Source organism: Pleurodeles waltl, chromosome 5 (genome assembly GCF_031143425.1).
Source record: "Pleurodeles waltl isolate 20211129_DDA chromosome 5, aPleWal1.hap1.20221129, whole genome shotgun sequence".
NCBI classification, from domain to species: Eukaryota; Metazoa; Chordata; class Amphibia; order Caudata; family Salamandridae; genus Pleurodeles; species Pleurodeles waltl.
Window position 1 is genome coordinate 1,329,359,839 of NC_090444.1, and position 576,716 is coordinate 1,329,936,554.

At 46.4% G+C, this 576,716-nt stretch overlaps 1 protein-coding gene and 2 long non-coding RNA genes across 3 annotated transcripts; 1 reads left to right on the forward strand and 2 right to left on the reverse strand.

Moving 5' to 3' along the window:
- Positions 1-137,675: 137,675 nt before the first annotated feature.
- On the reverse strand, positions 137,676-300,862 carry LOC138297386 (uncharacterized). Its single transcript, XR_011204071.1, has 3 exons — positions 300,780-300,862; positions 298,384-298,453; positions 137,676-137,859 (listed from the first exon to the last, which is right to left on the reverse strand). It is a non-coding gene; the product is annotated as an uncharacterized lncRNA (long non-coding RNA).
- Positions 300,863-303,658: 2,796 nt separating this feature from the next.
- On the forward strand, positions 303,659-369,175 carry TBX18 (T-box transcription factor 18). The gene is made up of 8 exons (XM_069235589.1): positions 303,659-304,656; positions 308,040-308,199; positions 313,110-313,211; positions 319,871-320,042; positions 335,518-335,685; positions 363,044-363,108; positions 365,422-365,516; positions 366,562-369,175. The coding sequence occupies exons 1-8, from the start codon at positions 304,416-304,418 to the stop codon at positions 367,266-367,268; spliced, it is 1,710 nt and encodes a 569-aa protein (XP_069091690.1). The 5' UTR covers positions 303,659-304,415; the 3' UTR covers positions 367,269-369,175.
- Positions 369,176-473,766: 104,591 nt separating this feature from the next.
- LOC138296456 (uncharacterized) lies at positions 473,767-482,152 on the reverse strand. Its single transcript, XR_011203834.1, has 3 exons — positions 481,434-482,152; positions 480,629-480,691; positions 473,767-474,231 (listed from the first exon to the last, which is right to left on the reverse strand). It is a non-coding gene; the product is annotated as an uncharacterized lncRNA (long non-coding RNA).
- Between the last annotated feature and the right edge of the window lie 94,564 nt (positions 482,153-576,716).

Sequence of the window (576,716 nt, forward strand, 5' to 3'; positions counted from 1 at the left end):
TATGGATATTCATTTTACAGATGTTGGTCATATGACAACATTGTCCTGATGTGATCACAACAGCCAGCAACAGGTCATTCATTCTATGTTCATTCTATGTACAGTTAATTTGCAATGGTTGTAGCTGTTTCAATGAATACAAATTTGCAATACATGAAATACTAGTAATCGAGTTTTATCTAAGGGTGTTTATTGTTGTGCTAAAATATAGGGGGGAGGTGCAATGGAATGGGGTGATGATGGAGGAAAGTCCAGGCTATTGTTCAAGTCTGTTGGTAGCACAGGTGCAGTGTCCATGGGGACATAGGAGGGGGGGCAATGGCAGTTCAAGGTGGACAAGGTGACAGAGTGGGACACAAGGGGGACAATCAGGAGAGTCTCATTTTCTGGCGGTGGTCTTGGCAAGTGTCTCTGGCTTCTGCCTGGGTCGCAGGGAAAGTTTGTGAGGTGGTTCACCTTCTGCAGGGGAAGGGGTGCTGGTGGCCTGTGAGTCCTGTGGCGTGACCTACTGGCCACTAGCGGCAGAGGAAGTGGAGGGCTGTTCAGATGACTGGCTCGTGGTAGGGGCCTGTTGGTGTGCTGTTGCCTCCCTCATGATGTTGGACATGTCTGCCAGCAGCCATGAGATCAGGGTGTTGTTAATGGCCTGCAAGTCCTCCCTGATCCCCTGATACTGTCTCTCCTGCAGCCGCCTTTTCTCCTGCACATTGTCTAGGATCTGGCCCATCCTGTCCTGGGAATGTTGGTAGGCTCCCAGGATCTTGGAGAGTGTCTCCTGGAGAGTCAGTTCCCTGTTCCTGTCCTCCCCCTGGTGCACAACAGTCCTCCCAGTGTCCCCGTTGGCCTGTGCCTCTGTCCCCTGAATGGTGTGCCAACTGCCACTGACCCCAGGTCCCTGATTTTCTTGTGTGTGAGGTGTGGCCTGGGATCCCTGTACACGTGGGCAGACTGCTGATTGAGGTGCCCTGGGGACAGAAGTGTGGGTACACTGGGTGGGTGCTGTGGTGTTGGTTCCTGATGGGGGAGGCTCTCTGGTAATCTGTGAGTGGGCTTGGGTAACCGGCTGTCCAGTGGTCCCTGATGGGCTAGGAAGGTCATCCAGAGTTACTGTCATCCCTGTGTGCCGCTTCTTTTGGGGGACTGGATAGTGGTGGCACCTCTTCTCCAGTGATATTGGCTGGGGTACCTGTGGGAATTTAAATTATGTATTATGCTTTAAGTGTATGCCATTTGTACTTCTGTAGCGTCCCCTCTATGGTTGGTGTTGTCCTGCCAGCTTTTGCTTGTGTATGTTGGTGTATTGTGGTTATGTTAGTTTCCCTATGCTGTGCATGCTTTAGTGATGTGTGTCCATGCAGGGCTGGGATGGATGTCCATACATTGGTACAGCATGCAGGGCCTGGCATTAGGATTAGTGAGATGTGTTGGTGGAGTGTGTGGGATGTGGTTGAGTGATGGGAATGAGGGTGAGGGTGTGTGATGGCATGCAGGTATGGGGGGTGATAACTGTTGAAAGTTCACTTACCAGTGTCCAGTCCTCAGCCAACCCCGGCAAGTCCCTCAGGATACAGTATTGCCAGTACCTGCTCCTCCCATGCTGTGAGCTGTGGGGGAGGAGGCGGGGGTCCACCGCCAGTCCTCTGTATGACGAGCTGGTGTCTTGCTACAATGGAATGTACCTTCACCCGTAGGTCTTTCCACCACTTCCTGATGTCATCCTTTGTACTTGGGTGCTGTCCCACGGCGTTGACCCTGTCCACAATTCTCCACCATAGCTCCATCTTCCTTGCTATAGATATTTGCTGCACCTGTGCTCCAAAGAGCTGTGACTCTACCCTGGCGATTTCCTCCTCCATGACCCTTAACTCCTCCTCAGTGAAACAGGAGTGCCTTTGTGGTGCCATGGGTGTTATGTGATGTGTGTTGGTGAGGATGTGATGGGGTGTGTGATGTGGAGTGTGTGAGGGGTGTATGGGTGTTTGTGGTGTGTGTCTAGTTGTCTCTGTGTTCTCCTTCTCAGTCTCCTGGTGGCAATTGTTGTACGTAAGGGGTTGTGGGTAATGTGGGAGTGGGTTTTATATTGGTGTGGGTGTGTGTGTGTGTGGTGTGTGCATGAGTGTCAGGTGTGTGTCTTTAGTATTGTCCGATGTAGTGATGTTTTGTATGTGGGTGTCCATTCTGATCGCAGCGGTATGTACCGCCAATGGTTTACCACCGCTGAATGTCTGCTGTGGTGATTCTTGGGTCATAATGTGATGGGCGTTGTTTTGTTAGCGTAACGGTGTGGGTTTTGGGACTGCCAGTTTATCACTGACCTTTGGTCTGTCGGATTGGTGTAGGTGGCTGTATTCTGTCGGATTGGTGTGTGCGTGTCATAATATGGTGAACAATTATTCGCCAGCGTGGCGGTGAGTTGACGGCCGTCAGCGCAGCGGTACGTGGGATTTACCGCCAATGTCATAATGATGGCCTTAGTCACATACCTGTTAATAGCTGCTGTTGTCATGTAAAATACTATCAGAATACCACTTTGGCTGCTTCCCAGTAAATAGTAATGAAATCTCAGAATAAAAATGGTACACCACTCTTAGTCCAAGTAACCAGTAATGGCACCTTATTCACCTTTGCTCTCAGTGATACTATGCAACTTACCAAAATAGAAACTAAATTTCATATTTTATTTATGACATCACACACACAATGGTTAGTGACTCTTAACCCTTTCTTGTGCTTTTAGCAAGCAGCTTAATTTGGTATTGTGTGGTGCTGGAGTTGCGACTCCTTCGCTTCCTTCCCTGTGGCTCCTCCTATGCAACTTAGCAAAGGAGTCGCAACTCCAGTTGGGGTTTGAAAATATATTGATCATTATTTTTTTGTAGGATTTTATGTACATTATAACTTCAGTGATGATAGTCACTTGGAAAAACTCATTTATTTTCAGTTCCTTGTCCTACAAAATGTATATTTACTAAAATAATATGCCTCCTTTAAAACCTACTCTTCCCCCACAGACTTTCTCCACAGCTGCCATAGCAACCTCCTTTAGAATACTCTACTGTACAGTAGTTCAAATGTTTACAATATTGTTGGTTAGCAGCAGAATAGCTTTAATGTGTACTTTAGCAGGCGTGGTTTACTATTACAGAATCAAAGCATATTCAAAAAGTGCTTACTTATTTAAGAAAAAATAACAACCAATAACATACTAGCTAACTAACAATTTTTGTCACAACTTATTCTTATCTACGACAGTATTTAGAACATCCATTGAAATATGTGTTTTTTTTTAACCCCTTCTGTGCCCAGGATGTAATGGTTACGTCCTGAGGCACAGTGCTGCTGTGCCCAGGACGTAACCATTACGTCCTGTGCACAGAGCCCAGAGGTAGCGCTAGCGCTCCCTCTGTGGGGTTCCCCCCCACCCCCCCAAGTCAGGGATGGAAGGGGAAGCCCTTCCCCTCACACCCCCGACCCCCCCAACCCCCGCTGTGATGTCAGCGCGCGAGCGCGCGCTGATTAGTCACAGGGTCTCCCCCATCGCGCTGGAAGCAGAGCTTCCAGCACGATTGAAAGAGAAATGCTTTGCATTTCTCTTTCAATCCCATGGGGGAGGCCCCGAGAGGCTTCAAAGGGAAGGAAATGTATTTCCTTCCCTTTGAAGTCTCTCACAGGGTTTCAAAAGCCGGATTGCTTGCAATCCGGCTTTTGAAACCCCACTAGACACCAGGGTTTTTGGGTTTTTTTTCAATGAAACTGTCAAAAGGGAGCGACCGCTTGGGCAAGGGTCGCTCCCAGGGGGGGCATTTTTTTAGGAAGGGCTTTTCTGCCCCCCCCGGGGGCAGAAACCTCTAGGCACCAGGGAGCTTTTTTTTTTTTTTTTTTTGTGATGTTTTCTTTTTTTTTAGGTGGGGAGCGATCCCTTAGGCAAGGGTCGCTCCCCTACGGGGCAATATATATTTAGGCCATTTCTGCCCCCCTTGGGGGCAGATTGGCCTATTTTGATGAGGCCAATCTGCCCCCAAGGGGGGCAGAAATCATTAGACACCAGGGAGTTTTTTTTTTTGCGCAAATTTCACGCAACGGTAGCGACCCCTTGGGCAAGGGTCGCTCCCAGGGGGGGCATTTTTTTGGGAAGGCCTTTTCTGCCCCCCCTGGGGGCAGATCGGCTTATTATTAGGCCGATCTGCCCCCAGGGGGGGCAGAAACCTCTAGGCACCAGGGATCATTTCTTTTTTTTTTTCTTTTTGTTATGTTTTCTTTTTTTTTTAGGTGGGGAGCGACCCCTTAGGCAAGGGTCGCTCCCCTAGGGGGCAAATTATATTTAGGCCATTTCTGCCACCCTTGGGGGCAGATTGGCCTATTTTGATGAGGCCAATCTGCCCCCAAGGGGTGCAGAAACCATTAGACACCAGGGAGGTTTTTTTTTTGCGTGAATTTCACGCAAGGGGAGCGACCCCTTAGGCAAGGGTCGCTCCCTGAGGGGGGGGGGATTATTTTAGGCCATTTCTGCCCCCTTGGGGGGTAGATCAGCCTATTTTGATTCGGCTGATCTGCCCCCAAGGGGGACAGAAACCACTAGGCACCAGGGATTTTTTTGTTTTACAGATGGGGAGCGACCCCTTGGACAAGGGTCGCTCCCCTGGAGGGGCAAAATGTATTTAGGCCATTTCTGCCCGCTTTGGGGGCAGATCGGCCGATTTTAGGTAAATCTGTCCCCAAGGGGGGCAGAAACCACTAGGCACCAGGGATCTTTTTTTTGCGCCGTCACGCAAGGGGAGCGACCTTGTAGGCAAGGGTCGCTCCCCGGGGGGGGTAAAGGGGGGCAAAATTATTTTAGGCCATCTCTGCCCCCGGCAGATCGGCCTATTGGTATTAGGCCGATCTACCCCCAGGGGGGGCAGAAACCTCTAGGCGCCAGGGCAAAAACATTTTTTGTGTTTTTTTTTGTTTGTTTGTTTGTTTTTTTAGAGATGGGGAGCGACCCATCAGACAAGGGTCGCTCCCCTGGGGGGCAAACTGTGTTTAGACCATTTCTCGACGATTTTAGGTCAATCTGCCCCCAAGGGGGCAGAAACCACTAGGCACCGGGGATTTGTTTTTTGGCGCCAATGTCACGCAGGGGGAGCGACCCCGTAGGCAAGGGTCGCTCCGAGGGGGTGGGGGGCAAATTTATTTTAGCCCATTTCTGCCCCCCCTGGGGGCAGATCGGCCTATTATTAGGCCGATCTGCCCCCAGGCGGGCAGAAACCTCTAGGTGCCAGGGCAATTTTTTATTTTTTTTGTTTGTTTTTTTAGAGATGGGGAGCGACCCATCAGACAAGGGTCGCACCCCTGAGGGGCAAACTGTATTTAGACCAATTCTGCCCCCCTTGGGGGCAGATTGGTCGATTTTAGGTCTATCTGCCCCCAAGGGGGCAGAAACCACTAGGCACCGGGGATTTGTTTTTTGGCGCCAATGTCACGCAGGGGGAGCGACCCCGTAGGCAAGGGTCGCTCCTGCTGGGGGGGTGGGGGTTGTGGTTGCAAATTTATTTTAGGCCATTTCTATTATTCTTCTATTATTAGGCCGATCTGCCACCAGGGGGGGGCAGAAACCTCTAGGCGCCAGGGCAATTTTTGTTTGTTTTTTGTTTGTTTGTTTTTTTAGAGATGGGGAGCGACCCATCAGACATGGGTCGCTCCCCTGGGGGGCAAACTGTATTTAGACCAATTCTGCCCCTCTTGGGGGCAGATTGGTCGATTTTAGGTCAATCTGCCCCCAAGGGGGCAGAAACCACTAAGCACCGGGGATTTGTTTTTTGGCGCCAATGTCACGCAGGGGGGGGGGGCAACCCCGTAGGCAATGGTCGCTCCTGGGCAGGGGGGGTTTGGGGGGGTGGGATGTCAAATTTATTTTAGGGCATTTCCCCCCCTCCCTGGGGCCGGCTGAGCTAGAGGCCAAAATCCACAGGTAGGCACTTTGCAAAAAACACCTCTGTTTTCTGTGAAAAAATATGTTGTGTCCACGTTGTGTTTTGGGCCATTTCCTTTCGTGGGCGCTAGGACTACCCACACAAGTGAGGTACCATTTTTATGGAGAGACTTAGGGGAACGCTGGGTGGAAGGAAATTTGTGGCTCCTCTCAGATTCCAGAACTTTCTGTCACCAAAATGAGAGGAAAAAGTATTTTTTGGCCAAATTTTGATGTTTGCAAAGGATTCTGGGTAACAGAACCTGGTCAGAGCCCCGCAAATCACCCCATCTTGGATTCCCCTAGGTCTCTAGTTTTCAAAAATGCGCTGGTTTGCTAGGTTTCCCCAGGTGCCGGCTGAGCTAGAGGCCAAAATCCACAGGTAGGCACTGTTTTCTATGAAAAAATGTGATGTGTCCACATTGTGTTTTGGGCCGTTTCCTGTTGCGGGCGCTAGGCCTACCCACACAAGTGAGGTATCATTTTTATCGGGAGACTTGGAGGAATGCTGGGTGGAAGGAAATTTGTGGCTCCTCTCAGATTCCAGAACTTTCTGCCACAGAAATGTGAGGAACATGTGTTTTTTTAGCCACATGTTGAGGTTTGCAAAGGATTCTGGGTAACAGAACCTGGTCCGAGCCACACAAGTCACCCCATCCTGGATTCCCCTAGGTCTCTAGTTTTCAGAAATGCACAGGTTTGGTAGGTTTCCCTAGGTGGCGGCTGAGCTACAGGCCAAAATCTACAGGTAGGCACTTTGCAAAAAACACCTCTGTTTTCCTTCAAAAATTTGGATGTGTCCACGTTGCGCTTTGGGGTGTTTCCTGTCGCGGGCGCTAGGCCTACCCACACAAGTGAGGTATCATTTTTATCAGGAGACGTGGGGGAATGCTGGGTGGAAGGAAATTTGTGGCTCCTCTCAGATTCCAGAACTTTATGCCACAGAAATGTGAAGAACATGTGTTTTTTTAGCCAAAGTTTGAGGTTTGCAAAGGATTCTGGGTAACAGAACCTGGTCCGAGCCACACAAGTCACCCCATCTTGGATTCCCCTAGGTCTCTAGTTTTCAGAAATGCACATGTTTGGTAGGTTTCCCTAGGTGGCGGCTGAGCTAGAGGCCAAAATCTACAGGTAGGCACTTTGCTAAAAACAGCTCTTTTTTCTGTTATGTGTCCACATTGTGTTTTGGGGCATATCCTGTCGCGGGCGCTAGGCCTACCCACACAAGTGAGGTATCATTTTTATCGGGAGACTTGGGGGAACATAGAATAGCAAAACAAGTGTTATTGCCCCTTGTTTTTCTCTACATTTTTTCCTTCCAAATGTAAGACAGTGTGTAAAAAAGACGTCTATTTGAGAAATGCCCTGTAATTCACATGCTAGTATGGGCACCCCGGAATTCAGAGATGTGCAAATAACCACTGCTTCTCAACACCTTATTTTGTGGCCATTTTGGAAATACAAAGGTTTTCTTGACAGCTATTTTTTACTCTTTATATTTCAGCAAATGAATTGCTGTATACCCGGCATAGAATGAAAACCCACTGCAGGGTGCAGGTCATTTATTGGCTCTGGGTACCTAGAGTTCTTGTTGAACCTACAAGCCCCATATATCCCCGCAACCAGAAGAGTCCAGCAGACGTAACGGTATATTGCTTTCGAAAATCTGACATTGCAGGAAAAAGTTACAGAGTAAAACGTAGAGAAAAATTGATGTTTTTTTCACCTCAATTTCAATATTTTTCTTTTTCAGTTGTTATTTTCTGAAGGAAACCCTTGTAGGATCTACACAAATTACCCCTTGCTGAATTCAGAATTTTGTCAACTTTTCAGAAATGTTGCGGTTTCTGGGATCCAGCGTTGGTTTCATGCCCATTTCTGTCACTGACTGGAAGGAGGCTGAAAGCACAAAAAATCGTAAAAATGGGGTATGTCCCAATAAAATGCCAAAATTGTGTTGAAAAGTCTGCCTGTTCCTGAAAAGCTGGGAAGCTGGTGATTGTAGCACCGCAAACCCTTTGTTGATGCCCTTTTCAGGGAAAAAACCACAAGCCTTCTTCTGCAGCCCATTTTTCCAATTTGTTTGAAAAAAACGAAATTTTCACTGTTTTTTGGCTAATTTCTTGGCCTCCTTCTGGGGAACCCACAAAGTCTGGGTACCTCTAGAATCCCTAGGATGTTGGAAAAAAAGGACGCAAATTTGGCGTGGGTAGCTTATGTGAACAAAAAGTTATGAGGGCCTAAGCGCGAACTGCTCCAAATAGTCAAAAAAAAGCTCGGCACAGGAGGGGGAAAAGGCCTGGCAGCGAAGGGGTTAATAAAGGGTTCCCTCCATTTTAAGCACCTCACATTTTCTGAACCCCCTAATTGAACTGCAGTCTTCTCTGTGCAACTGCTCCTTCAGCTCAAAATGTTCAGATTGGGGATTGTAGCTCACAGCTATGTTTTTTGGGGCTAGTGAGTATGCTAGAAGGAATGGCTTTGAGAGGGACCTGGGTTTGCCTAATGTTGATATTACTTAGGTTGCCCAGAGAGTGCTAAAGTTGCAGAAATATCTTCCATTGGTTGAAACCATCAGAAATTGCCAATCATCTCACCTCATGATTGTGCAATGTGTTGGTGTTAGTGATGACCTAGGCACACTGACTGGGGTAGTCTTGCAAATCCTAATGAAGTATACCTTTTCTCAATTAATGCACCTTTTCCCCTCATACTGCATTTGTGTTCTCTAACATATGCCTGGCAGAAGCAGGAATGGACAAACCAGTTCTGTCCACAAATTGATAAAGCCAGGAAACAAGTTAATAAAACTGTTTGAGCTTTCCTCAGAGATCATAACATGGGCTCTATGTACACTAACTCTATGTATGCAGTTTCACATGCATGGCATTTACAGAAGAGATGGTGTGCAATGGAGTGTTTATCAGCAACTTGACACTCTGCATCCATTCTTATCTGTACTGAAGACATACACATAATAAACACAGAGCCTCTCTATAGAGCCATCCTATACCCAAACAGTAGAAATTTGAAATAATTTTTTTAACAAAACTTTCAGGCTCCGTCGCAGATTTGAAAACAAAAAGCGCACATTCAATGCACAACAGCAGGATATTCTTCATATGTATTTCTTTCACTCTCTCTATTTTGCTATACATTTCTAAATACCTCATTGGCAGTCTAATGGGGTCTTTAAGTGGATGCATGAATGTGTGAGTGAGTCTTAAAAGGGGTGTGTGACATGCTGATTGCTTTTCTGAGTGGTTGACAAGGTCTTTGAGAGGGTGTGTTAGTGGCGAAGTGGACCTGTGAGTGGGTGCATCAGTGTCTGAGAGGGTCTGTGAGTAGGTGCATGAGGGTCTAAGTGGGTCCGTAAGTGGGTCTGTGAGTGGGTGCATGAGTGTATGAGTGGGTCTGTGAGTGAGTGTGTGAGACTGTGAGTGGGTATGTGAATGGGTGCATGAGGGTCTGAGAGGGTCTGTGAGTGGGTGTGTGAGTCTGAGTGGGTTTGTGAGTGGGTGCAGGAGTGTGTGAGTAGGTCTGTGAGTACATAGGTAAGGGACTGAGTGGGTCTGTGACTGTGGGTGTGAGGGTCTGACTGGGTCTGTGACTGTGGGTGTGAGTGGATCTGTGAGTGGGTGCATGAAGGTCTGAGTGGGTCTGTGAATGGGTGAATGATGGTGAGAGTTGGTCTGTGAGTGGGTGCATGAGTGGGTCTGTGAGTGGGTGCCTGAGTGGGTCTGTGAGTGGGTGCATGATTGCATGAGTGTTTCTGTGAGTATATATGTAAGGGTCTGAGTGTATCTGTGACTGCAGGTGTGAGAATCTGAGTGGGTTTGTGAGTGGATGTATGAGGATGTGAGTGGATCTGTGAGTGGGTGTGTGAGGATGTGGGTGGGTCTGCGAGTGGGTGTGGGAGAGTGTGAGTGGGTCTGTGAGTGGGTGCATGAGGCTGTGAGTGGGTCTGTGAGTGGGTGAATGAGAGTCTGAGTGGGTCTATGAGTGGGTGCATTTGAGTCTGAGTGGGTCTGTGAGTGGGTGCAAGAGTGTGTGAGTGGGTCTGTGAGTGTGGATGTAAGGTCTGAGTGTGGATGCATGAGGGTCTGAGTGGGTCTGTGAGTGGTTGTGAAACAGTATGAGTGGTTCTGTGAGTAGGTGCATGAGTGTATGTGTTGGTCTGTTTAGCGGGTGGATGGGCCTGTGAGTGGGTCTGTGAGTGGGTGCATGAGGGTCTAAGTGGGTGTGTGAGTGTGTGTGTGAGTCAGAGTGGGTCCGTGAGTGAGGGCATGAGTGTGTAAGTGGGTCTGTGAGGGCACACATAAGGGTCTGAGTGGGTCTTTGACTGGAGGCATGAGGGTCTGAGTGGGTCTGTGAAATGAGGAAGGGAAGAAGTTATTTCTAGATGATGGTACCTTTGACACAGATCTACAGAAGAGGCTGAAAGACCCCAAGAATAAAATAGATGCTGAATAGTAGCTGCTCCTTATCCAGTGGGATAGTACATACATGAAATCATGAATCCATGTCTGTGGTAAGAAAGGTACTCAAGAAAAATTGGACTACCACATTAGCAACCTTAGGACTAGGCTTAGGACTTGTGCTTCTACTGCTCTGCTTCTTCCCTATTTATCCTATTTGCTACTACAGTTCACTGAACCAAAGAGAAGACAGAGAGAGAGGATACAAGGGATGAGGATTTGTAGGACCTATTCTCCATACCAGTCGATAGGGGCGAGGGTGCAGCTGAACTTACATCTGGAAACAGAGCAGTGCCTGCAGGACTGCTATCAGCTGGAGCACAAGGAGGTAATGTGCAAGCAAGCGCTACATTGGCTAACTGTACAATGACCAGGTCGGACCCTGATTCCACTACTGTAGATTGGTCAACAGCACACATGCGTCCTGCCCTAAGATGTAGGGACTGGTGAGAGAAAAGTCCTAAAATCACTCTCAGAAGTTTAAGACAAAGTGCAGGGAGGATGTCTAGATGCCCCCCTTTGCTTTACTCAAGTGATGTTGATAAAGAGGGTCCACCCTCTTAAGCCCATCTCCTTTTGAGGGATTATTCAGGACTCTGGGAAAGACTGAGATTTAAGTGCAGCAAAGGATGCGATCCAAGAGATATGTCCAGTTAAAACAAACAGGACTGAAATTTACAACTGCAAGCAAGACAACAGGTGATTATCTGGACAGGCTTAAGGATGAGTTTGAAAGGTACTCGAGCTTAGCATGTTCGAAGGAGATGTCTCAGGAAGTTATCATTGCTATTATGCCAGTATTGCTACCGAATGTTAAGAATCAACTTAACACTATACGTATTGGGTGGTAGACTAACATGTTAGCAGAGATTAATGATGCATCATGTCACTTGAGAAAAGGAAAGAGAGAACAAAATTTAAATTGATTTTGATGAAATTGCAGAACATGCAAACAGTGATTAAAGGAATAGGCGGATCGCGTCACAAAAGGTGGAAGTTGAGGAGGTCACAGAGATGGGAGTGTTGGAAAGTTCTTGTTTTGCATGAGGTGCATGAGGTCAGCTGGGGCACTGAAAGCGAGATTGTCCTAACACCATTTCCACTGCACCAAGACCTCTGGATCAACTGAGGCACACAAAACTGTTCCAAACCCGTACACCAAGTTATAGGACAGTGTGAGAGGTTCCAAGTGGTCCAAAGACACAGTCAGTATTTCCAATTAATGAGCTTCCCACCATATTAAATATACAGTTTATTTCTGCAGGCCCTATTAATGATAGGCATTCCTTTTTGTTCTGTCTCACTTCTCCCAATAGCCTGGAAGGGAAGGCAGGAATATCCATTGCAAGCTCAACTGCATTGCGTTCTATACTTCAGATGCAGTGTTCTTGAATATACATGAGACAGTGGAGTAAGGTACTGCCATAGTTATGTGAGAGTTTAAATTGTTCAGAGAAAGCAGGACTTGCTGTCATGTCTCTTGATTTAAGATTTATCTAAATTGCTTTCTACAGGGGCCAGCAATGTGGGGTTTATGTACTATGGGGGTCATTATGACCCCGGCGGTCGGAGTTAATATGGAGGAAAGAACTGCCAACAGGCAGGCGGGTACTCTCCTCCATATTATGACATGGGCGGTTTGGCTGAAGCCAAACTGCCAATGTACCACACCAACCACCACAGCGGTAATGACCGCCAGGCAGGCTGAAGACTTCAATTTCCAGCCCGGCCGCCATCACTTGCCCACCTGCGGAATTATGACCCCGCCTACCACCATGGTTTTCGTGGCATCCTTACCGCCCAAAAAACCATGGCGGTAGGCACTTTCAGTGACAGGGAATCCCTTCCCTGTCACTGATAGGCATCTTCCCCACCTCCTCCCCCTCCCAGGTTTACCACCCACCCCCCTTCCTCTCCAAACCCTCCCTTCATATACACCCCTCCCTTCACACATGCCAACACGCATACAAACACCCATTCCAACATTCATCCACGCATGCATACATCCATTCATACACACATCCGCACACACTTACATACATACACACACACATGCATTCATACAACTCAACATACACACACTCACACCCCAAACATGCACACACATGCAAAACGTAACACACACACACATTCACGCACACACAGACATACACACACACACACACAACACACATATAATACCCCCCACTCCCCTCCACTGTCCGAGCACCTGACTTACCTGTAGTCAGGGTGTCCTTCGGCAGGAGATGAGATGGGACGCTGCTGCCAGCAGCAGCGTCCGCCAGCAGAACACCGCCAGGCCGTATCATTCTCATAATATGGTCGGTGGCAGTCTACTGCCGTGGCGCTGCTGCTGGCATCAGCGCCACCTTACTGCCATCCGCCAGCATGTCCATAGCTAGATTTCTGCCATCCGTCTAGCGGAAATCCGGCTGTGGTCATAATCCGGAAGACGGCTGGTATCCGCGGCGATGGTCTTTTGGTGGCCGTCGCCGCAGCGGTAGGCGGTTTTTATCACTGGGTCATAATGACCACCTATATCTACTATATATAGCACCTGTGAAGGTGAAAGTCCAGCCACAGAAGATGTTATTCAGAATACCTCAGTACTAAAACCTGAGGCAGAGGAAGGCATGGCCCTCATTATAGCATATTTGAATAAACAAGGATTTTAAGTTCCTATTGTCAGTAGATACAACACCCGATTATCCTGATACACAAGGCAGGGAAGGCCAACATGTACAAGTTTGTAAATTACCTTAGGGCACTTAATAATAATGTGGTAATCGCAAGCTTCCCTGTGGTACCTGAACCTGCTTCCATTTTTTCCTTCACCCTTGTCAGAGTCCAATTGTTCACTGTGGTCAGGGGCACAATGCCGATTGGGCTAAAAGGTCTACCGCTCCCTCTTCATGTGTCTTAGCCTGGGCTTCTGCAGTGTCCAGAACACCCACTATTCTTCAGCTGGTATGTGTTGGGCTATGCTGGAGTCGGAGACTCACTAACAGTTTGTGAGCTGTGATTCTGAGGGGCATATTTATACTCTGGTTGCGCCGGAATTGCGTTTTTTTTTTACGCAAATCCGACGCAAAACTAACTCCATATTTATACTTTGGCGTTAGACCCGTCTAGCGCCAAAGATCTTGGAGTTTGCGTAATTTTTTAGCGTGGACACCTTCCTTGCGTTAATGATATGCAAGGTAGGCATTCCCGTCTAAAAAATGACTCCGAGGCATGTGCGCTGTATTTATACTCCCGGGCAAAAATGATGCCCGGGAGTGGGCGGGTCAAAAAAAATGACGTCCAGCCGCTTTAGCGTCATTTTTTAGCGCCTGGTCAGGGCAGGCGTTAAGGGACCTGTGGGCTCGGAAGGAGCTCAGAGGTGCCCTCCCATGCCCCCAGGGACACCCCCTGCCACCCTTGCCCACCCCAGGAGGACACCCAAGGATGGAGGGACCCATCCCAGGGAACTTAAGGTAAGTTCAGGTAAGTATTTTTTATTTTATTTTTTGTGACATAGGGGGGCCTGATTTGTGCCCCCCTACATGCCACTATGCCCAATGACATTGCCCAGGGGACATATGTCCCCTGGGCATGGCCATTGGGCAAGGGGGCATGACTCCTGTCTTTGCTAAGACAGGAGTCATGTCAAGGGAGGGTGGGAGTAAAAAAAAAATGGCGCAACTCGGGTTGAGGCAGATTTTTTGCCTCAGACCGACTTGCCCCATTTTTTGACGCCCAAGCTCCATTTTCCCCTACGCCGGCGCTGCTTGGTGTAAGTCATTTTTTTTTACGCACACGAGGAAGCTCCGCCGGCTAACGTCATTCCATAAATAAGGCGCCCGCATGGCGCTTTGGAATGGCGTTAGCCGGCGTTACATTTTTTGACGCACAACTGCGTTGGCGCAGTTGTGCGCCAAAAAGTATAAATACGGCCCTGAGTGTTATGGGGATGGTGCAAGAGATGTGGCTAAAATAAAACCAAAATATTCTGCAACTATTTTGTTGGACTTTTGCCTTCATGTAATTATATATAATATATACAGCACACACATTAAATAAAAAAATAAATGTAAGTTAAAGTAAACAATGAGAAATGCATTGTTTTATGTTATGAAAGCTCAGTTTGTTAATGATGACGATGATAAACTGTATTAGTTTTTCTTTTTTTTAAATCATACAAGTATTCCTATAATAAAAACAAGAAGCATCAAATAAATATACATAGTAGATAATACACTTCATAGTCTGGTTGAGCACAGTCCTCGTAATGTTCCTCAGAATCATGCTACTAAAAACATTCTAAAATAAAGTGCCAAGTGCATAAATAAACTGTACAAAAAAACATCCAGCAAAATACAGTCTATTAACAAAGAATACAGACACCCTAAAAACTAACACTAAAATCCCCAGCCAGATACCTAGACACATGAAAAAACATAGTAGGTGTGGATAAAAGCTGTAAATATAAGAGCACAAGTCTAACCTGTCTAAGATTAGAAGACAACAAATGGGGCTTTATAAAGGGAAGCGAAACTAGGGCAAATAATTACAACGTGCAGTGTATCACACACTTAATGTTATCACATATGCAAGGTGGCAATTCAGATAATTTACGCCAAATGACATTCGAAAACAAAAGATGATGGAATATGCTAATTCTAAAAAAAGGTTAAGAGGCAGTGGTGCCCGCTTACAGATTTAGGTTTTCCTGGTGGTAAATGCCGCCCACTGCCGTGCTGATGGCCGCCAGCATACCGTGACCGCAGCACTTTTCCGTTATGGGTATTATGACCCACACAGAGAAATCCGCCACTATACAGACACCCACACAAGTCCGCCAGCCCAAAGGTCAGTGATAAACTGGCAATACCAAAACCCACACCGTTACGCCAACAGAAATACGCCCACAGCATCATGACCCACGAATCACCACGGAGGTCATTCAGCCATGGTAAACCATTGGCGGTACACACCACTGCACTCAAAACACACACACACTAACAAAACTACACCACAGTGGACAATTCAAACTACACACATCTGACACCCATACACACACCACACCCACACACCCAATCCAATATAAAACACACACCCACAATACCCACAATACCCTACAACGAAAAAAAATATTGCCAACTTAGAGAGAGACAAGCCAGGAGCACCTACTGAATCAGAGCCACATAATACCATCACCCATACACCATCCACACACCTCACAGCACACACCCCAACACATCACCCACACACCCTCACACATACAACTTACACTACACTCATGGCACCACAAAGACACCCCAGGTTCTCAGAAGAGGAGCTAAGGGTCATGGTGGAGGAAATCATCATTGTAGAGCCACAGCTATTCAGATCACAGGTGCAGCAGAAATCCATTACTAGGAAGATAGGGTCAACGCCAGGGAACAGCACCCCAGAACAAGGGATGACATCCGGAAGAGGTAGAACGACCTACCGGTGAAGGTGTGTTCAGTGGTAGCAAGACACCAGGTAGCCGTACAGAGGACTGGCGGTGGACCCTCACCTCCTCCGCCACAACTAACAACATGGGAGGAGCAAGTCTTGGCGATCATGCATCCTGAGTGCCTCGCAGGAGTAGCAGGAGGACTGCACTCTGGTAAGTCAAATCTTTACTACTAAATCCCCCATCTTACCTGCATGCCATCACAAACTCCTACCCCTACCCTCACCCCCATCACTCCACCACTCCATGACCTCACATATACCCCACTATCACAACCCATCCATCCCAATACGAAGCCCTGCATGCAACACCATTGCATGGACACCCATTACAGACCTGCATGGACACCCATCACCACAGAATGCACACTAGTGACAATCACTTAGCCAAACCAATAACATCTCACACAACCCAAAGGTGCCTGGCTAATAACAACCATAAAGGTAAACATATCCACGCACAAGATGGCATACTCCAATACAATAACACTGCATTTACATCCCCACAGGACCCCCACTCAACGTCACCGGAGAGGAGGTGCCACCAACATCCAGTCTTCCCCCAGAAGAGGCCCACAGTGATGACAGCAGCTCTGCACGCCTGGACCACGATGACCAACCTGGCCCATCAGGGACCTCTGGACCATCGGTTACCCTGCCACAGTCCCAACCCACCACAGAGCCTCCCCCTCAGGAAACACCAGCACAGCACCCACCCAGCAGGCCCATACCTCTGTCCCCAGGACACGTCAATCAGCAGTATGTCCACCACTACAGAGACCCCAGGCAACCCACAAACCCAAGACAATCAGAGACCTGGGATCAGTGGCAGTGGGCATACAGTTCAGTGGACAGAGGCACAGGCCAACAGGGACACTGGGAGGACTGCTGTGTGACAGGGGGTGGACAGGCCCAGGGAACCCACTCTCCACAAGGCACTTACAGGGATCCTGGGAGCATACCACCATTCCTAGGAGACCATGGGCCAGATACTGTTCAAGTTGCAGGAGACCCAGTGGCTGCAGGAGGGACAGTACCTGGGGATCAGGAAGGACCTGAAAGACATCCACACCACCCTGGTTTATTTCATGTTGTTTATTGTATCCCACTATTCTAAGATATTTATTATGTAATATTCGATTTGACAAGTTATGTGATTTGTTTCCTGAATCCATATTGTGTTATTCACGGTGCACAATCCTTTTATGGTGTTTACTATATATATATATATATATATTTATATCTGCAATATGCGCAATTTGTGTTGAAACATTTTAAGAGTACACAGAAGGCCAGAGTTTCTAGATGCAATATTGTATGGTCCTAGTATACATTCTCAAAACAGGATTTATATGACTGGTTTAAAATTTAGTCCTTGAATAAGAAAGTTTTTATTTAATTCATATTGATTCCCTTACAGGTATCCGGCCATCTTGAAACTTAGTCATTTTAAACTTAACTCTTAGATTGTTCATGTTTTCAAAGTGACTAGGCTTAGAATCATAGTTTACTATTGATTTCAGGAGATATAATTTTCATATCGTGTGTTCTAACCTTATTCTTACTACAGGTCTCCTTCCCAGCTGTTCCCTTCCTAATTCCCCTCTTGAACTTTCTCAGTCTCTGTGATTTATCTATCAGAGTCTTGGAGCTGTTCAGTGGAGGACATGTTGGGAACGTGCACATACCCCAAGGATCTGGTGACTCTGACACCTCCATTGTAGGCAGGTCCACCATGGGTCAGTACACGGGGGTGTCTCCATCTCCTATTCAATCTCAGCTGTTGAACTCTAGGGTGGAAAACAGTGAGCAGAGGGTCATATTCACAAATATGTGAAATTTAAAATGCATTTTTTCCTTTACAGAAACAGTATGTGAATTTGAGAGTCAGTTGATATGCCAATGTCTGCTGTGACGCAGTTAGGCGCCATGGCCTGTGCCCCCTTGAAATGGCGGCTGCCTGTCCTGTGAGGAGAGACAAGCGGAAATGAGGTAATTCTGCTGGCGTTGTGCGCCGTTGCAGTCGGTGGTCGACGACAGCCACGCACCTTCGTATTGTTATCATTGGACCTTATGGATTCCAGGAGCCAATGGTGATGTATGGCGGCAGTGATGGTACGAACCGCCGCGGTTGTGACTGCCATTTTCTATCTGTTCACTCACTTGCTACCTGACCTTCAACAAGAGAGGACCTACACTGCAAGTGCTGCTGTGACCTGTGTCTGGAAGCGATAATGGCTCGAGTGTCTGGGGAAAGGGCCCCCGCCTTCACTTCGGAGGAGTTGGAGAGACTGGTGGATGGGTTCCTAACCCCAGTACACTTTACTCTATGGTCCTCCAGACAAACAGGTGAGTACACTGTGAGCATGATGCGTGGCTCATGAATGTATGAATTGCTGTGTGTGTAAGCCTTGTGTAGGGGGAGCAAAGGGGTCCTGGACAGAGTGCTGCATGTCTGGTGGTCAATGTCTGTGCATACAGGGATGGGAGGGATATTGTGAGCCATGAGTGTAACAGTCCAGAAGGTATGACTAATCCCTTTTTTCTATGATATTTTCCTGCAGGTTAGCGCCCATCAGAAAAAGGGTATTTGGCGTGCCATTGCCAAGGAGGTGCAGACCCTGGGGTCTTTGACAGGTGGCGCACCCACTGCCGCAAAGATTGGGAGGACCTATGCCGCTGTGCAAGGAAGACGGTAGCAGCCCAGCTGGGGCTGGCCTCCCAACGAGGAAGGGGTGCCTGTTGTACCCTGATGTTCCACATCCTGGCGGTGGCCTATCCGGAGTTGGATGGGCGCTTGAAGGCATCACAGTAGCCACAAGGGGGTGAGTACAGATTCAGAATCATGACTTTGCACGCGTTAAGGTTTTACCTGGATGGGGGATGTGGGCTGTGGGTACCCCTAGGCCAGGGCGAACTGGCAGTGTAGGTCCCTTGTTGGGCAGGCTCTGAAGCACTCCAAACCCAATAGTGTTAGTCGGCAGCTAGTACCTGGGCAGGGTCCTGTTGGTTTTAGGTGTGCAGCTAATGGTGTTAGGCAATGTACCCCCTGGCTTGGTGACTAGCTTTGTAACTGATAGTGCATGGCCTAGTGCATAGGGCTGATCTCTGTTTGTTGTGTACGCCAATGGTAGTGTTGTTGCTGGCATTGACCAAGTGTATCCTCTGTCTCGCCCCTTTCATTTTGTTTTGTGACCCTGTCCTTGTGTGCATTAGCATAATCTGGCGGAAGAGCAGAGGCACCAGCAATGGAGGGAGCTGCATCACACATGGGCCTGGAGGCCGAATCCACCAACGGTGAGGGCACCAGTGGGACGGAGGGCGAGGGGAGCACCATGACGGAGACAGGAGGGGACACTACCGACAGTGACTCTTCCTCCGATGGAAGCTCCCTGGCAGTGGCGGACACCTCTGTGCCCACCCCAACAACAGGTACAGCCACCACCACCCGTACCAGCACCGCCCTCCCAGCAGCCACTCAGCGTGTTTCCCGTGCCCGCTCACCCAGGAGGGTAGGCATCTCCTTCGACCCAGGCATCTCAGGCCCTGCCCCATGCAGCCCTGCTGCCCTCAGTGAGGAGGCTATTGACCTCCTGAGATCTCTCACTGTTGGGCAGTCAACCATACTGAATGCCACCAGGGTGTCAAAAGGCATTTGCAACAAACAAAGCATACCTGGAGGGCATTCACTCTGGCGTGGTGGCCCAACAGAGAGCATTTCAGGCTCTGGCCTCTGCACTGATGGCAGCAATTGTCCCTGTCTCCAGCCTCCCCCCTCCAACTTCCTCTACCCAGTCCCAATCCCCTCAACCCCAACCTTTCCCAAGCACACCTTCAGACCAGCAATCACCCAAATCAACATACAGAAGTGGCTCAGGCACATACAAGCACCACACTTCATCTCACAGGCACTCACACAAGCACCATCCCCATACAGACACACCAACATCCACTGCCTCCACTGTGTCCCCTTCCTCCTCGTCGTCCACCTCCCTCCCAGTAGCGTCTCCACTCACACCTGCATGCACTACATCCTCATCCACTACCTCCATCACCGGCACACCCATCACTACACGCCCCACACTGGCAGTCACCACCCCCACATCCATGCACACTTCCCCTGTGTCCTCTCCCACTGTGTCTGTGACCCCTCCTCCCAAAGTACACAAACACAAGCACACACCACCCAACAGCCAGCCACCTCACAACAGTATCCATCTCATGCACCTGCACCCAAACACAGCAGACTGACACCTCCTACAAGCACTCCCTCTTCCTCCACTCACAAACCTTCACCCTCTTCCTGCCCCAATGTCCCTAGGAAGGTTTTCCTCGCCACCATTGACCTCATCCCTACCCTCCCCCCGTCCTTCACCTCAGGCCAGGGTGGCCAGAACCCAGACCAGCACCTCAGCCACCAAGTCCACGTCTGCTGTGGTTTCTGCAGCTGTGAGAGGCTCCAAGGAGGCACCAGTCAGCCCAGCCAGTGTGCCACAAACACCTGCCAAGGCCATGAGGGTTCCACCACCTGGCAAGGGCAAGAAGGGGACAGCATCCAGCAAGGAGAAGGAGGCACAACCAGCCAGCAAGGCCAAGTCAAAGACTCCAGCTGGCAGAAGCAAGGAGGCATCACCATCTGCCAAGGGCAGGAAGGGGCACAGAACACCAGCTAGGGCACTTCAGCTGTCCGAGGCTGCAGGTGAAGGCCTGGAGGCTACCACTACAACTGCCAGCACCACCACCTGCACCGCGGCCAGCACCGCCACCTGCACCGCCGCAAGCACCACCACCTGCACCACCGCAAGTAGCACCACTGCCAGCAGCAGCAGCCCCAGTGGGCAGTCGTCTGAGGCTGCAGGTAAAGGCCTGGAGGCTACCACCACAACCCCCAGCACCGCCACCTGAATCGTGGCCAGCACCGCCACCTGCACCGCAGCAAGCACCGCCACCTGCACTGCCGCAAGCAGCACCACTGCCAGCAGCAGCCTCAGTGGGCAGCCGTCGAGGCTGCAGGTGAATGCCTGGAGGCTACCATCACCGCCACCTGCAGCACAACTGCAATTCAATGAGCAGCTGTTACCGCTGGAGAGCAGTGTGAAGTGGTGACTACATGGGCTGCAGTGCATTCAGGCCCCTGCAAAAGCTGTTGTTGTGACACCCAAGTGAGAGACTGTGACCTTGCACTCCAAAACATCTGCATCACAGGGAAATAAGCCCCCTCTAGAACCAGTGGAAGAAGGCATCCACTCACCCCCTCCTTGCCAGGATGGAGCACACTGGGCACAAAGCCCCCTCCAGAACCAGTGGACGAAGGCATCCACTCACCCTATCCTTGCCAAGATAAAGCACACTGGGCACAAAGTCCCCTCCAGAACCAGTGGAAGAAGGCATCCACTCACCCTTTCCTTGCCAGGATGAAGCATACTGGGCACAAAGCCCCCTCCAGAACCAGTGGAAGAAGCCATCCACTAGAGGTACTGTGGCCTTGGACTCCCCAGGACCAAGCAGTGGGCAAACCACCCACTTGAGAGATTGTGGCCTTGCATTCCCCAGGACCAAGCAGTGGGCAAACCACCCACTTAAGAGACTGTGGCCTTGCACTCCCCAGGACCAAGCAGTGGCCATGGAGCCCCCTCTAGGAGCAATGTAATTGTACCATCTTCCGGCTGAGGTGCTCTCCCATTCCCCGTCCCCCTGAGCTGCCTCTGTGTTTTCGACTTGATGCCCCTGCGGTGTTCTTTCCGTATTGAGGCAGGAGTCAAGTGTGGGCTTGGCCTATGTGTTTTGGCCGAGTGGGCCACGGACATTTTTGAGTGGGCATTGTCCCGCATTTTGTATATATTGTATATATTGTAAATACTGTTTTTGATTTATGAACGTATTTCTCTAAATTTCTAATATAACACTAATTTGACTCCATTCCTTTTGTCCTTGTGTTATTCCAGAGGGTCACAGGGTGTATAATTAATGTTGTTGCATGTGTTTGTGTGTATGGTGTTGGGGGTGAGGGTGGGGGTGGGGTGGGGGTGTTGTGTGTTGCATGTTGCATGTGTGTGTCACCCTCTTTTTCCTCCCCCTCTCTCTTGTGTGCTAGGTGCAGTACTCACTGTGCTCGTCGTTGCTAGTGTTGCTGCTCGTGATGTATGAGAAGATACACCAGCATGGGGAACACCTGCAGCTCAGGCTCCATGGCGTCCTGGTTCTTCCTTGAGTGTCGGGAGGTGAGTCGTTTCCCTTCATAACACTGTTTCCGCCGTGCTTTTGATGGCATTGGTACCGCCCCGGAAAAGCTGGCGGATGGGCGGGTTATAATGCTGTGGTTGGTACATTGTCTTCCGCCTGACTGTTAGCGGTTACTGCTGCGGTGTTTGTTGCTACCGCAGTGGCGGTTGGAGTGTTAAAGTGGCTGTATGTGTTGGCGGTTTCCGCCGTGGTCATGATTCCACTTTTTTTACTGCTGGCCTATTGTCGGTGTTACCTCCAATTTAACACCGACCGCCAGGGTTTTAATGAGGGCCTTAGTCATGATATAGGTGCACATGGACTACTTGGTTAAGGCAGCAGACTAAGGTTCGGCACCATCCTATGGGTGAATGCATGCTTGATCCATTTTTCCAATGCCCTCTGGTTTGAGAATTAAATCTGGTCTTCCTAAATCCTTAAAAGTGGATTTGATATAGCAGAGCCAAGGTATGAGGTGTTCGTGATCTAGGAACAAACAGTCCCTAAGTATTACTCTATTTAGGTCTAGCTCCTACTTACATCTGACTAAGTACCAAAGTAATATCGGCCCCAGTGAAATCAAATCTACAATAAAATTCATCTTTGTGTATAATTTCTGATGGAGTGCTCTGTCCCACAGACAGCAAACTCCTCAGAAATGTATTTTCTGTTACCTGAATGCTATTAAGAGTTGCTTAGCCCCAAATCTCACTACCAAATGTTGCCATGGGAATACATTTGGCCTCTAATATATGTTTTAGGGGGTCTTCGCCCAAGGCATCTTGCAAAATCATTAAAGCTTGAAATGGCCCTCTTTAAATTACCTACATTTTTCTTTGTAAGTGGCTGCCAACTAAGGCTGGAGTTTAACAAAATCCCTAGATAGGAAATGTTATCCACCCTACTCTAAAGCTGACCCTGGACTGTAAAACTGGCAGTTTTAGTGTTTTTAGGGCCTATCACCATAAAATGAGATTTGTTGTAATTGGTTGTTAGGTCTAATTCGTCCATAAAGCCAATAAAGAGATCTAAAGGTTGCTCAAGGCTCCTGGCTGTGCAAGCAATTAAAACTGCATCATCTGCATATAAAAGCACAAGAATGGGTCTACCACCCACTTTGGGAACATCTATACCACCTTTAGACAACACCCCTTTCAAACGATTGACATACAGTATGAATAAAAAAAGGGGGTGAGAATGCAACCCTGCCACACTCCTCTTTTTAAATTAAGGGGTTGGGTACATTTTTCATCAGACCCAAATTTAGCAGTACTAGTCATGCCGGAATTAAGGTCTCTCAAAAAGGTGACCAGAGTTGCATCACCCCCATGGATCACAGCTCAGCCCAGAGCTAACTTTATCAAAGGCTGAGCTGAGGTCCATGATGGCCAAGTGGACTGAGCCCCTTGTGGTCTTGGAGTTCAAGAGGTACAAGTTCAAATTCTGCTTTACCATTCCCCTACCAGGCCTGAACCCATAATGCAACTTGGATAAAACATTGTTCTCAATGGCCAAGCTACACAGCTGGTCAATGTGCTGACTCCATGAGTCTGATTCACAAAGATAAACATACACTTTTGTGTGAGTTTACGATTGTTTGCTATTGACAAAGGGATTTACGAGTAGTATCTTTACAAGTGCAGAGTCTTTGCAGATACAAAGTTATTTTTATGTGTGAAGAATCTACAATCGTAAAGATACTACTCGTAAATCCGTAAAGATACTACTCGTAAATCCCTTTGTGAATAGTAAACAATTGTAAACTTACACAAAAGTGTAAGTTTACCTTTGTGAATCAGGCCCTATGTCTTAATGTGTACCCAGTCTCAAAACTGAATCCCTGTTGGTAAACTGGGGAATAGTGATATGTGCATTTATAGTGTTACTAGGACACTGGCTGCAAATGAAAGCATTGTGACTTTGGAAGTCATTTTTTTAAATTGTATCATGCAAAGTATAAGGATGCCGCAAAATGTTCCCTGAGATTTAGGCTGAGATTAACGAAGCCTTCACACAACGCAGCACAGCCCCCAAAGTTTCTCCACTGCATTGCATGAGAGAGCAGGAAAGCCCCATATCTACAAAGACATGGCATTGGTATTATCATGCTCTCTCCATAGTGCTGGTGCACAATTAGGCTTCCAAGTGTCATGCCATGCACATACCTTTGAGCCATAGTGAAGTGGTGTCTGTGTGAGTCTAGTATAGGTTTTGTATGGGAATTGTGCCCTTCCAGTACAAAATATTATGCCTAGTGCTGTACAGTGCAGCACATATGCATGGTAAGAAAAAGTAGGAGAAACAAAATAATTTTCTTCTTTTTAACGCTGCTTCAAAGTGGTGTTATTTTGTGGTGCAAAACTCTGTCTGCTCTTGTAAGCTGATTAGTAGCAGAAGGTGTAGTGTCAAAAACCACTGAAGTTGCATAGGAATGCCTGTGTACCACTCATGTGACAACCCTTAATACAAAGTAATGGAAAGCAGCACATTGTGCTGTTTTGCTTTACTTTCAGGCAACTTTCCAGCACAAAACAAGCTTTGCACTGGAAAGTAAATAAAAACATTGCCACGGATTTGCACCACTTTTGTGATGCACAAAACTCCAGAGCTTTGCTGATTAAACCCTTCAATTATCCCTCAAAAGCATTAATTTTAAACACCATGAAGTATCAAATAACTCCATTAATAAATGCCATATCTTATAGTATTTAAAGTTGCTGATTGACCAATTGCACACACATACATTTCTTTCAGGTAGTGTTGGAAAGAGCTTCTTTCTAGCATGGTTACCACCACTTTTGCCCTGTTTGTCAGTGTGTTTGCAACATTGTATCTTAAGCTCCAGTCAGCAACTGCAACTGTTTCCCAGTTGTACATCCTCAGAGGACAGCCTGTCTTCAGCCTGCACCAGAGGGACGAGGGAATTTCCCTTGGAGTGAAGGAGTCATTCCCCTGCTTCAGCAGGCACCTCTCTGCAAACAATGACTGCCGGTGTGGGTCCCCTCTCCTGATGAACTGCGTGGATCCTTCCTCACGGGTGGTGGACTGAAGTGGTCTCAACGGTCCTGACGTCCTACTGTTCAACTTTTATGGAGGTAAGAGCTTGCCTCCCCACGCAAGACAAGTACCCCCATGCACTGCATGTTTTGCAGTGCCAAGGCTTGTTGGCGTCCTTCCACGAAGTTCTTTGTGCACTATGCAGCTCTGGCCCCATGCACTCTATCCTGCGATACACAGCTTCCTGTGTCGTTCTCTGGCCGCGTAGGATCCTTTGTTGTAGTAGTGCATGGGCCTCCTTTTGCACCTTCTTTGTCCCTATGCTATGGGACTCCTGTGCACGCTGCCTGGCCTTCTGAGGGCTCTCTGATTTGCTGAGAGCCCCCTCTGACTCCCTCAGCTGGGTGGAGTCCACAAGGTCTCTCCTGGGCCAGGGCAGTGCCATTTTCCACTAACCGCGAGCTTTGTGTGTACCAAGGCTTGTTGGCAGAATCCAGCGATGCAAACCAGACTGCAATCATCCATCTGGTGTGGGACATCTTCTGCATCAACCAGGAACCGGTATCCATATTCTTGGGTGCAGTACTGACTGTTGTTCTTCACCAGCAGTTCTTCTTTTGCCCCTTCATCACGATTAGCTAAGGCTCCTGTTCTCTCTAGACTCTCCAGTGCTTCTTGGGCTTGGTCCCTTTCTTCCACAGATCTTCAGGTCCAGGAATCCATCATTGGTGTCTTGCAGTCTCTTCTGGTTCTTGCAATATCTTCTTTCTCGTGTTCTTGTGTGTTCTAGGAAAGTTGTTGTGATTTGCTCCTGCTTTGCTGGGCTCTGGAGTGTGTTCTATTACTTACCTTTAGTGTTTTCTAATACTCCCAGTGCCCCTCTACACACTACATTTGCCTAGGTGGAAAACCAACATTCACATTCTACTTTCTTAGTATATGGTTTGTGTTCCCCCAGGCCCATTTCTAACTATTGTGATTTTCACTATTTGCACTGTTTTCTAACTGTTTTTACACCTATTTCTGCATAATAGTGCATATAATTTGTGTATTACTTATCTCCTAAGGGAGTATAGTCTATATGGTATTTTTGGCATTTGTGTCACCAAAATAAAGTAACTTTATTTTGGTAACACTGAGTACTTTCTTTCATGTGTGTGAGTACTGTGTGACTACAGTGGTATTGCATGAGCTTTGCATGTCTTCTAGTTAGGCTTTGGCTGCTCATCCACACTACCCCTAGAGAGCCTGGCTTCTAGACAATGCTTGCATTTCACTAATAAGGGATAACTGGACCTGGTGCAAGTACATTAGGTACTCACTACAAACCAGCCAAGCCTCCAACAGGTAGCACACATCTTGTCAAGATGGCTTGTTTCTTCATTTACTGTCTTCCTTTCCTGTGGCTCCAACACATAGGAGAACCCTGCCCTTCCCTTTGAACCACAGGTACCCAAAGGTCTGTGTTATCTGTTCATGAACAGTTTTGTAAACCATATGTGTTTGAGCTGTTATTGAAAATTCAAAATGATTTCAATTGCACACTTCAACCAGTTTGTTTTTTATTGCATCTTTTGCCTCGTGCTGATCTACCTGATCAGCTGACTTGTGAGGGGCCCATAAAAACATGGGTCCTAATTAGGAATGGTGTGTTCAGCACAATTATAAGTGGTCCAGTGTTACTCGCTTTGATTTACTGGTTGAGAGAACAACATACCAGATTCTACCAAGTAGAAAATCCAGCAGGTAACACCCCGGCCCAAGTCTTGGACAAGGCACAGAGTGGGCATTACAAGAAACTCCCCTCAACTAGCAAACATTCTCCTATCCTTCCTTCACCCTCCTGTGCCACTCCCTGCACCTCAACCTTACAACAGCTCCCTGCACATTTTTACCACCAGCTTACAACAGGTGGTAAACTTTTGCATTACACCTCATGGAAAATGAATTACCATGCAGAATACTGCTGCGTAAATACGGTTCTGCACATCAATCCCTCATTCTATGTGGTTTAACCCATAATTGCTCAGTACCGGTGTGTTGTTACCAGAAAGTATTGGTCATTACTGGTGCAGAGTTTGCACCCTGCAAGTATTGTGCAAAGTGTAATTGGGGCTACCATGTCTACTCAAAGTGCCAATGGATATATCTACGAGGCTGAAAGGCCCAATCAGATCTTGCATGTCACTACATCTACACATACACAGCAGGGGTAACCTTACTACACTTTAACTTAAAAAAAAAAAGACAGAGAATGGAAGATTCTAACAGAAAGCACTAGACATAGGCAGTGAAATGAGATGTTTGCTGTCATTTGTATAGCACTTCTTAACTCTTCAGAGGCGCAAAGTGTATATACTGCAGAAATATTGCTTTTGTTTCATTTTCTTAATGCGTTGAACCCATTTATAAACATCAGACCCTATTTTAACAATAACAAAAAAGAAAACAAATATTTATCGTGTCATAGCAATGAATCTGGTCAATGTTCCAGCTATTTAAAGCCAGTCTGCTTTCCCGATCTCACATAACTGTTACCTTAAGCCAAGTGTATTGTGGGTGATGTAGACCACATTTTACTGTGAAGTTTATACAGCGTTTTCCTTTCACAGGGCCTGTTCTGGGGTTAATTGGTTCACCTCATGGGCCTCATAACTACCTGACTCCTTGTATTTGTAACTTCCAGGGTAGCTCTCTTCATCTTTGTTCCATATTCTGTGATTTGAACTGCATATACACAGACTACTCCACAAATGGCAGATATTGGCATACGTGGGTGTCCTTATCCCCCCACTTCTCCCTTGAGTAAGCACAGATGTACATTTGTTTTTAACATATTTTAGCAGTTTCAGCCATATTCATATGCCAAAATACTTCAAGCACAAGCCAGACTACGCTCACACACCTCTATCCTTCTATGAGAATTGAATGCTTCAGAAAGCTATCTCTCACTCATTTAATTTTCTCTTTAAGTGTACACAGTGATGTGTCAACCAAATTTATTAGGTGCATAACTTTGGTCCTGACGTGTGATATAAAAAAAAACTTGACATATATGCGGCACAACAGAACAGGCACTGTGCCATCGATGGCACTCCACTGAGTAGCACACTACCACTCCACAAAGGACCTTTCACGCCTCCTTAAGAGGACAAATCACTGTATGAATGAAACTACAATGCAAAGTAACATATTCAAACCCCACAGCATTTCTACACTTTTGGTAATACAGAGCTGGCATAGGTTGACATAACCTATCCCTTCCTTCAATAAATGTACAGACTTTATAGACCTTGATTCAAAGTTGTATTTTAACCCCTTAGCACCTTGCCTATCTCATCCCCAGTGCTGAGCCCTTTTTTGGCTATTTGGCATAGTTTGAGCTTAAGGCTCCATAACTTTTTTCCCCATAAGCTATCTATGACTAATTTGAGACCTCTTTTCCCAACATACTGAAAAGTCTAAAGGTACCCAAGTTTTGTGGGTTCCCCTGGAGGGAACCGAGAAAATAGGCAAAATATAGCCAAATTTTGAGTTTTTGGTGAAAATTAGAAAAAAGTGCTCAGGATCCGTGCCTGTTTTTTTTCTAAAAATGACATCAACAAACGGTTTGCTGTGCTAAAGTCACCATCTGCCCAGCTTTCAGGAACATGTAGAGCTGGAAAAAAACTATATTTTTATCACAGTTTTGGCATGTTTCAAAGAGGTATTCCATTTTTCCTATTCTGTGTGCCCTCTACCTACTTCTAGTTTGTGGTGAAAACCATTTCCAAAACTATGGGTGATGCAGGAAAGCTATAGATGTATTAACTGTAGACAAAATTCAGAAAGGGGTCATATGTGTAGCTCACCCAAGGTTTTCTCATAGAAAGTAAGTGTTGAAATAAATAAATATCGAAAGTGAGCAGGAAAAAATGGCCATTTGTGATGTTTTCATCTGTAACTTTTTGTCACAATGGTCGATTTACAAACGCAATATACCATTACTTGGCTGGGCCCTTCTAATTGCTTGACTATATTGGATTTGTAGTTTCTCCAATTATCCAAGCTACCCAGAGTCCCCAACTGAGCTGCATTGTACAATGGTTTTTCTTTGAGTACCGAGTATAGACCAATTTATGTAGTGAAATATCTAAGTTGAAAAATGGGTATCAAGGAAACCTATGTAATTCTGAAATGGGTACCAGGCATGGAGTTTAGGAGAAGTGGTTATTTGTAGGATTCTGAATTTGTGAGTGCCCATAATAGCAAATGATTTAGAGGGTGTTTTTCAAGATATCTTCTTTCTGAAACACTGGCTTGCATTTGGAAGACACAAATGCAGCTAAATCCAATTGGTGGTAATAAATGTTCTACTATTCCAAGCTCCCACATTCCTTCCAATAAAAATGGTACCTTACTTGTGTGGATAGGCCTAGTGGCCCTGACAGGAAATAGCCCAAAATGCAACATGGACAGAGCAAATTTTTCCACTAGAAACTGACCATTTTTCCATTATGGCTAGCTGTAGATTTTGGGTCCTAGGTCAGCCAGCACCTAAGGAAACTCTGTACTTTGGCTCATTTTTTAAAACTAGACACCTGGGAGAACCTAGGGTGGGGTGACGTGTGGGGTTCTCACCAGGTTTACAAACCTCAAGCTTTGATTTAAAAAAACACCTTTTCTTCGTACTGCTGTGATGGAAAGTTCTAAAGTATGCGGGGAGCCACTAAGTTCCCTCCACCTAGCATTCCCCAACGTTTCCCGATAAAAACTGTATCTCACTTGTGTGATTAAGCATAGTGCTAGCAGCAGGAAACTGCCCAAAATACAGCACGGATACATCACATTTTTCCTCTCAAAACTGACACTGATTTGCAAATTGGGTAGCTGTGGATTTCGGACCATAGCTCAATCGGCACCTAAAGCAACCTAGCAAACTTTCACATTTTTGAAAATTAGACAACTAGGGGAGTCCAATGGTGCATAATTTGCACAGCTGTCATCCACGTAATTTTACCCAGAATCCCTTGCAAATGTCAAACTTTGGTAGAAAACACACATTTTCCTCACATATCTGTGTAAGAAAGTTCTGGAATCTGTGGGCAGCCACAGATTTCCTACCACCCTGAGTTACCACATGTCCCCTGCTAAGAATGGTATCTTACTTGTGTGGGTGAGCCAAGACACTCCAACCTAAAAGGCCCTAAAGTGGTATATTGATAGGTAAGCAGGTAGCTGAGATAGTTGGGACTGCGCTGTGGCGTTACCCATCCAAACCTATGAACAACAGATATTTTTGAAAACTAGACAACCAGGGGTTTCCAGGGGGTATGCCTTGAATAGCTCCCATGAGGTTTTCTTACCCACACTGCCCTGAACACCTCAAACATTGTCTGAAATCACACATTTTTTTGTGTTTCTGTGATGGAAACCTCTAAAATCTGCAGGAATCCACAACATTACCACCACCCATGGTTAGTCCACTTGTGCTGATACAAATGTTGCATTACTTTTGTGGTTGGGTGTGGTGCTCGTGTCAGGAACAGATCAGACCAAACTGAGGTCAATGGAAATCCCCTCACAAGGGCTGGGATTTCTTGAGTGATGTGTCAATTTATTTTCTATTAGTTTTGGTGCTGTTAAAATGAGGGCCATGTCCCTCTGTGAAAGCCTTGCTGTTCAGTGCACAGTTACACAGGTTGAGCTGAGGGTATTACACATAAGACCTACTGGACCTTAAAGCGTTGGTAAGTGTATTACATGGTGAGGTCCCGTGGAGGGCCCAGGAGGGTCCCCGGACCCCCAGTTTAACCTGGTCTGAACACAACCAGAGATCCATACAGGACAGCATAGCAACCATGAACTTGGAGGAGACGGCTGTTGCTATAGCTGAGAGAAGGTTGGTCGGAGACGAAAGGCCCAGAGAAAATGGCAGCAGCAGATCTGAAGGTGATGATGGGGGTACGCCTTGTGTAAGGTTGCCCAAAGGGGTTGTCCCTAGCTATGTTCCAGGGGATGACATTGACAAATGGCTGGCCTCATATCAGAAAGCTCTGAAGATGAGGAAGTTGAGGCCACAACACATTGGAACACTTCTGTGGGAGTTAGTACCAGTGGTTGGTAGAAATAGGATACTCACACTTGAGGAAGAGGTATCTGAGCCCTACACCCACATGAAGTCAGCCCTTGCTGAACTTTTTCGATTATCTCATGAAGAATATAGTCTGGAGATTGGGGCCCATATTTATACTTTTTGACGCAAAACTGCGCTAACGCAGTTTTGCGTCAAAAAAATTAGCGCCGGCTAACGCCATTCTGAAGCGCCATGCGGGCGCCGTATTTATTGAATGACGTTAGCCGGCGTTAGCCGCCGGCGCCGTCTGGTGTGCGTTAAAAAAAACGACGTACACCAGGCAGCGCCGGCATAGGGGGATATGGGGCTTGGGCGTCAAGAAATGGGGCAAGTCAGGTTGAGGCAATTTTTTCGCCTCAACCCGATTTGCGCCATTTTTTTTCACTCCCAGCCCCCATAGAAATGACTCCTGTCTTAGCAAAGACAGGAGTCATGCCCCCTTGCCCAATGGCCATGCCCAGGGGACTTCTGTCCCCTGGGCAAGGTCATTGGGCATAGTGGCATGTAGGGGGGCACAAATCAGGCCCCCCTATGCCACAAAAAAATAATTAAAAAAAACACTTACCTGAACTTACCTTAATGTCCCTGGGATGTGTCCCTCCAGCCTTGGGTGTCCTCCTGGGGTGGGCAAGGGTGACAGGGGGGGTCCCTGGGGGCATGGGAGGGCACCTCTGGGCTCCTTCAGAGCCCACAGGTCCCTTAACGCCTGCCTTTTGCAGGCGCTAAAAAACGGCGCAAAAGCGGCCGTACGTCATTTTTTTTGACCCGCCCACTCCCGGCCGTGAATTTTGCCCAGGAGTATAAATCCGACGCACATGCCTCGGAGTCGATTTTTTAGACGGGAACGCCTACCTTGCATATAATTAACGCAAAGTAGGTGTCCACGCTAAAAAATGACACTAACTCCATGGACTTTGGCGCTAGACGCGTCTAACGCCAAAGTATAAATATGGAGTTAGTTTTGCGTCGGAATTGCGTCAAAAGAAATGACGCAATTCCGGCGCAAACGGAGTATAAATATACCCCTGTATTCTTTCAGAAAGGTAACATACAACCATGGGTAGACTTCATTGATCTCTCAGTTTAGGCACTGGATGGGTGGATTAAAGCCAACAAAGTTGAGGCACTTGAAGAGCTCTATAATCTATTGGTTAAGGAGCAGATTTTAACAAATTATCATTCAGAGAAGATACACCAACATCTTATGAACTCTAAGCTGTCTAGCTCCAGGGAGCTGGGCAAGATAGCTGATGAGTGGGTAAGAACCAGGGCCCCTAAAACAACCTTGGGTGATGACCAGAAACAGGTGGCCAGGCCCCCTCTCAGGGGAAAGAGGGGGGAATGGATAAAAAGAAGGACATCTCTAAAGAGTACTAAAAAAAAAGCCAGGGTGGGGGGCCTGAGCCACAACTCAGTCCTAGGGGAAGGGGTATAAGGGAAAGGTGTTGGATCCTTTGAAGGCAGGGGAGTGCTTTGACTGTAACCAGCCAGGACACAAAAGGGGGGATGCAATGTGCACCATAAAGGACCTCATTGGTGACAAGTCCAAGGGGTTGGCTAGTGTAGGGATTGGAAGGGAGGTTGCCTCTAGAGATTCCAAAGGTTTCACAGAGACTACCCATCCTGAGCCTTTGGTCCACTGGCTGTGGGGGATACTGATGCCAGTATAGCCATGGTCATGGCTAAACTGGTTTCCAAAGTCCAGATACTACCTGAGATGGTGTGCGAGATTGTCAATTTCACAGTCACACCCTATGGCTGTGGTTGACTTTGAATGGGGAGGAGTTACTGGCCCAAAGGAGGTAGCTGTGTACCCTGCTATCCAAGTGGAATGTTTTCTGAACAATGACTTGAAAGCTTCTGCTTGGGCAAAACTAGAGAGGAGAACCCATGCAGCCATGCTGGGCCTCCCTTAATGGGGGGGTGTCACTACCAGAGCACAGAAGGATCTGAGAGAGTCCAGGTCCCTTAGCCAAGAGGAGGGGGCATGAAAGCTGGCAACTTAGCCTCCAATGTCCACAGGCCCAGAAGATGCCCAACCTTCAGGGGCAAGTCCAGGTGCCTGCAAAGGAAATGACTCCTAGCAACTTGTAAAATCTAGGAGAACTCCAGGAGAAGGGGGGTCCCTCTATGGAGGACCTGAGTAATGAACTAAGGGCCTATCCCACTCTAGAAGACCTGCAACAGTTATCTGTGAGACAGGCACAAGGGGATACCAGTGGTATCCATAAAGTATACTGGGAAGAGGGTCTCCTGTAAAATGAACAAAGGGACCCCAAACCAAGGGCATCCAGGAGACTGGTGGTCCCTCAACAATACAGGGAGTTCCTTATTAACCTAGCATCCAATATACCCTTGGCTGGGTACCTGGGGCAGACCAAGTCCAAGGAAAGGCTGGTTAACCACTTCTACTGGCTTCAGAAGTCTGAAAAGGTCAAGGAGTTTTGTCGCTCATCTCTGAGCTGGTAGGGAGGCAAGCAAAAGCCTCCTCTTCTACCACTACCAGTGGTGGGTATAGATTTTGTTGATCCCCTATGTAGGAAGTTGTCTCTGTATATACTATCTCAAAGTGAGAGATAGTGTGGACAGAGTCCAAGGGTTCCCCTTAGAGGTTGATAGTGGCAAAATTAGATAATACTAATGCTCTATTTAGTGGTAGGGTGGGCGAGCAGTTGGCTTATCAGCGGGTAGTATTAAGCATTTGTTGTACACACACAGGCAATAAATGAAAACACACACTCAAAGACTTAACTCCAGGCCAATAGGTTTTAGTATAGAAAAATAATATTTTCTTAATTTATTTTAGAACCACAAGATTCAAATTTTAGGTAAGTACATAAATTGTAAGGTACTTCACACAGGTAAGTATAGACCTTTGATTGAAAACAGTAGTACGCACAGTTTTAGTAAAAATGGCAAATAGCTATTTTAAAAGTGGACACTGCAAAAATTAACAGTTCCTGGAGGAGGTAAGTGTTGGTTAGTTTTTCAGGTAAGTAAAGCACTTACAAGTTCAGTCTCTGGGGCATAGACAGCCCACCATTGGGGGTTCAAGTCAACCCCAATCCCACAGCACCAGCAACACGAGGCAGGTCAGATGCAGCAGTCAAAGGAGGGCCCAAATAACATAGGCGCCTATGGAGAACAGGGGTGCTCCGTTTCCAGTCTGCTAGCAGGTAAGTACCTGTATCCTCGGGGAGCAGACCAGGGGGGGTTTGTAGAGCACTGAGGGGGACACACACAGGCACACAAAATAAACCCTCAGCGGCACAGGGAAGGCCGGGTGCAGTGTGCAAAGTAGATGTCGGGTTTTGCGTTTAAAGCAGTGGAGGGACCTGGGGGTCACTCTGGCGATGCAGGCAGGGCACAGGGGGGCTTCTCGGGCCAGCCACTGACTGGGATTGGGTGAACGCCGCCCGCTGGTCACTCCTGCACTGGTAGGTGGTTCCTCTCAGTCCTGGGGGCTGCGGGTGCAGTGCTTGGTCCAGGAGTCGGGTTCCTTTGTTACCAGGCAGTTGCAGTCAGGGGGAGCCTCTGGATCCTCTCTGCAGGCGTCGCTGTGGGGTTGCAGGGAGGTTGACAAAGGGTGTGCACATCGTTGGAGTCACCTGGGGGTCCACTCTGCGGTGTTGGGAGCGTCGGGTGCAGAGTGTGAACACTCACGCTTCTGGAGTGAGGCGAGAGTCTCTTTAAAGTTGGTTTCTTATTGCTGTTTGTGAACAGACCCACTGTTCTCGGGAGGTTCTTGGTCCTTTAGGTGCAGGGCAGTCCTCTGAGTCCTCAGAGGTCACTGGTCCCGCAGGGTGTGTCGCTGTACAGGTTCTTTGAGTCTGGAGACAGGCCGGTAGGGCTGGGGCCAAGTCAGTTGTCTCAGACGTCTCTGTGGGGCTTTCAGGCCAGCAGTCCTTTTTTCTTCAGGTTGCAGGAATCTGATTTCCTAGGTTCAGGGTCGCCCCTAAAAACTCAATCTAGGGGTGTGTTTAGGTCTGGGGGCAGTAGCCAATGGCTATTGTCCTGGGGGGTGGCTACACCCTCTTTGTGCCTCCTCCCTGAGGGGAGGGGGCCACATCCCCATTCCTATTGGGGGAATCCTCCAAAACCAAGATGGAGGATTTCTTAAGGCAGGGGTCACCTCAGCTCAGGGCACCTTAGGGGCTGTCCTGACTGGTGGGTGACTCCTCCTTGTTTTTCTCATTATCTCCTCTGGACTTGTCACCAAAAGTGGGGGCTGTGTCCGGAGGGGCGGGCATCTCCACTCACTGGGATGCCCTGGGGTGCTGTAACAACAGGCCTTCTTTTTCAACGTATCTCCTCCTTTGCAGCCCCTGTGCATCATTATTTTTTACGCATCCCAGGTACTGTGTGTTATAAGTATACAACCACTGAATCTTAAGAATTAAGACTATTGTAAACCTTTAGAAAGTGATATCTCAACTTTGAGGCTCACCGACAGTTGTTACAGCTCCTGCAGGGGGAGGTCAGAAGCACCTCCATCCAGTGCAGGCTTTGTTCCTGGCCACAGAGTGACAAAGGCTCTCACCCCATGTGGCCAGAAACCTGTCTGGTTGTGGCAGGCTGGCAGGAACTGGTCAGCCTAACACCGTATGTTTGGACTGGTATACAGGGGACATCTCTAAGATGCCCTCTGTGTGCCTTTTTCAATAAATTCCACACTGGCATCAGTGAGGATCTATTGTGCTGAGAAGTTTGATCCCAAACTTCCCAGATTTCAGTGTAGCCATTATGGAACTGTGGAGTTTGTGTTTGACAAACTCCCAGACCATATACTCTGTATGGCTACCCTGCACTTATAATGTCTAAGGTTTGGCTTAGACAGTGTAGGGGCATAGTGCTCATGCAACTATGCCCTCATCTGTGGTATAGTGCACCCTGCCTTAGGGCTGTAAGGCCTGCTAGAGGGGTGACTTAACAAGTGGGTTGAGGGCATGGCACTCTGAGGGAAGTGCCATGTCGACTTAGTCATTTTCTCCCAACCAGCACACACAAGCTGTTAGGCAGTGTGCATATGCTGAGTCAGGGGTCCCCAGGGTGGCATAATACATGCTGCAGCCCTTAGAGACCTTCCCTGGCCACAGGGCCCTTGGTACCAGGGGTACCAGTTACAAGGGACTTATCTGTGTGCCAGGACTGTGCCAGTTGAGAACAAAGGTACAGTTTAAGGAAAGAACACTGGTGCTGGGGCATGGTTAGCAGAATCCCAGCACACTTTCAATCATAACTAGCATCAACAAAAGGCAAAACCTTAGTGGGTAACCATGCCAAGGGAGGCATTTCCCTACACCCTAGACCTAACCATAGTGTCAGGGGACAGGTTTATCCTAGTGGCAGTAGACCATGCCCATAGACGTCTTGAGGCCATTTCCCTTAGTTCACTCACTGTCCTTACAGTGGCTAGAGCCCTCCTCAGAATATTAACTAGGGTTGGGTTCTCTAAAGAGGTTATTTCAGGTAGGGGCACATATTTCATGTCTGCCTAACTGAAGGCAATCTGGGAAGGATGTGGGGCGTCGTACAAGTTCACAACCCCATATAATCCACAAGATAATAAGGTAACGGTTTAGTTGAGAGATTCAAGAATGCCATAAAAAGCATGATCATGAGTTGGCCTGAAAAACTCAAGAGGAGATGGGATATTTTCCCCCCATTCTTGTTGACTACATGGAGGTCCCTCAAAAAGGAACTGGCTTCCGTTACTTTGAACTACTATTCAGAAACCTTTTGAGAGGTCCACTTGGCTTGGTTAAGGAAGGATGTGAAAGACCCCTCAAAGAACCTGAGCAGGACATAGTGGACTATGCGCTTCGCCTTTGCTCCAGAGTACACGAAGAAGGCAAACAAGAATTTGATGTTTAGCCAGGAGCTTGTCAAGCACTGGTATAACCAAAAGTCCTCCACAGTGGAATACCAGCCAGTAAAATTTGTGTGGGTCTTAGAACATTTTGCACCCAGGGCCTTACAGAACAAGTGGACTGGACCCTATTCCATTTGAGAAAAGAAGGAAGTTTCCTACTTGATAGGCTTGGGTATTCCCAGAAGCTCTCATAGGATGATCCATGTGAACAGGCTCAAGCTATAACATGAAAATCAGCAAGTTGATGGTAACAGATAGAGGTGAGGAAGAAGAGAGTGACCCTCTCCTAGACCTCCTGTGTGCTAATGCCAAGATCTAACTGTGGAAAGAGTATCTACTATCACTTGTTGAAGCAGTTTGCTGGACTGTTTTCTCTGACCCCTGGTCTGACAACATGATGTACCCATGATGTGGACGCCAGTCACAGCTTGCCTGTCAAGAGTAAGCTTTATATGTTGTCTGACAAGGTCAAGGCCAGCATCAAGGATGAGGTTGCCAAGATGTTGAAGCTGGGGGTGAATGAGCCCTACACTAGTACATGGGCCAGCCAGGTGATACTGGTGCCCAAACATAAGGGGGGGGTTCTGAGATGAAATTCTGCATGGACTACAAAGACGTCAATGTAGTCACTAAGTCACTAAAGGCCAGATTTACAAAGCCCTTGTGCTTTTTGCCGCAAATGTGACGCTAATAGGACACTGCGTAGCGCCATATTTACAAGGTGGCACAAACTAGGTTTGCGCCACCTTGTAACCCTTTGCACCACATCATGCATAATATATTCATGATGTATGCAAAGGGGGCGTTTCCTCATTGGAGGGTCGCTAAGAATGGCGCAATTGAATCTGGCGTCATTTTAACGTCTGCTTAAAGCAGGTGTTAAAATGAGGCTCACATTGATTTCAATGGGCCTCTTAACACTATACTGGATTAGTGTCATTTTTTTACGCTAATCCAGTATAGGGTTACAATAGCATAAAGAAAATGATGCTATTGCCCCTAACATGTGCCATGGTGTGGGGTACTGCAAATATGGCTGTAGCATGGTGGTGTTAGGGGATGCAAGGGGGCCGCAAGAAAAGTGGGGCAACACTAGTGATGCGCCACTTTCTTTTAAATTTTGTATCTAAGTCTGGTGCCCACCCAGTTCCAAGAGCTGATGAGCTCACTGATAAGTTGGGGAAAGCTAAGTATGTGAGATGCCAAACTGGTTTCCCAAGGTGTGGGTAGCCCTGAGGTAGCCACACCCTGGGGTTGGGCAAGAGAAGTTTGAACACGGAGAGAGGGGTCTCGCCATCTTGGGACTGTGCAGAATGGTGTATCTTGGCAAAACCAGATGCCACACTACATAGAACGTGGTCACCAGGTGGGAAGGAACCTGGTAGCTGTTGGAAAATGGCTCTCTCCGAAGGATCATCCCAAACCTTTTGCCTTCTTTCTCCACTTTTTCTGACCTAATTTTTGTTGGCTTTAGGTTAAGACACTTTACAACCACTAACCAGTGCTGAGGTGCATGTGCTCTCTTTCTAAAATCATGGTAACGTTGTCTCATACCCAATTGGCTTATTTAATTTACTTGTAAGTCCTGAGTAAAGTGCACTACATGTGCCCAGGCTGTGTAAATTAAATGCTAATAGTAGACCTGCAGCACTGATTGTGCCACCCACATAAGTACCCCCTTAACCAAATCTCAGGCCTGCCATTGCAAGGCCTGTGTGTGCAGTTTCACTGCCACTTCAACTTGGTATTTAAAACTAGCTGCCAAGCCTTAAACTCACCTTTTTCTACATATACGTCACGCCTAAGGTAGGCGTGACATATATGTAGAAAAAGGTGAGTTTAAGGCTTGGCAGCTAGTTTACATAGGTTCTATGTGAGTAAAAGGCAGGACATGTTTTCCACTACAGTGAGGCCAGCTCCTCTCATAGACAAGCATTAGAACTGCCCTCATATACATTAAAGTGGTAGATTCTGATCTGAAAGGAGTATCCCTATCATGTTTATTATGGCCAGAATGGTCATAGAAAATCCTGCTTACTGGTTAAGTTGGATTTAATATTACTACTTTAGAAATGCCACTTTTAGAAAGTGGGCAGTTCTCTGTACTTACTGCCACCTGTGCCTTACAACCTGTCTCCAATCCACATCTGGTTTGTGCTGGTTGACAACTCCCCTTATGCATTCCACCCAGACAGCCATAACCACAGGGCACTCAGGGGATCATTTTGACCTCGGCGGTCTTTTCTCAAGACCGCCGAGGGACCGCCGTGCGGAAGACCGCCAGTGGTGGCGGTTTGCCGCTCGGCGTATTATGACTGTTGCCAGCTCTCCGTCCTTTTTTGGACGGAGAGCCGCCAACAGCCATACTGGAGGGTGGCGGGGAAGTGGAGGTTGCTCCACCTCCACCGCCACTTCAACAGAACACCGCCCACCGAATCACGTCCTGTGATTTGGCGTGGCGGTGTTCTGTTGACGGTGTGGTGTCGGCGGAGCAGCCCCCATGGCTCCCGTCCCCTCCCAGAGGATCGTCGGACCAGGTAAGTCGATCGTCTGTGAGGGGAGGGGGGTGAGGGGGTGTTGTATGTTGTGTGCGTGCAAGGGGGTGTGCGTGTGTGTATGTAGTGGGGATGTCTGAGTGCCTGTATGCTTGCGTGGGTGTCGTGAGTATGGGAATGATTGCGTGTATGTCTGTAGATATGTCTGCATGGTAGTGTGCGTGTATGTTTGAATGTGGGTGTGCGTGTCTTTCTGTGTGTGTGGATGTTTGCATGTATGTCGGTGTGTGTGCGTGTATGTGTGTTGGTGATGCCTGCGTGCGTGTCGTGTGTGCATGAGTGAAGTGATGTTGGGGGTTGGGGTGGGGAGGGGGGTCCTGCCACCTTTGGGGGGTGGCAGGGGTGGCGGGGGATGCAGGGGAGGGAGTCGGGTGGGGGTGGAGGGTGGGGGAGACCCCTATCAGTGCCAGGGAAGGAATTCCCTGGCACTGATATAGCTTACCGCCATGGATTTCATGGCGGTTCAAACTGCAGGAAATCCATGGCGGTAAGCCGGGTCCAAATACCGCCAGCGGTATAGTGACGACAGCCGTGCTGGAGACCCTGGTCTCCAGCCCAGCGGTCGTCTCCGCCCTGGCGGGCGGACGGAGAAGCGGTGGATGACAATGGCGGTAACCGCCATGGTCATAATTCGAAAAAAAAGACCGCCAGCCTGTTGGCGGTCCTACCGCCGCTTCACCGCCTTCCGCCAGGGTCATAATGACCCCCTTAGTCACATCTGCATTTATCTGCACACTGAATGGGTCTCCCTGGGCAAGAAGGGTGGAGGTGCTCTCTCTTACACACCAAAGGCCAGTGATCTGCCCACACACAAAGGACTGATTATCCCCCACAGGGGTCCTTGCAGATAAGACTGGACTGAGAGGGGAACTTGTGCACTTCAAAACCACTCTTAGAAGTTTCCCTCACTTCAAAGGCACTTTAGGGTGTATATATACTCAGTCTCTGACCCCACCAAATCGGTCAATTCTGGATCTACACCTGGTCTCTGTCAGAGGGACTGCCTGGCTGCCCAAAGGACTCATCTGGACTGCTTTGCTGAGAAGGACTGCTGCCCTGCTTGTTACCCTGCTGCCTGTTGGCCTCTGATTCTGCTGGAAGGAATTTGTCTTCCCCACAAGTGCTCACCAAGTCTCAGGGCCACAAAGACTTCATCAAAAAGAAGAAAATTCCCATACATCAGAAAATAGATGCAACGCCTCCAGAAACAGACACAACCCCTTGCCTCGCAGCTGAAATGTCCCCGCATCACATACCAGACCGAAGCAGCACCTGCTCCTTCTACCAGTGCATCAATGATTTTCAACGCATCGTCCTTGGGCATCAAAATATCCCTGCATCGCAATGAGGATTGAAGGTTGCGCTCCTGGAAAACGATGCATCATCTTGCAGTGTGGAAAGAAACGACTAATTGTCTGTGCTGCGCTGGAAAATACAACACAGTGCCTTCTTTTTCAACGTATCTCCTCCTTTGCAGCCCCTGTGCATCATTATTTTTTACGCATCCCAGGTACTGTGTGTTATAAGTATACAACCACTGAATCTTAAGAATTAAGACTATTGTAAACCTTTAGAAAGTGATATCTCAACTTTCGTATATTGGATTTTTGTTGTTTTTATCTTATTTTATTCAGATAAATGTTATCCATTTTTCTTAACCGTTGCAGTGTATTTTTGTGATGTTTCACTGTGTTATTGTATGAGTTATTGCACACTTTACACATTGCCTTCTAAGTTAAGCCTGCCTGCTCTGTGTCAAGCTCCCAGAGGGTGAGCCCAGGACAATTTGGATTGTGTTGTGACTTACCCTGACTATGACTGTGGTCCCTACTTGGACAAGGGTGTATACCTCTGCCAACTAGAGACCCAATTTCTAACAGTAGCCCATTGGCTATCAACCGCACCCTGCTCTGAGGGCACTTTCCAACATTATCGGACCACCCTGATAGCCAGACTTCAGATCTCGACTGACCTGCTGCACCGAGGGATCAGCAAAGAGAGGCTGCACCGACAAGGACTGCACCTGCTGAACCTGGAGACTAGTTAAGAGAGGGACTGTGCCTGCTGTGTCCTGCTCAGGGAGAAGGTGTCTCCAGAGCTCCAACAAGCCAAGAGAACTCCAAGTGCTAGCTGACTGGCCTCCTGTTTGCAGCATTGGGACACAAAAGCTGAATAAGCCTGCTGGGGCAAGTTGGTAGCCCAAAGTCATCAAGCTGCTACCAATGCCACCATGAAGCACAGAGGACCAAGCCCTGACAGACTGAGTTGCACCTGGGTTCTCTGAGACCAGGAGTGCTGTTGGAGAGTTGCTGGGACCCTGAGAAGCAACAATGGACAACTCAGAGTCCCGTAGCAACTGGACTTCGGCCAGACAGGAAAGGACTTTGTGGGACATTGACCCTTGAAACTGGAACACCTCACCATCTTTGTGGATTGAGTTATCCATGCAGGAACACCTCTGTTGACCGCTTCACACACACACCATCCTTAGAGCAGTTTTAACATACTTCATCCCTTGCATAAGGACCACTCTATAGGAATCCATTGTAAAGTGGATAAAGTGGCTGGAACTTCAGAAGGAAAGCTACTTCTGTGAAAGTTATTTTTGAGAACCTTGTTTATCCCCCTGACTAGCTCCCTGCCAGAGCTGGTCGCCCCAATACTTCTAATTGACTGCATTGACACTTACCAAAGTTTCCTTTGAAAATGTTTCTAAGTGTACAATTCGTTGACTTTGCCAAGGCTTGTTTGCTGTTGAGTAAAACTGAGTTGATTTATTTTTGCTTGTGAAATCTATATCTTCTCAACTTTCCAGTGGATCTTTTTTCTAATGTCCAAGGGCCAGATGTATCAAAGGGTTTTACCCATTCTGTGTCCATGGAACAATTTTTTAGTACATCTGGCCCCAAATTCTTATAAGAATTGTCTATTTTCATAAACTGATGTTGGATTTCTTGAGTGATGTGTTGATTTCCTCTTGAATCATTTTGGTGCTGTTTAAATACTGAACACTTGCTCCCCTGAGTATGCCTTGCTGCTCAGTTCCACAGCTGCCCAGGGTTGAGCCAAGGGTTTTACAGACGAAACCTACTGGACATTAAAGAACTGGTAACTATATTACACAGTGAGGTCACGCAACCACACCCCATACGGATCACTGACAATATTGAGCCATACAATATCAAAACACAAAAATATTCGAAATTAAATATTGATAACAAAAATACAGAGTCCCTTTGCTTAACTATAGAACCCACAAATATCGAGTTCCACAGGCCAGTCACTGGATGTGGCATGTTGAATTATTTTGTTTAGAGACAAAAAGGTGGTAAACCATGTCAGATGCCTGTAATTTGAAGGAAAGATGTGAACCAGCTACTAGCAAAGGCATATACTCCGGTAAGATTGTAAATGCTGGAACACAGTCCTTCCCACTGGCGCTGTTGTGTTCATGCTTATATTTTGCTCGTTTGGCTCTTTCCTTCTTCTTCCTCCCCCTCCTCCTCTGCGTCCTCTTGTCTCCCTTCCTCTTACTCCCCTGCTTAGTTAATTTGTTTTCTGTTCTCTTTTTAGAAACTAGTCTAAAAAAGTGGGTTTATGTTTGGACGTATAATTTTCTTCTGAGCCCAATCCTGACTGAAGGGTCTAACTGAGTTTGGTTTCGACCAACCCTCTCCTCACGATGCGTTCCGTCAAATCTCCTCTTAAAGGTTAAATTTAAAAAAGAGAGTGAAAAAAGAAACAAGAAAGGCTTTTTCCCCTATAGGGAGTGTAAGACATGCTGGAATAGTGGCAGCGCAAAGGGTGAATCCCACCCCGCATGGTAGGGAGTGCAAGGGGATAACACAATTTGTGACTTGCAGTTACAAATCTTTCATCTATGTACTCGTCTGCCCTTGCGACATAAGATGTTGGCAGCACTATACACCAGGCTAAAATAAAGATTTTTGAACACGTGCGAGCTATTCCATAGGACTCACATAGAGTTACAAACAACTGTGGCAAACACTACCCTATTGTAAGGCACTTTAGTGAGGCTCCTGTCAGTGACCAGAAGCAACTCACATATTATGCCACTGAACAAATTCAACATGACATCAGAGGTGGGAACAGAGTACTGCAACTTAAGAGGAAAGAATGCAAGCATATTATTGAATTTGAAACGAAGGGTTCTATGGGTTGGAATAGAGAAGAAAATACTGTTCATTTTGGTGATTAGCTTTGAATAGATTGTCTTGCTCTACTCTTTACACCTGCATAATGTCTGGTGAACAAGATTTGAATGCTTCACTTCAAATTTGCTTTCATTGCACCAGAAGATGAGAAAGGGGCCCTCAATAAAGTGATAAAGATTGTTGCAAGAGAGATGGTAAAGCCGCTATTGGCCGGAAGCCTCTTTCCTTTTATTTTGAGACAATCAACGATGGGTTTGGTGACACACATGCACAGATAATATTTGTCTCACTTATTTGCTGGACATGATTTCGTATACTAGGAGAGATTTTTTTATTAGTATGAATATATAGGAAGCAGTTTATAAACTGTGATTTAATCATTTCACAGACTGTGAATTTCCTCTGTTACCCCATTTGGTTTGCGTGGCAATTTCACATGATGCATCGAGGATTTAAAGCTATTTCGTTCTTTTACACTCAGCAGAGTGTTTCAAAAAGGTAACTTACAATTTATTTATTTATTGAGACTTTTTATAAGAGCTACGACACCTTTCAGTTATCTTAGAGTTTGACCTAGGTTTTGGCTCAGATGGCTTCTCTAGCCACCCAAAACCCCTATAAAGCCTCCAAATCAGTATGTGAGCACGAATGATCAACTCTAGTCCCCTATTAGACTCCTCCTTTTGGTGTCCCCTTGGCGTCCCGCTTTTGCCATGGAATAAGGTGCCCTTGTTCTGGGTGGGCTCTTCAGCCCTTGTTGGGTTGCAGATATAAGTCTAGGCAATGTGACTGCTAGAAGTTTCACCAGAAGCTGCAAAATCACCGAGTCTTTGGTGTGCTGCGCAATTTCAAAACAGAATGGAACTCACCAATGAAGCTTCTCTGATTTTGCCCACAACTGTTTCTCTGACTGTGTGGTTAATCCTCAGGCAGGTGCATTAAAGCAGGGGCCATGTAGAAAACAGGGATAGCTTGGTGCTTGTGGGCATCACAGAAGTGTTTTAAGTCCCCTTGTGAAACGCTGTTTCCATATTAGTGAAAAGGATGAAAATGACTATACATTTTAACCTCTTTGACACATTCAACAAGAAAGGTTTTACATTACAAATCTGATAGGCAGGGGTTTTATATTGTGAACTCTAATAAATACCCAAGGGAAAAGTAGACAATGGTTTTATATTCTCAAATCTCTGATAAATCCAATTGATAGGGTTTTTTATTTGTTTAACACTGAGGGACATTTTACATAGATCTAAAAGTGGCTAGAAAAGTTTGGTTTTCATTGTGTGCATTTATAATTTTATATTTAGTATTCACTTCAAGTTCTATAACTTTAATACAATCATGATTTTCTTCCCACAGGGTGTAGAAAGTGTTCATTCTCCCTGTTTGGTAATGGCCAGCTAGATGCCAATAAAATACACCATGCTTATCCAATTGTCTTATTTCTACCCCTTGGTGCAGAAGTCTTCAAAGTGTGGGGTGCCCCCATCTGGGGTTTGGGGCATCATCTCAAGGGGAGCAATGTTTCCACATTAAATAAACAAATCTCTCTCCTGGTCAAGTGCACCAAAGAAGCACAACTTGCTGTGGAAAAAAGAGGAAAGAATACATTTGATGGTTTGCCTTCCTCTTCGGTTTTGACTCTGCCCTGGAGCACAGCTTCTTTATCATCCTTTTAATTGGCTGAATTTTAGAAGAAAAGGTCCAGAGAGAGAGCTTGAGTTCAACCTTCCTCAGTCATTATATTTCATGTATGTTCATGGTTTGCCATGCATGTATGAGCTGTCCGTCAAAGCCATAGCATTTTGCAGAGGTTTACATTGTTCCATTTGGGTTCCCATTAGATTCTGATGATGGGTAGCCCCAGTCGAAATTTGCGTTTTGCCAGTGTATTTAGTGTAATTTCGGTAATTTGCATGACTTTTTTTGTGAGACATCCACAAAATGATGCTCTTATGCCACGTGTAATTATTTGCTGCTTGTGATAAAAATGTACTGCAAATGCACCCTTCACTGTAAACTTTACCGTGAATGAACAGAAACAATGTGAACAATAGAGCGTGAGTGGCTTTTGCTTGCGGTGCTTTTGGTGTTTTTTCTTTTTCAATTTTTTGTTAGTGCAAAATTCATCCTTGTGTCCAAAGTCAAGGCGAGCATGCATTTTGAGCTTACCTCCAGCACCAAACACCCGTTTTTCACTTTGCTTAAGTATGTAGCATTTCATTAAATTTTTGGTGAAATTTTTAACAATTACACAACAGCAAAGATGCGAATTTCGCACATCCTTAATGATGGGTAATCAAGTTGTCCTTTTCATTGACTGCATATAGGGCATGTAGCTATTGTGTGTTCTTTCATGTTTGTACTTTGCTGACACAACTTTAAATTGGTGATTTATGACTATTATGTTTAGGTAGTCAGTGCTGTTTGGATGCCTTCATCTGGCAGGGTGCTTTTCACTGCAGGATCGTCTGTGTTTATTTGTTTTACTTTGCTGTCACGATAACATATTATGGGATGTACAGTTTTTTTCTTCTCAAAGTAAAGATGTGCGCACAAAGGCTCTTGAAAATTTAACAAATACTCTACCCTGTTTCCAGAAAGTATCTGCAATTCAGTATTTTGTGTATGCCTTTTAAGTTAAGCACTTAAAAACAAAATGTATCTTCTGAACCCTTTAAATAATACTCTTTTTTTAAGTAATGCTTGAACCTGGTAAAGGATTCTCGTCAGCAAATGTACACTACTCCCATAGCTTTCAAACTGCTGCAGCACAAGGTGTTGCTTGGTTAAGGGATAGCTGAGGAAACATGCAGAAAATCGACCAACTACTTCCAAACACTTCGCCTAAAGAAAATGCCAGGCCTCTTACACTTCCCAATGTCCGTTCTCTTAGAGTCATAACATCAAGAAGACCCATAGCCCAGCTCAGCCCATCTGGTCTCGGATCTGGGTTGAGTACTTTTACTCAGAAATTGTATCAAACTGCACTTCGAGGCCCACCACAGCATCTCTGCTTGAACAGCCCATTTACAAAGAACCTACACTCATAGTTAAAAGCTTGAAATAACTGAATAAAGTAGGTTTGTGCATCAATGATGCGTCATAAAGCACTCAACTTCACTCTGGATGGTCATTTGTGGAAGAGAATCCATAAAATATCGGAAATGACCACCTACTGAACAAGAGGCTTGCAACATGCTATTTGTGTCATGCTCCAGCCCTGGCAGTATTTTCACATTAGAGTGGAAGCTGGGCCTGGTGCAAACATAATCATATGCTTGAGAATCAGTGCAGGAATGAAGGTGGATCCAGTCAGATCCTGGATCCGGCAGCTATCGTGAAGCCAGATTGGTGATCCATCTAACCTCAGTAAAGTAGGCTAAATTTGTCCCAGTGTAATTGGAAGTTTCCGGGACACATTCAGCAGCAGCTGCACCTTGCCTGATTTCTGTATAGAGCAGCAAAATGGAGGCGGCAAGGATGTTTTCTTATTTTGAATTCCAAACAGGTCTAAAACAAAGCTGAATAATAGGGACCGTCAGCCCTCTTGTTGTTCGAGCATAATCGTGAATGGGAGACTAACACCTAGACGTCAATGCAATGCAAGGAAATAAAAACATCCAGCAATATTTGGCACTTTTTCTAACACATAGTGCGCACTGTATTTTAAGGTATTGGGCCACCTTACATGAGCACCAGTTACATTACACAGGATCACATTCATTTGTTTAGGCAGGGGGAGATTAAGACCCTCATTATGAGTTTGACAGATGGGAAAGCCCATCCACCAAACTCTCTATAGGGTGGCCGCCACTGCCGTAATGGCGACCATCCCGCCAGACCTATTAAGAGTTGCCTGCTAGGCCAGTGGACAGAAACCTCATTTTCCGTTGACTGGCCTAGCGGGAAACAGACTATAGCATTGTCTCCGGCTGGTAACTGAGCTGGCGGAAATGCTGTAGTTTGCAGGGTGCACCAGCAACCTCGCAATGTTTACTGCCTGCACAGCAGACAGTGAACACTGCCATGGTGCTGGGCTGGGGAACCTCTGCATTGCCCATGCCAAGTGCATGGTCAGTGCAGGGATCCCCCTGTAGCCCTCTGCACATGTTCTCTGCCATGGTGATACAGCCATGAAAAGGCTGGCGGAGAACAAGGTTGTAATCTGCAGGGCAGCCCTGCATGCAGCGCTGCCCTGGCATATTGCGATCTCTGCCACAGCAAGGCTGTCAAGATCACTGATCTTGGTGGTACTGGCGGAACTCTGGCAGTCTGACTGCCAGGGTCTTTATGTGGCGGTCAGAACACCACAGCAGCAGCAGTCCTGACTGCCACTGCGGGGCTGGCAGTCTGATGACTGCCAGCCTCATAATGAGGCCCAAAACCCCAAAGTGATTAGTCCAGAATCATAGGATGTTGAGATGAGATCGGTACTTGCTTCCTTAGTTCCAAAGTTGGCAGCTCTGGTTGTAACACCATATCACTTCAAAAGCACTTCACAGAAACTTTGATTTGGAAACAAGCTTTTGACTTTGCTCAGTTCCTGTGTAAAAGACATGCATGCCTTGTAATAATGTCAAATGTAGTCTGTTGGTAGGATTATTTTACACAGGTAAAAATTAAAATAGCCCTTACTAATTGTTTTATTTATTTCTCCTATAGGGTTGTTCATTCCCATGTAGGGTGCCTGAGCACTTTACATAAAAAGCACACATTGTACATTGGCAATAAAACAAGTGTGTAGATCAATGTGCAGAATGTTGGATAGGACAATGAGGGTTTCATGGTTTAGGATTTACTCACTGTCTTTACAGGTAGAGGATTTATGTGAAAATGCATATCCCAGAGAAACACAAAGTTAGGATTTGAAATGTATCAGTGTTTGTGGTTGTCTGTACTAATATAGGTTATCTGTGCCAAAAAGAGAATCCCATTTACCTATCTATGTGAAATAGAAATCTGTAATAGGCATGTTACACGTTGTGGTTTGCAGGAGACACAATAAACCTGTATGCTACTTTATTGGCCAAAGCTGAGACTAGACAAAACACAGATGTCTCCAGTGTGTGCTCAGTCCACCAGAGTTATCTAACCAGTATTTTTATTCCCTGAGATTTACTGGGCACACAAAACTTTTTCCAACAGATGTTTAACCCTATAAGAAATTAAAATGGAGCCTTTGCAACTAATTAAGACAGAGAAGATTTACTGCCAGGTTTCTCCTTGTTGACAATTACTTTGTAGCAGAGTTTTAAAAAATAAATGCATACTATGCATGTCAGACTTTAAGGTCTCCGTCACTGAAAACTCCAAACCATTTTTTGCTGCCACACGTTGTCCCTCAATTTTTGAGTACTCGAGTAAAGTTTTTCCAATTCCCGTACTAGTGAGAACGGAACTCAGGATGTACTTTTAACCCGTGCTGCTTATGTATTCAAAGCGAGAGTCCCGTGTCAATTGTTTGTTGATACCCTATATTAGGTTAGCTTTACACACCTGTAAAAAAAAAAAAACAATATTGCACATTGTTTTGCTTATTGTCTAATAGGCAATAAGACAAACTGTTTTGCTCCTACATAATAAGAAATGGAACAAATTGTTGACACCATCATTAGCCCCAAGTAAAGTAACATGCACTTCTTTAATTTCTTAACATATAAACTCTGAAAAACATGTTCACATTAGTTTGCATCATTTATTTTGCTTACTGACAAACTTTACTTTTGAGAAAATTTGATTTGCTCTTTTGATAATTACCAATGAATGAAAAAAGAACTAAATGCGTTTGAAGTTTTTGTTTGGAGCATGCAAACCACAATGTAGCTTAATTGGTTATAGCTAAAATCTAAAAAGGATGTGCAAGCGGCATCCTGGCTCCAACCTAGAGCTGTGCTGGCCTTCATATTTCAGGCCTAGTGCTCGTGGTCACTTGCTTATGGTGTGCATGCTGAATTAATACCTTAATGCGCTCATACATAGAGACCACGTGTTTGTTGAATGTTAGTTGAAAGAAAGTGGTAATTTCCGCTAGTGTAAGGGAAATAACAGGAAGGACACACTATTATTTTAGGGAAAATATAATTCCATCACTCACCCAGAGCACTGAACTTTCAACTCAAAAGCAGCTGTGGTTCCCTCTTGGTTTGCATGTAAACACACACCTCGTCTTTCGATGCGTTCTTCGTCTGCCATATGTGTGACTAGGTCTTCTGTTCTGGTTGCTGCTCAGGTCTGTGCGCTATATTTTCTATTCTGGTTTTGTACACAGGTATGTATATTAGTTCTTCCTGTGCTCTTTGTATCTGCCCAGGGTGCAGAGAAGGAAGTTGAAGAACAAATAATTTGGAGATTATTTGGTTTGTCAAATGCGCAAACTATAAAATATTATAGCACAATATTAATACAAACAACCTTGCAAACAGCATTCACGAGTGAACATTTGGTAGACTGTTATTAAACAAATCTAACGATGTCATGATGCTACAGACATTTGTCATGTGACATACGCAAAAAGTGCAGACTTTCACAATAAGTCATCCTGACCAAGCTGCAGTACAACGCATTCGGGTTCACACTCATCAATGCAATATGGCTGCACATAATAATTTTTAAGTTTTTCAAGTTTTCCAATACTTGGCTTTCGACAGTTTCGCTTCTCAATGTATCGCCGGAATAACGTTTAGTATGGCTGCCTGCTGTTCTATTTGACGATCCTTTTGTAATCAAAGTACTATTAAACGTAGAGGGTTAATTTGTGCAGGTGGTTGTGTTGCAGGTGGCGGGAGCGTTGTTGGGGCGTCGTGGCTAATTTTTCGTCGTCCGGTTCTGACCCAGGGCAAGAGAGAGAAGGGCATAAGGGGGCAGTTTATGAAAACAGTGTCAATGCGAAAGAAGGGATTTAAAAAAACAGCAACTATGAAATAACGCAGTAGAAAGAGCAGGAGCTGTGGACAAGTGAGGTACAAGGTGGAACCAAAGATAGGAAACCATGGTAATCGGCACAACCAGTATTCGGGGCGCCAGCAAAGGGGTTCCAAAATCTTTGGGCCCCAACACTTTTGAAAACAAGGTTACGCGCTGGTAAATGACTAGAGTGTGTGTTGGGGGGGGGGGGGGGGGAGGGGGGGAAGGGTACCACGGCAGCAAGCTGCAGTCCTATACTTTTCCCTTAAATCAATCATCAGCACGTGCTATTTCCACTCCCCACAGCCCCTCCAACCGAGCACCTACTCGAGCCGAAGACACAGGTAATGACGCAGAGGCACAGAGTGCACGCCCTTAAATAAATCGAAATGAACGCGTCATTATTTCCAAATCGATGGATACCGTAAGATACAATGGGCCACTATAACAAAACGTGTTGGCATCAATGTATGTATTTATTTGAGAAACCGTGTAAATGTTATTTAGAGCAATCAGTTAAATGCAAACATATGAAACACTGACTGAAAAGAGGTGCGGGGTTAATATGCTATAAAGCACTTTTAGACTCTTATCCGTCCATACAATATACGGACGTGTCTGCGTGGCGCCAAATAATTTTGTACATTCGGGTAAGCCTGATAGCAGTTCACTTCCCCCTAATCGGCATGGCTCCGTGCACGGACTGAACATGGTACGGTGCAAGGCTGCATCGCCGGTCTGAGTCGTGCACTGAAAGTACTGCCACGTGCTTACAGTGAGTGTGCAGAGGGTGCTCGCCTGTATCTCTGGTGATGGTGTCGTAGGCTCACAAGTCCTAAGCGTTTTTTTTTTTTTTTTTTAATGCAGGGGCGGGTACTTTGTACAGGAGACTGCAACTGGTGTCCTCATTTTGAAGCCTGTCCAGACAGGGACCGCGATCCCTGGGTTTCTCTTGCAAGCGTTCACATAAGCAGCGGCACTTTAAGAATTATATTCCTCTTAATTTATCTGAAACTTACAGCAAAGGAAATATTTTTTTAGCTAGCTGTATTTTAATATTTTAAAACCCAATTCAAGAACTATACTACCTTCACACCCGCAAATATAGTCTTAAATGCAGGCATACGGTATTCGGTGGCCCCTTCCTTTTCTAGATGCTGCCCTTGTGCCAACTTCACACCGGCTGAGCGTATACACGGCGCGTACTCTGGCCCGTATTTATACTCCGTTTGCGCCGAATTAGCGTCGTTTTTTTCGACGCAAATTCGGCGCAAAACTAACGCCATATTTATACTTTGGCGTTAGACGCGTCTAGCGCCAAAGTATGAAGAAAGAGCGTCATTTTTTAGCGTGAACGCCTTCCTTGCGTTAATGAGATGCAAGGAAGGCGTTCCCGTCTAAAAAAATGACGGCGACGCAAATGCGTCGTATTTATACTCCCGGGCAAAAATCACGCCCAGGAGGTGGCGGGTCAAAAAAAACCGCATTTGCGCCTGAATTTAACGCCTGGGTCAGGGTAGGCGTTAAGGGACCTGTGGGCTCAGAATGAGCCCACAGGTGCCCTCCCTTGCCCCCAGGGACCCCCCCTGCCCACCCCAGGAGGACACCCAAGGATGGAGGGACCCATCCCAGTGAAGTACAGGTAAGTTCAGGTAAGTATAATTTTTTTTAATTTTTTGATTTTTTTTGTGGCATAGGGGGGCCTTATTTGTGCCCCCCTACATGCCACTATGCCCAATGACCATGCCCAGGGGACACAAGTCCCCTGGGCATGGCCATTGGGCAAGGGGGCATGACTCCTGTCTTTACTAAGACAGGAGTCATGAAATGGCGTCTGGGCGTCGAAAAAATGGCGCAAATCGGGTTAAGACGATTTTTTAGCGTCAACCTGACTTGCGCCATTTTAAGACGCCCTAACGTCATTTTTTCCCAACGCCGGCGCTGCCTGGTCTACGTGGTTTTTTTCCACGCACACCAGGCAGCGCCGGTCTGATTGCGCCGTCTAACGCCATTCCATAAATACGGCGCCCGCATGGCGCTTCAGAATGGCGTTAGACGGCGCAAAATTTTTTGACGCTAAACTGCGTTAGCGCAGTTTAGCGTCAAAAAGTATAAATATGGGCCTCTGTGCGCTCGGTCACTATGTTCAGAATAGGTCTCTTTTAACAGGGTAAGTGGCTTGAGGAAGAGGTTCGCAGTTTTTTATTATAAAAAAAATATTAAAAACATTTGAATGTTGGATAGACTGCATGGGAAAGTAGAATATACACTGACGACCTTATGTTTTATGTAAACTGACGCATTCTTTTTCCGAAATATTTGGGTTAGAAAGAGAAGCAGCCTTAGAATGAGCCCGTCCGCCAGTAGGCGTCACTGTGTTTCTCTCTACTTAAACAGTAACGAACTTTCAGTGCGATATCGTACGTACACTTTTACTCCGTATCTCTGCCCTCTGCCTTGTTTTATTTTTTTGTGGTTTTATATAGTTGTATATCGTGCCAACATTGAAAATTGGCATTAGGGGGCTCCACAAGACAACAAGTTCAAGAATCGTCAAAAGCAAATATGAAAGCGAAACAAGAGAGAGTTCGAACTGTCCATGCGAGCAAACGTATAGGCAAACCAATATGATAGCCTAAAACTGAAGTTAAAAGTGTAGGCGTGATCATGGTATTAACCAAAATGCCTTTAAAGAAGACGGGTATCGAGGTCATTTTAAAGGAGGAAGACATGCTGCTGAGGGCTGAGAGACTTCCAAATCCTTGCCGTGCTTGCAGCCATGGCCTGGCTAATACAGCGCCTTGTTTAACGCAGTCAGGCACAGAAGTGACTGCTTTGCCTCCTGGAGAAACAGAATGTATGGATAGAAAGAAAAAAGTTTTCCAAGAAACATGAAATGTGCAGATGCTATAAAGAGCGCGAGAGCTATTAAAAGCGTTTACAACGATCACTAAAAAATACATTTATAAGTTTTATAAATAAAGTTCCTGTGAGCTTTGGCCGCCATGTGTTTCCGAGCTCCATAACTCTGCCCGTATTCCCGGGCATCTGGTGCAGGTAGTGCTGCCTCGAGCACACCGTGTGTAATCTGAGATGTAGTCCACCCACTAAAATTTGTAGTGTAAAATATCCCTCTGTACAAAGCCCAGTTTCCTGCAGGACACACTTTTGCCGACTGGTCGACGTCTTCGTGAAACGCGTGGCAGACTGACATATACCGCGCTCCTCTGCGCTGTTATATACGTCTTTCTTCAGCTCTAGTGGTATCGCCGAGTTGACATTTTAGTACGTGTCCTCCTGACCCTATGTGCATTTTTTAATTGAAGACAACAATAAGACAAACAATCCTTACATAATGTCATTCCACATCACGGATCATTAAAATACTGTGGCAAAAATATATTTTATCTTAAGATGTGATTTGGTAAGCAGCTGTTTAAAAGATTTTTTTCTGGTTTTGGTTTGTGTGTTTCTGAATTCACTTCACAATTGGATATTCATATCCATCTAAGCAGGGCTTTAGCGGGACACAAAAAAAGGTGGGGAAGTCTCTAAAAGAGGGCTGGCATTTGTAATTAAGGGCGTTACTTCCGTGTGAACTACATTTTTGTGATTCCCATAGCGTGCCAGTCAACTGGTACACGCTTCCTTGCATCTCTTTTACATCACCAGCAGAAACACACAACACACAACAATCTCATTCACTCATAAGCACTGTATTTTCTTTAAGGTGCTCTTGAACCCGTCTCTGGCTCAGCTCGCGGTCCTGTTGGAACCTCGAAACCACAAGGACCGGAGCTTTCAAGAGACCTCTGCCTGCCACCCTCACTCTACTCAGGAAGCATTCGTGCCAGAGATGCAAACTTTTGAATTTGGGGAACCAGGTTTCTAGTTGCACATTGTCTCAACATCCTCTGTTTCAAGACAAATCATTTAATCTCCCAATGCGTAAAAATTAATATGACTTTGCATAATGTAACTGGTGCTCCTGTAAAGCCCTCCAAAACCTTCTGGTGGAATTTGCTACGTAATAAGTTCAGATAAATGCACAGAGGTAAAAACAAAGCTTAACAAATTAAAAAGAAAGACAAACAGTTGCCCATTTGGTGGCCGATTTGAACAAAGTGAAGCTAGAAAACCTGGATACACCAGGGCTTCTACTTAAATTGCTTCAGGTTAGGCAAATATTTTACTTTACCAGACTTCTTTTGCTTCATTATCCCATAAGAAATCATATTGAAATATGTGAGTGCAGAATACCAGTTGTACAAAAACCTTTTGTGTTTGATTTAATAGACTACACAGTGGTTCCCAACCTTTTGACTTCTGTGGACCCCCACTTTATCAACACAGTGGTTCCCAACCTTTTGACTTCTGTGGACCCCCACTTTATCATTATTGAAACCCGGGGACCCCCACTGAATTATTACTGGAATCCAGGGATCCCTCACTGAGTCATTGCTGGAAGCCCAGGACCCCTGCCTAAACACTATTGAATAGTTCAACAACAAAACAATACACAAAAAAAAAAAAACAAGCATTGCATCAAACACATGCACCAATGATAATATATTTTATTTAATTTGCATACAAATAAAGTAAAAATAAAATAATAATTTTATTAGGGAGTTTGGAGCTTTTCTAAATTCAATTGAAACCATACATTGTCCATAATATATTCAGTTTGACGCACCTGCACTGCACCCACAAATCAATCTGAGGATGCTAATTTAAATTTTAGCCTCCAATTTCAAATTATCACTTTTAATAAGTACTTAGTGCAATGCTATAATGCTACGTATACATGTCTAAGCTTCCACATATTAAAAAAATACACTTTTTGAATCCCGAAGAGACTTTACCATAATTGTGCCTAATGTTTTTTGCAAGATTAAGTGAAACATAACACAAATAAATTGCTGACATGGATTACCTTAACATTTTTACATTCATTGAACATAAATCAACCCCTTTTTGCCAGTAAAGTTATGGGCATGAGTATGAGTATGGGCATGAGGGACTCGTTTCAATGTCCGTCTTTATTTACTACTGTTATGAGGTTATTTTAGTAAGCTTTTATGGGCATTTTATTTTACCAATAGGCCTGCAGCTTGTGCCTTCAACTTAGTGACAATTCATCTTTATTTAATTTTATTTTCATGAGCAGAAGCTTCATTTTGCAGTGATGTTTTATTTACTTTTATCTCATACACTTTTAGCCCAGAAACCGTTTTCATTCTTTTTAGTCTGACATTCTAGTTAGGCCATTGTGCTAGAGACTCCAGGTCCCAGGAACCATTCGTACCTGAAGGCTCTGACTCTGCTGCACAGGGGGAGAAGCCCATTACCCCCCTGATGCTACAAAGCGCCAATGCATCACCTGCTGTGCAGGACATCATGCCAGGGACTCCAGGTCTCAGGAACCATCTGTACCTGAAGGCGCTGACTCTGCCACACAGGGGGAGGAGGTCATTACCGCCTCAGAACTACAAAGCGTCAATGCGTCACCTGCTGCATGGGTTAAATTAAGCTGTGTAGTACTTCAAATGCCAAGATGGGGATGAGGGAAGCATTGTATTGTCCGGTACGCCACACACCCCCTGTAAAGGCCACTTCTATTGACAGAATGTTGCATAGAGCATTGGTGTCATTAGCACAGAGATAGTGCTTACTGAACTGCAACTGTCTTTACAGTCCAATGATGAAATTTAGTTTAGGTCTGATCACTGTACACCTGCCACACTCTTATTAGATACAGCACCTTTGTCACTTACCCCCCAGAAGTTAGTGAGCCTGAACCTTCATGTGTTAGTGACCCATGCCCAACTGATGTAGATCAACAGAAAAATAGTGCCAAGAAGAGTAGGCAGCCTGTAGGTTGCAAGGGAAAAACTGTGCCTTCTTCGCCGACGCTGGCCCGGGCTCACTCCAGGGACGAGTTCCCTGACCTATTCCAACTAATTCCAAGTGAGGGGGTGGTGCCTGTTTCATATAGGCAGCTTGTGAATGATCTTCTTTGTATGGTTAAGGAGAATTTAACTCCAATTTGTGTCTGCCTGGCAGCTATAGAGAAGGAACTGATTGTTGCTAGGAAGGCCCAGGCACAGCTCGATGAGACCAACCCCATGGCATCAATAGAATCTAGAGTTCCCCAATGATACAGGACAGAGGAACTTCCCTTACTGAATTCCCAGGGGACGCCCTCCAATTTAATGTGCTCAGATGTTAGAACTCCGGATGTGTGATCTCTGAAGTTAAGCAGAGCCCCCCACAATCATGATCGATGGTTTAGGACGTAATAAATCAGCCCCGTCCATACACAGTGGTAGTCTAGGTTGTAATAAGAACTGCTTTGTTGCTGACACTGGCCTTAGCCCCCAAATTCTAAGGGTGAACCCTAAATTGCCAGTTATAAAACTTCCACTGGCTTTGTGCTCTTATGTAGTGTTATTAACGGGAGTACCTCATTTGAGAGAAGGGCAAAATGAACCATATGACGTCTTTTAGACCTTTCTTCCTTGGCGTGGTCTCCCTTAACTTTTTGCCTCTGTTTCCCAGGTTTTTGATGTGTGTTGGACTCTGATTTTGCTGTTTTTGTTACTCTGGGCACTTTACCACTGCTAACCAGTGCTAAGGTGCAAGTGCTCCTTTACAACATGTGTATGTAATTGGTTTAGCCATGATTGGCATATTTGACTTATTAGTAAGTCCCTAGTAAAGTGCACTAGAGGTGCCCAGGGCCTATAAATCAAATGCTACTAGTGGGCCTGCAGCACTGGTTGTGCCTCCCACATAAGTCACTCTGTAATCATGTCTCAGACCTGCCACTGCAGTGTTTGTGTGTGCAGTTTTAACTGTAAATTCGACTTGGCAAGTGTACCCACTTGCCAGGCCTAAACCTTCCCTTTTCTTACATGTAAGGTACCCCCTAAGGTAGGCCGTAGGTAGCCTTAAGGACAAGGTGCAGTGTATGGTTAAGGTAGGACATTTAGTAATGTGTTTTAAATGTCCTGACAGTGAAATATTGCTAAATTCGTTTTTCACTGTTGCAAGGCCTGCCCATCTCATAGGTTAACAGGGGGGCTACCTTTAAATCTGATTAAAGTGTAGATTCCCTTTGGGAGCGGATGGATCTGTGGAGTTTGGGGTCTCTGAGCTCACAATTTAAAAAATACATCTTTTAATAATAACTTTTATTCGGTATGAAAAAATTCATCCATTGCAATAAATACATCTTTTTAGTAAAATCGATTTTAAGATTGTGTGTTTCAAAATGCCACTTTTAGAAAGTGAGCATTTTCTTGCTAATACCATTTCTGAGACTCTGTCTGTTTGTGGATTCCCTGTCTGGGCCAGTTTGACAGTTGTGCTGGTTGCACCTCACACTAGACAGTGATACAAAAGGAGCTGGGGTGTAGTCTGCATTTCTTTATGAGCCATCTGTGCTAGGAGGGAGGGGAGGAGTGGTCACTCACACCTGAAAGGGCTGTGCCTGCCCTCACACAATGTAGTCTCCAACCCCCTTGTGAGTGTCTGGGGCCTGGCCTAGACAAGGTAGGATTTCCCATTCAAGAGATACTTTGCTTTGAAGTAGGCCTACTTCAAAGAAGAAATTGCGTATAAGAAGGGCACCGAAAACCACAGACTTTAGAACACTTCTGGAAACCAAGAGGAACCGCTGCCTGGAGAAGAGCTGAAGAGCTGAGGAAGAAGAGCTGCCCTGCCTGTGACTATGCTTTGTGGAGCTATCCTGAAGTTGCTGCTTATGCCTGTGCTAGAGGGCAAAGACTGGACTTTGTGTGCCTTCCATCTTGTGAAGATCTCCAAGGGCTTGATTTAGAGCTTGCCTCCTGTTGTTTGAAGTCTCAGGGACAGCAAAGACTTCTCTCTGCCAGCACCTGGAGTCTCTGGAGAGACTCCTACTCTGCCCTGTGGTGCCCATCCAGTTCCTGGGACCCTGAATGGAGAAGCTGGCAGCCTAAGAAGAAGAAATCCACGCACAGAACGCCGTGCGGGGAAAAGCTCAACGCAACTCCGATCTGCGGCTGGAAAATCGATGCACCACCGGCTTTGCAGCTGAAAATTGACGCTCGCCTGTAATGCGACCGAAGAATTGATGCAGGGAGATGGAGAAACAACGCGCAGCTTTGCTGACGGAGGCTCATGAGATCGCAACCCGCGCTGCGTGGTTTTTGGGCGGCTGGATTTTGACACAAACACCACTGGGCGTGTAAAAACAATGCAAGGCCTGCCTGAACACGAGAGTGCTAACCGGATTGATGCATCGCTCTCCTGCAAAGAGAAGAAATGACACGCCCAACCCAACGAAAGGAGAAATGATGCAAGGTCTCGCTCGTGGGTGAAATCGATCCATCGCAAGCCCTTTTTGACTCACACTCTCCCGTGTGGGGTTATTTTTGACACACCCAAGGTACATTTTCACGCTAACAGTGTTTTTTTTTTTTTAAATCTGTTTATTGTATTTATCATATACCTTACAGTGATCTTGATATGGTGACGTATTATTGCTCCAAATTACTTTACTTTTAAAACATCTCCTCATATATCACAGTGTAGTAGCAGATCTCTTAATCAACATTCAAGAGAAAAGAGATAACAATGAAACGCCATATGTCAGAGAAAAGAGTTTGCTTGCCAGGGGTCCAAGCACATGCCTGGTCAGTTATGGGAAAAGAGGGGGCTGAGAGGGGAGGGAGGACAGGCCACGGAGGAAACCAGTGAGGGAGGGAAAGTGATGAGAGGGGACAGCATGGCGCGGCGAGAGAAACCGGTGCCACGCATCTGGGCAGGTCTGCGCTTCATTTAGTCGAGTAAGCAAGTGCTCCAGCCCGGCGCCCAGGGCCCCCCGCCGGCCCCCACCCATGCAAGCCCGCGCAGGCATAGCAATCCAGAATCAGGGAGGACGGATGTCGTCTTTTGTTCCAGCTGGTCTATGAAGGAATCCCATGTGTCTGCCCCCTTGACCACCACCCTGCTGTCGCGTAGTGTGTGTAGATCCTGCGCCTCTGCTCTGGACCAATGTAACAGGTCAGATGACCAGCGATGTATGTCCGGAGCGCTGGGTGACTTCCACTGTATCTCTATAAGGCGTTTAAATATGTAGAATGCGAGGTCTGCGCATCGGTGCTCTGTTTCTCCCCCCCACACCTTCGGCCCACCCCTAGTAGGCAGGATTCAGGGTAATCCCAACCAGATTGCTCTCTGTGCTGTAACATCATGCCATGCACGGAGTACCGATGGGCAACTCCACATCATGTGAAAAAAGTCAGCTTCTGATTTCCCGCATCTCAGGCAATCAGGGTTTTATTGTGGGAACATATGCTTTATCCTGCCTGGGGTTAGATATGTCTGGTGTAGGTAGTTAAATTGAGTATACCGGAAGCGGGCATTTCGTGATACCTCTCATGTAGTGGTGAGTGCTGTGGTCCATGCTCGTGTATGTTAGGGTAAGAGCAAGGCCGCCTCCCATGTAGTCTTAGCTTGTGTCTGCACCTCCTCGGGACAAGCTTGCAATGTTTTGTATATCCAGGATATATCTGATTGTGTACCCGAACCTAGCAGCAGCTCATGTAGAAGCGGTGATGTTTGTGGTTCATTGTTGCCATTCCCCCATATGTTGCGCACCAGTCGTTGCAGCGCCCCATGCGTGATGAACCCGCCCCATCCTAGATTGTGTGCTTCCGCTAATACCTCGTATGATAGAAGTTGTCCCCCCTCAAAGATTTCTCCAATAGTGTGTATACCTTTTGCAGTCCAGGCTACCAGTCCAAGTTGTCCACATGTTTTGTCTACCCCAGGTATGGCTAGTAAGGGAATCTTAGGTGAGTACGGCGGGGCCCGCCCTCCCACCATCACGTATCGGAGCCAGACCCGGTCAGCCACTCTCATCAAAGTATTACGGCATTGCGGGGGGCCCCCCGACCAACGAGCCATCTCAACACATCCGAGGGTCCCAACGATGCGCCCACCGTGCCGCCCTCTGGGCCGAGGAGGTCGCTCAGCCAGCTCATAATCCAGTGTATTTGTGCCACAGCATAGTATAGTTCAAACTGCAGTGCACCCATCCCCTCCTTCTCCAACGGCAGATAAGTGTTCGCTAAGGCCACTCGGCGGCGTCCCCCACCCCATATCAAGTCAGTCAGCAGGCAAGTCAGAGGTTTGAATAAATTCTTGGGAATCACGAGCAGTAGAGCAGAGAAATAATACAGTACTCAGGGGAGTCAATCATTTTAGCAATTGCTACTCTCCCTAAGGGTGAGAGTGGTAGTGAGCACCAAAAGGTCAATGAGCCTCTTATTTACCTGATCGTCCGGTCCAGATCCCCCTCCCCGAGATCCAAGTCGTCATGATATATATGTATCCCTAAGTATTTAAAAGTGGTGTAACACCATTGCAGGTTGTGCGTGGCGAGCGTGTCTCTCAGTGGCCATGGAATCAGCCACATCGGGAACAAGCATGATTTCGACCAATTTACTCGTAGGCCGGATAAGTCGCCAAAAGAGTCCAACAATTGTAGTAAGTTCGGAAGGGACTCAGAACAATTGTGAAGATATATTAGTGCATCATCTGCATAGAGGGAGATGATTCGATAATCGTCTCTGTCTGGAATGCTCCAGCGTGGGGCCTCATTGCGTAGCCTTTCTGTGAGGGGCTCGATTGCTAGTGCGAACAAGAGTGGCAACAGGGGGCAATCTTGTCGGGTGACTCTGCCTATCGCGAACTCCTCGGATATGATCCCACCAGTCTTAACTCTTGCTTTTGGGCCTGCATATAGGATTGATAGCCAGTGCTGAATCCTATGTGTTTCAGTGCCTCCATCAGGAATGGCCAACCTAGAGTGTCGAATGCCTTTTCTACATCCAGGGAGACCGCCACACGTGCATGGTCTGATTTCGGGGTCTCAGCTATAAGCCTTAAGAGGCTTCTGATATTAATGAAGGTGCTGCGGTCAGGTGTGAAACCGGATTGATCCAAGTGGACCAGTATGGGCACCAGTGGGAGGAGGCGAGTTGCCAGCACCTTCCCCAGCAATTTGCAGTCTGAGTTCAGCAGTGACAGGGGGCAGTAGGATCGGACATCCAAGGGATCGCGGCCCTTTTTGTGGAGGACTACTATTATTGCTTTGCATTGTGAATCAGGGAGGCAGCCTAATTCATACGCCTCCTTTAGCATTTCCAAGTAGGTCGTGAGCGCTGGGCTGAGCAAGTTTGGTAATATTCAACTGGTAATCCGTACCCCCCAGGAGCTTTATTGTGGGCTAATTGTCGCAAGGCTTGCTGGATCTCGTCCATTTCTATGGGTTTGTCCAATTCTTGTAACTGAGACTCCGATAAGCGAGTTAGTTGAGAAGCCTGGAAGAATTCCCTCATCTGTTCCAAGGGCGGAGGAGGTCCAGCCTTGTACAAAGTGCCATAGTATTGTCTAAAAGCATCATTAATTTCTATCTGTGTATTAACTATGGCTCCTGTGTCTAGGCGGATGGCGCTTATGGGGGTATGTTGTTGTTCACCTTTCACTAACCAAGCCAATAACCTGCTAGAGTGGTCACCCTCAGCATGCAATCGAGCTGCGTGATGACGATAGTCACATTTTCTTAAGCTCCCATCAGCCTTAGCCCATTGTTTTTTTAGTTCGACCGTACCGCCTTGATCTCCCTCGCCCAACGCCGCCCTGCATTACGCACCGCGCAGCCTCTCCTCAATATTGTGTAGTTCTAGGGTTAATGTTCAACAAACCCCCTCGGCCACTGCCATGCTCATACCCCTTACCACTACCTTGTGTCCGTCCCACTCTATCACCCGCAATGATGCAGACGGGGTGTTTATTTTAAAGTAGGAGTCTAACTGTCTGCCAGCTCCGCGTGGAAGGGGGGGTCGTGTAATAGGGTAGACTCCAAGTGCCAGGTGGGAATGCGTGTGATCGGTGACCAGGGGGCAATGGTCCGACAAAGTCTTAGCCAGATACGACGCACTATTCAGGAGGTGTGTGATCTCACCGAAGCACAACAATAAGTCTATCCGAGTGTGAAGATGGTGCACCGGAGAGTAAAAGAAGTATTCTCTGTCCGTAGGGTGTAAGCCCATCCAAGCGTCATGCAGTCTCCTCTCTAGCATCCAGGTCCGCAGTGCCTGAGAGAGTCTCCTGCTATGAGCTCCTTCGAGCGGGGGTGGGATCTATCCATGGCTACATCTGGCACACTATTGAATTCCCCTCCCTAGATAGTGGGCATTGACAGGTCCTGCGACAGTAGCGCAGAGGTGGACAGCAGAAAGTCTCCCTGCCCAGTGTTGGGCGCATATATACCGGTTATAGCCAGCTGTTTACCATCTAGTTCCCCTGCTAAGTAGACATATCTGCCATTCGCGTCTATCTGTGTGTATTTGACCGAGTAGGGGACTCTAGGGGCGATCCGTATCAGCACACCACTCGCATATGTTGATGTTTTAGTGCCATATGTTGCTCCTGACCACCTCCTGCCAATATTGCCCAATTCGTGATCGGTGAGGTTGGTCTCTTGAAGTATGGCTATGTGTATTTTATGACGTTTAAGGTAAGCATATACTCTACGGCTTTTAATGAGCCCCCTCACATTCCAAGTTAAAATATTATAAGTCATCATGATTTTTTATGGTTGTAGTGTATCGCAGCACCTTCCACAAGGCAGGATTCTGCCGTGCTCTGGGACCTGCACCCCCTATCCCCCCACCCCTGCACCAACCCCCACTCACCCCACGAGCGTGAAAGAATTGGCGTATGAAGGAAAGATAGAGAAAGAGATAATACAACTTACAGTAACTAGAGCAACATTAAACTGTGGGGCACAACCGGTGCCAACGTAAGCACTAGTCCAAACAAGTTCCATTCGGTAACCCATATGGGTGCAGGGGCGCAGTTGGGATAGGGTACGGGACGGCATGTACCCCACGGCCCATTCGGATGATCTTGCTTCCCTTGTGGTCTCGGACTTTTCACCTTCCAGCCGCGTTCCTCCCAGTAAAGTGAGAGCTGATGTAGTAACCAGGTCCGACCGCACCTCGACTGGGGGAACGTACATGCCCGGGCCGCAAGTTCCAGGCGGTCTGGACGGGAAGGATTCCGAGCAGGCTAAGAGTGTCTTATGATGCGCCTTTATGTTACGAAGAACTCACATCTCCAAATCGCCCCAGTTAACATGCAATGTCTCAGATATCGTCAGCCGTGCGTGGTGTAAGCTCAGGACCGAATATGAGTGGCGATGATGGGGGACTATGTTTGCTCCGTGGTGAGTCTAAGTCTGTGTTTCTGGCTTTGTTTCTGAGCAGTGTTTTTGCAGTTGCTAACATGTTGGCCTCCTTCAAGGCTTGTGCCTGTTCATCTGCTGCCTGTGACTTAGACGGGCGTGCCGTAGTCCAAGTTCCCGTTCTTTTCTTCCTCCGGGGGCGTTGGGAGAGCCATTCCCCATGTGCGTCACCCTCCTCGACGGGGTCCGCCAGGCCTTTAGCATGTAGCCACGTCCATGCATCCTCCGATGTCGGTGAAATAAGGGTTCTGTCTTCATCCACCACTCACAATCTGGCCGGAAACATGAGGGAGTAAGAGATATTTTTAACTCGTAGCACTTGCTTCACTTTGGCGAATATGGCGCATCTGCGCTGGACGTCCACTGTATAATCTGGATAGGCCGTGACCACTGTGTTCTCCATGTTGACAGGGCCTAGAGTCCAAAAGCCTTGTAGGACCTGATCCCTGTCACAATAATTTAAGAATCTCGCAATCAATGGTCGGGGAGGACCACTGGGACGGGGCAGCCCCCCTGGGATCCGGTGGGCTCCCTCCACCACCAGCAAAGGTGATGCATTCTGTAGTAGCGTTGGGAAGCTCCGTGCGTTCCGGAATACCCAAGAACCTGACATTGTTTCGGCGCGACAGGCCCGTCATTGTAGCAGTGTTATTTCAGTTTCCATGCGTCTGAGTTGAGCTTTCATGTCCATGATATAAGGCTGGGGCCCTTCGAGTACTGATTCAATGGTGGTGACTCTGTCCGCCAATTTGCAGTACTCTGCACGGAGGATGTTAACTTCCAATACTACTGAGTCTATTTTCCCCTCCAAAGATGTCTTTGTGTCCAGCACCGCTTGCAGTACCTCATCAAACTGCGCGGAGTAAGTAGCCAGCGTTCCAGTCATCTTGCGCAGGGCACCGGCTTGGGTGTTTATATCCTGCTATTCTCTGCTGTCCCCTCAGGCCCCGTTGACAAGCCATCCAGTGCAGAGTCAACTCCGTCGGTCTTCTCGCCAAGGACGCAGGCAAAAGAGTGTGGTATATGGAGGGGCAAGGGCAAGCACTCTCCAGGTGGTGGGCTGCTGCGCCACCGGGGACCCCGGATCAGAGGGTGGGGGGATCACGGCCCTCCCGTCCCCTTGCGGGATAATCCATTATCTCAGAGCATCGCAGTGCTCTCCGCTCCCAGCACGGAGTCCAGCCGGCCCCGACGGGTCCCACCCGGGACGGGCTCAGGGTCCCTCGACGTCCACGGCCGCTCCCAGCAGTCCACTGTCTCGGGGCGCCTGCGGCATGACTCACCCACAAGGCTGCTCCCCCGCTCCTACGCTGGGTCCGACTGCCCAACCTCGGGCCTTACCAAGGGCTCCGTCGCACCGATGCGTGGCATCCTCCACCTTTGTCATTAGGTCCCTTCCTGTGCAAGTCGTGCACCGGCGGCGATCCTCCGTCACCACTCTCTCCTCCGCTCCCCTTCCCCTGCGACCTCTGCCTCCTCCGGCGCCGGAGCACCCAGGCGCCGCGATTATTGCAGTGACAGGGCACCACAGTCTCCGGTGGAATGCCGCGCCACCCGCGCTCCGTTCGCGGTCTGTGCTAGGGCCCAGTCTACACCGCTAAGGTTGTTTGTCCGAACTGGGTGATCTCCGGGTAGCCTACCGGGACAGCAATGTTTCAGCTATATCAGGGCCGATGTCCAGAGGCCTCGGAACGGAGAATTTTCAAAATTATTGGTGGGCTGTGAGCGAAGCTCTTACTAAGCGTCCACTCCGGCCTCCATCTTGGCCATGCCCCTTCACGCTAACAGTGTTAGTGTGTGTTTTAAACTACATGAAGACTCTTTTTGTTTTTTAATTGATAACTTGACTTGTGTATTGTGGATTTTTGTTCTTTTGGTCTTGTTTTGTTTAGATAAATATTTCCTATTTTTCTAAACCTGTGTTGTGTCATTTTGTAGTGGTTCCATTAAGTTACTGTGTGTGTTGATACAAATACTTTACACCTTGCACTCTGAAGTTAAGCCTACTGTTCTGCCAAGCTACCAAGGGGGTAAGCAGGGGTTAGCTGAGGGTGATTCTCTTTTACCCAGACTAAAGTGAGGGTCCTTGCTTGAAGAGGGGGTAACCTGACTGTCAACCAAAGACCCCATTTCTAACAACGTCTTCTTCAATAATACTCTGGGGTGGTTAGTGCAGTTCAGAGGTTTCCCCCTTGCACGATCCAATAACATGCTACATGTGATAAATGCTGCATGGTTTTGACCAGAGAGAGCTGACCGAGATTGTGATTGTGTGATAATTAGTTTTAGATCCCCGTCACTTGTCCAGCGTGTCCTAGTGGGCAGAGCTAGTAACTTTCTAGTAGGGACTTGTATTGAGATCTTTCCCTGGACTATTTTGATCGGTCCTGGCATTCTGAATCCCTTTAATACATACAGAGGTAGGCTTAGGGCCGATACACTCTGTGAATTTTCACAACTAGAGGAGGTATGATGACCAGTATTCCATTCTAACCCATAATTGTTTTGATTGCCTGTCTGGGGTTGACTGACTGTCAGATGAAGGGCAGTGTAAATCTCTTGGCTTTAAGGGCGTGGGGACAGCTATGAGTGTCCGTGTTTCACCCATTGATGAGAGAGGAACCAGTAGAACCCCTGTCTAATATAACGTTAAACGGGGAGGAGGTGATTCAGAATGTTTGGGTGAGTGAAGGGCCCCTATGATTATGGATAAGCCTGTAAACATAGATCAGTGTCATCATGGAGGGAGTGGATGTTTCTCAAACCTACTCTTTAGGGATCAAGCAGAAGCTTGGCAATACATCAAGCTGCACTATATTTATTGTGGGTTCCGATGCAAGACAAGTCGGCCAGACTAGTGAGGGGGGCCTGAATGTTAGGGACACTAAGGGGGTCATTCTGACCCTGGCGGCCGGTGACCGCCAGGGTCACCGACCACGGGAGCACCGCCAACAGGCTGGCGGTGCTCCCGAGGGCATTCTGACCGCGGCGGTTCAGCCGCGGCCAGAAAGGGTAAACCGGCGGTCTCCCGCCGGTTTACCACTGCCCTTGTGAATCCTCCATGGCTGCGGAGCGCGCTCTGCAGCCATGGGGATTCTGACACCCCCTACCGCCATCCTGTTCCTGGCGGGTCTCCCGCCAGGAACAGGATGGCGGTAGGGGGTGCCGCGGGGCCCCTGGGGGCCCCTGCAGTGCCCATGCCCATGGCATGGGCACTGCAGTGGCCCCCGTAAGAGGGCCCCGCAAAGTATTTCAGTGTCTGCTAAGCAGACACTGAAATACGCGACGGGTGCAACTGCACCCGTCGCACCCCTGCAACTACGCCGGCTCAATTCTGAGCCGGCGTCCTCGTTGCAGGGGCATTTACTCTGGGCCGGCGGGCGCTCTTTTGGAGAGCGCCCGCCGGCCCAGAGGAAATGTCTGAATGGCCGCCGCGGTCTTTTGACCGCGGTGCGGTCATTCAGCGGCGGTACCTTGGCGGACGGCCTCTGCCGTCCGCCAAGGTCAAAATGACCCCCTAAAACTTGTAATGCAGTGGGGGTCTCCTGTGTTCCTTCACAAAACCAAATGAACAGAGCAGAGATGGGGAAATCGGTGAAGATTTGGCTTGCCGGTCTAAGCTTATATCATGGAATGCTGTAGGTCTGTCTTCCAAACAAACTTGCCCAGAACGGTGCGAGTCCATTAACCAGTTTGACCTCTGCTTATTTCAAGAGATTTGGGCTTCACGCCCCCTACACATTGCAGACTATGTCAACTTTTCAAGTGAAGCTGTATCATCAGGGAAGGGGAGGACCTCAGGTGGTCTTACCACTTGGATTAGAACTACAGTGATGGGTGGGTTGAGGGTGATCCAGGCGGATTCACCAGACATGCGTCGCAAAGCAACTCACAGTTACTACCAGTGTCACACTGGTGGTAACTCATTTGCAAAAGGGAAGCGGTCCCCATGGGACCCCTTCCCCTTTGTGAATGTCGACAAAAATATTTTTTCAGAGCAGGCAGTGGTCCTATGGACCACTGCCTACTCTGAAAAAACGAAACCAAATGGTTTCAGTATTTATTTCATTTTGCAATTCGTTTTCCTTTAAGGAAAACGGGCTGCGAAATGAAAAAAAAAACGGCTTTATTTAAAAAGCAGTCACAAACATGGAGGTCTGCTGACTTCAGCAGACCACAATCCCTGTGAGTGCAGGGACTCGCTATGGGGTCGCAAAAAGCGACCCACCTCATTAATATTAATGAGGTGGGTCTTTGCGACCCCATAGCGAGTCGCAGAAGGTGTCTGAGACACCATTCTGCATATGCTTTTGCGAGTCTGAAATTGTGAGTCGCACCGACTCACAATTTCAGACTCGCAAAAGCATATCTTGCTACATCTGGCCCTAAATGGAGTAGTACGGAGAACTCTCTAGAAGTTATTAGCCAGATTTATAGGTTGTTGGCCGATAGTATGGAGGGGTGATGTATTTTACTGCAGCAGGGAGTCCTGAATAACATCAAGAGCTAATCACAGAGATCCACAACAGGATGTTCAATAAAACGAGAAACATTTTTTTGGGTCGAGGTGGGGCAAAATGTTAGCTGGAAGTGTCCAGTTACCTGGTACAACAAATTTTGCAGTAAAGCCAAGAGTTGTCTGGTTGAAGCAAGAACGTCCAAAGACAGAGCATTGATACAAGCAGCAAGGAGAGCCCATAAAAAAGCTGTCTACAGAGCTAAAAAGGAGTGGCAGGGGGTGAGGTGGGAGGGTCTGCTGGTAGCTGCCAAGCAGAAAGACTGTCAGGCCTTCTGGAATTTGGTATCTTTTGGAAGTAGGGAAGGGCGTCAGCTGGTTGACACCAATATTTCAGCTAGTGACTGAGTTGCCAATTTCTCAAGTCAACACGTGCCTCAGAGAGTACCTATAGTTGCTATGAGTGATATGAGAAGACAACGGGGTCTGGGACAATCTTTACCATTGATTACAAGGGAGGTGGCTGCATGTGTAGAGGATAGCCAATTTAACACCCCTGCTTCCAGTCTTGCCCTGTATGGTTATGAAATTACAGCCCAGGAAGTATCTGATGCCATTAAGGGCTTTGTACCTAACAAAGCGCAGGGATTGGATACAATTCCTGGAGACCTATTTAAGAGCGAGATTGATACATAGAGTTCTTACTTCACAACCCTGTTTACCGGCTTCCTGAAAGGGGCTCTATTGGCCCCGTCCTGGGCTGGGGAAGGAATCATTCTTATACATTAAAAGGGTCCTTGTGTAAATCCAGTTCACTACAGACCCACCAGTCTTCTCAATAGTTCACAAAAGCTTTTTTTTAGAGTTATATTAGGTAGACTGCAGGATTGGATGGCAGAAAAGGACATTCTGTTCCCCTTGCAGGCAGGTTTTTGGGAGGCCGCAAGCACAATAGATCAGGTATTTAGGCTCCAGATGTTATATTGGAAAGTAGTCACATTGGGGGCGTCTATATTTATATCTAAAAATGAGAATGGAGCACAAGCGAAAAATATTCTTATATTATTAGTTGTGTTCATAGATCCTTCAATTATATTAGAGAACTAAGAAAGCAAGTATAATGTGATCAAATGTGATATCAATAATGTGTGATAATTCCAAAACTATATTGTTCAATTAACAAATTTAATATACATAATACAAATGTACCATAAATTCATCAAAAAATATACAGAAATTGGTCCAAAGCAAAATCAATTTTCCATAAACAATTGACAGTATTTTTACACAGATTGTATGATTATATCACAAACAAAACAATTAATCTCTAAAGCACTCAGAGTCAATGAACTCTAATCCAATTAATCAATGGAGTAAGTGGAAAATATCCAATCTGTTGACTTAGGGCAAAGAAATTTCTTGTCATCCAATGAGAGAATTGATTGTAAGATCCAAACCAGATTCAGCTGACACGTGTTTCGACCTAGAGAGCACTGCATGCTGTTGCTTTATTGTAGCTGTCTGCTGAGACTTGACGTCTTTTTCGCCTACATGGGAGAGGACTCTCAGTAGACCAACAGCTCTCTTCGCTACTACCATATTCAGGTATGGGGGATGATGTCTTCCTATAGATCCTGAAGGGCTGATTAGGGCAAACACTGCTGTGCTCTAGTAGTACTTTAGTGGCTTAGGTAGGAATTACAAAACTTAGCTTTTCTGACACTATTGTGGCACTTTTCTTATGTTTCACTTTCTTTGTCACCACATTGCTAACGTTATGTTTTATTATCCTAATCATTGCAATAAATGCCATTTTATCTAGAATGCAATAGATTCAATAAAATATATTGAACCAATTCCTGCTTCTGTTTTTCTTTGTATGTGTGAGACGAAAGTAACTGAGAGAAAAGAATGGGATGTGTTACCCCACGATTTCCAATGAGAGGTGACAATGTCATGCGCACGGCTGCCACAAATCACCACAACTTTCAGGTGCTGGTGAGGTACTGCTAGATGGCTGGAAGGGTTAGGCCGTCAGTTGTCACACAGTGTGGAATTGGACTCAGTTCCCCACAATCTACACAACCACACAGCCCTCAAGAGTGCCACCCGCAGACATCACCAACTCATCAGGACCACCAAGAAGACCGCCTTCAAGGACCGCCTAGACAACAACGCACACAACACCAAAGAGCTCTTCAGCATCGTGAAAGAACTCTCCAACCCCAGCTCCATCACCAACGACATCCCGCCATCTCAAGACCTGTGCTACTCCCTGGCCACCTTCTTCCACCGCAAGATCACCGACATCCACAACAGCCTCAAACCCGACCCCCCCTCACCCACCACCGAGTCCACCACCCCTGCGAGTACCACTCGCACCAGTCGCCTGACCGTCTGGTCCAGCGTCAGCGACGAAGACACCATCAAAACCATGAACTCCATCCACTCCGGATCCCCATCGGACCCCTGCCCTCACCACGTCTTCAACAAAGCCAGCGCAGCCATCGCGCCCCACCTCCGGAAAACAATCAACTGTTCCTTCGAGACAGCAACCTTCCCAGAAAGCTGGAAGCACGCCGAGATCAACGCCCTTCTGAAGAAGCCCAAGGCGGACCCCAAGGACCTCAAGAACTTCCGTCCCATCTCCCTGCTCCCTTTTCCGGCAAAAGTGACCGAGAAGATTGTCAACAAACAGCTGACCCGCTACCTCGAAGTCAACAACATCCTGGACCCGTCCCAATCTGGTTTTCGCAGTAACCACAGCACCGAGACCGCCCTCATCGCCGCCACTAACGACATCCGGACCCTGATGGACAAAGGTGAAACAGCTGCCCTCATCCTCCTGGACCTATCAGCAGCCTTTGACACGGTCTGCCACCGCACCCTATCAGCACGCCTCCATGACGCTGGTATCCAAGAGAAGGCCCTGGCCTGGACCACATCCTTCCTCTCCGGCAGAACCAAGAGCGTCCGCCTCCCACCCTTCCGCTCCAAAACCACTGAGATCATCTGCGGCGTCCCACAGGGATCCTCCCTCAGCCCAACACTGTTCAATATCTACATGGCCCCCCTCGCCCACGTCGCACAACAACACAACCTCAACATCATCTCCTACGCCGACGACACCCAGCTGATCATATCCCTCACCGAAGATCCCGACACCGCCAAAGCTAACCTCCACCGAGGAATGAAGGCCATAGCCGACTGGATGAAGGGCAGCAGACAGCAGACTGAAGCTGAACTCAGACAAGACGGAGGTCCTCATTCTCGGACCCACCCCATCAGCCTGGGATGGCTCTTGGTGGCCCACGTCACTAGGCACAGCCCCGGAACCCACGGACCACGCACGCAACCTGGGGGTCATCCTCGACTCCACTCTCTCCATGACCAGGCAAGTCAACGCCGTCTCCGCGTCCTGCTTCAACACCCTTCGTATGCTCCGCAGGATCTTCAAATGGATCCCCCTCGACACGAGAAAAAACGTTACCCAGGCCCTCATCACCAACAGACTCGACTACGGGAACGCCCTCTACTCAGGAACTACAAACAAGCTCCTGAGACGACTCCAACGCATCCAGAACGCCTCGGCCCGACTCATCCTCGATGTCCCCCGCCGCAGCCACATCACACTCCACCTGAGAGGCCTGCACTGGCTCCCCATCAACAAAAGGATCACCTTCAAGCTCCTGATCCACGCACACAAAGCACTGCACAACACCGGACCCACCTACCTCAACAACCGACTCAGCTTTCACACCCCCACCCGAAGCCTCCGCTCAGCCAACCTCGCCCTCGCCACAGTCCCCCGCATCCGAAAAACCACAGCCGGCGGCAGATCCTTCTCCTACCTCGCCGCCAAGACCTGGAACACTCTCCCCACCATCCTACGACAGACCCAGGACCTGCTGGCCTTCAGAAGACTCCTCAAGACCTGGCACTTCGACCAGTAGCACCCCCCCCTCCCCAGCGCCTTGAGACCCTTGCGGGTATGTAGCGCGCTTTACAAATGCAGTGATTGATTGATTGAATCTAGTGATACTGCCGCCTGAATCCAGCAGTCTCATTAGTATAATGACTGCCAACATGACATTACTAGAGGGATGCAGTCTACTTAAAGATCGGCATCCAAGGTAATGATCGAGAATGGAGGGGCATCTTTGGCCCAAAGAGATGTGTAACAGCTCCACATAACATGAAATGTCGAGACGAACTGTGATAATTAAAGCCTTTAATTACTGCGTGAGCCTTTTCGGAGCAAAGCCGCACCTTGAAATATCGCCTCCACGAGCTGCAGAAAAAATATAAGTGCCAACAATGTGGAGGGAAGAAGCGACATGCAAGACATTTGCAGCAATCATGTTTGTATTGAATAGCACGTAGCTTCTGTTGATCTTGTGAATATTCCATTGTTACCAGTCAGAGAAGATTTCCTCAGGATCTGTTTGTGGCAACCTTGAATATTTTGAAACCAGAAGAGGAATTTACAGTCCAATTACAAACCAATAGACTTCAACATAGAGGTAAAATAAAGTCAACTGGGATTTTCTCCACAGCAATATTATTTTTAAACAGTCCATGTACTGCAAAGTTCAGTAACGACCATTTGTGTCTTGGAAGTCCGCCAGCGAACTCCATCCATTTCTCATTCAGAAATCAGAGGAGTTTACCTCTGAAGAAGTGAATCACAGAATTTCTGGTGGCAGCATCCATAGGCAAACACTTCTAAAACCTGACCCGCCTGTGTTACATGATGTCATTTTAATTTCCAGCCATATAAACTACTTTCACAGTGAATGCAGCAATAAAAATAATGTGTAGGCGAAAACAGAGAAAGCTTATGAAATTAGTCATCCACATTTGTAATATCACAAATTCCTTTTCCTTTAAAATCTTCATTAATAAGAGTCTGTTAATGTTCTGAAATTAAGTGATGTGAATATAAAACTGCCAACACATGGCATTTAAACAAGTTTGTCGCTTTAGAACCGCGGATCTGTTGATCATACATGAAGCCTCTACTTTCTAGTAAGCACTGGTGACTATCATGGGCCAGTGCTTGTAGTCAAATTACCAGTAGTGTAGAAAGGATGCTATGGGCCCTGATTCAAGCAAGGAAATGACCCCTAATACTGCTGTTGCAGTAGTAAATTACAGGATTTATCAGTGTTCATTGGTCCCCTCAGGGCTCTGGCGCCAGGTGGTACTGCACCACTGGTAGCTGTTACACTCCTGCAAATTACTTTATTCTAGTCTACCTGAAAACTCAGTACTCACCTGTAGTGAGAGCATTATATCACCTTTCTACTGTAAAATGGAATACAGTTCAGTGTTGGAAGTTGCAATGTTCACTGTCACAGCCAGCAGGCAGCATGAAAAACAACTTCCAAGAAGAATAGCTGCCAGGTTAACAAAAAAGGATGATTAGCTTTTTATCTTCCTCTGTTCCAAACTTTCCCAGAAAGATACCTGATTTACAAAGGTGTTTGCTGGGAAAAGTTCAACTGGGCCCACAAATGTCTACATTCACAGAGCAAATTCACTTAGGTGATTAACACAACATTAATTTATACTTCTAATTTCATTTACTTGTCTAACAATTACCTCAAAAAAATACACAAAACTAAGGAAATAAGTACACTAATTATTACTTATGTTTTTAATTCACAAACTAAACATATACAAAAATCTACATTTTAATTTTAATGAGAGAGTTGGAACTTTTCAAAATGTGTTTTTATTTCTAAAAGACAAAGCAGTATGTTAGTCTCTAGCATATCGTTTTGTCTTTTCTGCTTCTAATGCACCTTCTCTTTTTTGTCAATTCCCATTAGTGCATCGGTTGAGTCCACCCAATACCCATACTGTTTGCTGGACATGGCCGCTCTCTATCTAAGGATGCACCCTTAATGTTTAGCCTCTAATTTAAAATTGCTTCACACCTACAGAGCGTTTTAACATGTTCAATTTTACATTTTGTTTTTTTACGTGTATATACTTTATAAAGCATGAACAAAATCTGGAAAATAGTAGAAGTACAGATTATGCAGGAAGTCAACAGAAAATTTGGCAGCATCCCTAGAGGCTCAGGGAATGGACAAAAAGATTTGTCTCATGCCCCAAAACACGTCCTTATATAAGTAAATTCACCAAATAAACAGTGGAGATTGCACAGTTGTTATAGGGTGAGCAAACATATCAGCATAACATCAAATCATAATGCACCATTATAAAACATCTCGTAATACCGGCATCCTAGCACTATCTCCCTAAATGAGTAGTAATGAATCTTCTCTTGCCTAATGTCATCTGACATGGCAGCACAAATTTAGTTTCATAAACAATAAGTCTTGTGAATGAATAAACCTACGGTGAACAGATAAGGAAGAGATTATGGAGATCAACAATTTAAATAAAGTACTTTCTTCAAGGTTTTCTAAGAACAGCATGTCAACCCAAAGCATCAGTCCACATTTCTCTGCATGTGCTGTCATTAAGAAATGATGATAATGAAACATGGCTGCTTCTAAATCATTAATTGAGTTGAAGTCTAATTGAGGCCTAGTGCCAAGAAAACACAGTTCTGTACATAACAGCATTGCTGTTTTAATTGTATAATGTTCATATCACTAAGCAAATATTTAAACCAAAAATAACACTAACAAGTCCCCCCTTTTATGATTATAATCATTACCAATATTGCACTTTTACATTTATAATACAGTTTCTGTCACTTTTGGTCTGTTGCATCTCGATTTGTCTAATCCACTGGTGACATCACAGGCTTGTGCTTTAATATCTTCTATATCGGGGTGTTGTAATTTAGTAGCGATTAGATTAAGCATTAGCAGAAGACATCTTGTATTTAGCAACTATTATGAACATTTCGCGGAATCCATTTGTATTTGTGGCAGCCATTATCTCTGCCACATGCTGCCATGTGCTCTGACCTACCTTCCTGTTAACTACTCTTGAAAATCTGTCTAGTGACAAGCTTTATTTAGCATCTCCCACTTTTGCACATGCCCAGTAAGGTCTGCAGCGGTTAGTAATCAGTAACAGACAGTAATGTGTCTACTAGTCCTTGAAAACTGTTAGCCCCTCCTACCTGTTGACTGTGCATTTCCATATGACCTTATATGTATATAAGTCTTGCTTCTATAATTGTACCACCTTCCTTTTAGCCCCTGCTTGGGTATAAAAGGACCATGCTCTCTTAGTTCAGTGTGCTACTTCAAAAAATGCCGAAGTGTGCTGTTTGAACTGTAGTACCACCTCTTGAGGTTTAATAAACTTTGTCTTTTATTTCAGTTTCTGTGCCAACTTCTTCCTATATGGTCTGAGGACTTTGTGCAGAGAAGGGAGAACAACTTGCACTAGTAGGCCTTGCTGAGGCTTACTTCGACAAATTGGGGCCCAAACAGGGACTCATCGGCGACTCGGCGACTCGGACGCCCAACAGATTGGTCGCGATGAAGAATAGGGATCTCGCTGCAGACGATCAATGCCTGAGGCGACCCGAGTCTTGGCAACCACGGCGTTTTTTCCTTCTTTCTGATTTGACCATCCAGGTGGTGCCAGTCCTCGACTGAGATCCTTTTTGTTCATTCGTCGTGCAGTGACCATTTGGTAGATTTTAGAACTTGGCAGTTGGAACCTGGACACCCTGTGATTGGTAAGAGCCATTTTACGGCACTTGCTGTGGGTTTTGATGCCTTTGTTTGGTAATGTAGTTTAGCACCACTTAATGTGGCTCTCGTGTTTTGGGTGACTAGTCAATTTGTGTCCTTTGAATTGATATATAAATTGCAATTTATATAGGCAGGTAATGAGGAGAATTTTCTCCAATTTAATTTTTCTGCATATTCTGCACTATTTTTGGCATGCCTGTTTTTAGCACACTTTGTGGGATGTGTTGCTTTTGTAATGGTACCAATTTAAGACTGTAAGAATCGCAACCAGCACCCCCACAGGGGACGCCCAATAGAGATATGTATGTTAAACATGGTATTTCTTCTATAATGTACAGCAGATTATGGAATAAATACACTCGTGTGGATCCTGAGTTACGTTGGCCTATGCATGGGTCATTTGATTTGCGAAAGATTGTGTATGTGGAACAATGTATGTGTAAGCAAAGGTCTAGGCAAGATATGTTTGACTGTGTACGAATATGGGAGAAAGAACTGCGTGGACGAGTGAAGCGTGAGCAAGCCTTGCTTGAGAAAGAGCAGCGGAAGAATGTATATGTGAAAGCATTGGAACTGAGAAAGAAAGAAATAAACGATTTAAAGGAGATAGAGGAGAAAGAACGTAAATTACAGGTAACTGGCCAATACACTGTTCGGCAACCTCTCTATCCTGTCCTTAATAAACCTGTTACAGGGCGCGAGGGTGGTATGGAGGACTCAGAGACGTATTGTAAGTGAAGGTGATATTTATTTAAGAGTCTTGTGCAAACTTGGGGTTTTAGATTTCGTGCAGTGTCTTCTTTAATGTCCTTCTCTTTTGGTGTTCTTCATAGGCCCTGTCTTGACTGGAGCCGACTTGACGGGGACTCCCGGTGTACCAAAAAAACAAAGGAGCGGAATGGAAGGTAAGTCCGGATATATAAATTTTTAACACAAAAGTAGAGATGGGATAGAGTTAATGGGAAAATGAGGGGGAGAGAGAGAGAGAGAGAGAGAAAGAGATAGAGAGAGAGAAAGAGAAAGACCCGGTAGTGTGTGTGAGGTAGAAATACGGGTGTTACACTGAAACACTCTTAGTGCTCCCCGGTAGCTCTTGCTAAAATCAGAACCAAGGATTGCAGGCTGTCAATTTCTCTATTTAGCAGTAGTGGTTTCCCCTTTTTCACCTCTTCCCCACCTCCTCCTCCCCTCCCGCTCTCTCCTCCCCTGTTCCCTGTTTTACACGGGCTGGTTTGTCCTTTAAACAAGGACCGTACCTTGTTTAGCCACGCCTCTCCTGGGACGTGGCAGAAAGTGCTCGTCTCCTGCGCGTCGGGTTTTTCCTTGCGTCTTCTTTCCTCGTTGAAAGGCTCCGGCTTCTCGATCGTGGCTTCCTCTGTGATGGACGCCGCGTCTCCCGGTGCTTGGTTCCCTCCTCTTGAGGCCGTTGCCTCAGAAGACTCCTCCGTCGCCCCAAGTCCGTTGTTGCTCTCTTCTATACCCGGGACCCGGAAATCCGAGTCCCAGGTGTCCGGTGCCGCCCCCATGTTACCATGGGGATGGCAAACGCCTACCTCCGATGTGCGCGAGCCGCGCCAGTCGGAGGAGTCCGTAGGTGTGGTGGAGGACACCCGCCTACATACCCCATCCCATGATCGGGACTGATGGAGTACCGAAGGATCAGGAAACCGGGAGAGGAAGTCGGCTGGACATTGCTGAGCACCTGGAATATGCCGAATCTGAAATGTAAAGGGTTGAAGTTCCAGAAACCAGCGTGGCACCCGAGCATTGGAGTCTTTATGAGAAGCCAACCAGGTCAAAGGAGCCTGGTCGGTGAAGAGGACAAAAGGTCTGCCTAACAGGTAATATTGCAGATTTTCAATAGCCCATTTTACAGCCAAGCATTCCCGCTCAATAACTGGATAATTACACTCCCGGGGAAGTAACTTCCTACTAATATAAACTACAGGATGGTCCTGGCCCTCAGCGTCAGGTTGAGTAAGGACAGCCCCTAACCCCACATTTGAAGCATCGGTATACAAAGGGAATGGCCTGGAGAAATCAGGAGACCTTAGGACGGGCTCCGTTGTAAGGGACTGTTTCAGAAGTTGAAAGCTGGATAGTTGGGAGTCGGAGAACGTAGGTAGTTTCGATGGATAGTGCTTTTTAAGGAGATCAGTAAGAGGAGCAGCTAGTGTAGAGTATTGGGGAATAAACCTGCGATAGTATCCCACAAGACCCAGAAAAGAGGGTAGTTCTCTTTTGGTCGTGGGGACAGATACTTGCAAAATAGCTTCTACTTTGTTTTTCTGGGGCTGTAGAAACCCGTTTCCAATATAGTATCCAAGATACGTGATGTGGTTATTTCCTAGGTTACATTTCTTAGGATTGGCCATGAGGCCTGCCTCATACAATGTGTGGAAAATTTTGTGTAGGTGTTGTAAATGCTCTCCCCATGTATCACTGTAGATAACGATATCATCTAAATATGCAGCTGCAAACGCTTGGAACGGTTTCAAGAGATGATCCATTAAGTGTTGGAACGTGGCGGGAGCCCTGTGGAGACAAAGGGAAGGACATTAAAATGATAGAAAAGGCTGTTTTTCTTTATCTGCAGGAGCAAGTGGAATTTTCCAGTATCCCTTCGTCAGGTCCAAGGTTGACACTGGGCATTCCCTAATTTCTCAAGTAAATCGTCAACCCATGGAATGGGGTATGTGACAAAGAGGGATATTTCGTTTAGTTTGCGGAAATCATACAAAACCGGATGGAACCATCCGGTTTTGGTACTATGACCACAGGAGAACACCACAGGCTTGTAGATGGTTCAATAATTTTGAGGGTTAGCATTTTTTTTACTTCCTCTTCAATGAGGTGCTTTCGCGCCTCCGGAATCCGGTAGGGCCGTAACCGGACGGTTTTCCCCTCAGGTGTTCTAATGTGGTGTTGAATTAAGGTGGTTCGTCCCGGTGTTCCTGAAAAAAACCAAGAATGACTTTTTAGAAGGGCTATGAGTTGGTTTTTTTCTTTCTCTGGAAGAGAACTATTTACCCGTGGGGCTTCCCATACCTCTTCCGAGGTTGTAGGAAAGAGGTCCATCCCTAATGGTGTGGTTGGGGTTACTAAAAACCTGGTAGCGGTGGGTGTTGTCGTATCTTTTGGTTCTTCCCATTTCTTTAACAGATTAACATGATATATTTGTGTCTTTTTAGGGTGTTGCGATAATTCGACTAGATATGTGACCGGGGAAATGGACTTTATGATCTTATAGGGTCCCTGCCACCTGGCTAAGAGTTTGTTTTCGGACGAGGGTCTTAGTATCAAGACTTGGTCATTCTGTTGGAAGGAACGAATTTTGGTCCCTTGATCATAATAAGTCTTTTGGGTTTTCTTTGCTTTCTCTAGGTGTATCCGGACATCATCCCACACGACCTGTAGTTGGGTTTTTAATTTATTGACATATTCTAACAGGGGTCTTTCTTCCTCTCCTTCTTCTTCCCACCCTTCGGCTGCCATGTCGAGTAAGTTTTGTGGTTGTCTCCCAAACACTAGTTCAAAGGGGCTATCTCCCGTGGATGTCTGCTCGTGGGTACGGATGGCATAGAGGACTAAGGGTAATTTTTGGTCCCAGTCCCTCCCTGACTCTGCGACTGTCTTTCTCAGTAAAGTTTTGATAGTACGGTTGTAGCGTTCCACTAGACCGTCTGTTTCGGGATGATAGACTGAGGTTTTTAACTGCCTGATCCCCAGGATTTTACAGATCTGTTTCATGAGGGCGGACATAAAAGGTGTTCCCTGGTCTGTTAATATTTCCTTTGGGAAGCCTACTCTGGAAAAGAAGGTGATCATGGCTTGGGCTACTGCCTTCGTGGTCATACTAGAGGGTGGAATCGCTTCTGAATACCTAGTAGCGTAGTCGACTAAGACTAATATATAGGTGTACCCCTTTGTGGAAGGTAAGAGGGGTCCAACCAGATCCATACCTATGCAAGTAAATGGAATATTGATAATGGGGAGAGGTTGTAAAGGGGCCTTCCTAAGCGATCCTGAGTCTATCATTTGACAGCGGGGGACACTGGGCACAATATTTTCTGATGTGGGCGTAAACCCCCGGCCAGAAAAATTGTCTTAGTAAGTATTCCTCTGTTTTCTCCCTACCGTAATGCCCACCCCCTGGTTGGTTGTGTGCTAAAAACAAGACTTGGGTACGATAGGGCTCGGGCACTACGAGCTGTTTCTTTTCCCCACGGTTGGAGTTGATGATCCTATATAGAAGGTTCTTTTGAATTAAAAAATAAGGACCAACCTCGTTTGTGGATTCAGATTTTGCACTTTTCCATGCGTGACTTAGGGTGGGATCCTCCTGTTGACTAGCCCGAAAAGAGAGAGAGGGGTTGGATATACTGGCTACCAGTTTTCCATAGGTCTGTCCGGATCTTGAGAGTTTATAGTTCTGTTTCCCTTGTCTTTTTTCCCTTCTACTCATTATTACGCGAGTTGGTGGTTTCTCAATAGGACTGCCATGAAAGTGTGCTTCAGACCACCAATCTGGAGACATTATGGGAGATCTCACCTTGTCTAATAGTTTGGAGAATCTTAAATAGTCGGTACCTATGACACAGTCCTCTACTAGCCGATCCATGACTCCTACTGGTAGAAAATCCCGATATTCGTCCCACTCTATTTTTACCAGAGCCAAGGGGTAGTTGGTTTTGTCCCCGTGGATGCAGCAGATGGAAACCCGTTGTTTGGACGTTTGGTCTATACAGTTTAGCAGGTTACTTCGTATCACCGACTGGCTGCACCCCGAGTCTATAAGAGCTTGTATGGGGTTCCCATTTATTTTGACGGTTTGTTTGAACCTAAGGTTCCCCTTACCAGTGCACAGTACTCTACCCCTAGTGACCTCGATTCCATAGGTTCTACCCTGTCGCCTTTCCTTGGGCACATTCTGGCTATGTGTCCCCACTCCCCACAGCTGTAACACTGGGGTTGTTGCATGAGAGCTGCCTCTCCACTCCGACTCGGTCCTGGCTCTTCCGGTAATCGTCGTGGGGGATATTTAAGGGGTACCACGGGAGGTTTGGTGTTGACTTTGATACCTGGGCTCTTAAACTCATTAGATCTGTGATAGGCACAGGCAAGATCAACGGCCATTTCGGTGTCAACTTTGGGATGTTGTCTTATCCAACTCCTAGTAGAGCCTGGAAGGGAGTCCAAATATTGCTCCAGTATAAACGCCTTGATAATGTCCTCTCTTTCTGTCCCCAACGGTCCCAACCATTTTAATCCGAGATCTTTAACTCGAAAATAGAATGTTCTGGGGTCCTCACTCTGTCCCCACCTGATTTTCCGAAACCTCATCCTGTAATACTCGGAGTCGTGGCCCACCCTTTCTAATATACTGCTCTTGATATCTTTATAGGGTGTAGTACCTCCTGGGTTGGCTTCTTGGTACGCCGTCTGTAATGTACCTGTTAAGAAAGGGGCAATGTATTGATCCCAGCGCTCTTCCGGCCATTGGGCCGAGGAGGCCACGCGTTCGAAATTCGTGAACAACGCGTCGGGTTCCTCCCCTTCTTTATATTTTTGCAGGATGGAACTCGGGACGTTCGGATGTACTTTACTTGCTGCGATGGTATCAGTTAATTTCTGTAATGCTGTTTCCTGTACCAATTGATTATTAGCCATGATGGTAGCTTGGCTCTTTAATGCGCTTTGCAGGGCTTCCCGGTCTTCCTTTGCCTCCCGTTTATGCGCCTCCCATACAAGCTGTAGGTGCCTTTGACCTTCAGCTAGTTGCTGAATCATGTCCTCCAGCGTTGGCTTGTCTCCCATGTTTGCTGTATACTCCGTACCACCTATCTCAACAAGTCCCACTTCTGACACCACTGTTACAGGGTGCGAGGGTGGTATGGAGGACTCAGAGACGTATTGTAAGTGAAGGTGATATTTATTTAAGAGTCTTGTGCAAACTTGGGGTTTTAGATTTCGTGTGGTGTCTTCTTTAATGTCCTTCTCTTTTGGTGTTCTTCATAGGCCCTGTCTTGACTGGCGCCGACTTGACGGGGACTCCCGGTGTACCAAAAAAACAAAGGAGCGGAATGGAAGGTAAGTCGGGATATATACATTTTTAACACGAAAGTAGAGATGGGATAGAGGTAATGGGAAAATGAGTGGGAGAGAGAGAGAGAGAGAGAGACAGAGAGAGAGAGAGAGAAAGAGAAAGTCCTGTAGTGTGTGTGAGGTAGAAATACGGGTGTTACACTCAAACACTCTTAGTGCTCCCCGGTAGCTCTTGCTAAAATCAGAAACAAGGATTACAGGCTGTCAATTTCTGTATTTAGCAGTAGTGGTTTCCCCTTTTTCCCCTCTTCCCCACCTCCTCCTCCCCTCCCGCTCTCTCCTCCCCTGTTCCCTGTTTTACACAGGCTGGTTTGTCCTTTAAACAAGAACCGTACCTTGTTTAGCCACGCCCCTCCTGGGACGTGGCGGAAAGTGCTCGTCTCCTGCGCGTCGGGTTTTCCCTCGTGTCTTCTTTCCTCGTTGAAAGGCTCCGGCTTCTCGATCGTGGCTTCCTCTGTGACGGACGCCGCGTCTCCCGGTGCTTGGTTCCCTCCTCTTGAGGCCGTTGCCTCAGAAGACTCCTCCGTCGTCCCGAGTCCGTTGTTGCTCTCTTCTATACCCGGGACCCGGAAATCCGAGTCCAGGCGTCCGGTGCCGCCCCCATGTTACCAGGGGAATGGCAAACGCCTACCTACGATGCGCGCGAGCGCGCCAGTCGGAGGAGTCCGTAGGCGTGGTGGAGGACACCCGCCTACAAAACCGCACAATGATTTTTTTTGACTAGATCGTCCTCCATCTCTATATGTCGTTCCTTCTGCCCCTCATGAGTTAGCTGAGGTCTCCGGTTCAGAGCAACAGAAGATACGAGACAGTCGCTCTATGTTGCCTGCTGACCGTGCATCTGAGCTTAGATCTATTGCTCGTAAAACAATTCGTAGCATGTCTCTGCTTCTGAACTTTTAGACAACATGAAAGGGTGGATGGAAAAGGAGTATCTATACTTTACTGTGGCATTTGGCATAGAAGTTATTGAACTATTTCGGAAATATTCTGATGAGTTAGAGCCCGATGATGTAGCAGCTGATCGTAACCAAATGTGTGATGGTCTTTTTGTTTTCTCTCAGGTGACTGATGCAATTGGGCATTTGGTGAAATTATGTGTTGCGGCAGTCCGTTTGCGAGAGGAGATAAGGGCCGTGGACGTAGTTGCATGGACATCTCAGACCGGCGGGGTGCAAGCTTCCATCTTCGGAACAGATAAGACTATGATAGTTCACGCTAAACCAATGCGGGAGGCCGCGCCTTTGTATGTTCCTCCTAAAGGATCGGGTACAAGTGATGATAAAACTTCTGTTGATGCTAAGGGTTATTTTATTTATAATTGGGTGTATACTCCTTGGAATAGAGCAGATGTAATGGCACTTAAAAATAGCATTACCGGACCCGCGGAAAAATTCAGCCACCTTTGATGAGGAAGTTGAGGGAGCAATTAGTTCTTGTACTATGACTTTGGCAGACAATGATTTAATTTTCAGATTGATATTACCGCCAGATATGTGGAGAACTGTTTGTAAAGTTGATGATCGTGCAGCTTTTGGGGCGTCATAGAAAGATTTAGAACAGATGGACAGGGATAGGGAACCTGCGAAAGAGCCGTATCAGTTGAATATAGATCTTCCCACAGCCATATTAGTTAAGTTAAAAACGATTATTCCCCCTAAAAAGATAGATGGACTGTTTTACTGTCTTGTAAGCAAAAGGCAGATGAATCGGTCTCTGATTTCTTTACACGCTTTGAAGAAGCATTTCGTGATTTTAGCGGCCAGTTATTGTCAGATGATACGGGCAGACATTTGTTCGTCGATAAATATGTCGCAAATCTGTTACCAGGAATACCTAGTCGTCTAAAAGCTGGTGAAAGTTCATGGACTACCTCTACTCCGGTTTCTCTGTTGACTATGGCTCAGTATTATGAATGTCAGGAACTAGAAGCAAAAGGTAGCGAGGATAAAAAGATTTAAGAATTAAAGACAAAGGTTATGTTGGCTCAAGCTTATGGTCTGCCTTTTAGAGGTAGTGATACAGGTGGTCTTGGATCTTATGGTTCTTCTTACACTTGTTCAAATTTGTCTGTTGATCAGTGTGCGTATTGTAAGAAATTTGGGCATTGGGCTGCTGATTGTCCAGCACTACGTGTTCAGCAGTGTTCACATGGTCGGGGACAATTGAGAAATCGCTCAGGATATTCAGGGCCTAGAAGAAGCACGAATGATCATGCTAGGTTTGATGCTAATGTACGAAGGCAGGATGGGTTTAACACTTTTGACAGACGGAACCAATACCAGATGTCTAACTATGTGCAACCTGATTTCCGAGGTTCTGCTTGTGCATAGGATTGCCTAGGATGGGGTAAGGAATCAGTTGAAGTTCCAGTAGATCATAGGGGTCCCTATGTTACAGCACATGTTTTGGATTCTACTGATCAGTTTCTGGTTGATACAGGAGCTACTCGTAGTGCCTTGTCTAAACAATTGGTTCCAAGGACTCCCCTGTCTGGCTTAACCATTACATCGATAGGTTTCGATGGAACACCTTCCCCTAGCTCATTGTCACAACCACTTGCATTCCATGTTGATAAATTTACTGCTCCATGTCCGTTTTTGCTTTCTCCAAATACACCAGACAATATTGTGGGTCTTGATATGCCCTAGTATTTCAGGGCTTGTGACGGGCTGGCCGGAGCCTGCCTGCACACTTTTTCAACATGTGCTGTCGCTGCCGGTGGTGAACCGCAATCCAACAGAAGCACCACCAATCAGGGAGGAGACGCCAGGTCACGGTGGGAAGACGGAAGAACAAGAGGGCTGGCATTGGGAGTTCGAGGAGAGGAGGAGCCGGGAGGAAAGGCGAACGAGGAACGAGATGGAGGAGCGAAAGAAGACATTGTGGAGAGAACCCCAGGGCAGAGGACCGGAGAGACCAGGGAGCGGTTCATCCCCGACCGGTGATGGGAGGACGTCAATCCGGGAAGCGGAGTGCAGCAGGTGCTGCGTGGTATTTCCAGGTGCGTTGAAGCGTCCTAGGTACGGGGAGGGAGGTCGGGTGGAGACGGAAGGTAAATAAGGGAAAAACACTGTGATGTATGATACGGCACGGGTGAGGTGAGGAAATTTCAAACCGGGTTTTTGGGAGGTACGGCAGGCACAAGCTCACAACAGTGATTGCATAGCAAGAAAAACTAACCAACAGTATTGTGGAGAGTAATAGAAGAAAGCAAAAGGAAAATAGAAGAAGACAGGGAGAAAAATGAAGGAAAAACCCTGACAGAGAGGGAAAGGACAGAAAAGGAGAAAAAATAAAGGAAAGCCCAGAAAAGACCTAAAGAGTGAGAAGAGACAAGAAAGAAAAGACAGCAGAAGAGGGAAAGCCAGTAACAGTTAGGAAAGGAGAAAACCTAACCACTTACATAGATTATTCTTCTTTTCTCTGCATGTGCTTCCCGGGAGACCTGAAGAAACAGAGAGAAACAAGGAAGGGACTGTGAACCATTAACTGCGATATACCAACAGATACAGATGGAACGACAAAAGGAAGAAAACCAGCAGAAAAAATCAAATTATTAACCAATAAAATAACCCTTACCTGTTTGATGGCCGACTCCTGCATTGTTATTCGTCCTCATACTGTAACAGGGCTACAATACGATGCTCTCTTGAAGGGGTGCGTGTTATTTTGAATGATAATCATCCTGTGATGGAAAGAGTTTGTCTTGTTAAAGAGGATATTGCGTTAGCTTCACTCCCTAGTACTTTGTGGGCTACTTCAGATACTGATGTGGGACAAATGATTATTCCACCGGTACATATTAGTGTCAAGGAGGGAGCTGTATTGCCACGTTTGCCTCAATACAAAATTTAACAGGAGGGTGAAGAAGCACTCATATGAATTGTGCATGATCTTATTGCAGTTGGAGTTGTTGAGGAAGTTCCGTATAATGTTTGTAACAGTCCGATTCTTCCTATTCTGAAAAAGGATACTGATACTAGGATTTACCGATTCATTATTGATTTACGAGAAGTGAATAAGATTGTGGTATCTGACATCACAACACTTCTTACTTTGGTTCCCCTGACAGCAACTACGTTCTCTGTGATAGACTTGAAGAATGCTTTCTTTTCGATCCCTATTCATCCTGACAGCCAATATTTGTTTGGTTTTACTTTGAATAAACAATCACATAGATTTTGCAGAGTTCCTCAAGGCTATACTGAGAGTCCTAGTATTTATAGTCAAGCGTTAAAACGACAACTTGATTATTTTGTTTTGCCTGAAGGTGTGGCTCTCATACAATATGTCAATGATATTTTGTTGGCAGCTGATACCCCTGAGCAATGTGAAAAGTGCACTTTGTCCTTACTTTCTTTTCTTGCTTCACACCATCATAAAGTGTCACGAAAGAAATTGCAATATTGTAGACCAAAGGTAACCTATTTAGGTCACCTTTTGTCTAAGGAGGGCCGTGAACTTACATCAGATCATATTCAAGCAATTTTAGACACACCAGTATCCTCTACTCAGAAAGATGTTCGTGCATTCCTTGGTCTTACTTCTTTTTGTAGGCAATGGATATTAGGGTTTTCACACATTGTCAAACCTTTACTGGCACTTTTGACTAAAAATACTCCAATGCCCCTCCCATGGACAGGTGAATGTGAGACTGCTTTCCGGCAGCTAAGACAAGCCCTTTGTTCAGCACCAGTGTTAGGTACTCCAGATTACACGAAGCCTTTTGCACTTTACGTACATGAGAAAGATGGATGTGCATTGTCAGTTTTAGTACAGACACATGGAGAAAAGCAGCGTCCCTGTGCATATTTTTCAGCAGTACTTGATCCTGTCGCTCGAGCATTGCCTGGGTGTTTTCGTTCAGTTGCGGCAACAGCTTTGTCAATACGTCAGAGTGAAGGGATAGTTTTGTCACATGAGCTGTTGGTGTTAGTACCCCATGCGGTTGATGCTCTTTTAAATCAAACAAAGACGCAACATTTAACTAGCGCTCGCGTGACAGGATATGAATTGACATTGCTGGCTCCTCACATTACACTGAAGAGATGTGCAACACTAAATCCAGCCACTTTGTTGCCATATCCGGTGACTCAGCCTCAGTCACAAGAAACACATGATTGTATATTCCTTTACGAAGAACAGACAAAGGGTCGTATTGATTTGCAAGATACGCCCCTTCCAGATGTAGACGGGGAATTGTGGGTTGATGGGTCTTGTTTGAAGTTGCCAGACGGTACGACCTCAGCTGCATATGCAATCACCACAATATACACAGTAGTGGAGACAGCTCATATACCACAGAAGTCAGCTCAAGCAGCTGAACTAATAGCTTTGACACAAGCATGTGAGCTTAGTACTGACTTATGTGTGAACATTTATACAGACAGCCGCTATGCTTTTGGAGTGGCTCATGATTTTGGTTTGCTTTGGAAGGAGAGAGGCTTTCTCACATTCCACGGGATTCAGATAATGCACGGAGAATTAGTGATTAACCTCTTGACTGCATTGACATATCCAAAGAAAATAGCTATTGTGAAATGTAGTGCACACAAGAAAGTGACCGATAAGATAGGGCAAGGTAATGCCCTTGCGGACTGCGTAGCACATGAGACTGCGATGCAGCGAAGTACTACTTCTATGTATGTAGTGAAGTCACAAGCTGAACGTTGGCATAATGCTAGACAAGACGTATTAGATATACAGAAATCTGCTTCTGTGAAAGAACGTGAGCAATGGTCTGAAGAAGGAGAATTGGATGATGAGGGCTGTTGGCGGAATAAGCAGATGGATAAATGGAAATTGCTTATAGCTTTTGTACAACCTATGGTTCAGATGGCACATGGGCTGGCACATGTTGAAGCTTCAACAATAACGAAGTTGCTTACGCAAGTTTGGGAACATCCAGAAATTTCCAGTACAGCTAATAGAGTAGTACAGTCTTGTTTGATCTGTTTACAATACAATCCTGGAAAAGGGACACAAACTCCTGCAGGAGGGTTTGCTACATCAACTGCACCTTTCAAAGTTCTATAAATGGATTATATTCAGCTTGAGCACTGCAACAATTTAAAGTATGTCTTGGTGGTGGTATGTGCCTTCAGTAAATGGATAGAGGCGTACCCCACAAAGGATAGCACTGCCATTACCACAGCGAAGGTGCTTTTGAAATAATGTTTCCCTAGGTTTGGTGTTTGCAGACTTTTATGGAATGATAACGGACCTCATTTTGTTGGGCAAGGTATTAAGTATGTCCTGAAAGGATTAGGGATCAGACAGAAGTTCCAGGCGGTTTTCCACCCACAATCAGCAGGGTTGGTGGAAAGGTATAATGCTACTTTGAAGCTGAAGTTAGCGAAGATATAGGCTTCAACATCTTTAACTTGGCCGGATGCATTACCGTTGGCATTATTGTCTATTAGGTCAGTGCCACACTCTTGAACAGGCCTTACCCCATATGAAATAGTATTTGGAAGGCCAATGAACATTTGGGGAGTTCCTAAGCCAAATTCTGTATATGATGTACCTTGTGCCCTGATGAATGATTATTTGGCACAGCTAACCGACAATTTGGTTTCTATTCATCAACAGGTTCGAGAAGCACTTCCTGACATATCTACACGTGAAGGCCATTAACTCCGACCTGGTGACCAGGTGATGATTAAGTCCTTTGAAAGATCAAGCAGCTTGGAACCAAGGTGGCGAGGCCCAGAGCAGGTGCTCCTTGTGACAAGGACAGCAGTTTGAGCGACGAGCCGAAAGAATTGGGTCCATAGTACTCACTGCAAGAGAGTGCTACCTACCTTGGTGGAACCTGCTGTGCTGACCGATCATCAAGAGATTTTGACTAGGGAGAAAGGCCGCGCTATATCACCTGACGAATCTGCGGAGTTCTTCCCGGACCATCCGATTTCTGAAGTGTTGCGATATAATTTGAGACCGAGGAGAGAATCTGTAGTGCTGGAGAAAACTGGTTGAGCTACCGCCCTGGGTTAGTGAAACGGAGAGCCAATGTGGCAAGGGGGGGGGACCAGCCATGCATTAGAGTAGTGACACCCGTCTTGGCCCGTGGTGAAGAAATTAGCGGCTGCCCAGGGATAAGAGCTCCAACGATTGTTTTTAATTAATTTCTGGAAGGGGTGATTATCACTGTTGCTAAAATGAATAACAAAGTGATCATTAGTATTATGGGGTTTGTTGTTGTTTTGGTGGTTATGGCAATAATCACCTGGTTTGTTGAAAAGATGGCTCCTGCTCGTGAGTTTTTTGTTGCCACTACTCCAGTACCAGAGGATCACTATTACTTTACGCTTCCCTATCATGAGCAGAAGCATCGTCAATCGTAGTTCAATAATACTTTCATTCAGATGTTGCATCATACTCATAATGCTACAAATACTACTAACTGTTGGGTATGTGGAATGATACCTGCGCATCAAAAGAAAGGAGGATCACCTTTCATTCCTCTTCCTTTCTCACACAATGGTTCTTGTCAAGCTTGGTATACGCTTTTGTTTGCATCTGGAAAACGTACAGCGGGCGGACTTCTTTTTCGCCTTAATAAAGTATGCTACCAAGACAAAGATGGGTATCCCCAAGCCAAAGGAACTAAATGGGAATGGGAAGAGTATCAACCGGAGAATGTTTCAATACCATATGTCTTCGCAAATATAAGAGAATCTGACAAGAAAGAACAATTTGGGACTTCTGTTACAAAAACTAAATCAGATTTATGTCAACGTAGCATTGGGCGAATTCCAGTGGGGATAAGCGATTGTACCTTGATTTTAACTATTGAGGGGGTAAATAATAGAAGTTTTACAGCTTCACATAATACATATTTTGTTTGTGGTAACTATGGATATTACCAACTACCTGTTGGGTGGTCAGGTGTGTGTTATGTATCTTTTCTATTACCCCCTGTGTTTTTGGCACCTGCATCATATCACCAAGATTTTAAACTGTTCAATGACATCATTAAAAATAGATATAAAAGGACAATAAGTACAAATGAGGTAGACCAAATGGACACTAGCCTGCAACAATAGGTTGATTTTAATTTAGGGTTCTTCTTCTTTGTGGGTGCTGCGTTAAACAGTAGGAAAGTGAGACGATTGACTAGGGTTGTGGAAGCTGTTACTAATCAGGCAGCTCTGGCACTTGGGAATATTACCATGGAGCTCCAAATTGTGAGGATTGTAGCGCTCTAAAATCGTATGGTATTAGATGTGATATTAGCTGATCGAGGTGATGCATGTCGCATCATCGGTAGTAGTTGCTGCGTTTTCATTCCAGATCACTCACCTTCAGTATATGATGCTAAATTGCATAAAATTGCTGCAGAAATTCACACAGAGACTGGTACTTGGACTTTTTCTGGATGGTTTTAGGCTCTTGTTTCCACCTGGTGCTGGAAACTACTGACTATCCTGTGTGTAATGATTGCAATATTTTTACCATGCTGTATGTGTATTACTGCTTGTATGCCTACCAAAAGAGATATTACAGAAATGAAAGCACAACACATGTTAGATAAGGAAATAGCTGAAATGATGAGCATAAATATACAAGATGAATATTTAGATTATCCCAGAAAGACGAAGGTCTTCAGCTAATGCTGAAAGGGTCGTCTGTTGTAATTTAGTAGCGATTAGATTAAGCATTAGCAGAAGACATCTTGTATTTAGCAACTATTGTGAACATTTAGCTGAATCCATTTGTATTCATGCCAGCCATTATCTCTGCCACATGCTGCCATGTGCTCTGTCCTACCTTCCTGTTAACTACTCCTGAAAATCTATCTAGTGACAAGTTATATTTAGCATCTCCCACTTTCGCACATGCCCAGTAAGGTCTCCAGCTGTTAGTATTTAGTAACAGACAGTAATGTGTCTACTAGTCCTTGAAAACTGTTAGCCCCTCCTACCTGTTGACTGTGCATTTCCATATGACCTTATATGTATATAAGTCTTGCTTCTATAATTGTACCACCTTCTTTTTAGCCCCTGCGTGGGTATAAAAAGACCATGCTCTCTTAGTTCAGTGTGCTACTTCAAACACTGCTGAAGGGTGCTGTTTGAACTGTAGTACCACCTCTTGAGGTTTAATAAACTTTGGCGGTCATTCTGACCTACCGCCGCCCGCCATGCGATCACCGCCATTTGGCCGCTCCGCGGTCAAAAGACCGCGGAGGCCATTCTGGCTTTCCCGCTGGGCCGGCGTGCGCCCGCCAAAGGAGCGGCCGCCGGCCCAGCGGGAAAGGCCCTGCAACACAGAGGCCAGCTCCGAAAGGAGCCGGCGGTGTTGCAGGGGTGCGACGGGTGCAGTTGCACCGGTCGCGATTTTCACTGTCTGCTATGCAGACAGTGAAAATCATGCTGGGGCCCTGTTAGGGGGCCCCTGCACTGCCCATGCCAGTGGCATGGGCAGTGCAGGGGCCCCCAGGGGCCCCACAACACCCGTTCCCGCCATCCTGTTCCTGGCGGTAAAAACCGCCAAAAACAGGATGGCGGGAAGGGGGTCGGAATCCGCCATGGAGGTTCAGCCCTGCCAAGGGTATTCCGGCGGGAAACCGCCGGATCCCCTTTTCTGACCGCGGCTTTACCGCCGCGGTCAGAATGGGCACTGAAGCACCGCCAGCCTGTTGGCGGTGCTTCCATTGCCCGCGGCCCTGGCGGTTTAGGACCTGGCGGTTCAGAATGAGGCCCTTTGTCTTTTATTTCAGTTTCTGTGCCAACTTCTTCCTATATGGTCTGAGGACTTTGTGCAGAGAAGGGCGAATCCCTTGCACTAGTAGGCCTTGCTGAGGCTTACTTTGACGGGGGGAGGGGTGGTGGCTTGCACCCTGGAAGGATTGCCGCTTCACATTGTGCTTCCGCTGCAATGAGAGAGTTGTCAGCTTATCACCAGAAAGGCTTAAAAAATGCAGATAAACTCTCCATTCCAGAACCAGTATCTGGTAAGGATCAACCACATAAGTCTTTCGGCCACACTCTGCCACCTCCTTTACTGAAGCCCCCGACTTCTGCTTGCTCAAAGACACAAGGTGGCATTGTGCACCAACAATTGCTAATCCTCAAGAGCTTCAGGATCAATGTAATCGTCAAAATCATCATAGACATAGGGGGTCATTCCAACCTTGGCGGTCGGTGTTAAAGGTGACAAACAAACAGAGCGGCGGTCACCACCAACAGACAGGCGAGAATCAATGTACCGCCCACCCCATCACAACCTACCAATCCGCCACCTTTTCCGGGGCAGCCATTTCTAACGGAAAACGCTCACCTCCATACACCCCAGATGGTGTGTTTGGCAGACCAGTACATCTCCCATGTTAATGCCAAGTTCCCTGGCTCTGTGCATGACGCCTACATCATGCGGAATAGCAGCATCCCTTACGTGATGGGTCAACTCCAGAGGCACCGTGTGTGGCTAATTGGTGACTCTGGTTACCCCAGCCTGTCCTGGCTACTGACCCCAGTGAGGAATCCCCGGACAAGGGCAGAGGAACGGTACAATGAGGCCCATGGGAGAACTAGGAGGGTGATCGAGCGGACCTTCGGCCTTCTGAAGGCCAGGTTCAGGTGCCTTCATATGGCAGGTGGATCCCTATTGTACTCACCAAAGAAGGTGTGCCAGATCATCGTGGCCTGCTGTATGCTTCACAACCTGGCTTTGCGACGCCAGGTGCCTTTTCTGCAGGAGGATGGTCCAGATGGTGGTGTTGTAGCAGCTGTGGAGCCTGTGGAGAGTGAAGAAGAGGAAGCCGAAGAGGACTACATAGACAACAGGAACACAGTAATACAGCAGTATTTTCAATGACACACAGGTAAGAGTCCAACCCATCATATAACATATACTTAACCCCTACTACCTGTCTACTGTCTGACCTTTTCCCCCTGTGTATGGTAACTGAGTTGTGACTTTCCCATCCAATTTCAGAGATGTGGGCCATACTGCGTGACATCTGCTTTATTTCCCCATGGACTACAGCTGTGTGACAGTGGTATGTTGGCATCACAATGTAAATATGCATTTTGGGACGGTAATGTCTAATACATTAGTACAAAATCACAGCCAGACTCCTGATTGTTTTGTCGAATAACTGTTTATTTCAGTGTCCTATATTGGTGGGTGGTTGCAAGTCGGTGAGGGGTGATGGTGGAGGATTGTCCATGGCAGAGTCCAGACTATTAGTCTCACAGGTGCAATGTCCAAATGCCTGTGGAAAGTGGAGCATGGGCAGTATAAGAATGGACAGGGTGTCAATGTGGGACAGTGGAATGACAATCAGGGAGGTATCCTTTCCTGGCGGGGGTCTTGGCATCTTACTCTGTCTTCTTCCTGGATCTCAGGGCCCGCTTGCGGGGTGGTTCTCCTTCTGCAGGGGGTGGGGTGCTGGTGGCCTGTTGGTCCTGTGGCGGGGCCTCCTGTCCACTAGCGCCGGAGGAGGTGGTAGGCAGTTCTTGGTCCATGCTAGTGTCAGGGGCCCTTTGTCCTGCCACAGTGTCCCGCAATGTGGTGACTACCTGATTCAGAGCCCCTACAATGGTGGCCAGGGCGGAACTGATGTTTCGTAGTTCCTCCCTGAACCCCAAATACTGTTCCTCCTGCAGAAGCTGGATCTCCTGAAACCTTGCCAGGACCGTCGCCATTGTCTCCTGGGAGTGGTGGTAGGCTCCCATGATGGAGGAGATGGCCTCGTGGAGAGTGGGTTCCCTGGGCCTGTCCCCCCCCTGTCGCACAGCAGCCCTCCCAGTTCCCCTGTTTCCCTGTGCCTCTGTCCCCTGGACTGTGTGCCCACTACCACTGCCCCCAGGTCCCTGTTGTTGTTGGGGTGGGGGGTTAACCTGGGTGCCCTGTAGTGGTGGACACACCGCTGATTGACGTGTCCTGGGGACTGAGGGATGGGCCCGCTGGGTGGGTGCTGTGCTGGTGTTGCCAGAGGGGGGAAGGTCTGCTATGGGCTGTGGCTGTCTGAGGGGAACCGACTGTCCCGAGGTCCCCGATGGGCCGGGCTGGTCATCTAGATCCAGGTCGACAGAGGTGCTGTCCTCACTGTGGGCCTCTTCTGGGGGTGGAGTGGACATTTGTGGACCCTCCTGCGTGGTGACGTGGCGTTCGGGTCCTGCAGGGGTATAAAAGTATGGTTATTGCATTTGTGTGTGCCATAGCATGTAATGGGTGGGTGCCCTTGTACCCCAGTGCTGGCATTCCCGTGTGGGGGCTTTTGTGACATTGATTTGGTGGGGGATGGGTATGTGCAGTGGGCATGCTTTGGTGATGGGTGTCCATGCTTTGTGGTCGCATGCAGGGCTTGGTGTTGGGATGGGTGGGCTGTGATGTGGAGACATTTGCAAGGAGCAGGATGTGATGGGGTGAGGGTGAGGGTGGGGGTATGAGTTGGCATGCTGGTGGGGTGGGGGGATGAAGTAGTGAAGATGAGACTTACCAGAGTCCATTCCTCCGCCTACTCCTGTGAGGCCCTCAGGATGCAGGATCGCCAAGATTTGCTCCTCCCATGTTGTAAATTCTGGGGGAGGAGATGGTGGTCCGCCGCCAGTCCGCTGCACCGTGATGTTGTGCCTGGATACAATTGAATGCACCTTCCCCTGTAGGTCGTTCCACCGCTTCCTGATGTCGTCCCTATTTCTTGGGTGCTGTCCCACAGCGTTGACCCTATCGACTATTCTGCTCCACAGCTCCATCTTCCTGGCAATGGTGGTGTGCTGCACCTGTGTCCCTAAGAGCTGTGGCTCTACCCATACAATTTCCTCCACCATGACCCTGAGTTCATCCTCGGAGAACCTGGGGTGTCTTTGCAGTGCCATGGGGTGGTGTGGGTGATGTGTGGAGTGGATTGAGTGGTGATGTATTGGTGTGTTGTGTGAAGTGCGTGGAAATATTGCTGGGTGAAAGTAAAATGCGCGTCTGGGTGCTCAGTTCTCTTTTTCTCAGTGCGTGGTCCCGATTCTGTAGAAGTGGATGTTTGTGGGTGATGTGGGTGTGTGTTTTATATTGTGTTGGGTGTGTGGGAGTGGTGTGTGTATGTGTATCAGGTGTGTGTTTTTCGATTTGTCCCATGTGGATGTGTTTTGTAAATGTGTGTGTATTTTGAGCGCGGCGATGTGTACCGCCAATGGATTACCGCGGTTGAAAGACCGCCGCGTGGATTTGTGGGTCGTGATAGTGTGGGCGTATTTCTGTTGGCGTGACGGTGGAGGTTTGGTCATCGCCAGTTTCTCGCTGGCCTTTGGTGTGGCGGACTTTTGTGGATGTCTGCATTTTGGCAGTTTGCCTGTTGTGGGCCAGAATGACCGTGGCGGTTTACCGCGGCCACGGCGGTATGTTGGCGGTCTTCTGACAGCGGTAAGCGGCTTTTACCGCCAGGGTCGGAATGACCCCCATAGTTCATTGCCCACACAATCTTTAGTGGTATGGAAGTAATTTCACTACAACCACTTGGCTGGCTTTCATGTAGCCGACCGCCACTGAGCACTTCCCCACAATATAACAGTGGATGATAATCACCAGCCAGCACACAGCAGTCTGCTCCTAAACCTGTACCTTGAGCCGCTCTGCTAACTGCATTATCGTCTAATTGCCGGAGCGAGCACAAGTACTTAAAATTGCAAATGCTGAGCTCTGCCCCTCTCTCTAAACTAGCACAACTATTACAACGAAAACAATGTGATCAGACAGCATTCCTCGCACAAAGTCCTGCAGTTTGAAAGCAATACCACTACTTAGTTCACTACAGCCGCTATAGCAGGCAAGCTGGCTTTCTTGTAACCCATAAGCTAGCTCACTGGTAACTTACCACCGCTGAGCATTCTTGACTCGTAACAGCCCAGCACTGCTCAACACTAAATGGGTGCACCAAAACAACAGCCACCACACAACTATGAATACTAGAATTGCAGTCTGTTTCTCAGCCAGTATCTAGATCCACTCTTCTGGCCGTATAATTATCTGGTTGGTAGAGTGGACACAAGTATCTAAAATGGTGCTTTCAATGACCATAAAAACTGCTTAAACCTTGCAAACTACTTAAACTCTGAGACACCAACCTCCCCACCCGGGGTTTCTTCAGTTCTGGCCTCAGATCAATACCTCTCAATGTTCCCCTTTGAAATGTTTCAGCTCTTAACGAATGTGTTCTGAGGCCCTGAAAACTCTGAAGCTCTGAAGGTGATCCAAAGCATTAAAACTCTGAAGCTCACTCTCTAAATTACTGCTCCACTGCCAAACGTTTTGAATACTGGAGCACATAAGACGTGGTAATTATATGAACATCACTATCCAATGGATATACTCAAATGAATGCACATCGAATGAATGCTCTCTGAAGCACTGCAGCTCTGAAACTCTAAAGCTAACTTTATGAATTGCAGTCTTGTTGACAAACATCTCAAATACTGCGTACATGCGATACAGCTAATTTATGAACCTAGCATAACAACCTAACCTAACTTACATGAGCACAATAGTCCACACAAACCAACCCTATGCAACCTCAAGGCATATATAGAGCAGAGCTAAATGCTAATGGTAGCCTATAATCTGAACAGGACCCTTGAATAGAAACTTGTCCTTACACACACCACTTAACTACAATTTGCTTTATCTAATTGACTCAATGCCTAAACATGGCCGACTCGAAAAACAAAGGAAAATATCCCAAAGATTGCAGGGAACATAAGCCAGGACAAAAAGATCAAAGTCAGATCCACAGCCCATGGATTCGCGAATCAAGAATAGATCATTATCTGGGGCAAACATGGATATTAATTTAGAAAAGCTGAATGCCCTACGTGATTTAACAAGCTTTAACCAAGAATAACATTGGCATCCTACAAATAGATATGGATGAGCTCAGAGAAGAACTACAAAGCGTAGCCCTCAGAGTTAACAAAATTTACTTTAGAGTCAGTAATTTGAAGACAAGACCTCCTCTCTCCAGAACAAACTCTATGTCAATGAAAAAAATATGTCAATCCTCAAAAAAGAAATCAGAAACAGGACTATGCGAAAGGTACAGTCCATCACAGAAAGGGATTCCTAGCACAGAGGATCAGAATGAAAGCAATGAACATCCCTTTTCTCTTCACAGCCCAGCGAAAATGAGAGTCACAGGGGATGGGAAAACATTCTACTTCAATGAACCAAGAGAGCTGGAAACATTCATGGGCAATCACTCCCAAATAGATATGGATACCTAGGGTCACTAAATGTGATGTTTCTTTCTGTCAGTTACCTATCATTCTCTACTCCACTAGTCGCAAAGCTAACTAACTAGTTAAAAACCCTCAACTAAAATACTAACATGCCTTACCTCCTGAATCACTGGACTTCATCAATGATGTAAGTAACTATATTAACCAACTAATGTCTACTAACGATTAACACCTGAGACCTCAGGTATTCACTAATGTTATTTTTTGTAATGTTCTAATACCTAATACCTTAGGATCTAATGCATTAAATATATGGATTTACATACAGTTATACCTGACATGTTGAAGTTACCTATTTATTTTCTCTCAATGATGTTTATTAATAGTTACCATTAGATGTATCTAAGTTGGATATATCTGGATGATGTTGTTCATTAACGCCTACATTTGTCTGTATTTTCTGGACTAAAAGAATGCTTAGTTTACATTTTATTACTTCTGGACAATGCCTGTTATGGTAAAGTCAGTTATCTATTCTGTGTACACTGATGTTTAACAATAGCTATTAGTGGATATTATTAGATGATCCTGCTAATTATTGTGCATAATCGCTGAACTTGAATGTGTATGTCACACTATACTGCACCTGGTAATTAATACCATCACTTTGGTACCAAAATAAATACAAGATCTAATGCATTGCTTATATGATCCTTATGTAGCTATCTAACATATAGTAATATCTGTTTTTTAGGTGATATAGATCGCATACTTGATAGAGGCTTATTAATGTGAAGCTGCTGTACAATGGATTATTCATGATTGCTTAACACTATCATCTGCTCTCCTCTCACAGCAACTGATGCACCCTCTGCTCTTTCCTCTGTCCACTTAGGTCTTGGCCCCTAGGGCCTCTACCACCTCCATTTTCTCCCAGAAAATATCACTAGGTGGGTTGCGGATGGGATGTGGGTTTTCTTGCTTAATCTAATGTTTTTTCCATTTATGGGTTCTCTATGCTCTCTCTTTACTGCTATGCTGTTTTCCCACTCCTCTGATGTCAATGAGTCGAACATTGGGTTGAACACCTATAAAGACTTGCTCATGCATTACCCAAGCACTACCTCAGTATTCCACTGTTCTCCACCATATCTCTTCCCAGATAAGATTCAAGCAAGGCATATGCTTAGTTATGACTACAAGAAGTGGCTACTCCAACTCATTTCTCAGCGCCCGGCTACTACTTCTTACACCACACAACCTGCAATCACACAATCTGCGTCGTCATTCAGAGCATCCATATCCTACTTAGCCCATGACTAGTACCACACTTAAAGTGCTCTACCTTAACACAAAAGGTATTAATCACACAGTGAAGCATAGGAAAACCCTAGACTACTGTACCAAACTTAAAGAGGATATAAATCTCCTGCAAGAAACCAAAATTAAGCACAGGGAATGCAACTCTATACATTATCATTGGATCCATAACACTTCGTCCTCCCCTGTCAAAAAGAAACAGAATGTGGTCATTACACTTATAGCTAAAAAAACTAATCTAAAAGTCTTGGAAAACATCCATAATAACGATGGTAGATGGTTAGTCACCAAAGTTAAGAACAACACAACTTCTTTCTACATAGTCAACATTTCTGCCCCCACGACTGACGATACCAATTTTGGATTACGCTGAACAAACACTCTGCAAACTACTAAAATGATTCTGGCATTCTCCTTGTAGGCCATTTCACCTGCCCTGGGACACCATATTAGAGAGAAGCTCTTTGTGTAAATAAGAACCCAATAAATCACAAAAACAGCTGAGAAGTATATGTAAAAACACTGTCTAGACATATGGTGCCTCCACATCCCAACAAGTAACAAATTTCCATTTTTACTCAAACCATCACCACACGCTTTCCAGGAGAGATTACATACTCACAAACAGCATCCTGATCCTGACTGCCTTTGCTCTAACTATCAAACCAATATTAATTTCAGACCACACATGCATCACAGCATTGCAGTGGAATTACAAATATCCCACAGCTCCCCCAAATTGAAATACTGGAGATTCAATGAAGAAATTCTCCAAGACCAAACGCTTATAGACAAAATAAAACTAACAATTACAAATTTCTTTCATGGGAACAACACTAATGAGATATCCAAAGAAAACTAATGAGATGCAGTGAAGGCCGTTATTAACCCATTCGCTGCCAGACCTTTTCTCCGTCCTGTGCCAAGCCTTTTTTGGCTATTTGGGGTAGTTTGCGCTTAGGCCCTCATAACCTTTTGTCCACATAGACTATCCACGCCCAAATTTGTGTCCTTTTTTTCCAAACCCTAGGGATTCTAAAGTTACCCAGAGTTTGTGGGTTTCCCTGGAGGAGACCAAGAAATAAGCCAAAATACAGCAAAAGTTATGTTTTTTTCAAAAAATGGGAAAAAGGGCTGCAGAAGAAAGCATGTGTTTGTTTCCCCTGAAAATAGCATCAACAAAGGGTTTGCAGTACTAAAATCACCAACTTCACAGTTTCAGGAGCAGGCACACTTGAATCAGAAAATCACATTTTCCAACACAATTTCAGCATTTTACTGAGAAATACTCCATTTTTACTATTTTGTGTGCTTTCAGCCTCCTTCCAGTTAGTGACAGAAATGGGTGTGAAACCAGTGCTGGATCCCGGACAGCTAAATATTTCTTAAAAGTAGACAAAATTATGAATTTAGCAAGGGTCATTTGTGTAGATCCTTCAAGGTTTTCCTACAGAAAGTAACAGCTAAAATAAAAATAAAATGATATTGAGGGGAAAAAAAGAGCGTCCATGTTTTCTTGTATAACTGTTTCCAGCTATGGCAGATTTTTAAAAGCAATATACTGTTACATCTGCTGGACTGTTCTGGTTCCAGGGATATATAGGGCTTGCAGGTTCATCAAGAACCCTAGGAACCCATAGCCAATAAATGAGCTATACCTTCCAATGGGTTTTCATCGTATACCGGTTATACAGCAATTCATTTGGTGAAATACAAAGAGTGAAAAATAGGTATCAAGAAAACCTTTGTAGTTCCAAAATGGGCACAAGATAAGGTGTTCAGAAGCAGCGGTTATTTGCACATCTCTGAATTCTGGGGTCCCAGTACTAGTGAATTACAGGGAAATTCTCAAATAGACTTCTTTTTTGCACTCTCTTACTTTTGGAAGGAAAAAATGGACAGAAAGACAAGGGGCAAAAACACTTGTTCCTCTATTCCGTGTTCCCCCAAGTCTCCTGATAAAACTTGTACCGCACTTGTGTGGATAGGACTAATGCCTGCGACAGGAAATGCATCATGGACACATCACATTTTTATATTGAAATCTGACTTGTTTTTTGGAAAGTGTCTAGCTGTGGATTTTGACCTCTAGCTCAGCCGGCACCTAGGGAAAACTACCAAAAGTAGTCAGTTAGGGGAATCCAGCCTGGGGTGACTTGTGGGGCTCTCACCAGGTTAGAATACCCACAATCCTTTGTAAACCTAAAAATCTGGCTGTCAAAACACTTTTTCCTCACATTTTGGTGATGGAAAGTTCTGGAATCTGAGAGGAGTAACAAACTGCCTTCGACCCAGCATTCCCCCCATGCCTCCCGATAAAAATGGTACCTTAATTGGTGGATAGGCCTAGTGCCTGCGACAGGAAATGCCCCAAAACACAACGTGGACACATCACATTTTCCAAAAGAAAACTGCTTTTTGCAAAGTGCCTAGCTGTGGATTTTGGCTTCTAGCTCAGCCGGCACCTAGGGAAACCTAGCAAACCTATACATTTTAGAAAACTAGACATCTAGGTGAATTCAGAATGGGGTGACATGTGGGGCTCGCACCAGGTTCTGTTACCCAGAATCCTTTGCAAATCTCAAAATTTGGCAAAAAAACACTTTTCCCTCACATTTTGGTGATATAAAGTTTTGGAATCTGAGAAGAGCCACACATTTCTTTCTACCCAGCATTCCCCCATGTCTCCCAATAAAAATGGTACCTCACTTGTGTTGGTAGGCCAAGTACCCGCAACAGGAAACGCCCCAAAACACAACATGGACACATCAAATTTTCACATTAAAAACTGATGTGTTTTTTGGAAAGTGCCTAGCTGTGGATTTTGGTCTCTAGGTCAGTCGGCACGTGGAAGAACCTACCAAGCCTCTGCATTTTTGAAAACTAGATACCTATGGGAACCCAGGATGGGGTAACTTGTGGATCTCTCACCAGGTTCTGTTACCCAGAATCCTTTGCAAACCTCAAAATTGGGCAAAAAACCACATTTCGGTGCTGCAAAGTTCTATAATCTGAGGGGAGCCGCAAACGTCCTTTTACCCAGCATTCCCCCACATCTTCCAATAAAAATGGGACCTCGCTTGTGTGGGTAGGACTAGTGCCCACAAGAGGAAATGCCCCAAAACACTATGTAGACACATCAACATTATCAAATTAAAAACCCAGTTTTTGCTGGGGGCACCTGCGTTTTTGGTCCTGGGCTCAGCAGCCAATAAGGGAAACCTACCAAACCCAGACATTTCTGAAAACTAGATACCCGAGGAAGTCCAGGGAGGTGTGACATGCGTGGATCCCCCAGTGTTTTCTTACCCAGTATCCTCAGCAAACCTCAAAGTTAGATAAAAAAGCACATTATCCCCACATTTCTGTGTGGGATCACCGCACCGGCACAAATTTCCTACCACCCAACATTCCCCTCAGTTTCCCGATAATATTGATACCCAACTTGTGTAGGTGGGTCAAGTGCCTGTAACAGGGAAGGGCCAAAAACATTTCAAAATTGAGAAGGAGCTAAAGCAGGTCCAAAAGGGCAGTTTGGAAAAAAACGTTTTTAGGCTGACAAGTGGGGCAGAATCTTTATCGGCATAGATGTGACAGTACTGGATGGTAGGAATTTTGTGGATTCGTGAAGATTCCAGAAGGTTCCATCACAAAAATGTGGGGAAAATTTGTGATTTCAAGCAAAGTTGAAGGTTTGCAGGGCATTGTGGGTAAGAAAGTGGTGCGGGGTGCATTTGAAGCACACCACCCTGGACACACCCAGATGTTTAGTTTTTAGATTTATCTAGGTCTCGTAGATTTTTCTAGAAGGCAGCCTCCCAAAGTCCAAAAAGTGCAGCCCTTACCATTTCAAGTGGGATGATTTTGAGAGTTAGCCACGCTCTCATAGCCCAAATGTAAAATCAAAACCCCAAATAACCAAATGTCCTCTTGCTTGCCATTGGGAAAATATCTTTTAATATGCGAGGAAGAGATCAAAGACTGTTACCCCCTTGGTTTGGGGTGGGGGCATAACCATGCCCATACTGGTTGGTAGCCAGCACCCCACTATTGTTTTTTAATTCACTGGCATCTAGTAGACTTTCTGTCCCCCATGGAGTGGATGGGGGGTAATTGCCCCATCTGCCCACTGGTGGGCAGAACAACTTTGTCCCCATTTGTATGGGGTGGGGGTATTGCCATTCCCCTACCCTCTTTTTTTGAAAAAAAATCTTCCCTGGTGTCTAGTGGGCTTTCTGCACCCTTTTGGGGCAGATGGGTCTTACAAAAACAGGCCAATCTGCCCCTAAGGTGGGCAGAAATGTCCAACAGTAATGTGCCCCCATGGGGAGCGACACTTTCCCAAGGGGCTGCCTTCCCAAACAAAACAAACACACACACCAATCCCTAGTGACTAAGTAGTTTCGGCCCCCCTTGGGGGAAGGTGGGCCTAATAGAAATAGGCAGAAATGGCCTAAAATAAAATTGCCCTCCAGGGAAGCGACCCTTGCCTATGGGGTCGCTCCCATCTGTACATTTAAAAAAAATAATCCCTGGTGTCTAGTGGTTTCTGCCCCTCTTGGGGGCAGATCGACCTAATAAAAGTAGGCCCATCTGCCCCCATGGGGGGCAGAAATGGCCTAAAATTAATTTGGCCCCCAGGGGAGCGACCCTTGCCTAAGGGACCACTCCCTTCCTGTAAAAAACAAACAAAAAAATTATCCCTGGGGCCTAGAGGTTTTCTGCCCCTTTTGGGGGCAGACGGGACTAATTAACATAGGCTGAAGGGGGGCAGAAATGGCCTAGTAAAAAATGCCCATCTTGGAGAGTGGCCCTTGCACAAGGGGCTGCTCCATCAAAGAAAGGAAAAGCCTTTCCTTTCCTTTGATGACTCTCCAATCTCTCCCACCCCCCCAATCGGAAGAGAAATGCAAGAATTTATCTTCCGATCGCGCTGGAAGCTAAGATTCCAGTGCGATGGGGCCAACATCTGATGAGGTTGTCAGACATCACTGGGGGGGGTCGGGGTGGAAGGGGAAGTAATTTCCTTTCCATCCCTGTCCAGGGGAGAGGGGCAGGAGGCCCTTGGGAGGAGCACTAGCGCCCTGTGTGGGCCGGGTGCTGGGCGTAACGGTTACGTCCTCAGAACCCGAGCGCAGAGGCCGAGGACGTAACCATTATGTCCAAGGCACTCAAGGGGTTAAGGGGGAACTTATTAATGTCATGTCTAACATAAACAAACAAAAAAAACTAAAACTAAATGAACTAGAACAGTGGTTCCCAACCTTTTGAATTCTGTGGACCTCCACTTTATCATTACTGGAATCCGGGGACCCCCACTGGATCATTATTGGAAACCGGGGATCCCCCAGTGAGTCATTACTGAAAGCTGGGGAACTAATCTGTTAATATTATTTAATTTTCTAAGCAGTTGCGGAACCTCGGAGGAGGTTTCATGGACCCCCAGGGGTCCCCGGACCACAGGTTGGGAATCACTGAACTAGAACACTCAATTAAACAAATAGAAAATAAATTCACTGAAACTAAAAACAGGAGTCCGCACTCCAATCAAAAACACTAAAATACTAATATAACAAAATAATGATTAGTAGGGGTCACATCTGTGGTCATCATACCATAATTAAAAATTAAAAGAATCCAACAAAGCAGATAAAACATTGGCAAACTACTTAAAATAAAAAATAACAATAACTACATCTCAGCTATCAGGAGCAAAACAGGGGCAACCACCGTAGATCCACTGGAAATAGTAAAGATCTTCCAGGACTAATACAATGACCTATATAACATAAAAAATGTATTCTGCAAAAGCTACCTAGACAAAAGTCATCTTCCAGTGCTCATAGACCTTCACCCAACCCTTCTCTCTCTCTGAGATAAAAAGTGCAATTCACTCTCTGAAGCTGGGAAAAGCACTGGGACTTGATGACTACATAGCCAACTTCTATAAAACTTTCCAAAATGAACTATTACATAATCCCTTTTTCAGCACTATGGGACGAATTGGAAAATCTTCGATGCAATCTCACAAGCCACTTCTACTGGAATTCATAAAGAAGGGAAAGACCCTCCAGAGGTCAGAAAGTACAGATTCATCTCCCTTTTAAACTTAGATGGTGAAACACAACAAAAAATTAAGTGACAGGAATAGAATAAATTCTACCGTCCCTTATACACCGTACACAAACTGCATTCATCGAAGTCAGACTCAAATCAGACAATGGCCCTCATTACAACCCTGGTGGTAAATCCCACTTACCGCCGTGCAGAAGGCCGCAAAACCACTGCTGCGGCGGTGGAATTCCGCTACAGCTACTACGACCTACAGCTCGGAATCCGCCATAATTCAGACCCCCACACAAGTCCGCCACACCAAAGGTCAGTGATAAACTGGTGATAACAAATCCGACACCGTCATGCCAACAGGAATACGCCCACACTATCACAACCCATGAATCCACGTGGCGGTCTTTCAACCGCGGTATTCCATTGGTGGTACACACCGCCGTGCTCAAAATATACACACATTTACAAAACACAACCACATTGGACAATTCGAAATACACACACCTGATACACATACACACACCACACCCACACACCCACACACCCAATCCAATATAAAACACACACCCAAATCACCCACAAACCCTTTCTAACAGAAATTGAAAGCAGGCCAGAGAGAGAGACTACCTAACACAACAGCAGCATCCACAGACACACAACATCATCACTCACACACCATCCACGCACCTCAAACACACAACACATCCCCTCACACATCACAACACACACCACCACACACGTCACGCACACCACATCAAGGCACCTCAAAGACAACCCAGGTTCTCTGAGGATGAGCTCAGGGTCATGGTGGAGGAAATCGTCTGGGTAGAGCCACAGCTATTCGGATCACAGGTGCAGCACACCTCCATTGCTAGGAAGATGGAGCTATAGCACAGAATCGTCGACAGGGTCAACTCAGTGGGACAGCATCCAAGAACTAGGGATGACATCCGGAAGAGGTGGAACGACCTACGGGGGAAGGTGCAATCCGTTGTCTCCAGACACCAGATTGCTGTACAGAGGACTGGCGGTGGACCCCCACCACCTCCCCCACAACTAACAACATGGGAGGAGCAAGTCTTGGCAATACTGCATCCTGAGGGCCTCGCAGGAGTAGGAGGAGGACTAGACTCCGGTAAGGCAAATCTTTACTACCTTATCCCCCCCACCCCATCTACATGCCATCACATACTCCCACCCTTACCCTCAGACCCATCATCCCAACAACCCACAGATACCCCACCAACACAACCCACACATCCCAAAACCAAGCCCTGCATGTAACACCAATGCATGGACACCCATCACCCAAGTATGTCCACTACAGATACCCACACAGACCCCAAACCAATTATCACACAAGGACCTAGACAAGAATGCAAGCACTGGAGTACAGGGTCACTCACCCATTGCACACAATGGCACACACAGATGCAATAATCATGCCTTTACACCCCTGCAGAACCCCTACCCAATGTCATCGGACAGGAGGTACCAGACATATCCAGTCCCCCCCCAGAAGAGACCCACAGTGATGAAAGCAGCTCTGCACAACTGGATCAAGATGACCAGCCTGGCCCATCAGGGACCTCGGGAACGTCAGTTCCCCTGACACTGGCACAAGCCACCACAGAGCATCCTCCCTCAGGAAACACCAGCACAGCACCCACCCAGCGGGCCCATCCCTCTGTCCCCAGGACACATCAATCAGCAGTGTGTCCACCACTACAGGGAACCCAAGCAAACCCACCAACCCAATACAATCAGGGGCCTGGGGACAGTGGCAGTGGGCACACAGTTCAGGGGACAGAGGAACTGGAAAACATGGGAACTGGGAGCACTGCTGTGCGACAGGGGGAGGACAGGCCCAGGGAACCCACTCTTCACGAGGCCCTCTCCAACATCATGGGAGCGTACCATCATTCCCAGGAGACGATGGCAACGGTACTGGCCAAGTTTCAGGGGACCCAGCGGCTGCAGGAGGAACACTATCTGGGGATCAGGGAGGAACTGAAGTCCATTAACACCACCCTGGTCACCATTGCAGGGGTGCAGTTAGACCTTGTCAACACCAGAAGGGACACTGTGGCACAACAAGGGGCCCCTGACACTAGCCTGGATGATGAACAGCCCTCCACCTCCGCCGGCGCTAGTGAATAGGAGGCACCGCCACAGGAACAACAGGCCACCAGCACCCACCCCCTGCAGATGGAGAGCCACCCCGCAAACGGTCCCTGAGATCCAGGAACAAAACAGAGAACATTGCCAAGACGCCCGCCAGGAAATGAGACCCCCCTGAATGTCACCCTTCTGTCCCACTTTGTTACCCTGTCCATCCATCAACTGCCCTTGCTCCACTTCCTATGCCCCCTTTAGACAATGCACCTGTGAAACAAATAGACTGGACTCTGCCATGGACATTCCTCCACCATCACCCCTGCCCATTTTACAACCCCTCCACTTATTTGCACAGAAATAAAAACACTTCAATCACAAAACAATCTGGAGTCAGTCTGTGCTTTCACAAATGTGTAATTGCAATAACTATGGAATATAGCAATGCCAATTTAATTGTTCACATACTGATGAAACACAGCTGTAGGGCTGGAGGAAATATAGCAGAGGGCACAAAGTGGGACCCACATCTGTTAAATGGAAAGGCAAAGTGACAAGTCAGGGTCCAGACACTGAGTGAAAATGACAGACTTATGCTAGCTCCAACAATAGTATGAGATGCGTGAGGCAGTGACATCTTCTTACCTGTGTCTCACTGGAAGTATTGCTAGATAATGTTGTTTCTGTTGTCGATATCCTCTTCTTCTGCCTCATCTTCTTCATTGTCCACAGGCTCCACAGCTGCCACAAGACCACCAGCTGGCCCATCCTCCTGCAGAAAAGGCACCTGCCGTCGCAAAGCCAGGTTGTGCAGCATACAGCAGGCCACGATGATCTGGCACACCTTCTTTGGTGAGTAGTAGAGAGAACCACCTGTCATATGGAGGCACCGGAACCTGGCCTTCAGGAGGCCGAATGTCCGTTCAATCACCCTCCTAGTTCGCCCATGTGCCTCATTGTAGCGTTCCTCTGCCCTTGTCCTGGGATTTCTCACTGGGGTCAGTAGCCATGACAGGTTGGGGTAACCAGAGTCACCTGCAAATGTCGAGGGACAACTGTTAGACACACACTAACCCGTAGGGACAACCCCAGACCCAGACACTATTCACACTGTATAGGGTCCTTGTCCTCACCTATTAGCCACACACGGTGCCTTTGGAGTTGCCCCATCACATAAGGGATGCTGCTATTCCTCAGAATGTAAGCGTCATGCACTGAGCCAGGAAATTTGGCATTCACATGGGAGATGTACTGGTCGGCCAAACACACTATCTGTACATTCATTGAATGGTAGCTCTTCCGGTTTCTGTACACCTGTTCACTCATGTGTCCCATCAATGGCACCTATGATGTTGGGGATATGTCCCAGGGCATAGAAGTCACCTTTCACTGTGGGCAAATCCTCCACCTGAGGGAACACGATGTAGCTGCGCATGTGTTTCAGCAAGGCAGACAACACTCTGGACAACACGTTAGAGAACATTGGCTGGGACATCCCTGATGCAATGGCCACTGTTGTTTGAAAGGAACCACTTGCCAGGAAATGGGGTACTGACAGGACCTGCACCAGAGGGGTTATCCCTGTGGGATGGCGGATAGCTGACATCAGGTCTGGCTCCAACTGGGCACACAGTTCATGGATTGTTGCACGATCAAGTCTGTAGGTGACTATTACGTGTCTCTCTCGCATTGTCGACAGATCCACCAGTGGTCTGTACACCGGAGGATGCCGCCATCTCATCAACTGCCCCAGTGGACGTGCACTATGGACGAGAACAGCAAGCACAGAGTCAGCCAACACTGAGGTATCACAAAATGTCATTTGCACACATTTATTAATCCGCAATGTGCCTGTTACTGTGTGTATGCAAGGCCTAAATTGGTGTGACGCAGTTAAAATGAATGCCATGTGGCCCCCTGAAATGGCGGCTGCCTGACCTGTAAGGTGGGACAAGGGGATATGAGGTAACTCCGCTGGCGTTGTACACCGTCGCGGTAGGCGGTCGAAGACCGCAGTGCAATCCTGCATTGGTTAACATTGGACCCTATGGGTACCAGGAGCCAATGACGATGTACGCCGGCGGTGACTGTACGCACTGCCGTGGACGTGACCGCCATTTTCTGTCTGTTCCCTCACTTGATACCTGACCTTCAACAGGAGAGGACCTACAATGCAAGTGCTACTGTGACCTCAGTCTGGAAGCGACCAAGGCTCATGTGTCTGGGGAAAGGGCCACTGCCTCCACTTCGGAGGAGTTGGAGAAACTAGTGGATGGGGTCCTCCCCCAGTACACACAACTGTATGGTCCTCCAGACAAACAGGTGAGTACACTGTGAGAATGCTGCATGGGCAATGCCTGTTTGGAGTGGTGTGGATGGAAGAAATATGGGGGGGGGACTGAGGCCTGCATGTGTGGACGGTGAGTGTATGTGCGTCAGGGCAAGGGTGGGAACGTGGGCCAAAGAGGATGACGGTCCGGACGGGTAAAGATTTTCCTTTTCTCCTGTACTATTTTCTAGGTCAGCACCCACCAGAAGAAGGATATTTGGCGTGCCATCACCAAGAACGTCTGGACCCTGGGGGTCCACCACAGACGGAGCACCTACTGCGGGAAAAGATGGGAGGACCTTCGCCGCTGGAGCAAGAAGACGGTGGAGGCCCAGCTAGGGATGGCCTCCCAACGTGGGAGGGGTGCCTGTCGCACCATGACCCCCCTGATGTTCCGAATCCTGTTGGTGGCGAATCCAGAGTTGGATGGGTGCTTGAGGGCATCACAGCAGCCACAAGGGGGTGAGTGTACTATCATTCTGCTGACTTTGCGCACATTACAAGGTGGCTGGGCGGGGGAGGTGGGCAATGGGTTCCCCTAGGCCAGGGCGAACTTTGTAGGCAAGGTCCCTTGTGAGGCAGGCTCTGTGGCACCCCAACCCCACTAGTGGTTAGTGCCATCTACACATTGGGGGTCATTCTGACCCTGGCGACGACCACGGAAGCACCGCCAACAGGCTGGCGGTGCTTCCCTTTGTATTCCGACCGCGGCTGTGAAGCCGCGGTCGCCCAGCCGGGTCCGGCGGTTTCCCGCCGGATTACCCCCGGCTGGGAGAATCCTCCATGGCGGCGCTGCCATGGGGATTCCGACCCCTTTCCCGCCAGCCTGTTTTCAGGCGGTGAAGGATGGCGGGAACGGGTGTTGTGGGGCCCCTGGGGGCCCCTGCACTGCCCATGCCAGTGGCATGGGCAGTGCAGGGGCCCCCTAACAGGGCCCCAGAAAGATTTTCACTGTCTGCATTGCAGACAGTGAAAATCACGATGGGTGCAACTGCACCCGTCGCACCCCTGCAACTCCGCCGGCTCCATTCGGAGCCGGCTTCATTGTTGCAGGGCCTTTCCCGCTGGGCCGGCGGGTGCTCCTTTGGCGGGCGCCCGCCGGCCCAGCGGGAAAGCCAGAATGGCCTCCGCGGTCTTTTGACCGCGGAGCGGCCAAGTGGCGGTTCCCGTTTGGCTGGCGGCTACTGCCGCCAGCCAAACTCGGAATGAGGGCCATAGTCAGGCTCCTGTGAATTCCAGGTGTGCAGCAATCAGGCTTAGGCCTTCTACCGCATGGGCATGTGATAAATCTAGGAACTATAAGTTCATGGTGTAGTGCAGAGGGCTGCTGTGTCTGTTGTGTCCGCCAACGGTAGTGGTGTTGCATGCACTGAACATGTCTTTCTTCTGTCTCCCCCCCCCCTTTTTGTGGTCTCCCTGTTCCTGTGTGCAATAGCATCATCAGGCGGAGGAGCAGTGGCACCGGAGCAGGTGGGAGCTGCATCCCATTTGGCCCTGGAATGCGAAACAACGGAGTCTGAAGCCACCAGTGGGACGGAGGGCGAGGGGAGCTCCACGGCGGGGACAGGAGCAGACAGCAGTGACAGCGACTCCTCCTCTGTTGGAAGCTCCCTTGCGGTGGCAGGCCCCTCTGTGCTCCCACATCAACAGGTACAGCCGCTACCCCCCCACCAGCACCGCCCTCCCAGCAGCCCCTCAGCATGTGTCCCGTGCCCACTCACCCAGGAGGGTGGGCATCTCCTTCGCCCCAGGCACACCAAGCATTGCCCCATTCAGCCCTGCTGCCCTCAGTGAGGAGGCTATTGACCTCCTGAAATCCCTCACTGTTGGGCAGTCTACCATTCTGAATGCCATCTACCTTTACCAGTGTGTCTAAAAAACTTTTCCTAGCTAATATTGACCTCTTCCCTACACCTCCCCCTGTCCTTCCCCTAGGGTCAGGCTTTCCAGGTCTCAACCTAGCACCTCAGCCACCACATCACCAGGCACAGTGGAGCCAGCAACTGCGGGAAATTGGAGTGCGCCAACCAACAGGGCTGCCAGTGTGCCACAGAGCGAGGCCAAGGACATTCCGCCACATGCAAAAGTCAAAAAGATGCCCACATCCCGGAGGGAGAAGCAGAAAACACCTGCCACCAAGGGCTCAGGGAAAACGAAAGGGGATGGTGGAAAGACAGCAGCGCCACCATCCAAGGTGGGGAAGGGCCAGAAAATAAAGTGCTGGTCAGGAGAGGGGTTGGTGGCACCGACAATTGGATCAGTGTCACACCTTCAGTCCACACCGACGCCAACCTGTACGGCAGAGAAGACCGCCACCTGCTCTGCTACCTGCACCTCCACCTGCACCGCCATCTGCACCGCCACCAGCACCGCCACCAGCACCGCTGTCATTGAGCCCGCCACCAGCACCGCTGTCATTGAGCCCACCACCAGCACCGCAGTCACTGATCCCGCCACCAGCACCGCAGTCACTGAGTCCGCCACCAGTACCGCCGCCACAGAGGCCACCGCCAGCCACGATGCCACAGAGGCATCCACTACCTCAGTCCTTGGCAGAATGAAGCACTCTGGGCACAAAGCCCCCTCCAGAACCAGTGGAGAAAGGCATCCACTACCTCAGTCCTTGGCTGGATGAAGCACTCTGGGCACAAAGCCCCCTCTAGAACCAGTGGAAAGATACATCCACTACCTCAGTCCTTGGCAGGATAAAGCACTCTGGGCACAAAGCCCCCTCCAAAACCAGTGAAGAAAGGCATCCACTACCTCAGTCCTTGGCAGGATGAAGCACTCTGGGCACAACGTCCCCTCATGAACCAGTGGAGAGATACATCCACTACCTCAGTCCTTGGCAGGATGAAGCACTTTGGGCACAAAGCCCCCTCCAGAACCAGTGGAGAAAGGCATCCACTACCTCTGTCCTTGGCAGGATGAAGCACTCTGGGCACAAAGCCCCCTCCAGAACCAGTGGAGACTGTTATCCACTTGAGAGACTGTGGCTTTGCACTCCCCAGGATAAAGCAGTGGGCAACCCACCCACTGAAGAGACTTGAGAGACTGTGGCTTTGCACTCCCCGGAATAAAGCAGTGGGCAAACCTCCCACTGGAGAGACTTGAGAGTTTGTGGCTTTGCACTCCCCAGGATGAAGCAGTGGGCAAACCACCCACTGGAGTGACATGAGAGACTGTGGCGTTGCACTCCCCAGGATGAAGCAGTGGGCAAACCACCCACTGAAGTGACTTGAGAGACTGAGGTTTTGTACTCCCCAGGATGAAGCAGTGGACAAACCACCCACTGGAGAGACTTGAGAGACTGTGGCTTTGCACTCCACAGGATAAAGCAGTGGGCAACCCACCCACTGGAGAGACTTGAGAGACTGTGGCTTTGCACTCCCCCAGATACATCAATGGGCATAGAGCCCCCTCATGCAGCAGTGTCATTGTGCATTCATCAGGCTGATGTGCCCCCCTCCCCCTCCCTCTGAGGGGCCTGTTTCATTTCGATCTGATGCCCCTGCAGTGTTCTCTCCGTTTGAAGTCTGGTGCCATGTGTGGGCCTCGCCCATGCCTTTTGGGGCTCTGATCCACGGAAGATGTTTGAGTAATATCCGGACTTGTGTAGTTGGTGTACATATTTGTATTTACTGAATTTTTAAATTTCACTATCTGATTTTTGATTACATTCGTTCACATCAATTCCTTTTGTCCTTGAGTTATTGAAGGGGGGTTATATGTAATATTGCTGCATGTATTTGTGAGTATGGTGTTGTGGGTGAGGGTGGGGGTGGGGGTGGGGATGTTGCATGTGTGTGTCACTCTATTTTCCCTTCCCCCTCCCCTGTGTTGTAGGTGCAGTACTCACCGTGGTCTTCACATCCGCCTTTGGTGCTCCTGATAGAGGAGCAGGAATACCATTGCAGGGAGTATCTGGAGTTCTGGCTCCATGGCGTCCTGGTTCCTCGTGGGGTATGGAGAGGTGAGTGTTTTCCCTTCCAAGTCTTGTTTCCGGCGTGTTTCTGTTCGCGTTGGTTCCGCCCCGGAAAAGGTGGCGGATTGCCGGGTTGTGATAGGGTGGGCGGTACATTGTCTCCCGCCTGTCTGTTGGCGGTTACCGCCGCACTGTTTGTTTGGACCGCCGTGGCGGTCTGAGTGTTAAAGCGGCTGTCTATGTCGGCAATTTCCGCCGTGGTCGTGATTAAATTTTTTTTCCCGACGCCCTGTTGGTGGTCTTACCGCCGCTTTACCACCGAACGCAAGGGTTGTAATGAGGGCCTATATCTGTTAGCTATCAAACTCTGCTTGCTGTCATAAGATCAAACACAAGTAACAAAGCCCTACCAATAGGGAACAATTCTTATAAAATTGCTGTTTATGTGGAACGTTATACTTTTTTCACGCAAGAGGCTGAAACCGCTATCCCTGTAATCTTAGATAAAAACAACTCATATCCACCAGTCTCCAGCTATTCTTTAATCCTCAAGAAAATTTAAGCCTTCCCACTGAACAACTTAACCTTGTCATCCATTGTGAACAACACTAAACTACGCTAGCAACAATTACAAATTAAATACTTAAGTACATACTTCAGAACAATCTAGAGAACACAAGAAAATTAACTGAAGAAAACCTTGTTGAAAAAATTCAAGAAATACTTTCAGCTTGGTCACCTAAATGCATGACGTGGTGGGGCCTCACAGAGTGTATCAAGATGATGATTTTTCCACAAATAAATGGTATCACCTCCATGTTACCCCCTACAATGGTCTATTGCATTTTCTAACAGTATAAACTCATTGGTCCCAGAGTTCCTCTGAAAAGGGAAAAGTGGTAGAATTGCTCTAAAAAATGTGAAACTAAATAAAGGCTAGGGAGGCATGAATATCCCCTACTTTCATAAATACCAACTTGCCTTTCTAATCAAACAAGCTACCTGGTGGAACAAAACACCTACCTAAGACAAACCACTTTGGGTATATATTGAAGATTTTTTCGCTAAACCATACTTCCTAATCTCAGTGCTAACTATGAAACAGATTACACTACAACATTCACATACAATCTTTAAAGACACAATTGCTGCCCTCACAACACTTGATACAAAAACTACCAAACAAAATCTAATAATCAGAATATGCATCCCTCTGGAACAACTCTAAAATAAAAATCAATGTTATTTTCTCTTCATGGACATACTGTGCATTGAATAACATCTTAAACCTTAACGATCTAGGCTCGATTGCAAAACCCAAGACATTTGCAGAGTTACAGAACTCCCCCAAAATAAATAAAATTATTTTTTACAATTTCCTTAAATGGAAGGTCGCAGTGAAGATGAGCTTTATGTCACACAAATCGGACCTTATCCCCTTATTCACATAAATATTCACCCTTTCCCACGCAGTGGACACAACATATAAGATTTTAAACTCCCCAAGTATCAACAACAAAATTACTACTGACATCCAAAATAAATAGTTAGAAACCCCCCTTACTCCCAAACACCCAGTGTTAACCTCAAAAAACTTGGAAAAAGATATGGCCATATGCCCCCAAAAACAAAATATCACCTATCCTTTCACAATGCAAATATTGGATATTACACAAAGTATACTGGACCGCTGAAAAACTCTGTAAGCTAGGGATCTTTGACTCAGACAAATGCTGGAACTACCAAGAGTCGCCAGGCACCCTTAGCCATCTACTATTTCACTGTACTATACTCTGCAATGATATTCAAATCATAATTAATGTTATCTTTAACATTGAGATCTCCCTCAACTTTCATACAGTAACTTTAGGACCATGGTCCCATACCCCTCTATGAAGCGTAACACAATGGACATGAGCCTCATGGATCTCCTACTAACAACGGGAATAAAAAATATTATTTGTGTAGGAAAGTGCCCCTTTATGTATGGTCACCCCCCACTTTGTGCTCCAGTGCCGATGTGTATGACCCTGTGCATGTACTGGAAGCCTGCAAAACCAGGCCCCAGTGCCCGTGCTCTCTCAATAAAGTGATTTATCGACTTGGTAATTCCCTGATTGGCAGAGACTTTACTCCCCTTATAAGTCCCTAGTAAATGTTACCCAGGGCAAAGTGGTAAAGGGGTCCTCGGGACCGCAGCACAAGTTTTTGGCACCCTAGGTGACCCACTTAAATTGCTGATGCAGGCCTGGCAGAGCAGTGCAAAGTGTTTGAGTTGAACTGTGCCCTCACCATGATTTGCACAGTCCCATGCACTGCCTTACATATATGTCAGACACCCCTAAGGAAGGCCTCCACAGCTCAGGAGGCAGGGTGCATTATATTTAGCACAAGCTTATATGTCTCTATAGTGTCCTTTCTGTTAAAGTACACTATAAGTGCAGGCTGGTACATAGGATAACATAGGTTTTAAGCCCAGGTAGACCCAGGCTGCTAGCTCCATTATGGTACACCTAGATATGATGAGTTTGGTGTCAAACAATGTTCCTTCTCTCCCCTAACACAAATCTGGTGTTGAGGGACTATTGGCATGCACCCAGGTGACACACTAGAGGTTGCCCAACTGTTTGCAACCCTTCTTTGTGCTCTCAGTCAGCTCGCTCATGCTCTTTCCAGCACTTGCTGCCACCAAGCCAGGTTTCTGATCTTCCGCCAGGTAGTGTGGACACTCCCAGGAGTCAGTGATAAAGGCTGAGACATGAAGGAGATCACACCTCTGCCCCAACCCAGGCTAGTGAATAGAGCCATCAGGGCAGTGAGCTTCAAAGGCTTCCCCACCCCTGAATGTCACCTGTGCTGTCCCCCAGTGGAGGAAACAGCTCCCCTACTGTCAGCAGGCATATTTGTTCCTGGTTAGGGATCTGGGTAGCAAAAGGTGACCTACCCCACTGATGTGGTCACCTCAAGGGCAGATTAGCTGTAGGAGCTTACTGCCCATTGCCACTAGTCTCCACACCACTAACTTCCCTATATCCAGGATATAAGGGACACCCCTGACACCAGAACCTCAGATATGACTGACCAACTTCAAAGAAGGACCAGGAAGAGCTCTGCATCACTGCCAACCTGACTTTGCCCACTGCACCAAAGCAAAAGACGGATACTTTGTTCCTGATGCAACAGACTGGGAATTGCATAAATTACCTGTGTCCTTGGCTGAAACTTGACACTCCCAACTAGACCCTTGTGAAAGCCAGAGGCACTCTCAATCTCCCTTAGAGTAGTGGCACTAGTCCCCTGCAAACTGCAGATAAAAACACTTGAAGGATCCGAAGATTCACCAGCCATCGGGCACGCCCTGAGATTGAGGAAAGCTAGGGGGTCCAGTGTCTTCTGGGAGTTGTAGTCTTGAAGTCCCCAAGTTTCAGGCTGCTATGTCACTCCCACAGACCCTGTGAAGTTCTCAAAGGATTTCTTCACCTTTACTGTTGCCAAGGCTTTTTGGTTGCCAGTTTGATAACTGATCCCCACACTCGACATTGCAAGTGCAGACCACAGCGTGCAGCCTGCATCTGACATCTGCAACCCAGGTGAGATTTGCATCCCTTTGTCAGCACCGTTGGCTAAGCGGTAAAATCAGCACCAGTGCAAGTCCCAGTCAGCACCACGGAGAGACAGGACATCTCTGCACCCAGATGCTAAGGGCCAGGTAAAACTGAATTGAGTGTTGTGATCTGGTCCTAGGGACTGCACATTCTTAACTCTGCAAGGGTTCCACTTACCTTGTTTTTTTAAGTATTGTTTTCTAACCAGTGCTATTTCTCTATAGACGTCCATGCTATGCTTAAATGCCATTTTTGCTATGAATAATTTGTATTTTGAAAATTCATAACTCTGGTTATATTTATGCGATTCTGTTCATTTGGGTGTCTAAATTAAGATAAAAATGCACTGTATTGTTATAAATTGGTATTGGATTCCTTTTGAGTCATATCAATTATTTATCATCCAAGTTGGTGCTCTGAAATGTTTAACACATGCTCCTTTAAGTAAAGCCTGACTGCTCTTTGCCATACTACCAGGACTGAGCTTAGGATTTACTAGTGTGAATCCAAGGATCATCTTCGACATAGTATGAGAGTATTAAATATTAAGGACTAACCCCCACACCACATAATGCTGCTCGGTCCTACACTCTGTAAATGGAAATCATTCCAAAACTTATCCTACCATACATGGTGGCATGGGTATGCTTTGCAAGAAGTGCAGATATCATGCTATTTAAGAACAACTTCAAATGTCAGCAGTCTCATAGGCTTTGGAGTAAACTAGGCCTATACATACAACAAATTAAACCTGCCTGAGCTTGTTTACAATATCCCCTCATTTCCACCCTGACATCCCAAATGAGGAACATGAACCACATCTCAATACAATAAATGTGCAAATTACTTAATGCCACATTGACCCACGTTCTCTGCTACAGCCCAGTTAAACTTCTGACACCGCACTACCCTTGACATCGCTCTCGTATCCTATCACCTATCTCATCTTTTTCTTTCACTGGGGCTGTCTTTGTTTCTCTCCCCTCTTCTTTACCCTATTCCCCTGTCTTTTCTCAAATAGGGCTTGCGAACAAAAATGGTTTACTACATTCAACTGTACTATAGTTCTGATCATGCATTATGTATGCGTCTCGCTCTGTGTCTCATGTTATAAGCATTAATTCCACTGTAACTGATTATCGCCTCTTTCTTTTTTCTTTCTGTACTCTCAAAACTAATAAAATATTTTGAAATAAAAATAATCTATCTCATATTTATCGCACTTCCTCTTGTTGCAGATGTTGCAGACACTTTCTTTTCACACCCAAAATTAATTCTTCTTTGTAACAGATTGCTTCGGAAAGTTTAAACAAAGAACAAGACCAATTATGCAAGTTAACAAAATAATGAATGTATTGTGCAAATCATATTCCCACTAATAATGTGAAACCACTCCATGCCTGGAGCGCACTCAGTGCCAGGAACCCTGATCCTCTACCTTCCACCACTACCAGGCTGCACCCCACCAAACCCTCAAACATGGCCATTGCTCCCTCACCGCACAACACAAAACAGAGGGAAAATGCTCTTGTGCCCCTGCTTGTTTTCATGCACTTACCAACAGTCAACACTTCGAGCAGTGACAGGACTCAACATCCCACTCTGTGATACTCACACAGTCCTGCAACCACCCACACAAGATCTGGGACCTGTTACATGACAATGCCCTTGACCTACTTCTTCACACAGAAACCTGTCTGAACCTTTCACCAGCACCTGACATCACCACAGCCAGCACCCTTGGCTGCAAGATTGCCAGGCAAGAAAGACTTCACATGCGTGGAGGCGGAATCACCATCATCCACAAAAACACCATCAGCTGTACGCATCCTCCAATATGAAAAACCTGTTGTTCAAGCACCATGTCAGAGCTAACTTCACCTCTAGTGCCACTCTCATCTACAGACCACCGGGACTGTATTACACCACTCGCCCTCGATGCTAGCAATTATATCCTAATCAGAGACCTGAGTTTCCACCTTGAAGACCATGCCAATCTCAGTTCAAGTGATCTTGGAAGCCTGGATCTCACCTAATAAAGGGACATACCCACATCACCGGACACTTCCTGGACCCGGATGTTGCCAAGTTTGGAATTATCCATGTCAATGAGCCCATACCAGTTCCCTGAACAGACCACACCCTTGTCAAGTTACATATCCCTGTCGGTCTGATGCACATGAACCACCACCAGAGTGGCCTTTAGAAACTGGAACAACATTACTGACAAGGACTGCAACTCTGCTCTTATCACCCACTGACACAAACACAGCAGCATCCTCCACAAAGCCTTCAAGAATTTCAACAATGAGTTCACCTCCTGCACCAGCTTTCTCACCCCTTCTAACCTAAAAATGTAACAAGATCCAGACACCAAGCTAGTTGAAACACAGAGGAACTCAGACTGATGAACCACACTGCAAACAACTGGAGCGAATAATGGAGAATGAACCAGGACAATGCAGACAGAAGCACGTTCAAATCCATCCTGAGATGTTACCACCAAATGATCTGAACCACCAAACAGCAGATTGCTTCGATGCCAGCACCAACAGAACCAAAGAAATCTTAGCCATTGTGAAAGATTTCACCTCGCCAACGGCAGCCTCCAACATAATCACTACCACTGAGGACCTCTGCAATAATATCTTTCAATTCCTCAGCAACAAAATCACTGTCATTTACAGTGATTTCAGCTCACACCTGGATCCAACAGGTCTGGCCAAACATTCCCTGATCCTATCCAAAGAACAATGCTAACCACATGACCTGTCATTACCCCAGAAGAAGCTGTTGCCGTATGAAGTCTATCCACTCAGGGGCTACATTGGACCCTTGCCCCGACCATTCCTTCTCAAGAGGAATTCAACCCATCAGTGCCATGCTCACACACATTTTGAATGCCCCCACCCTTTCTGCAACCTTCCCAGATGCTCAGAACTACACAACTGCCCTCCCCCCCCATTGCTGAAGAAACCCTCTGTGGACCCTTCAACACTCACCAATTACAGACCCCTCTCCCTGCTACCATTCCCAGTCAAGGTCTTGGAGAAAATCATCAACAGACACCTCACCTAATACCAACTCTTCAACACCACTCAGTGTGGTTTCAGAACCAACCACAACACGGAAACTGCCCTCATCGCTGCCATGGATGGCACCTGCATGACTCTAGATCAGTAGTCTTTAAACTTTTAAATGCCGCACCCCATCCCAGTGAACAAAACAAAAACATCAGGGCCCCCCTCCAAATTTTTCACAATTATTTTAAGCAGGTGATGTTTTGAAATGTCAAGACTTATTTATACATTGTAGTTACCTTCAGTTACTGCTTTAAAGTGCCATCAAATACATGATGCCAAGCATAGTAATATGGTCAGGCAGGCCTTACTAATGTGTAAAAGTATTTATAATGTGATTATCAGAAGTGAGGGTTGGGTTTTTGAAGAGTATTTGGAGTCCCTTCACTTCTGACACATACTCCCAGCTTGGATATAAATGACAAAACATATTAATTACAGAGCAGTTTACTGCTGCTAATTTATTTCAGCTTAAAACAAAGCCTTGTTATCAGCATAAGTCTTCTTTTAGCCATAGCCTGGTGCACCCTCAGCGATCAATTGAGGACCCCCTGTGCCCCTCCCCCCCCTTGAAGACCCTTGCTCTAGATAAAGGAGACACAGCTCCCCTCATTCTTCTGGACCTCTCCACAGCATTTAACACAGTCTCTCACCCCATCCTGATCCAATGACTACTCGACATCAGAATCCAAGGACACATATTCCAATGAATCTGCTCCTTTCTACCTAGAAATATCTAGTCAGTCAGCCTGGTACCATATACCTTGGATGCCTGCAATCTCATCCCTCAAGGATTCTCCTTGAACCAGATCCTCTTCAACAAATTCATGATTCCTATAGAGAGCATCATCCGCTCCCACCATATCAATGCCCTCTCATACACTGACTACACGTAACCAAATTTCTCCCTCACAGACAAGATGCCCGGATCACATTCAATGCATGATTGACTGAAATCACCTACTGGATTAAGACCAACTGTCTAAAGCTGAACACCTGTAAGACCAAAATCATGATATTTGGGAAGAGCACATCACAGTGAGACTACACCTGGTGACCAACAGAGTTAGGACCAACACCCACCTCAATCAACCATGCCTCAGGATCATGCTTACAGAAAACTCAATACGATCTAACAAGTCAGTGAAGCCACTCTCATTCTTTCACACCCTGAAGATGCTGAGAAAGATTTTTAAATGGCTCCCAATCAGCATCCGGAAAACCATCATGCATGCCCTGGTCACAAGCAAGCTGGACTACAGGAACACCCTCTATGTCCGGATCAACAAAAAAGCTTATCAGAAGGTTGCAGACCATTCAGAATTCAGTGGCCAGAATCACTCTCAACCTGCCATGCTGCACTCACACCACACCATACCCGAAAGAGGTCCAGTGTCTTCCTCTTCACAAATAAGCACATTTCAAATGCCTCATCACACTTTCAAGACACTACCTAACACTGGCCAGCATACCTCAACAATCGCATATAGTTTTACAAACCTTCCAGACACCTCCACTAGCCCAGACTCCTGCGTGCACAAATCCTACACTTACAAAAAGCCAGATATGGCAGTTCAGTCTTCTACTACATCATTCCTAAAGCTTAAAACAACTTGCCACCACAAATTAGAGCCTGCTCCTTAGCTCTTGAATTCTGCTTGAAGAAGCTGAAGACCTGGCTTTTCTGAATAGTCTCATTAGGCACTAGGTGTGCCTAGACTCACATCTTCTCAGCGCTAGGATCAACCTTGGAAATCTCTTTCCAATCTCACTAAACCATGAACCAACTGATTCAGTAGTAAGCTACTGTGATCGGTGATAAAGGTACATCACTGTTCAATTTTCACCACATGGCAGACTCAGCCCTCTTTCACAAGCAAAGTTTTTTATGCTAGATGATTAGCAGCATACTCCTAGCACACTCAGCCACTAATTCTTCATTTATGTGAGTTAAAGCCCCACCCCTGGTAGAAACAAGGTGATCTAAAATCATGGACAACATTTATAATTTATCATTCAAAGACACACCAAGAGACGGTATCATAGCACCAGGTATATCTAGCACACTTTTTCCCCAAATATGTTTCACCTTTTTCAGACCAAAAGCATCCCCCCTTTCATTTACATGGTAAACCTGAGGAAATACCAAAGCAAGATAGCAGCTTCCCACCCAATTATGTGGTAGGTTAAGATAGGCAGTCTTATCTATCACAAACATTATAAATTCCTCTAAATATAGGGTCTTCACCAATCAAATACTTACAATCAACCAAATCCTTTCATACTCACGTTCTGCAGCTAGCTCTACTGAACTACTACTCTGAGATTTCCATAGCACAATACAACACCCTCCTCTTCTCAATTACTTGACACCAACATAGCATGCATTTTTGAATTTCTGAACCTCTCTTCAGCATCTCTTCTTTTGATATGTACATACAAGAACTTTATAGTTAGGGCCTATTTTTATTCTGTACCCTAGGTACCCAGACAAAGATAGTAGGGCTTCTTTTAACTCTCTGGACTAAGCCTATGAACTGAACATTTTGAAGTGACTAAAGATGTATTTCTGGTTAGGGATTTGTTTTCTTTCTATACTTACTTAGTTTACTTAGTTGAAGGATGGCAAGAGCAAGCACAAACGCTCCTTGCATTTAATCAGAAACCTCCATCACCAGCACGCTAATCACCACACACCACTCACGTGCACTCACCACCCCCACTACCATTCACACATCCCCTGTGTCCTCTCCCAGTGTGTCAGTGAGCCCTCCTCCCAAAGTATACAAAGACAGGCACACACCCACCCAACAGCCATCCACCTCACAACAGCCTCCAGCCCACGCACCTTCACCCAAATTCAGCAGACGTACACCTCCTACAACCACTACCTCTTCCTCCACTCCCAAACCCCCTCCATCTACCCGTCCCAGTGTGTCTAACTAACTTTTCCTGGCTAATATTGACCTCTTCCCTACACCTCCCACCCCCGTCTGTCCCCTAGGGCCAGGCTTTCAAGGTCCCAACCCAGCACCTCAGCCACCACATCCCCAGGCACAGTGGTGCCAGCAACTGCGGGCTATTGGAGTGCGCCAACCATCAGGGCTGCCAGTGTGCCACGGAGTGAGGGCAAGGACATTCCACCACCTGCCAAGCTAAAAAAGTTGCCCACATCCCGGAGGGCGAAGCAGAAAACACCTGCCACCAAGGGGTCAGGGAAAACAATAGGGGATAGTGGCAAGACAGCTGCGCCATCATCAAAGGTGGGGAAGGGCCAGATACTGAAGGGCAGGTCAGGAGAGGGCATGGTGGCACCGACTGAGAGACCAGTGTCACACCTTCTTTCCACATCAACGCCAACCTGTACAGCGGAGAAGACTGCCACCTGCACCGCCACCTGCACTGCCGCCAGCACTGCTGCCACAGAGCCCGCCACCAGCACTGCTGCCACAGAGCCCGCCGCCAGCACCGCTGCCACAGAGCCTGCCTCCAGCACCACAGCCACAGAGCCCGCGGCCAGCACCGCTGCCACAGAGCCCGCCCCCAGCACCGCCGCCACAGAGCCCGCAACCAGCACCGCCGCCACAGAGCCCACAACTTGCACCGCTGCCACATAGCCCGCAACCTGCACCCCCGCCATAGAGCCCGCAACCAGCACCGCCGCCACAGAGCCCGCTGCAAGTACCACTGCCACAGAGCCCACCGCAAGCACCGCCGCGACTGACACCGCCGCAAGCACCACCAGAGGCCCAGCGACATCCTGAGCCAGCGGCACCACCACAGACATGGCTGCCATCCCCAGTGGTCAGTTGTCCGAGGCTGGTGGTGAGCTCCAGGAGCCTGAGCAGCTTCCATGAAGCATCACTTTCAGTGGAGAAAGGCATCCACTACCTCAGTCCTTGGCAGGATGAAGCACTCTGACCACAATGCCCCCTCCAGAACCAGTGGAGAGATACATCCACTGCCTCAGTCCTTGGCAGGATAAAGCACTCTGGGCACAAAGCCCCCTCCAGAACCAGTGGATAGATACATCCACTACCTCAGTCCTTGGCAGGATGAAGCACTCCGGGCAGAAAGCCCCCTCCAGAACTAGTGGAGTATCACATCCACTACCTCAGTCCTTGGCAGGATGAAGTACTCTGGGCACAAACCCTTCTCCAGAACCAGTGGAGACTGTTAACCACTTGAGAGACTGTGGCTTTGCACTCCCCAGGATAAAGCAGTGGGCAACCCACCCACTGGAGAGACTTGAGAGACTGTGGCTTTGCACTCCCCAGGATAAAGCAGTGGACAACCCACCCACTGGAGAGACTTGAGAGACTGTGGCTTTGTACTCCCCAGAATACATCAATGGGCATGGAGCCCCCTCATGGAGCAGTGGCGTCATGCATTCATCAGGCTGAGGTGCCCCCCCTACCCTCCCCTCCCCCTGAGGTGCCTGTATATTTTCGGTCTGATGCCCCAGCAGTGTTCTCTCCGTTTGGAGTCAGGTATCTAGTGTGGGCCTCAACCATGCATTTTGGGCCCAGTGGTCCACGGTCAATGATTAGTGCACTGTCCAGACTTGTGTAGTTGGTGTACATAATTTTATATACTGGATTTGGGGTTTTGACTGCTGGATTTTTATTGATTACAATCATTCAAATCATTTCCTTTTGTCCTTACGTTATTCAAGGGGGGTGGAGGGGGTGTAAATGTAATGTTGCAGCATGTATTTGTGTGTATGGTGTTGTGGGTGGGGGTGGGGGTGATGCGTGTGTGTGTGTCACTCTCTTTTCCCTCCCCCCTCCCCTGTGTTGTAGGTGCAGTACTCACCGTGGTAGTCGCCGCCGCCATTGGAGCTCCTGATAGAGGAGCAGGAAGACCATCGCCGGCCGGATCTGCAGTTCTGGCTCCATGGCATCCTGGTTCCTCGTGTGGTGTGGAGAGGTGAGTGATTTTCCCTTCTGTGTACTGTTTCTGTTGTGTTTTTATTCGCGTTGGTTCCGCCCCGGAAAAGGTGGCGGATTGCCAGGTTGTGATAGGGTGGGCGGTACATTGTCTTCACCTGTCTGTTGCCGGTTACCGCCGTGCTGTTTGTTTGTACCACCATGGCGGTCAGAGTGTTAAAGTGGCTGTCTATGTTGGCGGTTTTCGCCGTGGTCGTGATTCCATTTTTTTTCCGCCGGCCTGTTGGGGGTATTACCGCCACTTTAACATCAACCGCCAGGGTTGTAATGAGGGCCTCTGTCTCTTTTGTGATTGACTCTAACCTTTGGGTTTTCCAATACAGTCTTCTGTTTCTCCTTAAAGGTTCAGAAGAAGTAGCTTTATCTTTTTTTAATGCTTTTGTTGATTTTATGAAGAAAAAACACAAGAGGAGAAAGCACTTATGACTCATGTCTCTGCTCAAAAAACTAAAACAATACCTGAGGACAAACCATTTAAACAATACTTTACATGAAAATTGTGCTATATCACACCTGCCCAGCCCGACTATCTAAGGGCTAAAGACCCGTAAAGTGCAGTTGATAAAGTGTGATGATCATTAACCATTCAAAGTTATACTCATACTCAAAAGGAGAATGCATTTATAAATAACGTCTCTGCTCTTATAGGCAAAACAGAAAAGCCTAAGGACAAAACCAGTTATACAATATTTAAAGTGCAAATTGTGCTGTACCACGTGTCCTCACAGCCTGATAAATAAAGCCAAAAAATGTGGTAGTGGTTGCAAGAAAGATCGGGGGACAGTATCAAGCCACCTGAGGCACTGCATAAATTAAGCACGGCCATGGCAATTAAGACAAATCACTGGGATGGCCCTGGGACCACCTGATAAGTGAACACACGAGAGTACTAGCTGAGGGGTTAATGCGTCAAACTCTAAAGATTTCTCAAAGAATGTACTGATTTCCTTTTTAAGTAATTCCAGTTTTGAACAACCGAAGAACATGTATATTATATATATACTTCTTGCAACTGACACCGCAGAGAGCAAGTGCTCACCATTCCCCCTATTTATGATTTTTGCTTGTGTGCAGATCAAAAATCATCTTGTAGTGTTGCCCGTGAAGACCGGCTGAGCATAAAACATTTGGCCTAGTTCGAGAGACTCAAGGAAGGAACAGTCAGATAAGGCATGTTTCTTCTGCAACTTCCCTTTCTGCTTCTCAAGATCGTCATGGGATAAAGCATTTAGGCCCTCATTATGACATTGGCGGTAAACCCCTCCTACCAGTGACGGCTGCCAACATACCATCACGGAAGCGAACATCCGTTCGCTAATTATAACATACACACACTAAACCAATAAAATACTGTCACAAACACAAATCCGCCAGATCAAATGTAAGTGTTAAACTGTCGGTATGAACATCCACACCATCACAACAACAAAACAATGCCCTCCACATTAAGAACCATGAATCACCACGGCGGACATTCAACGGCGGTAAACCATTGGCGGTACACACCGACGTGGTCAGAATGGCCACCCAAATGCAAAACAACACAACATTGGCCAAAACCAAAAAAGCTACACCTGACACTAATACACACACCACACCCACCCACAGCACTACAAAAAACACACAGCCACATTACCCATAACCCTTTGCGAACACGAAAAATACCCAAGACAGACATACAAATCACAGACACAACTACACACACCAGTAACACCCAGCCATCCGTCATGCACGCCACACCCCACCACATTATTCAACACCCACTGCACAACACACACCAGACAACATCCATGTCCCCACAAAGGCACCCCCATTTCACTGATGAGGAGTTGCAGGTCATGATGGAGGAAATAGTCAGGGTAGAGCCACAGCTGTTTGGAGCACAGGTACAGCAAATATCCATAGCGAGGAAGATGGAGTTATGGTGGAGAATTGTGGACCGGGTGAACGCTGTGGGACAGCATCCAAGGAGAAGGGATGACATCCAGAAGAGGTGGAACGACCTACGGAGGAAGGTACTTTCCATGGCAGCAAGGAACCAGCTAGCCATCCAGAGAACTGGTGGTGGACTCCCACCTCGTCCCCCACAGCTGACAGCATAGGAGGAGCAAATCTTGGCAATACTGCATCCTGAGGGACTCACTGGAGTAGCCGGAGGACTGGATACTGGTGAGTCAACTTTTAACAACCTATCACCCCCCATACCTATGTGCCATCTCACCCCTCACTCTGACTCCCATCACTCCACTCCATCCCACACAGTGCACCTACACATATGACTAACCCCAATGTCAAGCCCGCATGCCATACCCACTGCATGTCCAGCCAGCCCTGCATGTACACCCACCACCTATGCATGCACAGCATGGAGAACTAACCATCCCACAATCCATCACCATATACAAACAAAGGTGCCAGGGCAACAGCAATGATATAGGGGAAGCTAGGGATATAGAATATAACAAAGACATTATGCATAATACATCACTTATATCCCCGCAGGTGCACCAGCCAATCCCAGTGGCGAGGAGGTGCCATGGCTATCAAGTCCCCCAACAGAAGATGCCCCAAGTGATGATAGTAACTCTGGACATCTGGATGAACTTCCTGGCCCATCGGGGACCACTGGTCAGTCGGCCACCCCAGCCCACTCACAGTCTACCACAGAGCCTCCCCCCTCACTATCCAACACCACAGCACCCACCCAACGTCCCCACACCTCTGTCCCCAGGACACGTCAATCAGCAGTGTGCCACCTGTACAGGGAGCCCAGTCCACACCTCACAGCCAAGACAATCAGGGTCCTGGGGTCAGTGGCAGTGGGCACACCATTCAGGGGACAAAGGCACAAGGGGACAGGGACACTGGAAGGACAGCTGTGTGCCAGGGGGAGGGCAGGCTCAGGGAATCGACTGTCCTGGAGGCACTCACTAATGTCCTGGGGGCTTACCAACAATCCCAGGGCAAGATGGGCCAGATTCTTGATATCATGCAGGAGAGCCAGCAGCTTCAGGAGGTACAACATCAGGAGATCAGGAAAGATTTGCAGGCCCTCAACACCACCATAGTCTCCATAGCAAATGTGCTGGCTGACATGGCCAAAATAATGAGGGAATATACTGCAACCCAGTGGGCCCCTTCCACTAGCCAGTCAACTGAACAGCCCACCAGATCTGCAGCAGCTAGTGGACAGGAGGCCCCTGCCACAGGATCCACAGGCCACCAGAACCCCTGCCCCTGCAGAAGGTGAACCACCCCCCAAATGTTCCCTGTGACCCAGACAGATGCCAGAGACACTTGCCAAGACCAAGACCACCACCAACCCCTCCTGAATGCCTCCCTTATGTCCCACTGCCTTTGCTCCCCTTCCTATGGCCCCTTGAACACTGGACCTGTGCTACAAACAGACTGGACCAATACCATGGGCTTAGCTCTACCATCACCCTATTCCATTGCACTATTATGTCTATAAACTTCACTACAATAAACACTCTTGAACACAACTTGAGTGATAGTGTTTTATGTGAAGAAAATGTGCAAGTATGCTAACAGTTACATCTTGTAAAAATTACCTGAACTCTGTGATAACATACAAATAATGACCTGTAGCTGGCTGTAGTCATCACAGCAGTACACAGTAGTTATAACTCCAATATCTGCAAAATGTGAAGGCATAGGTGACAGTCAGTTCAGATGCAAAGGAATTGACTGCCATCATGCTACAGCCACACTGAGAGGATAAATAATCAGAGGAATGGTCAGTTCCACTGTCCCCCCTGTGTGTCTTTGGAAGCACTGCCATATAACTGATGTTCTGTTGTCCACATCCTCATCCTCTGCTCCTCATCCTCACTGTCCTCAGGGTCCACTGCTGCCACAGGGGAATTTCCAATCTCCTCCTCCTGCAGATAAGGCACATGTCGTCTGAGGGCCAGGTTGTGCAACATGAAGCTGTCAGAAGTCAAGTTGGGTCTTGGACTGTGGCCATATGGCCATTTTGTACTTTGGACTGGCTATTGGGCCATTCTGAACATTGTTGCCTGCATTTGGATTCGAATGGAAAATATGGTGGCTGTTGGCATCAAATTACAATGTTTGCTGATTCTCATAGTGGTCCTTGTTTTATTTTAACTTGTGTCCTGTGACATTGGTTTAGCACTGCTGCTGGTTCTGTGTATGGTGTGTTTGTGAATGGTGTGTGTTGTACATGTGTGTGTTACTCTCCTTTTCCTCCATCCCTCCCTTGTGTGCTAGGTGGCTTTATTTACTGTCATCGTCTTTGTCGGCGTTGGTGTTCCATGAGGGCCGTGGTGTAGAATAGCAATGGGAAGCCTTGAAGTTCCGGTTCCATGGCGGCAGCGGAGTCCTCTGTGTACCTGTTGGTGAGTCTTTCATTTTTTGTGTTATGTTTCCGCCAGGCTTTTGATGGCGTTGGTACTGTCCTGGAAATCCTGGCAGTTTGCTATGTCATAATATGGTGGGCGGTACCTTGGCTTCCGCCTGGCTGTTGATGGCTACTACCATGGTCAGTGATGTTAATGTCTTGGCGGTTGGTGTGGTACATTGGCTGTCATTGGGAGATATCACCGCCATGGTCATAATTTGGCATCATTTATCGCCAGCCTGTTTGCGGTATCACCACCACTTTATCACTCACAGCCAATGTCATAATGACCACCTTAGTGTGCTATATATTTGACTAATTTAACATTCAGCACTATCCTCAAAAAGCACCACAAACGTTACTTTGGCAAAGCTCCTAGTACCCCCCCTTTCCTAAAAAGAAAGTCAAGGATTAGAACATATGTAAAAAAATCCTTATGGTTAAAATCAAAATTCTCCCGCAATTCCTCAAAAGTGACATAACCATCCCCACCATAAAAATCACCCAGCCTCTTCAACCCCTGGCCTTCCCAGGCTCATACAGAAAACTCTTCAAATATTTCAGGGAGTATCAGGTTTCTTAGGAGGGGAGTATAATGATTCAGGCTCCCCAACCTTCATTTTCTTCGTAGAGCGGTCCAGATCTTACTCACAGCCTGAGGTTGACCTGTTTTAGAAAACACCCCTGTCCTTCTTTTCCAATTATGAGGGCATAAGCAGAAGATACTGAACCGCCTGTCCACTTGTCATCATTACAGCCCCCTACCTGGGTACACATATATTGCAATGCGGCTGGCCAATAATATAGTTTAAAATTTGGGACCGCCCGGCCCTCCATTTCCCTAGGAAGCGTTAAATAATTTGGAGACATTATCATTTTAGCATAGGCCCACATAAATCTGGATGCAAGCTTGTCTAATAACTAAAACAAGCAGCCCTCAAATTCAAGAGGAATAGACAAGAAGAAAATATAGAACTTTGGGCAAAAAAGGCATTTTAATGATGCTATAGCGGCCAACTACAGACAGATTAGAATTGTCTAATTTCAGGAATTCATTTTTGTCCTTCCCAAAGACCGAGGCTAAGTTTTCCACCACATTTTGATCTAAATTAGCCATGATAGTGACTCCCAGTAATACAGCTCTCGCGACAACCTGTATATCCTCAAAGTGTGTATTTCTGTTGCTCACGATCTGAGTCTTGCTCTGATTCAGCTGGTAACCTTCAAATTCACCAAATGCTAGTGCCTCTCATTCTATCTTCTTTATGCCATTGCCTGATCCGGTGTGATAATGGCCACATCATCTGCATATGTATATGCTGCCACTTTCGTGTCCCAGCCTTGACCGAACATTGATAGAATGAGTTCATTGCTCTCCAACTTACTGAGCAGGGCATCAATATAGAGGGCAAAGAGGATGGGGGACCAAGGACACCCCAGCCTTGTGCCCCACTGCATCCGCATCTGACCATGCTGGCCACCCTTCATCTGCAACCTAGCCAAAGGTTGGAAGTAGGCTACTTGTACCGCCTTAATAAAGTTGAGCCCGATTCCAAACCAGCTCAACACCTGCCACAGATACCTCCAGGAAACTCTATCAACTGCTTTTTCAGCATCCAGTAAAATCAGAGCCATCAGGTCCCCGGAGACACCTACAGATGTCTTCTGTGGTCCCCCTTCCTGAGATAAATTCATGCTACCTCGGAGAGACGAGATTAACTATTATTTAACTAAGCCTTAATGCCAGCACCTTGGAGTATAGTTTTGTATCACTATTTATCAAGGTTATGGGGGTTTCCTATTTTTGAGAAAGACCACAATATTAGCTGAAGACCAAGATTCCAAGACAAATTGACCTTTTTGTATCCCCATAAATAAATCTACCAGATCTAGACTGATTATTTAAAAAAATACTTTATGCAATTCCAGTGTAATTTTATCTGGACCAGCCTCTTTCCCAGATGCCAGATTGTTGAGAGCAGCAAAAAATGTCTTCCCCTGTCATGGGGGCATCTAAGAAATCTTGATCTTCACTTCCTATGTTATTTGATGGTAGCTTTTGTCTTTCTGATGCACAATCTCACTTTCAGATTTATTTGTAACTACTGCTGACTCTTCTTCCTCTTGAATTCAAATTCATTTGTGTTAATTTTTATCAGTGGCTTGTCTCATGGCTAACCCTTTTCCATTGGGAGTTGGTGAGACTTACATTTTCAGCCTAAGACCCTTATCATAAACTGGTGTTTCTGTTTCCTTTTCTTCTTGGTTTTCTTTTTGCTCATGATTTTCTTTTTCTTCTCCTTGATTTTCTTCACAGGACGTTTAAGATCTTCACCCCCTCTCGATTCATGCATCAAACTCAAGTTTGACACCTTTAGCCAGTAGTTGTTGTCACCACTTCTTCATCTCCAGTCTTTACTCTCTTGGTCTGAGCTGTTTGGATCCACTGTGGTATACAAGCACACTTCACAGCAGTGTTAGGCACAAGAATCAGTTGGTGGGGGCCTCTCCACTTTGGCTACACACAGGATTTATGAATGTGATTCTCCACCAAAACCCAATCACCAGGCTAGAGTGCATGGCACAGAACTTCATTTGCTGATGTATTGCCAATTCACCTTATGAGAAAAAGTTTGTACATCAGTCAGACTTTTGTTCAACACAATGTCATCACTTACTGACAGAAGTGCAGATGGGGGACTACAATGGATTTTCATTGTCATGCCCATGAGCACCTCATGTGGAGAAAGTCCAGCCTTTCTATCTGGAGTGCTTCTAATGCTCATCAACACAAAAAATGTGCCTCGCCATTTCAATGATGTCAAGGCACACAAATTAGCCAGTTTAGGGCCATATTTATACTTTTCGACCCACAACTGCGCCAATGCAGTTGTGCGTCAAAAAATCTAACGCCGGCTAACGCCATTCTGAAGCGCCATGTGGGTGCCGTATTTATTCAATGACGTTAGCCGGCGTTAGCCGGCGGAGCTGCCTGGTGTGCGTAAAAAAAAATGACGTACACCAGGCAGCGCCGGCGTAGGGGAATATGGAGCTTGGGCGCCAAAAAATGGGGCAAGTCAGGCTGAGGCAAAATTTTCACCTCAACCCGATTTGCGCCATTTTTTTCGACTCCCAACCCCCATTAAAATGACTCCTGTCTTAGCAAAGACAGGAGTCATGCCCCCTTGCCCAATGGCCATGCCCAGGGGATTTATGTCCCCTGGGCATGGTCATTGGGCATAGTGGCATGTAGAGGGGCACAAATCAGGCCCCCCTATGCCACAAAAAAAAATTAAAAAAAAATACTTACCTGAACTTACCTTAAGTTCCCTGGGATGGGTCCCTCCATCCTTGGGTGTCCTCCTGGGGTGGGCAAGGGTGACAGGGAGTGTCCCGGGGGGCATGGGAGGGCACCTCTGGGCTCCTTCCGAGCCCACAGGTCCCTTAACGCCTGCCCTGACCAGGCGCAAAAAAACGACGCAAAAGCGGCTGGACGTCATTTTTTTTGACCCGCCCACTCGCGGGCGTCATTTTTGCCCGGGAGTGCAAATATGGCGCACATGCCTCTGAGTCATTTTTTAGACGCAAAGTAGGTGTCCACGCTAAAAAATTACGCAAACTCCATGAACTTTGACGCTAGACGCATCTAACGCCAGAGTATAAATATGGAGTTCGTTTTGCGTCGAATTTGCGTAAAAAAAAACGACGCAAATCCGGCGCAAACGGAGTATAAATATGCCCCTTAGTCTTTATAGTGCCATTTATTTGTTCAACTATTCTGGTAATCAATTCTTGTCTGTAACTGCAATGGAACAACTGCACAACAACTTAAGCACCTCATTTTAAAAATAGGTTACACTGCCTGTCTCAATAAAAGTAGGCTTAACAAATTTAGGGAACAATTCCTCCAGTAATAGTTACAACTCCTAGTCACAACTCTTAGTGGCATAGGCTTCCACCCATTTTCTGAATAATTACAAAAAATACTAGAATGTACCTAAGACCATTGTGAGCAAGCATCATGACAAAATCTGCCAATATGCTGGTGAGCTGTCCCTTTGACTTTCTTATGTGACTCACAATCACCATTGTTCAATTTCCTTAATTAATCTGCTGATAGGTAATGCATCTTTGACATATATCTTCTTCTGTGGACCTGAATTGCGAATTGTTGTAATATTTGTAAATAATCCTCACCACTAGGTTTCTCCTTTGATATGTATTGTCCTCTGTAGGAATTGGGTTACTGGTTGAGGGGCCTGAAACCCCTTCTCAAGCAACAACCAACATCCTTGTCAAGGTGAACCACAAAAATCCCTAAATTAACCTGTACTTAATCTCCTGATATCTTGGCACAAAATCAGTCAAACATAATTTAGAGGACCTGAGTTAAGTATTTATGCACAGACACACACAAATAAAGTGAAAACACAACACAAGAAAAATTCCACACCAAATTTAAAACATATAGAAAATGTTTATGAGTAAAATGATACCAAAATGAATTGAATCTAATCAGTAGAACTGGAGTTATAATGTTTTAAAGGTTTTAGTGAAAAATAGCCCCTAAAAGATCAAAGCGGAACCATAGGTATCTGGTAGTGTGAGACCGTGGCAAAGTAAAAAAGGTAATGCTCACCATGATAGAGCCCAGTTCAGATACACAAGGTGGTCTACTCCCAGTCTCAGAGTACCTTTGGACTTAGAATTGACTCTAAGAAAAAGTCCAGGAGAAGCTAGAGTTCAGCATGGCAAGGCAGTTGGCAGTGTCCAAGGAGGAGTCACTGTCAGAGGGGAGTTCTGGATGAGATCTTGGAGAAGCCATCAATGATGGAAGGAAAAAGCTCAGAGCCGGAGAGGCTGGGTTTCCAGGCTCAGGAGGTCTCGTTGTTGATGAGAAGTCTATTGCCGTCAAGGCTGTTGAAGATTTTTACCTTTAGACTTAGACAACTTTTAGGAAGTCGAAAGAGAGAGAGCTGCACACTGTAGTAGAAGAAGGCTACAGAAGGCCAGATACATTAACTAGGAGGTCCATCTGAACAGGATTTGCTCCTGCAAAGAAGAATGTAGCAAGAGTTACCACAAAGTCAGGCCAAAGGGCAATGCACATTGGGCAGATCATCGGGCAGGTAGGCCTTGGTTTTCTGATGGTTGTTCTGGAAATTGGGCAGCTCGTCTGGCAGGTAGGTCCCAGTCTTTTGTTCATTCTTCTGGCACTGGTATTGTGGTGAAAATTTATCTAATTACCAGTTTTTAGGATTAGGCAGGAGCAGAACTTCTAACACCATTTCCAAAGGTCCAAGACCTGAAGGGTACAAATTGAGGGTTCAGAATCACTCCAGCAGATGCTAGATGCAGGGTACAAGGTCTCTATGCCCTTGTAGCTCACACAAGAGGCCAGCCAGCTAGCCCTTGGAGTCACTCTGGTAGTCCTGGGTTCAAGGAGATGGTCCTCTCTCCTTCAAGCAGCAAGGCAGGCCTCAAGAAGCAGGGTAGTCCTCTGAAGAATAAGACAGGCCTCAAGCAGCAGGGCAATCCTCTGGTGTGCAAGGCAGTCCATCTGAAGTCTTCCACAGGTCCAGGAGTGTATTGTAGTGGTGGTTCAGGGGGTCCTGTATTTATACCTGGCGCCAGCCTTTAAAGTGGGTGGTTACATCCTGGCTTCCCCCATGGTTCTGTAACAGTCTTCATTTCCCTGCCAAATATTCAAGTAGTCTAGAGGGAAAAAAGAGTAATGTGAGGTTCATTAGTGTGGGTGCTGGATGCGAACCTTTGAAATGTAAATGCAGCAGTAAACAGCTCCACCACAACCATCCTGCAGCATGGCCCATCCTACCAACACCTACTCCTCTTTTGTCTAACTTCCTAGGAGAAATACACAAAGGCCAACTGCCAAGTTATTCACAGTCATGTGACCCAGGTCACAGGCAGAACACAGCAGAAAAGGCAAGAAAAAGTCAACTTTCTAAAAGTGGATCCTTTAGAATTGTGACTTAAAATTCAACTTTACCATTAAAAAGGAGTTTAAATAACAATTCATTTGAGCCCAAACCTGACCTTCCCATCTGTTTCCAATCAAAAGTTAACTCTTATAGATGTTAAATGTAACAATTCATTTAATGCAATAAAGTAGCCCAATGATATGGAGAGATAGGCCTTACAGTAGCGAACAACACATTTAGGCCTTTTTACTACCAGGACATGTAAAACTTAAAAATACATGTACTACTTTTTAAGTACAATACACACTGCCTTAAGGGCTGTTTAGGGCATAGGGCATAGGGTAACTTATATGTTTTAAAAAGGGAAGTTTAGAGCTGGCAAGAAGTTCATTATGCCAGGTCAAATTGGCAGTTTAAACTGCACTATAGGCTGTAATGGCAGGCCTGAGACATGTTTAAAGGTGCTAGAACAATTTAATGTATTGACCCTGGGTACATGTAGCACCATATACTAGGGACTCATAAGTAAATGAAATATGCCAACCAGGTGTAAGCCAATTGTACCATATTTTAGGAGGAGAGAACACAAGCATTGTAGCACTGATTAACAGTGGTAAAATGCACTGAGTCCTAATGCAAACAAAAACAAAATTCATGAAACACTAAGGGGGTTATTCTAACTTCGGCGGGCGGCGGAGGCTGCCCGTCAAAGTTCCCCTGCCAGAATACCGCAGCGCGGTCAAATGACCGCTGCGGTAATTCTGACTTTCCCGCTGGGCGGGCGGGCGACCGACAAAAGGCCGCCCGCCCGCCCAGCGGGAAAGCACCAGCAACGAGGAAGCCGGCTCTGAATGGAGCCGGCGGAGTTGCTGGTGTGCGACGGGTGCAGTTGCACCCGTCGCGATTTTCAGTGTCTGCTAGGCAGACACTGAAAATCAAGGTGGGGCCCTGTTAGGGGGCCCCTGCAGTGCCCATGCCATTGGCATGGGCACTGCAGGAGCCCCCAGGGGCCCCACGACACCCGTTCCCGCCAGCCTGGTTCTGGCGGTGAAAACCGCCAGAAGCAGGCTGGCGGGAAGGGGGTCGGAATCCCCATGGCGGCGCTGCTTGCAGCGCCGCCGTGGAGGATTCACAGGGGCAGGGGAAAACCGGTGGGAAACCGCTGGTTTCCCTTTTCTGACCGCGGCTTTACCGCCGCGGTCAGAATTGCCCTTGATGCACCGCCAGCCTGTTGGCGGTGCATCCTCCAACCCCGGCCCTGGCGGTCCATGACCGCCAGGGTCGGAATGACCCCCTAAGTGTTAAGGCAAAAGGTTTGGGGGAAGACCGCACCAAGGATGACAGGGCTAACATTTGCTGTTACCCACACATCATTAAATCTTTTTTACAGTCAGTTGTTTTCTATTTTTTCTTTTCATCTTCTGGTACCTCCTCTTGAAGCTCCCTAAGCTCCATCAATGTTGTCTGTAAAGGATTCAACAAAACAAATATGCTGTCAGTTTCACCAGTGTCAGTTCTACATTCTTCTTGCTCTTTCATACTGATTGTTACAGATTCAAGAGCACAGTACTTAGCAACCTCATTAGCACAGCATTTTCCTAAGATGATCATGTCATCACCACTTACTTTTATGAGCAGCACACTTAACAACTGATCTTTCTTTAGGTTGCTGCAAAGTTTCCGTCTACTGTCATGACAATACAGAAAAAAAAAACTTCTCATAATTTGCCAAATCGAGAGCAGGTGCACCACAGAGATCATTTCTGAGCACAAGGAAGGCACACGTGCATTTGCCATCAAATTGTCTTGGATCCTCTATGTCACTGTGAGTAAGCCTTACTAAACGCTTTGCGATCAGGGAAAAAATGTGAATATTCATGTCTGCAATAGCCAACTATTCCCAAACACATCCTCACTTCCCTTTTGCCATTTGAGGATTCATTCCCAGGATTGCAGAAACAAGTTCTTTGGACACTTTCATTGCTTCTTTCTTTATGAGGTGTCCCTTATAAATACCTCCTTTCATACATTACTGCACTTTTGTGGGTGACACCTTATGCCTTTTATCTTCTAGATCTTTCAAGAGTGCAACTGTAGCCAACTTGCAATCTTCTTTTGCTTTGGAGGCAACCATGAGGTTATCGATGTACTGCAGAAGCACTGAGTTCCAAGGCTACTGCATATTTTCCTAATCTTTCTTTAGGATCTGATTAAAGATTGAGGGGCTTTCTGTATATCCTTCTGGGATTTAACACCAAATGAGAACTTTATTGAGGATTCTGAATGCAAAGAGATACTGGCTATTCCCATGAAGAGAAATGGAAAAGAATGCTTAACACAGATCAATGACTGTGTTCCATTCTGCATCACAGGAATTTAAAACAAAATCACAGTAGGATTCAGTACCGCAAGACAACATGGAACTACAATTTTAATAATCTTTCTCAGGTTTTGAACCACTCACCCTTTGCCTCTTGGTTCTTTCATGCACATCACAGGGCAGTTACGTGGGATATCTAGCACACCAAGGATGACAGGGTTAACATTGGCTGTTATCCACACATCATGAAATCTTTTTTTTACAGCCAGTTGTTTTCTATTTTTTCTTTTCATCTTTTGGTAAGTCCTCTTGAAGGTCTCTAAGCTCCATCAATGTTGTCTGTAAAGGATTCAACAAAACAAATATGCTGTCAGTTTCACCAGTGTCATTTCTACATTCTTCTTGCTCTTTCATACTGATTGTCACAGTTTCAAGAGCACAGTACTTAGCAACCTCATTAGCACAGCATTTTCCTAGGATGATCATGTCATCACCACTTTTATGAGCAGCACACTTAACAACTGACCTTTCTTTAGGTTGCTGCAAAGTTTCCTGCAAGTTTAAAATGCATGTCTCATTTCTGAAAGGGTTGCCAGGGGATGGCACTAAAACTCTTTCTAACCACAATTGTCCAGAATCATGGAACACACTAAAACCATACTGGCTGTCTGTGTACAATGTCACATAATGAATTAGCTAAACAGCATAAACAGCATACTCTTGCAAGTATAATCAATTCTGTTACTTGTGTTGAGGTTACATTTCACAAGTATGATGCTTCAACAATTAAAAAAAAGAATATACTGCATATGCTACTCTCAATATTCCATCATTATCTATTACACTAGAACCATCCACAAACATTGTTAGATCAACCACTGTAGGAGGCTGGCCTCATTTGTAGTGGGTACCTAAGGTACTTACACTTTATACCAGGTCCAGTAATCCCTTATTAGTGAAATGTAGGCAGTGTTTAGAGCCATGCTGTATAGAGGTAGCTGTAGGCAGAGCAGCCAAGGCTGAACTAGGAGACATGCAAAGCTCTTGCAATACCACTGTAGTCACACAGTACTTACACACAAGAAAGACAATACTCAGTGTTACCAAAAATAAAGGGACTTTATTTTAGTGACATAAGGCCAAAAATATCTTAGAGGCTATACTCCCTTAGGAGGGAAGTATTATACACAAAATATACACCAGTAACCAAAATCAGGTAAGTAAACAGTCATAAAATAGTGCAAATAGTGAAAATCACCATAGATCACAATGGGCCTAGGGGGAATACAAACCATATACTAAAAAAGTGGAATGCAAATGTCGGTTTTCCACCTAGGCACAAGTAGTGTGTAGAGGCTTTCTGGGAGTGTGAGAAAACACCAAAGGTAAGTAAAGTACCCCACCCCTGAACCAGGAAAAGAAGAGTAAAATACAGCAAGTTTCCTCAGAACACACTAGAAGTCGTGATAAAGAATTATGCAAAAAACAAGCAAGACTGCAAGACACCAGTGATGGAATCCTGGACCTGAAGACCTGCGGAGAGAGGAGACCAAGTCCAAGAACAACTGAAGAGTCCAGGAAGAGCAGGAGCCCCTGCTAACCCGGATGAAGGTGCAAAAGTGGATTCTCCGGTTAGAAGAAAAAGTCAGAAATGCACCAAAAAAGACAGCTGCGGGTTCCTGCTTGGTGCAAGAGATGTTCCACATCGAGTAGAAGAATGCAGGCTGTTTTTTGTCATTGTATTCTGCCAACAAGCCTTGGCGCATGCAAAAGACGCGTTTGGCAGGAAAAGGGGCTACCTGGGCCCAAAAGGGACCTGGGGTCTCAAATCAGACTAAGGGGACAGAGGGAGCTCTCAGCACTTCAGAGAGCCCTCACAAGACCAGGCAGCACCCACACGAGTCCCAGGACATGGAGACAAAGGAGTTGCAAATGGTGGTTGTCACAGCACTACACAAAGGGATCCCACGCCACCGGAGAACAACTCAGTGAGTTGAGCGTTGCAGGATACTGTGCTGGGGACCTGGGCTACACTTTGCACAAAGGATTCCTTGGAGAAGTGCACAGAAGCCCTAGGAGCTGCAAAACACGAGGTGCATATGGGTACTGCCTGGCTTAGGAAGGCAAGCTCTTACCTCCACCAAATTTGGACAGTTGGACCTTTGGACAGTTTGGCTCACTTTGGTCCACCACCTGTGTTCCAGGATCCACGTTCGTCATCAGGAGAGGGGACACAGAGTATCGGTTGTCACTGCAGAGAGGTCCCTGCTGAAGCAGGGAAGTGACTCCATCACTCCACGGGCGAGTCCTTCGGTCCTTTTGGTGCAAGAAAGAGACAGGCTGTCCTCAGAGCATGCACAACCTGGAAATTGTTGCAGTTGCTGGCAGGAGCTGAAGATACAGAGTTGCAGTAGCCTTCTTGGATACTTTGTTGCAGTTGTAGAGTTCCTGGAGCAGTTCTGCGCGGTTGATCCGATGGTATAAGGGGAAGCAGAGGTTGCAGAGGAGTCCTGCTGGAGTCTTGCAAAACTGAATCTGAGGAAACACCCACAAGAGAGACGTAAATAGCCCTCAGTGGGGGATTGGTCACCTAACCAGGTATAGACCTATCAGGAGGGATCTCTGACATCACCTGCTGGCACTGGACACTCAAATGCTCCCAGAATTCCCTGACCATCCTGAAAACAAGATGGCAGAACCCAGAGACACTATGGAGGAGCTCTGGGCACCACCCCTGGGGTGGTGATGGACAGGCGAGTGGTCACTCCCCTTTCCTTTGTCCAGTTTCACACCAGAGCAGGGACTGGGGGTCCCTGAACCAATGTAGATTGGCTTATGCAAGGAGGGCACCATTTTTGCCCTTCAAAGCATTTCCAGAGACTCTGGGGGGATACCCCTCCCATGCCTGTAACACTTATTTCCAAAGGGAGAGGGCGTAATGCCCCTCTCCTAAAGGAAATACATTGTGCTGCCTTCCTGAGATTGAGATGCTCAAGCCCCAAGAAGCCTATCTGTGAGGTGGCAGCAGCTGGGGCTGCAGTGGAAACCTCAGATAGCTGGTTTGGAAGTACTGGGGTCCATGGTGGAGCCCGCAGGGTACGTGGAATTATCTCCCCAATACCAGAATTGGGTACTATTCCCAGGTCCTAGACACCTCACATGGCCATATTCAGGCTTACCTTTGTGAACCTACATATATGTGTTGAGATATATGTAGTGCATGCTTATAATGACGTCCCCGCACTTACAAAGTCTGGTAAAATGGGCCTGGATGATGTGGGACCATCTCTGCTAGTGCAGGGGTGCCCTCACACACACGTACTATGCACCTAACCTTCAGGGTCTGACGGTTAGAAATATACGTGACTTATAAGTGACCTGGTGCGGTGAAAATGGCTGTGAAATAGTGCTTACACAATTTCACTCAGGCTGCAATGACAGTCCTGAAGAAGTGTTTGTATGACCTTCTTATGGGTGGCAAAAGAAATGCTGCAGCCCATAAGGATCTCCTGGAACCCCAATGCCCTGGGTAACTAGGTACCATTTACTAGGGCTTATAATGGGGCTCCAGTATGCCAATTTGGAGTGGAATATTTAGTCACTAGACTATAGTGACACATTTGGAAACAGAGAGAGCATAAGCACTGGAGTTCTGGTTAGCAGTACTCCAGTGACATAGTCAAGCATACTGACAAAACAGTAAAACATACTGACATGTAGGTCACAAACCATAAGCACTGGGGTCCTTACTAGCAGGATTCCAGTGACACAATCAAAACACACTGACAAACAGGCAAACAATGGGGGTAACCATGCTAGAAAGAAGCTACTTTCTCACAACTACATCAAGTGGAGTATCTTTTATGTCTGGTGTTGGTTTCGTACACAACTTGAGTCTATACAGTCATAGTCACAAACTTCATCATCCCCCTCCTTGTTTTTAATCTGCAGCAACATTGCAAGATTCAAAGTATTGCACCTTCTGATTGAAACAATGTCAGCTTCCAATATTGTTTGCCCATATTTTTTCAGATATTTGTATGTCATATTATGAGTTTGTGTATGAGTCAGCAAAATATCAACTGAATGAGGGACTATGACAGTAAGTGGGTAACCAAATCAAAATTCCTACACTTTGACCAATGGCAAGACAACCCGTTGCTAGAGACTTCAAACAACCATAATGAGCTGTCTCTACTGGATCTAATGTAGCAGTAAGGTAAGCATCAGGCCTGCATTATTCACCACACTTCTGAGTTAACAAGGAAAATGCACATTCTACTCTGTCATGACAATACAGAAAAAAATCCTTCTCATAATTTGCCAAATCGAGAGCACGTGCACCACAGAGATCATTTCTGAGCACAAGGAAGGCACACATGCATTTGCCATCAAATTGTCTTGGATCCTCTATGTCACTGTGAGTGGGCCTTACTAAACGCTTTGCGATGAGGGAAAAAGTTTGAATATTAATGTCTGCAATAGCCAACCATTCCCAAACACATCCTCACTTCCCTTTTGCCATTTGAGGATTCATTCCCAGGATTGCAGAAACAAGTTCTTTGGACACTTTAATTGCTTCTTTCTTTATGAGGTGTTCCATATAAATACCTCCTTTCATACATTACTGCACTTTTGTGGGTGACACCTTATGCCTTTTCTCTTCTAGATCTTTCAAGAGTGCAACTGTAGCCAACTTGCAATCTTCTTTTGCTTTGGAGGCAACCATGAGGTTATCGATGTACTGCAGAAGCACTGAGTTCCAAGGCTACTGCATATTTTCCTAATCTTTCTTCAGGATCCGATTAAAGATTGAGGGGCTTTCTGTATATCCTTCTGGGATTCAACACCAAATGAGAACTTTATTGAGGATTCTGAATGCAAAGAGATACTGGCTATTCCCATGAAGAGGAATGGAAAAGAATGCTTAACACAGATCAATGACTATGTTCCATTCTGCATCCACAGGAATTTAAAACAAAATCACAGTAGGATTCAGTACCACAAGACAACATGGAACTACAATTTTAATAATCTTTCTCAGGTTTTGAACCACCCACCCTTTGCCTCTTGGTTCCTTCATGCACAATACAGGACAGTTACGTGGGCTATCTAGCACTTCTTTTACAGTGCCCTGCTCTATCATCTTTTCAATTACTGGCTTCATTCCCTCCTATGCCTTCCTTGTAAGTCTGTGTGGAGGAGTTTGAGAATAGACATCTAGTTTTGTTTTAATTTTCATTGGCTCTGCACTCTTAATTAGACCCATTTCTTTATCTGTGAAATCCCCTCAATCTAGCCAGACTCCTTTCACAGTGTGTCTTAATTAAGAGGAATGTCTTCTTTTGTAACAACTGGAAACAGCTAAATCCGACTCTTGTGATGTTATCTTGTACTCTAAATCCTCACCTGAGTTTGAATTACAGCACAATCAAATGTCCTGTTAAATCACAAAATTTATCTTGAAAAGCAAGATTAACAGGACCACAACATTTATCTTGAAAAGCAAGATTAACAGGACTCAGATCACACAATGTGAATTGGTGATTGTTTTCAATTTATCCTCCCCATCCAAATATGGGGCACTCTGGTCAACCTCTAGGACTGCACCAAGAATGCAATCCGCCGCCCTCCTAGGCACTGTCATTGCAAATGAATCACATTTAGTGAAAACTGGGGAAATTCACTTCTCTCACTGGAGCAACAAGCACATTCACCTGTAACTGCCCTTGACTTTGCACATTTTGCATCAAAGTCTGTTGGCCTGGGATATTTGACTGTGTCATCTGATTCACATTCTCATGAATCTAAGCAACAAAATCGTTTTGAATTTGATTGAGATTTAATCTGAATTCCCACTTCCAGTGACCAACATTCCCACAATGATGAAAAGGGATAGTCTTCTTTACCATGTTAATGTTTATATTTATTCCATTTGAACCATTACCGTAACCCAACCTCTACCTGGAAAAACAGCTTGTGGATTCCGAACACTACTTCCTTGTAACTCATACCCTGCATTTCAGAATTTACATCAGCAATTGTACAACCAACACCAATATCAAAATCCAAAACCGCCTGCTGGTGTCTAACACTTCCATGAAAATGCTTTGTCTGCTCAACTATCAGTTTCTCTTTCAGTTTCCACTGCTTCAGGTTGAAATATTCACTGCAGTTCTTGCAATACTGCTGTATTTCATCAATACTCCTACCCTGCCAGCACATTACACTTTGGTGCATATGAGAACTAAGTACTGGATGCAAGCCTAAAGCATACACAAACCTGTTACTTTCTTTTTTGGGGTCTTTGACTCCACTGAACTTTCTGTAGATCTCCATAAGTGTCTTATAATTTGCATACACTGATTCTTTTTTTGTCCCTGAGTAGCTCTCATAATCTTTGACTAGTTCACTTCTTTTTCAGGAATCTTTTATTGTAAATAGGCAATCACTTGGTTGTACGTATTCATAAATAAAGCAGCTAGGGTATTAGGAGAAAGCACCCCCGGAGGCTCTTCTGTTGGCCAATCTACAGCTGCTTTATGATCTGTCCACAAATTATTCGGAATCACTATTTTAAATAATGTATTGAAATCACCCCAAATCACTTTTGAGGTTGTCACTAATCTATCTTCTGTATAACACTTTGCTGGTTGCTTTCTAACCTTTGGAATGTTGGTTGTAAATCCAAGGAGATCTGTTCGCTGCCAGGGAACATGCACGTAATCACTTCAGTGCACTTCTTGCGAAGAATATTCAGCCACCACTAATCCCATTTTACTCATCCTCACTTTTGATTCTTTCACTGCTTCTGCCTTCTTCTTTTTTGCTCTATCACTGTCTTACTTGATCCATTTTTCTCTACAGCTTTTTAACTTTCACTAAAGTTTGAAACTAGTTATTAATTCTCTAAAGTGTGGAGATATAACAATTAAACCCATTTCATTCACACCGCCATCATCCAGATCCATTGAGTAGTTTCTGTGACATTTTTTTCTATTGTATAATCATACTCTTCTGCCAATTCCTCAAATCTTGTGTGTGCATCACATGCACAACTAGCTTCTTTGTTTTTCAGAAATCTCAATTCATCTATATTATATGAAAAGATTTCTCTATGCTAATTGTACCCTGCAAAAGTTCTCACATTCGTTTTTTTATTTAGGGACATCAATTTTTCTCCTTTCTTGTTCTGGTTCAACTGGTTGACCTACAGTAGCAGTAGTAATGTATCTGGAGCATAACTGCAGTAGGCACCATAATAATTCTACTAGGACCGCTACCTTCTGAGGTAGCACAGTAGGCATTTAAAATGTATTTGTATTTGGCTCTCCCGCTACCATGTCTTGAGGAAGTCTGGGTGATTGCAAATCATATGGAGGAGGTCTAGAGTCTAGTAAATCATCTAAAACTGTGAGTGGTACTAGAACTGAGACGATTTTGGCAGCATTTCCAGCAACCCCAGATATTTTTTGATGCTTTCTACTCTCTACTGATGAAGGGCAATTACCCTGAAACACGTGTATAGAGATGAACAGCAATGACTGCACTAACTTTAGTGAAAAACTACGGACACTTTCAAGTAAGCGTTAAATTTGAACAGCATTTACCAGGATGCAAAGGGGCGAACTCGACTGGGATGTGAGGCAGTGTGCTCCCAACCCGCCTTCCTGTTAAAAGGCTCTCTTGAGCCACTGAGCTGACAAGCTCTGGAGACGCACCTGTGAGCCTGTGAGTGGTACTAGACCTGAGACGATTTTGGCAGCATTTCCAGCAACCCCAGATATTTATTGATGCTTTCTACTCTCTACTGATGAAGGGCATTTACCCTGAAACACGTGTATAGAGATGAACAGCAATGACTGCACTAACTTTAGTGAAAAACTACGGACACTTTCAAGTAAGCGTTAAATTTTTACTGCATTTACCAGGATGCAAAGGGGCGAACTCGACTGGGATGTGAGGCAGTGTGCTCCCAACCCGCCTTCCTGTTAAAAGGCTCCCTTGAGCCACTGAGCTGACGAGCTCTGGAGACGCACCTGTGAGCCTGTGAGTGGTACTAGACCTGAGACGATTTTGGCAGCATTTCCAGCAACCCCAGATATTTTTTGATGTTTTCTACTCTCTACTGATGAAGGCCAATTACCCTGAAACACGTGTATAGGGATGAACAGCAATGACTGCACTAACTTTAGTGAAAAACTACGGACACTTTCAAGTAAGCATTAAATTTGAACTGCATTTACCAGGATGCAAAGGGGCGAACTCGACTGGGATGTGAGGCAGTGTGCTCCCAACCCGCCTTCCTGTTAAAAGGCTCCCTTGAGCCACTGAGCTGACGAGCTCTGGAGACGCACCTGTGAGCCTGTGAGTGGTACTAGACCTGAGACGATTTTGGCAGCATTTCCAGCAACCCCAGATATTTTTTGATGCTTTCTACTCTCTACTGATGAAGGGCAATTACCCTGAAACACGTGTATAGAGATGAACAGCAATGACTGCACTAACTTTAGTGAAAAACTACGGACACTTTCAAGTAAGCGTTAAATTTGAACTGCATTTCCCAGGATGCAAAGGGGCGAACTCGACTGGGATGTGAGGCAGTGTGCTCCCAACCCGCCTTCCTGTTAAAAGGCTCCCTTGAGCCACTGAGCTGACGAGCTCTGGAGACGCACCTGTGAGCCTGTGAGTGGTACTAGACCTGAGACGATTTTGGCAGCATTTCCAGCAACCCCAGATATTTTTTGATGCTTTCTACTCTCTACTGATGAAGGGCAATTACCCTGAAACACGTGTATAGAGATGAACAGCAATGACTGCACTAACTTTAGTGAAAAACTACGGACACTTTCAAGTAAGCGTTAAATTTTAACTGCATTTACCAGGATGCAAAGGGGCGAACTCGACTGGGATGTGAGGCAGTGTGCTCCCAACCCGCCTTCCTGTTAAAAGGCTCCCTTGAGCCACTGAGCTGACGAGCTCTGGAGACGCACCTGTGAGCCTGTGAGTGGTACTAGACCTGAGACGATTTTAGCAGCATTTCCAGCAACCCCAGATATTTTTTGATGCTTTCTACTCTCTACTGATGAAGGGCAATTACCCTGAAACACGTGTATAGAGATGAACAGCAATGACTGCACTAACTTTAGTGAAAAACTACGGACACTTTCAAGTAAGCGTTAAATTTGAACTGCATTTACCAGGATGCAAAGGGGCGAACTCGACTGGGATGTGAGGCAGTGTGCTCCCAACCCGCCTTCCTGTTAAAAGGCTCCCTTGAGCCACTGAGCTGACGAGCTCTGGAGACGCACCTGTGAGCCTGTGAGTGGTACTAGACCTGAGACGATTTTAGCAGCATTTCCAGCAACCCCAGATACTTTTTGATGCTTTCTACTCTCTACTGATGAAGGGCAATTACCCTGAAACACGTGTATAGAGATGAACAGCAATGACTGCACTAACTTTTTTGAAAAACTACGGACACTTTCAAGTAAGCGTTAAATTTGAACTGCATTTACCAGGATGCAAAGGGGCGAACTCGACTGGGATGTGAGGCAGTGTGCTCCCAACCCGCCTTCCTGTTAAAAGGCTCCCTTGAGCCACTGAGCTGACGAGCTCTGGAGACGCACCTGTGAGCCTGTGAGTGGTACTAGACCTGAGACGATTTTAGCAGCATTTCCAGCAACCCCAGATACTTTTTGATGCTTTCTACTCTCTACTGATGAAGGGCAATTACCCTGAAACACGTGTATAGAGATGAACAGCAATGACTGCACTAACTTTAGTGAAAAACTATGGACACTTTCAAGTAAGCGTTAAATTTGAACTGCATTTCCCAGGATGCAAAGGGGCGAACTCGACTGGGATGTGAGGCAGTGTGCTCCCAACCCGCCTTCCTGTTAAAAGGCTCCCTTGAGCCACTGAGCTGACGAGCTCTGGAGACGCACCTGTGAGCCTGTGAGTGGTACTAGACCTGAGACGATTTTGGCAGCATTTCCAGCAACCCCAGATATTTTTTGATGCTTTCTACTCTACTGATGAAGGGCAATTACCCTGAAACACGTGTATAGAGATGAACAGCAATGACTCCACTAACTTTAGTGAAAAACTACGGACACTTTCAAGTAAGCGTTAAATTTGAACTGCATTTACCAGGATGCAAAAGGGGCGAACTCGACTGGGATGTGAGGCAGTGTGCTCCCAACCCGCCTTCCTGTTAAAAGGCTCCCTTGCGCCACTGAGCTGACGAGCTCTGGAGACGCACCTGTGAGCCTGTGAGTGGTACTAGACCTGAGACGATTTTGGCAGCATTTCCAGCAACCCCAGATATTTTTTGATGCTTTCTACTCTCTACTGATGAAGGGCAATTACCCTGAAACACGTGTATAGAGATGAACAGCAATGACTGCACTAACTTTAGTGAAAAACTACGGACACTTTCAAGTAAGCGTTAAATTTGAACTGCATTTACCAGGATGCACAGGGGCGAACTCGACTGGGATGTGAGGCAGTGTGCTCCCAACCCGCCTTCCAAATAATAAAATTAGTTCACCTAAATATTAGGAGAAAATGATGTAAATCAATTTCTTCCAGAGAAAACATACACTTTTGAACACTACCAATCACAGCAGCAAACTCACCCTCAATCAGTGTGCTTATTCCTTTGCACAAGGACATAAACAATCAGTAATACAGGTTAATACACATTCAACAAAACCCTTCAGTAATTCAGAAATGTCCCTGTCTCGGTATATCTGTGGCACCTCACAAAACACACCACCACTTTGTAGAGAATTCCAACAATATATCTTGAGATTTTGGACTTTGACAAATCTTTTTACCTTGAACCAAACCGAATAATCACACAAAATTATACTTTTTGTACAATAACATCTAAATATTTCCAAATCACAAATATGACAAAACCTTCAAGATCACAGAAATATACCCACCAAAAGACCCACAAATCAAAACTGCATATCCAAAACCTCATGCACTGTAATTCATATCACCGCACAAAGCCACACTCACAAACTAAAAATCCTACAATGCACAAATCCGGCAGTGCCACAGTCAATCACAATGCATTCTGTCCTATCACTACTCACACTCCTTTGTATTGGGACAACTCTGGAACACTTCATATAATTCAATTTGACCAGATCTTGGAAACCAGGGGACTACTGTCTGTACCCAAAATGTGAACTCTTTCTCTAAATAGATCTACAATCTTATTTTATATTTCCCACACTTGCCATCAAAACTGTTGGTGCTATTGCTCCTAGTCTGAGACATTGGAAATAAAGGGGGTCATTCCAACATTGGCGGGCGCCGCCCGCCAAGCGGGAACCGCCAATTGGCCGCTCTGCGGTCAAAAGACCGCGGAGGCCATTCAGGCTTTCCCGCTGGGCCGGCGGGCGCCCGCCAAGGGAGCGCCCACCGGCCCAGCAGGAAAGGCCCTGCAACATTGAAGCCGGCTCCGAATGGAGCCGGCGGTGTTGCAGGGGTGCGAAGGGTGCAGTTGCACCCGTTGCGATTTTCACTGTCTGCTATGCAGACAGTGAAAATCATGCTGGGGCCCTGTTAGGGGGCCCCTGCACTGCCCATGCCAGTGGCATGGGCAGTGCAGGGGCCCCCAGGGGCCACACAACACCCATTCCCGCTATCCTGTTTCTGGCGGTGAAAATCGCCAGAAACAGGCTGGCGGGAAGGGGGTCGGAATCCTGTAGGATTCTCCCAGCCGGGGGTAATCCGGCAGGAAACCGCCGGACCCGGCTGGGCGACCGCGGCTTTACAGCCGCGGTCAGAATGCCAGATGAAGCACCGCCAGCCTGTTAGCGGTGCTTCCGGCGACCTCCACCCTGGCGGTCATAGACCGCCAGGGTTGGAATGAGGGCCAAAGTGCCTTACACAGCATTGGGGACGGTGTTGTCCTCCAGGACAGATGGAAAAATGTGCACTTAAAAATACGATTCAAAACAATATTTAATTAGCAATCAGTAAATAAATTAGCCTTGACTCATAGATGCTCGAGATCAGTAATTTAGAAACCATGAAGGTTTATTATTATGTGAAAGTGCAATTACAAAATAAAAATATAGAAATTTAAAAATCAAATAGGTGCATACTGTTCTAGTCATAGGACATAAGCATAAAGGGCCAGATGTACGAAAAGATTTTACCCATTCTGTGTCTATGGGAAATTGTGTTTGTACATATGGCCCAAAGTTCCGAAGTCAATTAAAGTAGATGTAGCATGAGTAGAATTTGTAAAATAGTGTAAGTCCAGAATATGCAGCAAACCAGCAGAAAATTGGGCAGCATTCCTAGAGGCTTGGGGAAGAGGACAAAAAGATTGGCTCACCCCTGAAAACACATCTTTTTATACAGAAATTGGCCCTAGAAAGCAATGGAAATCGCAGAGAGTAGGGCGAGAAAACCATAATACACAATTATAGCGCTAAACTACTTACATAAACAATAGAAATTTTGTTAATGAATAGGCCAATAGTGAAAAGACAAGAAGGAGACCTTCCAGAGTAGAACTTCCTCCAAACCTCTCCAGGAACAGTGTGTCAACACAAAGCACCAGTGCACATTTCCTTCAGTGTGTGGTGTCAAATGAAAAATGGAAACATGATGAAAACATGGCTACTTGTAAATCCTAAATAAAAATGAGGCCTAATTGAGGCCTAGTTCAGCCTATGCCAAGAAAAAACAGTTCTGCATACCACTGCATTGCCATTTCTATAAAAAAAATGTTGCTATTAGTAAGCAAACATTATTTAAACCAAAACTAACACCAAGAAATCATAACCCTTCAGATGTCACCAATCCTGATTGACTGTATCTACAACCATAGCTCCCAGACCTGGACACAAACTGAAACAGCTCTACAGCTGGTAAGTCAGATGTGGAGCAAAAAGGTCCACCTCTAGAGGACTCTAAACTTCCTGAATTCTCAAAAAATACTCCTGACACAGCATCCAGCCACTGCGATCCACCAAATATTGCAAATTCCAGTCCCCTATCCAGTTGTCCTTTTCTGGCAGATACAGCACTCTCAAATCCACCTTGTGTTCTAGACAAAACTGACAAAACTAATTTTCCATCTATAACAATCTCCTCACTCTGCTGCCTCCTAACTTGTTTATATACGTTACTGTCACACTGTCCTTCCAGATCACTGAACAATTATGAATCTGCATCTTGAAACTCTGAAGTGCAAAGAAGTCCACAATTATCTCTAGACAATCTATACGTTCCCCCCTGCCTTCTCTGGTCATCTCCCTCCGAATGTAACTATCTTGCACCCCAACTAATGTTGCTCCTATCCGTTTCCAATATGAAATCTGGAGCAGTTCCAAAACTGGTGCAACCATTCCATGCTTGAAAACTGTGCAACCATCGCTGTGCTTGTGTCTACCCACATGGATGGCTGAGAAAGTTTTGCAAGATTTGTGGAGTCTCGTTGGTCCAGTGAATACCTAGTGAAGAATCACTGCATTCCCAATGTGCTTGGGTGTACTTTCCCCAACTCCCCTTCCGACTTCCTGCTGACAAGGGTGGACGATAAAGCCCCAGTCACCCTTCTGCTGGGGTGCTGCTATTACGTCACTGTGCTTTGATCCTAGGAAGGCAGACTGAGTGCATGGCAGGGAGGATAGCAACTCCCCAGGTGATGCCTGTGGCAGCCAGATTTTGTTGTCTGCTTGGAGGGCACGTGGTAACAGGAGTCAGTAAAGCTCAAAGGACTTTGCCTCTAATTGGTGGTTTGTTGTCCTTACTAAGGAGGTTCGGGGCTCTCATGTGTTTCCAGAATATTCTACTGACATCTCCACTGAACAGCACTTGATTCTTGAGTGGACGAGCAGATGGTGTCCTGTGGATGGTGACGGTTGAGGCTTCCTCTACCAAGGGGAGGAGAGAGAATGTTTTTTAATATCTTAAGTATTACACGTTTTATATCTTAAATGTTTAACTGTTTCAACCATCAAAGCCACTGCATGCTGCATCTTGCCTGGAATTCCAGTAACTCAAGCAGTTCAAGTAATTCAGACAATGCTTTGAATGTGGGCTCTTTCTAGTGCAGCAAATTTTCCTGGGCATCCCATGGACCTGGTGGCTCATAACACACAGGGAGGACATCCAGGAGATGGGAGCAGGGATCTTGTAAGCATGACTGGGCTGTTCCTCTTCCTACGAACTATCAGGTTTCTAGATAGTAAGCTTGAAAAGCCAGTAGCCAAAGGTTTGTTCATCATGGGCAAGAACAAAGCCACTGGAAACCCCAGCCCTATGCATAGCAGCAGTTATATACTAGATATCTTAATTGTCTGCACTGTGGATGTGCTAAACAAAGAAACTAGGCAAGCCAAAAGGCAACTTCAGAACAGCTGTTTTGGATGGTACTTTTATTATAACCATTACCAATGACTCCTATCCATGCAGGCCAACCCACAATTCAGAGCCCCTCTGTCGCAGAGCCCATAGCCAAGGTTAAAAAGGGGGGGGCAGAAGACACAGAAAACCCATACCCATTACAGTATTGGTACCAAACTGAAAGACATGCTTTTAACAGTGCCTTGCTGGAAATAACTCTTGCTGACACATTGTGTGAAAGATTGGGGGCACTAATTAAGCATAGCATCATACCACTTGAATAGAAGTTGGCTAAAACCGAGTTATGCGCAAAACAGAGAAAGCGAGGGAAGTGAAGGAATGTGCAAGGGAGATGTGCAGCCAGCAATTGCTGCCCTGCCACCTTATAACCACAGTAGATCTAAGGAATGTAGTCAGGCAATGGACTTGGCAAAACTGAGATGGCTAACTCAGGACAGATGGTAGAGACAATTGATATAACAAACCCAGTTCCTCTACTCAGGAGGATAAGAACTGCAATTTGGGGACTAGGGCCAATCAGCTTAACTTGGTTCCCTCCCTGGGAATTAAGTCCCAGATGCTGCCCATACTTATTCTTCCCCCAAAGCCTGCCCGTATATCCTAACTTTCATTAGTGTTCCAATGTTAGCTGATAAGCACCTTGAGAACTTTTCCCAACTCAAAAATATGTCTAGATTTGTTGCCAGCTTGGGTTTAACACCAAGACTGTTAATTCTGATGAATGGTGACCATAATTCACTGAACCTGGCCTTAGAATTTTCTGCTGTTCAGTCTTTAATATGAAATGGCACTTCTGCACCTCTGACCACTAAGATCCTCCTACCATCTGGTGTGAAAACATTCTTGTCCCCAAACTTTCTTAACTATGATTATCAGGGGTAATCTGGTGTCATGTTATAACTGTTTTAGTGAGGAGAAGGAAAATCCAGCAGTTGTTGAGGCCTTTTTGTACATCTGCACACAACTACGAAATATGCTCTTACAACCTATCCGTCACCCTGTTAACCTTATCCCTAGTGGTTTGATGCAGCCTGCTCATTAGCAAATCGTACCTTGGGACAAGCACTGGGACATATTCCCAGGGACACAGAGGAAGCAAGGAAGTGCAGGGCTTTCTACAAACAAACGCTGCAGCTGAGGAAGAGGGAGATATAGGACCACCAGTCTCACAGCTCTAATCAAAGTCAATAAGACAAAAAGGGCCCAATGTTTCTGGTCCAGCTTCAGTCATCAGGAACCGTAATGTAAGCAAGACTCACCTTATCTCACATATTTTTGATTATCTCTGTGTACTCCATTTCTCCAAAGTTTTTTGTTCCGGCAGTAGTGCCGATCCTATTGAAGGCCAGTTTGTTAGGAGACGCTTCCGTTGCCAACCTCACATTTGACCTGGAAGAAGCTACCAGCACTCTTAAGGAAAGCCCTGCTAATAAAGCTCTGGGCCTGGATGTTGCACTTCTCAACTTATTCAAGTGCAACTATGACCTCTGGGCTCCAGTGCTTACAAATTTCTATAATCATGTGAAAATTATATCTCTACCTCCTTCCTGGGCTTCCTCTTTATTTGTACCTGTTTTGAAAAAAACAGGATTGTAATGATACACGCTGCTGTCATCCAATTTCACACATTGATTTCTCCACCAAAAGTTTTGGGAGAGTAATCTATAGTTCGATTACATCTTGAGGCAATGCTAACAACATCCTTAGCTTCTGCCAGTATGACTTTAGGGAGTACCAGGGTATATAGAGAAGTGTCTGAACCTGTTTCTCATTGTAGGTAAACATGTAGGTGCCATGCACTGCCTACTGTACCTTGGCTTCATGGACCTGTCCAGCCCTTTCAGTTGGGTGAACAGGTCCAAGCTATTGTCTGTGCTGGTCGATCTGAGACTTCATGCTCGTTTGGCTAACCTTCTTGCACTTTTTCCATCTGAATTTATCTGGTAGTGTTAGGTATGGTCATAATGGGGAGTGCACTGAGCCTTTTGGTCTCCATACAGGAGTATGGCTGGGTGCCTCCTGGTACCCATTCAATTAATTTTTTACAACGTGAATGACCACTTAATAGTGAGTGGTCATGATGTACCTCAGGTTGGAGAGTAGCAGGTGCCTGCATTACTTGATGCTAGCCTACATGCCCAGAAGCCTACCATACCTAATATTGTCATTCTCCTATTTTATGTTGTCTTTGAGCATTAACTTTTCTAAGTCCCATGAGTGGTAACTTGAGACCCATCCATGTTAACTCCAATACTTCTCATATTTGGGGTTTGCTTTGACTGTAAAGGCTCTTGGTCCAACAATATAGCTGTAAGGCCCCTCAAAGTTACCCAGTCCCTGGGCACTCTTTTTAACTTAATCATTAAGATAGGGCGTAAACCTATACCACCATTTCTCAAAATTTGCTGCATGCAAAATGTTCCAGCCGCAACTTATGGCACAGGCGTATGCATATATACACCCAGCCCCAGAATGCCATTTGAAGAGAATTCCCTTTGCCACAGATTATTTCAGCCTCCCGGCTGTCCACACTTTGCGTACCTTGAAGAACTGGCCCTTACATACATTGTGAATTATACCAAACTTGCTGCCCTGCATCAAAGTCTGTCAGTATAGAACAAACTTGATGCATTGTTTAATCAGCAAGTAATCATGGACTGCCTTAAATGTGGCCTAGGGACTAAAACCATGACTGTCTTAAATCAAAGCCTGCCTCACTTCACTGGGTAAGCCTTCCATCTTCACTAAGCCCATCAACATGAATAAGTCCAAGAAAACCTGTCTGAAGTGTGCTTTTTTCGAGGACAGGAGGTTGAAGAGGGATGAGGCCAAACTCAAGAAGCCTATCAAGAAACAGCTTAATATGTTTCAGACTAGTGCTGTTGTTGAGCCCTACCTTCAGTTTACAGCCAGTCATTGGGAAAGGGGTCTGTTGTTAAGGTTTAGATTAGGAAGCACCATCTGCAGTTTGCTTTGCTTTCCCCTGGGGAGTTCAGGGGAGGGTTTGTTTTCCTGTATGTACATGTAATGATATTTCCCCCATGTTGTTACTAGAGGGTGAGCCTTGAGCTAAGGTTGGTAGAAAGCAATCAGAGACAGCAATATCCCATGATAAAGTGGAGGTAGTGGCTGCACAGAGGGAGATTCTGCCAGACGGCAGAGGGGGGCACATGTTTTATGGGTTTACTTATGGTGTTATGTTGCTACAAAACTCAATAAAAATAATTTGTATTAAAAGAAGCTGATGTAACTGACCTTTCCACTTGAATTCAAGGTAACCCTCATTCTCCTGGCAATTGGAATTGTAAAGAGAGCATTATTCAGATCTAATGTTACCATTCAATCTCCCTCTTGACGCAAATCTCTTAAGAGATGAATGCCCTTCATTTTGAAATGCCTATAAACTACAAAATTATTCAGTTGTTTTAATGTTTTTGCAGGATACCAACCTTTGTCTTTCTGTCCTACAAGAAAAGAGGTACTAAAATCACCTGCATCTTCATTCCACATTTCTATAATTGCACCACTCTTCAACAACTGCTCCACTTCAACGTCCACTGTGCACTCTAACATCATCTGAAACACCAATTCCCGTGGTGTCTTTACCTCTGTCACATTTGATACAAATTCTACCTTGTAACCATGAATTTCTTGGGGCACCCAATGGTCACATGTAATTCCCTGCCAATTCCTCAGAAAGTACTCCAATCTGCGTCTCTCCTTTCCATGAGAAAAAACTGAATCTATCACCTTGCCCACCTTGTAAAGCACTTACTTGTTGTCCTTGAGCTCTTTAGGCTCTACCTTTTCCTGATCTCCCTTTCTGCAAGAAGCATCCTGTCCTTCTTTGCACACCTCAGTATGTGCCTCTTTCTAAAATGTAGTGGGACATGAAATATCATCCTCCAAGAGCATGCCCTCTCCTCCCAGCCCTATCACAAAAACGACCTCAATAAACCATTCTCATAGTGTGAAAACATAGTCATGTATTACTATTTCATTAGCGTTAAAGTCCCCCTGTGCAAGTATATCACAGCATGCACGGATATATTTTATAATCAAATGTGAATTTTGTTTTTTGAATAAGCTGAAGTGCACTTTAGCCTCAACGTGTCTGCTATGTTTCATTACTCTAGAAGGCCTAGAAGCCATTTTACTACAGGTAGCAACTTTTCACAATTCTTGCATCGTGTAGTAAAAAGTAAGAAATTAATTAATTCAAATGTGTGTCCATGTATTTGTATCTTAGTTTTAAGGACATCTTACATTTTGTCCATGGGAAGATCCTTCCAACTACGCATTAGAAAGTGAAGGCAGAATTGCAACTGATGTCTAATGCAGAATATGTAGAAAACTGATAAAGCAAAAGGAGGAACAAATGGGGGGTGGGACAGGTAAGATGGAGAGTAGGGACAGGCAAACAAAGAAGTAGGGCAAGACCCCAGGAGCAGGATCATGTTTTGTTTGACGAAAGCTGGGGAACTGGAAACTGAACTGTCCTATCATTGCACTCAATGCACTAGTTTCCCCCCCCCGATGAGTCTAGAATTCATAAGACTACTAAAAAAACTATTTTCCTGAATTGTAGGACAGCTGACAGGTTTTAACTATGCCATGTATACCGTTAATTGCAGTAGCTCAAAAGGGCTGCAATGTTGATTGTGTCAATAATGGTAAATGTACAACCAGTCTTATTGAACGTAGGAACTAGTTGCTCTGATCTAAAAACCTCCAAGTTCCCATTTTTACCTGTCTCAGGTATGTCCTTTGACGCAGGTTGTCCTTCTAACCAAAGAGTTGCTCACCAAATTTCTGACCCTGTGTCCATTCCTCTGGGATAAATATTCCTTTTTACTTAGCCTGTATTCCCCGGGTAATCTGCTAGGCAGAGATATTCATTGCACATTAAACTGTACGGTATTCATATTCTGGAAAGTGTGTTCTTAAATATACCACATCAACAAGATAATGAAGTGCTCCCACTATGTATGACAGCACAAGTTGCCAAAGAGATGCAGATAAAACTCCTGTTTTAACTGCATTGCTTTCACAGATACCGTCCACATTGTGGTCCACAGGGGCAAACAATGTGAGGTTCATCTCAATGATAGAGCCACTGGAGGTGAAGCGCGATCCTCAAAATACACTGACCAGAATACCCCTGTAATTGTTAAAACCCGAGGTGGAGGAAGGGATCCACTCTATATAGCAGATTAGATTAAGCAAGGTGTTTCCACGGAAGGCCTTGCTAACCACAAGAATTTCGTTGACTTGTTGTGAAGGCAGCAAGGGCTGACTCTCCCTCAGACCCACACTGCTACCACCGGAGGTTAAATGCCGTGGGGCCAGAATGAGCCAAAGGGGAAGGGGTATAGGAACAAACAACAAACTAAAGTAAATAAATAAAAATAAAAAAATTGAAACAATAAACTAACATAATACATTCCCAAATACCTTGAAGGTAAGAGTCCACCGTGCAAAAGCCCCCTTGGAATGGTAGAGAACTCCCCCTTAGTCTTCTTCACAATGCCACAGCAGTCTGGTTACATCACCATGCAAGAAAGCCACAAGTCAATTAGGCAAGTGACTATAAAACCCTGACGCTCTAGGGAGCAAACACCCACACTACACGTTGTATTAAGTGATACACACAAGGCTATTATACAACCAGTGCTAGGTCTGAAATGAGAAACTTAGAAACAGTGAATGTCGTCACCCTCAGCAATCAGAGAGGAAACAAGAAACTAATTTGACTTCAGTTGCCCTTGTTACACTTGTTGTCAACTGGATTAAGAACAGTTACATTGTTAATCCTACAATGCGCAGGCCCACCTCCCAAGCGTTCCTCAGATTTTAAGAAAATGGTGCTGCACCCAGTGCAGCGCCACTTCCTTTGCACCCTTAGCACCCCCTACTGCCACTATGTGTGTGCCGTATTTAAAGTACAGCGCACCAACCCGTAGGGTAGGGGGCAATAGCATAATTTATTTTACGCTATTGATGTACTCTACAGGAGTAGCGCCAAAATGTTGTCCCTACTCTTGCAGAGTACATAGGGGCCCATTATAAATGATAAATTATGCCTGCTTTCTGGTCATGGAAATTCTGTAATAAGGGTTCTCGAGCCTTCCTTAAATAGTCTGGCAGCCAAGATGGCCACCAAGGTTATGTCACCTAGTTGTGTTACGTGTCTCGGTCATGCACAGTAATACAACACCTTCAAGCAAGCTCCCCAAGGCCTGGTAGATCTTATGAGTGAGGTTTTTGTGATGGCAATACAGTGGCACCCACAAACATTCAAGTGCAAGCACCTAGGCTACAAGGCACGACATTCCAACCGCTGATGCAAACATGCTACTTCTCCCTGAATACATGTCCCCACTATCTCCTTCATTATTTACTCAAACCTGAAAAGTAATATAGGTTAACATAAATCAAGTAGGTGTGAGATGTTACGCAGGGCCCTGAAGAATGCAACGTCAGCTGCACTCCCCTTTGCGAAGCAAGATGCACCAAGAGTACAGCGTCCTGGGTCCAAACAGAAGAGTCATGTGTGTGAGCAAAGGTGCCCTTAGGTTAGTGAGGGCCAAAAGACTGCGGCGACCTAGGAGTTCTTAACAGCCATTGTATACAGATTTGTTCCGCACCTTAGGGCCATTAATAATGTGGATATCCCAAGTTTCTCAGTAGTTCCTAAGCCTACCATCATCCTGATTTGCATCCTTGCAGATGCTTATGGTTTACTGTGGTTGATCTATGTTCCATTTTGTTCTCCATCCCCATTCATGAGAAGAGTCAACATTTCTTCTCATTCATATTCCAAAGATTTAACATTTCATGGATCTGACTTTCTGAAGGATTTACAGAGCCCCCCTCAGTTTTTCTCAAGCCCTAAAGAAGAATCTAGATACAATGATTTTCCCCTAGTGTCCTACGTTAGTCCAATATATTGACTATTTATGTTTGACATCTGTTACTCTAGATCCCTCCAAGGTGGACTCCATCTATCTCATCACCAAACTGGCTAATGAAGTGTATAATGCTTCAAAGGAGAAATTTAAATGTTGAGACCTTGGCCATAAAATCTCTGCTGGTAGCCACCACCTGTGCCCAGAACAAGTTGAAGCCATTCATAAGTTTTCCCACCCTGTAATTATCTCACTGGTAAGTAATCTTGTGGCAAGGCTATGTATTACAGACAATGAATACTGAGCTCCTCTGAAATGGTGAAGCCATTGTAAGCTTATGTAAAAAAAGACACCATTGAAACCCTTGCAGAGGTCTAGTGAAGCCACAAATGCATTTGCGGAAACTAAGCAGGACTTCTGCACCTTCTTAAAGACTAGCTGCCAAACATTTTACATTGTAATGTCGGGAACATAATGGATTTGCACTTAGAGCCATGCAGATCAGAATACAACCCATAGCTTATTATTCTTCAATCCTGGGCCCAGTTCTGTCTGGGCTCCTACCAAGATTTGCCACAAATCTTCTTGAAGCATCTGAAAATACTGTGTTGTCTTCTTTGACTGTTTTTGTATCTCATTCTGTGGTTGTGCTCCTTCTCACTACAAAAACCCAACACATCTCTATAGCCCAGTTGCCCGATATAAAATAGTACTGCTGCCCACTTCACATATCACCCTGACCCAGTGTCCCATTCTGAACCCTGCCTCTTAAATGCCCACCCTAGAGGACCCTCATCACTGCCCATGTAACCAAATCCCATACTAATTTAATTGAAGTTAACATTCTTCATTTTAACTGTGAGTTAACTTATTTTGTTTATGAATCATGCCTTAGAAATAATGATGGTTTCCTGGTCGTTGGGTATGCTGTAGATACTGTGCATCAAATTGTGGTAACTTATCATTTGCCAAATGTGAGATCTGCTCAGGTTGCAAAGCTGATTACTCTCATAAGGGCCTGTATTTTAGTCAAAGAAACAATTCTGGCTGTGTACACAGACTCAAAGTATGCGTTTTGAATTACACAAGCTTTGGGCTTTGTTTTTTTTTTTAACATTGACTGGAAACCAAGGTCCAGATCTATGAAGAAATGCCTCTGCGAATCGCAAATAGTGATTTTTAAGAAATCGCTATTTCGGAGTCTCAATAGGCCATGTACCATAATTGCGATTCGGAATTAGCGATTTTTTAAAAAATCGATATTTGTGGTTTGCGAAGCCGATTTACCGAATTGCAATTTGCATTTTCGCAAATTACGATTCGGTAATTAAAAATCGCAAATTGCGAGAAATTGCAAGAAAGCACACCTGGAGGAGCCTGATGACATCACAAGCAGGAAGTGAGTCATCCCAGGCAGTTTCAGGTGCCACACCCAAGCCAGCATCCAGAGAGAGTCAGCCCAGTCACACTGAGCAACACTCTGAAGGAGGGAGCACACCAGAACAACCATGGACACCTCAGCCGAAGGAAAGGAGAAGGGAGAAAGAAAGCGGAAGCTCAAATTTAGCGAGCAAGAGCTGGAGGTGCTGACTGAGGAGGTGGTCAGAAGCCATGACCGGCTTTTTGGAAAAAGCTCACTCCAGGTCCCGGAGAGTGAGAAAAGGAGACTCTGGGCAGACATACAAACAAAGATCTGCGCTATTGGAGTGGCACAGTGCTCGGTCGAAGAAATTAAGAAGAGGTGGTACGACCACCTCGTGCCAAGGAGAGGGTGGCAAGGCGACTGCAAGGAGGCCAGGAGCACAGGAGGCTGTCCACCCATAGAATCACCATCCACCCCGTTAGAGGACCTAGTGGAGTCCACACTCCTCCCTGAAGCAGTCAGTGGGGTCACAGAGATAGACACCTCCGGCACACCAAGTACCAGCAAAGGTAAGTGCAATATTGAATTGTAACCCCATATGTGTATTCACAAAATCCCTTTAGGAAATAGCAAGTAATGTAAAACATTGTGAGAAGTAGTCCATTTCACATCTTAGAAGCAGCACAACAATGTATTATGGGAGTGGCAGTCCACAACCCAGAGCTGAAAGTAGCACATACAATGTAATTAAGTAGAGCGACACCCAGAAGAACACAAAACCCACAACACAGTGAAGAGAAGTACCTGTACCTTTATTACCATTGTGTGACCTTAATTGTAACAAACATAACTGACATGCTGCATATTGTCGTTGCAGGTGGGCCAGGCCCAGCAGCCACAGCATGTGCCAGCTTAGGGGAGACTGACATCCATCCAGCCTCAGACTCCAACACGAGTAGGTCTCTGACCATTGCGCCACTCCGACGCAGGCCCAGTGCACTGCCACTGCCAGAGCTCAGTCAGGACTCTGATGAGCAGCAGGAAGGCCCACATACACCATCCCCAATGGGCAGATGCACCCAGATGCAGGAGGCCAGTGCGCAGCAGACCACAGCACCCCGCAGGATGGCTACAAATGCAGGTGCACAGGCGTATGAGGCAGGTGAGGGAACCTCCTTCTTTGGTGGCCTGGTATCGGCTATGTTGCAGCAGCAGCGCCTACAGAATAAAAAGATCACTGCTTTACAAAAACAGATGCAGCAACATAATGCCAACATGGGGGGCCTGCATCGCCAGCTGGAGGGCCTGAATGCAAATATCGAACAGCTGCATGAGGGACAGGTCCAGGCATCGCAGGACACAAGGGAGCTCACTTCTGCTGTGCGGGAACTATGCCAGGAACTGCACCATGACAGGGTGAGCCACCGCAGGCAGGAGCAACGCTTCATGAACATGTTCAGGGGATTTTGTCGCTCTGTCACTAGGCTAGCTAATTCAACCTCACAGATTTCACGTTGTGCAGTGGCTGCACAGGAGGAGGCAGCACACAGCAGCAGAGATGTGGCTCATGGACTAGTCCAAATCACAAATGTGATTAACAACATCATGGGACACAGGGCAACCACACCTAGCAAGCTTGGACTGGGGGACATGGAGGACACTTCCAGCCTCAGCAGCCTAGCTGTGCCCGCAATGGACACCAGACGGCGCAGTGCCAGGCACAGCACTGCAACTGAGGCAGACAATCGAGGTGCCAGTGAGGCAACTGGGCACCCTAGTGGTGTGCGTGGCCACAAGAAGTAACTGTAGCGGCCAGAGGGGTAATGAGTACAATATGAAGTAATAGTGCTTAACTCTGAACTACTATTGTTTCTATTTTTTAACTCAATTTTGTTGGTATTCGTTGGACTAACATTACCTGACATTTAGTTAATAAATTTACTCCACTACAGGTACATTTGTCAGTGCATTTGTCTTATTCATATTTACATCTGAAATGGTTGTGTGTGATGTCAGCACGCCTTTGCCTTCCCTCTGCTGCACTGGTCCTGTCTGCTGGCTGTAGGGGTGGTATGGGATCATCATCCTCATCAGATTCAGTATCACATATTTCTACAGGTATGTCCCTAGTGGTAGCTATATTGTGCAAGATTGCACAAGGTGCCACTATTCTACATGTCGTCTCTGGGCTGTACTGTAGTGCCCCTCCACTTTTGTGGAGCCACCGGAAGCAACTCTTCAGCAGTCCAAAGGTGCGCTCCACCACGTTGCGGTTCGCCCTGTGTGCTGCATTGTATCTCCGTTCTGCTGGTGTTGCAGGATTTAGATAGGGCGTCATCATGTAGGTGCGCACTGCGTAGGCACTGTCTCCTGGAAGGGAGAGAGGGTATGATGAGTAAGTGAGCCATCTGACATCAGCACGCCATCAATGCGCCACTGTCCAGAGGGACAATACCTAGTAGATATCCTTCTCCAAACTCCCCAGCTAGCAGTCTTGTGTGAATGCCGCTATGGTGAAAGATGTATGAATCATGTGTGCTCCCTGGGTACCTGGCCACGAGATCAGTAATGATGTATGAGGCATTGCATATCACCTGTATATTCATTGAATGTTGGTATTTACGGTTGCGGTACACATACTCTGTGGCTGATGGTGGACAGATTGCAACATGTGTTCCATCTATGGCACCTAGGACGTGGGGGAACTGTGCTATCTGGTAAAAATCTATTTGCTCAGCATGGTGTTAATAAATGCATTGAAAAATCTAGAGAGGGTACTCTGTGATACCCCTCCAGCTGTTGCTATGACCCCTTAATAGCTCCTTGAGGCAAGTAGGTGCAGGGAGCATAATACCTGCACATTGGTGGGGATACTATGAGTCCTATGTGTTCTGCACTGCAGTATGGGTTGTAGCTCACCTATCAGATCAAGTATCATGGCTGAGTTCAACCTATACCTCTCAAATATTTCCTCCTCAGTTTGGTCAAAAAGTGTAATGCGCACTCTGAAAAATGCGCTCCTGTCTCCTTCTCCCTCTCCTCAAACCTGCCAAGATCCTCATCCTCCTCGCCATGACATAGAGTGCAGCCATTGTGGAAAAGAGTCTGAGGCATTCTGGGCCTCTTTATATAGGTTGCACCTGGTTACCACCTGGTTTCGCTTAGTGGTATTTTGCATGTGCAAAATGCCATTCAGCGAAAAATCGCAATTTGAGATTTTTTGATGGATCGATTTGCATCTTGGATTTTGTGAATCGCATTTTGTGCCTTGCAATTTCCTACTGAAAATACCGAATCGAAAAATGCGACTCGCAAAACCAGTTTACAACGCTAAAAATTGCAATTTTTCCAATTTATTATTTTTGGTCTGCGAATGCCTTTCATGCATCGCAGACCACGTTTTTGCATTCGCAAACGGACGATTTTTGCGATTCGCATTGTTTGTGAATGCAAAAAAGTTTCATACATCTGGCCCCATATTACGAATGGACAATATGTTCCAAACCTTTGAAATGCCTTTCAGTTACCAACCCTGGTGGTGCAGATAATATGAACAGAGCACCAGCAACCTTACAATGTCTAAATCGGTAAATCCCTAGTTTACTGAGCTGCTAAAATTGATCTTTTGTCTAAAACCACTGATCATGCTATGTGTGTTATGAGAGCTGACTTTTCTTCGGTAACAACTCCAAAGGATTTACCTCAATTGTATAAGTAAGCCTCAGAAAGTGAAAACAGTTTTAGATTAAGCAGTAATGTAAAAAAGACCCTGACTGGGTATGGAGAGACACTATTTTGTGCGTTGTCAGACCAACATTTCTACTCCCCAGTCTTGTCAACTTGTACAACAGAGCAGCCCATGTCGGTAGGGATAGCATGATATGTGCCGCCGCAACCCATTGGTATCTGCCCTTCTTTTCGTCCACAGCCCAGAATTATTGCAAATCCTGTGCCATATGTCTGTCATACAATACATGAAAGGAATTTAAATCTCCCCCACATACCTGTGTATACTCTCCCTTTTGGCATCTTTGTGCACATTCAGATGGATTTTATACAGATGCCAGGGTGTATTAACTATGCATATGTTTTAGTTATCATGGGTATATTTTCAGGATGAGTGGAGCCATATCCCTGTGTCTGTGCAAATGCCATCACAATAGCTAAGCAGTTATTCAAATTATCATACTGGATTGCAAGTGACAGCAGAACACCTTGTGTCAGCAGCATTAGTATAGGCAGTTTGCAAGCCTCTTAGAATGGAGCAGCATATCCATTGTGTGTATCACCCCGAATCAGTGGGCACGGTAAAAAGGAACAGTCCCCTCAAGAACAAGATAACTATGAGTTGTTTAAAAACTCATCTAAAATGGTCTAATGCCCTGCCCCTAGCATTGTGTTCCCTCAGAGCAATTTCTTCACAGAAAACAAAATTAAGCCCACATGAAACACTCATGGGCTGCCCTATGATGCTGACCTCAAATCCCTCAGTCTCAATTGCTAAATTTGATTTACAAGGGATAGAATGATGAAGCAGTTTTGCGGTATTGCAGAAAGCTTACACAATGTCTCTACAGTTTCCATTCTCAGGTTCAAGCAACCTTACTTGAGTTTTCAGCACAAGCCTGCCACTCTCTCCAGCTCGATGAGTGAGTGTACATATAGGTACATACAACAGAGGAAGACTGCACTGTTGCCTCACTAGTATGGACCCTATGAGGTCCTGTTCACCACCAACACAGCAGTTAAATGTTGTGGTCTGGTGACGGGCAACCACACATCTCATTGCAAATGAGCTGCTCCTCCTAGAGACAACAGCATTCATGTTTCTGGTTCTGGACCTGTGCCTTGCCACAGATCACGATAACCTGTCAGAACTGTTTCTGCTGCTAGCCTGCCATTTGTAGGTGGGTAAGCCCTCCTTGTGTGCGCCTTCTCTGTCTGTTCTACCACCACTATGTGATGCTACCCCCTTAGTCCCTCATCGTTCCCACTTCCTCTGAGGTAAAGCAGCCTCCACCCATATACTGGATCACTGTGTGGGCCTGGCTTGCCATGTTTGTCGCAGCTTTGAGTGACTGGTTGGGGGTGGAATACATTGTTGCTGTGGATCAGGGAATCATTGAAAGGCTTAATTGCACTGAACATGTCCGTGCTCGGAACTGCTTTCTGCTTATGGAAAGATCTCCTGTCTCCTGTTGCTGCAAAAGTGCAGACAAATTATTTATATTTCTTCTTGCTGGATTTGCAAACACTTGTATTTTAATTTAGGGGCTAGTATCCCTTCGATTGGTGTGCCTGTCAGTTATTATGGCACTTGCTTGATCTCTCCTACCATGGGTCCGACTTCCAAAGTGTGCCAGCATATCCCCGACTTCTTAGCAGGGATTGTACAAGTTTAACAATCCTTTATAATATAAATAAGTGTGAATTTGTGTGCATGTGTAAGTATGTGTGTGAGTGAAAGTGAATGTCAAAGTGCGTGTGATGTCACTTCCGCTACCCTTGGCATTTTGGTGAATGGACGTCCATGAGTGGTGCTTCCCTGATTACTTTATTGTTGTATTGCCTCCTGGCTCTGAATATAGTACGCTAATCTTGGCTTGCACATTATAATGTGCACTTGCTGCCGAAATGCACTGAAAGTTTCAGCAGGCACAGACATGCAAAGGCAGGCAACCCTCCCGAAGGTCTGTTTCTAGATAAGGCTATAAGGATCGACGCCTGGCAGACAACAAATGCCCTGCGGAAGTGCCGTGCCCTAGCTCTTGCTGACCTTCCTGCAGCACAAAATATACGCGATGCTCACCTTGCTTGGAGACATCCTGCCCTCAGGGAAAAGAATATCGTGAGTGGCAGGTGCCCTGCTGGGAAAGTGAAAATGAAGATTGTCGGGTGAGTGAAAAGTCAACTATAGTTTGAAAACTCCTCTGTGAGCAACAACCACGAACACGCATTAGTAAAACACATGGGCATTACGTGCACTCATCAACAGTGCTCATTTATTTGCAGAACCGTACTGTTACACAGGGCCATATTTACCAACACATTTTCCCATAGACATAGAATGGGTAAAACCATTTGATACATCTGGCCCATAGCTTTTACTTTGTATTAGTACAACAGGAATTAAAAGTAAATGCTCTGTAACACTGCTCTATGAACAAACCAGCAGTGTTTGTTCATTTTTTTTTTTACAAAGCAATACCAATTCAAAGCATTTAACTTTCTTTCCTTTTCAACTAATGTGAAGTAATTGCTCTGTAACTGAACTGCTTATATGTAGCGGCAGCATGTGATGCCTTTTTAGGGTCGAGCCTGCGCTGCAGGGAGATTCTTTTGTATTTAAAAAAGGGCTCGGAGCCCTGTCAACTTCACATCAGTGTTTTTTATTGGTTGGTGGGCTTCCCTAATAAAATCTGCTTGCTTTCATTAGTCGAAGGCACGCATATGGCATGCCTTTTCCGGTGGCTAGCCCTCCTACAGCACAGCGACCAAGTACAGAAAACATGCGAGGCTCGCTGTTTTCCATCGGGCTCGTAGACTTTTTTTTTCTCTCATTTAGGAGCCCGATCTCGCTTGGCAGAAATCGAGCGCTTTATGTACTTGATTTCACTTTTTGCGGGTTATGTACATAAATGCACTTTTGCCCAATAGGTGAAAAGTCGGGTTAGGAGTTTACAACGCGATCAGCTCTAACATGAGCAAACGCGAGACCCGATGCATTGTAAATGCTTGTTGTTACTTGCCCACCCTCTCAAGACATGCTCTAAATAATGTAACATGGCCTTCTCCTGCTCTTCCTGCTCCCCCTCTCTGTTACTTGGTTTGCTTCAAGGAGTGGGGAGACCGAGGAAGCAGGCCTCTATCAGTATTTTCTCAGAGTTTTCAGAGCATGACATGAGCTTTTCGCCTGTAGCGAGCTCTGTTATATTTTAACTTTTTGTTACTACTCCTTGCTTAACCCATCCATCTGTCCACTCGAGGTAGTAAAAATAGCTAAAATATAGGCGAGCTCTGTACATATGAGAAGTGTGCTCACATTCTGGAAACTCAAAGAAAATACTTATACAATGCTATAAGTGAACTAAGACAGTTGGAATGTGTTCCCTATTTGTGGCCTACATTCTTATGATCAACATTATAAGTTATTGCATCAAACACAAACGTGTTTTTGCACAGCGCACATCCTGAACTCTTGTGTTTGAAGATACTCTCATATGTGGTAAAGAACAAAAAGGAAGCTAAGTAAACTGAAATATTTGCCTCAGATCACAAAATGTGGTCAAAGAGGAAGACTGCATAGTCCCTGATTTTTCAGTTTTATGCTGTGCAATTTAACCAACTAGATGGATCTCTTTTTCCGACATCAAAGATTAATACTTTGCCCTTAAGTATAAGTGTAGATGACAGGCAGAATGCTGCTATAATTAGGACACCATACACCATGAGTTTATTTCTACAGATTCCGTTTCTATTAGGGCATAACTATTAAATGTCACAAAAATAAGGTGCTGCACAAATGCTACAAAAATACAATAGTGAGCAACAAAATGTCAATTTTTGTGCTGTAAAATTTCCTAACCCATGCCATAATATTCTGTGAGAAGATCACGATACCTGCTCATTAGATAGATTTTGACAAAGTAACACACTCCTGTCAAAGTTCATGCTGCACAGAGTTGTACTGAAGGAAAGGTGTATACAACTCTCCATAATTGCATTAATTTTAGCATTACATGCACTATCTGACCTTTTTGGTTGAGAGCACTGATGGGTTGAAATGACAATGGTCTCTTTATTATTTGCTTTACTGCTTGCTATTTTGCAGTAAACACATGCGTTTAGATTCCAGGACGTGTTGTGTTTTATTTTAGTAATAGAAGCCTGAACTTTGTCAAGGGTGGTGAATGCGGGTATGTACTTCTCCTGTGATTTCACCATCACTTTTTCGAATTGGAAGCCTTTTGCTTCTTTGCTAGATTAATTTCTTGCTAAATCCCTCTACTTGCCTTGGGACTTTATTAAGCTAGCCTTAATAGCTTTACACCATTCTAAAATTAAACCTCTGTTAGCATTTCCCAAAAAGCAAAAATAGATCTTTGGCACCCTCCTCTCAGAAGATTTAAACCTACATCTTCTCCTTTCAAAAAGGCCTCTTTCACGCAATCAAGCATCCTAGTGAAAAGACCTAAAATGTCTAGGAGCTTGTCCTAACATTGCTTGAGTGAATGCTCTAGCCCCTTTAAGTGTATCTAGCAAGTTTAAAAATGTGTTCTATTCTCTATATCCAGATGTGGGATCATATATTCCTAATCACTAGTAATACTCAGCCCTCATGGCCTCTTCTCTTCTTGTTCCAGGAGTCTTCTAAGCCAGTGGCAGATATATTATGCCATAAGCGTACGTGGCAACCGCTCAGGACTCCTGGCATGCTTAATATCACCACAATTAAATAATTATTTCACACTGGTGATCACTTTTGGGGTCATTTTGACCCTGGCAGTAAAAACCGCCTACCGCCACGGTGACGGCCGCCAAAAGACCATCGGCGTGGCTACCAGCTATCCGCCATATTATGACCACAGCCGGATTTCTGCCAGAAGGATGGCGAAAATACGTCTGTGGCCATGATGGCGCATGGCGGTAAGGTGGTGCTGCTGCCAGCAGCAGCGCCACGCCAGTAGACCGCCGCAGACCGTATCATGACCCATGAAACGTCCTGGGAGTGTTCTGCTGGCGAACGCTGCTGCTGGCAGCAGTGCCCCATCCTTTCTCCTGCTGGAGGACCCCCTCACAATAGGTAAGTCGGGTGCTCTGACGGGGGGGTGGGTGGTGTGTGTGTGTGGGTGTGTGTATGTATGACTGTGGTGCGTGAACGCGGGTGTGTGTTGCGTGTTGTATGTGTGTGCATGTATGGATGCGTGATTGCATGTGTGTTGTGTAAATGTGTGTGTGCTTGTATGTATGCAAGTGTGAGTGGATATGTGTTTGAATGGATGTCTGCATGCATGGATGAATGTGGGAATGAGTGTGTGAAAGCGTGTGTGAATGAAGGTGCGTGTATGAAGGGGGCTGGAGATGAAGGGGTGTGGGGGGAGAATCTGTGGAAGGGAGGGGGCGGGGAAGACCCCTATCAGTGACAGGGAAGGGATTCCCTGTCAATGATAGTGCCTACCGCCATGGTTTTCGTGGCGGTAAGGTTGCCACGAAAACCATGGTGGTAGGCGGAGTCATAATCCCGCAGGCGGGCAAGTGATGGTTGTCAGACTGGACAGTGAAGTCTCCAGCCTGGCGGTCATTACCGCTGTGGCGGGCGGTGTGGTACATTGGCGTTTTGGCTTGAGCCAAACCACAAATGTCTTAATACGGAGAAAAGTACTGCCAGCCTGTTGGCAGTACTTTCCTCCATGTTAACGCCGCCCGCCTGGGTCATAATGACCCCCTATGTCTTCATTGCATCATCCTCCCTAAACTCATCCCAGGTGAACTCAAAATTAGTCAAATCCAAAATATATTCATCAACCTCAGACTATCATGCATACACGGCCATTTTGTATAAGAATAAAAATATTATGGCCCTGATTATGACCTTGGCGGATGGCGGAGGCCGTCCGCCAAGGTACCGCCGCCAAATGACCGCACCGCCGTCAGAAGACCGCGGCGGCCATTCAGACATTTCCTCTGGGCCGGCGGGCGCTCTCCAAAAGAGCGCCCGCCGGCCCAGAGGAAATGCCCCTGCAACGAGGACGCCGGCTCAGAATTGAGCCGGCGTAGTTGCAGGGGTGCGACGGGTGCAGTTGCACCCGTCGCGTATTTCAGTGTCTGCTTTGCAGACATTGAAATACTTTGCGGGGCCCTCTTACGGGGGCCCCTGCAGTGCCCATGCTATGGGCATGGGCACTGCAGGGGCCCCCAGGGGCCCCGCGGCACCCCCTACCGCCATCCTGTTCCTGGCGGGAGACCCGCCAGGAACAGGATGGCGGTAGGGGGTGTCAGAATCCCCATGGCTGCGGAGCGCGCTCCGCAGCCATGGAGGATTCTGTTGGGCAGTGGTAAACCGGCGGGAGACCGCCGGTTTACCCTTTCTGACCGCGGCTGAACCGCCGCGGTCAGAATGCCCTCGGGAGCACCACCAGCCTGTTGGCGGTGCTCCCGTGGTCGGTGACCCTGGCGGTCACCGGCCGCCAGGGTCAGAATGACCCCCTATATCATTAACCTCCACAAAAGAGTTTTTGTAGACCTTAAATAAACACTGCATGTAAACGTGGCTTCGCATTTGAAGCTTGCACAACATGTATTTAGTTGAACTGCTGAAAAGGACAAATACGTATTTCCTTTTCCCCTTCTTCTTTTCTTCTTTGTTAGTTTTGACCCATGTCAAGGTCATGTGCATAACATTACATGACACAAATGTCATATGGTAATAAGTAAATGAATAGGCAGAGTGTTAAAACTTTGATTCATGATAATTGAACATAGGAAAGAAATTACTGCAATGTTAGATTAATCTTAATAACAGTTTCTTTATGAATGGTCACTGTTAGAAAATCGTACGAGAACAGGAGTGAGATTATTTCAAAATGTATCGTACTTACCTTGTATTTTTTGGCTTATAGATAACAGATGGCTGGAAGAAAACAGGATGTTCGTACTGCTTTAGATAATAGTTAAATATCGTGTGTTTAGAATATTCTTTGGTAAAACTTGCAAGATTGGCGGAAGCTGTTCTGCTCACATGAAGACAATGTCCTATGATTGGTTGGAACCAGAGGTTATCTAAGCAAGACTTGCAATTTGTTTTATTATCAACTCTGTATAAAATGTGTTCCAAGACTAAGATGGGGGAGAGGTAAAGAGGCTTTTGAGAATCTTTTTCTGAGAAGCTAGACCCTTTTCCTTGAGAACATTCTCACTCTGACACATTCTGTCTCATTCTCTTTGGTGATATGTCTTGGACTTCATTCTGAGATCAACTTTATTCTGCATAAACTTAATGCTGAAAGATTCTAGTGAACTTCTTAGTCTCTTTTAATATGAGATGCTGTATTAGAGAACTATGGCCATCATTACAACCCTGGCGGTCGGTGTTAAAGCGGCGGTAACACCGCCAACAGGACGGCGGTACAAGAAATGGGATCACGACCACGGCGGAAACTGCCAACACAGACAGCCACTTTAACAAACACCGCAGCGGTCACTGCCAACAGACAGGCGGAAGACAATGTACCGCCCACCACATCACAACCCGCCAATCCGAAAGCACGGTGGAAACAGGAATTGGAAGGGAAACCACTCACCTCTAGACACTCAACGAAGAACCAGGACGCCATGGAGTCCGAGCTACAGGTCCTGCCGATGCTGGTCTACCTCCTCATCTACCAGGAACATCAAAGACGGCGGCGACAACGACGGTGAGTACTGCACCTAGTACACAGGGGGGGAGGAAAAAGAGAGTGACACACACACGCAACACACAACACCCCCACCCCCACCCACAACACCATACACACAAACACATGCAACAACATTACACATACACCCTGTAACCCCCTGGAAGAACGCAAGGACAAAAGGAATTGAGTCAAATTAGTGATATTTTTTAAATAGGCAGATATACTATAGCATTTGGAAAACAGTATTAACACAAATATTCAGTATGTACAGAAGGCCGTACATTGTCCATTCATGAATGTCCGTGGGCCACTGGGCCAAAAATCATGGGCCAAGCCCACACTTGACTCCTGCCTCAATACGGAGAGAACACTGCAGGGACATCAAGTCGTAAACACCCAGGCACCTCAGGGGGATGGGGAAGTGAGGGGAGCACCTCAGCCGGAAGATGGGACAACGTCACTGCTCCTGAAGGGGGCTACATGCCCACAGCGATATCCTGGGGAGTGCAAAGCCACAGTCTCTCAAGTCTCATAAGTGGGTGCTTTGACCACTGCTTGGTTCTGGGAGTGCAAAGCCACAGTCTCTCAAGTGGGTGGTTTGCCCACGGCTTGCTCCTGGGGAGGTGCAAAGCCACAGCCTCTCAAGTCTCTCAAGTGGGTGAGTTGCCCACTGCTTGCTCCTGGGGGAGTACAAAGCCACAGTATCTCAAGTTTCTCAAGTGGGTGGGTTGCCCACTGCTTGCTCCTGGGGAGTGCAAAGCCACAGTCGTTCAAGTCTCTCAAGTGGGTGGGTTGCCCACTGCTTGCTCCTGGGGAGTGCAAAGCCACAGTCTCTCAAGTCTCTCAAGTGGGTGGTTTGCCCACTGCTTGGTCTTGGGGAGTGCAAAGCCAAAGTCACTCAAGTGGGTGGCTTCTCCACTGGTTCTGGAGGGGTGTACGAAAGTACCATCTTGCCTGGCATGTTACCCCCATATTTCACTGTATATATGTTGTTTTAGTCTATGTGTCACTGGGACCCTGCCAGGCAGGGCCCCAGTGCTCATAAGTATGTGCCCTGTATGTGTTCCCTGTGTGATGCCTAACTGTCTCACTGAGGCTCTGCTAACCAGAACCTCAGTGGTTATGCTCTCTCTGCTTTCCAAATTTGTCACTAACAGGCTAGTGACTAAATTTACCAATTCACATTGGCATACTGGTACACCCATATAATTCCCTAATATATGGTACTGAGGTACCCAGGGTATTGGGGTTCCAGGAGATCCCAATGGGCTACAGCATTTCTTTTGCCACCCATAGGGAGCTCTGACAATTCTTACACAGGCCTGCCAGTGCAGCCTGGGTGAAATAACGTCCACGTTATTTCACAGCCATTTACCACTGCACTTAAGTAACTTATAAGTCACCTATATGTCTAACCTTCACCTAGTGAAGGTTGGGTGCAAAGTTACTTAGTGTGTGGGCACCCTGGCACTAGCCAAGGTGCCCTCACATCGTTTAGGGCAAATTCCCCGGACTTTGTGAGTGCGGGGACACCATTACACTTGTGCACTGTACATAGGTCACTACCTATGTACAGCGTCACAATGGTAACTCTGAACATGGCCATGTAACATGTCTAAGATCATGGAATTGTCACCCCAATGGCATTCTGGCATTGGGGGGACAATTCCATGATCCCCCGGGTCTCTAGCACAGAACCCGGGTACTGCCAAACTGCCTTTCCGGGGTCTCCACTGCAGCTGCTGCTGCTGCCAACCCCTCAGACAGGTTTCTGCCCTCCTGGGGTCCCGGCAGTACTGGCCCAGGAAGGCAGAACAAAGGACTTCCTCTGAGAGAGGGTGTAACACCCTCTCCCTTTGGAAATAGGTGTGAAGGCTGGGGAGGAGTAGCCTCCCCCAGCCTCTGGAAATGCTTTGATGGGCACAGATGGTGCCCATCTCTGCATAAGCCAGTCTACACCGGTTCAGGGATCCCCCAGCCCTGCTCTGGCACAAAACTGGACAAAGGAAAGGGGAGTGACCACTCCCCTGACCTGCACCTCCCGGGGGAGGTGCCCAGAGCTCCTCCAGTGTGTCCCAGACCTCTGCCATCTTGTAAACAGAGGGGTTTGTGGCACACTGGACTGCTCTGAGTGGCCAGTGCCAGCAGGTGACGTCAGAGGCTCCTTCTGAAAGGCTCTTACCTCTCTTGGTAGCCAATCCTCCTTCCTAGGTCGCTAAACCTCCTTTTCTGGCTATTTAGGGTCTCTGCTTTGGGGATCTCACCAGATAACGAATGCAAGAGCTCACCAGAGTTCCTCTGCATCTCCCTCTTCACCTTCTGCCAAAGGATCGACCGCTGACTGCTCAGGACGCCTGCAAAACCGCAACAAAGTAGCAAGACGACTACTAGCAACCTTGTATCGCTTCATCCTGCCGGCTTTCTCAACTGTTTCTAGGTGGTGCATGCTCTGGGGGTAGCCTGCCTCCTTTCTGCACCAGGAGCTCTGAAGAAATCTCCCGTGGGTCGACGGAATCTTCCCCCTGCAACCGCAGGCAACAAGAGACTGCATCACCGGTCCTCTGGGTCCCCTCTCAGCACGACGAGCATGGTCCCTGGAACTCAGCAACTCTGTCCAAGTGACTCCCACAGTCCAGTGACTCTTCAGTCCAAGTTTGGTGGAGGTAAGTCCTTGCCTCCCCACGCTAGATTGCATTGCTGGGTACCACGTGATTTGCAGCTGCTCCGGCTCCTGTGCACTCTTCCAGGATTTCCTTCGTGCACAGCCATGCCTGGGTCCCCGACACTTTAACCTGCAGTGCACAACCTTCTGAGTTGTCCTCCGGTGTCGTGGGACTCCCTTTTGTGACTTCGGGTGGACTCCAGTTCACTTTTCTTCTAAGTGCCTGTTCAGGTACTTCTGTGGGTACTGCCTGCTTCTGTGGGGACTTCCTGACTTGCTGGGCGCCCCCTTTGTCTCCTCATCCAAGTGGCGACATCCTGGTCCTTCCTGGGCCACAGCAACATCCAAAAACCCAAACCGCAACCCTTGCAGCTAGCAAGGCTTGTTTGCGGTCCTTCTGCGTGGGAACACCTCTATAAGCTTCTTCATGACGTGGGACATCCATCCTCCAAAGGGGAAGTTCCTAGTCCTCTTCGTTCTTGCAGAACACCAAGCTTCTTCCACCCGGTGGCAGCTTCCTTGCACCTTCAGCTGGCATTTCCTGGGCTCCTGCCCACTCTCGACACTGTCACGACTCTTGGACTTAGTCCCCTTGTCTTACAGGTACTCAGGTCCGGAAATCCACTTTTGTTGTATTGCTGGTGTTTGTTCTCCTTGCAGAATCCCCCTATCACGACTTCTGTGCTCTCTGGGGGTTGTAGGTGCACTTTACACCTACCTTTCAGGGTCTTGGGATGGGCTATTTTTCTAACCCTCACTGTTTTCTTACAGTCCCAGCGACCCTATACAAGCTCACATAGGTTTGGGGTCCATTCGTGGTTTGCATTCCACTTTTGGAGTATATGGTTTGTGTTGCCCCTATACCTATGTGCTCCTATTGCAATCCACTGTAACCTTACATTGCTTGCATTACTTCCTTTTGCTATTACTTGCATAATTTTGGTTTGTGTACATATATCTTGTGTATATAACTTATCCTCATACTGAGGGTACTCACTGAGATACTTTTGGCATATTGTCATAAAAATAAAGTACCTTTATTTTTAGTACTTCTGTGTATTGTGTTTTCTTATGATATTGTACATATGACACCAGTGGTATAGTAGGAACTTTACATGTCTCCTAGTTCAGCCTAAGCTGCTTTGCCATAGCTACCTTCTATCAGCCTAAGCTGCTAGAAACACCTCTTCTACTCTAATAAGGGATAACTGGACCTGGCACAAGGTGTAAGTACCTCTGGTACCCACTACAAGCCAGGCCAGCCTCCTACATTGGTTGTGCAGCGGTGGGATAAGTACTTGTAACTACTTACCACTTTGTCATTGTGTACTTTTCATAAGAGAATAATATACAAAACAAGTTCAGTGTATGTACACTTAACCAAAAAGTTTTGCTTTTCTCCTCTTACACTTTCTACTAAGTGCTGAAGAGTACTCCAAAACTTCTAAAAAGTTTCTAAAAGTTTGAAAATGTTTTTATTCTCTGTTCTTTAAAAAGTTCTTAAACTTTGTCTGTCTTCTCACTGTCTCTAAACCTTCTTTTATCATGTCTGCTGTAGAGTCTGCTCTTAAAATGGTCATTACTACCTATGACAATTTAAATTTCAAGAGCCTAAGGAGTCTCTGTTTAGATAGAGGTTTAGTGATAGGAAAGAACCCTACAAGAGAGTTTCTGTATAACATGCTCATTGTGAATGATGAGTCCCTAGCTGGCACTTCAAATGAGAAGTTAATAGATAGCTCCCATTCTGACTCAGGGGAACTCCTTGAGGGAGGTGGGGAGGGCTCTGTTCCAAATCTGCCCCTTAGCAGACCACATAGCAATGCTGGTATTAATAGGAGCTCCCATCATAGTAGGAGTGTTTTTATTCCTGGAGACCAGGTTGTTAGAGTCCAAGCTGTTAGGGACAGATCTCCCTCTGTTGTTTCCAATTTGTCCTCAGTGTCCAAGCATTCCCAATGCACCCACCCTGAAGACAACATGTTAGAAAGGGAACTCAAAAAGTTGAGATTGGAAGAGACCAGACTGAAGCTTAAACAGCAACAGCTGGCTCTAGACAGGGAATCCCTAGACCTGGAGAAGGAGAGACAGAGATTGGGGTTAGGACCCCATGGTGGCAGCAGCAGTATTCCTTATAGTAATCCTGTTAAAGAGCATGATTTCAGGAATCTGCACAAGATAGTTCCCCCTTACAAGGAGGGGGATGACATCAACAAGTGGTTTGCTGCACTTGAGAGGGCCTGTATGGTACAGGGGGTCCCTCAAAGGCAGTGGGCTGCTATATTGTGGCTATCTTTCAATGGAAAGGGTAGGGATAGGCTCCTTACTGTTAGAGAAAGTGATGCTAACAATTTTACAGTTTTGAAGGATGCACTCTTGGATGGATTTGGCTTAACCACTGAACAATACAGGATTAAGTTCAGAGACACCAGAAAAGAGTCCTCACAAGACTAGATAGACTTTGTTGACTGTTCAGTGAAGGCCTTGGAGGGGTGGTTACATGGCAGTAAAGTTTCTGACTATGAAAGCCTGTATAATCTTATTCTGAGAGAGCATATTCAGAATAACTGTGTGTCTGACTTGTTACACCAATATCTAGTGGACTCAGATTTGACCTCTCCCCAAGAATTGGGAAAGAAGGCAGACAAATGGGTCAGAACAAGAGTAAACAGAAAAGTTCATACAGGGGGTGACAAGGATGGCAAGAAGAAGGATGCTAAGTCTTCTGACAAGGGTGGGGACAAAAGTAAAACTGAGTTTTCATCAGGCCCACAAAAATCCTCTGGTGGGGGTGGTGGGTCCAAATCCTCTTCAAATTAAGTTAAAAAGCCTTGGTGTTATTTGTGTAAAGTAAAAGGCCATTGGACAACTAATGCCAGTTGTCCAAAGAAAAACACCAAACCTCCCACTACCACAAACCCTACTGCAAATATTAGTGCCCCTAGTAATAGCAGTGGTGGTGGGAGCAAACCTACCTAAAGCAATCCAAGGGAGTAGCTGGGCTCACTTTTGGTAATTTAGTTGGGGTTGGTCTTGTTAGGGAGACCACAGAGGCTGTGTTAGTCTCTGAAGGTGCCATTGATTTGGCCACCTTGTTTGCTTGTCCCCTTAATATGGATAAGTACAAGCAACTTCCCATAATAAATGGTGTTGAGGTTCAGGCCTACAGGGACACAGGTGCCAGTGTTACCATGGTAATAGAGAAACTGGTACACCCCGAACAACACCTACTTGGTCACCAGTACCAAGTGACAGACGCTCATAACAACACTCTTAGCCACCCCATGGATGTTGTGAATCTCAACTGGGGGGGGGGTGTTACTGGTCCAAAGAAAGTTGTGGTTGCTTCAGATTTACCTGTAGACTGTCTCTAGGAAATAATTTAGAGACATCAGCTTGGGCAGCAGTGGAGTTGGAGGCTCATGCAGCAATGCTGGGCATTCCTGTGCATATTTTTGCTTTAACCAGGGCTCAGGCCAAAAAGCAAAAAGGACAGGGTAATTTGGATCCTGGAACAATGGACCAAGTGCTCCCTAAAGCTAGGGGTAGCAAGGGTAAATCCCTATCCACTATCCCTCCCTCTACAGATGATTCTCCTTCTGGGGAAGAAGAATTTCCTCTCTGTGCAGAACCTTCACCAGATGAGCTGGCAGCAGACACTGCTGAGCTTTTGGATGGAGGGGGGGCTGCCAGGGAAGAGCTGAGTCTGGCACAGCAATCCTGTCCCACATTAGAGGGTCTCAGACAGCAAGCTGTCAAACAGCAAAATGGGGATGTCAGTGACTCACATAGAGTTTACAGGGAGGACAACCTATTGTACACAGAGGCAAGGGACCCAAAACCTGGAGCAGCCAGGAGATTGGTCATTCCCCTTCAGTTCAGAGAGTTCCTCCTAACTCTGGCACATGACAATTCTTTGGCTGGGCATTTGGGCCAGATCAAAACATGGGAAAGGCTTGTCCCCCTGTTTCACTGGCCTAGGATGTCAGATGACACAAACGATTTCTATAAGTCTTGTGTGACCTGCCAAGCCAGTGGCAAGACTGGTGGCACACCAAAGGCTCCCCTTATTCCACTACCTGTGGTTGGGGTTCCCTTTGAAAGGGTAGGGGTTGACATAGTTGCCCCCCTTGACCCTCCTACTGCTTCGGGCAATAGGTTTATCTTGGTAGTTGTGGACCATGCCACAAGATATCCTGAAGCAATTCCTCTAAGGACCACTACAGCACCTGCAGTGGCAAAAGCCCTCCTGGGAATCTTTTCCAGGGTGGGTTTCCCAAAAGAGGTTGTATCAGACAGGGGTAGCAACTTTATGTCTGCATACTTGAAGGCTATGTGGAAGGAATGTGGTGTAACTTACAAATTCACCACACCTTATCATCCACAGACTAATGGACTGGTAGAGAGGTTTAATAAAACTCTCAAAGGAATGATAATGGGACTCCCTGAAAAACTCAGGAGGAGATGGGATGCCCTGTTACCTTGCCTCCTTTTTGCTTACAGGGAGGTACCCCAGGAAGGAGTGGGCTTCAGCCCCTTTTAACTCCTCTTTGGGCACCCTGTAAGAGGTCCACTAACACTTGTGAAGGAGGGTTGGGAACAACCTTTAAAAGCTCCCAAACAGGACATAGTAGACTATGTACTTGGCCTAAGATCCAGAATGGCTGAGTACATGAAAAAGCCAGTAAAAACCTTCAGGCCAGCCAAGAGCTCCAAAAGCAATGGCATGACCAGAAGGCTGTTCTGATTCAGTACCAACCAGGACAGAAGGTGTGGGTATTGGAGCCTGTGGCCCCAAGAGCCCTCCAAGACAAATGGAGTGGACCCCATCTCATTGTTGAGAAAAAGGGCGAGGTCACCTACTTGGTGGAACTGGGCACTGCCAGGAGTCCCCTTAGGGTGATTCATGTCAACCGCCTAAAACCCTACTATGACAGGGCTGATCTCACCCTGCTCATGGCAACAGATGAAGGACAGGAAGAAGAGAGTGACCCTCTCCCTGATCTCTTCTCCTCCACTGAAGAGGATGCTCTAGTGGAGGGAGTAGTTTTGGCAGACTGTCTTACTGCAGAACAGAAAGACAACTGCATAAATCTCCTTGGACAATTTTCTGAACTATTTTCAACTGTGCCAGGCACCACATCTTGGTGTGAACACACAATTGATACTGGAGACAGCATGCCTGTCAAAAGTAAAATCTATAGGCAGCCTGACCATGTCAGGGACTGCATAAAACAAGAGATTCAGAAAATGCTTGATCTAGGAGTGGTTGAACTTCTGAAAGCCCATGGGCGAGTCCTATGGTGCTTCTACCAAAGCCTCACTCAAAAGATGGAAAAAGGGAGATGAGGTTTTGTGTAGATTACAGAGATCTCAACCAGGTAACAAAAACTGATGCTCACCCTATACCCAGGACAGATGAGCTCATAGATATACTGGCATCTGCCAAGTATCTAAGCACCTTTGATTTGACTGCAGGGTATTGGCAGATCAAATTGGCTGAGGATGCTAAACCTAAAACTGCATTTTCAACTATAGGAGGGCACTACCAATTTACAGTGATGCCCTTTGGTTTGAAAAATGCACCTGCCACTTTTCAGAGGTTGGTGAACACAGTCCTGCAAGGGTTGGAGGCTTTTAGTGCAGCATATCTAGATGATATAGCTGTCTTTAGCTCCATCTGGGATGAGCACCTGGTCCACCTTTGGAAAGTTTTGGAGGCCCTGCAAAAGGCAGGCCTCACTATCAAGGCCTCAAAGTGCCAGATAGGGCAGGGAAAGGTGGTTTATCTGGGACACCTGGTAGGTGGAGAACAGATTGCACCACTTCAGGGGAAAATCCAGACAATCATGGATTGGGTTCCCCCTACAACTCAAACCCAGGTGAGAGCCTTCTTAGGCCTCACTGGGTATTACAGGAGAGTCATTAAAAACTCTGGGTCCATAGCAGCCCCTCTTAATGATCTCACAAGTAAGAAGATGCCTAAAAAGGTATTGTGGACAGCTAGCTGTCAGAAAGCTTTTGAGGATCGCAAACAGGCAATGTGCACTGCACCTGTCCTAAAAAGCCCATGTTACTCCAAGAAATTCATTGCTCAAACTGATGCATCTGAATTAGGGGTAGGGGCAGTCTTTTCACAACTGAATTCTGAGGGCCAGGATCAACCAGTTGCTTTTATCAGCAGAAGGTTGACCCCTAGAGAAAAGTGTTGGTCTGCCAAAGAGAGGGAGGCCTTTGCTGTGGTCTGGGCACTGAAAAAGTTGAGGCCATACCTGTTTGGCACTCACTTCATTGTTCAGACAGACCACAAAACTCTACTTTGGCTAAAACAAATGGGAGGTGAAAACCCTAAATTGTTGAGGTGGTCCATATCTCTACAGAGAATGGTCTATACAGTGGAACATAGACCTGGGAGTACCACTCCAATGCAGATGGACTCTCCAGATGTTTCCACTTAGGCAATGAAGACTCATCAGGTCATGGCTAGACTTATTGTCCTTCGTTTGGGGGGGGGTTGTGTAGGAAAGTACCATCTTGCCTGGCATGTTACCCCCATATTTCACTGTATATATGTTGTTTTATTCTATGTGTCACTGGGACCCTGCCAGGCAAGGCCACAGTGCTCATAAGTATGTGCCCTGTATGTGTTCCCTGTGTGATGCCTAACTGTCTCACTGAGGCTCTGCTAACCAGAACCTCAGTGGTTATGCTCTCTCTGCTTTCCAAATTTGTCACTAACAGGCTAGTGACTAAATTTACCAATTCACATTGGCATACTGGTACACCCATATAATTCCCTAGTATATGCTACTGAGGTACCCAGGGTATTGGGGTTCCAGGAGATCCCTATGGGCTGCAGCATTTCTTTTGCCACCCATAGGGAGCTCTGACAATTCTTACACAGGCCTGCCAGTGCAGCCTGAGTGAAATAACGTCCACGTTATTTCACAGCCATTTACCACTGCACTTAAGTAACTTATAAGTCACCTGTATGTCTAACCTTCAACTAGTGAAGGTTGGGTGCAAAGTTACTTAGTGTGTGGGCACCCTGGCACTAGCCAAAGTGCCCCCACATCGTTCAGGGCAAATTCCCCAGACTTTGTGAGTGTGGGGACACCATTATACGCGTGCACTGTACATAGATCACTACCTATGTACAGCGTCACAATGGTAACTACGAACATGGCCATGTAACATGTCTAAGATCATGGAATTGTCACCCCAATGCCATTCTGGCATTGGGGTGACAATTCCATGATCCCCCAGGTCTCTAGCACAGAACCCGGGTACTGCCAAACTGCCTTTCCGGGGTCTCCACTGCAGCTGCTGCTGCTGCCAACCCCTCAGACAGGTTTCTGCCCTCCTGGGGTCCAGGCAGCACTGGCCCAGGAAGGCAGAACAAAGGACTTCCTCTGAGAGAGGGTGTAACACCCTCTCCCTTTGGAAATAGGTGTGAAGGCTGGGGAGGAGTAGCCTCCCCCAGCCTCTGGAAATGCTTTGATGGGCACAGATGGTGCCCATCTCTGCATAAGCCAGTCTACACCGGTTCAGGGATCTCCCAGCCCTGCTCTGGCGCGAAACTGGACAAAGGAAAGGGAAGTGACAACTCCCCTGACCTGCACCTCGCAGGGGAGGTGCCCAGAGCTCCTCCAGTGTGTCCCAGACCTCTGCCATCTTGGAAACAGAGGTGTTTGTGGCACACTGGACTGCTCTGAGTGGCCAGTGCCAGCAGGTGACGTCAGAGGCTCCTTCTGATAGGCTCTTACCTCTCTTGGTAGCCAATCCTCCTTCCTAGGTAGCCAAACCTCCTTTTCTGGCTATTTAGAGTCTCTGCTTTGGGGATCTCACCAGATAACGAATGCAAGAGCTCACCAGAGTTCCTCTGCATCTCCCTCTTCACCTTCTGCCAAAGGATCGACCGCTGACTGCTCAGGACGCCTGCAAAACCGCAACAAAGTAGCAAGGCGACTACTAGCAACCTTGTATCGCTTCATCATGCTGGCTTACTCGACTGTTTCAAGGTGGTGCATGCTCAGGGGGTAGTCTGCCTCCTTTCTGCACCAAGAGCTCTGAAAAAATCTCCCGTGGGTCGACTGAATCTTCCCCCTGCAACCGCAGGCAACAAAAGACTACATCACCGGTCCTCTGGGTCCCCTCTCAGCATGACGAGCGTGGTCTCTGGAACTCAGCAACTCTGTCCAAGTGACTCCCACAGTCCAGTGACTCTTCAGTCCAAGTTTGGTGGAGGTAAGTCCTTGCCTCCCCATGCTATATTGCATTGCTGGGTACCGCGTGATTTGAAGCTGCTCCGGCTGCTGTGCACTCTTCCAGGATTTCCTTCGTGCACAGCCAAGCCTGGGTCCCCAACACTCTAACCTGCAGTGCACAACCTTCTGAGTTGTCCTCCGACGTCGTGGGACTCCCTTTTGTGACTTTGGGTGGACTCCGGTTCACTTTTCTTCTTAGTGCCTGTTCAGGTACTTCTGCGGGTGCTGCCTGCTTCTGTGGGGGCTCCCTGACTTGCTGGGCGCACCCTCTGTCTCCTCATCCAAGTGGCGACATCCTGGTCCCTCCTGGGCCACAGCAGCATCCAAAAACCCTAACCGCGACCATTGCAGCTAGCAAGGCTTGTTTTTGGTCTTTCTGCGTGGGAACACCTCTCCAAGCTTCTTCACGACGTGGGACATCCATCCTCCAAAGGGGAAGTTCCTAGTCCTCTTTGTTCTTGCAGAACACCAAGCTTCTTCCACCCGGTGGCAGCTTCCTTGCACCCTCAGCTGGCATTTCCTGGGCTCCTGCACACTCTCGACACTGTCGTGACTCTTGGACTTAGTCCCCTTGTCTTACAGGTACTCAGGTCCAGAAATCCACTGTTTTTGCATTGCTGGTGTTTGTTCTCCTTGCAGAATCCCCCTATCACGACTTCTGTGCTCTCTGGGGATTGTAGGTGCACTTTACACCTACCTTTCAGGGTCTTGGGGTGGGCTATTTTTCTATCCCTCACTGTTTTCTTACAGTCCCAGTCTCACATAGGTTTGGGGTCCATTCGTGGTTCGCATTCCACTTTTGGAGTATATGGTTTGTGTTGCCCCTATACCTATGTGCTCCTATTGCAATCTACTGTAACTTTACATTGCTTGCATTAATTCCTTTTGCTATTACTTGCATAATTTTGGTTTGTGTACATATATCTTGTGTATATAACTTATCCTCATACTGAGGGTACTCACTGAGATACTTTTGGCATATTGTCATAAAAATAATGTACCTTTAATTTTAGTACTTCTGTGTATTGTGTTTTCTTATGATATTGTGCATATGACACCAGTGGAGCTTTACATGTCTCCTAGTTCCGCCTAAGCTGCTTTGCCATAGCTACCTTCTATCAGCCTAAGCTGCTAGAAACACCTCTTCTACACTAATAAGGGATAACTGGACCTGGCACAAGGTGTAAGTACCTCTGGTACCCACTACAAGCCAGGTCAGCCTCCTACAAGGGGGCCTTGTGCCCAGTGTGCTTCATCCTGCCAAGGATAGTGTGAGTGGATTGCTTCTTCCACTGGATCTGGAGGGGGTTTTGTGCCCAGTGTGCTTCATCCTGCCAAGGATAGGGTGAGTGGATGGCTTCTTCCACTGGGTCTGGAGGGGGATTTGTGCCCAGTGTGCTTCATCCTGCCAAGGATTGGGTGAGTGGATGCCTTTCTCCAGTGGTTCTGGAGGGGACCTTGTGCCCAGTGTGCTTCATCCTGCCAAGGATTGGGTGAGTGGATGCTTTTCTAAACTGGTTCTGGAGGGGGCCTTGTGCCCAGTGTGCTTCATCCTGCCAAAGATTGGGTGAGTGGATGCCTTTCTCCACTGGTTCTGGAGGGGGCCTTGTGCCCAGTGTGCTTCATCCTGCCAAGGATAGGGTGAGTGGATGCCTTTCCTCCACTGGTTCTGGAGGGGGCCTTGTGCCCAGTGTGCGTCATCCTGCCAAGGATAGGGTGAGTGGATGGCTTCTTCCACTGGTCCTGGAGGGGGCATTGTGCTCTGTGATGCAGATCTTGGGGAGTGCAAGGTCACAGTCACTCACCTGGGTGTCAGACCCACATGCTTTGCAGAGGCCAGGACGCACAACAGGCCATGGAGGCAGGACTACACTCTGTCCGCCAATGGTGATGGCTGCTCAGTGGTGGCAGTGGCAGTGCTGGTGTCGGTGCTGGCAGTGGTGGGGGGAGGCTCCAGCCCATCCACTGCAGCCTCGGACGGCCGCCCACTGGGGCTGCTGGTGCTGGTAGTGGTGCTACTGTCAGCAGTGCAGGTGGCGGTGTTTGCGGCGGGGCTGCTGGCGGTGCTGGCCGTGGTGTAGGTGCCGATGCTGCCATTGGTGGAGGGAGGCTCAAGCCCTTCTCCTTCAGCCTCGGACAGCTGCCCACTAGGGATGCTGCTGCTGACAGTAGTGATGGCAGCGGCGGTGCAGGTGGTGGTGCAGGTGGCGATGCTTGCGGCGGGGCTGCTGGCGGTGGTGCACGCGGTGCAGGTGGTGGGGCTGGCGGTTCTGCTGGTGGGCACCAGGGCTTCACCTGCATCCTTCGTCAGCTGAAGTGCCTTGCCTTTGGTTCTGCCCCTTTCTCACCTTGGCTGATGCTGTTTCGCACCTGGCTCTGTCAGCTGGAGGTTTGGAAGAGGCCTTGCTGGGTGGGTCATCATCCATGCCCCTGCTGCATGCTGGCCCCTTCTTCACCTTGGCAGGTGGCGTTATGGTTTGGTCCTTTGCAGGGGTTTATGGTACACTGGCTTTCCTGAGCGGTGCCCCCTTGGAGCCTCTGGGAGCTGCAGGGTCCACATTGGACAGCGACTTGGTGGCTGAGGTGCTGGGCTGGGTTCTGGACACCCTGGCCCAAGGGGAATGATGGGGGGAGGGGTAGGGAACAGGTCAATGTTAGCTAGGAAAAGTTTTTTTAGACACACTGAGGCGGGACGAGGGAGAGGGTTTGGGAGTGGAGGAAAAGGAAGTGATTGTAGGAGGTGTCTGTCTGCTGAGTTTGGGTGAAGGTGCATGTGCTGGATGCTGTTGTGAGATGGATGGCTGTTGGGTGGGTGTGTGCTTGCGTTTGTGTACTTTGGGAGGAGGGGTTACAGACATAGTGGGAGAGGACACAGGGGACGTGTGTATGGTTGTGGGGGTGGTGACTGCTCATGAGGGGTGTGTGGTGATGGGCGTGCTGGTGATGGCAGTAGTGGATGAGGATGTAGGGCATGCAGGTGTGAGTGGAGACGATACTGGGAGGGAGGTGGATGACGAGGAGGAGGGGGACACATTGGAGGCAGTGGATGTTGGTGTGTCTGCATGGGGATGGTGCTTGTGTGAGTGACTGTGGGATAATGTGTGGTGCTTGTGTTTGCCTGAACCAATCTTGTGTGTTGTCTTGTGTGCATGCTGGTCTGAAGATGTGCTTGAGGTAAGGCTTGGGTTGAGGGGATTGGGACTGGGTAGAGGAAGTTGGAAGGGGGGGAGGCTAGACACAGGGACAATGGCTGCCATCAGTGCTGAGGCCAGAGCCTGAGTTGCTCTCTGTTGGGCTGCCACACCAGAGTGAATGCCTTCCAGGTATGCATTTGCTTGTTGCAAATGGCTCTCGACACCCTGGATGGCATTCAGTATGGTTGACTGCCCAAAAGAGAGGGATCTCAGGAGGTCAATAGCCTCCTCACTGAGGGCAGCAGGGCTGACTGGGGCAGGGCCTGAGGTGCCTTGGGCGAAGGAGATGCCCACCCTCCTGGGTGAAGGGCACGGGAAACAAGCTGAGGAGCTGCTAGGAGGGCGGTGCTGGTAGGGAGTGTGGCGGCTGTACCTGTAGTTGGAGTGGGCACAGAGGTGTTCACCACCACCAGGGAGCTTTCATCGGAGGAGACGCTGTCTGTGGTCTCTCCTCCTGTCCCCGTCATGGTGCTCCCCTCATCCTCCGTCCCACTGGTGCCCTCACCCTCGGTGGATTCGGCCTCCAGGCCCAAGTGGGATGCAGCTCCCTCCATTGCCGGTGCCTCTGCTCCTCCTCCAGATGATGCTAATGCACATAAGGACAGGGTGACAAAACAAAAAGAGAGGCAGAGAGACAGAGGATACACTTGGTCAATGCCAGCAACACCACTACTGTTGGCGTACACAACACACAGGGAGAAGCCCTATGCACTAGGCCATGCCCAACCAGTTCCTAAGATAGTCACCAGCCCATGGGGTACAATGCCTAACACCATCAGCTGCACCCCAGAAACCCAAAGGACCCTTCCCAGTAGGAGATGCCCACTAACACTATTGGTGTAGGTGTGCCTCAGAGCCTGCCCAACAAGGGACCTACCCTGCTATCTTCACCCTGGCCTAGGGGCACCCATAGCTTCCACCCAGGTAACTCTTAACGCATGCACAGCAGGAGTCAGATTCAGTACTCACCCCCTTGTGGCTCCTGTGATGCCTTCAAGCGCCCATCCAACTCCGGATAGGCCACCGCCAGGATGCGGAACATCAAGGGGGTCAAGGTGCGACGGGCACCCCTTCCTCGTTGGGAGGCCAGCCCCAGCTGGGCCCCGCTGTCTTCTTTGCCCAGCGGCGCAGGTCCTCCCACCTCTTGCGGCAGTGGGTGCTCCGCCTGTCAAAGACCCCCAGGGTCCTCACCTCCTTGGCGATGGCACACCAAATACCCTTTTTCTGGTGGGCGCTGACCTGCAGGGAAAAGACAGCATAAAAAGGGAATTAGTCACCCGTCCGGACCATCACACTCATTGCCCACCAGATCCCTTCCACCCCCTGATGCACATACATTGACCACATTACATGCTGCACTTTGACCAGGACCCCGCAGCCCCCCCCCAACATGTGGCTTACACACACAGCAATCCAGACATTCATGGGCCACGCATCATGCTCACAGTGTACTCACCTGTTTGTCTGGAGGACCGTAGAGCAACATGTACTGGGGTAGGACCCTATCCACCAGTTTCTCTAACTCCTCCGCAGTGAAGGCAGGGGCCCTTTCCCCAGACACTTGAGCCATTGTCGCTTCCAGACACAGGTCACAGCAGCACTTGCAGTGTAGGTCCTCTCTTGTTGATGGCCAGGTAGCAAGTGAGTGGATAGATAGAAAATGGCAGTGAGGTCCGCGGCGGTGCGTACCGTCACCTCCGGCGTACATCGCCATTGGCTCCTAGGGATAGGGTGCATGAGAGGGATGCTGTGGGCCAGCAGGGTGAAGCTACTAGGGCTGCTCCTGGCCAGGACACAATCAGCCACGTCTTGTGGGTCTATCAGGAGTCCCAATGCATGATGGGCCAGGTAGTAACCGAAATCTGGGAAATCAAGCCAGGACCTCCATAGGGATCTGCATGAGCAGTGGGAGACTCACAATACCATGGTCCCCATGGTCTGAAGGTCTTGCAGTGGTTAGTAGACAGGAGGTGGTCACATCCTCCCTCTTCCTGGGTACATATGTATGGCAAGACATGCTTTGTAACATTAGTCAATGTGTCCACAGCAATATATATGATGCATGTCAATTGTATCATGTGACAAGGCATTTCTGACCTGATAAACATGGCAACTAGTACACATCACAGCTGCAAATAACACACAAGTCAAATGTGTCTCCCATGCTTTTCCACACATGTCCACAACATGTATATGGAACAAACACAAAGATGTGTGACACAATCGCCCCTCGAAATGTGACTGTATATCCTGACCGCCAAAATGACCGTCGGCAGTGGGCTGTGCCCCACTGCTAAATGACCTGTGCCCTGCAACATACTACAATGGTGTTTGAGTAGTACGACCTACATGACAAGGGAGGATAAGTATGTTTGTGAGACCAAAAAATCTTATTTTGCAGGTGTGATGCAGTTTCTAATGCCCAATCCAGCATTTTAGGCTACCAGAATGGCGGCTGCCTGACCTTCTCCACTGGACATTAGGAAATGCCGGCAGAAGTCGTCTTGGTGGTAGGCAGTTGCAACCACGACAGACACAGCCATAGGCTAACGTTGTTGCCAATAGAGGTCGCGGGCCAATGACTGTGTCCGTTGGCGATAACGACCCTGTACATGGTGGACCTGACCACCATGTTCTGCAGATTCACTCACTGGACTCCTGACACTGTTGCCAGCAACACCTTTATGACCTGAGTTGCTGTGTGCCCCCTCTGGGCGCAATAATGCCATGTCCAACAGGTGATAGGGCCCATGCCTTCTCACCAGAAGAGCTGGAGAAGCTGGTGACTGAGGTCTTACACCTGTATGGACAGCTCTATGGCTCCCCAGAGGAGCAGTTCAGTACCTTATGTGCATAATCTTCTCTGTACTTCAACATCCTTTCCCTTCTCACAGGCTAGAATGTGCCCATGTGTGCCAGTTAGACTTCTTGTGTGCCTGTTGTTACAGTCTGTGTGGCATCAATGGTATTGACAATGTGCAGGTATTGGCCTGTGCCATATGTTAATTTAGACATATTGGGGGTCATTACAACATTGGCAGTAAAAGCCGCTTACCGCCGTGCAGAAGACCGCCAATACACCGCCACGGCCGCGGAAACCCGCCACAGCTATTATGACCCACATCTCAGAATCCGCCGAAATTCAGACACCCACACAAGTCCGCCACACAAAAGGTCAGTGATAAACTGGCGAAAACAAAACCTCCACCGTCACGCCAACAGAAACACGCCCATGCTATCACGACCCATGAATCCACGCGGCGGTCTTTCAACTGCGGTATTCCATTGGCAGTACACACCGCCGCGCTCAAAATACACACACATCTCCAAAACACAGCCACATTGGACAATTCCAAATACACACACCTGATACACATACACACACCACTCCCACACAATCAATACTATATAAAACACACACCCACATCACCCACAAGCCCCTATGACCAAAAATTATTGACGAAGGCCAGAGAGACTGCACAGCATAGACAACCCCACCACACAGAGGCACACAACACCATCACCCACACTACTTCCACGCACAAAATACCACACACCACTATACATCACCACACTCATCACCACATACACCACCCCACACATCACCTACACCACCCCATGGCACGGCAAAGACACCCCAGGTTCTCCGAGGAGGAGCTCAGGGTCATGGTGGAGGAAATCGTATGGGTAGAGCCACAGCTATTTGGATCACAGGTGCAGCACACCTCCATAGCTAGGAAGAAGGAGCTATGACGAAGAATAGTGGACAGGGTCAACGCAGTGGGACAGCACCCAAGAAATCGGGACGACATCAGGAAGAGGTGGAAGACCTACGGGGGAAGGTGCGTTCCGTGGTCTCAAGACACAACATCGCGGTACAGCGGACTGGCGGCGGACTCCCACCTCCTTCCCCACAACTAACAACATGGGAGGAGCAGGTCTTGACCATTATGCATCCTTAGGGCCTCGGAGGAGTTGGTGGAGGAATGGACTCTGGTAAGTCAAATCTTAACTATCATATCCCCCACCCTACCTGCATGCTATCACAGACCCCCACCCACACCCCCTCCCCTATCACTCCAACTCCTCACTAATGTACTAATAACACAAACCACACATCCCAACACCAAGCCCTCCATGACACAACAAAGCATGGACACCCTTCACTAAAGTATGCCCACTACACATACCCATAACACCCCCCCAACCATCATCACACAAGCCCCCACACAGGAATGCTAGCACTGGGGTACACGCTCACCCACCCATTGCACACCATGACACACACAGATGCAATAATCATGCTTTTACACCCCTGCAGGACCACTACCCAACGTCACCAGACAGGAGGGTCCAGACATCTCTACCCCACCCACAGAAGAGGCCCATAGTGATGACAGCAGCTCTGGCCAACTGGATCCAGATGACCAACACGGACCATCGTGGGCCTCGGGACAGTCGGTTCCCCTTGCACAGGCACAGCCCAACACAGACGTTCCACCCTCTGGAAACACCAGCACAGCACCCACCCAGCGGGCCCATACCTCCGTACCCAGGACACGTCAATCAGCTGTGTGTCCACCACTACAGGGAACCCAGAATAACCCACCACCCCAACAACAACAGGGACCTGGGGGCAGTGGTAGTGGGCACACGGTCCAGGGGACGGAGGCACAGGAACACAGGGGAACTGGGAGGGCTGCTGTGCGACAGGGGGCGGACAGGCCAAAGGGAACCCACTCTCCACGAGGCCCTCTCCTCCATCATGGGAGCATACCACCACCCCCAGGAGACGATGGCTATGGTCCTGGCCAAGTTTCAGGAGACCCAGCGCATGCAGGAGGAACAGTATTTGGGCTTCAGGGAGGAACTCAGAACCATCAGCTCCGCCCTGGGCACCATCGTAGGGGTGCTGAAGGACATACTCAACACCAGGAGGGACACCGTGGCACTTCAAGGGGCCCCTGACACTAGCATGAACGATGAACTGCCCACTACCTCCGCCGGTGCTAGTGGACAGGACGCACCACCACAGGACCACCACACCAGCACCCCACCCCCTGCAGACGGAGAACCACCCCGCAAGCGGTCCCTGAGATCCAGGAACAGGACAGAGCACGATGGCAAGACTCCCGCCAAGAAATTAGACCGCCCTGATTGTCATCCCACTGTCCCACTTTGTAACCCTGTCCATATTGGAACTGCCCCAGCTCCACTTCCCATGCCCATATGGGCAGTGCACCTGTGAGACTAATAGACTGGACTCTGCCATGGACATTCCTCCACCATCACCCCTCAACATTTTACCACCCCCTCCAATATTTAGCACTTCAATAAACACCCTTGAAGCACAAAACAATCTGGAGTCAGTCAGTGATTTTGAAAATGTGTATTAGCTATGACAGTGACAAAATCCGTTCTCAAATGTAATGTCAACATACCTATGTCACACATCACAAGTCCATGAAGAATGCAAGCAGATGACACACGTTGGTAACCACACCTGTGAAACCGTAATGGAAATGTACAACTCAGTTACCAAATACTGCTTGAAATTGACAGACAGGATAGAGGTAGAAGTGTGAAAGTACTTGTAGTAGGCAAGAAAGTGTTCTCACCTGTGTGTCACTGGAAATATTGCTGGATGACTGAGTCCCTGTTGTCAATGTCTTCTTCCTCTGCTTCCTCCTCATCACTGTCCACAGGCTCCACAGCTGCCACAACACCGTCATCTGGACCATCCTCCTGCAGAAAAGGCACCTGGCGTCGCAAAGCAAGATTGTGAAGCATACAGCAGGCGATGATGATCTGGCACACCTTCCTTGGTGAGTAGAATAGGGAACCACCTGTCATATGGAGGCACCTGGACCTGGCCTTCAGGAGGCCGAAGGTGCATTCGATCACCCTCCTAGTCCGCCCATGTGCCTCATTGTAGCGTTCCTCTGCCCTGGTCCTGGGATTCCTCACTGGGGTCAGTAGCCATGACAGGTTGGGGTAACCAGAATCCCCTAATACCAACACCCGGTGCCTCTGGAGTTGACCCAGCACATAAGGGATGCTGCTATTCCGCTGGATGTAGGCGTCATGCACTGAGCCAGGGAACATAGCATTTACCTGGGAGATGTGCTGGTCTGCCAAACATACCATCTGTACATTCATCGAATGATAACTCTTCTGGTTCCTGTACACCTGTTCACTCCTGTGGGGGGGGACCAAAGCCACATGGGTCCCATCAATGGCACCTATGATGTTAGGGATATGTCCAAGGGCATAGAAGTCACCTTTAACAGTAGCCAAATCCTCCACCTGAGGGAAAACGATGTAGCTCCTCATGTGTTTCAGCAGGGCAGACAACACTCTGGACAACACGTTGGAAAACATAGGCTGGGACATCCCTGATGCCATGGCCACTGTTGTTTGAAAAGACCCACTTGCTAGGAAATGGAGCACTGATAGCACCTGCACTTGAGGGGGATCCCTGTGGGATGGCGGATAGCTGACATCAGGTCAGGCTCCAACTGGGTACACAGATCCTGGATTGTGGCACGGTCAAACCTGTAGGTGATGATTAAATGTCGCTCCTCCATTGTCAACAGGTCCACCAGCGGTCGGTACACCGGAGGATTCCGCCATCTCCTCACATGTCCCAGCTGACGGTGCCTAGGAAGGACAACAGCGACCACAGAGTAAAGCCACTCAGAGATATGTACCCACAGCTACACAGAACACTAAACATAGTCCAAAAAGTTGTCTGCATGTGTGTTGAGTCCAGGCCTAGGTATGTGTGACGCAGTTGAAAATGAAGCCATGTGGGCCCCTGAAATGGCGGCTGCCTGACCTCTAAACTGGGACAATGGGATGTGAGGTAACTGCGCTGGCGTTGTACACCGTCGCGGTAGGCGGACGAAGACCGCTGCGCAATGCTGCATTGGTTAACATTGGACCCTATGGGTCCCAGGAGCCAATGACGAAGAGCGCCGGCGGTGATGATGCGCACCGCCGCGGACGTCACTTCCGCGGACGTGACCGCCATTTTCTATCTGTTGAATCACTCAATACCTGATCTTCGACAGGAGAGGACCTATACTGCAAGTGCTGCTGTGACCTCGGTCTGGAAGAGACAATGGCTTGTGCGTCTGGGGAAAGGGCCCCTGCCTTCACTGCACAGGAGTTGGAGAAGCTCGTGGACGGGGTCCTCCCCCAGTACACGCTACTCTACAGTCCTCCAGACCAACAGGTGAGTACACAGGGAGCAAGTTGTATGGGCTATGCCTGGGTGGAGAGGGCTGGTTGTAAGAAGGAAGGGGGCAGAGTTCTGTGAGCATGAAGGACTGTGAATGCATGTGCCACATGGCAAGGGTAGGGATGTGGGCCACTCACTTCGACGGTGCAGTTGGTAATGACTTCTCTTCTTCCCCTGGACATGTCATGTAGGTCAGTGCCCACCAGAAGAAGGATATTTGGCATGCCATCGCCAAGGACGTCCGGACCCTGGGGGTCCACCAGAGACGGAGCACCCACTGCCGTAAAAGATGGGAGGACATTCGTCGCTGGAGCAAGAAGACGGCGGAGGCTCAGCTGGGGATGGCCTCCCAACGTGGGAGGGGTGCCCGTCGCACGATGACCCCCCTGATGTTCCAGATCCTGGCGGTGGCCTACCCTGAGTTGGATGGGCGCTTGAGGGCATCACAGCAGACACAAGGGGGTGAGTACAACATCATTCAGTGCACTTTGCGCGCAGTGAAGGTGTCTAGGTGTGGGAGGAGGGCTGTGGGTTTCCCTAGGCCAGGGCGAGTTCCGTAGGCTAGGCCCCTCCGTAATGCAGGCCATGTGGCACTCCACCCCACCTCTGTAGAGTGACAAGTACAGGTATACATGCCCCTGTGTCATCTATGTGTGCTGATGTCCACCATAGTCATGTAGGCCATATCCCAGGAACTGCATCAGTAGACCCCAACAGCGCGGCGTAGTGCAGGGGGCTGCTGTGTCTGTATTGTCCGCCAACGGTAGCGGTAAGCCATGCACTCAACCTGTCTTTCTTCTGTCGTCCCCCCCCCCCTTTTTGTGCTCTCCCTGTTCTTTTGTGCATCAGCATCATCAGGCGGAGGTACAGTGGCACTGGAGCAGGAGGGAGCTGCATCCCACATGGCCATGGAGGGCCACACCACGGACTCTGAATACACCAGTGGGACGGAGGGCGAGGGGAGCTTCACGGCGGGGACAGGATCAGCAACCAGCGACACGGACTCGTCCTCCGATGGGAGCTCCCTTGTGGTGGCGGCAAAATCTGTGCCCCCCACTTCTACAGGTACAGCCGCCACCCCCCTACCAGCGCCGCCCTCCCACTGCCCCTCAGCCTTCGCCCCGTGCCCACTCACCCAGGAGCGTGGGCATCACCTTCGCCCCAGGCACCTCAGCCCCTGCCCCTGTCACGTCTACTGCCCTCAGTGAGGAGGCCATTGACCTCCTCAGGTCACTCACTGTTGGGCAGTCTACCATTGTGAATGCCATCTAGGGTGTAGAAAGGGAGTTGCAACACAGTAATGCATTCCTGGAGGGCATTCATTCTGGTCAGGCTGCCCTTCATCGAACCCTGCAATCTCTGGCCTCAGCACTGATGGCAGCCATTGTCCCTGTCTCTAGCCTCCCCCCTCCAACTTCCTCCACCCAGACCCAATCCCCTGTACCCCAGCCTATCCCAAGCACACCATCAGACCAGCCTGCACACACGTCAACACACAAGGGAAGCTCAGGCAAACATAAGCACCACACATCCCACAGGCACTCACGCAAGCATCACACACATACAGACACAGCAACATCCACTGCCTCCACTGTGTCCCCCTCCCCGTCGTCTCCCTCCTCCCTCCCAGTGATGTCTACACTCTCACCTGCATGCACTACCACTACAGCCACTAGGTCCCGCACCGGCACACCCACCACCACACCCTGCTCACCTGCACTCACCACCCCCACTACCATTTACACGTCCCCTGTGTCCTCTCCCAGTGTCTCTGTGACGCCCCCTCCCAAAGTACAGAAACGCGGGCAAACACCCACCCAACATCCATCCACCTCACGACAGCCTCCAGCGCATGCACCTGCACCCAAATCAACAAAACTTACACCTCCTACAACCACCTCCTCTTCCTCCACTCCCAGACCCCCTCCAGCTACCCGTCCCAGTGTTCGTAAGAAACTTTTCCTGAGCAACCTTGACCTCTTTCCCACCACCCCCCTCCCCTCCAATTCATAGGTCCCCTACTAGCACCTCAGCCAAAAAATCTCCGGTACCAGTGGTGCCTGTTAGAGGTATGTGGAGTGCACCGGGCACCAGGGCAGCCAGTGTGACACGGAGCCACAGCACAGCCAGTCCCCCCCTGTGAAGCACCAGAAGTTGGACAGTGCCCGACGGGATAGGTGGAAGACTCCAGCCGGCAAAGCCGCTCACAAGTGTCCCGGGGGAACTGTCCACTCAGCTGTGACTCCTCCCAAGGTTGGGAAGGGGCAGAAGAAAGCACCAAAGTCTGGGAAGAGCAGCACGGCGGAGAAGCCCGCCATCATCCCCACTGCCCAGGACAGAAGGCCACCGCCAGCCCCATCGTCACTGGCCAGGAGGCCACCGCCAGAGTCAGTGCCCAGGAGGGCAGTCCCATCGTCTCTGGCCAGGAGGCCACCGCCAGAGTCTGTGCCCAGGAGGGCCCCGGCAGCCACAGCCCCACTGGGCAATGAGGGACCGCCATGGCAAACACCGCTGCACAGGTCAGAGACAGCAAAGTCAAGCACCGCTGAACAGGGCAAGCACCGCTGAACAGGGCAAAAACCGCCATGGCATGCACCGCTGAACAGGTCAGAGACAGCAAAGTCAAGCACCGCTGAACAGGGCAAGCACCGCTGAACAGGGCAAAGACCGCCATGGCAAGCACTGCTGAACAGGGCAAGCACCGCTGAACAGGGCAAAGACCGCCATGGCAAGCACCGCTGAACAGGTCAGAGACAGCAAAGTCAAGCACCGCTGAACAGGGCAAGCACCGCTGAACAGGGCAAAGACCGCCATGGCAAGCACCGCTGAACAGGGCAAGCACCGCCAACTCAAGCACCGCTAACCCATGTGCGGCAGGGGAAGTGACGGAACTGGGACCGTCACGGGGAGAGTGATGCACTCTGGGCACCAGTCCCCCTCCAGAACCAGTGGAGAACAGCATCCACTCCGTCTGCCCTTAACAGGATGAAGCACTCTGGGCACCAGTCCCCCTCCAGAACCAGTGGAGAACAGCATCCACTCCGTCTGTCCTTAACAGGATGAAGCACTCTGGGCACCAGTCCCCCTCCAGAACCAGTGGAGACTGTTATCGACTTGAGAGACTGTGGCTTTGCACTACTCCCCAGGATGCAGCAGTGGGCAAGCCACCCACTGTAGATACTTGAGAGACTGTGGCTTTGCACTCCCCAGGATGCAGCAGTGGGCAAGCCACCCACTGTAGAGACTTGAGAGACTGTGGCTTTGCACTTCCCAGGATGCAGCAGTGGGCAACCCACCCACTGTAGAGACTTGAGAGACTGTGGCTTTTCACTCCCTAGGATTGAACAGTGGGCAAGCCACCCACTGTATAGACTTGAGAGACTGTGGCTTTGCACTCCCGAGGATACATCAATGGGCATGGAGCCCCCTCGTGGATCTGGCGTGGTGCTGTCATCCGGCTGAGGTGCCCCCCCTTCCCTTCCCCCTTAGGTGCCTGTTGTATTTCTATCTGATGCCCCAGCAGTGTTCTCTCCGTTTTGCTCAGGTATCGTGTGTGGGCCTCGCCCATGCATTTTGGGCCCAGTGGTCCACGGACATTGAATGGTGCATTACCTGCACTACTAATCGTGATGTATATTTTGTTGAAAGTGTATATAAATATATATATGCATATATATGGTTACTGTATTTTTATATATTACAATGGTTGAACTAATTTCCTTTTGTCTTTGCATTCTTCCGGGGGGGTTGGGGGTTGTTACTGTAATGTTTGGATATGCATTGGTGTGTGTGTTGTAGTGGGTGAGGGTCAGGGTGGGGGTGGGGGTGTTGCGTGTGTGTGTCCGTGACTTTTGCCTCCCCCTCCCCTATGTCGTAGGTGCAGTACTCACCGTTGTCTTCGGCGCCGGCGTTGATGATGATCGTACAGGAGCAGGAAGACTATCGCAGGGAGTATTTGGAGTTCGGCTCCATGGTGTCCTCCTTTCTCGTGGAGTGTGTAGAGGTGAGCGTTTTCCCACTGAAATGGCTGTTTCCGCCGTGATTTTATCCACGGTGAATCTGCCCCGGAAAAGGTGGCGGATTGGTAGGTTGTGATACTGTGGGCGGTACTTTGTCTCCCGCCTGTCTGTTGGTGGTGACCGCCGCGCTGTTTGTCTGTACCGCCGTGGCGGTCGGAGTGTTAAAGTGGCTGTCTTTGTTGGCGGTTTCCGCCACGGTCATAATTCCCATTTTTGTTTCCGCCGGCCTGTTTGCGGTCTTACCGCCGCTTTAACACCGTCCGCCAGGGTTGTAATGACCACCATTGTGTTGTGTGAGGTGTTTGGGGTCCTAGATCATCCTTGTGTTGGATGCACATAACTAGGTAAAGAGACATTTCTGCCATCCACTGACATCTCTTTCCTCATGCTTGTTGTAAATGTCAGACAATATGTATGTGCATGGCTACATGAGCCTTGAATGCCTGTTGTATGTGTCAGTTGAGAGTCATGTGAGCAATGTGTATAGTGCCCCAGATCTTTCAAACCACATCTGGCCTCACTAAACTGTTGTGTGGAAGGCATATCACAAGTCACTCTGCCCTTCAGGTTGCCACACACACCACATGCCAAATTGCTGTTGGCTACATGATGTACTGTCATGTATGGAAGTAATGGGAATGGAGTGCCGTGTTGGGTCTGTCAGCTCTGCCTGCAGAGACCATGGCCTGTCAAATGTATCTTTCAGTACGGGACCTAGTCTAGGATATGGAAGAGTCACTGTGGCTATGCAACTGTGGCACTGTGCCCACTTCCTGTACCCCAGCAGATCCTGTCATGTGACCAATATGAGTCTCTTGTGGCAAACCCTGCCCTGAGTGCCTTGTTTCTTTGACTAGATAAGGAATGGGGAACAGAGGTAAATCATTAATCTAGTCCCCATGTGCATTTAGCATCATTGTCAATGTGTCTTAGACTCATGACATGTCCCTTACTCCCACAGATCTGTTGTCACCTTCACACAGGTCATATTTGTCCTGTACAGACGTATTGCATAACTGACTGTCCCACAGTGCAGACAGTGTGTTGATTCCTGGGAGGCCATGTTATATGACTCAGTAGCTTTGTCACATAGGAGAAACTGCAGAATTAATGCCTTTGTTTGTTGGATGCCATCTCTGTGGGATAGACAAATATGTCTAAAGGAGTGTTCTGTGGTACAGGAACATAATATAGAATCGCACCCCCTGAAGTGGCACGAGTCTGCATTTGTTAGGCCACGTGTCCGCAAATGGATGAGGAAGACACTTTCTGTAACCACCATGACAGCCCCTTCATTGTTACCCATGTGTAATTTTGAAGTTTGTACTATGACAGTTGCCTGTAGGGACTGTAGGCACTGAGTCATTCTCACGGAGTGTGAATGTGTTGGTCCATTCATGAATAAGGGGTTTACCTTTCTGAAGCCACAAAGGTGTATAGTGTGTCATTGTGGCTCACATCACAGTACAGGTTGCTAGAACGTGGGCTACCTGATGTCAGTAAGCTTGCTTAGTCATTGTAGGTCATGAGCAGGGTAGTGGGTTAGCTGGTGGTATGCCACAGGTGTTCATTATGGTACTGTGCCTCCCTGTCTACTAGTTTGTTTATGATGCCATAATTGTCATTTACCGACTTGACTGCCCTCCTCTCCCTTGCCAAAAGGTTTCATGATTGCTCCTTTTGTTTGCTACAAATGGTACATATGGCTTGGTGAGTGAAATGTTCCATCTTGATCACATGCCAAGCAGTACCCTATTTCTGGGGTCCAGGTTGAGTTTTATTTCTTTTTACTGTCAAACACACCCAAGGTTCTAGTGCTCTTTGGTCCATGATGAGTTATTTGCAGGAGGAGACAACTGAAATATTCTTTCAGATCATTGCACAGTTCTGTTCTCCACAGCAAGAAGAAAAAAGTGTGACAGCTTATGACGAAGTGCAAGAAACATTCCATCAGTCTATATGTAGACATCAGGAACAGACACACCTAACAATAAAAGGACTACATTGTCAACCTTTTTATACCTCAACACAGACTGACGTATCAGTACTATCCAAACTGTTTGCATACGATCCATCTGAAAACACAGAATAAACATAACTGTGCAATGAACTAGAAGAATTTATCAGATATTTTGGCCTGAAGGAAGTCTTTCACAACAGACAAAAACAGGGAGAAAACAGCACTGAAAACTGAAGTGTTATTTAGTTCCTTCTTTGGTTTGTTGCACCCCCTTTAACTCCATTACATTACCAATGATATGATAGATGACTCAGGGGTGTGGAATTTCTATAGCTGGACACTCAGGACATATTGTTTGGGGTCAAGGACAACAGGTTTTCATATTCATTATGTTTTGAGACAAATAGGCCCAAACCCCTGCAGCACAAATCTTTTGGAGATCATTTTACAGTACCACATTGAGAATCAGAGAAGGCCATTATCTAGAGCTAAGTTAACATTTCTGTCCATAAGTTAATTATGTTTGAACTTGTCTTTATAGTTCAATAATGCAAAGCCTTTATTACTAGGGTGAGTGCGCTAAGGAAATGTAAGCTCGGACTGCACTACTGATAGTAGTTCCAGTACAAAAATGTGTACGTAACGTTGCAAGTTTAACAATATGAGACTATGTATAATGCTCCCAGATTGCTCCCCTTTTAGATGTAAATATTTACAGAAGCTTGAAACCAAGATGGAGGATTCTTTGCTTTCATAATAAAAACATTCATTAAAACATGGTAACGTCAGACCTAATTACGGACTCAATTCTTAAAGTCACAAAAAATTCACCCATGGTATATATTATTCCATTAGTGCAAATTTACGACTTTCACGAATTACCAATAATTTACAAAAGTAGGGCAGGAAATGGTACTCCTAGAAAACATCTGTAAACTGCATTTTAACTCAAGCAAATATGTATGTGTAGATTTGCTCATGCAAAAATCTGTTAACTCCTTCGCTGCCAGGCCTTTTCCCCCTCAGGTGGCAAGCCTTTTTTTTAGCTGTTTGGGCCAGTTCGTACTTAGGCCCTCATAACTTTTTGTCCACATAGGCTACCCAAGCCAAATTTGTGTCCTTTTTTCCAACAACCTAGGGATTCCAGAGGTACCCAGACTTTGTGAGTTCTCCTGAAGGAGACCAAGACATTAGCCAAGATACAGGGAAAAGTTCATTTTTTTAAAAAAAATAGGAAAAAGGGGCTGCAGAAGAAGGCTGTCATTTTGTTTCCCTGAAAATGGCATCAACAAGGAGGTTGCTATGCTAAAATCACCATCTTCCCAGCTTTCAGGAATAGGCAGACTTGAATCAGAAAACACAATTTTTCAACACAATTTTGGCATTTTACTGGGACATACCCCATTTTTGCAAATTTCCAGTTAGTGACAGAAACGTGTGTGAAAACAATTCTGGATCCCAGAAACCTAAACATTTCTGAAACGTAGATAAAGTTCTGAATTCGGTAAGGGGTAATTTGTGTAGATCCTACAAGGGTTTCCTACAGAAAATTACAGCTTAAATAAAAAAATATTGAAATTGAGGTCAAAGAAAACCTGCATTTTCCTCCACATTTTACTCTGTAACTTTTTCCTGAGATGTCAGATTTTTTAAAGCAATATACTGTTACGTCTGCTGGACTCTTCTGGGTGTGGGGATGTATAGGGCTTGTAGGTTCATCAAGAACCCTAGGTACCCAAAGCCAATAAATGAGCTGACCTTGTAATGGTTTTTCATTGTATACAGGGTATACAGCAATTCATTTGCTGAAATATAAAGAGTGAAAAATAGGTATCAAGAAAACCTTTGTATTTCCAAAATGGGCATAAGATAAGGTGTTTAGAAGCAGTGGTTATTGGCACATCTCTGAATTCCGGGGTGCCCATATTAGCATGTGAATTACGGGCCATTTCTCAAATAGACGTCTTTTTTACACACTGTCTTACATTTGGAAGGAAAAAATGTAGAGAAAGACAAGGGGCAATCACACTTGTTTTTCTATTCCTTGTTTTGATAAAAATGGTACCTCACTTGTGTGGGTAGGCCTAGTGCTCGCGACAGGAAACACAACATGGACACATCACATTTTTACATTGAAATCTGACGTGTTTTTTGCAAAGTCCCTAGCTGTAGATTTTGACCTCTAGCTCAGCCGGTACCTAGGGAAACCTACCAAACATGTGCATTTTTCAAAACTAGAAAGAGGATTCCAAGATGGGGTGACTTTTGGGGATCTCACCAGGTTCTGTTACGCAGAATCCTTTGCAAACCTCAAAATTTGGCCAAAAAACACTTTTCCTCACATTTTGGTGACAGAAAGTTCTGGAATCTGAGAGAAGCCACAAATTCCCTTCCACCCAGCATTCCCTCAAGTCTCCCGATAAAAATGGTACCTCACTTTTGTGGGTAGGCCTAGTGCCCGTGACAGGAAATGCCTCAAAACACAACGTGGACACATCACATTTTCACAAAGGAAACAGAGCTGTTTTTTGGAAAGTGCGTAGCTGTGGATTTTGGCCTCTAACTCAGCCAGCACCTAAGGAAACCTACCAAACCTGTGCATTTTTTAAAACTAGACACCTAGGGGAATCAAAGATGGGGTGAATTGGGGGGCTTTCACCAGGTTCTGTTACCCAGAACCCTTTGAAAATCTCAAAATGTGGCCAAGAAAAACAACAAATTCCTCATATTTCGGTGACAGAGAGTTCTGGAATCTGAGAGGAGCCACACATTTCCTTCCACCCAGTGTTCCCCCAAGTCTCCCGATAAAAATGGTACCTCACTTTTGTGGGTAGGCCTGGTGCCCGCGAAAGTAAATGCCGCAAAACACTATCTGGACACTTCAAAATTATCAAATACAAAACTACCTGTTTTTGTGTGAGGGGGCACCTGCGTTTTTGGTCCTGGGATCAGCAGCCATACAGGGAAACCTACCAAACCCAGACATTTCTGCAAACTAGACACCTGAGGGAGTCCAGGGAGGTGTGATTTGCGTGGATCCCAGTGTTTTCTTACCCAGAATCTTCAGAAAACCTCAAATTTGGCTGAAAAATCAAATTGTTCCCACATATCTGTGTGGGATCACCTCACCGGGATGAATTTCCTACCACTCAACATTCCCCTCAGTCTTCCAGTAAAAATGATACCTCACTTGTATAGGTGGGCCAAGTGCCTGTGACAGGGAAGAGCCAAAATCATGTTGAAATTGAGGGAGAACCAAAGCAGGTCCAAAAGAGTAGTTTGAAAAAAAACGTTTTAAGGCTGACAAGTGGGCTAGAATTTTTATCGGTATAGATGACACAATGCTGGGTGGTAGGAATTTTGAGGATTCCTACAGATTCCGGAAGGTTCCACCACAAAAATGTGTGATTTCTAGCAAAGTTGGAGGTTTGCAAGGCATTGTGGGTAAGAAAATGGAGCGGGTGCATGTGAAGCACACCACCCTGGACTCACCCAGATGTTTAGTTTTCAGATGTGTCTAGGTCTTGTGGATTTTTCTACATGGCAGCGTCCCAAAGTCCAAAAAGTGCAGCCCTCACCCTTCCAAGTGGGACGATTTTGAGAGTAAGCCAAGCTCTCATAGCCCAAATGTAAAACCAAAACCTAAAATAATCAAATGTCCTCTTGCTTGCCATGGGATAAGATGTTTTAGTGTGCGGGGAGAGCTGAAAGACTGTTACCCCGTTCAGTTGGGGTGGGGGCATAGCCATGCCCATACAGGTTGGTAGCTACCACCACACTATATTTTTTTTTATTCCCTGGCATCTAGTAGACTTTCTGCCCCCCCTGACCCCCTGTGGTGCGGTTCGGGGGTAATTGCCCCATCCGCCCACTGGTGGGCAGAAGAACTTTGGCCCCATTTACTTGGGGTGGGAGTATGGCCATACCCCCCACTCTCTTATTTTGAAAAACAAATCTTCCCTGGTCTCTGGTGGGCTTTCTCCCCCCCTCGGGGGCAGATATGGCCAACAGTAATGTGCCTCCATGGGGAGTGACCCTTGCCTAAGGGGCTGCCCCCCCAAACAAAACACACACATACACACACACCAATCCCTGAAGCCTAAGTGGTTTCTGCCCCCCGGGGGCAGATCGGCCTATTTCTACTAGGCCGATCTGCCCCCGGGGGGGGCAGAACCACTTGGGTGCCAGGGATTGGTGTGTGTGTGTATGTGTGTGTTTTGTTTGGGGGGGCAGCCCCTTAGACAAGGGGAGCAGAAATGCCCTGAAATAAATTTGCCTCCCCAGGGAAGAGACCCCTGCCTAGGGGGTCACCACCCTTGTGTGAAAATGGTGCAAAAAATATCCCTGGTGCCTAGTGGTTTCTGCCGATCTGCCCCCAAGGGGGGCAAAAATGGCCTAAGTACAATTTGCCCCCCAGGGGAGTAACCCTTGCCTAAGGTGTTTCTCCTCATATATAAAAAAATAAGGCTGAGCTTCCAGTGCGGAGGGGCAGGCCTCTGATAGAATAGAGAAGAGCTGGTGAAAACCCCTAAAACTTGCAAGTTTGTAGGTTTGCACAGAGTCAAAAGGGCATTCCAACCCTGGAACTATTGCTTGCCGCTACCTCCAGTCCCAGTATGTACATCTGTGGAAAGGCCAGAAAAGGTATTTATTAGTATTCCAACCCTACTGTAGTTTGAGCACTGGCATAATCAGAGAGGCTATTATCAGAGCTATTTTATAATGAGATTGCTGCCATAATCTGCTGCGGAACTACATGGCACCAAAGGAACAAGTGGATTTTGTTACAGAACAAGTAGATTTATGATGCAATCTGTCCCATGGAGAAGTAGATATTTTATTAAATTCCACCCCGAAATGAAGATGATTAGGTCACTGATTACATTACATATTACATTAACACTGACAGTATTGATGACATCATTATGGATACTGTATCATTTCTTTGTTTGGAAATATATTATTTAATGATGTAGTATTTTTAATTTATTCATGAGTGTACATATTGTGAGGCCATGGAAATTGCATTTGGGGTGTGCGTTATTGTGTGCATTGTGGGCTTAAATTAAGATGTGTGCAACTAAACCATAACTGTCAAATTTCCAGGATTGTTTTTGGCTTTGTTTAGTAACCATAACATCACTTTAACTATGTGGGGCATTTCTGAGTTTTACTAAACATTCTGTTATGTGTTATGAACTAAGTACAACTTATCGTTAACGTTTCCATTGATTTTTGTTATATCATTTTAATCCTTTGTTTCATTCCACTAGTGCCCAGCCTCCCATGTGCAAAACCACTGATGGCCTATGGTTCTGCACTGCACGAATTGGTCACAAAAAACACTATTCGATATGCACACACCTTTTGGTCAGGCTCCAGATAACCTCCCACACACCCTTCCCCGCTGCACTGCATAACTGATGTGTGTGCATTTAGCCATTTGTAGCAAACTCTGAGGGTAGATGCTGCACCAGCCCCATGACAATGAAGCAGCTTTAACTTCAGCAGTGAACAGCACATTGTAGGTACAGGAGAAGCCTACCCCCAAGAACTGTGCCAGACACTTTGCCACTGAACCCGTTGCACATGGCCTTTGACTATATTTGGTAGACTCTGGAAGCACAGTGTAGCTCGAAGTCAGGCCCAGCAGAAGCCCCTGTCACTAAATTTTTCTGTACTTGACCCTCTGGTAGCTTGGCACATAAATAGCCAGGCTTAACTTAGAGGCAAATGTGTAAAATACTTATGCAGCACACAAACAACAATAAAGAGAAAACACAACGCAATAAAAATCCCACACCTATTTTGAAAAATAGAATACATTTTCATAAATTGTTTGGGGCCAAAATGACAAACACCTAATCAGTAGAACTGGAGTCATTAATTTTTAAAGCATAAGGTGAAATCTAGGGCTGAAAGGATCAAAGTGCAAACTGGAGACATCTAGTCCTGCAAGGCCACGGCAAAGTCGACCGGTATGGCTGACCGCGATGGAGAGGAGGTCAGATACAAGAAGTGGATTGGGCCCGGTTTCTACTTACCTTTGGACTTAAAAGACATTTTGCAGAAAAATGTCTGAGAAGGTAAAGTTTACTGGAGGTGTTCGAGGAGGAAGCATCGACATTAGGGAGCCGCTGATCTAATTCCTGATGAAGCATTCTTAGTGCAGACTTAGGGTTCTTAGAAATGGGATCTTTGGTTGGCAGACAGGTTACCCCCTGTCCAAGCAAGGACCTTCACTCTATTCAGGGTAAAGGAGAATCACCCTCAGCTAACCCCTGCTCACCCCCTAGGTAGCTTGGCACGAGCAGGCAGGCTTAACTTCGGAAGCAATGTGTAAAGTATTTCTACCAACACACAAATTAACTCAGTGGGAACACTACAAAATGACACAACACTGGTTTAGAAAAATAGATAATATTTATCTAAACAAAACAAGACCAAAATGACAAAATCCAATATATACAGGTCAAGATATTCATTTTTAAATGAATAAGAGTCTCAATCCATAGAAAACAGTGAGAACGCTGTTATTTCACAAAAGTACCTGGGTAGCATCAAAATAAAGCCACATGGGCGAGTGTGTGTCGAAAAAAGCCAGCAATGCACCGATTTCTCACCCGCAAGTGAGAACGTGTGTCATTCCTCTTTCGGTCGGGTCATCGTTTGTCTTTTCTTTTCTCCCACAAGACAGTGATGCGTCGATCTTGACGGGCACCTTGGGTCAGGGCAGGCTTTGCGCCGATTACTGCACCCAGCGATGTTGCGTTGAAAATCCGGTGCGTGGGGTTTGCGTTGTTATCAGTCTCCATTAGCGAGTGTTGCGTGGTGTTTCTCCAGCCACATTGCATCGATCTTCTAGCCGCCACGCAGGAGCAGGATTGATTTCAGCTGCGAAACTGGCAGTGCGTAGTTTACCAGCTGCGTCACGGAGGCTGCGTCGAAAATTTCCCCCCAACGGCGGTCTGTGCGTGAATTTTCAGTTCTTGTATGCCAACTTCACCTTTCAAGGGCCCAGGAACTGGATAGGACACCACTTTGCAGGGCAGGAGTCTCAGCAGAGAGTCCAGGTGCTGGCAGGAGAAGTCTTTGATGGCCCTGAGACTTCAACAACAGGAGGCAAGCTCAGGTCAAGCCCTTGGAGATTCTTCTCAAGCAGGAATGCATAACAAAGTCCAGTCTTTGTCACCTTTCACAGGCAGAAGCAGCAACTGCAGGCTAGCCCAACATAGCACAGTCACAGACAGGAGCAGCACTTATCTTCAGCTCTTCAGCTCTTCTACTTGGCAGAGGTTCCTCTTGATTCCGGAAGTGATCTGATTTTCAGGGGTTTTGGGTGCTCTTCTTATACCCCTTTCTGTCTTTGAAGTAGGCCTACTTCAAAGAGACGTCTCTGATGTTTTCAAGATCCTGCCTTGCCCAGGCCAGGCCCAAGACACACCAGGGGGTTGGAGACTGCTTTGTGTGAGGGCAGTCACAGCCCTGTGAGGTGTAAGTGACCACTCCTCCCTTCCCCTCAGCCCAGATGGCCCATCAGGATATGCATGCTACACCCCTGCTCCCTTTGTGTCACTGTATAGAGGAGAGGTGCAAACAGCCCAACTATCAAAATGACACAGACAGGGAATCTACAAACAAGCAGATGCACAGAATGGTTTAAGCAAGACAATGCCTACTTTCTAAAAGTGACATTTTCAAACAAACAATCCAAAAACAAACTATACTAAAATATGTGTTTTTAAATTGTGAGTTCAGAGACCCTACACACACAATTTCTATCTGTCCCAAAGGGAATCTGCACTTTAATAATATTTAAAGGCAGCCCCCATGTTAACCTATGAGAGAGATAGGTCTTGCAAAAGTGGAATCCAAATTTGGCAGTATTTCACTGTTAGGACATGTAAAACACATAAGTACATGTCCCACCTTTAACATACACTGCACCCTGCCCATGGGGCTACCTAGGGCCTATCTTAGGGGTGCCTTACATGTATAAAAAGGGAAGGTTTAGGCCTGGCAAATGGGTACTCTTGCCAAGTCGAATTAACAGCTTAAAGCTGCACACACAGACACTGCAGTGGCAGGTCTGAGCCATGTTTACAGGGCTACTAATGTGGGTGGCACAGCCAGTGCTGCAGGCCCACTAGTAGCTTTTGATTTACAGGCCCTGGGCACCTCTGGTGCACTTTACTAGGGACTTACTAGTAAATCAAATAAGCCAATCATGGAAAGCCAAACAACAATACAATTTACACAGAGAACAGGTCAGAAAAAATAGGAGGAAGGAGGCAAAAAGATGGGGTATGACCCTGCAAAAAGGGCCAAGTCCAACACAACCCCCTACCAGCCTAAAGCCAGGGGAGACCTATCAATACGTTGATGGACTTCCCTAATTGGGGCGATAGAACAGGAGCCCAGGTCCACAACAGCAGGGGCACGTTCCAGTTCTACGCCTTTCTGACTCCAGTTGAATCTCTCTGTCCATACTCTCAGGGCCCACTAAGCTAACCCATAGGGAACCCTTCTCCTCATCCGCAAATACCATCTGTGCAGCACCTAACCTTACTTTGCTCACAGATGTACCCTTGGATTGAACTGGGGTCAGGGGTGGTTCTCTCCCTCCCCTGCTCCTAACCCCAGGGTTCTGCACCTCCCCACCATGGAAAGTACCCCTAAAAGTCACACCGTGAGGGGTGATTAGGCCGACCAGCCCACCATCAGGTCAGAGTTTACCCTCTGCAACTGACCATCTAAACTAGAGTCACCACCCTCAGGCTGAACCACTGCCTGGCAAGCCAGGACTTCCTGGGGAGCACACCTACCACTCACAAGGGAAACACCTTCCCTAAGGGCCACATGAGAGTCTGGCTGGTGCTGGTCCCCTGACCTATGCCCAGCTGGCAGAGCATGGTTCCCCCAGCCCAGAAATAGTATCACCACAGTCATTCCTGGGGGGCTCTGACCCTCCAGCTTTTCCACTGGGGCCCACAACCCCCTCTCAACCCTCTGTGTGGACTTCTTCACCCCCTCACTAGGATTAGTACTGCCAGACACAATAACTGGTGGGTCTCTGGCTACAGCCATCCCCCCCCCCCACACTTCTCCAACACTATGGAGTATCCCTCAGCAGATGGCCATGTGGTGCAGGCTAAGCTCCCCTCCTGATGTTCACCCATGAAACTCTCCAGGACCTGGGACTGGATCTCGGGCACCCTGGGACTCAGCCCACCCCCATCCCCTCTCCTCTGAGATGGGACATAGAATCCCTCACTCATTTAACTACACTTGTACCTACCTGGGACAATGCAAGCCTTTCCCACCTCACCTGGTTGGGAAACACCTAGACCACTCACTTCAGGAGCACCCCCAAATGCCTCTTCAGACTCTGGTACTCACCCAGAGGTTAGCCTCCAGTGCATGTTCCCTGGGGTCAGAGAACTCACACTTTACCGGGTGTTGGCGTAGCTCTGGAAACATAGATGGGACATATGCTCTCCAGCCATTACATCACACAGCCCTCACATGAATTAACAAAACTACCCTTCACCTAACCATCCAGTGAATCAGCCTTGAAAAAGTACTGCACATCACCCTCCTGAGACTGGTGAGACAGTACCTGACTGTCCCTGACACTCAACCCACACTCTTCTGGGATGTTTCCACACTCCACAACCAGCACTGCTACCTGGGGGGAACCTCTCTCCAGTCACTCTCACCTAGAGCCAGTAGAGTATCCCTCACACTACAAGGAATATGACTCCCCATGCCAGTTCCACAATCCCCCTCAGGGACCCTGCGCATCAATGGAGCTACCTCATACCTCTGAACATCCTGGTGGATGTAAACTCCCTCCTCCAAATTGGGCGCCAGGTCGCTGGACATGTGCACATCTTCATCAGCACTGAACATAAGATGTTTGCAGCCAATCATCTGACCTGGACTCAGCCCTCATGGCTTCCAGCTTCAGCACTTCAAAGCTCAGCTCATGAGCTGCAAACATTTCCTTTCCCAGGGCTCAGGCTCCCTCCGCCTCAGCCCTCTCAAGCTCTTCATCTAGCTCTCTCAGCCTCCGCTCTTGAGCTAGGAGCCATTCCTCTACAGCTGTTCTCCTCTCAGGGCCACTGCCCTCCTAAGAATCATCTGGTATGTTTGCTTTCAAGCGTTTCATCTGATCGTGAAACAAGGCCGTCTGAAGACCCCACCTTTGGGACCTTCTCTTCACAGCCAGCCTCCTTTCCTTGCAGAACACTTTTAGCTCCCTCTTTGAATAGATCCCCAAGTGCCAGAAGTTGACTTCCATTCTGCAAAGGCTTCAACAGGTGCAACCCAAAACCATAGTCAAAGTATAAACAATGTGTCCAGGAGGACACCAGAGAACAAAAAGGAAAAACTGTATGTGGTCAAGTAATGGTCTGCACTGAAAATATTAGTGTACACTTATTCACTGTATGTCATGTACAAATACAAGTCCAATCCCAACCGCTGATCAACAATGTTAGAAATGGGGTCTTTGGTTGGCAGTCAGATTACACCCTGCCCAAGCAAGGACCCTCACTCTAGTCAGGGTAAAGGAGAATCACCCTCAGCTAACCCCTGCTCACCCCTTTAGTAGCTTGGCAAGGGCAGGCAGGCTTAACTTCAAAAGCAATGTGTAAAGTATTTGTACCAACACACACAGTAACTCAGTGGGAACACTACAAAATGACACAACACAGGTTTAGAAAAATACATATTTATCTAAACAAAACAAGACCAAAACAAGAAAAATCCAACATACACAAGTCAAGATATGAATTTGTAAAAGAATAAGGGGGTGATTCTGACCGCAGCGGACGGTGGTCGCCGCCCGCCAAGCGGTTCCCGCCGAAAGACCGCGGCGGTCATTCTGGCTTTCCCACTGGGCTGGCGGGCGACCGCCGAAAGTCCGCCCGCCAGCCCAGCGGGAAACACCCTTCCCACGAGGAAGCCGGCTCAGAATGGAGCCGGCGGAGTGGGAAGGTGCGACGGGTGCAGTTGCACCCGTCGCGAATTTCAGTGTCTGCAAAGCAGACACTGAAATTCTTTGTGGGGCCCTGTTACGGGGGCCCCTGCAGTGCCCATGCCATTGGCATGGGCACTGCAGGGGCCCCCAGGGGCCCCACGACACCCCATGCCGCCATCCTGTTCATGGCGGGTGAACCGCCAGGAACAGGATGGCGGTATGGGCTGTCAGAATCCCCATGGCGGCGCAGCAAGCTGCGCCGCCATGGCGGATTCCCATGGGCAGCGGAAAGTCGGCATTACACCGCCGGCTTTCCGCTTCTGGCCGCGGCTGTACCGCCGCGGTCAGAATGCCCGGCGTAGCACCGCCAGCCTGTTGGCGGTGCTACCGCCAACCTCCGCCATGGCGGTAATTACCGCCAGGGTCAAAATGACCCCCTAAGAGTCTTAGGTCCTCCTTATGACATTGGCGGTAAGTCCCGCTTACCACCATGCTGACTGCTGCCAACATAACGCTGGCGCGGCGGTTTACCGCTACCCATATTATGACACACACATAGCAATCCATCACAAGTCCACCAGCCCAAAGGTCAGTGATAAACTGGTGGTACCAAAACTCACACCGTTACGCCAACAGAACTACGCCCACAACATTATGACCCATAAATCACTGTGACTGACATTCAACCACAGTACACCATTGGTGGTATATACCGCCGCGCTCAAAATACACACACACACATACAAAACAACACCACATTGGACAATTCAAACTACACACACCTGACACACATGCACACAGCACACCCACACCAATATAAAACACACATACACACTACCAACAACCCTTCATGAGTAAAAAAAATTGACAACAGAGAGATAGAGACACCAAGAGCACTTTCAGAACCAGTGCCACAGAACACCATCACCCATACACCATCCACGCACCTTATAGCACACACTCCAAAACATCACCCCACGCACCCTCACACACACCACACACACTGCACCCATAGCACCACAAAGACACACCAGGTTCTCAGAGGAGGAGCTAAGGGTCATGGTGGAGGAAATCATCCGGGTAGAGCCACAGCTATTCAGATCACAGGTGCAGCAGACATTCATTGTTAGGAAGATGGAGCTATGGCGGAGAATCTTGGATAGGGTCAACACCGTGGGACAGCACCCCAGAACAAGGGATGACATCAGGAAGAGGTGGAACGACCTACGGGGGAAGGTGCGGTCCACAGCAACAAGAAACTAGATAGCAGTACAGAGGACTTGCAGTGGACCCCCACCTGCTCCCACAAAACTAACAACTTGGTAGGAGCAAGTCTTGCCAATCATGCATCCTGAGGGCCTGGCAGAAGTAGCAAGAGGACTAAACTCTGGTAAGTCAACTCTTTACTACTTTCACCCCCCCACCTGCATGCCATCACATACCCCCTACCCTCACTCCATCACTCCACCACCTCACATACACCCCACCATCACAACCCACCCATCCCAATACCAAGCCTTGCACGTAACACCAGTACACGGACCCCCTTCACAGACCTGCATGGACACACATCACTAAAGCATGCACGTTAGAGAGAATCACCAAGCCCACAAAACCACTACTCACACAAGGCAAAGTTGACAGGGCAATCACAACCACAGAGGGCAACACACCCATGCACAAGATGTCACAAGCAGAAATAATAACACTGCATTTACATCCCCACAGGTCCCCCACAGAATGTCACCGGAGAGGAGGTGCCAGCAACTTCCAGTCCACCCCCAGAAGAGGCCCACAAAGATGACAGCAGCTCTGGATGCCTGGATCTGGATGACCAACCTGGCCCATCAGGAATCTCTGGACAGTCGGTTACCCTGGCACAGTCCCATACCACCACAGAGCCTCCACCCTCAGGAAACACCAACACAGTACCCACCCAGCGGGCCCATACCTTTGTCCCCAGGACATGTCAATCAGCAGTGTGTCAACCACTACAGGGACCCCAGGCCGCCCCACAAACAAAGGACGATCAGGGACCTGGGGTCAGTGGCAGTGGGCACACGGTTCAGGGGACAGAGGCACAGGACAACAGGGAAGCTGGGAGGACTGCTGTGTGACAGGGGGAGGACAGGTCCAGGGAACTGACTCTCCAGGAGGCACTTACCAACATCTTGGGAGCATACTGCCATTCCCAGGAAACGATGGGCCAGATACTGGACAAGTTGCAGGACACCCAGCGGCTGCAGGAAGGACAGTACCTGGGGATTAACGAGGACCTGAAGGACATCCACACCACCTTGGTCACCATTGCAGGGGTGCTGGCAGACATGGCCAACACCATGAGGGAGGCAGTGGCACACCACCAGGCCCCTGACACTAGCCATACCGATGAACAGCCCTCCATCTCCGCTGCTCTTAGTGGACAGGAGGCCACCAGCACCCCTCCCCCTGCAGAAGGAGAACCACCCCGCAAATGGTCCCTGAGATCCCGGCAGAAGCCAGAGAACATTGCCAAGACCCCGCCAGGAAATAGGACTCTCCTGATTGTCACCCTTATGTGCCACTCTGTCACCCTGACTACCTTGCCATTGCTCCCCTTCCTATGCCCCCTTGGACAATGCGCCTGTGATACAAATAGACTGGACTCTATCCTGGACTTTCCTCCACCATCAACCCAGCCCATTTCACTACCCCCTCTACTTCTTAACAAATAAACACCAGTGAAAAAAATACAAGTATAGAGACTGTCAAATGATTGAACTATGTATTCGTTTAGCAAGCTTGAAACACTGCAATACAACTGTACAGGAATAAATACATAGGAATGACCTGTAGTAGGCTGCGGTCAACACACCAGGTGCCAGAGTGGGGCACAGATATCTAAAAATAGAGATGCCAAAGGGTACAGTAAATGGCCATAGAATTGGGAGAATCTGTCTGCGGTGTACAATGACAAAAACAAAACTGTCAATGTAAAGTGAAGTTACAGTGTCTTACCTGTGTGTCACTGGAAGTACTGTCGTATTATTGCTGTTCTGTTGTCCTCATCCTCATCTTCTGCCTCCTCATCTTCACCGTCCACAAGGTCCACTGCTGCCATACGCCCATCTCCAGCCTCATCCTCATGCAGAAAAGGCACCTGGCATCTCAAGGCAAGATTATGCAACATGCAGCAGGCCATGATTATCTGGCAGACCTTCTTGAGTGAGTAGTACAGGGATCCACCAGTTAGATGGAGGCAACGAAACCTGGCCTTCAGGAGGCCGAATGTCCTTTCCATTATTATTCTTTTCACCCATGTGCCCCATTGTAACGTTCCTCTGCCCTTGTCCTGGTATTCCTCACAGGGGGTCAGTAGCCATGGGAGATTGGGGTACCCAGAGTCACCTGCAAATATCGATGGACAACTGTTAGCCACACACTAACCCTTAGGGCCCACACCATACCCATACACCAACATCCACTGGGTGGGAACCAGGGCTTACCTATTAGCCACACCCGGTGCCTCTGGAGTTGAGACATCATACATGGCTGCTATTCCTCAGGATAAAGGTATCATGCACAGACCCAGAATACTTTGCATTGACGTGGGAGATGTACTGGTCCGCCAGGCACACCATCTGCATATTGATCGAGTGAAAGCTCTTTCAATTTCTGTCCACCTGTTTATTTCTCCAGGGGGGGGGCAAATGCAATATGTGTTCCATCGATTGCCCCAGTGATGTTGGGGATATGTCCCATTGCATATAAGTCAGCTTTCACTGTGGACAAATCCTCCACCTGGGGGGAAACGATGTAGCTGCGCATGTGTTTATTCAGGGCAGACAACACTCTGGTCAGCACTATTGAGAACATTGGCTGTGACATTCCTGTTGCCAAGCCCACTGTCACTTGGAAAGAGCCAGTTGCCAATACATGGAGCACAGATAGGATTTGCACAAGGGGGGGATCCCAGAGGGGTGACGGATAGCAGATATCAGGTCAGGCTCAAATTAGGCACACAGCTCTGTGATTGTGGCCCTGTCCAGTCTATAGGTGAGGATAATGTGCCTGTCCTCCATTGTTGCCAAGTCAACCAGGGGTCTGTATATGGGGGTATGTCTCCATCTCGTATTCATCCACAGCAGTTGCAATCTATGGGGCAAAAGAGTGAGCAGCTGGTCATTATCTCTACATTCCATCCACTACAGTTCAATGCATATTGTGATTGTAACATAATTGTATTGGAGATGTCCATATAGTGCATTTGTGTACTGTGATGCAGATAGGATCCATGGCCTGCCTTCCCCCCACCCCCCGAAATGGCTTCCGCCTGTCCTGTATGGAGGGACAGGTGGAAATGAGGTCATTCCGCTGACGTGCGTCATTGCGGGAGGCGGTCGAGAACCTCTGTGCAACTCCTCATTGGTTATCATTGGGCCCTATGGGGTCCAGTGACCAATGGTGATGTACTCCAGCGGTGACGGTACACACCGCCATGGACGAGACCACCATTTTCTATCTGTGCACTCACTTGCTACCTGGGGATTTCTCCATCTACTATTTATCCACAGCAGTTGCAATCTAGGGGGCAAAACGGTGAGCAGCTGGTCAGTACTCCACATTTCTAAACACTACACTGCATTGCATGTTGTGACTGTAACAGTATATTTTTGGATAGACCCAAATGATGCCTATGTGTACTGTGACGCTGTTAGGTGCCACGGCCTGCCCCCCCCGAAATGGCGTCTGCCTGTCCTGTGTGGATGGACATGTGGAAATGAGGTAATGCCACTGACTTTGTGCACTGTTGTGGGAGGCGGTTGAGTACCACCGTGCAACTCCTCATTGGTTGTCATTGGGCCCTGTGGGTTACCTTGGCCAATGGTGATGTACGCCGGCTGTGACGTTACGCACCGCCACGGACATGACCACCATTTTCTATCTGTTAACTTACTTGCTACCTGACCTTCAACAGGAGAGGACCTACACTGCAAGAGCTGCTGTGACCAGTGTCTGGAACCTACCATGGCTCGTGTCACTGGGGAAAGGGCCCCTGCCTTCACCACTGCAGGGGTGGAGAGACTGGTGGATGGGGTCCTACCCCAGTACCGAATGCTGTATGGGCCTCCGGACCAACAAGTGAGTACACTGTGAGCACGATGCATGGGGCATGAATGCATGGAGTGCTGTGTGTGAGGGCCTCGTGTAGAGGGGTGGTTGGTGGAAGGGTTCTGGGCAGCATTATGCATGTATGGTGGGCAATGTCTGTGTGTAAGGGGATGGGAGGGCTATGGTGGGCCATGAGTGTAACAGGCCGGACGGTCTGACTGATACCTTTTCTATGTGTATTTTTCAGCAGGTCAGCACCCATCAGAAAAAGGGTATATGGCGTGCCATCGCCAAGGATGTGCGGACCCTGGGGCTCTACGGCAGGCGGAGCACCCACTGTCACAAACAGTGGGAGGACCTGAGATGCTGGGCAAGGAAGATGGCGGAGGCCCAGCTGGGGATGGCCTCCCAATGAGGAAGCGGTGCCCGTCGAACCCTGACACCCCTAATGGCCCGCATACTGGCGGTGGCCTATCCAGAGCTGGATGGGTGCTTGAGGGCATCACAGCAGCCACAAGGGGGTGAGTTCAGTTTCCCAATATACTACTTGCACATGGTGGGGTGGTCTCTGGGTGGGTGATGTGGGCCTGTGGGTGCCCCTGGGCCAGGCCGGGCATTGCAGAGTAGGTCCCATGTTGGGCAGGGTCTGATGAACACCACCTCCTACCAAGTTAGTAGGCATCCATTACTGGGCAGGGGTCTGTGGGTGTCAGGTATGCTGCTATTGGCTATACCTGTCCATGGCCTGGTGACTTGCATTGCTACTAGCTGTGCATTGCCTAGCACGTAGGGCTGTTCCCTGTGTGTGTCTGAGTCGTGTACACCAAAGGTGGTGTTGCTGGCACCATTGATCAAGTGTATCCTTTGTCTCTAGCCCCCTGTCCTTATGTGCATTAGCATCATCTGGCGGAGGAGCAGAGGCACCGGCGACAGAGGAGCTGCATCCCACAGTGCCCAGGAGGCCGAATCCACTGACGGTGAGGGCACCAGTGGGACAGATGGCGAGGGGAGCACCACGGCGGACACAGGAGGGGACAGTTCTGACAGTGATACCTCCACCTCTGTGTCCACCTCAACAACATGTACATCCACCACCCCTGTACCAGCACTGCCCTCCCAGCAGCCCCTCAGCGTGTTTCCCGTGCCCGTTCACCCAGGAGGGTGGGCATCTCCTTCGCCCTAGGCACCTCAGGCCCTGCCCCAGTTAGCTCTGCTGCCCTGAGTCAGGAGGCTATTGACCTCCTGAGATCCATCTCTGTTGGGCAGTCAACCATAGTGAATGCCATCCAGGGGCTGGCAGCCCACTTGCAACAAACAAATGCATTCCTGGAGGGCATTCACTCTGGCATGGAGGCCCAACAGAGATCAATCCAGCCTCTGGCCTCCTCCCTGATGGCAGCCATTGTCCCTGTTTAAAGCCTGCCCCCTCCAATTTCCTCTACCCAGTCCCATTCCCCTCAACCCCAACCTATCCCAAGCACACAAGCAGACCAGCATGCACACAAGACAACACACAGGAGTGGCTCAGGCAAAAACAAGCACCACACACAGGCACTCATACAAACACCATCCAGATGCAGACATACCAACATCCACTGCCTCCACTGTGGCCCCCTCCTCCTCATCCTCCACCCGCCTCCCAGTAGTGTCTCCACTCACACCTGCATGCACTACATCCTTATCCATTACCACCATCAGCAGCACACCCATCAGTACACACACCTCACTGACAGTCGCCACCCCAACATTCATGCACATGTCCCCTGTGTCCTCTACCACTGTGTCTGTGCCCCCTCCTTCCAAAGTACACAAATGCAAGCACTCAGGCACCCAACAGCCATCGACTTCACAACAGCATCCAGCCCATGCACAAAATCAGCAGACACCTCCTACAACCACTTCCTCTTCCTCCACTTCCAAACCTTCACTCTCTTCCCGCCCCAATGTCCCTCAGCCACCCAGTCCACAGCCAGAGTAGTGTCGACAGCTACTGCAGGTGGGAGAGGCTCCAGGGAACCAGGCATGAGCACTGAAAGTGTGCCTGCACCAGCTGGCAAAGCGAAGGGCAAGGAGGCACCACCAGCTGGCAAAGCAAAGGGCAAGGAGGCAACACCAGCAGGCAAAGCGAAGGACAAGGAGTTACCCCCAGCTGGCAAAGGAAGGGCAAGGAGGCACCACCAGCTGAGAAAAGGAAGGGCAAGGAGGCACCACCAGCTGGCAAAGTGAAGGGCAAGGAGGCACCACCAGCTGGCAAAGGGAAGGGCAAGGGGCTTGCACCAGCGGGCAGGAAGGACAGGAGGCCTGGTGCTGGGACGAATTCTAAGCCACCACCACCAACCACGGTGGTTCAGTCGCACCCGAGGCTGTAGGGGAAGGGCTGGAGTCTCCCCTCACCACTACCTGCACCGCCACCAGCATTGCCAGCAGCACCACTGCCAGCAGCAGCAGCCCCAGTGGGCAGCCGTCCGAGGCTGGAGGGGAAGGGCTGGAGCCTCCCCCCACCACTGCCTGCACCGCCACCAGCACCGCCAGCAGCACCGCTGCCAGCAGCAGCAGTGGGCAGCCATTTGAGGCTACAGGGGAAGGGCTGGAGCTGCCTCCCACCACTGCCAGCCCCGCCACCAGCCCCGCCACTGCCACCACTGAGCAGCCATCACCGCCAACGGGCAGTGTGTAGTCCTGCCTCCATAGGCTGTAGTGCGTTCTGGCCCCTGCAAATCCTGTAGGTGTGACACCCAGGTGAGAGACTGTGACCTTGCACTCCCCAAGATCTGCATCACAGGGCACAAGGCCCCCTACAGAACAAGTGGAGGAAGCCATCCACTCACCCTATCCTTGCCAGGATGAAGCACACTGGGCACAAGGCCCCCCCAGAACCAGTAGAAGAAGCCATCCACTCACCCTGTCCTTACCAGGATGAAGCACACTGGTCACCAGGCCCCCTCCAGAACCAGTGGAAGAAGCCATCTACTAGAGAGACTGGGGCCTTGCACTCCCTAGGACCAAGCAGTGGGCAAACCACCCACTAGAGAGACTGTGGCCTTGCACTCCCCAGGACCAAGCAGTGGGCAAACCACCCACTGGAGAGTCTGTGGCCTTGCACTCCCCAGGACCAAGCAGTGGGCAAACCACCCACTTGAGAGATAGTGGCCTTGCACTCCCCAAGACCAAGCAGTGGGCAAACCACCCACTAGAGAAACTGTGGCCTTGCACTCCCCAGGACCAAGCAGTGGGCATGTAGCCCCCTCTAGGACCTATGGCATTCTACCATCTTCCCGCTGAGGTGCCCCACCTTCCCTGTCCCCCTGAGGTGCCTGTGTATTTTCGACCTGATGCCCCTGCAGTGTTCTCTCCGTGTTGTTGCAGGAGTGAGGTGGGGCCTTGGGCTATGTGTTGTGGCCCTGTGGCCCACGGACATTGAGGACTGGGCAATGTCCTTTCATTTGTAAATATGTATATACCTTTAGATTTTAAAGCTCGTATTTATATTATTTTATCTTATTACACTCACTTTAATTAATTCCTTTTGTCCTTGCTTTATTCCTGAGAGGTACAGGGTGGATATGTAATATTGTTGCATGTGGTTGTGTGTATGGTGTTGGTGGTGGGGTTGGGGGTGTTGTGTGTTGCGTGTGTATCACTCTCTTTTTCCTCTCCCCTCCCCTTTGTGCTAGGCGGCAGTACTCACCGTGGTCGTCTTCGCCGGTGATGATGTTCGTAATGCAGAAGAGGTATAGCAGCATGGGGAAGATGTGCAACTCTGGCTCCATGGCGTTGTGGTTGTTCCCTGAGTGTCCAGAGGTTGGTACCACCCCGGAAAAGGTGGTGGATAGGCCTGTCTTAATACAGTGGGTGGAACATTGGCCTCTGCCTGGCTGTTGGCGGTTACCGCCGTGGTGCTTGTTGCAACCGCCGTGGCGGTCGGTGTGTTAAAGTGGCTGTCTATCTGGGCAGTTTCCGCTGTGGTCATAATTCCTTTTTTTACCACCTGCCTGTTAGTGGTATTACCGCCGCTTTATCACCGACCGCCAGAGTTGTAATGCGGACCTTAATCCTTAGCAAATAGTGAGAATGCTGTTATTTCACAAAAGTACCTGGGTAGTGTCCAAATAAAGTTGCACGGGAGAGTGTATGTCGAAAAAGGCTAGCGATGCGCCGATTTCTCACCTGCAAGCGAGAACATGTTTCGTTCCTTCTTTGCTCGCGTCGGCGTGCGTCGTTTCTTTTCTCCAGCAAGAAAGCGATGCGCCGATCCGGGTAGGCATCCCGGGTCCGGGCAGGCTTTGTGTTGATTTTCCACACCCAGCGATGTTGTGTTGAAAATCTGGTCACACGGTATCACAAAACCGCGCTGTGTGGGGTTTGTGCCGTTATCAGCCTCCATTAGCTGGTGTTGCGTGTCATTTCTCCAGCCGCATTACGTCGATCTTACAGCCGCGATGCAGATAGAGGATTAATTTCAGCTGTGAAAATGGCAGTGTGTCGTTTATCAGCCACGTCACGGAGGGTGCCTTGAAAATTACCCCCCACGGCGGTCTGTGCATGGATTTTCAGTTCTTGTCTGCCAACTTCACCTTTCAAGGGCCCAGGAACTGAATAGGGCACCACTTCGCAGGGCTGGAGTCTCAGTAGAGAGTCCAGGTGCTGGCAGGGGAAGTCTTTGATGTTCCTGAAACTTCATCAACAGGAGGCAAGCTCAGTTCAAGCCCTTGGAGATTCTTCTCAAGCAGGAATGCACAACAAAGTCCAGTCTTTGTCCCCATTCACAGGCAGAAGCAGCAACTGCAGGATAGCCCAACAAAGCACAGTCACAGGCAGAGGCAGCACTTATCCTCAGCTCTTCCTCTTGGAAGAGGTTCCTCTTGATTCCAGAAGTGATCTGATTTTCAGGGGGTTTGGGTGCTCTTCTTATACCTCTTTCTGTCTTTGAAGTCACTGTTCTTTTCAAGATCCTGCCTTGTCGAGGCCAGGCCCCAGACACACACCAGGGGGTTGGAAACTGCATTGTGTGAGGGCAGGCACAGCCCTGTCAGGTGTAAGTGACCACTCCTCCCTTACCTTCAGTCCAGGTGGACCAGATGGGCCATCAGGATATGCAGACTACACCACAGCTCCCTTTGTGTCACTGTCTAGAGGAGAGGTGCAAACAGCCCAACTGTCAAACTGACCCAGACAGGGAATCCAAAAACAAGCAGAGTCACAGAATGGTTTAAGCAAGAAAATCCCTACTTTCTAAATGTGGCATTTTCAAACACACAATCCAAAAACAAACTTTACTAAAAGATGTATGTGTAAATTGTGAGTTCAGAGACTCTAAACTCAAAATTTCTATCAGCTCCCAAAGGGAATCTGCACTTTAATAATATTTAAAGGCAGCCCGTATGTTAACCTATGAGAGAGATAGGCCTTACAAAAGTGGAAACCACATTTGGTAGTATTTCACTGTCAGGACATGTAAAACACATAAGTACATGTCCCACCTTTAACATACACTGCACCCTGCCCATGGGGCTACCTAGGGCCTACCTTAGGGGTGCCTATGTATAAAAAGGGTAGGTTTAGGTCTGGCAAGTGGGTACAATTGCCAAGTCGAATTGACATTTTAAACCTGCACACACAGACACTGCAGTGGCAGGTCTGAGTCATGTTTACAGGGTTACTAATGTGGGTGGCACAACCATTGCTGCAGGCCCACTTGTAGCATTTGATATACAGGCCCTGGGCACCTCTGGTGCACTTTACTAGGAACTTACTAGTAAATCAAATATGCCAGAAGTTGCAAGCAGTAGCCAACGAGTGCTGCATGAGTCCAGATACCTCTTCTGCAAGGATCCGTTCAGCAGGATTTTCTGCTGTGAAGAAGAATGTAGCAAGAGCTACCACAATATAAGGCAGACCGGCGATGCACATTGGGCAGATTGACCAACAGGTTGTTCTCAGACTTCTGTCTGTTCTCAGAACACTTGTTGGATAATAATTTTCTTAGCCCCAAGTTTTGGATAAGGGCTATCTGGGTACCTTTAGCACCACTTCCAAGGGTCCAGATGGGAGAGGCACCACTTGGGTCAGGACTCACTCAGGCTGAGCCAAGATGGTTGGAGCCTTTTCTGTCCCTGATCAGAGGCCAGCCAACTAGCCCTTGGTGCTACCCTGGTAGTCCAGGGTTCAAGGAAAAGTGCAAGGTACAGCAGCAGGGCCGACCTCTGGGTGGATCAAGCAGGTTACAGGCAGCAAAGCAGTCTTTCTTGGTAGATCAAACCAGTTGTTTGAAGTACACAGCAAGCCACAGCGGTACACAGCCCTCTGAGAGTCGTTCCGCAGGTCCAGGAAAGTAAACTGAAGAGTGGGTTTGATGGTCATATTTTTATACCTGATGCCTCCTTTAAAGTAGGAGGAGTTTCTAGACCTCCCCCTTTCAAAACAGTTTTAAATTCCCTGCCTCCCTGTGCTGTCTTCACCTGGGCTACAGGCAAAAGAGACTGGGGTGAAGTTATGTGTGTCAATGCAGGGCACACCCTATTGACTTGTAAGTGGGGATGTACCCAGCTCCACCCCACCATCCTGCCTGAGGTGGCCCATCGAGACACACCTAATTCGTCTTATGTATGGCTGTCTGGGAGGAACATACAAAGGCCAACTGACACTCACACCTAGTCATGTGATCCAGGAACAGGCTGCAGGCACCAAATAGTTAGGACAGGAAAACGGCAACTTTCTAAAAGTGGCATTTTCAAAATTGTGAAATTAAATCTGACCTTGCCATTAAAGAGGATTTTAAATTACAATTTCTCAGACACCAAATATGACCTTCTCACATACTCCCAATTAAACGTTAGCATTTATTAAATGAAATAAAGCAACCTAATGCTATCCTGTGGGAAGGGGTATTCCTCACAGTCGTAAAAAATGAATTTAAGACTTCTTCACTACCAGGACATGTAAAACTTAAAAGTACATGTCCACATTTTTATTTACAATGCACCCTGCCCTATAGGCTGTCTAGGGCCTACCTTAGGGGTGACTTGTATGTAAGAAAAGGGGAGTTTTAGATTTGTCAATGGAGTTATGTTGCCAAGCTGAATTGGCAATTGAAAACTACTAAGAGGCTGCAATAGCAAGCAAGTAATGTGTATTCAGGGTATACTTAAATGGGTAGCACAATATGTGATGCAGTAGCATTTCATTTACTAGTTTATGGTAGATAATATGCAACTTTACTAGGGACTTGTAAGTAAATTAAATACGATAATCAGATGTAAGCCAATTATAACAGGTAATAGGGAGTGACCACTGGTTAACAATCGTAAAGTGAACAGAGCCCGAAGGCCAACAGAAATGAATATAGCAAAAATAGGAGGGGTGAAGGCAAAATGTTTTAGGGAAGACCACCCTACAGCTGCCAGGTCTAAGACTAGTGAATTATTTTTGTTGTTTTCATTTTAATTTGACACTTGGACTAAAAATGATGTCAAATATTTCGGAAACGTTAGACTTGAAATTGAAACCACGAATATCACAAGAAAACAGTGGGGATGATGTTTATATTGCGGCAATAGCTGGCCGCCAGTGATCCCTCTGTTCCCACATCCCCTCCCCATTATTGGGGTTAGAGGATGCTCCCTGGGCCCCCTTATATCCTTTTGCCTTCGTTAAGTGCATTCATTAATGTTTAACAAAGATTTTCAGTTACTGCCAATCAATCAGATTCCCTGAAACCTCCGAGGCTATTTGAATCTTGCACTGGATAAAAGGAAAATGCCCCCTCTTTATTATTTAAATATATTCTGTTCAAGAGAATTGAGAAATTACCAGCCCATGTAGTACTAATTTTAACATTTAGAAGTCCACCAGCCACTTATTTGTAATGCAAATTTCTCAAAAACTACTGAACTAATTTACAGCAATCCACACATGATCACTCTTCTGAGTACAGTTGTAGTTATATACCCAATTGAGTGGTTTCAGCTGACACAGAGAGCGAAGTTTCATATTGGAGTTAAAATAGATAATAAACACCCCCTCCCTTTTTACATCTCCACAGACTGATCTGCATCAACCTTGACATACAAAAGCTTAGTTGCCTGTGCTATTTGTTTGAAATGTGTTGTGCAGATTTGTCAAATAGTGTAAAATTGTGAGTGAATGAAGAAAGGCCTCTGTAATGGAAACTGAAACATTTCAATAGCTACACAGTCACCGACTATGTAATATATAGAGGTTACAATGTTAGAGATAACAATGGACTAGGAAAGATTACCAAGAAATTATGATCACAATATGAATGAATAACAAAATCCCTCCAAAGAATTCACAGATAGCAACCGAGTTTTCTTTTGTAGTTCAGCTCTTTCAGCTACAGTGTGACTAGAAAGGGTACTCTGTTGCAAACCACTGGTCTACCCGTCTCATTTAGAGGTTGGGGGATTTAGGGTTTCCATCGATGAAGCCCCTATTAGCTCGGTTAATGGAAATCTTCCTGCAATGGCCAAATGCAGAAGGGGCTTTCGGAGGAAGGACATTACACCACCCTCCCTATTTAGGATGGGTGGTTTCATGTCTTTTTTCCTGTCGCCAGCAGGAAAACCATGGTAGTGAAGGCCAGAAAAAAATGTTAAATGACCCCAGCACCCTGGGAGAAAACTGTGCAGAGTTCATAAGTTTTTTTGCTATTTTGAAACAACTCAAGTTTAAAGTTTGATTTAAGTTTGGTGAACAGTTGTCAAATCCAATAGTGATTATTCACCAAATGTTTGCACAATGAATGGATGATGCTGTGACATCAGTTCCTTTCAATGTGTAGAAATGACCACTAGACTATCGGTCATCTCTACATTTGACAGAATGTCTGTCAGGATGGAGGAGATAATGTTTTCCGCTATCAGTCAAACCATGAATTCATGTCCTAAGTGCTTGATCCAAACAATAAAGATCAGGCCCTGCCTACCCTCAAGTTCATTTAGGGAATAGTTTCCAATATTTGGAATCTTATTTGGATGGTCTTGTGTTTCAACAAAATGTGTTGCCACGCCTAATTTAGGACTCCATGTTGTGATAGGGCTTTTGTGATTGTCATGCTTATTATTTCTGTTTTCCCCATATACCCCAATTCGCAAGGACATTTCAGTAGAGAGGTACAAAACATTTTCACATGTTGCATTGACTTTGAGTTTGATTTGTTCATGCATGGTCGGGTGGTGTACAGTGGACTCCTCGATAATGTTATTTCAGTGTCCACAGTTTACACAATAAAAGGTTCCCTTGCATTTGGTGCAGGTTGCTTGCATTTCTGTTTTAGAGGTATTTTTGACCTTTATGTCTTCACTCCTCGTCAGAGCCAGCACCCGTGGACATCCATAATGTGTTTTAATTTGTTTAACAACCTTTCCGTGTTTCATGATGATATTTTGTATTTGTTTGCTCTCGTGATAGTATTGTGTGACTTTTACGGGCCTGTGTGCTTTACCTTTCTGTTTATCCATTAAGTGTATTTCTGTGTTTCTTAGTAATCGTGTTTTTTGCTATGTGGATCGTTTCTTGAGTGTATTCCCTTACCAAAAACGTTCTTTTTATTTTTAGTTCTTCATTAAATAAGACTTAGTAGGGATGTATTCAACTCTTGTCAGTTGGGAAAAGAGAAGGTTTATTTCAGTGACCACTGATGGGATGAGTTACAATGCAAAATGTTTTGGTCATTGGCTTTGGTGCATAAGTTACATGATCAGTAAAATAAATACTTTCCTTTTCTTGTGAATGAATGCGAGTTTTTTTATACAATTCATTCAGTTCTTCAATTCTTCAATGCTGTGTGTGAGTTTTTGAGTCTGTTTGCCAGTTGTTTTTAGAAAGTATGTTGTTATGGTCATATTTAGACACGGAAATGTTATCAAACTATGGAGCTGCGCCAAAGGACATGTATGTGCCTGTCAATTATAGACTAACGTTACTGCCAACCCTGAAAAACGTATGATTCAGAAAAAAATGGTAGCAGTTCCAGTAGGAACATAGGTAATGCTCCCTGCAGTTCCTACTTTTGTACGGCCCATTTGACACCTTCCAAGTCGTCTGCATGAGGGATTGGGGTGTGTAATGAGCTGATGTCTGTTTTATACAGAATGAGATTGGTGGAGTTTTCTTGTGTGATTGACTAGTGTTGTCAATTATTTTGGGTTGTATGATAGAACCAAGCATGCGGCAACCACGCATGCCTGAACAAGGCAGTCAGAACAACGACCGCGTTGTTTCCATGCATGACTTTACCACGCATGCCTTTACAGCGATTTCTTGTTGTAAAGGCATGACTAGTAAAGGCATGTGTGGAAACGGCATGCGTGGTTGTCGCATGCCACCCCCCACCCTAAAAAGAGAAGTACCCTGACCCCCACCCTTAAAAACTACCCCAATACCCCCCTCACCCACCCGGAGCCCTAAGACCGACCCCCACCCCCAAAAATAAAAAAAACCAACCCCTAAAAACAAAATTACCCCAACCCCCTCCAACCCCTACCCCTAAAATCCCGACCCCTGCCTGCCCTGAATACAAAATTACCTCAGCCCCCCACCCCTAAAAACCTGACCTGCCCTAAATACAAAATGACCCCGACCCCCACCCCTAAAAACCCACCCCAGCCCTAAATACAAAATTACCCCAACCCCCGCCCCTAATAATCTGCCTCACCCGCCCGAAATACAAAATTACCCCAACTCACCCACCTCACCCCTGAAAACCTGGCCTCCCCCACCTGCCCTGAATACAAAATTACCCCAACCCTCCACCCGCCCCTAAAAACCTGACCTCCCACCTGCCCTAAATGCAAAACTACCCCGACTTCTACCCCTAAAAACCCGCCCGCCGCCCTAAATACAAAATTACCCCAACCCCCACCCAACCCCTAAAAACCTGACTCCCCCACCCTCCCTAAATACAAAATTACCCAGACCCCACCCCTAAAAAACCCACCCCACCCTAAATGTAAAATTACCCTGTTCCCCATCCCTAATAACCCGCCCCGCCTGACCTTGATGCAAAATTACCCCAACCCCTCACCTGGCCCCTATAAACCTGACCCCCCACCTGCCCTGAATACAAAATTACCCCAACCCCCCACCCTTCCCCTAACAACCTGACCCCCCCACATGTCCTCAACACAAAATTACCCCAACCCCACCCCTAAAAACCCACCCCACCTTAAATACAAAATTATTCCAACCCCCGCCCCTAATAACCCTCCCCCCACCGGCCCTTAATACAAAATTACCCCAACCTCCCACCCCAGCCCCTAAAAACACAGCCCCCACACCTGACCTGAATACAAAATGACCCCAACCCCCACCCCGCCCCTAAAAACCCGACCCCCCACCTGCTCTGAATATAAAATTACCCTAACTCCCCCACCCCGCCCCATAAACCTGGCCCCCCACCCACCCTAAATACAAAAGTACCCCGACCTCCACCCCTAAAAACCCACCCCATCCTAAATACAAAATTACCCCAACCCCCAAACCCACCCCTAATAACCAGCCCCCCACCTGCCCTAAATACAATATTACCCCAAACCCCCACCCCTGCCCATAAAATCCTGACACTCCCACCCACCCTAAATACAAAATTACCCCAACCCCTAAAAAATCCCCACTCACCTGCCCTAAAAAAAAAATTACCCTAACCCCCAAATACAAAATTACCCCGGCACTGCCCCTAAAAACCTGACCCCCTAAATACAAAATTACCCCTATCCTCCAACCCGCCACTAAAAAGAAAATAACCCTCATCCCCAACCCCCTAAAAACCATAGTATCAACTTCCCCACCCCTGTCCCTTAAAAAAAAAAAATAACCTAACCACCCCAACCCCTTCACCCCCTGCCCCACCCCTAAAAACTACCCCCAACCCTGCCCCAGACCCACTTATCTGACCACGTCCTCTCCCAATGGATCTTCCTTTTTCTCTCCCTTAACCACGCATGTGCATTGTTCAGCACATGCGTGGTTAAGGCAGAGAAAAAGGCCTGCGTTGTTCTGGCAAGTGTCATTCCGCTTGCGTGAACAACGCAGGCGTGGGTCCGGACGCGTTGTTCCAGATCTTTTCCATTATTTTGACATATGATGCCATAGATTTATCTAGTTATAGGAATGGTCAAACGAAATCTAGGTATTTGCCCAATGTTTCATGCATGGATACAAGAACTAATACAAAAGACCTCATGGATGGATCAAAATGATTTTCGGACACTTTAGAAAGTAGGTAGCAATGTGGAACTCTAGTGTGTTCTGCTTAAAGAACCTTTTGGTGTGTTGAATGATTTGCTGAATTTCTAACCCTATTTTCCAATATGTTCTTTACTAATTCCTCACATTCCCTCGTGGGTTGTCATCCAGTTTCAAATGCATTCGGCAGTCACTGAGGTGTTATTCTAGTTTGTGCTGGCAAAATAAGGTATCCATCAAGAAACCTGCTTCACCTTTGCAAGCTAAACGTTCTGTTAATCTGGTCAATAAATTCCTCTCCTTTTTTGTCATGATTTCTTGTTTGGCCGTCCTGTGGATCTTGAGTTTCTAAAAATTCATTCAGAACCAAATTCTCAAGGGCATACAGAAGTCTGTAGTTTGATGGTGGCATGCATTTGAATTTCTTTTGGAATTCAACTGAATCAGTTTGAGAATCATGTTCATATCCAAGGTGCTGAAAAACTCTTTTCATCTTGATTGTGTCGTAAACTTGAAGATGATCTCCAGTTCTAGTGGTTCATTCTTTGGTCACATACTGCTAACCGTGTGTATACTTTGTTATTTTTATAATCGTAGTTGTCACTTTTGAATGGATTTTTCTTTTCCTGATTTCCCTTACATAATCCAACACTGTCCCCAATGAGTTATGGTGACATCATAAATGATAGGGCCACTGGCTTAGTAGTTTCTAAGGGCCAGATGCATCAAGGTTTTTTGCATTCGCAAATGGTGCGAATGCCCATTTGCGAATGCAAAAATCCAGTTCAGAATGTATGAAAGACATTCTGAACGCAATTTTAAGGAATCGCTAAAATAGGGATTCCTTAAAATTGCGATCCTGTTGAGTTGCAAATTGCGACTCTCTAAATAAGAAATCACAAATAATGATTCCTTATTTGCGATTTCTTAGCACATGTATGAAGCCATTCCTAAATGCGATTTGGGCATTTAGGAATCGCTATTTACCACCAGGCTGAACCTGGTGGTAACCATGTGCAAAATTTAAAAATGCATTTTAAATGCATTTTTAACATGCACATGTAAAGCACATGTGCCCTTTTGGCATGTGTGCACCTTACATGTCCCAAAAAATAATTTTGGGGTGCAGCAGAGGGGGCCTTAGGCCCCCAGCACCCTCGGGTTTTGCATTTCCAAAATTGCAATTTCAGGTTAAGAAATCGCAATTTTAGAAATGCAAAAAATTTGCAGATATGGGCCAACAGGCCCATAGGTGCGAATGGGACCGGTATCGCAATTTGCAATTCGGTAATAGCATTTGCGATTTTTAAGAAATCGCTATTACAGATTTGCAAATGTGATACATATCATTTTGCGAGTCGGAAATAGCGATTTCTTAAAAATCACTGTTTCCGAATCGCAAAAGGCCTCCATGATACATCTGGCCCAATATGTTGTCAAAACCCAGAGATAAAAAAATAGGACCCTATTGCACATTACCAATTATGTATTTTTATATCACGTTTATTTTGGGGTAGTGAACGTGAAAAAAAAAAAAAATTCAAACAGGGAAATGCTTATTGAATCTAGCAGGTGAAATACTGAACTCTGTTGTTCAGTTGTCTAGATTCAAAAGAAAAGAGCAGTGCTTAGTTATAGTTTAGAATGTAGAATTTTAGAAAAATGCATGATATAGTGTTAAAAAATGCTCTCTCTATTAAAGGGAGAGATTGCTGTAGCTGTTCTCTTTAAGGTGAAGTCGACAATGGTCACTGAATTAATTAATATGTTTTTTTTTGTTTAAATGTCATAAAACAGACAGTTGTTAATCCAATGGACAATGGTCAGCGTCATAGGAATTGAGTGATTATGTGGCTGTGAATTTTACAGCACAGTTTTTTTACACTTGCCACATTATTGGCTGCATCAATTCCCCAGGTATCTTCAACAATTTCTTTTGAACTAGTCATGCAGATAAGAGGGGTAGTGGTGGTATTTGCTTTAAATCACGCATACAAGTTAAGTATTCCTCTGTGGGTCTATATGCTGGCCTCCTAGGAAAGTAGAGCCAATTTTTAGATCCGATTTAATGAGATATTAACTACCGAGTTCTTAAACCTTCAAATGGTTCGGTTCTGGGACACCTTAACAAATGACTAAACAAGGAACATCGCTCATATGCTAATACAGTGGGTGATAAATTGGTAATATACCATTTGACAGCACTGAGCAGAATTCCATTTCATAACAAAGGGCAGTGGTTGGATACTGTCATTTGCAGACGAATGACTAACAGACTAATTAATTATCAGAGTAATATGGCTATTATCTAGTGAGGTTTGACAATTCTAATTGAAAATTGCACCTGGGAATCACAGTTATATTTTCAAAATTTGTTGCTGTCAGACAAAATTGGAATAGGAACTAATTGGAGCTAACAAACAACTATGCAAGAAATGCAAGGTCAACATTCTACAGATTCACCCTACCAGAATAAGGGCAGCATATGGTAAGATTGCTCCTTATTTATATAGAAAGGAGGGTGACATTTCACTACCGTAGACAACCTAAAAATATATTGTAGGAACCTTGTGTCACACTGGGATTAGACTAAAATGCAAGAGGACCTCGGCAAGGTGAAAATCGCTGCCCAGTTATACAACAAAAACATTTTTTATGAGCAAAAGACGTTTGTAAATAATGAGTCTAAGATGGCATTGAACCAACCGAAATAACTCTTCAGTACTATCCATACATTCCAAAACCCCTCTTGCTTGCATAGGTGCCCCAGCCCTTCTATGCTAGCATCGTCTTTATAGACAAGATCTTAGACATCCAGTGCTCAATGACAGGAGTGAGGGCACTACGTAAGAATGATTTTAAAAAATGAGAAGAAGTCCCTTAAAGACAGTCTGAATTTTACTTTCAGGCAGTCACATAATCCGGAATTACCCCATCACAAAAAACTAAACCTTCCTGTCCAGAATATGGTGCACTTTCATCTTTGGTCGAACTCGATGTCTCCAGAATTAGTCAGTAATCCTCACTCCTTAGGACTATTCCTGCACAGCTGAAGAAATGTATCCTGAAACCTTTAATAAAGAAAGCTTCACTGGACCTGGAACCATAAAAAACTATTATCCCATAGTGGCCTACTATGGCTCCCCAATGTATTGGAGAACTAATTTCAGTTGCTTCAGAATCTAGAAAAATTTCATTTTCTATGCATCCACTATTGAGGCTTCCTTCCACCTCATGGAATGGAAACAGCTCTAATTGTAGTTTTGGATGCAAACATGGTGGTCACAGATGAAGGCGTGATTGTAGGAAAGTCACTCTTTTTGGCATGGTTACATCCACTTTTTGCCTGTATATTAGTGTGTTTAGACTGTTTTCACTCGGATCGTGCTAACCAGGACCCCAGTGATTGTGCTCTCTCCTCTAAATTTCATTAATTTTGTACCCTTTACACCCCATAATTGGCATACTAGTGTACCTCTATAAGTACCTAGTATATTGTACTTAGATACCCAAGGCATTGGTATACCAGGGGTCCCCATGCACTGCAGCATGTATTATATCACAGATGGGAGCCCATGCAAACTCTGTCTGCAGTCCTGCCATTGCAGCCTGCATGAAAAGGTGCATGGACCCTTTCACTGCTGATCACTTCCCCAGGTCACTGTAAGTCACCCCTATGTGCACCTTCCCAGCCCAGAGGGCAGTGTGTAGGTTGCTGTGTGTGAGGGCACCCCTGCATGAGCAGAGGTGCCCCTATGAACTGCAGTTCCAATGCACTGGACTTCGTAAGTACAGGGATTCCACTTTACCCATGTACTGGCCACAGGTCACTACCTGTGATCCAGCTACATAATGGAAACTCAGAACCTGGACATGTTTGGTGTCAAACATGTCGGAATCATTCTCCAGTACTAATGACAGGATTGGTGGCATGATTCCATGCACTCTGAGGGCTCCTTAGAGGACCACCCAGTATTGCTCCTACCATTCTTCCAGGGTTTGCGGGCAGCCCTCGCTGCTGCAGCCCCTCAGACAGGTTTCTGCCCTCCTGCTGCTTGACCAGCTCAAGCAGGGGAAGGCAGAACAAAGCATTTTCTGTGGGAGAGGGAATGCAACACCCTCTCCCCTGGAAATGGGTGTTACAAGGCTGGGGAGGGGTTGCCTCCCACACCACCGGCTTGCTTTGAAGGGCACATTTGGTGGTATGCTTGCATAATCCGGTTTGCACCAGTCCAGGGACCCGTGGTCCCTGCTCTGGTATGAAACAACACAAAGGAAAGAGGAGTGACCACTCTCCTGTCCATCACCACCCTGGGGTTGCTGCCCAGAACTCCTCCAGGTGGCCACTTGATTCTGCCATCAAGACGTGCAGAGGACCATGGGAGCATCTGGTTGGTCAGGACAGGTGACTGACGTCAGTGACCTCCTCTGTTAGGTGGTCTCCCTGCAGAGTGTCCAAGCACCCAGTTAGTGCTATTTAGGGACTCCCTGACGGGTAGGTCTCCAGATCTGGCATGCAAGACTCCACCAGGACTCCTCTGCATCGACCTCTTCTGCTCCTGACCACCAGAACCGCTGTTGGACTTCACAGGAACCAAACAAGCATGCAACTCCCGAGATGACCTCGCCTTGCAACATTGTTTCTTTGGCTCCTTCAAGTAATTGCATAATTTCCATGGCTGTGCATTCTCTGGGGTCGGCAAGACTTCAGCTGCACCAAAGAAGCAAGAAGGACTCTCCCTGGTAGTAAAGGAGTCACTCCCCTGCATCCGCAGGCACATATGATAACAATGTCCGGCTGCTGGGATCTGCTCTCCACAGGAACTGTGTGAATCCTCCAACATAGGTGGTGGTCATGAGTGGTCCTCTTGGTCCTCTATACCTTCTGTCCAACTTGGGAGATGGTGAGACTTGCCTCTCTTTGCAGGACTGTACTCCTGTGCAGCGCGACTCTTGCAGCAACCAAGGCTTGCAGACTCCTGTTCCAAGGGATCTTCAGGATCCAAGTAATCCCGGCCTCCAACAATTCATCCTTGCAAGGACAGTCTCTTCTCTGCTGCTCCAGCGATGAGAGACTCCTCTCCAGGTGTGCTGACTGGGCCTCACTGCAACTTACTATGCCTGCTGCCAGTGGGATGCCTGTGGGGATTACGACTGCTTCTGCTAGCTCTTCTAACTGCTGAAGGTCAGCCTGGACTCCCCTTTAAGGGTTGAGACCCCTGGACCTTGCTGGTCCTCTTCTTCTCTGCAAATCCTCTTTTGCCCAGATTTGCCTTTGCCAAGGCTTGTTGGTGGTCCTCCTGACCACTGACCATCTTTGACCCGGCGACCGGTGTGAGACATCATCTGCACAACTATAAGGACCTCCCTGTAGCTCCTGGGCTCCACAACTGATCTTCATCTTCCCTCTTCGACCCGGATATTCATCCACAGAGGGGTGGGTAGTGGTTCTTGCCCCAACTGCACACTCCTGCATGGACTGGACTCTATCCCCTTCACCACTGGGTTCCTCTGGACTGGTCCTGGTTTCGCAGTCTTCCTCTTCCAAGTCCCGTTGTTAGTCTTTGGAAAGATCATGTAACTCACCTCTGCTCTCCTCGTCGCTGAGGGTCACCTAGGTACTCACCTCTTGGGGTCCTGAGTTTTCTCAGCTCCCTTCTGACTATTCCACATCCTTGGGTGGGGGACCTAACTTCACATTCCACTATTTTAGTACATGGTATGGCCTCCCTATAGGGCCCTAGCTATGTTCTGCTATGTCTTGCCAATGCTTGTTTTTCTATGCTAATTCCTAATACTTACTGTGTACATATAGTGGTTACTTACCTCCAGTTGGAGGACTCCCTATAAGTAATCTAGCTCAGTGTTATTGTAATAAAGTACCTTTATTTTTGCAACTCTGTGTGGTTCCTTTCATCTGAGATAAGTTACTGTGTGACTACTGTGGTATTGCAAGTGATTAAAACTCCTCCTAGATAGGTCTTGGCTGCTCACGACAGCTACCACTAGAGAGCCCTGGCTTCCTAAACACTGCCTCACTAACTACTAGGGGTTGCTTGGACCTAGTATAAGGTGGAAACACCACAGGTGTCCAGCACACACCAGGTCAGCTTCCTACAGTGATGACTCTGCTCAGTCCCTTTTATCTGTTGGCTGCAACTGATACCTTTGACCATAAAGTCATGCTCTCCTGCATCTCTTTAGATCACCTGTTCAGCTTGACTTTAACTAGGTGTAAACTTTTTTTGTCAAGGGGATTACAGTGTTCAAACTTGGGCCTCAATGGAGGTTGGAGAATACTCTGGGAAGTTTGGTACATGCATACTGCGATTTTAATATAGTGGTGCAATAATATCAGGGCTAAAATAGCATGACAGTAAAAATATCACATTATGGGCCATTATATCACAGGAAACTATATTGGTGAATTACTTTAGTAAATGTTATAATTTCTCAAAATATAGCATAATACAGCATCACAGTTACCATTGTCTGTGCACTGATATAATGTCTATTGTTATTACTACTTTGTGTATGTTTTAATAACTATTTTTGGTATTTTTCATTTGGATTTGTTAAAGGATGTTTGTGTTGTAATGTCTAACTTTTTGCTGGTTTTTTGTTATTTTTGGGGTTGAGGTGAATGATGTTTTAATATGATAGTTTTATGAAATAGATACCTGGGGGTCGTTTTAGATAAAAAGTTGAAAGTTGGAGTCCTAATTTTTGGGAAGTTCAAGTTTTGCTAACAATTTTAAAGGAAGTTTTTATGGGCATCATAGTACATTCTTTGCAGTTTAAATTGCTTTTTATGTTTGTTATAATATGCAATTTCCTTTATAATTTTGGTGAGGTTGTGTAGTAAATGATGGGGTTCATTGTTGTAATGAAATATCATTTTAAAATATTTAAATTATGCGATTTTAATGGTGTATAGGTTATAGCAGGGTGTTGGGTGAGTAGAATTTTATATTTCAAAAGTGCGTAATTGTTTAACTGTGTTCTTTTTTTCAAGAAAATGGGGGTACATTTAGGTGGGTATGTGATATTTTCTGAATAGTTATGTGTTATGTAAACTTTTTATGTGTTTTTAGCTACATTAGGGTTTTGTTATTTCAGAGTTATTTGAATTTGTTAATGATATTAAATTCACAGTGACTATTGCCCTACAATTTATTTAAATATTAATTTGTTTGTGGGTCTTGATTTATATTATTGAATGTGATCCCTATGTTTTATACATTTTTGCCAATGTTTCTGGGAATTCAGTTACCCCCTCCCACCTGAATGTATGCAGTTTCCTGAATATTAGAGGGATTGCAGTTAAAATTAAAATTCACTCACCTGAATTTAGGCAGTACCAATGTTTGTGGCACTGAGTTAGAATCATAACATAACCCCCAAAAACATAAGCAGTTTTTTAAATGGTTATGGGACTGGAGTTAGAATAATACATCCCCACCTCCTGAAAATGTATGCCTTTCCCCAGCGTTTTCCAAGACTTGTGGGGTAAAGGTACAGTAATATGTTAGCTGCCATTAAAATATGCACATTTCCCCAGTGTTGGTGGGACTAGAAGTAAAATAGTAAATTAATCCTCAAAAATGTGTGCACTTTCGCCAATGTTAGTGGGACTGCAATTAGAACAGTAATTTTCTACCTCCCCAAATGCATACACTTTCCTCAAAGTTTTGGGAGTAGTTAGTTACCCACTTTCCTTAATTTATAAACTATCTGCAATATTTGTGGGACTAGTGTTAGAACAGTAAGTTAGTCCTCAAAATGTAGGCATTGTCGCAATGGTTGGAGTTCAAATAGAAACATTTTCACTCCGAAATTTTGCAATTCTTCCCTCCAATTTTTAAGTAACTGGAATTAGAATAGTAAATTAGCAGCCTTGCATTTATGCACATTCCACAAGGTTTGTGGACCTGGAGTTACAATAATAAATTACCCTCCTGAAATGAATGTATTTTTCCCGAATGTTGGTTTGGAGTATTTTTCATTTGTAACTGATTTCTGTTCTGCATCTAGATTTTTGATTTTAAGTTATTAATTATTCATCTGTGTCAAAGAGGTTCATTTTTTGTTTTTGTAATAAATAATTACATTATATAAAATGCTTTAATAATATACAAAATGTGTGAAGCTACATTTATAAATTTACAAGATTTAATTGCAATACTTGTTCACATGTTCTGTTTTCAAAATAGAAACGTAAGTAATATTTAACACTGAAGTTTTGAACTTTTTTAAACCTTTTATTCAATTTTTACTAAATAGGTTGAGTCACAGAAAAACAATTATACAAATTATATTGTTAGGAGAAATGAGGGGACTAGGAACATGTTTTAGTCTTTTTCATAACTATATTTTAACATTAGAAATCAATTTCAATCACTGTACATGTACATTTTTAATACTTGTTTGCTTATTTAGTTGAATATTATATATTTTTGCACTGCATGTTGCAAAGTTTTACAAAATAGTGATAAGTGGAATGCTTGCATTAATCTCAACCACTGGTAATTACTCAGGCCACATATCAGTCCATAATTATTTTGCACACCATCCTACCTCAGTTTGGACATAACCATGTGCAAATCAGTGTTGACCCTACTCCAAAAGGAGCAAGATAGGCCAGACAGATCCTGCCTCAACTGGAACACAAGAAACCCAAGACCGGTTTCACCCTGATTTGGGATCTTCAGTCGAATGTAGGTATGTTCCGGTGGAACAGTGAGCATGGGACTCATGTCTAGGCATATCTATCGCACTTATGGTGTTGCACTGAGGTATAAACAAAAGTGATTAGATGGAATGCTTGAATAAATCTCAAGCCCCAGGTAATAATCAGAGCTGTATTTCTGTCCCTCCTTATTTTGCACACAATGCCATCTCAGCTTGAAGTAAGCCATATGCAAATCAGTCTTGACCCAGCTCCAATAGGAACAGTCCAGCCCCAATTGCCAGGCCAAGTCCTCCTGACTAGGCGTCTTCAGTCAGGTGAAGCTTGGTTCCCGTGGCTCAGTGAGCACTGGATCCACAACCTAACAAACAAGTTACTTACCTTCAGTACTGCATTATTTGGTAGATATCCTATCTAGCTGCAGATTCCTTACCTTAGAATTCCCCAGCGTCAGCTCGGAATCTGGAACATTTGCTGCGCAATACCCTTGCACATGCCGTGGGGTGGCATCGTTCAGATCTGTGTGGGGTCGCATGAGTAGTTGAGGCTGTTTGTGATGTCACAGTCACATATAAAGGCACCACCCAGGTGCACGTACGTCAGTTCCCTTTCCACGACTTCCACTACAGAACCGCAGAGCCATGCAAAGAACCAACAATTTGTCTGTGCATAAACTAGGTCCGTGAAAGGGACAATCCCTGACCCTAGTGGGCAGGGAGTGGCTTTAAATAGATTGAAGAGATGGCTTCAGAATTACGCTGCCTCGGTATTCCATGTTCGCACATTTAATTGCAGCTGCCACGTGTTTAAGAGGAGGGCTTTGGGCACCGGCACGTTTTTATTTACAAATTATGCACTGCCAAGCCATACCCTCCTGGGGGTGGGCTGCGGACAGATCTTTTTATTTTCTACACTAGAAAGTCATGTAGGACCGAACGGGCAAAGTGTCTGTCTCTACGGATCTGATTGTCCAGGCAGTAATGTCTTGCAAATGTGTGCAATGAGGCCCACGTTGTTGCCTGACAGATATCCAGGACTGGAACACCTTCTGCTAGCGCGGTGGCAGCAGCCTTGCCCCTGGTGGAATGAGCCCTCAGGAAGCTGCTTCTTGGCCAGTGTGTAGCAGATCTTCATGCAGAGAATGGCCCAGCACAAAATGGATCATTTCTGCACTGTCTGACCCTTATTCGCTCCCACATTCCCCACAAAGACTTGGTGATCCATCCAGAACTCTTTTGTGCGGTCAGGGTAGAATGACAACGCTGTTTTTAGGTCCAGTCTGTGGAGTTGCTCCTCTTCTATAGAGGGATGTGGTGGAGCAAAGAAGGTGGGCAGGGTGATGTTCTGAACCTGATGAAATGGGATCATCACCTTGGGGAGGAAAGAGGCACAACTTCTGAGTGCCACCTTGTCTGGAAACATGGTGAGATACAGCAGCTTGGATGAAAAAGCCTTTATCTGCCTTCCTGGCAGATGTTATCGCCACTAAAAAGGCTGTTTTGATGGTAAGCAGCCGGAGGGTACAGTTGTGCAGTGGCTCAAAGGGAGCACACATGGGAAAGGTAAGGACTAGATTCATGTCCCACTGAGGCATGACAAAGGGCATAGGGGGAAACATGTGTACAAGCCCTTTAGGAAGTCTATTTATAATTGGGGATTTAAATAATGAAGGCTGATCAGGCAGCCGTAGGAACATGGATAAGGTGGAAATATAGCCTTTGAGAGTTGTCAAGGCAGAACCCTGCTGGGCAAGGGATAAGATAAAGAGAAGGATCTCAGAAAGAGAAACAGTAAGAGGATCAATAGATCTTTCTGTACAATAATATACAAAGCGCTTCCAACGGCAGGCGTATACCGTCTTAGTGGAGGGACGCCTGGCTGCTAGAATAACTTTACAGACTTCGGGAGGAAGGTCGAAGGCCGTCAACTGTCGTCACTCAATCTCCACGCATGAAGGTGCAGAGTTGACAGGTTTGGGTGGAGAGCCTTCCCATGCTGCTGCAACAGAAGATCTTCCCGAAGGAGCAGCCTGATTGGTGGATCTATGCTCATTTTCAGAGGCTCAGGATACCAGGCTCTAAGTGCCCAGAGTCACAGGATTACTTGGGCCCAGTTGTTTGACTAATAGGATGCAGGAGATCTTGAGGCTCAACAGCCTCAGAGTCTGTCTCACAAAAATGCAGGATAGAGGCCGAAACATCGGTATTATAACATTAATATCCTGGACTCGCTGCAAGGGAGGATAAGCCCGAAACCGCGCTGTGTCCTAAACAGCTCCAATGAAAGTGAGTTTCTGAGAGGGAGTCAGGTGTGACTTCAGCACATTTATAGTGAACCCCAGATAATGCACGAGGTTTTCCGTAGTCTGAAGGTGGGTGACGACAGCCTGGGGTGAAGGAGCCTTCAATAGCCAGTCATCGAGGTAGGGAAAGACTGAAACCCCTAACCTGCGCAGTTGAGCTGCTACCACCACCATCACTTTGGTGAACACCCGAGGGGCACTGGTGAGGCCACAAGTGAGCACAATAAACTGAAAATGCTTGTGGCCTACCTTGAACAGCAAGTAGTGTCTGTGGGCTGGCAGGATGGGGATTGTAAATACGAATCCTGTAAGTCCAACGCTACCATCCAGTCTCCTTGATCTAGAGCAGACAAGACCTAAGCCAGAGTGATCATCTTGAATTTCTCCTTTTTGAGGGAGAGATTGATGTCCCGCAAATCTAGAATAGGGCGAAGACCCTTGTTCTTTTTGTGAATCAGAAAGCAGCAGGAATAAGAACCACTGCCTATTTCTAACATCTGAACCCTTTCTATAGCTCCCTTGGCCAAGAGAGCCGTAACTTCCTCGTGGAGCAAAACTAAATGATCCTCCATTAGCCACTCTTTCAATGGAAGCATAGAGGGAGGGAAAGACTGGAAGGGGAGGGAATAGCCCTTTTGTATGATCTGCAAGAGCCATTTGTCCTATGTTATGGACCGCCAGTGAGGGAGATGAAATTGAATCCTCCCTCGAACTGGACATGTGTGGTCTTGCAGAATCACACTAGGAGGACTTGGACACTGTGGAGGAGGGGTGCTGGGTGGTGGTCGACCTCAGGCCAGACCCTCAGGGTCTGAAGGTACCATGACCTCATCCCCGCACAGGATGCTGACCTGACGGTAGACGGTGGTTGGCCTGTGGATGGCGTGGTACCCCACCCCTTCCGAAGCCTCGAAAGGGACAAAATGCAGACTGTTGACAAGGGGCTGCTGACAGACCCAAGGACCTAGCCGTAGCCCGACAATCCTTGAAACGCTCCTGCACCTGCCTTATCACCAAAAAGGTGGGACCCATCAAAGGGCATGTCCATAAGCTTTGACTGGACATCCCCCCGAAAAGCCAGAAGTACAAAGCCAGGCATGGCGATGAAGGGCTACAATTGATGAAATCTCTCTTCCCATCGAGTCTGTTGTGTCCAAACCACAACTAATCATAAACTTGGCTGCATCCCTCCCATCTTTGACAGTTTGTGAGAGAGTGTCCCGTACACCCTTCGGGGCTTCAGGCAGCACCTGTGCCACCGTATCCCATAAAGTATGGGGACAATGGCCCAATAGGCATGAGGTATTCACGGAGCTCAATGCCAGGCTGGAGGAAGAAAACATCTTCTTCTTAAGATGGTCCAGCCTCTTGGATTCCCTATCCGGGGGAGCAGAAGGGAAGGCATCATGGAAAGTGGAGGCTTGGACCACCAAGCTCTCCAGGGTGGGATGTTGGGTGCGAAAGCTAGGATCATTTGGAGCTTGGCGATGGTGGTGAACAACAGTCCTATTTACAGGAGCCCCTGTGCTGGGCCTGGACCACGACCCCAGCAGGACATCAGTGAGGGCTTTGTTAAAAGGTAACATTGGTTCCGATGTGCTAACACCCGGCTGAAGCACCTCCGTCAGGAGGCTATTTCTGACTGGCACCTTAGGCAGATCAAGGTCCAAGACCTCAGCTGCCCTACGCACCACCATAGCATAAGGAGCTCCCTCCTCCATAACCATGGTAGGAGGTGAGAGCATGCCAGTATCTGGAGATGAGTCCAGTCCACAGACTTCATCTAACTCCTCATACCAGTCCATCTGCTCCAATCTATATTCTAGAGGGTCCTGAGACCCCTTCCATTCCTCACCTATGCTTGGTAGGTAAGACTTAGGCAATGATCGGGCCCCTGATCAAGCAGTCAGCATCAGAATTAGCTTCGTACGACTTAATTCTGACTCCGTATCATCAAGCATGAGGAAGGGGCTTGCACCACCGGTGGGCGCCAGTGGCGTGGGGAGTGGCGAGGTCAGGAACGATACCGGAGGATGCTGACTGTGTGGACTCAGCATTGCCCTGGATCCAATATCGGATCCAAGAGACCCCACGGGTGCCGAGGCTGAAGCTGCCGGCATACAACCTCATGGAGTCTCTGACGACCCAGCAGGACCCAAATGTGCACCAGCGGGAACAGCCCGCTCAAATAGGAGATGCACGACCTTGTAAAAGTCCTTGAGTTGAGCAGGGGTCACTCTGGCTCCTGGAAAGGGGGAGGTTCGAAGTCAGCCCATGCTCGGAGCGTCAATGTTCCTGGCTCGCCTCGTTAGCTGACGGACGAGGTAAAGCCAAAGTCCGCTTGGACTTCTTCTTCTTCTTGTACCTCTTTCCCAAGTGCCCAGAGGATCTTGAGTAAGAAGAAGAGGACTTGGGGCTCCTAGAGCCTTCCCGCAACCTCCTCCTTGACTGGGACCGTGACCTTAGGAGTCGTGCCAACCGACGTCGACTGCTGTGCCATGAGCTTCAGGGACCGCTCCCTCAAAGCTTTCAGAGCCATGGCCCGGCAGTCGTGACACGATTAGAGTTGTGGTCTCGGTCCAGTCACCAGAGACGTACCTTATGGGGGTCCGTCACTGACATAGTGTGATGGCAGGTGCAGCATGGCTTGAACCCCATCTTTCTAGATGACATCCTACGCAGACTATCCAAAAAATCTTTGACAAAAAGGTAAAAAAAGCCTATTAAAAACAACAGAGGATAGTTCGATTCCAGAGCTGCACTAACCGGTGTGGAAAGAAAAGGACTGACGTACGCACGCCTGGGTGGTGCCTTTATAGGTGACAGTGACATCACAAACGGCTCCAACAATACCGATGACGCCATGCAGATCCAAACGACGACACCCGATGGTGCGCACAAGGGTATTGCTCAGCAAAAGTTCTGGATTCCAAGCTGACACCGGGGAATTCTAAGGTAAGTACTCTGCAGCTAGTCGTCTCTATTAGAGATACCCGTACCGCTTAGGGGGTGTTCAAACCATGGTCTTCATGTAGAATAAGCTCAGACCAAAAGATGAGGTGGAAACTTGAAGCTTTTCCAGATAACCCACCAAAACTGCAAGCGATTTTCACTCACTTAGGGCCTCAGTACGAGTTTGGCGGAGGGGATTACTCCATCACAAATATAACGGATACCCCACCTGCCCGCCTTATTACAAGTTCCATTAAATCCTATGGAGCTTGTAATACAGTGGATGGGATAATTGTCACATTTGTGACGGGTAATCCCCTCCGCCAAACTTGTAATGAGGTCCTTAATCTCTGAAATAGAACCTCACACTCCAGAACCTCCACTAGGTTGACATCACCACATCCTAGGCACACAGGCCCAGTGCAGCTTACTTCACCTCCAAAACATGTAACACAATCTCCTTTCAAATAAACAATACAAAGAAATGAATAGCATAAACTAAAAATGCATATAAATAACCTTTGCTCATAGAAGTATTCTCTGAACATATTATTTTTTTCTTAAACAAATTGGCAAACTATAAATCAGAGATAGCTAGGGAGCTCTGAATACAATACCTTTTCAGACTGTGACATACTCATTTGACTTCACAAGAATAGATCTAACTTTGCTATTTCTACATTTTATTTGGGTGTTGTGTCTTACATGTTGAGAATCACCACATTTCCTGGAAAACAAAACAGATTTTTCACTAGCACAACATGTGGAACATTTCACCACCACCAACTACCTCCATAGACTGATCACGCACCTTGCTTGTCAAAAAATACCAAACAAACCAATCAACGCCATTACTGTTTCATCATCATGAACTGCAAGTATTCTCATTTTTGTAAGTTTAATTACAGCACCCTCATTCTACCATCCTTTATCCTTCAACAGAATGCAGATATGGACACTTTCACAACTCAAACTGGACTGGGAAAATTAGATTTTTCTTTAATACCCTTTAAAGGTTTCTTAATAAAAATACAATCTACCTTTCCAATATCCATATTCTCCACTTTTGATCAAAACACTCCTTACTTGCTCTTGGTTTGGCAATAACCACTTCACAAATATTAGATAATTCATTTTTTACAACTGAAGACAAATCTCTCCCCATCACATAGGCAAGGTAATAGCTATAAACAAGTGTTCTATCCCTTAAAAATACAAAATGTGAATCTCCTGTGGTACTATGTGGGGTGGTGTTGTAACGCCAAACTTTTTCTTTCAAAAACTTCGGCACATTCAATCTATTTGCTACTGCAGTTTGCACACCTTCATTCAAAAATTGAATTACTCTCTTCAATAACCCATTTGAAGCTGAATTATAGAGTGGTACCTTAACGTGTTTTACAACATGCCTCATAATGGTGGTACCAACAGATCTTGTCTAACCACCATATCACTGGTTATAGTCAGTTCTGAAGCCATTTGAGCGAAAACTTTCAATTCATTATCTAAAACATTTTCAAGAGGGCTGCCTTTAACAATATAATCCTTATCTTTGGACACTACTTGATCCTCTTCTTAACATTTGATCCATTCTTTCTCTGTTATTTGAGAACTAAATGTAGCATCAACAGCCGGAGTAACACACTCATTCTCATCATGAATTTCTCCATTGCATTGATTAATACACAAACGCGAAAGACAGTCTGCTTTAACATTCCTGCCACTAAGCAAAAATTTGATGTCAAAATTAAACTCCTGTAAGTCAGATAATAACATAATCAACTGTCAAGAGGCTTTATAGGATTGACTGGTTCCTAACATGTAAATCAAGCATTTATGATGGGTGTATAAATCAAATCTAGAAGCTCAAATGTACATTTTAGAATTTTCAGCTGCCCAGGGGTATGATAATGCTTCTTCCTTGACGGTACTCTACCTGCACTCCACATCATTGAACAAACGGGACACAAATGCAACTGTCTGTTCACTTTCATTACTTATTTGGCTAAACACAGCTCCCAGGCCACATGCACAGGTATCAACTATTATTATGCTTTTTGCGATCAAGGTTAAATGCTTTTATAGCTGGTGCATAGGCAATCAATGTTCTACTTCTCCAAATGCCTTATCCACATCATCAGCCCACCATACCTGGACCCTTTCTAGAAAAGACTGCATAAGGGTTGCAATACCAATGCAAATCCTTGAACAAAATGTGTGTAATATTCACTGGGACCAAAGAAGGACCTAAGTGCATCATTATCTTTAAGAACCGGAGCAGGGATGAGACATTTAATAAAATATCTACTTGACGATGGGTTGTTTTATAAATCTGCTTGTCCTGTACAAATATCTACTTGTCCCTTTGGTGCCATGTAGTGTGGCGATAAATTATGGCAGCAATCTAATTATATAAGAGCTCTGTTAACAGCCTCTCTGATTATGTCAGGGCCAGCACCATAGTAGGGTTTGAATAATAGCAAGTTTCTTATTTTGCCATCTATCTGAAGATCTACGTACGGGGGCTGAAGGTAAGAGTAAGCAATAGTTCCAGGGTTGGAATTCTCTTATGAGTCAGTGCAAACCAACTAATGTGTGTGTTTTAAAGGTTTCACCAGCTCTTCTCTAATCTTTTCCGAGAAAGGTTCATAAGTAAAACTTCACCCAGGGTTGGGAAAAAAGTGGTTGCAGGGAAAGTGAATGCTCAACAGATTTTCGCATGAGCAAATCTACAAATGCATATTTGCTTGTGTTAAAATATAGTTTACAAATATTTCTAGGAGTCCAATTTCCTAGTCTACTTAGATAAATCATTGTGAATTCATGAGATATGTAAATCTGCACTAAAGCAAAGACAAATACCATGGGTACACTTTTGTGACTTTCTTTAAGAATTGAGTAGTTTTGTTCAATACCATAAACTACTATGGCAATGTGTGCTTTTTGAGACCAAAAAATATTTTAGCTTTTTGCTAATGTGTGTTACAATAGTGAGGGCCCAGCAGCTTCCACAACAATAAAGCTTTACAAAAAAAGCCATGTCAAAACAAGACACACAGGCCCTCATTACAACATTGGCGGTAAATGCCTCCTACTGCCGTGCTGACGGCCTCCACCATACCGTGACCATGGCGGTATACCGCTATGGGTATTATGACCCACACAGAGAAATCTGCCACTATACAGACATCCACACAAGTCCGCCAGCCCAAAGGTCAGTGATAAACTGGTGGTTCCAAAACCCGCACCGTTATGCCAAAAGAAATACGCCCACAGCATCATGACCCACGAATCACCACAGTGGTCATTCAACCGCGGTAAGCCATTGGCGGTACAGACCGCCGCCCTCAAAATACACACACACTAACAAAATTGCACCACATTGGACAATTCAAAATACACACACCTGACACACTTACACACACCACACCTACACACCCAATCCAATATAAAACACACACCCACAATACCCACAACCCCTTACAACAAGAAAAAATATTGCCAACTGAGAGAGAGAGACAAGCCAGGTGTACCCACTGAATCTGAGCCACATAACACCATCACCCATACACCATCCTTGCATCTTACAGCAAACACCCCAACACATCACCCCACACACACTCACACATACCACTCACACTACACCCATGGCACCACAAAGACACCCCAGGTTCTCTGAGGAGGAGCTAAAGGTCACGGTGGAGGAAATCATCCAAGTAGAGCCACAGCTATTCGGATCACAGGTGCAGCAGACGTCCATTGCAAGGAAGATGGAGCTATGGCAGAGAGTCATGGACAGGGTCAACGCCATGGGACAGCACCCCAGAACAAGGGATGGTGTCTGGAAGAGGTGGAACGACCTACAGGGGAAGGTGCGTTGCGTTGTTGCAAGACACCAGGTAGCTGTACAGAGGACTGGTGGTGGACCACCACCTCCTCCACCACAACTAACAACATGGGAGGAGCAAGTCTTGGCGATCATTCACCCTGAGGGCCTGGCAGGAGTAGCAGGAGGACTGGACTCTGGTAAGTCAAATCATTACTACTATATCCCCCACCGTACCTGCATGCCATCACAAACTCCTACCCCTACCCTCACCCCATCACTCCACCACCTCACATATCCACTATCACAACCCATCAATCCCAATACCAAGGCCTGCATGCAACACCAATGCATGGACCGACATCACAGACCTGCATGGACACCCATCACCACAGCATGCACACGATTGACAATCACTTAGCCAAACCAAGCACAACTCACACAAGCCAAAGCTGCCTTGCTAATAACAACCATAGAGGGAAACATACCCATGCACAAGATGGCACACGCAGATACAATGACACTGCATTTACATCCCAACAGGACCCCCATCAACATCACTGGAGAGGAGGTGCCAACAACATCCAGTCCCCCCCACAGTGATGACAGCAGCTCTGCACGCCTGGATCACAATGACCAGCCTGGCCCATCAGGGACCTCTGGACAGTCAGTTACCCTGTCACAGTCACAGCCCACCACAGAGCCTCCCCTTCAGGAAACACCTCACAGCACCCACCCAGTGGGCCCATACATCTGTCCCCAGGACACGTCAATCAGCAGTGTGTCTACCACTACAAGGACCCCAGGCAACCCCACAAACCCAAGACAATCCAAGACCTGGGGTAAGTGGCAGTGGGCACACGTTTCAGGGGACAGAGGCACAGGACAACAGGGAAGCTGGGAGGACTACTGTGCGACAGGGGGAGGACAGGCCCAGGGAACCCACTCTCCACAAGGCACTTGCGGGGATCCTGGGAGCATACCACCATTCCCAGGAGCCACGGGCCAGATACTGTACAAGTTGCAGGACACCCAGTGGCATAAATTATGGCAGCAATCTAATTATATAAGAGCTCTGTTAACAGCCTCTCTGATTATGTCAGGGCCAGCACCATAGTAGGGTTTGAATAATAGCAAGTTTCTTATTTTGCCATCTATCTGAAGATCTACGTACAGGGGCTGAAGGTAGGAGTAAGCAATAGTTCCAGGGTTGGAATTCTCTTATGAGTCAGTGCAAACCAACTAATGTGTGTGTTTTAAAGGTTTCACCAGCTCTTCTCTAATCTTTTCCGAGAAAGGTTCATAAGTAAAACTTCACCCAGGGTTGGGAAAAAAGTGGTTGCAGGGAAAGTGAATGCTCAACAGATTTTCGCATGAGCAAATCTACAAATGCATGTTTGCTTGTGTTAAAATATAGTTTACAAATATTTCTAGGAGTCCAATTTCCTAGTCTACTTAGGTAAATCATTGTGAATTCATGAGATATGTAAATCTGCACTAAAGCAAAGACAAATACCATGGGTACACTTTTGTGACTTTCTTTAAGAATTGAGTACTTTTGTTCAATACCATAAACTACTATGGCAATGTGTGCTTTTTGAGACCAAAAAATATTTTAGCTTTTTGCTAATGTGTGTTACAATAGTGAGGGCCCAGCAGCTTCCACAACAATAAAGCTTTACAAAAAAAGCCATGTCAAAACAAGACACACAGGCCCTCATTACAACATTGGCGGTAAATGCCGCCTACTGCCGTGCTGACGGCCTCCACCATACCGTGACCATGGCGGTATACCGCTATGGGTATTATGACCCACACAGAGAAATCTGCCACTATACAGACATCCACACAAGTCCGCCAGCCCAAAGGTCAGTGATAAACTGGTGGTTCCAAAACCCGCACCGTTATGCCAAAAGAAATACGCCCACAGCATCATGACCCACGAATCACCACAGTGGTCATTCAACCGCGGTAAGCCATTGGCGGTACAGACCGCCGCCCTCAAAATACACACACACTACCAAAACTGCACCACATTGGACAATTCAAAATACACACACCTGACACACTTACACACACCACACCTACACACCCAATCCAATATAAAACACACACCCACAATACCCACAACCCCTTACAACAAGAAAAAATATTGCCAACTGAGAGAGAGAGACATGCCAGGTGTACCCACTGAATCTGAGCCACATAACACCATCACCCATACACCATCCTTGCATCTTACAGCAAACACCCCAACACATCACCCCACACACACTCACACATACCACTCACACTACACCCATGGCACCACAAAGACACCCCAGGTTCTCTGAGGAGGAGCTAAAGGTCACGGTGGAGGAAATCATCCGAGTAGAGCCACCGCTATTCGGATCACAGGTGCAGCAGACGTCCATTGCAAGGAAGATGGAGCTATGGCGGAGAGTCGTGGACAGGGTCAACGCCATGGGACAGCACCCCAGAACAAGGGATGGTGTCTGGAAGAGGTGGAACGACCTACAGGGGAAGGTGCGTTGCGTTGTTGCAAGACACCAGGTAGCTGTACAGAGGACTGGTGGTGGACCACCACCTCCTCCACCACAACTAACAACATGGGAGGAGCAAGTCTTGGCGATCATTCACCCTGAGGGCCTGGCAGGAGTAGCAGGAGGACTGGACTCTGGTAAGTCAAATCATTACTACTATATCCCCCACCCTACCTGCATGCCATCACGAACTCCTACCCCTACCCTCACCCCATCACTCCACCACCTCACATATATCCACTATCACAACCCACCAATCCCAATACCAAGGCCTGCATGCAACACCAATGCATGGACCGACATCACAGACCTGCATGGACACCCATCACCACAGCATGCACACTATTGACAATCACTTAGCCAAACCAAGCACAACTCACACAAGCCAAAGCTGCCTTGCTAATAACAACCATAGAGGTAAACATACCCATGCACAAGATGGCACACGCAGATACAATGACACTGCATTTACATCCCCACAGGGCCCCCATCAACATCACTGGAGAGGAGGTGCCAACAACATCCAGTCCCCCCCACAGTGATGACAGCAGCTCTGCACGCCTGGATCACAATGACCAGCCTGGCCCATCAGGGACCTCTGGACAGTCAGTTACCCTGCCACAGTCCCAGCCCACCACAGAGCCTCCCCTTCAGGAAACACCTCACAGCACCCACCCAGTGGGCCCATACATCTGTCCCCAGGACACGTCAATCAGCAGTGTGTCTACCACTACAAGGACCCCAGGCAACCCCACAAACCCAAGACAATCAGAGACCTGGGGTAAGTGGCAGTGGGCACACGTTTCAGGGGACAGAGGCACAGGACAACAGGGAAGCTGGGAGGACTACTGTGCGACGGAGGGAGGACAGGCCCAGGGAACCCATTCTCCACAAGGCACTTGCGGGGATCCTGGGAGCATACCACCATTCCCAGGAGCCACGGGCCAGATACTGTACAAGTTGCAGGACACCCAGTGGCTGCAGGAGGGACAGGACCTGGGGATCAGGGAGGACCTGAAAGATATTCATACCACCCTGGTCACCATTACAAGGGTGCTGGCAGACATGGCCAACACCATGAGGGAGGCAGTGGCACACCAACGGGCCCCTGACACTAGCCACACTGAAGAACAGCCCTCCCCCTCCGCCGGCGCTAGTGGATAGAACGCCTCGCCACTGGACCAACAGGTCACCAGCACCCCATCCCTTGCAGAAGGAGAACCACCCCGCAAACAGTCCCTGTGATCCAGGCAGAAGATAGAGAACATTGACAAGACTCCCACCAAGAAATAAGACTCTCCTGATTGTCACCCTTCTGTCCCACTCTGTCACCCTGTCCATCTTGAACTGCTATTGCTCCCCTTCCTATGCCCCCTGGGACAATGCACCTGTGATACAAATAGACTGGACTCTACCCTGGACTTTCCTCCATCAGCAACCCAGCCCATTGCAATACCCCCTCCACTTATTAGCACATAAATAAACACCCTTGGAACAAATACAAGTATGGAGTCTGTCAATTGATTGAAATATGTATTCGTTTAACAAGCTGTAAACATTGCATTTCTAATCTACTGTAATATTAACATAGGTATAACCTGTAGTGGGCAGCAGTAAACATACCAGGAGCCAGAATGGGGCACAGAGATCTGAAAATAGAGATGCCAAAGGGTACAGTAAGTGGTCATAGACATAGGGAAATCAGGCTGCTATGTTCAATGTCAAACACAAAACTGCAAAGGAAGGTAAAGTTATAGGTGGTCATTACAACCCTGGCGGATGGTGTTAAAGCGGCGGTAAGACCGCCAACAGGCTAGCAGTAAAATAATTGGAATTACGACCGTGGCGGAAACCGCCAACAAAGACAGCCACTTTAACACTCCGACCGCCACGGCGGTAGAGACAAACAGCTTGGCGGTCACCGCCAACAGACAGGCGGAAGACAAAGTACCGCCCACAGTATCACAAACTACCAATCCGCCACCTTTTCCGGGGCGGATTCACCGCGGACAAAAACACGGCGGAAACAGGATTTCGAAGGGAAAACGCTCACCTCTACACACCCCACGAGGAATCCGGACGCCATGGAACCAGAGCTGCACATCCTGCCAGCCCTTATCTTCTTGCTCCTCTACCAGGAGCACGAACGCCGGCGGCGAAGACAACGGTGAGTACTGCACCTACGACACAGGGGAGGGGAGAGGCAAAAAACAGGGACACACACACGCAACACGCAACACCCCCACCCCCACCGTCACCCACTACAACACACACACCAATAGAGCATGATAAATTACAGTTACACCCCCAACCCCCTGGAAGAATGCAAAGACAAAAGGAAATTAGTGTAACCATTGTAATATATTAAAATCAAGTACGCTAAAATATATATATACACCATAAACAAAATATATACCAAGCTTAGTAGTCCAAGTAGAGCTCCAATGAAGTCCGTGGAACACTGGGCCCACACGGTATGGGCGAGGCCCACACAAGATCCCCGACCATGACGGAGAGAACACTGCAGGGACATCAGAGAGCAAGAAAACAGGCACCTCAGGGGGAGGGAAAGGGGGGGCACCTCAGCCAGTTGAGTGCACGACGCCAAATCCACGAGAGGGCCACATGCCCACTGTTCAATCCTTGGGAGTGCAAAGCCACAGTCTCTCAAGTCTCTACAGTGGGTGGGTTGCCCACTGTTCCATCCTGGGGAGTGCAAAGCCACAGTCTCTCAAGTCTATACAGTGGGCGGGTTGCCCACTGTTCCATCCTGGGGAGTGCAAAGCTACAGTCTCTCATGTTTATACAGTGGGTGGGTTGCCCACTGTTCCATCCTGGTTAGTGCAAAGCCACAGTCTCTCATGTCTATACAGTGGGTTTGCCCACTGTTCAATCCTGGGGAGTGCAATGCCACAGTCTCTCATGTCTATATAGTGGGTGGGTTGCCCACTGTTCCATCCTGGGGAGTGCAATGCCACAGTCTCTCAAGTGGATAACAGTCTCCACTGGCTCTGGAGGGGGCATGGTGCCTAGAGTGCTTCATCCTGCTAAGGACAGAGATAGTGGATGTCTTTCTCCACTAGTCCTGGAGGGGGCATGGTGCCCAGAGTGCTTCATCCTGCTAAGGACAGAGGTAGTGGATGTCTTTCTCCACTGGTTCTGGAGGGGGCATGGTGCCCAGAGTTCTTTATCCTGCTAAGGACAGAGGCAGTGGATGACAGTCTCCACTGGTTCTGGAGGGGGCATGGTGCCCAGAGTGCTTCATCCTGCTTGTGACGGACTCAGTAGCGTCAGTGGCCTTGGCGCTCATGGGCCAGCAGTGCTTGAGGCGGCGGTGCCCTGTTCAGCGGTGCTTGTAGCGGCGGTGCCCTGTTCAGCGGTGCTTGTGGCGGCGGTGCCCTGTTCATCTGTGCTTGAGGCGGCGGTGCCCTGTTCAGCGGTGCTTGTAGCGGCGGTGCCCTGTTCAGCGGTGCTTGTAGCGGTGGTGCCCTGTTCAGCGGTGCTTGTAGCGGTGGTGCCCTGTTCAGCGGTGCTTGAGGCGGTGGACTCCTTTGCAGTGACTCAGCTGCTGGGGGTCCTCTCTAGCCCAGCGGGGCTTGTGCTGGCAGTCCTCTCTAGCCCAGCGGGGCTTGTGCTGGCGGTCGTGTCTGGCCCAGCGGGGCTGTTGCTGGCGGTCCTTCATGGCCCAGCGGGGCTGGTGCTGGCGGTCCTCTGTAGCCCAGCGGGGCTTGTGCTGGCGGTCCTCTCTAACCCAGCGGGGCTTTTGCTGGCAGTCCTATCTAGCTCAGCGGGTCTTGTGCTGCCGGTGGCTCTCCTGGGCAGCAAGGGATGATGGCAGTGGCCTCTTGGGTAGCAGGGCAGGTGCTGGTGGTGGCCTCATGGGCAGCGGGATGATAGTGGTGGCCTCTTGGGAAGCAGGGCCAGTGCTGGCGGTGGCCTCCTGGGTAGCAGGGCAGGTGCTGGCGGTGGCCTCCTGGGCAGCGGGGATGATGGCGGTGGCCTCTTGGGCAGCAGGGCAGGTGCTGGCGGTGGCCTCCTGGGCAGCGGGGATGATGGCGGTCTTCTCCGCCGTGCTGCTCTTCCCAGACTTGCAGGGTTTCTTGTGTCCCTTCCCCACCTTGGAAGGTGTCGCAGCTAACTCCACACTCCCACCGGGCCCCCTGGGAGCGGCTTTGGTGGCTGGAGTCTTCCCCCTCTCCCGCCGGGCACTGGCCAACTTTTGATACTTGACAGGTGGGGGACTGTACCTGCTGTGGCTCCGTGCCACACTGGCTGCCCTGGTGGCCAGTGCACTCCAGATTCCGTGACTACAGGCACCCCTGGTCCTGGAGATGTTGTGGCTGAGGTGCTAGGTTGGGACCTTGAGAGTCGGGCCCTAGGAGACGGACGGGGTGGGGGAGGTGTGGGAAAGAGGTCAAGGTTGGACAGGAAATGTTTTTTGGAGACACTGGGAAGGGCAGCTGGAGGGGGTTTGGGAGTGGAGGAAGAGGTTGCGGTTGTAGGAGGTGTTCGTTTGGTGATTTTGGGTGAAGGTGCATGCGCTGGAGGCTGTCGTGAGGTGTATGGCTGTTGGCTGGGTGTGTGCCTGCGTTTGTGTATCTTGGGAGGTGGCGTCACAGACACACTTTGAGAGGACACAGGGGACGTGTGAAAGGTAGTGGGGGTGGTGACTGCACGTGAGCGGGGTGTGGTGGTGTGTATGCTGGTGATGGCAGTAGTGGCTGTAGATGTAGTGCATGCAGGGGTGAGTGTAGACGAGACTGGGAGGGAGGAGGGAGACGAGGAGGAGGGGGACACAGTGGAGGCAGTGGATGTTGGTGTGTCTGCATGTGTGTGATGCATGCATGAGTGCCTGTGGGATGTGTGGTGCTTATATTTGCCTGAGCTTCCCTGGTGTGTTAACGTGTGTGCATGCTGGTCTGTAGGTGTGCTTGGGATAGGCTGGGGTACTGCAGATTGGGTCTGGGTGGAGGAAGTTGGAGGGGGGGAGGCTAGAGATGGGGACAATGGCTGCCATCGGTGCTGAGGCCAGAGTCTGAAAAGCTCGCTGAAGGGCTGCCTGACCAGAATGAATGCCCTCCAGGAATGCATTTGCTTGTTGCAACTGCCTTTCTACACCCTGGATGGCATTCAAAATGGTAGACTGCCCAACAGTGATGGACCTGAGGAGGTCAATGACCTCCTCACTGAGGGCAGCAGGGGTGACTGGGGCAGGGCCTGAGGTGCCTGGGGCGAAGGTGATGCCCACCCTCCTGGGTGAGCGGGCACGAGGCAAAGGCTGGAGGGCTGCTGGGAGGGCGGTGCTGGTAGGGGGGGTGGCGGCTGTACCTGTAGGTGCGGGGGGCACAGATGTTGCCGCCACCACAAGGGAGCTCCCATCAATCAAAGGACAAGTCCGTGTCGCTGGTGTCAGCTCCTGTCATGCATTACCGCTACCGTTGGCGGACACGACAGACACAGAAGCCCCCTGTACTACGCCGCGCTCTTGGGCTCCACTGTTCAATCCCTGGGAAATGGCCTACAAGGCTATGGACGACACCTGCACACATGGATGATACAGGGGCATGACTAGGTGTACTTGGCACTCTACAGAGGTGGGGTGGGGTGCCACATGGCCTGCCTTATGGAGGGACCTTGCCTACTAAACTCGCCCTGGCCTAGGGAAACCCACAGCCCACCTCCTCCACCCAAACACCTCCACTATGCACAAAATCAGCAGAATGAGAGTGTACTCACCCCCTTGTGGCTGCTGTGATGCCCTCAAGCGCCCATCCAACTCCGGGTACGCCACCGCCAGGATCCTGAACATCAGGGGGGTCATATTGCGACGGGCACCCCTCCCACGTTGGGAGGCCATCCCCAGCTGAGTCTCTGCCATCTTCTTGCTCCAGCGGCGAATGTCCTCCCATCTTTTCCGGCAGTGGGTGCTCCATCTGTGGTAGACCCCCAGGGTCCGGACGTCCTTGGCGATGACACGCCAAATATATTTTTTCTGGTGGGCGCTGACCTACATGAATTGTACAGGGGGAAGAGAAATTTTATTACCAACTGCACCGTGACATTCATTGGCCCCCATCCCTACCCTTGCCATGTGGCACATGCATTCATCGTCGTTTTATGCACGCCTCAATCCCCCCCCCCATCTTTCATCCACCCCACTCCACACAAGCATAGCCCATACAGCATGCTCCCAGTGTACTTACCTGTTTGTCTGGAGGACCGAAGAGTACCGTGTACTGGGGGAGGACCCCATCCACGAGATTCTCCAACTCCTCCGATGTGAAGGCAGGGGCCCTTTCCCCAGACACTCGAGCCATTGTCTCTTGCAGATGAGGTCACAGCAGCACTTCCAGTGTAGGTCCTCTCCTGTCGAAGATCAGGTATCGAGTGGTTGAACAGATAGAAAATGGTGGTCACGTCCGCAGCGGTGCTTACCGTCACCGCCGGCGCACATCGTCATTGGCTCCTGGGACCCATAGGGTCCAATGTTAACCAATGCAGCATTGCGCCGCGGTCTTCGACCGCCTACCGCGACGGTGTACAACACCAGCGCAGTTACCTCACATCCCATTGTCCCACTTTAGAGGTCAGGCAGCCACCATTTCAGGGGCCCACATGGCTTAATTTTTAACTGCGTCACACATACCTAGGCCTAGACTCAACACACATACAGGCCACTTTTCGGATTATGAATCGTGTTCTGTGTAAGCTGTGGGTACGTACCTCTGAGTTGGTTGACTCTGTGCTCCCTTTTGTCCTTCATAGGCACCGTCCGCTGGGACATGTGAGGAGATGGCGGCATCCTCCAATGTACAGACCGCTGGTGGACCTGTCGACAATGGAGGAAAGACATGTGATCATCACCTACAGGCTTGACCGTGCCACAATCCATAAACTGTGTACCCAGCTGGAGCCAGACCTGATGTCAGCTATCCGCCATCCCACATGAATCCCCCCTCTAGTGCAGGTGCTGTCAGTACTCCATTTCCTTGCAAGTAGGTCTTTTCAAACTACAGTGGCCATAGAATCAGGGATGTCCCAGCCTATGTTTTCCAACGTGTTGTCCAGAGTGTTGTCTGCCCTGCTGAAACACATGCGGAGCTACATCGTTTTCCCTCAGGAGGAGGATTTGCCGACAGTGAAAGGTGATTTCTATGCCCTGGGATATATCCCCAACATCATAGGTGCCATTGACGGGACACATGTGGCTTTGGTCCCCCCCCACAGGAGTGAACAGGTGTACAGAAACCGGAAGAGTTATCATTCCATGAATGTGCAGATGGGGTGTTTGACAGACCAGTACATCTCCCATGTGAATCCCAGTTCCCTGGCTCAGTGCATGACGCCTACATCCTGCGGAATAGCAGCATCCCTTATGTGATGGGGCAACTCCAGATCACCTTATGTGGCTGTTAGGTGAGCACCTGGAAGCAAGACAGTGGGAATGGTTGTCTGGGTCTGGGGATATCCCTACAGGTTAGTGTGTGTCTAACAGTTGTCCCTCGCCATTTGCAGGTTACTCTGGTTACCCCAACCTGTCATGGCTACTGACCCCAGTGAGGAATCCCAGGACAAGGGCAGAGGAACGCTACAATGAGGCCCATGGGCGAACTCGGCAGATTATCGAATGGACCTTCGGCCTCCTGAAGGCCGTGTTCAGGTGCCTCCATATGACCGGTGGATCCCTATTCTACTCACCAAAGAAGGTGTGCCAGATCATCGTGGCCTGCTGTATGCTTCACAACTTAGCTTTGCGACGACAGGTGCCTTTTCTGCAGGAGGGTGATCCAGATGGCGGTGTTGTTGCAGCTGTGGAGCCTGTGGACAGTGAAGACGAGGAAGCAGAAGAGGACATGGACAACAGGAACTCAGTGATCCTGCAATATTTCCAGTGAGACACAGGTAAGAGTACAGACCTGCCTACTACATGTACTTTAACACTACTACCTCTCTACTGTCTGTCGTTTTCATCCAGTGTATGGTCACTGAGTTGTCACTTTTCCTTACGATTTCACAGATGTGGGTCCCACTGTGTGACATCTGCTTTGTTTCCTCATGGACTAGAGCTGTGTGACATAGGTATGTTGACATTACAATTGACAGAGCATTTTGTCACTGTAATTGCTAATACACAATTTCGAAATCACAGACTGACTCCAGATTGTTTTGTGCTTCAAGGGGGTTTATTTAAGTGCTAAATATTGGAGGGTGTTGTAAAATGGTCAGGGGTGAATGTGGAGGAATGTCCATGCAGAGTCCAGTCTGTTCGTCTCACAGGTGCATTGCCCAAATGGGCATAGGAAGTGGAGCTGGGGCAGTTTGAGGATGGACAGGGTGACAAAGTGGGACAGAAAGATGACATTCAGGGTGGTCTCATTTCTTGGCGGGGGTCTTGGAATCATTCTCTGTCTTTGTCCTGGATCTCAGGGACCATTTGCGGGGTGGTTCTCCCTCTGCAGGGGGTGGGGTGCTGGTGTGGTGGTCCTGTGGCGGGGCGTCCTGTCCACTAGCGCCGGCGGAGGTAGTGGGCAGTTCATCGTCCATGCTAGTGTCAGGGGCCCCTTGTTGTGCCACGGTGTCCCTCCTGGTGTTGAGTACTTCCCTCAGCACCCCTACGATGGTGCCCAGGGTGGAATTGATGGTTCTGAGTTCCTCCCTGAAGCCCAAGTACTGTTCCTCCTGCAGGCGCTGGGTCTCCTGAAACTTGGCCAGTACCGTTGTCATCGCCTCCTGGGAGTGGTGGTAGGCTCCCATGATGGAGGAGAGGGCCTCGTGGAGAGTGGGTTCCATTGGCCTGTCCTCCCCCTGTCGCACAGCAGCCCTCCCAGTTCCCCTGTGTTCCTGGGCCTCCGTCCCCTGGACTGTGTGCCAACTACCACTGCACCCGGGTCCCTGTTGTTGTTGGGGTGGTGGGTTAGCCTGGTTTCCCTGTAGTGGTGGACACACTGCTGATTGACGTGTCCTGGGACAGAGTTATGGGCCAGCTGGGTGGGTGCTGTGCTGGTGTTTCCAGAGGGTGGAAGCTCTGTAGTGGCCTGTGACTGTGTGATGGGAACCGACTGTCCAGAGGTCCCCGATGGGCCGGGCTGGTCATCTAGATCCAGTTGGACAGAGGTGCTGTCATCACTGTGGGCCTCTTCTGTTGGTGGTGTGGACATGTGTGGACCCTCCTGTCCGGTGACCTTGGGTAGGGGACCTGCAGGGGTATAAAAGGATGTTTATTACATCAGTGTGTGCCATGGTGTGCAATGGGTGGGTGACCGTGTACCCCAGTGCTTGCATTCCTGTGTGGGACCTTGTGTGATGATGGTTTAGGGGGGTGTATGGGTATGTGCAGTGGGCATGCTTTGGTGATGGGTGTCCATGCTTTGGTGTTGCATGCGGGGCTTGGTGTTGGGATGGGTGGTTTGTTCTATTGGGACATTTGTGAGGAGTTGGAGTGATGGGGGTGAGGGTGAGGGTGGGCGTATGTTAAGGCATGCAGGTAGGGTGGGGGATGTAATAGTGAAGATTTGACTTACCAGAGTCCATTCCTCCATTTACTTCTGCGAGACCCTCAGGATGCCGAATCACCAAGACCTGCTCCTCCCATGTTGTTAGTTGTGGGGGAGGAGGTGGGGGTCCGCCGCCAGTCCGCTGAACCGCAAGGTGGTGTCTTGAGACCACAGAACGCACCTTCCCCGTAGGCCGTTCCACCTCTTCCTGATGCCTTCCCGATTTCTTGGGTGCTGTCCCACTGTGTTGACCCTGTCCACTATTCTTCGCCATAGCTCCATCTTCCTAGCTATGGAGGTGTGCTGCACCTCTGCTCTGAATAGCTGTGGCTCTACCCAGACGATTTCCTCCACCATGACTCTGAGCTCCTCCTCCGAGAACCTGGGGTGTCTTTGCCGTGCCATGGGGTGGTGTGGGTGATGTGTGGGGTGGTGTGTGTGTGGTGATAAGTGTGCTGATATGTAGTGGTGTGTTGTGTGAGGTGCGTGGAAGTTATGTGGGTGATGGTCTGGTGTGCCTGTGTATGCTTGGTAGTAGTTTGTAGTGTCTCTCTCTGTGCTTCTTTCTCAATTTTTGTCGTAGGGGTTTGTGGGTGATGTGGGTGTGTGTTTTATATTGTATTGGGTGTGTTGGAGTGGTGTGTGTATGTGTATCAGGTGTGTGTATTTCGAATTGTCCAATGTGGTTGTCTTTTGAAAATGTGTGTGTATTTTGAGCGCAGCGGTGTGTACCGGCAATGGAATACCGTGGTTGAAAGACCACTGTGTGGATTCGTGTGTCGTGATAGTGTGGGTGTATTTCTGTTGGCGTGACGGTGGAGGATTTGGTTTCGCCAGTTTATCACTGACCTTTGGTGTGGCGGACTTGTGTGGGTGTCTGAATTTTGGCAGATTCCGTGCTTTGGGTCATGATAGCTGTGGCGGATTTCCGTGGCCGCGGCGGTGTGTTGGCGGTCTTCTGCACGGCGGTAAGCGGCTTTTACCACCAATGTTGTAATGACCCCCATAGTGTCTTATCTGTGTGTCACTGGAAGTACTGTTGAATGAGTGTACTTCTGTTGTCCACATCTTTTTCCTCTGCCTCCTCTTCGTCACTGTCCACAAGCTCCACCGCTGCCACAAGACCATCTCCAGGCTCATCCTCCTGCAGAAAAGGAACCTGGCGTCTCAAGGCCAGGTTGTGCAACATGCAACATGCAGCAATGATCTGGCATACCTTCTTGGGTGAGTAGTGCAGGGATTGACCTGTCAGATGGAGGCACCGGAATCTGGCCTTCAGGAGGCCAAAGGTTCTCTCAATTATCCTCCTTGTTCGCCCATGTGCCTCATTGTAACGTTCCTCTGCTCTTGTCCTGGCATTCCACACTGGGGTCAGTAGCCATGAGAGGTTGGGGTAACCAGAGTCACCTGTAAATATCGAGGGATACCTGTGAGCCACACACTCACCCTTAGGGCCAAACCCACACCCACATACCTATGTCAACTGGGTGGGGACCATGGGCTCACCTATTAGCCACACCCTGCGCCTCTGGAGTTGAGAGATCACATGCGGAATGCTGCTATTCCTCACGGTATAGGCATCATGCACAGAGCCAGGGTACTTGGCATTCACATGGGAGATGTACTGGTCCTCCAAACACGCCATCTGCACATTTAGAGAGTGAAAGCTTTTTGTATTCCTGAACACTTGTTCATTTCTCCAGGGGGCGGGGTGCAAATGCTATATGTGTACCACCAATGGCACCAATGATGTTGGGGATATGTCCAAGGGCATAAAAGTCAGCCTTCACTGTGGCCCAATCCTTCACCTGGGGGAATACGATGTAGCTGCGCATGTGTTTCAGCAGAGCAGACAACACTCTGGTCAGCACGTTGGAGAACATTGGCTGAGACATCCCTGATGCCATGGCCACTGTTGCTTGGAAGGAACCACTTGCCAGGAAATGGAGCGCTGACAGGACCTGCACTAGAGGGGGATACCTGTGGGTTGGCGGAGAGCTGAAATCAGGTCTGGTTCCAATTGGGCACACAGTTCTTGGATTGTGGCCCTATCAAGTCTATAGGTCAGGATTATGTGCATGTCCTCCATTGTCGCCAGGTCCCCCAGGGGTCTGTACATGGGGGGATGTCTCCATCTCCTATTCATCCTCAGCGGTTAAACTCTAGGGTGAAAAACGGTGAGCAGAGGGTCATATTCACACATATGTGAAAATAAAAATGCATTTCTTCCTTTACAGAAACAGTATGTGAATACGAGAGTCAGTTGATGTGCCAATGTCAACTGTGACGCAGTTAGGTGCCATGGCCTGTGCCCCCCTGAAATGGCGGCTGCCTGACCTGTGAGGAGAGACAAGTGGAAATGAGGTAATTCCGCTGGTGTTGTGCGCCATTCCAGTCGGCGGTCAACGACCGCCATGCATCTTCGCATTGGTTATCATTGGGCCCTATGGGTTCCAGGAGCCAATGGCGATGTACGCCGGCCATGACGGTATGCACTGCCGCGGACGTGACTGCCATTTTCTAACTGTTCACTCACTTGCTACTTGACCTTTAAAAGGAGAGGACCTACACTGCAAGTGCTGCTGTGACCTGTGTCTGGAAGCGACAATGGCTCGAGTGTCTGGGGAAAGGGCCCACGCCTTCACTTCGGAGGAGTTGTAGAGACTGGTGGATGGGGTCCTACCCCAGTACACTTTACTCTATGGTCCTCCAGACAAACAGGTTAGCACACTGTGAGCATGATGCGTGGGCCATGATTGTATGGATTGCTGTGTGTGTAAGCCTTGTGTGGGGGGCGTGAGGGGTCCAGGGCAGAGTGCTGCATGTCTGGTGGTCAATGTCTGTGCGTAAGGGGATGGGAGAGATATTGTGGGCCATGAGTGTAACAGTCTGGACGGTATGACTAATCGCTTTTTTCTATGCATATTTTCCTGTAGGTCAGCGCTCATCAGAAAAAGGGTATTTGGCGTGCCATCGCCAAGTAGGTGCGGACCCTGGGGTTCTTTGACAGGCAGAGCACCCACTGCCACAAACGGTGGGAGGACCTGTGTCGCTGGGCAAGAGAAGACGGTGGAGGCCCAGCTGAGGCTTGCCCGTTGTACCCTTACCCCCCTGATGTTCTGCATATTGGCAGTGGCTTATCCGGTGTTGGATAGGTGCTTGAAGGCATCACAGCAGCCACAAGGGGGTGAGTACAGATTCAGAATCATGACTTTGCCCACGTTAATGTTTTACCTGGGTGGGTGATGTAGGCTGTGGGTGCCCCTAGGCCAGGGTGAACTGGCAGGGTAGATTCCTTGTTGGGCAGGCTCTGAAGCACTCCAACTCCAATAGTGTTAGTGATCATCTACTACTGGGCAGGGTCCTGTTGGTTTCAGGTGTGCAGCTAATGGCGTTAGGCAATGTACCCAATGGGCTGGTGACTAGCATTGAAACTGGTAGTGCATGGCCTAGTGCATGGGGCTGATCCCTGTGTGTTGTGTAGGCCAACTGTAGAGTTGTTGCTGGCATTGACCAAGTGTATCCTCTGTCTCTCCCCCCCCCCTTTTTGTTTTGTCACCCTGTCCTTGTGTGCATTAGCATCATCTGGCGGAGGAGCAGAGGCATCAGGGATGGACGGAGCTGCATCCCACATGGACCTGGAGGCCCAATCCGCCAACGGTGAGGGCACCAGTGGGACGGAGGGCGAGGGGAGCACCATCACGGACACAGGAGGGTACACTACCGACAGCGACTCCTCCTTCGATGGAAGCTCCCTGGCGGTGGCGGACACCTCTGTGCCCACCCCAACAACAGCTACAGCCACCACCCCTGTACCAGCACTGCTCTCCCAGCAGCCCCTCAGCGTGTTTCCCGTGCCCGCTCACCCAGAAGGGTGGGCAACTCCTTTGCCCCAGGTACCTCAGGCCCTGCCCCAGTCAGCCCTGCTGCCCTCAGTGACAAGGCTATTGACCGTCTGAGATCCCTAACTGTTGGGCAGTCAACCATACTGAATGCCATCCAGGGTGTCGAAAGGCATTTGCAACAAACAAATGCATACCTGGAGGGCATTCACTCTGGATTGGCGGCCGAACAGAGAGCATTTCAGGCTCTGGCCTCTGCAATGATGGCAGCCATTGTCTCTGGCTCCAGCCTCTCCCCTCCAACTTCCTCTACCCAGTCCCAATCCCCTCAACCCCAACCTATCCCAAGCACACCTTCAGACCAGCAATCACCCAAATCAACACACAGAAGTGGCTCTGGCAAATATAAGCACCACACTTCATCTCACAGGCACTCACACAAGCACCATCGCCATGCAGACACATCAACATCCACTGCCTCCACTGTGTCCCCCTCCTCCTCGTCCTCCACCTCCCTCCCAGTAGTGTCTCCACTCACACCTGCATGCACTACATCCTCATCCACAACCTCCATCACCAGCACGCCTATCACTACACTACCCTCACTGGCAGTCACCACCCGCACATCCATGCACACATCCCCTGTGTCCTCTCCCACTGTGTCTGTGACCCCTCCTCCCAAAGTATACAAATGAAAGCACACACCCACCCAACAGCCATCCACCTCACAACAGCATCCGCTCATGCACCTGCACCCAAACACAGCAGACTGACACCTCCTACAACCACACCCTCTTCCTCCACTCCCAAACCTTCACCCTCTTCCCGCTCCAGTGTCCCTAAGAAGCTTTTCCTTGCCAACACTGACCTCTTTTCTATCCCTCCCCCCTGTCCGTCACCTCGGGCCAAGGTGGCCAGAACCCAGCCCAGCACCTCAGCCACACAGTCCAGATCAGCTGTAGTTTCTGCAGCTGTGAGAAGCTCCAAGGAGGCACCCGTCAGCCCAGCCAGTGTGCCACCAACACCTGCCAAGGCAAAGAACGTTCAGCCACCTGGCAAGGGCAAGAAGGGGACAGCATCCAGCAAGGGGAAGGAGGTACAACCAGCCAGCAAGGCCAAGTCAAAGACTCCAGCTGGCAGAAGCAAGGAGGCAGCACCATCTGCCAAGGGCAGGAAGGGGCACAGAACACCAGTCATGGCACTTCAGCCGTCAAAGGCTGCAGGTGAAGGCCTAGAGGCTACCACCACAACCGCCAGTATCACCACCTGCACTGTGGCCAGCACCGCCACATGCACCGCGGGCTGCACCGCTGTAAGCAGCACTACTGCCAGCAGCAGCAGCCCCAGTGAGCAGCCGTCCGAGGCTGCAGGTGAAGGCCTGGAGGCTACCAACACAACCGCCAGAATCGCCACCTGTACCGCGGCCTGCACCGCCGCAAGCAGCAGCACTGCCAGCAGCAGCAGCCCCAGTGGGCAGCCATCCGAGGTTGCAGGTGAAGGCCTGGAGGCTACCACCACCACTGCCAGCACCGCCACCTGCAGAGCAACTGCGATTCACTGAGCAGCCGTCACCACTGGAGAGTAGTGTGTAGTGGTGACTACATGTACTGCAGTGCATCCTGGCCCTTGCAAAAGCTGTTGTTGTGACACCCAGGTGAGAGACTATGACCTTGCACTCCAAAACATCTGCATCACAGGGCGCAATGACCCCTCCAGAACCAGTGGAAGAAGGCATCCACTCAGCCCCTCCTTGCCAGGATGAAGCACACTGGGCACAAGGCCCCCTCCAGAACCAGTGGAAGAAGGCATCACTGAGCCCCTCCTTGCCAGGATGAAGCACACTGGGCACAAGGCTCCCTCCAGAACCAGTGTAAGAAGGCATCCACTCAGCCCCTCCTTGCCAGGATGAAGCACACTGGGCACGAGGCCCCCTCCAGAACCAGTGGAAGAAGGCATCCACTCAGCCCCTCCTTGCCAGGATGAAGCACACTGAGCACAATGCCCCCTCCAGAACCAGTGGAAGAAGGCATCCACTAGAGAGACTGTGGCTTTGCACTCCCCAGGACCAAGCAGTGGGCAAACCACCCACCTGAGAGACTGTGGCCTTGCACTCGCCAGGACCAAGCAGTGGGTAAACCACCCACTTGAGAGACTGTGGCTTTGCAATCCCCAGGACCAAGCAATGGGCAAACCACCCACTTGAGAGACTGTGGCTTTGCACTACCCAGGACCAAACAGTGGGCAAACCACCCACTCGAGAGACTGTGGCCTTACACTCCCCAGGACCAAGCAGTGGGCAAACCACCCATTTGAGAGACTGTGGTCTTGCACTTCCCAGGACCAAGCAGTGGGCATGGAGCCCCCTCCAGGAGCAGTGGCATTGTAAAATCTCCCGGCTGAGGTGCCCCCCCATTCCCCGTTCCCCTGAGGTGCCTGTGTGTTTTCAACCTGATGCGCCTGTAGTGTTCTCTCCGTATTGAGGCAGGAGTCAAGTGTGCGCTTGGCCTATGTGTTTTGGCACAGTGGGCCACGGACAATTTTTGAGTGGGCATTGTCTCGCCTTTTGTAAATATTGTATACATTGTACATACTGTTTTTGCTTTATGAACATATTTCTAAGTATTACTAATATTACACTCATTTGACTCCATTCCTTTTGTCCTTGCATTATTCCTGAGCGTTACGGGGTGTATGTGTAATGTTTTGCATGTGTTTGTGTGTATGGTGTTGGGGGTGAGGGTGAGGGTGTGAGTAGGGGTGTTGCGTGTATGTGTCAGCCTGTTTTTCCTCACCCCTCCCTTGTGTGCTAGGTGCAGTACTCACAGTGGTCGTCGTCACCGGCGTTCATGCTCCTGGTGTATGAGAAGATACACCAGCATGGGGAAAACCTGCAGCTCGGGCTCCATGGAGTCCTGGTTCTCCCTTGAGTGTCAAGAGGTGAGTTGTTTCCCTTCAGAGTACTGTTTCCGCCGTGCTTTTGATGGCGTTTGGTACAGCCCCAGAAAAGCTGCCAGGTGAGCGGGTTATAATGGAGTGGGCGGTACATTATCTTCTGCATGGCTGTTGGTGGTTACCGCAGCAGTGTTTGTTGCTACCGCTGTGGCAGTCGGAGTGTTAAAGTGGCTGTATGTGTTGGCGGTTTCAGCCGTGGTCATGATTCCATTTTTTTACCGCCGGCCTGTTGGCGATGTTACTGCCGCTTTAACACCGACCGCCAGGGTTGTAATGAGGGCCACATTGAGAAAACCAAAGAACTGACCACCAATGCCAGACCTATTGACTTTGCCAATGCTTGTTTATTTTCACGTTTCTCATTATCTTGTTGAAAGTGATTACACTGACTTTCCATTATTTATATATTTTTTAAATGCTACCATACATCAACACATTTTACTAAATGACGTTTCAAAGAAATGGTACATAAAATTTCACAGTTTAGTAAAACTTTTTTTTTCTTGTTGCATGTTTTTTTGAACATTTTATTTTGAAAGCAAAGAATCAACAATCTTGCAGTCAACCTACTGGAAATATTTGCATTTAATCAGAGAGCATTCTGGGAGTATTTCACGTAGCGTCATATTGTTAAACTTTGCAAATGGTGTACACATTTTTTTTACTGGAATCAGTTAGAACTGCAGTCCGATCTTACACCATTTATTTAGAACACTCACTCTAATAATAAAGGCTCTGCATTAACTCTATTGGTGCGTGTGTCGGTTAATGGCTGACACACGCACACCCTCCATGGTGCTGGCCAAGACCATTTGCTGACACCAGGAAGGGATTTTTTTTATTTATTTGAAAACCCCGCAGAAGACACGTTCCCCCACCCGTCCAACTGTGATGTCTGGCACACTAACATCACAGTTTGTTTTCCTCACAAGAGCAGGAAGCAGCAGGTAAAACCGATTTCTATTCCGGTGGAAACCAAGCCCAAAGGAGGCTCCCCACCTTTCAGGAAGGCTTAGTTTGAAAGGGGAAATTCTCCCCTTTCAAATGAAGCCTTCCTGAAAGGGTTTTCTGGCCCTGGATTGCAGTGGTGCTGAGATCCACAGCCACGAAACCCCACTAGACACCAGGAACACTCCCCCACACCCAGGACAAGTTTAAAAAAAAAAAAGTTTACCTGGGGTGGGGAGAGGAGTGCTATCGCACCCCTTCCGGGTTAGAAATGAAATCTTGAAGGAGCATGGAAGCACTCTAGGGCCCTGTTCTAGGACACGCCAGTGGACTCCCACTTTGCTGGCAGAGTTGAAGATATTTTTGGGCCTTACGTTCAAAATGGAGTTAGTGCAGAAAGCCACCTTGCAGCCCTACTGGAAGACTTGCACGGTTTGTGTAACACCCATCTTCACACAGGGCTGAGACAGGGAAGGGTTCCTCAAACTTTTCTTACACAGCATACACTGCAAAGGTGAAATGGTGAATAAAAACTCTATTTTTCCCTGCATTTCACCCACGCAAACTACAGAAATATGCAGCGATCTATAAAATTCCTACCACCCAGTTTTTCCCCACTTGGCCAGATTAAAATGCTACCCCACTTGTGTTCCTGTGCCTAGTGCCTGGTTCGATAGCATTTACATATGGACACAAATATAACCACCACTGCAGACAATCCCTTTCCCTGTTCCATATTGTAGTACTGTATTTTGTTAGACAAACGGTTTGTGCTGCAGAGGGTTGGGCCTACTTGTTCCAAGGACAAAATAAATCCGGAAACCTGTTGTCTTTGACTCCAAACAATATGTTCCGGGCATCGGGCTACAGGAATTCCACACCCCTGCAGGAGCCTCTTCACTTGCATTAATTGAAGACAACTTTGGCTTTAATACCCTCACATGTTATATTTGACCTAAATAGTCAACCTGTGTGATCTTCTAATAAGCTGTTCCACACTCTCCTCAAGTATCAACATGTCCTCTTGGAAAGTCTGCACACCACTTTCATCACCAAATAATATGGCCATCATCCTCTAGAATACACTTGCTGGGGATGTCAAACCAAATAGCATCTACAAATACATTTATGCCCCAAAATGTGTAACAAAAGTTATTAAAGGCTGAGATTCCTTGGCCAGAAGAATTTGATGATAAGCTGATTGCTGATCTAGTGTAGAAAAATAATTGCTCCCACCAAGATTTGCCAGCATAAATAGAATATGAGGGAGAAAGTGATAGACTACAATTTTATTTCTATTTGGAGCACAAAAATCTGCACAGAGACGTATATCTCCTGATTTTTTTACTTACAATAACAGCTGCTGAATACAATTCAGAAGACTCTACTGGCTTAGTTATACAGTGTGCACAAAGTTAATTTAATAAACTCTTCAAATCAGCATTAGCAGATCAAGCTACCAGTCTAAATATTTGAACAAGTGGCTTGGCACATATTCCTAATCACATTCTGTGCTAAAAGTCTCTAAGAAGACCAACTTTGACCCCCAACTCTTTATCATACTTAGTAAAAAAAAGACTTGTAAAAGTAAGAAACTTTTCAATATCATGCCCTTGATCTTGCTAAGCTGTTATATCAGGTCCCTTTTGAGATACATATAATTTTGAGAAAATCTCTTTTCCTTTGAATTCTAAACCATCCTGAAAGAATCCTAACATAGTGATGGCAAATTCTCCAAATGTTTTCAGATCAATGTCAGTTGGGTTTAAACTTTTCTTTATCCAAAGTTTATGAAAGGTAACATCAGAGAGTATGGTAACAGGTGAACCTGAATCTGCCATCAGATGTTTACTTCATCTATACTCATATAACTTATGGGTCCTTTGAACATTTTCTGCTGAGAATTAACCCCACTAACCTCAATAGTTACAATTACACTGGATACCACACAAACATCCACATTGTGTGACTCACTCATACATGATTCAGACATACCCTGCTTTGAATCAATTGCCAGTACCTAACTTTACAACAGCACTATCTCAATACTTTTGGCTATATCCATCACTTCATCAAGTGGCATTTTTATAACTCAAAATCCTCTCCTGTATTTGTTCTAACTACAATTGAAATCAAATTAGTCACACGATCACTGCCTAAATTGCTGCCAAATTCACATTTTTCAGCCAACACTTTCAAAGACACAAGATAATATTCCACTTTTTCAACATTCTGTTTTTTTTCTAAGGAATTTTGTTTTTCGACCTTGACCGAACATTCAACAGAGTATTGTTTGGCCATTTGAGCTACAGCTTCAAAATATTTATCCCATCTGCCAAAGTCTTCAATGGTGGTGATAACGCGTCCCTTTATGATAATTTATTACACATCAGGACTCGTTTTAGGCCAATGAATCTTTTGACCCAATTGAGAGACACCTTAGGACGAGATAGCTAATCAATATATCAATCAATACATCAATAATGTCATCAATATTTATTACGACAATACATTTCACTTTAGTCAAAGTCATTAATCAGTTCAAGATGCAACCATGACCTTTCAGCCATGAATAACCACACCGGTTTAGTCGAATTTTATGAGTTTTATTCCCTATTGCTTACAAATCTAATAGCAGATGCGTCAATCTCAAAACCAGGAAACATAATAACATAGTCACAATATGGCAACTTTGGTAAGATTTCATTAAAGCGAGAATCACAAACATCAGAACATAGCACGGTGTAAAAATAGATTAATTTAGCAGAGTATCAATAACTTGTCAGTTCAACAAAGCATAGATTCAGTTGTTAGTCTATTTGCGTCAGTTTAGTGGACACCTGTCCTAACCACTGATTAGCATTTGCATGTTGGGCTTCATGCAAAACAATTTAGAACACCAATTTGGAAAACATCTAACTATGGTCTCTGTCAAAAGTAAGCAGTTAGTACCTAGAAGGAAAAGCAAACAGACAAATCACAAATGCATTGTCATAATTACCCTCCAAGGTTTAGGTCAGCACACAGGTTCAGTCTTCATCTTCAGGACATCAGTCAATTCGCCATCAGTCGGAACTCAGCTCTGGGGCAAAAAGGCACTTCCCTCATAAGGAGGTAAAGTGTAAAAATGGACAATCTAAGGGCGAGGATGGTTTTAAGTAAACCAACAAGTCACCAAACAGAGTGACAATGTTTCTGGATAAAATCGATAGCATTCCCTACCTAATTCTCGTGACTCCTTGTGACATGGGTTTTTATCCCTTTTCCAGTGTACATTCCCCCAAAATTCTATTGGACATTTGTTATACCCCACTATCTTTAACCTATCAGAAAATACATTAGGTCACCTAACTCTTCACCCCATATTATTTTACAAGTCTTTGATTGGTCCCCATAATTGACGTCTTCAGAGGTGGCACGTCCGGTATGATTTCATCTTTCTGTAATTCTTTGCACATCTTTCGGTCAGCAGCTCCATTGTCTTCACTGGTTTGAATTACCTTGTACATTACACTAATCTACACTGTTTCATTTTGTTTTTAACATTTATTCTGCAAACAAGAAAAGGCTATGGGAACGGATCTAACATGGTTAAATTCGTCTTCTAACTTGAAGGAAAAAGAACATGCAGGTTCATGTCCTTTTATGAGTCAGCACACTGCAAAATAGAAAAATACATTTAATATGAGAGCCAAGCAACTAAGCTTCGGCTCATGCTAACTTAAGGCCTATGAGGATTTTAGCACAGATTCAACAACGTAATTCATTAGTATAAACGTATTTAAACATAACATAAACATTTCATTCATCATTATTAGTCTACGTATACATTGGCGGCCACTCCCCGTGGTCACATTTTCAGGTGCACATTTAAGCAACATGACTATTACAGTTTCTAGGCGGCATTATCACACATTAATTCATAAACATTTCATGTTAATATAGATTATATAAGCTACGCTCTCTCAGTCCCTACTCTGATGACGTTCGGCATCACACAAACCTTTCCCTTGACCCTTTACTTTAATTTTTCACTTTACGCATTATGCGCATTTCAACATCTTGTCCCTTGTGTGAACTCTCCCAAATTTCATAAAAAACTTTCTCCCTTTCATTTTTTTCATTCCTTTTACTCCTCTTTGTCCAATCTCTTTTTATTTTGTCATTGATTTTATTGATTTTGAAAGCTCCCCATAATCCTAATAGACAGGCCAGAACAATTAATAGACCCCCTAATATTTTTGCAAGAACCCCATTCCAAATATTGTTAAACCAGCTCCCTACTCTGGCAATTCCTTTTCCCAATTTCTCCCACACTCCAGGTTCCTTCAAATCCTTCAGATCTGCACTATCTTTAGTTAGGTTAGTAAGCATACCTCTAATCTTTTTACTATTGTCAGGTATAAATGAGCAACAATGACGCTCGTTGAGCATCTTGCAGACTCCGCCGCTCTTTGCTAAAAGAATATCTAAAGCAAGCTGATTTTGAAGAGTCATAGCTCTTTCCGCAGCAAGTTCAGTATCCATCAGGAGTATAGCCCCTGTAAAATTTGTCAGCATGTTATCCACAATAGTAGACAACTTTTGAATTTTTTTATGGAGTTTAGGATAACCCCCTACTGAAGGAATTATTGCTCCAAATATGTCACCAACGACAGCAGCCGCTGCCTCTCATTTTTGTCTAGCATGTTGTAATTCAGACGTTTTAGGTTTTACTTTAAGTCATCAATCTGGTAAATCTTTGGGAAAACTATCCCCAAATAACATGTCCCATACCATCCCTTAGGGAGACGGTAATATGCATTAAGTCCACAGATATAATAGATCCCAGGGATCGCTGGGTCCTGTCCATTTAACACGCATGTCCATTTACTCTGAAACAAAAACACATGCCTGCATTCACTCGTTCCCACAAATAAAGTGTCATGTTCAGATTTCAGCCTATATATACAAAGCCTTCCTACATGTAATGTATCTATAGCTAATTTGCCTTGCGTTTTTATTGCGGTTCTAAGCATAATCATTTGCATATGTGCATTTTTCTAACCCCTTTTCTAATCTTTCCTTCAATGCTTTGCGTCTATCATCAGTGTGATCTAAGAAGCTTTTCTCTACAGGTGTCAATAAGCAAGTCAGATTGTTGCGGTGTGCATAAGCTGTCCCAAATGTAAGCGTCGGTTCAAAGAAACCTCTAACTAATTTTATACTATGCTCCTTAGCTAACTTATTCAGGAATTCAATCACTAGCACAAAAGAAAACACCACATCCAAATTTGAATAAAAATATTGCACATGCTCTTGATTATAGAATCTTGTTAATAGCAAGCTACAACTTATCCTGTAAGTTAAAGGAAGACTATGATAGGTGACCCCTTCTTGTACTGATGAAGGAATCTTCGTGCACACATAACAGTTTTTCACATCCATGGTCTGAACATATTCATTCAGCAAGCGATAGAAGACATTAGTGGAAAGTTCCCCTTTTGAGTTAGTTCCCTCATGCAAGTGTCTTGCATCCTGCTCAAACTTTTCCCACAGTGTTAGTGTTGTAGTTTCAAGTTTTGAAGCATTGTTAGTCACTTTCTTATCCAACCACGGCATTCCCACAATCACACCTAAAATTATTATTGCACACACAATATCTATTATAAGACTCAACCAACCACACACTTTAACCTTTTTGTTACTACCTCTATTATAAGCCATGTCTGTAAAGAATCAGATAGCACAACAATAATCAACTTGAGGACGATATAAAACTCTCTTTTTCTCTTTTTTTTTCTTGATGCAAAAGTCTCTTTCTCTCCTCGTATATTTACAGCGTTTCACTCACTCCAGGACCCTTTTGTCAGATCAAGTTAGCAGCTTGTCATAATCGGGTTTTCAAAGTCAAATCAGGTTATCAGTGTCATATCCGGTAGTTCATAAGTCTCTTTCTCAGCTTTTCCAACTTCCAATTTCTTTTCAATTTCAGTTTCAACACAGTCTTTTTTCTCTGATTGATTTCAGGTACCGTATTATTGGCCTGGTACTTCTCGATCAAAACAAAATGCTAAAAATTCTGGTTGCCATTCAGATGTTGTTGCATATGCCCACTCAGGACCTGCGTACCTTCTATTTGCGGTTCTCTTTCTTTTCGACCTACGTTCACTTTGTAATTCTCCTTCACTCAGATCTTCTGTTCTTGTGGTATCGGTTTCTTCTGTTATTGTTTCACCTGGTACGACCTTTTCTTTTACAGCCTGCTTCTCTGGCCAGTTATCTCCCTTATGCGTCTTCTTCTTGCTTATCCTTTCAGGACGCTGAACAGCACCCTCCTCTTGTGCTATGGTGTTTTCTCTTGATGGACCTGCAATTGGCTCAGGGGATGCCGGTGTACTTTGATCTCTCTCTACTATTTCCCCTTCTTCTTCTTCTTCTGGATCTGTAACAGGTTCAAGCTCTAACCCGTATCCGTCTGCTTCTGGGAGAACCTCTCCTTGATTTAGTTCTCCGGCTGCCTCTACTGAGATAGGCACATTGTCACCTCTCTCGAACTCGTTTACTGTTTGAGGGACTAGGCTGTTCTCAGTGGGCTCTCTTGCAGTCTCAGTTCCCTCTTGGCTATTTTCAGGCTCTGAGACTTCCATCTCTGGAACTGTTGAGCCGGAAACTTCAAGTTCCTCATCAGTTGGACACGTTACCTTCTTTGTGTGACTGGCATGTATCCAGTTTGGAACGCCTGCACATTTCACAGCAGTGGTTGTTGTCAATATTACTTGATATGGCCTTTCCAGCACAGCTCCAAACTTTCTCACGTGCTTCTTGACAACCACCCAGTCACCGGCTTGCAGGGTGTGACCTGGATCACTGATCGGTGGCAATGTGTTGGCTTCCACCTGATGAGAAAAAGAGCGAACCACATCAGCCAAACCTTTGCAGTAGTCCAACACCATATCATCCGTGATATTCACAAGAGCATCTGCAGGTACTGCGGGCAGCCACATAGCTCTACCCATAAGGATCTTGTGGGGAGATAGTCATGTCTTCTTATCAGGGGTATTCCTCATCAACATCAGCACTAAGGGCAATGCATCTGGCCATTTCATATTCGTAGCTGCGCACATCTTCGCCATTCTCGACTTCAAGGTACCATTCATTTGCTCTACTAGTCCTGATGCTTCAGGGCGGTAGCTACAATGCAGCTTCTGTTCAATGTCTAATGCGGCACACAAGAGCTTAATCACCTCATTGTCGAAGTGTCTGCCCCTATCTGATTCTATAGAGACTGGAAACTCAACCCTGGGTATTAATTCCCTAAGCAGCAGTTTTGCAACTGTGAGACTGTCATTTCTACGTGTGGGGTAAGCTTCAATCCAGTAGCTGAAAACACACACAATCACCAACACGTACTTCAATCCTCCACAAACAGGCATTTCTATGAAATCCATTTGCATCTTGCTAAATGGACCGCCAGCTCTCCCTATGTGGCTCAGAGTTACCACAGTCCCTTTTCCTGCATTCATCTGTTCACAGATGATGCACCTGTGACAAGTAACCTCCGCGGCATGTCTGAATTTTGGGTTAAACCAATCAATCTTGAATGACCTGATCATTGCATCTCTCCCAAGATGTGCCTGTCCATGGTAAAGCCTTGCAAATTGTGACAGAAGACTGTTTGGCAAAACCAGTTTCCCCTCCTCTGAGACCCATAAGTCGTCAGCTCTTTGTACACATTGCATTCTCTGCCAGGAGCATTTTTCCTCTTTGCTAGCACGACCCTGTAGTGTTTTTAACTCATCTAGTGTATCAACCACCCTTAATGCAAGGTTCAAACATGTGTCATTTTCGGTTTGTGGTAGCAATTCCCACTGATCCTTGAACGATATACAGTTCAATGCGCAAAAACTTGCGACTTGATCTGCATAGCCGTTTCCCATGGAGACAAAGGCCCTCATTACAACCCTGGCGGTTGGCGGAGAAGCGGCGGTCTTACCGCCAACAGGCTGGCGGTAAAAAAAATTGGAATTATGACCATGGCGGTTACCGGCATGGTCATCTGCCACTTCTCCGATCTGACCGCCAGGGCTGGTACATACAGCGTAACCAGCTCTCAGCATTCTGACTGAGTCTCTCAAACAGGATCCATCAACAAACATAATGCAGTAATTTTCTTTTAACTGTGTATCTTGAATATTAGGTCGGGGCTTGGTACATAGTTCTGTTACCTCAAGACAATCATGTTCCACTTCCTCTTCATTATTAATCTCGGTACTTTCAACAGGAAGTAGAGTTGCCGGGTTTAATACAGTACACCGCTTCAGTGAAACATTAGGCGACCCCAAAATAATTGTCTCATATCTGGTAAGTCGGGCATTTGTCATGTGCTGAGTTTTGGTTCGAGTCAACAACATTTCAACTGAATGTGGAACCATTACTGGTAAGGGATGTCCCATCACTATGCCTTCACACTGCGTAAGGCTTTGACCAACTGCTGCAACTGCACGCAAACCCGGTAAGGCTGCTGCGACGTGGTCCAAGGTAGCTGAAAAATATGCTACAGGGCGGTTTGCACCTCCATGGACCTTTGTTAAGACAGACAAAGTACAAGCATCACGTTCATGACAAAACAGTAGAAAAGGTTTCGTGTAATCAGGCATACCCAAAGCTGGTGCCCTGCACATGCACTCTCTCAATTCCATAAATGACTCAAGCTCTTCTTTGGATAAAGCTATGGTATACGGCTCATCCTTAATCTCTTTACCTGTCAGCTTTATCAATGGTTTTGAGATAATTGAAAAGTTGGGTATCCACTGACGACAGTAACCCACCATTCCCAAAAACATCCTGACATCTCTTTTTGTTGTCGGGGAGTTCATTTGCAAAACAGCAGTCACCCTTTCCTTTGATATTCTCCTGGACCCTTTCTCAATCAAGTGTCCTAAGTATTTTACCTCTTCCTGACAGTACTGCAGCTTCTTTGGCGACACTTTATGTCCTTTCTTTCCTAAATGATTCAGTAAAGCAATTGTGTCATATCTGCAGTCATCTTTTGTCCTGGATGCAATCAGCAAGTCGTCAATGTACTGTACTAGTGTCGAATTAAAAGGCAGTACTAAGGATTCTAAGTCCTTTTTCAATATCTGATTGAAGATGGACGGTGACTCAGAAAACCCTTGAGGAATTTTGCACCAACTGTATACCTTGTCCAGGAATTTGAAACTGAATAAAAACTGGCTGTCCTCATGAAGAGGCACCAAAAAGAAGGCTTGTGACAAGTCTACAACAGTGAACCATTCAGCATCACATGGAACCTGAAACATGATCACTGCTGGATTTGGCACTATGGGGCAACACTTCACCACAATCTTGTTTATTTTCCTTAAGTCCTGCACAATTCGAACCTTCCCACAGGGCTTTTTCAGACCCATTATTGGTGAATTACATGGGCTGCCCAATACTTCCTTCAGGACTCCTTGTTTTACAAAGTCCGCTATTATTTGTGACACCTGGATAAGGACATCTTGTGCCATGTGGTACTGCGGCACCTGGGGAAACACTGCATTTGGTTTCACTTGAACTTTAACTGGTTCCACTCCTTTTATCAGTCCCACTTCTTTTCCTGTCAAATCCCACACTTTCTCTGTCACCGTTCCCTGTGACTCAGCTGGTAAGTCAGTCACTGTAAGCATCGGGAATAAGGTTATCAAGGGGTAATCTTCATTCGCTGTTTCTGCTTCCGACTCTGAGAACTGGCCATCATCCCCTTCACCATCACTGTTTGTGTGCACCTCAATTCCATCATTGGAACAGGTAATCGAGCATTTTGTTTTGCACAGTAAGTCTCTTCCCAGTAGGGATACCAGACTTGAATCACAGACTACAAACTTATGCAGTCCCTGGAAGTTGCCAATCTCAACTTGCACTGGATCTGTAATTGGATTTGTCAAGTACTGGTTTGCTACTCCGACCACTCTTATGGTACGCCCCGAAAGTGGCAATTTTTGAACCTTTGCACTTCTGACCGTGGAGCTTGTAGCTCCAGTATCAACCAAGAATGAAACCTTGTGACCCATTACCTTTCCCTCTACTTAGGGTCCCCTCTGATCTACCTCTAGGGACGCTGCAAGCCTGCACTCCTCGCTGTCTGAACTGTCAACCGACCACTCCTCATTCATTCCATCTTCACCATGCAATGGGAATTGCTGTACTGTGTTATTTTGGCTCAACACTTGGCCTGTGACCTGCTGAGGAAGCATCACCTGTTGCTGTCCCATTGGAGCCATTGGTAGTTGCATTTGCTGTCTATGTACCATGGAAACCTGCTGTTGTACTTGCTGCATTTGTGCTGGTTGAACACGCGGCATTTGCATTTGCTGCCTGGGCTGTAACCCTTGCATCTGAACCATGTTATTTTGGAAGTTCGGGTTTTGATTTCTCAATTTTAGACCTCTCATATTCTGCAATGTACCGACATTAGTGCTTTGTTTAATGACACCATCCTGCACCACATTTGGGCATTCCCACTTCCAATGCCCCACGCCCCCGCACGCTTGACATGGTGACATCTTTTTCATCCCTTGTGCGTAATTTTGAACCACAACAGTATTCTAGTCTGGACCGCAATTCACAAAACCTCGACCTCTTGGTTGTGCCTGAAACACACCATTCCCTTGCGGTTGCTGCTGTGTCCCTGCATTCCTGCCTGTGCAGCCCTTATCTGCATCACCATCACTTTCTCCTTCAATTTTTTCTGCTTCAGCTCGATCTCGTCACTACAGTATTTCGCATACTGCAACACCTCATCAATCGGCTTCGCTTGCCAACAGATCAAATGATTCTTAATCATCTGACTAACCTCTGGTCTCAGCCCTTCAACATATCTGAACACGAGACGTTCATGTCTTTCGGCTCAATAGCCTCAGTACCACTGTAATGTTTAAATGCCTTCAACAACCTCTCATAGTAAGCATGGATCGATTCTTTAACCTCCTGTGAGGTCCGGTCGATTTTCTGCCAATCAGTCACTTTCGGTGACACTTTCTTCTTCAAAAACTCAATTACTTTGTGATAGTACTTCATCACCTCCTCAGAGGGTGCTCCGGTCACCTTATCCCTTGCCGGCTCTTGCGTCGGCCAGTCTACCCCTTTCTTGCACTCAAGCCATAAGTCGGGCGGAACAATGATCTCAAACAAGGTATTCAGGTCTTCCCAGAGACACTTTGCAAGCTTCACAAACCTATCTGTTTGTTGGTACCACTCGATCGGTTTCTCCCTCAACCTGGGATAATCATTTGTGAAAGATAAGATGTCTCCCCTGGACCACGGTACATGAATTAGAACCCCACCAGCTGTTTCTCTCATTGGTAGCATCTTTACTGATTCCGTATCTGGTGAAGTTTTAGCTTTACTCGATCCCGGACTGTCACTTTTCTCCTTGTCTCTTTTCTTTGCCCATCTGCCTTCTCACTTTTCTAACGCTCCCCAAATTTGCGCAATTTGCAGTATTTCCTTTAAATGCGCTTTCATTCCAGCAGACCTCATATGCTCGAAGTCTTTTGAATCAAAATCTAACCTGTAACTTCTTTTCAAATGTCTAGTATTCTCAATATCAATATTGTATTTGTCTGCCAGGTTCGCTAATTTCTGATGTACCTTACCTACTTCTTTAGTGATTTTAGGACACAGGTATCTCAATTCTGCTTCTGTGTATGACTCTAATCGGTTTATCCCCATTGTCCCTTCCACTAATTCAGCAGCTTCCACACCCAGTCTCACAAAGTTCAGGTACTCATCTCTCCCTAACCTTTCCGGTTCCACTGCAGTTACTATAGTCTTTTGTGAAGCATAGGTCTTTTCTAACCATTCATTTAACTGTTGTACCGTAAAACCTTGCAGTGAAATGTTCCCTGCATGCATCATTGGCGACTGTGAAGCATTCGTACTTATTGTTTGTGGGGTTAGCACACCCAGCCCTGCCTGTCTCATTGTCTCCAATGGTGCTTCAACTGGGCTAAGGTTTAACAAAGACCTCGGTTTTTCAACCGCTTGCTCTCCTGGGGCCATTAACTGGGGAGTTCCTATGGACGCTCCTCTTATTGCATCTTGGGTCATTACTCCCTGATCACATACACCAGGCTTATCTTGTGCATACAATGGCACCGGCGGACCAACAGTAATTGGCAATGATATGGCAGCTGGAGTCTGACCTGGTCCTAAACCTCGTGGAGCAGCGACTCCAAAGGTCTGATCCAGCAAAGCCGGGGCAGGTATTAATGGAGGTCCTGCTGCTGGGTTATATCCTGGTATCAGTTGTGGCTGTGGCTGAGGCAGCAATTGCGGAGTTGGCTCAATCTGCACTAACCTCGATTTTGTATATATCGGGTCAGGCAGCACTATCAGATTTGTAGTAGTCTCTAGTACTGGGACGTCTGGATAGATTCTCTGTATCTGCGGTGGAGGTTGCAACTGTATCTGCATGTCTGGCGCAGTGGGTACACTGACACTATTCTGTATCGAAGCCGTATCACTAGTCTGTACTGTATCAGTAACTCCCTTCTCCTGCGTCTGGTTCCCAGGACCCGCGCTAGTGCTCGAGACATTGTCGCTTACCGCATAAGGTGGCGGGCGGTCATGTAATATCTGATTTAAAAATTCTTCGTTATCTGAATCATCTTCTTCTTCCCAAGATCTTTTAGTTTCTTTAGGCTTACTAGAGTCTTTGTCTGTTTTGCATGTGGCTTTCTTCCCCTGTGCCTCATCTCCCTGTGTTATTGCTGGGAACAATTTTAATCCATCAACTATTCTCCGTCTCCACATTTTGCTCTCATTATCCCACCTAGCTTCCGCTAAAGTCTTTTCTGCCCTTTTTATTCTTCTTTGGAATTTTTCTTGTCTCTGTTTAATAGCCATTAAATCCCAAATTGCTAAAGCCTCATACTGAGCTGGCCTCGGAGGTGGCTTCTGTACACTTAACATCCACCTTAAATTCTCTAGAACTCTCGTATTGAACGTCCCGTGTTCCGGGAATGCCAAACATCCCTCTTTTTCTGTCAATTTGCGCCACTGTTTCATCCATAAGCAAGGCGCGACACCTTTTTCCTCCATGACTATGTAAGCTGGAGTCCCCTCAGGCGGTGTAGGCTCCCCTTCACTCCCATAATGTATGTGTCTCCTTTCAGAGCACTCTTAAAAGCTTTGACAAAGTTCATTTTTACGTCTTTTTCTTTTGTTTGTATATAATCAAGAAGTGACTTTAGTTCCCAGGACACTCTTCACCCACCTTTCCCAACCTATTGCCTCTCACGGACGGCAGCCAATCTGTGCGCGTCCCCTCTCGACCACTGACCTATCTCAGCGCGGCACCACTGACGTCACACTCACACACTGCAGCTGACAAAGTCTTGCGGCTTGTCCGCCCCTCACTATATTCACACCAAACTAATGCAAAAAATTACTGCGAGCACCTCAACATCGATAACAACACAAATTTGCCGGTTTACTACAGGAAGGGTAGCACATTCGCTTCAGAACTTTACAGAGATTTCACTTGAAGCCTCGGCCGCTACTCTCTCCTTCTCAGTTCCCGCACCCGCAAGCAGAATTCGACCTGCAAATCCTACTCTCGACTTGTCAATGGTTTGTTCTAGTGCACTTTAGAACTTGCCAAATCTCCATCGAAGGTTTCACACATACAATTTTGACTCAAACTCGACTTGTCAACCACGGCCGATTGACCCAATTAAACCGCACAAATTACAACATAAACCCAAGTGTCTCCCACCCTTGTCAATATACTCCGGAGTCTTAGACTACGACGGGTCCGTACATGAACAACCAACCACATGGATAATTTTGAGCACAAAGCGCCACACTCATAAGAAGTACGCCGACTTCCCTACTCTCATACTATGGAGTACGCCCACTCCTACTAAAACAACATTTACCAGGCCTAGATACACACAAACTTTACAAATCACCTGCAAAAATGCATAAGCTGAGCAAGCGCAAATCCTACACCACACATGCTATAACGCCGAGAACATCCCCAACTCACTTAGGCAGGCTCTGAGATCCCGGGAAAGTCATGGTGAATTTAGAAACACATCATACCTCCAATTTGCATTATCTCAGAAAAACAGTCTAAACAATAATTCTCCGTCATAGGGCCCCAAAGGGCCAAACCGTCGCTCTGCTACCAGAACTGATAACGCGTCCCTTGATGATAATTTATTACATATCAGGACTCGTTTTAGGCCAATGAATCTTTTGACCCAGTTGAGAGACGCCTTAGGACGAGATAGCAAATCAATATATCAATCAATACGTCAATAATGTCATCCATATTTATCACGACAATACATTTCACTTTAGTCAAAGTCATTAATCAGTTCAAGACGCAACCATGACCTTTCAGCCATGAATAACCACACCGGTTTAGTAGAATTTTATGAGTTTTATTCCCTATTGCTTACAAATCTAGTAGCAGGTGCGTCAATCTCAAAACCAGGAAACATAATAACATAGTCACAATATGGCAACTTTGGTAACATTTCATTAAAGCGAGAATCACAAACATCAGAACATAGCACGGCATAAACATAGATTAATTTAGCAGAGTATCAATAACTTGTCAGTTCAACAAAGAATAGATTCAGTTGTTTGTCTATTTGCGTCAGTTTAGTGGACACCTGTCCTAACCACTGATTAGCATTCGCATGTTGGGCTTCATGCAAAACAATTTAGAACACCAATTTGGAAAACATCTAACCATGGTCTCTGTCAAAAGTAAGCAGTTGGTACCTAGAAGGAAAAGCAAACAGACAAATCACAAATGCATTGTCATAATTACCCTCCAAGGTTTAGGTCAGCACACAGGTTCAGTCTTCGTCTTCAGGACATCAGTCAATTCGCCATCAGTCGGAACTCAGCTCTGGGGCAAAAAGGCACTTCCCTCATAAGGAGGTAAAGTTTAAAAATGGACAATCTAAGGGCGAGGATGGTTTTAAGTAAACCAACAAGTCACCAAACAGAGTGACAAAGTTTCTGGATAAAATCAATAGCATTCCCTACCTAATTCGCGTGACTCCTTGTGACATGGGTTTTTATCCCTTTTCCATTGTACATTCTCCCAAAATTCTATTGGACATTTGTTATACCCCACTATCTTTAACTTATCAGAAAATACATTAGGTCACCTAACTCTTCAACGCATATTATTTTACAAGTCTTTGATTGGTCCCTATAATTGACGTCTTCAGAGGTGGCAGGTCCGGTATGATTTCATCTTTCTGTAATTCTTTGCACATCTTTTGGTCAGCAGCTCCATTGTCTTCACTGGTTTGAATGACCTTGTACATTACACTAATCTACACTGTTTCATTTTGTTTTTAACATTTATTCTGCAAACAAGAAAAGGTTATGGGATCGGATCTAACATGCTTACATTCGTCTTCTAACTTGAAGGGAAAAGAACATGCAGGGTCATGTCCTTTTGTGAGTCTGCACACTGCAAAATAGAAAAATACATTTAATATGAGAGCCAAGCAACTAAGCTTTGGCTCATGCTAACTTAAGGCCTATGAGGATTTTAGCACAGATTCAACAACGTAATTCATTGGTATAAACTTATTTAAACATAACATAAACATTTGATTCATCATTATTAGTCTACATATACATTGGCGGCCACTCCCTGTGGTCACATTTTCAGGTGCACATTTAAGCAACATTACTATTACAGTTTCTAGGCGGCATTATCACACATTAATTCATAAACATTTCATGTTAATATAGATTATATAAGCTATGCTCTCTCAGTGGAATACACCTCAGATAGGTTATCCTAAACCTGCTGCCCTGCAACACCAAGTGATTAAATACCAAGAAGAAAGCAGTATGTCTCAACGCATCAAATTAATTTGCATCAAGAGCCACCATATACTTCTCAAATACGTTGCACTACATTACTAGCAGTAGCCATGAAAAATAAAGAGAGCATAAATAGTCAAAATGTTAACAATAAATTGATGAAGATAGTCACACCTTAATTTCTCTCTGAAAATGCGAAATATAACTTGTCAATCTCTGCCTAAATTAAAACAGAAAAGCAGTATCTTCACAACTACTTCAATCACAGAGAAACCCAGCATGTGACAGCTATTTGAATTGAAAACAGCTGTCAAAGGGGGCTTGTATTGTTATCCACACAAATCTCATCGTGTTGTGATGATGTCCATAAAAATATCGACCTTTTTGCAGCAATTCCAAAACAAAATGGCTGCTAATGTGGATCTGTGTAGTTTTCCACAGATGTTGGTACTATCTTGAAGTGATCCCAATACAAAATGGGCACTAATGTCGTATTGCGTTACTTTTGTATGGGAAATAGAGCTTGTTTACTCTCCCTATAAATTGTCCCTCGACTTAGTAGTGTGCATTGTGTAAATACTACTCCTATGATGGCCAACGGCGTGTAGAATGTCATTTTTAGACATTCTTTTTATTGTTGTTAAATTATAGAACTATTTACAAAAAAAAAAATCCTGTTTTCAAAAAAGAAATACAGATCATATATATTTACAATTAAGTATTTATCCTTATTTCATTTCAATTAAGACACCATTATTATGTTAGAACACATGGTGGCAGCTTTATCATTATTTCAAGCAGCGCAGCAAGCCACCTTGCGACACTGAGCTGCGTGAAAGGGCAGAAATGCGTTGTATTTAACATTATAAAGCACATTCGCGTTCTTTCCTTGCACTGATGCCTTTTTGGCTGCCTAGTGCCTACGCAGGCACCCTTGCGCCATGGTGCAAGGGTGCCTGCATTGCAGGGAGGATTCTTTTTTTACAGGAAAGAATACCTTCCTACGTTACAGCAACCCTCAGAAGTATTTTCCACTTTCAATGTGTGCAAGAGGAAAACATAGGGCAAAATAAACATATTTCTCCTTGTTATGTCTCACTTTTGTGGTATACGAGGACCAGGTATTCCCAGGTCTACCACTGTGGTAAATCTGGGAATGCGCCAAATCTATGGGTGGATTTGTGGGAACAACTACGCTCCCCACATAGAAGGCCTCCCTGCAGCAGAGTAACGCAACACAATGATTCGCACTGCCCTGTGTTACTCTAGATTTATAAAGCCATGAAGGGCCATGCACAGTGGCCTTGTGTGGCTTGATGAATCTGACTTAGTAGTTGTGTCACCCCATGCGACCTGTTGCGTGGCGCAAGGGCAATGCAACTCAAAGATAAATATGCCCAACAATGTTTTGCTTGTATCACATTAATATTGGTTTTCAGGGATGCAGATGCAGCTTCCAGTTTCAGTTAAGATTAAAAAAATATATAATTAGTTGAATTTATGCTTTGTGGAAGTGTAGTGGTAGTCTGTAGATCAGTTAGTGCTCATGATGCACTTTTCGAAAGGCGAGTGGACATTATAATTTACATTTTTACCGGTACCGATGAAGATTAATTCCTTTAGGTGTTGCGTTTCTGGTTGATTTTTTAAAGATAACCCGGTGGATGTTTTGTATTATAAACAGGTTTTTTTTTGTTTCATTTTTATTTATTAGCATTTGGAAACATAATAGTGGGTAAGGAGGAAGGGGGGGACAATTGATATCTGTAGCACAGATATTGCAAAACAGGTACATCAAATGGTGCAAAACATGTAGCAGCCCGGGAGGCCCAATATACTCAGGAGGGCCAGGCAACAACAGCAGGAGGACTAGGATACACTGATACAGCACCGCCAATGGGGGCAAAAGGAAGGGGGGCTAGTCGAAGTAAGGAAGGGCTTGGGGAAGGGATAAGGGTGGGTGAGATGGAAGACAACAGGGAGTGGAGGAGGGGGGAGTGTGGGAACCCACAGGCCCCGGGTGAGAGATATGGAAGGGGCAAAGAAGAGAGGAGAGAATGAGGGGGAAGAAAGGGGTGATGTGAAGAGCGGGCAGGGTAAGAGAGGGAAGGGACACCAACAGGAGTCGGAGGAGGAGATGGAAGAATGAAAGAGAATGAGAGGAGAGGAGGGGGATGCCCACGGGTCGGGATGATACCATAGGGCATAAATAGCCAGTAGCAGAGAGGCTAGCCCTCCTACCATTAGCCAGCAATATCTAGCAACCATCCTCCTGGAGCAAAGGTGCCCAAATGAGGAGGAATGTCTCCGCCTTGTCCTGCAGGTTATAGATGACCTGCTCATAAAAGGATATCTGGTACATAGCTGAGATAAATTTGTCATTGGTGGGTGGTATGGGGGAGCACCAGTGACGGAGGATGCAGTTCTTTGTTGTCAAATGCGCCATATGAAGTAGGCAGCTTTCAGACCTCAAGAGGTCTGGGAAGCCCTTGGAGTCATGAAAGAGGATCAAAATACAGGGCAGAGGGGTCATGACTGAAAGGGTCTCGCTGAAAGTGACACCAACTGCCTCCCAGAAGACATTGACCTGGACAGTGGGGCATTCATGAGGACATGAACCAGGTCACAGTGATCACTATTGTAGCGTCAGCAGTCTGTGTGAGGCAGCAAACCCGCTGCTGGCAGTTTCACAAGGGTCCAGTGCCAGTCATGCAGGGACTTAAGGAGGCAGAACTACAGCCATGCCTCCCTGGCACCACGATGCAGTGCTTCCACAAGATCCACCCAGTCCTCTGGTTTCTATTCTGTCTGGAGTATGGCCTGCCACTTAAATTGGAGACTGTTCAGTAGGCATGAACACAAAAGGTATGGAGGTGCTATACGCGTCCCTTTCTAGATAATTTATTCACTCTGGGACTCGTTTTAGGCCAATGAATCTTTTGACCCTGATTGAAGACACCTTAGGACGAGACAACTAATCAAAATGCCAATCAACAAGTCAATAACATTATCAATAAGACTCGGAAACCACCATGACCTTTCAGTCATAAATAACCACACCAGTTTAGTACGATTTTATGATGTTTTATTCCCTATTGATTACAATTCTACTAGTGAGTTTATTAGTCTCAAAACCATAAAACACATCAGCATTGTCATAATATGGCAACTCGAATAAGACTTCAACAAAGCAAAGATCACAAACTTTAGAACATAGCACAACGTCAACATGAATTAACCTTAGCAGAGTATCATTAGTGCATCATTCAACAAAGCATTGATTCAGTCATTTGACTATTTGCGTCCATTTAGTGAACTCCTTAACTAACCTCGAATTAGCATTGGCATGTTGGGCTTCATGCAAAACAATTTGGTAACACCAATTTGGAAAAACATCTAACTATGGACTCTGTCAAAAGAAGCAGTTGGTACCTAGAAAGGAAAGGCAAACAGACAATTACAATTTCATCATCATATAGTTACCCTCCGTAATGGGTCAGCATACAGAGTCAGGCTTCGTCCTCAGGACATCAGTTAATTTTAATTTGCCATCAGCCAAGGAATTCAGTAAGACGGGTAAGAAGGGACACTTCCCTCATAAGGAGGAAAAGTATATAACGGGCAAGGTAAGGGCGAGGAGGGTTTGAAGAACCAAACAGCAAAGGCTCTATGCAGAGTGACAAAGTGTCTGGGTCATAACAAAAGTTCGCAATGGCATCTCCTAATGGCTCCTTGTGTCAAAGGTTTTTATCCCTTTTCTGTCGTACAGTCCCCCTAATTTCTGATTGGGTAGAGTTGGCACCCCACTATCTCCATCCAATGAGTTTCCAGTGCTACTATCAAATGTTGTCACCCCATAACAGTTCTCACGTAGTTTATTGGTTCTTGTGATTGACGTCTCCAGCGGGTAGAATGTCCGGTATGATTTCATACTCTTGTGGTCCTCTCGCATCCTCAGTCAGTAGGTCCATTGTCTGTACCGGTTTAGGCAACCTTGTACCTCTAACTAGTCTACAGTGTTGCATTCAGCAAAAATGTTTCTCTGAGCAAGTCGAATTTCATGGGAACGGATTTACTATGGTTACACTCATCTTCTAGCTTTGGAAAAGTAAGAGTACATGTCCTTCAACAAGTCAGCACACTGCACGTTAGAAAAACACATTTAATATGAAACCGGGCAGCTAGGCCTCGACTCATGCTAACTAAAGCCTAATGGTTTATTAGCAAAACTTTAACATATAACTTTTAATATTAGTGCAAAATCATACATTAACATATCACTTTTTCATTATTAGTCAGTTTCATTAATCCCCGTATATATTGACGGCCACTCCCGTGGGCACATTTCAAACGCACGTTTAGCAAAAGCACATTAATACATTTTCTATGCGGCATTATTATGCATTAGTTCATAAACATTTCATGTTAATTTTGAGTATAAGAGCTATGCTCCCTCAGAGGGAACGAGAAACAGGACAAACTTTTGATTGCAAACTCTTTTGTTGTGATCCTGTTTATATCCTCTAGGATATTTCTTGAAGACCGTTAATTTGGAACCCATGCTGGGGGTTCCTCCTTATGGAATATATGGTCTCACACACACACGATAGTGTCATGCTTCATCATTGGCCACCTATCCCCACCCAGGTAGGACAGTACCACCTGGTCGGACTCAACCTCGTAGTTACATAAGCCCAGAGGGAGTTCTTAGATAAGGTTATTCTGGATAATACAGGGATCCAGTCATTTGTTAAAATTACCTAACAGATAGCCAGTGTATATCACACCTTTAATAATGGTGTCTGTTAAAAGCAAGAAACAGACTTTTTTTAGTATAATGACTCAATCCGTCGATACAATCACTGAGGCCAAGGACTGTTCAGTAGGTGCAAGGAGAATAGGTGGTGACTCAAAAGTCTGTAGAAGCCAGACATCATACCCCAGTAATGACCCCACGCCCTGAGGTAAGAAACGACAGGAGAGGACAGAAGGGACCAAGAGCTTGCGCCCAAGTGGTGCACGAGGCAATACTGCAGCTGAATATACCACCAGGACTGATGGGAAGGGAGGCCAAATTCCTTGCAGAACGCTGCTAAGGATTTGGCAGCCTCTTGGTCAAGCACTTGTGGCGAGTGTGGATACCGGGAACGCACCACAAACCCTAGTTCAAAACATCGCTGCCAATGTGGAGGCCAGAGTTACTCCACAGAGGTGCATGCTCATGGAAGTGGGCATCCATCACAAAAAGGCGGTGAGCCCTCTGCCATGATTTGGACATCACATGAAGATTTGGGTTCTTGGGACCCAGGGTAAGGGGAGCACCCCTGTAGGAAGCTAGCCTAGTGTGTGGTGGGTACCTGAGGTACTTATACCTTATACCAGGTCCAGGTATCCCCTATTAGGTAGTGTAGGCAGTGTCTAGAAGCCAGGGTCTCTAGACGGAGCTGTGGATGAGCAGCCAAGGCTTATCTAGGAGACCTGCAAAGCTCATGCAATACCACTGTAGTCACATATTACTGACACACATGAAAGAAAACACTCAGGGGGTCATTATGACCCAGGCGGACGGCGTAAGTATGGAGGAAAGTACTGCAAACAGGATGGCGGTACTTTTCTCCATATTAAGACGTTGGCAGTTTGGCTCAAGCCAAACCTCCGATGTACCACACTGACTGCCACGGCGGTAACGACCGTCGGGCTGGAGACTTCACTCTCCAGCCCGGCGGCCGTCACTTGCCTGCCTGCAGGATTATGACCCCGCCAACTGCAATGGTTTTCGTGGCAAACTTACCGCCACGAAAACTATGGTGGTACGCACTATCAGTGACAGGGAATTCCTTACCTGTCACTGATAGAGGTCTTCCCTGTCCCCCTCCCCCTCCCTAGATTCCTCCACCCTCTTCTCCCCCCAGGCCCCTCACTACATACACGCACCTTCATGCACACACAAACACATGCATACACACACTCATACCCACATTCATCCACGCATTCATGCATCCATTCACACACACATCCACACACACTGACATACATTGAAACACACACGCATACACACAACATCCACACACTCACACATACATACATGCACACACATACAACATGCATCACATACACGCATGCACAGACACACACACACACCCACACACACAACACCCCCAACCCCCTCACCTGTTGGAGCACTTGACTTACCTGATGACAGGGGGTCCTCTGGCAGGAGACGGGATGGGGCGCTGCTGCCAGCAGCAGCATCCACCAGCAAAACACCGCCAGGCCGTATCATTGGTCATGATACGGTCTGCGGCTGTCTACTGGTGTGGCGCTGCTGCTGGCAGCAGCCCCACCTCACCGCCATCTGCCGGCATGGCCACAGATGGATTTCCACCATCATACTGGTGGAAATCCAGCTGTGGTCATAATCCGGCTGACGGCTGGGAGCCGCGGCGACGGTCTTTTGGCAGCCGTCGCCACGGCGGTAGGTGGTGTTTACCACCGGGGTTGTAATGTGCCGCTCAGTGTTACAAAAATAAAGGTACTTTATTTTAGTGACACAATACCAAACAGTACTAGAGAGGCAACCCTTCAATAGGAGATAAGTAAACACACTAAATATGTACACTAGTTATCAGCAATAGGCATAGAAAGTGATAGAAAACAGTGCAAATGCAAATAGACACTAGTGACCCTAGGGGGAGCCCAAACCATATACTAAAAAATGGAATTAAAACACATGACCCCCACCTAGGTAAGTGGAATGTGTAGAGGGGAGCTTGGGGTACTAGGAAACCCTAAAGGTAAGTATCACAGTGCCCCCTAGCGACCAGGAGGAAAGGAGTAATTTACTAGATTTTCCCCAAACCACTCAAAAGGAAGGAAAAGGAGAACATGCAACACCCAGACAAGACTGCAAGAAACCAGCGGTGGATTCCTGGAGAGAAAGACGTTTGGAGGAAGAGGATCAAGTCCAGAAGGCACCGAGGAGTCCAGGGGGAGCAGGAGCTACTACTCACCCAGCTGTGGATGCAGGAGTTGGTCGATGGTAGGTGAAGAGTTTCTGGAGGATACAGTTGATATGCCACGCTGGATGTATGATTGCAGGTAGTCAGTGGCATGGAAAAGCCACCAACAAGCCCTGGCAAAGGCAGAAGTCGCTGTGTAGCAACAATGGAGCTGCCTGGGATCAGCAAGGTCCAGGAGGACTGAACCCATGAGGAGAGTCCTAGGGAGACCCTCAGCAAGGCAGAGAGTCCAAAGAAGAAGAGGCAGCTCCCACAGGAGATCCACTGGACAGGGAATCAGGAGACGCACAGGAGCACACACAGCACAACTGGAGAAGGGTCCCACACCGCAGAAGAAGCACACAGAGGGCTGTGCATTGTAGGAAGGAGTGCTGGGGGACACGGCTACATGATGCCTGAAGGTCCCTTGGAGGGGATGTAAACAAGCCTTGGTAGCTGCAAGAGACGCAGTGCATGGGGGTACTGTCCCACATGGGAAGGCAAGGGCTTGCCTCCATTTAAGTTGGACAGCTGGCAAAGAGGACCATGAGGACTACCTTGGACCACCACCTGTGATGCAGGCTCCATGCAGCTCAGGATGGGAGGAGATCCACTCAGCTGGTCGTCATTGCAGTTGGTGCCTCCAGATGCAGGGGGATGACTCCTTCACTCCAAAGAAGATTCCTTCTTCCTTCTCATGCAGACTGAAGACTTGCCACCCTCAGAGGATGCACAGCCACGGAAATGTTGCAGAAGCTGGAAGGAGCCATGGAAACAATGTTGCAAGCAGAGTCTTCATCGTGGATGCAGATTGTTGGTTCCTGCAGGGTCCAGTCATGGTTCCAGTGGCTAGAGGTCAAAGTAGAAGTTTGAGGAGTCCTTCTGGAATCTTGTAAGCCAAATCTGAGGACTCACCCAAGAGATAGACCCTAAATAGTCCTGAAAGGGGATTTGTCACCAAGCCAGGTGACCATCTATCAGGAGGAGGCTCTGACATCACCTGCCTGCCGTGTCCACTCAGATGCTCCCAGAAGTCCTTGCGAACCTTGGATTCAAGATGGCAGAACCCAGGGACCCTGGGGTGGAGATGGACAGGGGAGTGTTCACTCCCCTTTCCATTGCCCAGTTTTGCACTAGAGCAGGGACTGGAGGTCCCTGAACCGGTGTAGACTGGTTTATGCATGGAGGGCACCAAATGTGCCCTTCAAAGCATAGTAGTAGCTTGGGGAGGCTACCCCTCCCAAGCCATAAAACACCTATTTCCAAAGGGAGAGGGTGTTACCCCCTGTGCCAAAAGTAAACCCTTTATTCTGCCTTACTGGGCTTGTGCTGTTCAAGCAGCAGGAGGGTAGAAACCTGTCTGAGGGGTGGCTGCAGCTTCAGCTGCCCAGAAAACCCTAAAAGGCTGGTAGGACCTATCCTGGGGGTCCTCGAAGGAGTGCATTGAATCATATTTTCAATACTGGCAACAGTATTGGGGTATGATTCCAACATGTTTGATACCAAACATGCCTAGGTTCGGAGTTACCATTATGTAGTTTGACATAGGTAGTGACCTATGTCCAGTACACGCATGAAATGTCATCCCCGCACTCAGAAAGTCCAGGAAAATAGAACTGAGTTTGTGGGGGCACCTCTACTAGTGCAGGGGGTCCCTCAGACACTACCCTGCCCTCTGGACTGGGAGGGCCTGCCATAGAGGTGATTTACAGTGACCTGGTGCAGTGATCTGTAGTGAAAAGGGTGCATGCACCCTTTCACACAGGCTGCAATAGCAGGCCTGCAGATACACTTTGTATGGGCTCCCCATGGGTGGCATAATACATGCTGCAGGCCATGGGGATCCCCTGGTACTCCAACACCCTGGGTACCATATACTAGGGACTTACATGGGGGCACCACTATGCCAAATGTGGGGTGTAAGTAACCAAGTTACCAAGTTAGAAGGGAGAGACCATAATCACTGGGGTCCTGGTTAGCAGGATCCCAGTTTACACAGTCAAGCACACTGACAACAGTCAGAAAATGGTGGTAACCATGCCCTGTGGGCAGTCCACCAGAGTCTGCTCCACTGTCAACCACAACGGGGTGCCCAGCATCCCAGGGAACATGTAAATAAGCTGTGCCAAGTGGAGGGCAAGAGCATAACGTTCATACGAAGGGAGATCCAGGCCTCCACATGAGCGTTGGGCTATGAGATTGCCGCAGTACACCCTGGGGTGAGACCAACCCCAGATAAAAGACCATATGCCCTTGTCTACTTTTCACAGCAGAGAAAGGGGCACCAGCAAGACGAGCATGCTAAGGACATAGGTGTAATGTGTGAAGGTCACCATACGGACCACTTACACCCTGTCACAGAGCAATAGGGCAAGGTGGGTCCATTTCTCAAAGTCCAATTTATCCACGCCAACAGAGGGTTGAGATTGTCTGCCACCATGCGGCCTAGGCCCCTATTGATGTACACTGCCAGGTGCTTTAGACACGAAGACTTCCACTGAAAAAGATAGTCAGAGACCGTGGCTCGGGTGGTCACCCGAGATATTGGCATTGCCTCACTTTTGTCCCAGTTGATTCGGTAACCCAAAAGTTGGGCATAGTTAGAGATCAATTTTACAACAGGACTGGAAGGGAGCAAGATAGGTCTAAAAATGTGAGCTGGATGTTGTCTGCATAGAGATAGATGATTGAAGTCCCCCTGGGGATCGGAATGAGAGTCAATCTTGGGGATTGACAGAGAGGGGCTGTAAGAGGTTCTATGGTGAGAAGAAACAGAAGGGGTGACAGTGGGAAACCCTGATGGGTCCTTCAGCAAACAGGAAACTGATCCGTGAGAAAGCACCCACAATTGACCTGGGCAGAGCTATAAAGTCCTCTCTCAGGCCGAACCTCTGGAGCATTGCAAACAGGTATTGCCACTCTATCAAACGCCTTCCTGTATCCAGGGAGAGGGTGAGCGCATCTTCTCGCATGTCCTTCGCTGACTACATGGCATGAGCGAAAGTATGGAGGTGGTTCCTGAAGAATTGCCCAGGGAAAATCCCCACCTGCATGTGACAAATCAGGGACAGGATCCTTCCTGGGTTTGGGGGGGGGGGGGGGTACTACAATGACAGCCCGCTTCAAAATGGATCCAAGAGAGCCTGTGCATTCAGTGTCCTGGAAGGCCTCATAGAGGGAGTCCACCACGTCCTCGCCTGCCCATTTATAAAACTCCGTGGGGAAGCCGGACTCTCCAAGGGCTTTGTGGTATGGATGCAGAGAAATGGCCTGCTCTATCTCTGTTTTAGTGATTTCTCCCTGGAATAGGTCTCTAACTGGACTTATTGAGGCTAGAGAAGCGCACAGTGTCAAAGAAGGCCTCTAGGCGGGCTGGATCAGCCATCACCTCCGGAGTATACAATATCCTGGTGCTGGGTTACAATAGTCCCATCTGTGGATGTAATGGCTGGGATGGCCAGCACCGCCTCAAGCTGGAGCAATTGAGTTTGCAGCAGCCTCCCCACCTTCTTGCCCTGCTCATAGTGACGGCATTTCAGCTGCTGGAATGCATACTCAGCCTTAGAGGTGTATAGGGCATTCCAGTCCATACATGCCTTATCCAGAAGACGCCGGAGCAGAGGCAGGTGAGGGAAGCAATATCATCCTTGAGGCCTTTCTGTTAGGTTGGGTCACCCTCTGAGCATTGTCAAGGGCGGCGTCTCTCATCAGTTGACCCCAGATGATCACTTTGGCAGCTGTGCACAGAATGCAAGGGGAGATGACCGAGCCCTTGTTGTGCTCTAGGTATGTGGAAACATAGGATCGTAATTGAGACTTGCCCTGGTGGGTGCAATAGTGCATGGTGTCAAGGCACCAGGGCTTTCAGCCTGGAGAGAATAATCCCAAGTGTAAGGAGGGGGAAGTCGGCATGGTCCGAAAGCATACCTTCCAAGATCTGTCTCCTGAGAGAATGCGGCTATTGATTGGGAGACCAGGAAAGAATCTAAATGGGATTGGGTGTTGTGTACTGGTGATAAGAAAGTATATTCCCAGTGCCCTGGGTGCAAGAGGTGGCAAAGATCCACGAGGCCATGGTCTGAAATTATATTCGTTAGATGGGCCTTGTCTTTCCAGTAGATGGCCTGCAGGGGCGCAGTGGGCTTGGTGGCAGTAGCGGCCATCACGAACAGGGGTCACTTAGGCATGGGGGGGCAAGAGGAGGTAGAAAGAAGGGAGAAAGAGGGAGAATAGGGGGGTTAGTGATGAAAGAAAGAAAGGAAGAAAGAAAGAAAAAAAAAAGAAAAAAGAAAGAAAGAAAGAAAGAAAGAAAGAAAGAAAGAAAGAAAGAAAGAAAGAAAGAAAGAAAGAAAGAAAGAAAGAAAGGAAGAAAGAAAGAAAGAAAGGAAGAAAGAAAGAAAGAAAGAAAGGAAGAAAGAAAGAAAGAAAGAAAGAAAGAAAGAAAGAAAGAAAGAAAGAAAGAAAGAAAGAAAGAAAGAAAGAAAGAAAGAAAGAAAGAAAGAAAGAAAGAAAGAGAGACGGCCCCAGGCAAGTGGGATGAAAAGAGTGGGCAGCGGGAGGGGAAATAAAAATAAGAGTAAAGGCGAGGTGAAGACTGGAGAAAGACTCAAATGGATGGGTGCAAACAAGGAATGTAAGGAAGGGGAAAGGGAATGGGGAGAGGGAAGATGGCATGGAGCCGAGATCGGGTCCTCGGTGGAAGCTGAAAACTGTGTCCCCGAGTCTAAACCTGGGAGTCAATGCAAGCTGGAGGACCCAAGAGGAGGAGGGGAAAGAACGGGAAGAAGGCGTACCAGTAAGGTGGAGGAGCTGTGGGACCAGAAAGATATGAAGACCAAGGCATAGGGGACATAGGGTCCTAGGGGCTTGAGGGCCTGAAGTGAACTGCAGTGCTAGCTTACAGTCCTGGGCATGGGCAAGGGGGCTGTAAGAGAGCACAGGGGAGGTGGACTGAGCTGCATGGGCTGGAGATAGAGGTCCTGCAAGCACAGGGAGGGGAATGCAGTGGCAAGTGTAACAACAAGCTGCCAAGCTGAATCATACTTAGCAAATCAGTGCAAGGAATGGCGAAACACAGTGAAAGTGTAAAACAATGCAAAATCATAGCAAAACACAGCATAATAGTGCAACTCAGTATAAAAATCGCAGAACAGAACCAAATAGTGTGAAACTGTACAAAGCTTGTGAAGGTATGGCAAAACATAGAGCCACAATGCCAGAGGCAGGTAGCCAAGCAACAAGGATGTACTCAGACATCCGTCCAGAGGGTGCTGAATGTCCTGTGGACAAGTGGCCAGAGTGAGGGGGGCAAGAGTCGGAGCGAGCGGGGAGGCATCTCAGTTCTCTGGGGCTCTGGGTTTCAGCGGGGATTAGAATTTATCATGACATCGATCGTGAGTGATGTCACCCACCACCTTGAGGGCCAAGTCCTTGACCTCCTGTGAGTGAGCTGAAGGTCTTGGAGCCTGTCCCTGTGATGGCCACCTCTGTGTTACTGGCTCCTGCCTGTTGAGGGGAGGGGTTAGCCCGACTGTGTGGGTGTAACCGAGGAGGCCAGAGGCGCCATGTCTATCCAATGTTCTGTGAGGCCCTCCAAGAATGAGAGTAAGTTTTCCAGGTCCAGGAACTCCTTGGACATGTCATCCTTTATGATCCACATGCGTGTCGGCTCAAATAATCCAAATTTGACATCCAGCTTCTGTAGCTGGGTCACTGGGCCAAGAACACCTTCCTCCTGTCCTCTCGTGCGAAGTGTCTGTGGTAATGCAGATCTCGTGCCCCCTAGAAGTCACAGGGGTCATGGGAGAGGGTCACGGACAGGAGTTGCTGTACCTGTTTGTGGCTGAGAAAGCAGGTTATCAGGGGGCATGCCCACTTGGATGTAGCTGAGCGTGGAGGACCTAGGCTTTGGGCCCTCTGGATTTCCAAGGGGGGAGAAAAAGTCAGACCTCTTAGCATGGAGAAAAGGTCTCTAAGGAAGCTCCGAACATCCAAGCCCTTAGCACACTCCAGGAAACAAAAAAAAACAGACATTGTCCTTGTCGCTCCTGTCCTCCAGGTCACTAATTTTGATGCACGGATACCAGAGCTCCTTATCCTGTTCTGGTATGCAATTGAGGAGTTCTTCCACAGTCAAAAGGTGGCACTCCACCCCCTCAACCTAAAGTGGGCTATGTCCGTCCAGATTGATCTTGATTCCACTGTAGGATCTGACATCTTGGTGTCCATGCCTTCCAGGTGGTGCCCGACCACGGAGATCTCCTGGAAGATGTGATCCATTCTGAGGTCCAGGGGTGGGCAGGAAGCTGCAGAAGACGGACATTGCAGTTGGAACAGCCACAGGGCGAGGGTGCGTGATCAATCAATCAATCACACAATGATAGCATTTGTAAAGTGCACAACTCACCCGTGAGGGTCTCAAGGCGCTGATGGGGGTGCTGCTACTGCTTGAACAGCCAGGACTTGAGGTGTCTCCTGAAGGTTAGCAGGTCCTGTGTCTGTTGCAGGTGGATAGAAAGAGTGTTCCACGTCTTGGTGGCGAGGTGGGAGAACGATCTGCCCCGGCAGTTGTTCTGTGGATGCGTGGAACGGTGGCGAGGGCAAGGTCAGCGGAGCGAAGATGGCAGGTCGGGGTGTAGAAGGAGAGTCGTCTGTTGAGGTATTCTGGTCCGGTGTTGTGCAGTGCTTTGTGAGCGTGGGTGAGGAGCATGAACGTGTTTTTTCTTGTTGACGGGGAGCCAGTGCAGGTCTCTCAGGTGGGCTATGATGTGGCTGTGGCGAGGGATGTCCAGGATGATGCGTGCGGAGGCATTCTGTAAGTGTTGCAGTCATTTATGGAGCTTGGCCCTAGTTCCTGAGCAGAGGACATTGCTGTAGTCCAGTCTGCTGCTAACAAGGGCTTGGGTTACCATCCTTCTGGTTCCAGTGGGGATCCATTGTAGATCTTCCAAAGCATGCAGAGGGTGCTGAAGCAGGAGGAAGAGACGGCATTGACTTGCTGGGTCATTGATAGCGATGCGTCCAGAATAAACCAAAAGTTGCGTGCATGGTCGGTGGGTGTCGTTGCGGTTCCCAGTGTGGCAGGCCACCAGGAGTCATCCCAGGTGGAGGGGGTGGAGCTGAGGATGAGGACCTCAGTCTTGTCAGACTTCAGGTTCAGGCAGCTGTTCTTCATCCATTCAGCAATGGCCTTCATTCCTTCGTGGAGGTTGGTTTTGGCGGTGGTGGGGTCTTTGGTGAGGGAGAGGATCAGTTGGGTGTCATTGGCGTATGAGACGATGTTGAGGACGTGTGATCAGATGATGTTTGCGAGCGGAGCCATGTAAACGTTAAAGAGGGTTGGGCTGAGTGATGACCCCTGGGGTACACCACAGTTGATCTTGGTGGCTTCAGAGTGGAATGGAGGGAGGCGGACTCTCTTGGATCTTCGGGTGGGGAAGGAGGTGATCCAGTCCAGGGCTCTGTTGCAGATCCCTGCGTCATTGAGGCGTGTGCGTAGGGTGTGGTGGCAGACGGTGTCGAAGGTGGGCAAGAGGTCCATGAGGATGAGAGCCACGGTTTCGCCATTGTCAAGAAGGGTCCTGATGTCGTCGGTGGTGGCGATGAGGAAGGTTTTGGTGCTGTGGTTGCAGCAGAATCCAGATTGAGACGAGTCCAGAGTGTTGTTCTCCTCAAGGAAGCGGGTCAGTTGTTTATTGACAAGCTTCTCAATGACTTTTGCCAGGAAGGGGAGCAGGGAGATGGGCCGGACATTCTTGAGGTCATTTGGGTCGTCCTTGGGTATCTTGAGGAAGGTGTTGATCTTGGCGTGTTTCCAGCTCTCCAGGAAGGTGGCGGTCTGGAAGGAGCTAGTGATGATCTTCTGTAGTTGGGGTGCGATGACGGAGCTCACTTTGTTGAAGATGTGGGGAGGGCAGGGGTCGGTTAGTGAGCCCGGAGTGGATGGTGGTAATGATTTTCATGGTTTTGTCGTCATTGACGTGAGTCCAGGAGAGCAGGAGGTTGGTGTGGCTGGGGGGGCGGTGAGTCTGCGGTGTTGGTGGTTGATGAGGGGTTCTGGGTATTGAAGCTGTCATGGATGTCTGCGGTCTTGCAGTAGAAGAAGGTAGCTAGGGAGTTGCAGAGGTCTTGCAATGGCGGGATGTCGTTGACGTTGGAACCGGGGTTGGAGGGTTCCTTCACGATGTTGAAGAGCTCCTTATAGCTGTGTGCGTTGTTGTCGATGCATTCTTTGAAGGAGGTTCTTTTGGCAGTTCGGATGAGTTGGTGGTGTCTGCAGATGGCGTTCCTCAAGGCTGTGTGGTTGTCCGGTGTCTGTTCTTGGTGCCTCTTCTTCTCGAGTCTTTGAGTCTTTGGCATGTTTGCTTGGATTCTTGGAGATCGGCGGTGAACCAGAAGACTTTTCTGTTGGTGCGTCTGTTTGAAGGTTTCTTGATCGGGGCGAGAGGGTTGGCACAGTTGTCGATCCATTGCCTGAGGTTGCAGGCAGCTGTGTCGGTGTCAGTGGTGTTGATTGGTGGGTTCCGGGAGAGGGTGGTGATCAGCTGGTCTTCAGTGACCTTGTTCCCTCTACAGTGGGGAATCCGCTGCAGGTGGTGGTGCGTTGTGGGTTTGTCGAAGGTGGGAGGAGCGAGAACCAGGGGTTCTGGCACTGGGCGCGGTCCAGGCGCGGATGGGTGCAGATGTACTTGCCTTAGGCGTGCCTTTGGCGCACCAGCGACGTGGCCGCACAGCGGCCGCCATTAAGTAGAGAGGGGGGGAGGAGAGGACAGGTGAGAGGCGGGGTGTAAAACGGCGTGAAAAAAGGGGGCCTGGCCGCGGGAGCAGCAGCGGCGGGAATGCAGCGCAAAAGAGAAGAGGGGGGTGAGGCTGCAGGGGCAGCAGCGGCAGGGGAGAGAGAGAGGGGGGAGAGTGAGAGCGGAGTGAAAGAAACGGGGAGGACAGAGTGAAAAGTAGAAAGCGAAAGACAAAAGGAACGCAAAAGGGACAGAACAGGGAAGGAAGAGCACATAAGGAGTGAAACAGAGGCAAATTAGGAAAAAAGGAGAAGAGAGGCAGAGGGCAGCCTAGTAGAAGAGTAGAGCTCTCCCACTAGACACTAGGGGGGGTCTCTTAATTAGTGCAACACACAGCCAGAGCCCCCTCCTTCTGGCAGGCCGCCGAGGCAAACGGGTCCGCTCTCCTCTGGCTTCTTGGCAGCCTCAGTAGGCTGCTGGTGGTCCCGGGGCCCCCACCTGGGCTCGTTGGGGCGAAGGGCAAATGGCACCATCCCAGCTGCACCGCCCCTGGGCCTCCACTGGTGGTGCTGTTGCAGCAGGTGCCCCAGAGGGAGAGGTGTCCTCGCTGGCTGCTGGCTCACTTGCTAATTTCTAGAAGGCTGCCGGAGTGCGGCAAGAAGGGGGGCCGGGGGCACCTCAGCACATGCTAAAAGTTCAATAAATGGAGCAGAGATGGCCATGGCTGAGCCGCAGCCTCACCCAACCCTAGCACCCCCCACCCTCTTTTTTCTGGATGCTTTTTTTTAGATTTTTAGATTCTTTGGATTAAAGCCTTTATGGGACTTTCAACTGAACTGAACTATAAGCAAACCTTAATATATACAGTTCTTATTAAGTTGATCTGTTTGAGGCTATGTCTGTTATGATTAGAATGATGGAAAATAATTATAGTATGATGAATATATGATTAGGAATGTATTGCTTACTTTGCTTAATTTTCTTCAAGGTGAAGTAGTTATTTTGTAACTTTATTTTATTCTTTCTTAATCTGTTTAGCAGTCTATTCAGTGTATTTTGTTCTGTTATTAAATGTTTGATCCGATTATGATAGACCACAGACTTGTTGTTGAAATCATTTGTATTTTTGTATTATTTTTTGCAATACGATATTTTTATCTGCAATATTTTGGTTTATGTTTGATTTTGTTTCACGATATTTTATGGAAACATTTGTGTTGGTAATATTTTGTTTAGTTACACTGCGTGCATTAAATGTTGATGTTTTGTATGTGATATTCTTACACTGATATTTCCTACCTTAATATTTTAGTAGTCTTATTGTTACATACAAGCTGTGTGGAGTATCACAAGTGCTCTTCCTGCCTATCATGCGTTTTAATTTGTTCATGCTACTACATCTGAAAATCCGTTAGCAGAGAAACTTATGATGGTATTTCCAAGCTGAAGGCATGCAATTGTATGTGCCGGTCAATGGATCACAGGAAAAGCTTGGGATCCTGAAATTGGGACAGGATGAAGGGGCAGCATGGCTGAGAAACAGTCGGCTGAATTGTAATTGAACAAAAACAAAAGTGTTCCTGTTGGGCGAAGCCTTACACTGAGAGCGCTGGGTCATGCTAAGCCCCGTGAGCTCCTTGACAAAGCGAAATCATTTACCAAGCAGGCAAAAAAGTGTGATTTGGGATGCACAGTTAAACCGGAATGCACATATTCAGAGTGCTCAGGCTATTTTTTTTCTTAGACTGTTAAAACATTCCATGCATTTTATTGCCAAAAGAAAAACCATGAAATGATTGTGGGGACACTCATAAATTCAAAGTTGGCTTATGACAATGCCTCATTGGGTGGCTATCAAACCTCAAACTACCATCAACCCCTTCCTCAATAAATTGGTTTCTTCCATCTAGGCAGATTCGGGCAGCACTTACAGAAGTTTGCAGGACCAATTTCATTTGTACAGCTTCTTCATCACTTGGCAGCTGGACTGGTGACTCCTAAAAGGAGTCTGTCTTCTAGAGGATGCAGTGCAACAATACCTTAATTTGAGCAGGCAGCATTCCTTCTTCCAGGCAGTCTACATCTCCCCCCTGCAGGTTTGGTCCCAGTCTGCAAGAAAACCAGCAATTAGGCGTTGCCTCTGGCACATATATGATTTCTCAAACACACCGGTGTGTATCGATTATCCCTGGTCAGATAAATCACTTGCATCTTGAGCACAGCCTCTGCCCCACATTCATTCTCAGGCCTACTAATCAGCATTATGAAAAGTTGACATTTTGGCGCTTATCAAGTCAGATCATGCTGGGTGAGGGGGGCTGGGCTTTCTTTTAGTAGGAGAGGTCTGAGTAGGCATCTTCCCGCTGAAGGTCACACGTTAAAAAGGCCTGCCGCTACGCTAGAAACCAATGCCACTACCACCGCTGGTCTCTCCTAGCCCTCTTTGAGGAAAGTAGTTGCTCTCCCTATGAAGAGTACAATTTGTGTGCCCTTTCTGCCTATAGTCAGGCTCTGGAGCTCAATCCAATTACACATGAGCTCTTAATTTTAGAAGTGCAAATTCCATGTTCAATGACGGAAAAAATCAAAATACTTTTGCAGCATTCACTAACTTTACGAGCAGTCAGCTTTGTGTACAATCCATTGCATTACGATACACTCTGATGTACTGCTGACGCTAGCATAATGGTAGTAAACCATGCCATATTGTGGGCATCCATTGCATGAGGTAGGACTAGAAGCACGTGCTTAAAAGGGAACCATGTTGCCACAATGTTTTTAATACTATCTTGGGGCGATGCTCATCGGAAGTAGAGGTGCCCCCATCCCGTGAACCATCCGTGCGACAGTACGGCTCACTCGCCCTACTCGTTGATTGGCTGCAATTTGAGACCGGTGTTAAGCGTGCAACTTTCAAAGCTCCGTTTCCACCACCTGACACCTCTCTGACAGTGCTCCTTCCGTCCGTACAGTGCTCCCTCCTTCGGCAGTTCCATACCTGCCAGTGCCTTCTCCAGCACAGCTGTTTCTCAGAGAGCCCTTAACCTTCTTTTCTTTCCGAGAGCCTACCACGCTGCATTCCTTCGCTTCCGGTGATGTCACATAGGCCAAAAGTCATGCATTGTAGCTAACACTTCCACCATCCATTCTGCCCAACTCCCACGTGCACAGGAAATCTGGAAGCTGGTTCCTCTGGGGACATTTGAGGGAGGCAAAGACCTTAACAGGCGACTCGCCGAGGGCCTCTGAAGAGACGGGTGGTGGGGTATACTTCAATGTATAATTACACTAAATAGAAAGAGATGTATTCATTTAGAGGTATGTATAGAGGTGGAGAGGTTGAGACAGAGAAATCGTGTATGTACGCAGGGCTCAAATAAAAAGACGTGGTAGCACTACGTGTACTCTGGGTCTCTGGGTGTGGCAGTGGCGGTATGTCTGTGAGGGGGGCAGGGAGAGTGCCACATATCTCTCGCTACAGTGGTTATGAGCATACAGGGTGGTCTTGAGAGCCAGCCTGAGGTCGAATACGACTTTAACAGGTATCACCCGTAGTACCAGTCTCAGGCATCGCAGCGCCTCCTGCCTGGTCTGACATCATGAGAATTTTACTGCACCTTCTGTGTGCTGTGTTTAAAAATCACAGTATCTCCCATGCAGTGCATGTGAAACTCAAAGCACCTCCTCGGAGGTGCATGTGAAGCTCACCCCTCCTTCTCGGCGCCAAGTGTGAAGCCTACAGCTTCTTCGAGGCGCTGCATGTGAAACCCACAGCAACTCCTAGGCACTGTTTAAAGGCACGGGCATTTTGTGAAGTGTTTCACAGATGCATGCGGGATACTGCATCGCTAATAATTATAAACTCTATTATTTCAGTAAATGTAGCAGACGTAAGGGTATGATCCATGAAATGCTCCTGTTTTTAACTGGTAGCTGAACGTACATACTTACGGAGATCGTGTTATGCACTTTTATCTGCCTGGCTCGCCTCTGAGGAGAGTCTGTCCAGGAAATTTCAAGAATACTGCAAATCTCTGTTTTGTAAAACATCTAACCTGCTAACTTCAGATTCATTTACAAAGTCCATAGAAACACAAACAGGTACATGTATACACTTCACTCTCCCCCCTTCCCCCCACACACAGATCTGTAAACACACAAACCGAAAGACACGCACGTAAGATATAGAGACAGATAATTACACGCGGCAATACTGATGCACAAGGTTTTACCCTCAGATGCCCAGGGAAACACGTACACAAAAGAGGAAGACGAAAAGCTTTAATGTACATCCTATTTAATCCACACGCCAGGTAGAGGAGATGTCCACTAGTACACACTCACGAGCAGAGGCACATCGACATGCTCATACAGACACACACACATTCACAGACAGGGTAGTGCACACCGTATTTAACTGCGCATGTCAGCCTACCTTGTGGGCCTCGCAATACCGCCAGACCTCCGGAGGCAGAGACGACCATCGGCTCTCACACCCGTCTCTTCACTGGAAACTCGTAAACACCCACCCGCACACCTGAGGCTCCGGTGCCCTGCCTGACAACACTCGTGCCAACGCCTACAGCCACAAGAGCATGTTCGTCAGGGTGCCCCCGCCCAGCACTCTCCAAGCTACGACGGTCTCTGTTTGTGACTGTCAGAACTGGGGACACACGAGGACAGGCAGAGTAGAAGGGCAAAGGCCATGGGAAGATGGACACTGGGTATGGGAGGGCGGCTGTGCATCGGCAAGGGTTAGTGCCATTTAGGTGGACGAATAGGTAGAAGGATGGATGTTAGATCAGTAGATAAAGGAGTGTATAGTGCGGTGAATGAATGGATAGATGTTAGCAAAAAGCTAAATGCAATGTTTATTTAAATGTCTGTGACAAGGTTTTTGTACTTAGTAGAATGTAGGCATTTTTTAAGGGATTGTATATACCTACGTAAAAAAATGTAAATACCCTAATCAAACATAGAACTCGGTGTCTTTTAGGCAACTCGGTTTTAGGTGCAGCTCCTCTGTGGTATGTGGGAATGAAAAGCCGTCATTTCAAAAATGTTCAGCAGTGAATTCACCGACTGAGACTTAGGCTGGCTTTATTGGTCGTCTCAGACTTAGAGTGTCGTGATTTCAATAAAAAACACAACTCCCACCGAGCTGCAGCATCCTGCATGCAGTCACCAGCGCAGGTCAGGCAGAGGCAGCAAATCCGATGCAAGAAAATTATTATTAATATTAGTCTTAGTAACTTTACTATCAATATTCGTTATTATGACTACTCGTATTAGTAGCACGAACTCGCGATAATAGGAGCAGCATTGTTTTGGTTGATGTTGCTTATCAGATATGTTTTTGTTACTCTGACGATACACTATGTGTATGTTAACGTGCTGCCCCCTCACTCTGTAACAAACCTGTTTGTCCCGTCGGGCTGTAGGATAACAAACGAAGTATTTTTAGGAAATAATATAGAAATGAAATGGAGTATACAAAAAAAATGAAAACAAATGTTGCTGATGAAGGCTGCCCGAACATTTCGGGGGGCTGGAGTCACAACGTTGTTTAGGGAGGGTGTGTACAGGGCGCGGGTTTGTCTCTGCACCTAGGACAATGAAGGAAAGCGGGAATTAGTAACTGACGACGACCGGCCTTTACCGAAGCTGCCCATCCATAGCGCATTGAAGCATCGACCGAAGCGCCTCGTGGGAAAGAAAAAAGAGAAATCCATGTAAGGTTCAGAAAGACTGTAGCCTGACACCAGTGAAGGCGGCTGCGTTTATTCGATGTCTTCAGCCTTCTCTGAGTCGATGCACTATAGAAATTATAACGCAAACAATTTCAGGCTGAGGCTTCCTTTACACTCTGAAAAAATACAAAAAGGGACGTTGAACAAATCGTTTCAAAAGCTTTTGTGATCAGATTTTATGGGTAAACTATTTAGGGAAAGAGAGCGCGTGATTTTACATCGATGGAACGCCCCTTTGGCTCGCAGTTTAAAGTGTCCCAACAAAAGCTTCATGTTCACCCACTGAAGTCACAAAAACGAGTGAGTGAGGCAGCTCAGAATTAAAGAGTCTTAAAAGAATTGGAATTCGTAAAACCTGCATTGTTTCCGCGTGATACATACAAACATAAATAAAACATATTTCTGGCTGCACCGTTGAAAACAAATAAACATAGTGCCGTGTGGCCAGGCACACACAAACACTCAAAGACCGACAGTACAGATCCGTGGATGTATATTGGCTACAGGGCTGCACTCGTGAATCAAAGACACTTGTACAATAGAAGACACAAATACCCGCGCACTATTTGTACGTTTGTACGCGTGAATTGGTATCTGCGATTATCATGGCGATTTAGTATTACGTGTGAAATTATGTCGGATCTTCAAATAATTGCAATATTTATATCATATAATCAGCACCGAGATACTGTGTTTGCCGCTCCAGCCTTATACCATTGTCTCAGTCACCCGCTCATGAGCTCGCTGGCCCTGGTCCTGTGATCTCCAAATTAAAAACGTCCAGAGAAGAAGGCGACCTAGAGTCTTGAGGATGTGGCCTGCTGTCTTCGGGTGCACCCAGACTCCCAGTGCAGAACTGTTTAAACGGATTATGAGCCACATGTAACATGGATGGAAAACCCTTAACATGCTGATATAATTGTTTTCGATGCTTCTCCTGTCTCTGCAGGGGGTTCCGCAAATTGTGTCCTTACATCCTTCAGAGGGCGCAGGAGAAAACCACTCACAAACCTCAGCACCCAACGATTTGTCGAGTGGGTAAGCGCTCCAGCCAGGGATAGTAAATGATTTATAAACACTATAATACAATGCATTGTTTTCTTGGGTTTTCACCCTGTGCTTCCTTCCTCCACATTTGACTACATCTTGCAAACACGCTCCATTTTTATTAATTTAGAAAGCAGTGACAAGGTCCCAAATTCTGTTCCCTGCATTTGCGCCGGTTGTCACTCACTATCAGAGGCAGGTGAAGCCGAGGGTAGGAGGTGTAACTGCGCTACGTTTTTTATTCGTGCGTTTTGATAAAGCGCCTGCGACCAATAACCTTTATATACAACGTCACAGAGGCGCTTGATCACCTTGCACTTCAGCCAATGAGCACGCCCAACCCTGGGTGGGGCATGGTCTGTCCCGGGCACTCGTGCCCCCTGGCCGTGGTACTCTCCTCACTGCCACACACAGAGGGGTCCAGTGCCGGGCTCTGATTGGTTACGGACCGGTGATTGGCAGAACCGGCGTGCCCCGCCCTCCGAGCTATTACTGTATCTGCAGGGCGGGCGGTGCTGGGGGTGGAGGGCTGAGAGGAGCTGAGAGAAGAGTTCGCCGAGCGGTCCCGACACCCTGCCCGGCCGAGGAAGGCACCACAGCAGCGTCCACTTGAGCCTGGCAGGACGGAGGTGCACAGTGAGGCTGGAGCCCGGGGCGACTCGGGGTGCAGCCGAGGCAGCAAGGAAGCTGGGGCACAGGCTGGGGCGGGGGGACTCAGCTTTCAGCTGCACAAGAGGACACGACGATCCCCCAGCACACCCTGGGAAGGCCGGGCTGAGTGGGTATGAGTAGCTTGTAGTTGGAAGCTTTGAGCTTTCAGTAAAAGTTAAGCACCGGTGCCCCTCCCTGCAAGGTTATCCGTGGGAGAAGTGTGAGCCTGTGGAAGTCGTGTGCCGGCATCTCACCAGGAGCAGGTGCTGTGTGAGAGAGCACAATCTGCCGAGTGCCAATCACGGCGAGACCCCGGGCTCTCTTCAGAGTGCAGCCACCCCCGCCTCTCTTGGGTGCAGAGGACAGCAGTTATACCGGGCTACGGAGGGTGCTCGGGTTAGTGTCTGAGCTAAGGCCGGAGGGGGCCTGGGCTGGCATCCCCTGAGTGTTCACTGAGTGTGCACATCTTGGTGTCTCAGCGGGATCCCCAAAGGGCACGGTGAACACCTCTATCGCTCGAGTGTGCAGGGTCTAGGCTCTGAGGCCCTGGGAGTGTACCGGGTTTGACCGCTGAACCCTGAGTTGTGCCATACTACTCCGAGCACTCCCAAGACAGGGATTCTATGGCGGAGAAGCGGCGGGCGGCGGCCGCGGGGGGCTGCACCATGAGCATCAAGGCGCATGCCTTCTCGGTGGAGGCGCTGATCGGAGCTGAGAAGCAGCAGCAACGGAGGAAACGCCGGCGGGAAGAGACAGAGGATGGGGACCAGCGCCCTGAGGTCGCAGCCGAGGACAAGGCGCAGACATGTGGCTCTGTGGCGCCCGAGGTGGAGAGAAGCGGGACGCCGCAGAGTGCACCCTCCCGTAAGTGTCTTGTCTCTCTTATGCATGCGCTCCTTCCCCAGGGTGAGCCGGAGTGACCTCCAGAGGATCTCAGCCACGAAGCATAGGCCACCGTCCCGCGATTCACCAATGACCCGCGACAAGCCACGAGGAAACTCCCAAAACACTACTGTCTAAGGCAAGGGTCCTTTACATCTAGAAGCAATAGGTACCATATAGCACTTTTGACACTTGCCCACTGAGACAGAACATGAGACCACAAAACACAGTCACACCAGAAGCAGGGGGCCTTTAGATACAGGACCAATCCTTACCATATAGAACATACACCCTAAGCCCCGACACAGGGCCCGTGAGGCCACAAAACACACCGACCCTGGGCCCCGGAGACATGGCCTGGCTGTCCTCCGAGCACATCCCTGGATCAAGAGCCTTTAGAAATTACTACCAACTAACAGTCCGCGTACAACAGTAACTCCTGAGGCAGCCGGGCTCGCCCTTACATTAGACAGAGACTCTGGAAGAAAGTTATGTGTAAGCCAGAGTATTAATTCATATACGTGCATGCAGGAGACTATGTGGAGCCGAAGTTTGAATCTGTAGAAATGGTATGTATGTGCACGCGCGAAATCACATCAAAAACATCAGGGCCCTGCAAATACATAGGCTACGGCGAAGTAGTGTTCCCGTCTGCGCGCTGGTTTGTAGCGAAATGCTATCTTTAAAGGTTTTTTCAAACAACGAGTATTAATAGTTCGAATATGTCAGATTTGTCATAAAATCCGGGGGGAGCATAACCCACCCCTCCACACATATAAATAAAAGCTATATTTAATTGTGCAGTTGTCAGTGCCGATTTCTGAGCCTTGAAGTACTTATGGCCCGACCCAACACGGCTGTGTGCCCCCCATCTTCCCGATGGTACCTTTGGGCGCGGGTTGGGGGAGGAGGGGTGTGCTCTGATACCATCCAGGACAGCATGTACAAGGGTGTAGACGTGTGTGTGAACTGTTCTCACACTGGAACTTCAGGGTTGCGTTGACTTGTTCGGGACTTCCCGTATCCTACAGGTGTAGCCCTGCGGTGTGTGTGTCCCCTTCTTCACACTGACACTTAGACAACGCTGGCTCCTTCGGGATAGGATGTCTCTTTTGTGTACACTCTCACCCCTTCACAGTGGCTCCACTAGGCAGCCGGGGCATGTACCTTCGGTACCACTCGGGGTAGTACTGCTGCGTGCACCGTCATCCCTTGTCTCCCCAATAGGGGTGAGGCTACAGCGCCCATCCCTTTGCCGCTGACACCTCACCAACGAGGCCTGGAGCACTGTGCCACCGCGAACTTTTAAGTTCATGTGTGTGCCGTTCACTAAGAAACCTGCGCCTCGTGTAGCTCTCCTAGGTGACACACATGCATGTTCCCTCACCAGCACGTACTCCTTGGCTACTGGCTCTGGGGGAGTTGAGCTTTACTTTCTCGGGACGTGCTAGCTCTGAGAATCACTGCTAGGCCGCAGCTCATTAAAGAACTACTTTATCCCTAGTACCGGAGCTCAAGGTGCCTGTTCCTTGTTCCCCACAGCTGGAAGATACGAAATAAAGGGGCTCTGTTCTCGGAGACAGCCGGTGGCGCACCTCTGTCTTTAATACCCGAGTGTGATGCGGACACAGGCCGCATGAGCTGCGTTCCAAAGAAGGTTGAACCCTGTTGTCACCTGCTAATAATGTCTTTCTGCCAGCCTTTCACAAGTCTCCTCTGACTGCGGTGAAACGGGACCACTACAAAATGAGCTTACATTAAAACGAACTACCACTGGGCACATTTGTCCACGGCGTTGTAGTAAAAGTTTTTGTTTAAAGCTTATAAAACATGTCAACTATTGATTCAATTGTTTACAACATTTTGGTACTGAATAGACCGGCCAACTTTTCATTTAAAAGGTTTGAATGGACGTAGCGTGTACATGCCGAATAAGAAGAAAACTGTTGTGGCAAGGCTGTAGCCGCCCATAATACTGTGGTGCTGGAAGTGATAGTGAAAGTAAATTCCCTACCCTCAGGATTTCTATGTAGGCAGCCAATGAATATGTAACAACATTTCTTGCTGCTGTTTTTAGTTGATTGGTCAAGGATAAGTGTCTTCTCCCCTCCCCTTTACACCGGGGAATAATGTGGCCGTACGCAACCCACACATTCTAAATCTCAAGGCGCGTTGTATTCAAGGGAATAACAAAAAAGGCAAAGTTGCTTATCCTAAACTGCTGGATTTGGGCGTGATTGCGTTAGAAGTGATTTCGAAGTGAGGGATTTGGAAGCTATTGTCATCGAAAACGGTGAATCCAAAGAGCAGGAGATTGAAGAGGTCGGCGACTTCGGATTATTCAATATTCATTAAATAGTGTTATGTACTGATGGAAAATGAGTGTGACGGACGATTGTGCACTACTCTACAAGATGTAAAAACGTCTCTAGAGGCCGGGCTCCAGTACTTATTGTTTGATCTACGTTTGTCGTTATACAAATGGATGTTTGGCGCTGGAATCTGGGTTCTGCCAGTCTGTTGTCTGCCAGTTTAGAAATGAATACAGAGCTTAGTTTGCTGACTATTTTTAAGAACAGCATGTAGTACCGCGGCCATAGCATAGTGCAGCAAGTGTAGTGCCACTAGAACCTAGAAGTCAGGGGTGCATTCCGCAACAATTATGGTTGTCTTTTGCTACTTGCCTGCGGACCGTAAGGACGTTTTTCATTCTTGCATTGGGCACACTGCCTTGTGGCAACGCTACCGAGAGTTTACATAATTTCTCAATTTAGTTGTGATTAAGTTCAAGTCAAATTAATTTGCACACTTGATGCACTGTTTATTTACTAAGCACTGGTTGAGTAAAGATTGAACTACACACTTAAAATCAATTTTAAGCAATCGATGCTGCCTAATGACCTAGACACTTGTGTTCTCAGTCACCCTGCGCTAGTGTTATGAGGTGCCATCGAGGCGCGCATCTTCCAAGCTCCTGTAGAATTTTGTGTGAAAGTCAGATGCGGGTCAGAGCTTCACTTTACCTTTACATTGGTTTTATTTACACCTCCCGCTCTGTTTCCTACCTAACAGTTTCGGGAACATTAAAGTAAAGCCGCTCACAAGTGACCCTAAATTAATACGCCGAAGGTTTCTACAAAGAACACAATTTCTTTAGCACTGCCCGTTATTCTGGCAATAATAAAACCAGACAGTCACAAAAGTAGACACAATTCTGACAGTAAATTCACGCTACTATAAGAAGTAGAGTTGCGTTTCCGCTTTTTGTATGAAAGTCCTGATGGTGTGTAAGTGCATGCGTGGGAGGCTGTTTGTGGCACTGAACGCTGCTTCAGCCTGCTAACCCTTGTTCCCTGTACTTCCAGCTGGCTCTGAGGAAGGACCTCTGTCTGACTCCGCGGACTCTGGGCCCCTGCCGCCCCCGCCCCCACAGGCGCTGCTGGCCCGAGTGGACCTGCAGGGCGCGGAGCTCTGGAAGCGCTTCCACGAGATCGGCACCGAGATGATCATCACCAAGGCCGGCAGGTGAGCGAGAGACGGGCGCAAGCACTGCTAGGCGCGAAACTAGCGCAGCTGCCAACACTCGCAGCGCACACGGGCTCCCAGGGCACACACAGCTTGCACCATTTACTATCAAGTGCCTGTGGAGTCGCGGAATCTCGAGCGCAGCACAAGCTACCACGTCTTTAAGGATGAAACGATGGTGCACGTATGAAACCACACATATACACCACTGGAGATATACGATCCATAATCGGCATACAAGGTGAGCTAGGCCGGCCTTCCTTGTTTTTGTGATATGAAACCAGTGGAGGTGTGATTGGTGCAGAGTGGCTACACAGAAAGGGGCTTTTTGGGGTCGGGGGTGTGTCGTGTTTGAAGCCCCATAGAGCAGAGTTCTTCCCAGCTTTCCCTTGAGGACGAACCCTTGCCTCCCACCACTCTCTCTGCCGGCACACACATCTGGGTATTATGGTGAAATGGTGACCCCTATAGTAGGTATTGGCTTTCAATGCTTTTAGGACTGTTCGTGCGGTGTAAATGTCATGGAGATGAAGGTCATATATGTGCCCCTGAACAGCTCACATCACTGCCAGCTCTGTTAATGTGTACATTTCTAGGCGAGGCGGGCGCGCACCAGCAGCGCAGATCACTTTATCGAGGGAAGCTACAGCACAGGTAGAAAACTCACACGCGATGCACCGAGCACAAGCCCGCGTCCATGTGCGCAAACATTGCTTTGATATGGTTAATGTCCCAGCTCCTCTGCTCCAGTGAAGGTTACTGTAATAAATCCTAGGGTTCCTGAGAGTTCTCTGCCCAGGGCCCGGCCTTAAACAAGGGTTCCGCTTGCCGAGCCCAACCCGAGCTGCGCTGCTTGCCGTGGGACGCGCGCAACGCCGCCGCAGATGCTCTGTGAGACGAAAGGCAAGGGTGGCACACCGCTGTTAAGGTGTATATGTGCTGGGGCTGCTCCAGTCTCGAGGCGCAGCACGGCCTGCATATTGAGAGGGTCACGACCTGTCATCTGTGACTGTTGTGCCGCCTTCCCTTGCTGAAGAAGCGAGAGCTCATGTGTCTGGATACAAATTGGCCGTCTGTTTAGCTGAGGAACAGGGCTTGTGGTGAGGGTAGCGATGAAGAAACGGAGGTGATATTAAATCTGGATTTTCGCTAAGGACGTACACCCTGCTCCCAGTCACTACGCCTTTCCCCGCACACAGCAGCTCCTAGAGGCAGGGCACTCCCCGGTAGGAGCTGCCCAGGTATGAATGCACTGTGTTGTGAAAGGGGAATTGAAAGCATGTGAAACAGGCCTGTTCTCTTGCACGTGCAGAGCTCGCTGCCTCACTCCATCTCAGGGCCTTGCCCCTGCCTCCCTCTAAAATGTGGGAGCTCTCAGTGCGAGCACACACCCACTCACAACCTAATATAAAGAATATATTTTCCTCTCAAACACACACACATATTTTGACGTTATTTCAAATCACACATAATCTAAAATACACAATCTCAAGCACATACATACACAATCTGACACACGCAGAAGCGCAGCGACACAAGCATTGACACACACACATTGGCTTTCTCTGTGCGCTTCTCGCACGCTTGCCCTATCTCTCCAGTGATGTGCGCACGATTACAGCAGACTCCGCTGCAGAGAGTGCCTAGAAAGAGCGCCTCTCTGACTATTCTCGAGCAGCCGTAGGAGCCCTGTAAGGCTGCCCGAGTAATGAGGGCCGAACTGCCGTGATTTATGTCCCGGTCGGCCTTTCATTTCAGGCGGGTGCAGACAGGGGCATGTGGCCGTTTCACAGCTTCCTGTTCATTAAATGCCCGTCTATAGGCGCAGTGTTCCCCTTGAAAGGAGCGCTTTTTATTTCCTATGGACACACCGGGTCAAAAACTTGCACTGGGCCAAAGAGCTAAATGTATTAGGAATTTAAAAAAAAAAAAAAAAAAACTTCATTGATCCCATATGCTTCTTGTTTCCCCTTCTGCGGCGACTTTTATTGGGGACCAAAATATGGTGTTCACAAAATGTGACATTCTGAACACCATATTTTGAAGGCCACGCTGCCATTGGTCAGTTTTATGTTGCCGAGGATTCGGAAATAGTGGTACCTGTGTGGGTCAATTAACAGAAGCCCTATGCTTGTGCAAACAGGGAAGAAAAAAGAAAATGTAAACAAACCAGTACAGAACATTGTTTGTTCCTTGATTAATACAGAAAACTGAAAACAGTTTAAGTTTAAGATAGTTGATATCACAGAAATAGTTTAGCGCGGAGAAAAATCCAAGAAAACGGAATATGAAGACATTCACAGCAAGTAAAGTGAGTCATTGATATATTAACAAATTCACCGAATAAATAACTTTTTTAATATACGAAAGAAACTGTTTCAGTTCTACGATGTGTGTAATTTAAACAAATCTTCGAAATCTGATTTGCCTCAAACACAAATCTATAAATTATATATGACAAGGGAAGAAAGTGCGTTTTATTAACTTTTTCTAAATGTAAGAAAAACTCACAGTGTGAATTCTGTTCGAAAATAGAAATTATTAACACCCCTACTCCCCCTCTTACCCCCACACATTAAAGAAGTATCGAAATGTGTAGGTGTTGGATTTACTCTTTTTTGCCGGGGGGGGGGGGGCGGGAGTAGTTTGCTCTAGTACAAAGCTTTTGTGATATGTAATTTCACTTTAATGATACTACAAAAATACCACACGGTACAGTTCATTATTTCGAAAAGATATGTAATGTGCCAACCCGCGAGAGAGTCTCTGACCCAAGTGTCCATTAAAGAATGGGGGCTCTTGGAAGGGGCCAAGTGAGACGTGATGCGTTTGAACAAGTTGTATTGTTACACAAGCTGAACGCTGGTCCAAGCGTGGATGTGGGCGGAAGAAGATGGGTCGAGACAGGATCTGTGGAGGTGGCAGGAACATGTCACCTTTTACGACTCAAACAAGTATCTCCCACAGGACTCCCCCGGGTGCCCCTGATGAGTTTGTGTTCAGCAGCACCGGCAGGAAGTGTCGCCATTTTACCGTTTCCAATGAGTTTAATATTAACCATACCCAACCTGTCGACGTAGACTGAAGAAAGTGTGTGTCACGGAATAGTTTGAACCGGTGACGAACCTGGAGCCTGCTTCCATATTTGTACATTAATTATAGTGAGCTAGGACTCAAGGTGCAAACTTCTTCGGCGGTCCAGTACCGCAGGGTGCAGCCTTTAAAAACGTGCCACTCCATGTCTAAAAGGATTACAGTGTAGTCTGCAGCAGCTTGCTTCGTTTCTAAAATGAATAAATTCGAGCATGCGTCTAAATATAAATCTGGCAAGCCAAGATATCGACTGCTAACAATGATGGCACACCGCTCTCCGCGGAGTCCCCTCCGGGGGATCCTGACGCTGTTCACAGACTGCAGGGCGCTTCAGGCCTTAATAATGCCTTCACATGACATACACGCATTCACTGGCTGCCTAGTTTAATAAAAAGTAAAGTGCAGCCACCACGGGGTGACGAGGTCACTCATAAGGAAGGCAGATCTTAATGTGCCTCTGATGCAGCTGCAGCATCCGAGGGAGGCGGGAGTCGGGGGAAGGGGATTCAGCCATAAAATCTTAACACGGCACCTTCAAATGTATGCAAAATGTGAATTTATATTGGAAGCGTAGACCGAGATGTCTTCCTGTGTCTGAACGTTGTGATGTATGGCCGCCAGATCTCCGCGGTGTACTTCACGCGCTCATTGCCCACCCGCGTGCTGTGCATTTAGTGCCTCTGCTCGCTTTGTAGGATGCATAATAGGCCCTGCTCGCTGTCGTTTGCTTGCTCTATGGCATCATTCCTACCTGGTGTGTTCGGTGCTCTCTGCTGGGTGTTTCGTTTCCTCTGCACCCAGCTCTTCGTGGGATTTAATGCTCTCTGTGGTGTGTTTGGCAGGGATCTTCCTTACTCGCTGTGGTTTATGCGCTTTTCTCGGTGTGGTATATGTGGTGCACTTAGCACTTCTAGGTGTTGTGGGTGCTGTATATTACCAGTTCGGCGGTATTTTATGTGAGGTGCTCTTCCTCCCAGATCACTTGTGTGTAGATGGAGATCTTTGCCATCTGGAGTGTGTTTGGAATCCTCCCTGGCCACAGCTCTGTTGTGTATTTGATGTGCTCTGCGGCCTCCTCCATTGTACTTACTTGAAAACGTTTTGAGGTGTGGTTGTCTCTTATCGTGGCTGAAGTCTGCTTGGTCTTCTCAACAGACAGAGCTCTAGGGTGTATTTGGAGATCTCGGATCCATAGTTTACGTCATCTCAGCTTACTTCTCAACTGGGCACGAGCTCTCTCACTGCTATGACCTAACCTCTGACCCTGGTCCTGAGATTAACAGCTCCCCCCACCATCTCTTAAAACCTTACTAAATGACAAGCTGTCTGTTCCTAACATCAGCATCCTCCAAAAACTGCATGTAATGACTGCCTAATCTATAACTTTGGACCTTATGCGACGACCTTTATCAATATTTGGATGCTTTGTAATTTTGGACCTAGGAAAAGACCTATGTTTTAGTATAAAGCACTTTATAGAACGAGTGTATGTAACGAATTGATATATTATGTAAATTTGGTCTTTACGTAACAACCTATGTTTTACTGCAAAGCGATCTGGAGCTTTCGGGAATGTTCGCGCTACATAAAAAGGCACAAATAAATAAATACCGCTCATATTCTGAGGTGTGTTTACTGCTCTCTGCGTACAGCGCTCTGAAGCATGTTTAGTGCTCACTCAGGATAGCGCCCTAGGGCGTGGTTGTTGTTCTATAAAGCCATATAGGCCCTGAAGTGTGTGTATAACTCTCTGTGCCCAGTCCTCTCGCCTTTCTGTGCTCGGCAGTTTGCTAATAAAGCTCTTTCTCTGTTTCCAGGCGCATGTTTCCGGCCATGCGAGTGAAGATTTCCGGTTTAGATCCACACCAACAATACTACATTGCGATGGACATTGTGCCCGTTGACAATAAAAGATACAGGTAAAAGAAGGCGAGTTCTAAACCACAACACACACACACACACCTCCGTTCCATTTAATTGTTCGTTTATGATATAACTCCTCTTTAAACTGCAGCTCTTTGCAAGGGTGTACCAGGCAGGTGATAATATAGTGCACTGGCAAACTTTAGTCTTTTTTAAATGTGCCAGCTTTAAACATCACTTTCATTTAAAAAAAAAAAAAAGGTGTTTTTTTATTATCTAACGCGAACGGGAGATATTGTAGTGCTTTAAATTCACTCTGATTACTTTTGTATTATTTTTTAGGCACCATTACACAAGGTCACTTTTCATCTTTTTATTGGGCACGGTGAGATTTAGTGGCTTGCCCAAAATCACAGGATGTTGAGCTGAGTACGTGACTCGAACCCTATATTTTAAGTTTTTTAATTCTTTATATATGTAAAATAATAAGTCAGCTGCATGTGGGCACATTGCAGCTTGTGTTGCCGTTATGGTGCGCCTTGGGTTCCATTGTGGTCTCGGACAATGTCTCCAATACCTGTGATTGGCTTCTTTGCACAATTGTGGAAATTTCCGCGTCTTTTCATTTTGAACCTCAGAGAACATCCCATAGTCCAACACAACCGTCTGAGAGCGTTTTCACGTTTATGTGGTCTTAAATTACCGCCCACCACCCGTGAGTGCGGTGTGTTACATTTAGAAATGGCGTAAAAAAATGTTTATTTTTGTCCGTGTGACTTGCTTGAGCTGATCTCAGGTGTTTGCAGTTTTATCTTTAGGTATGGATGGATACTTTCCTCACACCCATGTGCCTACTGGTACGAAAACGGCAGTGAGGAAGTGCCTATTTTTAGGCGGCCAGACTGTCCATAGCAGCTAGCACTGGTCTTAAACACATTATCACACATCGTGCATTTTGGCATTTCTTTGTAGTGATCTTTTTCACAGACTGTACCACCGATGACAGCGTCACGTACAGTTATCTCTGTTTCATGCGCGAATTTATGGTGCCTTTTTATGTATCGTGGTTTGCATTTTTAGAATGTAATCCTCGAATGAAATAATCACTCCCCGCATCATAAACTGCATCTCCGGTGTAAATGGAAGGGTCATTATGCATACCTGGAAGCAGATTTGTAGAGAAAATAAAGTCAAAAGGGGGACAAAAAGGAGGCCCACGCGCAGAGTGGCCATTTCTAGGTACGCATTATCCATCGATGCAGCTAATCCGATACGCGTTACGACACCACTCTTATATATATATGCAGTCACATTTAATGGCTTGCTAAATGTTAAAAAACACCCTGCTTTTAGGTGATTTCAATAATATTATTCCATGTGTTTTCAACTCTCAAGTATTGCTTACTTCCAACTGAAAGACAAAAAACAAAAACAGCACCATGGGATTCGGAGTTTGAGTGATGCTTAGAACATCGCATCATTTTTTATCACATAGGTATTAGAATAATATCATTTAAAGTCATGCCTTTATCCTGAACCTTTGTTCTGGCGTGTTTGTTCTGCAGTAGGTCCTTTCTGATGCTAGAGAAACGAGGAATCGGGCCGTGTATTCAACGACGGCGCTCATAGTATCTTCATTCCCCTCCGCACTTCATTTTTCTTTTATCTCTACGCTGAGATTAACCCTTGATATCATCATTAAATATCATCATCTTTATGGCACGCCAGGCACATCGCTGAATGCAAGTATGTATGTATGCATGAATTTGAGTATGTGAGGGTGGGAGAGACTGTGTGCCCGTGAGTGTGAACGTGTGTAAGTGTGCGCACCAGTGTCTGTGTGTATATGCAAGTGTGTGCGTCCCTGCGTGTGCGTGCTCTCGCGGTGGTCCGCCTGTTCTAGTCTGGTTCTGGATAGATAAATAGGTAGCTGTCGTTTTTTTAACTAAATGAACAACTTAAATTCGTGTAGGGACGATGAAGACACACGTAAGACGTACACTGATGCCAGGTTGACCGATAGTACGTGATAGCTGTAAACTGGCTTGTGGGGTCGTGTTGTGCTGTGTGTGGGTGGCAGAGCTGAGTGTTGGGCTCCCGTTATGGTGGGGCAGAAGGCTGCACACATGTAGCAGTGGGAGACGCGTTACCAGGCAGCAAAGGGCGCCCCGTGTGACCTGAGCTCATGGCGAGGGCAGCAGTCGCCCATTTGGTGCTGAAAGACAAACGGCCCGATCCCGCCTGGTGCAGGCTGGGATGAGCATCAGAGATGGTCGCACACGAAGCCCCGGCCCTTCGGAGTCCCAGGGTGTGCTGAGAGAGGGTAGTGTTTACTCTGGACCACGTGAGGTCAAGCAGAAGACAGACACAGCTGTAGACACTGGGATAGGAAATGTACGGCCGCGGCACACGCCGACTCGTAGGGCCGAAGGAGGCGTGGGCGCCTGCCTCGATGTATTTCATTCTCTTTTACTGAGGCATGGCTGAGCTCTCAAACCATTTGTGACATCACAGACAACAGCAGTGGAGAGCTTTTGAGGCGTTTCACGCAGTACTTCGAGCGTATATAAGCACTCTAATTAACAAGTATCTGTAAATACGAAGGTAATGATATTTCACTTATCGACCTTGGAAAGATGGAAGGCTTCGTTTCTCTTGGCAGCATTAGAGCTCGTGATCTACAATTCCCAGTACATATGCATGGCTACGGAACTGGTCAAACATAGAGAACGATTCCTCCTAGCCCGGTTCACGCACACGAGGTCTTGGCAAAATAGGTGGAATCTTCCATAGTTATTTGCAGATGCGAAAACAAGTCGGTCCAGCTTCCATCAAAGAAGGTTTGGTGCCAAAGGGCAAACACACGCATAGCCCCTGCAGCCCCACGTGCTGAAAGCAATGCACATGGAGTGTTCGAGATACTTCGCGCTAATATTGAGAAAGCAAGGCCCAGACACCAGAGAAAGCACCATTTCACTTGTTCATCAGTCTGTGAACAAAGAGACCGAAGTACAAGCAACCCCGTTTAACCTCAGTGCAAATGGTGCTGCTACATGAACAGCGGAAGAAGACATCAGGACACAATCATTCAAAATTGGGCTGATAGAACCCAATGTCTTTATACGATTTGTTTATTGTAGGAGAATATGCCCCTAAGTTCATCCCCTGACATTAGCTCCTTATATTCACCTCTGGTTGTATGCCCATAAATAACACAAAACTCCGCCAGATGGTCATTCCGTAGTTAGCGTAACGCGGAGGTCGAGCTCCACGACATTGGAGTTTTTTTCTTTTTTACACATATGCCAATCACGACGAGTGTTTACATTAGCTCTAGTTCTGTTTATTCTTGTAAGTCAACAATAATGTTGCCTAATATTGTTTTCCTCGCAAGATATATGTGTTAATGGTTATGAAATCCCCCAAAATGCTCAGCAAAAATATTTCGGTTAATTCACTAACAATAATTCACATGAAGTCAAAGTAGTAAAGTAAGGAAGAAGGCTTGTAAAGATGCGATGGGGCAAACTTGTGCGAATCTAAAAAAAAAAACTTACTTTTGGCAAAAACAGTCTGCGCGCCTTGATGTAATAGTGTAAAGGACTGAATCTTTGATTAATTAATTTTCATTTAGAAGCATTCTGATAAAAAAAAATTATTTCACAATTCAAGATGCCATTTATAGCAATGAAAACGTCACTCAGATAAACACTATAAGAAACCTTCTTCCAGACAACAGGGCATTGCCTATTAAAATATTAAAGTGACCACCTCATAAAAAAAAACCATTCTAATTGTGATCAAATATATTTTAGAAATATCCTTCTCGAAATAGAAGGCACGTTTTATATATATAGAAAAAATAATAGAAGTTTCATTGAGGACATTGCGTACTTTAACCGACCAGAAGTGATTTCTGTGAGAGGTGTAAGAGGTTAGATGCAATTATAATTGTCAAATACTCCAGGTAATCTAGATTCCACAATTCAGCAGGTATGAAATAGATTATGTTATATATTTATCTGTATACTTTGGCATCGATACTATCATTTAGTTGACTGTAAACTATTAGCGTGGATGAATGCAATAAACTGCTTGCTGAAGCTAAAACGCCTTGGCTGTACATCTCGACAGCCAAGCACAACTTACTTCTCTGCTTATGTAAGGTAAGAATCTCAAAGCAGTGTGAGCAGGAAGTAGCAAACAAATTCACACGTCTCCCTTTTTTCAAAAGAGAAGGTAAAGGTCTGACTTTATATATTAGGAGTCCCCTGTGCAACTAGTAAATACACTCTCACAAGATAATTGTGTCTTATTAAAAAAAGAAATACTAAACGGAGAAGATACTACTATTAAGTACCTTACCAAAGAAAGGTAAAAAGACTGACCAAAACTTGCTGAACCTGTAAAATCTTGGTTTAGGGGAAAGTGTGCACTATAATAAGGCACTGATGGTGTGCTACTTGTACATATGTATTCTTTGGTGTATAAAGTTATCAGTTCATGTTAGAGGAACACAAATGCATTCACTGAAGGATAATGAATAACCAAGACATTTAAGTAGTTTTTTTTTTACAACACATACCACTAGCATGAAATTAACCCCAACCACTCCATGTTTAGATTAAGTATGATTAAGTATGTAACTTAGGAGTGGGTTTCAGCTTTTCAGTATCGAGTCCTACGTGAGTAAAATACACTTATAATTAATTTCCAAGTTTGGTGTGTATTTTGTGAGCTACAATGGGAATACTATAGGAGAGAATATGCTCCAAAATATTTTAAGAACACTGTTATTCAATAGTCCATGCTTTCCCTCTCATCAAAAATAAAGTTAAAGTGTACATTTTTGGGGGAATGGGACTACCCTCAGTAACGCTCAAGGGCCCATTGTGGTGCCCTAGGGCCTGCCTAGGGACTTTCTGCTCGCTGTTTATTTAAGGTGGCTGATCAGATGCACACAGAAGCTTGCACTTGGAGCCTTCTATTGTTGGGCTCTCTAGGATGAATTTTCGATGGCATTATCATGTTAGGAAAAACTCCTCCTCCTCGTTTCACGGGGGACGTTTGTGTTGCTATATCTCTCCTGTGTGTGAGAGAAGCATTCACTGATTTTACCAGTGCTGTATTTGTTGTCTTTGAGGAAAGCTTACATTGTTGATGGAAATGCTGTACCACTTCGGTGTGTGTTGGAATTTGTATCAGTTCTGTGTATGAAGGAAACCTGCAAGGAAATTATTTTTGTGTGAGGAAGCCTTGCATTGCTTTAGCCTTTGCTCTGTGTGCGACCTTTCACTATTGCTCCATGTAATGCTGTACCAACAGTGTGTGTGTGTGAGGGGGGATGAGATGAGTCTTTGCTTCTGCCATGATCTACATTTTTCACAGTGTGCGAAGCAAGTTTTAAAGTTGTAGCCCCCAATGTTCTTTTTCAGTGTGTGGTTTAAGCTCACAACATTGCGACCAGTGTTGTACCTGCTTTATGAGTGATTATCACCCCCATAAAGTCATGTGCCGTATTTGCACTGTTGAGAAATGCCTCTTTTCGTGCTGCTGGTATTACCTGGTCTGTGGGAGAGACCTCCCTGTGCCTCAGTCCCTTTACCTGCTGACTGTGAGTGGAGCTTGTATTGATGCTACCACACATGTATCTGTTCTGCTTATAAGGGCCCTCTCAATTTGCTACTCTTTGTGTTTTAGAGGTTACAAAAGCTGCTGACTGTGTTACACATGTTCTCAGCTAATGAGTGAAGCCTGCAGTGCTGCTGCTTATACAGTGCGTACTCAGTGTGAACAATATTCCAATCGCTTCCCTATCTCCTGTCACTCCCTGGCTGTCCCAGTCCTAGTGCATAATTTTGGACATTGGCTCATTCCCTGTCATCAACCCCTCTCTCAACATTGTCCACCAGCTAGCACCGCTGAAAGGCCTCTATTGCAGGGACAGAGCCACACTGATACATGACCGGCCCCTCCCCAGCACACGCGGAGTAGGAGGTTGGTAGTGCTTTCTGTAGTGCTCTCTTCTGCAGTGCTGCATTTACATTCGCCTATGAGAAAATGCTAATATAAGCTAGCACAACCATATGACCCACATATTAAACAACACTGATGATAATATTTTTCTGTGTACACCTGAGAATTGGTTTGGGGATGGTGCCCCCCACAGCAATAACGTTCCAATTTTGACAATAGGAGATTTGACCTCTGGTGTCCATGGTCCACCTTACAGCAGGATCCAAAACTCAGCATCAAGTACACCACTTTAGCAGCTAACATTCAGGATAGAAGAGGTGAGCAGCCCAAGGCTTACTTGGTGGTGATCTGCTAGAAACCAACTCAAACCTCAACAAAGACCAAAATAACATTAAATACATAGCTAAAGACTACACATTACAACGGGAATACACACAGTGAAACACTACCTACCTCTCTCCTGTCCCCACTGAGCTAATATTCTGCAGGGTAAACAGTAATCGGGATTAGAACATACAGTCCTTGGACACCAGGATTTGACAGACCACAGCCTCTGCCTATTGCATTTGTCACAAGATTTTATCTCCATTTTAATATTGTTCGCACTTTCTAAATCTAATAAAGTTTAAGCACATTGTGCAAAATATTTACATTACTATTTCTCATCCCCCAATAGAAATCTCACAAGGGAATATGTTTGGCGCCTCTGTTAATAAGCTATATTTTATTTTTCACCCAGGTATGTGTATCACAGCTCCAAGTGGATGGTAGCTGGAAATGCTGATTCACCAGTTCCTCCCCGTGTTTACATCCACCCGGACTCTCCAGCTTCTGGGGAGACCTGGATGAGGCAGGTGATCAGTTTTGACAAACTCAAGCTCACCAACAATGAACTGGATGACCAAGGCCACGTGAGTACCTCATGACAATGACTAAGCAAATCTACTGCCAATAAGTAACTGCATTTACTGTCATTTTGAACTAGAATTGACCGAATATCCCAAGTCAATGAATATTTGATTCTTTAGATACTGAAACACCAAATCTACCGAGTATTCCAAGTAATGGAGCAACCAAATCTACTGCCACTGAAAACCGAAGATTTCTGTTGGGAGACGTTTTTAGGCGTCCCTGGGCAATGGGGGGCACATGGGCTACCAGAGTGAGAAAACGTTTATCTTCAGTCCCCTATTGTTGCCCCCAACATTGAACATGAATATCCCTTTACCATTTGGGTCTTTAGGAGCTAGGCAGAGTGATCCAAGACTTACTCAGGGAAATTGTTTTATTTAGAGAATCAGATCACAGTACAGCTTATAACAAGTCATCATTGTCCAGTCAGTGCTTTGTATTAAAAGGTAAAGTACCTTAATTACAGCACACCGTTAAATGTTACCCATAAAATGCAAAGAGTGAAACAGTACCCACTATTATCACTGGGAAACTGTGTGTGGTAGGGTCTCCATCTATCATAACTTTAGGTTTGTTATGGTTTCTTACAAGTGGTATGAGGAGATCTTCATGATGAACTACATTCCGTTGCCCCAAGGGCCTTTGAAGTGTATTCTTCATTCACTACCTCAAGTCAGTAGGTCCAACAATAATAATACTGGCAAGATACAGCTATCTCTATGCTATTGGTGTAGCTGATGCAGTGTCTGTTGAAATTAATATGGTTCCTACAATATTAGTTGTGCATAGTACCTTTAAATCCTGAAGTTTAAGCCTGTCCTCCTTTGTGCTGCCAGCTGAGGTTTGGGTGCCCCTCTTGCTTGTGTGCATTTTTGCACACAGTCTCTACAAAGTGACAGAGCTGACACTGCCCCAGCCCATATGATCCGTGTAACGTTGTCCAATGTGCAGTTGATCATGTGTGCCTTGAGTTAAGAGGAGAAGAATTCGTATGGTCACATCTAGGCAGAGGCCACACTCACTTGCACTTGTTTGGGGAGAGAGAGGGTATCTTGTTTTTTTAAGCTTCTTTGGACCCAAAGTTCATGCCTACCACTTGAACAAACGTGCCCACCCTGGGTCACAGCTGTGATCTTGTTGCGGGCTCGAGGTAAAACTGTCAAATGCCATTGTGATTTTCTTCAGCACCAAGCTGTTACATGCAAGTCTTCTTGAGATTAAACCATATAATGTGCTTACAATTTCCTTTAGTTCCAAGTCATTACAGGATATGGATTGCATGAATGACCGTAATGGAAAAAAACTGTCAGAACTTTTAAAACAGAAAAGGCCAGTAGGTAACTTTTTCACCTAAGGTAACTGGTAAAATTCCTATTCCTTCTACTATAGTCAGTTGCTACCACTGCTGGCAGTTCTTCTAAGCCATTTGGGATCCTGCAGATTGCAGCGCTCTGCTCTAGGTCGCATACCGTTTCACTCAAGCCACCAGCACACATTGTGTGTTCTGAGGGTAAAAAGAAAAACGTACAGAAACAATATTCTTGGAGAACTCAGGGCTGTAGGACAAACATTCTGTCACTTAATATGTAAGCCATTAGCAAATCATGAAGCCACTAAGCACCTGAATCTACTGCCCATAGCTATAAAGAGTAGACTGAGTCATTGGGAGCCAAATTCTACCCACCTCCATCAGGAGGGCTATGTATTTCTATCTACCGAATACCACAAACCCTTGAGTATCCAAATATATTGAGTTCCCTCAAGCCACTGAGAGCCAAATCTTAGTGCATACCACCATGTACTTCCAATGTCTAGTAATATCTACTAAGGACAACCAAATCACCCAGTATCTAAATCTACTAAACACTTGCCCTCATTTAAGTGAGAACAAGAATTACCCAATGTCGCAAAATTTATGAGCTTCTCAAGGCATTGTGTACTCAACTGCACTGAGTACTCTAACCATTCAGTGCCTGAAATAACATATTACAGAGTAACAACAAAGCACTAAGTGTCAAAATGTAATAAAACCAAGCAATTACATTAATCCCTCAAGTCACTGAGTGCAAGAATCTATTAGGTACATTGTAAGAAATGGGATTATTTTTTGTATAATGGCTTCCCATCTCCAAAAATAATAACAACTCTTGTCGGGATGAACCCTCAAAATCACTACATTAACTTGACCTCAACCCAATGGAAGCTATGGCACAGATCAAACAGGCTTAACTTAGGGTAATATGTACATTATATATGGAGTATTAACAAAACAGTAATAACGTGGATATGCAAAATAATAAAAATCCCAAACTAAATTAGAAAAAAATAAAATAAGTGAATAAACAAAATGACACCAACATGATAAAAAATCCAATAAGAAGAATTAGAAATGCAATTTGTTAAATATATTTTAAGTAGGAATAGTGCCAAAAAGCATATAATGCATATGATAGCTAAATGTCGCAGTAGAGTGGGACATAGGAGCAATTGGATGCTGGCTGCAATGGAACATGGGTTGGACCAACCATGTTCTTCTTGGTCAAAGATTTTACCTTCTGACTTTAGTCTATAATCCACCAAAGGAGTACACCTCTGAAGCCCTCGAGGATCTCAAGGGTGGCACTTAGAGACTCACAGGGTGTGAGGCAGAGGCCAACAGCAGGATCCATTTCAGGTCCAGTTGCCACTGATCAGCTGGATAGTTCCAGGGAAAGCCTCTTGTAGCTTATGTATCACTATAGCTTGAACAGGAGGTCAGCCTTATGACTCTTGATGGCCACTTCTTTGTTCTGGGTAAAAGAGAGAGCAGGACTAGTCCTTTAGGGCTCTTCTCAGGTTGCAGACAGTACGTTCAATCATATTATGATCTTCCATAGATCCAGGAATATTCTAAAGTGGGTGTTTTTATTTTGAGAGGGGGAGTACCGGCACATCTCGAGAAAACCGTAATACTTTTAATTGGAGAGTACCAGCACTTCTCAGAAACAAGCAGGTACTCTGGCACAGAGTACCGGCACTTATATTTTTCCATCTTAGCTTGGGCTGTGAGTGCCACAGGTGTGTGTGGAGAGTATACCTTTATAATTGTAATGCTCTCCCACATCTAACACTAAAATTCAGTTTGGGACGCTCACTGTACCCACAATAAACCCAGAGACAGATGTCAGATAGAATAAAGCAGGGTTTTCCAGCAATCAGTCAGTGAATACCAAAGAATTGTTTTGGCATCCTCTTGCCTTTCCGTTCAAGTGCACCCATAATGTTCATATGTAAAAACCCAACAGACCAGTAGAGCAAGATTTTACACTCCAGCAGGATTTGACGCTGTAGTATCATTTAGAGGTCCACTGTGATTAGAGCCTGCCTGGCTTGGAGAGCAAAGAAGGACACCGTCTGGGCATCAACTAACATTTGCCTGTGACAGGGGAGGTCTCTTTTGAAGTTAATCCAGTTTCTAGGCTCAGTCCCACTTGCCATCCTGTCAAGGAAACATCACACATCCCCACACTCTGGCCTTTGTTCTCTGCTAATTACTGTCTGGCAGAATGGGACAGCAAATGCAAATGTAGCCTCCAGGAACTTCAGGTAGGGAAAATATGACTTTCTAAAAGTACATTTTCCCCAATGTTTATTAAGAATCAGACTTCACAATTGAAATGGCTTTTTAATAGCTATTGAAAATGGTTGTGTAAATATTTTTCTAGCTAACCCCATTCTCGGGATACAGTATTTACTCTGCACTCTGGTTTTCTACATAGAACAGCTAGGCCTGCTACAGCGAAAATAGCTTTTCAGTGCTAGTCATTGTAAGAACATGGTAGCATTATATTTGTACATTCCCCACTTATAAATACCAAGCACCCTGCCTTGTGGACTACAAGGCCTGCATAGAGATAACATTAATATTTAAAAGAGACATTCTGACCCATCAACACAGTTTATTTTGACATGTCAAATCCCAGTTTTTACAAAGCTACAGTCAAGCTGCACTGGAAGCCATGTTTTACACTGCCAGTGAGTAGATTGCACAGCAGGTGCTGCCGTCTAGTGACATTTAACATACAGGTCCTGGGTACCTTTTGCATCATATACAAGGGAATTATAGGTATGTTAAATATACCCATTAAGAATAGGACAATTTGACCATGTTTTAAGGGGGATCACAGGCACTTTACTACTGGTTACCAAGGTTAAAGTGCAAAGAGTTGTAAAACCAGCAAAAATGTAGGGTCCAGCAAAAGGCAAAAAATGCAGGGCAACCATGCAGAAAAGACAGATTTCCTTCATACATCAATTCACTAAGTAAACTGACCATCCAAATCGTTTGAATACCCAATCTTTAGAAGGATTAAAATCCACTCATCTCTAACATATTGGGTACATGTTGCAGCAGTAATATATGCCACTGGGCTGCGGTAAGATAGCAACCATAGATGCCTGAAAAACATAGAAAACTCATTTTAAAGGTCTCTTCTGAACCTTGTCCCAGATATGCCTCTTCTCAGACTATTCTTGGAGTTGGGTTTGATGTCAATATCTGACATTGTAGCTTTTGCCACCATGATGTATTGGCTATGATTAAATAGCAGCCGCTATGGGGCATCCTATAATATAGCATTTCTTGAAGTATCACCCCAGGTGAATTCCATCACAATAGTTGGTCAATATATGTAAAAAAATGTTTGAGCGAACTTGGCTTTTGTCATCTCTGCTACGATCCTGCACTTTAGAAATCCTAGATTTATGTATTTATATTAATTGTGACACAGCTGGTATGGTTAAAGATGCTTCCTTGAGTTTGAAATGTAAATTATGCATCGAATATGCACATTATTCATTCACTGGCTGTGAATTCATTGCAAATTAAACAAGCATTAACAAGTATTTGAAAGGTTTGTTCCAGATGCATGTTGCACTTTAGATTTAAAATTCTGATTACCCTACCCAGCTTTACTTGACAACATTTACAACCTACCAACCTATGATTAAACATTGAAAATGTGGGATTGGGGGTCAAGAAACATTGTGGTACTTGCTGCTGTTTTGCACAAGAACCAAGTGTTTACACTTTAAATGGTTTGTTCTAATTTTTAAGTGATTCGCAGTGACAACTTGTCATAAAGCATTTGTACTTTGCCTCAGAATAGATGCCCCAGTGATACAGATGCTTGCGACAAGCTATATTTGGTCGGCTTGAGTTGTAAAGAGAAGGCAAATGAAAGCCTTGCCTTATGCTTTTGTGTAACTATATCAGTATTGTTATGTATAGTCTCAAATGTATTTTAACTTTCTTTGCCAGTTCTGATGAATTACTGCCAATGCAAGCCTGGGGTGTGTGTTCTATTGATTGCAAGAATGTTTAGTGTTCCAATTTTAGCATGTTTTATATTATTAGCTTGGGTTTGGTTTTGGAATGAATGCTCTTAATTAATGAAAATGCAATTTAAGCTTAATTATATTCCCAAATAGGAATTATCAATGTCATATCAGCTTGCAAAATGCAGTGATTTTAAAACTTTGCAAATGTTATTAGTTCACAATTTGTGTACATTTATTATCGTATTGCTCTTATAATTTATGTGGTGCATATGTTAAACAATAAGATGCTAATAATATTGGATACTCTCTAGACTACTGAGACAATGAGAACTGAAATCTACAGACAATCCTTAAGTCATTGAGTACCTGAACCTCTTCAGTGCCCCTAAATCAGTAAGAAGTCAACTGCACTGAGTACCACAGGCACAACTGTACATGACATATGTTTTATGTTCCCTTTTAGGGTGCATTATTGATAATGTTGTGATTAATTTAAAACATATTTATCTGCTGACCAAAGTGGAATATTTAAACATTGTAGTAACCTTTACATACATAGAGAATGAAACTGTAGGCTTTATTCAGAAATGAGGATTTGCTAAGTCTGTGCATGACATATATTTTAATCATCCTGAGAAATTATGCATGGCAGTGTTTGGTACACATATTCCAAGAGTTCTAAAGTATAATGGTTATCCAAATCACCTGAAAATGTACTGAACTCCATCAAGTCATCGCAGCGTTCCAGGAGCTACTGAGCAAAGCAAAGTCATTTTGTATTCCCACGTCACAGGGCATCAAAATCACTGATGCCCCCCAGAGTAACCCATCATTTAAAGAGATTGGTAACTGGAAATCCCTGGGGTTCAGGTTCACAAAGCATGGTTATGAAGAGTTAGAAATCTGCACACACAAGAATCCAGCCAAAATTTGGAGTATTTCATTTACTTTTAAAGGTTTTGAAAGGAACCCCGGTGTTAAACCCGACACCCTTAGGGTGGTCTTTCCCCCATCTTTTTGCTTTCCTCCCTCCATTTTCCTCCCTTGGTTTTGCTGGTTTCAGGACTCTGTGCACTTTACCAGTACTAACTAGTGCTAAAGTACTTCTGCTCTCTCCTCTACATCATGGTAACATTGGCCTGACCTCAAATAGCATATGGAATTAAAGACTGTAGTAAAAGTGCATTTTATGTGACCAGGACCTGTAAATTATATGCTACTAGTGGGCCTGCAGCACTTGTGCTTCCTACTCCAGGATCCCTCTAACTATGTCTCAGACCTGCCATTTCAGAGCTTGTGTGTGCAGTTTTACTGCCACTTCAATTTGACTTTTAAAACACTTTAACAAGCCTGAAACTCCCCTTTTAATTCACATACATCACCCCTAAGGTAGGCCCTAGGCAGCCCATAGGGCAAAGCGCTGTGTAAGTAAAAGGTAGGACATGTACTTTTAAGTGTTGCATGTCCTTGTACTGAAACCCCCCTAAATTCATTTTTCACCACTGTGAGGCCTACGTCTGTCATAGATTAACATTGAGAATTCCTTAAAACACCTTTAAGCTGTGATTCCTAATTAGAAAGGAGTGGCTGTGTCACGTTTCTTCATATCTTTGGAATAGTAGTGATAACTCCTCTTTATTGGTATAGTCGGATTTAACAGTACTATTTTAGAAATGCCACTTTTAGAAAGTGGACATTTCTAAGCTCTTACAGCTCTGTGTACCAGCAGACTGTCTGGGATGAGTGACAGCTACACTTTGTGCATTCCATCTAGACAGCCACAAACACAGGAAGGTTAGGTATGCCTGAGTACTCAACTGCATTCTGATGGCTCTTCCTGGGCAGGCAGGGAGGGGAGGGCTGACACTTACACTTGAATAGGCAATGCCTGTTCCCACACAAAGGACTGATTACCCCCTACTGTAGTCTGGAGCCAGGGCTGGGAAGAAAGGACCTCTGTGCACTTCAAAGACCCTTCTTTGAAGTCTCCCCCAATTCAAAGGCACAAGTGGATATAAGTACTGGCCCCATGACCAGTGCTTAATTTGTGCTTGTTGTTTCCGGTGCTGAGCACCGGCACTTATTTGTGAGGGCTGGGGCTTATTCTTCAGCCTCAAGCAATTGCTGCGAGCAAAAGACACATATGAGAAAGATGGAAGAAGGAAAAACTAAAAAGCGTCATAGAGGGAGAAAGTAGAAAGTTGCAGGATGAGCTGAAGGGGCAGGGGAGGCCGTAAATGGATTGAAGAGGCCCGAGATGGTTTCATGATTACGCTGCCTCAGTATTCAGTGCTGGCAGATTTAATTAAAGCAGTCTCGTGTTTAAGAAAAGGGCTTTGAGCACCAGCACCTCTTTATTTACAAATTAAGCACTGCCCATGACACCAGAACTTCAGTACACTTTTGGATCTGTGAAGACTCTACTAGGAGGAAGGACTGCTGTGCTGTTTAAAGGATTGCTACTTTTTGAAATGGGTGTTCCTGGCTGCTCCTGCAAAGAAACCATGCATTGACCTTATTGTGCCAATCAGAACTGATGCTTTGCCGTTAACGCTTCACCACTGCATCTCCGCTGCTGTGAGGATCAAAATCACCACATTCTCATCAACAGCGCACTGCGGCTGTGAGGACCAGAGCACCACAATGCCAACTGCACTACACATGGGCCCCTCTGCGTGGTCCAGACTCAGTGCATCGCCTTCATCCTCACATCAACGCTGATGCATTGTTTCCCAGATTTTTTTAGTGCTTACCCAGAACTGACATTGCTAGTCCAATTGAAACCAATGCATCTCAAGAACCAAGGTACTTTTGCTCAGCAGGCCTTGCGTGGATTTTGTAGCCAGCCTGTGCTCCATTGCAGTCGGCCTGAACGTTTGACTGTGGCCTGGTCTAGTGTGACCAGATAGCCCCGGTTGGCACTATCTGCTTCTAAGCACTACAGTTTCAATTATTCTTTAAAAATTCATATCACAACTTCTACTTATTGAACTTTTGTTTTTATAGTCTTATTTTTGTTTATTAAACTAAGCTCTATTTTTCTAACGTGGTGTGAATTATTTTTGTGTGGTGTTTTCACTGTTTTACTGTTTGAAGTGTTGTACCAATACTTTACACATTGCCTCTTAAGTTACCCTCACTGCTCTGTGTCAAGCTACCAGAGGGTGGGCGCAAGTTAACTTCTAATGTCTATGGGCCAGATGTAGGAAGCAGTTTGCACGTGTCCCCTTCCTAATTGCGAGTCACAGTGCAATGCAAAATTGCTTTGTGACCATGAACGCTGTCGCAAACCAATCGCAGTTAGCACCCATTTCAAATGGGTGCTAACCCATTCGCAAAAGGGACCCCTTCCCCTTTGTGAATGGCATTAAAAACATTTTTCCACAAAGCTTGTGATAGGTGATAATTACAGCACCCAATAAATACTGACTACCATGGTGTTGGTTTGTAGCAGGGACAATAGGTATTGCATGCAGAAATGTCCAATTCGTAATAAGAACCTTATCCCTCCTGTCTGTGTGAGGCACAGATCTGCATTGGTTTCCAGGAAGAGAAACTACCAACAAATGCTTTCTGGATATGTGTTTTTGAATGTTCACTGTGTTTTTAGTGTCACCATTTACAAATGAGGAAAAATCATAACAGGGTCAGAAGATCTACGATCGTAAGTGCCATTAACAAGAATACAATTGCACAAATCCAGAATCACAGAATAAGGATTTGGAACTTAAATTGCTGTTTTTTTTTTTTTTAGTCAAGCCTACTAAATAGCGCAGGTGCTGTCTGAATGAATTCATATTGTGGCATACCAAGAACATACAGAGGCTTTGAGCCTACCCATTGCTTCGCTTTGGCTAGCTTTCCATGTCACTCACATTTGCCTGCTTCTTATTTGTGTCTCAGCATGTCAAACTTGTGTTTGCCCTTCTCATGGAGCACTGCCTCTTTAAAATCTCTGGCTGGCACTGCTGCTTACACTGCTTGCTTTTCATGCACTAATCTTTTTAATATTGTGTGAAGCACTCATTTAGAGTGTGTAGGTTTTTGAGCAGTCACCCTCCTGTATGTCTGTCCTGCTGCACACTGTGTTGCTTTCTGTTGTCTCACTGTTTCTATCTACGCTCCTCCCTCCCCTGTGTGCTTCTCCCCATTGCTTCCCCTTCCTGCACCCTCTGTGTTACTTTCCCCAACCCCCATTTTGCTCTTAGCTCCTTCCCTTCGTTGTTTATGCAGCCCCTCCTTTTAGCTCTTTCCCTAAGTTGTTGATGCATCCCCTCCAGCCCTTCCCTGTTGCTTTTTTCATCCTCTCCTGTGTTGCTTCTGCGCTCCACCTTCTTCATGTTGCTCTGCCATTCACCCCCAACATCCTTGTGTTACTGTGCCTTTCTCCCTGAGTTGCTTGCCCGCTCTCCCGCCCCCCCTCACCTGCCAGTTTTAAAAATGATGCTTTTGTGCAATTTATTTTATTTGGCGTTACCAATGCAACTCTGATCAGAAACAATAATGGCAAAAAATCACATGCATCATTTTATAGACAAACACATGCATGGTGTACCTACCTACAACATGATGCACCAAAGGTTTTTTGTTAAGTTTGGCCACGCTGCACAACTGCAAAGTCTGTGCAGTGTGGTAAAAATCCACCGGCAAAGCCAATAAGCCACAAAGGCGAGAAATATTATGGTAGTAGTACAAAAGCTTGTTTTAACTTCAAAGTTTAATGTTTCGAATACCGAAGTTGCGAATACCGGCAAACTAGTAACTTTGTAGGGGTCTTTTGCAAGGCAACCCTACATTTAACGCACCACTTAATGACTAATCTAGTTTCAAAAGGGTGGGAAACCTGAAAACACCGGAAGTTTCCAGTGCACTCGGCCCTTCGAAAGTGGATTTTATGAACCAAAATACTGAATTTCTTATTGCGCACAAAAACTGTACCTGGTTTAACTTGCCCGAATGCCCTTTATGCCACAAAATAGTGAACATTTTGGAAAAATCGAAGCACCAGCGTTCAACGCTTTTATATAATCATACTTGAGAAAAAACAGTGGTGGCGACATCACTCACATATCTTTGCCATTGGTCACTGGGGTAAGAACCTTGAGAAACCTGTCAGAACGGGGATATCACTTTGCCTCAACATTCCGGTCACTTTGCAAATTAATCACTTTTAACTACTTACTCTAGTTAGGAGGCAGAGTAATTCCGCAACCGCAGCAAGTCCTTGCCAGTTAAACCGAGTTAAAGAATGAGAAGGGACGTGAATACCTTCGAAGAGTGCACACGTACCTCGAGGTGTGGTCTATTGGCGCTGAGACGGACTCCGAGGCCCCACACTGTCGAAGAGAGGGTCAGACACACGTGCCCCCGTCTGACACGACACAGCGTTGATTGGGCCTGAGTGAGCGAGGCGTGCGGGGTCGGCCGTTGATTTACGGCGCCCTCTGCCCCAGCGCCCGCACAGCTGAAGCTTATTACTCGGCCTGCGCGCGCGCGAGGGCCCAGGGCGGGCTCCGTGGTCTTTCAATTCGACACCGTCTAATACGACAAAATCTCTTGATATTAACTTCTGCCTCTCTGCCCCTCCTTGCAGGAACATGACAGATGTAAGCCCGGGCCTTTCAGCAAACCGCACAATGCAGACATTCTTGATACCTTTGCAAGTAATTAGACCAAGGAATTGTTTTCAGACAGGATATGCCCTCGCAGGGAAACTGCGTGCCATAAATAGACGAGCGTAAAACTGGCCCTCCTTCAAAGAGGGAATTAATTGAGATCTTGAGGGACGCGAGTTCCCACAACTTTATTCGCGGAGGTTGCATGTAAAGCCTGTGACTAGCGAAGAATATCCTCTGACAGGCAGTGCAAGGAGAGGTGTGTTTTGGAGGAGGGGGCCTCTGATCCTCACATGGAGCTGCACACGCTTCAAGCATAACTCTTACTGCCTGAAAGGCGACCGGGCTCACCATGCACACCCTTACCCACACCTGTGGTTGGCAATCACAGCCTGTGTATTCCGAATAAGCAGTGACACAAAGACAGCCTCTGCCAACAGTATTTTGTTTGCCACATAAACTGTAACAATTTGAAACTAGAACATGCTTGAAAAGGTCAATCCTGCACATCTGGTATTGTTCTGGGTCTATTTAGAACAGAATAGAACACTGAAAAGGTGTAATGATGATTTAAAATACTTTAAACAACATTTAAATTAAAGTTATGCAGCGTTTGAATGTAAATTTTATATTTAGAAGTATCAACCAACCTCCCTGCTGATTGAGTTATGTAACAATTTTATCTAAAATCTTAGATTTGCTGCAGTTTGGGCATAAATTAACCTCATCTTGGCATGTGCGAATTTCAAGTTTTAGGAACTCAAAATGCAAACATTGTCTATCTATCTATCTATCTATCTATCTATCTATCTATCTATCTATCTATCTATCTATCTATCTATCTATCTATCTATCTATCTATGTTTTCCACTGGATAGAAATGTAAAATAATGGTGTTGGAACATGTACTTACAAACTAGACCTTGAACAAAAAAAAAAATGAAAATGTCACTGGCTCATTAAACCCAATTCAAACAAACAGCCAACCCTAAACAACAATAGAAATTATGAATGGCACTTGGCATTTACAACAAGGAAACCAGGTGCAAATAATACAATTTCTTTTGAAACCAAAACTGTAAGTTTCTATCCTACCAAACACCAATGCTCCCAGATTAGAAAGCAGAGCTCATGGCAACTCTTTCTTCTTGTCATCTGAGATTCCCGTTTTTTGCGATTGATGTTTGCATTATTTCCTCGATTTAGTTACACCTCAGGCACTGTTTTCAACATTTCCAGAGGCCTTGTTTGATGAGGAACAGGGCCACCTGGCTGCTCTTTGATTTTTTTCTTTGTTACCATCTACTAGTACTACCAATAACCCAAAGGATAGCTATTCATTACTATCTCACCTGCCACATCCTATCAGTTCCATAGAAAAGTAGTGATATTAATAATCACTTGGCTTCACTGTCACCAATTAGACTGAATTAATAGAGCTGTAGCTTTAAAAAAAATACAATTATGTATGCTGTAAATAGTTGCCTACTTTTGTATGTCACATGATAAGATGAAGCCCTCAGATTACTTTATACCAAAATGTTACAAAATATTTTATGTATTCTGTCGTGGGAAAGCAAGTTCTTCTTTACAATAAACAAGAACCTTACTGAGATCGCAGCACCAATTTTAATATAAACAGACATGCAGGGCCAGCTTTTGGCACAGGTGAGCTGGGCCCATGCCCAACACAGTGATCTTCAGATAGGCACAGGAGTTAGCTCAGCATTCTCCTTCTGATCTGGTTCTAAAGAAAAGTGTTCTCAGCATTGTTTTCAAAGGCTGCTGGCACCCCTATCCACATTTTGCCTGTTTTTCTTCTCATGGTCCTTATTTCTCTTGCCCCCCTCATCTTCCTCCTATTCCTCCCATTTTTCCAACACATGACAATTAAAGATGACAGGTGAGAGGAGGCACCAAAACTTAGTTTCTCCATAAGGCGTAACTGTGCAAACGCCAACTCTGTAAACAGGTTTACGTTTTAGGTCGCTATCACGTCTGGTGAAGCACTCTTAACATGTAAAAGACTCCCTTTAATCTGTTCAATATAACACACATTCAATGAAACTCAAAGAACTTGTGAACAGTTTTAGCTAGTGGTGTTTGTATGCCCAATTATCGTATATGAAAAAAATCTTGACAGTGTCCAGTGTCGAACTGCATAAATACTATCATTAAACACTCATTTTTTTAGTGCAAATTATTAGCCATTAGCAAAATAATCAATGTTTATATGTATGGAGGATTGTGAGGCATTAGCCTGTGATTGTAATTCAGGGAGACAACTGTATCATGTTTCAATTCTGCAAAGATCCAAGAAAACCAAACATTTGTATTTTTTTGGTTTATTTTGATTTATGAAAACCATGACTACACTATGTTTATGCACCAAAAATATGTTTTCAGATCAAATTGTTTCAACAGGAGAGTACAGGCATTTAATTTATCTGGATTTATGGTTTTACAAAAACACTATGACACAGACTAAATTAAACAGTTCCCAATTGCTGGGCTTAAAAAGTGTCTCTGTTCATACTTTAAATGTGGGTAGGAGGTAATTACACGAGTCAAAGACTCTATGGGCCTCATTACAACCTTGGTGGATGGGATACTCCATCACAAACGTGACGGATATCTCGCTCACCGTTTTAAAAGTTTCATAGGATATAATGGAACTTGTCATATGGCGAGCGGGATAGCCGTCATGTTTGTGACAGAGTATCCCATCCTTTGAGGTCAAAATCAGGCCCTATATCAGAATCGCATGATCACTGTATTCTTCCATTTTCCATTATACACCACCAGTGACTCCTTACAGCCACTAGGGGAATGTGATATAGCCAAACACCGAGAAAGGTCTGTGAATGGTTAAGCCATGTGTGTCTAGTAGAGACATTTGAATTTTATCACATTATCTGTAATTGCTACAAAGTTGTAATGATGTTTTAACAAGTACTTTTGTCACATCAGGTTTAAAAACGGACTCCTTTGCTTTCAATTGTAAAAGAGCATTGAATTACTTCTTTAATAGTTCTTTTTAAGTTGGACCAGCAGGAATCAAGAATCTCAAGACTCTTGAGTTGAAACTTTACAGGCCTACCTATGAATGCTTCACTGAGCCGTGACTGATGAAAACATCATTGGCAGTATGTTCTCTGAGACAATCATTTATAGACTTTCTGATTTCTTTGAGAAAGATAGAGACCCAGATTGTTTTTTCATAAGTAGTTCTCAACTTTAATGTTAAAAAAGTTTCTTCGGTAGGAAATCTTGTCTAGCGTGAACTCTTATGCCAATACTCACATTGTTTTGCTTATAAAAGAGCAGGGAACACTTTAGCATAGTAAGCTTGTATCATAGGAAATAGAGTTACTGACTGAACGTAACACATTCATCACAACAGAAGCTAGTTTATCACTGCTATGGAAATCTCTTAACCAGCTTCATTTCCAATCAAAGGCAACTTTAGCACCAGCTTTTTGAATTTAAGATACCTGGCAGGTTGAACCTCAATCCGACTGCAGCTAGATGGTCACAAAAAAGGAAAGCCTGGTTACCATTCTACACAACATAACACACTTTTAAAAATAATGTCCATGGCATTGCTTTTTTGATCAAACGCACACAGAACCAGGTTTTTAAACTTGTGTACAAAGAAAGGCTTATAAAATGCTTCTTTTTATATTGATGTGCGCAGCTATCAGGCTTATGGTGTGATGACCATGCTCTGAACAAATAAAACTATGTCTTGCTTTTGAGGACTATTATTATTTGATAAGACATTTGTATTAATATGCATTTTAATTTTTAAGAATCCTTGTCACAAATATTATTGAATTGGATATGAATGGCAGTACATAAGAGCATGGTAGTAGATGGTGAAATGCATCCAGTTGATTTAGGTGATGATACAATGGGATATATGCTTAACAAGAACTTCACATAAGAGTCTATGTCAATAGTCCAATTCTAGTCTGCAGATGAAAGGAGAAAGGGCAGGCGATTCAGGAAGCTCCTTGGATGCACATTGTTTGAAGTGGACAAGGAGCCTCTTGAGGTTCTGTTTGACAGTAAAGGCGGGGTGCCTGATGACACTAGGGTGAGGGTGTTTCAGTACTGGGAGAGATGACAAATATCAATTTACTGGATGTAAAATTGCAGCTTTTTCAGGAAAGAATATCAGTGAAGGTATTGAGATTCGCCAAACTATCAACAATACAGATATTGTCGCTACACAATTTTTGATATACACGCAAATGACTCTAAACCCTCTTTCCGTAGAAATGTGAAGAGTAACTTTGAAGAATAAGAAGTTAACTCAGGTCTAAAACAAGCAGCAAGTGTGTTTAGCTGGATTTAGTAATTTTTAAACGGAGTACTATTATGACAGCCTCAGCTATATTACAATCTATCTTTTTGCAAGTCTGTTTCCAGTTTGAAATATTGGGCAAGATCAAAAATACATGTTTGTATTGAGTGTTTAATACAATCATTTGGCAGAATTTCCTTTCTAAACCTTTTTGTAAATGTCTTCCTTTAGATCATCCTTCATTCTATGCACAAATATCAACCCCGTGTTCACGTCATTCGCAAAGAGTGCGGAGAGGACCTTTCACCTGTAAAGCCTGTTCCTTCAAAAGAAGGGGTCAAGGCCTTCTCCTTCCCTGAAACCATTTTTACCACTGTGACTGCGTACCAGAACCAACAGGTACATCTTTTGTTTTTCCACATTGTTTCAGAAGATTTCAAAATGAATATAATATGAATATAATCCAAACTCCATGAAATTGTGTGTAGAACGAATGATTTTCGAATACATTTACATTTTTGGGACTATTAAAGCTATTCCACACTACTTCAGGACTAGATTGCACTGTGACAGCAGTTAACTGCAAAGTAGCCCATTTAGGCTTTGATTTCCATATACATAGGTTGATCAGTGATTGTGTGCTCTTTGGGGATGCTGTGGATATAGATACTCAAATACAGATAACACATAAATACCACTGAACAATTTTATTTTCCACTCTAGGTAATATGGTTGTAAAAATATAATTCGACTTGTAGTCACGTTTTTGTTCAATAGTTTACTAATGAGGGATAGTTTCACAGTTAAATATGTTTCACCCATGTAGTTGCAGTCTGTACTGTACTGTGCTGTAGTGTGCATGCCTATTTAAATGGCACTGGGAGCAATGGTGTTTTGAAATCACTATCGTAGTACAGACGTGTGTCTGCTCTGAGTAATCAGCTTGGAAAACTTTCCAAGGGTATTTTTGAGTCATACACAAGTTTTGTGGTGTGCGTTTGCTTCAGACATTCCAGCTCAGCTCAATGGTCTCAAAGTTGAATGTCAGGTGTATGTGGCTACATCACCAGACATGCATAATTGCTATGGCTGTGCAGAAACATCCAAGGTGGTGAAAAAATCTCAGGTAAGCACTCCATGATAAAATGTCATTTAGGCCCATACAAAAGACGAGTGCAGTCTTCTGAAGGGAATGGAGGTGACAAAACCTTTGCAGTCAGATTCGCAGTGGGAGGCTGGTAACAGAGATATTCAGTAAAGGCCCGTAAACATCATAGCCACAGAGAAAATGATGGTAAAGACCACAGGGGATGAAGAGGGAACTCATTGAATGCCACCGGTTTACTCCAGAGGCCCTTGAGCTCTTCCCTCCTCCTCACAAAAGCAATGGTTCTCTCTCACTTTGAAAACTTTGAGTGTGATATGAAAGGACCTTTTCCTTGCTCTTGTGTGCCATCTGTATGACTGGAGAGCAGCAGCAACATATCGACCTCAGATGGCCTCTCAGTGAAAGTCAGCGGGTTCTCACAGCAAGACTAGACCTGAGCCTTCATTTTTAGGTCGAGCACAACAGCGTGCAATCGGTGCTTTTCCGACGTGTCGGTATACATGTGGGCTTTTAGCCACCCCCACCGCACGCCCATCACTATCACTCGTTCATGGGCTCACCTTTAAAAAATCCTTTGCTATCATTGGTAAATGCTTTCTGTTTATCCCTCGTAAGGGAGGTTTTGTTACCGCCTTGCAGACTGCCCCGTAGCATGGATTATTGCACGTTTGCTGATACGTTTGACTGCAAGTGAACTTCTTTTTCCTTTTGTGTCTTTCCTCACTCATGGTGATGGGGCCATGGCACTGCTCGCTTATGTCAGCTGTTTTACTTTTCATTTTCAATTTATGTGGCAAGAAAATTCCAGTTACGAATTTACAGCGCCAATAGCTCAAACTCGAGCAAACGCAAGACCCATTGCATTGCAAATGCTTGTTCTTGCTATGGTTGAGGAAGGTTCTCAGTATGCAGAAGAGCCTACCTCCTTGTCCTCAGGCAGGAGGAACAATAAGAATTCTTCCTCATTTTTCTAAGCTCTCCCTGACTCTTGAAATAGCCCAATAGCAAACATTTGCCCGCAGTATAGTACTTCTTTAGTATTAGTACAAATAATTATAGTTGAAACAGAACATGTGAGGTAACATTCTAGCTTATTTCTAAAGTTTGTTGCAGCTGATTGAAAGACAGGCAGCCCCACAGGTCTGATGCTTCACTTGATTGTTCAGAGCAAACAAACCAAATCTTCATTGCATCTTCTTTGCTGTGCATTCAGATCCAGGGCAACTATTCATCTCATAAACTGCAATGTTTCAGAATTCTTAGTGATGGTCAACATCCCAATATACCTTGTACCGATGTACACTCACTCCAGAAGAGTTCAACCAATCAGAAGTTGTTGCTGGGTCTACAGCTTATTTTCCTTACTGTGATAAATAATACAGGGGATGAGCTCATGGTACATTGCTTAGTTGCATTGCTTAGCTATAGGTGAACAAATGTCCTGTAGCTTGTCCTCTGTCTTTGCTGCAGCACTAATTCTCTCAGGACACCAGCTGACTTGCTTGACCCTGATCAAACCACCTAATTGAAATCAGCCACTCTCTGCTCTATTCAAGTGTTTGTTCATTCAAACGAGATTCACAACTATCTGGGTCTAATGGCCTGTGCATGGGGCGGAAAGATTAACAAACGCCTTGTGTGAGGTGAAAGGAGACGTACCTACCACCAAGAGTTACAGTTGTCTCAATGGCAACCCGCAAACTTTGGTTATACGAACACATGTACAAGTAATCACAACGCAGTACATCAGCTTGCACTCACATGACAATTGAGGAATCCAGTCATAACAGATTGTCCGTATTTACAAGAAAGGCCTCCCTAAAATAGGATAACGCTAAAAAGGCCTATATCCAACAAGTAAGGCAAATGGTCAACCACCACCACCCACAAGTTGTGTCATGGTGTTATCTGTGCAACAGTAGGGAGGACATTGTTTTCTTAATCAGAGAGGGAGTTTATGGCTTTAGTAAATCTCTTGCCATTTCCGGGGTGGAAAAGGGTCAGATACCAATTTGTGAATGCCTTGCGGGTTTCCACAAATTTACAGGCGTAATCGCAACTAGCAAGGCTAATTTCACACCTCAATTGTGTGATTTATTACAGCAGATTTCTCCACACTCATGGCAGAGAAATCAACAGTACTAAAACCATTACCACTACCTGGAATCCTTTTTTGAATTATTGGTAACATATATGGAGGGATTTGTGGCGGCTTACATGAATATGTATAAAGGAAACTAGCTGTGATCTGTTTGGTGAAGAAGATCTTAAAATTATTTGCTATGAGATTATCAGTTTCCACGTTCCAATTGACCATGCTTACCAAATGCCTCCATTTTATGTGAATTAGACAATTTTAATCATTCAAATTCTCTGCCTTTTACAATTATCTGTTAAAAAAGATGCATTCATAAAGATTTTTCTGTGACATACTCTTGTAGTACTACTGACTTACTCCTGGTTTCCAGTGTGTCAGGAGTTCTACAAATGTAAGTCGCACCTACTCACAGCAATTTCTTTGTGAATCAGGTGTTTAGTGTGTATGTTGAACTCTGGTATGCAGTGTTTTTCTACAAGGAATGCTAATTTTACAGTTGTTGTTTTGACTGCCTGGATGGTGTATAATTACTATGAGAGGCATAGCCATCTTGATTTGGTGCACCAGGTTTCCCCTCCCTTTGCTTTACTTACAGCTGTAGAATACTGAGCTCATGGCAGACTTCACTTGAGCCGGTATATCTCAGCAGATTCTGATTCAGTGATTGTGGCACTATCATTTGTTTGCGTGGCTGATATTTCTGAGCACCACGATGCTACTAGCTGCAACATAAAATGTTGTTAGCAATTTAATAGGCAGAACCTTGCTATGATCATCAAACAATCTATGCATTCGCCCATCCATCTGCAAATCCATCCATCGATCCAACCATACATCCCTACATCCGTCCATCCCTCTCTCCGTCCGTCCTTCTGTCCGTCCGGCTGTCTGTCCATCCATCCATCATTTGTCATCATCACATTTCTTATCTATTCAACACTGTTACATTGGTATAGCATATTCGGAAATGTCATTAACACTTGCATATTGGCGTATACTAGTGTTTTACAGTACCAAGTGCACAATACCATATTTTAAGAAGTGAATGCAGAAATACGTTCTCAGATTAGTATTTTATTTCTATGTTGCTTTCCCACGCCTTGTCCTGTTGCAAAGAAATGTTCTTCTTCGTTGCTATTCAATTTACCAGAACGGATAAAGTTAATAATTCAGAAAGCTGCCACGTGCCGCCTTAAAAAAAAACACTTACGACATATGGTTCCAGGTAGAAGTAAGTGATCAGTGGCAATCAGGGACACGGAACAAAATATTCTCCAGGCACGTTTTATCAATTAGGCTAAGAACCATGGGGCCAGATGTAGGTAAGTATGGTTTTGCGAGTTGCAATTTGCGAGTCATAGAGACTCGCAAATTGCAACTCGCAAAACCACATGCAGAAAGGTGTCTCAGACACCTTCTGCGAGTCGGTATGGGGTCGCAATGACCCACCTCATTAATATTAATGAGGTGGGTCGCAAATTGCGGCCCCATACCGACTATGGGCACTCGCAAACATGGAGGCCTGCTGTCCTCAGCAGACCTCCATGTTTGCGACTGCTTTTCAATAAAGCAGGTTTTTTTTTTCAAAGTGCAACTCGTTTTCCTTAAAGGAAAACGAGCTGCACTTTGAAAAATAAACCGAAACCTTTTGTTTCGGTATTTTTCAGGGCAGGTAGTGGTCCATTGGACCACTGTCTGCTCTGAAAAATTATTTTTGTGATCATTCACAAAGGGGAAGGGGTCCCATGGGGACCCCTTCCCGTTTGCGAATGAGTTACCATCCACTTCAAGTGGATGGTAACTGCGAGTTGATTTGTGACCGCTTTTGCGGTCACAAATCAACTTACATCGCGGTGCGAGTTGCAAATAGGAAGGGAACACCCCTTCCTATTTGCAAGTCGGAAACACATTTTGCGAGTCGGTTCCGACTCGCAAAATGTGTTTCTGCATCGCGCACAGGCATTAGCGCCTCGCAAACGGCGTTTTTCGCCGTTTGCGAGGCGCTAATGCCTTGCTACATCTGGCCCCATATGTCTCAAACAAATACTTTCTGAGTAAATAAACTCGCCAAGTTCTCCGTCTGGGTGTGAACTGTCCTGGAGTTTATCAATCTTATATTACTACTTCTCAACAAAACCAACGTGAGTGCATTCCAGGATTGGGGTGAATACGAATTGCATGATACGTTTTATACATTTCAACCATTTCACTATACATCAAAGATGAGCCGTGTGGACGCAAGGGCTTTACCTGGGAAAACATACTCTCTTGAGAACCACCCTCAGTTCCTTCCCCAGAGAAAGTGGGTGATTGTAGTTTCCACAGGATGTTTCCCCCTGGGTGGCACGCTCAGTACCACACATGTGGAATAACAACAGATACAAGTGAGGTCACCAACCCACGCTGTGCACTTCTCCCTTATTAATACACAATTCCAAACGAGTGTTTTCGGCGTTGGGGAGTGGGGCTGTGCTGTACAAACTACGATTATGCTTACCTCAGTGGTTTCTATTAAAATCTGAAACGTAACTGGCAATGTTCCAGTTTTAGCAACTGACTCCAAAAACATTAACGGCACAATAACAAGGGTGTTTCAGTTCTTGATTCATATATTTACGAGAAAAAGATCTTGTGCCAAACCACTCTAAAGAAATCGCACAAGAGGAGCAAGATTCTTTGACTGCGGTATTGATGCAGCCAAAAGCATGCTCGAGTGCAGCTCTGCTCCGGATCACATTCCTCGTTGATAGAATTACATTTCTGTGAAAAGCCTCCGAGAAAGAAACACATGCACCCACAGCAAATGTCTGAAGCAAAAACATGACCAAACGGGATATTGATTCTTGCATCCCAAAGTAATCAGATTTCAACACAAACATTTACCCTTAACTACCTCTTGTGAAGCACCTCTCTAACATTTGGTCAGGCGTTCAAATGATGTGTGAACTACAATAGAGAACACACGTTGTTAAAGTGAACATTTACAAGGGCATAAGTACCACTAGTGAAGCAAGTGATCTTCATCAGGGCATATGGGTGTGAGGGGTGCACAGCCCCTTTCATATCTATTTTGTTACAGCAAACCACAGAATTGGGACCCATGTTCCCCACTTTCATTAGGAAATATGGCATCCTTTCTATGCTACCTACATTAAGGGATCTTTTTTGAAATGTGAGAGTATATAGGCACAAAAGCTTCTGCGCATAATTGTATGTGTCATATGGTACGTAATTATCCGAATCTCCTAATAGCAGAGTTAATCTTGTAGCAAGGTGTCCCACTGAGCCTAGATTACATGCAGATTATGACACAGCACATACCCAGAAACAACGACCAGCTACTGCGAAACCCAGGCATTCTGACTCTGCCCAGCCCACACTACAAGGGTCTCTGTAAAACAATTAAACTCTATGAATTTGCCAGTGTAAGGAGCATTCCATCATTGGTTCAAACAGTAACCACAACACTTTGCAACAAACGGACAAACCACAAATAACACCAAGGATCCGATTTAGGGTTTGCTGGACAGGGTTCTACATCACAAACACGATGGCATACCCTATCACCAAACCCTAGTTCCTCTCATTCAATGTGGAGTGGGGCAGACAGTCATCATTCTGACAGGGTGTTCCCACTGGCATTACTGTTGAAAAGCTTAATCCAATGGCCCAATGGGGGAAGCTTCCACGGTGTTGAGGCCATTAGTTTTTTTTTTTAATCAATCTCCTCCTTTGGGAGTTTTTTTTTTAATACAAAAAAGTGTGGCACAGAGCTGTCTTAAAACTGTCTTAAAACGATGGTCGTGCTCCCAAGTTTCAGTGCTGTCTTTGGAGCTACAACTGCAATACATTCTTTAAAGGCACAGAGATCATTGAAGGGCTGACGGTGATGTCATAATTTAGTGGGCAGTAGTCTAACTGGGGTGGCAGAAGAGATGTCCTCTGCCACCCTAAAGCATCAAATCAGGCCCCAATTTGAGAGGCTTTTTAAAAGAATGCTGTAGATTCTCAGTCACTGCTGATTTTAGCCAAATTTTCTCTATAATGCAGCTTGATCATGCATAAGAACCTGAACAATCAAACGTTCTTCCCAAGGATCCAAACACTGAGAATAAATCTTTGTGCTACAAACTTGCAGTCATGACAACACACATCCCCCTCCCCCTCTTACTGCCCCAGACTACTTTGGGACTAAAGAGAGACCCATTTTACACATCTAAGAATACATTACTAACTCAGGCTAACCAACCATCAAAGAACTGTACCTCGTCCACCAGAAAACACTTTGATTTCTCCAGTCGGTCTATTTCTGTTTCCAACTTATAACTGATTCACATCAGTCAGCATTCACTCCAGTCAGAAGTTTAACCCCTTCAGTGCTCATGACGGATCGGTTATGTAAAGAGCACTGGTGGCCATGTGCTGAGGACGTAACTATTCCATACTCATCATATGACCATTAAATCCCTCTGCTGTTTGCAGCAGAGGGATTTTGTTTTTTTGTTTTTCTGCCTCGAGACCTAGGGATGAGCTTCCCCAGCCACCCTAGGAATTTTTTGTTGTTCATTGTAATGACGATCATGAGGACAGCGCCTTGACTTCATTACATTGAAAGGGAAGGTGAAATGAACCAATCAGCTCATTTCACTTTCACTGCTTTGGTGCGGGGTAGAATATCATTAGACACCAGGGATTTAAAAAACTATATATGTTGGGGAGTGGCGCCTTGGGCAAGGGTCGCTCCCCATTTTGGGGGCAATATTTTGGCCATTTTCTGCACACCTAGAAGCAGATTGGCCCTATTTGTAGGCCAATCTGGCCAGGGGAGGAGGAGAGGGGGCAGAAAACCACTAGACACCATGGATTATACTTTTTTATTTCTAGGAGTGGGAGCTGCCCAGTATAGGCATGGCCATGCCCCCACACCCCCAAAAATGATAAACAGTCTTTCTGCCCTACCGGGGGGGTAGATGGGGGCAATTACCCCATCTGACCCCTGGGGATTGGGAGCGACGGAAAGCCCACTAGACACCAGGGATTATTTTTTTTAATTTGTAGGGGTAGGGGCTGCCCAGCTAGGGTATGGCCATGCCCCCCCTCCCCAAAAAAAAAGATAAACAGTGTGTCTGCCACCCTGGGGGGCAGAAAGCCCACTAGATACCAGAGGTAACTTAAAAAAAAAAAAAAGTTTTTGGGGGGCTGGCCAGCATGGGCATGACCATGCCCCCAACACCCCCCAAGAAAAGGGAAATAGTCTTTCTAGCCATGGGGGGCAGATGGGGGCAATTACCTGTATCTGTGTCCCCATGGGCAGAAAGCCCACTGGACCCCAGCTATTACGTTTTATTTTTTTAAATTTGTATCGGTGGGGGCTGCCCAGCATGGGGATGGCCATGCCCCTCTCAAAAAAAGGGAAACAGTCTTTCTGATCCCCCTGGGGGGCAGATGATGGCAATTACCCCTATCTTCCCCCTGGGGGGCAGAAAGCCCACTAGACACCAGGGATTACTTTTTTATTTATATGGGTGTGGACCGCCCAGCATGGAAATGGCCATGCCCCCACCCCTCAAAAAAGGGAAACAGTCTTTCTGCCCTCCCCGTGGGGACAGATGTGGGTAAATGCCTCTATCTGCCCCCGGGGGCAGTAAATCCACTAGACTCCAGGGATTATTTTTTTATTATTTGATTTGTATCGATGGGGGCTGCCAATCAGGTGCATGGCCATTCCCTCACCCCCCCTAAAAAGAGGGAAACAGTCTTTCTGCCTCCCCATGGGCAATTACCACCATCTGCCTCCCGGGGAGGGGGGGGCGCAGAAAGCCCACTAGACACCAGGGGTGGGGGGCTGCGCAGCATGGGCTTGCACCCACCCCCTCAAAAATGGCATAACAATCTCTCTGCTCTTCTGCATATTAAATAATCTCACCCCAATGGCATGCAAGAGGATATTTGCTTCTTTTGGGTGTTGTTTTTACAAATGTGCCAGTAGAATTTTGCTAACTCTCAATATAATCCCACTTGCAATGGTGAACAGTTGTACCTTTTGGGCATGGGTTGGCTGCCACCTGGAAAACTCTACCAGACCCAGAAGGTTCTGAAATCGAGACATCTTGGGAAGTTCAGGGTGTTGTGCTTCATATCCATCCCACACCATTTTCTTACCCACAGTGCCCCGCAAGCCTCAAATGTTGACTAAAAACACACATTTTTCTTCATTTTTCTGTGATGGAAACTTCTGGAATCTGCAGAAATCCACAAAATTCCTACTACCCAGTATTTCCCCACTTCTGCCGATAAAAATGCTGTGCCACTTGTGTGGTTAGGCCTAGTGCCAGCAACAGGAACGTATTTAAACAATTTCATTAAGAGCTCCCATGAAGGGGCACCCATTGGCCTTGTTTTGATGAGTTCCTGTCAAATAAATATTAACTGATCACAAATAATATGACACTGCTCATATTAAACATACCTGTGAGGACAACAATATTAAGCAGCAGGGTGGATCATTAGAAAATAGGGGGTCCTTGCACAGCAGTGACATATTTGATCAAATAAATGATGGTAACCAAACTATTGTAGCCCCTGAAAGCAAACTAAGCACGAGCTGAATAAAATAGTCAAACTGGCTACGCTGAAAGAAAAGAGGTTATGTCTAAAAAGCAACATTAAATGATAAAGCATGGGTGAATCATTGGTGAGAAGTTAATATTGTGTTTAGAACAACATACATATATATATATATTTAATGTCCCCATCCTCCACTGGGGAGAATCCTAAGCCCACACAATCTTAGTAGTTGCATACCTCTTGAAAAAAGAATGAGCTGACATAACCCTGTTCTGCCCACTACTTACTCACAAAAATGTACTCTATCACTGACTTTAATAGGCTACAATGTTGTAACCCAATTCTATATGACTATTCTGATAGTCAGAATATATGACTATTCTGGTGCTCCCTTAAAGTAAAGTCTGTCGTCCTTCATATTAAAATGTGGAGGAACAAAAAATAAAAGAAAAGTGGGTATAAGACTTCAAAATTCTTGATGTAAACATGTTCAACTACTAGCTTAAGCGAATTTAGTATCTCCTAATGCTAGTCTAGATGCTCTTACACTAAATTCAAAATACCAATGAACATTCTCCTCCTGCTTTAAAATGAAACTCATTCGCATAACACATATGAAAAGCGCTTTGAGCAGGATATCTGTTTCAGAAGTATTATAAATCTCAGTCCACCACCTTAAGAGAAGTATATGGAGCAATGCACCCTCAACTCTATTTTATAATGATATTGAAAGTCACTAAGGAGTTTCATGACCATATTCGGATCGCACCTTCATAAGGGCATGGGACTCAAACGAGACTTGCTATATCTGTATAACGTACTAAGGTGGTCGTTCATCATGCCATAGAGCTGATAGGTTACTTTGCTCTTGTGTGAAGCTTTTCCCACCTCACAGGCTTTACCTCTACTGTTCGAGACCTTCCCTTATTTACCACCTGCAGCGCCTCCATGCTCGGCCTATTTCCCCCTTAGTGGTATCACCCTTGTCAAGCTTGCAGTGTAAGTTTGCGCTTCACAATTTTACCTGTGCAAAAATCCCAATTAATTTACTTCCATTATATTGCCGTAACTTATTGATGGTTGAAGTTTCAGTTGAGAACTATGTGACCCCTCTGTGTAGACCTCTGACTGTAGGGCCAGGACCTGCTGTAGGTACATCGGAAGAGAAAGAACAGGGCCTGGGAGTCATTGCTGGAGCTAATAGTCAGGTCCAGGGAGCTTACTGTTTCAGATGTGTCCTCTTCTGAGGTGCAGTCAGAAACTGTACTAAAGGTCATTACTGAGTGTGTACTGTTCCCTGTAAATACATTAGTGTTTCTTTGCTGAATCTAGCTTGTAGTTGCGTAAGGTGACCAAGTTGTATTAGGTTGAGTATGTTAGTGCAGCCCCGCGTTAGTACACCTTTTGCACTCAAGTTGGAATCCTTGCTGATGCTTTTTAAGGTCAGCCATCTCAGGGCATCCATCATGCCGTCACTGCAAGGTGATGCACATGTAATGAAATTGTATTATTCTCAGACACCTTTCTTGACGTTTTCTTATTGAAAGTATATTTTGACGAGGCCTTATGTTATTGAAATTCTGCATGTTGCTTATGTGACCATAAGAGTGAGAGGGTCGTTTCGCTAGCATTCTGGCAATTGCAAAGAGTTTTTTCCACTCTTTCTCTCTCCATGTTCTTGCGAGTTTTACTGATTTGTTCATTGCCTCTGGCACTGTGGTTCAGCTTTTTCTAAACCCTGCAGTCAATGCGCAAATATTCATGAGTTGTATAGTGCCTGATATGCAAGGTGTTTGGAATCTGTCCAGGAGAAACCCTACCTGGTGTTGAATTAGATGAGTGATCTATAACACTTACCCAGTGCTATTTTAGATACAGCTGACCATTATTACTTGAAAGAACACATAAGGAAATATGTTCTCGATTAGGCTAGGAGTGCCCACAAATAGCATGCAACTACATATTTTGCAATTTTCATTACATCCTGCCTGCCTATAATTTAATCCACCAAGAAGAGCACGAAACAAAATCTGTCAAACCAAAAAAGCACCTGATTAAATCTTCTGATCACCTGACAACATATGCCTCATTCACATTTCAATATAGCCTTGTCTGTCTGCATAAACTGCGCTCTTTGCATTATCCAGTTCATGCGTGTTTTCTTGAATATCTGCAAATAATTTCTAATCATTTTCTGGCGAGCACAGCTGCTTACTTGTAGAATTTATTTTCTGATTTTCAGCAGATTATTTATTTGGCAAGGAAGCATTTAAACTGAACTTTGAAACTCCTTCAGTTTGCCAGCAAGTCTTTCCTTAAGCAAATTTCCTTACAGTTTAGCTGCACTAAATGTAAGTATCCTCTTGCTCCTTTATATGTTTTTGTAACATATGCGGAGTGCCCAAAGATGTCACTGCAGCTGTTAGGGGACAGAGGACAGTGCCTAAAATCACAGAGATTTAGGCTTTGTTGCTGTAACTTTTATGCCTCAGGCCCATTCGTATTTGAGAGATCCTCCATCTACTGCTGACACTGTTGGATTCCTCTGCTTTCACTGCGGCCCTTGCTTCATCAACCACTGTGACAGACTCTCCACAGAGATGCCTTCTAGAGTGATGGCCATTTTGGATTGGCAAAGGATTATCACATTTTGCCTGCAAATGTGCAGCATATGTGTTTTCAGATAAAGATTGTTGAGAAGGCCCTGAAAAAGAACCACAACTCTCACCATCCCATTCTGATGCTTCCATGCCATCTGACCAGACCCCTACATTTGACCTCCCAGAACTACTGACTGCTTCTATCAAGCTAAAGGTAGTCTGTGGTAAAGTCCATTCACTCTGCAGTGTTTCCTCCTAAGTGCTCACTGTGCCTGCCTCTTCGCCCAGGTCGCAAACAGTATAGAAGAAACTTGAAGACCACGCCTTTCATGGAACGTCTTCCATCCCATTACACAACTGTTTTAGGGATTCATATGTTCTTGTGCCTAAGGGTGTTTTCTCATGCAGCTACCATGGCACGGCTAAAATTCACAAGAATTATAATATGCATGCTAGCCTCGCCGAGAAGGGCTTCAATAGAACATTTTTCACAGTTGGCATGACTTCTTCTTGGACTGCCATTCCAGGATCACGTCGACATTATGAACCCTCCTGCACCCTTGCCAACTTCTTTGTGATATCCTTTGACAAGAGAAAACATAGAGGGCCTTTAATAATATGCATAATATCAGTAGGGAAAGACTATATATATACTATAGCAACAATAGACAATATGTCTGCCTGCAGAATTTGGCTGTCGATTTGCAATAATAATTTTAATAAATATTCTTTTTATTAAGAGGCTCATGTCACAACTTATACTGTTTCTAATTACTTCAAATACAAATATTACTATTGCTAAATTTAATGGTACTTCATTTATTGACCGTGGAAGGACGAATCAGCTTTGAGCCCATGGCTTTTAAGTCACTCACAGATGTCAATACATTCCCTTAACCTTCTGAGCTATTTTGCTGACAACACAAATTAAAGTAAGGCACTGAAGGCAAGTAAAAGTTAATGAATAGCTACAAAGGTTTATAGAAAATACATATTCTCCATAAAGTCAGACTGATTTATAAAATTGGTATCGAGAGTGAAAGCACTCTTTAGGATTCATTTGAAATTGACTGTGAGAAACATGCACAGAAATTAAGTGACCGTCCCAAGGGAGTAACTGATACTGAAGTAGACGTCAGGCATCCCCAATTAGTGCACACTAACTAGCATCCAATCCTCTTGGGTCAATGTAAGAACACTTAAACTCATTTAAACACAAGTCATAACACAACAGTGATAATCCAAATGCCACCTAGTTAGCTTATCCATCATTTTAAAAGTATACAGTTGAATTAAAAGCAGCAAGAAAAACTAAAATGCATCTAATGAATGCTTTCATTTTATCTTTACTAAATGCAGTGCCAAGTTGCATGCAATCTTAAACTTAGAAAGCTGAATACACCGTGTATACTCCATGCACCACAAGAATGCAGTGATACAAGTCATAAAACCATGTTTCAAGCAATGTTAATGAACCCTGTATAATAAACTATTTATATCCCCCCTACATTAGAGGTCATGATTAACATAGATTGTAAGATCAATAATGATGAATCACACTGTCCTTCCTTAAGTAGATAAGAGACTTTGGCCCTCATTACAACCCTGGCGGTCAAACACCACCAGGGCTGTTTTGGAGGTTGTACCGCCAACAGGCTGAGTGTACAAACTTGCTGATTACGACAACGGCGGAAGTGCCGGGGTCGCACCACCGGGTCCAGCGGTTTCCCGCCACAGTCATCCCGGCGGTTTTAATCCGCCAGGGCAGCGCTGCTTGCAGCGCTGCCCAGGGGATTACGAGTCCCCTTCCCGCCAGCCTGTCCATGGCGGTAGGAACCGCCATGGAAAGGCTGGCAGGAAGGGGAGTCGCAGGGCCCCCTGGCACAGCCCCACACTGCTTTTCACTGTCTGCACAGCGATGGGTGCAACTCCAACTCATGCATTATTCAGCCTTGGTCATACTGACGCTAAGCTAATTAAATAGCTTTGGGTCTGAGCTCTTCAGTTACTACTGCACCCTTGAAAAAGGGTCATTTGTCATTCTAAGGAGCACATGGTAGAATTGAAGCTTTTACATATCACTTATGTTTGAGAACTCTCTGACTCTCCGTGGTTGTGCAGGCCCTCCTGACCAAGCTGAGACCCCCGAGTTGAAGAGCTTCTCTTCCTTTCTTAAGGTAAGGTGGTAGAGTCTAACTGGCATGAAAGGAAATTGGGCCTTGGCAGCAGCAGTAGATGTTGGTTCAAAGCAGAACAAGGAAAGGAGCATTCTTTTCAGAAGGAAACAGTAATGAAAATATATAACGAAACGATGTGATCAGGCAAGAGTGAAATATGACAGTGCAGTGGCCTTTAAAACAGCACACATGTGAATAGTGAAGATTACAAAATAAATGAATATAAGATATTCTAAGCACAGTCTATCATTCACTTTCAAAACTAATTCACAAACAAACCGCTATAAAATGTGTAACAACGACTAACCCCCTGATACAGTGGCATGGGACAGTAACTCAAAAGAAATCAATTCTTAAAGCTCTGTAAAGTAATTTTAAATTCCTCCATTGCTGTCAAGTGCTCCCCTTTGGTGCACTACGGCGGCCAGTCTACATATATCTTACTTTCACTCTTCCCCACACTCACACACGTTTTTTGCACAAGTTTTTGTAGTACCAGAATGACCATTTATCCAACTTAGAGCCTCAATTACACATTCCCTCTGACTCAAGGAGAATCTTCAAATGTGTAGAATTTGTAGAAAGATGGGTATAGGTGGATGCTTCAAAAGCAAACCCATCAAAAATGTTATTCATTGAAAGACCTACGACCAATAATTCAGAAAACAATCACAGGACCATAGCATGTTCATATATTTAACTTTCTCCTTTAAACGTACCATGGACACATCCCTATCTGAAAGATCCCAGCGAGGCTTATGTTCTTGGAGAAATTTACAAAGCTATTATGATGAGCACCACCCTTATCTTGCAGATACACTCACCATGTCTGGTGGATCATGGTACACCTGCAGCCAGGGTACAATAAGTCTGCATACTAAGAAGTATAAAGAACAAACAAGTAAGGCAGACAGCTTTTTCCATCTATGCACCAAGGATATGGAACAATGATCCGCATATCCAGCAGGACAGCACAATCTCTGCTCCAATTTAAAAAAAAATTGAAGACTCCCTTCTTTAAGAAGACTACACCAATATGCATTAACCATCAACAACCCAGCTACCTCTCCTTCTAGTTGTTTATCTTATGCTTGTCATTGACCACGGATAGCACTTTGTTGCCTTTTGGCTGGTTTTCGCTATAGAAATACCTTGTACATACATATATTATGAAAATGTTTTGGGGAGCACTAATTCTAGAATACAAAGAGAAATTATTCAGAACTTCAGCCCACTGATCATCCACCAAATGCAAATAATTCAACTTCATCATCCAAGCACATAATTCTTTGTTGTAGTTTTACAATTATTTAATTATCTCAGAGAGTTCCGAAATAGGTAAGTACCTTGGGGCGATGACAGTAGAAAATGAATAGGTGAGGTTTAGTGCCTCCCTTTCTGTGATGTGCTTCAGGAAGTAATATGCAAAAAAGGAATTATTGTGGCATGACATGCCACAACTATTAACGCCTGAGGAAAATCAGGTTTTAGAATAAAATAATCTACCATTAATAATTTTATATCTGTTTCCAAAGCTGCTGGTATGAAAAGGACATGAATAGACTTCTGAACCTTGTAACAGAAACCAAATGAACTTCAACATCAGGAATTCTTTGTCAGCTTTATGTTTGCCATATTATTTTTCAAAGGGTGGGGTGCAGGTGTAACAAGAAATGGGCATAATGGAGGTGGGAATGTATCTTTTTTTATACAACGTAACTGAGAATTACCTTTTCTAAAATAAATTCAGGACAGATGCCAGAGAACGATGCAGGATTTAGTAAAAGAGACCATTCAAAAGACACCATTTGTAAAAAAACAAACAAACAAAAAAAAAACATACATTCAACAATCTTGTTAGCAGACACTTAATTTTTAATTATGCTAAACAAATAGTGAATCAATTTTAGATGTTGCTAGCGCGCCTGGTCCTTCTAAACTTACAAGGGGACGCGTATAGGCCGATAAACCTTTTGGATCGCATGGAGTATCCTAGATATGTAGCAATTGGTGAACATCAATTATCACTGTAATCAATCAATAACCAGTAAGAGAATCATTAAGCCTGAGACAATATATCAACATTACACGAATAACCACAACTGAATTATACGTTTATCAATTTTATTTCCCTATTAGTTACAATACTAAGTCATAAGGTTAATTCAAACATTACTCAATTATCTCAGAATTAGTTCATTAATGACCACCAATAACATAATCTAATCAGAACTTCAGAAAACATATGCTCGAATGCTTCAGCATAAGCCAACAAGGATGAATATTACAGCATTAATAGCAGAGTTCAGCAATCAGTTCATTAATCATTTGTCACTGTGAATTTGAACATGAATTTGGAAAACATCTAGCTAATAGATGACCTATAAAAACAGCGCAGTTGGTACCTAGAAAGGAAAGGCACAAAAGTTAATCAGTCCCATTGTCATAGCTACCTATCCACGAAATGGATCAGCAACAAAGTCAGTCTTGGTCTTCAGGTCATCAATCGATCAGCAACGCATCAGGTTCTCAAGAGCATGAGCGCAGTGACAAAATCTCGAGTTGCGTCTTCTGGCATCAGCATTTCACCCCTCGCATCTGAAGTTTTAGCCCCTTGTCATGACTTTTTATTAGAGTTTTTCAGTCCCTCACCCTAATTCCTAATTGGTCAGTCAATCAGTAGTTATGACTCTAACCTATAATATTAATTTTACAAATCTATGAATTCTAATATTTCTCCATTCCCAATTCGTTGATTGGTTCACTGTACGATGTACTCATAATTCGGCTCATCAGGTATCGAAAATGTTGCATCTTCTTCTCCAGTCAGTGCTTCTATTGTTCAAGTCCTGGGAAAGTACATCGAGTCTGTCTTACACCAAAGTTGTTACATATCCTAGTCCCTCATCTCCTGTTCGTCGGTACATTGCAGAAGATTCTAGCAAAGCAGATTTTATTAACGTATGTAGTTCAGGGACAGTTCAACGCACCAGCTTCTCTTCAGTGCACTAGAAATTCAGCTTCTGTAGCCTGGCAACTAGGCCACAACTTCGGCTAAGTTAACTCTGCAATATAATGCAAAACATAGGTTATACATCTTAATATGACATATTACTACTTTAGTATTATACATTTTCATTATTTCATGCATTTTTAATCTTTTTAGTACAAGTTTGTATAAGTGGCTGCCCTTCCCCGTGGGCATATTTTCCAACTTGCACATTAACTTTTCTCTACAATTCATTTCTCTATTAACTTTTATAAACCATAACATATAAGCATTTATTAATAATTTCTAATTAATATATCTGCTTCAATAATGTCAAGGAGTCAGTCTTCATAGTTATTTACTGTGATGGATATGTTTTCGCCATGTATGCATGAATGTGATGAGGTGATTTTTCAGAATATGAAATTGTGGTGTTAGAGTAAAATTCGTAGACATTGATTTTTGTTTTATTTATTTGGTGGATGGTGTGCCTAAAATGTGAGTGCAGTGCAAATAGTGTGTGTTACTGTGTATTCATCCAATTCTCTAACACAGAAACATTACACTTATTGGCATCTTTATTCGAAATGTTGAAGCCTTTCAACATGAAATTACACAAGAAAGTATCAGACTTGCGTTAATGGAAATTATATTAAGAATTCACTTATACAGTTTAATTCAGAAGTAAAAAAGGCTTGAAATGGTGCATATTATACAAAACGTGGGTGCAATCGTAGCAATGATTAGAAGAAATTCATTTGAATTTGCAGTTAGTGAAGAGCCAGCAATTCTCAGGTTTTGTTGACCCTTGGACCCAAACAACCAACATAAGTTTCAAAGGAGATTCTGTCATGGTTCATAGCACAATCAGAACGCAACATTTTTGTATATGAGTTTGTAGTTTGGACTGCCCAGTTGTATGTGACATTTGTCATCAGGATGTGCTAGGGCTTTGCATGAATGCAAAAATTAAAGAGGGGTTTGGGCTCACGAAAGGCATTGTTGATTCTTTTGTGGCATAGAGGTGGATTTCGACCATATTCAATTGTTTCTTTCTGACATATAGTACCAGCCAAGATTGAAAAAGGCGATGGTCGTTCAAAATATGATTAAAGAACTGGGGTCTACGGGGCAGGTTAATTTGTGGTTGTTGTTGGCTCAAAGATGGAGGTGGAGAGTTGGTGTCATCCTTTTAATGTATCGAGCAATGTGCTAGGCAAAGAGGATGAGTACCATGAACGAGCAGTAAGCTTGGACAGCACAGTCCCGTGCATCTTTAGCAACACACAAATAAATGACTGCCTACACCTCTGATAAAATGCAAAACTCAGTCCTAAGTTTGCATGTGTACCACAGGGCAAAGTAAGAAGAAAGTAATAGTATTAGCAAGAAGCTGAGAGCGAAAACTGCCACTAGTTAATCAATAATAGAAACAACTCCCCAGGACCACCTAAAAAAACCTTGTACTTCTGTAGTCCTCTCTCCAGTCATGAATGTGCATAAGCATGGAAAAGTTGGTGGAGTACTGTGCAAAACTTCCTGCACCCTAAAAATATTGGGCTTTTTCTCAGGCCCTGTTTGCGAATTGCAGATTCCACCTAATAACCCTATCTTCACTAAGTTAAGACTTTAGCAGAGATGGTATTTGTCGCTATGGCAACGGAGTATCATCTCCCCTAAAACAAATTTCAGCCCGCCTCAGTTAGATTTGGGTGTAACGGAGTATCATCTCCCCTAAAACAAATTTCAGCCCGCCTCAGTTAGATTTGGGTGTAACTTCAGCATATAGACGACAGAGACTATGCTATCTCCGATGCCTAGATACCCCTCCAATGGCCAAAGAAGTTAGGAGCATTGGGGATGTGGCCATGCGTCACACTTAGAGTGGGCAATCACATGGCTAGTTTTCATGGTCTGTCACTGCCAGGCAAAACCTGGCGATAAGGTATAGTAAAAAGTGAAAATGACCCACACATGATGAGAGAAAACTCCCATGGTGAGGGGCCATTGCTTTTTTTAATTTCCAAAACAAAATCCAGTTTTAGGATTGCAGTCATTCAGCATTGTGACAAGTATTCTGTATTATGAAAGTGCCAGGGACCACAGCACCAACCTTTTGTACACGTAGGGCTATTTAGAGGGACAAAAGTGTTATCAGGTGCTTGTGAAGCCATTTCCATAATACGTACTGTACAGATGCAGTTTGTGCACGTTCCTTCATTAGCAAGTATATGTGGCACAGTACAATAGATAGATAGATAGATAGATAGATAGATAGACAGACAGACAGACAGACAGACAGACAGACAGACAGACAGACAGACAGACAGATAGATAGATAGATAGATAGATAGATAGATAGATAGATAGATAGATAGATAGATAGATAGATAGATAGATTTTGTTGCTTAGTCACTTAAAGCCATGACAATGGAAAAAATAAAAAAGAAGGAAGTTTTAAGATACATTCAAATTGTTGATGAGCCATCATTGTCAGTCATGTTAATTTGCACCTAGCCATATTGCTTATTTGTAAAGTTCTTCGTAATACATATAAAACACGTTGTGAAAACTCACCTATTAATAGGCCATCATTAGCAGTCTTGTTAATTTACACATGGCCATATTGCTTAATTATAAACTTCTTCCTGATGCATATAAAACATGTTGTAATAACTCAATTGAGCTGACCCATCCTCATGGCAGTTCATTTGCTTCTCAAAAACGTAGCTCATTCTATTTGTAGTTGAAAGATCTCTTAGTACCATTGAGTGCTAATTTCAGGCATTTAGGGGAAAACATCACCTTAAAGTACAATAGAGGGAATATCTTACCCTGTGAACCAGTGGCCCTACCAATGTAGGCATAAGGGCAAAAGGCCCTCTGTGAAGTGTTGTGTACTATTCAGAAGATGGCATGAGGTTAGTGCACTCTCATAAAGGTATTCTTTGGTAGGCAGCACTGAGAAGCCAGGTAACTAGGCCCTCTTTAGGAACTCACTTACAGAGTGTGATGCAGTTACGTACCCTTCAAACACAGGCCAAGAGCATGTCTACACTGACCATTCAGCAGAAACTGTATTCTCATTGTCTTTTCTTGCACATCCTTCACAATGGTGGGTCCTGAAGTGCTCCATGTGGGTGGTAGCAGTCACTGATTGTATTCATCCTCTTTGAGGACCTTTGGGGCTATCCATAGTGGTGTGGACTCTTCCGCAAAGAAAGTTGCACTGCCAGTCTGAACTGCAGCTCCATGGATGCCTGCTACATTCTCTCCAGTGCATGCACTAATCCTTTGCCAATCACACTGATCCCGTGTGTACTATGTACAGACAATAAGGGTGCTCTGCAGTGCAAATTATGTGTGTGTGTGTGTGCCCTCATAGCTTTTAGAAAGACTGGAGAGTTGAGAAGCATTTTATGAGAAATGCATACTAGCAAGGCCCTGAGACTGTTATTTGACAACTTATAGCAGTGAAACTCTTCTGGAAAAACACATAGCAGTTATAGTTTGTGAAACACAAGAGACCCATGTAATACCTGGCATTCCAAAACTCGTCCCGAAACACGTAATATATATTTTTTAAAACATATCTTGGGAAAATGCATTATCTGAGGTTTGAGTAACTCGGGAGTCACAAAACACCACGACTGAGAGTACTATACTTGAGATTTGATGAAGACTACCTAGGGAAGCTGTAACTCTCAATGTTTGAGCAGCTCGCAGAACTCCTCTGAGTCATGTGAAACCAGAGAATTAAGAATGTCTTTGAAATCATGATGCACACCAGCAAAGTGTGCCTGTTTGTCATGTTAAATTAACAGCAAAAGACTTTACCTAAACTCATAGTATAGTACACTCTTTTCACGTATCCTACTTGTTGGAAAATGGATTATTGGTAAGGGCAGGTAAGTACCTACACTTAGCAATATGCCACTAACATCCACTTAGGTCCAATTAGGTCTCAATAAATTAAACCCAGCTCAATCCTTGGTAGCTTGGCAAGGAGCGACAAGGCTTAACTTAGGAGACATATGTTTAAAGCATTTAAACATCACAAAACAGTAAATAAGTAAAACACAAGACACAATAAAAATCCAACACCAATTTATAAAAATAACAAAATGATACCAAAACGATTAAAATTGGATAAGGGGAACCATAGATATGATTTTTTTTAAATAATTAATGCTTTTTAGTGCTTAGAAACGAATAGCGCCAATCTGGTCATCTGGTCGCACCTCCATCGGGACAAAGTCAAAGTTTGAGGCCGACCGCGATAGAGCCCTGCTCGGCTATAGCTCGCGGGAGGCCTTAGTCAAAAGTTTACCTTCGGGCTTAGTCTTTTTTCTGGAGATTTTCTTCAACGGGACCAAGTCGCCAGTCCAATCCGACCTCTCAGAACTCTTTCTCGGATACACGTAGTGGGAGCCCTCGGTGGAGATTTTTCCCTTCGGACGTAGTCATTTTTTCGAGGTGAAAATCCTTCGACAGAGGTAAACCTGAATCTTGATCCGACATCCCTGGAGCCCTCTTCGGATACACTGCCTGGGAGATCAACATCCTATGTTCGGACGTAGTCACTTTTTTGGATATTTTCTTCACCGGGACGAACCTGCAAGTCAGGCTGGGTCGCGGTTGAGGCAAGCCGATTAGAGTTGACGTGGCGGGTCGGTCCCTTTATGGAGATTTTTTCCAAAAGTTATCCAAACTTCTCCAAACTTCTGTATCTTCTTCCAGATGTTCCTTTAAAGTTCTTTTGAGGTCCACAGCTCACCCCAAGGTTCCGGAAGCTCTGAGATGCTCCTTGTGCGTGCAGACTACAACTCCCAGAATGCACCTGGCGCAAACTCCTTTTTGGCCAATGGATAGTGGTCAACTGGTCAATTTCTTCAGGAGTTGGTGCAGGGGACTCTGGTTAGCAAGTTTTCACCTGTAGCAAACACAATGTCCCTCCGTGAACCAGTTGAAGCCAGGCAAAGTCCTACTTGTGGTGAAGACCAAGTGTGCAGCTGGTGCAGTCCTCCAGAGTGCAGTGTCCAGGTGCAGATCAGGGGTCCAGCAGGGCAATCCTTCTTCTCCTGTAGTTCTTCATTGTTGGAATCTGGTAGGGATCTGAGGTATGGGTGAAGGTCTGCCAGTTTTATCCTTGTTCCTGGGTGAAAAACAGGGGGGTCCTGGTTCTCCAATCAGGTGCAGGGTCCCTCTCCCTATGATGACCACTTCCTGGAAGTGTGGCAAAAATCAATCCCAGAGAGCAACATTCCTCAAAAATCCATCATGGCTGAAACTGATTTTTGGAGATTAAATCTGGAGTGGCTAAAAATCTTAAACACACCCTTCTCCTGCCTTCTCCTAATCTTATCAGGGAGGCACCCAATTGTCTGGGTTTGCAGGATGTGAGGGGGGTGTTGGGTTGCTTCAAATGTCCCTTTCCTGCCTTTGAAGACCAGTTTGGCAGCCCTCACCCTTCCTGCTTCTCCATCTGCTGAGGGGAGATCTCCTCCCCCGGGCACATCTCTTTGTGTTTAGCCCAGGCTACTTTACACCTCATCAAGGCAGCCTGGCCAGGCTGCCAGAGGCTGGCCAATCAGAACAAAGCTCTACAGGGCAGAAGTTGGCAACTTTTTAGGTAAAGTTTAAAACTCTTTACCTGAACAAGTTATATTAAATCCAACAATTGCAAGTTGTGGGATTTATTATAACAATTCATGTGATACCAAACTTGAGGTATCTGACACTTAAGGAGACTTTATAAATTAAAATAAAGTCTCCCCATTCTAGCCCATGGAGGCCATTCGCTACAATGAAGGAAAAACAAATTTGACTCTTTTACCTCACCAGGGCTTATAAAACTATTTGTATAAGGTCCCTGCTGATAGTTACATGGCACCCAGTCCTTGGGGCACATAGGGCACACCTTAGGGGTGACTTACATGAAAAAATAAATTAGTTTATCATGTTGGAAGTACTTTTAATTGCAAAGTCGAATTTGCATGAGCAAGGCAGGCCTGCTTTTTCACGCATGAAGAGTCTTTACAAATGGGCACCAACATTTTAAGATTATGGGTATCATTATGACCCTGGCGGAAGGCGGAGAAGCGGCGGTAAGACCACCAACAGGCTGGCGGTCTTTTTTTTGGAATTATGACCATGGCGGTTACCGCAATGGTCATCCGCCGGTTCTCCATTCTGCCCGCCAGGGCGGAGATGACCGCCGGGCTGGAGACCTGGGTCTCCAGCCCAGCGGCCGTCACTATACCGCCGGCGGTATTTGGACCCGGCTGACCGCCATGGATTTCATGCGGTTTGAAACCGCCATGAAATCCATATCGGTAAGCACTATCAGTGCCAGGGAACTCCTTCCCTGGCACTGATAGGGGTCTCCATCACCCCCCACCCGACTCCCTCCCCTACACCCCCCACCACCCCTGCCACCCCCCAAAGGTGGAAGGGCCCCCCTCCCCACCCCAACCCCCAACATCACATCACTCACTCACACACGACACGCACGCAGGCACCACCAACACACATACACGCACACACACCGACATACATGCCAACATCCACACACACAGTCAGACACGCACACACACATTCAAACATACACGCACACATCCATACAGACATACCCACAGACATACACACACTCATTCCCAAACACGCAACACCCACGCAAGCATACACACACTCACACACCCCCTCTACACACGCACACCCCCATGCATGCACACAACACACACAAATCCCCCACCCCTCTCCCCTAACGGACGATCGACTTACCTGGTCCGTTGATCCTCCAGGAGGGGACGGGAGCCATGGGGGCTGCTCCGCCGACACCACACCGTCAACAGAACACCGCCACGCTGAATCACAGGATGTGAATCGGTGGGCGGTGTTCTGTTGGCGTGGCGGTGGAGGTGGAGCAACCTCCACTTCCCCGCCGCCCGCCAGTATGGCTGTTGGCAGCTCTCCGTCCGAAAAAGGACGGAGAGCTGCCAACAGTCATAATACGCTGAGCGGAAAAGCGCCACCACTGGCGGTCTTCAGCACGGCGGTCCCTCGGCGGTCTTTTCAAAAGACCGCTGAGGTCATAATGACCCCCTATATTTTCTCACTGATTGACAGCACACATGATCATGGCCCTGTGCTCATCTCTTTGTACATGGCGTGACTGGTCTTTATCAGCTCTTTTTGAGGCTTGGTATGGCACTTGTGATCCTCCAGAATGTAACATGATGGAATAATTTCAGGAGCTTGGGGTTTTAATGACAAATACCATTCTCACAGGCCAGCCTCTTCCCACTCTGGCAAGCTGTAGTCATTCAGGAAGCCATGTCAATTTAAGTATTTTTGATCCACCACAGTCAGATACGACAGGGTATTTGCTAACACAGAGTCAAAAGATTTGACAGAATTCTCCAAATGTGTTTATATTTTGTTTCTTACCAGATAGCATAATAAATAGAGGATTATACTTTATTCCTAAGGTAGAGAGTGTGCCTCTGATAATGGTAGTCATATCCTCAGAATTATCATCATATTGTTTCAACATTCTTGGGTAAAACATTTTGCTCTGGAGTTTTTTGTTTTTCCTGGTTCTCGTTGAACTTAGTTGTTCTTTTGTAATTTCATTCAGAGTGACAGAATTCTGTTCACAAGCATTCTGCAAAGAAAATTGTAAACTGCATCATAGATAATATGGCCATTCTTGCATGGCTGATGCTTCCTCCCAGACAGACTTCGGTTCACAAACATTCTGCAAAGAAAATTGTAAACTGCATCATAGATAATATGGTCATTCTTGCATTGCTGACTCTTCCTCTCAGATATTATGGACTCTAGTTGAATGTTAACGGTGTACCTAGTTAAGAATACAAAACCCTACAAATATCAACTTCCTACAAATATTTTCTTTTGGACAACGGACTCGGCATACTTGGAGTGCTCTTGAATTTAAAAAAAAGAAAAATTATAAAAACTGGCTATACAAGTGTTACAAAATCAAGTTTACCACATGTTGTAGCCACAAAATTGTTACAGACCATATCTCCTGGTTTTCAAAACAAAACATCTTTCCATTCCTATTTTTCTTTTGATTCCACTTAATTGTTGTCCTGCTATTCTCATCAGTGAACAGACTTAACTGTGCCCTAATGTAATTAGCTGCGAATTGCAAAACCAGAAGTGGGTTGAAAAATTCAATTTGGGACTGAGTAACACAAAAGCATACACAATTAATATGTGCTATATATTAAGAGGAAATTGAGGAGTGGATGTATATATCAAAGTATAATCACCACTAGCCATTCCCAGTTGTAAAAATGGTTTCAATAATGATTTTACCACAAAATGTTAATCAGCACTCAACAAATATGCCTGTCACATTTCTCCAGCAGGAGACTGTGTACAATGCATATGGTCACATTTAATGGGTTTGCTAATAGTCACAATAGATTCTTACATTATTCGCGGGCCCGTTTTATGCCCTTCTCCTTCAATTACGGTCTCAGATCCTTTCGCCTGCATTTGGAATCTAAGAGACTAAGGGGGTTATTCTAACTTTGGAGGAGGTGTTAATCCGTCCCAAAAGTGACGGAAAAGTGACGGATTTACCACCAGCCGTATTACGAGTCCATTATATCCTATGGAACTCGTAATACGGCTGGTGGTATATCCGTCACTTTACCGTCACTTTTGGGACGGATTAACACTCCTCCAAAGTTAGAATAACCCCCTAAGCTTTGAATCTTGAATATTTTTTGCCCACTGCCATCTTTTTAGCATTGCTTTTCATCCTTTACATCGGGCTTTACATAGCTGAAAACTCAGGCGCTATATAAAGTGTGGAAGTACTTAAAATAGAGAGGTAAGCACAGAAACCACAAGCGCTCATTATCAAGAAACCTCATAATAAGTCAGTAGGAAGATCTCCATTTATCCATTCACAAAAACGTAGTGTATGACAGAAGATTGGGTCTCTAAGCTACAGATGCTGCAAATTTGAGATGGGTGGCCATTTTACCGAAACTTGTCACCCGTGCAAAATTAGGGGACATTCATGTTCTGCAATTGTGATGCTTTTCTAACGTAGAATGAAGCAAATGTTTTTTTGCCACAAAAATCAGATGTTCGGCACTATTGGTCCAGTTTACCAAAACGGTTGTAAAATACTGCACTTGAAGCGTGCTAAGAAGTGGTCCGAATTTTCACACGTTTGCCTAATTAGCGAAAGGTTCTGACTGCATCAGGCACAATTTATGACGCCAGATCCTGAACTGTATAACTGGATCCTTGGTTTGTGTTTTGAGAGAACTGCTGTGATCTCAGCAGATCATACTCACAGAGGCAAACTGGGACTATGTTTCACAGTGGTAATCCAAAACCTGGAGACAAGAAGGGAAATAACTGATGCCTGAAAACTGACATCTTTGAATCCTTAAGGGATAATCGGGACTGTTTTTCTTCTTCTGCTAATTAATGACATTTTAGCTCATTTAAATGCACCCTAAAATTGTGAAGGTTTGTATCCACGCTACACAAGGAATAACTATAAATAAACCTTGAAAGGCAGGACCATTAATATTCTGGAGGTGCAGAGTTGAGCAGATTATCTTCAATATTGAGTGGGCAGGAAAGACATTTAACTTTAGAGCTGTCATGCCTGAGCAAGTGGGATGTTTGGTTCTCACTTCATTGTTCATAGCTGTGCAATACCACATGTAAAGAAGTATTTACTTTAGAACAGCCTCTGCAGCCATAACCTGCAGCCGGGTATATTTTTTAATTATCCTAGTTGACAAAGGGAAGCAGATATTCACTTTAGGAATACAATCTTCCATGGATTAAATCCGAAACAGGTTTTAGGCCTTTAACTACTTTAAAAGGCAGCAATGAAGTGATCCGAATCCAGGCCTTTCCATGTCTGTCAATCAGGAAATTGATTTATTGGCAATGCCTGGAGCAAATTCATGCTGTTTAGTCTACTATTGTTTGAGTCTATTAATTCAGATTAATTTATTAATTTATAAAGGCAATATTCTCTTTTTGGCTAACGAGGAACGAAACCCCGTTTTTTTTTAATGTTACAATATTTCTGTAGTGAGTATACAACCACACGAATTATTGGTGCTAAACATTTATAGGAGATGAGACTTTTTGGACAAGCTAATAAGAATTTTAGGGTGACTTCCTCACTCCCTTTCTTTCCTCCAACAGATTACTCGACTAAAGATTGACAGAAATCCATTCGCAAAAGGATTTCGTGATTCTGGACGCAACAGGTATGTGTGGAGGAAATTGACTTTTAAGCTCTATTTAAACCATGTCTATTAAAATAACCGAGCAAATGTTTAGACGAGTTGTGTAGTAATCTGCATTTGCCACTGGAAAGCTGATGGAAGTGGGTCACATTTCATTAGAGCTAAAAACGTAAAGCATCCCAATAGGTGAGCTCTTTACCAAAAGTCCTTTTTTTACAGCATCACACATTCTAAATAGACACTCATCCAGCTTGCACCTCATCAAGCAACTTGTGATTTGGATGCCAAATGAGGCGTAAAGATGATTGAGATTGTGGCTTTCAGATCAGTTCACAGCAGTTCTTTCTAGTCGGATTATGGTAAAGAAATAACCATTTGATAGGATAAACTAATCTTGTGCAAGAAAGTTAAGTCATATTAGCTTTCAGAGTCTGTCAAGCTCCTTCTTTAGAAGTGACACTGGAGAACAGAATTGGCCAGATACATGCAGGTTATACTCCAGGTGGCACACGTGCTTGGAGAGGAGGACACTTCAGAGAATGTAAAGGGAGCCAACCAGACTCCTAGTATGTTGCAGAATGAGTTGCATTGAATTGACTACATTCTTTTAAATAAGAAAGAGCTAAAGGGGCTGGCCATCGCCCCAATCTCTATGTATTGTGTATTGGTGGTATAATCTCTAGCAAATTGCTAAAACTGCCTTTAGTTAGGCCTGAAAATAAAACAGAAAATCAGACCTGTTACTATTATGAGCCATACACCTGCAGTGGTGACTGCGTCCAAAGGTCATGAAGTGAAAGATTCAAGATTGTAACTGATCTAGTGTATTCTTCACATAAAAGGATGAACAATTGAACATCTTTTATATATGGCACTGCCACTCTCGCAGATGTAAAAATGAAATACTTTTATTTTCAGCCTTATTTTCCTCACTAGAAATGCTTGAATCTCTTTTGTCTCTGAACACCTTCAAACTTCTGTCACCAATACTTTTTCTCCCAGTTTATACCACAATTAATGTCAAGTTTAAGATTCTCCCATGTGAATGAGAGTTTTATAATAAGCTTGTTAATCTTGCTACTTAGTTTACAGTGTTGTGTGTCAAACTCTAGGGCAATCCTTAGAACACAGACACATACGTTAACGGCTCTTTCTGAGAACAGGGGAGGTCAAGATTCTCCAATCTGCAAATTAAAAAGGCACTCTTCAAAGGAGAAATACATAAAATCCCGGAACTCAATTGAATGTAATCACTCTTCGGATTTATTTGCACCTCAAAAAAACAAAAACACCACCTCATGACATTTAAACTGAAGGACTCTTGGTACAGAGTGAGTTTAATCCTTTTGAAACCTGTGCAAAAAGTGGAGAGACATGAGCAAGCCGATTTTGACATCATGATGAAAATTACTTATGAGAAAGCTCAGAAGCCGTACACAGCTGCTATTTAACTGGCTCACTCTGAATATTTAGCAAATTATTACCAATGTTTAGTGCACCATGAAGGAGATTTTGTGTTATTGCTAATTAGCTGTCCCGTCCTAGTTTTAGATCAAAAGTCATTACACTTAAAGAGGAACTCTGCAATGACCTAGAAGAATATTTTGAAGCAAAAAAAACTTGACTGGGCTAAAGCCAGTTTCAAAACTCAGCTTTGGGGGCAGACTTGTGTGAAAGCAGACTAATCGACTTTGAGTTCCTGTGCTTATGGTACAGAACAGACATTTGAAAATCAAAACTAGGCCTCCTTTAGATCCTTGCAAAATGAAAACGGCCCCTTTAGCCAGTGATATCATTAGTATGATACCCACCAGGCAATGTACTCTCTCCGTGCTATGGTTGTTCCTCTATTGGAAAAACGTGGGACTAACTTTTTAATGTTAAATAATTGAAGTACTATTTTATTGATGCCTTTTGCTACCAAAGCTTTAGTAAATCACCATCATCCAGATTATTGAAAAAAACAACCTTGGTCCAGCATGCATGTGATTTATACGAAGACGTGGTCCAGATTATATTCTCAGCCACCCTTCACGATCTTCGTATTGCACTCTCTGCAGTCCTTGACACCCTATCTCATCCAGTTTTAAATCGGCAGAAGTGGGAGTGAGGGCCAGTGTCATAAATCGATTGAGGCCCATCTTGCAAGTGTTTTCTGAATGTGTGTCATGTTTAAATTTGATTTCTGGTATCAGTATATTTAAAAAAAAATTTACAGTGCTACTAGAAATCTAAATCTTGGACATTTTCTTTGCTTATTCACTTTTAGACAGGAAGGAAAGTGGTGATTACAGATTGTTTAAAATGAATAATGTTTTCTAAATGTTTCTTAAGGATGGGTTTAGAAGCTCTGGTGGAGTCCTATGCTTTCTGGAGACCTTCCTTACGGACCCTCACTTTTGACGACATATCTGGGATGCCAAAGCAGGGTAATACATTGCTGTATTTGTAATCAGTTTATAAACCTGCATGTGTGCGATGATGGTTTTCCCTGGCTTTTATGTCAGTGCTTTTGAGGGCATGAGCCATCTGACTGACCACATCTGTTTTGAAAAGTGTTGTACATTGATCAAAGAATCCTTAAAAGGGCATCCTACGGAAAGCAGATGCCAATGGTAATCTTGCTACGCCACTAATGTCCCTTTCCTCCTTTATGGTGAAGCTGTCTTGTACATTCCACTGTTGATAATGGTTAGTGAGTTCCCCTCATGTAATACATTTGAGACCTTTCATTTTCTGATGTTAGGGAATAGACTCCCATTACCTCGCAAACAAAAACATTGAATTAAATTCTGCTTAGATACATCAGTTGTTACCCAAGTTCCTTAACTGCTACTCACATAGGTGCACATCTGCAGACACCCTTACAGAGAAGAATGCACACACACACACGTTCATACATGCACATACTCCTACATACACATATGCACAAGCATGCTACACATAGATACAGAAAGTCAGGCGTACAAACATAAACAAACAGCTAACTGTAGGTGTCGTAACTTGACACCGAAATCTAACAGCTGACAGAAGCAACAGCTGGGCAGTAGTCAAAATGTGAGAACGACAAGAGAATTAAAGAGATTTGCTTTGCTAAACATCGGCACTCCAGTACTTAACTTATTTTTTTTCAATTTGTTTGCAAGACTTTATCTCTCCTGTTACACTGTGTGGCAAAGCCCAGAATACTTAATTATGTAGGGAAAGTGTCCATCTTGTTCCACAGGGCCTGATAGTTTTTTTAATTGCATTCCGGAGCAACAATGATCTCTGACTCTTCATTTCAACCTAGCATTCATGCCCTTATGCAGGAGTGTATATTAATTAATACTGCTTTTTAATTAATTTGTGTTAAGTATGAACTCTTTTCGGGATGTACAGGTTTGTATCTATATATTTTTTGTATTTGTTTATTGTTTACCTTGCTTGCTATTTTATTTTATCCACAATGTTTTTCCTTACATTTTGTTTCAGGAAATTCTCCTGTACCTGGAAACGGTGTTCCACCCAGTCATTCACATCTTCTTTCGGGTTCTCCCTGCACCACACCAGCATTCCACCTTGGGCCAAACAGTAGCCAGCTCTGTGGCCTCTCTCCAGCCGATTACAGTGCCTGTGGCCGCCCAGGCCTAGCTCTTAACCGATACAGCACTTCACTGGCTGAAACGTACAACCGACTGGCCAACCCAACCTCGGAGACCTTTGCTTCCCCAAGGACACCCTCCTATGTCGGAGTGACAAGCAGTACATCAATGAACATGTCTGTAAGCGGCAGCGACGGCGATGTGCTCAGCTGCCCCCCGACCAGTCTATCCATGCAGATTTCAGGGATGTCTCCACAGCTCCAGTACATCATGCCTTCCCCATCCGGCAACACATTCAACACCAGCCAGAATCATCAGTCATCGTACAATGCCTTCAGACTGCACAGCCCCTGTGCCTTGTACGGATACAACTTCTCCACATCCCCAAAACTGGCTGCCAGCCCTGAGAAAATTATTTCTTCCCAAGGAAACTTCCTGGGATGCTCACCGAGCGGAACCACGACTGATCGCCAGATGTTGTCCTCTGTTGAAGGTGTCCATTTGCTAAGCAGCGGGGGGCAGCCCAGCTTCTTTGACTCCAGAAGCCTCGGGGGCTTAGCACTATCATCATCCCAGGTGCCTGCACATATGGTTTGATGGAACGCTAAGAAAACACTTCGTTTCTTTAAATATGTTTTTTTTGCAATATGGAAGAACTCTAATTTAAAGCTTGTAATATATGTACATAATGAGAGAAGAACTATACTGGGCGATTTTACCTTATTTGCAGTCCAAATATATTCTATTGGAAAAACATTTTGAATTTGTAAATGAAGCTGAGCTTGCTTCTGCTTAGTAAGTACTTTGAATTGTACAAAGCTTTTATCTCTAAGCGCTCATACAGCACTAATAGTCCCCCTAATATTGCACTTGTCTCCATAGGACTGCTAACAAAATACCCAGTATTACTCACAGAAAGAAATCAAGGTGCTTTTTTACCTAAGCAATTGTGACCAAATAAGACTGACACATCCTAGCAGTGCATAGAGCAGAGACCCGACTAAGTACTAAGGCCTGTACACTGCAGAGAAATATCAGCTGAAATACATAGCACTGACAGCAGCAATCATGGCAACCAACGCAGATGAGAACAATCGGCGCCTCGTCAAGGGTAGTAAACGCTATATAAGTACACTTAAAATTACAATGCTAGTGCTTTATAAATGTGCATATTTAACAGTTTTAAGATGCACCCCTATGGGCCGGATTACGAATGGGTAGGTGGGTGTATTCCGACCTGTGTCTAAACTCCTGTTTGCACATGGGTCGGAATCACGGGTCAGAATCATGGGAGGTATTTAATATATTAGATAATTATGGGATGTATTAAATACCTCAACCGTCAATAAATCTCGGCAGGTCAAACCTGCTGAACTTTAACACCGGAAATGCGAACAGTATTTAGTGTACTGTGCAAACCTTGGTGCATTAAACATCAAAATCTGCATGTTAATCCCTAAAATCTCGTTATAGACGCTATTTATAAGACAAGGTAAATAATGGAGCCCGGAATATGTTTATTTATGAGGTGGGATAAATAGCACCTTAACTCGTGATCTGACTCTAAAGGTTTCAATATTTTTGTGCTGCTTTCTTCCCTCTGGAGTTTGGTTCACACATGGAATTCCAGTGAATAAAGTTGTCACTTAGTCCATGGACCCTTTCTGAAAAGTCAACATATTGCACAGCCTCACTGCCACAAATTGTGCCACCCCACTAAATACAAATTGAAAGGGCCGTGGAATTTACTGGGTGTGCATTTTGTGTCTCGTTCCGCTTCATGCACATTGGAAAAGGTGTAATATTGAGATGTACACTAAGTCAGATGCAAACGTGCAGTTTGACGGATTTGATTTCTGCACATCAAAAAGAATGGGACCTCAACCTGTCTTCTCCGTAATGGCCCTTCATTTCATTAGTCTTTTTCATTGTGTTCTGCAAAAGTTCCTTCAAGATTTTTTCATATTACCCCATGCCATTAAATACATATTGCTAGCATAGTTTTTTAGACAGTTTTCAATCACACATGCCCTAAGTTTGGAAGAAATATGCTTATGGAAGTTGTAAACACACACAATACATTGTCTGCAGCACAGCCAACAGGCGGGGAAAGGACAGCACCTGTATCCCAGTGACGTGTGTTTGCAGTGCTTGCTACGAGCTTTGCTTCTTACAACTTTGTGAAATATTCAGCCCTGAAGTGTGAAGCATGCAGAGCACAAGCTAAAATTAAATCTAGCTGTCATCTGCTTTAGTGACGGACGGCCTTCTGACTTGGCAGTGGTGTGTCATGTTTCTGTGTGTGTCCAGTGGCCATCCGCAGCACTCGCATGCATTCTTCTGTGTTATCGAGTCGTAGAAGCTCATTTCAGAAGCATTTCGTTGTGGACCCAGACCATGCAGAGAATAACATTGAAAATGTAGGTTTCAGCTTCTCCGTGTAGACTACCTCCATGACCTGTTTTCTTCTTCCATGGATCAAATAAAGTAGTGTGTTTTCAGTATATTAACTGCCCCTCACATTTCTACAGGCCCTGTGCTGCTGCAGGTTTAATAAAAGTGTTTCCCACTGTTCATGTGAGGTTCTTTGGTTTGTAGAGGATGAGGGTGGTGGTAAAAGTGACCCAACATTGCTTTAGACATGAACGTGTAGTCACTTGGTACACCACTCACCCGTGGAAAGCTTAGTTAGCAACGATGGGGGCGCTTTCTGTCCACTGACGTTTCCAAACTGCAAATGTACTTTTGATGAACGTGCCAGGTCACTGCAGAGTGTCAATGCTAACGTGTCTACTACACACACTTTACTTGTGTCATAAAGCATGTTCATATCTATAGGTGCACAACTGCCTACAAAACGTGGTTAATCAATTGGTCTACATATATCAGATGGTATTAAAACGAGGTGTACATTAACCACCCAGTTGTCATTCCTAGTCCTACATATTGCTCCTTCCAGACCTCATTTATCCCTCCTAGAAATACTTCCTTTAATCACGAAAATCACAAAATCTTAAAAGTAGCACATACCTCTAACTTGCAGTAACTCTTCAGATGTATAGATATGCAATTACTGAACTCTTCACAGTAGTTAATGGTTCATTTCACTGACGTCAATGTTCTTTGAAACAATATTCTGCAGTTGAACCGTCACAAAATGGAGACCTGTTCTTGATAACTCTAAAATTATTCACTGTATAGAGGTTCACAGAGGAAACACCCCCATCTAACATATTCAAGCCCAAAGTCTTAAGCAGGTCAAGAGGGTAAAAGGCAATTTGAAGGTTAGTTACAGCCCTTTGCAATTTCCAAGAGCTTATTAATTAAAAAGCTACATATTTATGGAAGTTTAATTTTGTTATCAACTGTAGATTTGTAATAGTAGGTGAATTGGTTGGAATATAATTTAAGAATTTGGGTACTGTTTCAAGTTCGCAGTCATGGTTGGCCAACGTTTTCAGGTATATGTACACACTGAGATTGTGCAGTAATGGGGTGCACTTCTTCACCAAACCTCAGTTTATAGGACAGTGAGTTTGCATATGCTGGAATGGTGTTAGCTTTTGGCTGTAGTCAGCTTTTTCTATCTTTTGCTCAGACCTTTTCTCTCCAGAATCAATATAGTGGGCTTTTGGTCAGCCCTTTGCTCATGATTTGGTGGCTTCGCTATTTATCTGCATTCCCTCTTCCAGATTTAAGGGCTTTTACTCCCTATCAATGTGCATGTCTACCTAGGAGCATTTCAGTCTTTCTGTGATTGGTTGACTGTATCCTTCCATTGCTGACCTTGCTTGCATCCAGGAAACTACTGGAAAATATTTTTCTCTTTTTAATAACATCTTTTTATTGGGTTTGAACAGGTTAGAAGCACCAGACAAAGACACAACTGAAATTGCAGCTCAGTAAGTGTGCCATCAATTGAGCTATTGACATAAGCCTTGCAGCATATCCGCACTCAACACATTCCCTCCCTCTCCCATGGACCAGCCAAACCCCACCCTATGCCTGCCATCCCGTGTTACCCACCCCCTTATGGCCCTATCTCAGCTGTTGATCGAGAATGTTTGAGTTTCCTCATCCATGGGGGATCGGGGGTTCTTAGGTCTGTGGAGCTTAATACTGCAGTACTGACACCATAGCACCCATATTTTAGAGAGAGTTTAGCCTGGGCTTTACATTTGGATTATTTCCAGATTTATGCAGTTTCCCACTTTTCACCACTCCAATCTTCAAGGGTTTCAGTCCCTCCAGGCCCTGACAATTTCCCTTTTTTGCCAACCACAATTCCAGCCATACCATAGCAGCACAGCGAGGTATTGGTCCACGTCTATCTCCTCTGTGACATGGAGGGTAACCAGCTTGGGATCCAAAGGCACAGTCCACCCCAACACCCAGTCCAGGCACGACAGCACCCCTCTCAAAATGGGGTCCCCCGGTCACACTACCAAGTTGTGTGGAGAAGGTCCCTCAGTTGCTTCAAGCAGTACAAGCATGCCAACGAGCCACCACTCCACTGTATGAGGCGAAACTGTGAGGCAATTGATGTTTCACAGGGGATGCACAAGCCTCCCTCCAGTCTTCATCAATGAGAGGTCCCCGGTCCCCCTCCCATGCCTCCCCAAGATTTGCAGACGAATCAGGAGTATGGACTATCAGTGAGCAGTAAACCTGGGATATTTAGTGGCTAGTCAGGCCCCCCACAAGTCAGAATTCCCCCTGGCATACTTAGTAAAAGCATGCCGGAGCTGCAGATACTGAAAGAACTGTGAACGGTGCAGGGCATATTCTGTCTGCAACTTTGAAAAGGATTTCAGTACAGTACCCGCCATGATGGCCACCAGAGTAGACATGCCTTATGTATCCTATGATTTGAAGACCGTCAGGGCCATAACCTGCAGCACCCTGGTTCCATTCCACAGTGGAGTCGTTTTTGTCAATGAGATGCCCACCCCAGCGCCCTATGTGTGTCCTTTTATACCTGAAGGGTTACTAATGATGCCGGCGGAAGTTCATCTGTCAGGGTTCCCCCATACAGCATGTACAGCAGGGTATCCCCTGCATCACCCATCAATCGGTATGATATGCGGGTTTGGGTGTAGTGATACACCACCACCCATTTATTATGATAAGGTGGGAGGCCCTAGAATACATATATATGCCAGTGTCACAATTGAGTTACTGAACATGTCATTTACCTATAACATTACTTTGACCTTTGTTTTTTCAGTGAATTTCAGGAGTTTATTTAAATGTAAAGTAATATTTTCTAACCATCCTGTTATAAATGGGGTCTCTAATTGGCAGTCAGTTTGCACCCTGTCCAAGTAGGGGCCCTCACTCTAGTCAGGGTAAGGGAGATACACAGCTCAGATAACCCCCGCTCACCCACTTGGTAGCTTGGCACAAGCAGTCAGGCTTATCTCAGAGATAATGTGTTAAGTATTGGTACTAACACACATAGTAACACAGTGAAAACACCACAAACGCACTCAACACCAGTTTAGAAAAATAGCCAATATTTATCTGCATGAAACAAGACCAGAATTACAAAATCCAACATACGCAAGCAAAGATACGAATTTTCAAAGATGAAACTTCACTGTCACTCTTGGAACCACAAATAGCTCTAACTTTGGCTATCACGGTGATGTTGATGGAGTCGTTCTCAATTTGGGAGAAGGGCGGCACCATTCACGGAATTGTACGGACCCCCTTTGGTAAACAAGGAAACAAGCCAGTGCATGGAGTCAGGAAGGTGAGGTGTCGCTGGATCTGGTGCGGCGTTGGTTCCTTACTGCAGGGCAGGGGAGGTGATGCGGCATCCATGCAAGGCGTCGGTTCGTGACGATTCAGCGGGGTCGATAAATCCGGCGGTCAAGATGTTTCAGGTGACCTCACGGGGTCACACCACGAGGCTGCAAGCACCACGATGGAGTCTCGTTTCACGGATGTCGGTGATACGTCACTCAGGACTCCCAAAGTCTGCAGGAATCCACAAAATTCCTATCCCCCAGCATTGTCTCATCCATACCGATAAAAAGTCTGCTGCACTTGTCAGCCTAAAAATGTTTTTTTGCAAACTGCCCTTTTGGACCCCCTTTGTTCCCCCTCAATATCGACATGTTTTTGGCTCTTCCCTTTCACAAGCACTTGGCCCACCTACACAAATGAGGTATCATTTTTACCGGGAGACTGAGGGGAACATTGGGTGGTATGAAATGTGTCCCAGTGCGGTGATCCCACACAGAAATGTGGGAAAATGTGATTTTTTAGCTAAATTTGAGGTTTGCTGAGGATTCTGGGTAAGAAAACATTAGGGGATCTACGCAGGTCACACCTCACTGGACTCCCTCGGGTGTCTAGTTTTCAGAAATGTCTAAGTTTGGTAGGTTTCCCTAGAAGGCTGCTGAGCCCAGGGCCACAAACACAGGTGCCCCACTGCAAAAACAGGTAGTTTTGTATTTGATCATTTTGATGTGTTCAGATAGTGTTTTGGGACATTTCCTTTTGTGGGCGCTAGGCCTACCCACACAAGTGAGGTACCATTTTTATCAGGAGACTTGGGGGAACGCTGGGTGGAAGGAAATTTGTAGCTCCTCTCAGATTCCAGAACTTTCTGTCACCGAAATGAGAGGAAAAAGTGTTTTTTTGGCCAAATTTTGAGGTTTGCAAAGGATTCTGGGTAACAGAACCTGGTCAGAGCCCCATAAGCCACCCCATTTTGGATTACCCTAGATGTCTAGTTTTCAAAAATGTGCTGGTTTGCTAGGTTTCCCCAGGTGCCAGCTGAGCTAGAGGCCAAAATCCACAGGTAGGCACTTTGTGAAAAACATCTCTGTTTTCTGTGAAAAAATTTGATGTGTCCACGTTGTGTTTTGGGCCCTTTCCTTTCGTGGGCGCTAGGCCCACCCCTACAAGTGAGGTACCATTTTTATCGGGAGACTTGGGGGAACACAGAATAGCAAAACAAGTGTTATTGCCCCTTGTCTTTCTCTACATTTTTTCCTTCCAAATGTAAGGCAGTGTGTAAAAAAAGACATCTATTTGAGAAATGCCCTGTAATTCACATGCTAGTACGGGCACCCCGGAATTCAGAGATGTGCAAATAATCACTGCTTCTCAACACCTTATTTTGTGGCCATTTTGGAAATACAAAGGTTTTCTTGATACCTGTTTTTCACTTTTTATATTTCAGCAAATGAATTGCTGTATACCCAGTATAGAATAAAAACCCATTGCAAGGTGCAGCTCATTTATTGGCTCTGGTTACCTAGAGTTCTTGATGAACCTACAAGCCCTATATATCCCCGCAACCAGAAGAGTCAAGCTGACGTAACGGTATATTGCTTTCAAAAATCTGACATCGAAGGGAAAAGTTACAGAGTAAAACGTGGAGAAAAATTGCTGTTTTTTTCACCTCAATTTCAATATTGTTTTATTTCAGCTGTTAATTTCTGTAGGAAACACTTGTAGGATGTATACAAATGACCCCTTGCTGAATTCAGAATATTGTCTACTTTTCTGAAATGCTTAGCTTTCTGGGATCCAGCATTGGTTTCTCACCCATTTTGGTCACTAACTGGAAGGAGACTGAAAGCATAAAAAATAGTAAAACAGGGGTATGTCCCAGTAAAATGTCAAAATTGTATTGAAAAATTGGGTTTTCCAATTCAAGTCTGCCTGTTCCTGAAAGCTGGGAAGATGGTGATCTTGCCACCGCAAACCCTTTGTTGATGCCATTTTCAGGGAAAAAAAACACGACCTGCCTTCTGCAGCTCTTTTTTCCCATTTGTTTGAAAAAAACAAAATGTTCACTGTATTTTGACTAATTTCTTGGTCTCCTTCAGGGGAACCAACAAAGTCTGGGTACCTCTAGAATCCCTAGGATGTTGGAAAAAAAGGACACAAATTTGGCGTGGGTAGCTTATGTGAACCAAAAGTTATGAGGGCCAAAGTGCGAACTGCCCCAAATAGCCAAAAAAAGGCTCGGCACAGGAAGGGGAAAAGGCCTGGCAGCGAAGGGGATACTCTGATTAGAATGTCACAGAGTCCAAGAGAGTCCAAGTGGGGAAAAGGGGATTAGGTAGGGAACAACTGGGAAGGAGACCTGGAGGAGGCAAAAGGTTAAAACACACAATATCAAGATTATACCATATTAATCATTACTAGGCTATGACTCTAAGCATTGTCATATTGGAAACATGGATAACTTAAGCATGAACTAAAATAACTAGGCCTCAAGATGTCTGGATACCTGCGAGGGAATCAAGAAATATTAGTACCATTTTCAAATGAACCAGCCAATGAAATGTTACACATGGATTAGAAACATCAGAACCTTCTAGCATTACACTTTCAAATTCAAGAATAGTCTTTGCATGAGGACCAGGAAATCATTTGAAAAGGTTTCTATAACATTATATGAATTGTAATAGATGGACTTATTATGCACATACAATATAACATCTAGAATTCTAACACTTTAGTTTTCTTAAAATGCAGGAACATGAATTGCGCACATTGCAGATTTCCACAAAGGTTTATAAATGTCATGAAATGATTGTGCACAATGAATAACATGAGTTAGGCACGAGAAATGAATTGCGCGTCTTGCCGATTCGAAGGTCACCAAGTAAATGCCATGAAGTGGTAACACACAATGAATATCATGAATTAAACGCAAGAGATGAATCACGCGGCTTGCCGATTCGAAGGTCACCAACTGAATACCAAGAAATGGTAGCACACATTGAATATCATGAATTTAACAAAAGGAATGAATCGCTCATCTTGCCGATTCGTAGACCACAATGTGAATGCCAAGAAATTGTAGCACACACTTAATATCATGAATTAAGCAGAGGAAATGAATCGCGCGTCTTGCCGATTCGAATACCACCATGTGAATGCCATGAAATGGTAACGCACAATGAATATCATGAATTAGACACAAGAAATGAATCGCACTTATTGCCGATTCGAAGACCCCCATGTGAATGCCAATAAATGGTAGCTCGCACTGAATATCATGAACTAAACACAAGAAATGAATCACGCGTCTTGCCGATTCGAACGCCACCATGTGAATGCCAAGAAATTGTAGCGTACATTGAATAACATGAATTAAGCACAGGAAATGAATCGCGCGTCTTGCCGATTCGAATGCAAGCTTGTAAATGCCATAAAATGGTTGCGCACAATGAATATCAAGATTTGTACTCGAGTAAAGAATTGCGCGTCTTGCCGATTCTAATGCAAGCTTGTAAATGCCATAAATAGTTGCACACAATGAATATCAAAATTTGTATATGAAGAAAGAATCGCGCGTCTAGCCGATTCAAATGCCAGCATGTAAATGTCATTAAACATCAAGCGCTCTTTCACACGCACAAGAGCAAAATAGATTTATCATGCTAATTAGGCCCAAGAACTCTAAATCCTTCAAGAACGGGATCGAGGGCCCTGCCCGACCTCCGTCTTACCGCCCTGATCAAGAATCACCCAGCAAAGTGAAAGGGCGAGGCCTGGAAGATCAAAGTAGGCCTCCGGAACAGGAGCTCAGGAAGTTGCTGCTACTCTGCACTGGGACCTCTGAATAGTGAGCACGTGGAGCTGGGCTGGCTCCCTTATTTAGAGTCTTGGCCCAGCCCACAAACCACACCCAGGCATGCTGCAGGGAAAGCTTCTAGAAGGCCCTGGAAATGGGACCACACCCTGACACACTCTGAAAGCCTGCAGCAGTACATTGCAAAAGAACAGTATTTATATGCACCTTGAACATAAGTCTTCAGGATTAAACTCTGCAATGCAAAGGGTTAAACAACAGCATATCAGCACAATGCATAAATCACGTTATCTTGAGAGTGCTGGATTTTTGCATTCTTGTCGCCCATAGAGTGCACACTGACCTGATGTTGACAAGGCCCATTAATAGCACTTGATTTACAGCTAGTGCCTTAGTGCAATTTACTAGGGACTTACTAGTAAACCAAATATGCCAATCAGGTGTAGCCAATCATAATCACAATTTATACAGGGAGCACTTGCTCTTTAGCACTGGTCACCAGTGGTAAGGTGCCCAGAGTACAAAAAAACAGCAAAAACAAAGTCCAGCACACAGTCAAAAATAAAGGAAGCAGAGGCAAAAAGACTGGGGGAAACCACACCAAGGATACCAGGTCTAACACATGGGTAAAGCCAACACCCCACCCCATGCTGAGAAGTTGGCCACAGGGCCTGGTCTCCATCCTGTGAGGTTAGCCGCAGGGCCTGGCCTCTGGTTAAATCCTCTGGCCAACCCCCACAGGCAATCAACTCCCAACTGCACAGGGGCTTCAGCCATGTACAGTGGAGGGTTGGTGACAGGGCTGACCAACCCACTCGGAGGCAGCCAACCCCACGCTGCTTTGGGCCTTTTGATGTTCGTGGAATGGGATTGGCCACATGACCTGGCTTGCAGTCTGGTCCTGCATCCAATTCCCGACAGACAGCCATCCACATGCTGTGTAAGCCTTTGGCATGCATTAACGTGCATTCCCTGGGGCCAAAACATACATATAAAGGGGAAGTGGCCCCCCATTGCTTACCCTTTGCGCCTCTCTCCCTTTGCTTAAGTTACCCAGCTTTGGGGGATGGTGTCCCTGGGGTCCAAAAGGGTCTCAGAGTGGGAGGTCCACTCACAACACCATCCCCAAATATTTAAATTAGAAAATGAAGGCCACCATTCCCTTTTTTGAGCCACAGGAGTCACACTGGATTGTGGCAAAGTCTGCAGATTTGCTTGTATTTTGGGCCCATGGGGTCTTTATGCCATCCCCCCAAAGAGGTCCTAGAGGGGCAGGGTACCTCCACCCTGTACCCTTATATATTATTTTTAAAACAACTTCAGAACAGGGGACTAAGCTCCTGTAATGGCTGCCAGCAACATTTTTCTCATGTTGCTGGCAGCCAGTCATAGCGCGCGTTCCCGTGGTAGCCTGACTCCTGCTGGAGCAAATTGGCCCAAGGGAAAAAAAGCTCCTTGGGCCAATCAAAAAGCTCTATTTTTTAAAAGTGGGTTTGAGGGACTATTGTGAGAGTTCCTCAGACCCAACAGTCCAGGTATTCAATTATCTTTGAACCTTAATTTCTAAAAATTTACTGAACGGATTAACACCAAATCACACAAAACATAGGGGGTCATTCCGACCCTGGCGGTCAAAGACCGCCAGGGCCGCGGATGACGGAAGCACCGCCAACAGGCTGGCGGTGCTTCCTTGCCCATTTTGACTGCGGCGGTAAAGCCGCGGTCAGAAAACCGGGGCCGCCGGTTTACCCCCGGCTGGGCGAATCCGCCAAGGCGGCGCTGCAAGCAGCGCCGCCATGGGGATTCTGACCCCCTTACCGCCAGCCTGTTTCTGGCGGTTGTCACCGCCAGGAAGAGGCTGGCGGTAACGGGTGTCTAGGGGCCCCTGGGGGACCCTGCACTGCCCATGCCACTGGCATGGGCAGTGCAGGGGCCCCCTAACATGGCCCCATTAAGCTTTTCACTGTCTGTTTAGCAGACAGTGAAAAGTGCGACGGGTGCAACTGCACCCGTCGCACCCCCGCAACACCGCCGGCTCCATTCGGAGCCGGCTTCTGTGTTGCAGGGCTCGGTCAGAATGGCACCAGCGGTCTTTTGACCGCGGTGCGGCCAAATGTCGGTTCCCGCCAGGCGGGTGGCAAACGCCGCCCGCCGGGGTCAGAATGACCCCCATAATCTCTGGGCAACATCTAGCTTCTTGCCAAATTTGGTGTAATTCTGTCCAGCAGCTTTTGCAGTAGCGCTGCCTAAAAAACTCTATGAAACGTGCGTGGGGCAGTATGCTTTTGGGAGACCCCGTATTTTCTTGGTCCCCTGCTTGAGGGATCACTTCAAAACTTTCCAGGAAGGAGCTGAGGTGAATATGTTTTTCTTTTAAAGTTTCGCAAAGATTATATATATATGTCAGTCGTTGTTGGAGCCAATCCAGCAATGTTTCCTGGTACAACACTGGTTCACCTGTGACACAAGGCAGGTTCAAGAGTTCTGCGAGGCCATGCTCTGACTCTTTGGATTCCTTCCGACTCCCTCTGGTGTGCATGTGTGCCCAACTGAGCCCAGAGTTCCTCAATCTGGGATACCATGATTACCAGTTGTGCCCTCTGAGCCCCTACCATCATGTTTGGCTGACTCTTCCTTTGGTTCCACATTTCTTGTTCCACGCTTATTCCCAGAACCTCAGCGCCAAAACTGACTCCATCAATGCCAGAAGATAAGGCACTGCCCATTGTGTTCACAAACTCTGAGTTGGCAACAACCCAACCTTTGCTGAGGCCACCATCAGTGTCCGAACTGCAGCCCTTGCCCTCTCCACCTGAGCCACTCAAAGTTCTGGTTCTGCAGGACAGGCCTGATGTGCTACATTATCTATTTGAAACAGACCGACAATGAGTATGATGCGGGAGACAAGTTTAGGCAACCTTTCCATGAAGAAAACTGCTATGAGGACCATCAGGATGCCACTGGCCTAGTCCCACCTCCAGACCCTGAGGAAAGTGTATCCTTGGCAATGGTTATGTGGACAGTGGTCTAGGTTTTTGACCTCTAGTTTCCCACCTTGGAGGTCTAAACTAGCATACTAACTGAAGTTCTTTAAAAAGGGCAGACCAATAATGAACCCTTCTTGACCTTAAATGAGGCCCTTACTGGCAGTTTTTTAAAGTGCCTGGGACAGGCGTTGCTCTGGTCCCCCGTGAATCGTCAGATTGAGTGGCACCATCACCCTGCCTCCGGTGACCCTGAATTCCTTCAAAATTATTCCTTCGGATAGGAAGGCTAAGAGGGTGGATTCTTAGGAAAGAGGCTATTTTCTTCCACAGGTTTGGCTGCCAGGTGGGTCAATGCAGCTGCCTTTAAGACCACTATTTCCATGCTCTCTGGGACTCTGTAGCTCAAGTTCTCCCAGGGGTCCCAAAAGGCCTTTGTCAAGTACTAACCAAAGCCATATAAAATGGCCATGATGCTTCAAAATGTATTTTCCGTTGTGGCGTGCATACCACAGATTTTATGGGTCATGCTACTGGCACTAGAGTTGCAATTTGATGCCACACCTGGTTGAGATCTATGGGTTTCTTATGCCATTTACAATCATCCCTTGTGGACATGCCCTTTCATAGAACGCAACCTTTTGGAAACAAAGCTGAGTCTGTTCTGGAGCATTTGAGGAAAAGCTGGGCCACATCACATTCTGTGGGCTTGTCCGCTCTGCCACACCAACTGCACCATCCTTTCTGACACTTCTGAGGCTCTTGCAGGGCCATCCCTTACAGAAAACCACTTCAGTGTCAGCAGGGTTTCTAGCACTTTTGTGTCCAAGGCTGTGGTATTGATCATTCCTGGGATCAGGCACAGTGTGCAAGTCACTCTACCACCTCCCTTCCACAGCCCACCTCTCAAACCCCTTAAGCCTGCATTTAGTGGAGCACAGCCACCCAGTTGAGGCAGGATCCAATTATATTTACTGGGCTGGCAGGAAATCAGACAGGAGGGTTCTGCAAATTGTACTAGAGTATGTCCTACTCTTCCTGGCCACTCCACCATCCCCAGAAGGACTGACAGAGGATGATCAGTCCGTCTTGTGGCAGGAAGTGCAAACCCTTTTGGCTAAAGTGTCTATCAAGGGGCGCCTGCATCAGAAATGGGTTCTGGTTGTTGCTCCCGCTACTTCCTACCTTTAGAATGATACATTTAAGATGCTCACTTTGGCTCAAGTTTGCTCTGTCCTTTACCTTGGCGACTGGAAGGTTGTGTTGAATTCACAAAGTGCCTAGTTTCACTTCCCTCACAGGCTCACAGGGGCTATCTGTAGTTTATCACCGGACAGAAGCACTTTTAGCTCACTTTGCTGTCTTTTGGTCTCACTATTGACCCTCGGGTGTTCATGAAAGTGATGGTGGTGATGACAGCACGTTTGGAGGTCAGGGTTTCCAGTCCTGCCCTACCTTGATGACTGGCTGCTGAAGGTAGGTTTGCCCCAGACAGTGGTCACTACCACCTCCAGACTACAGTGAACCTCCTGACATCCTTGGGGTTAACTATCAGCATACTAAAGTCACACCTGACCCATTCTCAAGTGCTTAATTTCAAAGGAGGTATTCTGGGTATGGTCTATTTTGTTCCTTTTCAAAAGAAAGGAAAGTGCAGGACATTCAGGCTATGATCCAGATCTTTATGCCTCTGTACTTGATTTTAGTGAGGTCAGCTTTGAGGCTGCTGAACCTGAAGGCTTTCTACATCCTGCTGGTGAAGCATGCCATATGGTATATGCAGGCTCAGCAATAGAATCTGAAGTCTAGGTATGTCCAATATCAAGAGAATCTCTCTGACCATGCCCAGATCTGCAAAATACCTACAGGGGTGATTGCTTGACTGTGATTTGAGCCTGTGGCAGACTAATCTCCTTACCTCACTCACCCACATCCGACAAAGGTGATCAATTTATCACTTCTGGGATAGGGCAGTCTCCTGGGAGAGGTGGAGATCAGATGCCTCTGTTCTCCACTGAGGCCTGACTCAACATCAACCTTCTGGAGCTGAGAGCTGTCTGGTTGGTGTTGAAAGCATTCCTGCCCTCCATCAAGGGAAGTCTGATGCAGGTGCCAAGTGGTAGTGAAGGGAAGACTGGAGCAGGTGCCATGTGGTAGTGCAACAAACAGGGTGGGGTGTAGTTGTGGACCTTGTGCCAGGAGGCCCTGCTCCTCTTTAAAAAGCTGGCCCAGCAAGGAAACTTCCTGGTGGTGAACCACGTGGAAGGATCTTTGAACGTCAGGGCGGAAAAACTCAGCTGCTGACTCCTTTCAAATCACAAGTACAGTTACACTAAGAAGTGGAGCAAGGTCCTTTCCACCAATGAGAAGAACCTTGACTCAATACCTTTGCCACTGTTGAGAACGCACAATGTCAACAGTGCTGTGTGTTGGAGTTTCCAAGAAGTCTCTCTCTTGGAAACGCATTCCACCTACCGGGGGGGACTCTGGACTCCTCTATGCTGATAACTCTTCTGATCTGAGTTCTGAAGAAGCTGAAGACAATCAGAAAAAAACAGGCCTAAGTCATCCAAGTGGCCCATGACTGGGCATCAAAAGTTCGGTATCCAGAGATCCTGAGCATGAACACCTATCCTCCTATCAGACAGCCACTCTGGGATGATCTACAGTCACAGAAACAGGGCAGCATCTTACATCCTGACCTCCCCAATATCTCCACCTTCATTCTTGGAGGTTGAAAGGTGACAGCTGAACACCTTTGGAGGTGGTTGATTTCATTTTATCTGCCAGGCATCCCTCGACAAAAACTGTACACAAGTGTCATTGAGACAAATTTGTAGTCTGTTGCAGCACACAATAGATAGACTCCCTACAGGGCAAGTTGTCTAATATTTTGTTGTTGGTCCTCTCCCAAGGCTCTGGCAAGGCTTTGGTTCGGGCACAGTTAACGGGTACCTTTTGCAGGAGAGGCTCACGGTGCTTAATAGGGGTGGGATAATAATAAAAAAAAACTTACCTGTATCGTCGCTGCCGCTGCTGTCACCACCACACCGCTCCTTTGCTGCAGGCAGGGTGCAGGCACAGGCTCCCAGTGTGCCCTGCAGCCAAACCTGATGCTGCTCAGATCAGCTTTAAGATTGTCTGGGAGCGCCCAGCCAGGGCACTGTCAGGTGGACTTGGAGCCTGTGCCTTCTCTCTCCAGCCTGGCAACACAGTGCTGGGCTGGAGAGAGCCTGCTGCGCATGTGTGTTTGGCCGGCCCGAGACAGCCGGCCAAATGTAAATGCCCTCAGTGCTCTTCACAGCCCGTGGTCCTGCCCCATTTACTAAAAAGCAATAGCATAGTTTATTATTGTTTTTCAGTAAAAGGTTTGCTGCTGCTGGCAGGTGGGGGGGTGATGCTCCTCCCCCTTAGTGGGGGAGCCGCGCTTGACCTTTTGGCTCTTTCAGCTTTTTTTTACTGTTGCCAAACAAGTCCTCTTTATTTAAATCATCTGTTGTGATGCATTTTTTTAGAAGCACTCCAACATTTGTTTCTTCCCTTTCCCTTTGTTATGCTTTAGTCATCAGTGGAGAGAGTGGGTGAGCTCCAAGCTCTTTCTGTCAACCCACTGTATAATATTTATTTTCTTGACAAACTGGTTTTGCAGACTCAGCATTCTCCATTGAAAAAGTAGTGATGCTTTCACACTTTGTTCAATCTTATCATCTTTCCAGTATTCTATGCTCCACTCCATCCATCTAAGGAGGAGTAAAGACCCTAAAAGAGTGCAGAGCTTTTACATTGATCATACATCAATCATACCACAGAACATCAAATGTATGATCAGCTCTTTGTGGGGTTTGTGGGAGCAAAGACGGGAAAAACTGTGCTGAAAAAGACAAAGGGGGTCATTACAACATTGGCGGTAAAAGGCGCTTACCGCCGTGCAGAAGACCGCCAATACTCCACCGCTGCGGCGGTAGTCCGCCACAGCTATTATGACACACATCTTTGAATCCGCCGAAATTCAGACACCCACACAACACCGCCACACCAAAGGTCAGTGATAAACTAGCGGAAAACAATCCTCCACGCCAACAGAAACACGCCCATGCTATTACGACCCACGAATCCACGCGGCGGTCTTTCAACCGCGGTATTCCATTGGCGGTACACACCGCCGCGCTCAAAATACACACACATCTCCAAAACACCGCCACATTGGACAAATCGAAATACACACACCTGATACACATACAAACACCACTCCCACACACCCAACACAATATAAAACACACACCCACATCACCCACAAACCCCTACGACCAAAAAATCACGAACGAAGGCCAGAGAGAGAGCACAGAATAGACAACCCCATCACACAGAGGCACACAACACCATCACCCACACAACATCCACGCACAAAACACCACACACCACTACACTCACCACACTCATCACCACATACACCACCCCACACATCACACACACCACCCCATGTCACGCCAAAGACACCCCCGCTTCTCCAAGGAGGCGCTCAGGGTCATGATGGAGGAAATCCTACGGGTAGAGTCACAGCTATTTGGCTCACAGGTACAGCACACATCAATAGCCAGGAAGATGGAGTTATGGCGCAGAATAGTGGACAGGGTCAACGCTGTGGGACAGCACCCAAGAAATAGAGAGGACATCAGGAAGAGGTGTAACGACCTACGGAGGAAGGTGCGTTGAACGGTCTCCAGGCACAACATCGCGGTACAGCGGACTGGCGGCAGACCCCCACCTCCTCCCCCACAACTAACAACTTGGGAGGAGCAAGTCTTGACCATCATGCATCCAGAGGGCCTCGGAGGAGTCGGTGGAGGATGGGACACTGGTAAGTCAAATCTTAACTATCATATCCCCCACCTTACCTGCATGATATCACACACCCCCACCCTCACCCCTTCCCCTATCACTCCAACTCCTCACTAATCTACCCATAACACAAACCACCCATCCCAACACCAAGCCCTGCATGACACAACTAAGCATGGACACCCCTCACTAAAGCATGCCCACTGTACATACCCAGAACACACCTTCAACCATCATCACACAAACCCACACACAGGAATGCTTGCACTGGGGTACACAGACACCAACCCATTGCACACCATTACACACACACATGCAATAATCATGCTTTTATACCCCTGCAGGAACACAAAGGACCGCCACCACACCAGAGGGTCCAGACAACACCACTCCACCCCCAGAAGAGGCCCACAGTGACGAGAGCAGCTCTGCCCTACTGGATCCTGATGACCAGCCCGGACCATCGTGGGCCTCGGTACAGTCGGTTTCCCTTGCACAGGCACAGCCCAACACCGACCTTCCACCCTCTGGTAACACCAGCACAGCACCCACCCAGCGGGCCCAAACCTCCCTACCCAGGACAGGTCAATCAGCGGTGTGTCCACCACTACAGGGAACCCAGGATAACCCGCCACCTCAACAACAACAGGGACCTGGGGGCAGTGGTAGTGGGCACACGGTCCAGGGGACGGAGGCACAGGAACACAGGGGAACTGGGAGGGCTGCTGTGCGACAGGGGGTGGACAGGCCAAGGGAACCCACTCTCCACGAGGCCCTATCCTCCATCATGGGAGCATACCACCACTCCCAGGAGACGATGGCCACTGTCCTGGACAAGTTGCAGGAGACCCTGCGCCTGCAGGACGAACTGTATTTGGGGTTCAGGGAGGAGCTCAGGACCATCAGCTCCACCCTGGCCACCATCGTAGGGGTGCTGAAGGACATACAGCAGACCTTGAGGGACACCGTGGCACTCCAAGGGGCCCCTGACACTAGCCAGGACGATGAACTGCCCACCACCTCAGCCGGCGCTAGTGGACAGGACACCCGCCACAGGACCAACACACCAGCACCCCACCCCCTGCAGACGGACAACCACCACGCAAGCGGTCCCTGAGATCCATGAACAGGACAGAGCAAGATGGCAAGACCCCCGCCAGGAAATGAGACCACCCTGATTGTCACCCCACCGTCCAACTTTGTCATCCTGTCCATACTTGAACTGCACCAGCTCCACTTCCTATGCCCAGATGGGCAGTGCACCTGTGAGACTAATAGACTGGACTCTGCCATGGACATTCCTCCACCATCACCCATCCTCATTTTTCAAACCCCTCACATTTCAGAGCTCTTCAATAAACAACATTGAAACACAAAACAATCTGGAGTCAGTCTGTGATTTACTAAATATGTATTATCAATGACAGTGTCATAATGGGTTTACCATTGTAAGGCTAACATACCTATGTCACACATCACAAGCACTTGAAGGATGCAAGCAGTTGACACGTAGGTAACCACACCTGTGAAACCGTAATGGAAGGGTACAACTCAGTTACCAAATAGTGATTTAAAACGAGAAACAGGATAGAGGTAGACGTGTGAAAGTTAATGTAATGGTAAATATGAAAATGTTCTAACCTGTGTGTCACTGGAAATATTGCTGTATGACTGATTCCCTGTTGTTGTTGTCTTCTTCCTCAGCATCATCCTCATCACTGTCCACAGGCTCCACAGACTCCACAGCTGCTACAACACCGTCATCTGGATCATCCTCCTGCAGAAAAGGCACCTGGCGTCGCAATGCCAAATTATGGAGCATGGAGCAGGCGATGATGATCTCGCACACCTTCTTCGGTGAGTAGAATAGGGATCCACCTGTCATATGGAGGCACCTGAACCTGGCCTTCAGGAGGCCGAAGGTACGTTCTAACACCCTCCTAGTCCGCCCATGGGCCTCATTGTACCGTTCCTCTGCCCTGGTCCTGGGATTCCTCACTGGGGTCAGTAGCCATGACAGGTTGGGGTAACCAGAGTCCCCTAATAGCCATACACGGTGCCTCTAGAGTTGACCCATCATATCAGGGATGCTGCTATTCCGCAGGATGTAGGCGTCATGCACTGAGCCAGGGAACATAGCATTTACCTGCGAGATGTACTGGTCTGCCAAACAGACCATCTGGACATTCATTGAATGATAACTCTTCCTGTTCCTGTACACCTGTTCACTCCTGTGGGGGGGGACCAGAGCTACATGGGTCCCATCAATGGCATCAATGACGTTGGGGATATATCCAAGGGCATAGAAGTCACCTTTCGCTGTAGGCAAATCTGCCACCTCAGGGAAAATGATGTATCTCCTTACGTGTTTCAGCAGGGCAAACAACACTCTGGACAACACGTTGGAAAACATAGGCTGGGACATCCCTGATGCTATGGCCACTGTTGTCTGAAAAGACCCACTTGCAAGGAAATGGAGCACTGACAGCACCTGCACGTCAGGGGGGATTCCAGTCGGATGGCGGATTGGTGACATCAGGTCTGGCTCCAACTGGGTACATAGTTCCTGGATTGTGGCACGGTCAAACCGGTAGGTGACAATGACATGTCTCTCTTCCATTGTCAACAGGTCCACCAGCGGTCGGTACACCGGAGGATTCCGCCATCTTCTCATATGTCCCAGCTGACGGTGCCTACGAAGGACAACAGCGAAGAACCAGTCAGTATTCCTCCAGGTATGTACCCACAGTTACACACAAGACTACACCACTCACAAAACCCTTCCCGTATGTGTGTAGAGTGTAGGCCTAGCTATGTGTGACGCAGTAGTAATTGAAGCCATGTGGGTCGTAGACCGCGGCGCAATGCTGCATTGGTTAACATTGGACCCTATGGGTCCCAGGAGCCAATGAACAGGTGCGCCAGCGGTGATGATGCGCACCGCCGCGGACGTCACCGCCGCGGACGTGACTGCCATTTTCTATCTGTTCAATCACTAGATACCTGACCTTCGACAGGAGAGGATCTACACTGCAAGTGCTGCTGTGACCTCGGTCTGGAAGCGACGATGGCTGCTGCGTCTGGGGAAAGGACCCCTGCCTTCACTGCACAGGAGTTGGAGAAACTGGTAGACGGGGTCCTCCCCCAGTACACGCTACTCTACGGTCCTCCAGACCAACAGGTAATTACACAGTGAGCACGTTGTATGGGCTAGGCCTGGGTGGAGAGGGCTGGTTGGAAGAGGGAAGGGGGCAGAGTTCAGGGAACATTAATGCATGTGCCAAATGGCAAGGGCAGGGAGGGGGGACACTTACCTCTACGGTGCAGTTGGTAATGGCTTCTCTTCTTCCCTTGTGCATGTCATGTAGGTCAGCGCCCCCCAGAAGAGGGACATCTGGCGTGCCATTGCCAAGGAGGTCCGGACCCTGGGGGCCCACCAGAGACGGGGCACCCACTGCCATAAGAGATGGGAGGACATCCGCCGCTGCAGCAAGAAGACGGCGGAGGCTCAGCTGGGGATGGCCTCCCAACGTGGGAGGGGTGCCCGTTGCACCATGACCCCCCTGATGTTCTGGATCCTGGCTGTGGCCTACCCGGAGTTGGATGGGCACTTGAGGGCATCACAGAAGACACAAGGGGGTGAGTACAACCTAATTCTGCTGACTTTGCGTGTAGTGGAGGGGTCTGGGTGGGGGAGGTGGGCTGTGGGTGTCCCTAGGCCAGGGCGAGTTAGGTAGGCAAGGCCCCTCCGTAATGTAGGCCATGTGGCACTCTACCCCACCTCAGCAGAGTGCCAAGTCGAGGTACAGTTGTCCCTGTGGCATCCATGTGCGCAGATGTCCACCATTGCCATGTAGGCCATATCCCAGAAATTGCATTTGCAGAGGGCAGGAGCACAGCGTAATGCAGGGGGCTGCTGCGTCTGTCTTGTCCGCCAACGGTAGCGATAATCCATGCACTAAAACTCTCTCTCTTCTGTCTCCTCCCCTTTTTCTGCTCTCCATGTCCTTTTGTACATCACCATCAACAGGCGGAGGTACACTGGCACTGGAGCACGAGGGAGCTGCATCCCACATGGCCATGGAGGGCCACACCACAGACTCTGAATGCACCAGTGGGACGGAGGGCGAGGGGAGCTTCACGTCGGCCACCGGATCACCAAGCGGCGACACAGACTTGTCCGCCGATGGGGGCTCCCTTGTGGTGGCGGCACCATCTGTGCCCCCCACCTCTACAGGTACAGCCGCCACCGCCCCTACCAGCACCGCCCTCCCAGCAGCCTGTGAGAAAGTAGCCTCTTTCTAGCCTTGTTACTCCCACTTTTGGCCTGTTTGTGAGTGTATGTCAGGTGTTTTCGCTGTCTCACTGAGATCCTGCTAGCCAGGGCCCAGTGCTCATAGTGAAAACCCTATGTTTTCAGTATGTTTGTTATGTGTCACTGGGACCCTGCTAGCCAGGACCCCAGTGCTCATAAGTTTGTGGCCTATATGTATGTGTTCCCTGTGTGATGCCTAACTGTCTCACTGAGGCTCTGCTAACCAGAACCTCAGTGGTTATGCTCTCTCATGTCTTTCCAAATTGTCACTAACAGGCTAGTGACCATTTTTGTCACGACTCACGTGCTGCTTGCGCCTGGAAACCGCAGATCTTGTGGCGTGGGTCTTGAAGGTTTGGCTTTGGCCCAGAAAGGGGCGACTCTTTCTAGTAGCCACGGTGCTGTAGGCAATGGAACCGCCAAGAACAGACCGTGCCCTTTAGAAATAGTGCCAGAGGGAAAAACCCCAAAAGGGGAAAAAACCTCCAAACAGTGGATTCCTGAAACAAGAACAAAAAACCAGGAATCAAAAAGAAACAAAAATGTAGGTAAACACGAGTTTGACAAGATTCAGAACCGAAGGCTAAGAATCAGGAGCGAAGACACAATCAGAGCAGATAGTGTTGCAGCGCAAGGAAAGGGAGAAAACAGAGCCCTTATATACCAAGAAACAGGAAATGACCAAACAGGAAGTAAAGACGCCATCTTAGATAGGGAAGAAGTACATAGGACAGAATAGAACAGAAACCATAGAAAATAGGGAACAAGGAATGCTGGGAAGAAAAAGGTAATATGGGAAGGGGGGAAAGACATAAAGAAAGGACAAGAAAAATGCCTCAGAAAGCAAAGAAGAAAAAGAACAGGTAAGGAGGGGTCAGAGGGAAACAGGGACGCAACAGAAAGCAGAGCGAGGCCCCAAGTAAAATCTGGGGCCTCGCGCGGTACACAGCAGGCTCGGGGCGCGCCGCGTCCTGGGGACGCGCTGCACGGCGCGACAATTTTTACCAATTTACATTGGCATACTGGAACACCCTTATAAATCCCTAGTATATGGTACTCAGGAGATCCCTATGGGCTGCAGCATTTCTTTTGCCACCCATAGGGAGCTCTGACAATTCTTACACAGGCCTGCCACTGCAGCCTGAGTGAAATAGCGTCCACGTTATTTCACAGCCATTTTACACTGCACTTAAGTAACTTATAAGTCACCTATATGTCTAACCTTTACCTGGTAAAGGTTGGGTGCTAAGTTACTTAGTGTGTGGGCACCCTGGCACTAGCCAAGGTGCCCCCACATTGTTCAGGGCCAATTCCCCGGACTTTGTGAGTGCGGGGACACCATTACACGCGTGCACTACACATAGGTCACTACCTATGTGTAGCTTCACAATGGTAACTCCGAATATGGCCATGTAACATGACTAAGATCATGGAATTGCCCCACCAATGCCATCCTGGTATTGGGGACACAATCCCATGATTCCCCGGGTCTCTAGCACAGACCCGGGTACTGCCAAACTGTCTTTTCAGGGGTTTCACTGCAGCTGCTGCTGCTGCCAACCCCTCAGACAGGTTTCTGCCCTCCTGGGGTCCAGCCAGGCTTGGCACAGGAAGGCAGAACAAAGGACTTCCTCAGTGAGAGGGTGTTACACCCTCTCCCTTTGGAAAAAGATGTTAAGGCAGGGGAGGAGTAGCCTCCCCCAGCCTCTGGAAATACTTTCATGGGCACAGATGGTGCCCATTTCTGCATAAGCCAGTCTACACCGGTTCAGGGATCCCTCAGCCCTGCTCTGGCGCGAAACTGGACAAAGGAAAGGGGAGTGACCACTCCCCTGACCTGCACCTCCCCTGGGAGGTGCCCAGAGCTCCTCCAGTTTGCTCCAGACCTCTGCCATCTTGGAAACAGAGGTGCTGCTGGCACACTGGACTTCTCTGAGTGGCCAGGGCCAGCAGGTGACGTCAGAGACTCCTTCTGATAGGCTCCTTCAGGTGTTGCTAGCCTATCCTCTCTCCTAGGTAGCCAAACCTCCTTTTCTGGATATTTAGGGTCTCTGCTTTGGGGAATTCCTTAGATAACGAATGCAAGAGCTCATCAGAGTTCCTCTGCATCTCTCTCTTCACCTTCTGCCAAGGAATCGACTGCTGACCCCGCTGGAAGCCTGCAAAACTGCAACAAAGTAGCAAAGACGACTACTGCGACCTTGTAACGCTGATCCTGCCGCCTTCTCGACTGTTTTCCTGGTGGTGCATGCTGTGGGGGTAGTCTGCCTCCTCTCTGCACTAGAAGCTCCGAAGAAATCTCCCGTGGGTCGATGTAATCTTCCCCCTGCAACCGCAGGCACCAAAGAACTGCATCACCGGTCCTCTGGGTCTCCTCTCAGCACGACGAGCGAGGTCCCTTGAACTCAGCAACTCTGTCCAAGTGACTCCCATAGTCCAGTGACTCCTCAGTCCAAGTTTGGTGGAGGTAAGTCCTTGCCTCCCCACGCCAGACTGCATTGCTGAGAACCACGTCTTTTGCAGCTACTCCGGCTCCTGTGCACTCACTGAGGATTTCCTTTGTGCACAGCCAAGCCTGGGTCCCCGACACTCTAACCTGCATTGCACGACCTCCTGAGTTGTCCTCCGGAGGCGTGGGACTCTCTTGTGCAACTTCGGGTGAGCACTGATTCACTCCACTTTGTAGTGCCTGTTCCGGCACTTCTGCGGGTGCTGCTTGCTTCTGAGTGGGCTCCTTCTCTTGCTGGGCGCCCCCTCTGTCTCCTCACACAATTGGTGACATCCTGGTCCCTCCTGGGCCACAGCAGCATCCAAAAACCCTAACTGCGACCCTTGCAGCTAGCAAGGCTTGTTTGAAGTCTTTCTGCAGGAAAACACTTCTGTACGACTCTTCACGACGTGGGACATCCATCCTCCAAAGGGAAAGTTTCTAGCCCTTGTCGTTCATGCAGAATACTCAGCTTCTACCATCCGGTGGCAGCTTCTTTGCATCCTCAGCTGGCATTTCCTGGGCATCTGCCCACTCCCGACTTGATCGTGACTTTTGGACTTGGTCCCCTTGTTCCACAGGTACTCTCGTCTGGAAATCGATCGTTGTTGCATTGCTGGTGTTGGTCTTTCCTGCAGAATTCCCCTATCACGACTTCTGTGCTCTTTGGGGAACTTAGGTGCACTTTGCACCCACTTTTCAGGGTCTTGGGGTGGGCTATTTTTCTAACCCTCACTGTTTTCTTACCGTCCCAGCGACCCTCTACAAGGTCACATAGGTTTGGGGTCCATTCGTGGTTCGCATTCCACTTCTAGAGTATATGGTTTGTGTTGCCCCTACCCCCATTGCATTCTATTGTGACTATACATTGTTTGCACTGTTTTCTATTGCTAATACTGCATATTTTGGTATTGTGTACATATATCTTGTGTATATTTGCTATCCTCATACTGAGTGTACTCACTGAGATACTTTTGGCATATTGTCATAAAAATAAAGTACCTTTATTTTTAGTATATCTGTGTATTGTGTTTTCTTATGATATTGTGCATATGACACAAGTGGTACTGTAAGAAGCTTTGCATGTCTCCTAGTTCAGCCTAAGCTGCTCTGCTAAGCTACCATTTTCTATCAGCCTAAGCTGCTAGACACCCCTCTACACTAATAAGGGATACCTGGGCCTGGTGCAAGGTGGAAGTACCCCTTGGTACTCACTACAAGCCAGTCCAGCCTCCTACACAGCCCCTCAGCGTTCGCCCCGTGCCCGCTCACCCAGGAGGGTGGGCATCACCTTCGCCCCAGGCACCTCAGGCCCTGCCCCTGTCACCCCTGCTGCCCTCAGTGAGGAGGCCATTGAACTCCTCAGGTCACTCACTGTTGGGCAGTCTACCATTGTGAATGCCATCCAGGGTGTAGAATGAGAGTTGCAACACGGTAATGCATTCCTGGAGGGCATTCATTCTGGTCAGGCTGTCCTTCAGCGAACCCTGCAATCTCTGGCCTCAGCACTGATGGCAGCCATTGTCCCTGTATCTAGCCTCCCCCCTCCTACTTCCTTCACCCAGACCCAATCTCCTGTACCCCAGCCCATCCCAAGTACACCTACAGACCAGCATGCACACAAGTCAACACACCCAAGTAGCTCAGGCAAACATAGGCACCACACACACCACAGGCACTCACGCAAGCCTCACCCACGTACAGACACAGCAACATCCACTGCCTCCACTGTGTCCCCCTCCTCCTCTTCTCCCTCCTCCCTCCCAGTCTCGTCTACACACACACCTGCATGCACCACATCTACAGGCACCATGAATCGCACAAGGAGACCCAGCACCACAAGCCGCTCACCTGCACTCACCACCTCCACTGCCATTTACACGTCCCCTGTGTCCTCTCCCAGTGTGTCTGTGACGCCCCCTCCCAAAGTACCCAAGCGCCGGCAATCACTCACCCAACATCCATCCACCTCACAACAGCCTCCAGTACCTGCACCTGCACCCAAAACACCTAAAGTGACACCTCCGACAACCACCTCCTCTTCCTCCACTCCCAGACCCCCTCCAACTACTCATCCCAGTGTTCGTCAGAAACTGTCCCTCTGTAAAGTTGACCTTTTTGCCCCCACCTCCTCCAATTAATCAGTCCCATCGTAGCGCCTCAGCCAAAAAGCCACCAATACCAGTGGTGCCTGTTCAAGGTTTGTGGAGTGCACCGGCCACCAGGGCAGGCAGTAGGACCCGAAGCCAAGGCACTGGCAGCCCACCCCCTGTAAAGGCTCTAAAATTGGAGAGTGGACGACGGGACCGTGTTAAGACTCCTGGTGGGAAAACAACTGACATGGGTTCCAAGGGGATTGGAGAGTCAGCTGTGACTCCACCAAAGTTGTGGAAGGGCCAGAGGAAGTCTGCCCAGCCTGTTGTGAGTGTCACGGCGGAGAAGTGCGCCATCATTTCCGGCGGTCGACACACAACCGCCAGCACCGTCGTCACTGGTCAGGAGACCACCGCCAGAGTCAGTGCCCAGGAGGGCCCAAGTATCGTTACTGGTCAGGAGACTACCGCCAGAGTCACAGCCCAGGACGGCCCAAGTATCGTCACTGGTCAGGAGACCACCGCCAGAGTCACAGCCCAGGAGGGCCCAAGTATCGTCACTGGTCAGGAGACCACCGCCAGAGTCAGTGCCCAGGAGGGCCCCGGCTGCCACAGCCCCGCTGGGCAATGATGGAACGTCATGCCACACAGCAATGCCCAGTGTAGAGAACGTCATGCCACACACCAATGTCCGTAGCAGAACCGCCATGGCAAAGCACCGCAGAACAGGGCAAAGACCGCCATGGCAAAGCACCGCTGAACAGGGAAAAGACTGCGATGGCTAAGCACCGCTGAACAGGGAAAAGACCGCCATGGCTAAGCACCGCTGAACAGGGCAAAGACCGCCATGGCTAAGTACCGCTGAACAGGGCAAAGACCGCCATGGCAAAGCACCGCTGAACAGGGCAAAGACCGCCATGGCAAAGCACCGCTGAACAGGGCAAAGACCGGGTAGGAATGAATGGGCCGCCACATCAGGCATCTTTATCCCATGTGCAGCTGGGACAGTGACAGGACAGGGACTTTCATGGGGAGACTCATCCAGTCTGGGCACCAGTCCCCCCCAGTACCACTAGAGACCTGCATCTACTTGAGAGACTGTGGCTTTGCACTCCCCAGGATGGAACAGTGGGCAAACCACCCACTGTAGAGACTTTAGAGACTGTGACTTTGCACTCCCCAGGATGGAACAGTGGTCAAACCACCCACTGTAGAGACTTGTGAGACTGTGGCTTTGCACTCCCCAGGATTGAACAGCGGGCAAACCACCCACTGTAGAGACTTGTGAGACTGTGGCTTTGCACTCCCCAGGATGGAACAGTGGGCAACCCACCTACTGTAGAGACTTGTGAGACTGTGGCTTTGCACTCCCCAGGATACATAAATGGGCATGGAGCCCCGTCGTGGATCTGGCTTTGCAGTCATCCGGCTGAGGTGCCCCCCTTTTCCTTCCCCCTGAGGTGCCTGTAGTATTTCTATCTGATGCCCCGGCAGTGTTCTCTCCGATTGTGGTCAGGTATCCTTTGTGGGCCTCGCCCATGCATTTTTGGACTGTTGGTGCACGGACATTGTTGTGTACATATCTGCACTACTTCTCGTATTGTATACGATTGTGACTGATTTTCAAATATATATCTGTATATTTTTGTATGACATGTATATTGCCACATTACAATGTTTGACCGAATTTCGCATTGTCTTTTCATTCTTCCGGGGGGATTGTGGGTTGTTACTGTGATTTTTGTGTATGCATTGGTGTGTATGTTGTAATATGCGAGGGTGGGGGTGTTTGGTGTGTGTCTCCCTAACTTTTGCCTCCCCCCTCCCCTATGTCGTAGGTGCAGTACTCACTGTTGGCTTTGGCGCCTACGTAGCTGTTGGTCGTAGAGGAGCAGAAACACATGGGTAGGTAGTATTTGGAGTTCCGGCTCCATGGAGTCCTCGTTCCTCGTGGGATGTGTTCAGGTGAGCGTTTTCCCATAGCAAAAGCTGTTTCCGCCGTGTTTTTATCCACGGAGTATCCGTCCCGTAAAAGGTGGCGGATTGGCGGGTTGTAATACTGTGGGCGGTACCTTGTCTCCCGCCTGTCTGTTGGCGGTGACTGCCGCGCTGCTTGTTTGCATCGCCGTGGCGGGCGGTGTGTTAAAGTGGCTGTCTTTGTTGGCGGTTTCCGCCAGGGTCATAATTCCCTTTTTTGGTCCGCCGGCCTGTTTGCGGTATTACCGCAGCTTTAACACCGTCCGCCAGGGTTGTAATGACCCCCAATGTCTTGCCGAATCGTTATCTGCATATAGATCTGCTATGCATGGGCCAAAAGCAGCCCCTGGAAAGATTAATGGGTAATTCCACCAAAGCCAAGGCTGCCACCACTGCCTTGGAACATGGAGTTCTGTCATGGACATTTTCCAGGCAGCAATGTGGGTGTCCATCCATATGTTCACAAAGCACTACTGCCTGGACAACTGCGTTTGCTTAGAGGGGCGTTTCAACCACTTGGTTCTACAGGACTTTTTGGTTTGAGCCAATTCACAGAATAGTCAATTCCGAATAGGTGATGCTTTGGTATCTATTCAAAAGTTGAGTGTTATATTCTAAGGGGAATATTTATACTTTTTGATGCAAAACTGCACTAATGCAGTTTTGCAAAAAAAGGTTTAGCACCGGCTTGTGCCATTCTGGAGCACCAGCCAGGCTCCATATTTATGAAATTGCGCAAGCAAGTGCAAAGAGTGGGCTAGCATAAAAAAAAAAATGACGTTATCCGGGTGGGTGTGGCGTTATGGGAGAAGTGGCTTTTGCACCAAAAAATGACGTTAGGCTGGTTAGAGGAAAAAGAAATGGCTCTAACCGGCCTAGCATCTTTTTGTGACACAATTCCATCCATACCACATTATTCCTGTCTTAGAAAAGATAGGAATCATGCCCACCACCCCCAATGGCCAGCACAAGGGACCCAAGTTGGGACCAATGGCAATTTAATGAAAAAAAATGAATACTTATCTATACTTACCCTACTTACCTGAGATGGGGCCTCCATCCTCCGGTGTCCCTCTGATGTGGGTGGGGGTGTCCCTGGGGCTTGAGGAGGGCACCTGTGGACCCACTCCATGGTGTTTAACCATGGAAATGGGTCCACAGGTCCCATAACGCCTGGTCTGACCCAGGCTTTAAATAATGGTGCGAACCAAGCTTTGCACCATTATTTAGCCCCTCCTCCCATCTGTGCTTCATTTTAGCACAGGGGGATACATTTGGGGCTATTGGGTTAGCACCATGTTTTAGATGGGAATGCCTACCTTGTATCTCAATGACGCAAGGTAGGTTCATGCAGCTAAAAAATGGTGCAAACTCCAATATTTTGATGTTAGACAGGTCTAACGTCAAAATACAAATATGGAGCTAGTTTTGTGCTGAATTTGCATTAAAAAAAGACGCAAATCTGGTGCAAATGGAGTATAAATGTGCAATTGTGGTATAGAGATGTAAGGTAGACATGTGGTGTTATTACTCAAACATAGTGAATAGGAAATGTACCTTGTGTGTTATGAATGTATCCTGGCAACTTGGAAGCTTCATCTTCTGGAATCAAGGCTGGATTCTGAGAGGCTTGGTTTTTACAGTTGCAAAGAGATTAGGAGCTGATCGGGGTCGTTGCATGTATCTTCAATAAACTATCTGGTGGAACTAATCAAGTGCATTGGAGTCTTAAAACTGCCGATGAGGATGGTATCCTGTCTGAGGAAAACTTCCTGAATACACGGACCTCTGGATCTGCTCGAATTCAGGATTACGGAAAACTGGTGGCTCAGGTTGGAGCGCAGGAGTCGTGGTGCAGGACGCACAAATTGATGATGAAAGACATGAATTGCGGTGTCAGAAAAGCGTATTGAGGAGTAAAGTGTGGCAGCAGATTTGAACGGATGACCAGGTTTGAGGAGCGGACAATATGTGAAGGTTTTGGAGGTGCTGGACAGGCAAGGGTATTCATGTACATGGGAGTGGCAATGTTCTGAGAGGAAGTACTGTGCAGTTCTATGTGTTTTCCAGCACGCATTCATTAAGAACAAATCGGAAATAAAGAAGACTCACAGGGGTCTTGGCAGCAGTGGAGTGCATCTTTTGAAACACTTCATCACCGGCACGTGAAGATGGCGCATGAAGGACACGGTAATTGTCGAGGACGCGAGAGCTGCAAGCAGCAGTATCCAAGGATGCTAGAGCAAGGCAACGTTGGACTTCGCATGCACAAAGACATAAGGAAGCGTTGCCGACGTCCAACATGCTACGTGCTCCAGCAATAGGGTTGCTTGGCAACCGTTTCACACGGAAGGGGAATGTGAGTTAATGAGTTGTTCATCATCGGAGGATACGTCGGTGATAGGAACACCATATGGACTGTGCCTATAGTGTTGATAACAGACAATTCTAGTAAGCAATATTGTGCTTGTGACAGTGGTGACAGACACACCTGATTTTGTGAACTTGGACACCTGTCATGAAAAGTCAGTGACAGGCACACCTTCGTTTGCAGGATAAGGATAGGTGATAGGCACACATGAGTGAGGAGAGCTATTAAAATGTGTGCATATTGTTAGAGTTACGCAGAACTGGTAAAAACAAGAAGTATAAATATTTGGAACTACAAGTTTAGTAAGAAGTATTGAGGTATGCCTTTAGTTAAGCAAATGGCAGTGCAATTGATACATGCACCACCATCATTTACAGGAATCTGGACAACCTAGCATGGTATGGGAGGACTGGAAGGAAGCGTTTGAGACATAGTTAGAAGCCATAGGGGCTTGTGAGTATGAGGCTAAAAGGAAGTTAGTGATTTTGAAACATTGCTTGGGAGTAGATGGTAGAAAAGTTCTAAAAACATTACAGTTGAACAACCTTGAAAGGGGGATTTTAGAAATGGGGTCAGGCAGTGAAGAGGGCGATGAGTATGAAAGAGCATTAAAAGCATTAGAGAAGAATTATGGGAGGAAGATGAGCATTGTAGTTGAAAGACACACATTATTTTCTAGAGCCCAAGTTCAAGGGGAGTCGATAGAACAATATGTAACGAGTTTAAAAAATTGGCAGCAACATGCAAATTTCAAGTTTTAATAGAGGAAATAGTAAGAAATCAGATAATTAATAGGATGCACAACTTCAAAATCCAGGAAAAGTTATTAGGGTTAAAGAATCCAATTTTGAAGAAAACTATTGAAATAGCCAAACATATAGAAAACACGTCTCAGTATGTAGGAGAGTTGGGGAAGGATCAAACAAGAAGGAAAGTCATGAAGAGAATGTGCATAAGGTGGACGAGAAGAAAATTAAGGAAGTGAGGCAGGTAAAAAAAATATATATATCAAGAAGATTACAAAACAAGAGTTTGTTACAGGAGCAGTAGTTCAAAACACACTGCACTTTTGATCAGTGTAGTACGATTAAGAGTAAATGTTCCAAATGCAAGAAATTTGGTCACTTTGCAAGGGTTTGTAAAATGAGTGGATTTTCCAAAAACAGGAAAAGTGTGAATTTGGTGGAGAAGAATCAAGGGACAAGCAGAGATGAGGGGACAGACAGTAGCGATGTTGAGGATCCAGAAGTATTAGTGGAATTTGCAATGGAGGCTGGAAATGAAGGAAAAGATGAAACTAAGAATGATAGTTATCGGCCTCCCAAATGTATAATCCAGATTAATCAAGGACAAGTTCATGTATGGGCTGATTCGTGTTCCCCTTTCACTCTTATTGACAAAGATACTAGGATTTCTATTGACAAGAATGACTTGTGTCCGACTGATGTGGTACCAGAGGGATATTGTGGAGGGAAATTACCTATATTGGGGTATTTCGTAGCTATTCTGGAATTTCAAGCTAGAAGAACAGAAGGGAAGGTATGTGTGGTGAGGAAGGGGAGAGATTGTTAGGATGAAAGAACAACGAGCACTGGGAATCGTTTTAAATCCTAATCATCCCCAACGGGTTTTGTCTATGGCATCCAATGAAGTCACAGAATGGGTCAATAAATATTCTGCATTGTTTGTAAAGGAGCTTGGCTGTTTGAAAGGATTCGAGCAGTGCATCATTTTGAAGGAAGGTGCCAATCCTATAGTACACAAGGTGCAAAATGTACCATTTGCATTGAGGAATGCATTGAAGGAAAAATTACAAAGATTGTGTAGGGAAGGCATAATTGAGCCTATAGAGGCATCTGAATGGTTATGTCCAATTGTGATTGCTAGGAAGCCAAATGTGAAGATTAGGATGTGTATGGACTTGAGAGATTTAAATAACAATGATTGATTGGCATCTTCTTCCTAAGATAAATGAAATGTTATCTACCGTAAGAGGTGGAAGGTATTTTACTCTAGATCTCTCAAGTGCTTATCAGGTGTTGTTAGAAGAAGAATCCACACACTTAACATCATTTATCTCACTGGAAGGAGCTTTTCAATTCATATGTATGCCGTTTGGCCTAGCATTAGCGGTTTTTCAGAGGGTGACGCAGAATATTTTTGGCAGGATGTCGAATGTACGTGTTTTCCAAGATGATGTGTTGGTAGTGTGGTGTTGATAAAGAACAACATGACAAGGTGTTAGATAAAGTTTTACAGAAACTAAAGAAGGCAGGACTCACCATCAGCCTAGACAAGTGTAAATTTGGCAGGAATGAAGTAGAGTATCTGGGTCACATGATCACTAAGGAAGGAATCAAACCGAAACGCAGTTTGGTTGAAGCAATAGAAGAGGCTCCCTCTCCACAAGGTAAGGATCAATTAAGATAATTTTTAGGGCTGGCTGAATATTATGCAAAATCTGTTTACCACTTTACATAAAAGGTGCAGGCCATATGGGAATTAATGAAAAAAGGGAGGAAATTCGAGTGGTCTGATGATTGTCAAAAAGCATTTGAGGGTGTAAAGAAATCCATATCAAGAGCAATAATGTTAACACCATTTGATCCTGAGTATGATACGATAATCGTGACTGATGCAAGTAACTATGGATTGGGGGCAGTTCTAGTACAAGTGCATGATGGGAAAGAAAGAGGAATAGCATTTGCTTTCCACACTCTAAAGGGAGCGGAAAAATCATATTCCACTATTGAGAAAGAAGCATTAGCTTATTGGTGGGTTGTACAACATTACCAGACATATGTGTGGGATAGGCAATCAAAAGAAGTACACAGCTCCTAAACAGAGACAAAAATGAAAAGATTAAGACACAGGAGTTCAAGACACTTCTATCTTTAGAAGCAAGAGTCCTCCCACATCCATTAGATGTCATGCTTCATTATATGACTAGCTCCTCGTCAGACTGGCACTGCAATGTCTGAAGGCCCCATGGGGGGGCTCTTGCAGGAGATCTTTTTGAAAAAGTATGTACCTTGATGAAATCCAATAGGGATGAAGTAAGTCTGCTGAGAAAAAGAGTAGGAACAAAAAGTGGGATAAAATTGGCTCAAGAACCTCAACACAAATTTAGTTTTAATTAGAACTACAGGGATCTTGGTCAAGATTGAAAACACACAAGAGTGGACAGGGGACAATGTACCACCACTCTAAAAAACACACAAAGCTTGACTGGGAAACTCTCCGTCTAGCTACAGTAGGTCAACATGTTTCATGCCTGAAACAGTCCATTCGGATCTAATGGCGCTTCATCAGGACCAAACCAAACTCCTAAACTACAAAAAGAGTCCTCCCCAGAAGGAAAAGGACAGAAAGCAACTTACATCACATGCTACAAAAATGGGAACCTGAGACGGTGAACAACCTGTGAACAGAAAACATAATGTCAAAAATGTAAAACATCACATAAACCATTACGGTAACATGACCACCTACCAATGTTGTGGCAAAAGTTCAGATAGTGCTGACATGCTGATTTCATATACACCCCAATACATTTTTTTTTACCTTACCCTCCTCACTGGGAGAACAGGTTCCTTGGGAATGTGCAAGCCATTTGCTGGATGTCACTCACTAAAAGGTCATAAGTAGATTAAAAAAAACATAAAAATATACTAAGCTGATACCAAAGAGTCACGTACATATCTATCAGTATAGTTGATAGATAATTATATCAGAGTGACCCTGTCAGGACAATGACTCAGAAAAACACATAAGAAAATGGGACAAATACTCAAAGACATCTGCAAAAGAAAAAGTACCCTTTTGCACCATTAGTAATCCATACTCGGAGAACTTGAAGCAAGGTATCAGAAAATTAGATTTAGAAAAAGTACATATACTTCACGTAGCTGCTATGCTAAACAATCAACAACATCAAATGCAACATATGAAACCAAATCTGGGCAAAATGCCTAAAGGGGCAGTCGTCAACATCAAAACACTCTGGTGGTCATTACAACCCTGGCGGACGATGTTAAAGCTGCGGTAATACCGCAAACAGGCCGGCGGACCAAAAAAGGGAATTATGACCCTGGCGGAAACCGCCAACAAAGACAGCCACTTTAACACACCACCCGCCACGGCGGTGCAAACAAGCAGAGCGACGGTCACCGCCAACAGACAGGTGGGAGACAATGTACCGCCCACAGTATTACAACCCGCCAATCCGCCACCTTTTCCGGGGCGGATACTCCGTGGATAAAAACACGGCGGAAACAGCTTTTGCTATGGGAAAACGCTCACCTGAACACATCCCACGAGGAACGAGGACTCCATGGAGCCGGACCTCCAAATACTACCTGCCCTTGTGTTTCTGCTCCTCTACGACCAACAGCTACGTAGGCGCCGAAGACAACGGTGAGTACTGCACCTACGACATAGGGGGGGGGAGGCAAAAGTTAGGGGGACACACACCAAACACCCCCACCCCCACCCTCGCATATTACAACATACACACCAATGCATACACAAAAATCACAGTAACAACCCACAATACCCCCGGAATAATGAAAAGACAATGCGAAATTCGGTCAAACATTGTAATGTGGCAATATACATGTCATACAAAAATATACAGATATATATTTGAAAATCAGTCAGAATCATATACAATACGAGAAGTAGTGCAGATATGTACACAACAAAGTCCGTGCACCAACAGTCCAAAAATGCATGGGCGAGGCCCACAAAGGATACCTGACCACAATCGGAGAGAACACTGCCGGGGCATCAGATAGAAATACTACAGGCACCTCAGGGGAAAGGGAAGGGGGGCACCTCAGCCGGATGACTGCAAAGCCAGATCCACGACGGGGCTCCATGCCCACTGTTCCATCCTGGGGAGTGCAAAGCCACAGTCTCTCAAGTCTCTACAGTGGGTGGGGTGCCCACAGTTCCATCCTGGGGAGTGCAAAGCCACAGTCTCTCAAGTCTCTACAGTGGGTGGGGTGCCCACTGTTCCATCCTGGGGAGTGCAAAGCCACAGTCTCTCAAGTCTCTACAGTGGGTGGGGTGCCTACTGTTCCATCCTGGGGAGTGCAAAGCCACAGTCTCTCAAGTAGATGCAGGTCTCTAGTGGTACTGGGGGGGACTGGTGCCCAGACTGGATGAGTGTCAGAGTCACCAGATCCTCGGGGTTTGCGCACGTTCCCAACACGTCCTCTAATGAACAACTCCAAGACTCTGATAGACAATTCACAGAGACTGTGAGATTTCAAGAGGGGAAGAGGGGATTAGGAAGGGTACTGCTGGGAAGGAGACCTTTAATGGGAAAAAAGGTTAGAACACACAATATAACCTGAAGTAAATATTAATAAACATAGTCTTTCTGAAAATATGAGCAATCTTGAATTGCAGTTTTAAAAATGAACAGATTTTGTGATGATCAGATACCTGTAATGGAATCAGGATTAATTTGAAATAAAACTTTTCTCATTCAAGCATGAATTAGAATAACAAGAATATGCATAATAGGAGCATATAATATTGCATCTAGAACTTCTGATCCTATATATATTTTCCTTGAAATGTTTTCAACACAGATTACACTCTTAAAACACTAGAGAAGAAATATTTTTTAATGGGTTCAATAGTTCAAGAAATATTTCCCATACTCGTCAACTCGAATTGTACCAAGCAATTATCCTGGAATTGTAATATGCAGTTCACAACGTAAATAAACTCTAGTAAAAAATTGCATGTCCTGCTGACTCGAATGCCACCATGCAAAGTCAAGAAATGGTTGCACAATAAATAGCGACAGGTTTTGAAATTATTTTAAATTGAATTATACATCGTGCCACTTCAAAACCTTCTTTTAAATGTCAATAAATAGTAACACACAATGTACCACAAGCTTTTAAAGCTTCATAAACGAACCGCGCCTCTTGCCGATTCGTGATCAATCATGCATGTGTCAATAAATGCCAGCACGCAATGCAACTCAAGATTTCAAAGCATTTCAAACGAATCGCGCCTCCTGCTGATTTGTAAACCTCAACACGTATGTCAATAAACGCTGGCACGCAATGTAACATGAGTTTCAAAACTCAAACGAATCGCGCTTCTTGCCGATTCATAAACATTCATGTACACATTTTAACAAAAATAATCAAGTGCACTTTTTATGACTATGACCTTAAAACAAATTGTTAACATAAATAAACGATCAGATCTTAGAATGAGATAATTCTAGATAAAATAAACGGTATTGGGAATAAACCCAACTACCGTCTTACCACCCAGGAACAAGATGCACCAATGAAGATTTCAAAGCAGAACTGGGAGATCAAAAAGGCCACTGGAACTGAAGTTCTGGAAATAGCTGCTCTTCTGCACTGGAACCTCTGAATAGTGAGCACTGGGAGTTGGGTTGACTCTCCTTATATAGAGTCTTGGCCCAGCCCAGAACCACGCCCAGGCATGTTGCAGGGAAAGTCTCTGGAAGGCCCTGGAAAGAGGCCACACCCTAACCCACTCTGAAAACCTGTAGCAATACCTTGCAAAGAAACAGTATTTGTAAACATATTAAGAATAAGTGTTTAGGATTGAACTCTGCAATGCAAAAGGGTAAAATACAACATATCAGCACAATGCATGAATCATGTTATTTTGAAAGTGATTTTTTTTGCATTTTTTTACACCAATAGAGCGCGTACTGTTCTGGTGTTGACAATGAGTCTCCCCGTGAAAGTCCCTGTCCTGTCACTGTCCCAGCTGCACATGGGATAAGGATACCTGATGTGGCGGCCCATTCATTCCTACCCGGTCTTTGCCCTGTTCAGCGGTGCTTAGCCATGGCGGTCTTTGCCCTGTTCAGCGGTGCTTTGCCATGGCGGTCTTTGCCCTGTTCAGCGGTGCTTTGCCATGGCGGTCTTTGCCCTGTTCAGCGGTGCTTAGCCATGGCGGTCTTTGCCCTGTTTAGCGGTGCTTTACCATGGCGGTCTTTGCCCTGTTCAGCGGTGCTTTGCCATGGCGGTCGTTGCCCTGTTCAGCGGTGCTTTGCCATGGCGGTCTTTGCCCTGTTCAGCGGTGCTTTGCCATGGCGTTCTTTGCCCTGTTCAGCGGTGCTTTGCCATGGCGGTCTTTGCCCTGTTCAGCAGTGCTTTGCCATGGCGGTCTTTGCCCTGTTCACCGGTGCATTGCCATGGCGGTTCTGCTACGGACATTGGTGTGTGGCATGACGTTCTCTACACTGGGCATTGCTGTGTGGCATGACGTTCCATCATTGCCCAGCGGGGCTGTGGCAGCCGGGGCCCTCCTGGGCTGTGAGTCTGGCGGTGGGCTCCTGACCAGTGACGATACTTGGGCCCTCCTGGGCTGTGACTCTGGCGGTGGTCTCCTGACCAGTGACGATACTTGGGCCCTCCTGGGCACTGACTCTGGCGGTGGTCTCCTGACCAGTGACGATACTTGGGCCCTCCTGGGCTGTGACTCTGGCGGTGGTCTCCTGACCAGTGACGATACTTGGGCCCTCCTGGGCACTGACTCTGGCGGTGGTCTCCTGACCAGTGACGATACTTGGGCCCTCCTGGGCACTGACTCTGGCGGTGGTCTCCTGACCAGTGACGATACTTGGGCCCTCCTGGGCACTGACTCTGGCGGTGGTCTCCTGACCAGTGACAATACTTGGGCTCTCCTGGGCACTGACTCTGGCGGTGGTCTCCTGACCAGTGACGATACTTGGGCCCTCCTGGGCTGCTGTGACTCTGGCGGTGGTCTCCTGACCAGTGACGATACATGGGCCCTCCTGGGCACTGACTCTGGCGGTGGTCTCCTGACCAGTGACAATACTTGGGCCCTCCTGTGCACTGACTCTGGCGGTGGGCTCCTGACCAGTGACGATACTTGGGCCCTCCTGGGCACTGACTCTGGCGGTGGTCTCCTGACCAGTGACGACGGTGCTGGCGGTTGTGTGTCGACCGCCGGAAATGATGGCGCACTTCTCCGCCGTGACACTCACAACAGGCTGGGCAGACTTCCTCTGGCCCTTCCACAACTTTGGTGGAGTCACAGCTGACTCTCCAATCCCCTTGGAACCCATGACAGTTGTTTTCCCACCAGGAGTCTTAACACGGTCCCGTCGTCCACTCTCCAATTTTAGAGCCTTTACAGGGGGTGGGCTGCCAGTGCCTTGGCTCTGGGTCCTACTGCCTGCACTGGTGGCCGGTGCACTCCACAAACCTTGAACAGGCACCACTGGTATTGGTGGCTTTTTGGCTGAGGCGCTACGACGGGACTGATGAATTGGAGGGGGTGGGGTGGGGGCAAAAAGGTCAACTTTACAGAGGGACAGTTTCTGACGAACACTGGGATGGGTAGTTGGAGGGGGTCTGGGAGTGGAGGAAGAGGAGGTGGTTGTCGGAGGTGTCACTTTAGGTGTTTTGGGTGCAGGTGCAGGTACTGGAGGCTGTCGTGAGGTGGATGGATGTTGGGTGAGTGATTGCCGGCGTTTGGGTACTTTGGGAGGGGGCGTCACAGACACACTGGGAGAGGACACAGGGATGGCAGTAGAGGTGGTGAGTGCAGGTGAGCGGCTTGTGGTGCTGGGTCTCCTTGTGCGATTCATGGTGCCTGTAGATGTGGTGCATGCAGGTGTGTGTGTAGACGAGACTGGGAGGGAGGAGGGAGAAGAGGAGGAGGGGGACACAGTGGATGTTGCTGTGTCTGTACGTGGGTGAGGCTTGCGTGAGTGCCTGTGGTGTGTGTGGTGCCTATTTTTGCCTGAGCTACTTGGGTCTGTTGTCTTGTGTGCATGCTGGTCTGTAGGTGTGCTTGGGATGGGCTGGGGTACAGGAGATTGGGTCTGGGTGGAGGAAGTTGGAGGGGGGAGGCTAGAGACAGGGACAATGGCTGCCATCAGTGCTGAGGCCAGAGATTGCAGGGTTCGCTGAAGGACAGCCTGACCAGAATGAATGCCCTCCAGGAATGCATTACCGTGTTGCAACTCTCGTTCTACACCCTGGATGGCATTCACAATGGTAGACTGCCCAACAGTGAGTGACCTGAGGAGGTCAATGGCCTCCTCACTGAGGGCAGCAGGGGTGACAGGGGCAGGGCCTGAGGTGCCTGGGGCGAAGGTGATGCCCACCATCCTGGGTGAGCGGGCACGGGGCGAACGCTGAGGGGCTGCTGGGAGGGCGGTGCTGGTAGGGGGGTGGCGGCTGTACCTGTAGAGGTGGGGGGCACAGATGGTGCTGCCACCACAAGGGAGCCCCCATCGACAGACGAGTCCGTGTTGCTGCTTGGTGATCCGGTGGCCGACGTGAAGCTCCCCTCGCCCTCCGTCCCACTGGTGCATTCAGAGTCTGTGGTGTGGCCCTCCATGGCCATGTGGGATGCAGCTCCCTCGTGCTCCGGTGCCACTGTACCTCCGCCTGTTGATGCTGATGTACAAAAGGACAGGGAGAGCAGAAAAAGGGGGGGAGACAGAAGAAAGAGAGTATTAGTGCATGGATTACCGCTACCGTTGGCGGACAAGACAGACGCAGCAGCCCCCTGCATTACACCGTGCTCCAGCCCTCTGCACATGCAATTTCTGGGATATGGCCTACAGGGCAATGGTGGACATCTGCGCACATGGATTACACAGGGACAACTGTACCTAGACTTGGCACTCTGCTGAGGTGGGGTAGAGTGCCACATGGCCTACATTACGGAGGGGCCTTGACTACCTAACTCGCCCTGGCCTAGGGACACCCACAGCCCACCTCCCCCACCCAGACCCCTCCACTACGCGCAAAGTCAGCAGAATGAGGTTGTACTCACCCCCTTTTGTCTGCTGTGATGCCCTCAAGCGCCTATCCAACTCCGGGTAGGCCACCGCCAGGATTCGGAACATCAGGGGGGTCATGGTGCGACGGGCACCCCTCCCACGTTGGGAGGCCATCCCCAGCTGAGCCTCCGCCGTCTTCTTGCTGCAGCAGCGGATGTCCTCCCATCTCTTACGGCAGTGGGTGCCCCGTCTCTGGTGGGCCCCCAGGGTCCGGACCTCTTGGCGATGGCACGCCAAATGTCCCTTTTCTGGTGGGCGCTGACCTACATGACATGCACAAGGGAAGAAGAGAACCCATTACCAACTGCACCGTAGATGTAAGTGTCCCCCCTCCCTACCCTTGCCATTTGGCACATGCATTAATGTTCCCTGAACTCTGCCCCCTTCTCTCTTCCAACCAGCCCTCTCCACCAAGGCCTAGCCCATACAACGTGCTCCCTGTGTACTAACCTGTTGGTCTGGAGGACCGTAGAGTAGCGTGTACTGGGGGAGGACCCCGTCTACCAGTTTCTCTAACTCTTGTGCAGTGAATGCAGGGGTCCTTTCCCCAGACGCAGCAGCCATCGTCGCTTCCATACCGAGGTCACAGCAGCACTTGCAGTGTAGGTCCTCTCCTGTCGAAGGTCAGGTATCTAGTGATTGAACAGATAGAAAATGGCAGTCACGTCCGCGGCCGTGACGTCCGCGGCAGTGCGCATCATCACCGCCGGCGCACCTGTTCATTGGCTCCTGGGACCCATAGGGTCCAATGTTAACCAATGCAGCATTGCGCCGCGGTCTACGACTGCCTACCGCGACGGTGTGCAACGCCAGCGCTGTTACCCCACAATCCAATTGTCCCAGTTTAGAGGTCAGGCAGCCGCCATTTCAGGGGCCCACATGGCTTCAATTACTTCTGCGTCACACATAGCTAGGCCTACACTCTACACACATACAGGAAGGGTTTTGTGAGTGGTGTAGTCTTGTGTGTAACTGTGGGTACATACCTGGAGGAATACTGACTGGTTCTTCGCTGTTGTCCTTCGTAGGCACCGTCAGCTGGGACATATGAGAAGATGGCGGAATCCTCCGGTGTACCAACCGCTGGTGGACCTGTTGACAATGGAAGAGAGATATGTCATTGTCACCTACCGGTTTGACCGTGCCACAATCCAGGAACTATGTACCCAGTTGGAGCCAGACCTGATGTCACCAATCCGCCATCCGACTGGAATCCCCCCTGACGTGCAGGTGCTGTCAGTGCTCCATTTCCTTGCAAGTGGGTCTTTTCAGACAACAGTGGCCATGGCATCAGGGATGTACCAGCCTATGTTTTCCAACGTGTTGTCCAGAGTGTTGTTTGCCCTGCTGAAACACGTAAGGAGATACATCATTTTCCCTGAGGTGGCAGATTTGCCTACAGTGAAAGGTGACTTCTATGCCCTTGGACATATCCCCAACGTCATCGGTGCCATTGATGGGACCCATGTAGCTCTGGTCCCCCCCCACAGGAGTGAACAGGTGTACAGGAACAGGAAGAGTTATCATTCAATGAATGTCCAGATGGTCTGTTTGGCAGACCAGTACATCTCGCAGGTAAATGCTATGTTCCCTGGCTCAGTGCATGACGCCTACATCCTGCGGAATAGCAGCATCCCTGATATGATGGGTCAACTCCAGAGGCACCGTGTATGGCTATTAGGGGACTCTGGTTACCCCAACCTGTCATGGCTACTGACCCCAGTGAGGAATCCCAGGACAAGGGCAGAGGAACGGTACAATGAGGCACATGGGCGGACTAGGAGGGTGATAGAACGTACCTTCGGCCTCCTGAAGGCCAGGTTCAGGTGCCTCCATATGACAGGTGGATCGCTATTCTACTCACCGAAGAAGGTGTGCGAGATCATCATCGCCTGCTCCATGCTCCATAATTTGACATTGCGACGCCAGGTGCCTTTTCTGCAGGAGGATGATCCAGATGACGGTGTTGTAGCAGCTGTGGAGTCTGTGGAGCCTGTGGACAGTGATGAGGATGATGCTGAGGAAGAAGACAACGACAACAGGGAGTCAGTCATACAGCAATATTTCCAGTGACACACAGGTTAGAACATTTTCATATTTACCATTACATTAACTTTCACACGTCTACCTCTATCCTGTTTCTCGTTTTAAATCACTATTTGGTAACTGAGTTGTACCCTTCCATTACGGTTTCACAGGTGTGGTTACCTACGTGTCAACTGCTTGCATCCTTCAAGTGCTTGTGATGTGTGACATAGGTATGTTAGCCTTACAATGGTAAACCCATTATGACACTGTCATTGATAATACATATTTAGTAAATCACAGACTGACTCCAGATTTTTTTGTGTTTCAAGGGTGTTTATTGAAGTGCTCTGAAATGTGAGGGGTTTGTAAAATGAGGATGGGTGATGGTGGAGGGATGTCCATGGCAGAGTCCAGTCTATTAGTCTCACAGGTGCACTGCCCATCTGGGCATAGGAAGTGGAGCTGGTGCAGTTCAAGTATGGACAGGATGACAAAGTTGGATGGTGGGGTGACAATCAGGGTGGTCTCATTTCCTGGCGGGGGTCTTGCCATCTTGCTCTGTCCTGTTCCTGGATCTCAGGGCCCGCTTGCGTGGTGGTTGTCCGTCTGCAGGGGGTGGGGTGCTGGTGTGTTGGTCCTGTGGCGGGGCGTCCTGTCCACTAGCGCCGGCGGAGGTGGTGGCCAGTTTATCGTCCTGGCTAGTGTCAGGGGCCCCTTGGAGTGCCATGATGTCCCTCAAAGTCTGCTGTATGTCCTTCAGCCCCCCTACGATGGTGGCCAGGGCGGAGCTGATGGTCCTGAGCTCCTCCCTGAACCCCAAATACAGTTTGTCTTGCAGGCGCAGGGTCTCCTGCAACTTTTCCAGGACTGTGGCCATCGTCTCCTGGGAGTGGTAGTATGCTCCCATGATGGAGGTGAGGGCCTCGTGGAGAGTGGGTTCCCTTGGCCTGTCCACCCAGCCCTCCCAGTTCCCCTGTGTTCCTGTACCTCCGTCCCCTGGACCGTGTGCCCACTACCACTGCCCCCAGGTCCCTGTTGTTGTTGGGGTGGCGGATTATCCTGGGTTCCCTGTAGTGGTGGACACACCGCTGATTGACCTGTCCTGGGTAGGGAGGTTTGGGCCCGCTGGGTGGGTGCTGTGCTGGTGTTACCAGAGGGTGGAAGGTCGGTGTTGGGCTGTGCCTGTGCAAGGGGAACCGACTGTCCCGAGGCCCACGATGGTCCGGGCTGGTCATCAGGATCCAGTAGGGCAGAGCTGCTCTCGTCACTGTGGGCCTCTTCTGGGGGTGGAGTGGTGTTGTCTGGACCCTCTGGTGTGGTGACGGTCCTTCGTGTTCCTGCAGGGGCATAGGAGCATGATTATTGCATGTGTTTGTGTAATGGTGTGCAATGGGTGGGTGTCTGTGCACCCCAGTGCAAGCATTCCTGTGTGTGGGTTTGTGTGATGATGGTTGAAGGTGTGTTCTGTGTATGTGCAATGGGCATGCTTTAGTGAGGGGTGTCCATGCTTAGTTGTGTCATGCAGGGCTTGGTGTTGGGATGGGTGGTTTGTGTTATGGGTAGATTAGTGAGGAGTTGAAGTGATAGGGGAGGGGTTGAGGGTGGAGGTGTGTGATATCATGCAGGTAAGGTGGGGGATATGATAGTTACGAATTGACTTACCAGTGTCCCATCCTCCACCGACTCCTCTGAGGCCCTCTGGATGCATGATGGTCAAGACTTGCTCCTCCCATGTTGTTAGTTGTGGGGTAGGAGGTGGGGGTCCGCCGCCAGTCCGCTGTACCGCGATGTTGTGCCTGGAGACCGTTGAACGCACCTTCCCCTGTAAGTCGTTCCACCTCTTCCTGATGTCCTCCCTATTTCTTGGGTGCTGTCCCACGGCATTGACCCTGTCCACTATTCTGCGCCATAACTCCATCTTCCTGGCTATTGATGTGTGCTGTACCTGTGAGCCAAATAGCTGTGGCTCTACCCGTACGATTTCCTCCACCATGACCCTGAGCTCCTCCTTGGTGTCTTTGGCGTGACATGGGGTGGTGTGTGTGATGTGTGGGGTGGTGTATGTGGTGATGAGTGTGGTGAGTTTAGTGGTGTGTGGTGTTTTGTGCGTGGATGTTGGGTGGGTGATGGTGTTGTGTGCCTCTGTGTGATGGGGTTGTCTATTCTGTGCTCTCTCTCTGGCTTTCGTTCGTGATTTTTTTGTCGTTGGGGTTTGTGGGTGATGTGGGTGTGTGTTTTAGATTGTGTTGGGTGTGTGGGAGTGGTGTTTGTATGTGTATCAGGTGTGTGTATTTCGATTTGTCCAATGTGGCGGTGTTTTGGAGATGTGTGTGTATTTTGAGCGCGTGGATTCGTGGGTCGTAATAGCATGGGCGTGTTTCTGTAGGCGTGGAGGTGGAGGATTGTTTTCCGCCAGTTTATCACTGACCTTTGGTGTGGCGGTGTTGTGTGGGTGTCTGAATTTCGGCAGATTCAAAGATGTGTGTCATAATAGCTGTGGCAGACTACCGCCGCAGCGGCGGTGTATTGGCGGTCTTCTGCACGGCGGTAAGCGCCATTTACCGCCAATGTTGTAATGACCCCCTCTGTGTATCCGGATCGACCAAGTATGTGCCCGTTAATATGTCATACAGAATGGTAACCGCCTGCTCCACAAATTACCGCATGACAAAGACCGTTCTGACAGGCAATACAGGTGAGAAAATAATGTGTAAGGCAGCCCGTGCAACTACTGGCAAAATAAGGCATACTTACATTATAGTGATATGTCCACTGCCTGGAACCTACCCAAACAGCTGCAATCCCTGAAGTAACGGGATAGCTAGGGGTGTTGGGTAGAAGAGGGCACTGTGCCAGGCGTGACCCATCAGAAGCGTGGACATAACCGCGTATGTAAATGTTACAGCGATAACAACGTGGACCGGAAAAAAAAAGCCTCCCTAACAAAATATACGTCGCTCTAAGGTAAAGACACTCGTAAATAATCCCAGTTCAGATTGCCCCATCAAGGAAGGAAGAGCTGCATGAGGGGCAATAGTTGCGCCACGAGGGCTGCAAACTCAGCACTTTGTGGTGATCATACACAAAATGAACATGTGTATGAAATAGTCACAGGCCAAAGCAAGTAATATAAACTTACCGGCTCTCATATTGTGGGAGGGCTAAACAAGGGGAAGTCCACGGCAAAGGTGACCCAAACTTAAAAAAAGTGGGCTGACAAGAATGAGAGGAAAAGGACCATAGATTTAAAAAAAAAAAAAGAAATATGTGTGTCAAACATACGGAGGTCAAACATAGGTTACTATCAAAAAAATCTCTCAGTTTCACACATTGAAGAAGCTCATCCATGGAATCTCGTCATTTAGCCCCTTCATATGAGTTCCTAGTTTGAACACCCAACGTTGTTCTTTGGCAAAAAGGCTCTTGGACCCATTGGGTAAGTTGTTAGGAGCCTCCAAAACCACCCACCAAAAGTCATTCGGACTATGTCTGGTTTCCAAAAAATGAACGCTCAATTTAATTGTAGTGCGGCCACATCCGATGTTACTCCGATGTTCATTTATTCTAAGTTTAACTGGTCGCGTCGTCATGCCAACGTAACGTAGCTGACACGGACATGTGATCAAGTAAATACAATTGCGCGTATTGCAATTAGTGTGTCTGTGAAAGTACCATTTACCTAGCGGATCTAAGTCTAAAGATTCTAAGTGTGAGGTCAGACCACAAACATTACAGTTGCCACAGGGATGGTAGCCTTGTACTCGCGGCAACTGCCAGAAAGTTGATTGCCTTGATACTGGTAATGCAGTCATAGGTCGAGTCTGAAGTACTAGGTCTCTCATATTTTTGGTTCATTTAAAGGCAAACAGGGGTTTAGGAATGTCCTCACCACTGCTACAAAGTATGGACCATCGTTTGTTGATCAGTCTTTTTATACTATTAAACAGCGGGCGTATGTAGACACACACGTTAGACGGTATTCCGAAAGGCTAGGTGTGGTGGCCAGTAAATCTTCCCTGTTGTTGTAAGTCCGTTTCTGTGCCGAGTTGATGACTTTGCAAGGATAATTAGTTTGACAGTTAAATCTTCTGCTTGAGATATAAAAGAAGACTTGTTACCACAATTACGTTGAAGATGAAGGTAAATTGTCCTGTAGGGCTTTGGGGTGATGGCTTTCATACAAAAGAAGATTGTTATGATCAGTTAACTTGCAATAAGTACTGGTCTCTAGTTTGCCATGCTTGATGTATATCAGAAGGTCAAGGAAAGGAAGTTGAGTAGTAGAAACAGTGGAGGAGAATGTGTGGGATAGATAATTTGAACTGAGGACTGACCATAAACCCTTGGTAGACCCATTCACCACAACAGGGTCAGGAAAAGCCACTCCACATAGTGTGAAATGGGTATATCGTCTCAAAGAATTTACATTTACTATAAGATATGTTCCTGGTATGAAGAATATAAATGCTGATTGTTTATCAAGATAACAATAATGACATGGAAGAGGATGAGTGGATTGGAGCAGAGGTGAAAGATGTATGCAGTTCCATAGGTGAAGATGAGTGGAAGGAAGCATGTCCACAAGACCATTCATTGTAGAAGATAATTGTATTGTTACCCAATGTTAGTAATAGAATAATAGATCAAGATCTGGAAATATTTATGAATGTCTGGCCAGAATTATCCATAGATGGTGCCATTGTAAGGAGAGGTGAGAGACTTGTGGTGCTGACGTGTCTGAGATAGAGGCTAATGAATTTACGTTGGCCATGAAAAAGAAAGCCTACATACATTTTTGGTGGCCTGGAATGGATAGGCAGATTGAGAGATTCATATGATATTGCTTAGTATGTGTGTGCAGTGATAAGTCATATGTAATTCAGGAAACACTTATAAAAGCTATGGAGTTTCCCAAGCACGTGTGGGAGAAATTGGCAATGGAAATATGTTGTCCATTTGAAGTTTTAAACATGAATGAAAAAAGCCCTATTGTCATGATGGATTATTATTCGAAGTGGCCTGAAGTGACGTTTGTGGAGGAGTTAAAAGCAAGCAGCTTAATTTCTTTTTGTGAAGACATATTTCATAGCGAGGGATGTCCAGCTGACATTTTAACAGACAATGGTCCCCGGTTTATGTCAGACGAATTCAAAGCATTTCTTAAGAAGTGGGTAGTCAAGCATTGTAAAACGCCTGTATATCATCCCAGGGGAAACAGTTTAATAGAGAGATTCAACTGAGTGTTAGGAGAAAGCATGCTATTGGCGATAGGTGGTGATATGTTCGAGGAAGAACATCAAGGAGATGTTGCGGAATTATAGAACCATACCTTACTCTGTGACGGGAGAGGCGCCTTTTGATCTTCTCAAGGGAAGAGCACCATGCACGGAGGCCACACCAGGGTGTATGTCTAAGTCAAAGAAAAGAAAAATATTAAACCAAATGAAGTTAAGACAAAGAATTGAGAAGTATCAAGTGGCATATGAACGGAGGCATAACAAATATATAAACAGAAATATCAGACAGGTAAAACCAGGGATGTTAGTGAGAGTTTCCGTTGATGGAAAAGTAAGGAAGGGTTGCTTCAAGTTTTCTAAACTGAAGGAGATGTTAGTGACTAAGGGAGGCATTGTCAAATTGTTGGATGGTAAGTGGTGGAATACAAGGAAGTTATCCATCTGTGGTGAAACTGAACACCAGGCATGGCTGAAATGTAACAAGAATTTGGATGTTAGAAAATAGCATGACCGGGATGTGATATTAAGGAGCTCCACTAGAACAACGATCAAACCAAATTGGTTAAAAGATTATGGCCCTCATTACACCATTGGCGGTAAAAGCCGCTTACGCCCGTGCAGAAGACCACCAATACACCGCCGCGGCCGCAGAAATCCGCCACAGCTATTATGACCCACATATCGGATTCTGCCGAAATTCAGACACCCAGACAAGTCCGCCACACCAAAGGTCAGTGATAAACTGGCGATAACAAAACCTCCACCGTCACGCCAACAGAAACACGTCCATGCTAACACGACCCACGAATCCACGCGGCGGTCTTTCAAACGCGGTATTCCATTGGTGGTACACACCGCCGCGCTCAAAATACACACACATCTCCAAAACACCGCCACATTGGACAATTCGAATTACACACACCTGATACACATACAAACACCACTCCTACCACCCAACACAATATAAAACACATACCCACATCACCCACAAACCCCTACAACCCAAAATTATTGACGAAGGCCAGAGAGAGAGCACAGAATAGACAACCCCACCACAGAGAGGCACACAACACCATCACCCACACAACATCCACGCACAAAACACCACACACCACTACACATCACCACACTCATCACCACATACACCACCCCACACATCACCTACACCACCCCATGGCACGGCAAAGACACCCCAGGTTCTCCGAGGAGGAGCTCAGGGTCATGGTGGAGGAAATCGTACAGGTAGAGCCACAGCTATTTGGAACACAGGTGCAGCACACCTCCATAGCTAGGAAGATGGAGCTATGGCGAAGAATAGTGGACAGGGTCAACGCAGTGAGCAGCACCCAAGTAATCGGGACGACATCAGGAAGAGGTGGAACGACCTACGGGGGAAGGTGCGTTCCGTGGTCTCAAGACACCACCAGGCGGTACAGCAGACTGGCGGCGGACCTCCACCTCCTCCCCCACAACTAACAACATGGGAGGAGCAGGTCTTGACCATTATGCATCCTGAGGGCCTCGGAGGAGTCAGTGGAGGAATGGACACTGGTAATTCAAATCTTAACTATCATATCCCCCACCCTACCTGCATGCTATCACACAGCCCCACCCTCACCCCCTCCCCTATCACTCCAACTCCTCCCTAATGTACTAATAACACAAACCACCCATCCCAACACCAAGCCCTGCATGACACAACAAAGCATGGACACCCCTCACTAAAGCATGCCCACGGCACATACCCATAACACCACCCCCAACCATCATCACACAAGCCCCCACACAGGAATGCTAGCACTGGGGTACACACTCACCCACCCATTGCACACCATGACACACACACATGCAATAATCATACTTTTACACCCCTGCAGGACCACTACCTAACGTCACCAGACAGGAGGGTCCAGACATCTCTACCCCACCCACAGAAGAGGCTCACAGTGATGACAGCAGCTCTGGCTAACTGGATCCAGATGACCAGCCCGGACCATCGTGGGCCTCGGGACAGTCGGTTCCCCTCACACAGGCACAGCCCAACACAGACCTTCCACCCTCTGGAAACACCAGCACAGCACCCATCCAGCGGGCCCATACCTCCGTACCCAGGACACGTCAATCAGCTGTGTGTCCACCACTACAGGGAACCCAGGATAACCCACCACCCCAACAACAACAGGGACCTGGGCACAGTGGTAGTGGGCACACGGTCCAGGGGACGGAGGCACAGGAACACAGGGGAACTGGGAGGGCTGCCGTGCGACAGGGGGTGGACAGGCCAAGGGAACCCACTCTCCACGAGGCCCTCTCCTCCATCATGGGAGCATACCACCACTCCCAGGAGACGATGGCTACGGTCCTGGCCAAGTTTCAGGAGACCCAGCGCCTGCAGGAGGAACAGTATTTGGGATTTAGGGAGGAACTCAGAACCATCAGCTCCGCCCTGGGCACCATCATAGGGGTGCTGAAGGACATACAGAACACCATGAGGGACACCGTGGCACTCCAAGGGGCCCCTGACACTAGCATGGACGATGAACTGCCCACCACCTCCGCCGGTGCTAGTGTACAGGACACCCCGCCACAGGACCACCACACCAGCACCCCACCCCCTGCAGACGGAGAACCACCCCGCAAGTGGTCCCTGAGATCCAGGAACAGGACAGAGCACGATGGCAAGAACCCCGCCAAGAAATGAGACCACCCTGATTGTCATCCCACTGTCCCACTTTGTAACCCTGTCCATATTGGAACTGCCCCAGCTCCACTTCCTATGCCCATATGGGCAGTGCACCTGTGAGAGTAACAGACTGGACTCTGCCATGGACATTCCTCCACCATCACCCCTCACCATTTTACCACCCCCTCCAATATTTAGCACTTCAATAAACACCCTTGAACCACAAAACAATCTGGAGTCAGTCTGTGATTTAGAAAATGTGTATTAGCAATTACAGTGACAAAATCCGTTCTCAATAGTAATGTCAACATACCAATGTCACACATCACAAGTCCATGAAGGATGCAAGCATATGACACACGTTGGTAACCACACCTGAGAAACCGTAAGGGAAATGTACAACTCAGTTACCAAATACTGGTTTAAATTGACAGACAGGATAGAGGTAGAAGTGTGAAAGTACTTGTAGTAGTCAAGAAAGTGTTCTCACCTGTGTGTCACTGGAAATATTGCTGTATGACTGAGTCCCTGTTGTCAATGTCTTCTTCCTCATCACTGTCCACAGGCTCCATAGCTGCCACAACACCGTCATCTGGACCATCCTCCTGCAGAAAAGGCACCTGGCGTTGCAAAGCAAGATTGTGAAGCATACAGCAGGCGATGATGGTCTGGCACACCTTCCTTGGTGAGTAGAATAGGGAACCACCTGTCATCAGGAGGCACCTGAACCTGGCCTTCAGGAGGCCGAAGGTGCATCCGATCACCCTCCTAGTGCGCCCAGGGGCCTCATTGTAGCGTTCCTCTGTCCTGGTCCTGGGATTCCTCACTGGGGTCAGTAGCCATGACAGGCTGGGGTAACCAGAATCCCCTAATAGCCACACCCGGTGCCTCTGGAGTTGACCCATCACATAAGGGATGCTGCTATTCCGCAGGATGTAGGCGTCATGCACAGAGCCAGGGAACATAGCATTTACCTGGGAGATGTACTGGTCTGCCAAACATACCATCTGTACATTCATCGAATGATAACTCTTCCGGTTCCTGTACACCTGTTCACTCCTGTGGGGGGGGACCAGAGCTACATGGGTCCCATCAATGGCACCTATGATGTTGGGGATATGTCCAAGGACATAGAAGTCACCTTTAACTGTAGCCAAATCCTCCACCTGAGGGAAAACGATGTAGCTCCTCATGTGTTTCAGCAGGGCAGACAACACTCTGGACAACACGTTGGAAAACATAGGCTGGGACATCCCTGATGCCATGGCCACTGCTGTTTGAAATGACCCACTTGCAAGGAAATGTAGCACTGATAGCACCTGCACTTGAGGGGGGATTCCTGTGGGATGGCGGATTGCTGACATCAGGTCTGGCTCCAACTGGGTGCACAGTTCCTGGATTGTGGCACGGTCAAACCTGTAGGTGATGATTAAATGTCGCTCCTCCATTGTCAACAGGTCCACCAGCGGTCGGTACACTGGAGGATTCCGCCATCTCCTCACATGTCCCAGCTGACGGTGCCTAGGAAGGACAAAAGTGACCACAGAGTCAAGCAACTCAGAGGTGTGTACCCACAGCTACACAGAACATGAAACATAATCCAAAAAATTGTCTGTAGGAGTGTTGAGTCCAGGCCTTGGTATGTGTGACGCATTTGAAAAAAGAAGCCATGTGGGCCCCTGAAATGGCGGCTGCCTGACCTCTAAAGTGGGACAATGGGATGTGAGGTAACTGCGCTGGCGTTGTACACCGTCGCGGTAGGCGGTCGAAGACTGCGGCGCAATGCTGCATTGGTTAACATTTGACCCTATGATGATACGCACCACCGCGGACGTCACCGCCATTTTCGATCTGTTGAATCACTCGATACCTGATCTTCGACTGGAGAGGACCTATACTGCAAGTGCTGCTGTGACCTCGGTCTGGAAGAGACAATGGCACGTGCGTCTGGGGAAAGGGCCCCTGCCTTCACTGCACAGGAGTTTGGAGAAGCTTGTGGACGGGGTCCTCCGCCAGTACACGCTACTCTACGGTCCCCCAGACCAACAGGTGAGTACATAGGGTGCAAGTTGTATGGGCTATGCCTTGGTGAAGAGGGCTGGTCGTAATAAGGAAGGGGGCAGAGTTCTGTGAGCATGAAGGACTGTGAATGCATGTGCTACATGGCAAGGGCAGGGATGTGGGCCACTCATTTCGACGGCCCAGTTGGTAATGACTTCTCTTCTTCCCCTGTCCATGTCATGTAGGTCAGCGCCCACCAGAAGAAGGATATTTGGCGTGCCATCGCCAAGGACGTCCGGACCCTGGGGGTCCACCAGAGAAGGAGCACCCACTGCCGTAAAAGATGGGAGGACATTCGCTGCTGGAGCAAGAAGACGGCGGAGGCTCAATTGGGGATGGCCTCCCAACGTGGGAGGGGTGCCCGTCACACCATGACCCCCCTGATGTTCCGGATCCTGCCGGTGGCCTACCCTGAGTTGGATGGGCGCTTGAGGACATCACAGCAGACACAAGGGGGTGAGTACACTCTCATTCAGCTGACTTTGCGCTCAGTGGAGGGGTCTGGGTGGGGGAGGAGGGCTGTGGGTGTCCCTAGGCCAGGGCGAGTTCCGTAGGCTAGGCCCCTCCGTAATGCAGGCCATGTGCCACTCCACCCCACCTCTGTAGAGTGCCAAGTACAGGTATACATTCCCCTGTGTCATCTATGTGTGCAGATGTCCACCATAGCCATGGAGGCCATATCCCAGGAACTGCATCTGTAGAGCCCAACAGCGCGGCGTAGTGCAGGGGGCTGCTGTGTCTGTGTTGTCCGCCAACGGTAGGGGTAAGCCATGCACTCAACCTGTCTTTCTTCTGTCGTCCCACCCCCCCTTTTTGTGCTCTCCCTGTTCTTTTGTGCATCAGCATCATCAGGCGGAGGTACAGTGGCACCGGAGCACGAGGGGGCTGCAGCCCACCTGGCCATGGAGGCCCACACCACGGACTCCAAATACACCAGTGGGACGGAGGGCGAGGGGAGCTTCACGTTGGCCACCGGATCACCAAGCAGCGACACAGACTCGTCCGCCGATGGGGGCTCCCTTGTGGTGGCGGCACCATCTATGCCCCCCACCTCTACAGGTACAGCCGCCACCCCCCCTACCAGCACCACCCTCCCAGCAGCCCCTCAGCGTTCGCCCCGTGCCCACTCACCCAGGATGGTGGGCATCACCTTCGCCCCAGGCACCTCAGGCCCTGCCCCTGTCACCCCTGCTGCCCTCAGTGAGGACTTGCAGTTTTTGTCGGTTTGCAAGGTGTGGGAAGATTGACGTTGTGTTTTCATTTTGTAGAAGGCACTCTTTGTGACATTGTTACTATGTGGTATCAAGACTAGGTCTAAATCCATGGTTACACCACGGTGCCTAACTTCTCTTGATGTGGTTGGCAAGGGCTTCAAGTTCCTTCGACATATGTGCAATTTCCGGATTGAGGTGAACTTGTTAAGATGCACAGTATATCTTTAAAATAGTCTCGCTGTAAGATGTTGGATAGGTATTGATTTAATATATTATGTGTTGCCTTGAAAAGGAATCTAGTTTTATGAAGAGTGGATTGTTGTGGTTTTGTGGAGGTCTGTTGCCTCTGAGCTGTGTTGGATGTATGCGTATTGTTCTGACAAATACGTTCTGTTGGAGTTTTTGATTGTTATTAAATTTGGCACATCGTGGATTCCTGCAGGGAGCTTGGCATACCCACCTTCTTGGCATGTCTATGTTGGAGGCATTCTAGGTGTTCAGTCTAATTTTTCCTGTCAGATGCAGGTAATAGGTGTGTAAAAGTAATACCACTCACCAACCGCTTTGAGCTGGTGCTGGTTTGCAGCAAACAGCAATTTGCATTTCAGAATTGTAGGCCATACATACAATACAGAGACGAAAATTACAAGGTCCAGAATTTATAGTGCTTCGGTCTAGGTTCCTTTAACACTGCTGACTTTGATGATGTAGTGAGAATTTACAAATTCAGTGAAATAACATTTTTTTTCAACTGATCTTAAACACCATATAGGAATAATTTAGTTTAAAAGGCGCATGTTTGTCAAAAGAATAAAAAAGTAGAAATTGGGTGCCTAAGTATGTGTTAATAATATGCGTTACAGATGCTGCAAGGGCATAAATAACACCCTTAAATTATAAATGGACATGAAATCCTCAGCTGACACCAATCTGGTCAATATGTTGTTCATTTCTGCAAACTACATATATTTCTGATTATAATTTTGCGTCATGCATAATTGATACTCGTGACTGAAGAAACTGTGTAAAAATTAGCAAAAAAAGGCGTACACTGCGTCTAACCATGGGTGTAATTGATGCACCACGATGGATTAAGTTACTCAAATGTGGATGACCCATTCTGCACTTTAAGCACATTTGGCTAAATTTAATGGTGAAATCTTCAAAATGGATGTGCCTATTTTAGCGCCCTTAGAGGCACTACCTCTCACCGCTTGTAAAATTTGGCTAAGGTTGGATTAATGCTAGTATATTTTAAGAAAATGCAGGCTTCCCTTCCTGCACAAAAACAATCGTCTCGCAACGCAGGGATCCTTGCACCATGGTGTAAGGGTGCTTGCATTGGCACAAGGCAGCAATTTGTGCACAGGAATATCGCATTCATGCCCGTTTGTTTTGACGGAGGGCAGCACAGCAAAAAGGCTTGCAACGCTGCCGCTCGCCAAAACTTTGTAAATGAGGTCCACAGCCTCCAGAATAATTCAAGCATTCCCGTGTTTGAGTGATTCAGCTTTTGCCCACAAAAATTAAACATATTTAAGGCATGTGAAATGGATAATTGGAACGTCACGTTCTCTGTGTGATGCTCTTAAAATAATGTGGTACATGCAAAAAAACGCGATTAGGTGTCTCAGTGTAAAACAGTTCACTAGTCTAATTTCAAGAGTTGATATCTTTTGTTGAAAAACACGTCTAAGAGGGGCTGAATGTGCACTGTTTTGAGTAAGCACCGCAGCGCTAGCATCTGTGATAGAGCATGAAACGAGAGAGCAAGTCAGCGGGTGAACAGTATGTGCCTCTGTGTTAAATTTAAACTGGCTCTTGTAGGAACCTCCTGTCATTTGAAGGTGAAGGCCGTGACAAATGGTCAGCATATGATGCGAGGACTCCTGAAAGCAGCGCATGCGTTTTTATTTTGGAACACAGGAATGAGGGCTTGCAGCTCTTGCTGGCCAAGAACATGTCCCTCGCTTGGCAGACATTTTTGTATTCGTTCTAAGGGAAGCGTTGATGTGAGTGTTCAACCTCTTATTAACAACCCTGGCAGAGTATTTCACACTCACGAATGTCACTTGCATTGGAGATAATTCTGACACCTTTCACATAGCACTGCTACTCCAGCCCTTTAAGGTGTAAACAATTGGCATTTATCTCAATACCATGCATGCGACATAATAAATGCCAGAACACTAGTTTGTGGGTATAATATGTGGCAAGTTTATTGATTACACAGGTAGGGTTAGCTTACGGGCGATCCCGGTGTCGGAGATGAGTTTCTAAAGATTTGGCAGAGAATGCCTGGTAGTGGATTAAAGAGACATGGGCCCAGATTTATGTTAAAGTGGCCCAGCGCGGTGCTGTGCCATAAATAGCAGCACCGTGCTACTTTAGTAATGCAGAGGAGCGTTGTATTTAGAGGAATACGGCACACCCCTGCAGTTCCCCCTGTGCTGGCACTGAATTAAGCTGCCTAGCACCAATGCAGGTATCGTTGCACCATTGTGCAAGGGTGTCTGTGTTGGGGGGATCGATTGTTTATGTACAGGAAGGTGTCCCTTCCTGCAGATAAACAATCTATAATGGCAATTTGGCACTTCTATTTGTGCTGCAAAATGCAGAGCACATAGATGTACCAAAGTGTCATTTTGAATAATTGTTTTTGTGCATGAAGGTGTCCCTCCCTACACTTAAACAATCATCCATAGAATTTTGCTTCTTCTATGTGTGCTGCAGAATGCAGCACACACAGAAGAAGTAAAAAACAAGGAGGAATAAAAGCATTGCCACTCCTGGGGTGGCGTTCGTTTTTGGCCCTGCCTCAGGCTGACGCAAACTCATAAATCTGAGGCAGCATCAAAAGCAATGTGTGTTGGGGTGAAATGCCCACCGCAACACCCATTGCAGGCCCTCTGATGCAGAAAACTGCATCGGAGGGGCCCATATTTACAAGGAGGCGTAACGACACAAAAAGTGGCATTAAACCTCCTTGTAAATATAGAGCAATGCTGAGCTTCACCGGAGCATCACAAAAAGTGACTCTCCGGTGGTGCTAGGGCCTCTTAAATATGCCCCATGATGTGGATTCCAGACTACACAGCCCCTTGGAATTCGGTTCGCTGACAAGTAATATCGCTGGCTATGGGTTTCTGGGCTGAGTTGCGGGCACCGGCTCGCATTCTTTAAAAAATTAAGCACTACATTTTACACATCATTCACCAGATTCAATTAACTGTAGACACTTTTATGGTTGTCTTATAGCACGAAAGACCCAGTCAGAGAAAATTTTGGGGATCTGAGAAGTGACAAATTTAAAACAGCTTCCTGTCAGAACAAACGCCTTAAGACTGTCTTAAGAATCCTTCCTGTATCAGGAACACCTTTCATGGCTTAAGACAGCTTAGCTCTGGAAAAACTGCTCTAGCAATGTGGGCTCTATGTTTTAATTAATAAAACAAAAGTGTACAGTTTAATTTCCAGTTCACAAAGCTTTTCTGTGAGCAATAGTTTTACCTCTTGTATAGGAGTATTTTGCTTCAGAAGTTTCAAGAATACGACACAGATCATATATTCTTAGGCCCATATTTATGGAAAATGGCGCACAACTGGGCTAACACAGTTGTGCGTCATTTTTTTAAAGCCGGCTAACACCATTCCTTAAAGCCTTTCGTGAGCCATATTTATGAAATGACCCATGATGGTGTCAAGGAATGGCTAGTGTCACAAAAAAGATGCTAGGCGGTGGCGGATGGCGTTAGGTGAAATGGCGCTAGTTGGTCAGAAATGACGTTAGGCTGGTTAGCAGCAACATTTCTGCCACTAATCAGCCTAGCATCATTTTTTGACACACAATCAGCCAAAAAAATTACTCCTGCCTAAGTATAGACAGGAGTGTCTACCACCACCCCAGTGCAAGCCCTACATACCCAGTGCCAGGAATGGGGCCCCATGTAGGGGGCCAGTGGCACACCACACACATACTCTTACCTGCAACATACCTGGATAGGCTTCCTCTTCTTGTAGTGTCTTGTGGTGTGGGTGGTTGTGTTGCTGGAGCTTGTGGTGGGCATTTTTCTGCCCATTCCATGGTGTTTTCCAATGGAAATGGGCCTACCTGCACTTTAACGCCTGGTCTGACCAGGCGTTAAATAATGGCGCTAAGCGGGCTTAGCTCCATCATTTAGGTCTGCCTTCCACCCGTGCATCGTTTCTGCTTTGGGAGTTAAATATGGCACTGATGGGCTAGCGTCATTTTCAAGATGGGAACACCTACCTTGCATCTCATTGACACATGGTGGGCTCACACATCCTAAAAATTGAGCTAACGTCAATATTTTGATGCTAGAAATGTCTAGCGTCAAAATATAAATATGGAGCATTGTTAGCGATGATTTAGCGCCAAAATAAACGGTGCTAAGGCGACGCCAAGGTTCCATAAATGTGGACCTAAATATAAATGCATGGTACAGTGCATTCACATTAACCATAAAAATTAAGCTTTCAATAGATTAGCTCCCATTTGCACCATCCACAGGCTCAATGAAGATATAATTAACCACTTCTTGAACCTGTGTTCCACATGTTATGTTATTTTATAATCCAGGTTCTTCTACAGTCCAGGACAGAGGCAATGTATTGCATTAATGTACCGACTACACAAACTGTGAGGGTCTGAGAGGTATTAATGGCCCATCACATACCCTCCCCACCTGAATATGAAATTATGAAATGTGATGTTCTGGAGAACCCAGAGTTGAACTTATTAGTTTGATACTCTAAATCTACATAATATGATGTGATAAGCCCCACAGGAAAGCAAAGAAGACATTTTTTCAGGGATAAGATTTATTACCAGTATCGCATTTCACAATTTAATTTGTATTACTGACAACCAATATAATTTTATTTTACCAATGGGGAAATGCAGAAATCAATTACAGGAGTGCTGTGGCTAAATTAGAATATGCAACGTTCAGTAACATGCTAGGACATTATAAGCACAAGGGGGGATGTTTTTAGATGGTTGCATTCACGTAGGATTCACTGCATTGTGAATCACATGGACGTATTTCTCACGGTAAGGGAACTTGAAGCTGCAACCCCACACTGTGCTGGAGCCTGTGTTTAGGTGTGAACCCTGAACACAACATGTACTTAAAGTTGTGCTGGGTGTCTTTCAACTGCTGGAGAGTTGAGTTGCATGATCACCCTTGCATCGCTTTTACATCACTAGTGTTCACATCATGTTACAAGTGCTCACTGGCGAAGACCGACTGTGTATCGCGGATCTTGCTCCTGACTCATGACTATCATAGAGCACTTTGCTTCATGCCCATTTCTGATGTTCTTATTGGATGGGCAAATTTGTATTTTCTGGGTACCTGATCCTGGCTAATATCAGCACCTGTTTTTCACACAGAGCAACACAACAATGCCTATACCATATTTGTGTTCGTACCACTGACACACCATTGTCTCCCTTGCTCTGTTGTGCACCTGCGGTCATTACCTTCATGACATAATGTGGGAATACTTCCTTCGAGACGATCTACATTCTTTGGTTCATGATAGGCCAACAATTCCTATATTAGCTGTGAGGAAGTCTGGTGGGATGAAACATGTGTTGGCTATATAAATGTACTGTGAATTGATCATCTTTGACCCATTTAAGAAAATATATGTTTTTAAAATGTTTTTAATGTTATGTTATTGTTAGAAATGGTGTCTCTAGTTGGCAGAGGTATACACCTTTGTCAAAATAGGGACCACAATCATAGTCAGGGTAAGTCACACACAATCCAAATTACCCTGTGCCCACCCTCTGGTAGCTTGGCACTGAGCAGTCAGGCTTAACTTAAAAGGCAATGTGTAAAGTGTTTGTGCAATAAATCATGCAATAACACAGTGAGAACAACACAAAAAGACACCACACAGGTTTAGAAAAATATAGGATATTTATCTGATTAAATTAAGGTCAAAGCAATCAAGAATTGATAATCATAAGTTGAAATATCACTTTCGTAATGATAAGAAGAGTCTTAAGTTCTTAAAAGCAACAATTGTCTCTTTCAAACACGAAATACCTGGTTTGCGTCAAAATAAGCTGCATGAGGACCGCAGAGGAAGAGATGTGTGGAAAAAGGTAGGTGTATGTTGGATTTACGGGTGCACACAGATGATGGGTCAATTCTTTTCCATGCAACAAGGGCTTTGCATCGAATTCCAGTGCAGAGGCTTGAATCCTCTTTGCGATGTGGGGTCTTTTGACGCCCAGGTTCGATGTGTAGAAATCCTGGGCGTGCGGGTGAAGTCATAGCATTTGCGTCAATCCGGTCGGTGATGCGGTGGAATTTTTGCCACACGGCTGGTGCTGCGTCAATTCCTCTTACAGGAAGTAGGGCTGGCTCGTGATGCGTTGATCCGGTGGGCTGTGCATCGAAGTTTCGATTACAATGTTGGCACGGCGTCGATTTCCACTCGGGGAGCCAGGATGCATTGTTCCTGTTTGGTGATGCAGTGATTTTCCCACCGTTGGACAGGCTGTGCGTCGATTCAGGCAGGCTGTGCGTCAATTTTCACTGCACAAGAAATTTCTTTGCAGAGATTAAGGCCCTTATTATGAACACAGTGGTCCGTACCGCACCGCCGGCGGTGGCAGTAAAAAACGCCAACAGGGGAGCGGTCCGGAACGCCAAATAATAAACCAATCGAAACACAGGCATCCAGAAAACCACCCACCGCCAGTAGAGGAGTGCCGACGACGACGACAGAGTCCGCCCACAGGCCGACAGAAAGGCCCAACCCGCCCATTAAATAATGAACCCAAGTCCAGGTGGAAATTAACCAAATCCAATGAAACACTCACCGGAGGCCCACACAAAGCACTAAATCAGACATTGATAGAGAGCTGCAGATCATGCCAGCCCTGCTCCTTGCCATATACCTCCATGACTGAGACCGCCGGCGAAGACGACGACGGTAAGTACCGCAACCTATGAAACAAGGGAGGAAAGGGCACCGTTACATACCCACCCGCTCCACCCACCCTGCAACACCCCCCAACCCTTCCCAGCAGCACAACCCATACACCCCACAGCAAGAGGTACTTACCCGGCACAAGGCAAATCCAACCTGACCATAGTACATACAAATGCCCCACACCCACAAACAATGAAACAAAAGACCAGGGTTGAACAGTGTGCCGCCAATACACAGGCCACACAGAAATATTTATTAAAGCTTACAGAGCCAACTACTTCCAACAAGGCCAATGGCCAGTCCGTAGCGCAACAAGTGCCATGGGCCACAACGGACCCAACCTGACTCCCAAAAGTGTAAGGTACTCCTCCTAATGGGGCAACAAAGGGGCATCCAGGCCCCTCACAGAACGGGGGAAGGGGGTGGTGGGGGTGGTGACTTGCATTGGGGGTGGGGCTTGGACTTGTGCTTGGAAGGTGGAGGGGGTGTGGGTTTGTCCTTTGAAGGTTGGGGGGTTGTTTTGAGCGGGTGGAGCCAGATGGACTAAGCTCTGCACGGGGCTTCTTCTCTGGGGAAGGGGCATGGGAATGTGAGGGGCGGACAGGGGTGGGCTGTGAAGTGGAAGGAGTGGAACGGGCAAGGAGGTGTGCATGCGTAGGGACAAGACGGGGTGGGCCAGTGGGTTGGAAGAGGTCAGCACAGGAGAGGAAAAGTTTCTTCGGAGCAATTGGGGTGGCCCTGGATGAGGGCGTGGGAGTGGAGGCAGAGGGTGTGGACGTATGTGGTGTAGGGGTGCGTGTAGTGGGTGAAGGTGACTGGACAGTATGCTGAGGTGTGGTGGATGTGTAATGGGTGGGTGTCTTGGTGCATTTGTGTGTTTTTGGAGGTGGTGTTCCTGCTGCATCCTCTGACTGTGCTCCAGGGTGGATACTATCTGTGCCAACCTGTCATGGGTATGCTGATAGGCCCCCAATACCTCAGATATAAGGTCCTGGGCTGCTGCATCCTTTCTGTGGCCTCCCCCCCGTGGTCCACTGAGGCCCTAGCACTTGCCCTAGCCCCCTGTGCCTGTGTCCCCTGCACAGGTCTGGCAGTACCACTTGTACTGGGGCCCTTGCCTTCTTGCATGTTGGGAGTGGGAGACTGTGGCATCTGGACCTGTGTTCCACCAGTCTGTGGCCTGGATACACTGGTGTGGGGACGCTTTCCCTGGGCTGCTGTTCTTGACTGGGTGGTAGGTGTGTCAGTGGTAACCAGGGTGGGGCTGCTGCATGGTGACAGTCCAGGACTGTGTGAGGGGCCTGCCTGCTCATCAGTGTCCAGGGATCCCTCACCAGTGTCCTGTGAGGTGCCTCTGTCTCCATGGGGGGCACTGGCACTCCTTGTCCCGTCCATGAGGGTGGCATGGGTGGTGGTGCCTGTTGGGGGACATATACATGTCTGTTACAAAAGCATGAACGGTTGGGGTGCACACGACTGGGCTATTTTGTGCTGGTGTGACATTTAGTGGCAATCCAGGGTGTCTTTGTGAGGTTTACACTGCATTTTGCTTAGGGTGTGGGGTCACATTGGGTGGGTGTTGTTCCATTGTGGATTCTTGCAGGGGTAGGTGGCTGTGCAAAGGGGGAGGGATGTGGGCCTGTTAGTGGGTTTGTGGTCATGCAGGGGGGATGGATTCAGTGCCTGTTGCCTTGGTGGGGTATTGGTCCTGGTGGGTGTGGGTGGGGTGGGGTGGTGCATGCATTACAGGTACGGTGCATATGGGGTAAATGTAGACAACTTACCCAAATCCATTCCTCAAGTGAGTCCCTCAGGGTGCAGGATGGCCAGTACCTTTTCCTCCCAGTTGGTGTATTCGGGTGGTGTTGGTGGCGGTCCTCCCCCAGTCTTCTGGACTGCAATGTGGTGCCTTGATGCCATGCCCCTGACCTTCCCCCACAGGTCGTTCCATCTCTTCCAGATGTCGTCCCCGGTGCACGGATGTAGTCCCACTGCATTGACCCTGTTGACAATGGTCTGCCATAGCTCCATCTTCCTTGCAATGGGTGTGTGCTGCACCACGGCCCCGAATATTTGTGGCTACACCTTCAGGATCTCGTCCACCATGGTCCTTAGCTCCCTTTCTGTGAAGCGTGGATGTTTGGGGGGGTGACATGGTGAGTGTGGTTTTCTGTGGGTCGGTGTGCTTCTCGTGTATTGTGGTGCTCTGAGTCTGCTTCTGGTGCTCTCTGTCTTCTTTGGTTTGGTTTTGCTGCAAAGGATTGTGGGGTGTGTCTAGGAGTGTTTTATGGGGTTATGAATGTGTGTCAGGTGTGTGGGTTCCAAGATTATCCAATGTGTGTACTTCTTGCTGTTATGTCCACTTGCCGTCCGTGGAGGTCGGCACCGCCAATGGTCGTCCAGCCTCCACTGTCCGCCAAGGTGATTTGTGCATCATTATTTGGAGGGCGGGATGTGCTCGGCGGTGGCGGGGTGGGGAGGTCCAACATTTCTGCTGACAAGTTCATGGCGGTGACTGGTGCTCTGGTGATTTTTGGCGGGGTTGGATTTTTCGTTCATTATATGGCGGGTTTCCATTCACCGCCAACTGTGGCCTTCTGTTCACCACTGCCACGGCGGTCGGAGGTGTTTACCACCGTGTTCATTATGACTGCCTAAGTCTTTTTGGCCCTGAGACTTCAAGAAACAGGAGGCAAGCTCAATCCAAGCCATTGGAGAGCACTTCTCAGCAAAGCTAGAGGCCAGCAAGGCAGCAGGACAACAACAAGGCAGTAGTCCTTTACAGCAAAGCAGTCCAGGTGAGTCCTTTGGGTAGCTAGGTAGCTTCTCTTCTCAGGTTGCAGGTTCTGGTGCAGAGTGGCTGTCCCAAGAAGTGTCTAGTTTGGTATGGTCAGGGATCCAGTTTATATACCCAAAAGTACCTTTGAAGTGGGGGAGACTTCAAAGAGTGGTTTTGAAGTGCACACGGTCCCCTTTCAATACAACCCTGTCTGCCAGGACCCCAGTAGGGGGGTTGGCAGTCCTTTGTGTGAGTGCAGGCCACTGTCCTTTGAAATGTAAGTGTCAGGCCCTCCCCCGTCCAGCCCAGGAAGACCCATTCAGTATGCAGATGTTTGCAGGTGTGACTGAGCATCCTATGTTTGTGGTTGTCTGGGTGAAATGCAAAAGGAAGCTATCAACCAGCCCAGGCATGGATTGGATTGGAGACAGGCTGTAAGACACAGAAGGATTTCAGTGCAGAGAAATGTTCACTTTCTAAAAGTAGCATTTCTAAAATAGTAATATAAAATCCAACCTCACCAGTCAGCAGGAGTTTGCATTACCATTCTGGCCATACTAAATATGACCTGTTTACCCCTTTCTAATCAGAATCTACCACTCAAACAGTTTATGAGGATAGCCTTAAGGTTAGCCTATGAAAGGAACAGGCCTCACAGCAGTGGCACATCAATTTAGGAGTTTTCCACTACCAGGACATATAAAACACACAGGTATATGTCCTGCCTTTTACCTACACAGCACCTTACCCTATGGGTTGCCTAGGGCCTACTTTAGGGGTGACTTATATGTAGAAAAAGGGGAGATCAAGGCTTGACAAGTACTTTTAAATGCAAAGTCGAAACTGCACACACAGACCTTGCAATGGCAGGCCTGAGACATGGTTAAGGGGCTACTTATGTGGGTGGCATAATCAGTGCTGCAGGCCCACTAGTAGCATTTAATTTACAGGCCCTGAGCACATGCAGTACCCTTTACTAGGGACTTACAAGTAAATATGCCATTTGGGTATGAGCCAATGTTACCATGTTTTAAGGGCGAGAGCATATGCATTTTAGCACTGGTTAACAGTGGTAAAGTGCACAGAGTCCTAAAACCAGCAAAAACAGTGTCAAAAAGTGGAGGGAGGTAGGCAAAAAGTTGGGGGTGACCACCCTAAGGCTGTCAGGTCTAACAGTTATGTAATTGAGAATCCCAGAATAGTATAATTTATATTATGTTATGTTATGTTTTGTAAGTGAGAATCCTAGAATTGTATAAGTTATGTCATGTTATGTAAAGGAGAATCTCAGAATCATATAGGTTATGTTATGTTATGCAAATGAGAATCCAAGAATTGTACAGGTTATGTTATGTTATCTTATGTAAATGAGAATCCCAGAATTGTATAGGTTATGTTATGTTATGTTATGTTATGTTATGTTATGTTATGTAAACGATACTCCCAGAATCATATATGTTATGTTATGTTAGGTTAATTTATGTTAGGTTATGTTATTGTAAAGGGAATTTATGGACTGTACTAACACGCTATGTTCTCTTGGCATTAAAAGACAGAGGTGCATCAGCTGGTGCAAACAATTACGCAGAACTGAGGTGATGGGGTTTCCATTTATTTGTAAACATAGGTAAAAAGTGATGGTGAAAATTTCTAATGAAGGGGAGTTTCAGTCTTCTAGTGAGAACAGAAAATGAGTACCCTCACATTCTTGAATACTGTAAGTAGAGGAGCAGGGGGGCTTGAGATTCGAAGAATGGAGAGTGAGCAAGGAACAATTGTTTCTCTACTGTTTGGATAGAAACATTGGCATACAGCCATTGATGGAATTATGAGTTAAATATAATGCTTCAAAAGACACCCTATAATATCTTGAGAGTCAAAGAAGAGGTCTATGTAAAGGTTAGGCACTAAAGGAACAAGAGGCTGATGTGATATGGTAAGCTGCTTGATTCTGAATTATTTGTGGCCTGTGGTTGGTGTTATAACAGTTGAGTCAGCAGCCTGTGAGTGCCAAGATAATTACTCAATAGTTTTTAAAGGTGAGGAAGTAGAGGATGCAATGCTCTCATCTGAGATGAAAGTACAAGATAAAACAACTAATGAGACCTGGTTGTTAAACTGGAGCTTACTGTCAGAACTGATTAAGATACATTATACACATGCAGCAGGCATGTGGATAGAGTCTAGATCAACAGGCCAAGTGATTCAGATCCAGAGAGAACCACTTCCACCAGTAACAAACACCTCAGTCTTATTAGTATTTCGTTTTCGCCAATGACTATCCATCCAAGCCTTAAACTCAAGCATGCAAGCACTTGAAGCAAGACTGTTGTAGGGAGAATTTGGGTATCACCAGAAAATCATGAAATGTAATTAGAGAAGATGGATGTTATGCATACAGTTCAAAGAGGTAGGGAGCGAAGAGTGCAGAGCCTTGAACTCCACAACTACAAATAGTAGATTCAGAGAGGTAAGAGCCTAGTATCACTCTTTGAGAGCAGTTGTGAAGGAAGAAAGCCAGTCTACTACATTCTTTAATGCTTGACAAGACTATTGTGTGGTCAACTGTGTCAAATGCCACAGAGATATCTTACAGAATTAGAGTATTTTACTTCCATTTTCAGTGGCCATGCACAGCTGATCAAAGGCTGCAAAATAGATAATTATCGGCATGCTGCAGCCCTTCTTGTGCATTGTCAAGAATAGCTCGAGGCTGAAGAAAGGAAAAGAGCTGTTTAGATACAAATATTTCCAGGGTCCTAGCAGCAGGGGATATTGTGAGTGGACAAACATTGCCCGATGCTATGGGATCCACCTTAGGTTTTTTCAGAAGGGGAATGAATGACATGACATTTTAAGTCCTAAAAGTCTGAAGTAAAACTGGAAGAGGGCTTCAAAATGGGAAGTAAAAAATGTAGTTGTTGAAGAGATGTATAATATTTTTGGAATGGGATTGCTGGAATGCTCGCGGAGGTCTTCTTCCTTCCTCGGGTTCAGAAACCTCACCCATTCTGGTGTGACACCAAAACTTTTCCCAAATACTAGAAGTCGACTAAATCTTTGGACTCAGTGAGTAGTGTGATAATTAGATTTATGTAACACAGATCTATAACATGAGAAACATAAATATGTTTAAAAAAGCATGACTAATTTGACCAGAGGACAAGACTTCAAACTGTATAAAGTTTCAAAGCTTTATCACAACCACAAAGTCAATGTAACATGAATGGTGCACAAAACTAATTTATAAACCTACATAAACCATAAGCTGACCAAAATGTCTAAAGAGATTGAGCCTACTGCACATCAATACTGTTAAGCACGGCAATAGGATAACACAAATTAACAGAACTATAATATGCACATTATAATCAGATTTTAAAGCAGATGATAGTGGCATCAGTAAATTATCAAAATTCTGTTAATAACAATCAGTTTTCAGAGCTGGGCCATCCCCATCTCTAATACGAATTTCAACATGCATGGGTGGGGAGGGTCAACACATGCAGGTAAAACAAAAGAAGAGACAAAAAGCACTTATAGCTTTCAAAGTTTCTCATCATCAGTAGACAGCAGCATCAAGGGCAGAGCAGAACACAGGCTGGACATAGGGCAGGTCAGCAGTTCAGAATTAATTGGGCCTATTAGTACTGGACAGCATAAGTAACGGGCCATAAAAGACTAAAGGAAACTCATAACATAAAGCCTATATATGGCAAAAGACTTCAAGAGGAACAGGAGGTGACAGCATGAGTACCCTAAGAGAACTCTCTCACACTCCCTAAAGGTTTCAAAAGTCTCTCCCTAACTAGAAATGTTCACAAGTTTCTGAATGGTTGACTGTGTGGGCTCATCTTGCACAAATTAATCAGTATCCAATGGTAACCACCGACACCATCAAATTTGCAACTATTCTGGATTTTCTCAGGAAAGATGCAAAGCCATCCCAATGAATTCATACAGTTCTGCCTAAATATAACAATTATTTGTTGATTGCAACTTTACAATTCTTTCCCACAGTTTACAGGATGATTTAAACATTTTTCATGCAAAATTAATTAAGCTTCCTGTCTTGTTCGACAGCTAGAACAAATACTGCTACATTTGTTATTTATCAAAACATGTTCTTGGCCTTTAATACAATAAGCCAATCACCAACACCTCAGCAACCTAGGAATTGAATCAGGTTAAAGGGAACAGAAAGAATCAGTACTTTTCCTCTAGTGCAGCAAAATGAATCTTCAGACCTAGTCTAGCTAAGAAAGCCTAAATACATATTAATGCAATTAAGACATATACATTGTTTTGCACGCCTTACAATTTGAATCAAATATGCAAAGCAAATTATTTAATTGCAAACCTTATTTACATTAGAAATCCCTGCACACATGTAATTCACATGAATAAATTCATTTAATTCAGTATAAGTACGATGAATTCATGTTAATTTAATACTCATAATATACTTTGATCTCTACTATTTTCTAAGAAAAATACTTTTAAGATGAATTCATGTCAGTAGTTTATTCAAATATAAATGCACAACATCTTTCATGGCAAAACACAATGTCAAATACAAATGGAGGTCACGTTGTCCACCATGATTCAAACGTACATGTTTTTACATTTTGTGTTCATTTCTCTGTTAGGCTTTTAAATGACGGTTTATTAGTTGCCATATGCTAACTTCTATGCCACTAATGTATTAGTAAAATTTGATCTCTATCAGGATCACTGGGTCTGCAGTGGGAGATCACAGAATGTAGTTCAGAAGAATTTGAGACCACTTTTAGTAGGAATGAAAAGTTGAGGTACGGTACTGATAAGATAAGAGGAAAACGTACTACTACAGATGGCTATGAGGTTGTGCATTGGAGAAATGTTATCACTGCAGAAGATGGCAAGTTGGTTGCAAAAGATTTAGCATAGTAAGGAAACTCCTGTATTACATTTAAAGGAGGTACGTGCATTAAGAAATGTAAACATTTCTTTTTTGGGAGTTCTTAGCAGAACCAATATGGGAGGAATAGTCATTCTGATGACACAGATGGATGAAGACATGGTAGTGACTCAGAATGGTTTCAAGCTATACTGTATCTTTGATATTATATTTAAAGCACCAAGTGCGATCAGCCCTTTGACTCCATTTTTAACTGCAAAGGAATTTCAAAATTAGTCCAAAGAGTCTTGTTGGCTTATTATAATGTATTTTTCATGACATAGGGAGCTATCTGGTCTACAATTGCTGTGATATTATTACAGTAGATGGCATAATCTAAGGAGTGGACAAGATAGAAGCAGCATCTACTTGGTTGGAAATATTGGAATGAAACATGTTTGGATTAGGTTCAACTAACTCCTTGACCTATAAGAAGATGGAAGTGTAGGGATAAAATATTTTTTAAAGGTAGGTAAAATGATATTTAATGGTAGTCGGACCACAGGAAGGGTTTTACTGTTAAGGAATAAACGGAGTTTCAGGAGCAAAAACTAAACCAAAAGTATGACTAGTAATACACATGCATTCTACAGTGTGAACATGCTGTGTGATAGGCAGGTGATACATTAAATTGCTAATGTCATTTTCAGAGCAGTTATGTAAGTTATAGTAGGAAAGGTGCAGTCCCTATTGAAGTTGATGGTTGCTGCTTTGAAAAGAAGCAGGATAGAAGTAAGATTCCCAGGAGAGAGGTATATAGCCAGAAAACTTTAGAAGCATTAGAGGAAAGATTTGCTAAAATGACTCCAGATTAGCAAAACTGTAGGGTAGCCATGACAGATTTTGTAAAACTTGTTTTAAGAAACAGAGTGACACCACTGAGTTATTGAACGATTTTTTATTGTAGTAATTAATTCAAATAATTACACAAGCAACTCAGTTGTCAATACTAGAACACTTGTTAAAAATTAGCTAAAAGCGTCATAATAGAAGGTGTTTTCTGAAGCTGGAGAAGCAATCCGATTTGCTCAATAAGAACAATAATCTTAGAAGAATTTATCCAATTTTTTAAAAAACTGTTTAAAACTTTTGCAGAGTGTGTGAGCTTAAAGACCTTCACTGTGTTGAAACAAAATTTTAAAGGATCTGTGCAATTAGTTGTAGCATTTTTATGGTCTGGCTTGACAGCACAGCTGGCACAAGACAATTATGTGAGCATTAGTAAAGAGAACCTTTGGCTCTGTCTCTGTCCACATATTGAGAGCCAGAAGTACATTTTCTGACTAGGCAGAAGTTGTGTGCCTCCACAAAAAAAGTGCTTGCCGTTCCCTCAGCTATGATCATTTTGCTTATTTATCCAGCTGCCTAAGGTTGAACTTTCAGGAGCACACAAAAGACAATGGAATGCTCTTACAGTGTCTTAAATAAATAGATAATTGATGTTGTTTTTCTATGGCAGCAGTACAGATGGGAGGAGAGCAGTCATTAACCTACATGTGATTTTAGGTCTGTCTTGACAGTACAATTGTCACCTGACCTTTTAACCTGCACAAAACATATGCTCTAATTCTTTGTTTCCACATAAATACATATCTATCACCATGCTATTTACTTATAATCCTTCACATTACCATAAAACATGTGTATTTGTAAAGGGCACGTTCACTCAGAAGAGCATCTTGGCACTGGATAACAGATGTTTATTGTTACCCAACTCAATTGTACTCATTTTATTGACCTTAAATGGATGAAAGGCTGAGTTGACCCACCAGAATTTGAATCTGTGACCATGAGGTCAAACACAGGTACCTACAGTGGACGCATTGGTCCACTGAGCCACCAGACCTGGCTTATACATACATCATTCCTTTAAAGGTAGACTATTGGCATTGAAAATGCTTGTTTAGAAACATTGCTTTTACAAGGATGTGGAATCATCAGCATACAAGATACAAGATACAGTCCTCATGGATAATCAGAGCAAAATATGGTAAAAGTTTGAGGAGTGACTTTAATCAGGGAAGAATCATCCCATTATTTGAACCAGATTTTGCTGATGTTGAGAACATCAAACTTATCTTTTTAGATGAGATCTTTAACTTTAATGGAATGTTTAGCCATACAACATGTGTTTAATAGGCACTTTTTTAAAGTCAGTTAGTGAAGTATGAGGGGGTAGTAGGGACGATGTACGATCATAGATAATAGGTTTAGATCATAGAGACAAGTTGTGATCACATGACTTAAGTGTGTGGCAACATTATTTTTTAGTTCGGCTCCAGTCTACAATGTCTTATCACTAGTGATGGTTAGGGCCCTGGAAGGGAAGCAGGACTAAAAAGGACAGCATCCTGGCACCTTGCCAGATCCAGGCATGGATTGGTGCTGATGGGCTGACATTTGGCATGCCTTTGCCACACCACAGACGTGGACATTAAACAGCCAACCAGTGAAGCCCATACTCACTAAGGGACTAAGGGACAATTTAAATGAATGGAGCAAGCAGGTCCAGACTGGCCACTTGGGTACTCCAGCACTTTGTGAGTGGCCTGCAAGGTCGGACTGCAAGATAGAGGGTTGCTTTCAGGACTGATTGGCTGCTACCATCCAGTCATGAAGGGGCTTAATTAATATATCTGAAAAACTGCTTTAATTTATACTTCTTCTGCCCATTTTTCTAAAAATATCTTAGAAGGAAACACACCTTACACACCTTACACACACCCACATACAAAACCACAACATACCTGGTGCTAAGTATGACTTACATAAAGCAATGTGGGGCTGGTTTGAGACTTATTTAGTATATCAGTTTAAAACTTTGATTGAGTTACACAAATAGTGGTAACATTACAGAATATAACATTTGTCGTGCTGCATCTTGTTATGCTATTCATTATTTCTAGAGCACTATGTTCACCATCAAATGGAGCGGTAGCACTCTTAGTAAACCAAAACAGTTGCTTTGAAAGGGGTTAAACCGAGATCTATGGTCTACAGTTTCATGCTGGAAAAAGGGATGTGTTAAGGCTCTATTTAACTTGCCGCTGATCCTCCTGGAGCGGAGTTTGGCGCCGCGTTGGTCCCTACTGTGTAACATTTCAGTACTATTTACGTGTTATACATTTCTTATTATAAGCACAAGATTTGCCGTGCTGTTTTTTTTATTTGGAAAAAGTTTTTGAATTTTTGTAAAATGGTTGACCGATTGAAAAGTGAGGTGGCTGTTGCTCTGTGTCATGCACTCTACTTAAACTTTTCTTTTTTTTACATGACATCGTGCTGTGTAATGGAGCACAGCTGTTGTTTTCTACAAACGGCATAGTTTCTCGAGTATGACTTTACTTTTTTAGATTTCGACCTATGGTTTGGACAATTGTAGTAGGCAATATTGAACCTCAGCCATTGATTGGGACAGAATTTAGTTACAACAATATCGAGGTGCAAAATATCGAAAGGTAAGTGCACATAGGGATGTATGGATTTACTATTCTTAACTCCACATATATGTACTTTAAAGATATACATCACCATTGTATGTAAATGTGGAGTTGCATATAGAAAGTGTATAGAAACATACCTTTCAATTTTTCGTCTCTCGATATTGTTAGAAACGATATTCTGTCACATTGAGATACGGGGTTCAATAGTCCTAACCTGCAACATTTGCACATAACGGGTTTGCTTCAGAAAGGTTGTGACAATAAAAGTAGCAAATTAATCACTGATATGTTTCTTTCCCGGTAGACTTAAGAGGCCTTGGCCGTTCCTTCTTTCCACTCTGCTGAAGTGCCTGTCAGCTGTATCGTTCTTAAGTGGTATGCACTATTTCTTGTTCAGTATAAAGCCTTTCCACTCAGGGCAGGAAAATCCGCATAGTATAGAAAGGGACCTTCTCTTCGCAAAGTCGGGATAAGTCTGGATAAACTAACCTATGGAACACAAGGTAAAACAAAATAAAGTTTAAAGATTATTCTCACTGTAAAGTTCCCACCAAACTGAACCAATCCAACAGCAGAGTTCTCTGGGAACAGGTAGACTCCCTATTTTCGCACCCCCATACAATAAACCACACATCTGTCCATCCTTGGATGTAAAATCCATGTGGTCTGCCTGGTGCAGGAGAATCTTCTCAACATTTCGTCTTCACGTCTGCCGCCAAATCTTCATTACCGCACCTCACTATCAGTTTAATATAAAACAAAAAGCCTTTCTCTAGCCAATGAGAATTCTATAGCACACCTGCACAGGAGAGAAAAACAAGGCACCGGAAAACATTTAAATGTGTAACATATAAACTCTGTCTTAGTTAAAGGCTAAGTTAGTCAGAGATCCAAAAACGAATTTAGGCGACTACAAATAACACAAGAAAAAGAGAAAGTTGTATTTGACAAAGCATACATTTTCTGTTAATATGATTACTGCAGGTACAATTCGACTAAATAATTTCTACAGGTAACTTTTGATTCACTTAAAGGTAGTCGCCAACTACATTCGATCAATATATAGCACGCGGATTAATAGGATTAAACACATGTTGAGTATATATGTTGCAAATAAATGACTTATAAAGGATGGAGCTATTAATTTCACTGCTCCAAGTCCTTTCCCTATATTTATGAACAGCACCCACAAATCCTTGTGAGTTAAGTTCACAGTACAAAAAACAACTATAAATAAATATGAGGATGCACATAAAAATGTTTGTTCCTCTTTTTTCAAGGTTTCACCCCTTGTAGTTTCCTCACTCCCTTCCCATTATTTATATGTGACTTGGCTGGTCTTAGCTTCGTGCATGCCTAACATCGGCGTTTCTGGCTTTGTGGATGCATGACAGTGTTACATGCAAGACCAATACATTTTTTCAGTACAACGTCAAACTTATAGAAAAAAGTTGCTAATTGGACCCAGAGCATTCGAAGGTATGAAGAGTTAAATACGACCTGGATCCTGTTTTCGGTTAGGCATTTTAAAGCAAACCAAATATAATACCCCTTGACGAACATCTGTACCTCTCAGCGGCTTCTAGAAGAATGTTCGGAGTGACAGGTGCCGAGCGCTTCCACAGTGCTCTGGCGGGGGGATTTAGGGACAGCGCGAGAGAGACTCCCGGAGCTCGAGAGCTTTCGTGACCTGTTAATGGCTGGCAGAGTATTTGATGACAGTTGCAAGAATCAGCGGCGCAGCAGTATTCTTTACAGCAGTTTAATCTTTGTCATCAAATCCTTCTCAAGCAGCAGTGATTAATGGCAGCACTTGAGCTTGTTGTGAACGTTATGCATTTGGCAGTTATGGACTTAGATCTTCTGCTTCACTACGGAGACTTACTTTGAGACCAAATGACTCCCTGCGTTCTACGCAGCTCAGGCCTCCTCTCACGGGACCAGAATGTGGAGCGAGAGGCTGGATATGAAATAGGTCTATATAAGTTTTAAAATGAGCATTGTTGAGTTCTCCTTGGCAATTTAGCTAATGCTCGGACTCCTCAGAACATTAAAATAACCTTTCAGGCTGCTTTCAGATGGAAATGATTAAACCGATGAAGAATTCTGTTCTCATCTTCAGATAAGACTTTGTCAAATAATGAGAGACTTTGTGTATTAATAACTGCAATCGAAAAATCATTCCATGAGTGATGTAAGTGCTAAAAGTGTTGTAAATGATCTTTTCTGTTCTCAAAAAGATGACTATTATCTTGTTCTAAATATTGCAAAGCAACATTGTTTCTTTCTTAGGTGTAACATTGTTTCTTTCTTACGTGTAATTTTTACAATGATACTTTAACACATCATTGTGCAGTACGCCCCAGTCCACCCCACTCCAATCCAATCCGTCTCACACCAGTCCAAACCTCTTCCCCCAATCCACTCCAGTGTGCCCCACTCCAATCCAAAACAGTCTGCCCCACTCCAATCCAAAAAAAGTCCCACTCGAATACACCAATCAAAAATAATCTGCCACACTCCAACCCAAAACAATGTGACCAACTTCAATCTTCCCTACTTCAGTCCCAAAAAATCTGCCCCACTCCAACCCAAAACAATCTTCCCCACTCCAATTAGACACACACCAGTCCAATCCACCTCACTCCAATCCAATCCACCCCACTCCATCCCAGTCCACAACACACCAATATTCCCAATCCACCCACTCCAATCTGTCCCTCCAATCCAAAACAATCTGCCTAACTGCAATTCAGCAATCCAAAACAATCTACTCCAATCCGTAACAATCGCCCCACTGCAATCCAAAACAATCTGCCCCACTTCAAACCAAAACAATCGGGCCCACTCCAATCCAAAACAATAATCCCCATTTCAACCTGCCCCACTCCAATCTAAAACAATATGCCCCACTCCAATCCAAAACAAACTGCCCACCCAATCCAAAACAATCTGTCCCACTTCAATCGCCCACTCCACACACCCACTCTAATCCAGTCCACCTCACCCCAATCCACCCCACTCAAATCTGTCCCAGTCCATACTGCCCCACTCCCATCTGCTCCACTCAATCTACCCGACTACAATCTGCCCCAGTTCAATCTGCCCCAGCTCAATCCAGAACAATCTGTCTACTCCATTACAAAACAGTCTGCCCCCTTCAATCCAAAACAATCTCCTCCACTTCAATCCAAAACGATATGCCCTGCTCCAGTCTGCACCACTACAGTCCAAAAAATCATCCCCACTACAATCCGAAACAATCTTCTCCAATTCAATCTGCCCCACTCCAATACAAAACAATCCTCCCACTCCAATCCAAAACAATCTGCCCCACTCTAAACTGTCCCACTCCAATCCAAAACAATCTGTGCTACTCAAATCCCAAACAGTGTGACCCACTCTCATCTACAACAATCTGCCCCACTCCAATCCAAAACACTCTGACCCACTCAATCCAAAACAATCTGCCCTACTCCAATCCAATCCACCCCACTTCAATCCAATCCATCCCACTCCAATCCACTCCACCCCAATCCACACCACGCTGCCCCAATCTAGTCCACCCCACTCCAATCTGCCCAACTCCAACTTGCCTCACTTCGATCTGCACACTCCAATCTAAACCAATCTACCCCACTCCAATCCAAAACAATCTGCCCACTCCAATTCAAAACAGTCTGCTGTACTCCAATCTGCCCCACTCCAATCCACAGCAACCTGCCCCACTCAAGTCAAAAACAATATACCCCACTCCAGTCTGTCATACTACAGTCCAAACAATCTGCCCCACTGCAGTCTGAAAACATTCTGCCCCATTACAATCTGTCAGAGTAGAAACCAAAGCAATCTGACCCACCACAATCTGCCCCACTCCAATCCAAATCAATCTGCCCCCTGCAATCCAAAACAATCTGCCCCACCCCAATCCGAAACAATCAGCCTCCAGTCCAGAACAATCTGCCCACTCCAATCTGCTCCAAGCCAATTTAAACAATCTGGCCACTCCAATATAAAGCAATGTGCCCCACTCCAATCCAAACCAATCTGTCCACTCCAATCCAAAGCCCCACTCCAATTAAAAACAATAAGCCCCACTCCAGTCCAAAAAAGCTGCCCACTCAATCCAAAACAATCTGACACACTCCAATCCATATATATCTGCCCCACACCAGTCTGCCCTACTCCAATCCAAAACAATCTGCCCCACTCCAGTCCAAAACAATCTGCCCCACTGTAAACCAAAACAATCTGCCGACTCAAATCTTCCCCGCTTCAATCCAAAGCAATCTGTCCCACTCCAATCCAAAGCAATATGCCCCACTCCAATGTGGCCCAGTCTAATCCACAACAATCTGCCCCTCAAGTCAAAAACAATTTGCCCACTCCAGTCCAAAACAATTTGTCCCACTCCAGTCTGTCCCACTCCAGACCACCCACTCCAATCCAGTCCATCTCACCCAAATCCAATTCAACCCACTCCATCCCAATTCACCCCACTCCAATCATCCACAATCCACCCCACACCAATCCAATCCACCCTAACCCAGACTAATCCAATCCACCCAATCTAATCTACCCCACTCCAATCCTATACAATATACCCTACTCCGATTAACCATAATCCAATCCACTCCAGTCCAACCCACTGTACTCCAGCCCAACCCACACCATCCCAATCCAACCCATCCCACTCCAAACCTCCACATTCCAATCCAGCCCACACCACTCCAATCCAACCCACCCCACCCCACTCCAGTCCAACCTAAAACAACCCAGTCTAACCCAATCCACCCACTCCAGTCCAACCACCGCATCCCAGTCAATCCCACTCCAATCCAGTCCATTTGAATCCACCCAGTCAATCCAGTTTACCTTAATCTACCTAAATCCAATCCACCCACACCACCTCAATCCACCCCGCCCCAACAAATCCACCCCATTCCACACCAATCCAATCCACTGCACCAATCTAATCCAATTCAATTCATCCCACTCCAGTCCAATCCACCCCACTCTAATCCAATCCACCCCACCCCAATCCACTCCAACTCACCCCGATCCACACCACGCTGCCCCAATCAAGTCCACCCCACTCCAATCTGCCCGCCTCCAACTTTCCTCACTTTGATCTGCCACTCCAATCTAAAACAATCTACCCCACCCCAATCCAAAACAATCTGTCCACTCCAATTCAAAACAGTCCGCTGTACTCCAATCTACCCTACTCCAATCCACAGCAATCTGCCCACTCAAGTCAAAAACAATATGCCCCACTCCAGTCTGTCACACTACAGTCCAAACAGTCTGCCCCACTACAGTCCGAAAACATTTTGCCCCATTACAATCTATCAGAGTAGAAACCAAAGCAATCTGACCCACCACAATCTGCCCCACTCCAATCCAAATCAATCTGCCCCCCGCAATCCAAAACAATCTGCCCCACCCCAATCCAAAACAATCAGCCCACTCCAATCTGCTCCAAGCCAATTCAAACAATCTGGCCACTCCAATATAAAGCAATGTGCCCCACTCCAATCCAAACCAATCTGTCCACTCCAATCCAAAGCCCCACTCCAATTAAAAACAATAAGCCCCACTCCAGTCCAAAAAAGCTGCCCACTCAATCCAAAACAATCTGACACACTCCAATCCATATAAATCTGCCCCACACCAGTCTGCCCTACTCCAATCCAAAACAATCTGCCCCACTCCAGTCCAAAACAATCTGCCCCCTCCAATCGGCCCCACTGTAAACCAAAACAATCTGCCGACTGAAATCTGCCCCGCTTCAATCCAAAACAATCTGTCCCACTCCAATCCAAAGCAATATGCCCCACTCCAATGTGGCCCAGTCTAATCCACAACAATCTGCCCCTCAAGTCAAAAACAATCTGCCCACTCCAGTCCAAAACAATTTGCCCCACTCCAGTCTGTCCCACTCCAGACCACCCTCTCCAATCCAGTCCATCGCACCCAAATCCAATCCACCCACTCCATCCCAATTCACCCCACTCCAATCATCCACAATCCACCCCACACCATTCCAATCCACCCTAACCCAGACTAATCAATCCACCCAATCTAATCTACCCCACTCCAATCCCATACAATATATCCTACTCCAATTCACTCCAGTCCAACCCACTGTACCCCAGCCCAACCCAACCCACACCATTCCAATCCAACCCATCCCACTCCAAACCACCACATTCCAATCCAGCCCACACCACTCCAATCCAACCCAACCCATCCCACTCCAGTCCAACCTAAAACAACCCAGTCTAACCCAATCCACCCACTCCAATCCAACCACCGCATCCCAGTCAATCCCACTCCAATCCAGTCCACTTTAATCCACCCAGTCAATCCAGTATACCTTAATCTACCCAAATCCAATCCACCCACACCACTTTAATCCACCTCACCCCAATCAAATCCACCCCATTCCACACCAATCCAATCCACTGCACCAATGTAATCCAATCCAACCACCACATCCCAGTCAATCCCACTCCAATCCAGTCCACTTTAATCCACCCAGTCAATCCAGTATACCTTAATCTACCCAAATCAAATCCACCCACACCACTTTAATCCACCTCACCCCAATCAAATCCACCCCATCCCACTCCAATCCAATCCACCCCACTCTAATCCAATCCACCCCACCCCAATCCAATCCACCACATCCAATTCAACCCACCCCACCCTAATCCAATCCACCCCACGCAGCCCCACCCATCTCACTCCACTCCATTCCTCTCCACCACACTCCAGTCCACCCCACCCCACTCCGATCCAATTCGCCCTACTCAATCCATCTCACCCAACTCCAATCCAATCCACCACCATGCATATTACACCTCATCCCAATCCACCCTACCATGCCCCAATCCAATTCAACTCACCCCACCCAATCCAATCCACCCACTCCAATCCATCCTATCCATTCCATCCAGCCCATTTCAATCCAGCCCACTCCATCCAACTCCATCCATCCACTTCACCCCACTTCAGTCCACCACACCCCACTCTACTCCCATCCACCACACTCTACTCCAATCTACCTCATTCTAATCCAATCCTTCCCACTCTACTTCAATCCATCCCACTCTACTCAAATTCACCCCACTGTACTTCAATTCATCCCACTATACTCCAACCCACCTCACTCCACACCACTTATTTCTACTCCAATCCATTCCACCCTACCCCAATCCACCCCAGTCCAATCCACACCACCCCAGTTCAGTCCACCCTACTCCAATCCAATCCACTCCACTCCAATCCATCCCACTTCATTTCAATTCATCTTAATCAACCTTAATCCAGTCCAGTACAGTCCACCTTTATCCACCCACTCCTGTCTAATCCACCCCAATCTACCCTACTCCAAACCACTTTAATCCAACCCACTCCAATCCAATCAAATCCATCCCACTCCAAAAAAAGCCATTCCACTCCAATCCACCCCACCGTACTCTAATCCACCCACCACACCCCACCCCTCACCAAACCACCCTACCCTACCCCTCACCCCTCTAATCCACCCCACCCCACCCCAAACCAATCCACCCCAATGCAGTCCACCCCAATCCAGTCTACCCCATAATCCAATCCATTCCACTCCAATCCACCACACTCCAGTTCAATTCACCTCACTTAAATCCAGTTCACCCCATTTCAGTCTACCCTACCTCAGTGCAACCCACCTCAAACTCCCTTACTCTAAACCACCTTATTCCAATTTACCACACCCAAATCCAATCCACTGTAATCCAATCCACTGCACTCCAATCCACCCACTCCAGTCCACCCCACTCCAGTCCACCCTACCCGTTTCCAATCCAGTCAATCCTACTCCAAACCAATCCACTCCACTCCAATCCACCCTATTCACTTCAGTCCACCCCACTCCACTCCACACACTCCACCCTAGTCCAATCCATCCCACTCTGTTCCAATCTACCCCACTCTACCCAATCCAATCTACCCACTCCAATCTATCCAGTCAGCTCCAGTACAATCCACCCAACTCCAGCCCAGCCCAGCCCAGGCCACTCCAATCAAATAAATCCAATCCACCCCACTCCATCTCACTCCATTCATCCCCACTCCAGTGTAGTCTAATCCACCTCACTCCAATTCACCCCTCTCAAAACCATCACAATCCAATCCACCCCACCCCAATCCAATCCAATCCAATCCAATCCAATCCAATCCACCCCTCCTTAGTCCTTTCACCTAGTCTAATTCATCCACCCTAATCCGGTCTAATCACCTCAATCTAATACACCCCACTCCAAACCACCTCACCCCATTCCAATCCACCCCACTCCATTCAATCCACTTCACTCTACTCCAGTCCAATCCACTCCTCCCCACTCCACTCCAATCCACCCCAGTAAATCAGTCCACTCCAACCCATTCCCCCTATTCCACCCACCCCACCCACCCCACCCCATCCCATGCCACTCAGCACCACAGCACTCTGTGCCACTGAAGGAGTGAACTCTACTCTTCTCCACTCAACTCTATCCCACTCTACTCCCCCACCAGGAAATGTTTGTGAAAGCTTGCCATCAGGATTTGCACACTGATAGCTTTCAGGAGGAGGTATCGCTGCTCATCTCTCACCACAATAACAATGTCTTGAAGTACTAGCAAGAGGAAATGACAGCATCTGGTGGTGACCATATTTGGCCTGAGTGAACCTACTGCATCACTAGTTTATAGACAGACTAAAGTTCTGGAGCTTGGAGCAGATTCCAACAACTTGATGTGTGAGGTAAGGCTCATGGCCCGTCTGCAAGACCCAGTTATGACTTCTGATAGGTGGGAGTCAGTAATGGTGAGCACGCGGAAATCTGACTTGATAGCAATCTCCATTGGAGGCCTAATCCTGGAATCAGCATCACTGTCAGCATTTTGACAATGATCAAAAGGTAGTACTGTACCCTCTACATTGGTGACCTGAGCAGAGAGTCAGTTAGCCAAGGGTGGCTCCTCCATATGGGCAGAGGAGCGTCACCCCCCGCCAGCAGCAGAAACTGGAAACCTTTCAGAACGAAAGGATGATAAACTATGTTTATCATTCTTTCATTCTGAAAGGGGCGGGGCATTGGGGGTGATGTGCACTGAGGGAGAGTGCTCAGCACTCTCTCTCAGAGTGCATGTGTTTTTGGCCGGCCGTCTTGGGCCGGCCAAACACACATGCGCAGTAGGCTGTAGAGCCTGCACAGGCTCTCAGTCTGCCTTGGAGTGCCCTGGCTGGGCACTCCCAGCCAATCCTGACGCTGCTCTGAGCAGCGTTAGGATTGGCTCAGGGCAGGCTGGGAGCCTGTGCCTGCAGCAGAAGGCAGCAGAGATGGAGGCTGCGAGTTCAGGTACGTTTTTTATTTTACTTTATTTTTTTAAATAATTGATGTATTTCGCCTCCCTTTTAGGAGCTGCGAGCCGCGACTGCAGTTAGCATGAGTAAGCAGAAGTGTTGAGGGGGGTCAGATGTACTCATGGGAAAGAAGAGAGCTGTATGTCTATGAGAGAGGCATCAGAAAGACGTATAGGTGAAGAGAGACTGAAGGATGTCCGAAAAGCTACGAAAGGCCGGTGGGTGTCTCAAAAACGGAGGAGGGAAGAGTTAAGGCAATGGTATTGTAGAGAAGCTATTTATCTACTACCCTGAAAACATGTTATAGGTAAGAGAGAGGTTGGGAGACTGGGGAAACTGGAGAGTGTTACTGGAGAGCTGAGCATCTACAGGTGTGCTGTAGCAGAAAACGAGGGCCACAGGGTCAATGCATCAATCAATTGGGAAATAAAGCAAAGATTTATTAAATAACCAGCTGCTACACCTGAGAACTACTTGGGACAGCAACTTAACTGCAATTACTCACTCAAGAAACACTATGGCAATAGTTGCCAAGTTTTCAGTTTGCACTTCCGTGCCTGGTGTGATTAAGAAAGCAAATTAAAAGTTAAAAATCTATAAGACATAATTTTGTAATTGCTAATACAGCTCTCCTTAAAATATGCACAGCAAATTAACGTGCACTTGTTTTAGAAAATGATTATGAATTAGTTTAAACCTACCTGCCTTGCCGGTCTGTTTTATCATTACATAAGTAACAAGATGTAACATCACAACGAAGTAGTCTGTAGCATGTTTTAGCAGAATTGCAAATGTTCTCATTCTTTTATATGTATGTTATGCGTCCTTCCAGCATGAAGGTCCATATTTATGGCAGGTTAGTGTCACCATTTATTTTGACGCTAAAGCGGCGCTAACTTAACTCTATATTTAGATTTTGATGCTAGACCCGTATAGCGTAAAAATATTGGAGTTAGCGCCATTTCTAGGGAGCGCCAACCCACCTTACGTCAATGAGATGCAAGTTATGCATTCCCTTCCAAAAAATTACGCTAAGCCCCAGCGCCATATTTAACTCCTGATGCAGAAAGGTCATGCAACGAGGAGGCGGGCCTAAATAATGGTACTAAGCTCTGTGAGCGTCATTATTTAATGCCCGGTCAGACCACGTGTTAAAGTGCAGGTAGGCCCATTTCCATGGAAGAACACCATGCAATGGGCACAAAGATGCCCATCCCAATCCCCAGCAACACCACCACCCACACAACTGGGACACTACATGAGGAGGGAGCCCATCCCAAGTAAGTTACAGGTAAGTGTATGTGTATGTGTGTGGAGTGCCTTGAGGACCCCTTACATGGGGCCCCCTACCTGGCACTGGGTATGTAGGCCTTGCCCGGGGAAACTGGTCTACTGTGGTGGGCATTGGGCTAGGGGTAATGACACCTGTCTATACTTGAACAGAAGTAATTTTTTGCCTGCTTGCGCATTAAAAAATGATGCTAGGCTGACTAGTGGCAGATATTTTGCCGCTAACTAGCCTAACATCATTTCTGACTCACTAGCGCTATTTCCCCTAATGCCATCCCTCACCGGGTTGTATCTTTTTTTGAGACGCTAGCCATTCCTTAGTGCCATCATGTGTCATTTTATAAATGTGGCGCATGGATAGCGGAAGGGAATGGTGTCAGCCGGCGTTAAAAAAAATGATGCACAACTGCGTTGGCGCAGTTGTGTGCCATTTTTCATAAATATGGGCCAAAGTGTATGCAAAAGAATATTGAGCAAAGAAACAAATTAATACAATATATTTTGAAGTTGTTACTTTACTTCTCGTTGAAAGATTACATGAATGTAGTGACTACTCGCTCAGAAAATATAAGTGTGTATTTTAAAAATATAAGTGTGTGGAAGGAAAGCAATAGTACATTTTTATACTTTCCTGTAACATCTCAGTTCCCTTTCTGTTACTGGCAGAATGTTATCTATTAAATGTGTTTTTACAAAGCTCATTTTTAGCAGCCCACTTTAGCAGAGCATATTTGAGCTCCTTTTAGAATGCTTACTTTATGGATACAGGTTCTGATGGAGACACTTTGGTCTTGTTGTGCAGAATACTCTGATGCTCAGTTTAATAATTTGGCTCACTGGTTATTCTCTTTTAATGTGCCTTGCATATTGTTTCTTTAGCCAATTCATGTGCTGTCAGCATACTATTTTACTGATCACTGGTATTATTTTTCCTGGTCGCATATCTGTGATAATGTTAACAATATTTACTGAATGAATTTTTTATTATAAAAAGATCAAGTGAGTACCGTTGGTGGCGTTTCTAAATCTGCTTTGCCTCCCACTGTCCCACTGATCAGTCCTTCTTAGTAGAACAGAAGCATCGACAGTCTGTGTGATATTTCAATGATTTACCTGAGACACCTTGAGGGCCTCATTTACAAGAACCTGACACATCGTCATCGATGGGTCAGATAACTTGCGCCTGCTGCACATCCCCTAAAGACACCATGGATGCACTGTATTTACAATACAGAGCTCCATGAAGCATGTTTTCAAAAATGTGTCAGAATTTCTGAAGTATCTGTTTGTGCTAAACGAATGCATCGCTAGAGTTGCGTTGCTAAACTGACGCAACTCCAGCAATGCGAGGAGAGTCCCATAGAAAAAACCCCTGCATCAATTTTACGCCTGATCTGAGCATGCAGTGAAATCATAGAATGATGCAGTGAAAAGTTGTAAATTTCACTGCGTCCATTCTACATGGCTTTTTCCATGGGAACGCCTACCTTGCATACACAATACCTGACGCAGGTAAAATGTGATGCAGGGCTTTACAAACTGAAGCATTTGGCCCATTGGGTAAGTTTGTAGCTATGGAGCAGTATAGTGCACTGCTAATGCCACCGCTGCATCAAAACAAATGATGCAGCGGTGGCACAAAGTGCTTGTGTATGAGGCCCTGAGTGACACTTTTTTACATGTAATGCCCAAGAAGAGGGCCTTTATCATTTGCAACATTCCTGAGGTGATGGTGCAAGGTTACAATTAACAAAGTTTAGAAGGATCACAGATGAAGCCAGTGCAGCTCTTTTACTCCATATTTACATCCTGGGTCAGATAGACATGGACGAGTACCACATCAGTATGTGTAAGCTGAAACTGAAAACTTGTCCCTTGTAGCACAGATGTCTATATGTTGTTACTGAAACATTTCAGACTGCCAAGAATTAGACACAGGAGAAGAACAAACTGAGAGCTCAGAGCAACAGGCCTCGATAGACTGGGTGAGATAGAGAAGACAATCAGAAAGTAGCCTTGCACCTTAGTACTGAGAGTTTATTATTTATACATCTTCCCCTGTGCTGTTCCCTTCAGTTTATGAGACAGAAAGTTAGACACATGCAGGAGGACAAATGCAGCTATAGTGCTCAGCACACACCTGTACCACAGACATGCCACATACAGCACCCTGGTCCCCTGCAGAGCCATTTAGTATTAGTGAAATGCAATACCTGATGTCTCCAATCCTCTTTTGTTTTTTTTGTTTTTTTATCCTAGTACTTGTAATCACACATTTAAAATGGGGAATGCAAAACTATAACTATGTGAATGCAAAGATAAACAACCTTTGACCAAGTAAATAGCTCTGGCTTAAATGTACTAAAGCATGAAAACAGAGGCATGAACAAAAGTGCACAACGTATTTGGGTCTTTTCACTGTGCAACCTACCTTCTGCCTCGTATATTGTTGTACTTAGATTATACCACACGTTTGTGGAGAAAAACATGGACACAAACATACAAAACACTTGTTTCTATTACCTGAGCCATTGGTGCTCACACTACTGACCTTGAAAGGATAAAGGGCTGTGTTAGCCCTGAAGAAATTGGAACCTTTGATCTTTAGGCTGCACAGAAATGTCAGCTGCTTTGAAAGCTGAATCATCTCAAAGGTTTCTCACTGTAATGTATTTACTGCAATGTAAGTTACTTGGTTTAGTCAGTATGGTGTGTCCTTGGCAGTGTATGTGGAGAATTGCCTAATGAAGGACACATTCCAAGCAAGCCTTTAGTTTGCACTTTTCAAAATTACAGAATGTGTAAACAGTTTTATGTTGGTGATATTTAAATTTGAAAGAAGCAAAATGTGCAGATAGTATTAAAACTTGTGTGAAATGTCATTTGTGTAGACATCAGAAAAATAGAAAGATTCATCATTAGGGGCAATGCGTTGCTACCAACAATTGGATGTATGTTGGAACCACGCATGCCATTACCATGCATATCTTCAAAATGCATCAATTACTACACAAAGGCTTTACCACGCAAGTCATTACCGCACATAGACCTTTACCATGCATGCCTTTACAATACAATAGTAAGTATATACCAGGCAAGTGAAACAGTTTTATAAATATATATATCGACAGGCAAGCGCTGGAAGGAACACAGGATTACCTTTGGCTGATATATATGTATATATATATATATATATATATATATATATATATACACATATATATATAAAAATAAAATAAGACCTCCACAGTACAAAATCCTTCACAATGAAATTACCCCCTTATTAATCGATGAGCACAAACACTTTCAATTTTTGAAAAGTCAGAACTGTTTCTTTAACATCTAACACCCTTCCCCCATTTTTACTCTTAGCACAGTCTCTATAGCAACCCACTACAACTAGTAGGTCACAAGTTCTCAGCACATTCTAGAAAGGGCATACTAACTAGTTACAGTTACAAAATAAGCTGCAGCAGGTTCGGTTTACTATTAAGATTGAAAAGCATATCCAAGACTGTGTTACAATTTTTTATTTTTACCAGACCCAATTATAGACCAACCTACTAATCCTTTCAAGAAACTCCCTAATTGTATTCACTAGGACATTCACGTCAACCAATCAAATTTGTTTTTTTAAACCTGAAGCACACCTCGATTTTAACTTTCTTCCATTTTCAAAACTACCTTACTCACCCCAGCCTTCTCCTGTCTGCTACTACTGCTTCACTTTAAAATAGAGTATAGATTGTGGGCCATAGCTATGTCATTTTGGATAGGGAGGCTGCTAGAAGGAGCGGTATTGACAGGGACGTAGGTTTGGCTAATGTGGACATTAATTGGATTGGCTAGGGAGGGTTAAAGTGGCATCAATTGTTACCTTTGGTTGAAAGCATTAGGGATTGCCAACCCCCATACCTTATCATTGTATACTGTGGTGGAAATGACCTAGGCACACTGACTGAGGTACAACTGGAAATCCTATTGAAGGATACATTTGCGCAAATGGTGTCACTTTTCCCTCACACTGTCTTGGTGTACTCCAACATATGTCAAATTCAGAAATGAAAGTGGTCAAATCACTTCTGTTCATAGATTGGCAAATCCTGAAAATATGCTAATAAAACAGTTTTGCATCCCTCAGAGACCATAGCATGGGATGTGTCTACAAGAACAACCTAGAGTGTGACATGGATGGTAGCTATAAAAGTGATGGTGTGCACTTCACAGAAGAAGACAACAAGGTGTTTCTTTCCAACCTAAAACTATGCGTCCGATCTTACAGGTAGCTATCACAATAAAGACAAATGATCTTTGCAGGGCCACCCTATTGCCCAAAATGTTTGAACATTTTCTCCATTAAAATATATATTTTTTAATGTTTTTAAAATATTTGCAACAACGTTGCGATCATGACTACGCAACACAAATTATTTATTCAATAAACAGCAGCCCATTCAAAATTCATAACTATATATATAAGAAATCTTCTACATCACACTATGGACATCACTTTATCAGCACATCTATGAATCTCTCAGTATGTCTGTGGCAACGTATATAAGAGTTAGAGTGTGTCTCTGAGTGGCATGTCACTATATCAGTGCAACTGTGAATAGGTGCATAAGTGTCTGAGTGGATCTGTAATTAGGTGTGTGAGTCTCTGAGTGGGTCTGTGAGTGGATGGGTGAGTGTCTTAGTGGGTCTGTGAGTGGGTGCATGAGTATATGGGTGGGTCTGTGAGTGGGTGTGTGAGGGTCAGAGTGGGTCTGTGAGTAAGTGTGTGAGGGTCTGAATGGGTCTGTAAGTGGGTGCATGAGTGCCTGAGTAGTCTGTGATTGGGTGGATGAGTGTCTGAGTGGGTCTGTGAGTAGGTCCGCACTGTAGTACTGTAGAGGTAAAGTCATAAAAAATCAAGCTATATATGTATTTGAGCACTCTTTTCACCGCAATAATCATGATTAAAATGCAAATATGGGCAAAAAGTACACTATGTTGGCTTCCTTAGAAAAGTGCATGAAAGGGTTAACACATATTAACCATTAAAATTTGAAAGGTATTTTTTTATTTCCTGACTTCCACAGAGTCAGACAGTGCAAAGTTGAAAAGTTTGCCATTCATGGTTGCTTTGCATGAGAGTGGTGTGTCATTCTCATGCTTACTTTTCACAATTTCTGAGACTATTGGATCTATCTAGTAAGAGCAAAAATAACCTATTTCATCAGCAAACTCAATCTTCAAGTATGTGATTTACATTTAATTCTAAGAAAAAAAGAAAAGAACACATATGTCTATGTGAGATTGTTAAAAGAGAGTATGAACTATATAACAAAATTATTGAAATTAGTTAAGGTGATCTATGAGTGATAGTGTGAGTGTTTTTATATGTTTATTAATAGGTGACTAAGGTGCAATTTCTCTGAGGTACAGACTAGTTGTGTGAAAGGTTGGTACTGCATGGTCTAATTGCTAGAAAAAACTGCACAGTACGCTTTAAGCTTATACTAACAATGTATTAGTAGATGTGAAAGTTTAAAATGTCTATACATAATGTGCTGTTCAGAAAGAGTGTTTTTCTTTGAATTCTGGGACTTGTAGTCCTGTTTATTCCATTTGTTTTAAAAGAGGATTACAAGACTCAAAACTGACTAAACAACATGCACTGTAGGTGTGTATGAACATGTAAAAGAGGAGAGCAATGTTTTAGATCCTCTGCAGGATAGGTGTTGGTAAATTATAAGGCAGGTTTGCACTTGCTTAGAGGGTGACATGTGTTCTTCAAACTAATACTGAGTGAGATGAGAAGTACGACACTAGCAGCATACTTAAACATGCAGTGTTCAAATGTGGGTCAGTCCTAGTAGTGCAGACCCTGTCTATGGTATCAAACAGGCAGCTTCTCATGGCATGTACAAGGTGTTTGTTAGCTGTGAAACCCATGTTTTAGTACCCATTACTAATTTCTGAAATATGCTGTTGGTATGTCATAAACTATGGTACTTTGTGTTTATATCAAGAGAGATTTGTTTTTTAGATGAATAAGTTACTCATGCACTTGCAGGCCTCTATTTCAAGTACTACATAGAGTGTAGCACCAATAAAGGAATAAGTAACTCATGCACTGGCAGGGCCCTATAGCAAGTATTACATACAGTAGACCCTCTATCACACTCACTGAGACAGCTACAGAAGCTAATTATGTATGCAGCAGTATCAAAGTCAGTTCAGGACACATCCACATACCCATCTATTCCCTAACACAGGTACTAAGGTATTTGTTCAGCCTCTTATATACCCATTTAGAAAGCTGTAGCGGTACTAAAACAGAGAGTCACATACATACACAATTTATGTAACATCGCATCGTACTTCTGAAGGTGCTCTCCTACATTTAATGTGAATATAGGGAAGTAGTTACATCATCTTTTATGTATGCAGAGAAGTACTGTTTTAATCATGTACTGCAGAGCTTGTGTGTTCACTCTCAGTGCAAAGCTGAGTTGGTCTGTAAAAGCCATTTGTGAAGTCTTCAACTCACATTTTAGTAGAAATATCAGATCTTTGGGATATGGTGGATGTATAATATCAAGCATGGTGGTTTGTACTTCAGTGATTGAGAGATGTGCTTTTCAGTTTTATAAACTTGCTCATTGCACTTGCAGAATTCCTATGCAAGGACTGTAGGAGACTGGCCCTCTTCATAGTGTGAAAAACCAGGCACACCGCGTAGACAGTCTGGAAAACCACACATTGGTTTACAGAGGTAAAAATTAGACCACGTAATACTCTAATTTGTATGATAGCTTGGTCAAGCAGTTAAACTAATCTTGGAGAAGTGCAAAGCATTTGTTGAACTCACATCATCAATAAATGAGACCACACACTCAGAAGAATAACTCGAGACCAATTTACAAAAATACTTTAGATTTTGATAACATTTTTAAGATCAAGATCATCAAAATCAGGTAAGTACTTTTTAAGTTATGAATGAAGTTTAGAACATGTCTCAGTTCTGTGCGTAGTTACGCCCCATAGGAATCAATGGAGAAATATTTAAAAATGTATATAAAATCAGGCAATTTGTTTGCCAATGTCTCCTTTTGCAGGTAGTTTGAAGTCATCGGTTGGCACTATGGACCAGCTGGAGAAGTTCAGGCATCTCCTGGTATCGGCGGGAGAAGGTGCAGAATGTTATTGGAACTGGTACCAGGCCACAGCAGGGGATCACTTGGAAAAGCACTGTACAGGTGGACTTCAAGGTGAGCCCGCGGGTCCCCTTGGAGTGTTGAGGTCACTTTGTGTGGGGGACCATTAGGGCACAGTTGGACCTTCGGTGTAGGGCACAGGGTGGACGAGTGAATTGGTAGAAAGATTCCTGCACTCTGTTTGAACAAATGAATCAAGCTCTTTTGCATGGCACAGTGTTAGAGGTAGAAAAGATTTGTGATGATGTACAATTTAGTTTTTTTGGTCCTGAAGAGGAGAGTATGGAAAAGCTTAATATCTGCAGGTGTAGCAGAACAAGAGACGGGTGTTACTATTGGTAACTTTCATGAAGAGATCAGAAAGTTTAAAACAGTCTGTTCAGAGAAACCAGACTCTGTTTGTATACGTTGTAGATGCACTCAATACAAAAGTCAAACTTGTTATGTTATTGTGTCTTCAAAAACTGAAGAAGAGAATAGATATAAGTCGCAATAATTTGCAGCTTATTTTATTGTAGAGTGTTGGGTCTGGCTTTTTGACAGGGTCATCCCCAAACTTTTTGCCTCCTTCCTCCTATTTTTTCTGACCTGTTGTTGTTGGCTTTTGAACTCTGGGCACTTTACCACTGCTAACCAGTGCTAAAGTGCATATGCTCTCTGTGTAAATTATACTGTTGATTGGTTTATCCATGATTGGCTATTTAATTTACTTGTAAGACCCTAGTAGAGTGCACTATATGTGCCTAGGGCCTGTAGATTAAATGCTACTAGTGGGCCTGCAGCACTGGTTGTGCCACCCACTTCAGTAGCCCCTTAACCTTGTCTCAGGCCTGCCATTGCAAGGCCTGTGTGTGCAGTTTCACTGCCACTTCGACTTAGCACTTAAAAGTACTTGCCAAGCCTAAAACTTCCCTTTTTCTACACATAAGTCACCCCTAATGTGTGCCCTAGGTAGCCCCTAGAGCTGGGTGCTGTGTGGGTAAAAGGCAGGTCATGTACCTGTGTAGTTTATATGTCCTGGTGGTGTAAAACTCCTAAATTCATTTTTACACTACTGTGAGGCCTGCTCCCTTCATAGGCTAACATTGGGGCTGCCCTCATATATTGTTGAAGTGGCAGCTGCTGATCTGAAAGGAGCAGCAAGGTCATATTTAGTATGGCCAGAATGGTAATACAAAATCCTGCTGACTGGTGAAGTCGGATTTAATATTACTATTCTAGAAATGCCACTTTTAGAAAGTGAGCATTTCTTTGCACTTAAATCTTTCTGTGCCTTACAATCCACGTCTGGCTAGGTTTAGTTGACAGCTCCTTGTGCATTCACTCAGACACACCCCAAACACAGGGTACTCAGCCTCACTTGCATACATCTTCATTTTGAAAGGGTCTTCCTGGGCTGGGAGGGTGGAGGGCCTGCCCTCACACAAAGGACTGCCAAACCCCCTACTGGGACCCTGGCAGACAGGATTGAACTGAAAGGCGACCTGGTGCATTTCTTAGCCACTCTTCGAAGTCACCCCCACTTCAAAGGCACAATTTAGTATAAAACAGGGCCTCTGCCCTACCTCATCAGACACATGCTGGAGAAGAAACCTGAACCAGAACCTGCATCCTGCCAAGAAGAACTGCCTGGCTGCCTAAAGGACTCACCTGACTGCTTTCTACAAAGGACTGCTGCCTTGCTGTTGACCTGCTGCCTTGCTGAACTCTTGCCTTGCTGCTGAAGTGCTCTCCAAGGGCTTGGATAGAGCTTGCCTCCTGTTCCCTGAAGTCTCAGGACCAAAAAGACTTTGCTTTTTCATTTGGACTTTTTGTGCGCCGAAATTTTCGATGCACAGCTTGTTCCGCGGTGAAAAATTCACCGCACGCCAATCCAGAAAGACGCCGCTCGACGCGACGCCTGCGGTGTGACCGGAACTTCGACGCATGGCCTCGCATGGACAACGCTGCACGGCTTCCAGAGGTAAAATCGACGCGACGCCTGCCGTGAGAAAGAAAATTCCACGCACAGCCTCCCAGAACGACACGCAGCCGGATAACAAGCCGAAGAATCCACGCACAGAACCTGGGACATCTGGTAATCCCGCGATCCATAGAAGGAGACGATCCGCGTGCCGGAAAACGACACACGTCTTCCCCGAGTGAAAATTAACGATGCAAGTCCGTGTGTGAAGGGGCGAAACTGACGCACACACCATTTTTCCTCCCGTAGAACGACGCACGTCTCCCCGCGTGAAAAATAACGACGCAAGTCAGTGCGTGATGGGCGTAACCGACGCACACACCATTCCACGCATCTCCTCTTCTGCGGCCCTCTGCGGAGATTTTCCACTCCAAACCAGGTACTTTGGGCTTGAAAGAGACTTTGTTTACTTTTTAAAGACTTAAGACACTTCATATCACTTTTTAGTGATATCTTTACAAATTCATATTGCATCTTTGATCGTTTTTAACCTGCAAATACCCAGATAAATATTATATATTTTTCTAAACACTGTATGGTGTATTTTTGTGCTGCTATATTATGTTATTGTATGATTTATTGCACAAATACTTTACACATTGCCTTCTAAGTTAAGCCTGACTGCTCAGTGCCAAGCTACCAGAGTGTGGGCACAGGATAATTTGGATTGTGTGTGACTTACCCTGGCTAGAGTGAGGGTTCTTACTTGGACAGAGGGTAACCTGACTGCCAACCAATAGCCCCATTTCTAACATTGGTCATCAGCGGTGAGGATAGGACTTGTATTTGTGCAGTGACATACAGTAGCTAAGTATTTCACTACCTACCCACAGTTGAAGGTCAACTTGATTTTTCATCTTTGTGCTTTTGGTTATCTGATGTCCTCCTGGATATATTATTGATATTTTGGACTTTGGATTTTGGTTTTGCCTGTGATGCCTTATCAGATTGAGAATGGGTATCTACCGTGTGTCATTCTTTGTGCCTACTGAATCCCTCACTAAGGCTGACCTAAGGAGGCTTTGCAGAAAATGGGGACTTCCTATGTCAAGGAGATCCACTAAGATAGAACTGCTAGATACCTACATAACCTGGGGGAAGAAAGATGGGCAGAGGAAGAGGCAGCAAAAAACCAAATGACTAAGGACTCCTCAGATGAGGAGAAGGACTGCTCAGATGAGGAGGAGGACTACTCAGATGAGGAAAGAGAACCAGTGAGAGATGAATGGCTCCTAGAGGCAGAGAGGTTGCTGGAGGAGCTGGATTACTTTATTGAAAGGGCTGAGGCAACAAGAGCCTTAGCCCTGGAAAAAGAAAGGATTGCAGCTCAGGAACTGAGTTGTGAAGAGCTGAAACTGGAAGACGGAAGGGCGGAGTCCAGTTCAGATGGTGGCAGCAAAAATCTTGCATCCAGTACTGCTGAAGAAGGGCACAAGCCCAGAGATGTGGTGCCCAACTTGAAGAAGGGAGTTGACACACCCCATGCGGTTCAAGAGTATGAGGTAGTTCCCGTTATGCACAGGGTCCCTGAGAAGAATTGGGGAACTGGCACAGGGAGTCATATTCCTACTTGGGGAGGGACACTTTACTGGCTCTAGAAGAGAGTGACAGGGAAAAGGGTTCCCCCCTGGTAGACGTCCTGGATATAGAGTGTGCAGACATCCCAGAAGAGTATGGGTTGAGTGTCAGGGACAGTCAGATACTGTCTCACCAGTCTCACGAGGGTGATGTAGAGTGCTTTTTCAAGGTTGAGTCACTGGATGGTTGGGTGAAGGGTACTGTGGTTAATACATGTGAAGGGCAGAGTGATGTAATTGCTGGAGAGCATATGTCTGGTCCTTATTTTCCAGAGCTATGCCAACACCAGGTGAAGTGTGAGTTCTCTGACCCCAGTGAGCTTACAATGGAGGCAGACTTCTGGGTGAATACCAGAGAGTCTGAAGAGGCATTTGGGGGTGCTCTTGAAGGGAGTGGTCTAGGTGTTTCCCAACCAAGTGAGGTAGGAGAGGATTGCAGTGTCCCAGGTAGGTCCCAGGTCCTAGAGGGTTCCATGAGGGAACGCCAGGAGGGAAGCCTAGCCTGTACCGTAGGGCCACCTGTTGAGGTAGGCCCCACAGTGCCAGAACTTGGGGGGTTGACTGTAGCCAGCATCCCACTAGTTCTGGTGTCTGGCAGTACCACTCCTAGTGAGGGGGTGCAGAAGTCCAGACAGAGGGTTAAAAGGGGGTTGCGGATTCCAGTGGAGGTCCTGAGAGTCAGGGGTCAGGTCTGAGAGCAGAGCCGCCCAGGAATGACTCAGGTGGAACCGCTTCTGGTTTGGGGGAGATCCAGACCCTGCCGGATCGGTAGAGGTCAGGAGACCTGCGCAAACCAGTCTCTTGTGTAGCCCTTGGGGATGGTGTGTTCCTTGTGGGGGGTGAGCGTGCCCCCCACGAAGTCCTGGCATGCCAGGCAATTGTTCAACCTCAGGGTGGTGACTCTGGGTTGGATGACCAGGTTCAGGGGTTAAACTCTAGCCTGGTGGGGGGTCCGTGTGCCCCCCAGGAAGTCCTGGCGTGCCAGGCAATTGTTCAGCTTCAGGGTGGTGACTCTGAGTTGGATGACCAGGTTCAGGGGTTAAACTCTGGCCTGATGGGGGGTCAGTGTGCCCCCCAAGTAGTCCTGGTGTGCCAGGCAATTGTTCAACCTCAGGGTGATGACTCTGGGTTGGATGGCCAGGTTCAGAGGTTAAACTCTGAGCTGGTGGGGGGCAGGTGTGCCCCCCAGAAAGTCCTGGTTTGCCAGGCAGTGATCCAGTCTGAGGGTACAGACCCTGGGCTGGAAGATCAGATTCAGGGTGTCCCCCCGGACCTGGAGGGAAGGGCTACTGATAACAGTGCCCCTACCATGTTGTCTTCTGAGGAGGCCACTCCTAGTCGGAGGGTGCTGGACCCCAGAAGGGAGGGCAGGGGGAGGGAAGCCTCACCAGGGCCCTAGTCCAACCTGAAAGTGCAGACCCCAGGTTGGAGGGCCAGTTGCAGGTTAACAGCCCTGCACTGGTGGAGGAATGGTGCAGGGCGGCCTCTATAAGCACCCTGACCATGTTGGACCCTGGGGGTACTGCTCCAGGAGGGAGGGTACAGAGCCTCACAGGGGAGGACCAGGTTCAGCCTGTCATCCCTGACATGGTGGAAGGGAGAGTGGTTAAAGGGTGCCCAGCACCTGGGGCTACCGCCCCCCACTCTCCACAGCCACAGTGGTTGGAGAGCTTTGAGAGGCCTGGGGCCTGGCTCTGCTCCCTGACAGCTGTCAGTAACCACTGTGGCTTGCTGTTCGGGTGGACAGAGTTATCCCTGGGGAGGGGACAAGTGTCACACCCCGGGGGTAGAGTGGGCAACACCACTGTGTTGGTCCTGGTGGTACTATCCTGCTCCTGGGATACGTCTGTGAGCAAAGTAAGGTTAGGTGCTGCACAGATGGTAAGGAGAAAGGTTCCCCATGGGTAGGCCTAGTGGGCCTTGAGAGTATGGACAGAGGGATCCAATTTTAGTCAGGAAGGGGAAGAACTGAAGCATGCCCCTGCTGTTGTGGGCCTAGGTCCTTGTTCTATCGCCTCAAACAGGGAAGTACATCAAGATAGTGATTGTTCTCCCCTGGATTTAGGCTGGTTGGGGGTCATGTTGGACCTGGCTATTTGACAGGGTCATCCCCAAACTTTTTGCCTCCTTCCTCCTATTTTTTCTGACCTGTTGGCTTTTGAACTCTGGGCACTTTACCACTGCTAACCAGTGCGAAAGTGCGTATGCTCTCGGTGTAAATTATACTGTTGATTGGTTTATCCATGATTGGCTATTTAATTTACTTGTAAGACCCTAGTAGAGTGCACTATATGTGCCTAGGGCCTGTAGATTAAATGCTACTAGTGGGCCTGCAGCACTGGTTGTGCCACCCACTTCAGTAGCCCCTTAACCTTGTCTCAGGCCTGCCATTACAAGGCCTGTGTGTGCAGTTTCACTGCCACTTCGACTTGGCATTTAAAAGTACTTGCCAAGCCTAAAACTCCCCTTTTTCTACATATAAGTCACCCCTAATGTGTGCCCTAGGTAACCCCTAGAGCTGGGTGCTGGGTGGGTAAAAGGCAGGACATGTACCTGTGTAGTTTATATGTCCTGTAGTGTAAAACTCCTAAATTCGTTTTTACACTACTGTGAGGCCTGCTCCCTTCATAGGCTAACATTGGGGCTGCCCTCATATATTGTTGAAGTGGCAGCTGCTGATCTGAAAGGAGCAGGAAGGTCATATTTAGTATGGCCAGAATGGTAATACAAAATCCTGCTGACTGGTGAAGTCGGATATTACTATTCTAGAAATGCCACTTTTAGAAAGTGAGCATTTCTTTGCACTTAAATCTTTCTGTGCCTTACAATCCACGTCTGGCTAGGTTTAGTTGACAGTTCCTTGTGCGTTCACTCAGACACACCCCAAACACAGGGTACTCAGCCTCACTTGCATACATCTGCATTTTGAATGGGTCTTCCTGGGCTGGGAGGGTGGAGGGCCTGCCCTCACACAAAGGACTGCCACAGCCCCTACTGGGACCCTGGCATACAGGATTGAACTGAAAGGGGACCTGGTGCATTTCTTAGCCACTCTTCGAAGTCACCCCCACTTCAAAGGCACAATTTAGTATAAAACAGGGCCTCTGCCCTACATCATCAGACACTTGCTGGAGAAGAAACCTGAACCAGAACCTGCATCCTGCCAAGAAGAACTGCCTGGCTGCCTAAAGGACTCACCTGACTGCTTTCTACAAAGGACTGCTGCCTTGCTGTTGCCCTGCTGCCTTGCTGAACTCTTGCCTTGCTGCTGAAGTGCTCTCCAAGGGCTTGGATAGAGCTTGCCTCCTGTTCCCTGAAGTCTCAGGACCAAAAAGACTTCTCTTTTTCATTTGGACTCTTCGTGCGACGAACTTTTCGACGCACAGCTTGTTCCGCGGTGAAAAATTCACTGCACGCCGATCCAGAAAGACGCTGCTCGACGCAACGCCTGCGGTGCGACCGAAACTTCGATGCCCGGCCTCGCATGGACAACACCGCCCGACTTCCAGAGGGGAAATCGACGCGACGCCTGCTGCGAGAAAGAAAATTCCATGCACAGCCTCCCGGAATGACGTGCAGCCAGATAACAACCCGAAGAATCCACGCACAGACCCTGGGACATCTGGGAATCCTGCGATATATAGAAGGAGATGGTCCGCGTGCCGGAAAATGACGCACGTCCTCCCCGAGTGAAAAATAACGACACAAGTCCGTGTGTGAAGGGGCGAAACTGACGCACAAACCATTTGTCTTCCCGTAGAAATACGCACGCCTCCCCGCATGAAATATAACGACGCAAGTCAGTGTGTGAAGGGGCGTAACCGACGCACAGACCATTTTTCCACGCATCTCCTCTTTTGCGGCCCTCTGCGGAGATTTTCCACTCCAAACCAGGTACTTTGTGCTTGAAAGAGACTTTGTTTACTTTTTAAAGACTTAAGACACTTCATATCACTTTTTAGTGATATCTTTACAAATTCATATTGCATCTTTGATCGTTTTTGACCTGCAAATACCCAGATAAATATTATATATTTTTCTAAACACTGTGTGGTGTATTTTTGTGGTGCTATATTATGTTATTGTATGATTTATTGCACAAATACTTTACACATTGCCTTCTAAGTTAAGCCTGACTGCTCAGTGCCAAGATACCAGAGGGTGGGCACAGGATAATTTGGATTGTGTGTGACTTACCCTGACTAGAGTGAGGGTTCTTGCTTGGACAGAGGGTAACCTGACTGCCAACCAAAAACCCAATTTCTAACATAGAGGAACACTTTGATTGTTTCACACAGCAAACTATCTGTAAGTATTGTTATCATAAGTTACTGGATAATAAAATGCCAGCTACAGCAGTGTATAACAAATTAGAACTGGTTTCAGTTCCACAGGCGCTTCAAGATTTGAATGTTTATGAATCTATACTTATAGAATGTGTAGATCCATTTTAAGCTATAGTCTGTAGGGCGCCAAAGGGTGCAAAATTACCTCCAACTGAGCTCCAGAAATTTGTTAAAGGTAGAGTTGTGCACTTGTCATTAGATTTCAAGGTAAATAGTTTAGGGGTGCAGACACAGTTGGAAGAAGGACTTGTAATTCTAGTCAATGGTGTCCCAACCAAAAGCAAAAAGATATGGCAAGAATAAGTAGATGTTAGTAAAATAAAAAGGAACATTATAACTGGTACAAAATAATAATAAAAATGTAGATGATCTTCAAGATGTTACACATATGGAGAATGACACATTTCCATCAAGAGGTCAAATTGAAAACATAGATTAACCCAGATCAGCAGAAATTTATGAACACTACAGTATTCATCCTTTACATTCCAAAGAGATTATTGCAGATGCTAAGCAAAAGGTGCTCCCTTAGGTGTGTGGGAGAAAAGCTTGGACGCTTGTTGTTTTCCACCACTGTGTACTACTGGAATGGATGGTAGCTATGATGCCCAGTCTATACAAATACCAGCAGCAGAGTACAGATCAACTAGATCTGACTCAGAGGACCTGAGATTTGGCCATTGTGTTCCCTATGTATTTAATCTTTTTGAGAGCAACTTATCTGGCTTATCTTATGCAGTAAATCACATTCACAAAACCAGTGAATATTCAGATTCTGTCAGCAAGGGAGTTTGATGAAAATGTTCATGGAAAAGATGAAATTCTGGAATACAACTTGATTAATTTAATGGCATGTCAACATGTTAGCAACGAGTATTGGTATCATTGTTATGGCAAGTTGAAATACATGTTGAGAATCCTATAACACCTACCTGGTTTCTGATACTCAGTTGTGCTCAGTATGCAGTGGTTAACCTCCTTGGTTTCTTACAAGAAGCACATTTAAAAACAAAAGACATTGACTTGTAGATATTGAAACCACAGATTTCAAGGAATGATGGCTTTCATCTGCAACAAAACGAATCCTCTTCTTGGCAAAGTGACTGATTTCTTTTGGCGCAAAGAGTACAAAGCTAGAGATGCTCCACGTTTTCACATGCTGTTATGGGAAAAAGATGCTCCAAAGTTTGGAACAGACACTGATTAGTGTGTCTTATCTTTCATAGAACAGTATGTAACAGGCTCCATCCCAAAAGAAACTGCTAACAAGGAATAGAGACAAGTTCCATGACTTGCAAATCACAGGTGTGGTAAACACTGTCATTGAAAAGATAGATCAAAAGCTACATTTTACACAAGATGTCATTTTGGATCCCCTCGGCCTGTCATCTCAGAAGGAAGAGTGAACAGCTTTTTGTCATCAGTAGAAACACCTTAACACGGAAATCATCAAAAAAAAGACATAAATCCTCAAAAGAATAGAAGCATCAAAATATATAAATTACTACAAACCTGTTATTCTGAATATATGGAATACAAATATAGATGTACAATTTGTTGCAGATAACTCCATTGCTGTTGCTCACTATGTGACTTCTTATATAACAAAGCTGAGATGAAAGAGGTATGGGAGGAGATTTCTGCAGAAAAGACATACTAAGAAATTGTAAAGTTTCAGTTTGAAAATGCTTTCCCACAGAGAAAAGGGATCCTAAAAATGCACAGATAGGTTAAGCTCAGCAGGTTTGTTCTCCAAGTCAAGAGGAATCATGTAGAAGCAGTTGTGATAGAGTGTTGACATCTTTCCCAGAAATACAATATCTTGCAGAATTGGATCTTGATAGTACAGACATTCTATAGACTAACATGCTAGATACATGCAACCCAAGAAGGAGTCCCAATCTTGAAAGCATGTGTCTCTATGAAGTACTTTAGCATTATAGATATAGAACTAATGTAACTGAAATCATAGAAGAAGGAAGGTTTGCAGTAATTGGATGTGACGGTTGTTTAGTGAGACACAACAAAGGAAATCTAATTAACCACATACAACTTAGTTGTCAATGTCCAGAGAGAAGAGAGTTTTTCTAATTGGCACTTTTGCAACTGGTCAAGCCATAGTATACTGAATCAGATTTACTTGGACACTATGGGGGTCATTCTGACCCTGGCGGTCAGTGACCGCCAGGGTCACCGACCACGGGAGCACCGCCAACAGGCTGGCGGTGCTCCATCGAGCATTCTGACCGCGGCGGTTCAGCTGCGGTCAGAAACGGAAAGTCGGCGGTCTCCCGCCGACTTTCCGCTGCTCGGGAGAATCCTCCATGGCGGCGGAGCGCGCTCCGCCGCCATGGGGATTCTGACACCCCCTACTGCCATCCTGTTCCTGGCGGGTCTCCCGCCAGGAACAGGATGGCGGTAAGGGGTGCCGCGGGGCCCCTGGGGGCCCCTGCAGTGCCCATGCCAAGGGCATGGGCACTGCAGGGGCCCCCGTAAGAGGGCCCCACAAAGTATTTCAGTGTCTGCAAAGCAGACACTGAAATACACGACGGGTGCAACTGCACCCGTCGCACCTTCCCACTACGCCGGCTCCATTCGGAGCCGGTGTCCTCGTGGGAAGGTAGATTTGCCCTGGGCTGGCGGGCGGCCTTTTGGCGGCTGCCCGCCAGCCCAGGGCAAATCTCAAAATACCCTCAGCGGTCTTGCTACCGCGGAGCGGTATTTTATCGGGGGAAGACTGGCGGGCGGCCTCTGCCGCCCGCCAGTCTCAGAATCACTCCCTATGACTGTTATGAAGACTCATTCAAAGCTGTAAAAGACAGAATTCAGTCTTCTGTGTTTCTAACCTACTTGCAGATGTTGAAATATGAGTTTGAAGAGGAAGAATCCATCGCTGCTGAGATAGCCAAGGAGAGTTCCTAAAGCAGCCTAAGTTTTGCACCAGCAAGTCAAGAGCCTCTTGGAGAATCAGTAATTCAAAATGAAGTAGCTATGGCTATGAATGAAGTGGAGATTGCAATGCAATAGGCAAGAGAGAAAACTGTGGATTGAGAACAGTTAGTGGGACAGCTGAAAAATGAACAGAGAAAAAATGTGTAATGAAGTTAAAGATAAAATAGAGCATGGATTGCTCCATGAGAAGAAACAATGTGATTGTTCTTCATATAAACTCATATAAACCAATATTACTATACATCAGTGGACCAGCTAGCACTGTCAAAAGTTTTCTAATTAAAGTTCTCACTCGTTATTTACAAAAGGCTACAGATTCAAATTTGTCATGTGTAGTAACATCACCAACAGGAGTAGCTGCACATAACATTAAGGGAATTACTCTACATCAACTACTAATGCTACCTGTTGAACATGAGAATAAGGTGGAGTACCAGAAATTATCTGGTGATGCTTGCCATGAGTACTGAAAAAAACTGAAGCTTCTAATCATTGACAAAGTGATCATGGTATCAAACATAATGCTTACCATCATACACTTAAGGACACTGCCGATATTAAGAACAAACAATGATGTACTCTTTGGAGGAAAGCATTTAATTGTGTTTGGTGACCTACTCCAACTTACCTATGTAAAAAGACAACCTGCTTTTAAAACACTTTTGCATAGTGAAACAAGACATTATTTGGGAAGTATTGGCAATGTGAATATTTGGTCAAACTTTGAATACAAAGAATTAGTGAAATACATGTGCCAAGCATCTGATATGGAATATGGAGATATAGTGAAAGACATTAGAGTGGGAATGCTCACAAAAGAGGGAAAATGTGCTTTACAAAGCTGCCTTATCAAAAATCTATTCCCCTAGCATTACAGTGGCAGAACTAATGTTCAATTTCATTAAAAACTTTAATGAAAAATTGCTGCAACTGGAGAAAGAAAAGATTTTGGAAATTACAGCTATTGATAAAATGCAACATCAGGGAGTCACAATAATAATGACAGATAAAGCTCAATCAAAATTAGATTCTTTAGAGAAATCAGCGTCCAAGATAGCAGGATTAGAAACACATTTATATGATTATAAAAATCTGCTAGTTATTTTGTGACATAACTTAAATGTTGAGGAAGCCTTAGTAAATGGTGCAATGGGTAAAGTTATTGATTTAATTAATTTTCCAAATGAAGATGAGGTAGAACATTTGACTATAAAATTTGATCAGATTGATGATGTGAAAAAAGATTGACCGATGTATTGTATGGCTTTTGCTTGTAAAAGACATATATCCAGTTGCAACAGTCCTGACTCTCTTTAGCACATGTTGTAACCATACATAAATCACAAGGCTTAAATGTAGATGCAGCTTTATTTAATGTTGGAAGTTCTGTATTCAAAGGAGGAATGTGATTTATAGCATTGTCATGAATTAGAACATTATCTGGTTTGTTTTTGATTGACTTTGATGAGAAGACAGTTAGTAATGCTTAAAACTACTTAAGAGCGTACAATCAGTTAAGAACTATATATGCTTCTCATTTAGGCCAGTATCCTATTTATGAGAAATTGATAATCTGCTCAAAGTGGAAGATTACAAAACAGCGTACAGACACTCAATAAAAAAGCACAGAAGGAAAACACAGAGGGTGCTAAGAGAAAATTGGAAAATGACGGTGAAGTTGTAGGTTACCAGTTAGAAAACAGTTCAGGTGTCAACTGACTTGTGAATGCTGATCTCAATGTACTGTTCCATTTACTGCATCTGTAAATCAAATTGAGCAAAATTCAGATAGGAAAATGTGTTCTGCAATATATAATTTGCTGTACTGCTTGATGGGTTACAGAAGTGTAATGCATTCTGCTTCAGGGATCCGACATATTTTGAATACATATACCGGATCAATAGTATTTACACTCAACAAAATGCATAAGAATTTATTATGGTTATCCTTGGAGTCTTAAAAGAAGAAGAAGTAAATGTTGATGATTTATTTGGGTCAGTTACAAATGGAACCATCACTGTGAGGACTGCTCTTTCACATCTAGCACCGTAATCAATGCTGAACAATTTCTCTTCTTAACATTACCGGATTCTAAAACTGTGCCTTTTGACAAATTGTACAAAAATGCTAACCAAAATATGACATGCCCAAGCTGCACACCAGACATTGGGGGTCATTACAACATTGGTGGTAAAAGCCGCTTACCGCCGTGCAGAAGCCTGCCAATACACCGCGGCGGCGGCGGGAGACCGCCACAGCTATTATGACACACATCACGGATTCCGCCGAAATTCAGACACCCACACAAGTCCGCCACACCAAAGGTCAGCGATAAATATGCGGAAACAAATCCTCCACCTCCACGCCAACAGAAACACGCCCATGCTATTACGACCCACGAATCCACGCGGCGGTCATTCAACCGCGGTATTCCATTGGTGGTACACACCGCCGCGCACAAAATACACACAGAGCTCCAAAACACCGCCACATTGGACAATTACAAATACACACACCTGATACACATACACACACCACTCCCACACACCCAACACAATATAAAACACACACCCATATCACCCACAAACCCCTACGACCACAAATTAGAGACGAAGGCCAGAGAGAGACAGCACAGAATAGATAACACCATCACACAGAGGCCCACTACACCATCACCCACACAACATCCACGCACAAAACACCACATACCACTACACTAACCACACTCATCAACACATACACCACATCACACACACCACCCCATGTCACGCCAAAGACACCCCCGCTTCTCCGAGGAGGAGCTCAGGGTCATGGTCGAGGAAATCATCAGGGTAGAGCCACAGCTATTTGGCTCACAGGTACAGTACACATCCATAGCCAGGAAGATGGAGCTATGGCAAAGAATAGTCGACAGGGTCAAAGCTGTGGGACAGCACCCAAGAAATAGGGAGGACATCAGGAAGAGGTGGAACGACCTACAGGGGAAGGTGCGTTCCACGGTATCCAGGCACCACATCGCGGTACAGCGGACTGGCGGCGGAGCCCGACCTCCTCCCCCACAACTAACAACATGGGAGGAGCAAGTCTTGTCCATCCTGCATCCTGAGGGCCTTGCAGGAGTCGTTGGAGGAACGGACACTGGTAAGTCAAATCTTCACTATCATATCCCCCACCCTACCTGCATCCTATCACACACCCCCACCCTCACACCCTCCCCTATCACCCTAACTCCTCACTAATCTACCCATAACACCAACCACCCATCCCAACCCCAAGACGTGCATGACACAACTAAGCATGGACACCCATCACTAAAGCATGCCCACTGCACACACCCACAACACCCCCCAAACATCACCACACAAGCCCCCACACAGGAATGCCTGCACTGGGGTTCACGCACACCCAACCATTGCACACCATGAAACACACACATGCAATAATCATGTACTTATACCCCCGCAGGAACCCGAAGGAACGTCACCACACCAGAGGGTCCAGACAACACCACTCCACCCCCAGAAGAGGCCCACAGTGACGACAGCAGCTCTGCCCTACTGGATCCTGATGACCAGCCCGGACCATCGTGGGCCTCAGGACAGTCGGTTCCCCTTGCCCAGCCACAGCCCAACACCGAGCTCACACCCTCTGGTAACACCAGCACAGCACCCACCGAGCGGGCCCATACCTCCCTACCCAGGACAGGTCAATCAGCGGTGTGTCCACCACTACAGGGCACCCAGGATAACCCACCACCCCAACAACAACAGGGACCTGGGGGCAGTGGTAGTGGGCACACGGTCCAGGGGACGGAGGCGCAGGAACACCGGGGAACTGGGAGGGCTGCTCTGCGACAGAGGGAGGACAGGCCAAGGGAACCTACTCTCAACGAGGCCCTATCCTCCATCATGGGAGCATACCACCACTCCCAGGAGACGATGGCAACGGTCCTGGACAAGTTGCAGGAGACCCTGCGTCTGCAGGAGGAGCAGTATTTGGGGTTCAGGGAGGAGCTCAGGACCATCGCCTCCGCCCTGGGCACCATCGTAGGGGTGCTGACGGACATTCAAAAGACCTTGAGGGACACCGTGGCACTCCAAGGGGCCCCTGACACTAGCCACGACGATGAAATGCCCATCACCTCCGACGGCGCTAGTGGACAGGACGCCCCACCACAGGACCAACACACCAGCACCCCACCCCCTGCAGATGGACAACCACCACGAAAGCAGGCCCTGAGATCCAGGAACAGGACAGAGCAAGATGGCAAGACCCCCGCCAGGAAATAAGACCACCCTGATTGTCCCCCCACTGTACCACTTCGTTACCCTGTCCAGCTTGGAACTGCCCCAGCTCCACTTCCAATGGCCAGATGTGCAATGTACCTGTGAGACTAATAGACTGGACTCTGCCATGGACATTCTTCCACCATGACCTCTCCCCATTGCACATCCCCCCTACATTTTTATGCACTTCAATAAACACCCTTCAAACCTCAATAATATTGGAGTCAGTCAATGATTGTGAACCTTGTATTGTCAATTACAGTGTTAAAAAAGGTTACCCATTGGAAGGTCAACATACCAATGTCATACATCACAAGAATTGCAAGGGTGCTGTTAGGAAACTATTTTCAACCCTCCCCAGAGTGGCGCAAAGAAAACACAAACACCAGGAAAGGCTCCGGAACAGATGAAATGTGTCTTGAGGTACCAAGGTTTATTGGCATGCCAAGGCAGAAGGCAGATGCACATCCCAGTGTTACATCTTACAAGCTGGCATCTTCTGCCCTGAAGCATATAAGTCAGGCACTTATATATGTTAATAAGTGCTGTCACAGCACAACCCCAAAAGGGGACACAGTGCAAACATGGGCACGCACATACAGAAGAAATGCTGCACACACAAAACTAGAAGTCCATAGTGTAAAAATATACATAATGCAGTGTGAGCATGAGCACATGAACAGACAACAGGTGGTCCCTACAGAAAAGGGGGCAGGGTTGCTGACTGGCTGAACTAAAAGTGCGAGACCGAGCTAAACTTAACAACGTGGCTTGGAGAGGTTTGTTTGTACAACTGGCATAGGTGTCAGAGAGGTCAGTAGGGAAGTCTTACTGGGATTCAGATAATGGAGGAGAGAAGTGGAACTAAAGTATCATATCTATAGGTACATACATGTGAATATATTTTTCCCGACAATCTCTCCTTTTTGATAGTAATATCATACTTGATTTCAAAAATATATATATACATTGCAGAAGCATAGTAATAACGTATCAATAAAATACATATCTTCGGATGGCATTACACATTTTGTTTAGATGAAACACATATATTGTCATCTAGGTATACACCTATGAGGTATTCATTATTTAAACATAGACAAAATGATATGCTAGTATCCAATGCATTCATGTGTTATGGGTCTATAGCCATTAAATCAAACATTTCTTTATGTTCTTCCTCTACATCTTGTTGTATTCTAAGATATCTGTGGGCTAGCTCCTGCTCTGTAAGAGTAAGAACTTTAACTGCAGAAATCGAATAGCTGCTTTTACTACAGAATTGCTGGAGCATGGCAAAAGTTCTAGATATAGATATGAAGGCCCATATTTATACTTTTTGACGCTAAACTGCGCTAACGCAGTTTAGCGTCAAAAAGTTTTGCGCCGTCTAACGCCATTCTGAAGCGCCATGCGGGCGCCGTATTTATGGAATGGCGTTAGACGGCGCAATCAGACCGGCGCTGCCTGGTTTGCGTGGGAAAAAACCACGTAGACCAGACAGCGCCGGCGTAGGGGGAAAATGGCGCATGGGCGTCTTAAAATGGGGCAAGTCAGGTTACGTCGAAAAAATCGTCTTAACCCGACTTGCGCCATTTTTTAACGACGCCCATCCCCCATCAACATGACTCCTATCATTGTAAAGATAGGAGTCATGCCCCCTTGCCCAATGGCCATGCCCAGGGGACTTCTGTCCCCTGGGCATGGTCATTGGGCATAGTGGCATGTAGGGGGGCACAAATCAGGCCCCCCTATACCACAAAATATTATTAAAAAAAAAAAAAAAAAAACTTACCTGAACTTACCTGAATGTCCCTGGGGTGGGTCCCTCCAGCCTTGGGTGTCCTCCTGGGGTGGGCAAGGGTGGCAGGGGGGGTCCCTGGGGGCAGGGGAGGGCACTCTGGGCTCATTTTGAGCCCACTTGTCCCTTAACGCCATGCCTGACCCAGGCGTTAAAAAGCGGCGCAAATGCGCCGTTTTTAGCCACGCCCACTCCCGGGCGTCGCTTTTGCCCGGGAGTATAAATACCACGTAAAGGCCTGGGAGTCATTTTTTAGACGGGAACGCCTCCCTTGCATATCATTAACGCAAGGAAGGGGTTCACGCTAAAAAATGACGCACATTCCGGGAACTTTGGCGCTATTCGCCTCTAACGCCATAGTATAAATATGGCGTTAGTTGGCGTTAGTTTTGCGTCGAAATTGCGTCAAAAAAAACGACGCAATTTCGGCGCAAACGGAGTATAAATATGGCCCGAAGTCTTTCTGTTACTCAGTTCTAAGCTACTTTCTCTAATTGTCAGTGAAGCAATGGCACACAGTGTGCTGTCCTCTGCTTCTGCTACTGCTCTGCAGTCGTTTTGTTCAGGGGCGCTTCATGGACCTGCCCTGCGGTGTCCTCTTGAGTCCTTTTTCCTGCAGGTGTTACCATCACCCTTCTTCGAGATTATGTTGTGTGCTTCATTCAACTGCATCAGTTGGTGTCACCTGACACTTGATGAGGAGCTCTAAGTGTGGTTCTAAGGAATGGTCTGGTCTGTCTCCCCTTTTTCTGGTATGCTGCGCTGCTCCACGGGTTGCATGTGCTCATCCGTTGCAGGCACGTCAGTCTTTGTTGTTGATGGTGCGGATCTGTACCTCGTTCCGTGAATCCACTCAGGACGTCCCTGTACCTTCACCGCCGTCCGCGTCACTGGGAGCACAAGGTGTGGTCCAGTCCACCAAGAACTAAGAGAAACATCTTTTATTTTTCTCACCATGACTATGTCTCCAGCTTTAAAAGGATGTGTGGGCTCTGAGGACGATGGGGCAAGGCTTCCTTCACCTGGAGATGGTGATGCCTCAATACTGATGACAATTTTATAGCATAGTCAGAAATGTTTTCATCTGTCCACAGCAGTGCCGCTTGAGATGCTGGTAGAGGCAACCTCAACCCCACAGACATAGGCCACCCCATCAGTACCTCATGGGGGGACAAAAGGGTTGTCTTAGATGGAGTTGCCCTTATGGCATGCAGCACTAACGGTAGAGCATCAGGCAATTTCTGGCCTGTTGCATCAGTTGTTTTTGCTAATCTATTTTTTATAGTGGAGTTCATCCTCTCCACCTGTCCTGAACTTTGGGGGTGGTAAGGGGCATGCAGTTTCCACTCTATTCCCAAACATTCACACATCTTTTGCACCACTGCAGCCACAAATTCACCCCCTCTGTCGCTATTAATGCCTTGGGGGACCCCAAATCGGGGTATGATATCTTTCATCAAGCATCGCACCACAGTTGCCGCATCATTCTTCCTTGTGGGAAACGCCTCCACCCATTTTGAAAATTGATCCACACACACCAGCAAATATTTGAATCCATTCACTGGGGGCATATAGGCAAAGTCTATTTGGACATTGGTAAACGGCCCCTGTGGTACTGGTAAGTGATCATGTGTTGCAGGGGACAGGCCTTTAGTATGCTGGGCACAGACAAGACATTGGGAGCAGAATTGTGCAGTGAAGGCTGTTATCCCTGGTGCAAACCATTCCTGTCTAATTAGCTCATTCATCCCCCCTTGTGCCATGTGAGTGGGTCCATGAGCAAGCCTTGCAAGGGGAAGGAACATACTGCGTGGAGCCACAGGTCTTCCATCCTGGTGGACCCACAATCCCTCATCATTTTGCAAACACCCAGCATCAGTCCACACTCTTTCCTCAGCTAGTGCTGCAGACAATTGTGCTTCATTTACATCAGCTAGTAACAACTGTCTCTGAATAAGCTGAATTTTAGGAATGCTTTTTGCCATTAGGGGCACCATTTGTATTGGCTGTAACATGCTTTCTCTTGCTGCTGTGTCAGCCTTGGTGTCTCCTCTGGCTATCTTGGTGTTAGCTCCTGTATGTGCCTCGCATTTTATGACTGCTATGCTGTTGGGTAGTAGTATTGCTTTTAACAAGTTCTTTACTAAAAGGCCATTTTGGATGTGGCGCCCTGCTGCTGTTATGAAACCACGATACTGCCACAGCTGGCCAAAATCGTGGACAACTCCAAAGGCATAACGTGAGTCAGTATAAATGTTAACACTTTTCCCATCTACCAGGATGCATGCTCTTGTTACAGCATACAGCTCAGCTTGCTGGGCAGATGTGCCAGGGGGCAGAGCTGCACTTTCAATTATGGTGTCTACTGTTGTTATCGCATACCCTGCTCTGTAATCGGTGTCTGTTAGTCTACTGGAGTAACCATCAGTGTACCACTCATAGTCTGCTTTTTCTAGAGGTGTCTGTTGTAAATCTGGTCTGGGTGTGGTGCATGTTCCTACAACCTCAACACAATCACGGTCAGGGGTCTCATCAGAATCACCTATTGCAGGTAATAATGTTGCCAAATTAACAGGGGGCATTTTTTTTTTTTAATGGTAATATTAGTGTTAGACAACAACGTGACCTCATAACCTGTGTGCCTGGCTGCCGAAAAGTGCTGTGTTGCTGCTGATGACAGCAACAGCTGTACCAAATGTGGCACATAAACTAAACAAGGGTAGTCCATCACAATGGGAGCCGCCCTCTTTACCATCACAGCGGCCGCCGCCACTTCTCTCAAATAGGCTGGATGCCCAGTCACTGCAGAAGGCAAAGTCACAGAGTAATACACCAAAAGTCTTTTTCCAGAGCCATGCTGCTGTGTCAGTACACCATTTGCACTGCCATTTTGCTCTGACACATAGCGATGGGAGGGCAGTTTGTAATCAGGCAGCCCCAATGCTGGCACAGTACACAATGTCCCTTTCAGTCTCTTGAAACATTCTGGAAGTTCATTAGTCCATACAATGTTGTTGGGTGCATCTTGTAGCATGCATTTCCTCAAGAATGCATCATAGGATCTGTACTCAGGGATCCACTGGCGGCAGTAGTTCATCATCCCCAGGAAGGACATCATTCTGCCATTCATGCTTTGAATCATTTTTATCCTGTCAGGTGATATGCAGCGCGTACCTTTGGATAACACATAACCAAGGTAAGTCACTTCTTTTTGGCAGCACTGAAATTTTGACAATGAAGCTTTGTGTCCTCTCTCCTGGAGGTGGTTCAGCAGAGCTAGTGTCTGTTTCACAAGCCTCAAGTGATGGAGATGCTACAAGGACATCACCAGGGTACTGCAAGATTACACTGTTGCCCTTCGGGTGTAGGCTGTCCAGGTCTCTCTTTACTGCCTGTGCATAGACTCTCTGTGAAGCCTTGGGCCAGTCTTGTGAAATTGAACTGGGTATCATTTACTGTGAAGGCAAAGAGGTACCCACTCTCTGGATGGACCGTAATACTGAAAAACACACTTGCAAGACTTAACTGAAACGTACTCTGCTTCTGCAAGTATAGAAGATAATAAAGTATTGGTGTCAGGCACAACAGGTGCTAAGGGAGCCACGATGTAGTTTTTCTGACGTAAATCTTGTATGAATCTATATTGCCCAGTGTTGCCCTTGGGCAATGGAATTATTGGACTATTACAGGGGCTATTGGTCTTTTTAATGATACCCTCTTGTAAGATAGACTCAATTACAGCTTTTATTCCCTCCACTGCCTGAGGTGACAGTCTATACTGACGCACATAAGGTAGTTCTGCATTTTCCTTAAGCGTTACTTTGTGGGGAGGGTGTGCTTTTAATTATCCTGCCTCATTTTTGTGTTTGCCCAAACCTCTGAGTTCAGTTGTTCTAGGACCTTGTTTTCAGTCAGCTGTAAAGTCATATTCCCTTCAAGCTTGTCAAAAACTACAGCCCTGTCGTTTCTGAGCATACACAACATTCAACACCATCCTTCTCCATCTCCCAACACAGTCACAACTCCCAAAGGAAATGTAAAATCCTTAGTTACCATGGGCCCCAAATTTGTAGGGTAGAATCATGGTGCTACAGCTATAGACGTGTTGTACTGAAGCTGGCCCTATAAGAATTTCTCTTCCTGTGATCCTAGGTCAATGCTCACTGCTGCAGTTTGCGCTGTGTTAATCAATTCTAACCTGCGCTCAGGTGCTTGTAAGTAAATCCCATTTCTTTAAAGCATATACTGTTGCAGAAATTGTGGCAGATGAGGTATACCCCCAGCTAATTGGTGGGGCACATCCATATTGAAATTAAGAAATCAACCATTTTATCTCCTACCTTAGTTGGAAACATTGTATTCTCTTCAGATGTGTCAGATACCTCCATCATAAAGCACCGGGTTCATCGGTTTTCCACTGCATGGGTCATCTCTCTCTCTGCGTCATCCTATGTTCCTACTTGTTTTCTCTGGAAAGCGTTCCTCATGCGGTGCTGTTTCTTCTGTAAGCCTCTTGGCATGGGAAAGAATAACACTGATCCCTACTCTAGTCTCCTTGCTGGTATCCTTGCCCTCCATCTTATCTATACTGTGCCCCTTGATAATTTTATTCAATAATGTAAGTCCTACCTTGCATATCTCCTACAAAGGTACTATTCCTCAAGAAAACAGCAAAAACTCTGCCCTGTCCTTAATAGAATCTGCAATTCTTCCTTTAAGCCAGAAATGTATTGCTACCACTCTGCAAAATTCTTCCATTTATTAAATGTATTTAAATTACTAATGATGATATTCTAAAACAGTTTACATGTATTCAGCATCAATTTGACCCTCTTTTTACTAAGCAGAAGGACTTTCCTTTATATATTAGCTCTTTTTACCTAGTATGTTCTGGTCTGTATATTACTCGAAGTGGGTTCTCCTACCATGGAATAGTTAGAAAATGTAGGAAATTAAGTTATTCTTAACCTACTCTTCAAAATTACAAGCATACATTATATACTTTTTCTTTGGTCTGTAGTACCTATTTAGAACAAGTTGCACTCCAGTGTGGCTTTTTTTTCTTTTTTTTTTTTACTTTTACGAAATTGTGCTCATTCAGTGTGTTGAGGGCTAACGTGACACTGCACTGTTTGCACGTGTGTGGAAGAGAGCCGTCTCAAATGAGGACAAAGCTGCAAGCCTCCCTACACAAAGCATCTGTTGCAAACCATAAGAAATAGAAGCAAAACTGCTGAAAAGAAGTAGCCAGTCCTCCAAACTAGCTCACCCTTTGCATTTTCTTTAATATTATTACAAGTGGTATATACTAAATGTACAAATTGCATTAGTACAATTAAAAATGTACATGTATATATACATATGTATCTCATATTTAAAATATGGTGATGACCTGCAGTCATGCTTTCACAGTCTAATGTAGACCCTCCAGCAGTTTGCCAAGCTACGCGTGTGCATGTGTCCCTTTCAAATCATTTAGATAAAACCAGTTTAATCAGTGTACTGCTACAAATCTGGTGTAAAATAGGACTGCCACATTTGTCATTACTTATTTGCATAACTTTGAGGAAATAATCAAAGCTACCCTTGAGTTTTGTTTTGAGGGTAACAGCAGTGCAAGTCAGGGCTAATTACAGAAGCTTAGCATCTGACACTTGAACCTGCTGTCGTAAATTCACATCCCCTGTCCCAGCACAGTTAACAACTGCTGTTTAGTGTTTTAGTGTTTGTCCTCTGTGAGAGTCCCATCAGAGCTCTGCACGGCCAGAAGCATGACTGCTTAACATCCACATTTTCAGTCTATGGAAAGGTAGGATTTAAACTATGCTGTTTTTTTTTCTGTGCCATGCACTCTCTATCACCAATTACCATCAGTAGGGAAAGGTAACCTTCCAAAGAACTGGCTCAATAAAATTTTGAATGCCAGTATGCGCATAGAAATCCTGTGCAAAAAGCAGGCCAGGAGCTAGGGTACTTGGGAAACAGTGCAGCCATGAGGCCACATTGAAACTAAAGCTCACATTTTAATTTTGTCTCTAAGATAAAGAAATATTGGCATTGTTAGGGCTCACAATTATCCTATTTTGTACTCAAGATATTTACCTATTTAGATACAGAAATCTGAGTATATAATGTGAGAAAAATTACACAGAAAAGTAGCAGCACCTTAAAAGTGTGCTTGAAGCCGTAGAAACGCAAAACGTTAACTGCTTCTTAATAAGATGTTATAACAGACTACTTATGAAAAAGACTATTTAAAATCATTATGTGGACAGAATAATGCAATTCTAATGATGTGCCTTAGCCTTTCTGTTGCCTTACATTGTAGTACACCATGAGAAGAAAGAGGTGCAAAAATTTATGGGAATTTGTTACATAGCTCATGAAAATGCAAAAACGATTTTAGTAAAATTAATTTTAAGAATAATTTACATGTGTGTATGTTGAGCAAATATTGTGGTAGTTGGCCATATTCAGCCTTGGTCATTACTGAATAATCTTTTAAGGTCTTCAAGCTGTAGCTTCACACTGTAGTAGTGTTTATTCAGAATTTACATTTTAGGTTGATCTTTATTGCTGCAAACATGATCCCTTACTGAATCATAGAAATGTTTATTTTATCCGTTAGAAATAAGTAATTATTTCCCATCCAACCACAAATATATTTGAAAGGTCTTTTTTTATTTATTTTTTAAAGTTTACCAAGTGCCTAAGGCCAGTAAATTAAATGCTACTAGTGGGCGGTAGTACTGGTTGAACCACCCAAAGACGTAGCCTTTCAAAACCTGTCTCAGGCCTGCCACTGCAGCCTGTGGGCGCAGTTTACTGCTACTTTGACCTAGCATTTAAAACTGTTTGACAATCCTTAAAAATCCCTTTTTGCTACATATAAGTCTCCCCTAAGGTAGGCGCTAGGTAGGTGGTGCATGTACTTTTAAGTTTACATGTCCTGGTGGTTTCACGCACAAATTCATTATTTTTTTTTTTCACTACTGTGAGGTTTACTCTTCTTAAATTGCGTGCGCTTTTACCATTAAAGTTAGTTTTATCATCACTATGTTATAAATGTCACTCCTAAAATGTAGATATTTGTCTGCTGTTACAGTTTTGTGTGCATGCAGCCTGTCTTTAATACCCATGCTTTGTTACAGCTACACTCTGCTTTCCCTCTCTCTGTCCACATTAGCACGCAAACTACTTTACATTTGTTAGACAGTCTGTGTCCTTCTTACCTTGCTCTATGGGGCTATCTGGACAAAACATTTCTCTCCTGTTATCTTTTTAAACAACGCTTTAGTCTTTTTCAGCATTCTAGGGCTTACCACCATTACGTTTCCTTTAGACTTGCCGCTGCCCATTGTGCCCTTCCCTCGCAATTTTACAATCTGGAAAAAATAAACACAATGGTTGTATCCTGCAAAAAAATTGTTAAACAGGGAAAAAAATTGTTATGCAGTGGTGGATAGACAGAGAGATAGAGAAAACAGGAGCTGTTGACAATTTAGAGGCACAACATAAAACATTTTTCTTGTCTAATGCAGTGCTGCACTACTTTACATGGAATTCAAAAACATTGCAATGAAACATAGTGGCACATTTACACTTAAACAACACATAATTCAAATACAGCCATTGATCAATGACAGACTATTTGTTTGTGCACATTTCAAAATCATTTCCTGTGTTCCGGTGCCAACTGATCAAATGCTTCCCAAGCTACACTCCAGGAGGGTTTTAATTAATTAATTGATTTATTTATTTTCTCTCTGGGATTCCCGTAAAACAAAAACAAAATTCTCTTCTTTCTGTTCAGGATCTCCTGCGTGGAATTACAATTCGCCGTACAAATTTGCCACTATCATTTAACGCAATGATACGGATAACTTTGTTACTCCTCAGTCACCTATTTAAGAAAAAAATTATCTTCAGTCTGGCCAGGTTCTCCTGCGTGGAATTACAATTCGCCGCACGAATTTGCCACTATCATTTAACGTAATGATACGGGTAACTTAGTTACTCCTCAGTCACCTATTAAATAGCCAGCTATATTTTTATTTACATCAATCCCCAGTTTAACTCTTAGCTAAGCGTTGAAAGGCCACAACAACAGGCATTTAATTAACTTACCGGTGGTGGCATTTCACGCATCCCACTTCTGACGCCATTTGTTAGGAAACTATTTTCAACCCTCCCCAGAGTGGCGCAAAGAAAACACAAACACCAGGAAAGGCTCCGGAACAGATGAAATGTGTCTTGAGGTACCAAGGTTTATTGGCATGCCAAGGCAGAAGGCAGATGCACATCCCAGTGTTACATCTTACAAGCTGGCATCTTCTGCCCTGAAGCATATAAGTCAGGCACTTATATATGTTAATAAGTGCTGTCACAGCACAACCCCAAAAGGGGACACAGTGCAAACATGGGCACGCACATACAGAAGAAATGCTGCACATACAAAACTAGAAGTCCATAGTGTAAAAATATACATAATGCAGTGTGAGCATGAGCACGTGAACAGACAACAGGTGGTCCCTACAGAAAAGGGGGCAGGGTTGCTGACTGGCTGAACTAAAAGTGCGAGACCGAGCTAAACTTAACAACGTGGCTTGGAGAGGTTTGTTTGTACAACTGGCATAGGTGTCAGAGAGGTCAGTAGGGAAGTCTTACTGGGATTCAGATAATGGAGGAGAGAAGTGGAACTAAAGTATCATATCTATAGGTACATACATGTGAATATATTTTTCCCGACAGGTGCAAGCTGTTGACACGTAGGTTACCACATTACTGAAAATGAAATGGAAGGGGACAACTCAGTTACCAAATAGGGAGTGAAATGTAGTTACAGGATAGAGGTAGACGTGTGAAATGTAATATGATGTGAAACATGAAATTGTACTCACCTGTGTCTCATTGAAAATATTGCTGTTTTCATCTTCATCAGCTTCATCCTCATCACTGTCCACAGGCTCCACAGGCTCAACCGCTGCAACAACACCGTCATCTGGATCATCCTCCTGGAGAAAAGGCACCTGGCGTCGCAATGCCAAGTTATGAAGCCTGGAGCAGGCGATGATGATGTCGCACACCTTATTCGGTGAGCAGAATAGGGACCCACCTCTCATATGGAGGCACCTGAACCTGGCCTTCAGGAGGCCGAAGGTCCGCTCGATCACCCTCCTAGTCCGCCCATGGGCCTCATTGTACCATTCCTCTGCCCTGGTCCTGGGATTCCTCACTGGGGTCAGTAGCCAGGACAGGTTGGGGTAACCAGAGTCCCCCAATAGCCATACACAGTGCCTCTGGAGTTCACCCATCATATCAGGGATGCTGCTATTCCGCAGGATGTAGGCGTCATGCACTGAGCCAGGGACCATTGCATTTACCTGCGAGATGTACTGGTCTGCCAAACAGACCATCTGGACATTCATGGAATGATAACTCTTCCTGTTCCTGTACACCTGTTCATTCCTGCGTGGGGGGACCAGAGCTACATGGGTCCCATCAATGGCACCTATGACGTTGGGGATATGTCGAAGGGCATAGAAGTCACCTTTCACTGTAGGCAAATCCGCCACCTCAGGGAAAATGATGTATCTCCTTACGTGTTTCAGCAGGGCAGACAACACTCTGGACAAGACGTTGGAAAACATAGGCTGGGACATCCCTGATGCCATGGCCACAGTTGTCTGAAAAGAACCACTTGCAAGGAAATGGAGCACTGACAGCACCTGCACGTCAGGGGGGATTCCAGTCGGATGGCTGATTGGTGACATCAGGTCTGGCTTACTGGCTACATAGTTCCTGGATTGTGGCACGGTCAAACCGGTAGGTCACGATGACATGTCGCTCTTCCATTGTCAACAGGTCCACCAGCGGTCGGTACACCGGCGGATTCCGCCACCTTCCAATATGTCCCAACTGACGGTGCCTAAGAAGGACAACAGCGAAGAAACTGTCAGCATTCCTCCAGGTATGTACCCACAGTCACACACAAGACTACAACAGACAATTAACCCATCCGGGAAAGGTTTTGAGTGTAGGCCTCGGTATGTGTGACGCAGTAGTAATGGAAGCCATGTGGGCCCCTGAAATGGCGGCTGCCTGACCTCTAAACTGGGACATTGGAATTGTGGGGTAACTGCGCTGGCGTTGTACACCGTCGCGGTAGGCGGTCGTAGAGCGCGGCGCAATGCTGCATTGGTTAACATTGGACCCTATGGGTCCCAGGAGCCAATGAACAGGTGCGCTGGCAGTGTTGATGAGCGATGCCGCGGACGTCACCGCCGCGGACGTCTCCACCATTTTCTATCTCTTCAATCACTAGATACCTGACCTTCGACAGGAGAGGACCTACACTGCGAGTGCTGCTGTGACCTCGGTCTGGAAGCGACGATGGCTGCTGCGTCTGGGGAAAGGGCCCCTGCATTCACTGCACAAGAGTTAGAGAAACTGGTAGACGGGGTCCTCCCCCAGTACACGCTACTCTACGGTCCTCCAGACCAACAGGTTAGTACACAGGGAGCACGTTGTATGGGCTAGGCCTGGGTGGAGAGGGCTGGGTGGATGAGGGAAGGGGGCAGAGTACATAGAACAGTCATGCATGGGGATGAATGGGCCACAGGGATAGAGTTGGGAGGGGGCCAATTACAACGACGGTGCTGTAGGTAATGACTGTTCCTCTTTCCTTGTGCATGTCATGTAGGTCAGCGCCCACCAGAAGAGGGACATTTGGCGTGCCATCGCCAAGGAAGTCCGGACCCTGGGGGCCCACCAGAGACGGGGCACCCACTGCCGTAAGAGATGGGAGGACACTCGCCGCTGCAGCAAGAAGACGGCGGAAGCTCAGCTGGGGATGGCCTCCCAACGTGGGAGGGGTGCCCGTCGCACCATGACCCCCCTGATGTTCCGGATCCTGGCGGTGGCCTACCCGGAGTTGGATGGGCGCTTGAGGGCATCACAGCAGACACAAGGGGGTGAGTACAACCTCATTCTGCTGACTTTGCGCGTAGTGGAGGGGACTGGGTGGGGGAGGTGGGCTGTGGGTGTCCCTAGGCCAGGGCGAGTTAGGTAGGCAAGGCCCCTCCGTAATGTAGGCCATGTGGCACTCTACCCCAGCTAAAAAAAAAAGGCAAATTGATGTATAGTTGCCCCTTTGCCATCCATGTGGGCAGATTTGTACCATTGCCATGTAGGCCATAGCCCAGAAATTGCATGTGCAGAGGGCAGGAGCACGGCGTAATGCAGGGGGCTGCTGCGTTTGTCTTGTCCGCCAACGGTAGCGGTATGCCATGCACTAAAACTCTCTTTCTTCTGTCTCCACCCTTTTTCTGCTCTCCCAGTCCTTCTGTACATCAGCATCAACAGGCGGAGGTACAGTGGCACCGGAGCACAAGGGAGCTGCATCCCACATGGCCATGGAGGGCCACACCACAGACTCTGAATTCACCAGTGGGACGGAGGGCAAGGGGAGCTTCACGTCGGCCACAGGATCACCAAACAGCGACACAGACTCGTCCGCTGATGGGAGCTCCCCTGTGGTGGCGGCACCATCTGTGCGCCCCACTTCTACAGGTACAGCCGCCACCTCCCCTACCATCACTGCCCTCCCAGCAGCCCCTCAGCGTTCGCCCCGTGCCCGCTCACCCAGGAAGGTGGGCATCACCTTCGCCCCAGGCACCTCAGGCCCTGCCCCAGTCACCCCAGCTGCCCTCAGTGAGGAGGCCATTGACCTCCTCAGGTCGCTCACTGTTGGGCAGTCTACCATTGTGAATGCCATCCAGGGTGTAGAATGAGAGTTGAAACACGGTAATGCATTCCTGGAAGGCATTCATTCTGGTCAGGCTGTCCTTCAGCGAACCCTGCAATCTCTGGCCTCAGCACTGATGGCAGCCATTGTCCCTGTGTCCAGCCTCCCCCCTCCAACTTCCTCCACCCAGACCCAACCCCCTGTACCCCATCCCATCCCAAGCACACCTACAGACCAGCATGTACACAAGTCAACACACACAAGTAGCTCAAGCAAACATAGGCACCACACATACCACAGGCACTCACACAAGCATCAGACCCATACAGACACAGCAACATCCACTGTCTCCACTGTGTCCCTCTCCTCCTCTTCTCCCTCCTCCCTCCCAGTGTCGTCTACACACACACCTGCATGCACCACATCTACAGGCACTAGGACTCGCACCAGGACACCCAGCACCACAAGCCGCTCACCTGCACTCACCACCTCCACTGCCATTTACACGTCCCCTGTGTCCTCTCCCAGTGTGTCTGTGATGCCCCCTCCCAAAGTACACAAACACCAGCAATCACTCACCCAACATCCATCCACCTTGCGACAGCCTCCAGTACCTGCACCTGCACCCAAAACAGCTAAAGTAACACCTCCTACAACCACCTCCTCTTCCTCCACTCCCAGAGACCCTCCAGCTACCCATCCCAGTGTACGTCAGAAACTGTCCCTATGTCAAATTGACCTTTTTGCCCCCCCCCTCCAATTCATCAGTCCCGTCGTAGCGCCTCAGCCAAAAACCCTCCAGTACCAGTGGTGCGTGTACCAGGTTTTTGGAGTGCACCGTCCACCAGGGCAGGCACTAGGACCCAGAGCCAAGGCACTGTCAGCCCACCCCCTGTAAAGGCTCCGAAATTGGAGAGTGGACGACGGGACCGTGTCAAGACTCCTGGTGGGACAAACAGTGACATGGGATCCAAGGCGATTGGTGAGTCATCTGTAACTCAAAAGAAGGTGGGGAAGGTCCCGAGGAAGTCTCCCCAACCTGTTGTGAGTGTCACGGCGGAGAAGTGCGTCATCATTTCCGGCGGTCCAGACACAACCGCCAGCACTGTCGTTACTGGTCCAGAGACCACCGCCAGAGTCACAGCCCAGGAGGGCTCAAGTATCGTCACTGGTTAGGAGACCACCACCAGAGTCGTAGCCCAGGAGGGCCCAAGTATCGTTACTGGTCAGGAGACCACCGCCAGAGTCATAGCCCAGGAGGGCCCAAGTATCGTTACTGGTCAGGAGACCACCGCCACCGCCGGAGTCACAGCCCAGGAGGGTCCAGAATCCCACAGCCCCGCTGGGCAATGATGGAACGTCAAGCCACCCACCAATGTCCAGTGTGGAGTTCGTCATGCCACACACCAATGTCCAGTGTGGAGTTTGTCACGCCACACACCAATGTCCAGTATGGAGTTCGTCATGCCACACACCAATGTCCAGTGTGGAGTTCGTCATGCCACACACCAATGTCCAGTATGGAGTTCGTCATGCCACACACCAATGTCCTGTGTGGAGTTCGTCATGCCACACACCAATGTCCAGTGTGTAGATCGTAATGCCACACACCAATATCCGTACCAGAACCGCCATGGCAAAGCACTGCTGAACAAGGCCAAGACCGCCATGGCTAAGCACCGCTGAACAAGGCCAAGACTGCCATGGTGAATACCGCTGAACAGGGCAAAGACCGCCATGGTGAAGACCGCTGCACAGGGCAAAGACCGCCATGGCTAAGCACCGCTGAACAAGGCCAAGACTGCCATGGTGAAGACCGCTGAACAGGGCAAAGACCGCCATGGTGAAGACCGCTGAATGACAATGTTAAGTGACTTGAGAGACTGTGGCTTTGCGCTCCCCAGGATGGCACAGCGGGCAACCCACCCACTGTAGAGACTTGAGAGACTGTGGCTTTGCGCTCCCCAGGATGGCACAGTGGGCATCCCACCCACTGTAGTGACTTGAGAGACTGTGGCTTTGCACTCCCCAGGATGGCACAGTGGGCAACCCACCCACTGTAGTGACTTAAGAGACTGTGGCTTTGCACTCCCCAGGATGGCACAGTGAGCAACCCACCCACTGTAGAGACTTGAGAGACTGTGGCTTTTCACTCCCCAGGATGGCACAGTGGGCAACCCACCCACTGTAGAGACTTGAGAAACTGTGGCTTTGCACTCCCCAGGATGGCACAGTGGGCAACCCACCCACTGAAGTGACTTGAGAGACTGTGGCTTTGCACTCCCCAGGATACATCAATGGTCATGGAGCCCCGTCGTGGATCTGGCTTCGCATTCATCTGGCTGAGGTGCCCCCCCTCCCCTTCCCCCTGAGGTGCCTGTATTGTTTCTATCTGATGCCCCGGCAGTGTTCTCTCGGATATTGGTCAGGTATCTATTGTGGGCGTCGCCCATGCATTTTTGGACTGTTGGTGCACGGACATTATTGTGTACATCCCTGCACTACTTCTTGTATTGTACATTTATTTATGACTGATTTCGTGAAATATATATCCGTAAATTTTTTGATGAGTAGTATATTGGCACAATACAAAGTTTGACCGCTATTCGCATTGTCTTTGCATTCTTCCGGGGGGATTGTGGGTTGTTACTGTGATTTTTGTGACTGCATTGGTGTGTATGTTGTAATATGCGAGGGTGGGGGTGGGGGTGTATGGTGGGTGTCCCCGTAACTTTTGCCTCCCCCCTCCCCCGTGTCGTAGGTGCTGTACTCACCGGTTTGTTCTGCGCCTACGTCGCTGTTGGTCGTAGATGAGCAGGAATGCAAGGGCAGGTAAGATTTGTAGTTCCGGCTCCATGGTGTCCTCGTTTCCCGTGGGATGTGTTGAGGTGAGCGTTTTCCCATAGCACAAGCTGTTTCCGCCGTGTTTTTATCCACGGTGAATCCGGCCCGGAAAAGGTGGCGGATTGGTGTGTTGTGATAGTGTGGGCGGTACATTGTCTTCCGCCTGTCTGTTGGCGGTGACCGCCGCGCTGTTTGTCTATACCGCCGTGGCGGGCAATGTGTTAAAGTGGCTGTCTTAGTTGGCGGTTTCCGCCAGGGTCGTAATTCCCTTTTTTTGTCCACCAGCCTGTTTGCGGTATTACCGCAGCTTTAACACCGTCCGCCAGGGTTGTAATGACCACCATTGTGTCTACATTATATGTACATACAACTGGAAAATACGTCACAGTAATGCTACAATGATGCAGAACAGATGATTCCAAATTGAAAACTCAGATTACAAACTTCAAAGATGGACAAATATTACTTTCGGGAAGACTTTTTACTACTTTGGCTATCATCTTTCATGAAGGAGTTAATACAACCTCCAGGCACTACACTGTCTTTTTAACGAGTGAACATGGATGGACATAATGCAATGACATCAACCTAAAATGCAAACCAAAACTTCTATTCAAACTCCCTAACTCGTATCTTTTCTTTCTTCAGCCGCTGCAGTTCTAATGAAGAATTCTGGTTAAAAAAGTGGGGTACGGTTTTTCGTCTATGTGGCCCACCTCTTTTTTAGTCTTTATTTGGCCTATTAAAGGTAATGTTTTCAAAAAAGATCTTTAAAAATCAAGAGTCCTTTTCAGTTCCAGAAATAACTTAAATTAACAACAAAATACATGGCTCTCTAATTAAAGTCTGAAACTGGACAGACATACTCCAATTACAGCAGTCATTAGTTGCAACCCAAAACTGCCTTGACAACTACAAAATTGTCCCCTTTTGTTTCCCCAACCAAACGCCAGCATCCTAATTGTGAAATAAAAGTACTGCATGGGATTTTTCCATATAAGGATCATTACCAGTTTAGACATCATCTGGCCTACCAGGGATGATGTTTTCAAAAGGATCTCTGAAATTGAAGAGCGATTCACATTTATTTGTTATTTTGTACCAGATATAATAATGTAAGTAATACTTTTAAGGTATGGTTGCTTAGATTACTGTAGTAAGTCTACAAAAAACAATAAGCAATTAATTGTAGTGAGTGCCAGGCAAAGTATTACTTATTTGTAGTGATCTTCTGTGCAGGTCAGGAGTTTTTTAACAATCCATTGGTTGCTTTTTTCCCCCTACTGTTTGAAGATGATGCTTTCGACAAACAACTGTACACGATGAAAAAATGTATGAAAGCTGAGAACAGTAAAAAAGTGAAAATTATATTTTTAGTGCATTGTAATATGGTCTTACAGTATAAGTAATGAGCATTGTTATAGTTGTGTAACTGTGAAGATTAAGTACTAGCATATCTTAATTTCTTTTTTTTTCAACAGCAGCTGCAGTCGAATGACATTAGATGTCTCAAAACACTTTCTGGAGCATAGACGTATTGCTCTGAGATACCATGGAGAGTGTTTATAAACATAGAGTGCTCCATTTCCATAATGTTCAATTAATTTCTTTTCCCTATGTCGTACTTACCCTTTCATTCTAGTAGAACCAATTTTCAGCTAGTTACACAACAACTTAATCAATCATTTAAGCACTTGCTTATGCACACATTTAAACAATCAACCACCTACCTGTGCAACCTCTAAAGAGAAACAGTCACTCAGTGATACAACCAATGACATACCTACTGTTCCACTCATACAATAGGTGACATCCCCACTTATTCACTAAAACAGTCACTGGTACATCCACTCACTCATAATGCACTCATACACCCTCTCAGTCACTGGTACAGTCCTTCACATACCCACTCACTCACATATACACTCCTTGCATACCCACTCTCTCACCTGTACAGATACTCACACACCTTCTGACTAACCTATACAATGACTTACACAGCCCCTAACTTACCTACACAGCCACTCATACAAACACTCACACATACAGCCACTCACACTGACAGTCACTTACACATAGAGCCACTCACACAGGTACTCACTCTCCCATACAGATACTCACACAATATTTTACTCACAAATACAACCACTCAGACAACCATTCACTCACCCATACAGCTACTCAAACAACCAATCACTCTTCCATACAGCCACTCACACAATCAGTCACTCACCCATACAGCCACTCACACAGGCAATAACTTACTCATACATGCTCTCATACACTCAATCACCCATACACACATTCATAAGCTCATCTACTTGCCATACATGCACTCATGCACTCATTCACTAACTCATACATGTACTCATCTACTTAGTCAATCACCCATTCACTACTCATGCATTTACTCACCCATACACACACTCATACACTTAGTCAATCATCCATATACCACTCACACACTCTCTCTCACTTACTCACACACAAATGTACTCATGCACTAAGTCAATCACCCATACACCACTCATGCACTCACTCACCCATAAATAAACTCACGCCCTTAGTCAATCACCCATATAGCACTCATGCACCCACTCACTCACTCATACATGCACTCATGCACTCACTCACTCACCTATGCATGCACTCATACACTCAGTCAATCACCCATACACTGCTCATGCACTCAGTCACTCACCAATACTTTCACTCAGTCAATCACTAACACATCACTCATTCACTCACCCACATACCACTCAAGCACTCAATCACCCATATACCATTCAAACATGCATCCACTCACCCATACACACATTCATTTACTCGCTCTCCCATTCTCACACTCATACACTCAATCACCCACACACCAGTCATGCACTCACTCACCCATACATGCACTCATGCACTTAGTCAATCACCCATACACCCCTCATGGAGTCAGTCACTCACCACACATTCACTCATGCAGTCAATCACCCATACAGCACTCATGCATCCACTCACTCATCCATACAACCCTTCATGCACCCACTCAATCACCCATTCATGCACTCATGCACTCACTTATTCCCACATACATGCACTCTGTCAATTACCCATTCATGCACTCATGCAATAATAATCCCAAAGCAAGAGTAGTTCTAGCTAAAAAAGAAGATCAGTGACGGTGGTGGCACATGGTATTATTCTGTATGAGCTTAAAGAACCCAATGAGGTGTGGATATTAAGCTGGAATATTTATAGCCACCTGATATTTCCTTACAACAATATAGGAGCAGTACAGGTTTTTCAACCCTGATGAAGCCCTCTCGGCGGATGAAACAGGTTGGCCAGGTTGTTTCTTTGATGTATTAAAGACTAATAAAGAGAAGTGTTTTGAGATTTCATACCATGGCTCCCAGGTTATTGTGATATTGGAGAAGAGTACATTGATATTGGCATAATTGAACTATGTGCACTTCGTGAAAGGAGGAGAGAAGAAACCAAGAGACCAAACTCTATCCAAGTTGGATTCTTGAGGCACTGCCTTTGTGTGTTTGTGTGTTTTTTTCTGTTTAAATGCACTGACATGCTCACTCAGTCACCCATACCCCACTCATACACTCAGTCATACACGCACTCCTGCGCTCACTCATACATGCACTCATGCACTCACTCACTTACCAATACATGTACTCATACACTCTTTCAGTCACCTATGCATGACTCATGCACACACTCTCGCAACACAAAAGGATGATGGACGGAGTGCTGAACAATGCAAATACTCACCCCTAGTCACAGATCTGGTTTTAATCCATCATTCTTTTGCTCACCATGCCACCCCAGTTTGAACCCAGCCATATGCAAAGCAGTCTTTACCCTGTTCCTCATTGGAACAGTCCAGCCCGAATTGCCAGGCCAGGTCCTCCCTGGACCGGAAACAAGCATCCTGGGACCAGTTTCTGGGTATCACCCTTCATCAGCCAAGCTAGCTTGAATCCAGTGGTACAATGAGCACAGGACCCACGTCTGGTCATACCCTTCCCACTTAGGGCAACTTTAGCAACACAAAAGGATGATGGACGGAGTACTGAACAATGCAAACACTTGCCCTCAGTCATAGATCTGGGGTTAGTCCACTGTTCTTTTGCTCACCATGCCACCCCAGTTTAAACCCGCCATATGCAAATCAGTCTTGACCCTGTTCCTCATGGGAACAGTCCAGCCCGAACTGCCAGGCCAGCTCCTCCCTGGACCGGAAACAAGCATCCTGGGACCGGTTTCTGGGTATCACCCTTCATCAGCCAAGCTAGCTTGAATCCAGTGGTACAATGAGCACAGGACCCACGTCTGGGCATACCTTTCCCACTTATGGCAACTTTAGCAACACAAAAGGATGATGGACAGAGTGCTCCTCATGCACACACTCACCCATACAGCCACTCATGTACCCACTTACTCACTCATAGAGCCATTCATGCCTCAAGTCACTCACCTATACATGTACTCATGCACTCACTTACTCACCCATGCATGCACTCAGACACTCAATCACCCATATACCACTCATGCACTCAGTCACTCACCTATACATGCCCTCACTCACCCATACATGCACTCATACAATCAATCACCCATGCATCACTCATGCACTCATTTACTCACACATACATGCACTTATACACTCACTCAGTCACCCATAGCTGCACTCATTCTCACCCACTCATACTCTCTTGCAATCACTTGCCCATACATGCACTCATCCACGCACTCACTCATACACCCTTTCAGTCACCAATGCACCACTTATGCACTCACTCAATCACCCATACAGCCAATCATGTACCCACTCATTTACCAATAAGGCCATTCATGCATTCACTTACTCACCCATACATCCACTCATGCAACCGCTTATCTATCCATGCACTCATATACTCAGTCAATCACCAATACACCACTCATGCACTCAGTCACTCACCCTTACATGCACTCAGGTACTCAATCACCCATATTGCACTCAGGCACTCACTTGTCGATACATGCACTCATACATTCCGTCAGTCACCCATACACCACTCATACATTCACTCACTCAGACACACACTCTTGTGCTCACTCACTCATCCATACAGGCACTCATACACTCTTTCAGTCACTCACTCAGCACTCACACACTCAGTCACTCACCCATACATGCACTCATGTACCCACTCACTCACCCATAGAGCGAGTCATACATAACTTATCCATACATGTATTCATGCACTCACTTACTCACCCATACATGCACTCATACATTCAGTAAGTCAAACATACACCACTCTGCACTCACTTACTCACACGTATATTCAATCACACACCCATTCAATCACCCATACATGCAATCTGGCACTTACGCAATCACCCATATATCACTCATACACTCACACACTCATAGACACACACTTGCCCTCACTCACTCACCCATACATACACTCATGCGCTCGCCCACTTGCCCCTACATGCACTCATTCACTTTTTCAGTCACCCTTGCACCACTGGCACACTCACTCACTCATACATGCGTTTATGCATTCTGTCAATCAACCATACATCATTCATAAATGTATTTATTCACCTATACACCACTCATAAACTCACTCTCCCACCCAAACACCACTCACAGACTCACTTACTCAGACAAGCACTTATGCATTCACTCACTAACCTATACATGCGCTCATAAACTCACTCACTTACTCATACATGCACCCATACGCTCAGTCAGTCATGCATACTCTACTCACGCACTCATTTGCTCACACATACATGCACTCAAATACTCAGTCAAACAACATATACCTCTCATGGTCTCAGTCAATCACCTGTACACCACTCATACACTTGTTAACTCATACACACACTCTTGCACTCACTCACCCATAGATGCACTCATGTACTCACTCACTCACTCACTCACCCATACAGCCACTTATGTACCCACTCTCTCACCCATACAGCCATTGATGCACCCACCACTCACTCACCCATACATGCACTCATGTACTCACTTACTCACCCGTATATGCTCTCATACATTCAGTTAATTGCCCATACACCACTCATGCACCTAGTCACTCACCAATATATGCACTCTTGCACTCAGTCAATCACCCACATGCCAGTCATACACTCACTCACTCATACACACACTCTTGCACTCACTCGCCATAGATGCACTCACTCACTCATTCATACACATACTCATACACTCTTTCAGTCACCAATGCATCACTCATGCACTCAGTCACTCATCCATACATGCACTCAAGCACCCACTCACTCATCCATAGAGCCATTCATGCTCCCACTTACTCACCCATACATGGACTCGTACACTCACTTACCCATACAATCACTCATACACTCAATCAACCATACAACACTCATGCACTCAGTTACTCACCCATACATGCACTCATGCACACAATCACCCATACAGCTCTCACACACTCACTCACTCACACATGCACTCATACACTCAGTCAATTACCCATACACCACTCATGCACTCATCACTCAGCCAATCACCCATACATACAATCATGTACTCACTCAATCAGCCATGTGTGAGGAAGGGCCACTTTTGACATGGTATCGCAACTTTCTTCCTGGAAAAGTATGTGGTTTCAAAGTGTAAGTGCTCTGGGCCCCTGCTAAACAGGATCCTAGGGCCAGATCTCTTTCCCCAAAACTGTATTATGTTTGGCATTTCAGCCACCCATACACATCCCTAGTAAATGGTACTCCTGGCACCCAGGGCATGGGTACTGAAAAGGGGCCCCCAGAGCTGCAGCACCAATTGTGCCACTCTGAGAGGCCCCATACCAGCATCCTGCAGACTGCCATTGCAAATGCATGACAAGGTTTTTTAAAAGTTGCAAACTCGACATGACACTTACCAAAAGTGCCATATCTACTAACACTGCGTGCACCATAGGTAAGTCACCCCCTGACAGGCCTTATAGCCCTAAGGCAGGGTGCACTATAATGCATGTGAAGGTATAGATGTGCATAAGCAAATATGCCCCTACTGTGTCTTTGCAAAACCTTAAGGCATAGTAAGCATACAGGGAAGCCATAGCAAATATAGGTGCTGGGCACTGGTCAGTATGGGCTCCCAAGCTATGTGATGGCCTCTCTGAATACTGGGTTGTTTGGCATCAAACAACTCAGAATAATAAACCCACATTGATGCCATTGTTGAATTATGTACTCAGAGGGCATCTTAGAAATGTCCCCTGCAAAACCTACCAGCCCGGGCATGGTTGCTGACTGGTCTTAACCAGCCTGCCACCACCAGACATGTTTCTGTACTTCTGGGGGCGGGGCGAAAGCCTCTGCTCTTAGGATCCAGAACACAAAGACTTTCCTGGGTGGCGGTGTTACACCTGCTCCCCCAGGCAGGCACCCTGCACAAGCAGTCAGCCTCAATGACTTTGCCACCTTTGAAATCCGGCACCCACCTCTGCTGCTAGCAGCAAATGGCCTCCCAATGGTTTTCCCCCACTTTCAGTGGTAGAATGTAGCCAGAGTAGGAGGATTCCTCAGCCTGCACCACCCTACAGGTGTAGCAGGCAAGGTGACCCCTCCATTTAATTTTCCTTCATCTTGGATGGTAGGAAGATAGCCAATCAAGGTTAGGGATGTGAGCCCTTCCCATAGGAAATGGTCACTTAGTGGGTGTAGCCACTCTCAGGTAGGTAGCCCATTGGCCCCTAACAGATACTGCCCCTAATGTCCACTAACTGAAGTATCCCTAGACGAACATCTCATATTCAACTAAAACAAGAAGGCCATGTACAAAGAAAACCCGAGGCACAAGAACAGCTGCACAAAGAAAAAGGTGCCAAACCCTGCTTGCTGCTCTTAGGACTCGAAAATCACTGCTGAGGTGTCGCCTGGAAACCTGAAGGACTCTAGAAAACCTCAGAGCACTTCCAACCTTCTGAAAATCGCCAAGATCATCCCTCAGAGTCAAGCTATCACTCTCCTGCAACCTGCAAGCTGTTGTGACAATTGTGAGAGCAGTGACTGACTTGATATGCATTTTTAAATATTTTCTTATTCATTCTTATGATGGACAATTACGCACAAAATGTATATATTTTCTAAACTTTGAAAAATCATAACCAAATAAGTACTTCCCATATATTGATTTTGATTTAAAAAATGTAATAAAAGGGGGGCATGGCTTGGACGAGGAGACGCATGGGTGGATAACGCCGTCTCTCCCGGCGATGCAGTGGAAAAAGTGAACAATTACACCGCTTTCAGACCTTCATTTGACTGGAGACTAGAATATTCTGCTGTGTGAAGCATCCGACCCCAAGATACATACTCGGAACAAAGTCAGAAACAACCTAATTGATGGGTTTCCAACTTTGCTCTCTTGCATAGCTCCGATCGTGCGTTGATCAAAATGGCGGCACCCCAATCCCAAATTACGTGAGGAGAGGGCAAAAGCATATAGACTGTCAATGGGCCCATAAAATATGCATTATCAATAGCAAAAGATAGTTTGACTAAGCACACCTTACCTGTCTGCATCAAGCACACAAAATACTCAAGTGCATGGATTGTCCTAGCTTTGCCTGGCCCTAAAATGGCACCCTTACTTCGTACATGTGTCGGCTTCGTGTTTCCTCATACTGCTACACAGCTTGGATATAAAGGAACACTTGAAAGATTCCCTGGCACACAATTTGCTTTACATGACCTCCACAACATAGGACTCTGCTGCCAGAATCTATAACTTACCACAGTACCGGACATACAGAGCCTTTGCAAGTCAGAACAGACTTTAGACATGTGTCGAATTTTTCATTGTTTGACAGTGCTCCTCAATGTGGATATTAGAAGACAGCTGAAAGAACTCCTGGCATACAATTAAAACGCTCTACATGTTCCTCAGGTCATAAATCTAAAGCTAGCAGAAATATAATTCACCATACTATAGGTCACAAAGGGGCCTTGCTCATCATACAGAAGTCACATCTAACTTCACAGTTGTGCCAAATAGGACCTAAAGAAAGTCAATGACCCCTAACCATCATTATCATCATATACAGTAAAATACTATAATAAACTATAGCACCAAGCCCTACCAAAGTACTGCACCAAGCCCTACCAAACGTAATACTCAAAATGGCTGAGAAGGATAACAAACCACATGCTAAACGTTCCAAAGTGGAACCAACTTTTCCATATTCTCTAATCAAAAGTAAAGCTGACATTAACAGTACGATGAATATGATCCTGAAAAAACTTTCGGATGTACATGACCTGGCCAAATCTACCAAAACAAACAGTGACTCAATGCAACTTGAACTAACAGCCATTAGAGCGGATATCAACACCATCAACAATAGAATATCTGAGACGGAACAAAGAACCAGTGACCTGGAAGATACTAAAACCAAAATGGACAAGGAACTTCTCTTACTCCATGCCTCTACGTCATCTATGAGGAAGACTATTGCTGATTTGGAAGACCGTAACAGAAGAGGCGATCTAAGACTTTTTGGACTTCCGCAAGACTCTGAGACAAAAGAAGACTCACTACATCAATGCATCTCCTTTCTTGAGACATGGATACCTAAAATTACTGGTCTTCAATTTGATGAGAAATTTGAACTAGAAATAGCACAGAGAGTCCCATCTTTCAAACAGCATTATGGCCCTTTACCCAAACCCAGACCAGAAGTCTTCAGACCTCTGCGATTCCAACATATGGAATCAATCTTACTCTATATGTGCAAAAATAACCCCATCAACTGGAACGGCTCTAGAATCTACATTTCACAAGATTACTCCAAAACAACAGTTGACACAAGGAAAGGATTCTTGGGGCTACGGAGTAGACTTAAAGACATGAAAATCCAATTTTCTTTTGCAGGACCAGCAAAATTCAGGATCATAGTAGAAGGAAAATACCAAATTTTCGATGACCATAATGCACTAAAATCTTATTCGGACAATTTGACAGAACAAGAAATGGACGTAAATAGATCATTCTCAAACAAAAGGAAACCGTAACTTCTTTTACACTGGACAAAACCTTGTAATTTTTTTATTTTTTTTAAAGAGTTATGTAAATTACACGATTGGAATCTGTCCTTGCTATTAGGCTTTGTCAGGGCTTAATATGAGAGCTATGTTCATTGTATCACTTCATCAACTAAGAAGTCCCACTCCATCCTGCTGACTAAAAGTGGAATATAATACATGAGGCTATCTATTGATACACTCATAATGATAGACAATTAGGTTATCACTCCTAGAATAACTTTACTTGATGAATATGTAGAGAATATTATAAAATATTTGTGCTGTTATTTAAATACTAACACTTGTTGATAAAAATATATCCTAACCTGAGTTACAGGACTAGTTAGTCCTTTGTTTATTCTCCCCTGGGATATTAATTGTTTAGCGGCTTATGTATGTTACAGCTGTTATTACTCCGCGTTGCCAAGAGAGACGCTTTTGCTTTTCTTTGTTGCCATCTCCATGGCACTATTTCAAAGTAAGGGGGGGAGGGTTATTTAGTTAGGGGGGTTTGGTCTTTTTTTTCTTCTTGTATCTTTTCCATCTCCTTTCTTCCTTCTCCCTTTTTTCTCGTCTTCCTATTCTATTTCCATTTTGAAACTCACCATTGAACAGTATAGAGATGATATGAAATTATCCAAAAATCCATCTTGTAGAATCGTAGTTAACAAGAGCTCAATTCAATATACATACACTGAATAATGGTATACTAAACCCAGCTTTAGATATATCACACACATTTGCAGTCTCCAAATACATATTAAGACGACTCCACTTCCACAAAAGTGTCCTCTCTTTATAGAAAGTACTCTACAACATACTACTACACATACTTATCTCCTCTCATTTTATGATGGCTAACTCCCCTAATAAAGAAAATATTAACATAATTTCCTGGAATGTGAAGGGCATAAATCATCCGATAAAACGCAAGAAAATAATGAGCCATCTTTATAAATCCAAAGGCGATATTATTCTCCTTCAAGAAACAAGAATTTCTGAATCAGAGGCATTCAAACTTAAAACTAATTGGCTTGTTGATATCCACTGTTCAGAAGCAACCCACAAAAAAAGAGGTGTGGTCACTTTGATCTCCAGAAACGCCAGTCTGACCACTGAGTCCTACACCGCAGATACAGAAGGCAGATGGTTCATCTCTACTTTAAAGAGTGATGTATGAAGCATACATGTTATTAATATATATGGCCCAAATAAGGACGACTGTGACTTCTGGAACATGATTTCAAGAAAAATAGATCAACTAACTATCAAATACCAAATAACGATCTCATAATAGTTGCGGGTGACTTTAACCTTCCCTTGGATATCACACTAGACAGACAATACAGATGTAACTATCGCCACCCAAAGCACAAAAAATTCTAAAGGACATTTGTTTGAAACACGATCTTAAAGACACATGGAGACTCCAACACCTGGTTGTGAGAGATTACACTTTCTATTCTCACCCACATGACTTGTATACAAGAATAGACTATATACTCTTCTCAGGTTCCCACACTCACCTCATAGATCAAACAAACATCTCACCAACACTGATCTCTGACCACGCATGCATCAACACATTAATAACTGGGTCCAATCCCAGAAACCGGACTAAAAAATGGCAATTTAATGACAAGATTTTGAAAAGGCCAAGAAAATATACAACAAATTGAGAGGGCCATTAGTGATTTTTGCTCAAATAACACTACCACTGATATCCATATTCAAACCTTCTGGGATGCTCTTAAAGCTACCCAAAGAGGCACTTTATAGATTTGAAAACTACAATCAACAAAACAAGGAACAACTCCCTTTTGGAGCTAGAACATGAAATTGGCCTCTTAGAAGCCACTCATAGCATAACACTAGATAAACAGATTCTCAATAAACTCACATCTAAGAAATATAAATACAACAGAATACTTAACAAACGTGCTAGAGGGTGGGTTAATAAATCTAAGGACCTTAAACTATGTGAATCCAACAAGGCAGGGAAAATGTTAGCTTCATACTTAAAACATTAACAAAACCAAAAGAATATATCAGTCATTATGGATAAGCAAAATATAGTCCACACCAACCCGCAAAATATCATAGACACTTTTAGACTACTCTACACGGAGTTATACTCCGAAAACAACCAGTCTACACCTGAACAATGTATGACATACCTACATAAACTAAACTTGCCCAGGCTATTAGAAGGGGATAAGAAGACACTAGCCAAACCATTTTCCACAAAAGAAATCACGGATGCAATTAACACACTAAAAGATAATAAGGGTCCTAGACCAGATGGCTTCAACGCCAAATTCTATAAAACATTTACAAATTGCCTCCATCCCTCTCTCTTAAAACTATTTAACACATACGCCTTCTCTGAGGAAATAACCAGCACAACTACCGACGCACCTATTATTGTCATACCCAAAGAAGGTAAAGACTCTTTACTACCAAGGAATTACAGACCAATCTCGTTAATAAACCTTGATTGCAAAATTTATGCAAAAATCCTTGCCAAAAGACTTAGGGCATATGTATGAAAGCTTTTTCCCATAGACACAGAATGGGTAAAATCCTTTGGTACATCTGGCCCTTAATCCCTTCCTACCTCAACTAATTAGTAGGGTTCTTGAAAAACAGAATGGCCAATGATAAGACATGACTTTTCGTCCATGCCGTAGAACAAGCCAAATTCTTATCCACGCCTTCAGTGGCTATTGCATTAGATACAGAAAAGGCTTTTGACAAGGTCTCATGGACAGTTCTGGAACAATTTCTTAAATACTTTAACCTTGGAGATGTCTTTATAAAAATGATCATGGCACTATACAGTAACCCTAGAGCTGCGATCTCTGTAAATGGCATGGTTTCTATGCCCTTTAACCTCGAAAAAGGCACGAGACAAGGTTGTCCACTCTCACACTCCCTATTCCTGATAGCCCTTGAACCATTAATATCACATAACAATAATAATTCACAGATAGCAGGTATAGACTTCTATAATAAAAGAATTAAACTGATAGCCTACGCTGATGACATCTTAATCTTATCAGGTGACCCTCAACCCTCCATTCAGGCCTTAATGGACACAATTGAACAATACTCTCATGTATCCTGCTATAAGTTAAACAGAGATAAATCAGAAATGAAATCACTAAACCCACTATGCCCACAAACTCTACTGGGGAATTCAGGTATAACATGGCAACCAAATTACATAAAATACTTAGGTTTAGAGTTTGTATCAGATCTAATAGACACCCTAATACACAATGAACACCTAACTCTCGAAACAAATTCAAGCAACTCCATGAGGGATGGTCTCCTAAATTCATCACCTGGTGGGGTCACATTGAAACAATAAAAATGATGATATCTCCCATAGTTAACTACTTAGTGAGTATGCTCCCCTTATACCTCACTGATGACTTCCACCATAAAATGGATAAAATAATCAATTACTTTTCATGGAAAGGTAAAAAACCTATGATAGCCTTACACAAACTACAACTCCCCAAAAATCTGGGAGGTCTTAACCTACCCAACTTCAGAACTTACCAGACAGCATTTCTTGAAAAGCAAGGATCTTACTGGCTTTCACCAGTCTCTGATTACAACCCTCTATGGTTTGAAGTAGAAAAAGCCATACTATGAAACCTAGACCCGGCAACCCTACTCCCTTCTACTGACAAACAGACAAACATATACCATATTCTAAATATATTCATATATTCAGGAATGCGAAATGTGCACTACTCTCCATTAACAATAAACTACAAGTTAAATTGAAATTCTCCAACTCCGCTTCCCTATGGCACAACCCAAATATCAAAAGCAAAGGACAAACCCTCCATTGGTGTTTTCTATCCAAAGCAACTAGGTACGCCCTCCAACCCTCATACATTTGTGAGTCTGCAAAATATATACAATATTTTAGTAAATTAATCTTGAGTTATTCTTCCGAGTGTGTGTGTCCACATTTATTGATACCATTAGTATAACAAATGTTTTGCACAACTCCAAGATAAGCCCTACTGGTCATCCACACTACCACAAAATCAGAGCATTAGGTGGTCTAATTTTTACCTCTGGATACCAAAGTAGTGTTGCTTGGACTCTGCACAGTGCACGTCATTTTCGTACACTATATAGAGAGCCAGCTTCCTACATTTAGTGGCAGCGGTGGGTTACAAGACATTGCATTTGCTGGTACCATTTTGTCACTAAGTGATCACACAAATAACTCTAAATTTCTTTTTTAGCCTAGTTGTATTTTACAATTGGACTGTCTTTCGAATTTTAAAATGAGTTGCTAGGACCCTGGTTAGGTCCCTCAACTAATGATTAGAAAGCCTTTACTATAGTTAGGCCTTAGAAAAAGTTTTCAAAAATTTGCAAAAGTTTTTAAAAGCTTGCAAAACCTTTTCTGAATTTTAAAAAGATCACAACTTTAGTCAGAAAAATATCTCATGTATAGGACTAGGCTAAGGAGTTTGACCTGACCCCTTGAAGGGGATTTATATAAATAACCCCAAATAACGGCTCTCTGCAAAGGTTACCAAATTCACACTGGTTTTCATGCTACCACAGAAAAGCTTAGGCAGACTGTTGCAGAATATGAGACTGTACACCCAGTGAATGAGGGTGAACTCTCAGAAACAGAAATTCAAGAACACTCCAATGAAGCTGAGGATGATGAGGTAGGATCCTCCATCTCAGATGTAGCATCCCTCTAAGAGGAGGAATTGGATCTAGAAAGGTTAAACAAAAGACTGGCTTTAGAAGTCTAGACTTTGGAGACAGAGGTTAAAAGAAGAGAGTTGGGCCTAGGACCCATCTCTGGTGGCAGCATTCAAATAACTAGGGAGGAGGAGAAGTCTTTCAACCTAAAGCTCCCCAAAGGAGATGTCCCACCTTGTACAGAGGGTGATGATATCAGCCAAGTTTTTTTTCTGCCAATGAGAGACCCTGCATAGCCAGGGATAAAGTTGTGGGAATTGTTCTTAGGGAAAAGCAGGGATAGACTCCTGACATTGAATGAGGCAGATACCAGGTCCTATGACCTCGTGAATGCTACCCTGATTAATGGCCTTGGAATTACAATAGGAGAATACATAATTAAATTCAGAGATACTAAAAAAAAACAGAGTCAGTCCTGAGTAGAATTTGTGAACTCTATATTAAAAATGCTGGGTGGCTGGTTAGAAGGTAACCAGGTACAACATTTAGATGGGCTTTATAATTTAATTATGGAAGAACATCTATTGAGTAATTGTTACAATGAAACACTACATCAGTTCCTGGTAGACCTAGGTCCACTTTCCCCTCTAGAGTTGGGAAAGAAGGTAGACCACTGGGTCAAGACAAGGGTGACCAAAACAACCACTGGTGGAGGAGACCAAAAGAAAGAGGCCAAAAAGCCCCCTCAAGGGAAAGATGGGAACCAAAATAAAAACAAAGAACCTTCACCAGGCCCAGAAAACCTGTTCAGAAGGGTGGGGGTCGAGACTCCTCAGAGCCTAAAGGTGGGGACAAAGGTAGGAACTTTGATCCCAACAAGGCTTGGAGACATGATTGCAAAAACAGAGTGCACCAAACTTGAGACCCTAGCTGTAAAAAGAAGAAACGTGCCCCTAGTTCACCTGCAGTAAATGTCCATGTCAGTGAACCCACAGAGGCAACATTACTCACAGAGGGAGGAGTAGACTCATCCCATGCTGCAAAAATACTTAACATGCAAAAATATAGTCAGTGCCCTTTGATTAATATGACTAAGGAAGAAGCCTTGAGGGACACATGGGCCAGTGTCACCATGGAGACCCAGCACCTGGTCCACTCAAATCAGTACCTGTTAGGAAAAACGTATCCTGTCACCAATGCTGACAATGTCTCAAAGATCCATCCCATGGCAATTGTATCTTTTGATTGGGGGGGAGTAGTTGGACAAAAAGAAGTTGCTGTGTCCCCATCCATCACTGTAGAATATTTGCTTGGAAATGATTTGGAGCAATCTCCCTGAGCTGAAGTTGAACTGAGGACTAATGCAGCAATGCTTGGGCTCCCAGAATGGGGTTGTGTCAAAACCAAGGCACAGAGCAAACTCCAGAGTGTACAAGAGGTGTTGGATCCTGGAAGAATGGACCAATCCTCCAAAAGAAAAAGCAAGAAGAGTGGGGGACGGGCTTCTGAATAGACCACAGTTCATAACCCCTCTTCCCAGGAAGAGTACTTGTTAATCCCAGAGGGAACTGAGCCTACAGATCTTTGGCCTTACCACCTAGAGCTCTTGGGGCAAGGGGGACCACATAGAGAGGGCCTGTGCCAGGGACAAAAAACAGTCTCACTCTTGAAAGCCTGAGACAGCAAGCTGCACAGGAAGAAAAGTTAGTGTCAGTGGTACCCACAGGTTTTATTGAGAGGATGGTCTCCTGGTCACTGAGGCCAGGGACCTCCCTCCTGGGCAAACCAGGAGGGTCGTAGCACCCTAGCAGGACAGAGATGTTCTTCTCTCTATGGCCAAAGACATTCTCCGAGCTGGGCATCTGGGCCAAAATAAAACATGAAGTAGACTAGTTAATCACTCTTACTGGCCTGGAATGTCCTATAAAGTAAAGGACTTTTTTTAAATCCCCACATCAACTGCCAAGCCAGTGGCAAGGCAGGGGGCTACCTGAAGGCCCCTGCAATCCTGCTACCTGTGGTTAGGGTGCCCTTCAAGACCATAGGGGTTGATACTGTAGCCCCCCTTGACCCTCAAACAGCTTCAGAAAATTGAGATGTCTCAGTGGTAGTGGATCATGCCACTAGATACCCTGAAGCCATTCCTCTTGGGACCATCACTGTCTCTGCAGTGGCCAATGCCCTCCTAGATATTTTTACCCAGGTTGGCTTTGCTAAAGAGGTAGTATGAGGCAGGTGTTTAAACTTAATGTCTGCATACTTGAAACACATGTGGCAGGAAGGTGGAGTGACCTATACGTTCACTACCAAGTATCATCCACAGACCAATGGACAGGTTGAAAGATTTAACCAGACCTTGAAAGGCATGATTGGAGGACTCCCTGAAAAACTCAGAAGCAGATGGGGTGTCTTACTTCCATGTCTGCTTTTTGCCTACAGGGAAGTACCACAGAAGGGATTAGGGGTTTCCCCCTTTGAACATTTGTTTGGGCATCTTGTTAGAGGTCCACTGGGTCTTGTGAGGGAAGGCTGTGAGAGGCCTCTCAAAGAGCCTAAGCAAGACATTGTGGATTATGTACTTGCCCTTTCTTCCAGGATGGCTGAGTATATGGCAAAAACAAGCAAACCACCTTCAGGCCAGCCAAGATCTCTAGAAGCACTGCTTTGACCAAAAGGCCACAATGGTGGAGTTCCAACCAGAGCAGAAAGTTTTGGTATTGGAGCCTGTGGCTCCTACGGCCTCCAAGATAAGTGGTCTAGGCCCTAGCCCATACTCGAAAGAAAAGGGGAGGTCACCTACCTTGTTGACCTTGGTAGTTGCAAAAATCCCAAAGGATTATACATGTCAGCTTCCTGAATCCCTATTTGGACAGAGCAGATGTGACTATGCCAATGGCTGCAGATGAGAGACAGGAGGAAGAGAGTGAACCACTCCCTGATTTTCTCTCCAGCAACGCACAAGATGGTTATGTGGCTGGAGTGGTCTTGTCAGACACCCTCACAGGGCAACAGGAGGCTGATTGCAGGCAAGTCCTCAACCAGTATGCTAAACTACTATCCACCCTGACCCCTGGTAGGACTTACTTGTATACCCATGATGTAAACACTGGTCACAGCTTGCCTGTCAAAACAACATTTATAGGCAGTTAGACCATGTCAGAAAAAGCATCCAGGTTGAAGTCAACAAGATGCTGGATTTGGGTGTCATTGAACCCTCTGAGAGCCCCTGGACTAGCCCAGTAGTTTTAGTCCCCAAACCTCACCTTGAGGGTGAGACAAAGGAAACGAGGTTCTATGTGGACTGCAGGGGGCCTCAACTTTGTAACATAAAACTGATGCATACCTAATTCCAAGAGCTGATGAGCTCATAGACAGATTAGGGGAAGCCAAATACTTGAGTACCATTGATCTTATATTTGAGTACTGGCAGATTGGCCTGACCCCTGGAGCAAAAGAAAGATTAGCATTCTCCACCCCAAGTTAGCACTATCAGTTCACTGTCATACCCTTTGGATTAAAAAATGCCCCTGCCACCTTCCAGAGGTAAGTGAACCAATCCTGGCTGGGTTGGAATCCTTTAGTTCAGCTTATCTAAAAAATATACTTCTATCTACAGCTCCACCTGGCAGGATCACCTGATCCATCTTGGAAAGGTCATTGAGGCACTGCTTTGGGCCACCTGGTAGTGGGGGCCAAGGTCACCCACTATAGCCCAAGATCCAACAATTCTGTCTTGGGAAGCTCCAACCACCCAGACACAAGTCAGGGCATTCCTTGGCTTGACTGGGTAATATAGGACGTTTGTAAAGGATTATGGCACCATAGTGGCCTCCCTTGCAGAACGTACCTCTAAGATAATGCTCAAAAAGATCACTGGACAATGAGTTGCCGAAAGGCTGTTGACACTCTGAAGCATCTGCCCCAGTCCTGAAAGCTCCAGATTACTGCAGGCAGCTTAGTGTCCAAACAGATGCCTCTGAACTTGGGTTAGAAGCAGTCCTAGCCCAGACCAACACTGAGGGACATGACCAGCCTTTTGCTTTTATAAGCAGAAGACTACTCCCCAGGGAATAGAAATGGAGTGCCATAGAGAGGGAAGCCTTTGCTGTGGTCTGGTCCGTGAAGAGGCTGAGGCCATACTTGTTTGGCTCTCACTTCAAAGTTCAGAAAGGCCCTGGGCCTCTCAGGCGGCTTCAACAGATGAAAGGTGAAATCCCAAACTGATTAGGTGGTCCACATCCCTACAGAGAATGGACTTTAAAGTGGAACACATACCTGGGCCTGCCCATGCCAATGCAGATGGCCTTTATAGGTTCTTCACCTTAGAGGATGAAGACTCCCCAGGGGAAGGGTAGTTTTATCCCCTTTCATTTGGGTGGAGTAGTATAAGAAAGGGCCTCTTTTGACATAGTAGCCCTTTCCTTTGTTCCTGGAAAATGATGTGGTTTCAAACTGTAAGTGCCCTGGGTCTCTGCTAAACAGGGTCCTAGCGCCCACTTTCCCTAAAACTACTATGCTTGGCACTTCAGACACCCTTTTAAGTCCTTGGTAAATGGTAATCCTGGCACCTTGGGTATGGGTACTGAAGACCCCCCAAGAGCTGCAGTACTAATTGTGCCAATCTGAAAGGCCTCACACCAGCCCCATGCAGACTGCCATTGCAAATGCATGACAAGGTGTATTTAAAAGTTACAAACTCAACATGGCACTCACCAAGAGTGCCATGTCTATTAACAGTGTATGCAATATAGGTAAGTCACGCCTCTGGCAGGCCATACAGGACTAAGGCAGGGTGCACTGTAATGCATGTGAGGGTATATGTGTGCATGAACAAATATGCCCCTACTGTGTCTTTGCAAACCCTTAAGACATAGTAAGTGTACAGGGAAGCCATATCAAATACATGTGTTGGACACTGGTCAGTACAAGCTCCCCGACCATGATGGCCTCTCTAAATACTGGGTTGTTTGGTATTAAACAACTCAGAATAATAAACTCACACTGATGCCAGTGTTGGATGTATTACAGAAAGTACCCCGACGGTGTCTTATAGGTGCTCCCTGCAAAACCTAACAGCCCGGCCAACACCAGGCATGATTCTGGACTTCTGGGGCGTGAGCCTCTGCTCTCAGGAGCCAGTACACAAAGCCCTTCCTGGGTGCAGTTATTACACCTCCTCCTCTGTGAGAGCATTGCCTAACTTTTTATGTATTTTTAACGATTTTCCCATTCATTACTATGATGCGACAAATACGCGTAAAAAGCTTAGATTTTCTAAACTTTTAAAAATGATAACAAAATAAGTACTTACCGTATACTGAGGATCTTGGTCTTAAACATTTATAAAGAATTTGAAGTACTTTTGTAAATTGGTCTTGAGTTATTCTTTTAGTGTGTGTCCACATGTATTGATACTGTAAGTACAACTAATGCTGAGCACATCTCCAGTGCTCACCCATAGTACCACAAAAACATTGCATTAGGTGGTCTTCTTTTTATCTGTGGATACCAAAGAGGGGTTGCTTGGACTGCACAGTGCACGTCATTTTTGTACACTATATAGAGAGCCAGCCTCCTACACCATACATCACTCATACACTCACTCACTCATACACACACTCTTGCACTCACTCACCCATACATGCACTCATGCACTCACTCACCCATACACGCACTCATACACTCTTTTAGTCACCCAACCACTACTCACAGATGCACTCACTTATACATACACTCATGCGCTCCGGCAATCAACCATGCATCACTCATAAATTAATTCACTCACATATACATTACTCATACACTCACTCTCATACCCATAGACCATAGCTCTCTTACTCTTACAAGAATTCATGCATCCACTCACTCACCTATACATGCTCTCATTCACTTACTCACTTACTCTTACATGCACTCATACACTCAGTCGGAATACACAATCTTTATTCGGTCACATATAACCATCAAAGCATAAAAACAATCACAACAGTCCAAGGTTTATATACATAATAAATAAGTGAATATAAAAAAAAAAATTAAGAGCAACAGTCACTAAAAGATGAGTTTTTAAAAAAAATGGATATGTATATACCATGCGGCACAAGGAACTTTGCTAACCGCACAAATTAAAACAGGAGAAGTATCTCTCATCAACATCCGAAGTGCACCTTTACATTGTCTTATGCCCAGGTTCCTACAGACTGGGAAAAATCATTTCCGCCGGGCCGAGGCATAAGCTGGGCAGATAAACATAAAACGTGCTACAGTTTCAGATACACAGTTACAGCTAGGGCATAGATCAAGTATTGGTGATAGTCGCCGGTTGCCGGTAAAGGACCTTAACTGTAAACACCTAAATCTAAAACGAGCGAACTAACTTTTACATAGTAAATCGGGGATTAAATCCCAATAAGGTTCAAACTGAGGATACCATTTAAAATCAAGAAATTCAGTTTTCAATCGACCATGAGATATGCATAGGAGATAGTTATTCCTGACATAGGACCAATAAACTGATTTCAAATGTTGTTTCTGAGCCCTCCCCAGATTATGGGGATGCTTCCAAAAATCCCCAAGGCCCAGAGTATAAAACCACTTCGAAATGTACTTGAGCCAAGGAATAGAAGCTGCATTAGGTCTATCTAGAATATCTGAAAGGGAATCCCAATAAACAGTGAGCTCTGGAGTGGTCCAAATACGTACCCAAAAAAGTAAAGGTCTTAAGGCTATCCCATCAGAAATGCGGGGAAACCCAAAGTCCAGAAAAATCAAGATCAATGGTGTACTGCGAGGACATGCAAGGAGAGTTCTTACAAAATTATTTTCACCTACAGACAGTTTATTGACATTAGAAGGACCCCACACCTCAGCGCCATAAGTCGCTGCACCCTGCTCATTAGCCAAATAAATCTTAATAGCCGGAGAAACTCCTTTCACAGTGGTGGTATTGTAAAAGTGCAGAATGGCACCTGACCTATGCTGGAAGAGTGAAACACTGTTACCAATCTGGTCCTCCCTCTGCATGTTGTTTGTAATTCTTACTCCCAAATAGTCTATTGAACGTACCTTACTAAAGGAAGCCCCGCCTAAGGTAATAGTGCATCTCCTATCAGAGCCCATGCTTAATATCATTAATTTAGTTTTGCTGGCATTAAGTTCGAAGCCATGGTCCTCACAAAAAGCACTAAACCTGTCAACCAGGGTCTGAAGACCCATGGGGGTTTTAGAAATCAACAGAGAGTCATCAGCAAATAATATAATAGGAATTGTTTGCGCATTCGGAGAGGGAGCATCACGGCATGCACCACCTCAATAATAAACAAAGTAAAAAGGGTAGGTGCAAGGATACATCCCTGGCGAACCCCCCGCTGAATATCAATATGATCAGTTAGCTCTCCCTGACTACCCCATCTCACCTGGGCCTAAGTATTCTCATGCAACCGTTGTATTAAGTGTACTATATTCTCAGGAATACCTATTTTATACAAAACTTCCCATAACTTTCCTCTATGGACCAGATCAAAAGCAGATTGAGGTTCCACAAAGGCAACATATAAGTTTTGTTTTGCCAAAACAACATAACTCCAAAATAGGAGGGTCAACCTAAAGACCTGATCCATCGTACTAATTTTTGGACGAAAGCCCATCTGAAGTGGAGATAATATCTGATTGACATGAACCCAATCCAAAAGCCTATCCAGGAGCTGCTTAGCAAAAAATATTTGGAGGTTATCAATAAGGCTGATTGGTCTATAATTAGTGGGCAAATCCACATCGCCCTTTTTATGAATAGGTATTATTTCAGTCCCTTGCCAAGTTTCAGGGATAGAGCCTCCTGCTGCTATAGCATTTGATAACATATTTATATACCAGGACCAGAAAACTGGTTTGGATTTAAAAAGATCCCCCAGTATCTTATTGGGCCTGGAGCCTTAGCCGACTTTACAGAGTTGATGGCTGCTATAGTTTCCATCATAACGGGACGACAGTGACTATATGAATGGTAGAGTCTTCACCTCTGCCCGTAAACTTGATAATATTAAAACAGACAAAAATGAGGCCCACAACTCTTTAGCCTCAGGTGCTTCCAATAGCGACACAGAACTATCTAGTGTTTCTAGTATTACAAGTGGTGAGATCAGTGACTGTGCACAACAGTCTGATGGCACAAACTCCTACAAATCCCCTTTTTTAGTAGAACTGGAAAGGTACCGTATCGGACAGAAGCAATCACGCACAAGAGTAGACCCACATGGAAAACAGTTAGGAGAGGCAAAAACAAGAATTGAGGATTCAGAGAAAGAACGAGAGGGGGTAACAACAAGATCAACGTCTCGCAACCCGAGACATTGATTACTAACACACAGAGTAGAGGTGATGCACAAAATGAAATAGCCATTGTAAATTTATCCAACTTTGAACTAACCTCACAACAAATAAACATACATAATAAAGGATTAAGCTTTGTCCCCACATCATTACCCAACTTTCGGCAATTGCATATAAGTCTGTACAAATTTGTCCGTAAATGCAAACTTTTTAAATACCTTAAGATACCATCTCAGATTCAAACATATCCCTTTGCACTATCTCTTGTCCAATGACCATAAAAGACATCAAAGACATTCAAACTTTGCTCTCAATAGAACATACTGGGGAAGGTTGCCCGTCACTTTCAGACATTATGGTGGACCTTGAGATAGAATCTAATGTGGAGACAACTAGTGGTCTAAAAACCTCCTCCAAATTCACACTGTGCCTACCTACCGATAACATCATTGACATTTTCTATAAGCGTGTTACCTCAGATCTATACAAACTTGAGGATCTTTGCTATAATGGGCGCAAGAGCATTACACGTAATATCACTAAAGGAGAAAGAGAGGCCTTACATTCCTTGACTCAACTACATCATATTGTAATCAAAGAAGCAGATAAAGGGGGCAACATAGTCCTAATGAATAAACTGGACTATTTGGAAGAAATTGATCGACAACTGACGGATGTCCCTGCTTATCAGAAACTTCTGCACAACCCTCTTAAAGAAGAGAATGATTGTATACAAGATAAACTCAAACTATGGAAAGATAGAGGTCTCATTAGAGACATGGAATATTGATATATGTACAACCCGGCGCCTACATCACCATGTATTTACATTCTTCCAAATACATAAGTCAGACACCTTCCCTCCTGGCAGACCCATTATTTCAGGTATAGGCTCCCCGACTGAGAAACTGTCTGAATACATTGTTATCTTTCTTCACAACTTACCTTCACATATCAAGGATACCAAAGATCTTTTGTGTAAAATCAATGATTATGAATGGACAGAGGGACACTTTTTAGTGACCTTAAATGTCACTTCACTATACACTGGTATTCCTAGAACAGAAGGTATGGTTGCAATTGAACACTTCTGAGATACACAAGAGGCCACTCTTTTTGAACATTCTAACATGTTGATAGACTTTATTCTAACGGTTTTAGACAATCACATTTTCTTACACTATAGCACCTGGTATCGCCAGATACAAAGGGTAGTTTTGGGAGCAACATTTTCACCATCTTTCGCAAACCTGTAAATGGGCTATTTTGAAAAAATACATGTCTGAAAGAATTGCCCCCCAGAACTGACACAGCACATTCTATATTGGGGCAGATATATTGATGATATTCTCTTATTCTGGTCAGGTGATGTGTCTCTCCTTGACTGATTTTTCCAACCTCTAAATACCAACATAGAAAACATAAATTTTTCTTTGGACTACAGCACAACATCAGGAAACTTCTTAGACCTGACACTATATATCAAACAAAATAAAATCTGCTCCAGATTATACAAAAAAACAACAGCTTGTAATACGTTTTGCATGCTACTAGCTCTCACCCAGGTTCACAGATTGGAGCTGTTCTATTTGGTGAAAGCACTAGGATTAGACACAACTGCAGTGAGGATAACATTTATTTGGACGAACTTGATCAAATGGAACAATGCTTTAAATACAGGGGTTACCACCAAACCATCTACAGAAAGCTAGAAATAGAATCAAGAAAATGAAACAATCGGATTTACTTACCACATCGAAAAGGAAAAAGACTCACAATAAACTATCATTCATCACTGAGCACAAAGATCTATAAAATCATACTGGACTTTTCTATTAGCAGACAGCATCCCAAAAAAGGGCCTCACGGATAGGCCTAGTATTACCTACAGCAGGGGACATAAACTACAGGATGCTCTATGTCACAACTATACACCACCAGACATGAATGATACATGGTTACCCAAACCGCCAAATGGCTCCTACAAATGTGGCCAATGCAACATTTGCAGTTACACCAAAGATAAAATGGTGGATTTTCAGTATAACACTCCAGCTACACATAAAATACGAAAATTCATAAATTGCAGCAGTAAATTTGTTGTCTACTGTCTCATCTGTGTGTGTAGGCGCATCTATGTTGGGAGCACAATTAGACAACTAAAAGAGAGAATTCAAGAACACATTAGGGCTATTCGTACCAACAACACAACCTACCCCTTTGCACACATTACTACACCGCCCATGGTCAACGCGAAATCTTAAATATCGCTGCACATGGGATAGATACTATCAATAACTTACCACGGGGCGGTAATAAAACCCTTATTCTTAGATGCCTAAAAAGCAATTGGATTGTTAAACTTAGGGCTGTAGAGGAGGGTCTCAATATCGAAAAAGACTTACATGTTTTTCTCTAATTGACCCCACGTATTGGTATCAGTCTATTTGCCCTTTTGCCTGTTTTTTCATCTTATAGGCACCTCAAACACCACCAATGCTATTATAGCTACTTCATATTACTGTTACCTTGGATAATGCTATATCCATATTAAATTTGTACCTGTTTATTTCTCATTCTTTATACTGTTTTCCTTTATGATTGTTTTGTTTGATTTTTGTGCAACATTTATTTGTACTGTTCTGAAACATAGCTATATAGCATCATACTGTGTGGTTGCAGGCACGATTTGTATACACTGTATATCTCTATAATGGATATCTGAATTCTGTATGTCAATGTATCCACTTATTTTTGGATTTTCTTTTTCGTTGTATCTCTCTTACTCCATAAGCCACATACTGGATCTATACTTTCACAACTAATTAGACCCACTTCAAAATGGCACCTGTTTTTCTCTTTTCTCGCTAGTCCTTTTCCTCTTTCTATTTTTGAATAGTCCTTTCTCTATTCCAGTGCCCGCTTTTAAAACTGTGAACGCCGCTAATGCATGTAAATCACTTTACGCATACCGACTGCACGGCAGGACTACTAATGAAAAGGTAAGCACATCACCTACCAATCTGACCGAAAAGTTTGGGTTTCAGGTGTTTTGCGGCCTTGACGTATGGACATATTCTTAGTACATTCTTACCATTGTTTGAGTTAGTTTATCGAGCCGTCGTTCTTTACCATAAATCCTGTTATCGTGTTTCGGGTCACCGTTGCTCCTTAACCGATAGGGACATGGACCGTTTCTACCCATATTCTTCTTAGCCCACTCTACTATTTTCCCCCATTTGGTGTAGCTTTTGCTTATTTTGGTACAACCAATGGCTTATACTGGATCATTTTTTATAACTTGAGATTAATGGATTTTGTCTCTGGATTCCGGTGCCTCGCTATACTGTGCACACGGGTGACCTTTTTTTTTTCTACTCTATGAGCTGTATTCTAACTTCTCTGGCTCTTAACTAGTAATATCTCTTTAGTTACATATACTTCAATTATAATTTTTTATTGCAAGCTTTGAACTCATAAATCACCCTTGTCTAAATTTTGAAACTTTTTTAGGCTTATCATGGCCGTGTTCCAGAGTATACCTTATGAAGAATAACTGGTACTCTGGTTCTGAGGTTATAACTGATATTACTACAGACCCCACATTGTTATTACTCCATTTCCAATTTGGACTCCAGGGATTATCTGTGACCGTGACCATTGTCTGTAAATTGCCTGTTTGTGGGTATGTTAAGTTATAATAGTTTTGTGTAATTTTGGATATTTTTTTACTTCTAATTTCACCTATGGCGGCACTATAATCACAATCATTTTTATTAAAAACAAGAAGCATTCACCAACTTCTAAAATATTGGCATATATAGCCTTCACAATCTTAATAGAAATGACCTTGCACCCTCATAGCACTTAGAACACAGGGGAGCACGAATATCAATATTATCATTTTCTTCACTGTTCTACCCATTTTCTTTCTTAAAATCTTAAATCTTTACTTTGTTTCTCTCTCAATATTGAGGTAAAATGCCTGTTAACATTGCTTGCAACATCCTTATTGTCATCCTTTATCTCCATTGATTAGACCTACAGCCTTGAAAAAGTCAATGTGACGAAACACGTGTCGGCTGTCTTGGATGTACCAGACTGTTTGGATATACTTCTGTCTATGCAAGAATAAACCTCAATTGACTACTGAGCAAATTCTGAACTTTGAACTTATTTTTCCACTTTGGATGATACGACTTGGACTACTGTGGTGTGCCCTGGTGTATGCTTAATTCTGAATAGTTTCCGTCATTGAAAAGACAATACAATCTACAGAACCATCAGAATATATTCTTGAATCAGTAAACCATTGGCACAATTCATCCAGATATGGTGAAGAGAGGTCCTGTGTCAAGGGTAAAGCATAAAGCTGAGAAAAGTGATCCACCCATCTTTCAGGCTGAATATGTGTGCGGGTGGTACCATTAGCCCCTCTATGTCTATTAGCCAGCAGCTTCCAAAAGGTCCCATTACATTGAAGTTTAATTGCATCCAGCAGATTCTGCCAAGTAGTATCTTCCCAATCTTTCTGGGGCAATTGAAGGGATTTGTTATCCATGAGTCTAGCAGTTCTGATCGCCCCCTGTGAGTCATCGTCGCTGATTTTAAAGTTAATTTAGCATTGGAGCAATCCTTATTAAACCATTAACTGGCTTTGGTGTTGTCAAAGGAGTGCCTATTAATAGTCTCCCTATAAAAAATATCCTGTAAAATCCTTACCATTTCTTCATGAATACTCAAAATTGGGATGTCACTGACCTCATGATCCTCAAAACCAGACAGAATTTTTGAGAAAGACGAATACATTTTCTTTACCAAATAAGGGTTTGACATTACTTTTGGCCAACTAACGCGAGTATGCCTATGATTCACAAGAGGTCCCGGGACCTCAGAAATCCAAATGTTCTGCACTCTTCGAAACATATTACTATGTAAAGTAAGGAGTAGAGGAATGTGATCGCTCTCGTGGTGAAGGTCTACCTTCATATCTATAGAGAGGGACCAAAGCCTGACAGCCACTAAAAAATAATCAATAACGCTGGAAGACAACCCTCTCTTAAAAGTGGGTGCAATATTCAAATCAGAGCTAGTGCGTCCATTGCATGCTCTGAATCCAAATCTAAAACAAAGGAAAATCAACTGTGAAGCAACACGAGAGCCAATACACTGGACATTCTCCTTCAATTGAGGGATAATGGAAAATTAATCCTCCTCTATTGTCAAATCACTATTAAGATAATTGGGTTCAAAAGTGCAGTTCATGTCCCCTGCGATCACTAATTTAGTTAGCGAATGCAAGGTATCCATATATTCGGCTAGCTGGACAAGTGTCTGAGACTCTGAGCCTCGGGGAACAGACCTTGCATACACATTGATCATAGTCAATTTAAAATCGGGATTAAATGAAAGTTGGACACCCAATAGGTCGGGGGAATTAATGCGTAAAACTGAATGGTTGCACTTTAAATTCTTATTTAACAGGATCATAAGACCCCCCCTTAGCATGACCAAAAACCCCTGATGCTGGTTGGGGCAGCTGAAAAATATGTCACAAACCCGTCCATGAATATCGGATCTTCGGCCCAGGTTTCTTGGAATATACATATGTCCTGCTTGTTAATGAAACTAGCCCACTCAGGATCTCCCAACTTTTTGCCTATCCCTGCCAAATTCCAGGATCTAGTAGAACGTTCTGAGTGAGGGATCTGGACCCTAGGACTAGTATGCAAAACATTCCAGGAATTACCAATCCACTCTTCATAGCTAGCCCCAGAAACTGCACTAAGAGTCCTTAAGGAAGAAACATTAGGTAGTAATTCCACTTCTAATGGTAAATGGAGAGGACTCTCCAGCGTGGTTAGAACACAACTTCTGCCAGAATCATGAACCTCACCCACTATGCCATCACATGAAATGGGTAAGCTTGTTGCACTACCGCGAGGTGGATGAAGTTGGAGTCTGATACTAGACCCTCTGGGGTCCCTCAGATAACAGGTGCGTAGTTCAAAATCAATAAGATTGTCCACCAACAAGTTATCTACAAGAAGAATAGAAATAAAATCAAACTCTGATCCTAGTTGACTGTGTCTGTCCACCTCAAGAATATCAGCCCGGATAACAGAAAGGCAGTTCCTCTGCATTCGTAACCAATAAGTTACCTTATTTATAAGGGAATCCTGTGTTTCTCTAAAACCAGTGGGTAACCTAGGCGCCCCACCATATAAATGGATCCACCTTCACTCCTCCAGCCTCGATCCCCATTCTTATCAATGTGGCGATACGCCCCAACTCAATGTAAACCCTCATCAAATGACCTTAAAAGACCAATAGGGGGTTTAGATGATCCAGCTTGCACCTGAGCTCCAATAACTCTCAGAGAGCCCTTAGCTGAATCAGTGGATTGGGTTATATGCCGCTTCCCTGAACCGCAAATATTCCTAGACTTGGGACCTGAATTATACATCTGGTCAGTTATTACTGGCACGGTAGGACGATTCTCTGTGCTATTTACCACCATACTACCAGGGCATGCAGTAGAAGCTAGGCATATGGGGGGCTTGTCTGCTTGGGCACAAATTTCTATTACAGATGGAACAATAGGCGCTTCGTGTGGGGCAGGCATGAGCTCACCCCCACTAGACCGCTGGCAATTGCACACTACCCTCTGTGCCTGTTCTTCCAAGGATTTTTTCAGGACTAATAGCACCAAGTTCTTTAAATCGTCCAACTTCTGGGAGATAGAGGCCAGATCAAGTGCCCCACTTGATCGTGCTTGTCCGTCCAGAGTCAGAGATGAATAAGATATAGAATTTCCTCCTTTACGTTATTCATGGAATAAGTGTAAATCACGTTCAGATGATTTTCTGAATTCGGTCTGGACTTCATAGCGATTAGAGCACGAAATAACAGGTGAAACCAAAACCTCTGGGCTAAAGGAAAGGAGAGATGCTTTTCCCCCATTTGGAAGGCACTCAACAGGCTCACCACACAGGAGGATGCTCATCGTAGAGGGAGGTGTAGCTATCAAAACTGATGGAGCAATATGAAGTTCGGCCTCTGTAGTCAAATTGGGCATCTGTGGCCTTTTCCTGAAGATATAAGGAATCTTTTTACATGAAATGGTGCCATGGCGTATAGAAGTACTTCTCAGAATAGCTTCCACCTCTTCAAATAAGGTATCTATTTCCTCAAGAGGATTACTACCTTTATTGGGCTGGCCACTCGTTTTACTGTTCAACCATTTTCTAGATTCCTTAGTGCCAGAGGAAGGCACAGGTAAGTCCACTGTCTTCCGTTTCCCCATGGCTAATCGATCCAATGTAAGAACAAGAAATGAAACCAAATAGCTACTTTACCAGGTAAGCTTGCTTCCCAGAGCTTAAAGAATAAGCCAAGCCCAGGCTCAGTCAGGCGATGATGGGCCAAAACGGGCCCGTCTTCACCCGCTCTTCACCAGGGCACGCGCTCGGGCACGTCCCGCACATGTCCTGCGCTGCCCGCATCCAAACAAGTTAATATGGTGCCAAGGGGTGCATGGAATGCTGGGGGGTGTGGTTCCCTCCCACGCCAACAAGCGTCTCTCCTCACCAGCAGTGCCCCGCACTGCGCACGTCCAAACCCCTTAACATGGTGCCAAGGGGTGCAGGGAATGCTGGGGAATGTGGTTCCCTCCCCAGCCAACAAGCGTCTCTCCTAACCAACAGCGCCCCGTGCTGCACACGTCCAAACCCCTTAATGTGGTGCCAAGGGGTGCAGGGAAATGCTGGGGGATGTGGTTTCCTCCCCAGCCAACAAGCGTCTCTCCTCGCCGGCAACGCCCCGCGCTGTGCGCGTCCAAACCCCTTAATATGGTGTCAAGGGGTGCAGGGAATGCTGGGGGATGTGGTTCCTCCCCAGCCAACAAGCGTCACTCCTCACCGGCAGCGCCAGTCCATTGCCCATACACTACTCATGCACTCACTTACTCACACACACATACATTCATACACTCAGTTAATCACCATATACCGCTCATGGACTCATTCAGTCACCCATACATCACTCATACACTCACTCACTCATACATACACTCTTGCACTCACTCACTCATCAAAAGATGCAATCATGCACTCACTCACTCACTCACTCACCCATACATGCACTCATAATCTCTTTCGGTCACCCATGCATCACTCACGCACTCACCCATACAGCCACTCATGTACCCACTCATTCACCCATAGAACCTTTCATGCACCCACTCACTCACCCATAGAACCCTTCATGCACCAACTCACTCACCCATACATCCACTCATGCACTCATTCACTTACCTACAAACACACTCATGAACACACTCAGTCAGCCATAGACCACTCCTCCACTCACTGAGTCACCCATACACAAGTCATGCACTCATTCACTCATCCATACACTAGCCACACACTCACTTACACAGTCATACACCACTCATGCACTCAGTCACTCACCCATACACAGCCATACACTTATTTAGTTACCTATATATGGACTCTTTCTTACATATACACACAAATACAGATTTTTGTTTTTTACTCATGAAATGCGGTTCTGAAAAGAACCTTTTTTTTCTTCTTTTTTTCTGGAACTGTGTTTTTTTTATTTTCTCACATTTCAAATTTGTTGGTATTTTTTTCTAACAAAATGGCAATGAGGAGAAAAAAATGGAAACGACAAAGAGAAAAACATTCGAAAAAACTGGAGTAAACTATGAAAAAATTAGCAGGTATGTTGCCTTACTGTCAACAGCATGCTCACTGGCTGACAGGGTGGTGTTGCAGTCAAGGCAATAGGTCCATATACGCCTTAACTCGGGTGAAATTTGTGGGCATCTTTGTTCCACTTCTAGTGGCACTCTCTCTCTCTCCAGGAGCAGGTGATGCAGCCCTGGAAGTGTATGGTCCCTCTCCAGCTCTTTCCTTTTGCACCCTCTTCAGGTTGCTTTTGTGGTATGTTTTAAGGTAATACAACATTCTAGTTGTACCACAAGAATACTTTTTGGAGCTGCCTCTTGAAAGGGTTTATTGCACACAGTGCATTTGACAAACTTGGCAACAGTTTTGGATTACCCCGATGGAATTTTAGGGGCTGGTCCTTCATCACTTGATTCTTCCTCCTGTTCTTCCTGCTCCTCTGGTTGCTGTGACACCTCCTGCTGTCTCCTGTTGCAATTTTGAATGAGAAAAAAATGACAAAAAAGATTCCCTAAGTAAAGTTTTGTACTAGCAGTACAGGACAGATCCAATGATCCATATATCAACTGGAAGATTCAAGTAGAAAAAATTGGTGGGAACTTCCTTTGAAGACCAATAAAAACTGCCTCCTCCATTCATATCTCTTTGTTTCCAGGTCACATGATATTCGTGACTACAAATGTTGTTGTAACGACCAACGTTGTTGCAACGACAGGCATCAGCACAATGACATGAAATACAATTAAAGGATAGTAAACATTAATATGAATTTAAGAATACACATTTAAGCACTATGGCCCTCATTACAACCCTGGCGGTCAAAGACCGCCGTGGCTGTTTTGTTGGAAGCACTGCCAACAGTCTGGCCGTGCTTCCCTGGGAATTACGACCGGGGCGGAAGCGTCACTGTCGCACTGCCGGGACCGGCAGTTTCCCGCCACTTTTGTTCCGGCGGTTTAAATCCCCCAGGGCAGCGCTGCTTGCAGCGCTGCCCAGGGGATTATGAGTCCCCCTCCCGCCAGCCTTTTCATGGCGGTAGGCTGGCAGAAAGGGGAGTCGCGGGGCCCCTGGGGGCCCCTGCACTGCCCATGTGACTGGCATGGGCAGTGCAGGGGCCCCCTGCCACGGCCCCATGCAACATTTTTACTGTCTGTATAGCAGACATTGAAAAGCGTGACGGGTGCAGCTGCACCCGTCACACAGCCGCAACACCGCCGGCTCCATTTGGAGCCGACTCCCGTGTTGCGGCTGAGATCCCCGCTGGCCCAGCAGGGGTCTCCAAATAGACCCCGCAGGAGTGCAGCCGCATTGGCGGCCGCCCTGCGGTTTCATCTTGGTCGCCAAGGTTGAAATGAGGGCCTATAATAGTAAACAGCTGTTGTCAAACATTAATTACAATATGTATATATATGAGTTTTACACTTTTTCAAAAACATGCTATCTTTGTGACTTTTCTGCAAACTTTTGAAACATCATACTCAGTTATCGACACACTGAAACAAATGGCATTGAGACACCCAAACACGTGTGAAAACAGGTGGTCCATTATACTGTAGTGTACAAAATACACGAGCCATTTGGCACAATGGAAAATCTAAATCATTTACTAATTCGCCAGAAGAAAGTACTGTAGTTCGGTAGACATCTTTTAGGCAAAACTGTACACTCTTCATTGAAAAAATGTGCTTTCATTGAGGCCCTGATGCACATTTCAGATCAATTAAACTTTAATGGAAAGCACGTGGAAATATAGACTTAACATGTGCCTCAGGTGAATCTCCACTTAAGTAAAATGGAAACAATCCTAACTTCTTGGCCTTGGGGAACAATAGACGTGAATGCATTGTTAATGTATTGGAGCACAATCCAAATTTGGGTGACTATAATGAGTGGTTTCTTTATTGATGTATCCTCGTAAGAGCAGGGTGCATGGTTCTCCCTTTTAAATACTCTGTATGCAAATGCCAAAAATCCATTCCACCACTCAAACAAACTCACAGACCCTTACAGCCACTCACACACCTACCTACCGACCCATTACAGCACTCACTCAGCCACTCGCAGACATACACAGGCACTGACACAACCACTCACAGAACCACATAGCCACTCACACATCCACTCACAGACTCATTTAGGCCCTCACTAGTGAAATTCAGCAGTTATGGTTACCTAGGCTAACTATAACTTTCGCCCCTGTTATGCACTGCTTATGACCTCACAAAGTACATTACTCATAACATGGTCAGTGACATCGCTGACGACTTCACTGATGACATTTCAAATGACATCACTGTTGATGTGATCGTATTACTGTGCATCAAGAATGCATCTTCCAAATCAGTGGGAAACGCGTTCGGAGATTCCTTTTAGTAAGATGTGCATCTTCCATGGAAAAAGGGGGGAAGGTGTTGCATATCACTGGTGTATATAGGGCAGAGACAAAAAGTGTGGTTTCTAGATCATTTTACATACTTGTATTTTTGAAAGAGATCACACTATACCTGATGACAAGAAAGAACCCACTTGTCACAGTCACTAGATAAGATATAGTACTCCAACAAAGCAAGGATACAAACTCCTCCTTCAAAGTTTACGGATAACTTTTCACAGAGGAAATGCAGGAAAAACACACTTGCTTTGCCTTGACCATACACATGATGTTAGGATAGTGGAGCTTTAGTTTCGGCACCTGCTTTTCTTTATCTAAAAAAGCTTCTCATTGATTTTTATCTATCATAAATACGCAGGACAGGATTTAAAAAAAAAAATTGATGTGGGTGGACTGCAGTGGAGCCTCAAAGCCCCTGTGATCCCAGTAGGCTCCCTGCTTTCTTTGGGAGCCGGCATTGCTGAAAATGCAGCTCCTTGCATGTGCGAATAATCTTTTCATCTCTTTCCCTGCCCGAATGACAGCGGACAGGGAAAGAGATGAAAACTCTCCTCCTAGCAAGTGGGAACAGTTTTAACACTCTCGCTTGCTGGGAGCAGAGTTATATTTGCTTTGTTTGGTGGGAGCTGTCACAGCTCCCACCAAGAAAAAGCAAACAGCTACCGCCAAAGGGTAGGCATTTCAGGAGGTAGCAGGAGCCAGCTCTTGCGGGTTGTAGTCCTCATTGCAATATATGAGTTCAAGAGTGGGGCTGCTGGACCCCCTTATTTTTTCTGCACGAGCCGGCCCTGAGAGATGATTGTCCCAAGGGCCATCTATGGCCTGGGAGGGGGGCGTTTGTCCCCCTCCATATTTGTAAAAATGTATTCAGCCCTGGAGAGGTGATGGTCCCTGGGGCACGAACCCCCTCCTTAAAGTTGGTTGTGTTTTCCATGGAGGTGGTGGGCCCTGGGGTCCAATGGGTCCACGTGGCCCCCCCGACAATGTGTATTATGTAGGTCTTGGTTGATCCACGTGGCCCCCCATTTCTTTTTTAAATGTATCTCTAGGGAGATGGTGGTACCTGGAGCCCCGGGGTGTTTGCGCTGCCCCCTTAACCACTATTAATTTGTTGCCCCGGGGATGTGGTGGTCCCGGGGGTCCGAGGGCCTGTGAGTCCCCGTATATTTATTCAATATAGTCCTAGGTAGGTGGTGGTTCCTGGGGTTTCTAAAAGCCATAGGAGGGGGGGCCCATGCCCCCTCCTCATTTATCATTATGTTGTGCATGCCCTCTGGACCTGAACCACCTGGGGGCAATTAATTTAATGGGTGGGAGTCTGTGCTTTCTTTAAAAAAAATTAAAGAGAAAAATACTTTTTAGCCCTGTCAGGGCCCAAGGGGGACCCCAGGACCAAGTAAAGGGGGTTAGGGTGTTCCTCATTTTCCCTGCCCCCTTTTCTTTCTTTTTTTTGGAGTTAGTTTTTTTGGGACATGGCTGATGCAGAGTACCAAATGGCTGCCAACACTTTCTGGTTGAAGTGTAGGCAGCCAATCAGATATCAATATGGGAACTGTTGGATCTGCAGCAGATCGGCATCCCTAGTTATATATATGTTTATCTCTGAAAATACGGAACAGCTTTCCACTAAATCACAAAAGCACAATCTGTGGACCAAGATCTAGCTTCCTGTCAAATTTAGTATAATTACGTTCATCAGTTCTGGCTGTAGGTGTGTCTAAAAACCTAATGGGGAAAACTCATTTGGGAGCCCTTTTTCTAGGCCCCAGCTTGACGGAACAGCCCTAAACTTTCAAGAAAGCAGCTGTACTGACTGTCTTGTTAGTTTTGAATGTTTTGTTAAGATTTGTCAAACTGCTCCAAAGTTATTGACAAAACTAAAAACCCTTTTCCTATGGAAACTAGGGCCCTGATTTATACTTTTTGACGCTAAACTGCGCTAAGGCAGTTTAGCATCTAAAATTATACCTCTGGCTAGTGGCATGTTAACAGTTAAGTTGACGCTAGCCAGGGTGGGGTAGGCGTAGGAAAAACTGGAGGTTGTGCGTCAAAGAATGGTGCTAGTCAGGTTAGAGTCAAGAAAATGGCTCTAACCTTATTAGCTCCATATTTCGGCACACAACCCCCAAGGACTTGTCCACTGTCTAAGTAAAGACAGGAGTCATGCCCCCCAGCCCAGTGGCCATACCCAGGGGACTTATGTCCCTGTGCATGGCCATTGGGCCCAGTGCCATATAGAGGGCCCAAGTTAGGTTCCCTATGGCACTACAAAAAATAAAACAAAATACTCACCTCTACTTACCTGGGATGGGGCCCCCCATCCTTAGGTGTTTTATTGGTGTGAATGGGGGTGTCCCTGGTGCCAGGGATGGGCCCCTGTGGGCTTTTTCCATGATCTCTGACCATAGAAATATGCCCACAGGTAACCTAACGCCTGCTTATACCCAGGTGTTAAATGATGGCACTAAGCAAGCGTAGCACCATTAGTTAAGGCCCCTATCCCCACGTGCATGAATTTAGCACGGGGTATAAATATGGCGCAAGGGCCATTATGTTGTTTTCTGCACGGGAATGCCTACCTTGTATCTCATTGACGCAAGGTAGGTTTCCATGTCCAGAAAATGACATTAACTCCATAACTTTAGCACTAGACGTGTCTAGCACCAAAGTAGTAATATGGAGTTAGGTTTGCGCTGAATTAGTGTAAAACAATTACTCGAATTCTGTGCAAACCGAGTATAAATATGCCCCTAGGTCCTAACTATAACTACCTACTGGTGACTGCCAGTAGATAATATATATATATATATATATATATATAAATATATATATATATATATGTATAGTCAAAAAAATATATACAGTTACCACTCAAATACCCTTACCCACCCTAAACCTTAAAAATACCCCTGCCACCCAAAAACCCTTACCCACCCTAAGCCCTAAAAATGCCCTTACACCCAAATACCCTTACCCACCCTAAACCCTAAAAATACCTTTATCACCCAAATACCCTTGAACACCTTAAATCCTAAAAATATCCTTGCCACCCACATATCTTTACCAACTCTAAATCATTAAAAAAACTTGCCACCCAAATACACTTACCCACCGTGAACTCTAAAAAAAACCTTGACACTAATATACTTTTACCCACCCTAAACCCTAACAATACTCCTGGCACCCAAATACCCTTATATACCCTAAACAACACACTTGCCACTAGGGGTGGGTGGTGAACTCCTCTCCGCCACAGAGTTTTTCCCACTCCGTGCTCTGCTTAGAGCGTGGAGTTCCAAAAAACTCCACATAGCGGAGTCGAGCAGAATTTTTTTCCTCATTCACGCTCGCCAACATTAAGTTGGCAAGCACAAGTGAGATTTCTCAGTGCTGAAGGTCGCGGATGGTAGCTACCACTTGTGTTGAGAAACCTTCTGTTCGCGTTGAGGAACTGCCACTCGAGTAGCTATTGTACTTGAACAGCAGAAAAGAAGCAGCACCCTCTTGTGCAGCATGTGGTGCCATTCGCACAGATCTTTCACTGCAGGACAAACACTTGGGTGGTCATTACAACCCTGGCGGTCGGTGTTAAAGCGGCGGTAAGACCGCCAACAGGCCGGCGCTAAAAAAATTGCAATTACGACCGTGGCGGAAACCGCTAACAAAGACAGCCACTTTAACACTCCGACCACCACGGCGGTACAAACAAACAGCGTGGCGGTCATCGCCAACAGACAGGCGGGAGAAAATGTACCGCCCACACTATTATGACAGGCCAATCCACCACCTTTTCCGGGGCTGATTCACCGCGGATAAAAAAACAGTGGAAACAGGAATCCCGAAGGAAAAACGCTCACCTCTACACACCCCACGAGGTACGGGGATGCCATGGATCCGTAACTCCAAATTCTACCTGCAATAGTCTTCCTGCTCCTCTACCAGGAGCACGAACGCCGGCGGCAAAGAGCACAGTGAGTACTGCACCTACGACACAGGGGAGGGGGAGGGCAAAAACAGGGACATACACACGCAACACCCCCACCCTCACCCACTACAACACACACAATAATGCACATCAATACATCACATTTACACCCCCCAAACCCCCCAGAAGAATGCAAAGACAATAGAAAATGAGTGTAACCATTGTAATATATTAAAAGCAAGTAGGCAGAAATATATATATATATACCATGTACAAAATATATCCCAAGCATAGTAGTCCAGGTAGTGCTCTAATAAAGTCAGTGGAACACTGGGACCACACGGTATGGGCGAGGTCCACAAAAGATCCACGACCATGACAGAGAGAACACTGCGGACATCAGAGAGCAACTAAACAGGCACCTCAGGGGGAGGGAAAGGGGGGGCACCTCAGCCGCTTGAGTGCACAGCGCCAAATCCACGAGGGGGTCACATGCCCACTGTTCCATCCTGGGGAGTGCAAAGCTACAGTCTCTCAAGTCTCTACAGTGCGTGGCTTTCCCACTGTTCAATCCTGGGGAGTGCAAAGCCACAATCTCACAAGTCTCTACAGTGGGTGGGTTGCCCACTCTTCGATCCTGGGGAGTGCAAAGCCACAGTCTCTCAAGTCTCTACAGTGGGTGGTTTGCCCACTGTTCAATCCTGGGGAGTGCAAAGCCACAGTCTCACAAGTCTCTACAGTGGGTGGTTTGCCCACTGTTCAATCCTGGGGAGTGCAAAGCCACAGTCTCTCAAGTGGATAACAGTCTCCACTGGTGCCCAGAGTGCTTCATCCTGCTAGGGACAGAGGTAGTGGATTACAGTCTCCACTGGTTCTGGAGGGGGCATGGTGCCCAGAGTGCTTCATCCTGCTAAGGACAGAGGCAGTGGATGGATCTCTCCACTGGTTCTGGAGGGGGCATGGTGCCCAGAGTGCTTCATCCTGCTAAGGACAGAGGTAGTGGATGACAGTCTCCACTGGTTCTGGAGGGGGCATGGCACCCAGAGTGCTTCATCCTGCCAAGGACAGAGGTAGTGGATGGATCTCTCCACTGGTTCTGGAGGGGGCATGGTGCCCAGAGTGCTTCATCCTGCTAAGGACAGAGGTAGTGGATGACAGTCTCCACTGGTTCTGGAGGGGGCATGGTACCCAGAGTGCTTCATCCTGCTAAGGACAGAGGTAGTGGATGGATCTCTCCACTGGTTCTGGAGGGGGCATGGTGCCCAGAGTGCTTCATCCTGCTAAGGACAGAGGTAGTGGATGACAGTCTCCACTGGTTCTGGAGGGGGCTTCGTGCCCAGAGTGCATCATTCACCCCGTGATGGACTCAGCTACGTCAGTGCCCTTGCCGCTCATGGGCCAGCGGTGCTTGAAACAGCGGTGCCCTGTTTAGCGGTATTTGAGATGGCGGTGCCCTGTGCAGCGGTGCTTGAGACGGCGGTGCCCTGTTCAGCTGTGCTTGAGATGGTGGTGCCCTGTTCAGCGGTGCTTGAGAAGGCGGTGCCCTTTTCAGCAGTGCTTGAGATGGCGGTGCCCTGTGCAGCGGTGCTTGAGACGCTGGTGCCCTGTTCAGCAGTGCTTGAGATGGTGGTGCCCTGTTCAGCGGTGCTTGAGATGGCGGTGCCCTGTGCAGCGGTGCTTGAGACGCTGGTGCCCTGCTCAGCAGTGCTTGAGATGGCGGAGGCCGCGGTTTCCATTGCAGGGACTCAGCTGCTGGTGGTCCCTCATGGCCCAGCGGGGCTTTTGCTGGCGGTCCCTCATGGCCCAGCGGGGCTGGTGCTGGCAGTCCTTCATGGCCCAACAGGGCTTTTTCTGGCAGCCCTTCATGGCCCAGCGGGGCTTTTGCTTGCGGTCTTTCATGGCCCAGCGGGGCTTGTGCTGGCGGTGGCCTCCTGGGCAGGTGGGCTGGTGCTGGCGGGCCCATCCTGGGCAGCTGGGCTTGTGCTGGAGGTGGCCTCCTGGGCAGCGGGGATGATGGCGGTCTTCTCCGCCGTGCTGCTCTTCCCAAACTTGCCGGGTTTCTTGTGGCCCTTCCCCCCCTTGGAAGGTGTCACAGCTGACTCCACACTCCCACCGGGACCCATGGGAGCGGCTTTGGTGGCTGGAGTTTTCCCCCTGTACCGCCGGGCACTGGCCAACTTCTGATGCTTCACACGTGGGGGACTGTCTGTGCTGTGGCTCCGTGCCACACTGGCTGCCCTGGTGGCCGGTGCACTCCAGATTCCGGTGACTACAGGCACCACTGGTCCCGGAGATGTTGTGGCTGAGGTGCTAGTTCGATGGACAGGGTGGGGGGTGTGTGGGAAAGAGGTCAAGGTTGGACAGGAAAAGTTTTTTGGACACACTGGGACGGGTAGCTGGAGGGGGTTTGGGAGTGGAGGAAGAGGTGGTGGTTGTAGGAGGTGTACGTTTGCTGACTTTGGGTGAAGGTGCATGCGCTGGAGGCTGTCGTGAGGTGGATGGCTGTTGGGTGGGTGTGTCCCTGCGTTTGTGTATCTTGGGAGGGGGCGTCACAGATACACTGGGAGGGGACACAGGGGACGTGTGAATGGTAGTAGGGTGGTGACTGCACGTGAGCGAGGTGTGATGGTGGGTGTGCTGGAGAGGGACGTAGTGGCTGTAGAGGTAGTGCATGCAGGTGTGAGTGTAGACGAGACTGGGAGGGAGGAGGGAGACGAGGAGGAGGGGGACACAGTGGAGGCAGTGGATGTTGGTGTGTCTGCATGTGTGTGATGCTTGCGTGACTGCCTGTGGGATGTGTGGTGCTTATGTTTACCTGAGCTTCCCTTGTGTGTTGACGTGTGTACATGTTAGTCTGTAGGTGTGCTTGGGATAGGCTGAGGTACAGGGGATTGGGTCGGGGTGGAGGAAGTTGGAAGGGGGAGGCTAGACACAGGGACAATGGCTGACATCAGTGCTGAGGCCAGAGTCTGAAAAGCTCGCTGAAGGGCCGCCTGACCAGAATGAATGCCCTCCAGGAATGCATTTGTTTGTTGCAACTGCCTTTCTACACCCTGGATGGAATTCTAAATGGTAGACTGCCCAACAGTGAGGGACCTGAGGAGGTCAATGGCCTCCTCACTGAGGGCAGCAGGGGTGACTGGGGCAAGGCCTGAGGTGCCTGGGGCGAAGGTGATGCCCACCCTCCTGGGTGAGCGGGCACGGGGCGAAGGCTGAGGGGCTGCTGGGAGGGTGGTGCTGGAAGGGGGGGTGGCGGCTGTACCTGTAGATGGGGGGGCACAGATGTTGCCGCCACCACAAGGGAGCTCCCATCAGAGGACGAGTCCGTGTCACTGGTGTCAGCTCCTGTCCCCGCCGTGGAGCTCCCCTCACCCTCCGTCCCACTGGTGAAGTCCGAGTCCATAGTTTGGCCCTCCATGGCCATGTGGGATCCAGCCCCCTGGTGCTCCGGTGCCACTGCTCCTCCGCCTGATGATGCTAATGCACACAAGAACAGGGAGACCACAAAAAGGGGGGGACGACAGAAGAAAGAGATGTTGAGTGCATGCATTACCGCTATCGTTGGCGGACACGACAGACACAGAAGCCCCCTGCACTACGCCGCGCTCTTGGGCTCCACTGTTCAATTCCTGGGAAATGGCCTACAAGGCTATGGACGACATCTGCACACATAAATGACACAGGGGCATGACTAGGTGTAGTTGTCACTCTACAGAGGTGGGGTGGGGTGCCACATGGCCTGCCTTACGGAGGGGCCTTCCCTACGGAACTCGCCCTGGGCTAGGGAAACCCACAGCCCACCTCCCCCACCCAGACACCTCCACTGTGCGCAAAGTCAGCAGAATGAGAGTGTACTCACCCCCTTGTGACTGCTGTGATGTCCTCAAGCACCCATCCAACTCCGGGTAGGCCACCGTCAGGATCCTGAACATCAGAGGGGTCATGGTGCGACAGGCACCTCTCCCACATTGGGAGGCCATCCCCAACTGAGCCTCCACTGTCATCTTTCTCCAGCGGCAAATGTCCTCCCATCTTTTCCGGCAGTGGGTGCTCTGTCTGTGGTAGACCCCCAGGGTCCGGACGTCCTTGGCTGTGGCACGCCAAATATGTTTTTTCTGGTGGGTGCTGACCTACATGAAATGTACAGGGGGAAGAGTAAGTATTTACCAACTGCACCATCAAACTGATTGGCCCCCATCCCTACCCTTGCCATGTGGCACATACATTCACTGTCTTTCATGCACACAGCACTCTCCCCCCTTACTTCTTACATCCAGCCCTCTCCACACAGGCATAGCCCATACAACATGCTCCCTGTGTACTTACCTGTTTGTCTGGAGGACCGTAGAGTAGCAAATACTGGGGGAGGACCCCATCCACGAGTTTCTCCAACTCCTCCGATGTGAAGGCAGGGTCTCTTTCCCCAGACACTCGAGCCATTGTCTCTTCCAGACCGAGGTCACAGCAGCACTTGCAGTGCAGGTCCTCTCCTGTCGAAGATCAGTTATCGAGTGATTGAACAGATAGAAAATGGCGGTCACGCCGGCGGCGGTGCGTACCGTCACCGCCGGTCGTCATTGGCTCCTGGGACACATAGGGTCCAATGTTAACCAATGCAGCATTGCGTTGCGGTCTTCGAAAGCCTACCGCGACGGCGTACAACGCCAGCGCAGTTACCTCACATCCCATTGTCCCACTTTACAGGTCAGGCAGCCGCCATTTCAGGGGCCCACACAGCTTCATTTTCAACTGCGTCACACATACCTAGGCCTAGACTCAACACACATACAGGCCACCTTTTGTGTATGAATGGTGTTCTGTGTAAACTGTGGGTATGTACCTCTGAGTTGTTTGACTCTGTGCTCGCTGTTGTCCTTCATAGGCACCGTCGGCTGGGACATGTGAGGAGATGGCGGCATCCTCCGGTATACCGACCGTTGGTGGACCTGTCTACAATGGAGGAGCGACATGTGATTATCACATACAGGCTTGACCGTGCCACAAACCAGGAACTATGTACCCAGTTGGAGCCAGACCTGATGTCAGCAATCCGCCATCCCACAGGAATCCCCCCTCAAGTGCAGGTGCTGTCAGTGCTCCAATTCCTTGCAAGTGGGTCTTTTCAAACAACAGTGGCCATAGCATCAGTGATGTCCCAGCCTATGTTTTCCAACGTATTGTCCAGAGTGTTGTCTGCCCTTCTGAAACACATGCAGAGCTACATCGTTTTTCCTCAGGTGGAGGATTTGCCTACATTGAAAGGTGATTTCTATGCCCTGGGACACATCCCCAACATCATAGGTGCCATTGATGGGACCCATGTGGCTTTGGTTCCCCCCCCACAGGAGTGAACAGGTGTACAGAAACCGGAAGAGTTATCATTCGATGAATGTACAGATGGTATATTTGGCAGACCAGTACATCTCCCATGTGAATGCCATGTTCCCTGGATCAGTGCATGACGCCTACATCCTGCGGAATAGCAGCATCCCTTATGTGATGGGTCAACTCCAGAGGCACCGTGTGTGGCTATTAGGTGAGCACCTGGAAGCAAGACAGTGGGAATAGTTGTCTGGGTCTGGGGATATCCCTCCAGGTTAGTGCGTGTCTAACAGTTGTCCCTTGCATTTTGCAGGTGACTCTGGTTACCCCAACCTGTCAAGGCTACTGACCCCAGTGAGGCATCCCAGGACAAGGGCAGAGGAACGCTACAATGAGGCCCATGGGCGAACTGGGGGGGGATCGAGCGGACCTTCGACCTCCTGAAGGCCAGGTTCCGGTGCCTCCATATGACAGGTGGATCCCTATTCTACTCATCAAAGAAGGTGTGCCAGATCATCGTGGCCTGCTGTATGCTTCACAACTTGGCTTTGCGACGACAGGTGCCTTTTCTGCAGGAGGATGGTCCAGATGGCGGTGTTGTGGCAGCTGTGGAGCCTGTGGACAGTGAAGATGAGGAAGCAGAGGAAGAAGACATGAACAACAGGGACTCAGTGATCCAGCAATATTTCCAGTGAGACACAGGTAAGAGTACAGACCTGCCTACTACATGTACTTTAACACTACTACCTCTCTACTGTCTGTCGTTTTCACCCAGTGTATGGTCACTGAGTTGTCACTTTCCCTTACGATTTCGCAGATGTGGGTCCCACTGTTTGACATCTGCTTAGATTCCTCATGGACTAGAGCTGTGTGACATAGGTATGTTGACATTACAATTGAAAGAGCATTTTGTCACTGTAATTGCAATACACTATTTCGAAATCACAGACAGACTTCAGATTGTTTTGTGCTTTAAGTGTGTTTATTTAAGTGCTCAATATTGGAGGGGGTAGTGAAATGGTGAGGGGTGATGGCGGAGGAATGTCCATGGCAGAGTCCAGTCTATTAGTCTCACAGGTGCATTGCCCATATGGGCATAGGAAGTGGAGCTGGGGCAGTTTATGTATGGACAGGGTGACAAAGTGGGACAGTAGGATGACAATCAGTGTGGTCTCATTTCTTGGCGGGGGTCTGTCTTGTTCCTGGATCTCAGGGACCGTTTGCGGGGTGGTTCTCCCTCTGTAGGGGGTGGGGTGCTGGTGTGGTGGTCCTGTGGCGGGGCTTCCTGTCCACTAGCACCGGCGGAGGTGGTGGGCAGTTCATCGTCCATGCTAGTGCCAGGGGCCCCTTGTAGTGCCATAGTGTCCCTCCTGGTGTTCACAAGTTCCTTCAGCACCCCTACGATGGTGCCCAGGGTGGAGCTGATGGTTCTGAGTTCCTCCCTGAAGCCCATATACTGTTCCTCCTGCAGGTGCTGGGTCTCCTAAAACTTGGCCAGTACCGTTGCCATCATCTCCTGGGAGTGGTGGTAGGCTCCCATGATGGGGGAGAGGGTCTCGTGGAGAGTGGGTTCCCTTGGTCTGTCCACCCCCTGTCGCACAGCAGCCCTCCCAGTTCCCCTGTGTTCCTGGGCCTCCGTCCCCTGGACCGTTTGCCCACTGCCACTACCCCCAGGTCCCTGTTGTTGTTGGGGTGATGGGTTAGCCTGGGTTCCCTGTAGTGGTGGACACACAGCTGGTTGACGTGTCCTGGGGACGGAGGTATGGGCCCGCTGGGTGGTTGCTGTGCTGGTGTTTCCAGAGGGGGGAAGGTCTGTAGTGGCCTGTGACTGGGTGAGGGGAACCGATTGTCTCGAGGTCCCCAATGGGCCGGGCTGGTCATCTACATCCAGTTGGACAGAGGTGCTGTCATCACTGTGGGCCTCTTCTGTTGGTGGTGTGGACATGTGTGGACCCTACTGTCCGGTGACGTTGGGTAGGGTCCTGCAGGGGTATAAAAGGATGGTTATTACATCTGTGTGTGGCATGGTGTGCAATGGGTGGGTGACCATGTACCCCAGTGCTTGCATTCCTGTGTGGGACCTTGTGTGATGATGGTTTAGGGGGTTGTATGGGTATGTAAAGTGGACATGCTTTAGTGATGGGTGTCCATGCTTTGCTGTTGCATGCAGGGCATGGTGTTGGGATGGGTGGTTTGTGATGTTGGGACAAATGTGAGGAGTTGGAGTGCTGGGGGTGAGGGTGGGGGTATGTGCTGGCATGCAGGTAGGGTGGGGGCTGTGATAGTTAAGATTTGTCTTACCAGAGTCCATTCCTCCACCTACTCCTGCGAGGCCCTCAGGATGCAGAATCGGCAAGACCTACTCCTCCCATGTTGTTAGTTGTGGATGAGGAGGTGGGGGTCCGCCGCCAGTCCGCTGAACCGCCAGGTGGTGTCTTGAGACCACGGAACGCACCTTCCCCCGTAGGTCGTTCCACCTCTTCCTGATGTCCTCCCGATTTCTTGGGTGCTGTCCCACTGCGTTGACCCTGTCCACTATTCTTCGCCATAGCTCCATCTTCTTGCAATTGAGGTGTGCTGCACCTGTGATCCGAATAGCTGTGGCTCTACCCGGACGATTTCCTCCACCATGACCCTAAGCTCCTCCTCCGAGAACCTGGGGTGTCTTTGCCGTGCCATGGGGTGGTGTAGGTGATGTGTGGGGTGGAGTGTGTGGTGATAAGTGTGCTGATATTTAGTGGGGTGTTGTGTGAGGTGCGTGGAAGTTCTGTGGGTGATGGTGTTGTGTGCCTGTGGATGCTGTTGTTCTTGCTGGTGCTGTCTCTCTCTGGCCTTCTTTCGGAATTTTTAGTAGTTGGGGTTTGTGGGTGATGTGGGTGTGTGTTTTATATTGTAATGGGTCTGTGGGAGTGGTGTGTGTATGTGTATCAGGTGTGTGTATTTCGAATTGTCCAATGTGGCTGTGTTTTGTAAAAGTGTGTGTATTTTGAGCGCAGCGGTGTGTACCGCAAATGGAATACAGCAGTTGAAAGACCGCCGCGTGGATTCGTGTGTTGTGATAGTGTGGGCGTTTTTCTGTTGGCGTGACAGTGGAGGTTTTGTTTTCGCCAGTTTATCACTGACCTTTGGTGCGGCGGACTTGTGTGGGTGTCTGAATTTTGGCGGATTCCGAAATGTGGGTTATAATAGCTGTGGCGTAATTCCGCTGCCGCGGCGGTGTGTTAGCGGTCTTCTGCATGGCGGTAAGCGGCTTTTACCGCTAATGTTGTAATGAGGGCCTTGGTGCTAAAAATCAGCATGAATGATGCACTCCACCGCTTGTGAAACTCAGCATAGCATGGCAGAGTTTTTTGGTCACTTCACGGAGTTCCGCATAGCGGAACTCTGCAAACTCCACCCAGGCTTACTTGCCACCAATGTACCCTTACCCACCCTAAATCCTAAAAAAAAGCCCTTTGCACCCAATACCCTTACTCCCCCAAACTCTAAAAACAGCATACCCTAATGCAAATATATATACATACACAGGGCCGAGATTGGCCAGGGGTGGAGGGCTGCACAGCCCCTCTCCCCTATTAAATGAAGGCCTATTAAAAGGCCTCTATTTATTTATGGCAAGGCCCCGGGTAATGAGGTGCCCGGAGCCTAAATCAGCCTGGGGAGCGGGGCCACGATTTTCCCCTCCCCTACAGTCCAGGGGTCTCCCTTTAAATTGCTACAAGTGTGAAAATATGCAAATCACCTGAAAGCTCCACCCACTTGGCCCTGCACTGTCTACCTTTGTAGTATGCAAAGGTCTTCTTGCCTTTCACCAGGTTGATGTACAGCTTACCAAAGGGACCCCCAGTGCATTTCTTGCCGATTTTGGTGGCGCGTTCTTGATGCTGAGGAATATTAGGACTTCTCCATAAAACAAAGAAGTACTTACGTCATTTAGCTAAGAGGAAGAAGCTTAGTTTAGTGGAGATTTACAATTTTGTATTCTCGTTGGCCTCTCTATAGCAGGATTCATGCTATCACAGATTTCTGGAGAAAGATGCAAGAGGAACAATAACATTGTTAAACGCACACACGGTCACCTGGGGACCTTTCCTCATGGTCCTTTACAGAGCTTTGGTGTAGAATACATACTGGACATTTCCCCAGTATGGTAGCACTTACTAACTAACCAGTAGAAACTACTTCAGTTGGGTATACATTTTGTGCAGAACTGTGGACTCTTGTTGGCTAAACAGGCAGGTGCAGTTCTTTTGTGGCTAAGTCACTCATGCAGCTCCTGATACACCCAGACACTCACAGACCCACTCAGGCTCCCACACCCACTCACAGACCCACTCAGAGACACTAATGAACTCACTTACAGACCCACTCAGAAACTCATGTACATACTCACAGACACACTCAGAGACTCATGCACTCACTCACAGACCCACTCAGAAACTCATGTATTCACTCATAGGTGGACTCAGACAGTCATGCACCCACTCACGGACCTACTCAGACACTCATGCACAAACTCACAGACTCACTTAGACACTCACGCACCCACTCACAGACCCACTCAGAGACTCACACATCCACTCACAGACCCACTCAAAGACTCAAGCACCCACTCAGAGACCCACTCAGAGGCCCACTCAGAGACTCACGCATCAACTCACAGACTCACTTAGACACTCATGCACCCACTCAAAGACCCACTAAGACCCTCATGCACCCACTCACAGACCCATTCAGAGACTCATGCACTCACTCACAGACCCTCCTAAACACTCATGCACCCACTCACTAAACCACTCAGATATTCACAAACTTACTCACAGACACACTCAGACTCTCACAAACCCACTCATAGACCCATACAAACACTCACCACCCACTCACAGAGACACTCTCACGCCCAGTCTCACACCCAGAGATTCCCTCTCACACCTACTCTCACCCCCAGACAGACACTCTCACAACCACATAGGCCCTCTCACACCCACTCTCACACCTAGAGAGACACTGTCACATTAACTCTAACACCCAGAGACACCTTCTCACACCTATTCTCACACCTGGAGAGAAAGACCCCTCAACCAACACCCGCTGCACATGGTCAAAGCCCGTGCGCATTGTGGGGTTTGGTGGTTATAGGAGGTTGGCCACAGGGCCTGGCCAAAGGCCAGGTACTGCAGTGAACCTCTGCCGCGCACAGACAAAGGGCATGCGTGGTTTTGGTTGGATTAGTGTATAGTAATTAAAATTACTTTATGTTAAAAAAACATGGAAATTCACTGAAAAAAACAAAGGTTACAGGGACGTTATAGGTAGGAAATCGAATTTTTTTTAAACATTGAAATTCACTGAAAAAAATATTACAGGGAAGTTATAGTTAAGTTCTGAATTTACTTGTACAAACCCTTAGAAATTCAGCTGTTATAGCTACAGTTATTTCAAGTAATTATAACTTGCTCCTGAAGGTAACTGTAACTCACACCTTTGTCATGCACTGCTAATTACCCCAGATATTACAGCACTCATGATAACTTCTATAATGTTATTGCAAATTTAAATGAAGCATAAGCAGTCAAATTAACCTCTTAGCTGCTGGACCTTTCCCCCCCAGTGCTGAGCTCTTTTTTGGCTATTTGGGGTAGTTTTCGCTTAGGCCTTCATAACTTTTTGTGCACATAAGCTATCCACGCCAAATTTGCATCCTTTTTTTCCAACATCCTAGGGATTCTAAAGGTGCCAAGAATTTCTGGGTTCCCCTGGAGGAGACCAAGAGATTAGCAAAAATACACCTAAAATTTCGTTTTTTTCCAAAAAATGGGAAAAAAGGGCTGCAGAAGAAGGCTTGTGGTTTTTATCCTGAAATTGGCATCAACAAAGGGTTTGTAGTGCAAAAATCACCATCTTTCCAGCTTTCAGGAACAGGCAGAGTTGAATCAGAAAGCCACATTTTTCAACACAATTTTGGCATTTTACTGGGACATACTTAATTTTTACTATTTTTGGTGCTTTCATCCTCCTTCCAGTTAGTGACAGGAATGGGTGTGAAACCAACACTGGATCCTGGAAAGCTAAGTGTTTCTGAAAAGTAAACTAAATTCTGAATTCAGCAAGGGGTCATTTGTGTAGATCCTATTAGGTGTTCCTACAGAAAATAACTGCTGGAAAAAAAAAAATGAAATTGAACTGAAAAAAACAGCCATTTTTCTCAGCGTTTTACTCTGTAACTTTTCCCTGCAATGTCAGATTTTTTAAAGCAATATACCGTTACGTGTGCTGGACTCTTCTGGTTGCAGGGATATATAGGGCTTTTAGGTTCATCAAGATCCCTAGGTACCCAGAGCCAATAAATGAGCTGCACCTCGCAATGGGTTTTCATTCTATACCAGGTATACAGCAATTCATTTGGTGAAATATAAAAATTGAAAAATAGGTATCAAGAAAACCTTTGTATTTCCAAAATGGGCATAAGATAAGGTATTGAGCACCAGTGGTTATTTGCCCATCTCTGAATTCCGGGGTGCCCACACTAGCATGTGAATTACAGGCTATTTCTCAAATAGAAGTCTTTTTTACACATTGTCTTACATTTGGAAGGAAAAAAGTAGAGAAAGACAAGGGGCAATAACACTTGTTGTGCTATTCTGTGTTTCCCCAAGTCTCCGGATAAAAATGGTACCTCACTTGCGTGGATAGGCCTAATGCTCGCAACAGGAAAGACAATATGGACACATCACATTTTTACATTGAAATCTGAAGTGTTTTTTACAAAGTGCCTTCCACTCAGCGTTCCCCCAAGCCTCCCGATAAAAATGATACCTCACTTGTGTGGATAGGCCTAGTGCCCACGGCAGGAAATTCCCCAAAACACAACGTGGACATATCACTTTTTCACCAAGAAAACAGAGCTGTTTTTTGCAAAGTGCCTAGCTGTGGAATTTGGCCTCTAGCTCAGCCGGCACCTTGGGAAACCTACCAAACCTGCACATTTTTTAAAACTATACAACTAGGGGAATCCAGGATGGGCTGACTTGTGGGGCTCTGATCAGGTTCTGTTACCCAGAATCCTTTGCAAACCTCAAAATGTGGCCAAAAAAAACACCTTTTCCTCACATTTCGGTGACAGAAAGTTCTGGAATCTGAGAGGAGCCACAAATTTCCTTTCACCCAGCGTTCCCCCAAGTCTCCTGATAAAAATGGTACCTCACTTGTGTGGGTAGGCCTAGTGCCCGCAACAGGAATAGATCACACAACAGCCAATTTTGGTACTTACATGAGGCAACTGTTGACCCTGGGGTGATCCATTCCTTAGGCAGGCACTAGGTATAGGCACTCAAGTGGGCTAGTGTTTTTATTAGGACAGGTGAGGAATCACTGGGTGGTAGGAATTTTGTGGATCGCAGCATATTCCTGTAGTATGTGTGACAGAAATGCAAGAAAAATAGAGTTTTTATTCAACATTTCAGCTTTGCAGGGTATTCTGGGCAAGAAACCTTTGGGGAATCCACACAAGTCACACCTCTGTGGACTCCCCCGGATGTCTAGTTTCCATAAATGTTTGGGTTTAGTATGTTTCCCTATATAGCCGCCGAACCCAGGACCAAAAACACAGGTGCCTGCCTTACAAAACCAGTTTGTTTTGTGATAGATAATTTTGATGTCTCCACAATACAATTTGGGCAGTGGAATTCGGGGCTGAACTAAATTGGGGAGCTCCCAAGAGAGCACCCTCTCTGTGTTTGCCCCCACATTCACCTGCTCTCTGGGTTGGGTTAACCCACTATTGCCCTGTTGCACAGACTGTGCTTGCAAAGGGACAACAGGACTGCCCTCATCACCTCCCTCACAATTTACTGGAAGGAGTTATCCAATGGGACTCCTCCAACTGAAAAATCACTCCCAGAGTCTGCGCCATTGTCCTATCCCTCAGATACTGTCTCAGTATCTGCTGTTTCAGTCTCTGATCCTATGTCAGAGCTGTCCTCTATAACCAGAGTGACGTCAGCAGCAGTCATCCATCAAGATGCCATCTCTGCTATTGGCTAAACTGTTGCTCTAAAACACTAGCCTACATAGACAGTCACAACATTGCTGGTGTGTGTGTGTGATACATGCAACAGTAGAGGCCACCTTACCTGCGCTTTTTCCCTCAATCAGCACGTTCTTTCAAGACACTCAAACACCTTGTCACATACTATTCGTCACAGTCTTTAGCACCTCCTGCGCCCAGTCCAACAATCATTATTGGTGCTCCCACTCCCATGTCCTCTTCCTCGGATTCCCTCATTACCACCCAGCAAACGTGCTCTTCATCTCTCCATAGCCACCTACCACCCTGCACATACATTTCATTTGTATTATAGCGCAGTTTTTGGCTGACTTTACTAATGTACTCAGCTATTTACATAAAATACAGATTTGCTCTTTGCAGTAGTCATGTAAACCTTCTGCGCTTCTTTATGGCACTAAAACTGCCTCTAGACAAAAGTCTGATCCTTTTGTAGCAGAAACATAATCACAAGACTTACTTGACTTCTTTATTGCTGCCTAAAAGCTACAGTTGAAATGCGTCAGATGAAGTATGTGCACTGCTTTGAAGACGCAAGCTGATAAGATATATATATAGATTATTTTTATATGTGGGTCTGGTTTTCCTAGGGGCCGATTGCAGCCCCCAGGGAAACCACACATGCACTGACAAAGTGATAGATATATCCATGCAGATAGACATATCTATCTACATGGATATATATATATATATATATATATATATATACATATATATATGTATATATATATATATATATATATATATATATATATATGTATTATTTTTGTGGTAGTTTTAGGGTTTCCTTGGGGGCCAAAATGGCTCCCAGGGAAACCCTACGACTACTAAAAAAATAATTGCCCCCACAGGGGGTCGCCCTGCCTACAGGCGACCCCCTGTCTATTTTGTTATTTTTATTTTTTTAAATTAGCCCCTGGGGGTGGCGCAATCGCGCCCCCCCCCCCAGGGGGCCCCAACATCAAAATCGAAAAATATGTCCCCCCATGGGGTCGCCCTGCCTACGGGCGACACCCTGTCAATTTTGTTATTTAAAAAAAAAACAAATTGGCCCCTGGGGGTGGCGCGATCACGCGTCAGGGGGCCCCAACATTGAATTTTTAAAATATGGCCCCCAGGGTGGGGGCCGGCCCGTTTTCCTAGGGGGGCGACCCCCCAAGTGAAATCCCTGGTGTCTAGTGGCATTTCCTGGCCCTTGATCGCAGCTTTGCTGCGATCGAGGACCAGGAAACGCGTTCAGGAAATCCTCGTATGAAAGGGGAGAGTCTCCCCTTTCATACGAGGACTCCCCGAATGTGGAGAAGGCCGTTTGGGGCCATTTTCCCCAGCGGAGCAGGAAGCGGCCCTATGGCCACTTCCTGCTCCGATGGGGAAAACAACACTGTGACGTCAGCGTGCCTCGTGGTGCGCTGACGTCACAAAGGGGCGGGTGGGGGGTGGGGGGAGACACGGAAGCTCTTCTGTGTCTCCCAGGGCTAAAAAAAAAAAAAATCCTTGTGTGCGACGCACCCGAGGATTTTCAAACCCCCTCCCTGGTGTCGGCCACTGGTCGTGACCCGCACCAGGGAGGTAGTGATGGCCCGCCATAAAGGGGTTAGTGAAGAAAAACTGTGCATGGTGGGGTGTAAGTTATAGTTACCTTAGGGTGCAAGTTAATATTACTTAAAATAATTCTAACTATAACTACTGAATTTCTAAGGTTTTGTACGAGTAATTTCAGAACCCAACTATAACATCCCTGTAACCTTTGTTTTCTCAAGTACATTTATATATATATATATATATATATATATATATATATATATATATATATATATATGTGTGTGTGTGTGCCCCTATATGCCTATATGTTGGGGCTGGAATAAATTGATATTAGATTATCCTTGAGTGCGCGTGTATTGTCTCTTCTTGGACTTGGAAAAGACACATTCTACAATTTGTATGCTCGAAGGCCGTACCCAACTACACGCGCCATCCCATGGTGGCGGCTTGGCTTTGCGGCAGAGGACTGTTCGGAATATATATTTCTATATATATCTGTCATGTTCGCAATGGAGTATTCCATCTGATAAACTCTAAATTAGACTGTTAGTCACCAAAGAGTTTTGTATGAGTAAATATCTTATCATGGGTCTCGAGTGGCATTCCATGGTGGCAATGCCCTTAAAATAATATGAACACTCTTGATTTGGTATTTGTAAACTATTTCTCATCACCATTTCCACTATGGAAACTGACAGAAATGTATCCATTGACATGCAGGAGCAAATCCATCTACAGGGTGCAAACGGGAGTAGGACATACTCAAAGTTAGATGGCATTGTAGATGATTTTTTTCACCAACGGCAAATATTTTACCCATGAAGAAAATAAAAAAAAGAAGTGAAATGCAACTACAAACTTGCAAGACGACACACTTGGACACTAGCAGAATCAAGCAAGTGGAACTTAACAGGATTTAACAAAAGATTTCCAGGGGCGTAGATCAATGTTCCTCAAGTACAGCTTGCTTAGAAGCCACCTGGGGCAGTTTGCTTTTAATCTGGTTCATTTGTCCCATTCCTTAACCCAAGCCACTGCTCCACCTAAAATGTTATATCCACAACCAAATGTATTCTACTTTTTCCGCCAAGTATAAACGCGTGTGATATGAAAAATTGCTGCTTCCCATACCTTTTGCTGCTATCCCTACCGTAAGGACAGTGAGTAGTTTACTGGAGTTAGGGTTGTCCATGGTGGCATTTTAATTATCATAGCAACGGGGTCGGAAACGCAAGCAACAAATACATTCGAGAACCAAATGCACACTGACAAACTCCAAGAGCAGCGACATTTGCTATTCCGGGGTTGAAAAAACACACACTACATTTGTCTGTTTACTCAAGGAGGTCGAGAGCATTTTCGTAGCTTCACATAGCAATGACGGCATTTCCCACGGACCCCAAACTGTATCTCAATATATGTAACACTACAGGCAATATTTTCTGCTTTCCATATGTTGTTGCAGCAAACGGGAGTGTGTAAGACGCTGTCTAGACGGTGCAGGTACTTACTGCTCAGGTCGGTTCCGCCATTAGCTCACGTGCTGCGAAGCGCGTGCATCTGATACCTTTCCATCAACAACACATTTGGTCTGAGCATTTGTTTGGAACATTCCGATAGCCGGGCTTGCGCGATGTATTTGTAAATTGAGTACTCTATTTAAGTAGTTAAGTCCGGAGATTTCGGCGGTATTACTTAGGTTGTGTTTTGCTAGACAACCGAAATGATGTTCCATTTGTTTTCTATATATGCTTTTTAAATGGACACCCTTTCCCCTAAATACGCTTTCTGATTAGACATCCTCTTGAAATAGCCCTTCCCCGCCCCCAATTTAACTCGTTTTTGCGACTGCACTGTACGTTTAATTGGTGTTATACACAGTGCTTAATTTGTAAATAAAAAGGTGCCCGTGCCCAAAGCCCTCCTCTTAAACACGTGACTGCTGCAATTAAATGTTGGAACACGGAATACTACGGCGGCGTAATCCTGAAGCCACCTCGGGCCTCTTCAGTCCATTTAAAGCCACTCCCTGGCCCTTCAGCTCACTCTTGCAGCTCTCTGTTTCCTCCCTTTGCAACGCTTTTTCGTTTTTCCCTTCCTCCATCTTTCACGTATGTGTCTTTTGCTCGCGGCAAATGCTTGAGGCAGAGGAATAAGACCCGGCCCTAAAAAATAAGTGCCGGTGCTCAGCACATGAAACAAGCACAAATTAAGCACTTGTTATACACTTATGAATTCGGATGCCTTACGCAGGGAGAAGTGGATGTTCCGACACATATACTCATAGTTGCCAAGTTTTCAGTTTGCTTATGTTCTTACATGTGTGACATTTCAATGCCTTATACCTTGAACTAGGAGGGTCATGAACAACTCCGGCCCGTTTTAGCAGCTAAAACGTGGGTGTGTTTCTTTATAAGCCTCTTCTACTTGTTAGTCAGTGAAAGCTCATCAATAACTCTGGAATAAGCACTTAGATACCCTACCAGGTGATTAGTCACACTTTATGAATTGTGATTGACTGATTGATTGATTGATTTATTGATTGGAATACAGCAAGCAGGAGGAAAGACAAGCACAATCTGGGTGAACAGAATAGGGAATTAAGGAATATTGGAAGGAAAGGTGAAGAGCAGGAAGTATGGATGAATGAGCATATGGATAAATGAGTGGGTGAAAGGATGAGTGAATGATAGCTGGATGGACAGGAGAAAGGATGGCAGAGTAAAGGAATGAATAAATAGTGGATAGAGAGTTGAAAGGATGGCAGAGTGAAGGGGTGGACGGGTGGGTGAAAAGAAGAGTGAATGGAGGGCAGAGTAGATGAATGATGGATGGATGGCAGGATAGATGGTAGAGTGGAGAAATGGATGGCAGAATGAATGGATGATGGTAGAATGTATGAATGTAGAGCATAGTGAATTGATGTATGGCAGAGTGGATGAATGGATGGACGGCAGAGCGGGTGGATTGATGGATGAATGGCAAAGTGGATATGTGGTTGAATGTATGCTCATACAGGAGAGCCAGCTGGGACCATGGGGGAGGCCTTGAGTCTCCCCCACCCACTGTCCCAGATAGCTCATAAAGGGCAGAAAATAAAAAAAATGAGTGGGGCCTTGGGTCGGCCTTGAGGCTTCCCCTGTGGTCCCAGATAGCCCGTAAATGGTAACAAATTGTTATTTCCTTTAAAAAAGAATTGCTAATGGTGAAGGTCACAGACCCTCACACTGAAAGTTGAAGGTTATACTCCAGTTGTGCCCATGGCAGTTTTCCTTCTTTAATTTCTTTTAAACTTCAAAAGTTTAAGGTTCATACTGAAAGGTAATCTCACTCTTTTTAATTGACAAATACATTTTTTTTTCCAATTGTCCGGAAATATCTCATTCTAGGCATATAAACCATCTAAGCTCTCTATCTCTCTCCCCCTCACTCTCTTCCTGTCTCTCGCTCTCTCTCTTTTTATCACTCACTCACACACTCAGACCCTTATGCAGCCACTCACCTACCCACTCAGACACTCACGCACCTACTCACAGACCCACTCAGACCCTTGTGCACCCATTCACAGCCCTACTCAGACACTGATGCACCCACTTACATACCCACTCAGACTCTCACACACTCACTCACAGACCCACTGACACCCTCCTACGCCCACTCACAGACCCACACAGACACTGAGGCACCCACTCACAGACCCACTAAGACACTGATGCACCCACTCTCACACCTCGGCACTCACAGCCACTCTCACATCCAGATATAACCTTTCACACCTATTCTCACACCCAGGGAGACATACTGTGGACAACTCCCACTGTGCCAAAGGCCATGCGCAGTGTAGGGTTGGGTGGTTAGCGGGGTTGACTGCTGCATCTGGCCGCAGGCCAGGCCCTGGGGCCAACCCCTGCTGCTCATGGCCAAAGGCCATGTGCAGCATGAGGTTGTGTTGTTATAGGGGTTTGCTGCAGGCCAGGCCGTGCAGCCAACCACCGCCACGCATGGCCAAAGGCTGTGCACGGCAGTGGTTGGATTAACATATGGTAGTGAAACTCACTTTACTTTTTAAAAAAACATAGAAATTCAATGAAACAAACAACGGTTACAGGGATGTTATAGTTAGGAAATAGAATTAAAAAAACATAGAAATTCATTTAAAATACAAAAGGTTACAGGGACATTATAGTTAGGCTCACATTTTAAGTGTACAAAGCCATAGAAATTCACCTTTCAGTTAGCGTTATCTCAAGTAACTATAACTCTTGCTCTAAGGTAACTATAACTAATGCCTTCATCATGCACTGCTAATTACCAAACTTATTATGGCAGTCATGACATCTTTGATAACATATTTGATAATATCAATGTAGTATTTTCAGTAAAATTAATGACAAAAAACTGTGCATGGCCGGGGCGTTAGTTATAGTTACCTTAGGGCATGAATTATCGTTACTTGAGATAACTATAACGGGCGGATTTCCATGGTTTTGTACATTTACGTGAGCCTAACTCTAATGCCCTTCGACCCTTTGGTTTTGTAAGTGAATATATATATATATATATATATATATATATATATAAATAAAGATATATAAATACATTTCCGGGGCCGGCGGTTTCCCGCCACATTTGCCCCGGCGGTGATAATTCGCCTGGGGAGCACTGCTTGCAGCGGGGATCTCATAATGACCGCGGTGGGAGTGTGGGTGCATTGGCGGCCGCCAGGCGGTCAGATCTTGGCGGGCGGCTGAAGCCGCCCGCCGATGTCATAATGAGGGCCATAGTCACTTAGGCAAAGGCAGTTTGCTGCTAAAACGCATACAGTACCCTGTGATGAGCTGATTTTGCAATAAAAGTGAGTGACACACACTCACATAGTGCTAGACCTTCATTGGTACATGTGAAGGGAGTGAGGAATATATATATATATATATATATATATATATAGGTAATAATACTCATACTCATTCAATCAATTCTGTCCATCATACATACTGCTACAGACATCCAAACATACTCAAATCACTTACCACTCTTACACATGTGACCCCCCCAATTACTAGAATAAAATATAAATAGAAAATAGAAAATATGAGCTTCTGAAAACACAGTTCACGTCATTTCCCCTTCTAATGCTCATTCTAGTATATCACCACATACAACAATTCTATAACAGGACTGTTGCACTATTCTATTTATTCAAGAGTGGAAATACTTTAAACCAAAGTGGGTATTTTTCCATTTGTTATTATTTCAATTCTGTTACAAAATATCCCACTACCTAGCTGTAAAAATAATACAAAATGTCAGCTAGTATCAAAGCACACACACTATACTTATATATAAAATAAATGATTAGCTTTTGAAGAGGAGCACAAAGTATCATCCTCATGACCTGTGTGAAAAAATTTAAATCTGTAAAAATACTGTTAAAACCATTAATTACAAGACAAATGCGAAACTGCTACAGAATAGTAATTATTTACATATTTACTGATTCCACAGGTAACTCCACTCCACAGAATTAGGCTGACCCTGAATGTATATTCAGTTCCTCATCAGGAGGATAAGGAAAATAAGGCCACATGGGATTTTAGATTCCAACATTATTATGTAGGAACTCTCCTGTCTCCAAAGAGCGAGTTCTTAATCTCCCCCTCTCACAGATCTGGGAACAAGGCCAATGCCAAATAATTTGAGCAAATTCCGATTACTACTGTGACTGACTCTGTAATGCATTGCTACAGGGTAGTGTACATCCACATTCTGAATAGCACATATGTGCTCCTATACCCTTTTCTTTAATGGATAGATGGTGCTTCCATGGTATATGTTCTTTCATGAACATATCATGGCACAAATTGTACCTGTGCTGTACTTTAGGTTTTTCTTCATTCATACAAAAGAAAGGCCATGTAAAAAAGAATTGTCACTACAGTTGCAGGCCTTACAACGCTCACAAGTATAAAACCCCTATATCATAGTGGAGATGGTACCTACTAATATTGTAATAACAGTCTTACATAATTTCTTTCTAAGCCTGGAGCTTCTACTGAATGTTATCTTTGGACCAGCCAAGATCCATTCCCGAATTACTGGGTCTGCCTTTAGCATAAACCAGTAAAATATGCCTGATTTCCCTGGCTTTGATGTATGTGGAGAAGAATCTCATCACATTGTTTGCTTCCTCCATGAGGGGACAGAGTGAGAATAAAAAACAAGAACTGTGTAATAGTGGCTTAAATTGCAGTCAAGTATTTCTGGTGACATTTATAAACCAAAAAGCCGACGGTCAAGTGGTTTATAAGGTTATGTCTTGTAACCACGGGTACCTAAACCACCCGTGGCTCAACAACGAGGTCGGAAAAACAACCTCGTTCTAACCACTAATGCCTTTACCATAAATGAACTTTCAACGATTTTACCGTTGTAAACGCATTCCTGGTAAAGGCATTAGCAATCTGCCTGCCCAACCCAGCATGCTTCCACCCCAGCCCCCCACCCCACCCCTTAAACCTAAACCCTGACACCCACCCTCCCATAAACACTAATCACCCTCAGCCTCCCACCCCACACCAAAAACTAATAATACCCGAGTCCCCACCCTGTCCCTAAAACCTAAACCCTGCCCCACTAAACGCTAATCACCCCCAGAGCCCCCCAAAAACAGCCCCAGTCCCAGCCCAACTTACCTCCTCCTTCACCGCGTCCACTCCGACTCCCTTCTGTACCTTAATCATGCATGTTCGCTGTTCAGACATGCATGCTTCAGGTACCAAAACCAGGAAGTAGTGGAAAACGAAAGCATTGTTTCGCTTTTGTTTTTCACAACCTCGTGGTTCCGGACTCATTCTTCCGGGTGTTTCCCAGTTTATAAATGTCACCTGAACCCTAAGATGGCAATATAGGAATATATTACACATGCTGCTCATTCTGTATTTTTGACATTTCATGATCAACGTACATGATAGTCATTGATCCTAGAGCTTTTTAGAAAGATTTGGATCATTTGAGAATCATCTGTTTAGTTTTAATTGTTTGCCTTGGACTGCAGATATGTTTGCCAATGTTTTGAGAAATTTGCTTTTTGCTGGAGACAATGTGCTAATCTTGAAACATGTATTATGCAACAATGTGTATTATTATAAATCACATGTTAAATGCAAAGTTCATTTTAAGGAAATTAAAAACATATTCTAAACTGTGACAGACAAATAGGAAGAACAACTTATAAGTATACCAGCTGATGAGCCTTTGAAATATAAAGCCACTTTCAAGCTTTACCAAATGAAAAATATTTGTAGACAATTTATAGTTTGTGGGTTACTTAAATGATTCCAAAGAGCTTCACTCAGTTTCAAAATTGTAAGTGTTATTAATGTTAGGATTGACCTAGTGAATTAGCTCTCAAGTAGGAATAAATCCATACAATTAGACCGAAGTCAATATGTTTCCAAATTGAAATAAAACCTTTTAACAAAGCATGTGTTCTCAATTAGGTCACTAGTTCGGATGAATACATTAGACAACCATAAGCCAATATGTGTTTCTCAACAAAATAGATTAACATGTCACACGAAGGTGGCCAATTAGGTTGTTATGAACTTGTGGAGTAAAGTAGCCCAGACTAGGTACAACAACAAAATAAAGATCACATCATGACCAGTCACCCCAGATGGATGGTAGTTATCATGCTGTCTACATCAGGCACTTTCCGAGACCTAATAAATACATTCAAACTTTCTCCCCGAACCTAGCCTACAATACCTTACCCCACAAATCGATAAAAAACGATTTATTTCTAAACTTGCATTGGTTTATCTAATGGAGCTAATTGCCAACTCTCAAAAAATCTAAAAAGAATATACTGTTCTTTTAAAATGCATCCTGTTTCCTTTAAGGAAAATGGGCTATTGGGCAGCTACTATCTGCTTTCAGCTTGATGCCATTTTGTCTAGATCCTATTGTTCTTTTTTAACAGTTTGCTGGACTTGTTTTTGAAAATTATGTCAAGAAAAGATCCATAATCAATTAATACTCCCTATCTAACCACTGACCCACAAGGTGTCAATTTTATTACCTTACCTTCCACTATGAGTAGCACATCAAAAATAGCTCCACTAACTCAAGATGGTCCTAAAATTTGCTTGAGGTTTATGTAAGACTGGAATCTTTCTGTAGTACCTATACACTAAATTCACTGCATGTGAGTCCATGTAGATGGCTAGAGCTAGTGCACTACACACCTGTTATGTCATCTTGTTACAGCTCTTTTCTTCCCATAACATGCAAATGTTTTTTTGCTTCCCAAGCTTGTGCCCATCTTTACTGGTGACATCTAGACAAATGCATACACACTGTGCTAAGTTTTTTCTGATATGCCATTACCAATTCCCTCCCAGTTTGTTGTATGCGTGGCAGTATCTGTGCACTTGCTAATGCTCCCTAAGAAAGATCACCTTTCAATTAAAGCTCCTTCTTCGTTTTCTGCTATATTTCATCGTAATAGGAATTGCTCACCAATTCTGTGAAATCGTTGCTCCTCAAATTCTAGTCTAGATCCTAACTTTGTGCAGACACCTTACTCACTGCACCCTCTCAACTTCATTTTGTACCTTTATATGGAAATGGTGGCAGTCAGAGGGGATGCAGCCTAGCAATGTGGAATGACTTGTCTCCTTTAGTGGGTGGTGCCTTGACTTTTTAATGTTAGGTTGATCCCTGTCTGCAATGGTACAGTAGACAAATAGTACAGCAGCGTCTTACTCGGAGAGACTACCGAAAGTGAAAGTTAACTCAAGTTTTTCTTTCCAGCTCTTCTTGGTTTCTCAGCGACTTGCATGCACATGAGCAAACTGCATGGTAGGAGCTTAATTCCAACACTGCTAATTGATCACTTCGTCCTCCAGTGTAAATGAGTTTTGTATAGTAAGAGTGTAGCATCATTAAATGTTAAAGCATAATGCATACATGAATCGAAAAAAACAACTCATTGCAGATTGTGTAAAAAAGCATGATCTCTAAGCTGTGCCTTAAAATAAATATCAAGTAAAGTTTGTGTGATAAAAATATTTTACAAATGTTTAACTGTTGAAATGTGTACACATATACTTTTCATTGTACAATAATTTACCAGGTACAACACACCATATAACAAACATTTATGTACATGCTACCTGTCTAGGACACTATGTGCAGTTTGCAGTGTTATCCCAAAAATGCAAGCAAGCATAAATTTAGAAAACAGTTTCTTCACCCATTCAGTTATAGTAAGGTTTCCTCTTATGCGACTATATCTGTTCAAATACGAACTAATAAATACAGGGGCATATTTATCAAATTTTCACGCAGTGCAGCAAGCCACCCTGTTGCAGTGCGCTGCGTGAAAGGGAAAGGGCAGGAATGCATCATATTTAGCATTATATGCTTTATTCCTGTCCTTTCCTTGCCTGGTACACTTTTGGCTGCCTAGCATCGTGGTGCACGCCACTTAGGCCCAGGTAAGGTGGCCTTGCATGGCTTGATAAATCTTACTTTAGTGTTGCATTGCTCTTGTGCTCCCCCCCTTGCTTGGCGCAAAGGCGATGCAACACATTGATAATATGCCCTATTGTATGTAAAAAAAAAATCCACCTATCTTCAGCCACCAAGACGTACCTCTCTGAAGAATACTGAAAGTACGAAGCCTGTATCAAATGAGACCAAGCACTAGTCTGCACTTGAATTTGCAAGCACCCACTCTCTACAGTGAATAAAAGAATGTTTGATTACAGGTCCCTGCATGCTATGGAAGAAGACAGGGACAGTTTTGCAAGAACAAGTGTGCAACCCTACCACTTGTTAACGAAAAAAGATGTTTGGAGTTTTATATTTCTCTGGTCACACTGAGGCTTTATAAAGCACGTTTTCCTTTAAAAAAAAATATTTATATTAAATTCACAGAATGTGATGTAGGTAAAATCTTAACTAGACTTATTTAAATCATATACATTAGTATAAGTCACAGAGAGGATTAGTGAATAATAATGTCACTATCTCAAAGGCTTACACAGGATTCTAAGGTAACTTTTAATGGATGTTTCACAATCTGCATGGAGTCTCACAACAGGCCTCTTTCACATGATTCCACCTTTGGGCAGCCTCGTACCCTGCAGCACAGTCACAAAGTGATTGAGGTCTCCTTCCCCTAAGTAAGGCAAGTTCGTCACTTTTCTTTGTTTTTAACGCCTCTTATCTCCTGCCACTGTGTTGTTTTTACGCCCTGCAGTCTGTCCTGCATTCACCTCATTGTCAGATTGCTCTGACGCAGATTTATGAGGTGCAGCAGTGTCTGTGGAGGCAGAGGCCTCTGACGACCTCTGTCTCTGATAATCCTCCCAGCAGCTCTTTAATTGTTGTCTAAGAGCAGCGTGATTGATCCGTGCAGTGGCCATTTATGGAAAGCTGCCTCTGCATTTCAGTGCCCGAATCTACAAATTATCGAGGGTGTTCTACTTTACTGTCTGAACTTCAAGCCCGTATGACCCCCACGTTGCTGTCAACACCTGCAAATGTCTGCACTTGGGATTCAAGCAGTGTAAGAATCTGCCTACGGTTGGACACCTCCAGAACGTTGCTCATCGCAAGACAGCTGTGTAACATAATTAAGTTGACGAGTTTCAGATTTACTCACATGTTCCCAAGTGCAACCGCGTAGCCGTTGCCCTGAAGAAGTACACTGGTCACACAATTATATCATGACATCAACTAATTTACTATTTTCCTGCTTGCTTATGCATTTTTTCATATTTTCATGTGGCCCTACTCAACTGACCTTTAGTGTCAGTATACAGTAGTAACGTACAGTATGTAGTAGTAATGTCAATGGGAACAACTTTTATTTGTTTCTGGGGAGAGTTTCAGGTTCAAAACCTAGATCAGAGATGTTTCTTGTAACTGTTTTTCACCCATACGAATCTCTTCCCCTAGAGGGAGGGAGTCATGTGAGTTGGCTCACCATGAGTTTAAACTGGTTTTAAATCTATCTCTTTGATGCTCCCACTAAAAGACTCACACATAAGTCTCTCTTTGCGTATTCATTGTAGTTCTTTTTGCCAGCCTCTGCCTAGGCTTGAGGGAATAAGGGTAAAAAAAGGGCAGGGGAATCCAGGTGGAGGGGGATAGGAAGCAGGTATGGTCAAAGAAGGAACAGCAAGGAAGAAAGGCTGTACAGAGCAGCCAGGAACATCAGTTCTCCATGGCGCAGACGGAGGGTGACAAGGATGCCTCTTTTACTATAGATTCGATTGTATGCTAGGTTACCGAATTGTCAGACTGAAGGCAGAGGTACTTTGGCAGAGCTCTATTGACATTTAGGATGACAACACAATTGGCAGGGCCAAGTCCAAGGGGCTAAAGTGCTTTGACGGCGACCTGTTATGCTCAAGAGGAAGGGGCACTGGCGTAGCTCTGCCCAGGATGGTGGAGATTCCTTGGCTGCACTGTCTGCAGATGTATGGTGTGGGGATGTCACCAACAAAATCAAATTATGGCCCTCATTATGAACACGGCAGGAAAGACCGCCCACCGGTGATAACTACCGCCAACAGTCAGGTGGTCTGGGCCGCCAAATAATGAACCACCTGAAAAACAGACAGCCTGAAAACCACTCTTCACCAGCAGAGGAGTGCCGACAACAATGGCAGAGGCTGCTCACAGGCCGATGGAAAGGCCCTACTCGCACACCAAATAATGAAGCGCTAGACAGTTCTGGGTGGGAACCACCGCCACGCAAAGCCAGGCGGAAACAAACCAAATATAAGAAACACTCATCGGAGGCTCACACAACACGCCGAAGCAGACATGGAGAGAGAGTCCTTGCCATATACTTCTACGACTTAGACTGCCGACGACGACTGTAAGTACCGCAACCTACTAAACAAGGGAAGAAATGGCACAGTTACATACCCACCCCGCAAAGCACCCAGAACCCCTCACAACAGCACAATCCATACACCCCAGAGCAAGAGGTACTTACCTGACACAAGGCCAAGACAACCTGCCCAAAGTACACACATGTGCACAACACCCCCCACAAAAAAACGATGAACCACGGATCCAGGGTGTGCCAAAACCAACACTGGCCACACAAACATTTTATTAAGCTCCAGGAGCAACAGAAGTCGAACAGAAGGTCAATGGCCAGTCCATAGTTCAAAGTCCGATGGGCCCAAATGGCCCCAGCTTGACTCCCACAAGTGCAAATGGTACTCCACCTTAAAGGGGCAACAATGGGGCATCCAGGCACCTCAGGGAACAGGGGTAGGGGGTGGTGGGGGTGGGGACTTACAACTGGAAGGGGGGCTTGGCTTTATGTTTGGGAGATGAAGGGGGCTTGGGTCTGCTCCTTGAAGCTGGTGGAGCGGCCTTTGACTGGGGGGCGGCAGATGTACCTGGGCCAGCACGGGGTCTCTTGCTCACAGGGGAGGTAGCACGTTAATGGGAAGGGCGGACAGGGGCGGAGTGGATAGGGCAAGGAGGTGGGCACATTTAGGGACGAGACGGGCGGGCCAGTGAGCTTGAATAGGTCAACACAGGATAGGAAAAGCTTTTTAGGGGCAATCGGGGTGGACCTGGAGGAAGGCGTGGGAGTGGAGGTAGAGGAAGTGGTCGTGACAGGTGTAGGTGTGTGTGACGTGGGTGCAGGTGACTGTACAGTATGCTGAGGTGTGGTGGATGTGTGTTGGGTGGGTGTCTTGGAATGTTTGAGTGTCTTGGGAGGAGGGGTGTGGACACAGTGGGACAAGGCAGGCTGCCAGTGTAAATGTATGTTGTCTGTGTGTCTGCAAGTGTGGTGAGTGTGCTGCATGTGTCAACCAAAGTCGTTGTGGTGAGTGCAGGTGTGGTGCATGGGGTGCATGAATGGATGTCTGATTTTGTGGTGACTGCCAGACTGGGGTCAGCAACAGTGAATGAGGGTGCAGTGCCTGTGAGTGTGTATGTAGAGGTGACAGACAGGGAGGCGGAAGAGGTGGAAACACTGGGGGAAGTGGATGTTGGTACGAGTGCCTTTGTATGTTGGCTGTGTGTATGCCTGTGGTGCGAAGTGTGGTGTTATGTTTTTCAGTGTGCTTCTTGTGTGTTGAGGTGTGTGCATGGCCGTCAGAATGTGTGCTTGGAATGGGTGAAGGGAGTGGGGTGCTGGAAGGGGTAGAGGTGGTTGGAGGGGGGACAGAATGACTAGGGACACTGGCTGCCCTCAAAGAGGAGGCCAGAGCCTGAAAAGATCTCTGTAGGCCAGACACAGCACCGTAAATGCCATGCAGGTAGGCATTTGTCTGCTGCACCTCTGATGCTAGGCCCTGGATGGCATTGACAATGGTTGTCTGCCCTACAGAGATGGTCCTCAGGAGGTCAATAGCCTCCTCCGTGAGGGCAGCAGGGCTGACTGGGGCAAGGGATGAGGTGCCTGGGGTGAAGGAGATGCCCACCCTTCTGGGTGTGCGGGCACGGGCAACTAGGTGGGGAGCAGAGTCACTACCTCCAGTGGTAGTTGCCTCCCCTGTGGTACTCCCATCGCCCTCCAACCCACTGGTCCCCTTGGCATCGCTCGACTCTGCCTCCATGAAACCGTGGGCCGCTGCATCCCCACTCGCTGGTGCCACAGCTCCCTTGCCAGATGATGCTGATGTACACAGACAACACAAGAGAACAGGGATGGGGAGACAAAACAAGAGAGACACTTGTAAGTAGCTGAATGGAGGTACATAACTGGTTCACACATACACCCACCCTGCAAACATTCCACTATGCAGCACCTCCCGCTCTACACATGGCTATGCCCCTGAATAGTGGCCACAACCCTGCTCTACAGCCATTTCCTACAGCACAGAGGGGCCTGTAGTACTGCAGACCTGTCCCTCACAACCTTACTTCCCATGGGGGCCATTATGTAAAGCTACATCAGTCAGATTCCCTGCCAGTAAACAGCATACATATTATAGCACACTTACACATCCATCAAGGAGGCATATGATGGTTTCTGTACTCACCCCCTTGTGTCTGCTGTGCAGCCTTCAAGCGCCCACCCAGGTCCGGATACGCCACTGCCAGAATGCGCCGCATTAGGGGGGTCAGGGCCCGATGGGCACCCCTTACTCATTGGGAGGACTTCCCCATCTGGGCCTCGCAGGTCTTCCTCGCCCAGCGCCGCTGGTCCTCCCACCGCTTCCTGCAGTGGGTGTTCTGCCAGTTGTAGACCCCCAGGGTCCGCACCTCCCTGGCGATGGCATGCCAGACTCCCCTCTTCTGATGGGCACTGACCTATATGGGACACATAGAAAAAATAACACAGAGGTCAGACAATGCCCATTAGATACAGCTGGCTATACGTCCCTTTGGGATGGACACTCACAACAGCAGAACAGGACCTCACACATGCAGCATTTCATGAATCCCACGACTGTACAGTGTCAAACGTGCACACATGTTTACAGCCATCTACCACCATTACACACATCCCTGCCCCCCAATCCACCTACTCACCTGTACCTCTGGTCAACCATAGAGCTTGGCATACAGGGGTAGGACCCCGTCCACAAGATTGTCCAGTTCCTCACTGTTGAAGGCCGGGGCCCTTTCCCCTGTCACTCATGCCATTTCCAGGACCAGAGTCAGGACACAGCAGCACACTCAGTGGAGTACCTGCGTGCGCGCAATCCGGGAGTGAAGTCAAGTTGGGGTGACGAAATGGCGTACGCTCCGCAGCGGTGTGCACCGTCTCCCCCGTAGGCGAACATGATATGCTAATATTCCCCATTGAGTACCATGTTAACCAATGAATGGTCGCACGGCGGTGAACACCGCCTTACGCTATTATGACAACCGCTAACGGCATGAGGTCACTTCCACTACAACATTTCTGGATTACAGGGGGCATACATTTTGACCATTACTATGCAGTAATTAATTTCTCATTTGCCCCATGCAGGCCCTATTGTCTCCAACCTCCATAGGCATGAACAAATATACATCTACTCACCACAACAGTCCTGATGTATCATTGAGGACATGTCACACCAGTTTAACATCCTACTATGCATATGTGTCATCAACTTGTATGCCAGCAGTGTTGAATATTTAACATGTTGGGCAGATGTGTGTGTGTTCCTCACATGTGTTCTCAGCTCCTCCTAGGTACAGACCCATGTGGCGCGGGAGAGCCCTATCAGTGTATGGGCCACTTGTTGATTTGGGGACCATGGTGGAGCATCACATCATTTTCAATTACAAACTCAACTGTGCTACCATTCGTGAACTTTGTACATTACTGGATTCAGCCCTGAGACCAGCTAATCGGAATCAGCATTCCATCCCTACTGAAGTGCAAGTGCTCTCTGCACTCCATTTCCTGGCCGCTCATTTCAAGTGACAGTGGGCATGGGTGCAGGTTTTTCACAGCCAATGTTTTGCATTACACTATCCAGATTCCTGAATGCATTTGTATGACACCTGCAGTCCTATATGAGGTTTCCCCAAAGTGCTGACCTCCCTGCCATCAAGTCAGACTTCTATGCCTTTGCCAACATTCCCCATGTGATAGGTGCCATCGATGGAACCCACATAGCTCTCATCCCCCCAAGACGAAGTGAACAGGTGTGCAGAAATAGGAAGAACTTTCACTCTATGAACATTCAATTGGTGTGTACTGCTGACCAGTACATCTCCCATGTGAATGCCATGTTCCCTGGATCAGTCCATGATTCCTTTGTGCTGAGGAACAGCAGTGTGCCACACATGATGGAACAACTACAAGGGGACAGAGGATGGATCATAGGTAAGTGTGTCTGACACTTGTTGGCACATAGCAGTCTGCAACTGAGGGTTGTCAGTGACAGTCCTGTTTTGCCCCCTTTTGCAGGTGATTCTGGCTACCCCAACATGCTTTGGCTCCTGACACCAGTGAGGGATCCTAGGACAGATGCAGAGACGAATTACAATGAGGCCCATGGATGTACTACGAGGGTGACAGAGCACACAATAGGTCTCCTGAAGGCTAGATTCCGTTGCCTCCATATCTCTGGGGGATCCCTGGCCTATGAGCCTGAAAAGGTGTGTAGAATAGTGGCGGCCTGCTGCATGCTGCACAACGTGGCTGTGAGGAAATCTATTCCCCTCTTGGAGGAGGAGTGGGCTGTATATCCAGACCAGCTTCCTCAGAGAGGGGATGAGACTGATGGTGATGATGAGGAGGGGAAAGATGTACACTCCAGGAACCAACTGATCCAACTGTACTTCCAGTAACTAAGTGGTACTATTTGATGCTGTTCCTGTCTGTGCAGCATACTGTTGATATGCCTTATCCTCAATGGGGGTGTTGGGTCTATAGACATTTTCACTGTGACTAGGTTTGCATGGGAAAAGTGGCATTATGGACAACTTGTTTGACATTTCTGTTCGCACAACCCCATGTTATGCATGGGGTGCCATTCCTGCAATTAAGAAATTAATAAATGATTTCTATGGCAATTGCATGCACACTTCCATTTGATTCAACATAATGACAGGGGACATTTACATTGGTGAACGGGTGTTTTATTTGGTGTCAGGGATGCCATGGTGCTCTTTACAGTGATGGGAGTGGGCTGCTGGTGGACGTCCATATTGGCTACATAGTCTCAGAGATTGTTGGCAGTGGTAACATGTCCATCTGTTATTTACAGTTTTTGGGGTTGTTATTGCACGGTGTGGATGGTGGTTCAGTGGCACACTTGGAGGACAGTTCTTGTCAGAGTCACTTCTTATATGGGGCCTTGGCAGGTGTTCCAGTGCCATACCTGGGCCTGAAGGACCGTTTGGGTGCCTGGTGTTAGCCGGTACGGGTTGAGGTGCAAGTCTCCTGTGTGTCCTCAGATAGGGGCACAAGTCCAGTTGCTGCTACTGCTGTTGTTGGCTGGGCTGCATTTTGGCCGGTAGTAGGGGCTTCCTGGTCTGTGGGGGTCTCAGGCTGGTTTGGGACAAGGTGCAGCAGCGCACCTGCTATGGTGGCCACGGTGGTATTGTGCACTTTCCACTGCTCCATGGTCCCTTGGTATTGGGCTCTCTGCAGCCTTTGACTCTGTTCCAGGGTGGCCACAATCTGGGCCAATCTGTCCTGGGTATGGTGGTATGCTCCCAGGACCCCAGAGATTATATCCTGGGCTGCAGCATCCATCCTGTGGCCTCCTCCCTGGGCCACTGATGCCCTCCCACTGGGGCTAGCCCCCTGTGCCTGTGTCCCCTGCATAGGTCTGGCGGTACCACTTGTACTGGGGCCATCGTCTTCCTGCCTGTTGGTAGGTGGTGACTGTGGCCTCTGTCCTTGTGTTCCACCAGTCTGTGGCCTGGATACACAGGTGTGGGTCCGGTTGCCCTAGCCTGATATTGGTGGGTGTGTGGTAGGGGTGTCAGTGGTGTCCTGGGTGGGGCTGCTGGATGGTAACAGCCCAGGACTGTGTGAGGGGCCAGGCTATTCCTCACTGTCCAGGTTTCCCTCTCCAGTGTCCTGGGTGACTGCCGCAGTGATTTGTGCATCATTTTTTGGAGGGCGGGGAGTTTGGGTGCTCAGCGGTGGCGGGGTGGGATGTCCTGCATTTTCACCGACAAGGTCATGGCGGTGACTAGTGGCTGGGAAATGTTTTGCGGATTCTGATTTTTGCATCTTTATATGGCGGGTTTCTGTTCATTGCCAATGGCGGGTTTCTGTCCATCGTCACCACTGCGGGGAACGGTGTATACCACCATGTTCATAATGACCCCCTATGTGCTGTTGTCAATACACATTTGATTTGTCTAAACATTGATTTTTATTACAGGGTCTCGCACAGGTGTGGCTGATAATATTATAATTGGTGGGGAGCAGCCTGATGCCGAAACTCCCCAAGATGCTGCTGGTGTCCAGTATCTTTCCTCTCCCAGGGTGAAGACGAACAGGAGAAGAAAGGTAGGTTGTTCTTCCAAGTGCCTACAACCAATCCTGGAACTGCTCTAATGCTGTTTTCAGCATGAGCTCAGTTCCAGGATTGGTTGGAGCAGGCTAACCCAGCGCTCACTTTGAGGCTGAGGGTCTGTGCCTGAAATCCCCCTTCTGTATAACAGCACTGGGATTGCAGGGCCTGAAGTGCACATGTCGAGCTGGCTGTCACAAGACAGCTGGACAGTGCATCTAGTGCATTGAGCACTGGCAGCAATCATCATGCTATCCGCAGTAAACGGTCCACCCTTACACAGGCAATAACAGCACGGCTTGCAGCACACAGAATAATAAAATGGTATTTACCATTTTATTAATTTGTGTTTACTAGTTGCACTTGCAGCAGGCAGGGCAAAACTCCTCTACCCTTTAGGAGAAATCCCCTCTCATCTCACATCAAAGTTCTTATTCCTGCCGCTAGTTTGGCCTACATTAAATATTGTTACCTACATTGCATTGTTGACAACAATTATGAACCACCATCAGCCCACCATCTTAATATAAAACATCAAGCAAAAATGCTAGAGTATCTTTTCTAACTTGTTTGATGTGGCAGGCCTGAGGGTTTAAATTTTAAAAACTTTGTTTGATACATCTATTTGACACATGTACACACATTTGTGTCCCTCAGTTTATGTAACTTTTAACCATGCCGTTATAGTAACTTCTTGACTGCAATGGGTGAATCAAATACACAATTAATTGGGTTGCCTGATCCAATGGCGATTTTGCAAACCCGGTATGACATAACTTAGTTTTATTGTGCAGTATTGCTTTCTGAAGTTGGGCCCAACATGACTGCTGGCTCATATGAGAATCCTAGGGCCAGATGTATCAAAGCTTTTTGCATTCGCAAACGGTGCGAATGCCCGTTTGTGAATGCAAAAAGCCATTTCAGAATGTATCAAAGGCATTCTGAATGCAATTTTAAGGAGTCGCTAAAATATCGATTCCTTAAAATTGCGCCTTTGTTTAGAGAGTCGCAAGCTGCGACTCTCTAAATAAGAAATCGCAAATAAGGATTCCTTATTTGCGATTTCTAAAGCACATGTAAGAAGCAATTCCTTAATGCGAATTGGGCATTAAGGAATCGCTATTTACCACCAAGTTGAACTTGGTGGTAACCATGTGCAAATTTTAAAAATGTATTTAAAATGCATTTTTTAAATTTACATGTAAAGCACACATGCCCTTTTGGTATGTGTGCACCTTACATGTTGTAAAAAAATATTTTGGGGTGCAGCAGAGGGGGCCTAAGGCCCCCAGCACCCTGGACTTTGCATTTCCAAAAATTGCACTCTGGACTTTGCATTTCCAAAAATTGCGAATTCCAGTTAGGAATTCGCAATTTGGGACGTGCAAAATATTCGCAATTATGGGCCTACAGGCCCATAGATGCGAATGGGGGATGTATCGCAATTTGCGATTCGGTAATAGCATTTACGATTTTTAAGAAATCGTTATTACCGAATTGCAAATATAATACATTGCATTTTGCGAATCAGAAATAGCGATTTCTTAAAAATCGCTATTTCCGACTCGCACAATGCATTCTTGATACATCTGTCCCTTAGTGCTTTAACAATATTCTATGACCCCATAAGAGTATTCTCCACATGATGTGGTGTGTTCTGAAACATCCTTCTGGAAATAACTGGCATATTCTGCAACACATACATTACTCCTGGCAACATTATCATTTTTGAAAGTGAAAAATGTCCCATCAGTGATATGAGGTACATTAGCCATTCTTGATCGACCTTTCTGATTTTTTCAGCAATACATCCACATCATTAATTAACACATCACCCGTATCACAGCTCTTGTATGCGCCAAAATATCAAAATAGGTAGGTGACCATTGTAATCGTGACATCGTTATGTTATGTTATGTTATGTTATGTTATGTTATGTTATGTTAAGAGAACTTATAGAGCTCATAGCTGCCTGAACAACCGGGCTTCCCAGCGCTAAACCCAAAGCAAATGGTACATAAACAACACATAAACCATGTGAAAGAGATGAGGAGAAAAGAAGCTAGTCGAGAAGAACCAAGTTTTGAAGGATTTCCTGAAGCACAGATGGTTCTGAGTTTTCCTGAGAAAGGCAGTTTGTCCCATAGAACAGGGGTTAAGGCTTGAGGGAGCATCTTCTAGTGCTTATCCTCTTAACCTGAAGAATAATAGCCAAGTTAAGATCGGCTGACCAAAGAGGTCTGGATGACAGATATGGGAACATAAGGTCAGTGAGGATGGGGGCCCCATTAGAGTGAAGAATCTTATCAGGAATGCATAGGATTTTAAACTGTTCACGTGTGTCCACAGGAAGCCAGTTCAGTCACTCAGTAGTTGAGTTCTGTGTCAGTTATAATTGTGATTTTGTTAAGTGTAAAATGCAAATAAAACCCTCCTCTCTTATAGGTCCTCATTAAAAGTTTGGCGAGCCGACAATCGGCCCACCAGCTCTATGGAGAATAGATATCTGTGAAGTTGGAGTTCTCCTCCCCAGCCCTATTACAATGTTTCCACCGGGCTGACCGGCAGAAACCTCTGAATTAGGAGGGTTCTGGCAGTCAGCCCGGTGGAAACAGTGTGTCAACATTAGCCTTGATTCCTCAGGGAGAAAAGGCCAATGTCGTCGCACAGAGGGTGCCCCTTAGCACCCTTGGAATGTGTACTGTCTGCCGTACCAGACAGTGGGCATTCTGAGGGGGCTGGTCAGGGGCCCCCTATGGTTCCCAGCACTGCCTTTCCACCAGCCTTTTCATGGTGGTGACCCCGCCATGAAAAGGCTGATGGAAAGGGAAGCTGTTATCTGCATGGCGGTGCTGAACTCAGCGCAGCAGTGGATGACCATGACTTTGACCACTGTCAACCCATCAGGATCCATGATCCTGGTGGTAGTCTCCTGGAGGTGTGACTACCAGGGTCGTAAGTGGAGCATACCGTATAGTGAACTACTAAGGGTGAAAAGAAGCTGTAGCATGAAGACTGCCTTCAATATATAATTGAAAGTGATATTACAATGTTTCAAAGAGAGAGCGTATCCCATATGTATTCTTGAGAAGGCCTGCAAGAAGGTAGATGGTGTTACTGGGGATGAGATTCTTTTACTACTGCCTCAAACACTAAAGATAACCCCCATGCTCAGAAGGAATTTAACATAAATCAGCAGTTCTAGAACAACAGAGAATTCTGAGCAGACATTGGTGGATCATTAAAAGGTATACCACTGTCAGCAAGAAAATAACATCAAAACCCAGCATACCATATTGCAAAGCAAAATCTTTGAGGTATACTATGGCACATAGGGGGTCATTCCAACCCTGGCAGTCGGTGTTAAAGCGGCGGCCAACCCGCCAACAGGCAGGCGGTCAAAAAAATTGAATTCTGACCCTGGCGGAAACCGCCAACACAGACCGCCACTTTAACACTCCGACCGCCTCGGCGGGACAAACAAACAGCGCGGCGGAGACCGCCAACAGACAGGCGGGAGACAATGTACCGCCCACCCTATCACAACTCACCAATCCGCCACCTTTGCCGGGGCGGGAGCCCCGCCGATAAAAACACAGCGGAAACAGACTATGAACGGGAAAACGCTCACCTCTACACACTCCACGAGGAATCTGGACAGCATGGAACCAGAACTACACATCCTACCAGCTATTGTCTACCTGCTCCTCTACCAGGAGCACGAACGCCGGCGCAGAAGACAATGGTGAGTACTGCACCTACGACACAGGGGAGGAGAAAAGATTACGGGCACACACATACGCGACACACCCACCCTCACCCACAACTACCTACACATCAATGCAGAGCAACAACTCAGAGTGACACCCCCCAAACCCCCCGGAAGAATGCCAAGACAAAATAAAATGATCATGAAATTTAAATATATTGTAAGGCTAAGTAAAAAATTATTTCCAACATCTATAACTATATACACATATGTAAATTGTCCTGTCCAAATTGGGTTTCAGTCATTGTACGTGGGCCAATGGGCCTCAACACATGGGCAAAGCCCACACAGGAGACCCAAATCCATTGGAGAGAACACTGCAGGGGCATCAGATAGAAAAACTACAGGCACCTCAGGGGGAAGAGAAGGGGAGGCACCTCAGCCACATGAGTCCACGACGCCAGATCCACGAGGGGCCTCCATGGCCACTGTCCCATCCTGGGGAGTGCAAAGCCACAGCCTCACAAGTCTCTACAGTGGGTGGCTTGCCCTCTGTTACATCCTGGGGAGTGCAAAGCCACAGTCTCACAAGTCTCTACAGTGGGTGGCTTGCCCACTGTGCCATCCTGGGGAGTGCAAAGCCACAGTCTCACAAGTCTCTACAGTGGGTGGCTTGCCCACTGTTACATCCTGGGGAGTGCAAAGCCACAGTCTCACAAGTCTCTACAGTGGGTGGCTTGCCCACTGTGCAATCCTGGGGAGTGCAAAGCCACAGTCTCACAAGTCTCTACAGTGGGTGGCTTGCCCACCTTTACATCCTGGGGAGTGCAAAGCCACAGTCTCTCAAGTGGATTACAGACTCCACTGGTACTGGAGGAGGCATGGTGCCCAGAGTGCATCGTGCAGCCCTGCCCGACACAGATCCGGGCCTGCCCCTTCTGCCAATGGGCCAGCGGTGCTTGACTTGAAGGGCCCAGCGGAGTGGTGCTTGAGATGAAGGGCCCAGCGGAGCGGTGCTTGAGATGAAGGGCCCAGCGGAGCGGTGCTTGAGACGGCGGTGCCCAGAGGAGCGGTGCTTGAGATGAAGGGCCCAGCGGAGCGGTGCTTGAGACGGCGGTGCCCAGCGGAGCGGTGCTTGAGATGAAGGGCCCAGCGGAGCGGTGCTTGAGATGAAGGGCCCAGCGGAGCGGTGCTTGAGATGAAGGGCCCAGCGGAGCGGTGCTTGAGATGAAGGGCCCAGCGGAGGGGTGCTTGAGACGGCGGTGCCCAGCGGAGCGGTGCAGAGATGAAGGGCCCAGCGGAGCGGTGCTTGAGACGGCGGTGCCCAGCGGAGCGGTGCTTGAGATGAAGGGCCCAGCGGAGCAGTGCAGAGATGAAGGGCCCAGCGGAGCGGTGCAGAGATGAAGGGCCCAGCGGAGCGGTGCTTGAGACGGCGGTGCCCAGCGGAGCGGTGCTTGAGATGAAGGGCCCAGCGGAGCGGTGCAGAGATGAAGGGCCCAGCGGAGCGGTGCAGAGATGAAGGGCCCAGTGGAGCGGTGCTTGAGACGGCGGTGCCCAGCGGAGCGGTGCTTGAGATGAAGGGCCCAGCGGAGCGGTGCAGAGATGAAGGGCCCAGCAGAGCGGTGCAGAGATGAAGGGCCCAGCGGAGCGGTGCTTGAGATGAAGGCCCAGCGGAGCGGTGCTTGAGATGAAGGGCCCAGCGGAGCGGTGCTTGAGATGAAGGGCCCAGCGGAGCGGTGCAGAGATGAAGGGCCCAGCGGAGCGGTGCAGAGATGAAGGGCCCAGCGGAGCGGTGTTTGAGACGGCGGCGCCCAGCGGAGCGGTGCAGAGATGAAGGGCCCAGCGGAGCGGTGCTTGAGACGGCGGTGCCCAGCGGAGCGGTGCTTGAGATGAAGGGCGGAGCGGTGCTTGAGATGAAGGGCCCAGCGGAGCGGTGCTTGAGATGAAGGGCCCAGCGGAGCGGTGCTTGAGATGAAGGGCCCAGCGGAGCGGTGCTTGAGACTGTGGTGCCCAGCGGAGCGGTGCAGAGATGAAGGGCCCAGCGGAGCGGTGCAGAGATGAAGGGCCCAGCGGAGCGGTGCAGAGATGAAGGGCCCAGCGGAGCGGTGCTTGAGACGGCGGTGCCCAGCGGAGCGGTGCTTGAGATGAAGGGCCCAGCGGAGCGGTGCTTGAGATGAATGGCCCAGCGGAGCGGTGCTTGAGACGGCGGTGCCCAGCGGAGCGGTGCTTGAGATGAAGGGCGGAGCGGTGCTTGAGATGAAGGGCCCAGCGGAGCGGTGCTTGAGATGAAGGGCCCAGCAGAGCGGTGCTTGAGATGAAGGGCCCAGCGGAGCGGTGCTTGAGACTGTGGTGCCCAGCGGAGCGGTGCAGAGATGAAGGGCCCAGCGGAGCGGTGCAGAGATGAAGGGCCCAGCGGAGCGGTGCTTGAGACGGCGGTGCCCAGCGGAGCGGTGCTTGAGATGAAGGGCCCACCGGAGCGGTGCTTGAGATGAAGGGCCCAGCCGAGCGGTGCTTGAGACGGCGGTGCCCAGCGGAGCGGTGCAGAGATGAAGGGCCCAGCGGAGCAGTGCTTGAGACGGCGGTGCCCAGCGGAGCGGTGCTTGAGATGAAGGGCCCAGCGGAGCGGTGCAGAGATGAAGGGCCCAGCGGAGCGGTACTTGAGACGGCGGTGCCCAGCGGAGTGGTGCAGAGATGAAGGGCCCAGCGGAGCGGTGCAGAGATGAAGGGCCCAGCGGAGCGGTGCTTGAGACGGCGGTGCCCAGCGGAGCGGTGCTTGAGATGAAGGGCCCAGCGGAGCGGTGCTTGAGATGAAGGGCCCAGCGGAGCGGTGCTTGAGATGAAGGGCCAAGCGGAGCGGTGCTTGAGATGAAGGGCCCAGCGGAGCGGTGCAGTGATGAAGGGCCCAGCGGAGCGGTGCTTGAGATGAAGGGCCCAGCGGAGCGGTGCTTGAGATGAAGGGCCGAGCGGAGCGGTGCAGAGATGAAGGGCCCAGCGGAGCGGTGCAGAGATGAATGGCCCAGCGGAGCGGTGCTTGAAACGGCGGTGCCCAGCGGAGCGGTGCAGAGATGAAGGGCCCAGCGGAGCGGTGCTTGTCTTGAAGGGCACTGTTCAGCGGTTCTTGAGACGGCGGTGCCCTGTTCAGCGGTGCTTGTCTTGAAGGGCCCTGTTCAGCGGTGCTTGTCTTGAAGGGCCCTGATCACCGGTTCTTGAGACGGCGGTGCCCTGTTCAGCGGTGCTTGTCTTGAAGGGCCCTGTTCAGCGGTGCTTGTCTTGAAGGGCCCTGTTCAGCGGTTCTTGAGACGGCGGTGCCCTGTTCAGCTGTGCTTGTCTTGAAGGGCCCTGTTCAGCGGTGCTTGTCTTGAAGGGCCCTGTTCAGCGGTTCTTGAGACGGCGGTGCCCTGTTCAGCGGTGCTTGTCTTGAAGGGCCCTGTTCAGCGGTGCTTGTCTTGAAGGGCCCTGTTCAGCGGTTCTTGACATGTGTCTCCAGGGCACCACATCCGGCCAATATATGGAGTTCACTCGCCATCCGACTTCTCGCTTGCGGGGCCCTCCTGTGCTGGAGTCCCGGGCCCGTGGGTGTCCTCTTTCACACCCGGAATGGGGCTGGTGGGGCCCTCCTGGGCAGCTCGCCTGCTGCCGGACTTGTCGGCCGTGCTGCCCTTGCCATCCTTCCGTGATTCTCTGTGGCCCTTGCCTCCCTTTGTAGATGTGCCAGGTGGCACCCCACTTCCTGACGGTGCCAGGGTAGTGCCTTTGGAGGCTGCCGTCTCTAGCCTCTCGCGCCGGGCCTTGCCTTTCTTGGATTTTTTCCCAGAGGGTGGGCTGGCTGTCCCTTTACTGCTGGCCGATGTAGCTGCCCTTGAAGGTGGTGGACTCCAATATCCTTGTACTATGGTCCTTGTAGGTCCAGGGGTTGTGGTGGCTGAGGTGCTGATTGGACTCTTACGAGATGGAGGGGTGGGTCAGGTGATGGAAAGAGGTTAATTTTGGACAGGAAAAACTTTTTAGGAGCAGTGGGAAGGGTAGGTGCAGTGGGTTTGGGAGTGGAGGAAGAGGATGTGGTTGTAGGAGAGTCAAGTGTGGTGTCTTTGGGTGCAGGTGCTTGTGACAGAGGCTGTCGTGAGGTGGATGGCTGTTGGGTGGGTGTCTGCCTGCGTTTGTGTGGTTTGGAAGAGGGGGTGACAGCCACACTGTGAGAGGACACAGGGGACGTGAAAATGGCAGTGGGGGTGGTGACTGCAAGTGTGCGGAGTGTTCTGGTGGGTGTGCTGGTGATGGACGTAGTGGCTGATGATGTTGTGCATGCAAGTATAAGTGGAGACGTCACAGGGAGGGAGGAGGGAGACGAGGAGGAGGGGGACACAGAGGAGGCAGTGGCTGTTGGTATGTCTGCATGTGGCTGTTGCTTGTGTGAATGCTTGTGTGATGTGTGGTGCTTATGTCTGGATGAGCTGCCCTTGGGTGTTGAGGTGTGTGCAGGCTGGTCTGTAGGTGTGTCTGGGATAGGCAGAGGAACAGGGGAGTGAGACTGGGTGGAGGAAGTTGGAGGAGGGAGGCAGGAGACAGGGACAATGGCTGCCGTCAGTGCTGAGGCCAGAGCGTTGAACGATCGCTGATGGGCAGCCTGACCCGAATGAATGCCCTCCAGGTATGCGTTGCTCCGGTGCACCTCCCTTTCTACCCCCTGGATGGCATTCAAAAGGGTAGACTGCCCAACAATGAGCATCCTGAGGAGGACAATGACCTCCTCACTGAGGGCAGCAGGGGTAACTGGGGCAGGGCATGAGGTGCCTGGGGCGAAGGAGATGCCCGCCTTCGTGTGCGAGCGGGCACGGGGCGAACGCTGAGGGGCTGCTTGGAGGGTGGAGCTGGTGCGCTGGGTGGCGGCTGTACCTGTTGTTGCGGTGGGCACGGATGTTGCCGCCACCACAAGGGAGCTCCCTTCCGAGGACATGTCTGTGTCGCTGATGTCTCCACGTGTCCCCGTTGTGGAGCTCCCCTCGCCCTCCGTCTCACTGGTGAACTCCGAGTCGGTTGCATGGCCCTCCAGGGCCATGTGAGATGCAGATCCCTCGTGCTCCGATGCCACTTCTCCTCCGCCTGATGATGCTAATGCACACATGGACAGGAAGAGCAGCAAAAAAGGGGGGGGGGAAATAAAGACATGTTGAGTGAATGCATTGGCAACACAGTTGGCGGAGAGGACAGACACAGAAGCCCCCTGCACTATGCCGCGCACTTGGGGTACACTACTCAATCATTGGGACTTGGCCTACAAGCCTATGGACGACAACTGCACACATAGGTGACACAGGGCCATGGATAGCTGTACTTGACACCCTACAGAGGTGGGGGGCGGGGGCACAGGGCCATGCCTTACGGAGGGGCCTAGCCTACAGAAATCGCCCTGGCCTAGGGATACCCACAGCCCTCCTCCCCCACCCAGAAACCTCCACTGCGCGTTAAGATAGCAGAATGTGCTGGTACTCACCCCCTTGTGTCTGCTGTGATGTCCTCACGCGCCCATCCAAATCTGGGTAGGCCACCGCCAGGATCCGAGACATCAGGGGGGTCAATTGACTAGTGGCACCCCTCCTACGTTGGGAGGCCATCCCCAGCAGAGCCTCCGCGGTCTTCCAGCTCCCGCGTCGAATGTTCTCCCACCTCTTGCGGCAGTGGGTGCCCCGTCTGTTGTGGACCCCCAGGGTCCGGACGTCCTTGGCGATGGCATGCCAAATGTTGATTTTCTGATGGGCGCTGACCTATGTCACATGTACAGGGGGAGAAATAACATTGTCATAATTTTCTGCATGCTCGATGTGAGTGGCCCCCCATCCCCACCCTTGCCATGTGGCACATGCTCTCATCCGTCGTTTGATGCATGCCTCAATCGCTCCCCTCCCCACCATCTTTCATCCACCCGACTCAACACAGGCATTGCCCCCAAAGCATGCTCCCAGTGTACCTACCTGTTGGTCTGGAGGACCGTAGAGTAGCGCATACTGGGGGAGGACCCCATCCACGAGTTTCTCCAATTCTTCAGAAGTGAAGGCAGGGGCCCTTTCCCCAGTCGCAGCAGCCATTGTATCTTCCAGACCGAGGTCACAGCAGCACTTGCAGTATAGGTCCTCTCCTGTGGATGATCAGGTCTCGAGTGATTAAGCAGATAGAAAATGGCGGTCACGTCCGCGGGGTTGCGTACCGCGTCTGCCGGCGCACTTCGTCATTGGCTCCTGAAACGCATAGGGTTCAATGTTAACCAATGCGGCTTTGCGCCGCGGTCTTCGACCGCCTACCGCCACGGTGTGCCACGCCAGCGCATTGACCTCACATCCCATTGTCACACTTCACAGGTCAGGCAGCCGCCATTTCAAGGGCCCACATGGCTTAATTTCTACTGCGTCACACATGCCTAGGCCTTGCATCGACACTCATACAAGCCATTCAATGCATAGAGAATTGTGTACTGTGCAAGCTGTGGGAACGTACCTGTGGGTTGATTGACTCTGTGCTCGCTGTTGTCCTTCCTAGGCACCGTCCGCTGGGCCTTGCGAGGAGGTGGAGGAATGTTCCCGTGTACAGACCGCTGGTGGACCTGTCGACAATGGAGGACGACATGTCATTCTGACATACAGGCTTGACCGAGCCACTATACAGGAACTGTGTGCCCAGCTGGAGCCAGACCTGATGTCACCCATCCGCCAACCCACAGGGATCCCCCCTCTAGTGCAGGTGATGTCAGTACTCCATTTTTTGGCACGTGGGTCATTTCAAACAACAGTGGCCATTTCATCAGGAATGTCTCAGCCTATGTTTTCAAAGGTGTTGTCCAGAGTGTTGTCTGCCCTGCTCAAACACATGCGGAGATACATCGTTTTCCCTGAGGTGGGGGATTTGCCTACAGTGAAGAGTGATTTCTATGCCCTTGGACATATTCCCAACATCATTGGTGCCATTGATGGGACACATGTGGCTTTGGTACCCCCCAGAGAAAGTGAACAGGTGTACAGGAACAGAAAAAGTTATCATTCCATGAATGTCCAGGTGGTCTGTTTGGCTGACCAGTACATCTCCCATGTAAATGCCAAGTTCCCTGGGTCAGTGCATGACGTGTACATCATGCGAAATAGCAGCATCCCTTTGTGATGGAACAACTACAGAGACACCGTGTGTGGCTAATTGGTGACTCAGGTTACCCCAACCTGTCGTGGTTACTGACCCCAGTGAGGAATCCCAGGACAAGTGCAGAGGAACGGTACAATGAGGCACATGGGCGTACTAGGAGGGTGATGGAGCGGACCTTCGGCCTCCTGAAGGCCAGGTTTAGGTGCCTGCATATGACAGGTGGATCCCTAATGTACTCACCAAGGAATGTGTCCCAGATCATCGTGGCCTGCTGTATGCTTCACAACCTGGCTTTGCAACGCCAGGTGCCTTTTCTGCAGGAGGATGGTCCAGATGGTGGTGTTGTAGCAGCTGTGGAGCCTGCGGAGAGTGACGAGGAGGAAGACGAAGAGGACGACACAGACAACAGGGACACAGTGATACAGCAGTATTTTCAATAACACACAGGTAAGAATCAACACCGGCATTTTACATTTACTTACTGTCTCCTGCCTCTCTACTGTCTGTCCTTTTCACCCAGTGTATGCTAACAGAGTTGTGACTTTCCCTTCCAATTTCAGAGATGTGGGCCCCACTGCATGACCTAAGCTTTGTTTGCCCATGGACTACAGCTGTGTGACAGTGGTATGTTGTCATCACAATGTAACTGGTCATTTTGGCACATTTATGTCTAATACATATTTTCAAAAATACAGGCAGACTCCAGATTATTTGTGTGCAATACGTGTGTTTATTAAAGTGCTCAATTTTGGGACATGGTTGAAAATCGGTGATGGGTGATGGTGGAGGAATGTCCATGGCAGAGTCCAGATTCTAAGTCTCACAGGTGCATTATCCATATGCCTGTGGAAGGTGGAGCAGGGGCAGTTTAAGATTGGACAGGGTGACAATGTGGGACAGTGGGATGACATCAGGGGGTATCCTTTCCTGGTGGGGGTCTTGGCATCCTACTCTGTCTTCTTCCTAGATCTCAGGCCCCGCTTGCGGGGTGGTTCTTCTTCTGCAGGAGGTGGGGTTCTGGTGGCCGGTTGTTCCTGTGTCGGGGCCTCCTGTCCACTAGCGCCGGCGGAGGTGGTAGCCTGTTCCTGGTCCTTGCTAGTGACAGGGGCCCTTTGTGGTGCCACATGGTCCCGCAATGTGGTGACAATCTGGTTGAGAGCCACAACGATGGTGCCCATTGCGGAACTAATGTTTCTCAGTTCTTCCCTGAACCCCATAAACTGTTCCTCCTGCAGTACCTGGATCTCCTGGAACCTGGCCAGGACCGTCGCCATCGTCTCCTGGGAGTGGTGGTATGCTCCCATGATGGAGGTGAGGGTCTCGTGGAGAGTGGGTTCCCTGGGCCTGTCCCCCCCCTGTCGCACAGCAGCCCTCCCAGTTCCCCTGTTTCCCTGGCCTCTGTCCCCTGGACCATGTGCCCACTACCACTGCCCCCAGCTACCTGTTGTTGTTGGGGTGGTGGGTTAACCTGGTGCCCTGTAGTGGTGGACACACCGCTGATTGACGTGTCCTGGAGACAGAGGCATGGGCCCGCTGGGTGGGTGCTGTGCTGGTGTTCCCAGAGGGGGGTAGGTCTGCTGTAGCCTGTGGCTGTCTGAGGGGAACCGACTGTCCCGAGGTCCCCGATGGGCCGGGCTGGTCATCTGGGTCCAGGGAGACAGAGCTGCTGTCATCACTGGGGGCCTCTTCTGGGGGTGGGATGGACATTTCTGGACCCTCCTGGGCGGTGTGGTGGCGTTCGGGTCCTGCAGGGGTATAAGAGTATGGTTATTGCTTCTGTGTGTGCCATAGCATGCAATGGGTGGGTGCCCGTGTACCCCAGTGCTGGCATTCCTTTGTGGGGGCTGTTGTGACGGCGGTTTGTGGGGGAGATGGTTATGTGCAGTGGGCATGCTTAGGTGATGGCTGTCGATGGTTTGTGGTGGCATGCAGGGTTTGGTGTTGGGATGGGTGGGTTGTGATGGTGAGACATTAGCAAGGAGGATGTGTGATGGTGGTGGGGGGGAGGGTGGGGGTTTGAGTTGGCATGCTGGTGGGTGGGGGGGATGAAGTAGTTGAGATTAGACTTACCAGAGTCCATTCCTCCAGATACTCCTGCGAGACCCTCAGGATGCAGGATGTTCAAGACCTGTTCCTCCCATGTTGTAAATTCTGGGGGTTGAGGTGGGGGTCCGCCGCCAGTCCTCTGCACCGCGATGTTGTGCCTGGATACCATGGAACGCACCTTCCCCCGTAGGTCGTTCCACCGCTTCCTGATGTCGTCCCGATTTCGTGGATGCTGTCCCACAGCGTTGACCCTATCCACTATTCTTTGCCATAGCTCCATCTTCCTGGCAATGGTGGTGTGCTGCACCTGTGTCCCGAAGAGCTGGGGCTCTACCCGAACTATTTCCTCCACCATGACCCTGAGTTCTGCGTCTGAGAACCTGGGGTGTCTTGGGGGTGCCATGGAGTGGTGTGGATGAGGTGTGGGGTGGTGTTTGCAGTGATGAGTGTGGTGAGTGTAGTGGTGTGTGCTGTTTTGTGCGTGGTTGTTGTGTGGGTGATGGTGTAGTGTGCCTCTGTGTGATGGTGTTCTCTATTCTGTGCTGTCTCTCTCTGGGCTTCGTCTCTGATTTGTGGTCGTAGGGGTTTGTGGGTGATGTGGGTGTGTGTTTTATAGTTAATTGGGTGTGTGGGAGTGTTGTGTGTATGTGTCTCAGGTGTGTGTATTTCAAATTGTCCATTGTGGCTGTGTTTTGGAGCTGTATGTGTATTTTGAGCGCGGCGGTGTGTACCGCCAATGGAATACCGCGGTTGAAAGACCGCCGCGTGGATTCGTGGGTCGTAATGGTATGGGCGTATTTCTGTTGGCGTGACGGTGGAGGTTTGGTCTTCGCCAGTTTAACGCTGGCCGTTGGTGTGGCGGACTTTTGTGGATGTCGGGTTTTTGGCGGTTTGCCTCTTGAGGGTCAGAATGACCGTGGCGGTTTACCACAACCGCGGCAGTGTTGTGGCGGCCTTCTGATCGGCGGAAAGCGCCTTTTACCGCCGAGGTCAGAATTACCCCCATAGTGCCGTTACATTGACTAATGTGGACTCGAGACTTGAATTACAAGGCTTTTTTCATTGCGGGTGCTGCAAAGCGTGCAAACACAGTCAAATGAAAAAAGAAAACACTACAATGGGTAGCTACAAATGCACTATTAAGCAATTCTTAACATGCAGCAGACAATACATGATTTATGTATTATTGTGCCCATGGTCTTTGAGGTACATGGGAAGCACCGTATGCTCAGTTAAGAAGTGTATATTTGAGCATATGTGGGCTATTGAACACAGTCACCCAAAATACCCAGTAGCGGGGCATTTTCGCGCTGTTCACTTTCAGGATCATACCAAGCTAGCCTTTTATGCTGGAGAAAAGATAAACAAGAACCCAAGGGGAAGGAACCACACTTTTCATTTGAGAAAGAGGGTATCAGAATTGATTATTGATCTCCAAACAATAACGTCAAATGGTTTGATTTTGATGAAGAACAGAGTATGCACCTACAGAGAGATTAAGGCCCATATTTATACTTTTTGACGCAAAACTGCGCTAACGCAGTTTTGTGTAAAAAAAATTTGCGCCGGCTAACGCCATTCTGAAGCACCATGCGGGCGCCGTATTTATTGAATGACGTTAGCCGGCGTTAGCCGGCGGCGCCGTCTGGTGTGCGTTAAAAAAAACGACGTACACCAGGAAGCGCCGGCGTAGGGGAAAATGGAGCTTGGGCGTCAAGAAATGGGGCAAGTCAGGTTGAGGCAATTTTTGCGCCTCAACCTGATTTGCGCCTTTTTTTTTCACTCCCAACCCCCATAGAAATTACTCCTGTCTTAGCAAAGACAGGAGTCATGCCCCCTTGCCCAATGGCCATGCCCAGGGGACTTCTGTCCCCTGGGCATGGTCATTGGGCATAGTGGCATGTAGGGGGGCACAAATCAGGCCCCCCTATGCCACAAAAAAAAATAAAAAAAATACTTACCTGAACTTACCTTAATGTCCCTGGGATGGGTCCCTCCAGCCTTGGGTGTCCTCCTGGGGTGGGCAAGGGTGACAGGGGGGGGTCCCTGGGGGCATGGGAGGGCACCTCTGGGCTCCTTCAGAGCCCACAGGTCCCTTAACGCCTGCCTTTTGCAGGCGCTAAAAAACGGCGCAAAAGCGGCCGTACGTCATTTTTTTTGACCCGCCCACTCCCGGGCGTGATTTTTGCCCGGGAGTATAAATCCGACGCACATGCCTCGGAGTCGATTTTTTTGACGGGAACGCCTACCTTGCATCTCATTAACGCAAAGTAGGTGTCCACGCTAAAAAATGACGCTAACTCCATGGACTTTGGCGCTAGACGCGTCTAACGCCAAAGTATAAATATGGAGTTAGTTTTGCGTCGAAATTGCTCCAAAAAAAACGACGCAATTCCGGCGCAAACGGAGTATAAATATGCCCCTAAATGCACTCATTGGGGCAAATAATTTATTGACAGTTTCTCTTTTCTGCTTTTTGTATAATTCAGTGTCTTAGGGTGTAAGGTGAAGATCATCATAACCTTGTGCCTTTTACAGCTTCTGTCTTTTATGTACTATAATTTTTTATCATATTGTACTGTCTTTGTGTTACAGGAAGAAAGGAAAGGGCTTCGATCTGCACTCTCCCAAGTGTGGTGGGGGAGCACTAATACCCTTTCCTTCATCTACAATCTTCACTTCACTGGTGTGGTGTTATGTGAACTAAAAATTGCATGATTAGTACTTTTCTATTTTCATTATTCTGTACATTCAGCACCATTGATTATATACAGTGAAAATATTACAGTCCTTTGAAAATGTGACCTGACAATATATATACGGGACGCAGGAAATTACTTTCTAATTACCTAGCTATACACATGATGGGCCTGAGTCACAAAGGAAAGCTTAGACCAAAAGTCTAAGTCTAGACCAAAAGTGTAAACTTAGATGAAAAGTCTAACTTTAGTCGTAGTAAAGTTAGACTTTTGGTCTAAGTGTACACTTTTGGTCTAAATTTAGATCAAAAGTGTAAAGTTAGACCAAAAGACTAACTTTACTTTCAGTAAAGTTAGACTTTTGGTCTAAGTTTAGACTTTTGGTTTAAACGTAGACAAAAATTGTAAACTTAGACCAAAAGTCTAACTTTACTTTGAGTAAACTTAGACTTTAGGTCTAAACTTACACTTTTGGTCTAAAGTTACACTTTTGTTCTAAGTTTACCTTTGTAAATTGGACCCGATATGTTTATGAATACTTTATTTGAGTTCTTTTGTTTCCTTACATTCTGCTGTATGAAGACTGTGATACAGACTTGTGACCAATATATTTATATACTGTACTTATTAAGTTAATATGCCATTGGTATCCAGATGAAACACAAATTGATAAAATATGTCCTTTAGTTATTGGATTAATCTACATATAGTATAGTTGATGCCCATATTTAACGATTATAGCCATACAGAGTTACATTATTACTCTGTTAGAGGTATTTTGTGATTATGACAAGATTTATTTTCAAGTGTATACATCTGATTTTGGATGATCACATAGTGTAATTTCTTTCTTTCCTTCTCTTTTTTATTCTCTTTTTTTCACGGAACATATGGAATATCTTGTGCCCTATATAATGTAGTTACGAGGGGTGACTGCCTCACATTGATTGATGAATAACGCATACGCTGCATTTATATTGTCAGTACAGCATGAAATCTGGCTGGTACGAAACAGTACGCATTATGTTTCCTTGTGCTATTTATTTTCTATTTTGAGTATCATATGCAAACAAATTACTATTACTCTTACCTACTGGCGGTCACCACTTGGTAGTTATTGTTACAACCTAGTTTCCATATAAAAAGTGCTTATTAACTTGCCTATATGTTTGGCGCCACTTGACGAAACTTCACAAAACTTTCCAAATACATTTGCCAGTTCCATTGGCTCCTGCCTGCAATGTTTCGGGGTGATCCATTCGGGAGGAGGGGGGTCGAGAAAGAAGGGGGGTCCCAAAACACATTTTCCCCATTCATTTTTCAATTGGGATTTTAAACAGCGATAGCGCAAGAACTACTGGATGTGATTACACCAAATTTTGCAGAAAGGTCGATCCTGTTCTGAGAATCTCCCTCAGCTGCCTTGACTGTTTACTGTACTTAATTACAAATCCGATGTCTGATCTCTTCTTTTCCCCTTCCTTCTGTTTCTGGAGAAGGAACAGGGAGTCTCTATTGATCACCCCAACCTTTTCGGCCATATCATTTAGGGGCCCACACTTGTAACCCATTTGTAAAAATCTATTTAGCATGGTGTCTCTTTCACTTATCTTCCCTTCAAATACAATTCCTCCCCAATCTCAGCAATTCCCCTTATGGAATGCTGGATTTGGTGTGATCAGGGTGAAAGCTTGACATATGCATAGTGGCATTACCAGCAGTCTTTTCCCTTAAACGCCTAGTCTGTAATTTCCTCTTAACTACAAAATCCTATAAGTCTAGGAATCCCAATTGTGTCACACTTACATTTCTTGTGAAGTGCAAATTACGGTCATTGTGGTTTATCACCTCAATAAATGCTTCTGCTGTTCCCTGTTCACATCTCCAAATAATGAGCAAGTCATCTATGTGTCGTAGCCAACAGACCACATGTTTTTCCCACACTTCACCATGGTCATTGATGAGCAACTGCTCATTCCCCCAGTCCATATGCCAACAAGCATAACTGGGAGTGAAGCAGGTGCCCATCACTGTCCCATGTAGCTGCTTGTAAACCTGATTGTTGAACATAAAAAAGTTGTTTTAAAGGCACCATTTCATCATTGACAATGACATCATAGAATGCTTGTGCAGTCTGAGCTGCTGACGTTTTAGAAAATGCTCTACTGCATGTAATAAATCAGAATGATTAATGCTGGCATAGAGCACAGACACATCAAGAGTT

Excerpts from the sequence above, each read along its gene's own strand:
- TBX18 (XM_069235589.1), top strand. The coding sequence starts at position 304,416 with ATGGCGGAGAAGCGGCGGGCGGCGGCCGCGGGGGGCTGCACCATGAGC. Across the intron at positions 308,200-313,109 it reads ATCATCACCAAGGCCGGCAG|GCGCATGTTTCCGGCCATGC; the intron begins GTGAGCGAGAGA and ends CTCTGTTTCCAG. Across the intron at positions 335,686-363,043 it reads CTGCGTACCAGAACCAACAG|ATTACTCGACTAAAGATTGA; the intron begins GTACATCTTTTG and ends TTCCTCCAACAG.